Source organism: Pleurodeles waltl, chromosome 6, assembly GCF_031143425.1.
Source record: "Pleurodeles waltl isolate 20211129_DDA chromosome 6, aPleWal1.hap1.20221129, whole genome shotgun sequence".
In the NCBI taxonomy this organism is placed as follows: Eukaryota; Metazoa; Chordata; class Amphibia; order Caudata; family Salamandridae; genus Pleurodeles; species Pleurodeles waltl.
Window position 1 is genome coordinate 683455729 of NC_090445.1, and position 576716 is coordinate 684032444.

The 576716-nt window shown below is 45.4% G+C and overlaps 3 protein-coding genes across 11 annotated transcripts; 2 read left to right on the top strand and 1 right to left on the bottom strand.

Annotated features, from left to right (window-relative positions):
* Positions 1-292: 292 nt before the first annotated feature.
* LOC138300153 (zinc finger protein 282-like) lies at positions 293-91276 on the top strand. 6 transcript variants are annotated; one of them, XM_069239109.1, is made up of 8 exons: positions 293-454; positions 32478-32633; positions 32993-33103; positions 51104-51217; positions 51989-52063; positions 52725-52823; positions 60322-60423; positions 90704-91276. In XM_069239109.1, exons 2-8 carry the CDS (start codon positions 32486-32488, stop codon positions 90850-90852), a joined length of 798 nt encoding a protein of 265 aa, XP_069095210.1. In that variant the 5' UTR covers positions 293-454; positions 32478-32485; the 3' UTR covers positions 90853-91276. The 6 variants fall into 6 exon arrangements, with proteins under 6 accessions (XP_069095210.1, XP_069095205.1, XP_069095204.1 ...); XM_069239104.1 differs by lacking the exon at positions 90704-91276 and adding an exon at positions 79842-80984 and having other exon boundaries at positions 295-454; positions 32513-32633; XM_069239103.1 differs by lacking the exon at positions 90704-91276 and adding an exon at positions 79842-80984 and having other exon boundaries at positions 298-454.
* Positions 91277-138541: 47265 nt separating this feature from the next.
* Positions 138542-323223, bottom strand: LOC138300154 (zinc finger protein 282-like). Of its 4 annotated transcripts, XR_011204883.1 has the most exons (12): positions 323048-323214; positions 285406-285526; positions 260319-260429; positions 256067-256180; positions 252793-252903; positions 248504-248617; positions 194051-194095; positions 162745-162852; positions 159312-159410; positions 150687-150806; positions 149214-149377; positions 148942-148994 (listed from the first exon to the last, which is right to left on the bottom strand). XR_011204883.1 is itself a non-coding variant. In XM_069239112.1 (11 exons), exons 1-10 carry the CDS (start codon positions 323102-323104, stop codon positions 150718-150720), a joined length of 969 nt encoding a protein of 322 aa, XP_069095213.1. In that variant the 5' UTR covers positions 323105-323214; the 3' UTR covers positions 139516-139614; positions 150687-150717. The 4 variants fall into 4 exon arrangements, 3 of the variants coding, with proteins under 3 accessions (XP_069095211.1, XP_069095212.1, XP_069095213.1); XM_069239112.1 differs by lacking the exons at positions 148942-148994; positions 149214-149377 and adding an exon at positions 139516-139614; XM_069239110.1 differs by lacking the exons at positions 148942-148994; positions 149214-149377; positions 150687-150806 and adding an exon at positions 138542-139614 and having other exon boundaries at positions 323048-323223.
* Positions 323224-323729: 506 nt separating this feature from the next.
* LOC138300155 (zinc finger protein 25-like) lies at positions 323730-433920 on the top strand. Its single transcript, XM_069239113.1, has 8 exons — positions 323730-324041; positions 345040-345166; positions 345977-346066; positions 384772-384909; positions 401692-401796; positions 408751-408840; positions 421253-421363; positions 426870-433920. Exons 1-8 carry the CDS (start codon positions 324000-324002, stop codon positions 427682-427684), a joined length of 1518 nt encoding a protein of 505 aa, XP_069095214.1. The 5' UTR covers positions 323730-323999; the 3' UTR covers positions 427685-433920.
* The last annotated feature ends 142796 nt before the right edge of the window (positions 433921-576716 follow it).

The window sequence follows — 576716 nt, forward strand, 5'->3', positions numbered from 1 at the left end:
CCAATGTTTTACTTAATATTGCATTCCCCTAGAGAGTTAGCTAATTCAAGGAGGCGGAATTTCTGTATTTTTGTGTTGCAAATTACTCTTGTATAGTGCATACTGTGAAATGATTCGCAACCAAGTGTTTATAATAATCCATGATTGAGCGCGCTGGTGTTCAGGCTGAAATGGATCAGTCAGTTTAAGGCTTTCCCTAGTTTATCCTGGCGATCAGCGTCTCTCCCTTGACGCACGTGCAGTGGGTCCGTCTGTGTTTAATTGCGCATGCGGCTATAATCCTGTGCTGAGCGTGAGCAATGACAGCCGGTTCTTCCGGTGAAGGTCAGGAGAGAGCTGTGTTTAGTGGGTCTGAGACCCAGCGCCCTCCTGCTGCGTTGTGACAGCAGAGACACTATAAACTTTGAGGATAATCACACTCAAAAGAAAGATGTTACAGCAACCGTCAGAGAAGGTGAGTTGTATCGTGCAAATAAGAAATAGATTTGCATTATATTGCGTAAGAACGAATGCTAAATGTGGGGAATTGACGTGAGAACTACGCAGTGCTTCTGTTTTCCCCACCTCTATTAATATATTACTAATTATTAACCCACTCTCTGTCTCTTTTCCCATCCCATGTTGCTGTAGCTCACACAGGGATCGTGTTGCTAAAGCGACTAATTTGAGTTAAATTCTGGATGATGGTGTCATCTGAGCAAAAGGATGTTTAGGAAAAAAGGAAGGAGCTAATTTCTTTATGAGCTTGCATTAAAGCAAAGGAAGATTTCATATTCTGATTCACGTTGACTGCATGATTGTGATCCAAGAAGATGAAGGGAGATCGTTCGGCCCTCACTACAGCTGGATTATACCGATCATATTTGTAGCCTAGAACTCCTAGTTGAGGACATATTGCAGAGAACTCTTTGCAGATATTAGCAATCTCCTTTAAAAAGTCTTGCTAAATAAAAATCTTTAATTTTAAAGTGAATAATATTGAATTTCTAACACCTTATGTAGCATCTAGATTTTGTTTAAAATGTGATGGACTTGACCTACTGTGAATAGTCTTGTGACAATTGTAATAAAGGATGCATGAATGTTTCTAGATAGGACCTCGAATGATTACCTTCCCAACCTTTTAGATGAAAATGTCTAAGGCCATAGAGTTTAGCATGATTTTCCAAGTCAGTTAGGTGTTTGTGCACTGGGAAGATAAGCTCACTAGATTGATCTTTTAGAAGGAATACCATTTCTGTTGTCTTTAACTTTAATTGATAAATAACAGTGTTAACTATAATAAGAAGAGAGAGGTACTGTTGTGTGTTGCTTATGTCAATGTTATGACATAACGAAGTTCCAAGTTCGGAGATGATAGCAAGACTCTACTGGTGATGGTTCGAGACTCGTGTCTGAGGAGCGTGGTACCCTGTTTCCTGTTTTACTGCAACTTATATTAAAAGAAGAATCCACATGTACTTACCGTCTGGTATCTGTTTGTGGGGATAAATCTACCACAATCTGGTGACAATATGATTGATGGCCCGTGCATGGCCTTCTATATGGAGAATCCTTGACGGTGTTGCCAGGATCAGTGTGTGCTCTCAGTTTCTCAGTGTAAGCAATGCCTGCGATTTATTGGACTGCAATAGTCGGAGTTTGCGGTTGCCAGTAGGAAGGGAGTTTGACTGGATTTTGGGGGCGCGTAGTTCACTGTTACACTGCGCGTGGAATCGCACATGACAGACACTGCCTACTTGTTGCGACGTCACTGTTGAGGATGTGGGGCATATGCTGCCTACGTTACGTGGCTACCATCTTAATTGCGGTTACAAGGACAACGGAGACGCTTTTCAAGACGCATTTAGAGTTATTGGGTATACACGTTGCTTGAACTATGCATGTCGATTTATGCTTTAAAGACACTTTGCTGAACATGTTGATTCACGTCTAGGCATCACAAGAAGTACAGGAAACAGGGGTAACTGGGGGAAAAAAAAAAAAAAAAAAAAAAGGGATCTTAAGTAACAGGAAAACTGTAATATACAGATTGTGTCTCACCCTGCACATTGCAATATGGCTCAGCAAAATGTCACTATTAATCTGCCACAAGCATTATGGTCCACAGGAAATGAACCAATCCTAAAATGGGTGGCGAGGAAAGATTTTTTTTAAATTACATTCATGCAATTAATGAAGAGAATAGAATGACATCAGAACAGAAAAAAATAATTCTTCTGCACTAGTTAGGTCCTCTTGGCCTAAAAACGTACAACAAAATGCCAAAAAGTCCTGCAAGTGGGGATTTGATTGTTTTTAATGCTGCTCTACAAGAGCTTGATAAATATTGTGCACCAAAGGTTTGCATAGGTATCATCAGATATAAATATTTTCAGCAGAAACAAAGTAAAGAAGAGTCCATAGATGACTATGTTGCTGATTTAAAAAGACTAGACTTTGATTGTAAGTTCGGTGCAATTCCGGACGATTTGATAAGGGACCAATTTGTTATGCATACTTGTAAAGAAACCATACAAGAAAGATTGTGGATTAATAGAGATTCACCCTTGGAGGATGTCTTAGCAATGGTATGGAAGGGGGAGATATCCAGAAGGTGTGCCTTGGAACCTAAGCAATGTGAAAAAGGAAGTGAATGTGGTTATAAGGTGGCAAATTGGAAACAAGTGAGGGAACAGAGAACAAGTCACAAAGAAAGGAATGATAACAGTGAGAGAAGATGTTATAGGTGCAACAGCAAAGAACATTTAGCATACGCTAAAACGTGCCCTGCGTTCAAACAGAGATGTGGTAATTGTGGCATCAATGGGCATTTTGCAAGAGTGTGTAGAAGGAAAAGTAAATCTGTTAAGTGAATGTATGATGGCAAGAGCCAGAGTGGAAGTGATGAGGAGAAAAATACATACTCAGGAGATGCTTGAAGTGTACCGGGGACATTTGTGCTAAATATAAATGACAACAGTACGAAGGACAAACCTGTATGTGAAATGGAAATTGGTGGTGTACCTATTATGATATATGCAGATTCAGGGTCACCTTTTACCATAATCAACGAAGTGTGGAGGAGGAATTTTGTGAAGAAAATTGGTACACAATTGTTGAAACTGGATATAAGTCCTGAAAGTTATACCGGCAAGAAGATCGACCTTTTGGGGTTCAGATGGTTACTATTTTCATTTAAGAATAGGAATGCGAGGGGAAAACCTTGTGTAGCTAAAGGTGGACCATCGGTCCTTGGATGGAAGGACCAAGGAAATTTACATATGTTCTTGGACCCAAATAGTGATGAGAAAGTTTTGGTGATGAACGACGGTACTGTTTTGAACAAGGAAATGGAGGAAAGATTCCCAAAGGTGTTTAGTAAACAACTGGGGAACTTGAATAAATTTGAACATGACATTGTGCTAAAGGGTAATGCTGTTCCGAAAATACACAAATTGAAGACTGTACCGATAATGATAAGGGACGATGTATCTAGGGAACTAGACAAACTGGTACAAATGGATGTTATCAAACCCATAGGGATATCAGAATGGATTTCACAAATGGTAGTAGCTCGACGTAGCAATGGAAAAATTAGACTATGTATAGACGTGCGTCATTTGAACAGTAACATTGTTTTTGATCATTTTCCATTACCAAGGATTACAGAAATGGTCTCAAGTCTTCAGGGGGCAAAATGGTTCTCAAATATAGACTTATCTGCAGCCTATCACCAAATATCGCTCTCCCCTAGGTCAAGGAAACTCACAGCATTCATAACACTTTTTGGGTGCTTCCAATTTAAAAGGAGGTTGTTTGGCCTGGCATCGGCCGCTGCTGTGTCTCAGCGTTTAATGCATAAGTTATTTGGGAAAGTGAAGGGTGTGATGTTCTTTCAGGACGATATATTGGTGTTTGGGGAGAACAAGGAAGCACACAATGAGAGATTACAAAAAGTGCTAGGAGTGTTAAAGGACAAGGGTTTAACAGTGGAATTGAGTAAATGTAAATTTGCTGAAAGGAGTGTGAATTATCATGGACATGAAATCAGTGATGAAGGAATGAAACCTAAATCATCTTTGATTGATGCCATTGTTGGCGCCCCATCGCCTATCAGCAAAGATGATGTTAGGTCATTCATTCAGCATTTTGCGGAAAAGGTTTACAACATACGACTTTTACTAAAAAAGAATGTGAAATTTGTTTGGAATTCACAATGTGAGGAGGAATTGGTTAGAATTAAGAAAGAACTTAGTAAAGTAGCTCATCTAGGGAGTTTTGATCATAAGTTGGACTGCTTTTTGACAACAGATGACAGTAACAGGGGTCTAGGTGCAGTTCTGTCACAAAAAGATAACAAAGGTAAATAAACTATTATTTTGTTTGCCTCCAGGTCCTTATCACCATCGGAGGAGAAATATCCCATCATAGAGAAGGAGGCATTGGCTTGTGCATGGGCATTAGAGCATTTCTGTACGTTTGTGTGGTTGACGACTGTCACCATCCAATCTGATCATAAACCTCTTATCATATTACTTATGAGTGAAGGAAGTGTGTCTGCTTCAGCGAGAATTGCTATGTTATCCATGAGAATGAAGGATTACTTGTACTGCATGGTGTATGTACCGGGTAAAAATAATTGTGTTGCTGACTGTCTGGGATGCCTTGTTTGTTAGAAAAATGTGAGGAGGACAGGTGGAATGATTATTAAGTGGCTTTGATACATGACTCTGGTAAACCGGCCATCAAGGAAGAGTGTTGGGAGAGGGAGATGGGAAAAGATACTGTGTTACAGTTGGTTTTACAATATGTTTTAGACGGTTGGCCTAAAAAGGATCAGTTATCTGAATTGTGTAGACATTTTTGGGAAGTTAGGTCTGAACTTTCAGTGGAGAGGAATATCATTGTTAGAGATAAGAAGATCATTCCTCCTTGTGGATTGCAGGAAGCAATTTTGGAACTCTGCCATGAGGGGCATTTTGGTATTGTTAGAACCAAATCTATTGTCAAGGACTTATTTTGGTGGCCGGGGATAGACAAGGCTACAGAGAGGTTTGTTGGGGTTTGTGAAGTGTGTTCTAGAGCTGATAAGAGTCTGCATGCATACTTTGAGACCACCAATGGATCAGAAGCTCTTGCCTTAGCAACCTTGGGAGTGTGTGGCACTGGATTTGTTTGGTCCTGTAGGGAAGTCGCAAGAATATGTAATTGTTTGATGGATTTGTTCTCTAAGTGGCCGAAGGTTGACGTAGTGGAAAAGGCAGACACCAATACATTTCTGGAATTTTTGGACAGGACGTTCCGGTCAGAAGGAATTAGTGTGTTCTTATTGACCGACAGTGGTGTTCAATTTGTTTCTAACACAGCTAAAACATACTTTGAGAGAGTGGGTATAAAGCATAGGACTACTTCCTTGTATAATCCCAGTAGGAATGGCACAGTGGAAAGATTCAACAGAGTTATTAAGGGGGTTATTCAGAGTGCCATGAAGCAACGTTGTGACTGGCACACTGTTGTACGGAAGGCAGTTTGGGCATATAGGATTACAGAGAATGATAGCACAGGGTTAAGCCCCTTTGTGATAATGAGGGGATGCAAACCAAGATGCAAATTTAGTCCTGCATGGTTGATGAATACTGAAATTGAACAATGGTTGCCTGACTTGGTAAGCTGTAGTTTGGACAAAACACAAGGAACAATTAAAGCATATTATAATAAAGCACATGGTGTTAAACCTGTCAGTATTGAGGTGGGAGACTAGGTTTGGGTAAAGAAACCCTATAAAGTAAAGAAAGGTAAGAGCCAATATTTTGACCGAGAACAAGTGATAGAAGTCTTGCATAATGCTGTTAAACTAGGAAATGGTAAAGTAAGGAATTTTTTAACGTGTTGCATTACATTCAAATGAACAAAAGGAAGGCTCTGAAGTAAATGCGAAAGAGATAATGGAAGGGAGGAAGACCTCAGATTGTTTGGAAGATGATGAGGAAGTGGTGGAAAGGCATGAGAGGAGAGAGACAACAAGTATTAGTCGTGAGGATAGTGTGAGTGAAGAGAATTTAAGGGGAAATGGACAGGAACCTGTTGATGAGGATTTGAATGGTAGGAAAAGGAAAGTAGTACCTCCTAGTTGGCTGAAGGATTTTGTTGTGGGGTACACCTCAGAAATTCTAGTAACTAATAGCTATATAAGTAGTTGTATGTTTTTATAAGGAAAAAAAAAAGAAAAAAGGAAAATGTAATTTTAATTCCTACAAAAGCAGTGTAAGTTTCTGAAAGTTTATTAAGGGGGATGTGCTGGGTATTATTATTGTCTGTTTTTCTTATTATTTTAATTATTTAAATAATGGAGATTCAGCCCATGCAGGGGAAATCCGTCGGGAAACCGCCGGATCCCCTTTTCTGACCGCGGCTTTACCGCCGCGGTCAGAATGGCCTGGGAAGCACCACCAGCCTGTTGGCGGTGCTTCCGTGGTCGGAATGACCCCCTTAATGTCCTTAATTTGATGCACCCTCATGGGAGGAGATCAGGACCCCCGACGCTTGGCCATCTACATCAAGCTGGGAAGCGACAGGGCAGGACCTTGCTTGGACTGGTATCACAGTGGCTGGGCCAGCACTGGACGCCCCAGCCCGTTACTACTTATCAGGTCTTGGGGGATAAGGCCTGCCATAATTATCTGCAACTTCTGTTTTTGTGGCCTGGGAGATGGCAGCTGCAATCGTATCAACAGCAGTGGAAGGTGGAAACTCTTTGGGGCTGTAGAGGTGGGTTTTGTTGGTGCTGGAAAGTCAGTACACAATGTCCCAGCAGGAACCTCTCCAGTGAGACTTAATACATACCCAGACTTTGCTTCGACAAGACCTTAATACATACCCAGACTTTGCTTCGACCGGAGCTTACACAGGAGGCTAGGGCAGCGTGGAATGTCACCGGCAGTAGGGTCTATCAGTTGGGCGAAAAAGCCAACAAGACTTTACGGGACGGAAGCCCCGGTTGCCTTCTTGTTGACAGATGATGGTTCCTGGGTGACTGGAGGCGAATCCATTGTGAATGCGTTTGCAGTGTATAGTGCGGACCCCTTGAGCACTCGAGCAGACTTACTCCAGTTCATAGCGGATCTGCCGATGCCACGATTGACTCCCGAAAAACGGGAGTCGCTGGAAGCAAACGAGCTAGGGCATGCAACGAGCTATGTGGAGCCCTAGCTCAGCTACAGGCTGATAAGGCGGCGGGCCCCAATGGTTCCCGGCCGAGTTCTGGCACCTGGTATGGCCGCAGACAGGCCCACTGCTCTTGGAGACCTTTGTGGAGAGGGGTGAGTTGCCCCCCAGATCTGCAGAGGGCTGAGATCATGGTGATCCCAAAGCCAGGATCAGAAGGTATGCACTTCAGGGACTTCCGAGCAATCTCACTTCTGAATTCAAAAGTTATAATATGGGCTAAAATGCTGGCCACTCGACTTGGAGTGGTGATTGCAAGCTTGGTTCATCCTGACTAGTCCAGGATCATGCCCCATCAGGCCACCCGACAAAATTTACGAAGGGTCCACAATGCCATTGCCATGAGTGGACTTTTGATGGTCACCGAGCCCTGCTGTCCATCAGCTTCCAGAGGCTTTTGATTAAGTGGACTGGGCGTTTCTATTCACCCTCCTTGACAAGGTGGGCTTTGGCCCACGGTATGTGAGCTATATGCGTCTTCTTTTACTAATTTGTTGTCAAGGATGTGGATCGGAGGGGTGGTGTTGGAGTGGTTTCCAGTGGCAGGGGGCACCGGTCAAGGTTGTCTCCTGTCACCTTTACTTTTTGTGCTTGTTATCGAACCTCTGGCTGCATGGGTGAGGGTTGACGCGCTTATTAAAGGTTTTCAGCGGTCTGAGGGGGTAGGCGACTGAATTTAGCCAAATGCTGATGACTTCCTTTTGTTTCTAGATGATCCAGGAGTCTCGGGACCTAGGGGGCTCCAGATTCTTCAGTTCTTATACAGGACTCCTAATGAACCCCTAAAAATCATTAATTTCTCCCATTGCTCCCTGCCTGTAGAAATCCCATGGGGGACAGGGATACTGATTCTCCCTCTAGGCTTCAAATACCTGTTTTTTTTTTGTTGTTACTTGCAACACCATTCGCTCCTTTGATCGGATCCTAGCGCCTCAGTTGGTCGTCTTTGGAAAGGACATCCAGTTCTGGTCCACCCTACCTCTTTCCATATTAAGGCATTCAGCCATTTTTAAGATGATGGCCCTCTTGCGTCTGCTCTCCCACTCGCAAAACGATCCCTTCCCAATCAATAACATTTTCTTTAAAAAGATTAATGCACATCTCTGACTGTTGTTATGGTGGGGCAGAGTACCACATATCACCTAGACGGTGGATGGGGGCTTAACAACCCCAGACATGCTGGGTGGTGCATCTGCTCAGGTGGCTGTTGGGGGGGGGGGCTTTAGAGACCCTGTATATGTGGTGGAGGGCTGCCTGATGGGCGGTAAGGAACCTCACCACATGCTCCAAGAGGAAGGGGTTTCTGTGGCTCTTCCTCCTGCCACCCTGGTGGTGTTGGAGATATGGAATGCAGCCTTGAAGACAGTAGGGGGGGCTGTTCATCTCACATTGGAGGCTCCGTTGTGGCGGGCACCAGACTCCCTCAGGTGGTGGCCCTAAGGGGATTCGTGGCCTGGATGTCATTTGAAACTTTGGGGATGTACAACATAATGGGATGCTTAAGTCCTTTCAGGACTTGCAGGTGGAGCATGACATGCACCGTACACAGTTCTTCAGGTATTTGCAGCTCAGCCACGCCCTCCTGCCTCTCATACAGCCAGTGGATAATATCCCTGAATTCTCCCTGATGGAGGCCAAAATCATTCTCACAATCCTCACAGAACATAAATTGTTGGAAATCTACAAAATGGTATTGCATAATGTGTCAGGTCTGATGGTGAGGGTATGAAGGGCATGGGAGAGTGAACAGGGCTGCATGGAGGATGGATGACTGGAGGGAAGTGGTGGAGGCTCCCAGAGAAGCATTGATAGCTGCGCAATTTAGTTTGATCCAGCTTAAGATACTTCATAGGGTGTGTCTCATTAGCCTCCACAGCATGGGCCTGATCCCTGCTGGGAACTGTCTGCGGTGTGATGATACAAGGGGGGACTTGTCTCACATATTCTGGCACTGTCTGGGACAGTTCCACTTTTGGTATGGAATGTTGGGACTCCTTGAGAGGGTGATGGGTTGGAATATTCCCCGAGACCCTAAACTTATCCTTCTGCATTTCACGGATGATCTCAGGGCACACGTTACCAAAAGGCTCTTCTTTGGCTAGGCCCAATTAACGCGAAGAGGGATAACGCAAGGGCCTGGACGGCGATGGAGACTCCTCACATTGATACCTGGGCCAAGGGCATGGATCATTGTATAGGACTGGAACGTCCAATCTACTTGTCACGGGGTTGCCCCCAGAAAAAAAAAACATTTGGAAAGACAGGGCAGAGTATGGGGGGATACACTGGAGAGGGTATTGGTGGAGGGCAGGGCAGTGGGACAGTGGGGGAAGAGCAATATTGGTCCACAAACGGGATGGTTGGGTCCTGACTACTTGTCAAGTAGTCAGTAATTTAGTTGTGAAATTTACTGCGATATCTTTCCTGCCTTCTTCCTGTAATGTGATGTATCTTTTCATTATTTAAGGTACTGTGCTCGATATGCTGTTTTTTTTCTTCCACCTGTTGTAAAATCAATAAAAAGATGTTTAAAAAAAATGTCTGGGCATAACAATCAATCACAAACTCTCAACGGGACAGCAAATTAATAATGTGGTCCCGAAAGGAGATTTTATTCTTCAGACAACAAGGAAGCTCATGCCATATCTTTCTTTTGGTGCATCGAAATCAATCAAGGTAGCAATGACTGGAGGAAGAATTGACTATGCTAATAGTACTTATTTAGGACTGCTGAACTATGATGTAAAATGCTTTCAAATACTTCAGATTGCTGCAGCGAGGCTAGTGCTAAAGGCACCCCGCAGAACACACACTCTCCAGTTGTTGGCTGCCAGTAGTACAATACATCCAATTTAAAGTATGTTGCTTAGTCCTCAAGGCTATTCATGGCGTAGCCCTATATTTTGTTACTGAGTGTATACCTCGGTATACATCTAGCAAGGTTTTATGTTCGGCCACTGCCAATCATTGAGTGGTACCCAGATACCAGAAAACTAGCATAGGAGGTTGCAGGTTCTCAATTCTAGCTCCCAAGATATGGAACTCCCTTCCAATATCTATTAGGACAATAACATCTCTGGAACCTTTCAGGCGGTTATTCAAAACATGACTATTCAAGAAAGCCTTTTGTTCAGGAAAGTAGCAACTTTGGGTGAACGAGTGCTATATAAGGCTTAATGATCATAACCCTTTCTAGTGCCTAATTGGAACACACTAAAATAGTAGTGGTTCTGGATTTTGACGATATTACTTATTCCTAAAACAATGCCTATTGTGTTCCTTCTCATGCTTGTGGTAGTGTAGTTATAAATGATCAAGTTTTGTAAGCAGATATTTCAGATGAATTAACATATAGCTATTCATTGTGTTAAGGTACACATATTTGTATAAGGCTTGCTGTTGTTGTACTCACAATGTATTTTTATCCAGTTGTGGCGAAAGGATCACAACTTCATTACCAAGTTTTGCCTCTTGTGATGGTTACATCTTGGACTTTATGAACACTAAGAGTAACAACCATGCACCACTGATTTAATTCCCACTCTTAGCAGCAGCATATTAGAATAGGGAACAGAACGCAGAATATTTGAATAGAGAACAGACCACAAAATCTACTTTCCTCAGACCTTAGAAGGGTTTGCCCATCTTTTCTCAATGCCTGATTTGCTGATGACTCAAGTGACCAAAATATCATGCTATGCCTTGAGAAAGCCACCAATTGAACAATGTTTCTCTTGACTCAGTGATGATGAGCGCTATGGTGTTAATATTTTTGTCTGATGTATTACATATTGAATCTTGCTTGACTTTGCTCATCCTTTGCTGGTCGTGGTGTGTTTCAGATTCTGGTTACCCAGAGCTCTTTCTCTGCCTTCCCTTATACCGTTTCCCACCAACCAAAACCTGGGAGGCAGGTGTTATGTTTAACATATCCTTGATAGGCCGTGACAGTTTGCCTGGTCAGTCATGGGCAGGCAGGTTGATCCATTTGCCACACATGCACAAACTGCAGAGAAGATACAAAAATAATTTAAGACAATTTATTATCATTAAGTACATTAGATCTAATATTGTATAAGACCAGTTCTAAAGATTACATTTAGAAGCATGAACTGATGAGGCGGCAATAGCAGTTAACTTTTATTGAGGTATACCGTAAGATTGAAAATATTCAGTTTAGTTTGTGGGAAATTACCCACTACTAGTACTTTTTTTTAGAACTAGATCAACAGTATGCCAATAGTCACAAAGAAAGAAGATGGGAGACATGTTAATTTGTATTTACCCGTATGCTCCAGTGGATAACTTTCTTAGTCCTGGGTAAAAGCCTTTACAAATAGGATACTAATTGGAGAAGAGCAGCATAAAAGTAAAAGTATTATTATAGGAGTCTTTGCCTTTCCTGTGGTGATTCTGGATATTTTCTGTGAGAATGTTGTCATCTGCCAGAAAACTCCTCTGCTTGGTTATGAGGAGTAGGCAGATACCAAATAAATCTAAGACTTTTCCTGCAGATGCCTGCTTATTTAATTTATTCTGACATTAATATCTTTGCAAAATGGACCGTTCCAGTAATCAGTTGTATTTGATTCAGGAGTGTGAACAATATTTATGTATACAAAGTTTACTTCCTGCAGGAATATCCCCTTGGGAGACAAGAATCCATTTGTTCAATGGATGGTTCACCTCTTACCCCTGGAGATATGACCCAAGAAATAATTCCAATAATAATCCCTACCTTATCTGGGCATGTGCAAATGCTAATAGGTGACATTTTGGATGTACTGGTTTTTGTGGACAACCTGTTTAAGGAAACATAAGTCACTGATCAACTGGGTACAGAAAACCTATCTCTCTTCATTGTGCCTGCTGTCAAGCTGGTTGTTTCCCAGTCAAACCAATTCATATTTCCAAAACGTTGTCAGTACCTGATTGAATATCTTCAACTCCCAAGACAATGTCACTGCAGTTTTAGGAATTTTTCAGACTTATTTGCTGAAATGAAGGCAGAACAGCTTCCTCCCTACAGGCCCTATGAGTAAGCCATTTGGTTCCAAAACCAAGATACCTCACTGTAAAATGAGGTATCCAGCTTTTACTATGAAAGAAAAACAAGAATTGAAAAAATAAAAAAATACATTTGACAGACTAAATGAATCGTCAGGCATTCTACATTCTCAGGGCACCAATATTGTTTGTTCCCAAACCTCATTGGCAATTAAGACCCTATATAGCTTACAGAAAATTCAAGGGCAATAACAATCAGAAACAGCAAACATTTACCAGTTAATTCCTGTTCAGAAGACTGTATCTTAGACAGGACTGTAATCTCGTGTTAGGAAAAGAGATGAGTGAAAAATCCCACACAACACCAAATATGTATTCTGTGAATAATGCTCACACTGCCTTCTTGCACCCCAAGAGTGATGTTTTATGGGATGTATTAGGTGTGTTTGCTGTAGCATTTTGCATGGCATCTTAATACATTCATCTGAGATCAGATTTCCTGTATGCTTACCTTGCGAAATCCCTAGGTATAGTACATTGCAAGTTGAGATTACTGTGCATCCTGATAAATTGCAAGCTGTAAAACAATGGCAGCACTCAAAATGATCAAACAAATTCAGTGAATTTTAGGCTTTGCTAATTGCTGTTGGAGCAATCATCTCCAGGTCTGATACAAAACTCAAATGTTACATTCAGTACCATTCTGTTCTCATAATGTTTCATTGAATTAATTACACTATGTCATTTATGACAGACCTCTTAGCTGTCAAAGACACTTTTGCTTATTGGTGCCACTATCCCAAGGGAGCTCGCTATGAAGTTGTGGTATAGACAGATCATAACAAGCATTAGCAAAGCCAGTAAGTATCACCTCTGAGAGCTATTGGTTTATTTTAGCTGTGTTGCACAGAATTGTGGTTGAGCAGTATCTTTTAAAGTTCTATTTTGAGTTGATTTTAAACATCCATTATGCATGTGTTATTCATTAATGTCTGAGGGATGGTATGAGCTTTGAATTAAAATGTGAAATGAAACAGAAATACCAACCTGTACATCGGCAGTCATAATAAGTTTTCCAATATAATGAACACTGCACTTTTTATGGGGGGTTTGGGGTGCTTAATATAGAGAATGGGATGGGTAGTGAGTGGTAGGTAATAAGTAACATGGAAAATGGGTAGTGTGATAGTAAATATGCTGAAAAAGACTATTTAATTTTAATTTATGAAATCATTTAATTTAAATTGATGGAAAAGATTGTGATTATGGTGCAAATTCAATAACCTGTATAGGAAGCCAGCTCTTTATAAAGTGGACCAAAATGAGGTACACTGTGCAAAGAGTACAAGCAATCAAAATCCCCAGAGTTATCACGGAGGCAAAAATTACATTCCAAATGCTCTCTTTTTGAGTAGTGTTGTTGAGCGGTGAGGCATATCAGAGGATAGTGCTAAGCATGTAAGGCACACACTCATGCAGTAAGTGAGACATACACTCAAAAAAGAAATCTAACACCAGTTTATAAAAATAACCCATACTTTTATATAAACTGGTCACCTTGGGGTGCTATGGTGTGCCTGGGTACAGAGGTGTATTATGGCCTTAGGTGTCCCATTCAAGTTCGTGGGGAACGATCCGGTTACAAACTCGCTGCAGGGATGGCCTGGAAGGACAGTCCAAGGAAACCCACAAGGGGGCTTGGCCCTTGAGGTTCTCGGGCATGTGGGGTGCATAAGGGCTGAAGGCCTGCTGTAGGGGTGACTTTTAATATCTATGTACAGCCGCCCCTTGCGAACGTTGTCTCAGAATTTAGGCTTTCAATTGTACTGTATACTGATGACACTCAACTAGTAGTATCGCTAGCCCCTGAGTCAGGATCTTAACATCAGCTTGCCCCTTGCCTGGAAAAGATAGCAGGATGGACGTCAAATTGTTAATTAAAACTTAACGGAGGTAAAACTGAATTGATGATTTAGGGAACAAATCATCCTCTCAAACTACACTCAGCTGGGCAGTGTTTTTTGTGACCTCTCCTCCCCCCTCACCCTTAATAAAAAGTTTAGGCCTCTGGCTTCGTAACTCCTCATCAATGGAGTCCCAAGCTAAAAAACTATCAACTTTCTGTTTCGCACTGCTGAGGGTTTTATGTAAAATCCTCGCTCTGCTATCTTTACTATCTATAAGAATAGGGGTTCAGGCACTTAGGTGGTCATTACAACCCTGGCGGTCGGTGTTAAAGCGGCGGTAAAACCGCCAACAGGCCGGCGGTAAAAAAATTGGAATCACGACCGTGGCGGAAACCGCCAACATAGACAGCCATTTTAACACTCCGACCGCCAAGGCGGTACAAACAAACACCGCGGGTGGTTTGCCCACTGCTGCATCCTGGGGAGTGCAGTGCCACAGTCTCTCAAGTCTCTCCAGTGGGTGGTTTGCCCACTGCTTTATCCTGGGTAGTGCAAAGCCACAGTCTCTCCAGGGGGTGGTTTACCCACTGCTGCATCCTGGGGAGTGAAAAGCCACAGTCTCTCAAGTCTCTCCAGTGGGTGGTTTGCCCACTGCTGCATCCTGGGGAGTGCAAAGCCACAGTCTCTCAGGTCTCTCCAGTGGGTGGTTTTGCCCACTGTTGCATCCTGGGGAGTGCAAAGCCACAGTCTCTCAAGTCTCTACAGTGGGTGGTTTGCCCATTGTTCAATCCTGGGGAGTGCAAAGCCACAGTCTCTCAAGTCTCTCCAGTGGGTGGTTTGCCCACTGCTTTATCCTGGGGAGTGCAAAGCCACAGTCTCTCAAGTCTCTCCAATGGGTTGTATGCCCACTGCTGCATCCTGGGAAGTGCAAAGCCACAGTCTCTCAAGTCTCTCCAGTGGGTGGTTTGCCCACTGCTTTATCCTGAGGAGTGCAAAGCCACAGTCTCTTAAGTCTCTCCAGTTGGTGGTTTGCCCACTGCTGCATCCTGGGAAGTGCAAAGCCACAGTCTCTCAAGTCTCTCCAGTGGGTGGTTTGCCCACTGCTGCATCACAGGGAGTGCAAAGCCACAGTCTCTCAAGTGGATGCCAATCTCCACTGGTTCTGGAGGGGGCTTTGTGCCCAGAGTGCTTCATCCTGCCAAGGACAAAGGTAGTGGTTGTGATATTCCACTGGTTCTGGAGGGGGCTTTGTGCCCAGAGTGCTTCATCCTGCCAAGGAAAGAGGAAGTGGATGTAAATCTCCACTGGTTCTGGAGAGGGCTTTGTGCCCAGCGTGCTTCATCCTGCCAAGGACAGAGGTAGTGGATGTAAATCTCCACTGGTTCTGGAGAGGGCTTTGTGCCCAGAGTGCTTCATCCTGCCAAGGACAGAGGTAGTGGATGTAAATCTCCACTGGTTCTGGAGGGGCTTTGTGCCCAGAGTGCTTCATCCTGCCAAGGTCACAGGTAGTCGATCTGATACTCCCCTGGTTCTGGAGGGGGCTTTGTGCCCAGAGTGCTTCATCCTGCTCGTGGCGGCCTTAGTAGCGTCGGAAGCTTTGGCGCTCACTGGCCTGCGGTGCTTGTTGCAGCGGTGTCCTGTTCAGCGGTGCTGGTGGCGGTGGTGTCCTGTTCAGTGGTGCTGGTGGTGGCAGTGTCCTTGGCAGCGGTGCTGGTGGCGGCGGTGTCCTTGGCAGCGGTGCTTGTTGCTGCGGTGTCCTGTTCAGCGGTGCTGGTGGCGGCGGTTTCCTGTTCAGAGGTGCTGGTGGCGGCGGTGTCCTGTTCATTGGTGCTGGTAGCGGCAGTGTCCTTGGCAGCGGTGCTTGTTGTGGGGGTGTCCTGTACATTGGTGCTGGTAGCGGCGGTGTCCTTGGCAGCGGTGCTTGTTGTGGCGGTGTCCTGTTCAGGGGTGCTGGTGGCGGCGGTGTCCTTGGCAGCGGTGCTGGTGGCGGCGGTGTCCTGTTCAGCGGTGCTGGTGGCGGCGGTGTCCTGTTCATTGGTGCTGGTAGCGGTGGTGTCCTGTTCAGCAGTGCTGGTGGCAGCAGTGTCCTTGGCAGCGGTGCTTGTTGCGGCAGTGTCCTGTTCAGCAGTCCTGGTGGCGGCGGTGTCCTTGGCAGCTGTGCTGGTGGCGGTGGTGTCCTTGGCAGCGGTGCTGGTGGCGGCGGTGTCCTGTTCAGCGGTGCTGGTGGCGGCGGCGGTGTCCTGTTCATTGGTTCTGGTTGCGGCGGTGTCCTGTTCAGCGGTGCTTGTGGCAGCAGTGTCCTGTTCAGTGGTGCTGGTGGCGGTCCTGTCCGCTGCGCAGGTTTTCGCAGACTTGCCTGTTTTACTGTGCCCCTTCCCCACCTTGGATGGTGGCGCAGCTGTCTTCACACTCCCAACTGTACCCCTGGGAGAGGCTTTGGTGGAAGATGTTTTGCCTCTCTCCCGCCGGGCACTGCCCAACTTTATGTGCTTTTGAGGTGGGGGACTGTCCGTGGTCTGGCTCCTTGGCACACTGGCTGCCCTGCTGCCTGGCGCACTCCAGAAACCGGTTACTACTGGCACCACTGTTCCTGCAGATGTTGTGGCTGAGATGCTGGGTTGGGACCTGGAAAGGTGGGCCCTAGAAGACTAAAGGGGTGGGGGAGGTGAGGGGAAGAGGTCAAGGTTGGACAGGAAAAGTTTTTGGGACACACTGGGACGGGTAGATGGAGGGGGTTTGGGAGTGGAGAAAGAGGTAGTGGTAGTAGGAGGTGTACTTTTGGTGACTTTGGTTGAAGGTGCATGGGCTGGAGGCTGTTGTGTGGGTGTGTGGCTGCGATTGTGTACCTTCGGAGGTGGGCTCACAGACACACTGGGAGAGGACACGGGATGTGTGAATGGTAGTGGGGGTGGTGAGTGCACATGAGCGGGGTGTGGTGGCGGGTGTGCTGGTGATGGAAGTAGTGGCTGTCGATGTAGTGCATGCAGGTGTGAGTGGCGACAAGAATGGGAGGGAGGAGGGAGGAGAGGGGGACACAGTGGAGGCAGTGGCTTTTGGTATGTCTGCATGTGTATGGTGCTTGCCTGAATGTCTGTGGGATGTGTGGTGCTTATGATTGCCTGAGCTTCCCTTGTGTGTTGAGGTGTGTGCATGCTGGTCTGATGGTGTGCTTGGGATAGGCTGAGGTACAGGGGTTTGGGTCTGGGTGGAGGAAGTTGGAGAGGGGAGGCTAGAAACAGGGACAATGGCTGCCATCAGTGCTGAGGCCAGAGTCTGAAAAGCTCACTGTTGGGCTGCCTGACCAGAATGAATGCCCTCCAGGTATGCATTGGTCTGTTGCAACTGACTCTCTACACCCTGGATGGCATTCAAAATGGTAGACTGCCCAACAGTGAGGGACCTGCGGAGGTCAATGGCCTCCTCACTGAAGGCAGCAGGGATGACTGAGGCAGGGACTGAGGTGCCGGGGGTGAAGGAGATGCCCACCCTCCTGGGTGAGCGGCCACAGGGCAAATGCTGAGGGGCTGCTGGGAGGGCGGTGCTGATAGGGGGGGTGGCAGCTGTACCTGTAGATGCGGGGCACAGAGGGGCCCACCACCGCAAGGGAGCTCCCATCAGAGGAGGAGTCGGTGTCGCTAGTCTCAGCTCCTGTCCCCGCCGTGGAGCTCCCCTCGCCCTCCGTCCCACTGGTGGCTTCTGAATCCGTTGTGTCGCCCTCCATGGCCATGTGGGATGCAGCTCCCTCCTGCTCCGGTGACACTGCTCCTCCGCCTGATGATGCTAATGCACACAAGAACAGGGAGACCACAAAAAGGGGGGGAAAGACAGAAGAAAGACATGTTGAGTGCATCCAATACCGCTACCGTTGGCGGACACTGCAGACACAGAGCCCCCTGCACTACGCCGTGCACTTAGAGTTCCCTAATTAATCACAGGGACATGGGTTACAAGGCCTAGGCCCGATTGCTGCACACATGGAAGTCACAGGAGCCTGACTAGGTGTAGTTGGCTCTGAACACAGGTGGGGTGGGGTGCCACAGGGCCTGCCTTAAGAAGGGACCTAGCCTACTAAACTCGCCCTGGCCTAGGGGAACCCACAGCCCACCTCCCCCACCCAGACACCTACAATGCGCGCTGAATCAGCAGAGTGTACTCTCCCCCTTGTGGCTGCTGTGATGCCCTCAAGTGCCCATCCAACTCTGGATACGCCACCGCCAGGATCTGGAACATCAGGGGGGTAATAGTGCGACGGGCACCCCTCCCACGTTGGGAGGCCATCCCCAGCTGGGACTCCGCTGTCTTCTTGCTCCAGCGGCGAATGTCCTCCCATCTTTTACGGCAGTGGGTGCTCCGTCTGTGGTGGAAACCCAGGGTCCGGACTTCCTTGGCGATGGCACGCCAAATATCCTTCTTATGGTGGGCGCTGACCTACAGGAATAGTACAGGGGAAAAGGAGAAGATATAACCGTCCGCACCGTCACAGTCATTGGCCCGCATCCCTACCCTTGCCATGGCGCACATGCACTCACCGTCGCATCATGCACGCCTCATTCTCCCTCCCCCCATCTTTCATCAACACAACTCCAAACAGGCATTGCCCATACAGCATGCTCACAGTGTACTCACCTGTTTGTCTGGAGGACCGTAGAGTAGCGTGTACTGGGGGAGGACCCCATCCACTAGTTTCTCCAACTCTTCCGTGCTGAAGGCAGGGGCCCTTTCCCCAGACACACAAGCCATTGTCTCTTCCAGACTGCGGTCACAGCAGCACTTGTAGTGTAAGTCCTCTCCTGTCGAAGATCAGGTATCAAGTGATTGAACAGAGAGAAAATGGCAGTGACATCCGCGGCGGTGCGTACCGTCACCGCGGGCATACATCATCATTGGCTCCTGGGACCCATAGGGTCCAATGTTAACCAATGCAGGATTGCGCCGCGGTCTTCGACCGCCCACCGCGACAGTATACAACGCCAGCGCAGTTACCTCATATCCCCTTGTCCCACATTACAGGTCAGGCAGCCGCCATTTCAGGGGGCCACATGGCATTAATTTTGACTGCGTCACACATATCTAGGCCTTGCTTAAACAATAATACAGCCTTATGTTGATTTTCAAACATTTTCCGATAAGGTTGTGTTTACCTACCTCAGTGTTGGTTGACTCTCTGCTCGCTGTTCTCCTCCATAGAGCACGTCTGCTGGGGCAGGTGAGGAGATCCAGTGGCGGCATCCTCCAGTGTACAAACTGCTGGTGGACCTGTCAACAATGGAGGAGCGGCATGTAATTATCACCTACAGACTTGATCGTACCCCCTTCCTGGAACTGTGTGCCCAGTTGGAGGCAGACCTGACGCCACCTATCCGCCATCCCACAGGAATCCCCCCTCTAGTGCAGGTGCTGTCAGTACTCCATTTCCTAGCAAGTGGGTATTTTCAAACAACAGTGGACATAGCATCAGGGATGTCCCAGCCTATGTTCTCCAACGTGTTGTCCAGAGTGTTGTCTGTCCAGCTGAAACACATGCACAGCTACATTGTTTTCCCTCAGGTGGAGGATTTGACTACAGAGAAAAGTGACTTCTATGCCCTGGGACATATCCCCAACATCATAGGTGCCATTGATGGGATACATGTGGCCTTGGTCCCCCGACGCAGGAGTGAACAGGTGTACAGAAACTGGAAGAGTTACTATTCTATGAATGTGCAGATGGTGTGTTTGGCCGACCAGGACATCTCCCATGTAAATGCCAAATTTCCTGGCTCAGTGCATGATGCTTACATTCTGCGGAATAGCAGCATCCCTTATGTGATGGGGCAACTCCAGAGGCACCGTGTTGGGCTATTAGGTGAGGACATGGACCCAATACAGTGTGACTAGGTGTCTGGGTATGGGGATGTCCCTAAGAGTTAGTGTGTGTCTAACAGTTGTCCCTCACCATTTACAGGTGACTCTGGTTACCCCAGCCTGTCATGGCTACTGACCCCAGTGAGGAATCCCAGGACAAGGGCAGAGGAACACTACATTGAGGGCCATGGGCGAACTAGGAGGATTATAGAGAGGACCTTCGGCCTCCTGAAGGCCAGGTTCCGGTGCCTCCATGTGACAGGTGGTTTTCTATTCTACTCACCAAAGAAGGTGGGCCAGATCATCATGGCCTGCTGTATGCTTCACAACTTGGCTTTGCAACAACAGGTGCCTTTTCTGCAGGAGGATGGTCCAGATGGAGGTGTTGTGGCAGCTGTGGAGCCTGTGGACAGTGAAGACGAGGAAGCAGAAGAAGAGGACATAGACAACAGGAACAAGGTAATCTAGCAATACTTCCAGTGAGACACAGGTAAGAAGACAAAACTGCCTGCTACATCTGATTTAATTATTCTACCTCGCATCTGTCTGTCATTTTCACCCAGTGTATGGACACTCAGTTGTCACTTTCCCTTTCGAATTCACAGATGTGGGTCCCACTGTGTGACCTCTACTTTGTTTCCACATGGACTAGAGCTGTGTGACATAGGTATGTTGACATTAGATTGGATATAGCATTTTGCCACAGTTATTTGCTAATACACATTTTCGAAAGCACAGACTGACTCCAGATTGTTTTGTGATTTAAGGGTGTTTATTTAAGTGCTAAATAGTGGAGGTGGTTGTAAAAAGGTCAGGGGTGATTGTGGAGGAATGTCCATGGCAGAGTCCAGTCTATTAGTCTCACAGGTACCTTGTCAAAAGGGGCATAGGAAGTGGAGCTAGGGTAGTTTAAGTATGGACAGGGTGACAAAGTGGGACAGAAGGATGACAATCTGGGTGGTCTCATTTCTTGGCAGGGGTCTTAGCATTGTTCTCTGTCTTTTTCCTGGATCTCAGGGACCGCCTGCGGGTTGGTTCTCCATCTGCAGGGGGTGGGGTGCTGGTGTCGTGGTCCTGTGGCGGTGCCTCCTGTCCTCTAGCGCCGGCAGAGGTGGTGGGCAGTTCATCGTTCAGGCTAGTGTCGGGGGGCCCTTGTTGTGTTACAGTGTCCCTCCTGGTGTTAACGAGTTCCTTCAGCACCCCTACATTGGTGCCCAGGGTGGAATTGATGGATTTGAGTTCCTCCCTGAACCCCAAATACTGTTCCTCCTGCAGCCGCTGGGTCTCCTGAAACTTGGCCAGTACCGTTGCCATCGTCTCCTGGGAATGGTGGTAGGCTCCCATGATGTTGGAAAAGGCCTCGTGGACAGTGGGTTCCCGGGGCCTGTCCTCCCCCTGTCGCACAGCAGCCCTCCCAGTTCCCCTGTTTCCCTGTGCCTCTGTCCCCTGAACCATGTGCCCACTACCACTGCTCCCAGGTCCCTGGTGTTGTTGGGGTGGTGGGTTAGCCTGGGTTCCCTGTAGTGGTGGAGACACTGCTGCTTGACGTGCCCTGGGGACAGAGGTATGGACACGCTGGGTGGGTGCTTTGCTGGTGTTTCCAGAGGGGGGAAGCTCTATAGTGGCCTGTGCCAGTGTGAGGGGAACCGACTTTCCCGAGGTCCTCGATGGGCCGGGCTGGTCATCTAGATCCAGTTGGACAGAGCTTCTGTCATCACTGTGGGCCTCTCCTGTGGGTAGAGTGGACATGTCTGGACCCTCCTGTCCGGTGGCGTTGGGTAGGGGTTCTGCAGGGGTGTAAAGGCATGATTATTGCATCTGTGTGTGCCATGGTGTGCAATGGGTGGGTGACCCTGTACCCCAGTGCTTCCATTCTTGTGTGGGACCTTCTGTGATAATGGTTTAGGGGGGGTGTATGGGTATGTGCAGTGGACATGCTTTGGTGATGGGTGTCCATGCTTTGGTGTTACATGCAGGGCTTGGGTTTGGGATGTGTGGTTTGTGATAGTGGGACGAGTGAGGAGTTGGAGTGATGGGGGTGAGGGCGAGGTTAGGGGTATGTGGTAGCATGTAGGTGGGTGGGGGATGAAGTAGTTAAAGGTTTGTCCATTCCTCCAGCTACTCCTGCGAGGCCCTCAGGATGCAGTATAGCCAAGACCTGCTTCTCCCATGTTGTGAGTTCTAGGGGAGGAGGTGGGGGTCCGCCGCCAGTCTTCTGAACCGCAATCTGGTGTCTTGAGACCACGGAACGCACCTTCCCCGGTAGGTCGTTCCACCTCTTCCTGATGTCATCCCTAGTTCTTGGGTGCTGTCCCACTGCGTTGACCCTGTCCACGATTCTGCGCCATAGCTCCATCTTCCTAGCTATGGTGGTGTGCTGCACCTGTGATCCGAATAGCTGTGGCTCTACCCAAATGATTTCCTCCACCATGACCCTGAGCTCCTCCTTAGAAAACCTGGGGTGTCTTTGCGGTGCCATGGGGTGGTGTGGGTGATGTGTGGGGTGGTGTGTGTTGTGATGTGTGGGGTGATATTTAGAGGTGTGTTGTGTGAGGTGCGTGGATGTTGTGTGAGTGATGGTGTTGAGTGCCTGTGGATGCTATTGTTCTTTCTGGTGGTGTCTCTCTCTGGCCTCCTGTCGCAGTTTTTGTCGTAGGGGTTTGTGGGTGATGTGGGTGTGTGTTTTATAGTGTATTGGGTGTGTGGGAGTGGTGTGTGTATGTGTATCAGGTATGTGTATTTGGAATTGTCCAATGTGGTAGTGTTTTGTAAATGTGTGTGTATTTTGAGTGCGGCTGTGTGTACTGCCAATGGACTACAGCGGTTGAAAGACCACCACGTGGATTCATGGGTCGTGATAGTGTGGGCGTATTCCTGTTGGGGTGACGGTGGAGGTTTTGTTATCGCCAGTTTATCACTGACCTTTGGTGTGGCAGACTTGTGTGGCTGTCTAGATTTTGGCGGTGTAACCGGGCGTCCATCGCCACGGTTACGAGCGTCGAGCCCGAGCCGCTGAAATGGTGCTCCGGGGGCATGGCCGGGAGAACAGCCACAGGAGGAGAATCATCGGACCCGGAGAGGAGGAACGAGAGTGGTGGCGTCCCGACAGCTTGGAGGAAGTCTCATGGACGGAGAAAGAGTGGAACGCGACGTCAGGAGCAGGAGGAGGAACTGAGTCCCACGAACCCTTAGGCTACGGGGATCCAATTGACGAAGGCGGAGTTTCGGAGGTCTGCAAAGAGCTGGTGGTGGAATCGAAGACCCACGAAGAAACGCCGAAGAAGAGCAAACAACGCCGCCACGTCCCTGGAGGGGCATGGCTTGCACAGGTACGATCGTACCTTAGATTAAAAGTCCTACCCGAGTGGATGTGGGGTAGGAACAAGGGGGAGAGACCGGGAGAAGGGCTGGGAGGAGGGAATTAAGGGGAAGGAAACTAATTCACACAAAACTGGAGGGCTGGTGAAGTTAACCACCTTTCTGTATTGGAGAGAGAGTGAGGGTGTTTCAAACACGATAACGGTGATCCCACTATAGAATTAGTCCTTGCACAGCCCAGCACACCCTGCCCTTTCACCTCACTACTAACCCTTTAAGTACACCCCATCCAACATACATACTTACCGCTTTTCCCATTCTTTTCTTTTGGGGAAACCGGCCTACCTTTGGGAACGAGTTCTGGTCCAACCCGACAAGGAGTCAGACGGGATTCTGACCATCCACCGGACGCCCTAGAAGAGAGAAAAGGTTACCATTAACTATTGAGAAGAAGAAGAAAGGACTTTCTAAAAGACAGTTACTAAGAACAAGCCATTTAAACAAACCGCAAATAAAGGAAAAGTATAACACCAACCAGTGTCTATCTGAGTCTGTTTGCCTATCATCCAACCCTGGACCCCGAACCCACTACAGGCGGATTCCAAGCTGTGGGTCATAATGGCTGTGGCGGAATTCCGCGGCCACGGCGGTGTGTTGGCGGTCTTCGGCACGGCGGTAAGCGGCTTTTACCGCCAATGTTGTAATGACCCCCTTACTCTCTTATGCCTGGACTATGGGAATTCCCTGTACTTAGGTTCACCCAAAACCACCATCAAGAGACACAATGTGGTCAGAATGCAGCCACTAGAACTATTTTTAAAATCCACAAACATGTATCAGTTAAAAGTTCTATTGCAACTCTGCACTGGCTTCCAGTGACAGAAAGAATAACATTTAAGACACTGTGCTTGGCACATAGGGTAATAAATAAGAAGGGGCCTGGTATAGTTAGGGCACTTTTGTCTCCGTACAACCCAATCAGGACTTTGAGGTCCTCCAGTGAGAAAATCCTTAAGGTTCCAAGAATTCAAAAGTCTAGAACGGGGGGGGGGGGAGATTGTTATTTTTATCTGACCCTTAAACTTTGGAATTCTTTACCATTGCAGTTGAAAAAGGAAAGCAGTGAGTCCTCCTTTAGGCAACTACTGAAAACCTGACTATATCCACATTAACCCACTGCTGTGTTCCCCCTCAGTCTTGAGTCCTCACACATGCGTACTCTTACCTAGCGCTGGGAAGCCTTTGGGTAGCCAGGCGCTATACAACCCCTCAATACAATACAATACAAGGTAAAATAAGTGAAGAGTAATAGTTTCCAGTGTGTTTTGCACGCAGCCACTGTTTTTGCAGTCCCAACAATTGTTTAAAGCTGTCTAACAAAAGAATTGGAAGGCTGCATTTTTTGAGGTAGAATAAAGGTAAATAAACAGGCCCCCACATGCAACGTACATTTCGTTTGAAGTAAGAAAATGTGCTTCCCATACCTCGTTCACTTGTGATGTTAAGGGGAGAGTGGGCTTGATTATTCTGGTTTTAACAGGTCCAGAATTACTAATTTGCACCATGTTAGAAATGGGGTCTCTAGTTGGCCGAGGTATACACCCTTGCCCAAGTAGAGACCACAATCCTAGTCAGGGTAAGTCACACACAATCCAAACTATCCTGTGCCCACCCTCTGGTAGCTTGGCAGTGAGCAGTCAGGCTTAACTTAGAAGTCAATGTGTAAAGTATTTGTGCAATAAATCATACAGCAACACATTGAAAACACCACAAAAATACACCACACAGTTTTAGAAAAATATAAGATATTTATCTGGTTAAAGTAAGGTAAAAATGATAAAGATTCAATAAGCACAAGTCAAGAGATCACTTTTGCAATATTAAAAAGAGTCTTAAATCTTAAAAATCAACTGTTGTCTCTTGTTAGCACAAAGTACCTAGTTTGCGTCAAAAATAACACGCACGGAGGCCACAGAGGAGGAGATGTGTGGAAAAATAGAGTGTGCGTCAGATTTGCTGCCACGGCACAGACAATGCATTGTTTCTTTCTATGCTGCAAGGGGCTTTGCGTCGATGCAGGGATCTTTTTGACGCCCAGGGGCGATGCTTGGAAATCTTGGGCATGCTGGATGAAGTCACAGGCGTTGCATCGTTCAAGTATGGCGATGCGTTGAATTTTCTGTCTCACCGCAGGCGCTACATCGATTCTTCACTCGGGAAGTCGGGCTGCGTCGTTGCAGTTCAGCTGTGCGTCGATCTGGTAGGACCGTGCATCAAACCTTCAGCCACAGGGCAGGCGATGCGTCAATTCTTCACTCTGGAGTAAGGCTACGTCATTGCAGTTCGTTTCCGGCAGGCTGTGCGGCGATACTCAGCGCACAAGGAGTTCTTTGAAGAGATTATGGCCCTCATTCGGACCTGGGCGGGCGGCGGAGGCCGCCCGCCAAAGTCCCGCCGTCAGGTTACCGTTCCGCGGTCGAAAGACCGCGGCGGTAATTCTGACTTTCCCGCTGGGCTGGTGGGCGGCCGCCTTCAGGCCGCCCGCCAGCCCAGCGGGAAAGAGGCTTCCACGATGAAGCCGGCTCGGAATCGAGCCGGCGGAGTGGAAGCTGTGCGACGGGTGCAGTTGCACCCGTCGCGTATTTCACTGTCTGCGCAGCAGACAGTGAAATACATTTAGGGGCCCTCTTACGGGGGCCCCTGCAGTGCCCATGCCAGTGGCATGGGCACTGCAGGGGCCCCCAGGGGCCCCGCGACCCCCCCTACCGCCATCCGGTTCCCGGCGGGAGAACCGCCGGGAACTGGATGGCGGTAGGGGGCTGTCGGAATCCCCTCGGCGGCGCAGCTAGCTGCGCCGCCTTGGAGGATTCCAATGGGCGGCGGTACACTGGCGGGAGCCCGCCAGTGTTGCCGGTCCGACCGCGGCTTTACCGCCGCGGTCGGAATGCCCATTGGAGCACCGCCGGCCTGTCGGCGGTGCTCCCGCGGTCCTCCAACCCGGCGGTCATGGACCGCCAGGGTTGGAATGACCACCTATGTCTTTTTGGCCCTGACACTTCAGAAAACAGGAGGCAACTTAAATCCAAGCCCATGGAGAGCACTTCTCAGCAAAGTCAAAGGGCACCAGGGCAACAGCAGCCAGCAGTCCTTCACAGCAAAGCAGTCCAGATGAGACCTTTGAGCAGCCAGGCATTTCCTCTTGTCAAGTTGCAGGTTCAGATCCAGAAGTGTCTGATTTGGTGGGGTCAGAGACCCAGTTTATATACCCAAAGATGCCTTTGAAGTTAGGGAGCATTCAGTGAGTGATTTTGAAGTGCACAGGTTTCCCTTTCAGTGCAATCCTGTCTGCAAGGGTCCCGGCAGAGGGTATGACAGTCCATTGTTTGAGGGCAGGCCACTAGCCTTTGAAATGTAAGTTTCGGGCCCCTCCGCCCTTCCAGCCCAGTAGGACCCATTGAGTATGCAGATGAGTGCAGGTTTGACTGAGTATCCTCAGTTTGTGGTCGTCGGGGTGAAATGCACAAGGGAGCTGTCAACCAGCCCTGCCAGACGTGGATTGGAGACAGGCTGTAAGGCACAAATGGATTTAAGTGCAGAGAAATGCTCACTTTCTAAAAGTGGCATTTCTAGGATAGTAATATAAAATCCAACTTCAGCAATATGCAGGATTTTCTATTACCATTCCGACCATACTAAATATGACCAGTTTACCCCTTTCTGATCAGAATCTACCACTCAAACAGTATATGAAAGGAGCAGGCCTCACTGTAGTTGAAAACAAATTTAAGAGTTTTCCACTACCAGGACATATAAAACACACAGGTACATGTCCTGCCTTTTGTTTACATAGCACCCTTCCCTATGAGTTACCTAGGGCCTACCCTGGGGGTGACTTATATGCAGTGCTTGAAATAGAAAAATAGAGATGCAGGCACCCTTTACCAGAGTACCAGCTTATTTCTGAGAAGTGCCAGTACTCTCCAATAAAAGTATTACGCTTTTGCTTGAGAAGTGCAGGTACTCTCCCTCTAAAAATAAAAAAGTGCTGGTACTCTGTACCGGGCAGTACCGGCCCATTTAAAGCACTGCTTATATGTAGAAAAAGGGGGAGGGTCACATGCAAAAAGAGGGAAGTGCATTCTTGGCAAGTACTTTTAAATGCCCAGTCAAAGTGGAAGTGAAACTGCACATACAGGCCTTGCAGTGGCAGGCCTGGGATATGGTTAAGGGGCTACTTATGTGGGTGGCACAATCAGTGCTGCAGACCCAATCGTAGCATTTAATTTACGTGCCCTGGGCACCGGCTGGGCACTTTACTCGGGACTTATAAGTAAACTAAATATATACCAATTGGGTATTAGCCAATGTTACCATGTTTAAGGGAGAGAGCATATGCACTTTAGCACTGGTTAGCAGTGGTCAAGTGTGCAGAGTCCTAAAGCCAGCAGAAAGAGTGTTTGAAAAGTGGAAGGAGGCAGGCAAAAAGTTGTGGGATGTCCACACTAAGGCTGCCAGGTCTATCACACCACAATCACAAGAGGTTTTGGTGCAGCTACAACTTGAAAGGTGTTCCCCCGCTTCAAAGGCCACAGATCTACATGTAATGAAACACATAGAAATGCAGGTCTCCTTATCTGCAGATCAGTGGCCTTTGATGCTAGGGAACCCATAAATGTCAAAGACAGCATTAGAAGCACATTTTCTTATGTCAAAGGAAACGGAATGCGTGTGTGTGTGTGACAGACAGGCAGTTCCCCGAATGTGATGATGTGTGCTTTAACTAAGAATGAACAAACTCTTACTTGCAAGGCCCCCTGCAGTCATACATTAAACACACAAACTCAGGCAAATTAAAATTGTTTAAAAATAACACACAGCAAGGATGTGGCTGAGATGCAGCTTCAAACAGTGCTGAAAGCTAAATAAACAAGCAGACGCAAACAACAGGAGGGTGGGAGGGAACAGAAGGCAATGCCAGCTACAAAAGAAGATGCACTCAGTAGAATGGATCAACAAAAAGGAAAAAAAGTTCAGAAAAGTGACAGCAGTGAAAAGACAAAAGTACTTGGGCCATGCTGTAGGGGAGGGTCACATGCAAAAAGAGGGAAGTGCAGACCGCAGAGCTGACCAGCAGGAACTAAGCAATTGAGAGTGGCTTTGAAGCCCACCAATAGTGAGTAATGGGAGAGCTCCAAGCCCACTAACCATAAGCAACATGTCTCGAAGAGACAGCAAGTGCGCCGTCTATGCGAGACCTAAGAATGTAGGGTTTCTTCATTTGTTAAGGTATGAGAATAATAGATTTGCCATTTGATGTGTTCCTCCTGATATACTTTTTCAGTTCAGTAAGTATTAGGAAAGAGGAATGGGAAGGCCGATTTTCTATCACAAAACAATGATGCTATGTATAAAGAGGAACCACTTGCTTCACAGACTTTGCCTGCTATATCACTTCTGCTCTTGTCACTGAATCCATTTTGAATTCTGTTAAAGAAGTCAAAAATCAGTAAAAGTAAGAGGAAATTCATGCAGGGACTCCTTTTCCTAAATGAAAGGACTTTCCAGCCTAGAAGGTCACTTCAAGAACTTATGTTACGCTATTGTCATGACGCTGTGAAGGCAGGTCATCCAAACAAACACTGTACAAAAAAACTGTATGTTTTGTTTGGTGGCCACATTGCCAACAGGATGTTGTCAAACATGTAAAATTTGTTGTCCTATGTTTACAAGCCAAATCTCTGCATACAAAAACGATGTGACTTTTGTTGCCACTTACCCATCCCCATCCCTACTCAGCAATGAACCACTATCTAAATGGACTTCATTGCTGTTCTTCCAAAATAAGCTCTATATACCACCATATTAGTTGTGATTGACTCAATCGCTAAATTAAGTCATTTCATTCCTCTGCTAGTCTTGCCTACTGCTGTGCAACTGGCATTTATATTTTTGTGAAGAAATTATGCAATTACATTGGCTGAAATAGTTTCAGAGGTTCACAATTCATATCTAATTTCTGGTTCACACAACTTAACAATGCTTGGTATGACTGGTAAAATGTCTACTAGTTATCATCCTCAAACTGATGGCCAAAGTGATCAAGTCAGTCAGGCCTTAAAGCAATATTTTGGTGATTTTTAGGCTGCACCCACAAGGCTGGGTATGCAGGATACCAATAGCCGAATTAATTTAAAACAGTTTATTACATACCTTACTAAAAGCGTCTGCACTTTTCTCTACTTATTGATTCCATCCACACATGCACCTCTGGGCTTACCTTCTTGCCCTGTGCCATCTTTAGTCAGGTCCATATGTTACATTCATAAAGGACTAGTCCCCCATCTCAAGCAAGCTAAAAGCACATATAAGAAGCATGCTGATTCACACTGTAGGTGTGCACCACATTATTCTGTTGGGGATTCGGTTTGGCAGTCAGCTCATTTACAGTTCTCTGGTTCTCATACTAAATTTAAATCACAATATGTTGACCCATTCCATATCACTAATCTCAGCTAAGCTATTGGCTTTGCCTGCACATTGCTGAATTCATACTGTTTTTTCCAACCTCTTTTTGTTAAACTCCCTCCTCCTGAGATATATACAGATGAGCCTGAAGAGAAATAAAAGTTCAGGCTATTTTGTATTCTCATTTGACTGATTGGGAATTGCAGTACCTCACTGATTGAAAGGGATATAGTCCTTCTGATAAATCATAGGAGCCCCCTCCTTTGTTTATACTTCATGAGTAGGTGGTGCATTCCACCATCAGTTCCCACACAGACCAGAGGGCTATTCTGAAATGGGAGATGTCTGACAGAATTTGTCTAGACACTCAGGCTAGTCACCAGCTATCACCACTAACCGGCACAGCATAGGAGAAAAACTTGCAGCCGCTGAAAGAATAATCAGTGTTGCACTGCAGTGAGGGCTTATCCAAATCCAAGATGAGTTCAGGAGTTGTTCCATTCAAAAGACACACCATTTCTGTTTTTAAAAAAAGAATCAGATACATTATTCCAGCGAGTACTGCAGAGAGTTGGCTGGCGGTGCTTCTATATTGTTGGGTTTCCCACTTCTGGGAATTCATTCCCCCAGCTTACACCTTCAATTTAACATTTGTTCTTTTGCAACTCTTTCATAAGGGATTTTTACTGTCTGTCTTCTGTCTCTCCTTTGATTAGTTTGCAGCATTCCCTCCTGTTTACCAATTCAGACTCAACTGGAGACCAGTCTCCGGATCCACCTTTTAGGTCTTCATGTCCCTTTGTCTCAATGGTGGTGAGTCATGGTGCTGACGTATTGACTGACATTTATGCTGTATTCAAATTATTGCACATTGCATCTTGCCTTCCTTTCCTGTTCCTTGACAGGTCCGGGTAGGAATCGGATTCTCTTGTACCACTATTCTTTCTCTCCCTTCCCTTATGCCAGTTTCCACACAACCTGGCGTCTTAGCTCCTTTTTATTCTTAACAGGCACTGAGCGTTTTAGGTGCTGAGGGGTAGATGGGTTACCTAGTCCTCTTGATGAGCCCTGACACTTGCTGCTGTAGACTTGAGTGCCTTGGGGTCTCTGTAACTTGGTAGCTGTAGGAACCAGAAACTGCAGTGGATGATTTTGTAAGTCTGACAGCCGGTTTACCACCATTGCAGTGTTGCAATGTGTACAGGGCAAGCGATAAACTTGTTCCTAAAGACTTTAGCCAGGTTGCATGATTTCAAGTCTGCAAAACTTCCATTCAGATTTCCTTGCGTGTTCTCTGGTACAAATGGGGCTCTAGAACTGCTGAAAATCATAGAAAGATTCTGAATTAACCTGGGTTTAAAGACTGCATCTGTCAGATGCAGATATGACTTTATCAGCTTATTCTGGCACCATCCCTTAGTTGGCATTATAGAAACTTGTTCATATCTCTCCTCCACAATTTAACACTTGTTAGGCCTGAGCAAGCTGACCCATCCCCATTAACAAGAAAGTGAAGCTTTGGAAAAGGGACAAAAACAGATCTGAGGGAAAAAACACCCATTGGATATCAGTCACAGAGAAGCATCTTCTACTGCCTGAAATGCTTTCTTGGAGTCTGCGCCCATAAACTGAAACTTGGGTACCCAAATTACCCAACCAAGGCTGAAGCAGTGCTTAATTTGAGCTGCTGGTTGCTGGCCCACCAGCACTTTATTGTTGTGGAATAGCACATGTTTCATCATCAGGCTTTGAAGAGAAAGACAGAGAGTGAGATAAAGAGGCAGGGAGTGTCTGGTCGTGGATTAAAGAGGAATGCGCTGTAATCAAGATTGCAAAACCTCAGTATTTGGCACTTACGCATTTGAAATCGCCAGCTGAGGACTTCAGAACAAAACGTTGGACAGCAGCTTTTATTCTTTTACAAATTAGGCACTGGACTAAAGATACATTTATTCACCAGGCCTAACCCACTGTCCATACCTGATCGAACGTGTTCTTGGATATGATCACTTTTTGGTTAGAACATATTTAAAAGTCTGCATATTTCCTCAATTTTTACTCTGCATAGATTTGCATTGATCATTATACGTTACTCTCAACGACTTTCTCTGAAATAGTTAAAACTCGTTTTCTACACTTTCCTTTTTCCGTTATTTTTTTTGGGGGCAAAAGTTAGTCTCTGTTTCTTATATTTTATATTCCTATAACTACATCATCACACTGTGCTTTGGAGAAATATTGCTACAATATGTTCTGGCAGACCCTAAAGAGCTCAAATACATTTGAGGCCACTTATGAAATGCTAATTCCCATGGTTTTTAGTTAATGAATATAAACAAATTGTGTTTGAAGAGGCATTGTCAAGGGTAGTAAGCGCTATATAAATGCAAATGCATCATATCGGGCCATTTTGTTTTGCGGTTTCCTTTCTGCAATGTGGATCTGGTGTGAAAGTTACTACCAATTTGGGGTTTTGGTTCTTAGTACTTATCTAGAAGAATGTGGAGAAAAGATCACTCTCCAAGTAGCGCTGCTAGGTAGATTCTCAGGCCTACAGCAGCTGTCTTTACCTCAGGGATAATGGACTCCTGGGCTGAAGTAACCAGTAAATGCCAGCTTCATAATTTTTTCATTGTAGGTAAAGAGAATTGAGGGTAGTAAAGTGAGGGAGGATTCTATTTTGTGATTGAATAGTCATGTTGTAACCTATTTAACTGAATGAAATTGTAGAATAAGTGATGCCACGTTTTGTGCTCGAGACACAGGCTGCCTACCACGATGTATCTGCATATTTCTCGGAAGAAGAGTGGAGCATTTTACAGCAGTGGCAGGAGGAACTTCATCAGAATGTGATGAAGGAAATTGACCACGCTCTGACCTCACTGGGTAATATCACATATTCCATCTTTACCTAGTCTTTATAGGTAATAAAATGTATGCCTTTTTAAGAGTCTTGGGATGGATTTAGATGTCTGATCTTTGTTTTCCACAAATGTTTTGTAGTGTTGGACAGGTATTAGGCATAAAAGATGTGCTATCTACCATCCGAATGCAATTGAATGGTAGAGCGATTTTAACAAAACAAAAGAAGCAATTCAGTTGATGAAAGGTTTTGGGAAGAATTGGAAAGAAGAAAAAGGAGTTTGGGCTAAGATCTACAGTTTGAATCTCCACTCAATGTCACAAAGAATCATGTGTTTGCTTTTAAGAAGTAATGGCTGAGTTTTGATTTTTCTTATTAACAGGTCCTGTTATTGCCACCATGGTCTTTTCATTAAGAGCTAAAGCAGAAGCAGAACCATGTCTAATGGAGGACCAGAGGTCAGAGAGAAGACGCAGTAGCCATACTTTACCAAGTACGTGAGGTGCGCAGTAGTGAAACCATGTAGTTATGGCTTAGGAGGACTTTCCCCAAAAGCCATACACTCTCCCCAACATGTTGTCTGAATTCATATGCTCTCAACCAGAAATATACGTGGCCACATCCACTTGCACCTGTGCTCAAAGACCAAGAACAGTCGGAGACACTAATGATGATATATAGATAATGGACAGACACCTAGGAGCTCATGGGCTACAGCACACTCACCCAGAGAGAGAGAAATAGAAGACACACACAACACCAGATTAATCATTGCATTCATCTTGTGCAGATGCTTCTCCAGTGCATCCTGATACTAAATTCTCAACCACCAATAAATACAAGCAATAAGACAAACCAGAAGGCTTGTAAGCTACAAAGAGGTGTGTTTTGAGTTTCTAATGAATGACCAGATGGCAAAAAACAAACCCAAAGAAAGAGACAGACTGTTCCAAAGCACAGCAGCTTGATAGTAAAAAGCGGCAGATATGAGAAACCTTCAAAAACCCCAATAAGGACGGTCTTGGGAAGCAACAAGAAGAATACAGCTGGTAACTGTTTTGAGCAGAACAGTAAATTAGACATAGGGCCTGATTACAACCTTGGCGGATGGGATACTCCATCACAAACGTGATGGATATAACGTCCGCCATATGACAAGTTCCATTATATTCTATGGAACTTGTAAAACGGCGAGCGGGATATCCGTCACATTTGTGATGGAGTATCCCATCCTCCAAGGTCGTAATCAGGCCCATAGTGTCTTAACGGTTATCCACGTCTGTACCATGATCCACTGGCAGTGAAACAGTGTGGTCACTGAGGCCACGTAGCATCGACCTTCAGCATTTTACATCAGTTGCCACCAGTAGATCAAGCATTGCCCTAGTACAGGCATGACAAAATTGTTGTTTGGACTACCAAAGATTTGCCTTCTGGGGGAGGTTATCTCCAGATTCTGACAGAAGAGTGAGCAGACAGGACAGGATGTATGAGTGTAACTGAGTGAATGTTTGGTCCTTTAGAATGCTAGAGGGGATCGCAACAATTGAAGCCCGAATCAGCTTCTCGAGTTGCTGTACTTTGGGAAAAGTGACATTTTAATAAGCTTGCTGTTTTTCAGTCTTAAAATAATTTATAGTAAAAACATGTTTGTTTTATCCAGGTATTCATTGACAATCGGGTACTAAAATCACTCTAATTACAATGAAAACAGGTCGGTGAAGGGAAACAATGAAAGTGATGTTCCCACTCCTGTCTATTACCACTCTGCTCCATTGTTAAGGTACTATAAAGTGGTATTCAGTGTGCACGTATGCTGCACACAGAAGAATCTTTTAAAGTTTTCTATTGAAGGAAATATAACACAGCAAGTTAGTTCACATGGCAACTAAAGAAAAGCTTGTGGTTAAAACTAACTGGTTACATATTTTTGTAGCGGCGTAAGAGCACTAACTAGGACTTCTGATGAAGCTACAGAAATCCTGCAGCTCTAGAACATAGCAAACATCTCAGCTTTATTGCTATCTAACCTGATAAGTTGGGTGTCATCAGCACCGGTGAATAATATGAGCTTTTGGGACCTAATCAGCAATGTAACATACATGACGTGAGGCTCAAACAATATTTGTGTGAAAGTCCATACTCTTGGAAGTGGAAGAGTACTGAAAAGAGGGTAATACCACTGTTTTCAATCAGTGGGAAAGGACTGAATCCTGGCAGGGGCCTGTGACCTTATTCCATAAAGCCTAAGGTCTAGCTTTAAATGATTGAGTGTGTGAAAAGTATCATAAGATCCACCATAATTAAGGACATGTTAATACCATTGTCAAAGGCACCTGCAATTAGTCTACTGTTGCTCACCCAGAAGCTCCTATTTCTACATACAAAGACCACAGTGCACTCTACTAGAAACATATGAGCATGCCCTAATTCTATACACAGTGCTCACATTCCTTGTCACATTCACCAGAAACTCACAAGCCTACCTGTTCCAGATCGATTGGACCACAGTGGCTGCAAGTGCAACATGCATGAGGATACGTATACCAGGTACACGTGCTCGAAGATACCTGCACCTTCCAGACACATGCATAAGTACATGCATAGACTAGACTCACCTGAACTCAAAGACCATAGTTCTCCGATCCTGTGACACACATGAGCATAAATATAACCCTAGGCTCACAGACTGCAATGTTATCATCAAACTTTGGGCCTAGTGGCAGCTCTTAAGCAATATGCTCACCCATTCCCATAGAAACATGCACATCCTCATATACATAATCCAAACACACCACACACCTTTGCTTATTCTCTCTCCCTTTCTCTCTCTCTATTTCCTTCTCCCACCCATCCTACCACCGCAAGCTCACCTTTCAGACTTACGGCTAGCTTGGCTGCCACATTCTGAATCTTCTGTGTTGTCTCGGTTTCCTTGGTGAGACAAACCTAAAACGTAAATACAATTAAAGATTCTCAGAGATGACTGCAGTGAAGCAGAGAAAAGCAAAGGTAAGCTGTGAGGATCACTGTCAAGTACCAGGGCAAAAAGGAGGAAGAGAACACAAAGTCCAGATAAAACATCAGGCATATGTGAGAGAAAAAATCAAAGTGGAGAATGATAAAGAGAAGAGACCTCACTAAAGAATAGACAACGCGATTTTCACCAAGTGCCATCACAAAGTAGAACGAGAGTGGGTAGTACATGATGTATATGTTAATCTGGAAAGATACAGTAGTTATCTTTTCACACACCACATGCATGAGGAGCATGGAGAGATAGAGCAGACTGAGAGTTGTTCTCTAAAAAAAAGATGATTCACTCTCTTGACTCTAATTATAAAGAGCACTATGACTCACTCTTAGTTTATTAAGAGGCAAAGGATGCATTGAAATTGGCCTTCCGTCGATATTCACAGATATTCAGTAGCATTCTGATCTTTGGCACATCCTAGTTGGATACCTCATGGTATGGTGTTTACAAACCCCCATTTGTCTGGGTATCTTTGCACTTGCAGGACTTCTTCATTTTTAAGTCTCACCTGCAACAGCGCTTGCAAGACTATTATGTAGAACAGGGGGCTTGCAGCCAACCGATTGCTTAACATTTGTTGGCTTCTTTGCCACTCTTCTTTGGTGCCCCAATTGGCCAGTGCATGCCAAGCGTCACTTAATTTGCTTTTTGTGGAGCATGGACCAAGCACAGGTTGATTCAACTTAATTAGTGCCTCTCCGTTGCTCGTACTGTTATTCAAGTACTATTTCTTCTTCCCTCCTCCCACTCCCTCTTGTTTTCTCATCCTTTTGTTGTCCGTGTTGCACCCCCACACACACCCTCCCTCTCTGATGAATTTGTCCTCCCACCAGCAATAAAAAAATAAAATAAAGCGCTATGACGTGAGCAACACATAGGGCCTGATTACAACTTTGGAGGAGGTGTTAATCCGTCCCAAAAGTGACGGTAAAGTGACGGATATACCACCAGCCGTATTACGAGTCCATTATATCCTATGGAACTCGTAATACGGCTGGTGGTATATCCGTCACATTTGGGACGGATTAACACCTCCTCCAAAGTTGTAATCAGGCCCATAGTGTTTTTATAAAACGGTCCTCATTGATTTACTGGACACAGAACGTACTCAATTCAAATTGACAAGGTAAAAGGGCCCCGTTCAACTATAATTGCCAAAGTTCAGTACAGTCTCAAACATATAGGCCAGTAAACAAATATGCAAATTGGATATCCAGTTACAGTAGCATCATGGAGCATATATAACAATAGACATTAGTGCCATTTAAAACCTCCAAACATCCTCCAACCAGAGATAAAAACAAGGAAATTAAACTATATGCATGTGCAGTGTAATCAAAGTGGTAGCGCACCTGTCTAGGTGTGCATGGGTATGTCAGGAGATTTCAACAGTCTGCTTGGGTGTATCCTGCCCTGAGGCCCCCCAGGAACTGTTGAGCCTCAGATCTGGAAAAGATGCAGTGCCCTTATGCGTGTGGGGCAGCAGAAGAAGGGGAGGCCAACAGACAGAAACCACACCATGGGTCCCCAGACATAATCAAAACCTTTTCAGGAGTACATTAAAATATCTGTCATGTGTCCCTTGGTGAGGCCCTGTCACAATCGGGCATGCCACTGTAACATTGAGTGGGCTGAAGGTTTCTTCCAGACAGCTGCTAATGCCATCTTAGCCACCCTTCAAAGCAAGTCACACAATGGATCAATCGCCCACGGTTTGACGTTTAAGGGATGAGTCTTGCAGCCCCAGAAATATCAATTCAGGCATGTGGGGAAGGTGATATCCCAGAATCTCCCTCATCTGCACTAAAATCTCAGACAAATAAGGTGGTATGGTAAGACAGTTTCACCAGACATGGCTGAAATCGACCAAAATACCACAACCTCTCCAACATTTATCTGAAGTCTCGGGTTATATTTTATGTAATTTAGCAGGGTTTGAGTAACAATCATAAAGAACCTTATAATGGCCTTTCCTGAGACCCATTTAGATATTAAATCAGGGAAAGCCTCTCCAGAGCCGCCGCCAGACAGTAGTCTTACCCAGGATCTGATCCCATAGGGCCCTGGGTCAAGGAACAATGGACGTCGTCGTCGTGGTGAGGAGAGAAAGGAGATGCAGCATCAAGATCCACCTCCCCCTCCCCCCACAGTGCACAAAGTACTCTATGGGAAGTATATTCCCCCCCCAACATAGATCAAAGGGGCACAATGTTAATGCTGGCATAAAAGCCTTATTGTAGAGAATGGGGGTATAAGGGTATAAAGAGAAGGAAAGGTCGTCATACTGTGGGAGCAAGTGACCTCATCCCAGGCCTACAAAGTAGTTCTATTCGGAGTGTTTAAATGAACATTGACTGGCCGATCTGATTTAGGCTTCCACAGAAGATCCCAAATGGTTCAACTGGCGATCACCCTATTCATATGTAGTAAATGCCTATGTGATTCCTTTAAAGACCATTCCATCACTACTCGTAGTTGTGCCTCCTTATAGTAAAGGGGAAAATTTGGAAGAGCCAACCGCCGCCTCCTTAGGGGGTACCAATACTTTCTGTGGTAGCCAGGCTCTACGACTCTGCCATATAAAAGCAGTAAGCATAGATCTAAGCGTGGCTAAAAAGGTCCAATCAACGTCAGTGTGTAGACCTTGAAAAAGATATAGATTTCTTGGTAATACTGTCATCTTTATCGTGTTTATATGCCCATTCTACGTCTAGTAGAGTGGGCCCCATTTCTTGAGGTCCTGCCATAATTGTTGGAGAAGTGGTGGATAATTAGCCTGGTAGAGATCAGCCACTTTAGGAGTGATCTTGATGCTAAGATATGTGAGTTTCTTCTTTGCTAGTTGGAAGGGAGAGGAGGAAGCTAGCTCCTCCATCTCACCTGCCAGAACTGTCAAATTAAGCAGAAATGATTTGTTGAGATTGACTTAAAGCTGGCTGTGGTCTTGAAGGCCCGAAGGTCCTCCAAAGGGACATCAAAGACGTTTGAGGAGAAGTGAAGGTTAAGAGGACATCGTCTACAAACAGGGATATCTTATGATGTATTAATCCAAAGGGGAGACACTGGATTGGGGGGAGGCCTGTATTCTGGCTGCTAGGGGTTCAGTACTCAGGGCAAACAAGAGAGGAGAAAGAGGACACCCCTGCCTTATACCCCTTCCAGTGAGAAAAAAGCAGAAGCGGTCACATTAATCAAGACTCTAGCCTGGGGGTTAGCGTAATTGGCTTTGATCATTGAAAGAAATCTGTCTCCAAAACCAAAGCAACAGAGCACGTGAAAGAGAAAAGTCCAGACTGCCCTGTCAAAAGCCTTCTCGACATATAGTGGTAGAAGTACTGTAGGTATCTGTTTCTTGCCTGCTTTCTCCACCAGGTGTTCCACCCATCTTAGAATATCATGGGTTTGTCGCCCTGCAATAAAGCCGGATTGATCGGGATGAATCAATTCGGACATAACCTTCTCCAGCCAATTAAGTAAAATATGTGGTATACAGTTTCGCTTCCACGTTGTGCAGATAAATCGACCGGTAGAACAAACACTTGTGTGGGTCTTTCCCCTGTTTTTAGAATAACAGATATGAGAGCATCCCCCATGGATGAGGTCACTACATGCGTATCGGCAAAATAGTTGAAGAGGCAGACCAGGCATGTACCTAGTCTGAACTGAACGTCCTATAGAACTGGGCAGTGAACCCTTCGGGCCCTGGGTATTTGTGCAATTTGAGAGAATCAATGGCTTTCTGGACTTCCTCATCACTAATGGGGTCCCCCAAAAGACTACATTGGTCGGGGAGATCCTGGGTAAGTTCCCCTCTGCCGCCAAATATGCCAGTTATGCAGGGATGTCATATAAAGTTTTATAAAAGGTACGGAAGGCCTGAGCCTTTCCCTCTCCCTATACAGTACTTTTCCTACTTGGGCCAGAGTTGGCGGGCCAGCTGAGTACCAACCTTATTTCGCCTTTCATATGTGGTCTGTTTAAGACAAAGTAGGGTAAGTTTCACCCTGTTAATATACATTGTGGTAATCTTTCCCCCTCAATGCTGCCACCCTCCGTTGAAGAATAAGAGCGGGATTTTCCTTATGGGCCTTTTCGACCTAGAGGATCGTGATGGAGGAAATGGTGGCAGCAGGGACTGTATGTTGCAGGGTTTCAAAAATACAAATATGATCAAGCCTGGAGTAGGACTGATGGCAGTGTGAAAAAATGTGTTACCTTTTGTAAGTGAATTAAGCATGCACCAGTCATCAAGGAGGCCAAGCTTTTGCATTTCACACTATATAGACTGTTTAAAAGTTCCCTCATGTGTTCTGTGTGGGTAGGTACTGACCAAGCTAGGGTCCCCTATAAGGTAGACGTCTACCATCACCAGGATTTCCCCCTCCGCAAACCCCCCACCCCCCCCCCACTGGGAGAGGAAGGATAGGCAGAAGTCAGCCTGGCCTGAGTTTGGGGCATAAATTGTGGCTATGGTGCACTTGTGGAGTCTGAGGAGGCTCTTAACCATAAGGGTCCTCCCTGCTTTGTCAGCTTTAATATCCATAATTTGAAATCTCAGGGAAGCGTGAAATAGTAGGGCTACCCTATTATGTTTGGTACTTGCAGATGATTTATAAATAATTGGGCATGACTTGAGCTTCAACCTATAGTCCCCACAGCTTTAAAGTTGGGTTTCCTGTAGAGCAATTACATCAAAGTGACAGTTTAGTACACATTTACAAACTTTGCACCTCTTAGCAGGAGAATTAAGGCCCTTAATGTTCCAGGAGCTAATGTTTAAAGCCATGAGATCTGTAGGTATGAAATGTTTGCTCTAAGTCGGGCTCACCGGGAAGTGTGTGTTCAGGCCTCAAAAATTCTACTCACAATGGCGAGGCATATTTTATCGGGTCGAGCTATTTTTAGGACCTACTCGACCCTTCTGGCGAGTTGACAAAGCACGAGACTTCTCTTCAACCAGTCAGAAAGTGAAGGAGGCCTTTAAATCTTATTCTTGTCACATTTGGTCTGTGTTCAGAGACAGAGGTCAAAAGTCAGTTTGTCTTACAATGACTGCAGAGTTTCAAGATGTTGTCAGTTTGTTTCCTAAAACACACATTTAAATAGCTAAGTCAACTGTACAAACATTTCAAAATATATTTCAGTAGTTGTGAAAGCCCATTGTTTGTACTTCTGTGTGATATAAAAAATATTTGAAGAGGATGAAAACAAATCAGAAAACTTGACTTGGCGATGTGCAAGAATAAATGTTTTCTGAAACCCGATTTTCACATATTTGTTAATACTTTATGTAGTTTCATCAGTAAAGTTGCAGGTTAGTCGGAAGGTTTTTGGACATTTCATGGAAATGTTCTCTCTGTAAATGACAGTGTGTGACCACATCATGCTTTAGTAATATATTTATTAAAAATTAGTGTTTAAACATAAACCTAGATACAGTCCTGCCCTGGTATCAATGCTAGTAGTAAACTAAGAGGCAAGTAATGGATCATGTGTCCCCTGTATGTGGGCTCGATTATTTTTATACATGGAGCAAATGTTTAGTCCATTTAATCAAACAAAGAAGTTTTTTTGTACAGCAGAAATACTGAGCTCACATATTTGAAGGTACACTCATGTGAGAATGAAGAAAAAGGCGACTGTGTAAGGTAAAATATTTGCAGAGGGTCACACAATTGAGACCCATTTACAGGTCATGTACATTTCAGTTATGGTCGAGTAGATTATTCAACTTACTCGACATGTAGGTCTAGTAACATTTTGATGATTTTTCAAGGCTTGGTGTGAATAGTATACAGCTATCTCATCCTCTCCAGCTCCCCGCCCCCCATTCTCCGACCATCCTGTCCCACCCATCTTCATGTGATCTTGGACATGCAAATAAAAAAAAGCAATATATAACAAAAAAGCAAAACTGATGATAACATCCTGGGAGACAAGGCCATCGTAGGAAACACAACTTATCTTGAACCGCATATAAACTGGGATCGTTGGTCCATGTCCACTAATTCACCCTGCGAGGTCATTCGGTTCATCAAAAATAGCAATGACGACTGACCAATCAAGGGTTTTCAGAGTTTGCATGTCGACTTGCCCCCCTCCACTCAGGCCCGTGCCACACTCCAGATTCCTATCCTGCTGATGTTGGAAAGCACACTAAAAGCCTATGCAGGACAGATCTGAGCCATCAGATACCAAGCTTGTAAGAGTTCTTGTTAAAACTCCAGATCAGAGGACCAGAGGACCCCTTTAAAGACAAGTCATTTGGCGGCACGTCTCCCTCTGAGCTAGGTCTGCCAGCAATAGCAAGACTTGGGATACGCATGAATCCTGGGAGAGTCCCCCCTGAATTGCTTGCTTCTCTCTGGCACGTCGTCACATCCAGGCCAAGTAAATTTGCAGCTCCCTCTAGGTCACTGAAATGATGTTGTTTGTTCTGGTACTCAAAACCTATTCCAAAAGGGTATGTCCAGTGGTACTTGACATGCTCTTTGCGTAGCTGGTCTGTGACTGGCTTGAGGTGTAGATATCCCGCCAGGGTGACCGGAACAATAGAAACAAGGAGCACATAGCACCTTCATAACAAATCCTGCCTATGGGCCTCCCGGAGAATCAGCTCCTTAGTTTTAAAGGAATGCAATTTGGTGAGGATGACCCTAAAACGTTTCTCCTTCCCAGCCGTCTGCGGACCAACCCTGTGGACCCTTTCCAGCCACATGTCAGCGTGATTGTCTCCCAGGAGACTAGATAACATGCCTACATCTAACACCTCCAGATCCAGGCCTTCCGATCCCTCTTCCAGACCTCAAATGCGGTGGATGTCCCATCTGGAACAATTTTCCAGATCTTTGCATTTAAGAAGGGCCGCTTGCAGCGGTGTGTTCATCTCGGCCAACTCAGACTCTAATGGGTCCAATCTCTGAGTAAGCTTGTGAGGTCTTGTTTCAAGATGCAGGTACCCAGAAAGTCTATGTCAGTTTGTAGTGAGGAGTTTTTGGAATCAATATCTGCCCTCAGGGACTCCAGGAAAGTTGGTAGATCTGCTCTTAGTTCATCCCTGACCCGTTTCTTAAAGTCTCTAGGAGAAGCCAAAAGGTCCACTTTTGTCAATGCGATTTTTCCTCCAGTGTCCGAAACAGCAAGCAGAGTACTTGCTGATACCTGTGAAAGGTAGTTAGAAACCCTGTTGGTTTGCAGTTTCTTTGGCAGCATATAGACTGCGTCGAGTTCAAGGCCCCAGAGCTGCACATGGGCATTAAACAATCACCCAGGGAGTAAATCGATCAAAGGTTGCACCAGAATGAAGAGGGAAAATAAACAAAGGCCCGATCATGGGTTTCAAGGCTTGCTGATTGGGAAAGAACAGTCTGTTCCAGTTTCAACCATATCTAGGTAGCAATCTCCCAGTCTAGACCTGCTCCTGAGACCAAAACGTATGGGGTAGTAAGACCCTTAGTACAGAGGGTGTAGGTGTCTAATTGAGTGCCCGGGGCATATGGACAGACAAAGGCCCAAGACTCAAGGGCGCACAGGCCCCTGCATCCACAAACTCAGGGCCTTTCTACGGTCTGCAGGGTCACCAAACAGCATTGCTGAGGTCTGTGGGGCATCGCAGGCCGGAGGCAATGGAAGGGGGCAGCACAAGACTGTCCAGACAATGCATGGAGAGTGCTCCAATGTCAAGGTAAGGAGTGTTGTGCACACAAGCAACCAGGAAGGAGTTCGAAATGTGCGGCACAGCAGGGAGGTCACGGGCAACATGCAGGAGTGAGGATCAATGCTACACACTGGTGTCAGACAGCTCACCATGTTTTGACATCAGGGAGAGAGCCGCTGACGGTAAGATCCTCTATGGCGGCCCCCCAGTCGCCTGGCAACCACACCGGAGTGCCCGGGTCCCCAATGAAATGAAAAATTTGCTAGCTTACGCGCCAAGAATTTTCAATGCTATTAAGGACACGGAGGTGAGGATTATGCTTCTCTTTCTTTACTACTCTTAACACAGCAGCCAATCATTTTTTATTTTTACAAATCACGTTAACAAGTATCATTAAAGTGCATAACCCATCATGCTCTCGTTCCTATCCACCAAACCCCTGAGTGCTAACCCTACAAAAGTCCATAACGCTCCCATAACTTCCAATTTCTTTGCAGATTTGAGTTCTTAAACTGTTTAAAAAACTAATAATAAACATGAAATATCCGATGTTGAACTGAATAACTCCAGCGGGCCAACAATAATCTTGATGGACAGTTGGATTACAATCTTCATGTTCATATGAAACTGGATATCCGTCCTCATTCCGTCTCTTGATCGCTAACTAAAACAAAAACAGGTTGTTATTAAATCCGACTCTCGGTAACTTTAAAAATAGGAGGGCAAACTATTATCAATTAACAAACAGTTATACTTAAAACATCTCTACATTTTTCCAATAATATCCTAATCGCGATTATTGTTTGTTATCCTTTGGGATCACCAAAACCAGGGTGGGATAATCCTTGCCTCCATGTCCTTAATAGAATTGAAAATTCTTGGTGCGTAAGCTAGCACATTTTTCATTCTTTGTCAGGACCGGAGGCTCGAATTTTGCTAGTTTAAAGCTGGTTAATTGCCACTGATGCAACATCCACAACCGGTTTATAACAGAATTGTTTAAAAATTGAATCAGAAGACCAATCAGCTGTTTTCATTATATCCTGGAGAGAGGTACCTAAAGCCACAGATTTTGAAGCCATCTCCCCCGAACGGAATGTGCTCCAAACACTCCAATATCAACACCAGCCTCTTTCATAACATCTCTAAGCCACCTAGCTATAGTGGCTGCTGACACTGGTTTAAAAGGTTTTTGTAAAGCAATCAATAACTGTCCATTCGGATCATTCGTAACTGATTGAGTACTGGATTCATAAGCCTTTAAACATTTAACTACATATAATTGCTCATTAAGAGGAAAAGCGGGATACACATTAGTTTTGGTAAAAATGTTTGTTCTTGTGATGGAAAAGGAAACTCCTTCTGGAGTAAATACCCTACCTGCAAGTTCCAACGGTCTTATGTCCGCCATTCTTCTGCAAGACACTAAACAAAGCAACATAGGCAATTTTGCGTAAAGCTGTTTTCTACTCAACAGGTTGTTTTGGGACCATTTATCGAAGAGGTTTAATGCCAAATTGACATCCCACAAAAAGGAATACTTTGGATGTGGGGTGTTCGAAACTCAGATACCTTTCAGTATTTTACAAATCGCTAGATGCATACCGACAGAAGCGATACCTATCTGTACATGACCAGCTGCAATGGCGTAACAAAAGTTATTTACTGACATGTAAGATAGTCCTACTGATGCCTTGGGGGACAGAAAATTCACAATATCTGTAATGTCTGCTTCCACGGGATCCACATGTTGTTCCAGGCATCAACCCACCTAGCATCTACAGGCTGATGTGTATCTTTTCTTGGTAAAGGGGGCCCATGCGTGCTTGATTAATTCTGCAGCTGCCTCTGAAATACCTGGCAAGCACCACTGTTGCCTGATAGCCCCCAGGCCATCAGGAAGAGCTGTTCTGATAGCACTGGTGCGTCAAGTTCACCGAGAGGTCCCCTGATTATGTCTCAACTCCATTGAAGAAGCAGAGGGCAATCGCAAGTCAATGCTAACAGAATCGGAACCCAGGGTTGTGCTTTCCAAACCGGTGTAACTAGGATCACTTCCTCTTTCTGACACCTCACCTGAGTTGCCACTCTCGGTATCATGGGAAATGGGAGAAAGATGTAATTCAGGCCCTCTGATCAGTCCTTCAGAAAGGCATCTGTCGCCATTGCCCCGGGATCCGGTCTCCAGCTCAAGAACTTCTCCAGCTGGTAGTTCAGTCAAGAGGCAAACAGATCGATGTGGCTAGGCCCCCACGTTTCCTGGATAAGAGCGAACAAACGAGGATGGGGTTTCCAATCACCGGGATCCCTCATATACCTGGAATTCCAGTCCCCAATTATGTTAGATTGTCCCAGAATATATTCCACCATGATCGTGATCTTGCGATCCAGGCAAAGAAGCCAAAAGTCCTTTGCCATCTCCGCTAGGAGTCTGGACCTGGTCCCCCCAGTTTGTTGATGTATCAAACTACTGAGATGTTGTACATCCTCAGCAGGATGCAACACGATACCTTCTTTGGAGACATCGCTTGGATAGCAAAAGAGCCTGCTAGCAGTTCCAGACAATTGACGTGCATGGCCAATTCTTGAAGGGACCACCTGCCTTCTGTTGACACATCTCCACAGTGCGCGACCCAGCTCCATCGGCTGGCGTCCGATTCTATGATTACATTGGGTTGACTCCCAAAAATAGCCTTGCCATTTCACGCATCGACGTGCTTCAGCCACCATTGCAGTTCTGCTTGCACTTCTGTTGATAGAGGAACCTGTTCGGTGTAAGCTAAGCCCTTCCGTATATGTTGAATCTTCAGTCTCTGTAAGGCTCGGTAGTGAAGCGGTCGGGAAACACTGCTTGGATGGATGACGCGGGAAGACCTACCAATCTTTCCATCAGCACAAGAACTCCATCAGTCTGGAGAGAGCCAGTCTCAGTTCTTTCTTGATATCTCGAAGTTTGGATTTGGGGAGAAGGAGCATCTCTTTGTGGGAGTCTACTAAGAATCCCAGAAACTCTATGGATTTCTTCTTGTTGCTCCTAGATCCTGTAGAAAATTGATTGTCATCTGGAGGTTTTCGACCACCATCTCTCTCAATTGCGCCATGATCAATATGTTGTCCAAGTAGACGATCATGCAAATCCCTTTCTCCCCCAGTTATGCTGCCACTAGCTTCATTACCTTGGTGAAGCACCAGGAGGCTGAGGACAAGGTACTCGAACCATTGATTCCTCCATTGGAACTGTAAGAATCGTAAAGGAGGAGAGAAAATGGAAATAGTCAGATAAGCATCTTTTAAGTACAGTCGGACCTTCCAATCACCTTCTTGAAGAAGGTCCCGCAAAAGATGGATTCCCTCCATCTTGAAGTGCCTGTAAACAATCCAGAAATTGAAATTGCGCAAGTTCAAAACAAGTCTGTAGCCTCCTCCTTTATTTTGCACTAGGAAGATTTTCCTGCAGAAACCATGAGGGTGAGGATCGCAACGTGCCACTGCCCGTTTTCGCAGCAACTGTTCTACTTATGCATTTATAAAAGGTGCCTCTTGTTGGGAAAAATTCAGAGGTCTTGGGGGTTCCTGTTGGGAGAGGGTCTGGTAAAATTCTATCTGAAACCCCGGGACTGTCTGAAGGACCCACGCATCGTTTGTAGATGACTTCCAATTGTGTATAAACCATTTGAACCTGCCTCCCAAAGGTACTCTGGATAGGTCTTAGAGTCTTACCTGAAGAGGTGCCTGCGTAATAGTATCCCCTCAAGCCCCTGTTGGATCTTGACTTGTTGTAGCTGGCTCGAGAGGGGAAGAAGGTTCCATCTCTAGTGGAGTCTTGAACTCCTCCTTTTTGGCGTCCATACACTCCTTTTTGGGTGCCTTGCCAAGATTGACTGCCTGGTGAGCGGTCGTAACCTCGCCTGGCCCTGTCAAGAAGGTTCGGCTGGAAAACTTTCGTAAGGGAAGTTTGGGCCTTATCCAAGGCTGTGAAGGTGCTGACACACATCCACATGTCCTTAACAAACTTTCCACCGAATAGCCGACCGTCTGCCAAGGGAAACCGCTTCCGCTGGTGCTAATTCAGTTAGTTTCGAGTCTATTCTCATGAGGATAGACTTTTCCCATTCGGTCCAGACCATACAACTGGCATTGCCAAGGAGACAAATTGCACTCTGGGACCATCCCGCCGAGATGTCTGGATCCATATGTTCACCTTTTTCCTTGGCGTTCAGAGTCATCTCTAAAGGTTTTGCGAGGGGATACACAGCATCCAACAACTTGCTTTGGCATGCCCTCCATGCTCTGTCAATGCCTTTTTTAGGGTCTGTGGCATACTTTTTTAGAAATGTAGTTATAGACGGGTCTACTTCTGGCGTGAGCGCAAACTTGGCTGGCAGGTCCGGTATGGGACATTCCTCCCTGAGACGATTGCGTACATCTTTATCAAAGGGTTTATGCGAGGTATGATGCAGATATTCAGCCACTGCTCACTCAGGGGCTCAGTCTGAGGATCTAGGGTGGACAATGTTCTCCAGGTCAAAATTTAAAAGGTATAAAAGGAGATGGGACACGGGCTGATGAGGATTGCTTTTTGTTTCTATGGCGGAGGGATTGCACCTCTTCAGAACTCTGTGATTCTGGAGTCTCTGAATCAGAGTCCAACATTGAGGGGGAATGGCTGCACTTGGTCTTGGGTGCGCAATGCCTGTGGTCTTCAGCGGACTTTGGATCCAGGGACAATAGAACCTCCTCATGCGGCCAAAGTTTTGCTTTATCTTTATGTTTACAAGGTTCCTCAGAAGGCTCCCCTGTCGAATTCGAGCGAATGCTGCGGCATTGCCCTTTGACGTACAACTGCAGTTGGGCCGTAATGGGATGCAGTGCTGCCACTTTATTGCCTTTATTTATGGAATGTTGGACTGAGGAGTCCAAGGCCTGAAATGTATTGTCTGCATTGTGCCCCTGTTCATCCTGATTTAACTCCTCATAGTATTCTGCCCCTTCAAAATATTCCCTCTCTGCCAAATTGTTGTAATGGCGAAGGTCCAAGTCGCACTTGGAATCAAGGGGCGAGCTGCCTCAAGGTGCAAAGCAATCAGGTGGGAAGTGGTAGAGACTGCTCAATTAGTTAAGCTCCTCAGGCAAGCCTGTTATATTATTGTTACAGCCCACACCTACTCTGGAGTTGTGGACGTCAACTTGAGCCTTGTAAAATGAGTAGAGCATGCAGCCCGCTCAAGAAAGGTAATATGTGGCACAACTGCTCAAAATTCTCCAAATATATGAGGGAGGCTGTCCTCATTGTTGCAGCCTCTGCCGAAGGCGTCCGATTTGCGCTGGCTGTCAAACTGAATTGGATGCGCGCATAGCGCAATCCTAAAAAGTAGCCCAATCGGGCTACGCGTGCCATCTGAGGCTCATAATTGGGCCCGATGAGGGAAGGCACCGATGCGGCTGATAAGCCGTTGCAACGTGATCGTCGCTTGAGGCGGGCGAACAAAATTGAAGTCGGAAGGAGCAACGAGGCCCAACGCGTCAGTTCAGAGGAGCTGTAGGGTGCAATGGTGAGTCCTGCGTCAAGGATGCATTGTGCTGCAGGACTGTGATGTGAAGTCCTGCATCTCTAATAAGTGGTTCGGAGAAGCTGTGGGACTACGATGCCAGGTCCTTCTTGAAGGATGCATTGCTCAGCGACAGTGCCAAGGTGCTGTGGGGCCCTGCATCTGGGATGCATTGTGCAGCGTGGTTCCGATGTGAAGCTGCAAGGAGATGCGTCACACTGCGTCGGGGCTGCTCAAGTTCACGCTGGGCTTACACCTTCAGTCCCACTTTTAGGAGTTCAGGACTCAAGTGGAACCACTCGGGGGCAGCACTGACAGCAGACAGAGTACAGTTGCAGGGTTCATGCTGTTTGGAGCCTTTTCCGACCCTAAACATCTAATCAGGAAGCAGGCCAACTAGCCCTTTGGAGTCACTTTGGTGGCCCTGTGTTCAAGATACAGGTCCCGTTATTCTTACTCATACAGCAGAATACCAGTCCTTCTTGCAGCAGTGCAGCACAGCAATCCTTCCACAAGGCTAGTGGTGTACTGAAGATTTGGGTCTGAGGGTCCAGTATTTATACTTGGTGCCAACTTTGAAGTAGGGGAACTTTCTAGAGGGTCCCATCCCCCCCCCCTCCCCCCCCCCCCACAGATGGCTGGAATTTCCTTCCTTATGACCAGCTTGTCAGGGAAAGAAAATACTTGTGTGAACCCTTTCTGAGGGTGCTGAGGCAGAACCTTTATGATATTTAAGTGTGGTAGATGAGAGCTCCTTCACTCTATCAAGTTGGAGCAGGCCCATCCTGCCAACACCTTATCCCCCTTTGTCTTACTGTATGGGAGTAATACACAGGGACCAGCTGCCAGCTACAGCTCGTCATGTGACCCTGGATACAGACACTAAATGGGTGGGACAAGGAGATGCCAGCTTATCTGAACCACTGATAGTGACTTGAGGCTGCATCGCCATCCATAATTTTTTGCCCACCATGCCACCTCAATTTAGACCCAGCCATATGTAGATTTGTATTGACCCTGCTCCTAATGGGAAGAGCCCTGCCTGACTGCCAGGCCAGGTCCTCCCTGAAGCGGAACACAAGCATCCTAAGACTGGTTTTGCCCTCATTTGGGCTCTTCAGCCAGGCATAGCTTGGCTCCGGTGTCACAGTGAGCCCAGGGCTCACATCAGGGCATACTCAGCGCACTTAGGGCACCAAATGCAAAAACAACAAGTTGATGGATGGAATGCTTGAATTGATGTCAGCCACTGGCAATCACTCTGGCTGCCTCCCGATCCATCGTTTTTCACCCACCATGCCATCTCAGTTTGGACCCAGCCATATGCAGATCCGTGCTGACCCTGCTCCTCATGGGAACAGTCCAGCCTAAACTGGCAGGCCATGAATTGTGCTGAGATTAATTCATGCATTCCATCCACCACCTTGTTGTTTTTGTATTTGGTACCCTCAACCACTCAAGATCCAAAAGATCAGGGTATGGCGACCCTGCTCCCTTATACCGTTTTTTTCAAAACAATTTAGTGTATGTGAACTGAGTCCCCATGTCTTGAAATGGCAGCCACAGCATTTAACTTAATGTTGTAGCCAGCTAATTAGCGCTTGAGCTTCTGCAGGAGTTTGCGGAAGCCTTTTGCTCCTGTGGAAACTAGACGGCTAATGTGGGGAAAAAAGCCCTCTCAGCCAATCAGATCTCTCTGTTATTTGAAGTTGCGTGATCGTGGGATTCGAGCAAGCCTCTAGTAAGCACAACCATCTATATATACAAACCTTAATTTCTCAAAAACTGCTGAACAGATTTACACCTAATCACAAAATGTATGCTCTCTGGACCTAGCCTACTGCCAAATTCGGCGGAATTCCATTTAGCAATTTTTTTCTGGTATCGCTGTTCAATTTTCCACTAGAAAATTGCATGGGAAAATTGTGTTTTGGAATCTTAATATTTTCTTGACCGGTGCTTGGTGGAGCACCCTTAAACTTTCCAAGAAGGAATGAACTTTTTTCTTTTTTGGAAAGTTTTGTGAAGATTCGGCCTACGGCTCCAAAGTTATTAGTAAACCATAATCCTCTCCTCCGATGGTAACCAGGTCCTAACTATAATGTGTGTATATATATATAGCTAGCTAGATAGATAGATAGATAGATAGATAGATAGATAGATAGATAGATAGATAGATAGATATTTTAGTAATAAGGATGGGGAAATAATTTCAATTGAGTGAAGATAATTTATTTTGTCTTCACGCAATAGGTTGCATGATTATGAATCCTGATACACTATTGAGAAGAACAAAAAATGAAAACCTACATCTGAACGGTCCCCTGGACACAAATGACATCGGGAAAAAGGATTGCCTCAGTACAGGTGAATTTGTATTACTCTGACTCAAAATAAATTGCAAAGTCATTTTGAAAGTTATAGCTTTGGTAATTATGAAAGTAACTTTGTTCTGACTGTGATACCTTTTTTTGGTCCCAACATAAAACATACAAAGATGGTTTTGCACACAAGTCCCTTGAAAGTATGTTGACACAGAGATTCCTTTTATGTACCTAACCAAATTTCTGATGAAAGTGCCAGATTGCTTCAGAAAGTCAATATTTGCATTTGTTATAATGCCTAAATAAATAATATATTAAGATGAACCACACAGTCACATCTGAGGGTTTAAATATTCGTTCTATTAAACCATCATTTTCTGTAAGAAAGCAGAAAGGCTGGGTAATTTTTCTCGGCAAACAGTACACCTGTAGATCTGCACTTTAAATAGTTATAGCCTTTTCTTGACCAATGTTCTATGCACAAGGCAGAAGAATGAGTGAGGTAGTAGAAAATGTGAGGATATTTGGAGTATGGGGTTTGGTAGCTGGTGTCAGCATAGCAGGTAAGCTAAGTTAGTGAATGGTGGGGGTATCTTTGAGAAGATCTGTACTACTAACTCTGTATCTTTAGGCTAGTCACCCAGTAAAGGAGTTGATATCAGAGATATCCTGAATCATTTATTTAAAAGCCTCCACATCAGCATTTTACAGACTTTTGACTTAAATTGTTACATTTACAACATGTTATTTTTTTAAGCATAACTTTAACTTGTTTGATTTTCTTTTCTCAATACTGGTGTTTCTTTGAGTAAAGAAGAACAGCAAACATCAATTTACATTGATGATTTTGGGGAGGAGATTGGAGAAAACAGCACTGACTCCCACTCAGGTGAGTTACAAATGATCCTAGGTATTTGAGTGCTGTTCTTTCAGCGTCGGAAAACATTTTTCATTGAGCTCCTTGTTGTCTTGTCACTGTTCTTTTCTACTTAGTTTTTCCATTTCTTATATGTTTCTAGTGGTAGCATGTCTTGGTTTTATACAATGTGGGATCTTTCTTCAGCTCGGAGTCATTACAAGTCTGTTCTTGTACTGTTACAGTCTTGGCCTTTGACTTGATTTAGTCCATTCTTATTTATTTCTTTGTAATACAAATTTGTATAAAACAGCCTCACTGTTTCATATCTTGTACTGATGTATATGTGCATTTGTAAAGAGAACATTGTATTATGTTTTGATAAAGTCATGGATTTTACAGAGTGACTGGATGTTCCTTCTGGTATTGTCTTCACTTTGAAATATAAATAAATGTTAGGGGCGATGGAGTGAAATTTCTCCATTGCTGTAAGACATTTTGACAGACGTGCAAATGACCACATTCACCACTAGTCCACATCAGTTCATTGTAAGACAGTCTGAAAACATATGTTACCTGGGACTACGCATACAAATGTATTTAGTTTTTTTCCTCAATGAAAGTCTTTAACACTGAATATGTATCTTTGAGATAATACTGTACTAATAGTCATATTATTATTATTATATAACAGGACATGATATTATTTCTTTCTACATTAAAGAGGAGGGAGAGACCTATTACATTGACACTCATGACCATAAGCAAAAGGAAAGTACCTACAATTCCACAGGTGAGTAAACCATGCTGAGATGCCTGACGTAACATTTGTATCTCAAGGCATCCCCTTATAAAGTGCCGGATATTAATCTTGGTTATTGTATCTAATTTCTTGGAGGGCCTTAACAAAGTTGTGGAGATCATCACAGTAAATATCAGTTCCTGCAAGCAGATTCACTGCTCTTAGAGACAAATACCAGATGGTGGTGAGCCCCAGGGGAACAATATGGGTCTTCAGGTCTATGGGGGTCCTCTCACTGGATGCATAAACTAGAGCAGTGGTCCAGAGGGAGTTTTAATGCTTCAACTATTCAAGAAATTGAAGCAGCTGTTTTCACAGTAAGGTCGTAAGATTGCACTAATGAAAGGTTCGCACACCGTATTTCAGTGCATAAAATCTGTGTCTCATTAGTGGTTTAATCAATGGCTGCAGTCTTTCCAGAGTGCAGTTGTGTCACTGTTAGTGAGGATAGGATATTGTGGTTAATAATTCTGTCCTGGTCCTACCACATCACTTTCTGTAAACACTATCCTTAATGTTCTGAATAAAAGACTAGCCATGAAAGTGTACTAACCTGTTTAATCTACTATGTGGCCTTTTGTCTTGATTCCTGTTGTTATTCTACAGACCTAAAAACAGAGGCAAGTATTATGCTTACTTTTCCTGCTTTCATTTCAATAGCAGCTGCAGTCAAGAACAATAACCAATCCCATATGGATAGCAGAACAAGCTACCAATGGGCAACAAAGAGATACAAAGGACCAATCAGGACGCTATACACCTAAAGATATACCAGGCTTGACTGCAAGCAGCCCTCTTTTCTTCTGCAGGAAAGTCATTAAGATGATTTAAACATTGGAAAAATGCAAGCAATGATACAGACAGCTAAAATTAGAGCAAACAAATCTTGAAACCAGTCCAGAGAAAACGCAGACACAGTCTTGATGGAATGAAGATGGTGACAACCCATAGGTAACACTGGCTGAGAGAACGTCTGATTTGTGATGTAAGATGAACGCAGGGATTTATCCAGAGGTAGTCGCTGGAGTGTTGTTAGAGACTACATGGAGGGATATAAAAACAAGGTTAGTATAAATGAGGTGGGAGAATACTCGCCTCCGTGTCTTTAATAAAATTAAGACTTTCCATCATAATTATTTGGAAAATCTACATTTTATGACAAGACCGGAGGCTCCTATTATGCTTGTTTAAAACATATCAATTACCACAGATGATGCAGTATTAATAGGTTTACAGTAAAAAGTACGAAATGTAACATCATTTGACCAATCTGCTGATCTCAGAATGTCTTCCTAACCGGAACCCGCCCAGAAGGATTTGAACGCCATAGCACCCCGAGCAGGATGAGCTCCAAAACTGCAAGTGACATAATCCATTTGACCCAACGAGCCAAGGTGGGGGAAGAAACTGGTTTATAGGGTTTCCTGAAGGAAATTAAAAGTTGGGTGGCTGAAGACGTTCTGAGATCAATAGTCCTTTGTTCATAAACTTTTAAACAGTTACCCACACATAACTTTGGATAGTTGGCAAAAAAAGGATAAAACACAGAGGAGATATTGGTTTTAGTACATCCAAAAACATTGAAAAGAACACCTGTAGGAGTAAAATGGCAAGCAGAAACATCAAGAGCCCTGACATCTGACAGACGTGTAATAGAGACTAGAGTCAGCAACATTGTTAATTTAGCAGAAAGCATTTTCAGTGACAACAAGTCCTTAGCTTGTCAAGATAGAAACATTTGTAAAATAAGGTTAACATCCCACAAGACAGTATATTTAGGTAAAGGAGGATTGGAAAATTTTACTCCCTTTAATAGCCGGCGAATGATAGGTTGTTCGCCTACAGGTTTACCATTGATGAAGGGATGATGAAGAGAAATAGCTGACCGCTAAAGGTTGATAGTCCTATAGGATTTACTAGAGCTAGCTTGAGAAGCAAGAAAGTTAGCTATTAAGCTTAAATCTGCTGAAAAGGGATTACTAGATATTCCCAGACACCAGCTGGACCAGATTGACCAAATGGACTTGTAAGCTTTAGATGTACATGGGGCCCAGGAGTTGCTAATATAGGTTGAAGACCTGACACTTTCCAGGCTGAGAGAAGAAGGGATTTGTTGAGGATCAGATCATGTGGAAGCCCTTGGGGGTTGAGAAGAAGAGATGGGAAGGAGGGGAGAAGGACTGGGAAGTCTATTGATAATTCGAGAAGTGGAGGAAACCAAACTTGGGACTGCCAAAATGGAACTATTAGAACTACGGTGGCCTTCTGATGCCGTACTTGTGCAAGAACCCTGTTGATCATAATAAAAGGAGGAAGTGCATAGTTTGTTGAGTGTGACTAGTCTTGGAGAAAAGCATCCGTAGCTAGGGCTTGGGGATCCGGTCTCCAACTGAAGAATTGAGGGAGTTGTGAGTTGAGGCGTGACGCAAAGAGATTTGTCTGAAAGGGACCCCATTTGCGATGGATCAAATTGAAGACTGAAGAATGAAGCTTCCAATCACTGTAATCAGAGAGATGACGCAAGTACCAATCTGCAACTGAATTGAGAGAACCTGGCATATATTCTGCTTGAACTGAAATTTTTCGGGGAAGGCAGAATTCCCAGAAGCTTTTGGCTAAATCGGCAAGAGGTTCTGATCTGTTACTGCCGAGATGATTTATGTATTTGAAAGCCGAGAGTTTGTCCATACGGAGAAGAACCGAGCATTGTACTTTGTCTTTGGTAAAGCTTCAGATCGCAAAGGAGCCTGCAAGCATCTCTAAACAATTGATGTGCAATGAAGACTCCTGAGAAGACCATGTGCCTCCAGTCTCTATTTGACCACACCTTGCGCCCCAACCTGTTAGGCTTGCATCGGATTCTAATACAAGATCTGGGGCTGATGCAAAGATAGCCCTGCCATTTCAGGCTTCCAGATGGTCTAGCCACCATTGAAGCTCTGTACAGGATTCGTGATCGAGAAGGATGGAATCTGAATAAGCAAGACCTTTGCGCAAATGTAGAATTTGTAATCTATGAAGCGCTCGATAATGAAGGGGCCCCGGGAAGATCGCTTGAATCGAGGAGGAAAGAAGAAATACAATCCTTGCAAGAGACCTTAGGGAGAGAGAAGTCTGCCATAAAGAGTGGATTATCTCTGATTTGATGGATTTTATTTTTGTATCTGGGACTTGAAGAATGGCTTGAGCGGCATTCACTAGAAATCCTAGGAATGCTGTGTTTTGGGATAGAGTTAAGACAGATTTGTAGTTGTTGATTATGAAACCTAATTCTGATAGGAGCGAAATGATGTAAGAGATTTGAGAGCAAAGAGTGGACATGTTTTGATGCATAAGAAGGATGTCGTCTAGATAAATGATTAATCTGAACCCTTGAGCTCTGAGATGAGCTATCACTGGTTTCATTACCTTGGTGAAGCACCTAGGAGCTGAAGAAAGTCCGAAAGGAAGACAAGTGAATTGATAAGTTTGGTGATGCCATTGAAACTGAAGGAATTTCCTGTGAGAATGATGAATGGGAACTGTTAAATAAGTGTCTTGAATGTCTAGACGAACCATCCAATTGTTCAAAAGAAGAGAATATCTGAGATGCAAAATTGTTTCCATTTTGAAATGACGATAAACAACAAATTGATTGAACTGTTTGAGATTTATAACTGGTCTGATCTTTTTGTTTCGCCTGACCACTAGAAAAATAGAACTTAGGAAATCTGAATGATGAGGTTGAACAGGTTGAATGGCTCGTTTGAGAATAAGGGCTTGGATTTCCGAGGAAACTAGGGCTGCTATGTCTGTTGAAAATTTTAGCAGAGGAGGACGAGACATTTGAAAAGGGGTGTCGTAGAACTCTATTGAGTAACCTTTGACAGTATTGAGAACCCAGGGATCTGAAGTAATCTCTTTCCACCTGTGGAGAAAGAATTTTAGATGACCCCCTATAGAAGGATGGCCAGAAAGTTGGCTTACCTGTGGGAGTATAGGTTTTGGAATTACGCTGGTTTCTGCCCCTGAAGCCTCTGGATCGTTGAGGATAGAATTGTGGACGGAAATCCTGTTGTTGCGAATTAAAGGTGCCTCTGTAGCCTTGATATCTGGCGTACCGGCCGGTAAAGCGACCTCTTCCTCTACCGGCCCTGGCAAAAGCCTGCGCATGAAAAACATTTTTGAGTGATCGTTATTCTTAGTTCCTTAATAAAGGAATCTCCAAACAGCAGTCCATCTGCTTTGGGCCTGGATCCATAGCGGCAAGGTTAGACAGTTTAGGGTCCAATTTAAGAAGAAGTCCATTTCGCTGTTAGTGAGTCATAGCAGAGTTTGCGTTTCCAAGAAGACAGAAGGCACACTGAATCCAGAAGAAGAGTTCTTCTGGATCGATTGAATCATTACTCAGTCTGGCGGATTCCACCATGTCAAAAATATGGGTCAAAGGACCCACTATATCTAGGACTTTATTTTGACAGACTGGCCAAGCTCTGTCCACTCCTTTACACGGGTCTTTCCCAAACTTGGAGAAAAAGGTTATCATTCGGAACGAAGTTTGGCACGCACTTGTTTGTCAAGTGGGAGGCGTAACTTGGCTGTAATATTCTGCGACGTGATCTGAAGGCAGCCACTCAGTGGAGTTAGGATGATGATTTAATTTGGGATCAAACATAGGGTTCCCTTCAGCATCTAGGAGAGGCGGAGCTGAAAGTTGATCACCTGTTGCTGGTTTAGCTTTTTTGGAAGGTGGTTCATTTCAAAAATCAGAATTACTGATATCATCCAAGTCTTTATTAGACTCTATATCATCCATGTCATCATCAGTGTCCTTTATGTTGTCAATCACAATCTTGTGGGATACAAGTAAGTGCTTTGTTTTTGCCTTACTCTTAGCACCCATAGAGTTTTTCTCCTCTGAAATAGGAGGTCTGTGAGGAACGCCATCCCCCATCCTGTGTGAGGTAGCCTCACTACTCAACCGAGCAGAAGAGACATTAGAATGATTAATATTAGAAGCCTCAGTGGCTTTGCGCTTTCTGCTTTCCCCCACAGACAGGGCCAATTGAGGTTGTGAAAGACAGGATGAAACAGTATTTTCAATTTGTTTAGAAAATTTAGACATTGAGACAGAAACTGCCTTTGCCACTGAAGATTGAATAAACTTATTCAAATTCTCTGAAAAAACCTCCTCAGAATCATTATTGTCCTCACAAAATGAGGAAAAATCCATTTTAATGGTGAAACAAGAGTGTACTGGCAAAAATAGGGTTAAATTTGTACAGTGAGGGCCCAGGAAGAGGGGTGTGATAGTAAGAAAACCCCCTGCCAACCAGAAGCTTGCAACTGAGGAAAGCCGCGCCTCTAGGTGGTCTCCAGCGGAAGGAGGAGAGCTGCCACAATATCTGGAAGTCGAGCGTCTTAATGAGGAGCAGTACGCGGTGGAGGGAAAAGGCTAAAAATAGCCTAACAGAGGAACGCTTTCGACGAAACAAGATGCCTGCAGTCGAAGCGCAACAAACGTGTGGCTGACAGAACATCTGGAATAGAACACAGCGTGAAGGGCAGCAGCACGGTAAGCGCGAGGAAAACGGTCGAAACGACTGAGAGATACAAACCGGGGGGGTGGGAAATGGGTGACGCGAAGGAATGAAATAGGGCACGCACGTGAAAACGCTGAGGGTTATAAATATAACCAGCAAATATAAACACTATAAATAGTAAACATATTGTAAATGAGTTGAATGCAAAAAGATATACTTATCTTGACTGCGAGCAGCAAGAAAAGAGGGCTGCTTGCAGTCAAGCCTGGTATATCTTTAGGTGTATTGCATCCTGGTTGGTCCTTTGTATCTCTTTGTTTTCCATCAGTAGCTTGTTCTGCTCTCCATATGGGATTGGTTATTGTTCATGACTGCAGCTGCTATTGAAATTAAACCAGGAAAAGTAAGCATAATAGGAGCCTCCGGTCTTGTCATAAAAATTTTTATATGTCAATGAATCAGTTGTTCCCAGTTCATACATCCGCTCACCATATTGCAGTTTTTATTAAAGGAGAGCCCTCTTCTTCAGCTTTTTAAACTTCCAGTACCTCAGAGCAAGTCATTTAATTTCTGAGTGTGTTTTTTCGGGCCACACAGTAAATGCCATCCCAGGAGTGACTTCAAGATTAATGAATGCTCTATCCAGTGCAACATTGCCCTAGATTCTGCCTCACAATGGCAGGCGAACAGAACTTATTTATGGGTTCCTTTATTATATACCGGTAATTTGAGATTGTGTTTGTCCCATATTTATGTTATTCTCTTGCAGAGCATTGTGAATCTTTCAATGCTGTCTGAGAAGATCCTATTCATGAATGCAGAATATTTCTCTACTCTCAGCTTATTTCTGTTGCCTCTAAAGTTAGTGTATAAAAAAATATATGTCTATGTGTGTGCATGAGTATATATATTTATTTTTTCTTCCAAAAACAAAGCGCAGCACTCCAAAAGACTTTGGGGGTCATTCTGACTCTGGCGGTCATGGACCGCCAGGGCCAACGACCGCGGAAGCACTGCCAACAGGCTGGCGATGCTTCCATGGGCATTCTGCCGCGGTCAGAAACGGGAAACCGGCGGTGTTCAGCCGGTTTCCCACTGCCCCAGGGAATCCTCCACGGCGGCGCTGCAAGCAGCGCCGCCATGAGGATTCCGACCCCCTTCCCGCCAGCCTGGTTCTGGCGGTTTTCACCGCCAGAACCTGGCTGGCGGGAACGGGTGTCGTGGGGCCCCCTAACAGGGCCCCACATAGATTTTCAGTGTCTGCGTGGCAGACACTGAAAATCGCGACGGGTGCAACTGCACCCGTCGCACCCCTTCCACTCCGCCGGCTCCATTCGGAGCCGGCATCCTCGTGGAAGGGGGTTTCCCGTTGGGCGGGCGGCCTTCTGGCGGTCGCCCGCCAGCCCAGTGGGAAACTCAGAATGACCGCCGCGGTCATTTGACCGCGGTGCGGTCATTCGGCGGCTCCCGCCGGGCGTGCTGTTACCGCCGCCGGCGGGAGTCGGAATGACCCCCTTTGTCTAATTCTATAATGTGTTCCAAAACAACCCATCATCACCATATACATACATATACATATATATATATATATATATATATATATATATTACACATTTGACAATAGTACATGTAGTTATGATTATGTGAGAGTTTCCATTGGAAAAGCATTTCTTTTTTCCTAATAATTCTGGTGTCATTGGAATCTGTACGAAGCGTTAACCTAAAAAGTACATTCAAGTTTGGTTTCTCATGGCAAGTTAATTGTAGATCTGTCATGCAGGGAGCAAAAAAACCACAAGGGGGTCCCAAAAGACAAATTTACCATTTTACCTCCCATACGGTTCTTACATTTCATTCTAGACTGTGATATGGCACCAAAGATACTAGCAAATAAAAATAATATTTAACTGAAATAATCTCTGGTTGTTTTGAATTTTATAATAATATTGTCATTCATATTATTCAAGTAACAGGACATGACATTATTTCCTTCTGCATAAATGAAGACGAGACCTATTTTGTTGACAAACAAGACAGTAAGAACATGGAAACCACGCGCACCTCTACAGGTGAGTACCCTTTCAAAGCTGTCTTGGATCAGACTGTACAAGACTCTTGCTATTGCCATACCTAACCCAGTAGACCTCATTTGTAGTGGAAGGCATTCTTTGACCATGATGGGAATGCCACAACCCTCTTACTGTAGTTAAGAACAACCACAGTGCATTTCACACCTATTCAGTGAATGACCATGTATGCAGCATATCATGAACTTCATTTGGAGTCTCCAGTACTAGTATGGTACAGCCTTGTGGTCCCTGGGCTCAGAGGTCACAGAGGCAGCCACCATGTAGAGATGGTAATCGGAGACCTAAGAGACATTTTGACCTTCTGTAGTTCTCATCTTTTGTTCTTCACCTAGCCCCATAGCAGCAAATAGGACACTGTTGCATGACCAAGGGTGAAAAAAAGGGCAGGAGCTACCACCCTTTATTTGGTCAGTTACAGTTCAGCAGCCTCCAAAAACAGATGGAACTGGTGATATTTCGATTTTAATTAAACAGGTTTCACCCTATTCACCTTTGGTGCATCAATAAATATAAAGCATTACAATACAATTTGTGGCAAACACACACCTGAAATACAATGGAAAAGGGAGGATGTGGAAACATTACAAAGAATATTAGGTAGCAGAAGCAGAAGGAAAGAAGTGTTGCCTAACCATGAATCAGAAGTACTTTTGGAATTGTCCTGTGGAGAGTCAGGAAATATGTGAGAATTGTGAATTTGGGAGCAAGAGTTAAAAAGAAGCAATCACAAGCTGTCTCAAGGTTGGTTGAGATAGTCTCATTGGCATTAGCAGCCAGTTATCTAGGAGATAGAAGACAGTCACCTTTCAGAACTTGGAATCAGCCTCTTGTTGCCACTTTAGAGCAACTGCCTATATAGTGGTATTTTCTATTCTATGGATGAGAGTTGTGCACTACATTCAGTGCCTTTGCTCCATTTAGCTCGTCTCAATACTGCTTAACACTTGGTAGCTTGCAATGACCTAGCACGTGTAGATCAGAGCCAGTGTTTCGCCCACACTCCGTCTCCATTTGTCTTCTGACAAATGTGGCACCATGAGCATACACAAGTCCAGCTTCCAGATGATGTGCTGTCACTTGCTGTCGTGTTGTAAACTCCTTTTTTCACTTGCAAATGGTCAACAAATCACTGTGTTCCTCCTACTTACCCTTTCCCTGCTTTCTCATTTCCAGGTAGTGCAGGGTCTACACCCTTTGCTGCAGGCCCACAAGGACTTATTTGGATATTTCCACATTTGAATGTCTTTCCTTTTGTTGGTATATGAAATGGTTAAGTCAACAAATCCCCCTCTTGTGGAGGAATTTTGCAGTCTTTGGGGTGTCCAACTGTTCTGTGCCATTACTTGATCGATGGTCACTGAAGGCAGTATTCATCCTTGGCCAATACTGTCAAGATCATTTGCCGAAGCTCTGTCTTCTTTGATTCGTCCATTTTAGTTAGCTTCAATAGCTTCCGGTACCCAGTGCTCACTAATATAATTTGAACAGAAGTGATATTCAAGGAGGTAGGAAGTTTTCACAGATATTTTTAGCACTTTTCTACCAGTCATACCCATGTATTTTCAATATTCCTTTGGGTCTTGATTTTTTGGCCCAGCGATCTCCATTTCTCTTTAGTTTTGGACTGGGGATATTGCCCGGGGAACAAGCAGGAGGACCCACTTGACATGGGAAGAGGGCACAAAAGCATTACCTTTATGAAATTTATCATGCATAGTGTATCTTTGGGCTACCCTAAGAGGATACTTCTCCTTGTAGCCTCAGTGAAGGCTGTCCTCCCTCCCTTTGCTCCGCAGACTGAGCATTTGAGAGATCATATCTTAGAAACTGGAACCAGTGAGGTGCTGATTTTGGTTGGTGCAGCAGAGATATCCACTGCTTCTACTAACAAAAATAGTTTCATTTTCAGCACTGATCTGAAACAACAGTAAGTGAATGGAGGTTGATGTTTTTAAAGAAGAAATTGCGGGAGAAGCTAACAGGGAGACTGCACTGTAGCACAAGTGGACCACCTCTCTCCCATACTCTTAGCCCTCTACTGTTTTTGCCCACTTTGAGAGTGTTTTTGCCACCCAACCTGGTCCTGCACACTCAGGCCTGCCAGCCTTCCCACCCTTCACATGATCATCACTGCCTTGTGGGTAGCTTGTTGCTTTGCTATTTGTAATTTACCCAATAAAATCTCCCCTCTCTCTCCACACTATCCGTTTCACCAACTCCTCTCTGGATGGAAGCTTTTCTTTGTTGTGACAAGACATAGCTTGAAAAGTAGAGAGAGAGTGTGCTACAAGTTGGGAGTCTGAGCAGTCCTGGATTTATCTCTGCTTCTGCACAGGACACAGTAGGTGTTAGCTGTGCTATGGCCCCCTTCAAAGATTTAATCCATCATCCTTTCCCATATTTAAATGGTCCCGGCAGCACTGGTGCCTGGAGTTTTGCATGGATCCAGATGTGGTGCAAATAAGTGGAGTAGGCTATACCAGTATTTTGAGTCCCTGCCTGCGGTTGCTTAGACTGTATTAGGCTGGGACATACCTGTAAAAGGGGAGGCTGATATTGGCATTTATGCCTAAACATGCTTAGGGATGGTATTTCAGGCCTGATCCGCAAAGAAGGGAAGCTTTTATTGGGCACATTAGGCTATACAACGAAGAGGGAGGCTGCTTTACAGTATAAATGTGCTTGTATGAAGGCTGCACATAGTGTTTGTTTTGAGCTCTACATGAAATGGTCGCACTGGGAATTTGAAGCTAAACTTGTGCAGAGGCGGCACTAGCCATTTGAAGTTAAACAAGCGCTTTGGGAAGTTTCCTGGACATTTTTGGCTAGCTGTGCATCTGCGATTACTAACTTAACTTGTGAAGGTACACATGAGCATGTGCCGCACCTGCATTTGTTTGTTGTGCCTGCACATTTATGGTAGTGATGTATATTTGGGCTAGCTTGTGGGTGTTTCAAGATCATTCCTGGATATGTGTTCGTACTCTTGGGCAGATGGTGGTACTATCTTGTATATTATGGCTGTGACTGCATAGGTGATTGATATGCCATGGACTTATCAAGATGGGAGGATGAGTTTGTGTGCGTTAAATGATTGTGACCGAGATATACTGTGGCTGAAAGGAAAATGTTGAATCCTGGCAAGACAGACTAATTGTTGGGGAAGAAAAGTTCTCTGCATGGTAATGGACGTGTACTCCAGCTCTGTGTGCTCAATTGTATTGTTATATGGATCCCTAATGCTAATTTTTGTTGTCATGGACAAACACTGATCATGTGTGTGCACCACGACATAGAACCTATCTCATGTATTGTGGTCTTGTTGGACCGTGAGGGATGCCCAAAGTACTACTCATTGTGGATGAAGGCTGCTGCCTTAACCAGGAGTTAGGCAGCACAAGCAAGGCGGTGGCAGCATACCATGTAATGATCAGTATGAGTTACCAGGTCCTTATTAATCTGTATCACTGGAGTGAGACCTGCAGGCTCACTCACCTTTTTAAATTTCCACTGCTGTGGGCTTAACTCACCCTTGGCCTGAATCACCTAAATATAAAGTAGTACGCTGTCAAAGAGAAGTGATTGGACTGGTTGTATGTGTGCCTATGAATGGTACAGTACAGGCATAGAGTAGTGCTGTGAAGTGTGTGCATAGTGAATGTATGTAGCTGGTGCATGTATAACTGTGAGGAGTACCTTACATCAAGGGTGTAGTGTTGTGCATGGGCAATGTGTTTGCCTGTAAGAGGCATGGCGAGTGTGTGTGCCTCTATGGGGCACAATACCGAAACGTTACAGTACTGAGCAGCGTATGCAGAGTGAATGTGTTTGCTGAATGTTTATGTGCCTGTGGTGGCACAGTACACAGAGCTAACAGTGCTGGACAGTATGTTTGCTTTGTACATACACTGAGTGTAAGTGAGTGCATGGATAGCAATCATGACCACAGTAATACTGCCATGACTGGCCCATCTAGAAATTGTCATTGATTAACCACAGATAATCTTATCTTTTCCACAGTACCTGTAACTCCGAAGTGCAAAATTATTATCTGTGATTCTTAATTTCCAAAATATAAATGTACCAGGCCTTATGAATTAATTTCTGGCAATTAATCCTATTCCTGATTGTTCTTCAATTGAGTAGCACGGTGGTAGTGTATCTTGTGTTCTGCTAAATTCACTATCACAGGTTTGTCAGTTTACCTGGAGCACCCTTAGCATTATTTCTTATTCCTGATACTATATTGCTTTCAAATAGTGAAAGTTTGTGCCTCAGCCTGGTGTGGATATAAGCTATGAATGTATACATTTAATTAAATGTTTTTAAACATATTTATTAGTTTCATAGACAAACGGGCAGCTTCACCAGAAGGTGGTTCGTCATCAACAATATAACTTGAAGTAGGTGACCCTCCAATTTTCAAGTACTCAGCAGTACCATTGCAATGTCTTAGGTAATGACCGCCTACTCCAGAAGTCTTGGTTGCGCAACCCAGGTGGGAACCTTCGCCTACATGAATTCCTGGTAGAAGCTCCCTGGAGCACTTCCTAAAGTTCATAATATTATTGCCAGCCGGGGCGTAGCTCAGTCAGTATGATTGGGGAGGTGTGAGCTTCAGATTTCCCAACAGTCACGCTGGCACATCTTGTTAAAAAACATTAAATGAGAAGCAGCACATGAGAGGGGTTGAAGGGGCACTGGAAAGAAAGAGGAGTGCTGAATTTTAGGGTTCTGAAAACGCAGTGTTTTTCAAATTAATCAACATTTTAAGACCTTCAAAAAAATAGACAAGAGCACGTGTCTGTTTTTTGTGTGTGTTTGCATGTAAAATTCCAGGTTGAAATCCGACAGTTACCTCGCCATACCAAACTGAAAGCACTCAGACCCAACTGTTTACACTGAATACATTTTTAAGGGGGGGTGTAGCACCCCAAACACCCCCACTACAGGTTCGCCCCTGATTGTTAGGGTCCCTAAATCTTTACATAAAGGCTTTTTAACATAATGAGCAACATTCGCTAAGTATGTTGCACTACATTCCAGTCCTGTCAGATATCCAAAATATCCGATATGGAACGAAAGCTTGATTATCTTGCATTAAGGGCCAGCACACTGGATCTCTCTCTTGATGGGCGCTGTTCATGCTTTAGCGATGGTATGCCGAGCCTGCTGATTAACTTGTCAACATGTTTAAGCACTACCAGTGGCTCTCCCAAAGGAGCTGCAATAAGGGTTATTTGAAATCTGAGATGGTGCTCCTCTCTTTTAGATCCATCGCAAAGAATAAGAATTCCTCTTGTCAATCAGTGAGAGTCTCATTCAAACATTAAGACTTGGCGAGTATGTTTACTATCGATGTATTCTTTTAAGACTTTGAAAGGACATCACAGTGCTTCACAGGACACTTGTCCTCCATGTCTCAGAAAAACAGGAATGTTTAAAGCCTTGGTACATTCAGAGACCTGGTATCGTGGTACCTTATACATGTTTAACACATTGCTTTATGTGACGTCTGTTTTCTGTTTCATAGGAAAGTAGGACTGCCTGAGGAAAGAAGGTGAGAAGGTTCCCTGCCTACAAGCGCTGGCATATTGGGAGCCCTAGTACAGTCAAAGTCCTGACTTAATTGTAGTTGTTGCTGATCGGGTCCTATTCACAGTATGAGCATATAATCAGAGTCCTTTCCTGTTGAGGCGCTTCCCATAATCAGCCCCGGGTATGAGACAGTCTGTACCCTGGTATCCCAGTCCATTTTACTTGCTGAGGGCTCACGTTCTGCTGCGCTCCTCTCCAGTGTGTTGTAATGGATATGTGCCCACACATTTGGCAGCTAGTGGTTACAGCAGGCCAGAAGCAGAACCTAAAATGTGCTCTAATGGATACCAGGTGATTGACAGCTTTAGTGCCAAAATAAGGGATCTCCAGTTTACCATTGTGTTTGGCATTCCTTTTTTGTCCTCTTTTTGCCTTGCTATTTACCTGTATGGTTCCACAACTTCACTGCTCTTTTTTGAGTCTCAGATCCTATGTTGACTCGTGCCTTTAAGTTCTCACTGCTTCATGCTGATATGAGATCTCAAGTTTTTAAACTGACATTTTACGAGGCGTGCTCGCTGGGTTGTTGTAGAGCTTAGACTAAATTCACTTCTTAACTTGACACGTGGTTCCCGTCTTCAACAAATGCTTGTAAACTAAGGCCAGAGCATCTGATAGGTTCTCATGCTAAGTTATGCACATCTGAGATCTTCTTTATCGCTCCTCGCATCAGTTAGCACAACTGATGACTTCAGAGATGGAACCGCACCAGTCAATTTACCAAGTTCCTACACAATCTCTCCCTTTTCGGTTTTCCATCTGGCTGGTTTGTTTCTCTCCATTTTGGGTATTTATTCACCTTTAGCCATGCAGCGTAGGCAGCTCACACTACATGCCCCCTATCAACCATAAAAACAAATCTGAGAACTAGTCTCTGTTATATAATAAGTTGAATGTGATCTTGCTTAGTGCTTCTGCTCTTGTTACAACTGGCAGGGCTGTCAGATTTTCCAGTTTGGCTCAGATGTTCATAGCTAGCTCCACTTATGTACTTATCAGCTGTACCTGAGCCTCAACATGCAAAGCTCCAATCTTTCTCCCCTGTTCCTGGAGCATCATTGCAAGTCCAGTATGAATTGCGAAACGTTCTACTAGCTCCTCAATAAATATATGTAGATACAGTAAATCTCTTGATATTGAAAGGACAAAACTCTTCTGTTCAATTTATCAGGCAAATAGGTACAAAGATTATTTGAACATTTACCCAAATGTTCTTCTTTGCCTATTACTTATGCTGGTAATTAAGAGTCGGATGGGCTTTGGATTGCCTCAAGTCACATTTGTCTGATGAACTGCATATTATCATGGAAAGACAGATGTTATACCAGATACCCAAGAACATTATTCATCATGAATCCCTTAGAATTTTAGCTTCCAAATGCAAATTTGTTGGTTCCATGGATCAACATATTACCATGCTGTGGTACACTGCTGCAGTAAAAAAAAAGTCCACAACAGCAGGAATGTGTCTCTGAAGGTGGCTAGTGATGTTGTTAGATGTGTTGAGAGGTCCATTCCTTCTGAGAAGGAAACTGGCTGATGATAAAATCTCTTGTAGATAGTTGTTATGTGTAAGGTGAACCTTTTCTCTAAAGAAATGAAGACAAGAAAAATAAAGAGGATTATTAAATAGTTCCTCTGGAACTATTGAGGCTCCTGTTATCACTCCGAACCGTAAAAATTGCCCAGCATCTGGGATGTAGTCTTTTAATGCAAGATGATTCACCATTTTGCAAATGTTTGTAATAATAGAATGCATTCTGTAAAACAGGTTGAAAATGATACCACAGATGTCAGAGCGAACATAGTTTTAGTATGTCTGATCATAAATTATGAGTGTAGTCTGAACAGAAGGTGTACGCTATTAAGAAATAACATAATGTTCCACCTGAGAGTGACATTGATATTGATAATAAAATTGCCCAATTCCTGGTGGAATTATTTATGACACCGTCTTTGAAGACAGTTGGAGTGATAATCAGTTTCAATAAAATAGAGGTGCCCGATGTTAGGACATTTTCATATGGTGGAAACACCATTAATATAGTGGGAGTTTTCATATCCAGTATAGATATTAAGGATAGAACAAACTAAGGTAAAGTGTATGTCAGGAAAAGAGGTCAGCATCTCCTTGGTTGCTGACACCAAGGTAAATTAGGCATGACAGTAAAACCTGCTTCTTTTGTTCCCATTTCATGGGTAATGGTATGCAACAGTGATGTTCAACAATCACCAGAAAAGGGAAAGTTTCTGTTATTCTTAATTTGTTAAAGGGTTTTTCACATTAACCTAGTCATCTAGGAATTTGCCAAAAAACAATTACTTCACAGTTATGGGATGTGCAGTTGCAGTCCCATGTTCATTTTACATGTAACATCACTTCAATGTGTATTTTCAAAAAGGTTACATCAGTTTTTCCCTAGTGTTTCATTTGTTTAACATGTGTATGTGGGTATTTGTGGATAATGACAATTCGTAATTTTCTAGAGTACTTTCAAAGGCAGGTTTTGTTACCTTTAAGAAAGCATGCATTTAGGCCAGCCTTCCAATATGGTTTGGTGTCTGATTCATTGAAGTACAAAGCTAAGCAAATACTGTCAACTTTAGGGAAGTTCAGTCCCTCTTTTGCTCACGTTTATTTAGATACTTCTTATGGGTGTAGTATAATAATTCATAACATTTTCAGAGAGGGAATGTCCCTAGAAGTTAAAGGCTTCTCCAAGTGCCAGTCATGCATCTGGGGAAAAGGGGGCGTGTCAGTGGCAGAAGCCTTTGTTCTCATCAACCAGTTGTAAAACGAGGAATAAATGGTTACTTTAACTACACTAGTAGATGTTTGAAAGGCTGTATGTGCATTAAATCAACTCCTTAGAGTTTGGATTAAATATGCACTGTACCGAAAGGAAGTGGCTACACCAGTTAAGATTTGTCATTTGGGCGCAACAATAACTACCAAATACAAATGCCAGAACAAACTACAAAGGGTCAAGTGGTGTGCTTTTCCTACATATACTGTCTACGGGGTATCTGGATGTCAAAGACTTAGATTCCATTGGAGCCATTGAAGAGTCCCACAGGATCTACAATGCTATTCCGCTTAAGATCTATCACTAGAGGGAAATGGTTTAAGCTCTACTTGTGGAAATTGATCAGGTCGGTAAGGACTGTGACCCAGAACCAAAAAGAATGGCTTAGCCGAGGCAGTAAATGTCAACTCGAGGCTGAAACCTGAGTAAGAACCAGAATATGTCACAACACAAGACTGCTCTGCCCGACTATTCCCACCGACCCTTTCTGCATTCTTGCCGTCGGCACAGGATACAGGCTACTTGTTTATAGAAAGCTCTTCAGGAGTATATTATGTTAGGCAATAGGATGGTGTAACTAAGAGTGATTGAGTACTTTTCTAGTTCCCAAACCAGCAAGATTGTGCTAGTGCTGAACTAAGGGTCTGTGGACCTGCAATTATTAACTGTCAGATCCTCAGTACTATTACCAAGACTGATGCTCACCTCATTCTTCAAGTTGAAATGCTTGTGAATAATCTGGCCACATAAAGGTTCCTTGGTGCTTTTGATTTCACCAGTGGCTTCTGGCAAATCCGTTTCACACTTGGAGCCAATTAAGAGATATTGTTTTTGATACTAAAGGGCCTGTGGCAAATCATAATCAATGTGTTTGCCCTAACAAAGCCATTGCCATAAGCAATGTACTGGCTGATCTAGAGGTGTTCTATATCACTTCCATAGATGACATAAGACAGTTCCGTAACATTTGGTTGGGGCGCTTGGGAGTCACTTCACCACTTGTGATGGGACAACCACGTCTGAGACTGGCACTAGAAAAACTAACTGAGAGAGGTGTTCTCTGCAGGGACAAGGAAATTCTTTGAAAGGAGAAGGACAAGACAGAAGTGAAAGACTGAGATCTGAAGACTGGACAGGAACTGGGTAATGTCCGCAAAAGACACAACTAGAAAGACACCACCTATACAGTACAACAAATAAGAGGACGACAATAGGAAAATACTAAACAGAAGAGCAGTAGACAGTCTACTATAATGGATAGCTTGTATGCTATTTGGAAGATGATCTGTCTGTAACAGAAAAAGATCACAGTAAGACTAGAAGCAGTTATTCTCACAAAGTGTTGAGCGGCTCCCATCAGTTCTTATTAAAGAAGAGCACTAATGGGAATCTTTGTGCATAAAGCAACAAGCCTCCATTCTCATTCTAAGCCTCTGGTAACATCAACTAAGATTCGAATTTGAAATACAAGACAGGACACTGGAGCAGACCAAGAGGAAAATAATTCAGAAACCGGGCTCAATAAAAGGCTGGACTGGATTCACACAAATATGAAATGAGGAAAGCATGACAGAATACAGAAAAGTGGCCAGACCTATTAACTGGGAAAGCAAGAAGGACACTCAGAGTCTAGGAAAGGTGAATAAGCAACTGGAGCAAAGACAGCTAGTATTCAGGTGGAACAGGAAATTGCAACATAAGAGACAGAGGTGGTCATTACAACCCTGGCGGACGGTGTTAAAGCGGCGGTAAAACCGCCAACAGGCCGGCGGTAAAAAATTTCCAATTACGACCGCGGCAGCAACCGCCAACAAAGACAGCCACTTTAACACTCTGACCGCCACAGCGGTACAAACAAACAGCGCGGCGGTCACCGCCAACAGACAGGCGGGAGACAATGTACCGCCCACACTATAATGACAGGCCAATCCGCCACCTTTTCTGGGATGGATTCACCGCAGATAAAAAGATGGCGGAAACTGGAATTTCGAAGGGAAAACGCTCACCTCTACACACTCAACGAGAACACCATGGAACCGCAACTCCAAATTCTACCTGCGATAGTCTTCCTGCTCCTCTACCAGGAGCACGAACGCCGGCGGCGAAGACCACGGTGAGTACTGCACCTACGACACAGGGGTGGGGGGAGGCAAAAAAACAGGGACACACACACGCAACACCCCCACCCTCACCCACTACAACACACACACTAATACATATCAATACATCACAGTTACACCCCCTAAGCCCCCCGGAAGAATACAAAGACAATAGAAAATGAGTGTAACCATTGGAATATATTAAAAACAAGTAGGCAGAAATATATATATATACACCATGTACAAAATAAATACCAAGCATAGTAGTCCAGGTAGTGCACAAAGAAAGTCCGTAGAACACTGGGACCACACGGTATGGGCGAGGCCCACACAAGATCCCCGACCATGACGGAGAGAACACTGCAGGGGCATCAGACAGCAACTAAACAGGCACCTCAGGGGGAGGGAAAGGAGGGGACCTCAGCCGCTTGAGTGCACAACACCAAATCCACGAGGGGGCCATATGCCCACTGTTCAATCCTGGGGAGTGCAAAGCCACAGTCTCACAAGTCTATACAGTGAGTGGTCTGCCCACTGTTCAAACCTGGGGAGTGCAAAGCCACAGTCCCACAAGTCTATACAGTGGGTGGTCTGCCCACTGTTCAATCCTGGGGAGTGCAAAGCCACAGTCTCACAAGTCTATACTGTGGGTGTTCTGCCCACTGTTCAATCCTGGGGAGTGCAAAGCCACAGTCTGACAAGTGGATGACAGTCTCCACTGGTTCTGGAGGGGGCATGGTGCCCAGAGTGCATCATTCATCCCGTGACGGACCCAGTTGCGTCAGTGCCCCTGCCGCTCATGGGCTAGCGGTGCTTGAGATGGCGGTGCCCTGTTCAGCGGTGCTTGAGATGGCGGTGCCCTGTTCAGCGGTGCTTGAGATGGTGGTGCCCTGTTCAGCGGTGCTTCAGATGGCGGTCTACATTGCAGGGTCTCAGCTGCTGGCGGTCCTTCATGGCCCAACGGGCCTTTTGCTGGCGGTCCTTCATGGCCCAGCTGGGCTGGTGCTGGCTGTGCCCTCCTGGGCAGCTGGGCTGGTGCTGGCAGTGGCCTCCTGGGCAGCTGGGCTGGTGCTGGCGGTGGCCTCCTGGGCAGCTGGGCTGGGGCTGGCGGTGGCCTCCTGGGCAGCGGGGATGATGGCGGTCTTCTCCGCTGTGCTGCTCTTCCCAAACTTGCCGGGTTTCTTGTGGCCCTTCCCCACCTTGGAAGGTGTCACAGCTGACTCCACACTCCCAACGGGACCCCTGGAGCGGCTTTGGTGGCTGGAGTCTTCCCCCTCTCCCGCCGGGCACTGGCCAACTTCTGATGCTTCACAGGTGGGGGACTGTCTGTGCTGTGGCTCTGTGCCACACTGGCTGCCCTGGTGGCCGGTGCACTCCACATTCCGGTGACTACTGGCACCACTGGTCCCGGAGGTGTTGTGGCAGAGGTGCTAGTTCGGGACCTAGGAGATGGACGGGGTAGGGGAGGTGTGGGAAAGAGGTCAAGGGTGGACAGGAAAAGTTTTTTTGACACACTGGGATGGGTAGCTGGAGGGGGTTTGGGAGTGGAGGAAGAGGTGGTGGCTGTAAAAGGTGTACGTTTGGTGACTTTGGGTGAAGGTGCATGCGCTGGAGACTGTTGTGAGGTGGATGGCTGTTGGGTGGGTGTGTGCCTGCGTTTGTGTATTTTGGGAGGGGGCGTCACAGACACACTGGTAGAGGACACAGGGGACGTGTGAATGGTAGTGGTGGATGTTCTGGAGAGGGACGTAGTGGCTGAGGATGTAGTGCTTGCAGGTGTGAGTATTGCCAAGACTGGGAGGGAGGAGGGAGACGAGGAGGAGGGGGACACAGTGGAGGCAGTGGATGTTGGTGTGTCTGCATGTGTGTGATGCTTGCGTGAGTGCCTGTGGGATGTGTGGTGCTTATGTTTGCCTGAGCTTCCCTTGTGTGTTGAGGTGTGTGCATGTTGGTCTGTAGGTGTGCTTGGGATAGGCAGAGGTACAGGGGATTGGGTCGGGGTGGAAGAAGTTGGAGGGGGGAGGCTAGAGATGGGGACAATGGCTGCCATCAGTGCTGAGGCCAGAGTCTGTAAAGCTCAGTGAAGGGCTGCCTGACCAGAATGAATGCCCTCCAGGAATGCATTGGTTTGTTGCAACTGCCTCTCTACACCCTGGATGGCATTCAAAATGGTAGACTGCCCAACAGTGAGGGACCTGAGGAGGTCAATGGCCTCCTCAGTGAGGGCAGCAGGGGTGACTGGGGCAGGGCCTGAGGTGCCTGTGGCGAAGGTGATGCCCACCCTCCTGGGTGAGCGGGCACGGGGCAAAGGCTGAGTGGCTGCTGGGAGGGCAGTGCTGGTAGGGGGGGGCGGCTGTACCTGTAGATGCAGGGGGCACAGATGTTGCCGCCACCACAAGGGAGCTCCCATCAGAGGACGAGTCTGTGTCGCTGGTCTCAGCTCCTGTCCCCGCCGTGGAGCTCCCCTCGTCCTCTATCCCACTGGTGAATTCTGACTCCGTAGTGTCGCCCTCCAGGGCCATGTGGGATGCAGCTCCCTCGTGCTCCGGTGCCACTGCTCCTCCGCCTGATAATGCTAATGCACACAAGAACAGGGAGACCAAAAAAAGGGGGGGGAGACAGAGGAAAGACATGTTGAGTGCATGCATTACCGCTACCGTTGGCGGACACACACAGAAGCCACCTGCACTACGCCGGGCTCTTAGGCTCCACTGTTCAATTCCTGGGACATGGCCTACAAGGCTATGGACGACATCTGCACACATAGATGACAAAGGGCATGAATAGCTGTACTTGCCACTCTACAGAGGTGGGGTGCCACATGGCGTGAGTACGGAGGGGCCTTGCCGACGGAACTCGCCCTGGCCTAGGGAAACCCACAGCCCATCTCCCCCACCCAGACACCTCATAATGCGCGCAAAGTCAGCAGAATGAGAGTGTGCTCATCCCCTTGTGTCTGCTGTGATGCCCTCAAGTGCCCATCCAACTCCAGGTAGGCCACCGCCAGGATCCTGAACATCAGGGGGGTCATGGTGCGACGGGCACCCCTCCCATGTTGGGAGGCCATCCCCAGCTGAGCCTCCGCCGTCTTCTTGCTCCAGCGGCGAATGTCCTCCCATCTTTTACGGCAGTGGGTGCTCCGTCTGTGGTAGACCCCCAGGGTCCGGACGTCCTTGGCGATGGCACGCCAAATATCTTCTGGTGGGCGCTGACCTACATGAAATGTACAGGGGGAAAAGAGAAGTTATTACCAACTGCACCGTCAAAGTGATTGGCCCCGTTCCCTACCCTTGCCATGTGGCACATGCATTCACCGTCTTTCATGCACGCAGCACTCTGCCTCCTTCCTTCCTACATCCAGCCCTCTCCACACAGGCATAGCCCATACAACATGCTCCCTGTGTAGTTACCTGTTTGTCTGGAGGACCGTAGAGTAGCGTGTACTGGGGGAGGACCCCATCCACGAGTTTCTCCAACTCCTCCGATGTGAAGGCAGGGGCCCTTTCCACAGACACTCGAGCCATTGTCTCTTCCAGACCGAGGTCACAGCAGCACTTGCAGTGTAGGTCCTCTCCTGTCGAAGATCAGGTATCGAGTGATTGAAGTGATAGAAAATGGCGGTCACGTCTGCGGTGGTGTGTACCGTCACCGCAGGCGTACATCGTCATTGTCTCCTGGGACCCATAGGGTCCAATGTTAACCAATGCAGCATTGCGCCGCGGTCTTCGACCGCCTACCGCGACGGTGTACAACGCCAGCGCAGTTACCTCACATCCCATTGTCCCACTTTACAGGTCAAGCAGCCGCCATTTCAGGAGCCCACATGGCTTCATTTTCAACTGCGTCACACAGACCTAGGCCTAGACTCAACACACATACAGGCCACCTTTTGTGTATGAATGGTGTTCTGTGCAAACTGTGGGTACGTACCTCTGAGTTGTTTGACTCTGTGCTCGCTGTTGTCCTTCATAGGCACTGTCCGCTGGGACATGTGAGGAGATGGCGGCATCCTCTGGTGTACCAATCGTTGGTGGACCTGTCGACAATGGAGGAGCGACATTTGATTATCACATACAGGCTTGACCGTGCCACAATCCAGGAACTGTGCACCCAGTTGGAGCCAGACCTGATGTCAGCAATCCGCCATCCCACAGGAATCCCCCCTCAAGTGCAGGTGCTGTCAGTGCTACATTTCCTTGCAAGTGGGTCATTTCAAACAACAGTGGCCATGGCATCAGGGATGTCCCAGCCTATGTTTTCCAACGTATTGTCAAGAGTGTTGTCTGCCTTTCTGAAACACATGCAGAGCTACATCGTTTTCCCTCAGGTGGAGGATTTGCACACAGTGAAAGGTCATTTCTTTGCCCTGGGACATATCCCCAACATCATAGGTGCCATTGATGGGACCCATGTGGCTTTGGTTCCCCCCCCCCACAGGAGTGAACAGGTGTACAGAAACCGGAAGAGTTATCATTCGATGAATGTACAGATGGTATGTTTGCAGACCAGTACATCTCCCATGTCAAGGACATGTTCCCTGGCTCAGTGCATGACGCCTACATCCTGCGGAATAGCAGCATCCCTTATGTGATGGGGCAACTCCAGAGGCACTGTGTGTGGCTATTAGGTGAGCACCTGGAAGCAAGTCAGTGGGAATGGTTGTCTGGGTCTGGGGATATCCCTCCAGGTTAGTGTGTGTCTGACAGTTGTCCCTCACCATTTGCAGGTGACTCTGGTTACCCCAACCTGTCATGGCTACTGACCCCAGTGAGGAATCCCGGGAAAAGGGCAGAGGAACGCTACAATGAGGCCCATGGGCGAACTAGGAGGGTGATCGAGCAGACCTTCGGGCTCCTGAAGGCCAGGTTCAGGTGCCTCCATCTGACAGGTGGATCCCTATTCTACTCACCAAAGAAGGTGTGCCAGATCATCGTGGCCTGCTGTATGCTTCATAACTTGGCTTTGCGACAACAGGTGCCTTTTCTGTAGGAGGATGGTCCAGATGGCGGTGTTGTTGCAGCTGTGGAGCCTGTGGACAGTGAAGACGAGGAAGCAGAGGAAGAAGACATGCACAACAGGGACTCAGTGATCCAGCAATATTTCCAGTGAGAGACAGGTAAGAATACAAACCTGCCTACTACATGTACTTTAACACTACTACCTCTCTACTGTGTGTCGTTTTCACCCAGTGTATGGTCACTGAGTTGTCACTTTTCCTTACGATTTCACAGATGTGGGTCCCACTGTGTGACATCTGCTTAGATTCCTCATGTACTAGAGCTGTGTGACATAGGTATGTTGACATTACTATTTAAAAAGCATTTTGTCACTGTAATTGCTAATACACTATTTCGAAATCACAGACAGACTCCAGATTGTTTTGTGCTTTAGGTGTGTTTATTTAAGTGCTCAATATTGGAGGGGGTAGTGAAATGGTGAGGGGTGATGGCGGAGGAATGTCCATGGCAGAGTCCAGTCTATTAGTCTCACAGGTGCATTGCCCATATGGGCATGGGAAGTGGAGCTGGGGCAGTTAAAGTATGGACAGGGTGACAAAGTGGGACAGTAGGATGACGATCAGGGTGGTCTCATTTCTTGGCGGGGGTCTTGGCATCGTGCTCTGTTTTTGTCCTGGATCTCAGGGACGGTTTGCGGGGTGGTTCTCCCTCTGCAGGGGGTGGGGTGCTGGTGTGGTGGTCCTGTGGCGGGGCGTCCTGTCCACTAGTGCTGGCGGAGGTGGTGGGCAGTTCATCGTCCATGCTAGTGTCAGGGGCCCCTTGTAGTGCGACAGTGTCCCTCCTGGTGTTCACAAGTTCCTTCAGCACCCCTACGATGGTGCCCAGGGTGGAGCTGATGGTTCTGAGTTCCTCCCTGAACCCCATATACTGTTCCTCCTGCAGGCGCTGGGTCTCCTGAAACTTGGCCAGTACCGTTGCCATTGTCTTCTGGGAGTGGTGGTAGGCTCCCATGATGGAGGAGAGGGCCTCGTGGAGAGTGGGTTCCCTTGGCCTGTCCGCCCCCTGTCGCACAGCAGCCCTCCCAGGTCCCTGTTGTTGTTGGGGTGGTGGGTTAGCCTGGGTTCCCTGTAGTGGTGGACACACAGCTGATTGACTTTTCCTGGGGACGGAGATATGGGCCCGCTGGGTGGGTGCTGTGCTGGTGCTGTGATTGTGTGATGGGAACCGACTGTCCCGAGGTCCCCGATGGGCCGGGCTGGTCATCTAGTTCCAGTTGGACAGAGGTGCTGTCATCACTGTGGGCCTCTTCTGTTGGTGGTGTGGACATGTGTGGACCCTCCTGTCCGGTGACGTTGGGTAGGGGTCCTGCAGGGGTATAAAAGGATGGTTATTACATCTGTGTGTGTGTCATGGTGGGCAATGGGTGGGTGACCGTGTACCCCAGTGTTTGCATTCCTGTGTGGGACCTTGTGTGATGATGGTTTAGGGGGTTGTATGGGTATGTGCAGTGGGCATGCTTTAGTGATGGGTGTCCATGCTTTGTTGTTGCATGCAGGGCTGGGTGTTGGGATGGGTGGTTAGTGATGTTGGGACATATTTGAGGAGTTAGGGTGCTGGGGGTGAGGGTGGGGTTATGTGATCACATGCAGGTAGGGTGGGGGTCGTAATATTTATGATTGGACTTAACAGAGTCCATTCCTCCAGCTACTCCTGCGAGGCCCTCAGGATGCAGAATCGCCAAGACCTGCTCCTCCCATGTTGTTAGTTGTGGGGGAGGAGGTGGGGCTGAACCGCCAGGTGGTGTCTTGAGATGTGATCCTGCTAAGGATTGAGGACAAAGAACTACATGGACCATAATGCATCAGAATGGTGGATGGAACCCAGAACTGAGATACATGTGGAGCAAGGTGAGCAAAGTCCCAGAATGTATTCTGGGGCAAAGATAGAACCGAATGCGCCCCTTTTGATTGTGCCACCTGGTGCCAGGATGGTAGAATCCTAACAGGTAGCCTTCACTGAGGAGGCCTTACTGGCCATAAGAACAACAGAGTACAAGATTGGTCTGTCTTATGTCTCCTTGACATCAGTCACATGCTGCATTAATACTAAGGGCCTGATTTAGATCTCGGCAGACTGGTTACTCCATTACAACAGCGACGAATGTCCCGTCGACCAAAATATAAATCCCAAAGGTTATAATGGGATTTATATTTCGGTAGACAGGATATCTGTCATCGTTGTGGCAGGGTAATCTTCCTGTCAAGATCTAACTCAGGACCTAAGTGTTGATGACGTGTAGCATTGCTAGGGAAGACGACAATGCCTCTTTCAGTGGTGTAGCTGTAATAGGATATTTTCATAGGAAGAAGGTTTGAGGTTTTGTTTCAAATTATGTAAGGTGGTTCAGTTGCCTCCCCGTGAGGAGAAGTTTGTTCGGTTGGAATAAAATGTTCTCTTATGAGCACTTGCGGATTTTGTCACTAGTTCAGGGGAATTTGATACTGGGGTTTATAATCTGAACCTTGACGTAACCAGCATTTTAATTTGAAATGCGTGCTTCTGTCTGTTCTTGTTTGGACTGAAAGGGCGGTTTCAGACTGGGAGCAGTGTTGTTGCCTCTTGGGATTGCTCTTCTATTGTTTACTCTTGCTGATTTCGTAGAAGCCAAAGGAGGATAGTGTTTTCTTGGATTTAGCCATTTTGTTAGTGTGGGGACTGGAGTGTTGATAATTTATTTTGGTTTTCATTACGAATACATTTATGAGCTCCTCATCTTTCTTAGGGTGGAGCTTGACAGAGTGAGGGCTAGCTAGTGGTTCGTGAGTCCTGGGGAATTAAGATATTGCTTTAGTCAGACCATCCTAAGGCAACCAAAAAGGTTGCTATTGTACAAAAGGAAATTGATGGTGTTTCCTTTCCTGTCGGGTGGGAACGTTATTTGTTCAAAAGGAGCAAAAAAATAAGCAGTTCAGTTTGAAGCCACCTACAAAAAGAGTGCTGACGTAGTTTATGCCATCATCCTTATTGTAAAGTTGGTGACATTTTCAATTAATGTACTGTTTTGTTCGGCGAGTAGATACTTGAGTTGGAGCCTGATTTGGGAAAGCAGTGGGTCGAAATGAGATTGATGAGATGGTGCAAAGAGATGAGCAGAGCTGCCAGTATCATAAATAGTGACGCTGCAGATCGCAGCTATTTGACATTTGGCTCAGTTGTCATGGCAATAGGATCTGTGTGTGGGGTAGCAAACCAGCACTGTGTGGCTCAATTGGAGGTGTTTCTTGGGGGGGTGGGTTGAAGGCTTATGATAAATTGCTGATGTTAAATATGTTAATTGTGCTAGATGCATAATGTCTTGAGTTCTGCAGTGATATAGCTATGTCACTCGAAGGTGTCTTAAGTGACAGAATTCGCCTAAAGCATCAATATACGTCAAGATAAAAGAGTGCTGAACCTACAAGGGCTAGCATTTACAAAAGGGTGGTGAAATTGCTTGTATGTGTCAAACTCTGTAAGTATAGGCAGACCCTGATGGGGAACTCAGTATGGATATTACTGTAGAACACCCAAGACCCTGAAATATATATAAATAAAGGGGGGATCGTATGGTGAATGTCAAGATTCAAGCATGCACATCATTAACCTGTAGAGAGACGTGGATATAGACCTTACAAGGCCCCCTCAGTGTGCAGAACTTCTTTTCCAGATCTTCAGTGCATATCTTCTTTCCAAAAGAGTGGAGAGATGTAGTGGAGAGTGAGGTTCATGTACCAGGACTAGAAAACTAACTGCCCTACCTCTTTTGCTAATGACTTGATTTTGAGTGTTACTTTATAGAATTATATTTTATTCCTTACTGGGCTGAACCATGTTTTTGTGTTGTGTTGTGTTTTATGTATAATAACGTGATGACTAAACTCATTTTAACCCAACAGATGTGGGAAGTGAGACAAGAAAAATTAAAGCAGGTCATCTTATAGCATATACTGAAAAAATAACCGGCAATGTTCTGCATGAAGAAGGCGAAAGGAGTATGCACCAGAGCCCAAAGAAGGGAGCAAATACTAAAGGTCAGCAGTGGGCAGGAAGTAATTTCACTCTACAAGAAGAACAAATTGTCCATTGCAAAGGTGGTTCAGTGAGCCAAGAATATGCCACACTCAGTCCATGGACATCCGACATACTGGGATCTGATTCACACAGTAACATTTTGCCTCATCTTCCAAATGCAAAGGTTCCCGTATGTCGACAGATCAGTTACGGACCATATGCCTGTCCTGAATGTGAGAAAATGTTCAAAACAAATCAGGATCTCACAAGACACCAGAGAACACATTCTGGAGAGAGGCCATATCATTGTACAGAGTGTGGAAAGAGATTCGCTCGGAGCCACCACCTCACTGCCCACAAAAGGACTCACACGGGCGAGAGACCATTTCAGTGTACTGTATGTGGGAAAAGCTTCAGTTTAAAAGGAAACCTCAAAGCACACCACAATACGCATTTGATGGCATATAGAAAACAACACAAGCGGTAGGCCTCACCTGGAACTCTAAGATGACAAATATATCAACAAATAAACACTTTTAATGTATTTAACGAAGGAACACATCTCAGTAGACAAAATACTTTATTTTTCACAAGAGAAAATGAGCATATCCTGACTCTAAACCAAGGTTTATTCGTGTCTTCCCAAACACATAAACTAAAAATGTAACCCAATGGAAAAATGTTAAATTGATATCTCTGGCACAAAGAAGTGGCTCCGTACAAGCTCCAAAACACATAGAGGAAAATGTAGTTACTGAAAATAATTATTGCATTAAACTTTAACAAATCATTTTCCTGATTTGCGATGACACAAGAATGAGGTTTATTACTGTGGCTACTTGTATGTATCAGTGTTTTCAGGTTGCTAAAAGATGACAGCCCTTCAGGCCTTTGGCGTCAACACAAAAGATTATAATTGTGAATCATTCACATAAACAAAGAATTAAGCATTATGGGCCTGATTACAACTTTGGAGGAGGTGTTAATCCGTCCCAAATGTGACGGATATACCACCAGCCGTATTACGAGTTCCATAGGATATAATGGACTCGTAATACAGCTGGTGGTATATCCGTCACTTTACCCTCACTTTTGGGACGGATTAACACCTCCTCCAAAGTTGTAATCAGGCCCTATGTGTTCACATATCCTTTTTTTGAATAAAAGTGCTATTTTTGTGTGGTATTGGGAATAAAGCTTTTTTCATACTGTCTACACACTGGCCATTGGGTAGCAATAAGTGGTCCCATGAGTGAGCATGCTTTGATGCACAGAATTTGTTGTGCTTCGAGGTTTAATGGAGCACTTGCATTTTTCTTGCTGAATCCGCGCTGCATATGTAGGCTCTTTTTTCCGCCAGTTCAGTGTTTGTGCCTTGTTTCTCCGATTACTTGATTCATGTTGACTGTACTGTCCGAGGATATTTTCGAGACGTTGTTAAACAGCCAATCTCAAAATCAATATTTTCTTCCCTACAGGCATATTTTCAACTACACTGAACTTGCTTACCTTCAAACTCTATGTGCATAGATATGTTCAACATTTCCGTACACCTTATAATTAAAATAATACTTTATTCAATTTTAAATACAAATTATAAAAGAACAACATAAGTACAATAAAAACAGCTCAAAACGCCAAATCTCTGAAGCACATATGCAAATTGACAGGAACAAGGGGCTAGAAGTATGAAGTAAATGAATACCAATTCTTACTGAAATGACAATTTACGAATCAGTATTTGGTATGTACGAATGTGAGTGACTGGCCATTACCAATTCAGTACAAGTTGCATTCGCTATTGAGGGAAATGCATATAACGATTTGTTAACTAATGAATCAAGTCACAAATACCCAATTTTTACCTGGCAGCGATTGATGACATCACAAACAGGAAGTAGAGTAGCAGCAGGCTATAAGAGCACTGGAGAGCTCTGAGACAGGTGAGTGCCAATTCAATCCAATTGGGATCAGCACCGATCTCGGGTATCTTCCCCTGGATGCAGGAAAATGTCCAGACAGAATCCTGAGCTGAAGACCCTTGGCAGGAGTAAAAGAAAATTTAATTTTTTAGAGAAAGTGGTGTAAATACTCACTGAAGAGTGTGTTTCCAATCATGATGCCTTGTTTGGGAAAACATCTCTCACTGTGCCATATGCACAAAAGAAAAAAATATGGTTGCACATCCAGGAGCATATTAGCTCTGTGGGGATGGGGTGGTGGGGAGTGGTCACACTGTGATCTATAGAAGAGATCCCTAAAAGATATTAGGATCTCTGAGCCAGGACCAAAGATAAGTTGGCAACCCGCAGAACTGAGGCCCGTGCAACAGGACGAGGATCTCCACCACCCACCCCTCTTGAAGAAATCATCAGGTCCACCCTGGCAGTGTTGACAGGTGACATTTGAAAGTGGTATGGCATAAAATGTTGGGTACAACATTTATGTAGTGAGTGACGCCAGCAACCTTAATGGACAAATGTGGGGTCACGGGTGGGTCCTCCTACTGAGGAAAAAAATGAAAAAAGATTGGCAAATGGTGCATTTTGAACCAAAATAATTTAGTATAAATGCAGGCTTATAAATCAGTGGAATGTATAATTTTGAAATATTGAACACATTAAAAACTGCTATATATCTTACCTCATTAATATGTTCAACAGTTACTGTAATTTGCAAATTGTACAGCGCGGCAACTTCAGCCCTTTAAAGTGTGTGCTTGCTCAGTGTCTTGCAGTTGCAGGCAATGACAGCTTTGGAGGAAATGGTTCTAACCAGGCTTTGAGAAGCATTCACAGCTTCTGGCTGCAATCAGTCATATGGAAAAATGTGCAGACTGGCCTTTAAGAAAGATGAAAATGTGGGGGTTCTCTAAAAGGGAACATGTAAAATAAATTTCTGTGATTCCCATTGTGTGCCCCCCAACCAGTATTTTGGTTTCTCTCTGAGATATAACTGCATCCAGAAATATAACACACTAACTGACATGCACCTAAAACCGGTCAGTACGATTGGCTTTGGCAATGGTTGATAACTGTTTGAGATAAATAAGTCACAACAATGAGTGGATATACATAATTAACATTGGAAATGTTTCAATTTTGAAATTGTGAGTCTGTGAATTAAATAGTATTGACGCCTGTGGAAGGTGTTTTGGTCTTCAGCTGCATGTGCTTTATGTTAGATATGTATGCCTTTTTTCTCTGCATATCTCATCCATCTGCACATCTTTAACTGCCTCTTTTTCCTCCACAGCACCCTTTTTACTCTTCTCAGAATACATTTTCTTGCATCTCCTTCACCACTTCCAAACGTACACTGCACTCACTCATGTTTAAACAATTTATTTCCTTTTGCTTTTGCCTTGTAAATATTTTGACATCTGTGTACCCCTTCACACACATTTCCACAGAATTTCAGTTGCAAATTGGAAAACATGACAGTAGTTTTGTGTGCTCTGCTGAGGCCAACCTACTGACAGGCACATTGCTTTGGCTTCAGCCTCAGCATCAGAGCTCGCAAACAAAGCCCCTAATAAACACCTGGTACAGTTCAAAGTATGCACTATGCAAGAGTTAAAAGATGCAGAAAAATAATACAGAAACACAGTGTGATAAAATAGCTAACTCCAGTAGAAAATGCAAGATTAAGTAAAATGTGAAATAAGAGAGGAACTAAATCATTGAAATACATTGCCTTAACATTTGTAGCATTCATTGTAAAGCAATCCATGTTTTTGGCATTAATGCTCAGGGCATGAAGTTAAAGCCAGTTTTATTACCATAAATCAGATAACTGCCTTTACTATAAGCATGTATTTCTCCTTTTGCGCTTGACTCAGATATTTGGATCAACTTTGCTAGGAAACAAACCTCTGTTTGTTTTTTGGACCAATTTCACGAGGGAACAAATGCAGTAGTTCTGCATCTAATGGGGCCAGCTACAAGCAGCCATGGTGTCACATTGTGCGACCTGAGCGTGACCTGGGTTCCCAGCACAATCTACATAATACAAGTGTTGTCAGGCAGCCTAATCCTAGATCAGGGTCCACACAAGATACGGGTGATACCACACAGGTGTTTGGTGGTCTTGAAGCTCTGTGTTGAAGGTACAGCACCTATAACACAAGCATATAAGAATAATGACCAAAACAAAATCTGGACTAGAAAGAAGCATCACAAGTGGCTTCCAACATCCAGCTACAACCATTGAAGAATCCAATAAATCTATGGAGGCAAAAGTGGACTCTATGACAGAGCTCATGCCCGCTTAATGTGACCAAAATGCAACAGTACAATGCAACATACAGATGTACTCAACATCATTTATTGTCCCATATAGATATTTTGAAACTGTCAATAAATCGCCTTGCACAGGGTACATTAACACGCCATAATATAGGGGTGCAGGTCTAAACAGGTCACTATAATGGCTATGTCGCATGGGCCCTTGTGCAAGTAACCACAGCAGTAGAGAGTTTACAGACCACTCAGATTGCACAAGGCGGAGCAGTTGGGCCTGCCGAATGTGAGGAGCTATCTAGTATTAACAGTGTCTCCGAGAATGAGACAATAAGTGTGCGTCGCAGTAGATCCCAAAATGGTGGTGTTGATAGTGAAGGTTCCACTGCACCTATGTGACAAAGTTTAGTTCATAGTAGACACAATCAGTAACAAGTTTTACATTTGCACTACATATTGTTTTGTCATTTTTGCTATTTCAGTAATGAGTATTGATGTTTTCTTTTATTTGAGCATTCTGAAAAGGGAAAAGGATTTTCAGTTCCCTTTACAATCTGAAAAATAAAGGTTATTTTGTTTAACGCTGCACTTCTTGTGCAAAATGTAACAAACAGCATTATTTGCATATCTTAAAAGTAATTGTTTGTGGTAGCTGTACGTCTGGCTCTTACCCATGCTACCGATGAACTATCCTGTATTGCCAGTGCTGGTGGGTTTTGGGGTTCATCATCATCAGTTTCTGATTCGGACATGATTTCTGGCAATCCTTTCCGCACTGCAACATTGTGGAGAATTGCACATGCAGCAGTGATCTTGCAACTTGTCTTGGGAATATTGTAGGACATCCCCACGTTTATGGAGACAGCAAAATCTACTCTTTAGTAAACCAATTGTCCTCTCAATGGCAGACCGGGTTCTTTTGTGTGCTGTACTGTAGCATACCTCACTTTGATTGGATGGACGAAGAAATGGTGTTAAAATCCGTGATCGCAGGGCATATTCACTATCACCTACAATTGGGAATATGGTTACAGTATCTTCAATTTGGACATTTATGTCATATACATGGGCCAAATTTACCAAGTAGAAGGTCATCTTCAAACTCTCCTCCTTGATGATGTGAGTAAATTCCGCTGTGCTTGAACATAAATGAGTTGTGCACTCTGCCACAAGAATCTGTTAATACATATTTTGCATCACACACCAATTGAATATTAGGTGAATGAGTATGTTTCCTGTTTATAAATATGTACTCATCGTAAGATGACGACATATGGGACCATGGGTGCCATCAGTACATTCTATTACATGAGGAAACTAAGCAGTGTGGTGAAAATTGAATTTGGCTTGCACAAATCCTGTGCTCTGCTGGAGAAAATTATGATTATGTGTTTTCTGTACAATCACATCCAGGAAAACCTTACAAAACCTAGAAAGGGCACTCCATTATACCCCATGTGCAGAACCAATGACACCTAGGTAATTCCCAGAGGCTAAAAGATGGAGTGACCATAGTACCTGCACATGAGTGGGTATGGCATTGCTTCTGAAAGTGTTTTTCTCAAGCTGAGGCCTTATTTCTGCAATAAGGTGTAGAATAACTGCACCACTATTTAGCTTATATTTCCACCTCTGTTTCTTGGGAAAGTGTAATCCTCACTCTTAAAATTGGTTCGTTTTCTCCTCCTTCTCTGAAAAGCATTGAGAATCCTCATCCTCTTCGCAATCATTTACAGCAGTGGTTCCCAACCTGTGGTCCAGGGACCCCGGGGTACTGCAAAAACTCCTCAGGGAGTCCGCAACTGCATAGAAAATGTAATAATTTTAATAGATTAGGTCCCCAGTTTTAGATAATAACTTAGTGGGGGGGTCCCCACATTCCAATAATGATTCAGGGTAACACAGGATAGTAGAACAAGTGTTATTGACCCTTGTCTTTCTCTCCATTTTTTTCTTCCAAATGTAAGACAGTGTTTAAAAAATATGTCTATTTGAGAAATGCCATATCATTCACATGCTAGTATGGGGACCCCGGAATTCAGAGATGTGCAAATAACCACTGCTTCTCAACACCTTATCTAGTGCACCTTTTGGAATACAAAGGTTTCCTTGATACCTATTTTTCACTCTTTATATTTCACCAAATGATTTGCTGTATACCCGGTATACAATGAAAACCCATTGAAAGGTTCAGCTCCTTTATTGGCTCTGGGTACCTAGAGTTCTTGATGAACCTACAAGCATTATATATCCCGGCAACCAGAAGAGTCCAGCATACATAACGGTATATTGCTTTTAAAAGTCTGCCATAACTGGAAAAAGTTAGAAAAAAGAAGAAAACCTGAACAGAAATAGGTCTTTTTTACCTCAATTTCAAAAATGTTTTTATTTTAGCTGTTACTTTATGTAGGAAAACTTTGAAAGATCTACACAAATGATCCCTTGCTGAATTCAGTATTTTATCTACTCTTCAGAAATGTTTAGCTGTTCGGGATCCAGCATTGGTTTCATGCCCCTTTCTGTCACTAAATGGGGGGAGGCTGAAAGCACAAAAAATAGTAAGAATGGGGAATTTACAAGTACAATGCCCCAAATTGTGTTGAAAAATGTGTTTTTCTGATTAAAGTCTGTCTGTTCCCGAATGTTGAGAAGATGGTGATTTTAGCACCGCAAACCCTTTGTTGATGCCATTTCAGAGAAAAAAAACACAAGCTTTCTTCTGCAACCCTTTTTCCCATTTTCTTTTTCTTTAAATAAAATGTATGTTGTATTTTGGAAAATTTCTTGGTCTTCTCCAGGGGAACCCACAAACTCTGGATACCTCTAGCATACGTAGGGTGTTGAAAAAAAAAGGACGCAAATTTGGCATGGGTAGCTTATGTGGACAAAAAGTTATTAGGGCCTAAGCGCGAACTGCCCCAAATAGCCTAAAAAAGGCCACCCATTGCAACAAAGGAGCTTCACTGGTACAGATATATAATGTAACCTTAATTCTGAATGGATCACATAGTGTGAGCTGGTGTGGTGGGAGGTGAGACAAAGAAGCTGCCTACATGTGTGTTTTTCTTCTGCCTGAACTGGGAGGAGTTTGGAGAACCCCAAAGCCCCTGCTCCGTACCAAGCTGCAGCAACACATTGTGACTTATAAATGATGAGCGGAGGGGAAAGTGTGGTCCTGCCCACAGGCTGCAGAAGATTAAATATCGCTACTCCTGATTAAATTGGCTTAAGGCTATAGTTTCTTATCTGTCACTACCTGGAACCAGAAGAGTCGAAGTTTACACCCAGGTAGGGGAAATTATTAACTCTATTCAATGAATGACTGCCAATTGGTAGCCTTATGATATTGTTTTTGCAGGTGGGATTTCACATAATTGGTGGTTAAATTCAGTTTCCTCATAAAAGTTAGAAAAGACTCAACTAGACTGCAAAGTGCTCCCGGTTTGAGAGCCAAAAGCAATGCGTCAACTGCGTAAACTAACACAGCGGTAAGTACACTCCCAATATTTGGTACATCTCCTGGGGCACTAACTAACAATGAATTCAAACCATTGATATAGATAATAAATAGTAGCGTTGCAAGGGTGCAGCCTTATCACACACTCCTGGCCAGTGGAAAAGGCTTAGGCAATTCTCCAGATGGGACAAAGCAAACTTTGGCAGCTAACCTTTGGTGCAGATTATAAAGGAAATTTACCAGAACCACGTCATCACCCAGTTCTAACAGCAGTAGCCATAGCTTTGCGCGATTAACACAATCAAAAGCTGTTGAAAGGTTCATAAAGGCCAACAACAGTGGGCAAAGATTTGCAATGGTGTCCTTGCCAGTGATGTGGTATATGTTCAAGCACTGTTCCACTGTACCCAGCCCTGGGCGGAAACCAAATTGACTAGGGCTCAAAATGTTGAGTCTCCAACTGTTTTAGGCAGGAAAAAAAAACAAGCTGACCAGGATCTTAACTTAGCTGTCAATTATAGATATAGACAAAAACAATTTAGGAGCAACGCTGTCCCCTTTTTTAAAAATAGGAATCATAAATAAGAGGGCCCAAGAACTGGGGACATTAATAAACAGCAAGTTGCTGAACACATTTGTCAGTAAAGGCCACTGCAGGTTGATATTACATGTAATAAGATCCAATTGGACATAGTCTGGTCCTAAGCCTTTCCCTCTTTCCCTTTGCCTAATAGTCTTCTCTACTTCCACTGAGGTGACAGACATTCTAAGGGATCCTTCTCATTTATTAAATAAAACATTTAATCGGCTTCCCTCATTGTTGGCCGACAAATAGATCTAAAGTGGGTGAACCAATGAGCACTAGATATATTACTACACAAAGGCCCTCATTACGAGTCTGGCAGTCGCATGACCGCCAGACAAGCGGTGGTGGTCCCACTGCCAACATGCTGGCGGTGGGACCTCCAGATTATGGCCGTGGCCGCCACAGTCCGACCATCAACACTGCCAGGCTACTGCAAGCTGGCAGCATGGCGGTCCCGGCGGTTTTCATTCTCCAGGGCAGCGCTGCTTGCAGCGACGCTCTGGGGATTAGGAGTCCCCATCCACCAGCCTTTCCATGGCAGTTTACACTGCCATGGAAAGGCTGGTGGAATGGGGGTATCAGGGGGCCCATGCACTTGGCATGGGCAGTGCAGGGGCCCCAGTGCACAGCCCCGTCACGCATTCCACTGCCCGAATTACCGGCAGTGGAATGCCGACAGGTGCTGCTGCATCCGTTGCACTGCCACATTGGCGCCAGCTCCATTAGGAGCCGGCGTCAATGTTAAGGCCCTGCGGTGAAGTCCTATTAGGCCCGGCGGGGCACACGCCGCACAGGCGGTCTGAAGGCAGAAAGAGTTTGGCGGGCGGCCTCCAACCCCCTGCAAACTCTTAGGGAGGGCCCAAAGTATTTGTTGGGGCAGGCCTTTGCCTGAACCTTTTCTCCATGTCCCAAAACATGTTGCAGTTCTTTTTGGAGGCAGCATCCTCAGACATTTCCCAGTCTTTTTTGACAATTTATCCCTCCTATTTGTAAGGCTACATTTATAGATTTTATGGCCATTTCCTCTAAAGGAAGGCACAAAAGGTCTTCCCACTTTGCACAGCTGTATAATGTTAATAAGGTCAGCTGCGGCCACATGTGATCCTAATTCCTTTCCTCTGTGATCAGGCTCTCCTACTTAACCATGTGATCGCTCTGTCCTCAGACCCTCAGTGTTGAACCCGAGTTTGGCGTTGAAGTCTCCACAAACAATAAAATATTGTTGAGTCAATAAGCCAACACTAACAGATTTGAGTTAAAAAGCTAAACAACTTTGTAAAATGTATAGACAGTGTTAAATCATTATGATAAAAGTTAACCAAATAAAAATAAAAGGAGCTTGATTCGCGAGGCCTGAAAAGTTAACTTTAGTGTCTAGTTCTGATAGAATAACAAGCATAACCATAACAAAAAGTGAAGTTGTGTCCTACGTTTCTTGAAGGGCAATGAAATCATATTTGTCAATTACAGCATTCCGGGTTATCATTCTTTGTCTTAAGCCTGGCTATAATCCACCTCAACAAGGAAAAGGAACTATGGTTAATTGATTCCCTTTTACTATCATGATGCCTCAGGACAGTAACTGTGTTACTATTGGTGGAATGGGAACTCCTTGTCCGTGTTGGGTAGTGGAAGTCAGTCAATATGCAGGAAGGAAGAGGTGGGTGGATGGATGGACTGGATTGAAGAACAGGTGGTGTTGTGGAAGGATCGATAATTTGGTGAATGAAAAGATGACGTGGCTTGATGAGTGAATGGATGGTCAAACACATTGTTTTGGTGTCAAAATGGATGGACACGTTGATGGAAGAGGTGGATTCATGGATGGATCCCTAATGGAAGGGTGGAGAGATAAAGCCCATCTTTAGCACAATGCTCAGTGCCAGCACCAGTGGACAGAGATTGTGAAGACTTGTAGCATGAATCTAACTATAAACTAAATTAAAGTTATTGGATGTTAAAACAGTTATATTTGCATATTGCACTTTGCGATGTTAAGAGCTACTGACTATTGAGAATCGCAATTTCTCTACCAAAACACTGTATAGATTGCATGCCGAGGTCTGCAACTGACAATTTCTGGCCACGGAAATGCTGTTTTTTAAATTGGTTAAACACAACCTAAGTATGTGTACTGACATGCATTGAGGGAGCTGGGACATATTTGCCCTTGATGTTACCAACAGGCGGTGCATTAGGCTGGTGCATAGTGGTATGAATAGGACAAACGTTGGGGACTTTTGATGCGTTATGCCTATCTTAGTCTCGATGTAGAGACCACAGAAATGTTGTGAATAGTTAAGTAGCATATGTCTCTTTCTGGGACTTGTGATGTGTGCAGACATACTACATTAAACGCAACTTGCACTCAAACTGAATTTACATGCCTGGGACCTCAACTCACCGTTTCCTGGATGCTCATTTTATAACAATTCAGTTCATGTTGTATGTCTACTCTTTCAGATCAGCGCTGGATTTCCTTTGCAAGAGCTCTCGATCCTGGAAAGTGGATTTCTCTTGAGGATATGGCATGTCAAACACATCTTTATGGTGTACACGCTGAGCCCTGCTTTTTTCAGCTCACAGTAGGAGAAAATGGCTGGTGCCTTTGAACATTTACAGGTCCTCTCCTATCTCCTCTGCCCTTGAGCAGCACGCACATCCAACCAACGCAAAGATCACGTCACTTGTTCCTGGAAATAATCATTACTGTATCCAGCTGTGCAGCCCTCATTTGTCAGCTCTGCAGCAGCTTCTGTGATCCTGTAGAATTGTAATACTGTCAGGAAGTTTCAGTAAACACTTTGCATTCCAGCAACTAAACTATATTTTCATCCCACATCCACGATTTTCGAGCATTCTTCCTCTAAATTTAGAAATGGTGCCTGTGAAGTGCAGGTTGACCCACTGAGGGACCATGAAGTGGTTTCACTGTGTATGTGACGCAGACCTTCCACAAGTAACTCACCATCTGTCTCAGCCGGTAGCCCGCCAAAGGCTCCCACATGACCATAATATAGGACCAGATTACAACTAACCTGTAAAAATGCGATCGCCGCATGGCACACAAGCACCCAGTTTGTGCAGAGATTGTAATTAAAACAGTGTGGTGTTTGTCACATCGATAATTACCGTTGCGGTAAAGTTCTCCCCCACTTCATTTTTGGCAGATCAAACCTCCCATATCTTAACAGGAAAAAGGCCCGGTATTTACCAACCCATATGGATTTTGGTGCAGTAAACGTCAAAATCCACAGGTTATTCACCAAAGGCGAGATAGGTCGAACTGGTGACACCCGATAAATTCTGCATCAGACTTTTTCAGGCAAGACAAATTTTGACTATCCCTCAGGGGTACTTCAATTGTAACAAAGCCCAAATGTGTTGCGTACTCGCTGCTACAGATTGATATCCTAGAACTAGAACAAGGGTGGAAAAAAATTAAATATGCAACATTTGAACCAAAATATGTTCAATGCACTTTCCTTGAAACACATGCGCGGATAATTTACTGATCCAATAAGACTCGGAAAAGGAGAGGAAGATGACTTTATGCCATTTCCCTTTCTTTCTATATTTTTATTGTTTTGTAAATGAAGTCTGAATGTGCATGGGTCATCTCAGGTTGGGGTAGTACTTCTGAAAATACTTCAATTAAGTACTGTAAGAAACTCCATTTTGCTAGCAGGTCGTTTTTATTACATTTCAGACGGTGTATTTAGAAAATATTCCTCTCTTGCGTATGTAGAAAGTGGACTGTGAATGCCTAAAATTTTTCATCATTCTGAACAACAATTACATTTGTGATACATTTAAGCGCCACTTTCGTCTGTGCCCTGTGTTTGCCACGGAATGTTACCTGAATATTTCTGCGGCTTTATCCCACTAATGCCGATTTGAATGGCATGTTCCAATTCTGTGACGTGATTTCTCGAGCTGACACCACCAGGCCACTATCAGAACATGGTTCCCTGCTGATCCAGGCCTTTTACAAATTGCTGGGGCAAATCTGGACTTGTAAAGACATGGCGACGCTTTATAGATGTTTTAAAATGTATGGTAAATTGGCACTGCTGTAATCTTAGGGAAAACAACAGTAAACACCAAGCCACCAGAACACCAACTACAATGTTTATAACTACACAACCTCAATTTGACTCACCGCCCGTCACGGCAGCATTGAACCCTGTAATGACTGACTCTGAGACTGCCTCTAAGTCTGCACTCACACATTCCGTGAGGATGAGTGGTTCAGTCGCAAGCCTCACAGAGAAGAACACTCGCAACATTCAGCTGCCTCCAGACATGCACGAGGAAGTTGTGACCCGCTCCGTCTTCCACTGGCCTCCAGTCCCACCCCCTCTCTCCTGAACCATTGGTCGCACTGTGCTCCCTTGCTGTTTATGCAGTAAACAGCAAGGGAACAGCGCGACATTGCTCGGTTAGGTGCTGCCAGCGCTTCTTAGGAGCCTTGGGGCTGTAATCTTCGGAGCTCCCAACATTGTGCTGGTAGGCAAGGGTTGAAGTGCGCATATCAGACTGGGTGCAGCAAGGCACCCTTCCAACCAGATATGCACACTTCACCCCAGGGCCAAGCTCAACCAATGGTGTCAATCATGATTCAAGCTCGACCCCCACACTCATTCACGTCCACCCGCCCTCACTCTGAAAGGCGAACTCTGCCCGGGCCATGCGTGGCAAAATAAAAGCAGTGCATTGGCACGGCACACAAATAGAATCAAAACATATAATATGGGGCTGCCCGGGGGACAACAAAACCAGTGGGGACAACGCCCCCACACCCCAATAAGGAAACCGTCTCTGTTGTAACAACAGAACACTGGTATAGGGCCCAGCACAGCTTAACAATCCAAGGTTGTTTGTACTTGGTCCTTGTTTGAGGGAGGGAGGGCCTGACTTCCTCTGTCTCTGTCGAAGCGAGGGTACTCCTGTAAGGATTGCCATACATAGGCATGCTGCAGGTGGAAGATTAATAGTGTCACGTTTGGGAATTAAGTCCACCACTCTCCCACTGGCCCATAGCTGGCTAAGCTCAGGCAAAGTATTGTGTCCTCTCAGGTCAGTGATGCCCAATTTCGGAAAGAGGGTGGTTTGGGGGGTGTTCAGGTGAGGTCTGTGAAAGGAATTGTCCCCAAAACTGATGTGGACAAGTTGCCACCATTTGGCGGAAGAGTGGGGTCTGATGATGGGCCCGACTGTATAGATTGAAACAGGCTCTGCTGCTGTTATTGGAGGCTTGCAGAGGGGAGGCTAAATTGGTTACATAATCTTTGGCGCCCAAAGTAGTAACATATGGATGCAGCTGATAGGGAAGGACTGCAAAGTGTAGCTCCATGCTTTTTAAGAGCTCTAATAGTGCTGGAAGTTCTGCTAATGCATAGGCTGGTGATCAAAGGCTGGTTGCTTGTTTTCTGTGGTCCTGCTGCTAGCACCGGGATGCCTCCTCTGAAGCAGCCGCCCGCTTTACAAATGCCTATTGTATTGTATTGTATTGTATGAATGAAGGGCTGTAAATCTGGTGTAACAATCTTCCATCAGGTGCTCCATACTGATTGTCAAGTGTATTATAGGGGGTTTCGACTGATTTCAGGAGGGATAATGGTAGTAAGAACAGATTCCTTTCTTCATGTTGCTTGAGACCCCCATTTTATTCTCTTAGTGGTCGGAGAACAGGGGCTAATGAGGGTGACAGCTGGCAGCGACTGAGACAGCAACTGAGATGCAGTATCTACTGCCAAGACAGATGGTGACTCTATGGTTGTGGTTGTGGTGACGTTGCTACCTGTAGCGATGGATATAGACCCAAGACCCCTGGACACACGTTTCTGCATCAGGGCAATTCCTGTACTGATTACTGCCACAGCACTTTCTAACATTATGTCTATAGAAGTGCTTTTCACTGTAGGAGAGGTTAGGGTCGACACCCCAGTGCTCTTTCTTTTGACCTAGATTTAAAGTGAGTCAAGTAATAATGAACAAGGGGCCCTGGCTTTGCCAACGCGTAGCCCGCTTGTGTCCTGCTCTGCGGGACTGTTGCTACGCTGAATAGCACTAGTGCGGGGGAGGGCTCCCCTTCCTGCTCCTTCTCCTCCACCTGGTAGAGTCTGCACACGTATGCAGGGCCTGAAGTCCGCCTGGATGGCTGATGTCATCAATTTCCCCCTTCCCTGAATTCAGAGGAAGCAAACAGAGTTTGTTTGATAGGTGCTACATCCTACGTTCCTTGTGTGTTGATGACAGAGTTGTGAACTATCTGCCTGCTTTTGGCCCTTCATTATAGATTCATTACCATGGTATAACTGCTTCCCTGTTTTCAGGTGTACATTATTCTGGTGGATGTTAGTGTGCTTTACAGATAAATAGAAGCAGGGTAGTCTTACATTCCAGAGGTTACATAATGTTTATAACTTTACACTGAACTGGTGACATAGACATATAGGAGTGGTACAGACTGCTGAGAAAACTGTGAGCACCATTGCCAACACCCCCAAATTTCACTTGCTGCTTTTTACTGAAGAAGGGCAACAATCCTGAAACACATGTCTAGCGATACACAACACTGGCTGCAACAACAACAGTGGATACTAAAGATGTTCAACTAAAGTGAGTGTTATCATGCACCACATTCACAATCATGCACCTGGGCCAATTGTGTACCTGTATGTTTGTATATCCTTTTGCAATCCATTTTATACAAAAAAAAAACCACTGAAGTTCACTTATTATAGTTAAGAGAAGTAACTATAATGTGTGCATGTGCCACGCACAGTGATGTCATTAATTATATCATTTCAGATGTCAGCAGACATGTTATCAACAATATCATAGAACATATCATGAGTGATGTAATATGTGATATCATAAGCAGTGTGTGGAAAGTAAGCAAGTTACAACATTTCTCTTCATGTTTTAGCCAGCCATACCCAACTGTCTAGATAACTGTACATTTTGAACTTTAATTTCTCAAAAACTACTGAACACCAAATCAAAAAACTATGCTTTTTTAGTAAAGATCTAGCTTTCTGCTAAATTTGGTTTAATCCTGTTAAGCCGTTTCGGCGGTAGCACTGTTCAAAAAGGCCAACAGAAATGTCTTGGGGAAACTGCATCTTGGAACTCTCCTTTTTCTCGAACCCCTTCTTTACAGATCACTCAAAACATTTCCAGGAAGAAGCTGAGGTGGAAGAACATGTTTTGTGGAAAGTTTCTTAAGGATTTGTCAAACTGTGGCAAAGTTTTTAGCAAAACAACAAAATCCATTTCCTTATGACAACTAGTTTCTAACTATAACGACCATTGTGTAAAATGTGTGTGTGTATTTATATATATATATATATATATATATATATATATATATATATATATATATATATATGTTCGATGGCATGTGTAGCTGCAGATACACATGCTGTGCATTATCCTGCCATCTAGTGTTGGGCTCGGAGTGTTACAAGTTGTTTTTCTTCGAAGAAGTCTTTTCGAGTCACGAGACCGAGAGACTCCTCCCTTTCGGCTCCATTGCGCATGGGCGTCGACTCCATCTTAGATTGTTTTCTTTCCGCCATCGGGTTCAGACGTGTTCCTCTTCGCTCCGTATTTCGAATCGGGAAAGTTAGCTAAACATCGAAAATTCGACGGTATTTTTTGCGCTCGGTACCGGTTTAGTGTTAGTATATCGACACCGATAGTAGAAGTGCTCCGGCGGCCCTTCGGGGCTTCCACTCCTTAGCGGGGACTGGTCGGCCCGACCGCGTCCATCGTCGAAACTAATAGACCGGACCCCCTTCCGCTTCTGCCCGAATTGCCACGCAAATTATCCTTATACAGACCAACACTTGGTCTGTAACCTGTGTCTATCACCGAAACACAGGGAGGATACCTGGGAGGCCTGCCGGGCATTTAGATTGAAAAAGACCCTACGCGATCGAAGAGCCAGAAGACTGCAAATGGCGTCGACACCGACAGAACAGATCGACGTCGAAGACGAGGAAAGAATCTCCATACAAGAAATGGACTCAGACGACTCCCAAAGTGAGCTACCGACGACAACGCAGAAAACTGTGAGTAAAACTGCCCCATCCAAGTTTCACTCCAAAATCATAAAGGCCAAGGGGATGCCACCGCCAACAGGCCATGGCTTGACCCATCGAAAACATGGTGACCAACCATCGGCACCGAAAAAGGCCTCACAACTGCGAAGACATCCGACTCCGGTCGAGATTCCGGGTCTGAACGATCTTGACACCGAGAGTTGGACACACCCAAGGTGAAAAAAGTTGTTTCGGAACCGAAAAAGACTGTTTCCAAACCTTCGGTACCGAAAAAGGCAGCCTCGGAGCCGAAATTAGGCTCTTACACGGAAGAGCACGGACTTTCCAGCCAAATGCAAGAACATCGATTTGAGCAGGAAATAAGTATGGGGGAACCAGACCATACTCAAAGGAGGCTGCACATTCAGAAAGAGACTGGAAAAATTCAAACTCTTCCTCAAATTAAAAGAAAGCTGGCATTTCAAGAGTCAGAAATGCAGCCAAAGGCAAAGGTGGCTAGAGACAAAACACCACCACCAAGGTTTTCACCACAGCCTTCTCCACTACATTCACCACAGCTGTCCCCGGTAACAATACCCCTAATGCAGTCACCAACACATACGGGGATGACGCAGGATGACCCGGATGCATGGGACTTGTATGATGCACCGGTCTCCGACAACAGTCCAGATTGTTACCAGGCAAGGCCATCACCTCCAGAGGACAGCACTGCATACACGCAGGTGTTATCAAGGGCAGCTACATTCCACAATGTAGCAATGCATTCGGAGCCAATAGAGGATGACTTCCTATTTAACACCTTGGCATCCACCCACAGTTCCTACCAAAGTCTGCCAATGCTCCCAGGCATGCTCAAGCACACAAAACAAGTCTTCCAGGACCCAGTGAAAGGCAGAGCTATCACGCCTAGGTTGGAGGAAAAATACAAACCTCCCCCAACGGACCCTGTGTTTATAACACAGCAACTGACACCAGATTCGGTGGTCGTGGGAGCAGCAAGAAAGAGGGCAAACTCCCAATCATCAGGAGACGCACCACCGCCTGACAAGGATAGTCAGAAGTTCGATGCTGCGGGCAAACGAGTGGCAGCACAAGCAGCCAATCAATGGCGGATTGCCAACTCGCAAGCTCTACTGGCTCGCTACGACAGGGCACACTGGGACGAGATGCAACATATAATACAGCACTTGCCCAAGGAACACCAGAAACGTGCCCAACGGGTTGTTGAAGAAGGACAAGCAATTTCCAACAACCAGATAAGGTCTGCACTGGACTCGGCAGACACAGCAGCACAGACAGTCAACACTGCGGTAACCATTCGCAGGCATGCATGGTTACGGAGCTCAGGTTTTAAACCGGAAATCCAGCAAGCTGTGTTAAATATGCCTTTTAACCAGGAACAATTGTTTGGGCCGGAGGGGGACACGGCAATTGAGAAACTAAAGAAGGACACAGACACGGCCAAAGCCATGGGCGCGCTCTACTCCCCACAAAGCAGAGGCACTTTTAGAAGGCCACAATTTAGAGGGGGGGTTTCGTACTCAAAACCCAGAGCCTTCCACCTCACAAACCAGACCCACCTATCAGGGGCAGTACCAGAGAGGAGGGTTTCGAGGCTCATACAGGGGTGGACAATTTCCAAGATCAAGGGGAAAATTCCAAAGCCCTAAAACAACTCAAGCCAAACAGTGACTTAAATGTCACAAACCCCCAACACTTAACACCAGTGGGGGGGAGACTTACTGCATTCTACAAAAACTGGACAAACATAACTACGGACGCATGGGTCCTAGCCATTATCCAACATGGTTATTGCATAGAATTCATAAATTTCCCACCAGATGTGCCCCCAAGAGCACACAATATGTCCAAACAACACTTAGACCTGTTACAGCTAGAAGTCCAAGCATTGTTACAAAAACAAGCAATAGGACTAGTACCCAACCATCAAAAAGGAACAGGTGTCTACTCCCTATATTTCCTAATTCCAAAGAAAGACAAAACGTTGAGACCCATATTAGACCTCAGAACGCTGAATCTCTACATCAAATCAGATCACTTCCACATGGTAACACTTCAAGACGTGATTCCCTTGCTCAAAAAACAGGACTACATGTCAACGTTAGATCTCAAGGATGCATATTTCCACATACCCATACATCCTTCTCACAGGAAATACTTAAGGTTTGTAATCCAGGGCGTGCATTACCAATTCAAGGTGTTACCGTTCGGGATAACAACAGCCCCAAGGGTATTCACAAAATGCCTTGCAGTAGTAGCCGCTCATATAAGGAAACAGCACATGCACGTGTTCCCATACTTAGACGATTGGTTAATAAAAACCAGCACTCAGGAACAGTGTCTTCTTCACACGCAATACATTACAGAAACTCTACACAAACTAGGGTTTTCGATAAATTACCAAAAATCACATCTACAACCATCCCAGATACAACAATAATTGGGAGCAACATTCAACACACAAAAGGCGATTGCCACTCCAAGTCCGCAAAGGGTACAAGCGTTCCAGAAAATAGCATTAAACATGAAGCCAAACCAACACTACCAGGTGAAGCTTGTAATGAAACTTCTAGGCATGATGTCTTCATGCATAGCCATTGTCCCAAACGCAAGACTACACATGCGGCCCTTTCAACAGTGCCTAGCAAAACAATGGACACAAGCACAGGGTCAACTCCAAGATCTAGTGTTGATAGACCGCCAGACACACTTCTCGCTTCAATGGTGGAACCCTATAAATTTAAACCAAGGGCGGCCATTCCAAGACCCAGTGCCTCAATATGTGATCACAACAGATGCTTCCATGATGGGGTGGGGAGCACACCTCAACCAGCACAGTATACAGGGACAATGGGGCATTCAACAAAAACAACTGCACATAAATCAGTTAGAACTGTTAGCAGTGTTTCTAGCATTGAAAGCATTTCAACCACTGATAGCCCACAAACACATTCTTGTCAAAACAGACAACATGACAACAATGTATTACCTCAACAAACAAGGAGGGACACACTCGTCACAACTGTGTCTCTTAGCACAGAAAATTTGGCATTGGACCATTCACAATCACATTCGCCTAATAGCACAATACATCCCAGGCATTCAAAACCAGTTAGCCGACAATCTCAGTCGAGATCACCAACAAACACACGAATGGGAAATTCATCCCCAGGTCCTACAAGATTACTTTCTACGCTGGGGAACACCAAAAATAGACCTATCGCAACAAAAGAAAACGCAAAATGCCAAAACTCCGCGTCCAGGTACCCACACTCTCTGTCCAAGGGCAATGCGTTATGGATCAGTTGGTCAGGGATATTTGCTTACGCTTTTCCCCCTCTCTCACTCATTCCTTATCTGGTAAACAAACTGAGTCAAAACAGACTCAAACTAATACTCATGGCACCAACCTGGGCTCGCCAACCGTGGTACACAACACTGCTGGACCTATCATTAGTACCTCACGTCAAATTACCAAACAGGCCAGATCTGTTAACTCAACACAAACAACAGATCAGACACCCGAATCCAGCATCGTTCAATCTAGCAATCTGGCTCCTGAAGTCTTAGAATTTGGACACTTAGACCTTACACAAGAATGTATGGAGGTCATTAAACAAGCTAGGAAACATACTACAAGACATTGTTATGCAAACAAATGGAAAAGATTTGTTTACTACTGCCACAATAATCAAATTCAACCACTACATGCTTCCGCAAAGAACACTGTAAGTTACTTATTACACTTACAAAAGTCTAAACTAGCATTCTCTTCTATTAAAATACATCTCACAGCAATATCTGCCTATCGCAGATTACACATTCAACATCGCTTTTTAGAATCCCAGTTATCAAAGCATTTATGGAGGGATTAAAGAGAATCATACCCCCGACAACACCACCAGTACCTTCGTGGAACCCTAATATTGTATTAACATGATTCATGGGACCACCATTTGAACCCATGCACTCTTGTGAAATGCAATACTTAACTTGGAAGGTAGCCTTCCTAATAGCTATCACATCTCTTAGAAGAGTAAGTGAAATGCAAGCATTTACTATACAAGAACCCTTTATACAAATACATAAACATAAAGTGGTTCTCCGTACAAATCCCAAATTTTTACCAAAAGTTATATCACCATTCCACCTAAACCAAACAGTGGAGCTCCCAGTCTTCTTTCCACAACCAGACTCAGTAGCCGAAAGAGCCTTACATACGTTAGACATAAAAAGAGCACTAATGTATTACAATGACAGAACAAAACAGTTTCGCAAAACAAAACAATTGTTTGTAGCCTTCCAAAAACCTCATGCAGGAAATCCTATATCCAAACAAGGTATTGCCAGATGGATAGTGAAATGTATTCAAACTTGCTATATTAAAGCAAAAAGAGATCTACCTATTACACCAAGGGCGCATTCCACTAGGAAAAAAGGCAACACAATGGCTTTTCTAGGGAATATACCTATGACAGAAATTTGTAAGGCAGCCACATGGTCCACGCCTCATACATTCACAAAACATTACTGTGTAGATGTGTTAACAACACAACAAGCCACAGTAGGACAGGCTGTATTACGAACATTATTTCAGACAACTTCAACTCCTACAGGCTAAGCCACTGCTTTTGGGGAGATTACTGCTTATTAGTCTATGCACAGCATGTGTATCTGCAGCTACACATGCCATCAAACGGAAAATGTCACTTACCCAGTGTACATCTGTTCATGGCATGAGACGCTGCAGATTCACATGCGCCCTCTCACCTCCCCGGGAGCCTGTAGCCGTTATAAGTTGAATGAAAATTGTAAATTTGTAAATAAATACTATTTTAATACACATTATGTACCTACATACTTACTCCGTTGCATGGGCACATTTACTATATTCACAACTCCTACCTCACCCTCTGCGGGGAAAACAATCTAAGATGGAGTCAACGCCCATGCACAATGGAGCCGAAAGGGAGGAGTCCCTCGGTCTCGTGACTCGAAAAGACTTCTTCGAAGAAAAACAACTTGTAACACTCCGAGCCCAACACTAGATGGCAGGATAATGCACAGCATGTGAATCTGCAGCGTCTCATGCCACCAACAGATGTACACTGGGTAAGTGACATTTTCCATATATATATATACATATATATATATATATATATATATATATATATATATATATATATATATATATATATGGAAAATGTCATATATATATATATATATATGTGTGTGTATATGCACTTGCCCTAAGCTATATGTAGGCAGCACAAAACTGCAGGTACACAAAAGAATTTTACAACATTTGAGGGCAATAGTCAATAGAGATGAGTCTTATCCGGTTGCCCGACATATGCAAGAGTTTCATGGAGGTCGCGTAGAAGATGTTAAGTATAGTGTAATAGATGGCATCAGAAAGGATATCCGTGGAGGAGATAGAGAGAAACATCTGAGGAAATTAGAGTCCAGATATATATTGGCATTCGATTCAAGGGAACCAGTGGGGTTGAACTCGAGTGAAGAGTTATATATATACTTAGGTTGATATGGTTGATTAATTATGGATGATATAGCGACAAGAATAAGTTCATTATATATTCATTATATATATATTTATTTATTGTAAGATTTTGATTGTATATATGAGATTTTGCTTATTAATGATTGTTCCAATTAATGATGCCTTATATAATAACAGTATAAATTGATTGGACTCGGTGGTTCCCTTTTAAGATTTACACGTAATTAGTTTCTCTGTGATTAATTGTAATCTAACCAGATTTATTAAGATTTATTTAGACTGGTAAATACTTATTAGTGATTTTGCCTTATACACTAGTACATTTTTTGTCACATTATTATATTTTGTCACATGTATTATATAATTTTCACATGTATTGTATCACGGGTGTTATTACGTTTTTAAAGGCAGTGTATTGCTTTAAATGAATGGTAACACATAGGATATATAAAGGGGGCCAAAATGGCGGCCAGCAGGTTGAAGAAGGCGGTCACGCCGAAACGCGTTCCTGCTTTGTTTAAATAAACCCCTGAAACCATTGTGGAGTGCTGGAGCCTTAATGATCTGTTAAGGATTCATGTTCTAAGTAAAGACGAGGTGGCGTGCGTCCCATTCCAGCACCATTGGCGATTAGGTGCAGAGAGAGAAACGCAGAACGAAGTATTTATATATCTATATATATATATATATATATATATATATATATATATATGTGGAAAATGTCACTTACCCAGTGTACATCTGTTGGTGGCATGTAGTGCTGCAGAGGTGCATGCTATGCATAGGTCCCGCTATCTAGTGTTGGGCTCGGAGTGTTACAAGTTGTTTTTCTTCCAAGAAGTCTTTTTTCGAGTCACGGGATTGAAAGACTCCTCCTTTCGCTGATAGTGCGCAGGGGGATCGACTACTTTGTTAGATTGTTTTCCCGCAGAAGGGTGTAGGAAGAAATGATAGAGTGAAAGAATGTAAATGTACAGCTAAATGTATTAAGTAAAGAAGATGTCCATGTGAATGTAAAATATATATATATATATATATATACATATATATATGTATGTATGTATATGTGTATATATAAACATATATATATATATATATACATATGTACAAATAAATACTGCAACGACTACAGGCTTCCTGGGAGGAGAGAGGGTGCATGTGAATCTACAGCACCACATGCCACAAACAGATGTACACTGGGTAAGAGACAATTTTCCATTCATTGGCATGTGTTGCTGCAGATACACATGCTATGCATAGACTAAAAAGCAGTCCTCCCAAAACATCGGTGGCTAGCCTGTAGGAGTTGAAGTAGTTTGAAATAAAGTTTTAGGTACTGCTTGACCAACATTGGCCTGTTGCTTTGAAAATACATCCACACAGTAATGTTTTGTAAATGTATGTGGAGTTGACCATGTGGCAGCTTTACAAATGTCTGCTATGGTATGTTACCTAGAAAAACCATGAAAGCACCTTTTTCCAAATAGAATGTGCTTTAGGTGTTATTAAAAGTTGTCTTTTTGCTTTAATGTAACATGTTTGGATGCATTTTACAATCCATCTAGCTAATCCTTGTTTAGAGATAGGATTTCCTTTATGTGGTTGCTGAAAAGAAACGAAAAGCTGTTGAATTTTTCTAAACTCTTTTGTTTTAGTAACGTAGTACATTTGCATTAGAGCTCTTTTAAGGTCAAGAGTATGAAGAGCTCTTTCAGCAGTTGAGTCTGGCTGTGGGAAGAAGACCGGCAATTCCACTGTTTGGTTAATGTGAAAAGGATAAACTACTTTTGGCAAAAATGTTGGATTTGTCCTAAGTACTACTTTATGTTTGTGTACTTGGAAAAATGGTTCCTCCAGAGTGAATGCTTGTATTTCACTAACTCTTCTTAATGAAGTAATTGCTACCAAGAAAGCAACTTTCCAAGTTAGAAATTGAATATCAAATGAATGCATGGGCTCGAATGGCGGTCCCATTAATCTTGTAAGTACAATATTCAGATTCCAAATGGTGGGGCCCTTGGTGGAATAATACGCTTAAGTCCTTCCATAAAGGCTTTAATAACAGGAATTCTAAAGAGAGAAGTATGTTGTATAGTTTGTAAGTATGCTGATATAGCAGTAAGACGAATTTTAATAGAGGAAAAAGCTAAATTTGCTTTTTGTAGATGAAGCAGGTAGCATACAATATCTTGTATTGATGCTTTAAGTGAGTCTATATTTTTGGGCTGACAGTAGTAAACAAAACGTTTCCACTTGTTAGCATAGCATTACCTAGTTGTAGGTTTGCGTGTCTGTTTTAGAACTTCCATACATTCTAAAGGAAGGTGTAAGTATCAGAATTCTATGACTTCAGGAGCCAAATCACTAAGTTGAGAACACTGGGATTGGGGTGCCTGATTTGACTTTTGCTCTTTGTTAACAAATCTGGCCTGTTTGGAAGTTTGTGATGAGGTACTACTGAAAGATCTAGTAGTGTTGTGTACCAATGTTGTCGTGCCCACGTGGGGGCTAGGAGTATCATGGTGAGAGAGGTGTGACGCAGTTTGTTGACCAGAAATGGAATTAACGGGAGAGGGGGGAAAAGCGTAAGCAAATATTCCTGACCAGTTGATCCATAGAGCATTGCCCTTGGACAGAGTGTGGGGGTGTCTGGATGTGAAGTTTTGGCACTTTGAGTTTTCGCTTGTTGCAAATAGGTCTATGTCTGGTGTTCCCCACATTTGAAAGTACTGTTGAAGTACCTGAGAGTTAATTTCCCATTCGTGTATCTGTTGTTCTGTCGTGCTTGGTAGGTCCGCTAGCTGATTGTGTATCCCTGGGATGTATTCTGCTAGCAAGTACATGTGATTGTGAATTGCTCATTTCCATATTGTTTGGGTTAGAAGGGACAGTTGAGATGAATGTGTTCCTCCTTGTTTCTTTAGATAATACATTGTTGTCTTATTGTCTGTTTTTATCAAGACTGTTTTGTGCCTCAGAAGGGGTTGAAAAGCTTTTAGGGTGAGAAACACAGCTAACAATTCTAAATGGTTTATGTGATAAGTTAACTGCATTGAATTCCATTCCCCTTGTATGGTAAGGTTGTTGAGGTGAGATCCCCAACATGTCATTGATGCGTCTGTTGTTATCATGGTCTGAGGCACAGAGTCCTGAAATTACTGCCCCTTTATTAAATTGTTGTGATTCCACCATTGAAGAGATTTGTGCGTTTGGCAGTCTAACAACACTAGATCCTGCAATTGACCCTGTGCTTAAGACCATTGCTGTGAGAGACACTGTTGTAGTGTTCTCATGTTTAATCTTGCATGCAGTACTATTGCTGTGCATGATGCCATCATTCCCAATAGTTTCATGATAAACTTTACAGTGTAACGTTGATTGGGCTGTATCCGTGATTTAAGGTTTTGAAAAGCCTGTATCCTTTGGGGATTTGGATAGGCTAAGGCTTTTTGGGTAATGAGAATAGCACCTATGTAAGGGTGAACCTGTACTGGTTGAAGATGAGATTTGTGGTTTGATTGTTAACCCTAATGTGTGTAGGGTTTCTATTGTGTATTGAGTGTGTTCCTGGCACTGTATAATGTTGCTTGGTTTTATTAGCTAGTTGTCTAGATTAGGAAAGGCATGTATTTGTTGTCTTCTTAGGTAGGCTGCTACTACAGCTAGACATTTTGTGAAAACCTTTGGAGCTGTTGTTATGCCGAAGGGAAGAACCTTGAATTGTCAGTGCCTTCCTGCTATTACAAACCTTAGGAATTAGATGAGTTGGATGTATGAGGATATGAAAGTTAAGCATCTTTGAGATCTAATGTAGTCATGTAATCTTGTTTTTGTAGTAGTGGAATTACATCCCGTAGAGTTACCATGTGAAAATGTTCTGACAGGATGTATAGATTTAGTGGCCTGAGATCCAGAATGGGTCTGAGAGTACCATCCTTTTTGGGTATGAGGAAATATAGTGAATATACTCCTGTTCCCTGTTGAGATATTGGAACTGATTCTATTGCTTCTTTTAGAAATAACGATTGCACCTCTTGCTGTAACAGAACGTTATGTTCTGGGGACAGTTTGTGATAGCGAGGGGGAATGTTTGGAGGAGTAGAAATGAGCTCTAGACAGTAACCATTGCGGATAATTGAAAGCACCCACTGGTCTGTGGTGATGTTTTGCCATTGGGAGTGGAATTGCTGCAGTTTGCCCCCAGAGATGTGTGGGGTTGTGGTATACTGAGGGAGTCACTGTTTTGAGGGAGTGGTGACACTCTTTGAGGCTTGAAATTTGCCTCTGGCTCTGAAGTGTTGACCTCTGTAAGAGCCTCTAAATGTTCCTCTTTGGTATTGCTGCTGACCTTGTTTAGCTTGCGCGGTGGAAGCCTCTGCAGACTGGGGGTTGAAACCTCCTCTAAATTGTTGTTTTCGAAAGGAACCTCTGCAAGGTGTAGTGTATAGGGACCCCATAGCTTTTGCAGTGTAAGATTCCTTCCTGAGTTTCTCAATAGCTGTGTCAACCTCAGGTCCAAATAGATGTTTTGTATCAAAGGGCATGTTGAGTACTGCCTGTTGGATTTCTGGCTTGAAGCCCGAAGATCCTAACCATGCATGCCTACGGATGGTTATGCTAGTGTTTATGTTTCTAGCTGCTGTATCGGCTGCGTCAAGAGCAGATCTTATTTGATTATTGCTAATTGCTTGACCCTCTTCAACAATCTGTTGTGCTCTTTTTTTATGTTCTTTTGGTAAGTATTGTAGAAATTCCTGCATTTCGTCCCAGTGTGCCCTGTCATATCTTGCTAGCAGGGCTTGTGAATTGGCAATACGCCATTGGTTAGCTGCTTGTATAGCTACCCTTTTTCCAGCTGCATTGAACTTTCTGCCTTCTTTGTCAGGGGGTAGGGTATCCCCTGAAGATTGGATATTGGCCCTTTTCCTTGCAGCGCTTACTACAAGAGAGTCTGGTGGTACCTGTTGTAAATATAAACTGGGTCTGTTGGCGCAGACTTGTATTTTTTGTCTATTCTGGGAGTTAAAATTCTAGCATTAACAGGTTCTTTAAATATGTCGTCTGCATGTCTAAGCATACCAGGCTGAATAGGCAAGCACTGGTATAGTGAGTGGGTGGAGGATAATGTATTGAAAAGAAAATCCTCCTCCAAAGGCTCAGCATGCATTTGAACCCCGTGGTATGCAGCTGCTCTCGAAATGACCTGTGTATAAGCCGTGCTATCCTCTGGTGGTGAAGGTTTGGACGGATAGAGGTCTGGGTCATTTAGTGGTATGGGATCTGGATCATACAAGTCCCATGGAGCAACTGTATCTCCATGTGAATATGTATGGGAATGGTGAGGGCAATGGTGGTGGGGTAGTAGGTGGTGGAGAGAAAGAAAGTTGTGGCGAATGCAGTGGAGAAAACTGTAAAGGTTATGGTTTCTCCTTCCTTTTAAATATCTTTGCTGGCGATGGAGCAGTGTCAAGAGTCTCTTGAGTTTCTTTAGGTTTGTTAAGGAGGTGAAGCAATGATCTTCCCAGTCTCCTTTTGGATATGTATCCTTCTTTGGTGTCCATGATTTCAAGGATAGGCTGAATATCTGAGTCTTCAGAAAGATATTCTGACGTTCTAGCTATTTTAGAGGATTGTTCATCAATTGTCTTTGAGCTGTGTTTTAATTGGATCGAAAGTCCGTGTTCCTCTGTCTAAAAAGATTTTTTCGGCTCCGAAGTGGTGGATAACTATTTCGGTCCCGAAGATACAGCCTGTGGTTTCGGCACCGAAGCCGGACGTCGAATTTTCGGCTCCGAAGAGTGTGGACGTTGGCTTGGATGTGGAACTTTTAATAGATGTGCTAGACTCCGGCATCGAAACAGGTGTGGCCTTTTTCCGCCCCGAACCTGAAGGTCGGTTGCTGATGAGTTTCTTTCGGGTAGAACCATTGCTGTCTGACAGTGGTGCACCCAAGGCCTTAATAGGTCTCTTGGAAGTGGGCATAGGGGCAAGTGAACTCACATGCTGAGCCACAGTGATCGGTTGGCTGTCTTCATCCGAGTCTGCTTCGGAGTCGGTATCCTGGATCGAAACAGCCGTCTGTGTGTGCTCTTCTTCTAAAGTGCTGATGGACTCTGTATGCTTCGGCGCCATTTCGAGTCTCCTAGCTCTCCGGTCACGCAGTGTCTTTTAGAATTGTTAGCTGTGTTTCTCACCCTAAAAGCTTCAGAGATTGCATACCACGTGTTGATCTGTGTAGGGGAATTTTGGGCCTGATTACAACTTTGGAGGACGGTGTTAAACCGTCCCAAAAGTGGCGGATATACCACCTACCGTATTACGAGTCCATTATTTCCTATGGAACTCGTAATACGGTAGGTGGTATATCCGTCACTTTTGGGACGGTTTAACACCGTCCTCCAAAGTTGTAATCAGGCCCTTTGTGTGGCATCGAGGACAGAATCGGAATGGAGTCCGATCCATCAGGCTCCGGCGTGGTAGGTCTGAACAGGCCTGTGTAGGGCCGCAAGCACCCAAAAGAGCATTTTCTGGTTTCCGATGGTATTATTGGCTCGATTACAGATGGAAACAAGATCGAAACAATACCGACAGTAGAATAAAGTTATTGTAAAGTTTCCGATTCGAAAGTCTCGGAGCGAGAGGAAACACGTCTGAACCCGACAGCGGAAAGAAAACAATCTAACAAAGGAGTCCATGCCCATGCTCACTATTATCGAAAGGAGTCATTCAATCCTGTGACTCGAAAAAAGACTTCTTCAAAGAAAAACAACTTGTAACACTCCGAGCCCAACACTAGATGGCAGGACCTATGCATAGCATGTGTATCTACAACTACACATTCCACCGAACATGTGTATGTGTATATATATATATATATACATATATATATATATATATATATATATATATATATATATATATACTTCTCTTGTGGGCTTCAAGCCATTTAACTTGTTTGTCTCAGTATTCTTTAAAAATAATTGCTTGCTAGTGTCAGTCCTGCCTCTTTGTCCCTCCTTCCTTCCTCTCAGGGAGCAGGGATCAAGTACTGTAAGACGGTATTTTACTTTGTTATCTATTCTTTGGCAAACTATTTGTTTTAATGCTTGTCTTACTGTTTGCCATGTTCATCTTAGACATTCATTGATGTGTGCATTTTAAAATAGCATCCCTTCACACCCCCAACTCCCCTGTGTGCCTGTTCCTCACCTCTTCCACCACATTATTTGATTTAATTTGCGGTCCATTGGTGCTAAAGTACAGCAAAAGGCATGCCTCCTCGTACTTCTTCTGTGTCTAGTTTTGGCTCCCCCTGGCAACACTTTATGTCACCATTGGGGGACCCTGGAAGTAAGTAGTGGGCTGGGTAGAGGGTGGTTCCAATGTGTGATTTCGAACGTAAGTGTTTGAGCCAGGATAGTGATTGAACTGACGCAGAAACCTTTCTCCATGCAAGTGGTCTGCGCCTGCTGCGATTTGATAGGCAGCTTCTCAGCTCTGCATTGCTGCCCACCAACAGGATTGGATGACCGCCCTCCCGCTGCTTTGCTTCGAAAAAATTAATGTATCTATTTTCTAGCCTTTCAGGCTGAAACACGCTTTTGATTTCACTCGTTTTCTACAGGTTTGCAAGGAGAGAAGCCCAGCAGGTAGGGGAGGTGCAAGGACCCGTTCATGTTTTCTATTTTCCCTAACATATAAGCCACATTATTTACTAGGGCAGATCTTGACAGTGCCCGACTCGTGATATAGAAGCATGCCCTACAATGTATGAAAGCTCTTGTTAACTGGACTTGATGTTACAGGGTGGGTGAGTTGTGGGCATAAACGGGCATGGTTTTTAGCATTGCACATCATGTTGGTCATGTCAGATTTCCTTTCAAGTACCTAATCGTACCGTATTAGCTCATCATAATGTTATCTGGCGCATGGACAGCGTTCAGCTGCACTCAACACAGCGGCAGGAAATGTTATAGTGTGTGCAGTTTAAGGCAGAAAGACTCAACCATGACACTCAACTGTTTACTTAAGCATTGAAAGCTGATTTCCTCAGCAGCGGTCTGCTTTCCTTTTCACGCTCATTTACAACATGAAATTTGAACAAGGCAAGAATTAATTGTTCGTGCATGTGAGTGTCGTTGGGGGAATGCATCGCGGAAAAGGCTGACTGTTGCTTCCAATTCTCACCAGTAGCCGAGCAGGCATCGCATGCAGCCACGTGAATGCCATAAACTCTGCCTCTTCACCTTTGGGGTGTAGAGGTTGCATTCATGCACCGTCCTTCCATAATTGTGAATGAGTGTGGCCGGGAAGGGGGCTGAGGGACAAGACAGTCTGAGAAGATTTTCTATTTTTCTTCTGTCGTTGTTGCTTGAGCAAACTTGCTCCCTCCTGCGCCGCTGCTTGCTTCATCATCATTCTTTACTCTCCCCGCGTTCTTACTTGGTTTATCTGTTAGTTGTATGTATGTATGTATGTATGTATGGACAGGATTCATGACATGCTTTCACTCACTTATTTTCCACACGGAGTCTGCTCTAAAGCGCAAGCAGTCCCTTTCAGTTGTTCTCTCTAGATGCTGTTGTTCGCCGCGCGAGACAGGCAAGAAAGAAAATGTATTTGAAATCCGACTTCATGCAGTGCTGAAAAATTAAAACGGTGCAAAAAAATTGCCAACAACACTGACTGATAAAGCTAATTGGTCCGTTTAATTTAGTTGTTGCTTGCCTTCCCGTTGTGCTCCGTAATGTTGCAGTTTGTATGCACTAAATCCACATGGCAGATATAGGTGTTTCCTTGACTGACTTCAGTGCGCTGCAGATTACGATAGCAGCAGTTGCTATTTGCACTGTCAATTAACAACCCGAAAAGATGAAAGGCTGATGTGGTATTAACTGCACTAGAGCTTATGGTCTAGACCAGTGGTTCCCAACCTTTTGACTTCTTTGGACCCCTACTTTATCAAAACTGGAACCTAGGGACCCCCACTGAATCATTATTGGAATGCAGGGACCCCCTCACTGAGTCTTTACTCAAAGCTGGGGAGCTAATCTGTTAAAATTATTAAATTTTCTAAGCAGTCGCGGACCCCCTGAGGAGGCTTCGCAGACCCCCAGGGGTCCCCGGACCACAGGTTGGGAACCACTGGTCTAGACAGAAGTCAGTGTGTGTATATCAGGACCAAGGACTCAGCTATTGCCAGGAACACATATCCACACATTTCTCACACATAACTGCACTTCTGGACACTTTTTACACCAAAACTCCCATTTATCTTTCATTTATATTCACAATGAATGAAAAGCATCTCGTTTTCAGTGTGCTTGCCGAACCCCAGAGCTGTTTATTTTGCAACCAAATCTGCACAAAAAACACTACTCTAAGAATGTAATGTAGAATGTAGAAATGCAATAATCTCAGTGCATGATCGTTAGGTCATATTTGCATTACGCAGGGCCAACTCAACCATTCATAATTTTAAGGGCAATAAAATAATTGCCGCTGACTTGAATAACACCGCTGTCACTTATTGCGGTGCTCTCAGAGCCCGTGTGTTAAGTGGAAAATTAAAGCAAATTACAAATTGTAATTTGTAACCTTCTCTTTAATGTTGTTAGTTTAATTACGGAAATATCAAACTTTTAGATCTGAGAATAGAGTACATGTAGCAATTTTCCTCTCTTGGGGACAGGGTGGCAACTACATTCCTCACACGGCAAATGAGAGATAAATAATTTCCAAACATTTCTTTATATTGCTCAGTGGCTCCACAGAAAGTGCCATAATGCTTTTCTACAATTAAGTGGCATTAGCATACAAGTTAATGGTACCTATGCTCATTTTACCTCTTTGGATTAAGGACTGAAGGTGGGGTTAGCCCTGTGTGGATTACATTTACCACCGAAGGCAAGCCCGTCCGCGCTAAGACCTCACCCAGCGCCAGACCCTCTGGCCCCCCCAGAAAACTCTACTCCCCCCTCACCCTCCACTAACTCAACCCAGGCCCGGCCCCACCTGCACCCTTTCTAACCCCACACACACTCATGGCCCCTTCACCTGCTACACCTGTCATTTCGCCTGCTCCACATCCCTCACACCACACACCGACAGCGACCTCCCCCAAACAACAAACACAACACCCCCAACGCAATACATACCTGCTATGCCCCCACCCCCACCAAACAGCCCCACCACACACCACCCCACAACCAGAACACACCCTGCTACAACACCTTCATGAACCACACCAACACCACCCACCACAACCACCTCAACTGCCTGCTCCTCAATACCCGCTCCCTTCACAAACATGCCATAGAACTCTGGGATCTCATCACATCACACTCACCTGACATCGTCTTTCTCACGGAAACCTGGACCAACCCCTCCTCAGAACCCGACATAGCCATCGCCACCCCCAAGGGATACAAACTGCAACGCAAAGAGAGCCTCAACAAGCCAGGTGGCGGCATCGCCATCCTACACAAAGGCACCATTAAAGTCACCACCAACTCCCAAGACACTATCGATAGCAAAGAACACATGCATTTCCTAATCCACATTAACAACAACTCCACCCTCAGAGGTACACTAATCTACAGACCACCAGGAACACACCCCGCCTTCTGCAACACCATCGCCGACACCATCAGCTCGCACACCCTCACCTCCACAGAATACATTCTTCTCTGTGATTTCAACTTCCACTTGGAGAACCTTCAAGACCACAACTCCACCTCTCTCATAGACAACCTCACCAACCTCGGATTCAAACAACTGGTCACTGCACCCACCCATACAGCAGGACACACGCTTGATGCAATTTTCACCTCAAGCCAACACATAACCAACACCACCGAACTCCACTGGACTGACCACCACTGCGTCCACTTCTCCTTCACCAAACCCCCCACACACCACCATCAACACACCACGCCCTACCGCATGTGGGACAAGATCCCCACAGAACGCCTGAACTCCCATCTGGCTCACAAACTCCCCCCCATACCAACGACCCCAACACAGGAGCACACAACCTCTCTAAATGGATCACTACCTGCACAGACACACTAGCCCCCCTCAGAAAACACATTGCCACTGCAACATCAAGAACGCCCCATGGTTCAACCCTGAACTCCAAAACTCCAAGCACAAATGCCGCCAAGCGTGAAAAATATGGCAACAAGAACCCTCTACAACCAACTTCTCCATCCTCAAAACTTCCATCCGCACCCATCACCAACTCATACGCACCACCAAAAGAGATCACTACAAGACACGCCTTGACAACAACTCCCAAAACAGCAAAGAACTCTTCACCATCATTAAAGAGCTAGCTAAACCCAAAGCCAGCAACATAGACCCCACACACACACACACACACACACAGCCCCTATGTGACACCCTCTCCAACCACTTCCACCACAAAATCCTGGACATCCACAACAGCTTCATACCACACACACCCACCACACAGAACCCGCACTCACCCAACTCAACCCCGCTCATGACCCCCCTCCACCACACTTACCACCTCGGCCCCTACCACACACGAAGTAACCGAAAAAACCATGAATTCCATCCACTCCGGATCCCCCTCTGACCCCGGTCCTCATCGCATCTACAACAAAGCCAGCCCAACCATCGCACCCATACTCCGTGACATAATCAACTCCTCTTTCGACTTCGCCACCTACCCAGACCCCTGGAAGCACGCAGAAATCACCGCTCTCCTAAAAAAACGCAAAGCCGACCCGGAGGTCCTCTCCAACTATCGCCCCATCTCCCTCCTCCCTTTCCCTGCCAAGGTCGCCGAGAAACTAGTCAACGCCTGCCTATCCCACTTTCTAGAGGAAAACAACACTCTTGACCTCTCACAATCTGGGTTCCGCAAGAACCACAGCACGGAAACTGCCCTCATCGCATGTACTGACGACATCAGGATCAGAGTCGACAAAGGCGAAACCGTTGCACTCATCCTCCTAGACCTCTCCGCAGCTTTTGACACTGTCTGTCACCACACACTCCGCACACGCCTCCACAACACAGGAATTCACCACTGGCTCACCACCTTCCTCACCGACCGGACCCAAAGAGTCCGCCTTCCACCTTTCCACTCCACCGCTACCAAAATCATCTGCAGAGTCCCCCAAAGGTCCTCCCTCAGCCCCACACTCTTCAACATTTACATGATCCCCCTAGCCAACATCCTCCGACCACACGGAATCACTATCCTCTCCTACGCAGATGACACCCAACTCATCCTCTCCCTCACCCACAACCCCACCACTGCCAAAACCAACCCACACGCTGCTCTCCTCGGCACCGCCAACTGGATGACAACTAACCACCTCAAGCTTAACTCCAACAAAACCGAAATCATCATCTTTGGCCCCAACAAAACCATATGGGATGACTCCTGGTGGCCCACCGCCCTAGGCCCCGCACCCACCCCGCAAACCACGCATGCAACCTCAGCATTATCCTGGATCCCTCCCTCTCCATGACACAGCAAATCAATGCACTAACCTCCTCCTGCTTCCACACTGTCCGCACACTGAAAAAATCCTTCAAATGGATTCCCCCAGAGACCAGGAAGACAGTCACCCATGCACTCATCAGCAGCAGACTAGACCACGGTAACGCCCTCTACGCCGGCACCACACTCAAACTCAAATGCAAACTCCACAGAATCCAGAACACAGCCGCACGCCTCGTCCTTGGCCTCCCCACCACAAACGAATCTCACTGCACCTCAAATCCCCTCACTGGCCCCCAAAGACAAGAGAATCACTTTAAAAATCCTCATCCATGCGCACCAATCCCTCCACAACACCGGCCCAACCTACCTCAACGCAAGAGTGAACTTCCACACTCCCACCCGCAACCTCCGATCAGCCGACCTCGCTCTAGCAACAGTCCCTTCATCCAACGAACCACCACAGGAGGCAGAGCCTTCTCTTACCTCGCCCCCTTAACCTGGAACTCCTTCCCCACCAACCTCTGCAAAACCAAAGACCTCCTGCTCTTCAGAAAAATCCTCAAGACATGGCTGTTCGAACAGTGTACCCCCCTTCGTCTCCCCCACCCCCGCCCCACAAGCGCCTTGAGACCCTCACGGGTGAGTAGCGCGCTCTATACATTTTTTTGATTGATTGATTGATTTAGATGCTGTGGTTTACAGGTAGATCTGTGTAGGAGGCACTCTGCACGAGCATCGCAGCACTCTGAGGAGTGCAATCCTGTGTGCGGCATTTTAGTTCATACTAAGGAATAACCAGTGATATGTCTGAAAAGTGCCTTGCAATCTGTGCCTCAGCTTTTCGCTGCTGGAAACTGGTGCCCTGAGCTAATCAGTATTTTGCATAGTCTTTCATCCCTTATGACTGGTAGATACAGCCTAGTATTACTCATGTTGTCTACCTCAAAAAAATGGCCTGTGTTGTGATTAGAACCTTTGATGTGCAAGTTTCTTTTCATCATGTGCATTCATCTACAGAATTAGCCTGTTTGACCAAATATCGGCCATTGTAATGACCAGTCTCATTTGATCATTTCCAGTATAACAAGAACTGAAAAACCTAACTCTTAAGTATATCGTAGTGAGTACTCTTTGTACAATAAAAAGAAAACACACACCTATGTCAAATTTTTACAAAAAGATCACTCTTGGTACACAGTAAACCAACAGATGTTTGCATAGCCTAGAAGCAGTGGCACCATTGCAGTGATGCAGCCCTGTTTGATGCCTAAGGCCTCCCTCTCTCGGTGCTTGGGAGCCCTACCTTTAGAAACATTAGGGGAAAGCTGCATGACCACCTACATGCATATCTTGCTTGTATTCAAAGCATATGATTACCACAAAGTCTGACTCTGAACAGATAGGAGCTTGTGGGTCTTATCTTTCCACCTCTCCAAGCCTATTGATCCTTTCAAAGATTCTGGACGTGCATCGCATTTCGCACCCCCAATTCCCACCAGCAGCCCTTCTTCTGAAAGCCATATTATCACTTCATTGTGGCAATTGTCAAAAAACGGTGTTATTGCCTCATGCAATGTCAATCTTTCTGTCCATTGAACAAAACCATATCAAATTATATGAATTTCAAATTCATTTTTTTTTGTTCTGTTGGATCAAAAGGACACACTGTCATGGCATACAATTCTGACCAGTTTGCATGTCTCATTATAATGTTGTGATCTTTCGTCAGGAAGACACTGTCCCTTCCTCACCCGAAACACCTCGGCATCTAGTTTAACCTTCCCGATATGTACTGGTAAGAAAGCTCCTATAAAGAATTAGCAATTTACTTGGCTGAAAACGTGCTATAAGCGAGCGCCAAAACAATTTATTCGGATCACTTTACAAATACGAGGCCTTTAAGTGAAACCAAACCAAAATACATTTGTAAAAGGCATTGGGCTTCATTATAACCCTGACCATGAGCATGTGCATACATAAAAATTAAATAAAGGAGGGGGGCACGTGGCCCACCTCCTGAGGCTCTTATGAGCCCGGGGGACCACAACCTCCTGGGGCTTGATTCTAATTAAGGGGAAAGGGTGAACGGACCCCCCTACTGTTGCTCTTTTGGCCTCAGGGACCACCACCTCCCCGGAGCTTTAATTACAAAAAAGATGGTGAGGGGCGCGAGGTCCCCCCTCCTGGGCCTTAAACGTGACCCGGGGACCATCACCGGAGCTTATTAAACATTGATACGTAATGCCTGAACTAATTAAACACTTATGTGGCGGGCCCACAAAACCCCCCAGGCCCTGGGGTTCACTGCCTCCTAGGGGCCCCCCTTCATAAGCATATACGGACCTGGGGGGCTACCACCTCCCTGAGGCGGGCCTGTGCACAAGAAAGGAGGGGGTGGCCCTCCTCCTGGAGCAATTAATGGCCCTGCGCACTGCCATCCCCCAGGGCCAGCTCCTGCTATCTGCTATTTGCTTTCGCTTGGCGGAAGCTGTGATAGCTCCTGCCAAACAAGAGCAAACTAACGCCACTTCCAGCAAGCAGGAGCTGTCAAACTGATCCTGCTTACCAGGAGCGGAGTTTTCATCTGTTTCCCCGCCTACCGTCAGAGGGGCAGAGAAACAGATAAAAGATGCCGGCTCCCGTATGAGGTGGGGAGCTGGCTGGGACCGGGCTGGGACCGGGGGCTTCTCCCGCAGTCCCCATCAGTATATGCAAAGTCTTTCCGCCTTTTTCCAGGGTGATAGGCAGCTTACTAAAAAGACAATCCCCCTCCCCTGAGCAAGTTTCCAGCCAATTTTGGAGACATGTTCTTGATGCACAGGAATATCATCACATCTCTACCAAAACAAAGCACTTGGGGCCAGATGTAGCAAATTTTAAATTTGCGAGGTGCAAAGTGCGAGTCCATGCGACTCGCACTTTGCACCTCGCAAATTGGTATGCAGTACGGTGTCTCAGACACCGACTGCAACTCGCTATGGGGTCGCAATGACCCACCTCATGAATATTCATGAGGTGGGTCGCAAATTGCGGCCCCATAGCGAGTATAGGCACTCGCAAACATGGAGGCCTGCTGTCGTCAGCAGACCTCCATGTTCGTGACTGCTGTTAAATAAAGCAGTTTTTTTTTTTTTAAGTGTAGCCCGTTTTCCTTACAGGAAAACGAGCTGCACTTAAAAAAAAACCGAAACCTTTAGTTTCGTATTTTTTCAGGGCAGGGAGTGGTCCCTTGGACCACTCCCTGCCCTGAAAAAATATTTGTGGGTCCAGTCACAAACTGGAAGGGGTCCCATGGGGACCCCTTCCAATTTGAGAGTGGGTTACCATCCACTTGAAGTGGATGGTAACTGCGATGCCATTTGCGACCGCGTAAGCGGTCGCAAATGGTATTGCATACCACTCAGACTCGCAAATAGGAAGGGAACACCCCTTCCTATTTGCGAGTCGGAAATGCATATTGCGAGTCGGTACCGACTCGCAATATGCATTTCTGCATAGCAAAGAGACATTTGCACCTCGCAAACGGCGATTTTCGCCGTTTGCGACGTGCAAATACTTTGCTACATCTGGCCCTTGCTTCTGTAAAGTACAAATCATCCTAAGATCATGCGCATGGCCAAGGAAAAGCAAGTGTGGGCAAGTGTGTTTTCTTTGCAGTTCAACCTTGAAAGGTTATCTGTATTCCTTGATGGAGTTGTTTGCATCCTTGCCCTTGAAAATGCAATATCTTATGTATTGATACTACGAGCACCTAAAATGCCCTAGAAGCCCCAGCTGTTTGGCCCCACCCCATATACATTAGTGGTATGCAACGTCTTCTGTCCCTTTTCCCAGGGTGATGGACAGCTTACTAAAAGGCCCCCCGAGGCCAGGCCCAGTGGCCAACCCCTGCTGCGCACGGGCAAAAGCATTGCACAGAGGTCATTGGATTAACGTAAAGTAATTAAAATTACTTAACTTCATCACAGAAATTCACTGAAAAAACCTAAGGTTACAGTGACGTTATAGTTAGGAAATAGAATAAAATAAAAACAAACATAGAAACTCACTTAAGAAGACAAAGGTTACCGGGACATTATAGTTAGGCTCACATTTTAAACGTACAAAACAATAGAAGTTCACCTGTTATAGTTAGTCACCTCAAGTTATTATAACTCGTGGCCTAAGGTAACTATAACTCGCACCCAAAAAAGGATTTCCATCTGGACCAGGACCTACCTTCCTGCCAAATTTGGTGTAATTCCGTCCAATAGTTTTTGCGCTATAGCTGTTCAAAATCCCTATGGAAAAATGAATGGGGAAAACAAGGTTTGGGTCCCCCCCCTTTTTCTCGACCCCCCAGCCTGATCGCCCCCAAATTTTCCAGACACCAGCTGATGTGACTGGCAACATTTTTTGGAAAGTTTTGTGAAGATCCGTCAAGCGGCACCACGGATATAGGCAAGTAAAAAATGCTGATATATATGTATATAAAACCTACTGGTGGTTGCCAGTAGGTAGTTATATTAAGGAGCAAGTTTCCATAGAAAAAGCCTTTCTTGACTTGACTTTGGCGCAATTTCACAAACCTTCACAAAATTTTCCAAAAAAGTGTTAAGTAGGGTGTTGTTGTGCATTGAAAGTTTCAGGATGATCTGTCAAGCGGGGGCTGAGAAAAAGCAGGGAGGGGTTAAAAAAAAGTTGTTTCCATGTTAATTACCATTGACTCTTTAGACAAGCCTGCAGCCCAAATCGCTGGATGGAATTACATCAAATTTGGCAGAAAGGTAGCTTTTGATCCACAGATCACCCTTTTACTTATTTGGTGTAAATCCGTTCAGCAGTTTGAGACATTAAAGGAAATCCAAATTCCTATATCTAGAGTTGCAACGACTTTGCAGAGTCCCAAATGGTCCCAGTCTTGGCAGCCATTTTGGGACTTGGCTTCAGCTGAGTCTCAAAAAAGAACAAAATAAAAATGAAAAGGTGCCAGAGTAGGGAATACTCTGAGCTCAGCCACCCCCCCCCCCTTCTTGGATACCACCGGGACTAAAACACGTTTTTAAAAATTCACGTAAAAATTCATGAACATTCGTGAATTTCGCTGTGAATAAAAAAAAAAGCTAGCATCGTCACCCTTGCTTGCTTTTCATTTTGCCCCTGGGTGGGCGAGGTCCCGGAGGCGTTCCCAAAATATAGGAGGGAGGTGCAGAGACCGCCTCCCCGGGCTTAATAAAGCCCCTGGTACCACCACCTCTCTGGGGCAAGGTATAGAAAATCAACAAGGGGTGCACTTCTCTGGGGCCAAATGCAGAAAATTAGATGGGAGGGCTGTGCGGATTACAACCACCCCGGAGCTACAATACCTAATGACAAAGAGGTCCACACAGACCCCTGCCCCGGGGACTACCACCTCCCTGAGGCCAAACTGAAAACATGAAGAGGGTTGTGCAGCCCCCCTCTTGGAGCCATACATGGCCCTGGGGAACACCACCGCAGGGCCGGCTCCTGCTACATTCCAAGGTGCCCAGCCTCGGGGTAGCTGTTTGCTTTTGCTTGCACTCCGCTTTCAGCAAGTGGGAGCTGTCAAAATGCGGAAAGAGGACATTTAATCTATTTCCCTGCCTGCTAACATAGCAGCTTCCTGGCGGGGAGCCGGCTGTGACCCCAGGGGCCTTAAGGCTCCTCCTGTGGTCCTGTCACTTTCTCTCTCTCCCTCTCTCTCTCCCATCCCATCTGATAACGGGATGGAAGAGATGAGAGAGAGCGAAATTGTTAGTTCAATGGTCTCTTCATACAAGAAATTCAAAGAGTCACACCAGCAAGATATTTGCTATAAATGTTATAGTTGTGGTTTGATGCACACCAGAAAAGAGTCACTACTGGCCTCCTTGTAAAGCTCTTTGACTGTCACTCAATGGTACTTCATAGCAGTGTGTTTTTATTTACGTGTGTTTTTAATTTTAAACATTGCTAGTGGTTGGGGCGTGGTCACACAAGATGGCCGATAGGACGCACCTCTGAGAGGCTGCTTGTGTCCTCGGCAAAATCTTTCATAATTCTGCCCAACCGGGATCAACAGACGGGCCTGCCAATTGCTTTGGTGCCCCCCCTGGTGTCCTGGGGTCTAGCGAGTCCGCTCCATAGCCACTGAGGGACACGAGTATGCCGGGGAGGGACCGCAGCCGAGTTGGAGGCGGCGACCGGGGACTCAGGTCCTGGGCTGCAGGGGTCTGGCCGGCTGCAGGCCGTGCCGGACGAGCAGGAGAGTGCGGAGTGTAGGGGAGGGGCCGGAGGTGAGCGAGGCAGCCGTTGAAATAAGACATCCTCCTCTAGCCGCCGAAGCCGGTGCGGTCGGGCCGCGCGTCAACAGTGGGTAGAACGTCGGCCTAGTGATGTGAAGCCTGACGCGAGGACATATTGCCATGAGCTGCCTGGGCTACACTGTGTGGAGCTGCCCGGGCCCTGAGGAAGAGACTGCAGTGAGGAGATACCGAGGGCCTGGAATGTGCACAGTGAGGTGGGCTCCAGCAGCACGGCCTGGAGAGTGATACAAGACCCTAACGTGGTGATGGACTGGCCCACAGGGTCCGGAGTGCACACTGCTTTCAAGTGCGGTGGCCTGTTGTGTGCGCAAGGTGAGACTCGCTGCTGGACGAGGGTTGGTCCCCACTATTGGACTGGGGCCTGAGGTGTGGAACTGTGTCACTGGAGACAGTTAGTGGTCGTCTGGCAATATTTGGCTAGCTGGGTTGCTCCTTTCACCGCCGTGACTAATCCTGTTGGCAAACTTTGGCTGTTGCGCCTCAAGGGGGATCCTGAAAGCTTTGCACCAGACCCCCGCTTATGGGTAAAAGTAAGTGACCGGCTCCACTGCCAGGCAACACCATAGAGCTGTACACCACCCCAGCCTCGTCTACGCAGCGGGTCACACCTGGCTGGGCACAGGGAAGATGTGATGTTGGATGTCCCTGCAGGGGAGCCCACAAAAGCGGACCTGCTCGCTATGATTCAGGTATCCAGAGAGGCCCTTGAGGGGAAGATCGAGTCGGTGGCAATTGAGGTCAACTTCCTCCGGGCGGACCATCATAAGGTATCCGACATGGTGCAAATCACAGAGGGCTCAATCGCCGACATCCGGGTGGAGGTTACCACACTGCGGAAACAGATGGCGAAGGTCACTTCCAGAGCTAGGACCCTCGAGGCCAGGGTGGAGGATGCAGAGGGCAGGTCTTGTCACAACAATGTCTGTCTCATCGGGTTCCCGGAGCGAGCCGAGGGATACGCCACAGAGACATTTGTGGAGCATTGGATATGAGAGGTGTTGAAGCCCGTCGGACTGTCCCCTTTGTTTGTAATTGAAAGGGTGCACCGTGCACTGGTGCCCCCACCCTGGCCTGGAGCGTCACCAAGAGTCATTATAGCCCAAATACGCAACTATAAACACAGAGACTTCATCCTTTGGGACAGTCGAGAAATGGAGTCTGTCCACTTTGACAATCATAAGATCTCAATATACTCAGATTACACCAATAAAGTTCAAGGGTCTCGGAAGGGATTCTTGGAGGTCAAAGCTAAATTACACTCACTGAACATTCAAAACATGTTGCTATATCCTGCCTGGCTGAAGGTCCTCCATGATGACAAGTCCAATTTTTTTGACATGCCGGAAGATGTATGGAAATGGCTGGAGGTATGGGACAAAGTACCTCCAGAGGGAGCACGATCCTGGGGGAAGGAGACTGGGACTACCTGGGGGACCCTAAATTCGAACTGGAGGTCTCGAGAGAAAGCCAGTCCGCAGGAATTGTCGGGAGGAGGGGCGAGTCCAAACAGGATCGAGATCCAGGAAGATGGCACGATGGCAGTGACACATCGTGATGTGACACTTGGTCCAACAGACATGAGGACAGCTGTTGCAGAGGAGTCAAACATCAACGGCACTGCCATTTGACTGTATTCTTGCAACATGTGCTGTGTACACCTCATTTCTGATGTTCTTCTCTGTCCTCTCTCTCTCTCTGCCTGCTCAGACTTTGCAAAGGTGGGGTACTAATCATACCGGTGGGAGGGGTTCGAAGTGAAATGGGTGCTTTGAGTTAAGACATAATTGGCCACTAGTTTGGGACGTTATCTGCTATGGGGCAGGGACGCCTCTCTCTACTATAAGTGGTAGGCTATGTTTCAGAGGGTTGGGGTTAGGCTGTGGATCCTAGCAGCATGGTACTTCATGGATGAGCAGTGGTTGTTGTTTCAACTGTGATAGTGCCTTCCGGGGCGGGGGTGTTGGGGGTTTTGAATTGTTTAATACTGCTCCTTGTTTTAACCCCTTCTGTGCCCAGGACGTAATGGTTACGCCCTGAGGCACAGTGCTGCTGTGCCCAGGACGTAACCATTACGTCCTGTGCACAGAGCCCAGAGGGAGCGCTAGCGCTCCCTCTGTGGGGTTCCCCCCATCCCCCCAAGTCAGGGATGGAAGGGGAAGCCCTTCCCCTCCCACCCCCAACCCCCCTTGTGACATCAGCGCGCGAGCCCGCGCTGATTAGTCACAGGGTCTCCCCCATCGCAAAAGAGAAATGCAAAGCATTTCTCTTTCAATCCCATGGGGGAGGCCCAGAGGGGCTTCAAAGGGAAGGAAATGTATTTCCTTCCCTTTGAAGTCTCTCACAGGGTTTCAAAAGCCGGATTGCTTGCAATCCGGCTTTTGAAACCCCACTAGACACCAGGGATTTTTTTTCCCCCCTGAAACTGTCAAAAAGGAGCGACCCCTTGGGCAAGGGTCGCTCCCAGGGGGGGCATTTTTTTGGGAAGGCCTATTAATAGGCCGATCTGCCCCTAGGGGGGGCAGAAACCTCTAGGCACCAGGGATCTTTTTTTTTTTTTTTCTTTTTGTGATGTTTTCTTTTTTTTTTTTTTAGGTGGGGAGCGACCCCTTAGGCAAGGGTTGCTCCCCTAGGGGGCAATATATATTTAGGCCATTTCTGCCGCCCTTGGGGGCAGGTTGGCCTATTTTGATGAGGCCAATCTGCCCCCAAGGGGGGCAGAAACCATTAGACACCAGGGAGTTTTTTTTTTTTTTGCGTGAATTTCACGCAACGGGAGCGACCCCTTGGGCAAGGGTCGCTCCGGGGGGGGGGGGGCATTTTTTTGGGAAGGCCTTTTCTGCCCCCCCCTCCTATTATTAGGCCGATCTGCCCCCAGGGGGGGCAGAAACCTCTAGGCACCAGGGATCATTTCTTTTTTTTTTTCTTTTTGTTATGTTTTCTTTTTTTTTTTAGGTGGGGAGCGACCCCTTAGCAAGGGCAAATTATATTTAGGCCATTTTTGCCCCCCTTGGGGGCAGATTGGCCTATTTTGATGAGGCCAATCTGGCCCCAAGGGGGGCAGAAACCATTAGACACCAGGGATTTTTTTTTTGCGTGAATTTCACACAAGGGGAGCGACCCCTTAGGCAAGGGTCGCTCCCTGGGGGGGGGGGAAATTATTTTAGGCCATTTCGGCCCCCCTGGGGGGTAGATCAGCCTATTTTGCAGGGATCTTTTTTTTGCGCCGTCACACAAGGGGAGCGACCTTGTAGGCAAGGGTCGCTCCCCGGGGGTGGGGGTGGGGGGGGCAAATGTATTTTAGGCCATCTCTGCCCCCGGGGGCAGATCGGTATATTGGTATTAGGCCGATCTGCCCCCGGGGGGGCAGAAACCTCTAGGCGCCAGGGCAAATTCTTTTTTTTTGTGGTTTATTTTTTTGTTTGTTTGTTTTTTTAGAGATGGGGAGCGACCCATCAGGCAAGGGTCGCTCCCCTGGGGGGCAAATTGTATTTAGACCATTTCTGCCCCGCTTGGGGGCAGATTGGTCGATTTTAGGTCAATCAGAAACCACTAGGCACCGGGGATTTGTTTTTTGGCGCCAATGTCACGCAGGGGGAGCTACCCTGTAGGCAAGGGTCGCTCGGGGGGGGTTGGGGGGGCAAATTTATTTTAAGCCATTTCTGCCCCCCCTGGGGGCAGAAACCTCTAGGCGCCAGGGCAAAAAAAAAATTGTTTTTTTTTTTTGTTTGTTTGTTTTTTTAGAGATGGGGAGCGACCCATCAGGCAAGGGTCGCTCCCCTGGGGGGCAAATTGTATTTAGACCATTTCTGCCACCCTTGGGGGCAGATTGGTCGATTTTAGGTCAATCTGCCCCAAGGGGGCTGAAACCACTAGGCACCGGGGATTGGTTTTTTGGCGCCAATGTCACGCAGGGGGAGCGACCCCGTAGGCAAGGGTCGTTCGGGGGGGGGCAATTTTTTTTTAGCCAATTTCTATTATTAGGCCGATCTGCCCCCGGGGGGGCAGAAACCTCTAGGTGCCAGGGCAAAAAAAAAAATTGTGTTTTTTTTTGGTTTGTTTATTTTTTTAGAGATGGGGAGCGACCCATCAGGCAAGGGTCGCTCCCCTTGGGGGCAAATTGTATTTAGGCCATTTCTGCCCCCCTTGGGGGCAGATTGGCCGATTTTAGGTCAATCTGCCCCCAAGGGGGCAGAAACCACTAGGCACAGGGGATTTGTTTTTTGGCGCCAATGTCACGTAGGGGGACCGACCCCGTAGGCAAGGGTCGCTCCCGGGCAGTGGGGGTTTGGGCGGGGTGGGGGGGTCAAATTTAGTTTAGGGCATTTCTGCCCCCCCCCCAATTCCGGCTGAGCTAGAGGCACTCCACAGGTAGGCACTTTGCAAAAAACACCTCTGTTTTCTGTGAAAAAATATGTTGTGTCCACGTTGTGTTTTGGGCCATTTCCTTTCGTGGGCGCTAGGCCTACCCACACAAGTGAGGTACCATTTTTATTGAGAGACTTAGGGGAACGCTGGGTGGAAGGAAATTTGTGGTCCTCTCAGATTCCAGAACTTTCTGCCACAGAAATGTGAGGAACATGTGTTTTTTTAGCCAAATTTTGAGGTTTGCAAAGGATTCTGGGTAACAGAACCTGGTCCGAGCCACACAAGTCACCCCATCTTGCATTCCCCTAGGTCTCTAGTTGTCAGAAATGCACAGGTTTGGTAGGTTTCCCTAGGTGGTGGCTGAGCTACAGGCCAAAATCTACAGGTAGGCACTTTGCAAAAAACACCTCTGTTTTCTTTCAAAAAATTGGATGTGTCCACGTTGCGCTTTGGGGCGCTTCCTGTCGCGGGCGCTAGGCCTACCACACAAGTGAGGTATCATTTTTATCGGAAGACGTGGGGGAAGGCTGGGTGGAAGGAAATTTGTGGCTCCTCTCAGATTCCAGAACTTTCTGCCACAGAAATGTGAGGAACATGTGTTTTTTTAGCCAAATTTTGAGGTTTGCAAAGGATTCTGGGTAACAGAACCTGGTCCGAGCCACACAAGTCACCCCATCTTGGATTCCCCATGGTCTCTAGTTTTCAGAAATGCACAGGTTTCGTAGGTTTCCCTAGGTGGCGGCTGAGCTAGAGGCCAAAATCTACAGGTAGGCACTTTGCAAAAAACACCTGTTTTCTTTAAAAAAATTGGATGTGTCCACGTTGCGCTTTGGGGAGTTTCCTGTCGCGGGCGCTAGGCCTACCCACACAAGTGAGGTATCATTTTTATCGGGAAACGTGGGGAAACGCTGGGTGGAAGGAAATTTGTGGCTCCTCTCAGATTCCAGAACTTTCTGCCACAGAAATGTGAGGAACATGTGTTTGTTTAGCCAAATTTTGAGGTTTGCTAAGGATTCTGGGTAACAGAACCTGGTCCGAGCCACACAAGTCACCCCATCTTGGATTCCCCTAGGTCTCTAGTTTTCAGAAATGCACAGGTTTGGTCGGTTTCCCTAGGTGGCGGCTGAGCTACAGGCCAAAATCTACAGGTAGGCACTTTGCAAAAAACACCTCTGTTTTCTTTCAAAAATTTGTTGTGTCCACGTTGCGCTTTGGGGCGTTTCCTGTCGCGGGCGCTAGGCCTACCCACACAAGTGAGGTATCATTTTTATCAGGAGACTTGGGGGAACGCTGGGTGGAAGGAAATTTGTGGCTCCTCTCAGATTCCAGAACTTTCTGCCACAGAAATGTGAGGAAGATGTGTTTTTTTAGCCAAATTTTGAGGTTTGCAAAGGATTCTGGGTAACAGAACCTGGTCCGAGCCACACAAGTCACCCCATCTTGGATTCCCCTAGGTCTCTAGTTTTCAGAAATGCACAGGTTTGGTAGGTTTCCCTAGGTGCCGGCTGAGCTAGAGGCCAAAATCTACAGGTAGGCACTTTGCAAAAAACACCTCTGTTTTCTTTCAAAAATTTGGATGTGTCCACGTTGCGCTTCGGGGTGTTTCCTGTCGCGGCCGCTAGGCCTACCCACACAAGTGAGGTATCATTTTTATCGGGAGACTTGGGGGAACGCTGGGTGGAAGGAAATTTGTGGCTCTTCTCAGATTCCAGAACTTTCTGCCACAGAAATGTGAGGAACATGTGTTTTTTAGCCAAATTTTGAGGTTTGCAAAGGTTTCTGGGTAACAGAACCTGGTCTGAGCCACACAAGTCACCCCATCTTGGATTCCCCTAGGTCTCTAGTTTTCAGAAATGCACAGGTTTGATAGGTTTCCCTAGGTGCCAGCTGAGCTAGAGGCCAAAATCTACAGGTAGGCACTTTGCAAAAAACACCTCTGTTTTCTTTAAAAAATTTGGATGTGTCCACGTTGCGCTTTGGGGCGTCTCCTGTCGCGGCCGCTAGGCCTACCCACACAAGTGAGGTATTCATTTTTATCGGGAGACTTGGGGGAACGCTGGGTGGAAGGAAATTTGTGGCTCCTCTCAGATTCCAGAACTTTCTGCCACAGAAATGTGAAGAACATGTGCTTTTTTAGCCAAAATTTGAGGTTAGCAAAGGATTCTGGGTAACAGAACCTGGTCCGAGCCACACAAGTCACCCCATCTTGGATTCCCCTAGGTCTCTAGTTTTCAGAAATGCGCAGGTTTGGTAGGTTTCCCTAGGTGCCGCCTGAGCTAGAGGCCAAAATCTACAGGTAGGCACTTTGCTAAAAACAGCTCTGTTTTCTGTGATGTGTCCACGTTGTGTTTTGGGGCATATCCTGTCGCGGGCGCTAGGCCTACCCACACAAGTGAGGTATCATTTTTATCCGGAGACTTGGGGGAACATAGAATAGGAAAACAAGTGTTATTGCCCCTTGTCTTTCTCTACATTTTTTCCTTCCAAATGTAAGACAGTGTGTAAAAAAGACGTCTATTTGAGAAATGCCCTGTAATTCACATGCTACTATGGGCACCCCGGAATTCAGAGATGTGCAAATAACCACTGCTTCTCAACACCTTATCTTGTGCCCATTTTGGAAATACAAAGGTTTTCTTGATAGCTATTTTTTACTCTTTATATTTCAGCAAATGAATTGCTGTATACCCGGCATAGAATGAAAACCCACTGCAGGGTGCAGGTCATTTATTGGCTCTGGGTACCTAGAGTTCTTGATGAACCTACAAGCCCTATATATCCCCGCAACCAGAAGAGTCCAGCAGACGTAACGGTATATTGCTTTTGAAAATCTGACATTGCAGGAAAAAGTTACAGAGTAAAACGTAGAGAAAAATTGATGTTTTTGTTCACCTCAATTTCAATATTTTTCTTTTTCAGGTGTTATTTTCTGTAGGAAACTCTTGTAGGATCTACACAAATTAGCCCTTGCTGAATTCAGAATTTTGTCTACTTTTCAGAAATGTTGCGGTTTCTGGGATCCATCATTGGTTTCATGCCCATTTTTGTCACTGACTGGAAGGAGGCTGAAAGCACAAAAAATCGTAAAAATGGGGTATGTCCCAGTAAAATGCCAAACTTTTGTTGAAAAATTGGGTTTTCTGATTCAAGTCTGCTTGTTCCTGAAAGCTGGGAAGCTGGTGATTTTAGCACCGCAAACCCTTTGTTGATGCCCTTTTCAGGGGAAAAAACACAAGCCTTCTTCTGCAGCTCCTTTTTCCCATTTTTTTGAAAAAACCGAAATTTTCACTGTATTTTGGCTAATTTCTTGGCCTCCTTCTGGGGAACCCACAAAGTCTGGGTACCTCTAGAATCCCTAGGATGTTGGAAAAAAAGGACGCAAATTTGGCGTGGGTAGCTTATGTGAACAAAAAGTTATGAGGGACTAAGCGCAAACTGCTCCAAATAGCCAAAAAAAGGCTCGGCACAGGAGGGGGAAAAGGCCTGGCAGCGAAGGGGTTAAAAGGAGGTTGTATTCATGCAGTGCATACGTGAATTCATACCACACACACCAGATAGCTGGAAGGGCATGGGAAGGCAGCTGGTCAGGGGGCGATACGGCATTCTAGGGCTGGATAAAGGTAGCAGCTCATCATGGCTGAACATACAAATATCTTAACCTGGAATGTCTGATGTTTAAAGGGCTACTCCAAATGTTACAGAGTACATTAGTTCCTCCGTCGCAATAAGATACAAATAGCTTCCTTGAAGGAGACCCATCTTCTAGGAGAGGAGGTTCAGCGGCTGGGGAAGAAGTGGAGGGGCCAATTGTTCTCCACCACTTACTCCTCTTATGAACGGGAGGTTGCCATCTGGATTGCACCTGGCGTACCGTTCAGACAACTATACAGTGAGGAAGATATTGAGGGACGCTATGTGCTGGTCCAGGGGATGTTAGACAGAAAAGAGGTTATACTCCTTAAAACGTATGCACCCAGTGTGGATGATAATTTATTCTTTATGTGTATCCAAGAGTTATTGGAGGGCTGTATCGGGACACCGATGATATGGGCTGGGGATTACAACTGCATCCTGGATGGCCAGTTGGACCGGCACCCGACCAACTGGGCACCAAACCACTAATGTCGGCCTCACTCACAGTAGTTATGTGTAATTTGGGGTTCAGGGATAGCTGGCAGGATCTGCATCCGGAGGGTCAAGAATATACATGCCATTCACTGACACATAACACGTATAGTCGTTTGGGTCGCATATTAGTGAGTGGCATTGATCTGCAGTCCTTGGTGGAGGTGACACATTTGGGGCTATTCCTTTCTGATTATGCGCCAGTGTTACTGGGGTTGCAATGGGGCCCACCTATGCAATGTGTATGCAGGTGGGGCATGGCACTGGATTTTTTAATGGACCCAGCATGCTGCGATGCTCTGGCAAGTACCCTTGCAAATTATCTTGAGGCTAATTGGAGCTCTGCTACCACCAAAGCGTTAGGCTGTGAGGCCCTTAAGGTTGTCATTCGTGGGGCATGTATGGGTGCGACATATGGTGTGCGGCGCCAACTGAAGGCTTCTTTGGGGTCAAAGGTATGCCGATTGGCCATTCTGCAGGGCTCTGGGGAGACGTCACAGGAGGTGCTGCAGGAGTTGCTTCAGGTGCAGAGGGAAGTGCAGTTAACGTGGGACTTGCTAGATAGGTGCATACGGAGGGACAAATCGGGGAACGTCCTGGCATGGATACTACAATGAGAGAAGGAACCCCCTCCCATTCTGCAGGTCCGTCCGTCTGGAGGGGATCTTGTAACTAACCGTCAAGATGTCTTGGGGGTATTGGTGGAGCATCTCCGTGGAGTATATAGTACCAGAGCAGTGGGCCCACCGGAGCGGATTGAGGAATATGCAGATGGAATAGGGTTGCCCAGACTGACGCTGGGTTATGCAGGAACTGGAGAGTGAGATAGACATAGAGGAGTTGAGTATCTATCCAGGCTCTCAGCCGATCTAAAGCACCGGGCGGAGATGGCGTTCCTGCAGAGTTTTATCAAGCCTATTCTGTCAGTCTGAGAGGGAATTTATTAGAGGTCCTTTGTGAGGCTCAGGACAGTGGGATACTGCCATGCACGATGAGGTAAAGTATTATTTGCCTGTTGCCCAAACCTGGGAGAGATGCTTCTGATCGGTCGTCATACAGGCCTCTCACAATGCTTAATACTGATAGTAAAATACTGTGCAAAGTATTGGCATCACGGTTGTCGACAGTGGTCAGCACACTATTACAAGAAGACGAGTGTGGTTTTATGCCGGCACGCAGCACCACTCTTAATATCCAGAGACTCACACATGTATTGCACGAAACAATGGGCAGTGCCTCTAAATTGGCTTTAGTATCACTCGACTTGGAAAAGGTGTTTGATACGGTAGAGTGTCCGAACCTTATGGCTGTGCTGTGGGGAATGGGATTTGGTCCTGTTTTTTGTGGCTGGGTGCGCCTCTTGTATACCAGCCCTTCGGTCTGTGTTCGTATTGGGAGAGACCTTTCGGGGGAGTGGGAAGTGGGGAGGGGTTCTAGGCAGGGCTGCCCCCTCTCGCCGCTGCTGTTCGCCCATGCAATTGAGCCCTTAGCAATCCTCATGCGTAAGGAGATGGAGCAGAGGGGGTTTAGGATTGGTGACTCCATGCATGTTCTCTCTCTGTATGCAGATGATGCATAGGTATATGCCCATACACCTGTCCGGGCGATGCCGGTTTTGATGGGGCTTCTTGAGACTTTTGGCGTGGTTTTGTGGGCAGTGTTAGGAAGTCGCTCCTGTTTCCGTTGGGCAGCCTTGTGGGGATTCCTGTTGATCAACTGCCTGTGCTCGGCCTCTGCTGAGAAACAGAAGGCTGTAGATATCTGGGTACATGGGTGTCCCACATTTTTTCAATTTGAGAAAAGTCTCTTTCATCAGATACAAGGTACATCTATGGGGAGCACTTTTGCGCCTAGCTTGGCTTGCCTGTATATGTTTACCTTTGAGCAACGCCACATCTCGACTCCTGACCAACCATTCTTTTCTAACATTAAACTGTGGCGCCGGTACATAGATGATATCCTAGTAAATATATGGATCGCACTGTAGCTTTCACCCAGTGGGTCAATACTCTGGATACCCACCTGCGTTTTAGCTCCACCATTTCTGACAAAGAAGTATCCTTTCTGGATCTACGAATCACACTTAGGGAAGGACTTCTTAATTCATCCGTATACCATAAACCTACGGATCGTAACAGTCTGTTACTCTACAACAGTCATCATCCAAAAGCCCTACGAGACAACTTACCTTTTGGCCAATTCTTGAGGATACGACGCAACTGCTCAGATAAAAATGATTTCCACACACCAGCTAACACTCTATGTCGTAAACTTTGTGAACGTAACTATCCTTTACCTAATATTCGGCAGGCAAAAAAGAGGGCTAGTAATATCCCGAGGGATATATTATTGACTAATAACACCCGCACTCAACAATCGAGATTAACCTGTGTCACTACGTTCACTCCCCTCAGCAACCAAATAAAAGGTATTGTCCGGAGGCTCAGGCCGATCCTTACTAGTGCAGGCGCTACATTAGAACGCCCTTTATTTGCCTTTAAAAGAACTCCTAACATTAAGGACCTAGTGGTTCACACGAGACCTACAACAAACCGACCCCTTGACAATTCTGGCCCTGGACAATGGCTCAAAGTGAAGGGACATTACCCTTGCGGTTGTTGTAATGTGTGTCCTCTGACTGACAATATCCAAGAAGTGGATATAGGTGAACAAAAGACTTGGCAACTGAGATCCCATACCAATTGTCGTACTAAGAGCTGTATTTATATGATTACCTGTCCGTGCAACCTAAAATACATTGGCATGACGACCAGGATGGTGAAAATTCGGATTAACGAACATCGTAGCACCATTAGATGCAAGAGATCCTCTACCAAATTGACCAATCACTTTGTTGAGAAGCAGCACACTCCCAATGATATCAAATGGATCGTTTTAGAAACCATGAGAAATAATTCTGACAGTACAAAGAAGCTCTTAGAGAAAGAACAATGGTGGGTTTTTAGACTTAAGACCCACCTTTTTGGTCTTAACGACGATATTCAGTGGACCAGCTTCATTCATTAACATTATCACTTTTATTGTGTTCACAGTTGTCATTACTGCTTCTTTCAGACAATAGTGCACACATTTTTAGTTGTTTATAATGGCTACATGGGGATCACTGACTTTTGTGGGTCTGGTGGTATCATCCCAACCCTTTTTGACCCCTACTCACTTATTTGCCTTGGTGAGAGGGTTTACTGTCCATGTCTTTGTAATCGGACCACTTCAAAATGGCCGACACTTTTGTTGGTTCCAGTTGTCCTTTTGACAGTCCTTCCTCAGTTTCAGGGTCCCTTCTCTCCATTTTTTAATCTCCCCGATAACAGTGATCTCAGTGATACCGGGTATAGCAGCAGGCATAGGTGTTCCGGCAGTGACCGTCCCTTGTATAAGTAAGTGCCCCTTTTTTGAAACTCTTGACCAGCTTCCTTGCACCCCACTATCCCCCGGACTATTTTCCTGGGTTTAGCGCGATTTCCCATGTCTACGTTGTGGTCACCGGGTTTAATGTATATGGGCACCTCGGCAATGTGAAATGAGGAGACACGCGTCTCTGTTTACGCGTGTTCTCCTCTCTCTCTGGTAAATAAGAGAGGCCCGGGTCAGAGTGGAATCTTTAGTCTCTGACGGCTTTCGCGCTGTTTTAGCGCGGATTTTGTAGATTTACGTCTCGCTTGCATCCCGCCACCTCGCGGACCACTTCCCTGGGTGCAACTAATTTTCCCGAGTGTCCACGTTTACATTGTGGTCACCGGGCTTTGTGTATTTGGGCACTTTGACATGGTGAGATGAGGAGACACGCGTCTCTGATTACGCGCGCTCTCCTCTCTCTCTGGTAAATGAGAGAGACCCGCTGCCCCTTTTTGCAGAGTGGAATCTCTAGTCTCTGGCGGCGTCCGTGCAGACATCGGCGCGGATGCATTAGATTTATGTCTCCTTCACATGTGCATACCTCGACAACTGCTTGCTTAGCATTGATCTCTCGGGATGTCTTTAACTATGAAGCCCCGATGAGTTTCTCCCCTTCTATACTCTCTATACGGTCTATGGTTTGCCTGATGCCACGTCCGTATATATATTTTTTCCTGTACCCCTTCTTTTTCAGGTTGTCCCAAATGGATCTTCCCTTTACATTTAATACCTGTGTAATATCACATGGTGTGAGTACTGTTCCACCCTTATGGTACTTATAAAGTTATGGCTACCTTTATAATGTGGTCTCTTCTTATTTAATTTACATGATCTGCTGTCTATCGACTTAACATAACTTGAGGTCACTCTCTTCGATTCTTCAATTAATAGAAGTTACGTAGTGAACAACTCATTTTTTCCATTCCAGTTATGTTTAATGTGTGGTATCATTAGATCTGTTGATTACCACTTTTAAGAGCGTTTCTTGTGTCCTCTATCTGTGTATATATAGATCAGAGTGGATTTTTTAGAGCCTGGACTACCCCGATGTGGCCCTACCATTAGTTTTTGGAGGGTAAGCAATGTGGATGTTTTATTGCCTCACTGGCTTTCGCACTTTTTTTCCCTAATAGATGTTATCATCACTTTTTTGCGTCACTTGGCACTTTAGGGATCCCTCACTTACGTATGGGGTTTCACAACATGATATACTGTGAATACATTGCCCTTATAAGCTATGTTATATTCTAACTTTGGTTTCTTTCCTTCCAAATTTCTTTAGGTTTTGATTTCCTCATTTGTGGGAACACCCATTATTTAAAGGATTAGGTATGTAATTAGGTCCTGACGAATCGCGTAAGATAATTCTTTGAAAAAGCGAGAAACATGTTGACCAACTACATAAAGTGACACAGGGGACCCTGTGTGCACTGTCTCTTTCTTATTATTCCCTATTAAGAGACATAACAACTATACCTACCTGTTTTTAGGGTATGTGGACATTATTCCACCAATTCCCCGCTTTCTGGTTTTAATCATGTCAGAGGTATCAGCATGAGAATAAAAATCATTAGTCTTTACCTCTAGTCATTTTTAACATTCTTCCTATATACCAATCCTTCACACTTTTTTGTTTTTGACCGGCTACATACGATTTTCAAAAGATCTCCGGCAAAGAGCCCCCTTGTGGGGCCCGTCAGGCATTGCAGTGCCGGCCTGATGAGGAGCTGAGCCCTATGATGAAGCATGTCACCGGATGGTGAGTGAGGGCTCTTGCTTCGAAAAATTTCGGTTTCCATCTACTGATTGGACCATCCCCTGGAAGGAAACCTTCTAAATTGTTTGGAACCGTGTGTAACTTTTTTTGATTCATTGTCTAGTGGGAGCCTTACGCACGGGACCAGGAGTTTGTACTCCGAACATCCCATTTTTTGCCCCTCCTTTTGTTGTTTCTCCAATGTCCCATATGGAGGACACATATAAATGCTTCAATGAAGACAGAGTTATGACAAACCTTGAAGGGTCCTTGGCATTTTGGAGTCAACTCACCTTGTATGTGATAGGCAGGGCAGCGGTGGAAAATATGTTTTTTCTGCCATACTGCCTTTATCTGGTTCAGAATGCAATGTTTCCACTCCGCTCCCTCTTTTTAAGAAAGTTAGAGTCTGCTTATCTCCCTGGTCTGGGCCAGACGCCGAAGTAGAGTGGGCTTATCAGTTCTTAAATGCAATTTGGAAGATGGCGGTCTTGCCCTACCTGAATTGCAACACTACTATTATGTGACCAATTTACAACATGCTGCGCAATGGCTGACAGTGTCAGACGACTGGGAGAAGAGGTTGTTCCTAGGTACCTTGGGTGGTGATACCCTGGCACAACTATTGATGGGGGGAGAGCGATCTAAGGAGAAAATTCCCTATTTGGTGAAGCAGACCACGGCAATCTGGGAGGCATTTGCAGATAAAGTGTTAGGTAGGGTACCATTCGACTGAGAGCTGCGCATTTGGGACCTCGCCCCATTCAGGACTATTGATGCGGATATGTCTATGTATCTACTGCAAAGGTCCAGAAAAGACTGCAAAGCATACAAAACGCCTCTGCACCCCTCATCCTGGACATCCCCCGCCACAACGCAGCCAACCTGAGAGACCTATACTGGCTCCCCGTCAACAAGAGAATCACGTTCAAACTCCTCACCCACGGTCACAAGGCACTGCACAACAATGAGCCAGAATACCTTAACAGACGGCTTTCCTTCTACACCCCAACCCGATAGCTTCGCTCCACCGACCTTGCCCTCGCCACCGTCCCATGCATTCACAGAACGACTGCAGGTGGCAGATAGTTCTTCCACCTCGCCGCCAAGATGTGGAACACTCTTCCCACCCACCTGCGTCAGACACAGGACGTACTTACCTTCAGGAGACATCTCAAGACATGGCTGTTCGAGCAGAAGCAGCCCCCCCCCCCAGCGTCTTGAGACCCTCACAGGTGAGTAGTGCGCTTTCCAAATACTCTGATTGATTGATTGATTGCTGGAGAGCCAGGGGTTGTCAGACCAGTGGGGACCCGTACCCTGGGAGGTGTTTATCGCGTTCCCGGAGGCTCAGGAAACCTTTGATGTGGGGCCGGGCAGGGACAGTTTCTACAGTATGCCAAACTGGAAAGTGTGCATGGGAGGTTTGGGTTGGGTTTCCAGATGCCCCACAGCCATCCTGATTGTTGGGCAGCCTGGGGGCACCCCATTTCATTATTCTATAAGGCTGTCAGAGGTGATAAGGTGTTACCCCAGTGTGTTGCACGAGACGCATGGGCGAGGGAGTTGGGGGAGCCGGTAACAGACACCGACTGGGCGCAAGCGTGTATGCTGGTGAAGAAAGTGTCCTGTAATCTTAGCTTTAAATTGCTCCATTTGAATTTCTTGCATCGTACATACAGTGTATGAGATGTGGGGAGTTGGGTGCTAGTTTTTGGCATCTGGCCTGGACCTGTGTGGGAGTTCAGGGATACTGGGAAGCTGTAGTGCCAAAGAGAGCAGAAGCGACTGGCATTGCGATACCCTTGAACCTGCTGGCCTGCCTTCTGGGAGTGGAGTCTAGACCCAGGAGACAGATACATCACAGGATGCTTAACTGGCAATGATGCTGGCCAAGAGAAGAGTGGCCATTTGTTGGATGAGCGCCCGGGTTCCTCTAGTGTCCTCGTGGCAGAGGGATCTCCATGAATTGGGAATTGCAGAAGAGGTGCCTATGCGTAATGCACACAGGGACAGGGGAGCTTCGGAGGCAATCATGTTGTGGGGGACCCTACTCCATAATTTTACAGAGGATGATGAACATGATTCCATGAAAGGCTCTAATGGAGAGGAGTGATGTGGGGCAAAACTATATTATTGACACTGTGATCTTTGATGACTACTAATGTTACTGGATGGTCCCTTTCCATGTGGGCCAATGGGTCACCTGGGTATTGGAGTGCAAGGGGCCCTGCTCGGTTGGCAATATGACCTTGGATGAATGTATTGCCCTTCTCCTTTCCTTTTATTTATTATTGTTGTGAACATACCATCATGACCATAACTGTGAGACAGTCCCTTCATTGAATTACCGATATACACTGATTGTTATACTTCTTATGTTGTTGTATTGTTTAAATCAAAACTGATAACAAAAGAGAAAAATAACAATAAATAAATGTATTTAAAAAAAAACAATGCTAGTGGTGGAACATTTATGTCTTTTTGCCCTCAAAATATTTGGCTTTAAACGTCATAGATATGCCTGGACAATGCACAGTAAGGAGTGACCTGCAGCCTAGTGATTAAGGTATCAGACCCTCACACAGAAGTTTGGAGGTACCAGTCTAGGTGTGTTAGTTGTCATTTCTCAGCGTCAGATTCTTTTCAACTTCTAATATTTAAGGTACATACAGAAAGGTGATCGCAATCTTTTTACTTGTCAAATACATTCTTTTTCAGTTTGTCAGAACATTTCAGATTCTAATTGGCACATGGTTAGGTGGTTACAGAGGGTGGTTATAGGGCCACACACGGCCAAAGGCTGTGTGTGGCGCAGGGTTAGGTGGATATAGAAGGTTGACTGCAGGGCCTGGCTGCAGCCAATTTCAGCCACTCACAGCCAGAGGCTGTGTGTGACGTGGTTAGATTAATGTATAGTAATTATTAAAATTACTTTAGGTTAAAAAAGAAACATAGAAATGCACTGAAAAAAACAAAGGTTACAGGGACATTATAACTAGGCTCACATTTTAAAGGTACAAAACCACAGAAATTCAGCTGTTATAATTAGAGTTATTTCAAGTAACTATAACTCGGTCCATAAGGTAACTATAACTTGTGCCGTCACTCACACTGAAACACTCATGAGATCTTTGATAACATCATCAATAATATAAATGTAATATTTACAGTAAAACTATTTAGGAGACAATTGAGCATGGCGGGGGTGCGAGTTATGGTTACCTTAGGGTACAACTATAAATGCTGAATTTCTTTGGTTTTGTACATGAGAAGAAAGTAACATGGAGGGTTGGAAGAAGAAGTAAAAAAAAGAAGAGAGAAACAAAGAGATGGAGAAAGATGCACATGATTGGGGGCACTAGAGCAAAGTACAGGTGTTGGGAGGGAGAAATGCACATATTGGAGGCAGCAAGAAAACACATGCACTCTCATGGAGTGCTTCACAAAAAGAAAACAGAACCCCTAAAAGTTAATAGTGAAAGGATAGCTGCCAGTCAGAGAGATGGTGGAGGCTGTGCTCCAGGGAAGGGACATACACAAAGTGTATAAGCTGGGATAAGGAAAACCATTGAATGAGAACTAAGCAAATGACAGTGACAATAAAGCCAACCAATGGTAAGTAAAGGGTGGGCTGTAAACCCCCCTTGTAGGTTCTATGTAAGCCCTCAGTAAATCTTACCTTAGCAGACAGCTTGCACTAGGTAGTATGCTCCAGGAGTGTAGCTTCCATCAGTGCAGCAGATTTATTTGCACCGGTGCCAAGAGCATGAGGGGCCCACTGAACTCTGATCATTGCTGTATTTTATAATTCAAATACTAGCCGGGGGCCATTTCTTTCCTGCCACTAGGGCCCATGACACACTACGCTACTGGTTATTCATTCAACCTAATGATTTGTATTTCACAGATGATAAATTTATGAATCAGAAAGCAGGAGTTATTCTATCAACATATTTTAATATGTAAACAAATGAAGTCTTCTAAAATGAGCCAAATCTGGACCCACGAAACGTGACATAACAAGAAAAACTGTGGATAATAGAACTATCAGGCACCCTTTTTCCCTCTGCAGCTGATAAAAAAATCGAATTGAAAATGCTAAGTTGAGATTCCCTATCAGCAAACCATTGACTGGCCTGATGGTATTGATTTTGGCTAATGTTTTAATCTAGATGCAAAAGTTTTATATAGTGCTGTCTTTTACATCATTAAAACAGGAACAATTGAAGCGAAAAACAAGTTAATTTTTTAATAAGCCATTACATTTCGTTTTATGTAATAGAGTTTTGTTACAATATGAACTGCCTGGTTGCTGATTTATCCTACTAGCACATAGTTTACTAGTTTCTTCAATGTCATTTCGATCATTGTTCCAGGATCAGAACATGATCTACTCTTTGAAGACTTTCCAGTTGAACCCCTGCACAATTAGTTGTGTATTTCTATATTCACTCACTTAGAAGCACACACCACATCAGGTACAAATATGAAGTGAAACTATTTGACATAATGTCCTAAAATATAGCATTGTTAGCTTTCACATGACTTACTGAAAGTGTCTCACCAACAGAGGATTGATCTGATGGGATTTTAAGAGCCCAGTAGTTGTAGTCTGTTCAGTTTGGTTACCTGTTCTGTCAGTCACATTTTATAAATTATAGTGTTCTGTTATGTTTTTTTAGATGTTCTCTTAGATGACTTCTTTGAATGAAGGTTTTCTCACATTTCGGGCATGTATATGGTCTTTCTCCTGTATGTGTTCTTATATGTTTATCCAGATTATCTTTCCGATGGAAACTTTTGGGGCAGAAATTACATATGTATGGCTTTTCACCCGAATGCACTCTGTTGTGTGTGTTAAGATGACTTTTGTGAAAAAAGCTTTTCTCACATTCAGTGCATGCATATGGCCTCACTCTTGAATTTGTTCTTATATGTTTTATAAACACTTCAGTTGGATTGTAGCTTTTATCATCACAATTACTATATATGCATGTTCTCTGATTTGGCTCAATGCTTGGTAGGTCTTCATGAGCACGTGAATTCCTCCAGCTACTCTCATCTGATCCACCAATGGTAGGGGGATTTAAATCTACTAGTTTGCTGAAGCAGCTTTCACCCTGAGTAGTTTTCTCTTCTTGGAGATTCTGATAACATTCTGACCACATTTGGCTTCTAGAGTTTGCGTCCTTGTTGGAACTCTGGAACATTGTTTTGTTGATTATCCCTGTAAAAGCACGGGATGTGGTTCCTTCATAATGTTCTGTAGAATCTCCAGTTTTCCTTTTTCTGTTTGCAATTGGTTCGCCTATTGGATGAAAATGAGTCAGAAATTAGCATTTCAATATTATCAGTCAATATAGAAATATTGTAATTATTACTTTTATTTCAAATTGAGATGTTGTACAAAGATAACCTTTTAAGAAATACCACTGCTGTGAAAAGACACTGATTTCCGAAAATAGCGATATTTATTGTCTTAAAAAACTGTTATACAGTGTTTGAGTGTGTTTGACAAGTGATCAAAGTGAATTGAAGGAACACATGTTCTAAAGTCTAATAGCAAAAATGGCTGGTATTAGGGTGATATTTATACTGTCAAGATATAGTCTGCTCCTGCTGGGTTTAGCATTACCACCCAGAAGGCATTAGCTTTATTTGTGCACCTCCTTGTAGAACATATTTCAAGTATTTAGTAGGTCATTAATTAAACTATCCTGTCAGTGGTCCTCAATATGAATTTGGCAGTAGACATAGAGTAATTTGTCAAGGTATTATCAGGGCTGAAGTTATGTGATTCTGTAGCGCGTTCCACATAATAATTATTTTGTTCACTAAAGCTAGCTAAGCTCGCCACACTTCAGCTGCTGATTTCTGCATTCAGTCACTAAACACATACGAAAAGCTGAAAATGTTGGCTCAATAGTATCAATACACCCAAAATCATGGGAACACAGAAGGGCCTTCGCTACAGAATGACACTAAATAATTCTTGTTTACGTGTAAATCAAAAAGCGTGATTGTTCCTTCTTTCTAATAAAAATGCTTTTCATCTAAGTTCTGGTTACACCACAGATACTAATGTTTTCTTGTTTAGATATAATTCAAAAAGGGTGATGATTCCTTCTTTGAAATAAAAGTACTTTGTTCGTTATTCATCCAAATTCCTATTACACCACAGACACTATTCCAAACCATCAGTTAACTTCAAGAGAGCACACAGGCTGTACACAAAACCTCAAAACACTGAAATCCTCTCAAAGTAGGTGGTACAACTTATATTTCAAGAAGTGTGGACATGTAGGTTTGATTTCTATGAATGCAAAAATATTGCAAAAATTACTGTGTTCTGGAAATCAGAAAAACTGTGCTATTAAAATAGTGTTTCTGTGTAAAACAAAACCATAGTTCTTCAGTGAATTTCATTTTAATCTGCTAAATGTATATAGATGTCTTCTTGTAAGTCGTTGTTTTCTATAGTGATGACATTCCTTCTATATCCACTTGTGTTAAAGGTTGTATTAATGCCAATGATTGTACCGTATAACGCCAAAACTTTTGTCCTCATTGACCCTGCATATACCCACATCAAATCACTATATACAGAATTTAACGTGTCAATGAGTACAAAAGCAAGACTAGTGATTCCCAAATTTTTAGAACCACAACCCACTTTTTAGAACAAACTTTCACAACTCACCTACCTTCAAAGGGCTAAGGAATCCCGCAGTAGTGCATTGTCATTTACAGACAGCACATTTTCCAGTGAAATGGCCACTTAATTTGCACAGACATGCAGTTTTTACTGATAAAACTACATAGCACACAAATCATGCTGTGTGGAAATCCAATCTCTGTGAATATTTAGCATTTGTGCATTACCACGTAAGTGTCTTGATTTGTTTTGATCCTATTAAAATCTCTGTTTCCAGCATACTTCAGAATTACAGAAAAGTGCTTCTTGTTTGCTTTCCTAATTGCTGGATGCATAAAATACCTTTACAGGCATTTACACTGTGTTGTGTATTGCAAAAAATAACATCCTATATTGTCACATAATTCATTTTAAAATCTCCTCTCACTTAGTCAAAAAAGAAAAGTAATCCCACTGTTAGAAGAATTGAGTAGTCTGACATTTGACCTGTGTTTGAATCATCCACAAATGTGACAAGTTAAACACATAATTTAACCGTATCTTTATTTAACGGTCTGACTTTTAGGACACACCAAAAATCAGCTTGCGGCCCAAGCTAGACATTAGTTCATCTATGCGGAAAACCCAAACTGATAAAGGGGTAAGTGGCTAAAGCCTGTCAACCACGATGGTATCTTATCTGCCTGCTCTAAGCCAGCCCCTTCCACAGTGAGACACAAAATCACTTAACACTGAAAACAGAACACCAATAAACTTAGAATGGTTGTTTTGGAAACATCTAAAATGCATGGTAATATTTGATCTTATCAATGCAGAAAATATTGCTGTTGCAAAGCAGTACTATATTTGCATTCATTACCTTTTTTCTTTCCTTTTATGTAATGGGAGATACCATTAACTGCTGAGTTAGTAGAACTTCATCTGTTTGGCTATGCTTTTTGTGTCTTGTGAAGAGACACCTTTAGCAGTCTGCCTGTTTATTTTGTAATAAACAAATACGTAATTAAAATAATATATCTAATGATCCTAATTATAATGAGGGACATTAGGTCTGTTTCATTCAGCTATTGCTTGAAGTGTAATTCTAATTTTGGACCAGTCCAGAAAAGAGCATAATGAATCTGGCATTGAGTATGCCCCTTCAGCCAGTGACTTTGTCAGCAGTGTCATTCATATTCTACACCAGCCAACAGGCCACCCTTTGAGTAATTTGAGTCTCAGTTATATTGAGTGAAAACATTCTGCGTTCTGAATGAACATCCAGAAGGGCCAGGCCCCAAAACCCCAAAAAATACTTGGTGAAATGAAGCGGGGTGGGCCACAGTCTCACCTCCCACTGGCACTGTGCCACTTGCCGTAGGCATGATAAGTCAACCAGCAAGGAGCAGTAGTAGTCGGCAATTCCCAGAGCCACAAGTGTAAACTGGCATGTGTACCCTACACGACTCCCTCTCCCGAGCTAGTAGAGTGACTTGACAATCACACTAATTCTTTCAGTTGGAGGCGTTTTTACCTCTATAACGTCACTCTCGTGAAAGTAGTCCATCTCAGGCAGTGCTGCCAAGGAGTCAACACAGCACCTGAGCCTTTGTCATGGCTCTGTCCTGCAGTCTCCTTGCTCCCCAAGACGGGCTGCTTGGTAGGGCCTCAGTGAGGGGCTGGCCACACTGTGATGAGTGAAGCACAAGAAAAAGCTAAACTGCTCAGTTATTGAAACAAGCCTGCCAGCAAACTTCATTAAATTGTAAGGAGGACTCCCTCATTTATGGTGGCCGCCACTTGAAAGGGTGACACAGGGACCTTACACGAGGGGATTTCCTTTACAGTGCAGAAGTCTTTGGTGGTCGGGCAGAAATCCATACCCTCATGCTATCAGCCACACAGCTGGAGGATAATGAAAACCACAGCCTCTTCATTTCCCTAGGCCATACATCCCACTCTCTCCTTCTACAGCTCTGCCGCAAACTCAATGTCCTTTGAGCATAAGCTGTATTATACAATATATGCATACTTACAATCCTTTACACAATAATCCATTTACCTTTTATTCAGCATGAAATTCAAAAGATTTAATCTATGAAGTGCTAAATAATTTGTAAATTGTACTTTTTTAGTATTGCTTTTTAGTTGCCTTTCGTGGAGTGACTCTGAAATTAGCATTTATTGCCTGGAAACCGTCTTTTACAACTACACATCAATGAGTTAAAACTTCACTTGCACGTGGAGGGGTCCTATGCGACATCTTGACTGGACCTGGTCTCAATCTGTAGTGCAGGTGATAGCTGCTGTTTCGCTCTCCCCTCTTCCTGGCACTGGGCTCCGTCTCTTCTATGCTTGGTCTCTGCCAGCCCAGGAGGGTGCCTCCACTTGACACACATTAAGTTTGCTGCAACATGGATGGATTTGAGCTCAACTGGTAGTAAAGTGCCCGGCAGTTCTATGTAATGCAACTAAAGTAGTCTCAGACTCTCCAGCTAGTAGAGACATCCAGTTCTTACCATATTGTATACTATGCTGACACGTCACTGGGCTACATTCTCTTCTGGTTTTGTCCAGTTCCTTCCTGTGGGATATTGGTTCTGTCCTTCTTCTGTGCAGCAATGGATTTGGTCCTCTGCTGTTTTGAGTCTCCAGGTATCTTCTTTGACAGACTGCTAGTCTTCTTCCTCTGTGCTCTTCACCTGTGTTATCCCTCCCTCCTTTTCTGGGGACTGGTGTACACAGTCACATTTTTACGTTGGGTGTCTGATGTGCATATGGTCATCAGTTGATGGCTACACCCTTTCCCTAGTGTATGCAAAGTGCCTGTCAAAGCCCCTTTAAGGGTATAATATATACCGCTATCCATCAGTTCAGGGAACACTGGGGGAATATCAACACTGCAGTATTTTGCCTCCTGTTTCCGAGGTGGACTATCTTCATTCCTGGTCCTACTGTGTAGAATTTCATCCTAGGACATATTTTTGCTGCTGTTGATTTCTCATGCTGCTCCTTTCAAACACGTACAGGACGTTCAATTTAACCCTATATCATTTCCACCTTTTCATCATAGCTAATGTACATCTGCTAACGCTTCTCCACACATCTACATTTCGCCACACTGCATGATTCTCAACCATGATATCAAGTTTCTTGCCTCTGCCTTTGACAGCAACAAAAAATTGTTATTTCGGTCTTTCACCTTGCTCCTTGCTGTGACAGAAGTGTACTGGATACACAGGTATATACCACCTTACATGCAATGGTTTGGACCACTTTGATTCTGTTGATTGCCACTGTCATTATGTGCTATAAATTACCAGGTAAAGAGATTGCATTTGGAACCCATTACTGCTCCAGGAGGTGTGTGGCTGATACTGGGTGGGTGCTCAGCATGTCTTCATTACCAACACTCGCAGGGCCACAACTTGGGTCAAACTATATTTTTCACTGCTGTTTGGATATGAATCCAAGAGTAGTGAACTTTGCCTCTAGAATTTTACCTTCAATGTCACGTGGCTGTATTGCTGTTTTTGGCATTAAACCCATATCTGTGTTGCACCCCCTAATGGTGGATTGTAAGTGTAATCAGATGTGGGCCGTGTTTCTGTACTCAGATGTCTCAGAGCTGGGAGAAGCATTAGAGATGAGGTAGTAATCCTTACATTTGTTACTAATAATTCCATTACTTTGATCCTCTTGTTTTCCTCCCAGAATTTACAGCTGTCCATTTCTGCCAGGATGTTCTGCAGTTCATTGTCAGAGTTATATCATTATGTAAAGGACGATATTTGGGACGGTCTGCCCTTCCCCGATCCACTGAATTGGTTGGAGGAGAAAATATAACTGTTTGGCAGTGAGGTGCCTATCTGTGGAGGCGATATCAGTAACAGCTTGTGTGTCAAGGCAAGACTGTATTCACAATAATTTCATTCATTATATTCAAATTGAAACACTTTATTCTTTTGCCTCAAAACGTCTTTATGTCCACTACTTCACTCAAATACGTGGCTATGAGCTCCCAAGCCTTTTCACTGTGGCAGGGAATTCTCTCTCCATTACTTTGGCCCTCATTACAACCCTGGCGGTCAGTGATAAAGCGGCGGTAACCAAAATGGAATTATGACCACAGCAGAAACCGCTCAAACAGACAGCCACATTAACACACCGACTGCCACGGCAGAATCAACAAGCACCACGGCGGTAACTGCCAACAATTAGGCAGAATATAATGTACGGCCCACACTATTACGACAGGCCTATCTGCCACCTTTTCCGGGGCGGTATCAACAACATCAAAAGCATGGCGAAAACACTGCACAAAAATGAAAGGACTCACCTGTGGAGACTCAGGGAACAACCATGACGCCATGGAGCCCGAGCTGCACATATTTCAGAAGCTCGCCTACCTTCTGCTGCATTATGAACAGCAACGCCGGCGAAGACGACCACAGTGAGTACTGCCGCCTAGCACACAAGGGAGGGGGGACGAAAAAGAGAGTGACACATACACGCAACACGCAACATCCCCACCCCCAACACCATACACACAAACAGATGCAGTAACATTACATATTCACCCTGTACCCCTCAGGAATAATGCAAGGACAAAAGGATTTGAAGAAAGTGAGTGTATTACGATTAAATAATATGAATAGGTGCATCAAAATACAAACCTATATACATATTTACAAATGTAGGGACAACGCCCAGTCCTTAATGTCTGTGGGCCACAGGGCCACAACACATAGGTCAAGGCCCCACCTCACTCCTGCAACAACACGGACAGAACACTGCAGGGGCATCAGGTCGAAAATACACAGGCACCTCAGGCGGACGGGGAATTGGGGGGGGGGGGCACCTCAGCTGGAAGATGGAACAACACCACTGATCCTGGAGGGGGCAACATGCCTTGTGCGCTGTCCTGGGCAGTGCAAGGCCACAGTCTCTCAAGTGGGTGGTTTGCCCACTGCTTGGTCCTGGGAGTGCAAGACCACAGTCTCTCAAGTAGGTGGTTTGACGACTGCTTGGTCCTGGGGAGTGCAAGGCCATAGTCTCTCAAGTGGATGGCTTCTTCCACTGGTTCTGGAGGGGGCATTGTGCCCAGTGTGCTTCATCCTGGGAAGGATGGGGTGAGTGGATGGCTTCTTCCACTGGTTCTGGAGGGGGCATTGTGCCCTGTGATGCAGATCCTGGGGAGTGCAAGGTGACAGTCTCTCACCTGGGTGTCAGACCCAAAGGATTTGCAGGGGCAAGGACGCACAACAGGCCATGGATGCAGGACTACACACTGTCCGCCGGCGGTGACAGCTGCTCAGTGGTGGCCGTGGCGGTGCTGGTGTCCGGGCTGGTAGCAGTGGTGGGAGGCTCCAGTCCATCCCCTGCACCCTCGGATGGCTGCCTACTGGGGCTGCTGCTGCTGCCAGTGGTGCTGGTGGCGGTGCTGGCAGTTGTGGGGGGAGGCTCCAGCCCATCCCCTGCAGCCTCGGATGGCTGCCCACGGGGGCTATTGCTGTTGGCAGTGGTGCTGGTGGCGGTGCTGGCAGTGGTGGGGGGAGGCTCCAGCCCATCCCCTGCAGTCTCTGACAGGTGCCCAGAGGGGCTGCTGCTGCTGACAGTGGTGCTGGTGGTGGTGCTGGTGGCGGTGCTGGCAGTGGTGGGGGGAGGCTCCAGCCCATCCCCTGCACCCTCGGACGGCTGCCCACTGGGGGTTCTGGCTGCTGGCAGTGGCGCTGGGGCGGTGCTTGTGGCAGTGCTTGCAGTGGTGGAGGGAGGCTCCAGCCCTTCCCTTGCAGCCTTGGATGGCTGAACCACCATGGTTGGTGATGGGGGCTCCAAATGAGTCCCAGCACCAGGCCTCCTGTCCTTCCTGCCTGCTGGTGCAGGCCCCTTGCCCTTCCTGGCATCAGCCAGGAACTTCTCCTTGCCCTTCCCTGTCGCAGCTGGTGGTGCCTCCTTGCCCTTCCTATACCCTGGTGGTGGTGCCTCCTTGCCCTTCCTATACGCTGCAGGTGGTGCCTCCTTGCCTTTCCTATACGCTGCTGGTGGTGCCTCCTTGCCCTTCTGTGTCGCAGCTGGTGGTGCCTCCTTGCCCTTCCTAGATGCTGCTGGTGCAGGCACCCTTTCAGTGTTGCTGCCTGGTGCCCGGGATCCTCCACCTGCAGTAGCTGTCGACACTACTGTGGCCGTGGGCAGGGTGGCTGAGGTGCTTGCCCGAGTTCTGACCACCCTGGCTCAACGTGAAGGGTGGGTGGGGGTGGGTAGTGCAGGTGCAGGGGTGGTAGGGAAGTGGTCAACAGTGGAGAGGAAAAGCTTCTTAGGGACATTAGGGTGGAAAGAAGGTGAAGGTCTGGGAGTGGAGGAAGAGGAAATGGTTTTAGGAAGTGTCTGTCTGCTGATTTTGGGTGCAGGTGCATGGGCTGGATGCTGTTGTGAGGTTGATGCCTGTTGGGTGTCTGAGTGCTTTCCTTTGTGTACTTTGGGAGGAGGGGGCACAGACACAGTGGGAGAGGACACAGGGGACGTGTGCATGGATGTGGGGGTGGTGACTGCCACTTAGGGGCGTGTAGTGATAGGCGTGATGGTGGGAGTGGATAAGGATGTAGTGCCTGCAGGTGTGAGTGTAGACGCAACTGGGAGAGAGGTGGACGAGGAGGAGGAGGGGGACAAAGCGGAGGCAGTGGATGTTGGTATATCTGCATCTGGATGGTGTTTGTGTGAGTGCCTCTGGGATGATATGTGGTGCTTGTGTTTGCCTGAACTACTCCTGTGTGGTGTTTTGTGTGCATGCTGGTCTGCCTGTGTGCTTGGGATAGGTTGGGGTGGAGGGGGATGGGACTGGGTAGAGGAAGTTGGAGGGGGGAGGTTAGAAACAGGGACAATGGCTGCCATCAGGGAGGAGGCCAGAGCCTGGATTGATCTCTGTTGGGATGCCATGCCAGAGTGAATGCTCTCCAGGAATGCATTTGTTTGTTGCAAATGGGCTCCCAGCCCCTGGATGGAATTCACAATGGTTGACTACCCAACAGAGATGGATCGCAGGAGGTCAGTAGCCTCCTCACTCAGGGCAGCAGGGCTAACTGGGGCAGGGTCTGAGGTGCCTGGGGCGAAAGAGATGCCCACCCTCCTGGGTGAGTGGGCATGGGAAACACACTGAGGGGCTGCTGGAAGGGCGGTGCTGGTACTAGGACCTCTGTGCCCAGTTCGGGAGGGCACAGAGGTGTCTACCACCACCAAGGAGCTTCCATCGGAGGAGGTATCACTGTCAGAACTGTCCCCTCCAGTCTCCGTCGTGGTGCTCCCCTCGCCCTCCTTCCCACTGGTGCCCTCACCATCGGTGGATTCGACCTCCTGGGCCCTGTGGGATGCAGCTCTCCCCGTCGCCGTTGGCTCTGCTCCTCCACCAGATGATACTAATGCACATAAGGACAGGGTGACAAAACAAAAAGGGGAGGGAGACAAAGGATACCCTTGGTCAATGGCGGCAACAACACCACCTTTGGCATACACAACACACACACACACACACAGGGAACAGCCCTACGCCCTAGGCAATGCACTACCTGTCACAATGCTAGTCACTATCCCATGGACAGGGATACCTAACACCAATTGCAGCATACCTGAGACCCACAGACCCCTGCCCAGTAGTGGATGCCTACTACCTTGGTTGGAGGAGGTTTACATCAGACCCTGCCCAACATGGGACCTACCCTGCAATGTCTGTCATGGGGCACCCACAGGCCCACATTCCCCACCCGGATGCCACCCCGCCACGCGCAAGTAGTATACTGGGGCACTGTACTCACCCCCTTTTGGCTGCTGTGATGCCCCCAAGTGCCCATCCAGCTCCGGATAGGCCACCGGGGGTCAGGGTTCGACGGGCACCCCTTTCCTCGCTGAGAGGCCATCCCCAGCTGGGCCTCCACCGTCTTCCATGCCCAGAGTCTCAGGTACTCCCACCGTTTGCGACAGTGGGTGATCCGCCTCCCATAGACCCCCAGGGTCCGCACGTCGTTGGCACGCCATATACCCTTTTTTTGAAGGGCCCTGACCTGCAGAGAAATATACATAGGAAAATGTATCAGTCAGACCGTCCTGCCTGTTACACTCATGGCCCACCATAGCCCTCACATCCTCTTACACACAGACATTGCCCACCATACATGCAGCATGCTGCCCATGGCCCTTCCACCAACCCCCCCCACACGAGGCCCTCACACACAGCACTCCATGCATTCATGCCCCATGCATTGTGCTCATAGTGTACTTACCTGTTGGTCTGGAGGCCCATACAGCATTCAGTACTGGGGTAGGACCCCATCCACCAGTCTCTCCATCTCCGCAGCAGGGAAGGCAGGGGCCCTTTCCCCAGTGACACGAGCCAAGGTTGGTTCCAGACACAGGTCACAGCAGCACTTGCAGTGTATCTCCTCTCCTGTTGAAGGTCAGGTAGGAAGTGAGTGAACAGATAGAAAATGGCAGTCACATCCGCGGCGGTGCGAACCATCACCGCCAGCGTTCATCACCATTGGCCAGTGTAACCCATAGGGCCCAATCGTATCCAATGAGGAGTTGCACGGCGGTTCTGGACTGCCTCCCGCAACGGCACACAAGCTCAGAGGAATTAACTCATTTCCACATGTCCCTCCATACAGGACAGGCAGATGGCATTTCAGGGGCACCTAACTGCGTCACAGTACACATAGGCACCATTTGGGCCTATCCAACAATATACTGTTACAGTCACAACAAACAATGCAGTGTAGTGTTTGTAAAATGGAATACTGACCAGCTGCTCACTGTTTTGCCCCCTAGATTGCAACCGCTGCGGATGAATAGGAGATGGAGACATCTGCCCGTGTACAGACCCCTGATGGACTTGCCTACACTGGAGGACAGGCACATTATCCTCACCTATAGACTGGACAGAGACACAATCACAGAGCTGTGTGTCCAACTGGAGCCTGACCTGATATCTGCTATCCGTCAGCCCACCAGGATCCCCCCTCTTGTGCAAGCCCTATCTGTGCTTCATTTCCTGGCAACTGGCTCCTTCCAAGTGACAGCGGCCTTGGCAGCTGGAATGTCTCAGCCAATGTTCCCAATAGTGCTGACCAGAGTGTTGCCTGCCCTGATTAAACACATGCGCAGCTACATCGTTTTCCCCCAGGTGGAGGAATTGGCCACAGTGAAAGCTTTTTATGCAATGGGACATATCCCCAACATTATAGGGGCTATTGATGGTACACATATTGCATTTGCCCCCCCCCCGGAAGAATGAACAGGTGTTCAGGAATCAAAAGAGCTTTCACTCCTCTATGCAGATAGTGTGCCTGGCGGACCAGTACATCTCCCATGTCAATGCAAAATATCCTGGGTCTGTGCATGATGCCTTTATCCTGAGGAACAGCAGCATACTATATGTGATGGCTCAACTCCAGAGGCACAGGGTGTGGCTAATAGGTGAGCCCTGGTTCCCATCCAGTAGATGTTGATGTAAGGGTATGGTGTGGGCCCTAAGGGTTAGTGTGTGTCTAACAAATGTCCCTCGATATTTGCAGGTGACTCTGGTTATCCCAACCTCTCATGGCTACTGACCCCTGTGAGGAATGCCAGGACACGGGCAGAGGAACATTACATTGAGGCACATGGGTGAACAAGAAGAATCATAGAGAGGACATTCAGCCTCCTGAAGGCCAGGGTTTGTTACCTCCATCTAACAGGTGGATCCCTGTACTACTCACCCAAGAAGGTCTGCTAGATCATCGTGGCATGCTATATGTTGCACAACCTTGCCTTACGTCGCCAGGTGCCTTTTCTGCAGAAGGATGAGGCTGGAGATGGGCGTGTGGCAGCAGTGGACCCTGTGGACAGTGAAGATGAGGAGGCAGAGGATGAGGACAACAGAAGTGCAATAATACGACAATACTTCCAATGACACACAGGGAAGACACTGTAACTTCACATTTAATTAACAGTTTTGTGTTTGATATTGTCACTGGCAGGCTGATTTTCCCACTTCTATGGCCTATTACTGTACCCTTTTGCATCTCTATTTTCAGATATTTGTGCCCCACTATCGCTCCTGGTGTGCTGACTGCAGCCAACTACAGGTCGTTGCTATGTATACATTACTGTACAGTTGTATTGCAGTGTTTAAAGCTTGTTAAACTAATACATAGCTCAATCATTTGACAGACTCCATACTTGTATTTTTTTTCAAATGGTATTTATTTAAGTGCTAATAAGTAGGGAGGAATGTGCAATGGGCTGGGGCGATGGTGGAGGAAAGTCCAGGATAGAGTCCAGTCTATGTGGATCACAGGTGCATTGTCCAAGGGGGCATAGGAAGTTGAGCAATGGCAGTTCAAGGTGGACATGGTGACAGGGTGGGACACAAGGGTGACAATCAGGAGAGTCTTATTTCCTGGCGGGGGTCTTGGCAATATTCTCTGGCTTCTGCCTGCATTGCAGGGACCGTTTGCGGGGTGGTTCTCCTTCTGCAGGGGGAAGGGTGCTGGTGGCCTGTTGGTCCTGTGGCAGGGCCTCCTGTCCACTAGCGGCAGCGGAGATAGAAGGCTGTTCATCAGTTTGGCTAGTGTCAAGGGCCCGCTGGTGTGCCACTGCCTCCCTCATGGTATTGGCCATGTCTGCCAGCACCCCTGCAATGGTGAGCAGGGTGGTGTTGATGTCCTTCAAGTCCTTCCTGATCCCAGGTACTGTCCCTCCTGCAGCCGCTGGGTCTCCTGCAACTTGTCCAGTATCTGGCCCATCGTCTCCTGGGAATGGTGAAATGCATCCAGGATCTTGGTGAGTGCCTCCTGGAGAGTGGGGTCCCTGGGCCTGTCCTCCCCCTGTCGCACAGCAGTCCTCCCAGCTTCCGTATTGTCCTGTGCCTCTGTCCCCTGAACCGTGTGCCCAGTGCCACTGACCTCAGGTCCCCGATCGTCCTGTGTTTGTGGGGTGGACTGGGTCCCTGTAGTGGTGGACACACTGCTGATTAACATGTCCTGGGGACAGAGGTATGGGCCCGCTGGGTGGGTACTGTGGTGGTGTTTCCTGGGGGGGGGGGGAACTCTGTGGTGGTATGGGACTGTCCCTGGGTAACCTACTGTCCAGAGGTCCCTGATGGGCCAGGTTGGTCATCCATATCCAGGCATCCAGAGCTGCTGTCATCACTGTGGGAATCTTCTGGGGGGGACTGGATGTTGCTGGCACCTCCTCTCGGGTGACGTTGGGTGGGGGACCTGTGGGGATGTAAATGCAGTGTTATTGTTTCTGCGTGTGACATCTTGTGCATGTGCCCTGGCAGCTTGGCCTTGTGTGAGTAGTTATTTGGTGGGATAGGTGATCCTCTCTAGTCTGTATGCTTTAGTGATGGGTGTCCATGCAGGTCTGTGATTGGGGTCCGTGCATTGGTGTTACATGCGGGGCTTGGTATTGGGAGGGATGTGTGTGAGGTGGTGGAGTGATGGGAGTGAGGATAAGGGTGGAGGTTTGTGATGGTATGCAGGTAGGGGGGTTGAGAGTAGTAAAGAGTTGACTTACCAGAGTCCAGTCCTCCTCCTACTCCTGCCAGGCCCTCAGGATGCATGATTGCCAAGACTTGCTCCTCTCATGTTGTTAGCTGTGGAGGAGGAGGTGGGGGTCCACCGCCAGTCCTCTGTACAGCTAGTTGGTGTCTTGCTGCTGTGCAACGTACCTTCCCCCGAAGGTCGTTCCACCTCTTCCTGATGTCATCCCTTGTTCTGGGGTGCTGTCCCACGGCGTTGACTCTGTCCACGATTCTCCACCATAGCTCCATCTTCCTTGCAATGGATGTCTGCTGCACCTGTGCTCCAAATAGCTGTTGCTCTACCCGGATGATTTCCTCCACCATGACCTTTAGCTCCTTCTCTGAGAACCTGGGGTGTCATTGTGGTGCCATGGGTGTAGTGTGAGTGGTGTGGGTGAGGGTGTGTGGGGAGATGTGTTGGGGTGTGTGATGTAAGGTGCGTGGATGGTGTATAGGTGATGGTGGTGTGTGGCTCTGTTTTTGTCTGTGGTTGTGGTGTCTGTCTCATGCCAATGGTTTGTAGTCATAAGAGGTTGTGGGTAATGTGGGTGTGTGTTTTATAGTAGATTGGGTGTGTGGGTGTGGTGTGTGTGTATGTGTGTCAGGTGTGTGTTATTCAAATTGTCCAATGTAGTTTTGTTTTGTATGTGTGTGTGTATTTTGAGTGCGGCGGTATGTAGCGCCAATGGTTTAGCGCCATTGAATGTCCGCCGCAGTGATTCGTGGGGCATAATGCTCTGGGTGCAGTTCTGTTGGCTTAAGGGTGTGGGTTTTGCTACCGCCAGTTTATCACTGACCTTTGGGCTGGTGGACTTGTGTGTGTGGCTTTTTGGAGGGATTATACACAGCATGCCAAGTTAGTACATGAGTGGTTGAAATGTCTTAAAATGCATATTTCTGGTATTCATTTCTGGGTATAATTGTGCCTGGAAAGGAAAAAGAACTCCCAAATACTCCCCACCTTGTTCGGGCCAAAAGTGAGGTATTTGGTAGTTGTGAAAAAATTTGCCTTCCCTTGCAAATGTTTCAGAAAAAATATTAACACATGCTGTGTTGTAACCTTGGAGACCAACCAACCAACCTTGGAAATAGGTGTGCTTTCCTACATTGACAGACACACTTGCTATCTTCAACCTTCACTGAACAGAAGACACAGAAACACCACTATTGGCCATAGGATCTGCAAACAGCATAGTAGTGAATTTAGGAGATCGAAAAGTACATGGAATGGGGGTCAGAGTCCTGATGCCAAGAAGACAAATAAAGCTGAGTAGCTCCGACAGTGAAACAAAGTAATCAGTTTTGTGTAGAAACACATCAGTGTCCTGTGAACTACCCAAGACAGGGAGGAGATGCCTGGCATGGTTTAGTAGGAAACATCTTATATCACCACAATCTAGTCACACAGGGTAAAAAAGCAGCTGGCCCATTTGAATGCAGGAGGCAGGTGTCAGGATTGTGCCTTACAGCCACAGGGTGTTGCTTACGGGTTCTCTGTGAGGACCACCTTTGTGGGGTTAGAATATGGTCCACACTTTCCAACACCTTGCAATCCCACCTCCACATCACATCCCAGTCCAGGGTTCCACACCACCTTAATGGTCCTGGCATCACGGTTCTTGTAGTTGCCTCTATCATCAAATCCTGATTTATTCTAAAACCCCTGAGGAGTTAACAAAACGCGTATGGTACCCATTTGTGTCTGCAGGCCACATTTATCACCCACCAGGACGTGAAAATGATGCGTTGAATGTTGATCCTGATTAGATCACTTCCTGGTGGTGAATACTTGTTCTGTATCTTTTTTCCTGGATCCTATAGTTATTCCAATGATTTTATAAATACATTCTAAACAGTTCTCTCTCTAGTCTCTGATCGACACTCTGTTCCAGACTTTTTTCTTTTGCTTCTTGTGGCTTAAGGTTTTCCTGGTCTCGTCCTTTCCAAGTCTCAGTTCAACCTTCCCTTTATTGGTGGTTCCCTGATTCCTAACATGGGTTTATTCCTTACACCTACCTCTCTCCCTGCACCTGTGCTAAGTTTACAGTTGCTCACAAGTCCTTACTGTTGAGGTGCCTTGTGCTCAGACGCTTTCCTGCTCCTCTACTGTCAGGTTTAAGCATTGATTTTGTTTCTCTTATTAGTTGATCCCATTTCCCTGTGTTTTGCTAACATTCTGTGTGGTTGCCTTAGGGTCTAGTTCAGTCATGAACATTTTCTCACCTGTTCTTGTATGCGGACTCCTTACCTTTTTTCTAGTGTTGCCTGGCCTGCCTGCATACTTCCATTCGGCCCTTGTTAGTGTGCAGATCTCCCAGTATTGTGTCCAGCATTGATAGTTCTGTGTGTTTATTTCTAGTCTAGTTGATTTCCTGTTCTCTGATTTCAGTCCTGCTTTTCCATGAGTCCAGTTCTATATTTTTTGTTCTTGTACCATTCCAGGTTGTCTAGTATGGTGTTTGTATTGAAATCTTGATTGTTGTTATCAAAGGTGCGACTGAGATTCTGTGGCTTGGTACCTCAGGCACACAGACTCACCAAGCACTGTTCCTCCAGATCACTTTCCAAGAAGCATACAAACTATAATTTATGCTAGTTTTTCTCTTGGTTTCCAGCGTGTTCCTTGCTGTTGATTGTAGTTTGTATTTTCCCCATCTTCTTAGTTTCTCTTTTTACAGGCCTTGTCAGTGTGTAACCAGTTTCCTGATCACAGTCTGTTCCTACCTGTGCCAGTCCTCAACTTCTATTGTGTCTTTCCAGCTTCCAGGTACTCACATGTATATGTTAAATACTTCACCCCAAAATTCCCTTGTTTCTGGAGAGAGTAAGCACTTTTTTAGTTAGCATTGTCAGAAGGTTCCTGACAGCAGGACGCCACCACTATTCTTAGCTCTCCCTGTGATCGTGAATAAGTGGAATCTATTTTAAGGCCCATGGCCTGGTTACAGGCTTTTAGGTACAAACTGCTTTACTGGCTTTTAGGTACAATCTGCTTATGTGCGAGTCTTGAGGCAAGGCTGCTGAGACACCTAGGCAAGCAAAGGTTTAACCTGAAGAAAGGGACTAACCTGTCTAAGGTCTAAGGACCGCCAAAGTGACGGTCAGACAGCCACACTCCAAGCAGTCCAACTGCCACATTACTACTCTGGTGGTCAGACCACCAGGGGACCGATGGAAACATGGCATGGGCAGAGCAGGGGCCCCCCGAACAGCACAATTGGAATGCGCACTGTCTGCTTTGAAGATAGTATGCATTCCGAGAGTGCTCAGGTGCGTTGCACTGTTTCCGCCGGTCAGCCAGATGGGAACGTCGTAATACAATGTTCCTGCCAGACAGCCCAGTGGGAAAATTGTAATAGAACCGGGGAGGATGCCACCGGAATGACAGCGGCGTCCTCCTCACGGCTTTTGCGGTCCCGTGGTGGGACTGCCAAAGTTGTAATCAACCCCTAAGTCTTTGGTGGAAGTACAGTCCTCCTCAGGCACCCACCTCCTTCTATACTTGGGTGGCTAAAGCATGCCAGACCAAATCAGTCATCCAACGAGGAAAAGCCTCTATGCTTCCTTCTTTATTTATGGGGATGCTGCTACTGTCTGTCAAACTCAGCAGTCCAGTGCAAGAAAAATGTAGTGATCTGGAAGGGGCACAGCTGCTGTCTCTGTGCCCCCTTTGCAAAGCTGTCATCGACATGGAAACAATTTAGCTGCTACTGCCTTGGTCGCAAAAAAAGATAACCTTTATGCTCAGACTGTTAAGCGAGGTGTGAATGTGCTTATGTCTTAGTGTGTGTATGTGCGTGAGTGATTGTACATTTGTATAAAAATTGTTGAAGCTCTTGTGTGTTTGGAGCTTGTGTGTTGCAGCATGCATGTGTATGCAGTAGCCTTAACTAACCTAATTTTAATATTGATTGAATATGTCTTGTGGCCAAATACAATGTAAAGTTAGCAACCTAAAGCAACATTTAACAATCTGCTCAGTAGTGAAAACATCATTATGCATAGTTACGCACAAGAATAAAAGTAGGTTTGCTCCTCACACGATGAAAGGCTGTTTCAGAGCATGTGGCAATCTGATATAATGAAAAGTATTTGCCACACCTCGAGAGACCCGGTTAATAAAGAGCTTTGGCAAAGACAATAGGTTTCGCCTACTCGAGATCTATTGCATTGTCAATGGTTATTTTTTACATGTTACAAAGCGGCACGAGCTGCTCTGCAACATGGCTTAAAATAAAAAAATAAAAATTTACTGGCCACGTCATAGCACTTTACTTTAAGATGTCTAATTGCAAAAGAGCACGCAGGATGCCTGCTGCTTACACAACTACAAGACTCAGAGGGTGGGTGAGGGTGGTGGGGGTGGCGCATGGGAAGAAGAAATGGATGGAGGCCGGTGGATGCTAGGGAGAAGAAACTGATCAGTGGGTTATGGACAGCAAGCAACAAAAGGACAAGCAGTGACGGGGAGGAGGGGATCTATTAGCGGGTCCAGCAACCAGAGTTGAGGGGGCCAAGCAGCAATGGGAGGGAGGGAGGTAGTGGGGGAACAGAGCTAGGAGCAACAAATGTGGGTGGGGAAAGGACAGTTGGAGGCAACTATGGGGAAGGCAAGCAACAAAGGTAAAAGCAATGCCATGTTGGTGAGGTAGGAATCTGTGGACGGGACAAGCGACCGGAGGGAGGTGGGGGAGGAGAGGGCATGCAGCAACAAACGCAGGCAGTGTGGGAGGGGCAGGTAGAGACAATCTTCAAAATGATGCACTCTGATGGAGTGCTGCAGTTCAAAATAGAAAAAGTACCTCTACATGCATGCAGGCAGAGACAGGAAGCAGTAGTTGGTCCAAGCTCCATGGCAGGGATACACATGGAGCCCAGGGAGAAATCTGGAGGAGAGGAGGAGGTTCTGTCCAATAAGAAGCAAGTAAATGGGAGCAAAGTGGGAGCCAACCAATGGTAAGTACAGGTAAGTAATGGACGGGTTCTAAGACCCTTATAAGATGTTTTTTTATTACAAGAGATTTTGCACGCAAAATCTTAAAAGAAGTGCAATTTCAAAGCAAACTAATAATCTCTAAAAATCTGTACACCAATTAGTTCACCTGGTTAAAAGCTGGTGCAGCAACATAACTAAAATCAAACATTCTTTGTGTGATTACCTTTAGCGAGTTCTCGTTGATAAGAAAATAAAGGCTCTGTGATAATCTATACTGGGAAGGATTGCTGTGGCAGCTCAACCTGCCTTTCTCACACTGCCACTATTCACCTGCTCACTTTAGGCAATCAAATGTGAGTGAGTTTCTCCATGGAATGGGGAAAAAATCATGTTAAAAGAACTGGCATTCCTAGGTCTGTGCAATTATTCCTCTTCTGTGAAGAAAACTTTGAATAGCTGGAATTCTGGCAGGCCCTCAGTATCCCAAACCAAATTTCAGCCCACTCGTAATGAGGATCTGAGGGCTTTGTGTAGGTAGGCTTCCACATTCCAGGTTATTTATTCAGGAGTCAATGGGGGTAAGCAGATGGGGCTTTGTGGTGTTACCCTTACTATATGGGTTTGGATTGTCTATTGAGTTCCTTGGCTAGTTACGTGAGAGGTAAGCCTCTCAAGGTACATTCTAGGTGCTGTGGGTTATATGCAAGAGCCTGCAAGTTGTAGGCTTTACACCCATATCTCTCACTGGCAGACTTTAATGGTGACCCTCCCTGGTACAGTGGGGAAGGACAGAATGACACGCTGGGGCATTGTGAAGTTTCCATTACCAGATGAAATCTGATTGCTGTAAATATTCTATCATCATGAGGCGAAAAAGGTGCCAGCATTTCATTAATAACAATGAAGTTCCTTTAATTGGCATAATCATCAGGACTAATATTTGAGAACCGAGCCTATAAGAGAGGTGTAACCCAAGGGATATACTAGGTGTTGAAACCCAGAAGGTCTGTGAAATCCGAGTGATTGGTCTACTGTCTGAGCCTGGGGGACCATATAGCTTGAGGTATAGTGCTGTCCACTATCCAAACTCTTTTTTACATTTAATTTCCCAACCTGCCACTTCCAAATAGTTAGAAAATAGAAAATAACAGTTAAACAGTTCCTTTCAAATATAGGCATAAGGAAAGTGTTGAAGTCATGCCAAGACTGTATCATGAAAAAACATACACACTGTAATCTGTAAATGTCATGCATTTTCAGTTTTGTGCTAGTGACACAGGTCAACCCCACTTATGGCTGACATAGACAACACCACTCCTGCTTACCCTCAAAACACACAAACTCCACTCACCCTCCTCAAACTCTTCCCAACTCAGGATACTGAAGATTTGAAGCTGTGACCCACTAACTTTAGCATGTTTCCTGAGGACATTAAGATGAGGCAACCACCAGTATATTTTGTTAGGACAAATAACCTTGTTCATACAATAATCAATTTATTTTAGTGATAATCCTAAATTTCAACCTCAAAGAGGGCGAAGAAAATGCCTCCTTAGACAGAAAATTATGTTTGTCTATTAAACAGAACTCCATATTCAATCTGTAGCTATCCAGCTACTCGCCTTTCAAAATCAAATACAAATATTTATTTGCTCTGAAGCAACTGACGGTGACTAATTCTTAATATGCGTTGTCTTCAGTTTTATTCTGTGATTTTTTTTCTTTATCCTGTCTAACTGTTCTTGCCATTATCTTTTACCTTTATGCTCACAACTAATGTCAGAAAGAACATAAAACATACTATTTCCGGAGGAACGGTTGGAGTTTTGTAACCTCACACACTTCTTGTACTAAGCAGATGAGCAACAGTTAACTCACCCAAAAGGCCTCTTGTCCTTTTTTTCCTCCTGCTATTATGAAGGTCCATACAGCACATATCTTCCTCATCTTTTAAGATCAATGAAACAATCTCATAACCTGTTATTCACAGAAAATATATTTACTATAATAACAAAACATAGGATACAAAATGTACGACCAGATTTAATTCAGAGAATATTTTTGGAGAGAAACATTGTGAGGTTAAAGACAATTGGCACTGTGAATTATTGGAAAGGGCAATTCAAAGCACTGGCATGAGCAAAGGGGAGGATTAGCTACTTCATATTTATAAATTAGCCAACTCATGCACTATAGGTGAGTGAGGGACAAAGAGCATTCATAGAATGTAGAATACTGCCCAGGGGTTAGGCTCCACTCTCTATGTCAATAGAAAGTAAGGAATGTGAATGTTCTGCCTATTCTATTAAAGGACCTCTGTTAAACCAGCGAGAAAGGTATAGCTTAGTAGGAACTTGAGGTTGTGAATTTTTGTTTCAAAGTTAAATTTGGGTTAGACAACCGCAGTGACCACGTCTCTTTCACATTTTGATGCCTTTAGGTAAGGAATCTGACTTGCACCTTTATTTTGTTCAGTTATGCAGACGATATCATGGATTTTGACTCTTAGACCTTGCTTGCCTGAAAGAAGCCCCAGGCCTCACTGCCATGTTAGGTGATCCTAATCTATGTAACTATGTGAAATCAACTATGTTGGCAGAGCATTAAAAAGCAATAAAAACAAAAAATATAATGAAAGAAGTTACCTTGATTTGTATTCAACACACAACCTAGAGCCCAAATTTAACTTGAAGCCAAAATTCACAACCATAAGGGCCTGATTTAGATCTTGCTCGTATCGGTCTCACTGCTGATTTTTCAATGGAAAACCTGTCCTCCTACTAGGCAGTCCGCCCACCCGATTTAGATGTTGCTGGGATCATTGGCGAAAGAGCGCATGAATCCCACCGACTTGGCCAAAAATCACCAGCTGCCTCGACGGTAGCATTGGGAACAAGGGCTGACGGGGGGACTCCAGCCACCATTACTGCAGAGCAGATTAGGATGTGCCTTACTGCCAAGGCAACTGTGGCGGTCCGACCTCCACATGTGAGTTGGTGGATTGGAGGGGGAAGGGGCACTGAACCACAGAAGACACACGACCCCGCCGTCACTGGGCTCGAAGGTAGGTGCACTGCATGTACTGTATACGCTGCGTGGGTACTGCACAAGAGCTCGGGACCTCTGCAGTAATATACATGCCACATGTATTTTTTTAAAATATCTCTGACATGCATATGTCGGGTGCCAATGATTGATGGGGATACACTGATACAAAACACATATTGCACACATACACAGTTGTTATTGTGGTGTCAGTATTCATTGCCAAACAATGGCATCACTCTTGTCACCATGTCTATGTTAGCACATTGCAAGTGAATCTGTACCTGTGAGGTTGTGACTCCATTTGTGTATGTGAGTCAATGCTAAGCCGGGGCGGAGTGAATGGAGTTCAGCGTCGTGGAATTCCGACTAGTTGAGTCCTCCTGAATGCGCCCATCTCGGAAGCCCTAAGCAAGGTCGGGCCTGGTCAGCCAGGCCCGACCCTGCTTAGCACTTCTGAGACAGGCGCATTCAGGAGGGCCATAGGCAGTGAAACATCCTTGTTTGTGCACCAGCGTGCAGAAACAATGACAACAAAAGAGACAAGGATTTACCTGCGTCTTCCAGGAGGTCCTCCTCTCCTCATCGTTTGACAGGGACGAGTCTCAGTGCGGCTCCCTCTGGTCTGCTTCAGTGTGTGCTGCAGCCCAGTTATGGGCTGCACAGTGCAAGCCCAGAGTGTCCGCCCTTGCGCTGTGCAGCCCACACTGGACTGTAGCGTGCACCGGATGAGCTCCGCTGCAGGAATAAGAGAGTTTTTTGGATAACTCTGTGCACCAAGCGGAGCATGGAGTTCCAAAAACTCCTTTAGCTCCGCCACCAGAGCAGAGCTCCCCGCACACACCTAGTCAATACGTATATGTGTGTGTGACTGGACTGGCTGGTCGAATTGGAGGGAGCTGGAGTGGGTGATGTGATTGTGTCTGCATGTGTGTCACATGGATGTGGTTCTGGTGTCTTGTGTGTTTTGGATTGGGTGTTTTGTGTTGTGTGTTGTGTTGCTGTGTGCAACTTTTAGAAGTGTGTGATTGTTATGTGGTGGCCGTTGATGTGATGTGTGCAACTGTGCTTTTGTGTGCATGTGTTTGTGTAAATGTGTTGGTTGTGGTTGTGCTGTATGTGTGTCTAGTATCAATGGTGTATGCATGTATAATAGATGTATGGCAATGTGTGTTTTCTGCATGTAAATGTTGTGTTGTGGTGGAATGGCAATTGATAAGTGTGTATGTTGTGTATTATGTTGTGTGTTGTGCAAGTGGACACATATGGCAAAGGTACAGTGTGAGTGCGTCACGATAGCCAGTCTGATTGAACAATGCCCAATGGCTCCTTCAGGTGGTCTCCCTCCGTCAGCAATCCCCCACCAGCACACCGCCTGCAGGACTGTAACATCTACATAGGGTCGGCGGGAACCCGCCAGCCTGACGGGTAGGTAGAGTACTCCGTGATAGCGATCAGCGGCAATACATATATATACGGCAGGCAGAACACCGTCGACTTGAAGGTGTTTTCGAGTCTGCCGCCACAGCGGATGGGCAGTGATACCACTGAGATCTAAATCAGGCCCTAAGTTCCTATTAACCTATACTTTTCTCTCTTGTTCTACTTTGTGCCTCGTGGGCTTTTAGAGGCATAGCGGACCAATCGGTTAGTGGGTAAAATATCAACATAAGACCTGTACAGGTAATTTAGACCTCTCAGACAAATACCCCTTAGCAGAATTCCTTTGTTAAACTAGTTCAGCTGGAGACTAACTTATATAACAGGGTTTAGGTATGTTAAATATATGTGTAACTCTGTTGGAACTTAAAGAAAATGTACATTACAGCAGCACAGTTGGTAACTAGGAACAGTGGCTACATAGCATAATGTAGTAAAATAAACTATATTGCATAAGGGCAATTATATCTTACATATTTTGTCAGGAGGTTTATTTAGCTGTGAAATGGAATTACTTTTCATTATGCAAGTATATGTACAACAATTAATGTAGCAAAGGGTTTGTTAGTGTTTCTTTGATTTGACAAACAATAAACAGCAGATAAGAGGCCTAGACACACTTAAAGAAGCAACAAATCTGGAAAATGGTCCCTGCCTGTAAAATTAAAATAATCTGGAAACTCAAGACTTCATCTAATCCAAATCTGACATCTTCCGTACAAACCCGGAAAATAGAACATTCCTGGTGCATCTGTAACGTGCTCAAATGGGGCCACTCACTGGCAAATTGAAGAATTTTAAATATTAAAATGTGTGAACGACATACCAGAGGTAGGATCAGTGCCGCATCCTTCCATTTCTGTGCCATGTTGATCAACAGAAATGGAAACTTGATCTTCTTTCTTCACACAGTCAGTGTTAAGAAATGTAAATCCTGTGGAGCAAGTCAAGAAAAACTGGGTGTACATAAAGTAAAGAATTACAGCTTTACAACAATGACAAATGTACAAAACTAAGTAGAAATGTTCTTCAGTGAGTTGACCTCTGTAGTCACACTGTGAACCAAATTTCTTGAAGGTGGAAGCTCTACGATCACAGGTTAGAAGACAGAAAAGGTTTTAAAGCTTACATGTGTTAATTTGGTCACTGGAAGAGTGGAGGTTTGCAGAAAAAGCTGTAATCCATGGGGTGCAATGTTTTACTTGCTCTCATACAGTACACACAAAGGCCAATGATAAAACAAGTCAACAAAGAACGCCAGTGAAATGTTCTCATTGGGTCTTTGGTTATGTCTCAACTGGCAGCCTCACAAGCACCAACAATGGATTTTAGCCCGGATAGGACCAATGTGAACTGGTCCATTTTATTGAGTGATCTGCAGTCACTGTCACAAAGTCAGCAACCTGACGCCTTTGTGTGAGGCCCTTATGTATTTAGAATTCCATAGTATATGAAGATTCCTGAATTCCATCTCTAAAGGGAGGGATTATGAAAATTAAATCTTCAAGAGTTGATGGATATGCTGTGGATGAGACACTTAAAATAAATACCTGTTAGACTTTGAACCTTGTGTCCTGGGAGCCTGGACTACAGCACTCAAGAGCACTTGCAGCAGGAGGCCGCTCCCAACATTCTCTTGCGCCCGGAGGCGCTTAAAGGTATTCCCGCCTTCCCGCTGCGCGGGACTTTGGACCTTGTGCATCGCACCCACGGGGAACCTGGACTACCACTCCCAGTAGCACTTGCGGCAGGAGGCCACTCTCTGCATTCTCTTGTGCCCATAGGTGCTTAAAGGTACTTGTACCTTCCCACTGAGCAGGACACGGAGGCGTGTGCCTGGTCAAAGACTGGGCCAAAACCGGGCCCGTCTGCACCTGTCCACATGTGGGAGAGGCTGGGCTGGGCCCCCTCGACCTTCTTGCCATATTATTTTTTGCAGTGAGCGGGGCAAAATCTCTGTTTTTCCTTCCGTATATTTGCTGACACGTTGAAGGACTCAGTGCCTCGTAAGCCCACTAGCACTAACACCATGGTAGAATGTGTAATTGGGATCGTGGCGAATGACATTGATTTGGCCGAAAGGAGATTATCCCTGGGGGGCATGCCGGGGAATTAATTTATAGCCCCTACAGATATGAATCAGCCAGAGGTGACTTTCGACAGTGGCCAAGGCCCTCAAACCTCTCATTTACCCCCAGAAGTTTCAACGCCTTTGCGAAGTATTGCCCCCACCTCGTCCGCTACTGTAGACTGTAGGCTATTTTGTGTCAACGAGGAAGGTCCCTGATTTCTCTCCTGGTGAACCAGATGCAAAATGGAATAAAAGAGGTCCCCGGGTGGGAGGTACCAGCTCACTTATAGATATGTGGGAGAGAGGGAGTAGCTCTCCTTACTGGGAGGACATCTTTAAGCGGCTAGAGTTGGTAACCTCTGCTCAATAGGATCCAATCAGAGCAAGGTTGGACTCAACTGAGTCGCGGCTGGACTCCCTTCACAGGGTGGGCTGCCCTCCGATCTCAATGTTATTTCTAATTTTCAGGGTACTGGTGACAAAGACGAAAAGGCTGACTCACATGAGGCTGTACCACCAAATGGACAATTGGGTGGGCAAGTAGCGGTGATTCCATGTAAAGCGCAACCTTCCCAAAAGACAGAAAGTTTTAACTTAGTATGTGGGGCTGAAAGGGGAAGGGAAATTAAGAAGCACGCCGACCCTGACCAGTCACAACATAAATCCCTGTGCCAGATATTTGCAAGGGGTCCACCTATCCCAAATCATGTTTAGAGCATGCTAATGTTAGGAACAGGGCTCCTCCTAGTGGTCCACCTTGATCCTCCACCACTAGGCTTCATCTTCCCTGTTTCTTCCCCCCTTATTGGCAACTTTGGTGAATGCTCCTCCTTTACAGTTCGGGGTGGCAGAATCCACCTGTGAACTTATACGGAGACCCACCATTGGTGTTTTTATAAGGGGGGTTATCAAACCTAGATTGTGATAAGCTTATTATGGCCTGACGGGTGTACTGGGTGGGTTTTGGGAACAAGCAATTTGATGGTGATTGCATTGTATTGAATTTCAGGGACCCAGCTATAGCCAGGTGACTGATTATGTAGGACATTGCTGTAAAGGGTAAAAGGGTAGGTATTCCTGTGTTTCTCAGGCTGTAAAGGGTAAAAGGGTTGGTATTCCTGTGTTTCCTCTGGTTTTTTTTTTTTAACCCTTCTGGTCCAGATCAGAAGTTGTGGGGTGATAGGATTGCACACCCTCATGGTAGAGCTACAGTGGCTCCCAAGACATGGACCCAGTTGGGCCTTTGGTACTAGAAAACAGATTTCAACCCCTGTGAGACTTGGATAGTAATGACTGACTGCCATCTGATTGGGACCGGGAGCCCGGCTGTAGCCTGTAGTCTGGTTAGGTTTGAAAGTATTAAGATAGTGAGGAAGCCCAACAAGAGTTTAATGAATCAGATAGTGGGTTGGAATATTGCCGGCCTCAATAGCAAAACAGATGGTGAGAGGTGGTTAAACTTTATCCGCGCACATCAGATAGTGGCTCTGCAGGAAACCTGGGATGTATCTAGTTCCTTTTTTCTGGATAGGTTCTCCTTCCTCTTTTCTCCAGCAATTCCTTCCACTCATGGTAGAGCAAGTTGTTTCTGTAAGCATTCCTTGTTCCCCCAACATAATTGATACTGGTTTTGATAAATTGTTAGTCGTTAAGCTGGGCTTTACAACAGCGCCAAGTCTAGAAGTAGTAAATATTTAGAACACCTTTGTGCAGACAGTTGCATGTGAGCATCTTAGGAGTCTAAACAAATTTCTCAGAGCATATGCTGAAGGGCATCATTGACCCTATTCAGTGATCATCCTCAATGACTTTAATGTGCAAAAATGTAAGCTAGCAGCCATGGATGATTATTTTATAGAGTACAATGGGGCTGTTCATTTCAAGCACACCACAGATGGAGAATTCTTGGAGTCCATCTTAGCTGATTGCACCCGGCGGTGGGTGTAAATGTGGCAGTAGTATGGGCAACAAGATGGCGGTACATACCGCCACATTATGAGAATGGCCGGTTGGCTGCACCAACCCGCCACTTCTCCACTCATACCGCCATAGCAAAGTCAACCTCCAGCCCGGCGGCTGGCATAGTACTGCTGATGGCACTTTGAGCCTGCCTACCACCATGGTTTTTGTGGCGTTAGCAACGCCACAAAACCAATGGCGGTAGGCCCTACCAGTGAGAGGGAATTCCTTCCCGGTCACCGGTAGGCGGCTCCCCAACCCTCCCAACACATACCTGACACCCCCACCTCCCCTCCGATCCTCATCCCCCATCCCCATACACACACACACCAGCAGACACATACCACACATACACCCTATCACTCACACTGACATACATGCATTCATATATGCATACTTCCAGACATGCTCGCACACATTCTTACACACAATCACACTGAAATGCAGACACCGACTCACTTCATCATTCTTACACGCATTCACTCACACGCATACACCCACGCAAACAACACAACACACACAGACGCATTCACACACACTCACACATTCATGCACACACTCAGACACACACACAAAACACCTTCCACCCAACCACCCCCCTCCCCTGTCGGAAGCCTGACTTTCCTTGGACGAGGAGGTCTTCCGGCAGGGAACGGAAAGGGGCACTGCTACCCCCAGCAGCACCCTACCAGCCGAACACCGCCAGGCTGTATCACAGGACATGATACAGCTGGAGGTGTTCTACTGTCGTGGTGGTGCTGGTGGTAGCAGTGCCAGCTTACCACCGTCTGGCAGTATGATCACTGCTGGATTTCCGCCCTTATTGTGGCGGAAGTCCGGCAGTGCTCATAGTATGGCGGATGGATGGTAGCCACGGTGGTGGTATGTTGGCAGCCATCATCACGGCGGTAGGAGGTTTTTACCGCCATTGTTATAATGACCACCGGTGTCCTACCTCACCAATGAGGGGGTGGAGGCTCACATCCCCTCATTTACCAGTAGGGGCTGTAACTCGACCATTGATTCTATCCTTATCTCTGGCTTAGCTCGGGATAAGGTAAAAAAAAAAATGCGGTTTGCAGGAGCGTGTATAGTGATCCTATACCTCTGGTTGCTGAGCTACTCATGGATGTTGGGGTAATAGATAGCCCAGGAGGGAGCTGTGAAGGAAAGGAGTTGCAACCTAAGGATCAAGGCCGTCAGATTAAGTGGGACAAAATAATCCTAGATAATTTCTTTAGCAATCTTTACAGCTTGCTTGTTTCTGATTTTAATATTTGCCTAAGCCCAGATGAGCTTGATGTGGCGTTTATAAGCGCATTTCTACGTGAATGTAGTCAGGTGGCGACTAATCCCAGTAGGCCAATGGGTAAAATAGTCAAGGAGTGGTACAGGTGGTTTGATCAGAAGTTCTCTCGAGAGACTTAAGGGAGGCACTGAGTAACATGCTTAAGGATAATTACAGAGGTTGCAAGGAGAACGAAAACATATAAACAAACTGTGGCTGACGGGAAATCAGAGATAAAGAACAGAACCTGGGATGATCTGCTGCAGGTTAGTGTGCTGAATGACAGCACGAAGGTCTGGCAGACTTTTTTTTTAAGGACTACAGAAATGATGCTATGGACTGTGTAATCGCCCCCGATGTCTGGGTATCACACTTTCAGAGTATGTATGATGTTTCTGGGAAGAACTCCAAGCCCTTGTTTCATATTAGTTGGCTGGTGACTTATACACTTTGTGAAGAGGAGGTACCTGAGGCAATTGTCCCATGCCCAAAGGGAATGACCCCGGTGCTGATGGGGTGCTTGCTGATTTATTTAAAGTGGAGCCTCAAATTTAGGCCAAAATGTTAACACAAGTTGGTAATGCGGTGTGTAGTCACGGCATCCTGTAATCTTGGTCCAAAACTATAATTGTCCCAGTTTTTAAAAAGGGGTAGAAAGCAGATCCAAAGTGCTACCGCCCTACCTCTCTTATTAATTTGACTATTGATATCGTAGGCAAAGTTATTCTCTCTAGACTCATGGAGTGGTCAGAACAAAATAGTGTCATAGCAGGCCTTCAGTATGGTTTTAGATCTGGGACGGGAACTTTGGATCAATGTTTGAACTTGTAACAGATAATTGGGAAATACAAAGTGGCTAAGAAGGGTGTGTTACACATGGCATTTATGGACATAACCTCTGCGTCTGATTGTGTGAACAGAGGGAAATTGTGGGTGATGAAGATTGACCTAGGGGTGGATTGAAGTGTGGTGTGCTTTGCCTCCAATCTGCACCGGGACCTCGCTGCTAATATAAGATATGATCAGGCAGAGTTGTTGTCAGACTCTGTGAGGCTTAACCGGAGGGTGAGGCAGGGCTGCATTTTTCACCCCCTTACTTGGGTTGGGTCCTAAGTGCTGCCTGTATAGATATACCAAGGACTGGTTCACAACTGGTGCCTGCCCTTTTATATACAGACAACGCAGTACTGATTGCAGGACCGCTAAGGGCCTGCAACTGTTGGTTGACTCATTTGTATCCTTTATAAGCGCGTTCGACTTACATACCAATTACCTTAAATCTCATGCAATGGTTGTTGGAACCAGAAAACCACAGAAAAAGTGTTTCAGGGGAGGTAAGGAGTTGGTTGGAGTCCCGACCTTCTCATACCTAGGAATTCTCTCGATGAGAGAGAGTCTTAGGGACCTCAAATGAGACAAAAAATAAATGTTTTTTCATGAGTAGCAACATTAGACTGTGCCATGAGGTTGGGTGCAAAACCTATTCAGGCCCTTATCAAGGTCTATCAAGGCAAGAGTGTCCCCATCACAAGGTATTGTAGTGATATCTGGGGCTTTTAAAACACAGTGGAAATCCAGACAGTAGAGAACAGATTCCTAAGGAAATTGCTGTTGGTTCCTCAGTCTGTCCTGGCGTATATTATCCATGAGGAGCTGAGGCTTGGTTTTATAGGTGATAAGTTAGATCTGCTTAGGTGGGTTAGGGTCTGGTCCAATCCGGTGTTAGATCTCAATTGAGCTATCATCAAAGATTGTTTGACTCTAGATAAGGTGTTATGTATTCCCTGGTCAAAATGCATTAAAAACATTACTAGGAAACTGGGTCGGCCTGAACTTTTTGTGAATCTGCACATTATCTGATATGGGTGAAACAACATTTTACTTGCATGATGAATATGGAAAGGGAGGCGCGAGAACTTGTTAAACCTACTGTCTGCACTTATGTGATGCCGAATTCCTGTCACCTGATGGAGCCCTATTTGTTTATGTTACGCTGTCACAGCACTGTTTATTGCTGACGAGTTTCTGACTTAATTTACTGCATTGGTCTCTCACAGTCCCTCAAAGAAGCATAAGGTGCAAGAGAGAGGCCCATGCCTGTGTGATGATTTTTCTCCACATTGTTTTCTTTTGTGAGTATTATAGCGCTCCGCTGCGTAAGTACATCTTGCAGCTGCTCAGGTATCATTCATTTGTGCAGGTTTAACCGGTCTTGTTGTTTCTTCAAATGTTGTTTCTTATTGATCAGAAGGTTCCATTAGTCTCAAACTTGCTTGCTAAATTTAAGAATCCATGTTATTCAAGGTTGTACACCTGCACCTTTTGCAAAGCATAACCTTGCTTCCAGTCTTGGCAACTGGAAGGAGGGCTTTGGATTTTGAGCCCACTATTTTATTCATGAATGGCATTTCTCCTTAAGGGCATCTTGCGTTTCCTCCAGGAGAAGATCCTCTACCAACTCATTAGAAAGGTGTCTGCTGAAAGTAACTTGTATTAAGAGAAAACCCACATAAACCGTCCTAAATTTTATGTATTTTAGCATTCTGCTCAAACTGACCTTTTTCTTTCTCGAGAGTTCTGGTCAGTTGAACTGACAATTGTATTTTAATAATTTTGGTGTGCTGCTTGCTAGGTTGCATTACATGCAAGTTAGCCTCTGGGCTTCCCAACATGTTGTGTTTTATTTATTACAGATGGTGCATGTGGTGCTGGGATTAGCCTCAACAGAAAGAAGGGAGGGTAGCACTAGAATGATCTCCAAACAACGATCCCAGACCCCAGAGTAAAGAGAAATGTTTTCCAAGGGGAAAGGGGTAGAGAAGGATCAATCTCTGGTGGTTTGGCAAAAGGTGTGATTGCCAATTGAACCAAAACTTTAAGTGAAGTCTATCTGCACTTACCGTTTGCTGCTTGCTTGAATTACTTATATTATGTGTGGGTCATGTGTGGTCAAAAAAGGTGTGCACAAATGTCATACAGGGAGGAGACGACAAATAAAGTGGTTGAGTAGGGAGGACTGGGTAGAGTTCAAAGAACAGAAAATTAGTATGAGTGTGCACCCTTAGTATAGAGCGTGTGAGCTCTAGAAATACTATGTTAATGAGGAAGATATGAAGGAGTGCCAAGACCAGAATCACAGACCCTTGAGGATGAATATACGAGAGAAATAGAGCCTCTGATGTAACCGTCCTGACCCCTTCACAAGCTCCTCTGGTTGCTGAATAAAAGTCCATTGAATGCAAGGAGATCTTTGGGTGTGAGTGCATGATACCTTCCCACATCCCCACAAAATCAGGTAGGAGGAATATAACTGAAGGCAAACCTATGCTATTTTTTCTTTGCTTCCTCACCCCTCTCCATTATATGATTTGCAGGCATATGACTTCAGTCTCTTTCCTGTGACCCACATGAGTTATATACAAGGACCAGTAATGGTGATCACACAATCTAAACATATTCAACCCCAATTAAGAGATTCCTGCCTATACTATGCACCAACAATATGGCAACCATATGTGCAAATATTTACAAAAGAAGGTATGCCTCATTAATTAGAATGAGAAGAAGCTATTTTTTTAACATGGTACCTTTGATATAGAAAGATTAGCTGATTTAAGAAAAAATCTGCAGGATCCTAAAAATAAGACAGTTGAACAATGGTCACTCTCCATGCAATGGCGTAAGGAGGCAAATAAACATAAACATGAATCTCAGGTCTGGAATATCCAGGAGAAATTGGAATACCAAATTAGCTAGCTTGGGGGAGAGTTCCCCTCCTCTGTATCTATTCCCCCTGGTCACTGAACCATAAGGAAGGAAATGGAAAGAGAGGACACAAAGGAAGAGGATCTATTGAATATGTTCCCCATGTTGTCTGAAGGGGCTGCAGATGCAGCTGTTGATGCACCCGGAAACACAGCAGTGCCTGCAGAACCACTGCCAGCCGGAAAACAAGGAGGTAACGCGCAATCAACCACTTGGATGTAGTTGGCTGCAAAAAAAGCACAAGGTTGGAGATCAATTCCACTACTGTGGATCGGTCTAGGGTTTGCGCACATTCTGTCCCAGGGTATACAAACAGATGAGAACAAAGTCTCCCAATATTACTCTAGAAAGTTCAAGACCAACTGGAGAACGACTGTCTAGAAGGCATCCTCCTTCTTCCCCTCAAAGTGATGCCAACGATGAGGGCCCTGATATGAATCAGTTATTTGACTGATAGTGCAAAGTGAGGTGACAGAAAGATTGGCGGGGAAAGCGAGACGGCCGAATGCCGCCCCCTAGGAACGATTGAGAATTGAAAGGGATGCATTGTTGAATATGTTTGCAGAGGTATGCCAGTGAAAACTGATAGGACTATGATCTTAAATTGAAAACAAAGTAAGGATGAGGCAGCAGCTGACTTTGGACAGATTTAGGGATATGTCTGAAAGTGATTTAGGCATACTTTCTCTAATGTAGATAGCTCAGAAATCTGTGGACACTGCTTTTGTGCAAGGATTAGTGCTGTCAGGAGTCAGATATGACAATATGCATTAGATGGGAAACAAAGAAGTTAGCTGAACCGATGAAGGTCTACAATCTGTGTGGGGCCTCACAACAGAAAAATAAGAAAAAGCTGAATCAAAATGAATGCCTTTGAAATGCAAAATATGCAGAGAACAGTCAAGGGGATGGCACGGGGGGCACCCTAAAGGGGGTTGGAGGGTGAGGGCACTGAGGTGGGGAAATTAGGAGAAGGAGTGGATGAAGTAGGGGAAAGGCCTGGGGAGCAGGTCATTCTTATTTTGATTGTGGGCCAGCAGGGGCATTGGAAACAGGCCTGCTCTAATACTGTGTCTGAAGTTCCAGGTCTCTCAGAACACTCTGACCAAATTACTTAAAATTCTTACCTTGACGTTTAGGCCAGCCCGAGCAGTTTTGACTGTGACATGTATGCTCTAATCCTAGTTGATTAAAAGGGGCCTTATGCAAACTGTATCAATGATGGTAAACATGCTACTTGCCTTACTGACACGGGTGCAAGCGCTCGACTCTCAAAAAATCTAAATTCCCCTTTTTACTTCTCTCTGGTATTCCCATAAATGCAGTAGGTATTTCAAACCAGCAAGTTCCCCTCCATAATACTGATCAGATATCCATTTATGTGGGACTTGCGAGATATAACATTTCCTTTTTATTTAACCCACCCTCCCCAATGAATATGTTAGGCAAGGATTTTCTGTTTAAGCTCAATTGTACTGTACTTTGTACTCAAGAAGGAGTGCTCTTAAGTATACCTCAACAGAAGAAACTAAGGTAGTCGCGCTACTATGCAAGTTATTAAGCTACTGAGGGGAAGTGGGCAAAGAAGTCATGTCCCTTGATTTAACTGAGTTGCTTTCACAAGTACTGTCTACATGGGGCCAACAATGTGGACTTGCTCTCCTTGATGGAACCCATGCAGGTGAAGGCTGGCCCTAAGAAAAAGCTACCCAGGATACCCCAGTACCCACTAACCTGAAGAGAAGGTAGAAATGCACCCTGAAACATACACTTGATTAAACACAGGCTTTTAGTGTCTATTGTTAGTCGCTGTAATACCCAGAGTCTCCGAATACACAAGATGGAGAAAGCCAACGTGTACAGGTTCATCCAAGATCTTTGAGCAATTAACAATGTGGCTATCGCTATGCGGAGATGTGGGTGCTGGGTCGGATGTGCAGACAGCCTACTGGCCCGGGAGACATATCCCACACATGAGTGCCCTTCTCCTGGAACTAGACAAAGATCAGAGAGATCCTTCTATGCAGAATTTCCATCACTGAGTTTTATAATGTGCCCTGCTGAGGCTGTTTTTTCTGATAAGAGCATCATTGCGTATGTCTGTTGTTGTACTGCAATGTTTTGTCCTAAGTACGGTATGCCCCATTTACGGTTTGAAAAAACAATAAATATATATACATTTTTTTGATTCAGTTATCCCTAGCTTTCTCACTGTCCTCAACCCTGCCATCATCTTTTCTTGTGTTCTCGCAAATACCCTGTGGTTCACTACGGTCGACATTTGTTCTTTTTTTATCTCCAAATCCATATTTGAGGAGAGTCAGTATGTCTTCTTGTTCAAATTCTGAGAATCTCAGCTTTCATGTACCTGACTCCCTCAATCATTTACAGAGCCCACCTCCATCCTTTACCAGGCCACGAAAAAGAATTTGGACATGTTGGTTTCCCTACCCCGAGGTTCTACTTTAGTCCAATATGTAGATGCCTTATTGTTGGCATCTGTGATTCTAGATCAGTGCAAAGAGGGCACAGTGGATCACCTAAAGTGGCTAAGTAGGGTTCCAAAGAAAAATTACAATTCTGCATTTCCTGAGTAAGATATTTTGGCTATTAAATGTCTGCTGTCAAGTTTCACCTGTCCTCTGAATGAGTTGAAGCATAATTTAGTGCTCATCACATTCATATGCAATATATACACAATGTGTGTTTAAGTATATTAGTATTTGTGCATTTTATTAATCATTTGCAGTAAGTGGGTGTATATTCCTTTTAATGAGAGTCACTTGTATATGTAGTTGAATTATAAAAAAAATATTCAAAAGAAATGTATGGTTTCTTTAAAATTGCATTTTAGATAAGTACTTATGCTAACTGTATTCATTTGGAAACTGTTTAAAATTAGTGTTGGTCAATCTGTAACCAGACCTCAGTGCACATGTTGTGTTTTATAAAATGTTTTGCAAGTGTCTTTTTTCCTTTTTTTGCAGGTGTCTTATCTGTGTACTCATTCGCTTAGAATAGATTCAATGTAATAGACAAGAAAACCACTGATATTTTAATTAACCTTTGGCCTCGGATATGGAAAGTGAGATGGTGGGAGACACCATGAATTACAGGTGGACCGGGCTGATGTTACATCCAAGGTCATCCGGATGATTGCATCTTTCATGGAAAGTAGAAATGAGGGTGTCTACCTGATCCCCAAGAACACTGTCTATAGATTGGTTTGTTCGGAGGAAGATGATAAGGAGAAGTCTTCTGGAAACTTCTTTCATGCTTTAATAGTGTGCTCTTAAGAATAGTACATCAGACCTTATCTTGACTTTGCTGAGAGAAGACCTCTTCTACATTCTGCTGACTTCACTTACCTAGAGGGTTAAGCTTCATGCTGGAATGGCCTGAGTATTTCCATTGAACCTTGAATCTGGTTAATCTGATGCTGACACCTTCCTCATAGAATATACCCTGCTTCCTATTTTCAACACCTATTTAGAATATGGAAGTTCCTTTATGGAACCTGCTTGGGTCATAATATGCTCTCTGTATGATATTCTGCTTGGCATATTCCTTTTGATTATATATAAATTTAGGCTGTATGAACATTTAAATATCTGTGTTCCTATTATATTGTTATATCAATTTTGCTGATTGATTTAACATGTAACCTGAACAGAATTCGTTATTAAAACTCTAAAGGTTTGGACACCATCCGCTTTATTGTTTTGTGGAGCCATGATGGTTTCATTGTGCTTGCAATATATTTCTGATGTTAGCTTCTTTGTTACACTTCACATTGGCAATCAAACGTCCATATGACCAGTAGGGAATCCTGTTTGATGATTTTACCAAAAGACTGAGACCTAACAAACATCGCTCTATGAAAGCCATATCTGAGTTGCCACACCCTCTAACTGTCTCTGAAGAATGTACCTTTAAGGGAATGGTTAGGTGTTGTATAAAGTGGATTCTGGGCTATGCCGAAATGGCAAAGCCTTTAAAACCTTTGGAAGAGTGTGTTCGAAAAGATGCCCCAGAACCATTGTAGTGGTTTAGCGCGGCTGAAAATGCATTTGTGAAAATTAAGCAGATGTTGGCTTTTTGCTATTTTAGGACTTCCTCATTATACCAAACCTTTTACCATGTGGCGTAGGCTCTCATTATTCTAATGAGACTACTGGATTTGAGCGGCAGAATCACTCGTACTGTGGGGGACTGAGTCTGTACCCACTACAGGCGACACCTGTCGGTCTAATCCAGGTTTTTCTCCGGCTAACTTGTAGTGCCTCATTTCCACCCAAGAGCACGGATGATTGGACAGGCGAGGGCATGACACAATTGATTCCTCAGGGAAATCGGGGTCACTCAGATCGCATCCGTTTCGCTCCGTTACATTAGTCTAACATATACAAGGACAATCAGAGGCGGTATATATTTCAATAAGGTTTTAATGAAACAACTGCATCTTAGATAATAAAGCATGTATTGCAATAACTAGGACGATGAATCATGACAGGTTTAAAATAGTGACGAGGAGAGTAAAGCATAGAAATAACGCTACCATATCATCATTAAAATCAATAAAACTATTCCTACCTAGGCTATGTTAGAGCACAGCATGTTAAACTCTAGTTCTGCCCTTCAGGTTCACCTGGGAAGACATCATCCCTTATACCTCAGCAAGAGGCCTGTAGTCTATGTAAACAGCTGTAGCACAGCATTCAGCAATCAGCATACAGTCGTGGTCATCTGGCTGGAATCTCTCTCTAACGTGTATGGGACAGAGAAGTGTTTTTATAATAAAACAGCTGATGTTCTGAGAAAATGTCCCTACATAAGGACGTATATGTTTCTATGAACACTAGAGACAAAACGTTACCACGTTTACCAGCAAACTATCTTACTGCAGCCTTGAGAAAAGCACAGAGTGAAAGAAACGTCTTGTTTAAGAACGCAGTGCTGGCCTAGACAAAGAACAGCAAGGTAGAGAGAAATAAAACAAGACCGCAAATGTGGCTATTGTTAAAATAATAAACAAAACTGAATAAAATATTCCTCGGTTAAAGTGCACAGTGGCAGGCCTAGTTCGCTAAAATAACATGTATGAAGCTATAACTAAAATGGCTACAAAACACCCTCCCCTTGCCGGTTCAAAGGTGGTTCAAAGCCTAATTATGTATAAAAGCGACTAAAATTCAACCTAAGGCATATATATAAGAATGTCAATAATGACAAGTTAAAAAGAAACTTGAGCATGTGTAAAAAGGACAACTTAAAATGGTAACTGTGGTGTAAAAAAGGCCAAATTTCAAGAGTCAGAGTCATTTAGGAAGTTGCCAATCGAATCCGGGATAATTGAAGACTGGAAATCTTCCACTTCGACAGGTGGTAAAGTAGGAAGTTCATTGCCAAGGAAAACCAAGGAGCATTCATGTTTCAAAGCCTGAGCTCCAGCCAAGGTAGCAGCATTCCGTGGTGTGCCCAACAATATGTTTAGAGCTGCATCCTCCACGAAGGACAACTCATAAGCAGCTTCCCATAGCTAACGCACCCTCAACGCGCATGTCTGGTAATGAGCCCTCACCGACAACATCCACAGATCAGCAACAAGTAAAAGCTAGTGCTGGGTAGAAAGACAAACTTTTAGTGCATGGTCAAACGAGCACCAAAGGCACCGAAACACGGGCTGCACACAATGCAAAACCGGTCTAAATGACAGAGACAAGTCACACTCCAATTGCTCCAGGAGTGTTGCTCCAAAGTACTGCATCATGTGTTCACGACACAGCTGCGCTGGTGGAAGCGCTTTCAGTCCTCCTTGTTGTGGCGGGACAGCTATTGCGCAGAAAAAGTAGCAATAGCAAAATGCCACCTATTATAGCCAAAGTTATCGGAAATCCCCTGAAAAGTGGATGGCTGATAGTATTAAACCAAATATAGAGGAGAAGGTGTGAATGAAAGCAGAACCAACAGCCTTAAAGGAATTTGCAATTCCAGTAGTACTGGAGTCATTAAATATGCGTCCCACAAGCTTACCAAAGTGTCTTGTAAAGTTAGTACTTAAAAGGGACTGTATCTCTGCTGATGACCTTTCAACTGAAGTGCATAGGTCTCGCGTGCAGATGTGAGCGCCACATGTTTTTGGAACAATATAGCCTTGAGTCTGCTCCACTTGTCAAAATTCACATTTGAAGTAACGATATGGGGTCAAATCTCAGCTACTTCCCTCTGTTGTGTAGGAGGAAAAAGTATGTTCCCACAGCATGTAACAAAGTTAGAAACCGAAACAACATAGACTATTCCGGCTCATATCCCACAACAGTTTTCACTATTAAGGAGGACACAGCTGCCATTGGAGAGCACCTGGAACGCAGGTCGAATCAAGGGGACTGGAACTCCCTTCAGATAAGAAGCCAAGATTGCTGCTGAAGCGTTACACGCCCGTGCAAGGACAGCTGTTTACAAACCACTGAATAGCTGACAGAAGTCTCACATTCACTACCGCTGAGAAAGACTTCGTTCATGTCACAGACATTTGTACGAGAAGAGCAGCTCCCACAGCTCATGGATGTAACTATCTCCTAGCCTTTCATATCTGCCTACTGGAATGTGTTTTAAGCAGGACATGAATTGAAGTGTTGAAATAGGCAGATTAATAATCCTGTGTATTAACCACTCAGCAGATGGTATTTCAGCCACAGTAAAAGGCAACTTTTCTAGCTTTTCAATATTTACCATGATAAAAAGTTGCTTCTTTCTTAGCCATTAGTTGTTGTTGTCGGGTTAAATTAAATGTGGAAAATATATCCTTTGTGCTAATGTGTTGCCAGGGAACGTGATCTGCTTCAATGTTGGTAGTGTCCAACCTAACTGCATAAGGGTTCTTAGTTGACTCTGTCCATGGTGTAAAGAAGACATGTCACTTTGTATTATGTCTATTGCAGAAGAAACTATGGCCCTCATTATAACATTGGCGGTAAATTCCACTTACCGCCATGCCGACTGCCGCCAACATACTACCGTCGCGCAGATATCCACTAACCATATTATGACACACACATACCAATCCGTCACTATTCAGCCACAGACACAAATCCGCCACACCAAAGGTCAGTGATAAACTGGCAGTATCAAAACCCACACTGTTACGCCAACAGAACTACGGCCATCACATTATGATCCACGAATCACCACGGCAGACATTCAATGGCGGTAAACCATTGGCGGTACTTACTGCTGTGCTCAAAATACACACACACTAACAAAACAGCACCACATTGCACAATTCAAACTACACACACCTGACACCCCCACCCACCCACACCCACACACCACTATAAAACACACACCCACATCACCCACAACCCTTTACGACTACAAACCATTGCCAGCAGAGAGACAGCAAGAGCACCCACACATCAGAGCCACATACCACTATCACCTATACACCACCCACGCACCTTACATCACACACCCCAATACATCACTCTACATACCCTCACCCACACCAATCACACTACACCCATGGCACCACAACGACACCCCAGGTTCTCTGTGGAGGAGTTAAGGTTCATGGTGGAGGAAATCATCTGGGTAGAGCTACAGCTATTTGGATCACAGGTGTAGCAGATATCATTGCTAGGAAGATGGAGCTATGGCAGAGGATCGTGGACAGGGTCAACGCCATGGGACAGCACCCCAGAACAAGGGATGACATCAGGAAGAGCTGGAACGCCCTACGGGGGAAGGTGCGTTCCATTGCAGCAAGACACCAGCTTGCAGTACAGAGGACTGGCGGTGGACCCCCACAACTAACAACATGGGAGGGGCAAGTCTTGGCAATCATGCATCCTGAGGGCCTGGCAGGAGTAGCAGTAGACTGGACTCCGGTTAGTCAACTCTTTACTACTATCACCCCCCTACCTGCATGCCATCACACAGGGTACAGTGAGCGGGCATAGAAGCAGGAATTGACAGCCTGCCAATGACAATGTCACACATCAAACAGTCAATGAAATGTGAAACAACACTGTCTTACCTGTGTGTCATTGGAAGTATTGACGAATTACTGCACTTCTGTTGTCCTCATCCTCATCCTCCTCATCTTCATTGTCCACAGGGTCCACTGCTGCCACACGACCACCTCCAGCCTTCTCCTCCTGCAGAAAAGGCACATGGCATTGCAAGGCAAGGTTGTGCAACATAAAGCATGCTACAATGATCTGGCAGACCTTCTTGGGTGAGTAGCACAGGGATCCAACTGTTAGATGGAGGCAACAAAACCTGGTCTTCAGGAGGCCGAATGTCCTTTCTATTATCCTTCTTGTTCGCCCATGTGCCTCATTGTAATGTTTCTCTGCCCTTGTCCTAGGATTTCTCACAGGGGTCAGTAGCCATGAGAGGCTGGGGTAACCAGAGTCACCTGAAAATATCGAGGGACAAATGTTAGCCATGATTTATCTCTCATGGCCCACACCATACCCATACACCAACATCCACTGGGTGGGAACCAGGGCTCACCTATTAGCCACACCCTGTGCCTCTGAAGTTGGGACATCACATCAGGGATGCTGCTATTCCTCAGGATAAAGGCACCATGCACCGATCCAGGATACTTAGCATTGAAATGGGAGATGTACTGGTCCGCCAAACACACCATCTGCATACAAATCGAGTGATAACTTTTACGACTTCTGAAGACCTGTTCATTTCGCCGGGGGTGGGGAGGGGAGACAAATGCAATATGTGTCCCATCAATCGCACCAATGATGTTGGGGATATCTCCCATTGCATAGAAGTCAGCCTTCACTGTGGCCAAATCCTCCACCTGGGGGAAAACGATGTAGCTGCACATGTGTTTAATCAGGGCAGACAACACTCTTGTCAGCACTATTGAGAACACTGGCTGAGACATTCCGGCTGCCAAGCCCACTGTCACTTGGAAAGAACCAGTTGCCAAGAAATGGAGCACAGATAGGACTTGCACAAGAGGGGTGATCCCAGTGGGCTGACGGATGGCAGATATTAGGTCAGGCTCCAATTGGGCACACAGCTCTGACACTGTGGCCCTGTCCAGTCTATAGGTGAGGATAATATGCCTGTCCTCCATTGTTGCAAAGTCCACCAGGGGTCTGTACACGGGGGATGTCTCCATCTCTTATTCATCTGCAGCGGTTGCAATCTATGGGGCATAAGAATGAGCAGCTGGTCATTATCTGTACATTCTAACCACTACAGTTCAATTGAAATTGTGATTGTTACAATATTTTGGTGCCATTTGTCCAGAATGTGAAATTGTGTACTGTGACACAGTTAGGATCCATGGCCTGCTCCTCCCCCCTCCCCCCCCAAGAAATGGCGTCTGCCTGTCCAGTATGGAGGTACAGGTGTAAATGAGGTAATTCTGCTGACGTAGTGCGAAGTTGCGTGAGGCGGTCGAGAACTGCTGTGCAACTCCTCATTGGTTATAATTAGGCCCTATGGTGTACAGTGGCCTATGGTGATGTACGCCGGCGGTGACGGTACACACTGCCGCAGACGTGACCGCATTTTCTTTCTGTTCACTCACTCACTACCTGACCTTCAACAGGAGAGGACCCACACTGCATGTGCTGCTGTGACTTGTGTCTGGAACCGGCCGTGGCTCGTGTGACTGGGGAAAGGGCCCCTGCCTTCACCTTGGCGGAGTTGGAGCGACTGGTGGATTGGGTCCTACCCCAGTACCGACTGCTGTATGGGCCTCCAGACCAATAGGTGAGTACACTGTGAGTACTATGCATGGGGCATGAATGCATGGAGTGCTGTGTGTGAAGGCCTCATGTAGGGAGGGGGTTGGTGGATGGGCCCTGGGCAGCCTACAGCATGTATGCTGGGCCATGTTTGTGCTAATGGGGATGGGAAGGGGAATGGTGGGCCATAAGTGTAACAGACAGGACGGTCGGACTAATACCTTTCCCTGTGTGTATTTCCTCTGCAGGTCAGTGCCCATCAAAAGAAGGGTATATGGCGTGCCATCCCAAAGGACGTGCGGACCCTGGGGGTCTATGGCAGGCAGAGCACCCACTGTCGGAAACGGTGGAAGGACCTGAGACGCTGGGCACGGAAGACGGCGGAGGCCCGGCTGGGGATGGCCTGCAAATGAGGAAGAGGTGCCACTCGAACCCTGACCCCCCCTGATGGCCCGCATACTGGTGGTGGCCTATCTGGAGCTAGATGGGCGTTTGGGGGCATCACAGCAGCAACCAGGGGGTGAGTTTAGTGCCCTTCATAACTACTTACACCTGGTGGGGTGGTATCCGGGTGGCGGATGAGGGCCTGTGGGTGCCCCTAGGTCAGGCCTGACTTTGCCTAGTAGGTCCCATGTTGGGCAGAGCTCTGATCTGAAAGTCCTCCAACCAGCTAGTAGGCATCCACTACTGGGCAGGGTTGTGTGAGTCTTAGGTATGCTGCAGTTGGCAGTATCTGTCCCCATCCATGGGCTGGTGACTAGCATTGTAACTGGTAGTGCATTGCCTAGTGTGTATGGCTGTTTCCTGTGTGTGTGTTGTGTACGCCAACAGTGGTGTTGGTGCTGCCACTGACCAAGTGTATCCTTTGTCTCTTCCCCCCCTTTTTTGTTTTGTCACCCTGTCCTTATGTGCATTAGCATCATCTGGCAGAGGAGCAGAGGCATGGGTGACGGAGGGATCTGCATCCCACAGGACCCAGGAGGCCGAATCCAACGACGGTGAGGGCACCAGTGGGATGGAGGGTGAGAGGAGCACCACAGTAGAGACTGGATGGGACAGTTCGGACACAGATATCTCCTCCGATGGAAGCTCCCTGGTGGTGGTGGACACCTCTGTGCCCACCCCAGCTACAGGTACAGTCGCCACCCCTGTACCAGCACCGCCCTCCCAGTAGCCCCTCAGCAGGTTTCCCATGCCCGCTCACCCAGGAGGGTGGGCATCTCCTTTGCCCCAGGCACCTCAGGCCCACCCCAGTGAGCCCTGCTGCCCTGAGTGAGGAGGCTACTGACCTCCTGCGACCCATCTCTGTTGGGCAGTCAACCAGTGTGAATGCCATCCAGGGGCTGGCAGCCCAAATGCAACAGTCCAATGCATTTCGGGAGGGCATTCACACTGGCTTGGCGGCCCAACAGAGATCAATCCAGGCTCTGGCCTCCTGTCTGATGGCAGCTATTGTCCCTGTTTACACCCTCCCCCCTCAAACCTCCTCCACCCAATCACATTCTCCTCAACCCCAACCTATCCCAAGCACACAGGCAGAGGGGCAGGCACCCAGGACAACAGACAAGAGTGGACATGGCAAACACAAGCACCACACTTCATCCAACAGGCAGTCACACAAACACCATCCAGATGCAGATATACCAACATCCACTGCCTCCACTCCCCCCCCTGTCGTCCACCTCCCTCCCAGTTGAGTCTCCACTCACACCTGCATGCACTACAGCCTCATCCACTACCACCATCACTAGCACACCTATCAGTACACACCCCTCACTGGCAGTTACCACATCCATGCACACGTCCCCTGTGTCCTCTCCCACTGTGTCTCTGCCCCCCCTCCTCCCAAAGTACACAAACACAAGCACTCAGACACCCAACAGCCATCCACCTCACAACAGCATCCAGCCCATGCACTTGCACCCAAACACAGCAGACTGACACCTCCTACAACCACTCCCTCTTCCTCCACTCCCAAAACATCTCCCTATCTCCGCCCCAATGATCCGAAGAAGCTTTTCCTCTCCACCATTGACTTCTTCCCTACCCCTCTTCCCCCGTCCTTCATGCCAGGCCAGGGTGGTCAAAACCCAGGCAAGCACCTCAGCCACCCAGTCCACGGGCACAGTAGTGTCCCCAGCAACTCAGTGTGGGGAAGGATCCCGGCCACCAGCCAGCCAGAAAGGGTGCCTGGCCCAAGTGCTGCAGGAAAGAAGGGCAAGGAGCCAACCTCAAGTGCTGCAGGAGGGAAGGGCAAGGAGGCAGCCCCAAATGCTGCAGGAAGGAAGGGCAAGGAACCAGCCCTAAGTGCTGCAGGAAGGAAGGGCAAGGAGGCAGCCCCAAATGCTGCAGGAAGGAAGGGCAAGGAGCCAGCCCTAAGTGCTGCAGGAAGGAAGGACAAGGAGCCAGCCCCAAGTGCTGCAGGAAGGAAGGGCAAGGAGCCAGCCCCAGGTGCTGAAGGAAGGAAGGGCAAGGGGCCTGCACCAGCAGGCAATGAGGACTAGGGGCCTGGTGCTGGGACTCAGTCAGAGACCCCACCATCAACCATGGTGGTGCAGCCGTCCGAGGCTGCAGGGGATGGGCTGGAGCCTCCTTCCACCACCACCTGCTCCACCAGCAGCACCGCCACCAGCACCACCACAAGAAGCACCGCCACCAGTAGGCAGCCGTCTGAGGCTGCTGGGGATGGGGTGGAGCCTCCCCCACCACCACCAGCAGCACCGCCACCAGCACCACCACAAGAAGCACCGCCACCAGTAGACAGCCGTCTGAGGCTGCCGGGGATGGGGTGGAGTCTCCCCCCACCACCACCAGCACCACCGCCACCAGCACCAGTGGGCAGCCGTCCGAGGCTGCGGGGGATGGGCTGGAGCCTCCCCCCACCACCACCAGCAGCACTGCCACCAGCACCAGTGGGCAGCGGTCTAAGGCTGCAGGTGATGGGCTGGAGCCTTCCCCCACCCCTACCAGCTCCATCTGCAGCAGAACCACTGCCATCGCTGAACAGCCGTCACCGCCAGCGGACAGTGTGTAGTCCTGCGTTCATGGGCTATTGTACGGCCTGGCCCCTGCAAATCCTGTGGGTATGACACCCAGCTGAGAGACTGTGACCTTGCACTCCCCAAGATCTGCATCACAGGGCACGATGCCCCCTCCAGACCAGTGGGCAAGTCACCCACTTGAGAGACTGTGGCCTTGCACTCCCCAGGACCTAGCACTGGGCATGTCGTCCCCTCCAGGACCAGTGGCATTGTACCATCTTCCAGCTGAGGTGCCCCCCGTTCCCTGTCCCCCTGAGGTGCCTTGCTGTTTTTGACCAGATGCCCCTGCAGTGTTCTCTCCTCGTTGGTGCAGCAGTGAAGTGGGGCCTTGGACTTTCTAATGTGGCCCACGAACATTGAGCACTGGGCAGTGTCCCTACATTTGTAAATATGTATATACTTTTTGATTTGAATGCACGTATTGCTACTATTTTATCTTATTACACTCTTTTTAATCTATAGTATTCGTCCTTGCATTATTCCTGAGGGGTACGGGGTAAATATTTTGTTAGTGCACCTGCTTGTGTGTATGGTGTTGGGGGTGGGGTGTGTGTGTGCTAGGCGGCTGTACTCACCGTGGTTGTCTTTGCCGTCGTTGGTGTTCGTAGTGGAGCAGCACATAGAAGAGCATGGGGAAGACATGCAGCTCGGGCTCCATGGCGGTGTGGTTGTTCCCTGAGTCTCCACAGGTGAGTCCTTTGACTTCTGTGCAGTGTTTCCACCAGGCTTTTGATGTTGTTGGTACCGCCCCGGAAAAGGTGGCTGATTGGCCTCTCATAATACAGTGGGCAAAACGGCTGTAGGCGGTTACCGCCGTGGTGCCTGTTGATTCTGCCCTGGCAGTCGGAGTGTTATAGTGGCTGCCTGTCTATAACACAGTGACTGTGGTCATAATTTGTCTGTCATTACCTCTGGCCTGTTGGCGGTATTACCGCCACTTTATCAACGACCGCCAGGGTTGTAATGAGGGCCTATGTTGTTTAAGGTGTATATCCGGTCGGACAGGGTATTAATCCCATTATCTACCACAGCTAATGCCTTCTGTAGGTTTTCCTGATATATTTGCCTTAACCGGGCAGCAGCTTCTTGTTGAGGAAGCTTCCAAACTTCATTGTAGACTGCATATAACAAGCGCATTCTGCGTTGTTTTCTGGGGCCTAACAGGAAATCCTGTAAGTCAGTATTATTAGACAAGAGACTGAGGTGTTCTCTAACAGCATCTAGTGAGGAACTCTTCAACCATTGCTGGCATACTTCCCCTACACTGTATGTTGTTACTATGCCCGCATGTTCGGATGACACATAGCGAGGGTCCGGCCTACTTGTTATGAAGCCCCCCCCCCATGGAGTTTATAAAATGTTTATCACACCCATTGGTATCTATTGGCCACAATAACCACCCACCAGGACGTGACAGTGAAGCATAAAACGTGCCATTCTGGACCCATTCATCAAGCTGATATTCTGTTGCATTTATATACTTTTGCCATTATTAACATTTTGTAGAGGCAGGAATACTGGGCGCATTCAATTCCTTAATCTTTGCTAAGCCTAAACAACTTGTCTGTTGTACAGTTTCATTTAAAAATATCATTTGAACAGGTATCAGGCATGCTCTGAATAAAGCTTCCTTCCCCCTTATTTTCCAATTTTTTGTTCCCCACACACTTTTCAAGCAATCGACTGCAACCAATATTCATAGCCTGCTATAGCCAACCAGGAAACACAGGAATCTGAATAAATGAATTTCGTATCTGTCTATAATATGTGTACATTTTCCATCAATGGTAATTTGAAATAATATGACTCAGCATTTTTAACATTGTGCCCAGAAAAATATGCACATTTTTCAGAATACATTTTAGAACTCTCTTGTGGTGGATTTGGACAATGTTCCCATTGTGTCTAATTAAAAATAGTTTTTGGGGTACTTGTTCTGTGAATGAAATGGTGCTGATAATAATTATAGCAAAACATATCACGATAATCCTCTTTAGATTGATAAACATCTTCACTTTCAATTGCAGTGAAATATGTATAATAATTATAGCATAACATATCACCATAATTCTCTTTAAACTGATAAACATCTTCACTTTCAAATACAGTGAAATACTGCAATTCAATCATCATAGAATCAACTGTTTTCACATCCCAGTCATCAGAAACAACTCCGGGTATTATTACATTGTTCATTGAAAGTTTAAACACATACGGTATTTGAATGACCTCCATGGGGCCATACATATCAAATGTAACTTTATCCCAAACAATCCCATCATGAATCGGTAGAGTGGAAATGTTCACAAAAGACAAGTCTTTGCGGACCTTGTGAGAAGAAAAATTGGGTTTTAGGACCTCATCCACCAGTTCAACTGTTGATCTTTCAGGAAGGTAATGACCATGTATTAATAGAAAGAATGTTATGACAAAGCCAATCCAAAGGAGGAAAGCCAACACAGTCAAGAAAAGCCACAGATAGTTCCATGGAAAAATAAAGTAATTTGTTTTAACCCAGTTTATCAGCTTACGTGTTTTTGGCACTTCAGATGTAGAAGAGGCAAATGAGTCCAAAAAGGTGTTGTTGATGTCGACAAAGTATCCAGAAGCAGTTTGTGCAAAAGCTGGAGCCGTATTTGTAGGAGGAGAACTGGTAGGGGTCTCCTGCAGTGGTTCACTGTAAATGACACCATCTGTCTGTGTTGAAGTTGTATCAAATCGATCAGTAATTTCTATATCGTTGTAACAGATGTTAGTAGAACTAATGCAAGATTATTTTCCACCCTTCCCAAGCTCAGAGAGGTGTCAGCGTTGCTGCTCAAAACTAGTAGAGGGACATCTTGAACAGTAGTGAGAGGGATTTGAGAACTACTGGCTGCTCCTCTTGGTCTGCTCTGCAGGATCGTCCACATGGTGTAACTTGACATTGTCGATAGATACAAAGTGGTTTTCTTTAGCACCAGCCAACGGTGGTAGAATGACAGTTCTGGTACCGTGTATTCGCAAGACTAGGACAGGTGCACAATAAGAATGACCAAACTCCTTTTTCACAGCAACTTTTTCACGTACTAGATCCCCAACTTTTGGAATCCAGCCGGTGGGTGTTATTGGTACATTAATTCCTGCGGAGGCAGAAGCGTTGTCATCACGGCACTGTTGTAATTCCTGCAAGACAGTGACACGTTCATTTCTGTCAAAAGGTGTTTCTGCTGTCTCCACGCCAGGACCATCAAGATCTGGAACATACATTCGAGTTCCAAACAGGCACTCGTATGAAGTACGACCCCCAGGGACATTCTAGGCAGATTATTAAGTGCTCTCTTGACTTCATACAGTTGATTAAGCCAACTACGACGCGTATCTGATACGCTGGCTGTTACTGACTTCTTTAAATCATGGTTTTGTCGCTCCACAACACTATTTCCCTCAGGATGAAATGGAGATGAGTAATGAAGTTGGACCCCTAATGAAGCCATGGCATCCCTGAATGCCCCTGAGGCAAAAGCAGGGCCCTGGTCTGAGTGGAAAGCCGCAACTGCATATGTGCCGATAAAGACTTGCAAATCTAGTCCAAGCGTCAGCCGAGTGTTGTGGCCACACCCATAGAAATCTGAAGCAAGAGTCGACAGCGACTAAAATGTATTTGTATGCACTGTCCGGTGTTAGAGGACCAAAATGGTCCAAATATGCACACTGTAAATGTTTGATGGAAATTAGGAGGGGTGTCTGCGGTGGGCGTTTGACGGTGGAACCCTTAATTTGTTGGCAGATGTCACAACAAATGTCACAACAAAGGACATACTGTTTGTACAGACCTGGCCACCAATAATGTGCTTGCAATAATGATCTTGTAGCCGCCACACCAGCATAGGCAGATCCAACCCCCTCATGCTCTGCTTTAATTAACTCTGGTCTCATGCTTTTGCTTGGAATTACTCGAAACCCCACAGCTGGAATTTTTACTTCCGCATCAAGGAAGCCTCCAATCAGAATGAATATTTAGCAGGAAATGCTTTTGGTTATGGCGTGCCTTCAACTGTAGCTTTCACAGCAGCCCCTATGTCATTGTCCAGTTTCGTTCCAGAACGAGTAACTGCAGCAACAGCAGCCAAAGCTACAGCTGATTTGGCTGCTTCATCAGCCAGTGAATTTCCAGCAACGTGTATTCCAATGCACTTGTATCCAAGTGTATGTACAACATGGACGTTTGGTAGCATTTCCTTCAAATCCGCTACTTTCCCCAACAGAAGTCTGTGTTTAATGGGTTTGCAATTAGAATCTCTGAACCCATTCTGGGCCAGTAATGCAGGTATTCATTGAAGGACTTGACACAGTAATAAGAATCACAAACAATCAGTGTTAACTGTGCAGGATCTGTATGTTCCAGTGCCATCACCAGAGCCTTTAGCTCTGCTAGTTGTGCTGTGCAATCCCCTAGTGTTTGCGTGAATGTATGCATGTATGCTGGGGACAAACTTTATTGTCCTCCATGTAGCCACTTACGACTGCACAAGCAGCGGAGTATTGATGCTTTGTGCCTATTGCTGGTTGTGCTGAGCCATCGGTGTACATGACTCTTTGATATTGATCAATAGGCAATGTATTTTCCAGAATTGGGTATTCTAGTTCATATTGCAAAAATTTAGTTTGTAATTTTGGGTCAAAAATGTAGTCAACATCAGTGGCTGTCAAAGACGTTGCCCATTGAATCCAACGTGGATGTAGTACTTTAGCGTTTGGAACGCTGGCTTTGGTAACAGCCTCAAGGGCTGGAATTGGAGATACGACAATAATGCGTTTCCCCTGGGCTAGTGGTCTTTCTTTAACGACAGCCATCTGAATAGCAGTGAGAATTTTCTCAGTGATAGCAAAGCGTTGTTCTGCTGCTGAATACAAATGTGCTTTGTATGCTATTGGGACTGTCTCACCCTCATTGAAAGTTACAAAGGTGAAACCAATGGCACCAGCAATTACTCTGAAGACCAGATGTTTCATGTTGTCCCTTGTGTATAAGTGTTGTGCTATAAGCATGTCTGTTTGCAAAGCTCTGAGAATGCATGTGTGTTCAATTGTCCAGAATTTACTGGAAAAGTCAGGACGCATTAAGTCATATAAAGGTTTTATGCGTGATGCGTAATATGGAATGTAAGTTCTGCCAAAATTTAGAAAACCCAATAGGGATTGGAGTTTTTTAATTGTATTTGGAGGTTGTAATTGTGCGCATTTTTCCAAGACTTGTGGCGCTAGGCTCTTTCCTTCACTTGATAGCTCATACCCCAAAAACAGGACGCTAAGGAAGGCTATTTTTGTTTTCTTGAAGTTGAATTTATAGCCAAATTCAGCAAATCCTACAACAATGCGGGCTACCTGTCTTAGATGTTGCAGTAATTCATCATCTGTGAGATAAATATCATCTACATAGGACAACGCTTCAGGGTCAATGCCGTCCAATATTGAAGTCACAAGAGCCGCGAACAGTCCTGGACTGTTCTTGTACCCCTGTGGTAAACAACTGAATTTTTTCTGGGAGCCTAGTAGAGAGGTTGTTAAGTCTCTACTCTCAGGCACTATATTTTGGCAAAAGAAACCACTGCAAATGTCCAGTGTTGTTTTGTATTTTTTGTGCACTATGTTGTTCATGAGTGCTGTGCTATGTGAGCTTTGTATAGCGTATGTGCGTGTATGACTGCTTAAATGTCTGTAGTCTAAGACTATTCTGTACGAATGGTCTGGTTTAGCTACTGGGAATAAGGGATTATTCATTGGTGAGACACAGGGTTCGATTACACCCTGGAACTCCAGTTGTGTGAGGATTTCCCTCATGGGTGCTTTTACATAATGTTTTATTGGGTACTGGGGCTGTGGTTGGGGTTGATTTTTAATAGGAATTACATGAAAGGGGGAATCTTTTTCCCACCCTGCGTGGTTGCGATATAATGCGGGTGCCTGCGCCAATGCCCAATCAGTGGCGTAGGATTCTGCGAGCTCATTTGGAACAAGGGGCGAGAAAGAAGGTTTGATAATATCTTCCCCATATGGGCAAGTACGGACAAACTCAGTTGGCCAATCCCTTTCGGCCAGTAGAATATCATATATGCTTACAACGTGGTCCCAAAAAAATTGCATCGATTGTGCGCTCAGTGTCTCCTAACTGTAATGTTACTTTGTACAGCCTATCAGTTGTGGAGACACGCATGTGTGCAGATTCAACTTGTAAGAAGTCATCAGTTGCTTTCACCTCCAGATGCTCTTGAAGATTCCGGCGAACTATTGTGACCTCTGCCGCGCTGTCTAATGGCGCTAGAGCCCACTTCTTGTTCTTCAATAGAGCCCTCTTCTTCAGTGGCATGACGCACTGCAACTGCTGCCACTTTTTTCTTTTTGAGTTGAGGTTTTTGTTGGGGAAGTTTCTCTTCTTTTTTAACAGAAACTTCTGAAGAGCGTTGTGATTCCTGTCTCGGTTTCACATGCTCAGTTCTTCGTTCTGACTGCCCACCTCTCTCACTACGTTTTTCTGGTGAGTCCTGAAAGGAATGAGATTGGCGTATATCAGTATATTGATATCTGTCACACGTTTTTATATTATCTCTATTTCTGAGATTATATATATTCTGTGGGGTGTCTGTATGCAGCGATTCTCCCCTCTCTTTTTTAGGTGTTTGTTGTTATTTATCCCAGCATTTCTTAGTACCCTCAGGACCTTGCTTGGTAGAATCTTTATTAGATTTACCCTGGAATTGTGGTTTTGTTGGTCTGGGCCCCAGACTATCTCGACCAATGCTAGAGTAGGTCTCTGCGATAATCTTTGGCAGCTCACGTTCTTGATCCTGTGGAAGAACATCCCGGAGCCGCATGCACACTGCTAGTGCAACTGCTTCCCATTTAAGGTTACTTAATATAATTGAGGATACTGTGTCAAAATTGCCCATTAGTTGCATCCCCAAGTCCAGGGCTGGGGCAGCCTCGTATTCGTCTTGAATTTGTTTCAACACGTCCGGTAAATTGGCAAGTGCTGGTGTACCGTTTGCGGTAGTATAGAGCGTGGTATAGTGGGAACCATTCCAATTGGCAAGCACATAGTTAATATGCTATGCTTATCCTGAGGTCCTGTATGGGGAAATACTGCTTTCATTGCATTTTTTTTTTTTTTGAACTAACCAAAATTGAATTTCTTCTCGTTTGGCCGGTACTTTACCCATGATCGAATGTACAGTCGCCGGATTAATACCTGGCGTTACTGCATGTGGTTGCGCCAGAGCAGCACATGCTGGGTTTGTATTTAATGCTTCCATTACAAACTTCACTAATCGTCTGTATATTGCTGTCAGCTCAGCATATAAGCGACGGACTTCAGCTGCAGTTTGCTGTGGCAGGGTGAGGTATATAAGTGGCCAGTAAAGGTCAGGTAGGACCATCATTACTTAGAGGACCTAACGTGTAAAATTGTATGGGGTAGGGCGCCATCGAGCTAATTATTATGTTCTTGATGAGATAGAGGTATTTCTAGATATGCGTATGTTCTGTATTGTGCAGGTACGTTTGCAGGTGTACAGTGATGAAATGTATTTGTGTTCCCATCAACTGCTGGAAATGTGACCCAAGAATAAAAAAAAATCTGTTCTAAATCTGTTCTAAAGGCTGGATGAGCCTCAACAACAAATGTGACAGGACCCCCCTGGGCCGTTAGGTCATGTGCCAGTAAATGTGCAGTAAGGGGTGGTCGCATAGTGACTGCGATTGCTACCTGTTGAGGGTTTGTCATGTTGAATGGTTAATTTTGTTCAGAGATACGCACACCAAATGGGGATTATTCTTTTAGAGTTCAAGCTTGGAAAACCTACAGTGTTAGTTAGGTATTCCCTACTAAGCTGAGGAGGTTGATTAGTGAGAAGGGTCATGCATGGATTGGTGGTTAACCATGAAGTGCAATTGGTTGAAAAGGGAGCAGAAGAGGATTGTGGTATTACAGTAATTTCCTGATTATTGCGATTATTAATTTTTTTAATAAGTTTGTGAAAATGAAGTTCTTCAAAGCTTTAAAAAGTGCTCTTAGAGGACTTCCGGCTGGGCGAGGAGAAATTTGTCCGCCAGAAGGTACTCCGGCATACATTGTAATTGAGGAGAAAGGCACCGGAGCATGTCTATGGTTAAAACATTGGATTAAAATCACAGAGAAGGAAGGGTGTTTAGCATTTCCTGAAGATGGTACATTCAATCTGAGAATTTTGGAGCATTGAGACAGGTGATGTATGGTCTAAGACCTCCACCAAGACCAGTACAGTTCGAGGCATTAGCGATCTGGGAGCTAGTAGCTACACAACAACAAGCATTGAAATTTGAGAGAAAAATGAGACAAGCAGAGAAGTCACTAGCAGAAGCTAGGTGGGATAGTGAGCAGAGACAGTGGAGACCTTACAAGGTGTTAAGTTGTTTCCTGCAATGTCTGAAGACAGTGAGAAAGATGCAAAGAAAACTTCGAAGAAATCTAAAAAGAGTTCTTCAACAGTTGAAGAGCAGACATCAAAAGAACCCGAAAGGTCTTTGATTAATGATGAGGAATCGGACGATGATGAGTTTATCACACAGATTTAGAGAAATCGTCCGCCACCTTATGTGGCTCAAGAAGGTTCGAGTACAACTTGTACAAATCCTACTGCACCAATACCAACTGCAGTGAGACAGAGTCCAGTACAGAGTAACCATAATATGACTGAGAGTTCTGTAAAGGTTAATGCTAACGTGAACCAGAGCTCAGTACAAACTAGTCCTTCCGTACAGATACCGATGCAGAGCAGCTTTAATCTGCCAGCAGAGAATAGACAGCTGCCACAACTTAGTGTTCCTAGGATTTACCCAGATGTACCTATTGTAAATACAACTACTAATCTAGTAGTATCCTCAGGACAGACTTTACAGGAGCCGATGTTGGTTCAAACAGAGCCAACTCCGATGTTACTGCCTCAAATGCAGAATGCAGGAGTAATACAATCTCTGAATGTAGAGACCAGATTAAGTCCAGATGCCGTATCGGTACCTATGACATTTGGTCTAATTGTACCTTTATAGGCCCAAGGTAAAAAGAGTGCAAATAACCAAGGAGTTCAAAACCATAATGAAAACACTAGGTTAATGTCTCCTATAAGACAGACTCTAAATAGGTCAAGGTTGTTATTAGATTTAACTCATATTAGAAATTCAGAAATGGCTGGATCAGGTAATGGTCCTGAGTTAAAAATATTGACACCTCAATGCGTGAGCTCAATGCAGCAACAGTTACTGAGTGTACACCCTGGTAATATTTCATTACAGGGTTTGACTGCACAGTAATTAAGACGAGGGTTGGAAGAATTAAATATTTCATAGTGTCCCAGAGAGTCAGTTCAAAGAAAAGGAGAGGGACGGGCTGGCGGGGGACAGCCCGTACACAATATCAACTGGTGCTGACTCTGCCCCAGGTGCTCAGGAACAGCCTGGAGCAGGAACCAATCGGATGTCCTCAGCGGCCGCGACGTTGAATCCGGAAGGCGGAAACGCGGAAGCTGGAAGAGAAAAAAAGGCGGCGTCCCAGGGACGAGAGGGAGGCAACGAGGAGGAAGAGGAGGACGGCGTAGTTGGAGTGCTGACTTTTCCCCGCGGGAGAGAAGAAGGCGAGGAGAAGGCAGACGGAGAAACGAACAACACAGTGGCCCCGGGAGGCAGAGCACGGAACCCCGCCACCCTTCTGAAGAAGCGTGGCACTATCAGGTGGGTGTCCATACTAAACTGAGGGTAACCAGGGGTGCAGGAGGACGGGAGGAGTGGGATTAAAAAGTAAGGGGGAGTGGGTGGCGGGCACAGAGAAAAGGAGAATGTCTACGTGCATGTTAAAAGCAAAACCCCGATAAAGGAAGGCACAGAGATAAAATACCGCTATAGTGCAAAGTCCCACCGTAGTGACAACACCAAAAATGTGGCGCTTTAACAACAAATCCCCTAAAGTGCAGAAAAGGGACAAGCAGGAACAATAAGGGGAATGAACACATGAAAGATAGAGAGGACAGTAAGAAGACCGGAAAAGCTCCGTGAAGGAAGGGAAAACCAAAATAGCAGAAGATAATAGCAGAAGAAAAAGAGACGCAGATTCCTAGAGAGGAAAGAGACAAGAGAGAGAGAGAAATAAAGGATAGTAACCACCAGTACAGAGAAAAGGAAGAGAGAAAGAGAGCAAGACATATCAAAGACAGAGGAGGAAGGAAAAGAAGAGGTAGGAAATGATAAGAGACAGGCAGAGAATAACCACTTACCGATACTTCTCTTGTTCTTCTCCACGCATGCGCTTCCTGTGAGCCCTGAAAGAGAAGAAACGAACAATAAAGATACATGGAAACAAGACCGAAACTATTCAAGAAACACAGAGAAAAGCCTAGTCATCACTCCACTATATTCTTCAATAAATCGCATTCGTAACCTACTCCAGGGCTGCGTGTCTTCCTTTAACCCAACCAACCACAAGGAGTTTATAAAAAAGATGAGACTGTCAATGGAAGCCGGTGAGCTTCTTGAGGGGACAATGGGAGTAAACAGACCAGAATCTTAAACTGAAGCTGAGTTGAGATATGTGTGTCCATTAATTATGGAGGGAACAGCTGAAGTGCATCAGCAACAACAAGAATTAGAAGATAAATATGAAATAGATCTTCCAAAACCAAAAAGTTATAGATTACATTTTGACGCTGAAGATTTTCAACACAGGGTCTGCAGGGATAAAAACACATCTTAGAGAGCTACTTGAGAAGTACAAATTTGGAGAGGATTAGAAAAATGGGAAGGTAGATGGGTCAAGAAAAGAGAAAGGCTGAGAAAAGGTTCAGATACTCCTCCTGTAGATGTTACACAAATTAGGGAGCCAGTAAAAGATTTACCAATGAGAGAAATTCCAGGAGGGAATTTCGTGCATGTCCCTTGGAGCAGAAGTGACATTTTGTCATTTACAAATGACTACCCCAGGTTGAGGGAGAAACCAGTGGAAAGGTACCAGCAAACAGATAGGTTTGTGAAACTAGTGAAATGCCTGTGGGAAGATTTGAATACTCTTTTAGAGATAGTTGTTCCAGCAGATCTGTGGATCAAGTGTAAGAGGAATGTAGATTGGCCAACAAGTGAGCCACCAAGAAATCCATCAACAGGTACACCATCTCCTGAAGTAATGAAGTATTACTACAAAGTCATTGAGTTCCTGAAAACGAGAATTTTTACGAAAAAAATTGATTGCCAATGCATAGATAGAACAGCTCAGGAAGTGAAAGAATCGATTCATGCATACTATGAGAGGTTGTTAAAAGAATTTTAACATTACAGTGGCACAGAAACAATTGAGCTGAAAGACATAATTCATTTTGTGGAAGGACTGAGACCAGAAATTAGTCAGATGATTAAGAATCATTTGATTTGTTGGCAAGCAAAGCTGATTGATGAGGTGCTGCAGAATGCGAAATACTGTAGTGATGAGACTGAATTGATACAGAAAAAGTTGAAGGAAAATGCGATGGCGATGCAGATCAAAGCTGCACAGACAGAGATTCAGGGAAGTTTTCAGCGTCAGCAGCAGCAGGGAAATGGCATGTTGCAACGTCAAGTGTTAATCGTGGTCCTGATTTGAATACAATAATGATGCAAAGAGAGCCACAGGCAAAGAGAATGTTTCCTTATCACATTTGTGGAGGTGTCGGACATTGGAAACTGCAGTGTCCAATGTTAAATCCGGGAGGTGTTGTTCAACAGATGAATGGTGTCAATGCTTTTCAGAATGGGAGAGGACCAAGAATTAGAGGTCATATTCAAAATTTCCAGAATAATATAATTCCCATGCAGGTTTTCAGCCACTACAACCCATGCAGCCTGTGCAAAATGTGCAACCGCAAGTACAATAACCCCAAATACAACATATGCAGCCACAAGTGCAGATGGTGCCTGCGCAAGAAATTTAAATGCCTAGACATTTGCAAATACCGCAGTCTCCTATGGGTCAGCAACAGGTGATGCTTTCTCAGGTGGTCACAAGTCAGAGAGTAAATAGCTTAGATGAGGAAGAATATATGATGGCTGCTTCTCTAGAAGTGGATCAGAAGGGTCCTTATGTTAAGGAAAAAGTGCATGGTCACAAAGTTTATTTTCTAGTTGATACTGGAGCTACATGCTTGACAGTGAGATCTGCAGAGGTTCCAGACCTGCCCTTATCAGGGAACACAGTTCCGATTGTGAGAGTTGCAAATCAATATTTGACTAACCCAATTTCAGAACCAGTTTTGGTTAAAATTGGCAATTTTAAAGGTTTACACAAGTTTGTGGTTTGTGATTCAAGTCCCATATCCTTAATGGGAAGGGATTTACAGTGCAAAACAAGATGCTCAATTAATTGTTCTGATGAGGGAATTGAAATTCAGACGAACAGTGATGATGATGAAGACCTGCCACTTCCTGTCAGCAATGAGTCAGTGTCTGAAGAATTTCCTTTGATTAGTTTTGATGAGCCAGTGATTGAGGAAGCTCCTTTGATTTGTTTATTTCCAGTTTTTTAAGTTGCTAATGCATTTCTTTTATGACTAATTTATTCACTCTGGGACTCGTTTTAGGCCAATTAATCTTTCGACCCTGATTGAAGACACCATAGGACGAGATAGCTAATCAACATGTCAATCAATATGTCAATAACGTCATCAATATTTACTATAATAATACAATTCAGTTTAGTCAAAGAAATGAATAAGACTCAAGAAATCACCAGGACCTTTCAGCCATGAACAACCACACCAGTTTAGTACGATTTTGTGATATTTATTCCATATTGATTACAATTCTACTAGCAAGTTTATTAATCTCAAAACCAAGAAACACATTAGCATAGTCCAATATGGCAACTCTGATAAGACTTCATCAAAGCAAGGATAACGAATATTAGAACATAACATGGCGTCAAAATAGGTTATTCTTTAGCAGAGTAACATTAGCGCATTATTCAACAAAGCATAGATTCAGCCATTTGTCTATTTGCGTCAGATTAATTAACCCCTCAACTAACCTCGAATTGGCATTGGCATGTTGGGCTTCATGCAAAACAATTTAGCAACATCAATTTGGAAAAACCTCTAACTAAGGTCTCTGTCAAAAGAAGCAGTTAGTACCTAGAAAGGAAAAGCAAACAGACAATCACAATTTCATTGTCATATTGTTACCCTCCGTACTGGGTCAGCATACAGATTCAGTCTTCGTCCTCAGGACCTCAGTTGATTCGCCATCAGTCAGGAACTCAGCAAGTCGGGTAAGAAGGGTAAAAGGGTACTTCCCTCATAAGGAGGTAAAGTATAAACAGGCAATTTAAGGGCAAGGATGGTTTTAAGAACAAAACAGCAAAGTCTCTATGCAGAGTGACAAAGTGTCTGGGTCATAGCAATTCGCAATAGCATCTCCCTAACTCCTAGTCTCCTCGTCTCCCCGTTCGATCTCTAGTCTAGTTCCTTGTGTCAAGGGTTTTTATCCCTTTTCTGTTGTACAGTCCCCTAATTTTCCATTGGTTAAGGGGTTGCACCCCACTATCTCCATCCAATAGGTTACTAATTAGCTCATCAAATTTGTCACCCCATAACAGTTCTCACGTAGTTTAGTGTTCCTTATGATTGACGTCTTCAGTGGGTAGAATGTCCGGTATGATTTCATACTCTCGTGGTCCTTTGCACATCTTCAGTCAGTGGCTCCATTGTCTGTACCGGTTCAGGCGACCTTGTACCTGGGATTAGTCTACAATATTGCATTCAGCTAAAATGTTTCCTTGAGCAACAGATCTACTACAGTTACATTCATCTTCTAGCTTTTGGAAAAACAAGAGTTCATGTCCTTCAGCAAGTCAGCACTCTGCACGTTAGAAAAACACATTTAATATGAAACCAGGCAGCTAGGCCTCGACTCATGCTAACTAAGGCCTAACGATTTATTAGCAGAACTTTAGCATATAACCTTTAATAATTAGTGTAAAACCATACTTTAACATAACATTTCATCAATATTAGTCAGTTTCATTAGTCCCCGTTTATATTGGCGGCCACTCCCCGTGGGCACATTTCAAGCACGCGTTTTAGCAAAATACATTAATACATTTTCTATGCAGCATTATTACGCATTAGTTCATATAACATTTCATGTTAATATTGAATATATAAGCTACGCTCTCTCAGTCCCTCCTCTGATGACAGTTGTCATCACACAAAACCTTTCCCTTCACAACCTTTCATTTTCTTCAGGCTACGCATTTCAATTTCTTCCTCCCTATGTGATCTTTTTCAAATTTCTTTAAACATTTTCTTCTTTTCCTTTTCTTCTTTTCTTTTATTTTGTTTTGCCAAATTTCTTTTGATTCCTTTACTAATTTTGCATGATAACCATAGCCCAAATAAACCAGTTAGAACAATCAGTATACCCCCTATTATTTTTGCAAGTACCCCATTCCATATACTACTAAACCAGTTCCCTACTTTGGTATTTCCTTTCCCAACCTTTTCCCCACACTCCAGGTTCCTTCAGCTCTTTCAAATCTGCACTATCTCTTGTTAGGTTAGTAAGCATACCTCTAATCTTATTACTATTATCAGGAATTAATGCACAACAATGGCGCTCATTAAGGGCCAGATGTAGGTAGCCATTTGCGCCTCGCAAATGGTGAAAAACGCCATTTGCGAGGCACAAAAGGCCTCACGCGATGCAGAAACACATTTCGCGAGTCGGAACCGACTTGCAAAATGTGTTTCCGACTCGCAAATAGGAAGGGGTGTGCCCTTCCTATTTGCGACCGCATTGCGATGTAGAGTTGATTTGTGACCGCGAAAGCGGTCGCAAATCAATTCGCAGTTACCATCCACTTGAGGTGGATGGTAACTCATTCGCAAACGGGAAGGGGTCCCTATGGGACCCCTTCCCCTTTGTTAATGCAAACAAAAATATTTTTTCAGAGCAGGCAGTTGCCTACTCTGAAAAAAAACGAAACAAAAAGGTTTCGGTATTTTTTCTATTTGCAGCTTGTTTTCCTTTAAGGAAAACGGGCTGCAAAGAGAAAAAAAAATACTGCTTTATTGAAAAGCAGTCACGGACATGGTGGTCTGCTGTCTCCAGCAGGCCACCATCCCCGTGAGTGCCTAGACTCGCTATGGGGTCGCAAACTGCGACCCACCTCATAAATATTTATGAGGTGGGTCTTTGCGACCCCATAGCGAGTCGCAGAAGGTGTCTGAGACACCTTTCTGCATTCCCTTTTGCGAGTTGCAAACTGCGAGTCGCTGGGACTCGCAATCTGCAACTCTCAAAAGGGAACCTTCCTACATCTGGCCATAAGCATCTTACAGAGTCCGCCACTCTTTGCTAAAAGAATGTCTAAAGCAAGCCGATTTTGAAGAGTCATAGCCCTCTCCGCAGCAAGTTCATTATCCATCAGGAGTATAGTCCCTGTGAAGTTTGTCAGCATGTTATCCACAATCGTAGACAACTTTCGAATCTTTATGGAGTTTAAGATAACCCCTCCTGAAGGAATTATGGCTCCAAATATGTCACCTACGACAGCAGCCGCTGTCTCTCTCTTTTGTCTAACATGATGTAATTCAGACATTTTAGGAAGTTGCTTTAAGTCATCGATCTGGTAAATCTTTGGGAAAACTATTCCCAAATAACATGTCCCATACCATCCTTTAGGAAGATGGTAATAAGCATTAAGTCCACATATATAATATCGCTGGATCCTGTCCATTTAACATGAACGTCCATTTACTCTGAAACAAAAACACATGCCTGCACTCACTCGTTCCCACGAACAAAGTATCAAGCTCAGATTTTGGCCTATATATACAAAGCCTACCTACATGCAGTGCATCTACAGGGAGTGCAGAATTATTAGGCAAGTTGTATTTTTGAGGATTAATTTTATTATTGAACAACAACCATGTTCTCAATGAACCCAAAAAACTCATAAATATCAAAGCTGAATATTTTTGGAAGTAGTTTTTAGTTTGTTTTTAGTTTTAGCTATGTTAGGGGGATATCTGTGTGTGCAGGTGACTATTACTGTGCATAATTATTAGGCAACTTAACAAAAAACAAATATATACCCATTTCAATTATTTATTATTACCAGTGAAACCAATATAACATCTCAACATTCACAAATATACATTTCTGACATTCAAAAACAAAACAAAAACAAATCAGTGACCAATATAGCCACCTTTCTTTGCAAGGACACTCAAAAGCCTGCCATCCATGGATTCTGTCAGTGTTTTGATCTGTTCACCATCAACATTGCGTGCAGCAGCAACCACAGCCTCCCAGACACTGTTCAGAGAGGTGTACTGTTTTCCCTCCTTGTAAATCTCACATTTGATGATGGACCACAGGTTCTCAATGGGGTTTAGATCAGGTGAACAAGGAGGCCATGTCATTAGATTTCCTTCTTTTATACCCTTTCTTGCCAGCCACGCTGTGGAGTACTTGGACGCGTGTGATGGAGCATTGTCCTGCATGAAAATCATGTTTTTCTTGAAGGATGCAGACTTCTTCCTGTACCACTGCTTGAAGAAGGTGTCTTCCAGGAACTGGCAGTAGGACTGGGAGTTGAGCTTGACTCCATCCTCAACCCGAAAAGGCCCCACAAGCTCATCTTTGATGATACCAGCCCAAACCAGTACTCCACCTCCACCTTGCTGGCGTCTGAGTCGGACTGGAGCTCTCTGCCCTTTACCAATCCAGCCACGGGCCCATCCATCTGGCCCATCAAGACTCACTCTCATTTCAACAGTCCATAAAACCTTAGAAAAATCAGTCTTGAGATATTTCTTGGCCCAGTCTTGACGTTTCAGCTTGTGTGTCTTGTTCAGTGGTGGTCGTCTTTCAGCCTTTCTTACCTTGGCCATGTCTCTGAGTATTGCACACCTTGTGCTTTTGGGCACTCCAGTGATGTTGCAGCTCTGAAATATGGCCAAACTGGTGGCAAGTGGCATCGTGGCAGCTGCACGCTTGACTTTTCTCAGTTCATGGGCAGTTATTTTGCGCCTTGGTTTTTCCACACGCTTCTTGCGACCCTGTTGACTATTTTGAATGAAACGCTTGATTGTTCGATGATCACGCGTCAGAAGCTTTACAATTTTAAGAGTGCTGCATCCCTCTGCAAGATATCTCACTATTTTTGACTTTTCTGAGCCTGTCAAGTCCTTCTTTTGACCCATTTTGCCAAAGGAAAGGAAGTTGCCTAATAATTATGCACACCTGATATAGGGTGTTGATGTCATTAGACCACACCCCTTCTCATTACAGAGATGCACATCACCTAATATGCTTAATTGGTAGTAGGCTTTCAAACCTATACAGCTTGGAGTAAGACAACATGCATGAAGAGGATGATGTGGTCAAAATACTCATTTGCCTAATAATTCTGCACTCCCTGTATAGCTAATTTACCCTGTGTCTTTATTGCGGTGTAAGAATAATCATTTGCAAACGTGCTTTTTTCTAATCCCTTTTCTAGCCTTTCTTTCAGTGCCTTTTGTCTATCATCAGTGTGATCTAAGAAGCTTTTCTCTACAGATGTTAGTAAGCAGGTTAGATTATTGCAGTGCACATAAGCTGTTCCAAATGTCAGTGTCGGCTCAAAGAAACCCCTAACTAATTTTATGCTGTGTCCTTCAGCTAATTTGTTTAGAAACTCAATTATGGGCACAAAGGAAAACACTGCATCTAAGTTAGAATAGAAGTATTGCACATGTTCTTGATTATAACATCTTGTTAATAGCAAACTACAGCTTATTCTGTAAGTGAGTGGCAGACTATGATAAGTAATTCCTTCTTGTACTGACGAAGGAATCTTTGTGCATACATAGCAATTTCTCGCATCCGTTGTGTCAACATACTCATTCAGCAAGCGATAGAAGACATTAGTAGATAGTTCCCCCTTTGAATTAGTTCCCTCATGCAAGGATTTAGTATCCTGCTCAAACTTCTCCCACGGTGTTAGTGTAGCAGTTCAGTTTCAGGATCTGAGGCATTGTCTTCTTTTCAATGCAAAGTTTCTCTTTTTCAGGAAGTTTTTACAGCGTTTCACTCACTCCAGGACCCTTTTGTCAAATCAGGTTTAGCAGCTTGTCATAATCAGTTTTTCAAAGTCAACTCAGGTTATCAGTGTCACATCCGGTAATTTATCAGTCTCTTTTCTCAGCTTTTCAGCTTTATTCAATTTCAGGTTTAACACAGTCTCTTTCTAATGTTGAATTCAGGTGCCGTAGTATTGACCTGGAATCTCTTGATCAAAACAAAACGCCAAGAATTCTTGTTGCCATTCAGCTGAGGTTGCATATCCCCATTCAGGACCTGCGTACCTTCTGTTTGAGACTCTTTTTCTTTTCAGTTTGCGGTCACCCTGTAACTCTCCTTCACTGAGATCTTCTTTCCTGGTTGTATCAACTTCTTCCTCTATTGTGTCATTAGGGATCCCTTTCTCCCCTGCAGCTTGCGACTCTGGCCAGTTATCTCCTTTATGTGCTTTCTTTCTCCTTGGCCTTTCAGGACGTTGCACAGCGCCCTCCTCTTGTGCTATGGTGTTTTCTCTTGATGGACCTGCAAGCGGCTCAGGAGGAGTCAGAACACCTTGACCTCCTTCTGCCTCACTTCCTTCGCCTTCAGGGTCTGTTATGGGCTCAACTTCAAACCCGTATCCGTTTGCTTCTGGGAGAACCTCTCTTTGTCTTGGTTCCCCTGTTGCCTCGGCTGAGATAGGCTCACTGTCACCTCTCTGGAACTCGTTTACTGTTTGAGTGACTAATCCGTCCTCAGCAGGCTCTCCTTCAGTCTCAGTTCCCCTTTGATTCCTCTCCGGCCCTGAGACTTCCTTCTCTGCAGCTGTTGTTTTGGACAATTCAAGTTCCTCATCAGTTGGACACGTCACCTTCTTTGTGTGACTGGCATGTATCCAATTCGAAAGACCTGCACATTTCACAGCTGTGGTAGTTGTCAGTATTACTTGATATGGCCCCTTCCAACGTGGCTCCAAACACGACTTCCTCACGTGTTTCTTGACAACAACCCAGTCACCGTCTCTCAGGGTGTGAGCTGGATCACTTATCGGTGGCAGTTTGGTAGCCTCCACCTGGTGAGAGAAAGAGCGGACCCTGTCAGCCAGACCCTTGCAGTAGTCCAACACCATATCATCCGTGATATTCAGAAGAGCATTTTGCAGGCACTGTGGGTAATCTCATAGCTCGACCCATAAGAATTTCATGAGGAGACAGTCCTGTTTTCTTGTCGGGTGTATTTCTTATTGACATCTGCACTAAGGTCAATGCATCTGGCCATTTCAAATTGGTAGCTGCGCACATCTTTGCCATTCTCGACTTCAAGGTACCATTCATCTGTTCCACTAGTCCTGATGCTTCAGGGCGATAGCTACAGTGCAACTTCTGTTCAATGTTCAATGCGCCACACAAGAGCTTAATCACCTCATTGTCGAAGTGTCTGACTCTATCTGATTCTAAAGAGATCGGAAACCCGAAACGTGGTATTAGTTCCCTAAGCAGCAGTTTCACTACTGTGAGGCTGTCATTTCTACATGTAGGGTAAGCTTCAATCCAGTGACTGAAAACGCACACAATCACCAACACATATCTCAAGCCTCCACACACAGGCATCTCAATAAAATCGATCTGCATTCTGCTAAACGGACCTTCAGCTCTCCCTATATGGCTCAAACTCACCATGGTCCCTTTCCCCGCATTCATCTGCTGACAGATGATGCACCTGTAACAGATAACCTCTGCAGCTTGTCTGAATTTTGGATTGAACCAATCAATTTTGAACAACCTGATCATTGCGTCTCTCCCAACATGTGCTTGGCCATGGTAAAACCTCACAAACTGTGACAAAAGACTGTTTGGCAAAACCATTTTCCCCTCCTCTGAGACCCACAAGTCATCAGACCTCTGTACGCATTGCATTCTCTGCCAGGAGCGTTTCTCCTCTTTGCTGGCACGTCCCTGCAAGGATTTGAACTAATTTAGTGTGTCAACTACTCTTAATGCATACCCTGTGCATGTTTCATTCCCAGTTTGAGGTAACAATTCCAACTGATCTCGAAACGATATACAGTTCAATGCGCAAAACCTTGCGACTTGATCTGCATATCCATTTCCCATTGACACAAAGGCTTATGAATTAACAAGGACATTGCATTTCACCACAGCAATTTCAAGAGGTAACTGAATCGCGTGCAACAAATCCTTAATTTTCTCACCATTTTTCAGTGGAGAACCAGAAGTGGTCATGAAACCCTTTTAGGACCATAGTTGGCCAAAATCATGTACAATTCCAAATCCGTATCTGCTGTCAGTATAGATAGTGACTTTCAGGTTTTCAGCTGCGTGACATGCCCTAGTAAGAGCAGTTAATTCAGCCACTTGAGCAGAGTATACTCTTTCGAGCCAGGAAGCTTCTAAGATAGCAGTGATTGTGCACACGGCATATCCAGCCCTCAGTACTCCTACTGCGTCTCTCAGGCATGAACCATTCCTCTAATTGGGTATCTTTAATGTCAGGTCTCGGTTTGGTGCACAGATCTGTTACCTCAAGACAATAATGTTCGACTTCCTCAGCATCATCAATGTTCACATTTTCAATAGGAAGCAAAGTTGGCGGGTTCAATACAGTACATCTTTTAAGGGAAACATTTGGTGACCCCAGTATAATTTTCTCATATTTTGTAAGCCTCGCATTTGTCATATGCTGCGTCTTGGTTCGGGTCAACAGGATTTCAACTGAATGCGGGACCATTACTGTTAGGGGATGTCCAATCACTATACCTTCACACTGAGTGAGGCTTTGACCTACTGCTGTAACTGCACGCAAACAACCTGGTAAGGCTGCTGCGACTGGGTCCAAAGTAGCTGAAAAATATGCTACTGGGCGGTTTTCACCTCCATGGAGCTGTGTAAGGACAGACAAAGAACAATCATCACGTTCATGACAAAACAGTACAAAAGGCTTTGTGTAATCAGGCATACCTAAAGCTGGTGCCCTGCACATACTTTCCCTCAGTTCCATGAATGCCTTCACCTCTTTCTCGGACACGGTTATGGCACCCGGGCCATCCTGAATCTCCTTGACTGTCAACCTCACTAAAGGTTTAGAGATAATCGAGAAGTTGGGGATCCACTGACGACAGTAGCCCACCATTCCCAGGAACATCCTGACATCTCTCTTTGTTGTCGGGGGATTCATCTGCAGTATGGCTGTCACTCTCTCTGGAAATTCTCCTAGACCCCTTTTCAATCAGGTGACCCAAGTACTTCACCTCTTTCTGACAGTATTGCAGCTTCTTTGGGGACACTTTATGTCCATTCTTTCCCAAATGATTTAACAAGGCAATTGTGTCGTACCTGCAGTCATCTTTTGTCCTGGACGCAATTAACAAGTCATCAATGTACTGTACTAGGGTCAAACTGAAATCACTTTATGATAATACCTCATCACCTCTGCCGATGGTGCTCCAGTAACCTTATCCCTTGCCGGCTCCTCTGTCGGCCAGTCCACACCTCTCTTGCACTCAAGCCATAAGTCAGGTGGAACTATAATCTCAAACAGGGTATTCAAGTCTTCCCAGAGACATTTCCCAAGCTTCACAAACCTGTCCGTCTGCTGGTACAACTCTATCGGCTTCTCCCTCAACCAGGGATAATCATTTGTGAATGAGAGGATTTCACCTCTAGACCACGGTACATGGACTAAAACCCCTCCAGCTGTTTCTCTCATGGCGCGACTCCCTTCTCCTCCATTACGATATAAACTGGAGTACCCTCAAGCAGTGTAGGCTCCCCTACATTCACTGCAATAAATGTATCTCCCCTCAAGGCACTCTTTAAAGCCTTGAAAAACTTCATATTTGCATCTGTTATTTTGCTTAGAATCTAATCAGGAAGTGACTTTAATTCCCAGAACACTCTTCACCCACCTTTTTCAAACAATTGCCTCTCATGGACGCCTGCCAATCCGTGCGCGACCCCTCTCGGCAACTGACCTATCCCAGTGCGGCTCAACTGACATCACACTCACAAACTGCGGCTGACAAAGTCTTGCGGCTTGTCCTCCTCACACAAAACTAATGCAATATATTTGGAGCACCTTTAACAACAAAACCCAAATTTGCCAGTTGACTACAGGAAGGGTACACAATTGCTTCAGAACTTTACAGAGATTTCACTTGAAGCATCGGCCGCTACTCTCTCCTTCTCAGCTCCCGCAGTTGCAAGCAGAATTCGACCCGCAAATCCTACTCTCGACTTGTCAGTGGTTCGTTCTAGTGCACTTTAGAACTTGCCAAATCTCCATCAAAGGTTTCACTCACACACTTTGACTCAAACTCGACTTGTCAACCACACCCGATTGATCTATTAAACCGCACAAATTACAACATAAACCCAAGTGTCTCCTACACTTGTCCATATACTCTGGAGTCTTAGACCACGACTGGTCCGTACATCACCAACAACCACATGGATAATTTTTGAGCACCAAGCGCCACACTCATATGAAGCTCGCCGATTTACCTACTCTCATACTGCGGAGTACGCCCACTCCTACTAAAACAACATGACCTGGCCTATAATTCACACAAACTTCACAAATCACCTGCAATATGCATAAGCTGAGCAAGCGCAAATTCTATACCACACATGTTAAAACGCCGAGAACATACCCAACTCATTTAGGCAGGCTCCGAGATTCCGGGAAAGTCATGGGTAATTTAGAAACACATCATACCTCCAATTTGCATTATCTCGAAAAACAATTCTAAACAATGATCCTTCGTCCTAGTGCCCCCAAAGGGCCAAACAGTCGCTCTGCTACCAGAACTGCTAACGTGTCCCTTTATGACTAATTTATTCACTCTGGGACTCGTTTTAGGCCAATGAATCTTTCGACCCTGATTGAAGACACCTTAGGACGAGATAGCTAATCAACATGTCAATCAATATGTCAATAACGTCATCAATATTTACTATAATAAGACAATTCAGTTTAGTCAAAGACATTAATAAGACTCAAGAAACCACCATGACCTTTCAGCCATGAATAACCACACCATTTTAGTACGATTTTGTGATATTTATTCTCTACTGATTACAATTCTACTAGCAAGTTTATTAATCTCAAAACCAAGAAACACATTAGCATAGTCACAATATGGCAAGTCTGATAAGACTTCATCAAAGCAAGGATCACGAATATTAGAACATAACACAGCGTCAACATAGGTTATTCTTTAGCAGAGTAACATTAGCGCATCATTCAACAAAGCATATATTCAGTCATTTGTCTATTTGCGTCAGATTAATTAACCCCTCAACTAACCTTAAATTGGCATTGGCATGTTGGGCTTCATGCAAAACAATTTAGCAACATCAATTTGGAAAAACCTCTAACTAAGGTCTCTGTCAAAAGAAGCAGTTGGTACCTAGAAAGGAAAAGCAAACAGACAATCGCAATTTAATTGTCATATAGTTACCCTCTGTATTGGGTCTGCATACAGATTCAGTCTTCGTCCTCAGGACCTCAGTTGATTCGCCATCAGTTAGGAACTCAGCAAGTCGGGTAAGAAGGGTAAAAGGGTACTTCCCTCATAAGGAGGTAAAGTATAAACAGGCATTATAAGGGCAAGGATGGTTTTAAGAACCAAACAGCAAAGTCTCTATGGAGAGTGACAAAGTGTATGGGTCATAGCAATTTGCAATAGCATCTCCCTAACTCCTAGTCTCCTCATCTCCCCTCGATCTCTAGTCTAGTTCCTTGTGTCAAGGGTTTTTATCCATTTTCTGTTGTATAGTCCCCTAATTTTCCATTGGTTAAGGGGTTGCACCCCACTATCTCCATCCAATAGGTTACCAATTAGCTCATAAAATGTGTCACCCCATAACAGTTCTCACGTAGTTTATTGGTCCTTATGACTGACGTCTTCAGTGGGTGGAATGTCCAGTATGATTTCATACTCTCGTGGTCCTTTGCACATCTTCAGTCAGTAGCTCCATTGTCTGTACCGGTTCAGGCAACCTTGTACCTGGGATTAGTCTACACTGTTGCATTCAGTTAAAATGTTTCCTTGAGCAAGTCAAATTTCATGAGAACGGATCTACTACAGTTACATTCATCTTCTAGCTATTGGAAAAACAAGAGTTCATATCCTTCAGCAAGTCAGCACACTGCACGTTAGAAAAACACATTTAATATGAAACCAGGCAGCTAGGCCTCGACTCATGCTAACTAAGGCCTAATTATTTATTAGCAGAACTTTAGCATATAACCTTTAATAATTAGTGTAAAACCATACTTTAACATAACATTTCATCATTATTAGTCAGTTTCATTGGTCCCCGTTTATATTGACGGCCACTCCCCGTGGGCACATTTCAAGCATGTGTTTTAGTAAAATACATTAATACATTTTCTATGCAGCATTATTACGCATTAGTTCATAAAACATTTCATGTTAATATTGAGTATATAAGCTACGCTCCCTCAAAGTGAAAGATCTTCCTGTTGATTTGTAGACGGCTGTTAAGTCTAAAGTTTGGTATCTTTCAGGAAAGGACATTGGGTTGATTAAAGGAGTAGAACCAGTCAGAGTCGCAGTGAAGCCTTATGTAGTTTTCCCTCAGACTCCACAATACCCAATGACAAGGGAAGCAATTGAAGGTGTGAAATCCTTAATAGAACAGTTTGTGGAGAAAGGAATTCTGAAAGAGATGTTGAGTAGCCCATGTAATTCACCAATAATGGGTTTGCGAAAACCACGTGGGAAAGTTCGTCTTGTGCAGGATCTGAGAAAAAGAAATGACATAGTGATTAAGGGGGTTATTGCAATTTTGGAGGAGGTGTTAATCCGTCCCAAATGTGACAGATATACCACCAGCCGTATTACGAGTTCCATAGGATATAATGGACTCGTAATAGGGCTGGTGGTATATCTGTCACTTTACCGTCACTTTTGGGATGATGGATTAACACCTCCTCCAAAGTTGTAATAACCCCCTATGTGTTGTCCAGTTGTGCCAAATCCAGCTGTGAATATGTTTCAGATCACATGCGATGCTGAATGGTTTACTGTGTTAGATCTATGTCAAGCATTCTTTTCCGTGCATCCTCACAAGGACAGCAGATATCTCTTTTGTTTTACATTACTGAACAAAGCCTACTGTTGCTGTAGAATTCCACAAGGGTTCTCAGAGTCACTATCCATTTTCAACCAGATCTTGAAAAAGAATTTGGAGTCATTGGTGATGCCTTACCAATCGATGTTAGTGTAATACATTGATGATTTGCTGATTGTGTTCAAAACAAAAGAAGGGTGTAAATTTGATACAATTGCTTTGTTGAATTTCCTGGGAGACAATGGACATAAAGTGTCCCCTGCTAAATTGCAGTGTTGTCAGAAAGATGTGAACTATTTGGGTCATCTGATTGAGAAAGGAACTAGGAAAATTTCCAGAGAGAGATTTGCAACTATTTTGAAGATGAAAGTACAAAATACACAAAAAGATGTGAGGATGTTTCTAGGAATCGTGGGTTATTGCTGCCAGTGGATCCTGAATTTTTAAGTTCTTTCAAAGGCTTTACAGAAGCTGACTCATAAAGATGTGTCTGATTCTATAATATTGGATGAAAGCGTTTAATGATCTGAAAGAAAGTTTGTGTCAAGCTCCAGCTTTAGGTACGCCTGACTACATCAAATCTTTCCTATTGTTTTGTCATGAACGCAATGCATGTTCTTTGTCTGTTTTGACTCAGACTCATGGTGGTATAAATAGCCCAGTAGCATATTTTTCAGATACTTTGGATCCGGTCACAGCAGCCTTACCAGGATATTTGAGGTCTGTTGCAGCAGTTGAGCAGAGCCTCGCTCAGAGCGAGAGCATAGCGATGGGTTATCCCCCTACTATTATGGTACGACATTCTATTGAGATTTTGTTACCCGGTCCAAGACAGAGTATAATAACCAGTTCTGAACTTACCAGATATAAGACCGCAATCTTGGGGTCTCTAAATGTTACGATTAGGAGATGTGTAGTGCTTAACCCAGCAACCTTACTCCCGACTGAAAATACGTGCTGTGATAAATTGGATGACATTGAACATGATTGTCTGGAAACTACATATGCACAGAACCCAGAGCAGATATTAGAGATACCTGCCTGGAGGAGAATGATCAAATTATCTTTGTTGATGGTTCCTGCCTAAGACATAATGTAGGCACATTAAGAGCAGGTTACGCAGTGTGTACTATCACTGGCATACTGGAAGCTTCATGGCTTAAAGGAGTGTTTTCTGCACAAGTGGCGGAAATAGTGGCTCTTACTAGAGCCTGCCACATCTCAAATCAAACGAAAGTGACAATTTACACAGACAGTCAATAAGGATTTGGCATTGTGCATCACTTTGGCCAAACATGGTCACGGAGAGGTTTCCTAACTTCTTCTGGTTCACCAGTAAGGAATGGGTGAGAGAATTCATGAATTGTTACAAGCCATTCAAAAGCCCAAAAAGACTGCTTTGGTGAAATGCAGTGCACATTGGAGATCACAAGATTATGTGTCATTAGGAAATGCATATGTAGATCAAGTCGCAAAGTTTTGTGCCTTGAACGGCATATCCTTCAAAGGAAACTGGGAAATCGTTGCCTGAAAATTATGAGGTCTATGCAAATTTTACCATGCAAATTATTGACACTTTGGAAGAGTTAAAGGCTCTACCAAATGTTCCTAAAGAGGAATGCAGAGACTGGATCAAGCTTAAATGTGTCCAAAGGGATAAAAGGGATGTTGATGTCTGGATAACAGAAGAAGGGAAGGTAGTTCTGCCAAATAGTCTACTGACTCAAATGGACAGATACTATCATGGACAAGCTCAAGTAGGGAGAGATGCTATGGTCCGCAGTTTCAAACAGCATTAGTTCAATCCAAAGTTTGAACAGGTTGCCGAAGCAATTTGCCATAGGTGCATTCTTTGTCAACAGATGAATGTTGGCAAAGGTGCAGTGGTCAATACGGGACATATTGGCATGGAGGAAGGACCATTTAGAAGAATGCATACGGATTTCATCGAGATGCCTGCTTGTGCTGGTTTGAAATACGTGTTGGTGATTGTGTGTATTTTCAGTCACTGGATTGTGGCTTACATACAAGGAGAAATGACAGTAGCAAAGTTACTACTTAGAAAGTTAATTCCACGTTTCAGTTTTCCAATCTCTTTGGAATCAGATAGAGGAAGCCATTTCAACAATGAAGTGATTAAGTTGCTATGTTCAGCTTTAAACATTGAACAGAAACTCCTTTGTAGTTACCGCCCAGAAGCTTCAGAACTCAATCAGCAGATGAATGGCACTCTGAAATCGAGATTGGCAAAAAAGTGTGCATCCACGAATTTGATATGGCCAGATGCTTTGCCGTTGGTTATAATGTCAATTAAAAGCACCCCGCGCCATGAAATCCTCATGTGAAGAGCTATGAGATTGCCAGCTGTAACTGCAAATGCTCTTGTGAACATTACAGATGATATGGTGTCAGACTACTGCAAGGGTCTAGCTGATGTGGTACGATCCTTCTCTCATCAAGTGGAAGCTACCACACTTCAACCGTCTCAAGGCCAAGGACACAACCTGAAGTCTGGTGACCGGGTTGTTATCTGTAAGCATGTGAGAAAATCGTGTTTGGTGCCTCAGTGGACGGGACCCAACCAGATGATATTAATAAAAACTACAGCTGTGAAGTGTGCAGGACTTTCGAACTGGAGCCACGGAAAACACACTCAGAAAGTAAATAATCCAACAGAGCAAGAAGAAGAGCTGTTGAGATTACCTGCACCTAAGAGTATTCCAGCTCAAGAGAGAGAGAGAGAGAAGAGCTAGAGGCTACACCTGGAGACACTCCAGTCGACTTACCCACTCCTGTGTCAGGCGAAGTGAAGGATATTCTGGAAGATGAGGTTGCATCATCCTCAAATGAAACAGTAAAAGAACCGGTCCAAAGAGAACAAGAGAGAGTACTGGTCCAGAGAAGACCTGCTCAGAGTAGAGTGTCCTCAGAAACAGATGGTCTGACAAACCAGACTGAACAATTGACTGACCCCAATGAAAAAGGAAGTGAGACAGATCCAAGCCAAGAGGGTTTGACTCCTCCTGAACCAGTTGCGGGAAGGTCAAAGGAGAAGAAATCGAGTTCAATCCTGAAAAGAGCATTAACGAGAAAACCTCGGAAAGGTGATAACTGGCCAGAGAAAAGCTCAGAAGAATGGAAGATCAACGTGGTGCCATCGATTCAGGAGGAAAACGAGCTAAACAGAGAAGAAGATCTCAGTGAAGGAGAAGCCAGTAGTGGTCGAAGATTGAAAAGGAAAAGAGTTGCCAATAAAAGACACTCTGGTCCCGAATGGGCATATGCAACTACTAATTAATGGCAAGAAGGTTTTTAGTTTTTTTTGTTTTGACAGAGACATTCCAGGTCTATATTTTGATATGTGAAGAAAGCTGATGAAGATTTGTTGAGAAAAAAATTGAAAGTCTGAATAGTACCGGAAAGACTTTGTGTGATCGTACCCTAAACAACTTTGTTAAACTAGTTTGACCAGCTGCTAACCTGGTTTTGACAACTTTGACAAAGGGTCCTGACAGTGTGAATGAACTTTTGAAAAAAGAAAAAAAAAAGAACAAAAATTAGGAGGGATTGAAGATAGAAGATTGAAAGTTGAAGATTGAAAATTTTTGTCTTTTTTTGTTTTTATGTTTTGATTTTTGCTGCATAGCCATACTTTTGTTTTTGCTTCTACTTTTATTCTTTACAGACCATGGGAAACGTTAGTAATCAACACACTAAGAATAATCGTTGCAAATTTATAGGTACTGGTTTGGCAACTGTTTGTGCAATAGTATGTTTATTATTGATTGTGAGTGTGATTGTCTTTAATTCGAATAGAGCCAACCATGCCATTGCTGTACGTACAACTATTACTTCTTTAAAATCAATTCCTTCTCTTTCAGCAATAGATAAATTTATAATAGATAAGAGATACTTACATGAAGAGAAAGAACTTTCTTCTAATGTCTGTAGGAGGCTGGCCTGGCTTGTAGTGGGTACCAAGGGGTACTTACACTCTGTACCAGGTCCAGTTATCCCTTATTAGTGTAGAAGAGGTGTTTCTAGCAGCTTAGGCTGATAGATGGTAGCTATAGCAGAGCAGCTTAGGCTGAACTAGGAGACATGCAAAGCTCCTACAATACCACTGGTGTCATATGCACAATATCATAAGAAAACACAATACACAGATATACTAAAAATAAAGGTACTTTATTTTTATGACAATATGCCAAAAGTATCTCAGTGAGTATCCTCAGTGTGAGGATGCCAAATATACACAAGATATATGTACACAATACCAAAAATATGCAGTAATAGCAAAAGGAAGTAATGCAAGCAATGTAAAGTTACAGTAGATTGCAGTAGGAGCACATAGGTATAGGGGCAACACAAACCATATACTCCAAAAGTGGAATTCGAACCACGAATGGACCCCAAACCTATGTGAGCTTGTAGAGGGTCGCTGGGACTGTAAGAAAACAGTGAGGGTTAGAAAAATAGCCCACCCCAAGACCCTGAAAAGTAGGTGTAAAGTGCACCTATATCCCCCAGAGAGCACAAAAGTCGTGATAGGGGGTTTCTGCAAGGAAGACCAACACCAGCAAAGCAACAACAGTGGATTTCCGGACCTGAGTACCTGTGGAACAAGGGGACCAAGTCCAAGAGTTGCGACAATGTCGAGAGTGGGCAGATGCCCAGGAAATGCCAGCTGAGGGTGCAAAGAAGCTGCCACCGGATGGGAGAAGCTGTGGATTCTGCAAGAACGAAGAGGGCTAGAAACTTCCCCTTTGTAGGATGGATGTCCCACATCGTGAAGAAGCTTGCAGAGGTGTTACCACGCAGAAAGGCCGCAAACAAGCCTTGCTAGCTGCAATGGTCGCGGTTAGGGTTTTTGGAAGCTCCTGTGGCCCAGGAGGGACCAGGATGTCGCCACTTGGACGAGGAGACAGAGGTGCCCAGCAAGTCAGGGAGCCCTCACAGAAGCAGGCAGCACCCGCAGAAGTACCGGAACAGGCACTTGGAAGAGGAGTGAACAGGAGTCCACCCTAAGTCAGAAAAGGGAGTCCCACGACGCCGGAGGACAACTCAGAAGGTTGTGCACTGCAGGTTAAAGTGTCGGGGACCCAGGCTTGGCTGTGCATGAAGGAAATCCTGGAAGAGCGCACAGGAGCCGGAGCAGCTGCAAATCACGCGGTACCCAGCAATGCAGTCTAGCGTGGGGAGGCAAGGACTTACCTCCACCAAACTTGGACTGAAGAGTCACTGGACTGTGGGAGTCACTTGGACAGAGTTGCTGAGTTCCAGGGACCACGCTCGTCGTGCTGAGAGGGGACCCAGAGGACCGGTGATGCAGTCTTTTGTTGCCTGCGGTTGCAGGGGGAAGATTCCGTCGACCCACGGGAGATTTCTTCAGAGCTCCTGGTGCAAGAAGGAGGCAGGCTACCCCCAGAGCATGCACCATCAGGAAACAGGCGAGAAAGCCGGCAGGATGAAGCGATACAAGGTTGCAGTAGTCGTCTTTGCTACTTTGTTGCGGTTTTGCAGGTGTCCTGAGCGGTCAGCGGTCGATCCTTTGGCAGAAGGTGAAGAGAGAAGTGCAGAGGAACTCTGGTGAGCTCTTGCATTTGGTATCTGAAGAATTCCCCAAAGCAGAGACCCTAAATAGCCAGAAAAGGAGGTTTGGCTACTTAGGAAGGAGGATAGGCTAGTAACACCAGTAAGAGCCTATCAGAAGGAGTCTCTGACGTCACCGGCTGGCCCTGGTCACTCAGAGCAGTCCAGTGTGCCAGCACACCTCTGAATCCAAGATGGCAGAGGTCTGGGGCACGCTGGAGGAGCTCTGGGCACCTCCACTGGGAGGTGCAGGTCAGGGGAGTGGTCACTCCCCTTTCCTTTGTCCAGTTTCACGCCAGAGCAGAGATGGGGGATCCCTGAACTGGTGTAGACTGGCTTATGCAGAGATGGGCACCATCTGTGCCCATCAAAGCATTTCCAGAGGCTGGGGGAGGCTACTCCTCCCCAGCCCTGACACCTATTTCCAAAGGGAGAGGGTGTAACACCCTCTCTCTGAGGAAGTCCCTTGTTCTGCCTTCCTGGGCCAGGCCTGGCTGGACCCCAGGAGGGCAGAAACCTGTCTGAGGGGTTGGCAGCAGCTGCAGTGAAACCCCGGAAAGGCAGTTTGGCAGTACTCGGGTTCTGTGCTAGAGACCCGGGGGATCATGGAATTGTCCCCCCAATGCCAGAATGGCATTGGGGTGACAATTCCATAATCCTAGACATATTACATGGCCATGTTCGGAGTTAACATTGTGACGCTGTACATAGGTAGAGACGTATGTACAGTGCACGCGTGTAATGGTGTCCCTGCACTCACAAAGTCCGGGGAATTTGCCCTGAACGATGTGGGGGCACCTTGGCTAGTGCCAGGGTGTCCACACACTAAGTAACTTTGAACCCAACATTCACCAGGTGAAGGTTAGACATATAGGTGACTTATAAGTTACTTAAGTGCAGTGGTAAATGGCTGTGAAATAACGTGGACGTTATTTCACTCAGGCTGCACTGGCAGGCCTGTGTAAGAATTGTCAGATCTCCCTATGGGTGGCAAAAGAAATGCTGCAGCCCATAGGGATCTCCTGGAACCCCAATACCCTGGGTACCTCAGTACCATATACTAGGGAATTATAAGGGTGTTCCAGTATGCCAATGTGAATTGGTGAAATTGGTCACTAGCCTGTTAGTGACAATTTAGAAAGCAGAGAGAGCATAACCACTGAGGTTCTGGTTAGCAGAGCCTCAGTGAGACAGTTAGTCATCACACAGGGAACACATACAGGGCACACTTATGAGCACTGGGGCCCTGGCTGGCAGGGTCCCAGTGACACATACACTAAAACAACATATAAACAGTGAAATATGGGGGTAACATGCCAGGCAAGATGTTACTTTCCTACACAACCCCCCCCTCCCCTCCCCCAAAACGAAGGACAATAAGACTAGCCATAACCTGATGAGTCTTCATTGTCTAAGTGGAAATATCTGGAGAGTCCATCTGCATTGGAGTGGGTACTCCCAGGTCTATGTTCCACTGTATAGTCCATCCCCTGTAGAGATATGGACCACCTCAACAATTTAGGGTTTTCACCTTTCATTTGTTTTAGCCAAAGTAGAGGTTTGTGGTCTGTCTGAACAATGAAGTGAGTGCCAAACAGGTATGGCCTCAACTTCTTCAGTGCCCAGACCACAGCAAAGGCCTCCCTCTCTATGGCAGACCAACACTTTTCTCTAGGGGTCAACCTCCTGCTGATAAAAGCAACAGGTTGATCCTGGCCCTCAGAATTGAGTTGTGATAAGACTGCCCCTACCCCTAATTCAGATACATCAGTTTGAACAATGAATTTCTTGGAGTAACATGGGCTTTTTAGGACAGGTGCAGTGCACATGGCCTGTTTCAGCTCCTCAAAAGCTTTCTGACAGCTAGCTGTCCACAATACCTTTTTAGGCATTTTCTTGGAAGTGAGATCATTAAGTGGGGCTGCAATTGAGCCATAATTCTTAATAAATCTCCTGTAATACCCAGTGAGGCCTAGGAAGGCTCTCACCTGGGTCTGTTTTGAAGGGGGAACCCAATCTATGATAGTTTGGATTTTCGCCTGAAGTGGTGCAATCTGTTCTCCACCTACCAGGTGTCCCAGATAAACCACTTTCCCCTGCCCCATCTGGCACTTTGAAGCCTTGATAGTGAGGCCTGCCTTTTGCAGGGCCTCCAAAACGTTCCACAGGTGGACCAGGTGACCATCCCAGGTGGAGCTAAAGACAGCTATATCGTCCAGATATGCTGCACTAAAAGCCTCCAACCCTTGCAGGACTGTATTCACCAACCTCTGAAAAGTGGCAGGTGCATTTTTCAAACCAAAGGGCATTACTGTGAATTGGTAATGCCCTCCAATAGTCGAAAATGCAGTTTTTGCTTTAGCATCCTATGATAACTTGATCTGCCAATACCCTGCAGTCAATTCAAAGGTGCTTAGATACTTGGCAGATGCCATTGTATCTTTGAGCTCATCTGCCCTGGGTATAGGGTGAGCATCAGTTTTTGTTACCTGGTTGGGACCTCTGTAATCTACACAAAACCTAATCTCCCTTTTTCCATCTTTTGAGTGAGGCTTTGGTACAAGTACCACAGGAGAGGCCCATGGGCTTTCAGAATGTTCAACCACTCCTAGTTCAAGCATTTTCTGAACTTCTTGTTTTATGCAGTCCCTGACATGGTCAGGCTGCCTATAGATCTTACTTTTGACAGGCATGCTGTCTCCAGTATCTATAGTGTGCTCACACCAAGAAGTGGTGCCTGGCACAGTAGAAAAGAGTTCAGAAAACTGACCTAGGAGATTTATGCAGTTGTCTTTTTGCTCAGCAGTAAGACAGTCTGCCAAAACTACACCTTCCACTCGAGCATCCTCTTCTGTGGAAGAGAAGAGATCAGGGAAAGGGTCATTCTCTTCTTCCTGTCCTTCATCTGTTGCCATGAGCAGGGTGAGATCAGCCCTGTCATAGTAGGGTTTAAGGCGATTGACATGGAGCACCCTAAGGGGACTCCTGGCAGTGCCCAGGTCAACCAAGAAGGTGACCTGGCCCTTTTTTTCAACAATGAGATGGGGTCCACTCCATTTGTCTCGGAGTGCTCTTGGGGCCACAGGCTCCAATACCCACACCTTCTGTCCTGGTTGGTACTGAATCAGAACAGCCTTCTGGTCATGCCATTGCTTTTGGAGCTCTTGGCTGGCCTGAAGGTTTTTACTGGCCTTTTTCATGTACTCAGCCATTCTGGATCTTAGGCCAAGTACATAGTCCACTATGTCTTGCTTGGGAGCTTTTAAACGTTGTTCCCAACCCTCCTTCACAAGTGTTAGGGGACCTCTTACAGGGTGTCCAAATAGGAGTTCAAAGGGGCTGAAGCCCACTCCTTTCTGGGGTACCTCCCTGTAAGCAAAAAGGAGGCAAGGTAAAAGGACATCCCATCTCCTACTGAGTTTTTCAGGGAGTCCCATTATCATTCCTTTGAGAGTTTTATTAAACCTCTCTACCAGTCCATTTGTTTGTGGATGATAAGGTGTGGTGAATTTGTATGTTACACCACATTCTTTCCACATGGCCTTCAAGTATGCATACATAAAGTTGCTACCCCTGTCTGATACAACCTCTTTTGGGAAACCCACCCTGGAAAAGATTCCTAGGAGGGCTTTTGCCACTGCAGGAGCTGTAGTGGTCCTTAGAGCAATAGCTTCAGGATATCTTGTGGCATGGTCCACTACCACTAAGATAAACCTATTGCCTGAAGCAGTAGGAGGGTCAAGGGGGCCAACTATGTCAACCTCTACCCTTTCAAAGGGCACCCCAACCACAGGCAGTGGAATAAGGGGAGCCGTTGGAGTGCCACCAGTCTTGCCACTGGCTTGGCAGGTCACACAGGACTTACAAAAGTCTTTTGTGTCCTCTGACATCCTAGGCCAGTGAAACATGGGAACAAGTTTTTCCCATGTTTTAATCCGACCCAAATGTCCAGCCAAGGGAATGTCGTGTGCCAGAGTTAGGAGGAACTCTCTGTACTGCAGGGGAATGACCAGTCTCCTGGCTGCTCCAGGTTTTGGATCCCTTGCATCTGTGTACAAGAGGTTGTCCTCCCAGTAAACTCTATGTGAGTCACTGACATCCCCATTTTGCTGCTTGACAGCTTGCTGTCTTAGACCCTCTAATGTGGGACAGGTTTGCTGTGCCACACTCAGCTCCTCCCTGGCAGGCCACCCTCCACCCAAAAGCTCAGCATTGTCTGCTGCCAGCTCCTCTGGTGAAGGTTCTGCACGGGGGGAAATTCTTCTTCCTCAGAAGTAGAATCATCTGTAGAGGGAGGGATAGTGGGTAGGGATTTACCCTTACTAACCCTAGCTTTAGGGAGCACTAGGTCTATTGTTCACGGATCCAAGTCACCCTGTCCTTTTTGCTTTTTGGCCTGATCCCTGGTCAAAGCAAAAATATGCCCAGGAATGCCCAGCATTACTGCATGAGCCTCCAACTCCACTTCTGCCCAAGCTGATGTCTCTAAATCATTCCCTAGTAGACAGTCTACAGGTAAATCTGAGGCAACCACAACTTTCTTTGGACCAGTAACCCCTCCCCCACCAAGTTGAGATTCACAACAGCCATGGGGTGGCTAAGAGTGTTGTTATGAGCATCTGTCACTTGGTATTGGTGACCAAGTAGGTGTTGTTCAGGGTGTACCAGTTTCTCTATTACCATGGTAACACTGGCACCTGTGTCCCTGTAGGCCTGAACCTCAACACCATTTATTAGGGGAAGTTGCTTGTACTTATCCATATTAAGGGGACAAGCAACCAAGGTGGCCAAATCAATGGCACCTTCAGAGACTAGCACAGCCTCTGTGGTCTCCCTAACAAGACCAACCCCAACTAAATTACCAAAAGTGAGTCCAGCTACTCCCTTAGATTGGCTATTAGTAGGTTTGCTCCCACCACCACTGCTATTACTAGGGGCACTAGAGGTTGCAGTAGGGGTTGTGGTAGTGGGAGGCTTGGTGCTTTTCTTTGGACAACTGGCATCAGTTGTCCAATGGCCTTTTACTTTACATAAATAGCACCATGTTTTTTTTACTTGATTAGAAGAGGATTTGGACCCACCACCCCCACCAGAGTGTTTTTGTGGGCCTGATGAAGACTCATTTTTAGATTTGTCCCCACCCTTGACTGAAGACTTACCATCCTTCTTCTTGCCATCCTTGTCACCCCCTGTATGAACTTTTCTGTTCACTCTTGTTCTGACCCATTTGTCTGCCTTCTTTCCTAATTCTTGGGGAGAGGTCAGATCTGAGTCCACTAGATATTGGTGTAACAAATCAGACACACAGTTATTCAGAAAATGCTCTCTCGGGATTAGATTGTATAGGCTTTCATAGTCAGAAACTTTACTGCCATGTAACCACCCCTCCAAGGCCTTCACTGAATAGTCAACAAAGTCTACCCAGTCTTGTGAGGACTCTTTTCTGGTTTTTCTGAACTTAATCCTGTATTGTTCAGTGGTTAAGCCAAATCCATCCAAGAGTGCATTCTTCAAAACTGTAAAATTATTGGCATCACTTTCCTTCACAGTAAGGAGACTATCCCTCCCTACCCTTTCCACTGAAAGATAGCCATAGGATAGCAGCCCACTGCCTTTGAGGGACCCCCTGTACCATACAGGTCCTCTCAAGTGAGGCAAACCACTTGTTAATGTCACCCCCCTCCTTGTAAGGGGGAACTATCTTATGCAGATTCATAGAATCATGCTCTCTCACAGGATTGCTATCATGAATACTGCTGCTGCCACCATGGGGTCCAAACCCCAACCTCTGTCTCTCTTTTTCTAAGTCTAGGGATTCCCTGTCTAGAGCCAGCTGTTGCTGTTTAAGCTTCAGCCTGGTCTCTTCCACTCTCAACTTATTGAGTTCCCTTTGTAACATTTTGTCATCAGGGTGGGTGGGTTGGGAATGTTTTGACACAGAAGAAAGATTGGAATGGACAGAGGGAGACCTTTCCCTAACAACTGGCACTCTAACAACCTGGCCTTTTCGGAATAAAACCCTCCCTACTATGATGGGAGCTTCTATTACTACCAGCATTGCTATGAGGTCTGCTAGGGGGCAGGTTAGGAAGGGAACCCTGTAACACTCCTACTGGGGGCTCCCCTGAGTCAGAGTGTGAGCTATCTCCTAACTTCTAAATTGAACTGCCAGCTAAGGCCTTATCATTCTCAATGAGCATGTTAGACAATAATTCTCTAGAAGGGTTCTTTCCTACCACTAAACCTCTATCAATGCAGAGACTCCTTAGGCTCTTAAAGTGAAGATTGTCATAAGTTGTATTGACTAAATTAAGAGGTGTTCCCACACCAGACATGATAGAAAAAGGTTTAGAGACAGATAAAAGATAGAAAAAGTTTCAGGACTTTTTAAAGAACAGAAAAAAAAACATTTTCAACTTTTTGAAATTTTTAGAAAGTTTTAGAAGTACTTTTCAGCAATTAGCAGATAGTGTAAGAGAAGAAAAGCAAAACTTTTTGGTTAGGTGTACAAACACTGAACTTGTTTTGTATATTATTCTCTTATGAAAAGTACACAATGACAAAGTGGTAAGTAGTTAAAAGTACTTATCCCACCGCTGCACAACCAATGTAGGAGGCTGGCCTGGCTTGTAGTGGGTACCAAGGGGTACTTACACTCTGTACCAGGTCCAGTTATCCCTTATTAGTGTAGAAGAGGTGTTTCTAGCAGCTTAGGCTGATAGAAGGTAGCTATAGCAGAGCAGCTTAGGCTGTACTAGGAGACATGCAAAGCTCCTACTATACCACTGGTGTCATATGCACAATATCATAAGAAAACAAAAAAGGTACTTTATTTTTATGACAATATGCCAAAAGTACCTCAGTGAGTACCCTCAGTATGAGGATGCCAAATATACACAAGATATATGTTGACAATACCAAAAATATGCAGTAATAGCAAAAGGAAGTAATGCAAGCAATGTAAAGTTACAGTAGATTGCAATAGGAGCACATAGGTATAGGGGCAACACAAACCATATACTCCAAAAGTGGAATGCGAACCACAAATGGACCCCAAACCTATGTGAGCTTGTAGAGGGTCGCTGGGATTGTAAGAAAACAGTGAGGGTTAGAAAAATAGCCCACCCCAAGACCCTGAAAAGTAGGTGTAACGTGCACCTATAACCCCCAGAGAGCCCAGAAGTCGTGATAGGGGGTTTCTGCAAGGAAGACCAACACCAGCAAAGCAACAACAGTGGATTTCCGGACCTGAGTACCTGTGGAACAAGGGGGCCAAGTCCAAGAGTCGCAACAATGTTGAGAGTGGGCAGATGCCCAGGAAATGCCAGCTGAGGGTGCAAAGAAGCTGCCACCGGATGGTAGAAGCTGTGGATTCTGCAAGAATGAAGAGGGCTAGAAACTTCCCCTTTGGAGGATGAATGTCCCATGTCGTGAAGAAGCTTGCAGAGGTGTTCCCACGCAGAAAGACCACAAACAAGCCTTGCTAGCTGCAATGGTCGCGGTTAGGGTTTTTTGATGCTGTTGTGGCCCAGCAGGGACCAGGATGTCGCCACTTGGACGAGGAGACAGAGGGGGCGCCCAGCAAGTCAGGGAGCCCTCACAGAAGCAGGCAGCACCCGCAGAAGTACCGGAACAGGCACTTGGAAGAAGAGTGAACCGGAGTCCACCTGAAGTCAGAAAAGGGAGTCCCACGACACCGGAGGACAACTCAGAAGGTTGTGCACTGCAGGTTAAAGTGTCGGGGACCCAGGCTTGGCTGTGCACGAAGGAAATCCTGGAAGAGTGCACAGGAGCCGGAGCATCTGCAAATCATGCGGTACCCAGCAATGCAGTCTAGCGTGGGGAGGCAAGGACTTACCTCCACCAAACTTGGACTGAAGAGACACTGGACTGAGGGAGTCACTTGGACAGAGTTGCTGAGTTCCAGGGACCACGCTCGTCGTGCTGAGAGGGGACCCAGAGGACCGGTGATGCAGTCTTTTGTTGCCTGCGGTTTCAGGGGGAAGATTCCGTCGACCCACGGGAGATTTCTTCAGAGCTCCTGGTGCAAGAAGGAGGCAGGCCACCCCAGAGCATGCACCATCAGGAAACAGGGGAGAAAGCCGGCAGGATGAAGCGATACAAGGTTGCAGTAGTCGTCTTTGCTACTTTGTCGCAATTCCATGATCCTAGACATATTCCATGGCCATGTTCAGAGTTACCATTGTGATGCTGTACATAGGTAGAGACCTATGTACAGTGCACGCGTGTAATGGTGTCCCCGCACTCACAAAGTCCGGGGAATTTGCCCTGAACGATGTGGGGGTACCTTGGCTAGTGCCAGGGTGCCCAAACACTAAGTAACTTTGAACCCAACCTTCACCAGGTGAAGGTTAGACATATAGGTGACTTATAAGTTACTTAAGTGCAGTGGTAAATGGCTGTGAAATAACGTGGACATTATTTCACTCAGGCTGCACTGGCAGGCCTGTGTAAGAATTGTCAGATCTCCCTATGGGTGGCAAAAGAAATGCTGCAGCCTATAGGGATCTCCTGGAACCCCAATACCGTGGGTACCTCAGTACCATATACTAGGGAATTATAAGTATGCCAATGTGAATTGGTGAAATTGGTCACTAGCCTGTTAGTGACAATTTAGAAAGCAGAGAGAGCATAACCACTGAGGTTCTGGTTAGCAGAGCCTCAGTGAGACAGTTAGTCATCACACAGGGAACACATACAAGGCACACTTATGAGCACTGGGGCCCTGGCTGGCAGGGTCCCAGTGACACATACACTAAAACAACATATATACAGTGAAATATGGGGGTAACATGCCAGGCAAGATGGTACTTTCCTACAATGTCTTCTATCGCTTATTGCGTAAGTATGTTGATGTAATGGATGCAAAAGATTTTTATGTCTGTATGCAGAGTCCAGCCTCTGTAGAAGAGGGAATTGCCTATCATAGTCTGCCTCCAACTTATGGCATAAGTTGTAGTCTTTTATTAACACAATTCGATAACCAAGAGTATATCCAATATTTCTACTCAAATGTCAACATTGTGTTTTCTTTTGTGCCAATTATTAAGGATCTAAAAAAAAAAGCTAGGGATTATAACATAGAGATAGTAAAGGATTTCTTTGAACCTACATTAACTTTTGGACCTGCTTTTCTACATCGGAATAACCTGACCTGTTTACTTTCACCTGTATAAAAGAGCTTGCTAGATAACACAGAGGATAGGAGAAGAGCAATTAAGGCTAATATAGATAAGGGATTAGCTTTACGAAGTCCTGGGATTGATCATGCTTATACTGACATTACTAAACAAGGAAAACTAACTTTAGATGCACTACATGTAGGGAAAGCTTTGTATATACAGGCCACAGTCTAGTGTAGATAGAATATTTGTAGGAACGAGTGAATGTAGGCATGTGTTTTTGTTTGGGAATAAACTGGCCTTTATGCTGAATAGTACAGAATAACCAGTGCCTGGGGTCTATCACATCTGTGGAAAAATGCCTATTACTGTCTTCCTAGAGGATGATATGGTACATGTTATTTGGGAATAGTTTTCCCGAAAATGAATCAACTTGATGACTTGAGTAAGTTTCCTACATTTACTGAAATACAACCGAGACACAAGCTAGAATCAGTTTCTAGCATTGTGGGAGACATATTTAGAGCAATAATTCCTTCAGTGGGAGCTGTTCTGAATTCAATAAAAATACAAAAGTTGTCCACAGTTGTGGATAACATGTTAATGGATTATTCAGTAGTTATTCTCCTCTTAGATACTGAAATGGCTGCGAACAGAGCTATGACTCTTCAGAACCGCCTTGCATTAGACATTCTCTTAACAAAAGAGGGCGGAGTTTGTAAATTGTTCGGTCTGCATCACTTTTGTTCTTTCGTACCTGACAATAGTAAGAGGTTTGATTAACCATATAACAAGAGATACAACAGAACTAAAAGAATTACCTGAAACTACTATTTGGGAAAAGGCTGGCAAGGGAATTGTTTCAATGGGAAATTGGCTTGTCAACCTAGGAGGGTATTATGTTAAAATTAGTAAAATGGATCTGAATGATTGTGCTTTGTCTAATTGGAATTTGGTGAATATATAAATTATTTCAAATGATCAAAAGAAGAAGATTTGAAAAGGATCAGAGAAGGCTAGATGTTCAAATGGAAAAACGTTTAAAGAAAGAAAATGTATAGAAATGTAGCTGTGACTAAATTCTGAATGATAATAATGAATTAAGTAAATTTATTTGGGGTTTTTGTGTGACGACAGTCATCAGAGGAGGGATTGAGAGAGCTGAGATTTTGACATAAATAATTTTGTCTTTACGTAATCATACTTATATAATAATGTGTGAAATAATCTGACTATAAATTTATGTTTACGAAAAATTTGCTTTACTTAGTGGTTGCCATCAAGGTGAAAAGGCTTACATATGTTTTCTAGCATTGCATTAACACTGTGATGGAATATATTCTGTCTCTTTAAGAGCGTGTTCTCTGCTAAAATAAATGCTGAAATAAAATTTGTATTTCGTGGTCTGCTAGGCTTGAAGCAGAAACAAGGCCACTGTGCAATGTTATTTGTATTAAATGTTTCTAGTGTACTCTTTTCTTATGACTTCATCTCCATTGCCTAACAGACTTCATTCACTGAACTTCCATATTTGTCTGTAGTTTTGTTTCTAATACACGTTTTTCCCTCAAGGAAATGATGAGACAAGAAATGTTTCCATATTTTGCAATCACTATCCTGCAACAGCATATTCCGAAGGTGCTGAACAAAAGGGCCTACAGATGCAACCAGAGAAGGAAATGTGCAAGATTTTCATCAATAGAACAACAAATAAAAATCGTCAGAGCTAACTTTTTATATAATTTTAATATCTGTTAACTTTCTCACTGGACATATTTTTCTTATGTTGAAGCCAATAACAAGAGTTTAGCAAGTTTAATTTAATGTTCAGTCACCATTGGATTTGGTTTACTTCTTGGGGTTCTTTCCTGAGCTACAGATATTTTACTTATTGTGATCTGTCCCTTTGACATTTCATGCTTTGCCAGTTAGCCTACTGATATTCTGGTGTTTTATTATTTTCAGAGTTTTTTATGTCGGTTCAGTAATGAACTAATGCTTTGATGGTTTAGTGATGTTATAGTCCAAACTCTAAACCATTCCCTCACCCTTGTTGTCCTCCTGATGAAGTAGACGTTGTTGCTGATTACCTTAGAAATTGGGTAAATGTATGAACTGTATATTGTTATTTGTCTTTTGTTTTGCATGAACAAGTATACCGCCTACTAGTGCCATCCCAAACCGCCAGTCGGGTGTCATATCTATGGTATGACGGTAGCCGGCGGTAAGGCCCGGCTACCGTCATAAAAAAAGGACACTAGCCGGGTTGGGGAGGAATAGGGGGAACAGGAGGTTCTGCGTCAAAGGTCATGCCCACCGCCCAAGTTAGGCCCCCAATGGGACTTCTTAAAAAACAAAAAAAACGTACCTGTACTTACCTTACTTGCCAGAGGGTGGGGTCCCCCCCATCCTCTGGCATCCCTCTGGTGTGGGTCGGGGTGTCCCTTGGGGTAGGGAAGGGCACCTGTGAATCCATTCCATGGTCTCTGACCATGGAAACAGGCCAACAGGTCCCCTAACGCCTGCCCTGAGCCAGGCGTTAAATAATGGCGCCAAGCAAGCTTAGTGCCATTGTTTAAGGCCCCCTTCCCATCATGCTTGATTTTAGCAGGGGGGATTGATATGACGCTAAGGCCATATCGTAATTGTTTGCCCGGGGAACGCCTACCTTGCATCTCATTGATGCAAGGTAGTTTCCGGCAGGCAAAAAATGACTTTAACTCCAAAACCTTAGCGCTAGACGGGTCTGGTGCCAAAGTATAAATTTGGAGTTAGGTTTGCGCCGAATTTGCATTAAAAAAAAATTACGCAAATTTGGCCCAAATGGGGTACAACTATGCCCCTAAATCTTTTACATGAAGTCCAACATGTTAATGCTAATTGGTGGTTAGTGAGGTGTTACTCTCATACTCATGAATGGTCATTGACTCTTTTTGTTTGTTGATTCAATGTATTCAATTTCTCTTGCTCAGATTCTATTAGTATGGCTTTCTGTATTCTCTATTGAGTTATTGACTCTTACAGTTTTGATTAAACTTAGATGAATATTTCTATTCAATCAACCTTTATTGTTTCTTTACATGTATCAACTGAGTTTGAGAATAACATTTGTGACTTTAGCATTGTTAATATAGGGAAATAAACGTTTTAACTTCTTAAAAAACTGGTGTGGTTATTGATGGTCAAATTGATCATGGTGTGCTTTGATTTGATGTCTATGACATTTTGCCTATGATGTTTTCTTTAAAGCAGATTCAGTTTGGTTCATCGACTTAGAGTATGAAATCCGCTATGTAGTCTGTTGTGACCAAAATATAGCCGAGATTTCTGTTTTAACAATACCGAGCACCACTCCAAAGTATATCTGCCCCAATATGAAATACTGTTGTTGTCTGCTTTCCATATTACCCTGGTCCACTGTCCTGCTTTGAACCTAGCTTCTCTAATTTCCACAATCGTGGATTGAGATTCTCAAGGTTACGTTCGTGCTACTGCCAATGTTATCAAATCTGGTATTGATCTGAATGATGTACCAACAATTGACTCTGAGTTAACATAAATTTTATGGACGGATGATGTCTCAAAATTTGTTGTAAAAACATTAGTTATAAATGCACTCGTTATTCAGTCATACTTCCATTCTGAAGTCCTTCCTGATTGCTTCACATCACCTCAGACAGCAATAAGGGAGTGTGTGTGCTGCTGAAGAGACTGTTTTAGATGCATGGTGATTTCAAATCCTTTATGTCATCATCTTATTGCTGCTGTCAGGAGTAGCCATTGAAGACATATTGCATAATATACTTTCCACACTGTCTTATTAAAACAGCAGATTTCCTCTTCATCTTTGCTGAAGCTAGGAATCTCCCCATTAAATTCAAGGCATTAGTCTGTCCATGGCAAACCTTTATCCACTATCTCATAGAAATGTGTCTCATTACCTTGTGAGGACTTTACGGCCATATGATAAGAGGCTGCTTATTTATGCAAAGAGTATGGTAGGGTACTTTGGTAGAAAAATAAATTTTCTGGAACACTGAAAAAGGTCTGCCTTTAGGAAAGCTTTGAAAACACTCTTCTATCGATGGCCACTGGATTGGGAGTTAGAACATTAGTGTCTTATTGTAGTCTGTAGCGCAATGCAAAGTCCAGCCACTTTTTGCTGTATAACACTGATGAAATAGTCTTCCTTTCAATACTATGAACATTCATTCATATCAGTGCACAGTAGCAAACAGAAGGCATTTGATCCAATATTCAAAGCAAACAGTAAATTTGCATTTGTCTCTAAGAAAGAATGCAGGTACCACCTATGGAAATTAAAGAGATTGCATTTCAATTGCCCTACCAAATCTTTGCCATACCCTGGTCTCTCTAAATATATCTCCCCAATCTTTGACTTGAACATACCCATGCATAAAACCTCAGCAATATGAATAAACATCTATTTTGTAATATACATGCTTAATACTTTAATTCTTTTTACTGTTCATGGCTACTGAAAAAGAAGAACTGCAATTTGCTTAGAAAAAAGAATACTTAAAATAGACACTTTCACTTATTTGTCAGCTTTTTTTGCTACTTTGCAAAACAGGAGATGATAAAGTTCCCAGTACACACTACATGTTTCTTAAATCTTTACAAAACAAAGAGGGAAACTATATTTATCTCATAGAGTGGATTGATGTGTTGCATTTCCCTTGGACCAGCCCTGCCCCTATGGAAACTGCACTGCTGGGAATTATTGGAGACCATCTGAATAACAATAGTTTGACTATCTTCAAACATTCTTGACATTAGCCTTAAGATGGTATCCTTACTCATATTCTTTTGAATGTTTGGTGCTCAGACGATCACTCCCGGAAGTCACGTCATACTGCAGTGATCAAATAACATAGGCCCGCCAATGTCATACCGCCATCATGCCACACGGTGGCCTGAACCCCGCCGGGACTATTATGGGTTCCTCGCTGGGCCTGAACTTTGCAGCCGGCTCCTAATGGAGCTGGTTGCAATGTGGCGGTGTAGAGGGTGCAGCAGCACCCGTCGCACATTCGGGCTGTGGAATGCGCAATGGAGCTGTGCATGGGGGCCGCTGCTCTGCCCATGTCAAGTGCATGGCAGTGCAGAGGCCTTCCTGAGTCCCCCGTTCCGCCAGCCTTTCCATGGCGGTGTTTACCGCCATGGACAGGCTGGCAGATGGGGACTCTCAAACCCCAGGACAGCGCTGCCCTGATGCATTACAACCACCAGGAACGCCAGGCTGCAGGCTGGTGGCAGCCTGGCAGTGTCGGTGGTTGGACTGTGGCGGCTCTGCCACAGTCATAATGTGGCGGTCTAGTGACCACGAGGGTCATAATGATCCTCATAATGTCTTAATCCTGCCTGCTGCTTCTTCCGAGCGAGACTTTGGAACTCAGGCTCCAGTCCCGGCATTGCAATCACAGCCTGTGATTCTGGGCAAATCACTTAATCTTCCTGTGCCTAAAACAAGCAAAACAATTGATCTGACCTTGTATAATGCAATCTTCTGTTCATGTAAAGACCTGCAGTGCCCACGGGCCGAGTTAGTGATACATAAAACTCAAAAAATGAGACAATGGTAATTTTTTTAATGAAAATAACCAATACTTGAGCACAACCAACTATCTCTGTCAAATTGGTATTGGCTACTAATGGTATAGCATCTAACATTTAAGGTATTGTGCTGTGTCTACTAGCAGTGCTGACTCCAAAGTGCTATACCATAGATCGGTGACCATCACAGACTGAGATTAGCAACAAGGGAATACTTCTGTGGAGGGCAGAAATTTGCTGCTCTAGGGTCAGTCTTGTGAAATGCCCTCAAAAGACTAAAAATTGGAAGACAGCCTAAAACACGAAAAATACTGAAACCCCATCTATCCCAGCAACATTTCTGTTAGATAAACATTTTAACTGTCTCTTCTTGCTTCTCTTCTCCTCACTCAGCTTCTTTCTAGGATATTGCTTCTGCATCGTGTTGTTGTTAAAAGGAAGTACTTTAGTTATGTGCAGGACCACTGGAATTATGTGGCAGAGAGGACCAAATTATGCAACATAGTTGACCTATTTATGTGGCAAGAAATGTCAAGTTATGCATTTACAACGCCGATAGCTCTAATTCAACCAAATGCTAGACCTGCTGCATTGCAAATGCTTGTTTTTTTCCTGTTGTTTCTTTCACTCTCATTATTCTTCCTGGAACATGCTTAAAGCTTCTCTTTAAATGTCAGCTCCTCTCAGCCTTCCCCTGCTTCCAAACGTTCTGTGTTGCTTCTCACAAAGTCACATGATTTTCGTCTCACCAAGTCCTCTCTTTTTTCTCTTGAACAAAAGGATATAAATGAGAAGGCAGACAATTTTAGAATTCCAACCCTAAGTGCCTTATCAGCTGGTAGCACATGAGTGTTCTAAAGGGGGGGGAGTGCGGCTAGCCTACATGGTGCGGATGCAAGCCTCTGAAACTGTGCACCAGAGGCCCTCGGAACAGCAATCATCCTGCGCCTGAGGTGTTGTAATGAGGTCCCTGCATGGCCCGGGACTCCTGAGTGGGGCGGGACACCAGTGAGGAGCCCATCTGGCCCTGTATGGGGCCTCAGAGGTGGTGAGCAGGCTGCCTGCAGCAACGTAAGGCACCACCAAAATAGTGCTGGCCCGGTCAGTGAACTTCACGCAAGCCTTGCAAGGCCCCCACCTCAAGCAGGAGAGTCGGCCTGGGGAGACTGTTGGTCATCTGTGGAGCACTTGGACTCCAACAAAATCTACTGTTGGAAGCAACCGGGGGTTTGCAAGGACCCGACCCTGAATATGCGATGGCCCCTCCCCACAGGCGGCCACTGCAAGAGTCTCGGAGTGCCTAAGGGAGGCTATGATCAGCAGATGTGGTGGTTGTGGGTTGGAAGTGCCACACAGTGGCATTGTGCCCCCATTTCAGCAGCTCTGTGTGGGAGCTCTGTGATGCGGGCGTGCCCTGGAGAGTGGACAGAGAACTGAGGCCTGGGACCGAACAATGGGTAGTCTGCCCCTTCCGAAGCAGCAGTGAAAGGTGTGTTGATTGAGGGGTGGCACCAGTGAGGTGGTGATACCCCTAGCCCACGGACGGCACAGGTGAGCTGGGGGAGCTCGTGTCAGTTGAGGGGGACTGGATGCCTCAAGGGTGCCAAAAGGTGTGGCGGCCCGGCGCTCCCCTTAGGAGGACTGAGGACTAGGCCTTGGAGGTAGAGAGTCGGGCAGCGCGTAGTTGAACCTTCTGGGTGGCAGTGATGGATCCCGGTGTCTGTCAGCCCACGGGCTACAGGCTGGAGGAGATGGATAGCTGTGCACCAAACTGAAGCGGCCAGGATTGCCGCCTGAGGCAAAGCAGGGCCAGGTGGCCCCACCAAACACTGACCAACCTGACTGCAGGGCTAGAGGTGCACACAGTGGCAATACTGGTGGCTACTGGGGACTCTAAGGCTACACTGGAAAACAAAACAGATACAGTGGCACTAGATCCAGGCAGATCATAAAAAATTGGTGGTCAGAGTGGGTTAGACGGACTCTGCTGTAACACACTTGAAGCCCATCGATAATAACTTTGAGAAGCAAATCCAGTCCCTGCAGCAATCAGTGATATGTCTATAGGAGAGACTGGAAGACTGCTGCATCAATGTGCTAGTGGTTGGCATACCAGAAGAAGCTGACAGCCCCAGCATGAAACCTTACTTGGAGAACTGGCAGCTGAAGATAGTCATGAAGGGCAAGGCATTCAGGCTATTTAGGTTGGAAAGGGCCCACAGGGTGCCGCATGATCCGATGTGGCCTGCGGCCCCTCTGAGGGCAGTGGCTGTCAGACATCTTAACTGTGTCATGGACGATGTCTTCCAACATGCCCATGCACAAGGCCCTTGGCAGGTGGATGGGGGGGTCAGTAAATATTTACCTAGATTATACCTAAATTGTCCTATGCCAGAGGGAATTGTTCATGGCTATGAAACAGCAACTACGCACACTGAATCTGAAATATCCTTTACTCCTTTTCCCAACCAGAGAGTGGTGGATCAAGATCGCTCTAATTTCTTCAGTACAGCTGCTGAGGCATGGATGTGGCTGGAGGGCCAAGGCTGTACACTGCAAGACACATAAGGGTCCGTGGACAAGAAGAATGGCGAAAACCAAAGTCACAAAGTGGGTTGCGATGTTGGTCGAAAGCAGACCTGACGAAGGGTCAAGCAGAAACTGAGAGGGCGAAAGTAGTGGTGGAATTGCAGAGAAACTGCACCTTACCAATGAGCAACAGGTGGGCAGAAACTGGAACAGTCTCTATAAGGCTCAGGAGAGGAGTCTGAGGGTTCCCAGTGGAGCAGAGACTATCAGTATTTGCCAGTGATGATCCTTATGATGGCGGACATCCTGGGCTGAGGGCAATGGTACATGGACAGGATATGTGGCCCGATATAACTAACTACTTAAACAGTGGGCTGATCTTCTTGATGCATGCAGCAAGGGCTAAATGTAGTCCAGAGGGCTGCGCCCTTGCAACAACAATCAACTAAAACGCTCAATCACAGACAAGTCTCTGGCTCAGTTATAGTTATGATGTTGGGGCGACAGGCATGTCCGGCATTGGGGAGGTGGGTAGTTTCGAGCCTACAATGCAAGGTTGATTGGGAGGGAAGGATTTTAGGAGGGACGAGTGTGCTTGAGGGCGTGCGAGATACAGCATGGGTCTGGGCAGGATGGAACTGGAGAAATGGGAAGTGGCTGAAGCGAAACATGGGAAGCACAACACATGTAGGCTCAGGCTGAGGCTTGACCCTGAAGGTCCTCTCCTAGAACGTAAATGGCCTGAGGGATAAGCTCAAAAGCAGGGTGGTACGGAAATACCTCATGCGACAAGACATATTTATGTTGCAGGAGACTCATCTACTATGTGGCAACTGCAGGTTTGCGGGTCGCGGCAGATATGTTTACTTGCCACACAGGATTTTCTAAGGGTTCTTGTGGGATGGGAATCTTGGCTCATAGATCCCGCCTGCTGGAGGTCATCAAAATTGAGTCCGTGAGAATGGATTCGAGGCTGCAATACAAGGGCAATATTATGATAAAGATTTGGTGCTGGGCTCATGGTACTTTCTTCTGGGCCTACAGTCTGATGGTCTGGAAAGCATGGGGTCCTGGGTGGCAGGAGCCCCGGACACACAGACAATCATTGGGAGCGATCTCAACCTGACTTTACAGGGGGACTTAGGCAGGGTGATGAGAACAGGGGAAAGGCTACTTTTGTGGAAGCCATGGGGCTGACAGATCTGTGACGAGAGACATATCTGTGCAACGCCAATACTACTAGGCGGCTAACTCTATGGGCACCTGTAGGAAACTGGCACTTGTTGCAGTATCCCCCCACTTTTTGTCTGATATTGATGCTGACTTGACTGAGAGTGTGCTGGAATCCTGCTAACCAAGCCCCAGCACCAGTGTTCTTTCCCTAAAAATGTACCACTGTATTCCACAATTGGCACACCTCTGGCACACAGATAAGTCCCATGTAAAAGATACCAGTGGTACCTAGGGCCCTGTGACCTGGGATGGTCCCTAAGGGCTGCAGCATGTGTTGCCCCACCCTCAGGGACCGCTCACCTAGCACATGCACACTGCCATTGCAAATTGTGTGTGTTGGTGGGGAGAAAAAGGCAAAGTCGACATGGCACCCCCCTCAGTGTGCCATAGCCACAAAACACTGCCTGTGGCATAGGTAAGTCACCTCTCAAGCAGGTCTTCCAGCGCTGAGACAGGGTGCACTATACCACAGGTGAGGGCATAGGTGCAGGATCAATATGCCTCTACAGTGTCTAAGTCCATTCTTAGACACTGTAAGTGCAGCGTGGCCATATTAAGTATACGGTCTGGGAGTTTGTCATTACGAACTCTACAGTTCCATAATGGCTTCAGTGAATACTGGTAAGTTTGGTATCAAACTTGTCAGCACAATAAACCCACACTATGTTAGTGTTGGATTTACGCTAAAAAGCACACAGAAGGCATCTTAAACATGCCTCCTGAATTTTACTCAATCTTCTAGTGTAGGCCTAACTGGTCTGTGCCAGCATGCCACTAGCAGACAAGTTTCTGGCCCCATGGGGTGAGGGCCTTTGTGCTCTCTGAGGCCAGAAACAAAGCCTGCTCTGGGTGAAGGTGCTTCACACCTCCCCCTGCAGGAACTGTAACACCTGGTGGTGAGCCTCAGCGGCGGAGGCCTCGTGTAAGTGCCCAGGGGCACTCCAGCTAGTGGAGATTCCTGGCCCCACCCCCAGTTAAAGCTCCACTTTTGGCAGCCAGTTTGGTGGGAAACTTAAGAAAAACAAGGAGGAGTGACCCCTTCAGCTAGGACCACCCCTAAGGGATCCAGACCTGAAGTGACCCAATCCCTGCAGAATCCTCCATCTTGGTTTGGAGGACAGGGGCCAATAGGAATAGGAATGTGCCCCCCTCCCCAAAGGGAGTGGACACAAGGAGGGTGTAGCCAACCTCAGAGACAGTGGCCATTGGCTACTGCCCTCTGACCCATGTAACGCCCCTAAATCTTGTATTTAAGAGCTTCTCTGAACCCAACTCATCAGATTGCAGGTGACCTGACAAGAAGAAGAAGGACTGCTTAGCTAAAAAAAAAAACATCAAAGAAGAGAGAAGATGCAAACTGCTTTGGCCCCAGCCCTACTGGTATGCCCTGCTTTTTGGCAACCTGGCTTGATTGTGGCATGTAGAGATTTCCTTAAACACTGGGGAGCGAGGACATTATCAAGCAGTCATGAGTGGGAAGAAAGCATAGACTGGTGAATGGGGACAGAACGGTTGGTATATCATGTGAGGGGATGAACTCGTAAATTTGAAAAGTTAGGGGTTCATGAATGGAATTGAGGGAGGAGATGGGGCAGAGGAGTCCAGTTCTAAAACGAAGGGAAGCGTTGTACATTGGTGGATGCACACTGGTCCATATGCCTCCTACGTTTGAGGAGGGAGGAGTTGGGAGGTGGGGAGGGGGAGTCAGTTGTCTGTTTTTGACAAAATCCAATAAAAAATGTAAAAAAAAAAAAAAAAAAATGCTCTAAAGAGAGCGTTGTGCCAGGCTGAACAGAAGCTGGTGAGGTTATGATCTTGACATCATTATATTATATTTATATACATTGCCTGATATAATCAAGACTTTCAAATTTCAATGGGTCCGGAAAAGTCCGGGCAATAAATAAAGATGCCTTTAAATTCTGTGTTTATCCTGTCACATTTGCCTGCTTCAAAGATAGAGGTCAAATGTCAGACTATGGCCCTCGTTACAACATTGGTGGTAAATCCCGCTTACCGCCGTGCAGAACACCGCCAACACACCGCTGCGGCGGCGGAATTCCGCTACAGCTATTACGACCCACAGGCCAGAATCCACCAAAATCCAGACACCCACATAAGTCCGCCACACCAAAGGTCAGTGATAAACTGGCGATAACAAAACCGACACCGTCACGCCAACAGGAATACGCCCACACTATCACGACACACGAATCCACGCGGCGGCCTTTCAACCGCAGTAAACCATTGGCAGTACACACCGCTGCGCTCAAAATACACACACTCTTACAAAACACAACCACATTGGGCAATTGGAAATACACACACCTGATACACATACACACACCACTCCCACATACCCAATCCAATATAAAATACACACCCACATCACCCACAAACCCCTACGAAAAAAATTGAGAAAGAAGGCCAGAGTGAGACACCACCATCAACAACACTAGCATCCACAGGCACACAACACCATCACTCACATTACATCCACGCACCTCAGACACACACAAACACATCCCCTCACACATCACAACACACACCACCTCACACATCACCCACACCACACCACACCATGGCACCGCAAAGACACCCCAGGTTCTCTGAGGAGGAGCTCAGGGTCATGGTGGAGGAATCGTCCGGGTAGAGCCACAGCTATTCGGATCACAGGTGCAGCACACCTCCATAGCTAGGAAGATGGAGCTATAGCGCAGAATCATAGACAGGGTCAAAGCAGTGGGACAGCACCCAAGAACACAGGATGACATCAGGAAGAGGTGGAGCGACCTACCGGGGAAGGTGCATTCTGTGGTCTCAAGACACCAGATTGCAGTTCAGAGGACTGATGGCGGACCCCCAACTCCTCCCCCACAACTTACAACATGGGAGGAGCAGTTCTTGGCTATACTGCATCCTGAGGGCCTCGCAGGAGTAGCAGGAGGAATGGACTCTGGTAAGTCAAATCTTAACTATTACATGCCCCACCCTACCTGCATGCTATCACATACCCCACCCTCATCCCCATCACTCCAACACCTCACATATGCCCCACTATCACAACCCACACATCCCAATACCAAGCCTTGCATGCAACAACAAAGCATGGACACCCATCACCAAAGCATGTCCACTACAGATATCCACACAGATCCCCAAACCAAATATCACACAAGGTCATAGACAAGAATGTAAGCACTGGGGTACAGAGCCACCCACCCATTGCACACACAGATACAATAAACATGCCTTTACACCCCTGCAGGACCCCTACCCAACTTCACCGGACAGGAGGTTCTAGACATGTCCACTCCACCCACAGAAGAGGCCCACAGTGATGACAGCAGCTCTGTCCAACTGGATCTAGATGACCAGCCCGGCCCATCTGGGACCCCGGGACAGTCGGTTCCCCACACACTGGCACATGCCACCACAGAGCCTCCCCCCACAGGAAACACCAGCATAGCACCCACCCAGTGGGCCCATACCTCTGTCCCCAGGAAACGTCAAGCAGCTGTGTGTCCACCACTACAGGGAACCCAGGCAAACCCACAAACCCAAGAACATCAGGGACCTGGGGCCAGTGGCAGTGGGCACACGGTTCAGGGGACAGAGGAACAGGAAAACCAGGGAACTGGGAGGACTGCTGTGCGACAGGGGGTGGACGGGCCAAGGGAACCCACTCTCCAAAAGGCCCTCTACAACATCATGGGAGCGTACCATAATTCCCAGGAGACGATGGCAACAGTACTGGCCAAGTTTCAGGAGACCCAGCGGCTGCAGGAGCAACAGTATTTGGGGATCAGGGAGGAACTCAGGTCCATCAACACCACCCTGGTCACCATTGTAGGGGTGCTGAAGGACCTTGTGTACACAAGGAGAGACACTGTGGCATAAGAAGTGGCCACTGACACTAGCCTGGATGATGAACAGCCCACCACCTCTGCCGGCGCTAGTGGACAGGAGGTACTGCCACAGGACCACAACACCAGCACACCACCCCCTGCAGATGGAGAACCACCCCACAAACGGTCCCTGAGATCCAGGACAAAGACAGAGAACAATGCCAAGACCCCCGCCAAGAAATGAGGCCACCCTGAATGTCATCCTTCTGTCCCACTTCGTCACCCTTTCCATCCTTAAACTACCCTAGCTCCACTTCCTATGCCCCCTTGGACAATGCACCTGTGAAACAAATAGACTGGACTCTGCCATGGACATTACTCCACCATCACCCCTGACCATTTTACAACCCCCTCCACTAATATGCACTTAAATAAACACCCTTGAATCACAAAACAATCTGGAGTCAGTCTGTGCTTTCACAAATGTGTATTTACAATAACTAAGGAAAATAGCAATGTCGATTGTATTGTCAACATACCTATGTCACACAGCTCTAGTCCATGAGGTAATATAGCAGAGGTCACACAGTGGGACCCACATCTGTGAAATGGAAAGGCAAAGTGACAAGTCAGGGTCTATACACTGGGTGAAAGTGACAGACATATGATAGGTCTAACAATTGGATGAGATGTGGGAGGCAGTGATGTCTTCTTACCTGTGTCTCACTGGAAGTATTGCTGGATAACGGTGTTTCTGTTGTCGAAATCCCCTTCTTCTGCCTCTTCTTCTTCACTGTCCACAGGCTCCACAGCTGCCACAAGACCTCCTTCTGGAACATCCTCCTGCAGAAAAGGCACCTGTCGTCGAAAAGCCAGGTTGTGCAGCATACAGCAGGCCACGATGATCTGGCACACCTTCTTTGGTGAGTAGTAGAGAGAACCACCTGTCATATGGAGGCACCGGAACCTGGCCTTCAGGAGGTCGAAGGTCCTTTCAATCACTCTCCTAGTTCACCCATGTGCCTCATTGTTGCGTTCCTCTGCCTTTGTCCTGGGATTTCTCACTGGGGTCAGTAGCCATGACAGGTTGGGGTACCCAGAGTCACCTGCAAATGTCGAGGGACAACTGTTAGATACACACTAACCCTTAGGGACAACCCCTGACAATCATTCACAGGGTATAGGGTCCTTGTCCTCACCTATTAGCCACATACGGTGCCTCTGGAGTTGCCCCATCACATAAGGGATGCTGCTATTCCTCAAAATGTAAGCGTCATGCACTGAGCCTGGAAATTTGGCGTTCACATGGGAGATGTACTGGTCGGCCAAACACACCATCTGCATATTCATTGAATGGTAGCTCTTTCGGTTTCTGTACACCTGTTCACTCCTGCGGGGGTACCAAGGCCACATGTGTCCCATCAATGGCACCTATGATGTTAGAGATATGCCCCAGGGCATAGAAGTCACCTTTCACTGTAGCAAATCCTCCACCTGAGGGAAAACAATGTAGCTGTGCATGTGTTTCAGCAGGGCAGGCAACACTCTGGACAACACGTTTGAGAACATTGGCTGCAACATTCCTGATGCAATGGCCACTGTTGTTTGAAAAGACCCACTTGCCAGGAAATGGAGTACTGACAGGACTTGCACTAGAGGGGGGATTCCTGTGGGATGGCGGACAGCTGACATCCGGTCTGGCTCCAACTGGGCACACAGTTCCTGGATTGTGGCACGATCAAGTCTGTAAGTGATAATGATGTGTCTGTCTTCCATTGTCGACTAGGTCCACCAGCGGTCTGTACACCGGAGGATGCCGCCATCTCCTCACCTGCCCCAGCGGACGTGCCCTAGGGACGAGAACAGCGAGCAGAGAGTCTGCCAACACTGAGGTATGATAAAAAATATTTATTGCATACATTTGTCAATCCGCAATGTGCCTGTTACTGTGTGTATTCAAGGCCTAGATAGGTGTGACACATTTAAAATTAATGCCATGTGGCCCCCTGAAAAGGCGGCTGCCTGACCTGTAATGTGGGACAAGGGGATATGAGGTAACTGCACTGGCGTTGTACACCTTTGCAGTAGGCGGACGAAGACCGCGGCACAATCCTGCATTGGTTAACATTGGACCCTATGGGTCCCAGGAGCCAATGACGATGTACGCCGGCAGTGACGATACGCACCGCTGTGGACGTGACCGCCATTTTCTGTCTGTTCACTCACTTGATACCTGACCTTCAACAGGAGAGGACCTACAATGCAAGTGATGCTGTGACCTTAGTCTGGAAGCGACGATGGCTCGTGTGTCTGAGGAAAGGGCCCCTGCCTTTACTTCGGAGGAGTTGGAGAAGTTAGTGGATGGGGTCCTCCCCCAGTACACGCTACTCTACGGTCCTCCAGACAAACATGTGAGTACACTGTGAGCATGCTGTATGGGCAATGCCTGTTTGGAGTGGTGTGGATGGAAGATGGGGGGGGGGGCTGAGGCCTGCATGAGCGGGCGGTGAGTGTATGTGCGTCAGGGCAAGGGTGGGAACGTGGGTCAATGACTGTGACGGTCTGGACGGTTAAAGATTATCCTTTTCCCCTGTACTATTCCTCTAGGTCAGCGCCCACCAGAAGAAGGATATATGGCGTGCCATCGCCAAGGACGTCCGGACCCTGGAGGTCCACCACAGACGGAGCACCCACTGCCGGAAAAGTTGGGAGGACATTCACCGCTGGAGCAAGAAGACGGCGGAGGCCCAGCTGGGGATGGCCTCCCAACATGGGAGGAGTGTCCGTAGCACCATGACCCCCCTGATGTTCCGGATCCTGGCGGTGGCGTATCCGGAGTTGGATGGGCGCTTGAGGGCATCACAGCAGCCACAAGGGGGTGAGTACAGTCTCATTCAGCTGACTCTGCGCGCATTACGAGGTGTCTTTGTGGGTTCCCCTAGGCCAGGGCGAGTTTTGTAGGCAAGGTCCCTTCGTGAGGCAGGCTATGTGGCACCCCAACCCCACCAGTGGTAAGAGCCAACTGCACCTAGTCAGGCTCCTGTGACTTCCATGTGTGCAGCAATCGGGCATAGGCCTTGTACCCCATGTCCCTGTGATTAATTATGGAACTCTAAGTGCATGGCGTAGTGGAGAGGGCTGCTGTGTCTGTAGTGTCCGCCAACGTTAGCGGTATTGCATGCACTGAACATGTCTTTCTTCTTTCTACCCCCCCCTCCCCTTTTTGTGGTCTTGCTGTTCTTGTGTGCATTAGCATCACCAGGCAGAGGAGCAGTGCCATCGGAGCAGGAGGGAGCTGCATCCCACATGGCCCTGGAGGGTGAGACAACTGAGTCTGAAGCCACCAGTGGGACGGAGGGCGAGGGGAGCTCCACGGCGGGGACAGGATGTGACATCAGCGATAGCGACTCATCCTCTGATGGGAGCTCCCTTGGAGCCCCTCAGCGTGTGTCCCGCGGCCGCTCACCCTTGGAGGGTGGGCATCTCCTTTGCCCCAGGCACCTCAGGCCTTGCCCCAGTCAGCCCTGCTGCCCTCAGTGAGGAGGCTATTGACCTCCTGAGATCCCTCACTGTTGGGCAGTCTACCATTCTGAATGCCATCCAGGGTGTAGAGAGGCAGTTGCAGCAAACAAATGCATACCTGGATGGCATTCATTCTGGCCAGGTAGCCCAACAGAGAGCATTTCAGGCTCTGGCCTCAGCACTGATGGCAGCCATTGTCCCTGTGTCCAGCCTCCCCCCTCCAACTTCCTCCACCCAGACCCAATCCCCTGTACCTCAGCCCATCCCAAGCACACAATCAGACCAGCATGCACACACCTCAACACACAAGGGTGGCTCTGGCAAACTTGAGCACCACACATCCCACAGGCACTCACACAAGCATTGTACCCGTGCACACATACCAACATCCACTGCCTCCACTGTGGCCCCCTCCTCCACGTCTCCCTCCTCCCTCCCCGTCTCACCTCCACTCACACCTGCATGCACTACATCATCAGCCACTACCTCCATCACCAGCACGCCCATCACCACACACAGCTCACGTGCAATCACCACCCCCACTACCATTCACACATCCCGTGTCCTCTACCAGTGTGTCTGTGAGCCCTCCTCCCAAAGTACACAAACGCAGCCACACACCCACCCAACACCCATCCACCTCACAACAGCCTCCAGCCCATGCACCTTCACCCAAAGTCAGCAAACATACACCTCCTACAACCACTACCTCTTCCTCCACTTCCAAACCTCCTCCATCTACCCATCCCAGTGTGTCCAAAAAGCTTTTCCTATCTAATGTTGACCTCTTCCCTACACCTCCCCCCCCACCCCCCATCCGTCCCCTAGGGCCCGCCTTTCCAGGTCCCAACCCAGCACCTCTGCCACCACATCACCGGGCACAGTGGTGCCAGAAATTTCTGGCTTTTGGAGTGCGCCAAACAACAGGGCTGCCAGTATTCCACGGAGCGAGGGCAAGGACATTCCGCCACCTCCAAAAGTAAAAAAGTTGCCCACATCCCGGAGGAAGAAGGCAAAAACACCTGCCACCAAGGGCTCAGGCAAAACAAAAGTAGATAGTGGCAAGACGCCTGCGCCACCATCCAAGGTGGGAAAGGGCCAGAAGATCAAGGGCAGGTCAACATCGACGCCAACCTGCATGGCAGACAAGACCAGCACCGCAGTCACTGAGCCCGCCACCAGCACCGCAATCAGTGAGCCCACCACATCACCGCCACCACAAAGTCCGCCGCCAGCACCAATGCAACAGAGGCCGCCGCCAGCACCGATGCCACAGAGCCCGCTGCCAGCACCGCCGGTAATGACACCGCCGCTAATGACACCGTCGTCAGCACCGATGCCACTGAGGCAGCCACAAGCACCGCTGCTACTGACACCGCAGCCAGTACCGCCAGAGGCCCACGACATCCTAAGCCAGTGGCACCACCGCAGGCATGGCTGCCATCCCCAGTGGTTAGCCGTCAGAGGCGGGTGGTCAGTTCCAGGTTGCACCACCGTCAGTGTGAGTGTCACATCCACTACCTCAGTCCTTGGCAGGATGAAGCACTCTGGGCACCAAGCCCCCTCCAGAACCAGTGGAGAAAGGCATCCACTACCTTAGTCCTTGGCAGGATGAAGCACTCTGGGCACAAAGCCCCCTCCAGAACCAGTGGAGAAAGGCATCCACTACCTCAGTCCTTGGCAGGATGAAGCACTCTGGGCACAACGCCCCCTCCAGAACCAGTGGAGTATCACGTCCACTACGTCAGTCCTTGGCAGGATGAAGCACTCTGGGCACCAAGCCCCCTCCAGAACCAGTGGAGAAAGGCATCCACTACTTAAGTCCTTGGCAGGATGAAGCACTCTGGGCACAAAGCCCCCACCAGAACCAGTGGAGTATCACATCCACTAACTCAGTCCTTGGCAGGATGGAGCACTCTAGGCACCAAGCCCCCTCCAGAACCAGTGGAGAAAGGCATTCACTACCTCAGTCCTTGGCAGGATTGAGAGACTGTGGCTTTGCACTCCCCAGGATAAAACAGTGGGCAAACGACCCACTGGAGAGACTTGTGAGACTGTGGCTTTGCACTCCCCAGGATACAGCAGTGGGCATTGAACCCCCTCGTGGAGCTGGCGTCGTGCACTCATCCAGCTGAGGTGCCCCCCCTTTCTTTCCCCCTGAGGTGCCTTTTTAATTTCGATCTGATGCCCCAGCAGTGTTCTCTCCGTTTGGAGTCTGGTATCGAGTGTGAGCCTCGCCCATGCATTTTGGGCCCAGTGGTCCACGGACTATGAATAGTGCACTATCCAGACTTGTATAGTTGGTGTACATAATTGTATATACTGTATTTAAAGTTTTGACTAATGGATTTTTCATGATTACAATCGTTCAACTCATTTCCATTTGTCATTGCGTTCTTCCAGGGGGGGTTGGGAGGGTGTAAATGTAATGTTGCAGCATGTATTTGTGTGTATGTTGTTGTTGGTGGGGGGTTTGCGTGTTGCATGTGTGTCTCACTCTCTTTTCCCTACCCCCTCTCCTGTGTTGTAGGTGCAGTACTCACTGTGGTCGTCGCCACCATCATTCGTGCTCCTGGTAGAGGAGCAGGAATAATATCGCAGGGAGTATTTGGAGTTCTGGCTCCATAGCATCCTGGTTCCTCGTGGGGTAAGGAGAGGTGAGTGTTTTCGCTTCCAAGTCCTGTTTCCGGCATGTTTTTGTTCACGTTGGTTCCGCCCCGGAAAAGGTGGCGGATTGGCCTCTCATAATAGTGTGGGCGGTACATTGTCCTCCGCCTGTCTGTTGGCGGTGACCTCCATGCTGTTTGTTTGTACCAGCATGGCGGTTGGAGTGTTAAAGTGGCTGTCTATGTTGGCGGTTTCCGCCATGGTCGTGATTCCATTTTGTTTTACCGCCGGCCTGTTGGCGGTCTTACCGCCGCTTTAACATTGACCGCCAGGGTTGTAATGAGGGCCTATGTCTTCTGACAAGTTGCTGCTTATTCTTTTAAAATGGGATTGGTGTTTACTTTTCTTTCTCTGACTGAAAAATAAAGAGGAGTTTTTAAAGTGAATTATGTGACAATCTTGCTGGGGTACTGATCTGAAATTAAAGACTGTAGAATGTTGTTTTTGCAAAACAGAACAAAATGAAAATAGCTGTAAATAAACGGTATGAACTCCACAGTTGGGAAAGCAAAAATTAACCACATTTTATATAATTCTGAAGCGTGCTGGGAACAGAGATTTCAATAGGATCAAAACAAACCAGGGCACTTTCCTTGGTGATGCACAAACAATAAATATTTACACAAACCTGATTTTCATACATTATGAGTTGTGTGCTGTATAATTGTATCTGTAAAATTGTATGTATTTGCAGTTAGTGCCCATTTCAGTGGAAAATGTGTTGCCTGTAAATGACAATGTGCTTCCACACAAAGCGTTAGTTATATTAAAAATCTCCCCTCCTCATGTTTATTAAAGTTAAGTGAGTTGTGAATCTTAAAGGTTTTTGAACCAATGCTCTACGTCGATGTTGAAGCAGGCAGCAGAGTTTTGCAGGTCTGAGAACACGCAATCATCTAGGCAGGAAGGTAATTATATTCTTGTGATTTGGCGAACAGTTGCCCTATATTATGTAGGTCATTTTCAAAATCTTATAACTGTAATGTTGTGTTTTTCTTTGTATTGTACCATGACTCATACACATAACACTACAAGAGTGATAACATGCACAATGGACAAACTTTACATCAGTTTCAGATTTTGTGACCAAGATGATTTAGAAATGCATCAGGAGCTCATTATCAAACAGTGGCAACCCCAGTAGTCAGGCTTAGAAATATTGATACTTAGAACACCTCCTGCAACATTTTAAGCACTGCATGGAGACATCATTGTGAGGGTTCACCATATTTGCCATTTTTCTCTGTGAGTGTGAGGTTTGTGGCCTTGTCCCCCATCCCGGCATAATGTTGGTTTGCCTCTAATTGTCCTTTATGGAACTGTATTGTGTCCATTTCAATACAAAGTAACTGATCACTTTAGAGCTTTACTTGTTATGATGCATTAATGTGAATTATAGAGTCAATGTTGTGCAATGCCAAAGCAGCATTCTGATTTCTCATACAGTAATACCGATGTGCTACATGATAGCATGTACTTCCTCTAAAACAATGGGATCCTCATGTACAAAGATCCCATTTAAGGAATCTTAAATTGTGACAAATAAGGATTCGCAAATTGTGATTCCTTAAAACAAATGTACAAAAATAGATTTGTTAGAAGTGGGTGCAATTTGTCCACTGACTACAAATCCATTGTTATTTTGCAAACTAACCTATGTTAGGATGGTTCTCAAAATACATATTTATAGTGGGTTGGAATTCAACCAACCTCATTAACACGCATGAGGCAGGTCTCAAATAGAGACCTACTATGATTGGATACAATGACAGGCATAGTGGCGTGCTGCGATCAGCAGACCACCATGTCTGTGACTGCTTAAATAAAGCAATCTTTTGTTCAAATGCAGTCAGCTTTCCTTTAAGAACAATGTGGTGCATTTAAAAGAAAAAAATTACACAAACATTTTGGTGAGTGGTCAGTGGTCTAATGGATATATAGCTTAAAGGTTTGGTATTTTGAAGGGGTATCTTAACACAATACCAAATCTGTATTAATTTTGAAATCCAAATAGCGATTCAGTAAGATTTAGTCACATGTTATGTTATGTTATGTTATGTTACTAGTTCTTATATAGCGCAAACTACCCGGAGGCCTCGTAGCACTGATCAGACTAAAAGATAAGACAAACTGGGGGAATCTTACGGCTTCTATAGGGAGGGTGGTACTGCCTTGCTGTTAGAATAGCCAAGTTTTAATGGCCTTCCGAAATTCTGTCTCCTGGGTCATCATACGAATGTTCATTGGCAGAGAGTTCCAGAGTTTAGCTCCCTGGTACTTCAAGGATCTTCCTCCCCAAGATATTTTCTTTACTTTAGGAATAACTACCAGGGCTTGAGAGGCCGATCGCAAGACCCTTGTAGGTGTATAGAATGAGACTAATGATTTTAAATGATGAGGGGCCCCTTTATATAGAAATCTGTGAAACAAACACAGCGCCTTAAACTTTATCCTTTTTACAACTGGGAGCCAATGCAATTCAGTCAAAGCTTTCTTAGCCGATGTGGACCTAGGCAGGTTAAATAACAGCCGTGCAGCTGCATTTTGCACCACCTGTTATTTGTTAACCACATAACCTGGAGATCCCAAGAAAAGACTGTACTGAATAGCAGGCGCGGCCCGTCGTTTAGGGCGGAGGGGCCACGCCCGCCCACCTTTTGCCCCTCATGAAGAGTGTCTGTTAGGCTGAAAAAAGGTCAGCCTGACAGACACTCCTCATTTTCAGCCCAGACCACCAGGAGTGAGACGTGCAATTTGCGCAGACTCCTGGCTGCCTGAGCTGAACTTTGCTGGGCTGAGGAGGTCACAGCTCCTATGGGCGTGACCTCCTCAGCTCAGCAAAGGTGCCTCGAGGCCCTCCCCTGGATGACGAGGAAAGCATCACCCACTGACTTCAACCTGGGCGCTTCAAGTTTAAGCCCTGAAGCGCCCAGGGCGAGTGTCAATCAGTGACACTTCGTCACACAGTGAGGTGGGGTCAGCACTCTCACTGACCCCATCCCACTCTGTGACGAGGCTGGGACCTAAGGTCAGCCAAAGGGGGAAGGCAGCAGTCACAACCCTCCTGGGACCTCGAGGCTGAAGGTAAGTGTGTGTGTGTGTGTGTGTGATGTTTTAAAATGAATGTTTGGTGTGTGCGTTCATGTTTGAATGTTATGAGTGTTGTTATTGGATGTAGGTGTGTGCGTGTGTGTGTGAAAGAATGAGTGTGTGTGGTCTTTTAAAATGAATGTTTAGTGCGGGTGTGCATGTTTGAATGTTATGAGTGTTACTGGATGTGCATGCGTGTGTGAAAGAATGAGCGTGTGTGATGTTTTAAAATGAATGTTTGGTGCATGCATGCATGTTTGAATGATATGAGTGTTGTTGATGGATGTTTGTGCGTGCATGCGTGTGTGTGTATAAGAATTAGTGTGTGGAAACTTTTAAAATTAATGTTTGGTGCGTGCGTGCATGTTTGAATGTTATGAGTGTTGTTAATGGATGTGCGTGCGTGCGTGTCTGTGTGTGAAAGAATGAGTTGTGCGTGTGTGTGCTTCCCGCCCACCCCCCTCCCTCCTAAAGCTGTAGGCCGCCACTGCTAAATAGCTATTTTGGTTTGATGAATTAAAAAATGCCATTTCACAGCTGGAAAGGCTCTGATTTTACGAATCAGAGCCTTTCCGACCATAAAGTTGATTGATACAGCGGGTCTGGGTCTTTAAACAATCCCCATGTCATTTATCCACCAAGCTGCATTTTATAGTTATCTATCTTAAGTGTTTTACTTTTTTCAAAATTGTGCCAAATTCATTTTCAGCAAACGTTTCCACAGCAATACACTTGATAAGAAGTCAGTCACTGTTTTGAAGGGGGCTTTAATATATTCGGTTATTGAGCAGAAACCACTCTTCAGCCTCCTTTCCAGGCACGGTGTTAGTGAAATGTCCCCGAGAGTGACTCAGCTTCAGCATGACATTGCCACCAGAGAAGCAATGACAATGCCACCACAGCCATTAGAAATGTCCTGACTGCAGCTTGAAATTGCCATTTTGTCAGCAATGAAAACACCAGCATTGCTGTGTAATACAGCATACATAAAGTATAATGTGTAGTACCAAAGCTACGCACTAGATCTAAGACATACCAGCACACCAGATTTTGATTTTGAGAGAACTGTAACCCTGGCTGTCTATATGATGTAGCACATCTTCAAACACCTACATTACCACGTAAGTATATAAATGCAAGTTGTTTTATATTTGACATGATGAAGTGTCCATCTGCCTTCTACTCACTGGGTGCCATAAGGTGTCTTTACTTGAAAGCTCACGTGTTACTGCTTAGCGCTGCTAATGCCCATACTCCAGTAAGGATGAAAAGATCAACCTCCTTTGTATCATTATGCAGGCAGTTGTGCCTGCTCCAGTGAGGTTCTCAGGGGCACCACAGGACATGCACATCAGTTCAGTATCAAATGTTTTCAGGCCTTTGGCTGGCTGCACCGTACGATGATCAAGTAGTGGAAATCCAGAAGGCTATGGAGTAAATCCCTCTCTCTCAATGCCTAATGGTGCTGCCACTCTTACTATCATGTGCACCAACTGCTCAATATATCACGACAGCTGCAAGTAATGAACAGATAATGCTTTAAAGGGGACTTCACGGCCTGAAGCGGTGAGGTGTTCGCTGCTGCCAATCTTGCACAGGGAGGCCACCAACGCAATCTTGTCTGATGTCACTTTTACAACACTAATAATATTAGCAGCGCGGGACAATTTTCACTGTACATAAGTAGCCCTTGTTACTAGAAAGGCTGGAGACCCCTGATCTAATGGCATTAGGAGCAGGACTAAAACATGGGTTCTTCAGTATCCCCCACGCTAAAAGACATGCAAATTCATGACAACAAGGGTAGCAACTCTACACCCGACACCCTTCTTTAAACCGGGAATCCAAGCCTTGCTGAACTCTGGACAGAAGGGGGGGGGTGTCTGTCACACACACAAGCATAACTAGTCCAGATGGGGTTCTCAAAGTCTCAAAGAAAATAATTACAGTTTCAATTTATTAGTGTTAATCTCATGCATTTTAACATTTTCATCATGCGCATCATCCTTTGTACTGGGTTTTTTACATCATGCAACAAGCCTCAACAAGGAGGCTTCTTGACATGTAAACCATATATGGCAAGAGAATGACACTGGAAATACACAGAAATAGCAAACATCAAGAATAGCTAATGTACAGTAAATTCCAGAAAGCTGCACTGTTAATGTGTTACAGGGCTATGCTGAAAACACAGTGTGTCTGTGTGATCAGGCAGGTTTAGCATCTTATTTAACACAAGGTTGACTTTAGTTTCTCTGATAGACGGACGAATTCCAGATAGGAGATAGAAGGATATTTCGAAAAAGGATAATGGGAATATTCCAGCTTTCCTTCCTCACCTGTTCTGAAACAATCATCCATGTCCACTCCGCCTCCGTCCTCAGAATTGCTCAGGGGTTGTGAGTTCTCACGTTTTATTCTTAGGAGTGCATCAGGATTAGCTATAGTATCACCTGTCAGAAAAAGATAATATTGTTAGACTTGGTCTTGAAAAGGGTTCGTTTGTAATATTCTTTTACCCCTCTATTTTCAAATAATGGAGTGAAGAGATTTAGTTTCTCATTAACCTGGATGTTTCTCAGACTTGCAGCACAATTGCAAAAGCTAAAAGTCGCACCTGCTTATAGGAGCTGTTTTTGGGATTCCGTTGCATCTTTACAGTATTAACAAAATCCTGGATTTCAGCAAGGCTTACATCTGCCAATGGGCTTATGTCACTCTCTTATCAGAATGTCTATACTTCCAACCTTTCTCCTCACCTTTCAAATATTTATTTGATCTGTCACTTACTTAAGATAATCTTTTATTTATTTGTGCCTGTTTTTGTCTCTCTATGTTCGCTCTGCTGTCCTGGGTAAGTAAACATATCTTTCACTATTATCACATTGAGTGTGCTTGAGAAAGTGCCCCTTGTGTTGTCAGGCCCCTTTCTTGCGTACTGATGCTCCTGGTTTTTGAGCTCTACACACTGGGATACTGCTGTCCAGTCTTCTATGTATGAGTGATGATCCCCATAACATAGTAAAACTGGTTAATCATTAACTGGCATATTTAACTTTCCAGTAAGACCATAGCGTTGGACCTGAAATAATTTGCGTAGCAGTCCCCCAAACCTTTTGCCTTGTTTCCCCTGTTTTGCTGGATTTGTTTTGTGGGTATTAGCTACCAATGGCACAGTACTTGTGCTCTCTCTGTCAAACATAGTAAAATTGGCATACACCCCACTGGCACATTTAATTTCATTTAATTTAGTCCCTTGTAAATGTGCCCAGGACCGATAAATTAAATGCTGCAAGTGGGCTGTAGCCCTCCTTTTGCCAGTCACTACAGTACCACCTAAACACCTGTCTCAGGCCTGTCGCTGCAGCCCTTAGAACCACCAAACCCTGCGCCACGCACGACCCTTGGTCGTGCACAACACAGATTGGCTAGAGGGCCTGTTTCTGTCAGTGGATCTGTGAGTGGGTTTGTGGGTGTATGAGTGGGTCTGAAAGTGGGAGTGGGAGTCTGAGTGGATGAAGGTGTGTGAGTGGGTGCATGAGTCTCTGTGCGCATGTATGACTAAATGAATTAGTGTATGAATGAGTCTATACATCACCCCAGCTCCTCACAACACTCGCTGGACCTGCTGCAGAACAGAAGAGAACTGGAACTGGTGTCTGTAATGTGTTTGGAGTTCTGAATGGCTAGACCTGCTCCCAGGACTAAGACGCAGACTCGAAGGTTCAGTTGGCTGACCTTCAGTGTGGTTTAATGGACATAAAAATCTAAAAGAAGCCTTTTACCTAGAGTGACCAGTGTACCAGTTAAAACTGAAAATGGGCAGACCTTGCTTATAGCCTCAGCGGGAGTTTGTTGTTTCTTCTAAGTGTTGTCTGCGAGGTCTTGGGAGCCTTAAAAGTGTCCTAGAAAGTCTGAAAAGCTGGACATTTTGGGACTTCCAAGACCTCTGGAGCTTAAGCGAGACCTCAAGGCAAAAGGGTCTCATTTAATAAGGACTTTGTCAGATATGGCTTTAAGCTTGAGTCTCTGTAAGATTTTGAGCTCCAAAAACAGAGACTAAGGGCCTCATTATGAACTTGGTGGGAAATCCCGCTGAGTTCGGCACTGGTGGTCTACAATAGACCCCCAGCGTGTTGAAGACCCGTCAGCCACATTATTAAGCTGGGCCGCTGGGTGGAAACAGTGTTTCTGCCTGCCGGCCCAGCTGAATGCAGACCCTGTACATTAACGCCAGCTCCACATGGAGCCGCCAACAAGGTAGCAGTGCAGCGGGTGCAGCAGCACCCGTCGCACATATCACTGCCCGCAAATCGGGCAGTGACATGCGCGACGGGGGCCCGTGCACTGCCCATGCCAAGTGCCATTCAGCCAAGTATACCCCGCCAGGGAAAGGCTGGTGGAATCAGGTACATTATCCGGCGGGCAGCGATGTTTGCAGCACTGCCCTGTCGGATATGTAACTCCGCTATCACCAGGCTGCCTGGCGGTGGTGGAGTTACGCCAGTGGCGGTTCTGCCACATTCATTATATGGCCGTCTGGGCCGCCATGCCGGAGGCGGTAATTACCGCCATCGCGGGCATGGTGACCCAGACCGCCATGTTCATAATGCGGCCCTAAGTTCACAGGGTGTTGACTTGTCAAAGAGACAAAAAGTATCCACCTGACAAGAGGACTTTGGCAACTGTAAAAGTTTAATTTTTCTGCTCAGAGCTTTTACGGCCCAAACCAACAGCTTTAGTGGAACCTTGCTCAGTAGCTATCTGGATCTGAAGAGACTTTGTTGGGTATAGATTTTAACCTTGCCCCACCAGAGGATGTTAACCTCCATAAAAAAAGAATAAATCAAAAAGTAGCAACTTTGACCGGGATGACCCACTTATTTTACTTCCACTGCATAAAGGTTGGCCTGAAATTGGGTCTATGTCCCTGTCAGTCACAGTGATTTCTGATGGGTGCTTTGCTTTTTCTTGGCACTTTTTACCTTACAATTTAAAAAATTCATATCTCCATTTCCCCTTATTGGGTTTTAGTTGTTTCAGTGTCATTTTATATTAAATTGATCTTAATTTTTAGGAACTTTTTCATTGAACTATGTTGACTTTTTGACTATTTAAGGGTTGCTAAAATTTTCCTAAGTTAAGCCTTCCTGCTCCGTGCCATACCTAACAGGAGCAAAACCCAGGTTTAAATTCTTGAAACTGTTTGACCTTACAGAATTTGGGGACTTATTACGGATAGAAACCACTCCCTCCCAAAATCATAACCCATTTTCCTACATGTTATTTGTAAAGCACATGTTCAGCCATTGATGAATCTTGGCACTGAATAATAGGTCTTTGTTGTTTCCTAACCCAATAGTACTCCTTGTATCGACCGCAGGAGGATGAAGGGCTGACTGGACCTGCTGAGTTTTGAAGCTGTGACAATGCGTTCAAGCACAGATCCCTGCTGTGGATGCATTAGTTTACCTTACCACCACACAACACTTTCACTCTGCCTTAAGCAATGTGCCTATTCTCTACCTCCAGGAGTCAGTATATCTTCCTTTACATTCTGTGTCTTGCTGCCTTTCGTCCTTTAGGTTTTAATTTTTTCCCATGGAACTTGTTTCACCTTTTACAGTTGTGTCTGTCTCACCTACATACCTATTATGTACTTTACCAATACATAAAGTGTGTTTTGGGTTAGCCCGTTGCTTACCACTGGTTGTTTTTCTTGTTCAAAGTTGTGTAAACTCTCCAAGTATTTACTTTCTTCTAATCTCAGCATGAATAACTTGGACAGGCCTTCTTTCACTGACTCCATGGTCAGAGATATCAAAACCCACAATAAACCTTCCAGGTCCTTCTCTGTTCATTAATAATCCCATAGTTCTGACTGTAGACAAGATTGCTGTCGGAGACTGCCACAGCAATTACAGCAGTATGAATACATGAAACAAGCCACAGCCAGCCTATCTGACAATCAGAAATGTTTCAGCAAGGTGCACGATTCTCGTTTTGTTTGCGAAAGGTCGTAGTTTCCTATCAAAGATGATCCCCTGGTTTCTGAAATTTAGTAAATGTATAAAAATCCGGCTTTTCAGAAACTAGATGATGCAATTCTACCTTTGGCCCTAGGCTGCTGTCAGTATCAGCGTCAAAACCTTCAGATGGAGTGATAGATGCTCTGTCAATAAATGCCAATAAATACATAAATGTATAAATAAATACATAAATACGTACACGTATACATACATACATACAATGGACAAGTGACAGTTTATGCAGTACCTGACCAACTGTACGCAGTCCTATGATACAACGGCACCCAGCAGGCAGTCCAGCACAACACACGTCAATGGCAAATTCATTGCAAATAAATTCCCTGGTGTATTTCCCAACACCTGTCTTTAAGAAGTCAGTGATCTGCAATGACTGGTGATCTCAGGGTGACAATACTGACACCATCAACTACACTGCGATTTTCAATGAATGGAATGCACATTGTTTATCTGGTATGAGGTTCTTGCAGTCGTCTGTCTGAGTGTGTAATGAAATCTTTATGTGTATCAGAGAACAGAGGCTGTGAGGAAGGTAACCATATGCATTACTTGTAAACAGGCCTAAAGCACATCATACTCACTTGGTGAACTATAAATCCCAGGTGTGCCTTCAGAGCGTTGCTTGTCCACAGCACACATCTCTTCCTTCTCCTTAGTTGTAACTGAACATACAGCAGTTGCAATAAGAGGACCTGTTATAAAAAAAAATAAAGAATAATTTATTAGAGGTCCTTACGGTTCATTGATTCTCTGTGAGTGTGAGGTTTGTGGCCTTGTCCCCCATCCCTGCTTAATGATGGTTTGCCTCTAATTGTCCTTCATGGTAACTGTATTGCGTCCATTTCAATACAAAGTAACTGATCACTTTAGAGCTTTACTTGTTATGATGCATTAATGTGAATTACAGAGTCAATGTTGTGCAATGCCAAAGCAGCATTCTGATTTCTCATACAGCAATACCGATGTGCTACAACTCAGTGGTTCCCAACCTGTGGCCCGGGGACCCCTGGGGGTCCGCAAAGCCTTCTCAGGGGGTCCGCGAGAGCCTAGAAAATTAAAAAATATGAACAAATATTGAAAATTAGGTCCCCAGATTCCAGTAATGACTCAGGTGGGGGTCCCCGGATTCCCATTATGATTCAGTGGGGGTCCCTGGGTTCCATTAATGTTAAAGTGTGGGTCCTTAGAAATCAAAAGGTTGGGAACCACTGTACATGATAGCACATACTTCCTCAAAAACAATGGGAGCCTCATGTACAAAGATCTCATTTAAGGAATCTTAAATTGTGACAAATAAGGATTCACAAATTGCGATTCCTTAAAACAAATGTACAAAAATGGATTTGTTAGAAGTGGGTGCAATTTGCACACTGACTAAAAATCCATTCGTATTTTACGAACTAACCTATGTATTAATAGGATGGTTCTCAAAATACATATTTATAGTTGGTTGGAATTCAACCAACCTCATTAACATGCATTAGGCAGGTCTCAAATTGTTACCTATTATGATGGAATACAATGACAGGCATAGTGGCCTGCTGGGATTAAAACCACCATGTCTGTGACTGCTTAAATAAAGCAATCTTTCTCTCAAATGCAGAAAGTTTTCCTTAAAGAAAAATGTGGTGCATTTAAAAGAAGAAAAAAAATACACAAACCATTTTTTATGAGCAGTCAGTGGTCTAATGGACTACGGCCTGCTCGAAAAAGGTTTTGAGAACATACATTCATTTGTGAATGACTTACCATCTCCTTTAAGGAGCTGGTAAAATATTACTGTTTTGTGACCGAATTTCCATCGCAAAGCATTAATACATAGCTTAAAGATTTGGTATTTTGAAGGGGTACCTTAACACAGTACCAACTCTGTATTTAATCCGAAATCCAATTAGCGATTCAGTAAGATTTAGTAACATGTTACTGACTTGCTATTTTGGATTAATGAATTTAAAAAATGCCATTTCATAGTTGGAAAGCCTCTGATTTTACGAATCAGAGCCTTTCCGACCACAAAGTTGATTGATACAGCGGGTCTGGGTCTTTAAACATTCCCCATGTCATTTATTCACCAAGCTGCATTTTATAGTTAACTATTTTAAGTGTTTTACTTTTTTGAAAATTGTGATGAATAAATTTTCAGCAAACGTTTCCACAGCAATTCACTTCCTAAGAAGTCAGTCACTGTTTTGAAGGGGGCATTAATATTTTCGGTTATTGAGCAGAAACCACTCTTCAGCCTCCTTTCCAGGCACGGTGTTAGTGAAATGTCCCCGAGAGTGACTCAGCTTCAGCATGACATTGCCACCAGAGAAGCAATGACAATGCCACCACAGCCATTAGAAATGTCCTGACTGCAGCTTGAAATTGCCATTTTGTCAGCAATGCAAACACCAGTATTGCTGTGTAATACAGAATACATAAAGTATAATGTGTAGTACCAAAGCTACGCACTAGATCTAAGACATACCAGCACACCAGATTTTGATTTTGAGAGAAATGTAACCCTGGCTGTCTATATGATGTAGCACATCTTCAAACACCTACATTACCACGTAAGTATATAAATGCAAGTTGTTTTATATTTGACATGATGAAGTGTCCATCTGCCTTCTACTCACTGGGTGCCATAAGGTGTCTTTACTTGAGAGATCACGTGTTACTGCTTAGCGCTGCTAATGCCCATACTCCAGTAAGGATGAAAAGATCAGCCTCCTTTGTATCATTATGCAGGCTGCTGTGCCTGCTCCAGTGAGGTTATCAGGGGCACCACAGGACATGCACATCAGTTCAGTATCAAACGTTTTCAGGGCTTTGGCTGGCTGCACCGTACGATGATCAAGTAGTGGAAATCCAGAAGGCTATGGAGTGAATCCCTTTCTCTCGATGCCTAATGGTGCTGCCACTCTTACTGTCATGTGCACCAACTGCTCAATATATCACGACAGGTGCAAGTACCGCACAGATAATGCTCTAAAGGGGACTTCTCCAAGATTAGCTTCAGCTGCCTGTGAGTAGCTCTTCTGTGTCAGCCCAGCCTACTAAATGAGAAGCTTTTGCTGGGCGGACAAAGTCTTGTTACCTTGCTGCTGACAACCCTGCCTGAAGCGGTGAGGTGATCGCTGCTGCCAATCTTGCACAGGGAGGCCACCAACGCAATCTTGTCTGATGTCACTTTTACAACACTAATAATATTAGCAGTGCAGGACAATTTTCACTCCACATAAGTAGCCCTTGTTACTGGAAAGGCTGGAGACCCCTGATCTAATGGCATTAGGAGCAGGACTAAAACATGGGTTCTTTAGTATCGAACAAGGGTAGCAACTCTACACCCTACACCCTTCTTTTAACCGGGAATCCAAGCCTTGCTGAACTCTGGACAGAAGGGGGGGGGGTGTCTGTCACATACACAAGCATAACTAGTCCAGATGGGGTTCTCAAAGTCCCAAAGAAAATAATTACAGTTTCAATTTACTATTGTTAATCTCATGCAATTTAACATTTTCATCATGCGCATCATTCGTTGTACTGGGTTTTTTACATCATGCAACAAGCCACAAAAAGGAGGCTTCTTGACATGTAAACCATATATGGCAAGAGAATGACACTGGAAATACACAGAAATAGCAAACATCAAGAATAGCTAATGTACAGTAAATTCCAGAAAGCTGCACTGTTAATGTGTTACAGGGCTATGCTGAAAACACAGTGTTTCTGTGTGATCAGGCAGGTTTAGCATCTTATTAAACACAAGGTTGACTTTAGTTTCTCTGATAGACGGGACGAATTTCAGATAGGAGATAGAAGGATATTTCGAAAAAGGATGATGGGAATATTCCAGCTTTACTTCCTCACCTGTTCTGAAACAATCATCTATGTCCACTCTGCCTGCGTCCTCTGAATTGCTCAGGGGTTGTGAGTTCTCACGTTTTATTCTTAGGAGTGCATCAGGATTAGCTATAGTATCACCTGTCAGAAAAAGATAATATTGTTAGACTTGGTCTTAAAAAGGGTTCGTTTGTAATATGCTTTTACCCCTCTATTTTCAAATAATGGAGTGAAGAGATTTAGTTTCTCATCAACCTGGATGTTTCTCAGACCTGCAGCACAATTGCAAAAACTAAAAGTCGCACCTGCTTACAAGAGCTGTTTTTGGGATTCGGTTGCATCTTTACAGTATTAACAAAATTCTGGATTTCAGCAAGGCTTAGATCTGCCAATGGGCTTATGTCACTCTCTTATCAGAATTTCTATACTTCCAACCTTTTTCATAACCTTTCAAATATTTATTTGATCTGTCACTTCCTTAAGATATTCTTTTATTTATTTGTGCCTGTTTTTGTGTCTCTATGTTCGCTCTGCTGTACTGGGTAAGTAAACATATCTTTCACTATTATCACATTGAGTGTGCTTGAGAAAGTGCCTCTTCTTGTGTTGTCAGGCCCCTTTCTTGCGTACTGATGCTCCTGGTTTTTGAGCTCTACACACTGGGATACTGCTTTCCAGTCTTCTATGTATGAGTGATGATCCCTATTACATAGTAAAACTGGTTAATCATCAACTGGCATATTTAACTTTCCAGTAAGACCATAGCGTTGGACCTGAAATAATTTGCGTAGTAGTCCCCCAAACCTTTTGCCTTGTTTCCCCTGTTTTGCTGGATTTGTTTTTGTGGGTATTAGCTACCAATGGCACAGTACTTGTGCTCTCTCTTTCAAACATAGTAAAATTGGCATACACCCCACTGGCACATTTTTTTTCATTTAATTTGGTCCCTAGTAAATGTGCCCAGGACCTATAAATCAAATGCTGCAAGTGGGCTGTAGCCCTCCTTTTGCCAGCCACTACAGTACCACTTGTCTCAGGCCTGTCGCTGCAGCCCTTAGAACCACCAAACCCTGCGCCACGCAAGACCTTTGGTCGTGCACAACGCAGGTTGGCCAGAGGGCCTGTTTCTGTCAGTGGACCTGTGAGTGGGTTTGTGAGTGTATGAGTGGGTCTGAAAGTGGGAGTCTGAGTGGATGAAAGTGTGTGAGTGGGTGTATGAGTCTCTGTGTGCATGTATGACTAAATGAATTAGTGTATGAGTGAGTCTATACATCACCCCAGCTCCTCACAACACTCGCTGGACCTGCTGCAGAACAGAAGAGAACTGGAACTGGTGTCTGTAATGTGTTTGGAGTTCTGAATGGCTAGACCTGCTCCCAGGACTAAGACACAGACTCCAAGGTCCAGTTGGCTGACCGTCAGTGTGGTTTAATGGACATAAACATCTAAAAGAAGCCTTTTACCTAGTGTGACCAGTGTACCAGTTAAAACTGAAAATGGGCAGACCTTGCTAATAGCCTCAGCAGGAGTTTGTTGTTTCCTCTAAGTGTTGTCCGCAAGGTCTTGGGAGCCTTAAAAGTGTCCTAGAAAGTCTGAAAAGCTGGACATTTTGGGACTTCCAAGACCTCTGGAGGTTAAGCGAGCCCTCAAGGCAAAAGGGTCTCATTTCATAAGGACTTGATATGGCTTTAAGCTTGAGTCTCTGTAAGATTTTGAGCTCCAAAAACAGAGACTAAGGGCCTCATTATGAACTCGGAGGGAAAACCCGCTGAGTTCGGCACTGGTGGTCTACAATAGACCGCCAGCGTGTTGAAGACCCCGCCAGCCACATTATTAACATTCAGTTGGGCCAGCGGGTGGAAACAGTGTTTCCGCCTGCCGGCCCAGCTGAATGCACGGCCTGTACATTGACGCTGGCTCCACATGGATCCGGCAACAATGTAGCAGTGCGGCGGGTGCAGAAGCACCCGTCGCACGGGCATTGACATGCGCGACTGGGCTGTGCACGGGGGCCCGTGCACTGCCCATGCCAAGTGCCATTCCGCCAGGTATACCCCGCCAGGGAAAGGCTGGTGGAATCAGGTACATTATCCGGCGGGCAGCACTGCTTGCAGCGCTGCCCTGTCGGATATGTAACTCCGCCATCGCCAGGCTGCCTGGCGGCGGAAGCCTGGCAGTGGTGGAGTTACGCCAGTGGCGGTTCTGCCACATTTATTATATGGCAGTCTGGGCCGCCATGCCCAGACCACCATGTTCATAATGAGGCCCTAAGTTCACAGTGTTGACTCAGCAAAGACACAAAAAGTATCCACCTGACGAGAGGACTTTGGCAACTGTAAAAGTTAAATTTTTCTGGTCAGAGCTTTTACGGCCAAAACCAACAGCTTTAGTGGAACCTCGTTCAGTAGCTATCTGGATCTGAAGGGACTTCGTTGTGTATAGACTTTAACCTTGCCCCACTGGAGGATTTTAACCTCCATAAAAAAGAATAAATCAAAAAGTAGCAACTTTGACCAGGATGACCGACTTATTTTACTTCCACTTCATAAAGGTTGGCATGAAATTGGGCCTATATCCCCGTCAGACACAAACAGTGATTTCTGATGGGTGCTTTGCTTTTTCTTGGCACTTTTTACCTTACCATTTAAAAAATACATATCTCCATTTCCCCTTATTGGGTTTTAGTTGTTTCAGTGTCATTTTATATTAAATTGATCTTAATTTTTAGGAACTTTTTCATTGAACTATTTTTACTTTTTGACTATTTAAGGGTTGGTAAAAATGTTCCTAAGTTAAGCCTTCCTGCTCCGTGCCATAGCTAACAGGATCAAAACCCAGGTTTAAATTCTTGAAACTGTTTGACCTTACAGAATTTGGGGACTTATTACAGATAGAAACCACACCCTCCCAAAATAATAACCCATTTTCCTACAACATGTTATTTGTAAAGCACATGTTCAGCCATTGTTGCATCTTGGCACTGAATAATAGGTCTTTGTTGTTTCCTAACCCAATAGTACTCCTTGTATCGACCTCAGGAGGATGAAGGGCTGACTGGACCTGCTGAGTTTTGAAGCTGTGGCAATGCGCTCAAGCACAGATCCCTGCTGTGGATGCATTAGTTTACCTTACCACCACACAACACTTTCACTCTGCCTTAAGCAATGTGCCTATTTTCTACCTCCAGGAGTCAGTATATCTTCCTTTACATTCTGTGTCTTGCTGCCTTTTGTCCTTTAGGTTTTAATTTTTTCCCATGCCACTTGTTTCACCTTTTACAGTTATGTCTGTCTCACCTACAGACCTAATATGTACTTTACCAATACATAAAGTGTGTGTTTGGGTTAGCCCGTTGCTTACCACTGGTTGTTTTTCTTGTTCAAAGTTGTGTAAACTCTCCAAGTACTTACTTTCTTCTAATCTCAGCATGAATAACTTGGACAGGCCTTCTTTCACAGACTCCATGGTCAGAGATATCAAAACCCACAATAAACCTTCCAGGTCCTTCTCGGTTCATTAATAATCCCATAGTTCTGACTGTAGACAAGATTGCTGTCGGAGACTGCCACAGCAATTACAGCAGTATGAATACATGAAACAAGTCAAAGCCAGCCTATCTGACAATCAGAAAAGTTTCAGCAAGGTGCACGATTCTCGTTTTGTTTGCGAAATGTCCTAGTTTCCTATCAAAGATGATCCCCTGTTTCTGAAATTTAGTAAATGTATAAAAATCCAGCTTTTCAGAAACTAGATGCTGCATTTCTACCTTTGGTCCTAGGCTGCTGTCAGTATCAGCGTCAAAACCTTCAGATGGAGTGATAGATGCTCTGTCAATAAATGCCAATAAATACATAAATGTATAAATAAATACATAAATACGTACGCGCATACATACATACAATGGACAAGTGACAGTTTATGCATTAGCTGACCAACTGTACGCAGTCCTATGATACAACGGCACCCAGCAGGCAGTCCAGCACTACACACGTCAATGGCAAATTCATTGCAGATAAATTCCCTGGTGTATTTCCCAACACCTGTCTTTAAGAAGTCAGTGATCTGCAATGACTGGTGATCTCAGGGTGACAATACTGACACCATCAACTACACTGCGATTTTCAATGAATGGAATGCACATTGTTTATCTGGTATGAGGTTCTTGCAGTCGTCTGTCTGAGTGTGTAATGAAATCTTTATGTGTATCAGAGAACAGAGGCTGTGAGGAAGGTAACCATATGCATTACTTGTGAACATAGCTAAAGCACATCATACTCACTTGGCGAACTATAAATCCCAGGTTTGCTTTCAGAGCTTTGCTTGTCCACAGCAAACATCTCTTCCTTCTCCTTAGTCCTAACTGAACATACTGCAGTTGCAATAAGAGGACCTGTTATAAAAAACATAAGGAATCATTTGTTAGAGGTCCTTACGGTTCTTTGATTATAAATCATTGCTTTAGTTGTTTTTTTAAGCGAATGGTGCTTTTCAAGCACTGGGCTGTTTTAAAGTCTCCTCCCAAAACGTGCTCTTCAATTCTTAATCAAAGTCCGCTTTCCCTTTCCACTTGCCGTTTCCAAAATGTTTATCTTAGCCTACTCTTAAAAAACATATTGAAAGGTTATGCTGAAGAGTTGGCTTAATTATACAGCATGGACATTCAAATGTTGTGGATTTATCCAGCACATTGTGTGACATAACTATTATGTTAAAAACCAACAAACTGATGGGTGAAGTGCCTAAATGAATCACAGTCACTAATAATAACTTTGGGTCACATACCATTTCGTTATTTTTTTGTCATTGTGCCTCGCCATGAAACACACACACTATTGCAAATCAGCCTTGGTCCTTGTGCAATAGGAATAATCCAGCTCTAACAGCCAAGCCACATCTCTGTGACAGGTATCACAAGCAACCCAAGGCTGATTGCTTGTGTTCCTTTCCACAGAGTTGAATGGGAGTCTCGGCTGGGCTATTCCTGTTGGAACAGGCCCATATCTGATTTGCATGGAGCTGACTCTTGTCTACAGTGATATACTGGATGAAACAATGAACAGCTGGAATACAATCCTAGTAATTGACAGGGCCACCTATCACCACTGCACTTCCACGTCCTATATAGAGGTAGACATATCAATTTATCAAACTATCTTTTTTTAACTCAAAGAGCAAATAATTAGTTTCTTGTAATAACAAAAAGTCATTTTTACGTCGAGGTCTTGTCTGGTTTGCTAATGGCTTTTTGTGGGCATTCTGAAAGCTACCCTGGGAATGCATTTCACCCATTGCTTATTACTGGCTAGTTTATTTTTTATTTGCAGGCTTTATTTGCTTTAGGCTGTCCAGCTTGAGTTCGTCCCTCCAGAGGAGCATCTCTTGTCCACTGATTCCTTCCAAGTACCCGCTTTCTGTAAACAGGCCGTAGAATCTTGTTCTAATCTTGTCACACTTACTGTGCATTCAAAGACAGAGGTCAAATGTCAGGCTCTGTCTTCCGAGGGGAGCTTTGTGGTTACTTTTCTTCCTGAGACATAAAAGTGACAGCATTTATGTGACAGTCCTGCTGGGTACCTATGCGAGAGGACAGGCTGTAGGATGTTGATTTTTCAAGCAACAAAATGGACCGTGCTGATATATCAGAATTAGGAAGTGCATATGAATGAAGCACATTTATTTTATAATCCTGCAGTGTGGTGGAAACAAGTATTTGAATACGAACAAAACACATCAATACACTAGGGGCCATATGTACGAAAGCTTTTTCCCATAGACACAGAATGGGTAAAATCCTTTGGTACATCTGGCCCTAGGTGATGATATTTCCACACATTATCGTTTCTGCGCAGTAAACCTGTATGTCTGTGCAAATTTAATTGTCATTTCAATTGAAAAGGTGTTGTCTGCAATGGCAGTGAGCCAACATGCTATACCATGCCTTGATGACATCTGGGATATGTGTGCTTTAAAAAAGTATTTTCATTTTATTCATTTAGGGCCAACAAAACTTGTTTTGCAATATATGAAAGGCATTCGCAGGCCAAAAACAAGGAATCGAAAAAATTTCCATTTTTAGCGAAGCAACATGGTTTTGCATGTCGCAATCTGCGTATCGCAATTTGCGACATGAAAAACCGAATCGCTATTTGCATATCGCAAATTGCGAGCTCGAATAGTGACTCACAAATACAGATTCAGTATTTCTCGTTGCAAATTGCGATACGCAGCTATACGATGCATCAATGCAGAATGGCCTTTTGCACATGCAATTTACCACGGATTGAAATCAGGTGGTAACCAGGTGCAACCAATATAAAGAGGCCCAGAATGCCTCAGCCTCTTTTCCACAATGGCTGCAATCTACGTCATGGCAAGGAGAATGACGATCTTGGCAAGTTTGAGGAGAGGGAGGAGGAGACAGGAGCGCATTTTCAGAGTGCGGATTACTCTTTTTGACCAGACTGAGGAGGACATTTTTGATAAGTACAGGTTGAGCTCAGCCATGATACTTGACCTGATAGTTGAGCTACAACCCATACTGCAGCACACAACACATAGGACCAATAGCATACCCACACATGTGCAGGTATTATGCTCCCTGCACCTACTTGCCTCAGGGAGCTATCAAGGGGTCATAGCAGCAGCTGGAGGGGTATCACAGAGTGCCCTCTCTAGATTTTTCAATACATTTCTAAATGCCATGCTGAGCAGGATACGCCAGTACATCAGATTCTCCCACACCCCACAGGAAATACAGCAGACAGAAATCGATTTCTACTAGATAGCACAGTTCCCCCATGTCCAAGGTGCCATAGATGGGACACATGTTGCAATCTGTCCACCATCGACCACAGAGTATGTATACCGCAACCGTAAAAACCAACATTCAATGAACATACAGGTGATATGCAATGCCTCCTACATCATAACTGATCTCGTGGCCAGGTACCTAGGGAGCACACATGATTCGTACATCTTTCACCACAGCGGGATTCACACAAGACTGCTAGCTGAGGAATTTGGTGAAGGATATCTACTAGGTAATTTGCAACTTTACAATGTTGCATTGATGGCAGTGTGACGTCAGATGGCACAGCTACTCATTATACCCTCTGTCCCTTCCAGGAGACAGTGCCTACACAGTGTGCACCTACATGATGAAGCTCTACCTAAATCCTGCAACACCAGCAGAGCGGAGATACAATTCAGCACACAGGGCAACCTGCAATGTGGTGGAGCGCACCTTTGGCCTGCTGAAGAGTCGCTTCCGGTGAATCCATAAAAGTGGAGGGGCACTACAGTACAGCCCGGACACGACCTGTAGAATAGTGGCCACATGTGCGATCTTGCACAATATAGCTACCACCAGGGGCATACCTGTGGAAATATCGGAGCCAGACTCAGATGAGGATGATGATCCCATACCAACCCTACAGCCAGCAGACAGGACCAGTGCAGCAGAGGGCAGGCAAAGGCGTGCTGACATCACGCACAACCATTTCAGATGTAAGTAATGACAACTCCACCTCACTGACATGTATTCCAGTAGTTAGCACCTTTATTACCTTGACTTCAGGTAACATATGTGTCACTAGGACAAAGCAATGAACAATAGGCAGACATGAGCCATTAACAGTGTCACACTATTATCATGATAGTTTTACTGTATTGCTACATGTGAAGGTAGTCCCCTGTAGCCCTCAATGTCACTTCTTATGACCACGCATTCCATTTGAGTGTGCAGTGGCCTCGCCGGCACCTCTTGTATCAGGCTCACAGGCAGTACTGTGCCTGGCACTGCGATGCCTAGGATCCATCACGGGGACTGCAAGACTGCTGAGGCTAGACGACTCCTCAGTATCCCCAACACCCTGTTTGCTGGGTGTAGCACTGCGTGCTGTCAGCATAGCATCCAGGACGTTGGTTATTTGCACCAATCCCTGTGCAACGTCCCTACTGCTATGTGCTGCCTCCACCTGCGCGGCCATAGCACGCCGTGATATCAGAGCAGTTGATGTAGCAAGACGATTTCCGGATCTGCAAAAGCCATTGAACATTCCCATGAATTGCCGATCGCGCCTGCGGTGGCTCACAAGCTCATGCCTGATCTCAGTACAGAGTTCCTTAATGGCATTTGTCAGTTCCTTGGTGTTATCTGCAGCTGTTTGCTGTCCCTCATGCAGCTTGCAGATGTTTGCATTCAGAGACTCCAACTGCTTGTGCAGTCCTCCCATATTAGCATTGTGTGACTGCAACTGCCTGTGCATTGCCCTCATGTTTTTGCATTGCAGGCGTTGCACTTTGAGCATGGACGCTTCAAGGCCACCAAAGATTGATGGGCCCACGCCTTCATCTGTGTGCCTGCATCGTGAGGCCTCCTGCGGGGAGCAGAGTGACGCTGGGGCAGGGACTGATGCCTTCCTTTGGCTCTAGCTTCTGGGGGTGGTGTGTGGCCTTCATTCAGCATTTCATCGGAGTCCAGGTTCAACTCGTGGAGAGGTAACACCCTTGCCCTGTGTCTGATTGGTGCTATACACAATGACTCACTGGTGTTAGTGTCGGGCAGTGACTGTGTTTCTGCATCCCCCACATTGGCACATTCTGCTGCTGCTGGGCCTGAGCCATCTGCAACGACAATGTGCAGCATGTCATTTATGAATGTATCACCAAATGATGCACAATGGTAATAAATGTACACTTACATCGTATCACTGTGAATTGTGTATGTTGTTCTTCTGTGTGTCTGTATACTTAATTGCTACCTATGTGCTATTTTCAGCTCAGGGTTGTGGACTACCACTCCCATAAGGCATTGTTGTGCCGCATGTAAGATGTGGAATGGACTACTTATCACAATGCTTTGCACTAATTGCTATTTCCTAAGGGGCATTTGTACATGCACATATGGGGACACACATCATTTTTGGACTTACCTTTGCTGGTGCTGGGTGTGCCGCAAGTGTCAATGTCAGTGACCCCACTGACAGCTTCTGGAAGCAGTGTGGACTCCACCAAGTCTTCCATGGGGGTGGAGGGTGTCTGGGTGGTCTGTGCTCCTTGCTTCCCTTAGCCTGCTGTCCACCCTCTCCTTGGCATGGGAACGTAGGTCGTACCACCTCTTGTATATCTCTTCCACCGAGCGCTGCGCAACCCTCACTGCGCAGATTTTGGTCTGGATATCAGCCCAAAGTTTCTGCTTCTCACTCTCTGGTACCTGGAGTGAGCTCTTCCCAAAGAGCCGGTCATGGCTCCTGACCACCTCCTCAGTGAGCCCCTCCAATTCTTGCTCACTGAATTTCAGCTTCGTCTTCCTCTCTCCCTTCTCCTTCCCATTGCCAGCATTGGCCATGTTGGTGTTAGGTCCTGGCTTGCTCCCTGGGGCTGGTCTGTGACTCTCTGACTGCTCCTGTGGGTGTGGTACCTGGAAACAGCATGGGCTGACTCACTTCCTGCTTATGATGTCATCAGGCTGTGCCGGGGTAACCGTTTTCGCAATTTGCGATTTTCAAATACCGAATCGCAATTTTGTTTGCGATTCGGTATTTGGACCTCGCAAATTGCATTAGCGAATTCTAAGAAATCGCTATTTCCGACTCACAATTTTGATACATCACATGCTGTCACGTATGTAGAGAATCGGGATGTTGTTAACAGCCTGGTCCTCATATGCCGCCAAATTATCTAAAAGAAACTTGGTAGATCCCTCTTATCAGGTGGGGGTTGGACATCACTTTTGGCCAGGCAACCTTGGTGAAGTTGTTATTCCAGCATGGTAATGGAACCACTGTGTGTAGGTTATTTAGTGTCCTCCTAAACATCTCCCCGGACAAGGTGAGAAGCAGTGGAAAATGATCGCTCTTGCATCTCACTTCCACTCTCATGTCCCTCAGGTGAGGCCATAACCTAACATCCACCAGAAAATAATAAAAATAGTACTTGTAGATATACCCCGTTTAAAAGTTGGCGCAGTATTTGAGTCGGATGGTGTTCTACCGTTGCAGGCCCTAAGGCCATGTTTTAGGCATAATGTGGCCAATTGTGAGGCCACACGAGAGCATGTGCAGAACCGAGTACTGGTTGACTGTGGTATACCCCATAGCTCATCTTCTTCATCAGTTAGACCACTGAGCACGGAGGAGGGTTCAAAGGTACAGTTCATGTCACCAGCGATGATTAAAAGAGTCGAAGGTTGTAGACTTTCCCAAAAATCGGACAGTAGAACCAGGGTCTGAGACTCAGAGCCTCATGAGACTGATCGAATGTGAGCATTAACAATGATGATTGTAAGATCCTGTTTAAACTTAATTTTCATACCCATTAGATCAACGGAATCAATGTCCAACGACAAAAATCACATTGCAGTTTCTTATTTAAAAGTAACAACAGCCTGCCTTTGGCACGACCCAGACTCTTCTCAGGAGGTAGGACAGGAACACAGAATGAAAGGAATCTATATTATTGGCACCCTCTGCCCAGGTTTCCTGGAACAGGCAGATATCTATATCTTTTATGTAAGTAACCCATTCTGGATCAACCAATTTCTTATTGAGACCAGCTGTGTTCCAAGACATTAGAGTTTTTTTTTTAAAAAGGTAGGGTTAAGGTCTAGCGGAGGGAAAAGGGTCGCAAAGGATGGTTTGATGAGAGCTGTTCAAGGGCAATGTCTGGGTTAAAAGCAGCCGTTACTTCAGGCCTCCAGGGGAAGGGTCCAACAAGCCAGACGTATATATAAAGACACTTTAACACAAGCAAAAAGGCTGTGGGAGGACCACTTGTGGCAGGAACTATTACATGCCTCAAGAGCAAATAACAAGAAGCTCTTTTGGGAACTTTTGACCAAAAGACAAGACGGAGGCAGGAATTCCCCTGATAATTATATACAACCTGAAAAGCTGGGTGGAGCATTTTTCTAGCCTTTATGCTGTGCCAGCGGATCTGATGGCATATGACGAAGTTTATCCCCTCACAGCAAGGCCAAATTCCAGTTCTAGTTTACCTCTATCTGGGGGGGGGTGCCTACGCCCCTGATGATTGTATTTTTTTCTCCATGGAAGAAACTCTTGATGCTATTAATTCCCTAAAACCCAGCAAAGCACCCGGGCTGGATAAGCTCCCAGGAGATCTTTATAGATCAGAACCAAATATATGGTCCTGGTATATAAATGCAATCTCAAATAGTATAGCTGCAGGGGGACAAATTCATGACACGTGGAAGGGGGCTGAAATTATACCAATTTATAAAAAAGGTAATGTAAATCTCCCAACCAACTACAGACCGATCAGCCTCATTGATAATTTACAAAAGATGTTCGCTAAACAACTTTTACAAAGGCTAACCAGTTGGGTCGAAGATCACCAGATTCTTTCCCCACTCCAGGCAGGATTTAGTCTGAAAACAAGTACGGTGGATCAGGTCTTTAGGTTAGCTGTTCTGTATTGGAAATATGTAGTTCTTTCTAAACAGTGCCTATATGTTGTATTTATAGATCTACGATCTGCCTTCGACTTGGTACCTAGAGTCAAATTGTGGGAAGTGTTGGGTAGATTGGGGGTTCCAGCTGACATACTACTTCTGTTAAAACGATTACATGAAAACACCTACGCGCAAGTGAGATGGGGCAATCAAGGCGAGCTGCCTGAAAAAATCCCAATTAAAAGGGGAGTTCGCCAAGGTTGTGTGTTGCCCCCCCTACTATTTACCCTATTTATCAATGAGGTGGTGAAGGCCATGAACACATGCCGGAATGACGCCCCTTCCTTGAAAGCACAAAAAAATCCCTATTCTTCTTTTTGCAGATGACTCACTTCTCATCTCAAAGACACCAAAGGGGTTGCAAACTCTTGTTGACAGATTTAATTTATTTTGTAGAGAGCATGGGCTGGGGGTAAATGTCAGTAAAACTAAACTGATGGTGCTCTGCATAGGCCCCAGTAAAAGATGCACTATCAATATTGACGGACTCCCTCTGAACAAGGTTAGCTCTATAGATTATTTGGGTGTTAGGCTAACCAGCAAACTATCTTGAGACGATCAGATTATGAAGAGTGCGGGGCTGTTACAACATAGAGCTGCGTCCATACTGCGCTTTTACCAAAGCTCTACAGCAAAAACAGTATCTCCCACTATTAAAATCTATATAGCTAAGGCGCAGGGAGCAGCTCTGTATGGTGCGGAAGTATGGGGATCTTGCAATTGCTGTAAGATATCAGTGGGCGAAAACAATTTTGCGAGGGCCCTAATTGCATGTCCCCGCAGTACACCTTTGATTCCACTTTTTTTTTACTTGGGGCTAAATCGAGCAGCTGACCTAATTGTTTTAAGACCCCTTTTATATTGGATAAGCATACCGACTACTCCTGAATTAGACATATACAAGGCCTCACTACTCGATTTACTAAACAGTCAGAATGTTACCACAATTCCTTGGATCAGACATGTGTCCCATTGGTTTCACTTGTTGGGATTGGGCGACTATTGGGAAAACCCTCACAACTTAGAGAGACGGCACAAAAATGTCCTAAAATCAGTCTACTGGTCTTATGTAAGGGATAACTACATAATTTGTAAATCACATGGCCGCCTAACGAACCTTTTTATTGATTTTAAATGGTTCCTGCAGTATGAACCATATTTAGACACCATAAATGACCTGCAGGGCAAGGGCCTATATGCAAGATTTCGGTTTGGAAACTTGCCATTGTTGTCTTAAACTAGCAGTTGGGGGTAGACCACTTTTTCTGATATATGTCCTGCTTGTGGTGGTGCCCCAGAAACTGCTGAACACTTTATGTTTTTCTGCCCTGCTTATTTTACCCCACGGTCAAAATGGATCCGTAAAATTTGCCGAGACATGGGACTAAATAATTGTACTTCTGCAATAAGGATTCCAAAAAGTCACAACTCAAACGACCTAATTCTTGCAGTTAGCAAGTTTTTAGTGGCAGCGTGACAAAGGTTTCATTTCACACCACCTATACTCCACAATACGCCATTCCACCTTCCACTATTCCACTCTACGTTACTCGATTCTATGACACTCCACTCCTCAATATGTCACTCCGCTCTACACCCCTCCACTGTAAAACACTCTACGACACATCACTCCCATTTACCCACTCCACTTTAATATACCACAGTTTACCCGACTCCAAACTGCCCCACTTTGCTCCAATCTACCCGATTTCACTCCAATCTCCACTCCACTTTATCCCATGCCACTCCAATCTACCCCTTCACTGAGCTCTACCCCAATCTACCTCACTCTAATCTACCACAGTCTACCCCACTCCAACCCTATCTATCCCAATCCACTCCAATCTACACCACTCCAACCTATCCAAATCTACAACACTCAACTCCACTCTACCTCAATCACTTCACTCAAATCTACCACACTCCACCCCAACCCACTCCACCCCAATCCATCCTGCTCCAAACCACTCCAAAGTACCCCCACTCCACCCTACTCCGATTTAACCCACCCCAATCTACCCCATCCCACTGTACTGCATGCCACTCTACCCCACTCCACTCTACCCCATTCTAATCTATCCCACTCCAATCTGCACCTCTCCAATCCAATTTAACCCACTCCACTCCAGTCTATCTACTCTGTTCTAGTCTACTCTACCCCAATCCATGTAATGTATCCCAATTCAAGCTACTACACTCCACTTCAATCTATTACACTCCACTCTACCACAATCTACCCTGAACTATCCCACTCCATTGTACCCTATTCCAACCTATCCCACTCCACTTCAATTTGCCCCATCGCACTCCAATCTACCCCACTACACCCCAACCTGTGGTACTCCACCCCAATGTACCCCACTCCAATCTACCCACTTTATTCTACCACACTCAACCCCACTCCAATCTACACCACTCAATTCCAATTTACCCTACTCCTCTCTAATCTACCCCACTCTACCCCCACTCCAATCTACCCCACTCTACTACAATCTACTCCACTTTACCCCATTCTACCCACTCCACTTTACCTACATTTTTCCTATTCTACTTTACCCCAATCTACCCCACTCCAATCTACCTCATCCCACTCCATAGCACTAACTTTTAACCATGCTGACCAGCACTCGCACTGGTGTACAACATGGCTAAAACACATTGCAAAAAAAGCCAATTGCTCTCACATAGGCAAGACCGATTTGCTTTGTCAATGCTTGTTTATATTGTATAACCCCGCTTATGGATTTCTTCTATACTGAGTTCTAGCTTGATATAATTGCTGCTTTGAAAACAATGCATGTGAAGTAAGAAGAAATGGCTCGGGGTACTGAGAGACATCATAGACAACTCGAGTTTACCTCTCATTGTCAATTTGATGTCACTCAGAACCTCTTTGGTGAAAAACATCCCCATAACTCACTGGTATCCATCTATAATTCTATATATCATGAATTCGGAGACGTATTATGATGATTTCGTGAAACATGAGCTCTGATGATTGAACAGATTAATTCCCAAAATAAATCATTTTTCGATGAGTCCTAAATTATTTTGAGTTAATATCATCACTAACGTTTGGAGTTTTTTGTTTGAAACAGGTTTTCAGTATTTCACATTTTCTTGTCTCCCTTCTTAAATCCATTCACCACATTAAATATGCCATATTCTTAAGTATGCAGCGCTTCATCTATTTCCAACTATATTTTCCATTTCTACATAACCTGAATGGCTATGTAGTCCATGTATGGCGCTATTTTAACATTAAAATCGCTGTACGTCTAGCCCCTCCAGCCTCATAATTCTGTGTAAAAAGAGTGGCTAATGGTTTAATATAAAAGTATATTAAAAAGTGATGTAAGAAGAATACAAATATAAAGATAGATGTAAGAAGCAGCCATAACAGACAACCCTGACACATGCACCTGAAAATCCGAATTGCTAATAAAAAAAAGTTAATGCCCATTCTAGTTCTATATCACTGTAAAAAGCTAATAAGATAAATATGCATTTAACCCTCCTTTTTCTGCTTACTTCTTCTTTTCCAAATACATGTGGAATATTCCTCCAGGCCCAGATGATAAATTAAAAAACATTCAGCTAAACAGCATCAAGCTCCAGTACATTTTCTGAGTAACAGATCATCTTCTTCTACAAGGTGGCAAAATCTGGGTTCTTAAGAAAACATTTATCACCAGTCTGAAAAGTATTCAGGTCGCCATCTACTGTCAGAAGCCATCTGATTTATTCTAAGCCTAAAAAAGAAAAACAGCTAGTCAAAGGTTTCAAGTTTACATGGTCCAGTTGCATCGAATATTTATCTTCATATTAAAAAACTCACGAATATACCGAAAATGTCTGGTTTTACCATTTGCAAAGAGCAAATGGCGTTCTGTGCTGATTCTGAACCACCTCTGTTGTACAAAGATGGATGGAGAATCACTCAAATCTTCTTTTCTTGTTGTGTCTACTTCCTCCTCGATTGTTGTCACTGAGATTGCCTCTTTTCTCTTTTTTTGTGCCTTCGGCCATTTATCTCCTTGCATTGTGCCTTTTGTCAATGCTCTTTTCTGTGCTGGATTTGCAACTTCTGCAGGATTTGTTCTTGACGTACCTGCGACTGATTCAGGAGGAGTCAGATTGTTTTGGCTTTGATTCGCCTCAACTTCTTCACTTTCAGGGTCTGTCATTTGCTCTGTTTGTCTTTCAAGATCATCTGTTTCTGGGAGAGCCCTCCTCTGACTAGACTCTCCTGCTACCTAAGCTGAGGTTGGTTCACCTTCACTCTCCTGTAGGTCTTCCTCGTTTCTCACAGGATTGGCTGAACCACTTTCAGTTTGCTCAGATTCAGTCTCTCATTATGGCTTGCGTGGATCCAGTTCGGAACTCCAGCACACTTCACAGCTGTAGTAGTGATCAGTACTACTTAGTAAGGACCCTTCCCTGAGGCTCCAGACATGTCTTTCTCACATGTTTTCTGATCACAACCCAATCACCCGCTCTAAGGTTGTGGCCTTGATCTTGAGACAGTTGCAGTGTGGTGCCTTCCACCTGATGAAAGAAAGAACGAACCACATCAGCCAGACCTTTGCAGTAGTCCAACACCAATTCATCTGTCATGTTCACAAGAGCATTGGCAGCAGGAACCGCTGGCAACCTCATTGCTCTGCGCATGAGGATTTTATGTGGCGATAGTCCTTTTTTCCTGTCGGGTGTGTTTCTCATAGTTATCAGAACTAGTGGTAGTGCGTCGGGAATCATCTGATTCTGAAGAGACCTGAAACCCAAAACGTGGTATCAGTTCCCAGCGCAGTAACTTTGCCACTAGGCAGCTGTCATTTCTTCGTGTAGGGTAAGCTTCTATCCAGTGACTAAAAATGCAAGCAACCACCAACACTTATCTCAATCCTCCGCACACAGGGATCTCAATAAAATACATCTGCATTCTGCTGAATGGACCTCCTGCTCTTCAAGTGTGGCTCAAATTGACCACTGTCCCTTTACCCACATTCATTCGCTGACAGACGACGCAATGGTGGCAAACTGCTTCGGCAACTTTGGATTGAACCAAGATTGCTTGAACGCTTGGATGATGATGTCCTTCCCAGCATATGCTTGACCATGGTAATACCTAGCCATTTGAGTCAACAGACTATTAGGCAGAACCACTTCACCCTCTCCTGAAACCCAAACGTCATCTTCACGTTGAACACATTTTAATTGTACCCAATTCCTTTTCTCATCTCTGTCAACATTCTCCTGCAAAGCTTTCAATTCTTCCAAGGTATCTACAACATGTAATGCATAATTTGGGCACATTTCTTCTTCCTGTAACAATTCCCACTTATCTTTGAACAATAAACAGTTCAATGCGCAAAACCTTGCAACTTGATCCGCATATCCATTTCCCATTGACACAAAATCTTGGAATTTCAGGTGTGCACTGCATTTCACCACTGCAATCTTTTCTGAATAGCTAGTAACAACTCATGAATTATCTCACCATTTCTCACCGGTGAACCAGAAGAGCCCAGGACACCCCTCTGTGACCACAGCTGGCCAAAGTCACGGACTATTCCAAATCCGTGCTGACTGTCCGTATAAATGGTTACTTTAAGTCATGCAGAAACACGGCATGCTCTAGTAAGAGCTACCAATTCTGCCATTTGCGCAGAATACAGCCCTCAAAGCCAGGGCGCTTCAAGTGTGCCGGAAATTGTGCACACTGCATATCCTGCTCTCAATGTTCCAGTGCTATCTCTTAAACAGGAACCATCAACAAAAACAATTTGGTCATTTTCCTCCAATCGGGTAGCTCTAATATCAGGTCTTGGTTTTGTGCACAAATCAGTTACTTCTAGACAGTCATGTTTTGTCAACTTCAATATTCTCCTTTTGAAGTAGGGTTGCTCGGTTAAGCACTGTACATCTTCTGAGTGGCACATTAGGGGACGCCAGGATGACCGTTTCAAAACAAGTCAGCCTGGCATTCGTCAAGTGTTGGGTTTTGGTTCTGGTGGGTAAAACTTCGATAGAGTGATGGACCATGACAGTTAAAGGATGCCCCATCACAATGCTCTCACTCTGAGTGAGGCTCAATCCAGCCGCGGCTACTGTACGTAGAAAAGCTGGTAAGGCCACTGCAACAGGGTCCAAAGTAGCTGAAATATATGGTACTGGGTGGTTTACAAAACCATGGACTTGAGTCAAGACAGATAAAGAACATGCATCACGCTCATGACAGAACATCCTGAAGGGTTTTGTGTAGTCAGGCATTTCCAAAGTCAGGGCTTTGCACAGACGTTCTCTCAACTCTGTGAAGGCTTTCATAAAGGTTTGGTCTAACACTAAGGGATCAGTAACTTCCTTGTGAGTCTGCTTCTGCAATGACTTTGAAATGGCTGAAAAGTTGGGAGTCCACTGGCAACAATAGCTCACCATTCCCAAAAACATCCTGACACCTCTCTGTGTTGTTGGGGGATTCATCTGCAATATGGCCTTGATCCTTTCTCTGGAGATTTTCCTAATGCCTTTCTCACTTAGGTGACCCAAATATCTCACTTCTTTCTGGCAATACTGTAACTTAGCTGGGGACACTTTATGACCATTTTTCCCTAAATGATTCAGTAAGGTAATAGTATCATACTTACATGCCTCTTTTGTCTTGTACCCAACCAACAAATCATCAATGTACTGGACTAATGTCGATTAAAAAAGCATTTCCAATGACTCCATGTTCTTTTTGAAAATGGACAGTGATTTGGAAAACCCTTGAGGAATTCTACACCAACAGTAAACTTGATCAGAACTTTTTAAACCAAAAAGAAATTGACTATCCTCATGAAGAGGTACAGAAAAGAATGATTGTGATAGTCTACTACGGTAAACCATGGCATGGGATCTGAAACAAAATCATTGCTGGATTTGGCACTACTGGACAACATTTAATTACAATGTCATTTACCTTTCTCAAATACTGAACAATTCGAAATTCCTCACAAGGCTTTCGCAATCCCATTATATGTGAATTATATGGGCTGCTCAATACTTCCTATAGAATACTTTGGTTTACAAAATCTGCAATTATGGGTGCAATCCCTTTAATTGTATCCTGTGTCATGTGATATTAGGTATCTGGGGAAAAATTGCGTACGGCTTTACTGGGACTTTAACTGGCTCAACTCCTTTTATTAGACCAATGTCTTTTCCTGTAACATCCCACACTTTCATTTTATCTACTCCCTGTAAGTCAGAAGGAAGATCTCTCACTGTGAAAACTGGAAAGAAACTAATCAAGGGGTACTCCTCATTCACTGTGTCACAATCTGGTTCTAGGGACAAGTCATCTTCATCATCACTGTTTGTCTGAATAGCAATTCCATCGATTGAGCAAGTAACTGAACATCTCGTTTTGCACAACAAGTCTCTCCCCGGTAGGGATACTGGACTTTAATCACAAACCACAAATTTGTGTAATCCTCTAAAGTTGCCAATTTTACCTGAACTGGTTCTGTAATTGGGTTTGTCAAATACTGCAATTTGCAACTCTTACAATAGGGACCGTTTTCCCTGAAAGGAGGAGGTTTGGAACTGCAGTTCTCACGGTTGAGCGTGTAGCTCCTGTGTTGACTATGAATGAGACCTTGTGATCCATTACTTTTCCCTTCACATATGGGACTTTCTGATCTACTTCTAATGAAGCAGCTAACACGCATTCATCTTCATCCGAACTCTCACTCTCCCAATCATCGTTTGTTCCTTCCTCACTGTGTAACGGGAATTGATGTACTGTGTTATTACTCTGGTTAAACCTTTGGCCTGTGACCTGCTGAGGAAGCATCACCTTTGGCTGCTCCATTGGGGCTTCAGGTATCTAAATTTGCTGTCTAGGTACCATTTGAACTTGTGGTTGCATTTCCTGTGACTGGGACATCTACAAATGTGGCATTTGCATTTGTTGTATGGGCTGAAAACCTTGCATCTGATTCACATTGCTTTGAAAATTTGGATTATGACCTCTCATTCTCGGTCTTCTCATGTTTGGGAAGGAATTGATTTTGCTTGATTGCTGAACACCTTCCTGACCTAACATCGGACACTCCAGTTTCCAATGTCCGAGGCCTCCACAAGCGTGATATGGCAACAATCTCTTCATCTCTTGCACATCATTCTGAAACACCACGGTATTGAAATCAGGACTACGATTCACGTTTCCAATTCCTCCACGACCTCTACCTCTTGCATGATTCGGAAACAACAGGTTTCCCTTCTGCTGCTGAAAACTTCCATGCATCCCTGTTTGTGCCGCTTTAATCTGCATCACCATTGCCTTCTCTTTGAACTTTCCCTGTTTCAATTCAATCTCATCACTACAGTACTTTGCATACTGCAATAATCAATCGATTTTGCTTGCCAACAAATCAAATGACTCAATCATCTGGCTAATTTCAGGTCTCAATCTTTCAACAAATCTGAATTCACAAAAATGAATCATGTCTTTCGGCTCAGTTGTTTCTGTGCCACTGTAATGCTTGAACGCCTTCAACAATCTCTCATAGTATGCATGTATAGATTCCTTAGCTTTCTGAGCAGTCTTGTCTATTCCCTGCCAGTAAATGGTCTTGGGTGAATCATTTTAAAAAATGTAATCACCTTACAGTAATATTTCATAACATCTGGAGACAGTGCCCCTGTTACTGGATCTCTCTGAGGTTCTCTTGTTGGCCAATCTAAGCTCCTCTTACACTTGACCCATAGATCTGCTGTAACTACTATCTTTAACAGGGTATTCAAGTCTTCACATAGGCACTTTGCAAGCTTCACAAACCTGTCTGTTTGCTGGTACCACTTTACTGGCTTCTCTCTTAACCTAGGATAATCATTTGTAAATGACAGAATGTCACTTCTGCTCCAAGGGACATGGACAAATTTCCCTCCTGGAATCTCTCTCATTGGTAATATTTTCACGGGGTCCAACTGCAGTAAGGTTCGCAGAATCTCTTTTTCTCTTTTCTCTCTTTTTCACCCATCGGCCTTCCCATTTGTCTAATGCTCCCCATGTTTGAATGCTCTGAATTAATTCCCCAAGGTGAATTTTCATTCCCGGAACTCTCATGTTTTCAAAATCTTTTGAGACAAAATCTAACCTGTAACTCCTCTTCAAGTGCTTTGTTTTTTCAAGCTCTACTTCATAATTCTCTGCTAGGTCAGCCAGTTTCTGATTTACTATTCCTGCTTTGTTAGTAATCAACTTGCACAAATAGCGCAACTCATCTTCTCTGCATATGTCAATTCTGTGTAATCCCATTGTTCCATCAATTAGGTCTTCTGCCTCTAGTCTAAGTCTGGTCAAACTCAGGGCACTTCCTCCACTAGAATCTCCTTGTGTGCTACTCAATTTCTCTAACCATTCAGTTAACTGATGAGCTGTCAGACCTTGTAATGTAACTCTATTATTGCTTACACCTGGCACTTGCTGTAATGTTAGGTTTGGGGTCTCTGGTATCACCATGGTTGGGATGGGGCATGTTCCCTCACTATATTTGGGTTCTGGACTTTCTGCTCACTGTTCCCATTATTTCCCTGGGCAAGCAATGGTATGACTGGACCTATGGTAACTGGCACTGACACTGCATCTGGACTTGGTCTAGCATTTGACTTTCTCAGGTACATTATTCCTGTATTTTGGCTCATCAATGCAGACATCTCTACTTGGGATCCTGTTATCGGGATGTATCCTGGAACTGCCTGTGCTTGCACTGGAGACATTAAATTGGGTGTTGATTCGGTCTGGACCAAAGTCAGCTTCTGGTAAACTTGTCTTGCCATCACTACCATGATTGTTGTGGTATCTACAATAGGTACATCTGGGCAAATTCTCAGTATGTCCATCTGTGGCATAGGCCTTTGAATCGCAGAGGTACTCAGAATGCTGTGGCTAATCTGTATCTGACTCTGGATTGATTCAACTGGTATCGTAGCTGTAGCGTCTACATTGGTGTTCGAGCTCCCTCATGCGCTGCATTTGGTGGAGGACGATTTCTCAATAATTGTAAAATGAACTCATCATCATCTGACTCTTCATCGTGTGTCAAAGACTTCCTACACTCGATTTCTGCTCTCTCTCGTATGAAGGGTAAGAATCCCTCTTTCTATTACTTTTTCTAGCCTCGTTCCTGCTTTCTTGGGTAATTGCAGGAAACAACTTAAGCCCTGTAAAGTCTCACTTCTCCAAAACTTCTAATCACTATCCTGTCTAGCCTCCGCTAGTGTCTTCTCAGCTTTCCTCATTCTTCTCTCAAATTTCAGTTGCTGTTGCTGTCTAGCCACTAGTTCCCAAGTAGCTAATGCCTCGAACTGTGCTCTTCTCGGAGGAGAAGTAATCTCCTCAATTGTTTAAAATCCTCAAATTACATGTTCCATGGGCAGGAAATGCTAAACTCCCATCTTTCTCTGTCTCTTTGCACCACTGTTTCAGCCAAAGACTTGGCGCAGCACCCAGCTCTTCAAATACGATATAGGCAGGTGAACCTTCTGGCAGTGTAACTTCTCCTATTCTTGTTGAAATATAAGTATCTCCCCTTAGGGCACACTTTAAAGCTTTGAAAAAATTAATTTTCGGTAATTTATGCTACTTTCAATCAAATCAGGAAATTACTTTCAATCCCAAAATCACTTCTGCCGACCTTCTCAATCAATTGCGCTTTTCGGTTGTCCACCAATCCGTGTGCGACCCTTCTCACTAACCAATCTATTCCAGCGCGGCTCTAATAACATCACACTCACATGTACTGCGGCTGACAAAGTCTTTCGGCTTGCCCTCCTCAACTCAAATTCATACAAAACTAATGCAAAATATTGTGAGCACTAATTAAAATCAAAAACCCAATTTGTCTGTTTACTACAGGTAGGGTAACATAATCGCTTCAGAAACTTTACTGATTTTCACTGACGGCCCTTCGCTCTAACAGCTATTCTTTCTTTCTCAGTTTTCCGGATTCGCAAGCAAAATTCGACCTGCAAATTTCACTCTCAACTGGTCATTGGGTCTGTCCTGGTGCACATAGGAGTCGCCGAATCTCAGTCAAAAAGCCTTTCACTCACTTTAACACGCACTCTCGAGTTTGGCAACCACACCCAATTGACCTATTAAACCAGACAAATTTCAACACTAAACCAAGTGTCTCATACACTTATTCAATACTCTGAAGTCTTAGACCACACAGGGTCTGTATACCAACAACCACGTGGACAATTTTTTTACCACAAAGCGCCACACACATGTGAAGTTCAACGACTTCCATACTCTCGGAGTATGCAAACTCCTTCAACAACCTCATTTGGATTATGAAAACTCCCTAAACCTCACAAACATCACAATTCACCTGCGATCTGCTTAAGTTGTGCAAGCGCAAAACCTATTTCATTCACGCTATCGCTAGAACGCCAAGAACATCCTCAAACAAGCATTGGCAAACTTGAAGGTTCTGGGAAAGTCACTGTAGATTCTTAGGATTACATTTTCTCTCCAATTTGTGTCATCGATCCTGAAAATCTTAGCCTTTACCGAATCTGCAAATTATATTGTTTTCTTAAGAAGACTACCCATCGAACTCTTTTACTTACTTCTAGAAAAACCAGGGATCTCGTTCCTACTCCACTAACATTTCTGGAAGACCGCAACTCTTTCACCTATTTCTCAAGGGGAACGTTTATGGTGGCCTCTCTAGGAGGTGTCAATAATCTCACGCACCATGACCCTGAGAGAGCGTAGCTTATATAATCTATATTAACATGAAATGTTTATGAATTAATGTGTGATGATACCGCATAGAAACTATAGTAATAGCGATTTTGCTTAAACATGCGCTTGAATTGTGACCACGATGAGTGGCCACCAATGTACTGTATACGCGAACTAATAATGATGATTAAAATGTTTATGTTACGTTCAAATGAGCTTATACTAATGTTTGCGTTATTAAATCTGTATTGAATCTATGCTGAAATCCTCATAGGCCTTAAGTTAGCATGAGCTGCAGCTTAGCTGCCCGTCTCTCATACTAAATGCATTTTTCTATTTTTCAGTGTGCTGACTCACAGGGGGCCATGACCCTGTTTGTTCTTTTCTTCAAACTTGGAAGATGAATGTAACCATGTTAGATCCGTTCTCAGGCATATTTTCTATGCCCATGGAATAAATGTTATAAATGAATTGAAACAGTGTAGATTAATGTAATGTACAAGGTCATTCAAACCGGTGAATACAATGGAACTGCTGACCAAAAGATGTGCAAAGAATTATCAAGGGATGAAGTCACACCGGACGTGCCACCTCTAAAGACGTCAATTACAAAGACCAATCAAAGACTTGTAAACCAATATGGGGTGAAGATTAGGATTACCTAATGTTTAATTTGATAGGTTAAAGATAGTGGGGTATAGCAGATGTCCAATAGAATTTTGGGGGAATGTACTACGAAAAAGGGATAAAAACCCATGTCACAGAGAGGTCAGGTAGATGGGTTTGGGAATGCTATTGATTTTATCCAGAAACTCTGTCACTCTGTTTGGTGACTTGAGATTTATTAAAACCATCCTTGCCCTTAGTTTGTCCTTTTACACTTTATCTCCTTATGAGGGAAGTGCCTTTTGCCCCTTAGCCGAGTTCTGACTGATGGCGATTTGATTGATGTCCTGAAGACGAAGACTGAACCTGTGCGCTGACCTAATCCTTTGAGGGTAATTATGACAATGCATTTGTGATTTGTCTGTTTGCTTTTCCTTTCTAGGTACCAACTGCTTGCTTTTGATAGAGACCATAGCTAGATGTTTTCCAAATTGGTGTTCTAAATTGTTTTGCATGAAGCCCAACATGCGAATGCTAATCAGTGGTTAGGACAGGTGTTCACCAAAACTGACGCAAATAGACAAATGACTGACATTATGCTATGTTGAACTGACGCAGTATATTGACACTCTGCTAAACTTGATCTATGTTCACGCCGTGTTATGTACTGATGTTTGTGATTCACGCTTTGGTGAAATCTCATCAAAGTTGCCTTATCGTGACTATGCTATTATGTTTCTTGGTTTTGAGGTTAACGCATCTAATCTTAGATTGTAACTAATAGGGAATAAAATTCATAAAATTCTACTAAACTGGTGTGGTTATTCATGGCTGAAAGGTCATGGTAGCGTCTTGAATTAATTAATGACTTTGACGAAAGTGAAATGCATTGTTGTGATAAATATTGATGACATTATTGATGTATTGATTGATATATTGCTATCTCGTCCTACGGTGTCTCTCAACTGGGTCAAAAGATTCATTGGCCTAAAACGAGTCCTGATGTGAAATAAGTTATCATAAAGGGACGCGTTATCAACCCCATTGGCCATGAATAACCACACCTTCATGTGAAGCTTAGAATGTTTATTTCCCTATATTAACAACGTTAATAACAAGTAAATTAGTCTCAAAACCATCTGATACGTATACAAGAATAACATTGGTTGACCAAATCTTCTAAAGAATCTCAATCTAATTAGGGCATTGATTATTAAACATTCAAGAGCTACAAAACACATCAATAGTAAGAATAACTGCGCAATAGAAAAAGCATACATCTAAGTTCAGCAACTGAGCAACGTCAATTATTTGTTAATAGCAACCTTTTAACATTTCACCACTTCCCTTACTAACCATCCGATTAGAATAGCATGTTTGGGCTTCATGAAAAACAATTTAGTAAACATTAATTTGAAAAACATTTAGATATGGCTCTATCAAAATAGCGGTTGGTACGCAGAAACAAAAAGACAAAATTACAACAAGAACAATAGCATTCTATTATACCTCTCCTCAACATGGATCAGCAAGCTGTGATTATCTTCGTCAGTGACATCTGTTCGGTCAGCATCAGCATCGGGCCACGAACAGGAATGGTTTGGATATGGGGGACTCTAAGCAATCCAAACCATTAGGAAAGCAATGTCTAAGGAATCAACATTCAGCATCAGGAATTAAACCAATAAAGTTAAAATGGAATCCTCTCTGGAGGAAATAGAAACAGAAATAAGCATGTCTCTACGGGGGTACAATAGGAATGAACTCTCTTTTCTCTGTACAGTCGGGCTAAGTTAAAATTGTTCAAAGAACTTCCCACGTTTCCATTGGTCAAAGAATCGTACGTTTACATTTAGTCCAATAAGAAGGTATTTCTAAATCTAAGATATAACTAACCTGTCTTTCATATGTTGATGATTGGTTCCTCTTCTCCTGTTCCCACTGTCAGGATCATCAGTTAACAGTTTTTGTAACCATCTGTATTCCAGTCAGTGCATCCATTGTTAGCTCCTGGGAACATCGCTGTCTCATGCACTAAACTATACAATGTTTCTCCTACTATTACAAGATATTCTAGCAAGCAGTTCTCATGCGAATGTTAAAGACATCTGCTAACGTTTGTCAACTCAGTGAAAAACAATGCATGTATTAATTTCTTCAAGCGTACATTTCTCTCTGCAATATCTGAACAGTGCAGCTTAACATGAGGCTGTGCAAACTCGTCCCAAAACCTTGATAACTTAAGGCCTAAAATTAAAAAGGGAAAAACATACTTTGTAGCTATTAATATGACACACTACTACAATAACCTAAACAAGAGCACTTCCCTCAATATCAATATTATTAAGCATTTAATAGGGACACTTCGTGAATAATAGCAGCCACTCAAGTGGGCACATTTTCCAAAACTCATATTATTTTCTATATTAATCGAATTCTATGCAGATTCATAATTCGTAATACTGGAATAATTATTAGTAAAAATTCAGCGTTCACACAACCAAGACCAACAGATTCAAAGAGCATAAAAATCTGTAAAAAAAAGTAATTTGGTAAGGCCCTGCCTGCCCAGAGCAGCAGTGTCAGAAGGATAGATTGTTCAGATACCACTGAATGTTCAAATGAATGTTCAGATACCACTTTAAATGTCTGGCTCGAGACGCCGCCTCAATACTTTATGGTGTGCCTATTTACAATCCGCCCCCAAGTTTACCCAATGCTTAATCCGTTCAATCATTCACCCTTCTCCAAATAAGCCCCACAGCATAGTCATACACAGTTCTCATCTATTTTCGATGGTAGGAGATTGTCCGGTTTGACCTCAATGGCAATCAGGAACTCCTCCTAACTGCTCATCAACTCCTCCACTGCCCCCCATTATTATCACGCAAAGCACTTAATTCTGTGAGTGACCATTTCGGGACAACATTTTCTTGGCCAGCACTAGCAAAAGGTCTATGAAGCAGCACACCCTTTTTAGGTTTTTGGAGCTCTACATCAGTCCCAGTACATATGGGTTCAGTGATATCACCTTCCCTCTTATTTCCCCTCTCAGCCCCATGACAGACGCCCAATATAGCTGGATTTGCATGGAATTACAGACCATATGGTAGGATATAGCCTCTGCCTGAAGACACCTAGGGTTAAGGTTAAGCAACCTATGGGACATCTTGGATATTCTCTAGGGAGCTAGATACGTTTGGTGCAAATAGTTTGTGTGTACTTGATTCAAGGGTTTCTGATTACGATCTTGGGGAAACCATAGGCATTGGGCCACTCAAATTCCCTAAGTTCCCTCCCCCAGTACTTTTTCCATTGGGCTTCCACAGCTGATATGTCAGCATAGAACGAAGGGGGTCATAGTCATTTAAAGGATTGTCACTGCATGTCTGCATAACTACAATATGAGTGTTCTGATGGGCTCTGTGTCCTCCATCTCCTGCATGAGCTGTGAATTTACCTTTTGGAATACCAGTTTCACTTCTTAAAGTCTCAAAGGTGCACAGTTATCCACCATGATACACATCTACTACTGCTTGCATCCCAGGCTCCATCCACGGCCTCCTATCATAAGTCAGCTCAAGCTACCTGAAACCCAGTATGCACCATAGACGTATTTTGGGTGCATAAAATGGCCCTCATCCCAATTTATTAACATAATTATGTCAACAGAACTTAGCAACTCAAACCGCACTGGTGTCTTTCGTTAGTCCTTTCCTGTTCCCTAAAACAACACCCTTTCAGCTCCCCGTCTATAATGTTACTTCAGACATCTAATGATTCTGGTTCTGCTTCATCCGCAGTCCATCTTATCAGCCATACTAAATGTGCTGCACATTAGTAGCACTATTTTGTGTACCCCCTTACAGGCCTCATCAATTTAGCAAGCGCTAGTCTTTTCCTCTGTGATGCCCAAATATGATCTAAGAGAAGGGCTTTCAGCTCAGTAAAAATGACCTATTCAGTATCAGTGGAATAGCCACAAAGTGGTACAGCAATCATGGCAGAAATAACATTTTAGCAATGGCCACCCATCCCATAGGTGAGAGTGGCAGTCTAGTCCAAAAGGTGATGGACACCCTGATCCCAGATCTGGTCTTGCCAAAGTTTCCAACTATTAGACTTTCATCAGGGTAGTAAAGCTGCATCTCCAATTATCTAAAGGTGTCAGATTCCCACCTAAGGGGAGAATCCATTTACGTTTGGTCCGGCCCATCATTCATCTGAAAGATCAGGATTAAACAATATTTACCCCAGTTTACTTTCACTTGAGTGTAGCCTAAATTTTTCTTAATGCCTCAATTTCTCATGACAAACTACCTCAGGGTTCTCTCAAATGTAGTACAGTATATTCTGCGTAAAGGGAGATCACATACATACAAGTTGGTACCCTCATGCCCTAGGCCTGAGTGCATTACTGCAAAGCACATGCAAAAGGTTCCCTCACCAATGTGAAGAGCATGGTGGAGAAAATACTTACCCGGTCGGTACAACAGAAAAGTTAATCATATTTACTGAAAGAAGCATAAGTTGAATTGAATAAACCAGTTCCTCTGTCTGAGCATTATGTCAAGCTGTTTCCCAATTTCAACTGTGTGATGCACATAACCATCTAGAGCAGTGATTCAAAACCTTTTGACTTCTGTGGATCCACACTGAATCATTACTGGAATACGGGGACCCCCACTGATCATTATTGGAATCCAGTGATGCCATCTGAGATGTTACTGGAAGCTGAGGATCCAGGCCTAAGCAATTATGAGGATTTGAACCTTAACACAATACACAAAAATACAGAAACGCATATTCATCAAAAATAAACAAATGCTGAAATAGTTTACTTAATTCAATAACAAATATAACAAAATAGAAATTTTAATGGGAAAGATGGAGTTTTTCTAAATTCAACTAAAGCCACTGTATGCCCATACTATATTCAGTTTGATGAACATACGCTGCTCCCATGAATCAATCTGAGGATACCAGCTTAAAATGTAGCCTTCAATTAAAAAAAAAAATCACATTCACAAAATGTTTTTACATTTTCAATTATAATTTTTGCTTCTTTATTTACATGTTCTTTATTAATCTGTTAATATTATTGAATTTCCCACGCAGTTGTGCGCCCACAGGGGGCTGAGGACATGGGTTAAGAAACACTGATCTTGAGTAGAAATTTATAATCGTGGGTCTGAAGTTAAATCTATTGTTCTATTGAAGATTCATTTTACTTTGCTTATTGGCAGCTGAAAATACTTTCTTTGGGCTGCTATCGCCAAAATGGACACCTAAGCGCAAATATCAGCAAGCTGCCTCACGGAAACGACTACTAATTTGTAAACCCAAACATCTCCATGGTGCCTCCTATGATGGGATGAATGATCAACTGACATGTTAATATCATTAATGCCCCAAGAAACGCACACAGAAAGGTACGCAGCATTAAAGATACTTCAAAATGAAGTAACACTGAGAATGAGGCAATGTGAAACAGGGTAATTTAAAGATTACAAAAACTGAAGAACATGGTAAACATTTTAACTTTACCCAGTGAGATCAAAGCCTGGTGAATTTCCTTCATCACATTCCTGTACAGTTCTTTCTGCCATTCTTGCAATAGCGTCCACTCCTCTTCAGAGAAATAGGCAGAAACATCATGGAAATAAACCTGCCCATGGAACAAATAAATGTGCTGTTATTTAATGAGTAATTCTATTCAGAAAAAGGTGGCATAAAGTGAGCAGAATGGGGCCAGATTCACAAAGTTACTGTTGTACCTCTATGTTGCAATGGGTGGTTGTACGGTGCTGGAATACCACTGTAGTACTGGGGCATAGCTGGTACACAATTTATGAAAGGTGTGCATTGTTTGTTACTGCAATTTGGTCTTGGTGTATGGGCTAAATCCGTCTAGCCACATGTGTGGTGGCTATGTCTTCAAAGGTATTCCAAGGAAAAGGCATACATTCACGTACAACTGACTTGAGAAATAAATATTTATATTCAGGCAGAATTACTGCCTCTGAATCAATCAGTTTCTGACTGACTCAGAGGCAGTAATTCTGCCTGAATATAAAAATTTATTTCTCAATTGACTTTCATGTGAATGTGTTTGTTTCCCTTGTATTTATCCCAAGTTCACAATAATATTCGGGGTTGCTTTTGAACTCATTTAGCTTCAAAGGCATTTCACTACTTCGGATCCCTAATTTCGCTTTACCATTATTTCGGATCCATAAATCCTGACTTACATTATTTTGTATTCCCTTTATTTTGAGTGTATTAATTCAGATTTTAAATTGGAAAGGTAAGAATGTGTGTGGGTAAATATATATTACTCAGTGGCAGCTGCCACTGGGTAGTTACAGTTAGGTCGGCATTTCTATAGGAAATGCCTTTTTGGGTTTGCTCATAACTTTGGTGCCATTTGACACAAAACTTCCCAAAAAGTGCTCTTTTTTAGTTGTTTCGACATGGAAAGTATTGGGTGATCTGCCAAGCAGGGGCTGAGAAAAAAGTGGTGGCCCTAAAACACAAAATCCCTAAGCATTTTCCATAGACTTTTAGAAATCAATACCAAAAAAAATGCTGAATGGAATTACACCAAATTTGGTATATATACTGTGTGCTGTATTACGATCCCATTATAGTCTATGAAGATTGCAATACAGCAGACGGGATGTCTGTCATATTTTGTGATGAAGTAACCCCTCTGACAAACTCTAAATCAGGCTTTTAGTCCCCTGCCCTCAGACTGTTATACAAAAAAGATAAAAGGGGACAGGGTAGTGATACCCTTCCCCCTAGCCCTGCAATGTGGGTCGCAGAGAGACCCTACCCCGGGCAGGGACAAAATAAAAAAAATGCTGCAATCCTGCAGGAATCCCATGGGATTGGGGCCAGCAGTTTCTATTTTATTATTATCCAAAGGGGGCCAGTGCCTGGGGGTCATTATTTTTAAATATTTGGGGAGTGTGGTGTGAGTGAAGTGCTCCCTCCCCAATATTGAACCCCGGGGATCCCATCACTGGGTCCCAATATTAAATACAGAGAAGGGGGCATGTGGCCCACCCAACCTTGCCACCAGTGGGTCTGGGGAAACCATTCCCCAGGGGTCAATTTGTATATAAAAGGGGAGGGGCCAGTGGCCCCCAACCCCATTCTGCTGTTGGGCCCCAGGGTCCCCATTACCAAGGGCCAAATTGCATTAAAAAAGAAGGGTCTACATAAAGGGACACTGTAGTCCCTGCCCACACTCTCCCAGGCAGGAAACTATACTTTGTTCCCGTCAGACAGAAGCAGTAAAGAAAAAGCCACTCCCACCTCGGTGGGAACAAAATTAAGGTGTCAGGTCCCACCAGCACCCAGTGTGGTGCTGGCTGGATGGGGTGCCATCTGGGGCTGTGGGAGCTTTGGGGCTCCCCCATGGAACCCAACAACCTCCTACATTGTGGGTGTTCCAGGTGGGCAGGGGACACCCACTTATTAAAAAAATGGCCGTCTCCCACAAGAGGATCCGCCTGTGGCTACAGGGGCTCCCCTCTGCAACTCCTGCAAATTGCTTTTTCAAAAAAATTATAAATGACCAGCAGGAGCAGCTCATTTATAATTCATTTCTCCCTCGAGCACACCGTCACTTTTTTTTTTAGGTTGAGCAATTTGCAAGCTCTGCTTTTCTGATGTGTTGGTATCTATGTGGGCTTTTAACCAAGCCCACCTCACGCCCATTACTTTCACTCGTTCGTGGGCTTCCCTTTCAAAATTCCTTTGTCATCATTGGTAAATGCTGTAGGTTTGTCCCTCCTTGGGGTGGTTTTGTTACCACCTTGGGGAACCGACCCTGTTATTTGGACAATTGCACTTTTGCCGATATGTTTGACTGCGAGCAAACTTATTTTTCCTTTTGTGTCTCTCATGGCAGCCGTGGCACTTTGAACTGATATGTTTATGTCAACTGTTACTTAACATTTTCAATTTATGTGGCAAGAAAAGTCCAGTTAGGAATTTACAATGCTAACAGCTCTAACTCAAGCAACCATAAGACCCAATGCATTGCAAATGCTTGTTTAACCTTGGTGGTGTCCTTGCAAGGGGCAGGGGCACCACCAATAATTGTTTCAATGTTGTGGGAGCTGCAAGGAGTGCAGCAGCATCTCCGACAACATTAAAAAAAACAGTTAGGGCCTGATTTATACTCTTTTTGCGCCGCATTCGCGTAATTTGTTACGCAAAAGTGGCACAAACTTACAAAATATAATTGAACTTTGTAAGTTTGCAACGCTTTTGCATCTAACAATTACGCAAATGCGGCGCTAAAAAAGTATAAATGAGGCCCTAAGTCTTCTGGATCATTAAATTAAATTCTTGAACAAAGGAGCACTTAACGTATTTTTTTTAAGTACTCCTAGCTGGAGCTCTATGCTCTTCAGCTTGTGGTTGTTTTTATGATTACATTTTGTAGGCTGAAACAATGTCAAAAGAATGACTCAAAGACATGTTGACTTGATTTTATTTTATATCAATGTCTTGTCTCGGAGTCCTTCTTTTAAATATTTTCAGCTCATAAAATGCAATATTAAAAATTATGATGACAGAAACAGTCACAGACTTTTTTAATTAAAACTGTATAAAACATTTTTATAATAATCACTAATAATAATGCTTGCATTGTATGAATTATTTAAAATATAGAGTACATTAAAAATATTGGAAATTTTGGAGAAAGATGATAGACCCTCACTTTTAGATTTTGATGTAGTGGCACTTTGACAGAATCGGTAAGTATGCCTGAGTGTGGCTAGAACCTATGAGACCAATTTCAAGCTGCACATGCCGGAAGGCTGTGAGCAGCGTGAGGTTGGCTGCTTGTGGAGGGTTGGCCACAGGGCCTAGCCACTGATGTAGGGTTGCTTGCCTGCGAGGAGCTGGACACAGGTTGAGCGTAGGGGATGGGGTTGGAGGTGTTTGTCTTTACATATGGTAATAAAATATTATCTTATTTAAAAAAAAAACTAGAAACTAAATGATGGAAGGTTAAAGCAACATTACAGTTAGGAATTGTAATATATATCTTACTATACATTAAAACAAACTTAAAAAATGAACTGAAAAAAGGTTAAAGTAACATTATATTTAGATGAACATGTCACTGACCCCACAAAGTGTTAAACTACAAAAACAAACACTGAAAATCACCCCGTTATAGATACTGCAAGTAGCTATATCTGAAGCCGTCACCATGCGCTGTTAATTACCCCAGATGTTACACCACTCATGACGTGCTGTACAACATCACTGATAACATACCCGAAACATCTGAAATTACTGTCCACGGTGCGGCATGAGTTATAGTTACTTTAGGGCATGAGTTATAGTTACTAAAGATACCTAAAACAGGTGAAATCCATTTTTTTTATTTAAAACACTATGGCCCTCATTTCGACCTAGGCGGTCTTTTTCAAAGACCGCCGAGGTACCGCTGTGCTGAAGACCGCCAGTGCAGGTGGTTTTCCGCGTGGTGTATTATGACTGCTGGCAGCCATACTGGCGGTAGGCGGGGAAGTGGAGGCTGCTCCACCTCCACCGCCCCGTCATCAGAACACCGCCCACCGAATCACGTTCATGTGGCGGTGTTCTGGTGACAAGGAGCTTGCGGCGGAGCAGCCCCTATGGATCCCGTCCCCTCCTGGAGGATCAACGGACAAGGTAAGTTAATTGTCTGTTAGGGGAGGGGGGTGTTGTGTGTTGTGTGCGTGCATGGGGGTGTGCGTGTGAGTATGTAGAGGAGGTGTGTGAGTGCGTGTATGCATGCGGGGGTGTTGTGTGTATGGGAAATGTGTGCGGGTTGGTCTGTGTGCATGTCTGTTTGTATGTGTGCGGGTATGTGTTGTTGTAGTGTATGTGTGCGTGGCGGGGTGTGTGTCTGTGCATGTTGGGAGTGGGGAGGGGGTGTGTGTCTGTGCATGTTGGGGGTAGGGGTGGGGAGGGGTGTCCTGCCACCATTGGGCGGTGGCGGTGGGGGGGGATTTGGGGGGAGGGCTCGAGGGTGGTGGAGACCCCTATCAGTGCCAGGGAAGGAATTCCCTGGCACTGATTGTGCCTACCGCCATGGATTTCGTGGTGGTTCCAAACCACCCAAAATCCATGGCGGTATGCAGGGTCCTGATCCCGCCGGCGGTCTGGTGACGGCCGCTGGGCTGGAGACTGAAGTCTCCAGCCCAGCGGTCGTCACCGCCCTGACGGTCGGAGTGGAGAAGCGGCGGATGACCATGGTTTTAACCGCCATGGTCATAATTCCATTTTTTTTCCCCGCCGGCCTGTTGGCGGTTTTATCGCCACTTCTCCCCCGTCCGCCAGGGTCATAATGAGGGCCTATGTTGTCACTGAAATGTTCACCTAACTATAACCTTACTTTAACCTCTGTTTTTTCCAGTGAATATACATATGTATATTGTGAATGTGTCTGAATATATATATATATATATATATAAAAAATACACATTCACACACACACTGGTGCACCCACTCGCAGGCCTACTCAGACACTGATGTACCCACTCACAGTTCTACCGAGACATTCACGCTCCCACTCACATACCCACTCAGACACTCACACGCCCACTCACAGACCCACAGAGACTTATGCACCCACTCAGACATTCACAAACCCACTAACAGACCAACTCAGACTCTCAGACCCCAACACACATTCATACACCCACTCACAAACCTAGTGAGTGACTCATGCACCCACTCAAAGACCCATTCAGACTCTCACACACCCACTCACAGATCCACTCAGCCTTTCACACACCCACTCACAGACCCACTTAGACTCTCACCCACCCATTCATAGACCCACACAGACACTCACACACCTGTAAGCGGCATGGGGTTGAGTGGTTACAGGTGCATGCCCTAAAGTAACTATAACTTGCGCCCTCGCCATACACTGCTTATTACCCCAGATACTACAACACTCATGACAACTTTTATAACGCCATTACATATATCAATGAAACATTAGCAGACAAATTGATGAAGAAAAAACTGTGCATTTGTTCTGCTCTGCTTCAGACTGAGAGGAAACTAAATGAAAGGAATGCAGACAATGCAGCACTCTTAGTCTGAGTAATGAATTTATTAAGGCACTTCTTAAGTTTCATGAACAAAAAGAATAACGTGAGTTTTTATTTCAAATGCAGCAACACCCGTGCAATTCTAAAAATAATCACAGCAGTAGGATTATGATGATCATAGGTAAAAGCATTACAGCATGGCGGGGACGCGAGTTCTAGTTACCTTAGGGCACAAGTTATAGTTACTTGAAATAACCAACTACTGAAGTTTTCTGGTTTTACGTGAGTAAATTCAGAACTTAACTATAACGTCCCTGTAACCTTTGTTTTCTTAAGAGTATATATATATATATATATATATATATATATATATATATATATATATATATATATACACACACACACAGAGACACACATATAAATATATATTTCTTTTAATGAATTAATCTATAGTTAGATGCTAAAATAAAATAAGAACTGATGTTTGACAATTGAAAAGGATACTGTAATTTGCCAGTTATAGTTTAGTGAACTAACTATAAACATGCCTAGTCATGCACTGCTTATGAGCTCACCTATTAAATAACTTATGACATGATAGATTACTTCATCAAAGACAGCACTGATGACCTGACAAATGACATCATTGTCACATCACTGATAACATCATCTAATGATTGTGACACTGTGTTATAGGTTTTGTGGCCTAGAAGCAATTAAAAAAGCTACATCTGTGCCCAATTTATTTACAGGGATGCATTAATCATTTAATAATTTAATCACATTAATCAAGTGATAATAGACATATCCTTTGGCCACATGCAGGGCACATAGCACATCTGTCAACTCACACATTTGGTGACAATTACCCTTTCTTTTACTGTTATTCCTCCACCTAATAGCCAACATGTTTTAAAGACTTTAATGGAGTCTGGCACTTTTTAAATCTGAAACACCCTTCAGAAAAGTGTTTGTTCTCTAGTCATCTTAATGGGATCACCCTCTTAAAGACCTGATATGACCTGCACTAGTGAATGAAGAAGTTGACTGGTATGCATTAGCAACTGATAAAACACCTTTAGCCAGGCAGCTGCAGTCTTGATAGTGGTACATACATTATTGAGAAGAGTAGAAATATACACAACCTTCGAGTCATTGTTACAACCACAGGTCCGAGAGGAGCTTGGCTAAGATGGAGCCAGGTGCAACTATGAAATTGGTGCCATGCTGCAGTCCTAGATGGAATAATTGAAGCATGGTAAAACTCCTTTCACTACATTGCCTCCTTTTTATCCTGAAATGTCGTTCCCTACTAACAATGAAACTGTAACTTGTTCTGGAAGGAATTTCTAGATGATCAGGAGGGTGCATCATTATGTAAACAAGAAAGAACAAGAGTCTTTGGGAACCACAAAATGACTTGGGCTTGCTTGAGAGGTGATCGCAGCAAGGAAACACAGGGCAAGCTGGTTCGCTCTTGTTTTGTTAGAACAGCAACTAACAGCTTTGTCTCTCACTTTATGTGCACAGGGTGCCCTCTAGCTAGGGTTCTAAGCTATATCCCGAGTAGGGCTCGCTCGACTGGTTCTTGTCTGCCTTTGAGGGTCTTTGAGAGCCTGAGAGGCGAACCTCTGCTTAAAGTTTGACTTCCTTTGACCTAGTAGGAGTATTGTGGAATCTGGAATTATTAAGGTTTGTGTACTTTCTGTTAAGGTTGGAAGTCTTGATTGCTCTTCCATGTCCTTCCTGCTTCATGGAGTGTATATGTCAGCAGTAGACAGTATAAAATAAATAAATAAAATAAAATGTTGCATCGCTACAGCTTTTGTCACCTATTCCCTTTTGGTATCCTATTACTCATTCAAAAGCATCAGTGCCTGGTGCACATCTGGCTTAATGGCCTTCTCTGATTACCCACCTTCAGCTTTTGGTGTATGGGCACAAGCATACCATAGCCACTATTGCTAACCTGGTTATTCCTTATTATAATTATAATTTGCATGTCCATCCCTCACATACCTTCACCCATCATACTGCCAGGTGATGTGTCCCACAGCATGATAACTGTACATCGGTGGTCATCACATACGACATGACAACATTTTCCATATAGGTTCAAATCAAAAACAACACCCTCCCATCCACACACCTACATGATATAGCTTTCTGTTCATGTGAGTACGTGCTTCAGCGCCCCACATGGGGTAGTGCTAGAAATGGTGCTTCTGGGTGGCTAGGATAGGTACCTCAGCCAAGCAGATTCCTCCCACTCTAGTCAGGGCAAGTCAGAAACACACCTTAAATTAAACTGTGCTCACCCACTGGTAGCTTTGTGCAGAGCAGGCAGGCCTAACTTAGAAGGCAGTGTGTTAAGTATCTGGGCAAGTTACCCCCACAGTGGCCCAATGTATGCACCACAAAACAAAAGGGACTCCACACGGGTGTATAAGAAAAATAATTTGATTCTTTATCTTCTCAGGTATATGCAAAAATGGTGATTATATATTCAGTTATATGTGATAATACTTCAGTCGGTCAGTACCTCAAGTAATGGGAAGTGGTAAGAGTTTAGATAGCAGTGCTCCGGGATATGTACCGCTTTGAGACTTTACGGGGTATTGGGTGCCCGTGCAACCTGGAAGTGCAACGATTTTGTTCCTTTCCGTAGTGGTAAGGCATGAGAGAGAAACAAATGTGAGTATCCCTCACTTCAGATAAATATGGTGATCCTTTCGGCTACGCTCTCAATAGGTGAATGGCTGGGGATTACAGCTCCGATGGGGCCTGACTTCCTGCCCAGTGCTGTGGAAGGAAAGGGATGCGGGACCACAGGTGAGGAAGGAGGGCAACTCTTGGTGGCATCCGGCCTCGACCGGTCAGCTCAAGGGAGCAGTGGCAGGCTAGGGTGGAAGCGGCTCCCCAGTGGTGGTCGGCCCATAGGTGCCGTCACGATCACTGGACGGCGTCTACCCAGCTCAATCCCAGGCAGCAGATGCTGACATCGGTGGAGGTCTCCCTCGTTCCACAGAGGCGACTTCCCCGTTGGAGGCAATTTGCGTGCCCCAATGCGACTGGTGAAGGGCTTCCTCTGACAGGGGGGGTTGGATGCTGGGTTCCTCACGGGTAAAGTGCACAACAGCGGTCTCGAGGATTGTGTGGGACCGCTGGGTCCATCTGACAGAGGGAAGGGAGGCTGCAACAACAAAGGGCACTCCCTCTGAGAGCAGCTGGTCCTGGGTAAGATCTGTTAATCACCCCACCCCTGGAGAAGACCGGTCGTAGCTGATGGGCCTGATCCGAATGAAGTTCGGGCAGGGTACGCAAATAAGGCCCTGGAGACACCCTGAGGGTAGCTTGGGGGGATGTTATGTTGGGCATAGGTCAGCAGGTGGTGGGGCAGCTCAGCCACATCAGGTAGCAGTTCCTCAGAGCAGTCCAACACAGCGAGGTGGCAGCCTTTCCGGTACAGCAGCTTTTACTCCAGCAGGATTCCTTCTTGGCCCAGAGGTCTACTGGCTAGTGGTTCAAGGGGCCCACTAATTTTACAGAAAAGTGCTTTTGATTTGGGGGATGAATAACAAAGAAGGCTTGTAAAGTATGCATGTCCCCCTTTCAAGTCAGTCTCGGCTCCAGAAAGCCAGTGGGAGGTAACCAGCTCTTGTGTGGACCCCAGCCCTTACCCTTTGAGATGTAAGTGTGAGATCCACCCCATCCTTTCCCCAGGAAGACCCATCAGTGTGCAGATGAATGCAGATATGACTGAGTGTCCTATGTTGTGGGTGTCTGAAGGGAATGCACAAGTGGAACTGTCACCCCATCCCCTCCCCACCAAGCCACGTGGATTAGAGGGAGGCTATAGGCTCACAGGGCAGCAAGTGCAGAGAAATGTCCACTTTCTAAAAGTGGCATTTCTAGACTAGTAGCAATAAATCCAACCTTACCAGTAAAGAGGATTTATCATTACCATTCCAATGGTACTAAACATGACCCTGCCACTCCCCTCAGATCAGGAATTACAACTTAAGGTTATTATAAGGAATTCCTAATGCTGGCCTATGAGAGGGGACGGTCTCACAATAATGAACAACCATTAGCAAAGCCAATAGGTTTTGCCTATGGGAAGGGGACTGGAAATGGAAGGCAATGGAACGGACTAAAAGAGGAAATGAAAAGAGATTTGGAGTAGGGACAGGAAGGAAAGGGGAAGGGGTCTGGGAAGGAAAAGCAGGGGGAGGGAATGAAATGGAAGGGAAAGGACAGTAAAAGGAAAGGGTAAGGGAAAGTGGAAAGGGAAGTGAAGAGGGAAGGGGAAGTGGACGGAGGAAGGAGAGGGAGACAGGAAACCAAAGGAGATTAGAGTAGAATTGGGGAAGGGAAGAGAGGCAAGTGGACAAGGAAGCGATGCAGATGGTACAGGATGGGAAAGAAGGGGATATGAATGGACGACAGGAAGCAAAGGCAAGGAAGTAAGTATAGAGAGCAGAAACGACATGAGTAGATACAAGGAGAAGATATTTGGGAACTGGCATGGAAGAGACAGGATGGTGCAGACAGGGGAAGGGAAAGGAATTCAATGGAAGTGTTGGAAAGGGAGGGTAGGGTAGGGGAAGTTAGGGCAGGGTAGCATAGGGTAGGAGAGGAGAGAAGAAGAAAAGTAAAGTGAAGTGCCGTGAAGGTAATGGTTTCGGAAGGGGAAGGGAAGGAAAGGGATAGAAATGGACATGAAGGGACGCGGAGGGGAAGGGATGTAAGGACAGTAAGTGAGAGGGAAAGGAGAGGAGCCTAGATAGGTGAAAGGAAAGAAAGAGAAGTGACGTATAATGAAGGGAGGGTGTTGGAAAGGGAACAGATGGCAAAGGACGGAAAGGACAAGAAACAAAGTGAGGTGAGTATAATTGGGGAAGGGAAGGGACAAGAACGGGATGGACAAAGGAGTGAAACCGTGCAGAAAGGATGGGTTTGAATGGATAAGGCAGTGGAAGGCCAGGGAAGGGTGGGTAAGGGAAGTGGACATGAGAGAAAACAAAAAAGGTATGGGAGAGAATTGGGGAAAGGAGAGGAATGGTATGAGAATGGTAGACAAGCAAAGGGAAAGACATTCAATTGAAGGGAAGGGGGTTGTGAATGAACGAGAGGTCGGGTATGAGAGGAAAAGGAGGAGAGGATGAGAGGAAAGGAACAGAGAGGAGGGGTAGAATTTGATAGTAATGGAAAGGTGTTGGGAAGGAAAGATGTGGGGGAGGGATGTAATGGAAAGATATAGAGAAAGAGGTAGGGGAAAGGAGGAGAAAGTGAAAGAGAAGAGGAGGGGGAAGAGGATTGGGGGAGGGATGAAAGGGGGAGTTTACGCAGGAGGGGACGGAGAAAGGGGGAGGGGAAAAGGAAATGGAAAAAAGAGTTAACAAGGATGGGTAAAGGGGAGGGAAGGGAAGGGAGGTTAAGTGAAGGGGAAGGGACAATAGGAAGGGGCGGGCAGAGGGAAAAGGAAGGTGAAGGGGAAATGGAAGCGGGAATGGGAACCAAATTAAGAAGGGGAAGAGAATTGGGGAAGGAGGAAGATAACTGGGGTTGGGAAGGGAAGAGGAAGAGAAAGGGGAAAGAGAAAGGGAAGTGAAGGGGAATTAGGGAAGGAAATGAATTTGAAAGGAAGCGAAGGGAGAAGGTAAGGGAATGGATTTAAAGGGATGAGAAAAGAAGGTAGGAAAAACGAGAAGGGGAGGGGTCAAATGGACGGCGTTTGGTAAGTAAGGGATATGAAAGGAAATGATGATAAGACAGAGAAGAGAGAAAGAAATTAAGTTGATGTTATATATGTGAAAGGAGGAAGAGACGAAAGGGAAGAGGGTTGGGTAGAGAGGTTCATAGAAGAGAAGTGGTGTATTTGGAAGAAGAAGAATAAGAGGTATGGGCAAAGGGTATGGGATGGAGAGGCGTGGGAAGTGAACGGAATTAAAGCTTAGGTAGAAGGGGTGGGAGTGATAATTGGAGAAGGGGCGATGGAGGGCGGAAAGACGTGTAGGGCATAAACGAATGGCACTGTAAGTGGAGAGAAGGGTAGTAAAGGGACTGGAAAGAATGAGAGAAGAATGGGGAAGGTGAGGGAGAACAGTGCCTGCAGTAGGGAAGGTAAAGAGGGGCTCAGAGCGGGAGGGAACGGAACAAATGAATGGGGACTGAAAGATAAGGAACTGACAGGGTTTTGGCTATGAAGAGACAGGAAAGGAAATAGGGTCTGGAAAGGGATGAGGAAGTGGGAGTAGAATAAAATGAAGGGAAGTGGTAGAGAAAGAATTGCTAGAGCATGTAAGAAAAGGAAGGGGAGGTGGTGGAAAGGGGTGTGGAAGAGAAAGCGACAGGCTTGGGAGGAGAGGAGTGAAATGGACAAGTTCAAATGATAAGATTGCAAATGAAGTGAGAGTGCATGCAAAGTGATGGGAAAACAGAAAGGGAAATTAACAAATGTAAGAGAGGACGTGAAGCAGATAGAGGTGAGGTGGGATGGCAGGGGTGTGTTGTAGGGTGTTGTGTAAAAAGGTGGGAAAGAGGAATGGAGAGGAGACAAAGGGGGGAAAGGTCTCAAAGAAAAGTGAAGGATAAGGTTAGAAAGGGAAAATAAACTGGATTGGAAGAATGGGAGTGGAAGAATGTAGTTTGAAGGAATTAAGGATTCAGCTAGGAGGAGCTGTGGATTGCAAAAAATGGGAGTGGAAGAACGCGGGGGTAAAGGAATGAAGGATTAAGGTGAATGGGAATTTCAAATCAGTTTCAGAGTGTGTTTTCAGTTTGGTTTGGAGTTCAGTTTTCAGGTAGCTTTTCAGTTTAGTTTCTGTTGGTTTATTGACTCACCTTTGTCACCTTGCTACCATCCCTTTCCTCTTCCTGTCATGATTCTGATCAGTCCCTGCAGTCACCAGCAGTGGTCCTACCCTTACGGAGCCCTCGTGTTCAATATTGCCGCTCCCTGGTTACCAGGCTTTCATACCGAGAACACGTCACAATGGAGACGTGTCATCATACATCACTACTTTGCCGGTGATATCATTTGGTTCGGGTTAATAGAGGAGCAGGTCTAGCATGACTACGATCTCATTTTGTAACGAGATCCCGCTAGTATATTACCAAAATGTTCAAGCCATGGCTCTGAAAAGAAGAACCCGCGCTACCGTATATACCTCCGTAATAATGGTCTATTTCCTCTTTGCTGCAATGGAGTCCTCTCTGCACACACCGGATGCCTCGTGACATCACATTACAGGGTTTCTGATATCACAAGTGTTCCACACAGAGGGCTTCAGGAAAGGCAAGGACCCTTTCAAATGAATTGTTAGAATTCGTGTTTTAAATAAATGCTACATCTAGCATAATTTCAGTCCTCACAGCCTACGTGGACGGTGATCCTCTGATTTACATTACTGGGCCACGCCCACATCTGCCTGCCCTGCTCCTCCCCTCTATGTCTAGTTGTAGTAATCCTCTTCTATGAACTGTACAGCTCTATGGGGTGCATGTTAGAAAAGATAAATATAAGAGTGCTCAAATTGAAATATTTAATGGACTGAACCGAAGGTATTTGGAGGCGAAATGCATGCCTTACTGAAAGCTTTTTGATTAAAATGAAAGGTTGAAAAAGCAGCCAGACAGATTACGTGTGCACATGTGAAGGGGAAAGGTAGACAGCCGCCTAAAGCCACCATTCCACTGCACACTCATACACATAACCCACCCCATTCTCGAGAAGCCCCATTTTTTGCAGCAACAGGTACCTTGGCTTGTCAAGTAAAGCTGCCTCTTTTAAAACCAAGGAAGGGGACTGTCCGTGTTTGAACACATGCTTCTATTTGAAATAGCCCTAGTATAATCTCAGCTGGATTCTCTGTTTTTTGCTGCCATGGTATGGGAAGCCATTCATGTCAAAATTACAGCTCCCTATTTAGGACACCTCCTGGAATGCATAGCGTGTTGCAAAATTAATATGACATACACCAGAATGAATGTACTATGTGTCAAAATAAATATGATACCTGGCAGAGTGAATCTGACTTGAACCAAAACAAATATGAAACCAGGCAAAGTGAATATGCTACTTGGTGATTATTATGAATAACTCACACTCAGAATCGAATAAGAGATATACTGGAATATATATCAATCATACTGAAATAAATATGGCCCTCACTGTAAATAATAAAGCAATCACTGAAACACATACAATATTTGTCAAAAAGAATGAGACATTTCTTGAAATGACTGACATATGCCAAGAGGAATATAACACACATTGGAATGAATATGACAGCTTGAAATGAATATAAGGTACTGAAGTGAAAATGCATTATTCTGAAAGGAATATAATGTGCAATGAACATTACATTTATAAAACAAATGAATATGGTTTGCATTGAAAGTAATATGATATACATTGACATTATTATAATATGTGTTGCAATTGGTATGAGTCATGTTAAAATCAATATCATGCGTTAATATGAATGAGACATCTGTTGAAAGGAATATAACACATGCTAAGATGAATATGACATGAAATGAATATGAGCCCTTTTGAAATTAATTCAACATGCCTTACACTGAATATGACCCATGCTGACATTAAAATGAAACTTGTCAAAATGAATGTTATGCTTTGAAATCAATATGATACACAGCGACATGAATATAGCATATATTGAAATGAATTTGACCGATGTTGAAATGGATATGACCCATATTAAAATTATAATGTCAGGTGTTAAGATTAATATGACATCCACTGACACAAATACGCCATTCATTTAAAGCAACATGACACATGTTAAGATTTATATGAACCATCTTCAAATGAATATGATATCTGATGAAGCTGATATGAGCCATATCAAAATTAATATGACATTCATTAAAATTAATATGACAATTATTGAAATGGATATGAAACTATATGAGATAAATATAGCATGCTTTGAAATGAATAAAGCACATATCGAAATGAACACAAGCCATGTGTAAATTAAAATGCTCACTGTTTAAGTATGGCTTGCCTTGAATCGATGTTGATTTGCTTTAAAATTAACAATACATATTGAAATTAATATTACATATTCAGAAAGGATATGATATGAACACAAATTAATTACCTAAAATAAATATATGTTTTTGACTATGTGCTACATTTAGTTTTTGCCGGCTTTTGGACTCTGAGCACTTTACCACTGCTGACCAGTGCTAAAGTGCAAGTGCTCTCTGTCTAAATTGACCCGATGATTGGGTTATCCATGATTGGCATAGTTGTTTTACCCATACGTCCCTAGTATAGTGCAACATGTATGCCCAGGACCTGTAAATCAAGTGCTACTATTGGGCCTGCAGCACTGATTGTGCCACCCACATGAGTAGCCCTGTAAACATGTTTCAGACCTGCTACTGCAGTGTCTGTGTGTGCAGTTTTAAACTGCCATTTCAACCTGGCAAGTGCACCCACTTTCCAGGCCCAAACCTTCCCTTTTACTACATGTAAGGTACCCCTAAGGTCGGCCCAAGGCAGCCCCATGGGCAGGGTGTAGTGTATTTGAAAGGTAGGACATATACTGGGGTATTTTACATGTTTACATGATAATGAAATACTGCTGTAGGAAAGTACCAAGGGGCAGATGTAGGTATATTCCAATTTGCGACTTGCAATTTGCGAGTCGCAAATCGGAATGTAGGATGGTGTCCCTGACACCATCTGCGACTCGCAAGGGGGTCGCAAAGGCCCACCTCATTAATATTAATGAGGTGGGTCGCAATTTGCGACCCCCTTGAGACTCGCGGCACTCACAGGGATGGTGGACTGCTGGAGACAGCAGACCACCATGTCTGTGACTGCTTTTAAGTAAAGCAGTTTTTTTTTTTTTTTTTTTAATGCAGCCCGTTTTCCTTAAAGGAAAATGAGATGCATTACAAAACTAAAAAATGAAACGTTTTTGTTTCCTTTTTTCAGAGCAGGCAGTGGTCCATAGGACCACTGCCTGCTCTGAATTTTTTTTTGCAGTTCCCTTCCCTTTTGCGAATGGGTTACCACCCATTTCAGATGGGTGCAAACTGCGATTGCTTTGCGACCGCGTTCGCGGTCACAAAGCAATCTGGCATTGCACTGCAACTCGCAATTAGGAAATCTGGTATTGGGGAGCCAATTCCATCCATCCTGGGGGTTCCAGCATGGACCCCCAGTACTGCCAAACCAGCTCTCTGAGGCTTGCTCTGCAGCTACAACTGCTGCCACCTCACAGGCAGGCTTCTGCCCTCCTGGGGTCTGAGCAGCTCAGTCCCAGGAAGGCAGAACAAAGCATTTCCTCTGAGAGCATGGTGTTACAACCTCTCCCTTTGGAAATAGGTGTTACAGGCTGGGGAGGGGTAGCCTCCCCCAGCCTCTGAAAATGCTTTGAAGGGCACAGATGGTGCCCTCCTTGCATAAACCAGTTTACACCGGATCAGGGACCCCTAGTCCCCTGCTCTGGCGCGAAACTGAACAAAGGAAAGGGGAGTGAACACTCCCCTGTCCATCACCACCCCAGGGGTGGTGCCCAGAGCTCCTCCAGTGTGTCCCAGACTTCAGCCATCTTGCTTTGCAAGGTGTGAGGACACTCTGAAGGGCTCTGAATATCCAGTGCCAGCAGGTGACGTCAGAGACCCCTCCTGATGGGTCCTTACCTGATGAGGTAGCCAATCCCCCTCTCAGGGCTATGTATGATCTCTCCTGTGGGTTCTCTTCAGATTCTGCTTGCAAGTTTTCTTCAGCAATCCTATGCAACTACTACTTCACTCTCTGACCTCGGATCAACTGTAGCCTGCTCCCGGAACCACTGTAACAGCAACACAGTATCCACAAGGGATACTTTTCTTCTGTAACTTCAGCTCCAGCCAGCAACTGCAACAGTTTCCAGGGTGTGCACACTGTGGGGACTTCCTGTCTTCATCCTGCACCAGAAGTACCGAAGAAATCTCCTGAGGGATGACAGAGTCACTCCCCTGCCCACGCAGGCACCTTCCAAGACGACGACCAGTACCCTTGGACTCCTCTCACAGCGACAAGCGTGCTCCTAAGGACACAGAGGGTGGACCCCATCGACATAGGCTATCCTGAGGTCCTGCTGACGCAATTTGGAGGAGGTAGGACCTTGCCTTCCCTGAGAGTGACGATACCCCTGTGTACTGCGTCTTCTTCGCCTCCTGAGGCCTCTGTGCACTATTTGCAGAATTCCTTCGTGCACAGACTGGCCCAGGTCCCCAGCACTCCATCCTGTGACGCTCAACTCGCTGAATTGTTCTCTTTGTAGGTTAGAAACATATGTTTAAAGGAGTGTTTTGTGGTACAGGTACATACCACCGAAACCTACTCTGAAGTGACATTAGTCTGCATTTGCTAGGCCACATGTCCACAGATGCACAGGGAAGATACTTTCCGTGCCCACCATGCCAGCCCTTTCATTGTCACTCAAGTGTAAGGGTGATGTCTGTACTATGATAGTTGCCTGTAGGGACTGTATGCATTGAGTCAGTGTTGCAGAGTGTAAATGTGTTTGTCTAGTAGGCCTAACGAGTTTACCCTTCAGAAACCACATTGCTGTGTGGTGTTTCATTGTTGCTCACATCACAGTACATGTTGCTGGAGCATCGAATACCCGATGTCATTAGGTTTGCTTAGTCATTGTAGGCCTTGAGCAGGGTAGTGGGTTAGTCTGCAAATGAATCCAAAAGTGTGTAGTCATGTCTCTGTACTTATTGGCATGTGCTTCACACTTGTGGTATGTTGACAAATTGCCCATTTTATGCTTGGTGTTTCTGACATGTGTGACACAACCATTTGAGCAAACACTTGTGTTTGTAATCGCTTGATTTGTCTCCTGCATCTATATAGGTAAACACCCATCAAAAGAACGAGATTTGGAGAGCCATCGCCCAGGAGGTGCAGATCGTGGGGTTCCATAGCCGGCAAAGTGCCCACTGTTGCAAGAGGTGGAAGGACCTGAGGTGCTGGGCCAGAAGATCTCAGAGATTCAAATAGGGCTTTCCTCCCAATGTGGGCGGGCACACCTCGAAGCATGACCCCCCTAAGGGCCCGCATTCTGGCAGTAGCATACCTTGACCTTGATGGGCATGTGCAGGGAGCACAGCAGCCACAATGAGTACAGGACATATTACTGCCTGTTACACAGCCAAGTTAATGTGTTAGGTTCTGACATCTCCTCCTGATGACTGGGGATGGACCATGTGTGACACACAAGATGAGTAACTGTTTGTGTAAATATATAATTTGGTGCATATTGATGTGCCTTGCCTAGTAGCCCAGGGACTCAGATCACAACTGAGTACAATCCACAAAACAATTGCTCTCAGAGGAAAACACATTGCTTTGTACAGTGATCAATCAAGGATGGTTTGTTGTTGTAGTGGGTCTAAATTCTATGCAACAGACCACTACTTCTCAGTGTTACAGTCCAAAGAAAAAGAAGTGATGGATCATTGTCCTCAGCCATGTGTCTGGTTAAGTGAGTAAATTGGCATCTGCTCCCAAGAGGCCACTTGTTTTCAGTGTGTGATTAGTGCTGGTGCCTCACTACTGTCTGACATGTGAAGGTGGCATCACACATGTGACAGAGCAAACATTGTTCTTTGGGTGCAGCTACAGATCAAAACTTTCCCTTGGTAAGTGGTGAAAGTCCACTGACATGATTTATGTCCTTGTTTCACTGTTGCCAAAATTCCTTGTGCTGACATGTTAGCATTTGTCCCATTCTCTTTTAACAAAATGTGTACACTGCTGTTTCATGCTTCGTCTACCTGTGTTCACAGGAAGATTTCTGTATTCCCTCACATATAGTTGCATGCCAACCTGTCTTTGGAATTGGACATATGCAATGGGGCTACATTTTATGTGGTGCCACAGACAGGATTGTGTCACCATTGATTGTTGGCTCACACATACTTTCACCCGTCATTGCATGTCATTTGGCATGTACAACTTCAGTAGCAATGAGAGATATGACATGTAGGACTAGAGTTTTTACACAAAGACCGCCAGGGCTGTTTTGGAGTTTGTACCGCCAACAGGCTGGCGGTACAAACTTGGGGATTACGACCGCGGCGGAAGCACTGCGGTCGCACTGCTGGTTTCCCGCCACTTTGGTCCCGGCTTGCAGCGCTGCCCAGGGGATTACGAGTTCCCCTCCCGCCAGCCTTTTCATTGCGGTATAAACCGCCATGAAAAGCCTGGCAGAAAGGGAAGTCGCGGGGCCCCTGCACTGCCCATGCCACTGGCATGGGCAGTGCAGGGGCCCCCTGCCACGCCCCATGGAGCTTTTCACTGTCTGCTAAAGCGCGACGGGTGCAACTGCACCCGTTGCACAGCCTCAACACCGCCGGCTCCCGTGTTGCGGCTGAGATCCCCGCTGGGCCGGGGGATCTCAAAATAGACCCTGCAGGAGTGCGGCCGCATTGGCGCCCGCACGGCGGTTTCAACTTCGCCAAGGTTGAAATGAGGGCCACAATGTCCATTTCCATGCCATTGATGTGGCATCAAGTGGCAAAGTGCACTGCACATGTTAAATGGGAAAGATTTGTTGCCTTACTGTTGGCACACATCATGGAGTGACTTGCAGTTTTGTTGGAATCACATGTGGTTGGGTAGAACCATGTATCCACAGACATCTGGGTTTGCAGGACCAAAATGGAGACAGTGATGTAGCTTCCCATTGGGTAACATGTCCAGGGCCTTCTACAAGTTCTTGTAAATCCCTGGGCCTCTCCAATATACAAAGAACTAATGGCTTCTACTGATGCAATCAGAGTTTGTCATTGTAAGGGGTGCCATATAGTAGTGGTGATTTTCCGGGGGCTAGCTGTGTCATTGTGTTATGTATTTCAGCAACATATCTCCCAGCCAATTTGCACATTTTGACTAGAGTGGACATTTCCTTGCCAAATATGTAGTATATCTGAGCAACATTAGTACTACCTCCATGACTCAATTAGGACAATTTACACATGGTGAAGTGTGCATTGTTGACATGTTTCCAGTGTGACGTGAGTATTTCCATGTCACCTTCTTCAGGATACTGTACTGCTGTCAGCAACGTGGCAGGATTTGGAGCATCATTACTTATTGTTGTGTTATTGAGTATGTGACAAATAGATGTCTTCATGACCTTGTGTGGGATCTGTTGGAATGAACTTGGCGTTGGCCTTCTATTGTATGACAACAGGTAACAGGTATGCTCCATGAGGAAAAGCATTGAAGGTGATATGGTCTTCTACTTGTTCAATGGTTATTATGATTGCACAACTTCACCCATGCAATTGAAGATCTGAGACCTGATTTTTCTGTGGGCAACTGTTGACAGTTCATATGACATACATGCATATGTATGATTCATGTAGGAGTCATCTTGAAGTAGTTTGTTGCTGGGTCCTACTTGACGTCATGGTACTGTTTGTAAATCACAGCTTTTGTTCAGGTGTGATCAGGAACATGTGGAGACCCTTTTCCCCTTTGTATTTGGAGCATCATCCCAGACAAGTGAAGGAGACAGGGCGAAACCAAGTGGGGAAGCAACTGGCCACGGTACATCCAGTCATGACACCACCAACACGGAGGGACCCAGTGGCCCGGAAGGTGAGGGGAGTGCCACCGAGGACACAGGATCAACCTTGTCGTCTTTAGATTCTACCTCCAGTAGCCACTCCCTAGTGGTGGGGGACCCATCAGGACCTGTTCCTGTACCATCCTTGTCCGCCACCCCCAGTACTAGCACCACCTTTCCTCTTTGCTCCCCACCCAATTGGCCATGCCCACTCACTTAAGAGGGTGGGCGTCTCCTTTGCCCTAGGTACCTCAGTGCCGGCCCCTGTTCTCCTGCTGCCCTGAGTGATAAGGCTATTGACCTCCTGAGGAGTTTCAGGAGGTCAATAGCCCTCTGTGGAGCAGACTGCAATTGTGAATACCCTCCAAGGGTTGGTAAGCCAACTTCAGACAAATGCTTTCCTGGAAGACATTCATAGTGACATGTCAATCAATCAATGAATCAGGAATTTGTAAAGCGCACTACTCACCCATGAGGGTCTCAAGGCGCTGAGGAGGGGGGGAGAAAGGGGGAGTGTTCCTACTGCTCAAACAGGCAGGTCTTTAGAAGTTTCCTGAAGGTAAGTAGGTCTTTGGTCTGGCGCAGGTGGGTTGGAAGAGTGTTCCACATTTTGGTGGCGAGGTGCGAGAATGATCTACCGCTGGTTGCAGTTCTGCGGACGCGTGGGACGCTTGCGAGAACAAGGTCAGTAGAGCAGAGCGGAGATGCCGGGTCGGGGTGTAGAAGGAGAGCCGTCTGTTGAGGTATTCTGGTCCGGTGTTGTGCAGTGCTTTGTGAGCGTGGGTGAGGAGTTTGAAGGTGATTCTTTTTTTGACTGGGAGCCAGTGCAGGTTTTTCAGGTGGTATGTGATGTGGTAGTGGTGGGGGATGTCCAAGAAGAGGCGTGCAGAGGCGTTCTGGATGCAGTGCAGCCTCTTCTGGAGTTTGGCCGTGGTTCCTGCGTAGAGGGCATTGCCGTAGTCCAGTTTTCTGCTTACGAGGGCTTGGGTGGCTGTTCTTCTGTGTTTCAGTGGTTATCCATTTGTAGATCTTTCGGAGCATGCAGAGGGTGTTGATGCAGGAGGAGGAGATGGCGTTGACTTGTTGGGTCATGGATAATGGGGAGTCCAAGATGAATGCTGGGTTGTGTGCGTTGTCGGTGGGAGTCAGAGCGGCTCCGAGAGTGGCAGGACAAAAGGAGTCATCCCATGCGGAGGGGGTGGATCCGAAGATGAGGACTTCCGTCTTGTCGGAATTGAGTTTGAGGCATCCATTCGTCGATGGCCGTCATTCCTTCCTGGAGGTTAGTCTTGGCGGAGTCCTTGGTGAGGGATAGGATCAGCTGGGTGTCGTCGACGTATGAGGTGATGTTGAGGTTGTGGGATTGGGGATGTTAGCAAGCAGGGCCATGTAGATGTTGAAGAGGGTCGGGCTGAGGGACGAACCCTGGGGTACGGCACAGATGATTCTGGTGGCCTCCGATTGGAATGGGGGGAGGTGGACTGTCTGGGTTCTGCCGGTGAGAAAGGAGGTGACCCAGTCCAGGGCTCTGTCGCGGATTCCTGCATTGCTGAGGCGTGAGCGTAGGGTGTGGTGGCAGATGGTGTCGAACACGGCCGAGAAGTCCAGGAGGATGAGGGCCGCGGTTTTGCCTTTGTCCAGTATGGTTCTGATGTCGTCGGTGGCGGCGATGAGGGCGATTTCGGTACTGTGGTTGCTGCGGAATCCGGATTGGGAAGGGTCCAGGGTGCAGTTTTCCTCGAGGAACCGGGTTAGTTGTGTGTTGACATCCTTCTCTATGAATTTTGCCAGGAAGGGAAGCAGGGCGAAAGGCCAGAAGTTCTTGAGGTCTTTTCGGTCCGCCTTGGATTTTTTGAGGAGGGTGTTGATCTCGGCGTGTTTCCAGCTCTCCGGGAAGGTGGCAGATTTGAAAGAGCTGTTGATGATCTTCCGTAGTTGGGGTGCGATGACGGAGCTGGTGTCTGGCCTACAGAAATCTTTTCAGGCTCTGGCCTCCACAATGATGACAGCAATCTATCTCCAATCCTCCCTCCCACATCCTCTCTCTTCCCTATCCAAATTCCCTATTCTCCTACTTGTCTTAAGCACACAGACACATCCGCATGCACCAACCCCAACACACGCAAGCAGCACATAGCGACACGCCGGCATGCAGGCACTCAACATTCACCCACAGACACCACATCAGACACCATTTCAAGAGACACTCCCACTGACCCACACACCTCATCCACCATTCCCACAGACACCACCACAACACCCAGTGACACATCCATCACACCCACCATACACCCAGACAACACCTGTGAGAAAGTAGCCTCTTTGTAGCATGGTTACCCCTACTTTTGGCTTGTCTGTGAGTGTATGTCAGTGTGTTTTTACTGTCTCACTGGGATCCTGCTAGCCAGGACCCCAGTGCCCATAGTTTGTGGCCTACTGTGTGTGTTGTCAGTAGTGCTTAACTGTGTCACTGAAGTTCTGCTAACCAGAACTTCAGTGCTTTTGCTCTCTCTGCTTCCAAATTATTCACTATAGTTTAGTGACTTTATACGCCAATTCCAATTGGCACACTGGACCCCTCCTTATAAGTCCCTAGTATATGGTACCTTGGTCCCCAGGGCATTGGGGTTCCAGGAGATCCTTATGAGCAGCAGCATTTCTTTTGCCACCCATAAGGAGCTCAGACAAACCATTACACAGGACTGCCACTGAAGCCTGAATGAAATAGTGCACACACTATTTCACAGCCATTTTCACTGCACTTAAGTAACTTATAAGTCACCTATACTTCTAACCTTCATTTACTGAAGGCTAGGTGCAAAGTTACTAAGTGTGAGGTCACCCTTGCACTAGCAAAGGTGCCCCCTCACAGTCCAGGGCCAAATACCCAGACTTCGTGAGTGCGGGGCCACCATTACACATGTACACTACATATAGGTCAATACCTATATGTGGCTTCACAATGGTAACTCTGAATATGGCCATGTAAGGTGTCTAGGATCATGGAATTGTCCCCCCATTCCAAATCTGGTATTGGGGAGCCAATCCCATGCATCCTGTGGGCTCCACCATGGACCCCCAGTACTGCCAAACCAGCTCTCTGAGGCTTGCACTGCAGCTAGACCTGCTGCCACCTCACAGACAGAATTCTGCCCTCCTGGGGTCTGAGAAGCCCAGTCCCAGGAAGGCAGAACAGAGCAGTTCCTTTGGGAGGAGGGTGTTACGCCCTCTTCCTTTGGAAATAGGTGTTACAGGATTGGGAGGGGTAGCCTTCCAGAGCCTCTGGAAATGCTTTACAGGGCACAGATGGTGCCCTCCTTGCATAAGGCAGTCTACACCAGTTCAGGGACCCCCTGTCCCTGCTCTGGCGCAAAACTGGACAATGGGAAGGGGAGTGACCACTCCCCTGTCAACCACCACTCCAGGGGTGGTGCCCAGAGCTCCTGCATTGTGTCCCTTGCATTAGCCATCTTGTTTTCCATGGTGTGGGGACACTCTGGAAATCTCTGAGTGGCCAGTGCCAACAGGTGCCGTCAGAGACCCCTCCTGACAGGTGCATACCTGGGTAGGTAGCCTATCCCAGGGCTACTTAAGGTCTCTCCTGTGGGTTCCTCTTCAGATTTGATTTGCAAGTTTCCACCAGGAATCCTCTGCAATTCCTGCTTCATCCTCTGACCTTGGATCAACCGCATACTGCTCCAGGAACCGCTGTAACTGCAACAAAGTATCCAGAAAGGCTACTCGACTCTACAACTTCAGCTCCAGCCAGCAACTTCAACAGTTTCCATGGTGTGCACACTCTGGGACTCCCTATCTTCACTCTGCACCGGAAGGACCAAAGAAATCTCCTGTGGAATGACAGAGTCACTTCCCTGCTCCAGCAGGCACCTTCTAAGACAACAACAGGTTCTCTGGGACTCCTCTCCTGATGACGTGCGCGCTCCTTGGAACACAGGTGGTGGACCCCTTTGACACAGACTGTCCTAAGGTCCAGCTGTCCAAATTTGGAGGAGGTAAGAGCTTGCCTTTCCCGTTTGCGACAGTACCCCTGTGCACCATGTCATCTTCACCTCCTGAGGCCTCTGTGCACTATGTGCAAGAATCGTTCATGCACAGCCTGGCCCAGGTCCCCAGCACTCTATCCTGTGACGCTCAACTCGCTGAGTTGTTCTGCGGTGGCGTGGGACCTTCTTTTGTAGTGCTGCAGCAACCGGAACTTGCACCTTCTTTGTCACCGTGTCCTGGGACCTCTGTGGGTGCTGCCTGGTCATCTGTGGGTTCCCTCCAGTGTTGGGAGCCCCCTCTGCCTCCTCAGTCTGAGTTGAGGCCCCCAGGTCCCTCCTGGGTCCAGGCAGCGCCATTTTGACACAATCCGCGACATTGCTTGAACCAAGGCTTGTTTGACTAATCCAGCGCTACAACTCGCCTGCATCCAACATCTCCATGTGGGACATACTTTGCATCATGCAGGAACCCACAGCCATCTTCTTTGGTGCTCTTCTGCAGACCGGAGAATCCTCTTTTGCACCATCTTCTAGGTTGGCAGGGGCTCCTGTCCTTCCTGGAATCTTCTTTGACTTCTGGACTTGGTCTCCTCTCTTTACAGGTCTTCAGGTCCAGGAATCCATCATTTGTTGCTTGCAGTCTTGCTTGGTTCTTGCAATAACTCTATTCACGACTTTTAGTGTGTCCTAAGGAAACCTGCAGTACTTTACTCCTACTTTCCTGGGCTCTGGGGTATTTTACCAACCTTTGTGGTTTTCTTACACTCCCAGTGCCCCTCTACACACTACACTTGCCTAGGGGGGAATTCGTGATTTGCATTCCACTTTCTTAGTATATGGTTTGTGTTGCCCTAAGGCCTATTTCTTCCTATTGCATTCTATGGTATTTTATATTGTTTGCACTATCCTGTGACTATTTACTTACCTGGTTTTGGTGCCTAGTGTATATATTGTGTATAATACTTACCTCCAGAAGGAGTATTGCCTCTAAGATAATTTTGGTCTTGTGTCACTGAAATAAAGTACCTTTATTTTTGGTAACACTGAGTATTGTCTTTTATTGTGTATAAGTACTGTGTAACTATAAGTGGTATTGCAGGAGCTTTGCATGTGTCCTAGTTCAGCCTAAGCTGCTCTGCTACAGCTACCTCTATCGGCCTACGCTGCTAGAACACTACTACATTTCACTAATAAGGGATAACTGGACCTGGTATAAGGTGTAAGTAACCAAGGTACCCACTACAAGCCAGGTCAGCCTCCTACAACAACTCACAACCCACAACCCCACACACCTCAGTCACCATATCCCCAGACACCACCACAACACCCACAAACACATCCACTACATTTGCTGTTGTTTTTTAATATCTGACTTTGTGGGAGGTGTTGGTCACCCAAGATAAGGGTAGATGTTCATTGTATGGATATGTGGGTGTTGATCCAATTGGGGTGTCATTGCATTGTGTTATGCTTGCTAGGGTATTTCATCTTGTGTTGGCCTATGTCAGCATGTATGGTGTAGATTTGTCACCTGATATAGATTTTGTTTCATGTGCGGGAGCTAGAGTTTTGTTTATCCACACATGGAGGGTGTTAAATTGTGGTAGCTTCCTTTGGATTCGACTGACCATGTGTCCACTTTGATGTGTGTACCTTACAGCTACATCATCTAGATGTCTGGACCATGCTGTTGCCGTTGTATGTGCTTTCTTGACTTGCACTTACACATTTGGCAGCCAGGCATATCACTTGGCTCAAATATTGTTTGTCCCTGAGATACATGAAGGGTCAGTTCCTATGCAAATGCTGTTTTAGGGGCATGTGCAAAGTAAAATGTGTCCATGAATGCTCTGGATGTCGCTATCACTATTATGCAGGTATTGTTTGTATTGTGAGCTTTGGATATTCGTTTCACAACCTATTGTGCATCCCATTGACCTTCCATTGTGTTGCAATGTGGGTGCTGTGTGGGTCCATCGATGAGCAGCACCTGCGGCAGGACGTGTGTGTGATGGGCTCCATGGCGGCACAGGTCATGTAACACTCCCTGCAGGTGAGTTGCTTCCTTTATGCTTTCCGTTTCCACCTGCTGAGATGTGTTGGTTGGACTGCCAAAGTCACGCTGGCGGTAGGCAACATCATAATGTTTCCATCTGAAACACCAGCTCCGTCGGCCTTTTTGGCCTGCCTCGCCACCATGGTGGTCTGTGCTGCCTGGTGGTGCTGGCGGGACTGCAGCAGCCTTTCCCTATGGGACTGCCAGCATCGTAATACTGTGGTCTGACTGCCAAGCAGATGGTGGAGCACAAACCGCCAAACTTGTAATGCGACCCTTTGAGAATATGTAACATTAATTTCAATATGTAATATTAATTTTAAAGCAAATCCACATAAGTTCAGAGCAAGCCATATTCATTTAAACAGCAGTCATATTCATTTAAACATGGCTTGTGTTCATTTCAATATTTGCCTAATTCATTTCAAAGCTTGTTACATTTATCTCACAGTTTCATTTTCATTTCAAAAAGTGTGATATTCATGTTACAGAATGTCATATAACTTTTGATATGGGCCATATTAATTTCATCAGGTGAATGAAGGTCATATTCATTTCAACGTAGGTCATATTCATTTTAACATGTGTTATATTCTTTTCAATCAATGTTAAGTTTATTTCAATGGATGAACACTTGTCATACTAATTTTAAGATGCAACTTATCAATTTTAACATATATCATATTAATTTGAATATGTATCATATTAGTTTGAATATGTGTCATATAATTTCAAGGCGTGCCATATTCATTGAACAAATCTCATGTGAATTTCAGCTGTGGTCATACTCATTTGAAGACATGCCAACTTCAATTCAATGGGGTTGCATTAATTTCAACACAAGCCATATTCATTTTCAATCATCTCCTATTCATTTCTGTGTGTCTCATATTCATTGCCATCTCGATAATAATTATTTCAACACAATTCAAATTCATTGCAACATGTTTAATGTTTATTTCAATGTACATTGTACTAGTTTCAATTTGCATTGTTTTCTTTTCAGAATATAATATATTTGTTTCAATACGTTATATTATTTTCAATCTGCCCTATTAATTTCAATGTATGTCATATTTCTCTTGGCATAAGTCAATCATTTCAAGAAATGCCCCATTCTTTTTGGTGAATATTGTATTTGTTTCAGTGATTGCTTTATTGTTTACAGTGAGGGCCATATTAATTTCAGTATGATTTATATATATTTCAGTATATTTCGTATTCAATTTGGTGTGTGTGTTATTCATATTAATCACTAAGTAGCATATTCATTCTGCCAGGTTTCATATTTGTTTTGGTTCAATTAAGATTCACTCTGCAAGGTATCATAACTATTTTGACACACAGTACATTCGTTCTGGTGTGTGTCATATTCATTTTGCAGCATGCTATGCATTTCAGGAGGTGTCCAATATGGGGAGCTGTAATTTTGACATGAACCGCTTCCCATACCATGGCATACGCGGTGAAAATAATGCCTCTCCGGTCCTCCAACACAAGGATTGGGAAGCGGCAAGGCAGGGTAGGACATTGCAATCAGTAAACACGATGAGACAGCACACACGGTCGCCGTACTGGCTGGGCACTGAGTGGTGTAGTGGCTGTTAGGAACTGTGAAAAAAAATAGTACCTGGCGAGCGAGTACTTACTGGAAGGACACTCAGCAGCCAATGTGAGTGACCGGAAAGAGTATTTTGTCGAAGTTCCATGTGACTGCAAAAGCAGAGCTGGAAGAGCAGAAAGTGAATGCAGATGAGGCGTGCATGACGTTCTGGCCAGGGAGGAACAAGTAAAATCAAGAGACAATGGATTGGACCAATGGTAAATTCAGGTAAAGTATTGGGCGGATTCTAAGCCCTTTTATGATTTTTTTTTTTAACATTAAAGATTTCCCTAGCACAGCACGCAAGGGCATGTCGTGTAGGCGAAAACGAAAACACATTTTTTCATTACCTAGGACTTGGAAATGGAGAGGTACGTGTCCTGCCATTCTACTTACATGGCAACCTGCCCCATGAGCTCCCTAGGATCTTCTTTAAGGGTGACTTAGATGTAAGGAAAAGAGGAGTGCAAGACTTGGAAAGGGGATTTAAATGCCAAGACGAGCGCTACTGCGTACGTAGGCTCTCCAGTGGCAGGCCTGAGACTGGTTTACAGGGCTACATAAGGCAGGTGGCACAATCAGTGCTGCAGGCCCAGTAGCAGCATTTAATTTACAGGCCCTGGGGGTATGATTTACCACTATACAAGGGACTTACAGGTAAATTAAATATGCCAAGTGTGAGTATACCAATGTTACCATGTTTGAGGGGTGGAGGACATGCACATTAGCACTGGGTAGCAGTGGTAAAGTGCTCAGAGTCCTAAGGCCAATAAAAAGATACAGTAACAAAAACAGGAGGGAAAGGCAAAAAGTCTGGGGTAAAACGACCCTAAGAATGCCAGATCTAACAGGTAGTAAGAGATTAACAAATGATACAATACAGCAGAATATATTCCAGAGATAAGCATGATGGCGAACTAACTTAGAGCCTGATTAAAATCTGAATACGGATGGACATGCACCTCCCAAAGAAGGCCTTTAGTCAGGAGTGGCACATATCACCTACAGTTGATGAGATCTTAGCTGACCTGAAAGGGGCCAACGGCTGTCTGCAACCTCAATCACATGAAAGGCTATCAACAACTTGAACTAGACCCTAATTGTAGACCAGTTATGTTTCTTCCACCTATATTGTGGGCCTGCACCCTTACAAATTACTACGTTTTGGCGTGTTATCTTACTGCTGAGGAGTTCCAAAACAACACTGAAGAACTGCTAGTTGAGCTGCAAGGCATGCTCAATGTCAGCAGTAGACATGCAAGAATACCAAAAAAGATTGTCACCACTGTTGCAATGTTTGTATGGTGCAGGTTCACATTCAATAAGGACAAATGTCAGATCCTGGTGTGACACAGACTTCTTTAGAAACATCTTCTATGATGACATGTATTTGGAACCTGCCAATGTGTTTGATATATGGAACACCACTGTCCCCAAATCCGTCACAGAAATTAGAAATTTTGTGCTGCTTGTCAACCACTGTGACACATACTGACAGAACATCTTTGGTTACTTGGACAGATTTCCTCATTCACCCACTGTTTGCAGTTGTGACCTGAGGCTAGGTCTTAATATTGGCACAATCAAAATCATTTTTCGCAATGCCAGGTCTGCAGCTCGCTGGCATCATATATGCGTGGATATTGGTGACGTGCTAGGTGGCCAACATATCATGATCATCATGATGGATTGTATTATCATACTTTTGCCATATTCTTGTAATCCACAATAGCAGAACGTTTAGTGTTGGAACGGTACAAACACTTACTATGTGCATACCTTTGATATTTAAATATGACACTGCAACACCAATTCACAGCAGGTTGTTCACTGCATTTGCTGAGTTAGTGGGCTCTGTCTCGCCATATTACACCTAATTGGACTTAGACAAACAGGAAAATGGAACACTGAGCATGTGCTTAAGTGATCATGCAGCATAACACATGCCATAAAACGGTGCTCCTAATGGCAGCTATGAGCCTAATGTGTGCATAGAGCCCAACATTACACTTCTTAAGTGCAGCAGCAGTACTCCTTTTGTGCTGAGCGACATAAATTAAACTCCTTTAAGTTCAGGTCACTGACAAACATCCTTTTGATGTATGAGAAAGGAGGAAGAGAGATGGGTATTCCAGAGACAGCAGCAACCAGGTCATTATGCGAAGCAGAGACACAAGTCTAACTGGGGTGGGGTTATATCTCTTACATAGTGTCAACAAACAAACAAAGATGCAATTACCCTTTGATCTAAAGCACTGGAAAGAGAGAAGCTTCAGTCTTTGCTGCAGTGGTCGAAGTGCATTAAAAAAAGTATAGGAACTGAGATACTGTGTGCAAAGCGAGTGAGGTGAGTAAGTGTGGGGCAGAGTCCAAGGCATGGCTAAAAAAACAAAATATTCTGTAACTTTTTTCGGTCTTTCGCCTTCAAGTAACTACATATAAAATAAGGCACAGCTTAAATGAAAAATAAGGTTAACTTGATCATTGGGGAATACACTATTGCACATTTGAAACCTCTAATATTTAATGCACTGTAGGGATTTGTGTCTGTAACTAGAGAGACACAGAATTGAATCCTGGTTATTGCAGTGGAGAATAGTGACTTCTGTATGCTTAGGGCTACGATGTTCCAGTCTGTGATAGAAAGCATTATGAATATGTAAGTAATTATTTTAAACTTGCATTACACACAGTATAAGGTAGGCTGCTACAAAATGTGCAAAAGGGTTTAAGAAAAAGTACTTACAAATACAGATATTAGCGATACCCAAACTGTACGTAGTGCAATTTTTTATTACTGTCCATTAAAACACACTTCACAGCTCAGCTGGTAACTCCCTTGCAATACCACTCCAAAAAAATGAATCTGTCATTCGGGTGCTCCATCAATTAAAACCAAAACCAGGTTCCAGGCACTGTTTACATGTGCAGATTAACCAGTTCTGCAGATTTACATTTCTTTTTTTTTCATATTTCTTTTATTGTTTTCAAGAACAAGTAAATACATAATAGTAATTAATCTCAAGTCCCTCCTTCCACCGCAAACAGGAGCAAATGGTAGCAATTACTTGCTGTACATATATTATAGTGCACGCAGTGGCGCTCGGACAATACATCCACATTTTTCAGCCCAATACACAGGTGTGTGAATTCCTTCCTTGCCGTTCCCCAGTCAACCCATCAGTTGACGCACAATATCCCACTATAGATTAATTTATGCTGGACCCCACACTCCGCCAGTGTCCATTTAGCAAATTCCAACATCTAGTGTTTTTTGGTGGGTATCTTGTTTATCATCCACCTCAGAGCAACACATGTCATGGCTACAGCCAGCCTTTAGCTCTAATACTTTCACCATGCGCTTGGCTTGCCTGGGTCGCAGTACAAGCCCCATTAGGCACAGCTGCACTGTTGGCTGGATCACGAGTTTCATCAGATCTTTCAGTTATCAACCACCTCCCTCCAGAAGGTGCCCACCCCGGGGCAAGTCCACCACATATGCAAGTATGTCCCCTGCACAGTCTTGCATCTAGGGCACTGCTCCAGTCTGGTAGGGTTAAGTATGTACACCCATTACGGTGCAACATAGTCCCTATGTACGCATTTATAATGTATAAGCCTTAAATGGGCATTTTGCATGACTTCCAGCAATTGCCCCTCACCGTCAGCCACTCACACTCCCCTAGCTCTGACCCTAGATTGTCCTCCCACTGGGCCCTCAACTTTTCCATTAAGGGGACAGTATTAGGCAGAAGCAGTCCATAAAGTTGTGTGATAAGTTTACCACTGTTCCCTAACTCTGGGAGCGTTCAGTTAACTATTTGTGTCTCCGGCTCTGCAAGGATCACCTCCCAAGCTTTTCGTATAGCCGCTGCTCTGCCAGCATATGCCAGGAAGCTGCCGCCTCCTACTCCCCAAGTAGTGAAGAGGTCTGCATAGTTCAGCCATCCTCATATAACTCAGCTATAGTTAATGCTGCATTCCCCTCTCCTCGGACATGCCAAAATGACGGTATATGGGGGCTGACACCCGTACCCATGGAATATGATCCTGCATATAGATATATAGGTTGCCCTTCCTTTTGGTTACCCGGTCCCAAATCTCCAAGAGAGTCCTGACTGGTAATGTCAGTGTAACCTTTTTTTTCCTAGGGGTCAGGGGCAATGCCAGTAGTTCCATCTAAAGGACCAGATGCTTTAGAATGTCACCCACCAGATCAGTGACACCCACCCAAAACCAGGGTACTACATTTTGCATGTGGGAGGCCAGTAGTAGGCTTGAAACTATGGACCCTGCATCCCCCCAGTTGTTCCCATGGCAATTTTAAGACATCTAAGCTCATCCTGGCCCGACCATTCCCCCAGTAAAGTAATCTGAGGAGTTTGTCTAGTTTACAGAAACACCTCGGGACACACATTGGCATGTGCTGTAGTATATATAAAAGTCTGGGTAGCATTATAATTTTACTTATGGTTATATGCTCGTTAAGGACATGGGAATCATAGCCATCCGCATATGTTTCGCTCAAGATTGACCAGCAGCCCGCCCACATTCACCTCATACATTTCCGTCATATCTGAGCTCAAATATATCCCTAGGTATTTAACAGGTGTGACTCACACTCCCCTGGGCCCTATTACATAGGATATAACACCAATTTATATGTATTCACTGTAAAGCGTGAGCAAATTCCCACTTCCCTTATGGTGTTATTGAGGACTGTCCAACTAGTAGCTGGGTCCCTCAGGGTCAGCAAGATCTCATCAGCATATAGAGAAACCATTTCCCTCTTGCTCCTCATTAAGATACCAATATCCACATGTCTTTGACGTATGATCTGCAATAGAGGTTCTATGACCATAGCAAATATCAGGGGAGAGAAAGGGCACCCCTGTTGGGTCCCCCTCTCTATCGGCCAGACATCTGAAATTCTATGACCCACCTTCATCCAGTGAGTCATGACCAGCCATGCCAACAACCGACTGGCAGTGTTACCTTGTTCATGTTGTGTTTGTGTGTATGTGCGATAATCATGCTTCTCTAATGAGTTGCACGTCTCATCCAGTTCAGCACATAGGTTATGTTGTGTTTCCCAAACCTCGTCATTGTGGGGCCTGTCTATCTATGTCCGCTATCTGTTTTTTCAATCGTATAACTGTCACGCAGCGACCTTCGGGCTCCAAACGTCGCAGCCATACATTTCCCCCTAATAGTCACCTTAAAGGCCTCCAATAGTAAACCTGCTGACTGTACAGTGCTAGGGTTAAGATGAAAGTACTTTCATATTGCCTCTCTGATATCTTCCCTATAAGACTGATTGTGCAACACGCAGGATTGAAAGCTCCTTTGCAGCATTGGGGAAACATAGGTCCGATCCTGCAACTCTGCAGCAAGCGATGCAGTCTGCCTGAGCTTGAGGGGAAGTGTGTTCCATGTCCGGGCTGCTAGGCAGGAGAAGGATCTTCCTCCTGCTGTACTTTTCCGGATCTTGGGGACGGCTGAAAGGGCGAGCTGGGAGGAGCAGAGACATCTGAGGGTACGTAGAAGGTGAGGCGGTGGTTGAGGTATGCTGGTCCTATGTTGTGCAGTGCCTTGAATTTGTATGTGATGCGCTTGTTGACTGGGAGCCAGTGTAGGTCTCTGAGATGGGAGGAGATTCGGCTGTTTCGGCGGATGTCCAGGATGAGTCTGGCTGCTGCATTTTGGACTCGGCGTAGTCTTGATTGAAGCTTCTTGGTAATACCGACATATACTGTGTTGCCATAATCCAGTTTGCTGGTGATGAGTGTGTGGGTGACTGTCTTCCTCGTGTTGGGGGGAATTAATTTAAAGATCTTCCGGAGGAAACAGAGGGTGTGGAAGCTTGAAGAAGAAACAGCATTAACTTGACGGGTCATCGATAGAGTGGAGTCAAGGATGATGCCCAAGTTGAGCATATGGTCCGTGGGGGTGGGGGCGTTACCCAGTGCGGTGGGCCACCAAGAGTCGTTCCAGGCAGAAGGGGTGGAGTCGATCACAAGGATCTCTGTCTTGTCTGAATTGAGCTTGAAGCAGCTGGCCTCTATCCAGGCGGCGACTGCTCTCATCCCGTTGTGAAAATTCCTCTTTGCTTGCGCAGAGTCCTCGGACAGGGAGAGGATCAGTTCGGTTTCGTCAGCGTAGGAGACTATGTTTAGCGCGTGTTGTCTGGTGATCTTGGTGAGTGGGGCCATGTAGATGTTGAAGAGCGTCAGGCTGAGTGAGGATCCTTGGGGCACACTTTGGGCCATCCTGGCGAGGCTGTATTCAATATTGTGGTGTGGTTTGGGGGCCGTACCCTTAACCCCCCTTGGGGAGCATTTGTGTCCCATGCCATTCTCGTGTTCTGGAAGTTGCCCAGATGTGCGAGCATGCCCCCCTTCAAAGTATCACACGCTCTGTGACCGGGTCTTCAGATAGATGGCTCCTCACTCAGCTGTGTCTCAATCAGTGGGTACCTGATTCCATCCCAGCATGCCCAGTCCAATCAATCCCTAAATCGGGGGTCGCCCCCTAATGCTAGGGATATCTTTAGCGTTCACAGCTGTCCATTTATTATATAGCATTAAACTGTCCTTGACTCACGTAGTCCTCACTTATTTTGTGGTGCACACCTCTGTCTTCAGGGCCACGAAGATGTCTTTGTTTCCCCAGTGCTCACCCCACAGCTCACTCAGTTTCTCAGGCTGGCGTTGGTATACGCCAGTGCGTTGTACAATGCAATCCTTCAGGCCTTGCAGCAACGGTAGGCCCCACGCACCAAGGCCTCAACCTCTAGGGTTCCGAGGGTCCCCTCTATGGGAGGAGGGGAGGTGTGGTGACAGTCTTCCTCCTCTAGTCCTGTGGTGGTATTTGGCCTTCCCTGCCCAGCATCCCCAGCGGGCTCACCTCTCATAGGCCTATGCAGCTGGGCTCTTCCACTCTGCCCCAATCTTGAGTGGAGGGCTCACCAACCTCCGGCTCCTCTGCTAGATGTGGTGTAGCAGGCGCCCAGTCAGCACTAGATCCAGGCGCATTTGCGCAGTGCCAGGGGCGCACCACAGCCCCTGTTGCACCTTCTTCAGCGCCACAGTGCCATAGCTCCTGCTATCCCCGGCACGACCCTCCTGTCTTGTGCTCCTCCTCCCGGGCCGGCAGTGCCTCCCCAGGACTTCTCATTCGCCTCTGCCACCCCAGTATCAGAGCGTCTTCTGCCAGGCCTGTGCAGGCTGGAGGGGGTAGCTAGCCTCTCCCTCCATGGGTGGTATCGCGGCTGTGTTGGGACACCAGGGGGGGTCTACATTGGGGATCGGTCTGAGCTGCGGTGTGGCGCGTCCATTCAGGTGGCCATCTTGGCTCATCCCCCTGCACATTTACATTTCTTTCAGGCACCATGCATCCTGGAAGGAAGGCTTGATTACCTGTCTGCCCCTTTCTCGGCTTCACAGTCAGGAAACTCTCTCCTTACATTTCAGCTGAAGCATTTCAACTCTTGGAATTAACTGTCCAGGGACGGTTCTCTTTTCACCAAAAGTAGGGGAATTGTTTTTTTTTTAAACTTAAAAAGTATGAGCTTGTCGTGCCCCTCAGATCCGGCTCACTTCGACCCCTGCTTTGCTGCCCAAGAAGCACCAGTTTGGAAGCCAGGGGTTGAGTGTGGAGGTTACATACTCTAGATGCTTCCTAGTGGTGGACTCCTGTTACGCACCTGCTTGGTTTAGCGTGTACGCGTAGGTGAAGGCCACATCAGCACAAATAAATAGAACGTTAAAGAGAGCACAGAAGTGAACTTGCATCCCCCAAGTTTGCAACCCTGACTCGGTGAAAGGGGCACATAAAGAAAATAAAAGAAGATATACTAAGCTAGTGTCAGAGCCAGTGGAAGTCACATGACCAGTTACGACCCACAAACAGAGAAAGCATGGATGATGACCAGCAACTCAGTGGTGGCAATGATCCATTGAGAATCAAAACCCCTAATTCAACCTCAAGACGCACCTTCAAAGCATGCGGCCCTAACTGCCATCCTGCCCCATTAGTGAAATGACTGACCTTACCGCAGCAGCAACCAGATGGACATCTTGGCTGGGGACACTAAACAACCCGTTTCAGAGCAATCAGGAAGACAAGTGACATGGTGAAATGGTCCATACTCCTTCATTTCGGTGGGGAAGAGATCTAAAAATGTTTTAAAATCTTCCAAACACTGGTGTGAACCATGAGGCTGCTGTGACAGCCCTGAACAGACACTTTGATCCCCAACTGAATCCTGATTTTGAGAGATTAAATTGAGACAGGCAAAACAAGGAAAAGGTAAGTCAATGGACTGTTTTCCTGTAAGACGGAGGAAGCTACCTAGTGACTGAATGAAAGATGATCCTGTGAAAGAAGTTTGCACCCAAATCATACAGATCTGGTGCTCATCAGTGTTAAGATGGCTCATCGTAAAAGAATCAGGGGTGACACTTAATGCCATATTGGTTCGGCACAGTTTCATGATTTATCAGAGCAGAAGAAATAGAATCTGCCAGGCTCACATGAACATTAAGAAACTTGCAGAGATCAAGAAGGAAACAGTGGATGCAGTAAGGCCAAACCCCCATGCCAAATCAGAGAATGTAGGACCATTTGTGATGTTGTGTAATTGGTGTTTTTATAGTGAGCTAATCACCTGTGAGGGTATACCAGTGCTTTGAAGCAGCCTTGTGATGGCAGCTTTGGAGGGCTTACTTGAATGCGCAGATGTGGGTCCCATGCCCACTACGCCACTGGATTAAAGCTAGCCTGGCTGATGAGAGGTGATACCCTGAAACCTGTCCATTATGCTTGCTTCAAGTCCAGGGAGGACCTGGCTTGCAGTTCAGGCTGTAATGTTCCCATGGGGAGCAGGGTCAAGACTGATTTGCTTATGGGTGAGTCCACACTGGAGTGGTGTGGTGGGCAAAAAAAATGATGGATTAAACCCAGATCTTTGTGACTGGGGGTGAATGTTTGCATTGTTCAGCATTCTGTCTCATCATCTGTTCTCTTTGGACTTACTTGAAAAGCAGGCCTTTTGCTTCTTGCAAAAATTAAGAAGAGAGAAGGAGGCTCTGATGTGTTGTGAGAGGTCTTTCCAGGCTTTGGGCGCCAGGTATGATAAGGTATGGCCCTTTGCTCTGCTTTTCTGCGCTAATGATAGACTGTCAGTACAGATGTGTTTGGAAGGTTGGTAGAAGTGAATGTGGCTGTTCAGGTAGGCAGGGCCTGCCTTGTGGAGTGCTTTGTAGGTGTTGGTGAACAGTTAGTGTGCACACTTGTGTGTCAGGAGCCAGTGGAATTCCCTGCGGTGTGGTGTGATGTGGGTTCGAAATGGGTGGTTGAGGACTGGTCTGGCTGTTCTGTTTTGGATGGCCCGCAGGATTCTAGTGAGCTGGTTGGCTAACCCCGCACACAGGGTGTTCCCATTGTCCAGTCTGCTGATAACAGGGCTGATAGCGTTTGTTAGTATAGTTAATTACCAACAGGGTGAGAAGGGATGTACTGGGAAACTCGATGTGGACAACTTGTCCTCCTGAGTCTCACACACCTCGAGGGCAGGGCTTGGCTGAGGAGCTAAATAAAGGGATAAAGATTACTTGTAGTCTGTTCCCACGCTGATTGAGTGTGGTTTGTAAGGGACTGGCTGTGGGCATATACAAAGGCTGCCACGGCAGTTTCGTTCTCACATACTTTTCTAAATTCTAGGCTACACACGGATTCCATGAAACATACCGGAATGGGAGTTTAGGCAAGGTGCCGCAGCAAATACAGGAACCTAGTTCTTAACCACACCAGCACACAACATGCCTACTTACCTCGTCTGCATCCAGCCTTGACGTTTCGTGACGTTCTAAAGATTTCTTTACGCTCATCTTTTAAAGTAATCCGAATTAAGTTTGGTTTCAGTTAACTCGCCGAAACGGAGTGTTTGGAGGTAAATATTTCAACTCTCACTAAAGGCCCCCTCTCCCGTCACTACACTACGCGCTTTCAGAAGCAGAGACACTGATCGGTGAGACTTGCGCGTGGGCAGTGCGTGTAGTGGGGCTCCAGAGCAGGTACCAGAAACTAGCGCAGAGAGACCGATATTAATATCATTTCTTTACAACGCACTCCTGTTGCTTTTGCCAAACGCAGTAAGGTATTACATAATTTATTTAGCGAAAGCTGAGGGACAGTGCAGGCCAGGGCTCGAGGTTATTACATGTCTGATAAGACGTCTTATGCTTGATAGAGTCTCACTATTTTGTTTGTTCGTCCAATAAAATGCGTCGTTCTAGGAGTCAAAGACCTTGCTTTTAGTTTTTATCTTGGAGCTTGCTTTGAGCATTTTACTAATTTCAACCCATATTGTATGTTGAATGTACGATGCCGAGCTGGAATAGCAACAGTAGAGAAGACAGAGAAACTATCCCCATAAAGGTGCAGCACATAAGATGTGTCTCTAATTTGACGCATGCGCGGAGGTTTGAGATGTGAGACCGAGCATGCTGTAGAGACCCGTGTCTCTCCTCTGAGAATGAGCGATATGGTTTGCTGTAAACAGCATCTTTCCGAAAAGAATGAGTGACTCCCGTTGAGCTAGACCTTATTTTCAACAAAGATCTGAGTCTGGCAGCAGCAAGAAATTATTTGCTCTAAGGCTCGTTAGATGTAACTCTGTGTGACCGGGATATTTTTACATTCTGTGCTGTAGAGCTTTGCTGCTCTGCGCTATATATCACTTGATCCCCAGAAGCACTTACACATTCAACACTGAAAACAACGATGAAAACCAGAAAAGAGTTTTCCCGTCGAAGGTCAGATCAAGTGAGTGTCACTGTAGCGTGGTATATGAAGTCGCCGGAATTTACATTAGCAAATGTTTATGTCCCTTCGTTTATATATGTTATTGCGAATGTTTTTATAGCCTACCCATCGCGTCTGGGTGGCAGGATACTAGGGCAAGTGCGAAAACTGATCGATGAGATCACTGAATCTGGTAATGACTCGCGACTGTTTTCGCGTTGCAATTGCAGACAGGGACCTGCTGCTTATAAGTCAGCGTTGATGCCATTCAGTAAGGGTCAATGGAGTCATAATTGCTAGACCAAGCCCCCTCTCAAAATGAGCAGAAACAACCCCAGATCAGTTTGTGCCTCGTTGGACCTCATTAGCGAGGTGCAGCTTGAGTCCCTATGGCATAGTGAGCTGAGGACCTAAGCAGCCGTAGACCCCAATTTCAGCCTTGTTGAATCTCATCAGTAATGTGCAGCATCAGCCTTTTGAGGTCTCATCAGTGAAGGGCAGTTTGAGTTCTATGGTATAGTAAGCCCAGGACCCTAACAACACAGAGTGATATCAGCCTCTTTATGTCTTGTTCATGAGGTACAACTTGAGGTGTGGTGCAGCTCGAGTCCCGTGGCTGACGTGAGGTCAGGATCAGTTTTTAAATGCAAGCCTAAAATGGGTATTCCAGTTACTTATGTTCCTTACTGTTACTTAACTTAATCATTTTCATTTGCCACTGCAACTTATGCCCCCGCCCATGGACTAATAATGTTAATTGGAAGCTTTCCCTGGTCTGGTGTTATGTTAGGTTATGCAGATTTGTACAGCACACTATTACCTGAAGGGTATCCTGGGGCTGAGAGCTTGTGAGACTAGCCAAACCTAGTGCCTAGCGAAACCACTAAAAAAGGCCAGGTCTTTATCTTCTTGAAAAATTAAAGAAGTGAGGAGGAGGCTCTTATGTTCTAGTAGAAGGTGGATCTATGCTTTAGGAGCAATGTACTCTGCACTTCCCATCATCCATCTGTACAGGAAATGACATCACAGGTCTCCTGCTGAAATTCTCTTTAACCCTTTCGCTGCTAGGCCCCCACCCCCGTGCTAAGCCGTTTTTGGGCTATGTGAGTTAGTTCGCCCTTAGGCCCCCAAAACATTTTGTCCAAAGAAGGTATCCATGCCAAATTTGTGTCCTCTTTTTCCAACATTCTGGGGATTGTAAAGGTACCAAGGGTTTTGGATTCACCTGGAGGGGACCGAGAAATCAGACAATATACAGCTATATTTTGAAAAAAGTGTTGCAGAAGAAAGCATCAGTTTTTTTCCCCTTCAAATGGCATCAACGGAGGGTTTGTGGTGTTAAGTCACCATCTTCCCAGCTTTGAGGAACAGGTAGACTGGAATCTAAAAACCATAATTTTCAACACAGTTTTTGTATTTTACTGGGACATAGACCATTTTTTATATTTGTTTGTGCTTTTAACCTCCTTCCAGTTAGTGGTATAAATTGGTGTGAAACCAATGGTGGATCCCGAAAGGCTATACATTTCTGAAAGCTAGACAAAATTCTGAATTTAGCAAGGGGACATTTGTGTAGATCCTTCAAGGATTTTCCATAGAAAGTAACAGTTGAAATAAAAAAATCTTGAGATTGAGTTGAACAAAAAACAGCCATTTGTGTGTACGTTTTCATCTGTAACTTCTATGGCAGATTTTCAAAAGCAATATACTGTTATGTCTGCTAGACCCTTCTAGATCTGGAGATATATAGTGCTTATTGGTTCACCAAGAACCCTACGTACCCAGAGCCAATAACTGAGCTGCACCTTGCAATGGTTTCTCATTGTGTACTGGGAATACAGTAATTTGTTTGGTAAAAAATAAAGACTGAAAAATAGGTATCTAGCAATTCTATGCATTTCCAAAATGGGTACAAGATATGGAGTTTAGAAGCAGTGGTGATTTGCACGTTTCTGAATTTGAGTATACATATACTAGCATATGAGTTAGAGGGCATTTCTCAAAATGACTTCTTTCTTACACACTGTCTTACATTTGGAAGCATAAAGGCAGAGAAAGATAATTGGTAATAACACTTGTTCTACTATTCTGTATTCCGCTAAGTCTCCTGATAAAAATGGCACCTCACTTGTGTGGGTAGGCCATATTGCCCGCAACAGGAAACAGCCCTAAACGCAATGTGGGCACAGCACACTTTTCCACCCAAAATTGACCCCTTTTTTCCAGTGTGCCTAGTTGTGGATTTTGGGTCCTAGCTCAGCCGGCACCTAGGGAAACCTAGCAAACCTGTACATTTTTTAAAAGTAGACACCCCGGGGAATCCACAAAGGTGTGACTTGTGTAGCACTCACCAGGTTCTGTCACCTAGAATCCCTTGCAAACCTCAAAATGTGTCTAAGCATACACATTTTCCTCACATTTCTGTGATGGAATGTTCTGGAATCCGAGGGGAGCCACACACTTCCTTCCACTCAGCATTCCCCCAAGTCTCCCAATAATAATGGTATCTCACTTGTGAGGGTAGGCTTAGTGCCAGTGACAGGAAACTGCCCAAAACGCAACATGGTCACAGCACATTTTTCCACCCAAAACTGACCCATTTTTTGCAATGTGCCTAGCTGTGGATTTCGGGTCCTAGCTCAACCGGCACCTAGGGAAACTTGGCAAACCTGTGCATTTCTGAAACTAGGCATCCAGGGGAATCCAGGATGGGGTGACTTGGGTGGCTCTCATCAGGTTCTGTTACCCAGGATCTTTGAAATATGCCAAACCTTGAAACATGCCACTTTCATGCTCCTACTGAAGACACCAGTTGCTGACCCAGACATGCTTTCTAACTACAGACCCATCTCTCTCCTACCTTACCTGGCAAAGGTCTTAGAGAAGCTAATCAACTGATGCCTCACTGACCACACCAGCAACCACCAACTCCTCAGTGCCACACAGTCTGGATTTAGGGCCAACCACAGTAGAGAAACAGCACTCATTGCCACCACAGACAACATCTGCTTGATCCTTGACAGAGGAGACACAGCAGCCCTTCTTCTCCTGGACCTCTGTGCAGCATTTGACACAGCCCATACTCAGGAGGCGCCTGCACAAGATTAGCATCCAAGGACCTGCTCTCCACTGGATCTGCTCCTTCCTAACAGACAGAACATAAGTTGTCAGCCTGGCACCTTACTCTTCAGTAGCCTGTAATCTCATATGCAGAGACCCTCAAGGTTCATCTCTCAGTCCCACCCTTATCAACACATACATGCTCTTTCTGGCCAATGTCAGCCATGCATACAACATCAACATCCTCTCCTACACAGATGGACACACAACTCATACTTTCCCTTTCATACAAGACCCTTAACACAAGTAACAAGCTTGCTGCCTGCATGACCGAAGTCTCTAACTGAATGAAAGCCAAATATTTCAAGTTCAACATGGACAAGACAGAAGTGGTGATCTTTTGCAAGAACATCTCACCATGAAACTCCAACTAGTGGCCGGCCAAACTCAAACTTACACCCAGAACCCATGTCAGGAATAATCATCGACTGCAAACTGGAAATTACTGCACAAGTCAACACTGTCACTGCATCCTGCTTCCGCACCCTGAAGACACTGAGGAATATCTTCAAATGTCTCACAGGTAAAACTGTCACTCTGCCCTAGTCACCAGCAAGTTTGACCATCTGCACACCCTCCACACCGCAATCACCAAGCAACTCTATAGAAGACTACAGACTATCCACAACGTTGCAGCCAGACTCATGCTCAACCTCCCACACAGAACTAACAATACACCACACCTCAGGAAACTACACTGGCTTCCAATACACATGTATGTTCAATTCAAACTCCTCACACACAAACTTACAAGGAACGCCACAACACAGGCCCCAGCTATCTGAACAGTCGCATCTTCTTCCATCAACAATCCAGACACTTCTGCTCCACAGGACTCCTACATGCCAACATCCCACGCATACACAGACCCAGATCAGAAAGTCAGGTGTTCTCTTACATCACTCCTAAAGCATGAAGTGACCTCCCTCTCCACATTTGAGCTTCCTCTTGTCCTAAGTTCCACAACAAGCTGTTGGCTTTTCAGTTAACCAACCTACCATAGGGCTGGGCACACATGTATGCTAAGTGCCAGAATACACTTGTGGGTGATAGTTTGTTTTACAGATCCACATTATATAACATAATATAACAACGACCTCAAAAACTTCTGCCCGATCTCCCTCCTCCCCTTCCCAGCGAAGGTAATCGAGAAGATCGTCGACGCCCAGCTCACCCACTACCTCGAAGACAACTCAATTCTAGACCCCTCCCAATCCGGTTTCAGACGCAATCACAGCACCGAGACTGCACTCCTCGCCGCCACAGACGACATCAGACAGCTAATGGACAACGGCGAAACTTCAGCCCTCATCCTCCTAGACCTATCCGCCGCCTTCGATACGGTCTGCCACCGCACCCTACTAACTCGTCTCCACGAAGCCGGAATACAAGACAAAGCCCTCAACTGGATCTCCTCTTTTCTCTCCGGCAGAACCCAGAGAGTTCGACTCTCACCCTTCCGCTCCGAAGCCACCAACCTCATCTGCAGCGTCCCCCAAGGCTCCTCGCTAAGCCCAATGCTGTTCAACGTCTACATGGCACCCCTCGCACAGCTGGCCCGTCAGCACAACCTCAGCATCCTCTCCTACGCCGACGACACCCAGCTCATCCTCTCCCTTACTAAAGATCCACACACCGCCAAAGCCAACCTCCACGAGGGACTGAAATCCATTGCCGAATGGATGAGAAACAGCCGCCTGAAATTAAACTCCGATAAGACGGAAGTCCTCATCCTCGGATGCTCCCCCTCGGCCTGGGACGACTCCTGGTGGCCCACAGCGCTGGGACCCCCACCTACTCCAGCCAACCACGCACGCAACCTCGGCTACATCCTCGACTCCGCTCTCACCATGTCCAAACAGGTCAACGCAGTCTCCTCCTCCTGCTTCAACACCCTCCGCATGCTCCGTAGAATCTACAAGTGGATCCCGACGGAAATCAGAAAAACGGTGACCCAAGCCCTCGTCAGTAGCAGACATGACTACGGCAACGCACTCTACACAGGCATCCCAGCAAAAGACATCCAACGACTCCAAAGCATCCAGAATGCATCCGCCCGCCTGATCCTCGACATACCCTGCCGATGCCACATCTCCCACCACCTGGAGGACCTCCACTGGCTCCCCGTGGACAAGAGGATCACCTTTAAACTTCTCACCCACGCGCACAAAGCACTACACGACTCCGGACCCGCCTACCTGAACAACAGACTCAACTTCTACGTACCTTCCAGCCAACTCCGCTCTGCCAACCTCTCCCTCGCCATCGTTCCCCGAATTCAACGCAAGACCTCCGGCGGCAGATCCTTCTCCTACCTCGCCGCCAAGACCTGGAACTCACTCCCGACCTCCCTGCGCCAGACCCAGGACCTCCTCACCTTCAGGAGACTCCTCAAGACATGGCTCTTCGACCGATAGCAGCTGCCCCCCCCCCCCCCCCCCCCCTCAGCACCTTGAAACCCTAACGGGTACATAGCGCGCTTTATAAATTTAATGATTGATTGATTGATAACGTAACATGTAGGAGAAGACCCATCCGCCTGATCTGGTTTTCCATATGCATGGAATGTGTGCAAGTAGGAGTCCGGATGAGTAGAGGTGTCTGAAAGATATGTGAAAGCAGATTTGATTGTTGAGGTATGCTGGGCCAGTGTTCTGTAGTGCCTTGAAAGTGTGGGTGAGGAGGTTGAATTGTGCTTGTTTGTGTATGGGGAGCCAGTGGAGCTCCTTCATGTGTGGTGTAATGTGAGTGATATGTAGAGGTCAAGAGTTATTCAAGCCACTGAGTTCTGAATGGTCAAAAGCCTTCTGTTGAGTTTTTGTTGATCCTGGCATAGAGGGTGGTCCCGTAGTCCAGCTTGCTTATGACAAAGATGTTCATGGCGGTTTTCCAGGTCCTTATTGGAAGCCACTTGAAAATCTTCCTTAGCACCTCCAAGGTATGGAAACATGAGCCAGTGACAGCATTGACTTGGGTGGTCATGCTGAGTTTGGTGTTGATGACTATAGGAAGGTTCTTGGCGTTGTCAGTCCTATCCGTGTTGACCACCAGGTGGAGCCCGACATTGAAGTGCTCTTCTGAAAGCTGATATTTTCGGTCTTGTCAATGTTCAGCTTCAGACAGTTGTTTTTCATCCAGTGGGTAATTTCAGTCAACCAGGCATCGCGGTCGGGCTTAGGGAGTATTGTTGCGGAACGCAGTGGACGTCCTAGCTGTACAGTACGCCCGGGACATCTTGTTTGGGGTCAAGGGCAACAAGTTTTTATGTTTACTTTGTCCTTGGGACAAGTAGGCCCAACCCCCAGTAGCACAAACCCTTTTGCTGCCTGTTTACAGAGAGTGGAACGCTCTGCAGTTGAGGTAATGTGTTTCCAAAAGATAATGCTGTTCGAACTTGTATTTATGGTTCATTATTTGAAAACCTTCATTATTAGGGTGAGTGCTGTAAATAAATGTTTTAAGGTCACACTTCATTACTGAAGTTGGTTCCAGTACAAATAAATAAAACGTGTATACACATGTTTGAAAAGTTTAGGCTATGAGGCTAAGTATAATGCTCCCAGAATGCTCTCTGATTATATGCAAATGAAGTGTCATTTAGAAAAATGTGTTGATGCATGCTAGTATTTCCCAAAAATATTTCTAATGGAAAATCAGTGTAACCATTTTCAACACGATTATGGGAAGCATGAAAACAAACAAACACTGACAAAGCCAACTGATCTGACATATTTTTATAAGTCTTTTAGTTTGATCAATGCGTGTCTTGTTTTGACATGGCTTTTGTAACACTTTATTGTTGTGGGAGCTACCAGGCCCTCAACATTGTAACAAACACTGGCAAAACCCCCCCAAAAAGTTTTTGAACTCTAAAAGCACACATTGCCACCAGCGGCATAACAAAGGCCTCGCAGCCGCCTTCCAGGGGGCCCCTTCAGCACAGCACCTGCCCTGAGTGAGTCTGGGGAGGGGGCTCCTCCATGTTCTTTACAAAGGGGCACCCTCCAGTTTAGTTACGTCACTGATTACCACTGTAGTTCCTGACACTGAACAAAACTACTTTGTGTGGCAATATGCTCCTTGTGGAAGAGCAGAATGCGATCACTCACAGTAAAGCCAGCCGAAAGAGAGAGAAATAGAAGTTTAATAAAAACAAAATGTCTTTGTTAACACCAGACCTAATTAGGGACCAAGACCCACATGCAGGTAGCTTTATGCATGTCGCAAACAGCGACTTTCGCTGTTCGCGACATGCAAAAAGCACATTGTGATGCACAAACCCAGTTTTGCGATTCGGTAACCTGGTTACCGAATCGCAAAACGGGTTTGCGACTCGCAATTAGTAAGGGGTGTTCCCTTCCTAATTGCGACTTGCAGTGCAATGTAGGATTGTTTTGTGACCGCAGGCGCAAACCAATCGCAGTTTGCACCCATTTCAAATGGGTGCTAACACTTTCGCAAAAGGGAAGGGATCCCCATGGGACCCCTTCCCCATTGTGAATGTCACTGTAAAAAAAATTTCAGAGCAGGCAGTGGTCCAGCGGACCACTGCCTGCTCTGAAAAAATGAAACGAAAACGTTTCATTTTTCGTTTTTGTTATGCATCTCGTTTTCCTTTAAGGAAAACGGGCTGCATTACAAAAAAAAAAAAAAAACTGCTTTATTGAAAAGCAGTCACAGACATGGTGGTCTGCTGTCTCCAGCAGGCCACCATCCCTGTGAGGGCCGCCATTCGCAAGGGGGGTCGCAAATTGCAAACCACCTCATGATTATTCATGAGGTGGGCATTTGCGAAGCCCTTGCGAATCACAGATGGTGTCAGGGACACCATCTTACATTCGGATTTGCGACTCGCAATTTGCAGGTCGCAAATCTGAACCTACCTACATGTGGCCCCAAATTCTTAAAGAAAGTCACAAAAGTGCACCCATGGTATATGTCGTACCCCTATAAAATATTTGTGAACTGTATTTTAGCATGGGTAAATACAATGTGTAGATTTGCTTATGTAAAAATCTATTGAGCATTTGCAAGTTCATTTTCCCTCCAGCCACTTTCTTCCCAACCCTGGATGAAGTTCTAATTCTGCCACTGTCAGGAGTAAATGTCCAACCTTTCTTATTATGGGAAAATATTAGAGAGAACCTGGTAAAAATCTTTAAAACATGCATGTTAGTAGGTTTGCAGACTCAAAGGCATTCCAGCACTGGAACTATTGCTTACTGCTTCCTCCAGCCCCAGTATGCAGATCTGCAGAAAGGTGGCAAAATAAGGAAATTGCTACAGTAGGGATTGAAACTGCAAGTATTCAAGCCCTACTATGGTAGTAGCCCTGGCATAATCAGAGAGGCTATAATCAGAGCACTTACATAATGAGATTGCTGCCATAATTTGTCGCCACACTACATGGCACCAAAGGGACAAGTAGATCTTTTTACAGGACAAGTAGATTTGAGAAGCAACCTGTCCACTGGACAAGTAGATATTCTAATAAATTCCACACCCCTGGCCAGGCTGACTGACTGGTTCTTTCCAGTCAGGAAGAAGCAGATCCATTTTAGTGTGTGTCTTTTGATTCTGATTTTGTTTAGACATTAGATAAGGATAGGATGGGAGACCATGCCAGATGATGTGGAGAGGTCCAGGATGATGGGGGCCGCTGTGTCTCCTCTGTCCAAAGCCGAGTGGATGTAATTTATGTCAGCGATGAGGGCAGTATCTTTTCTGGTAGTATATCAGTTCTGGTAACAGAAACTACTTCACTTGTCTTGATACATTAGAACATACAGTTTTGAGTTAAAAAGTGCCCTTTTAGAGTCCAGATTTTCAATACACTTGAGTACTTATCATCCATTTGTTTAAAATATTTATTAGCTGTGTTGCTTCAATGAGGACCCATATTAATGTGTCCTTGTTGAGCTCTGTGCTTCAGCCAGATTCCCGTAAGCAGATCAGTGGCCTTTGTGAAAACATTCACATAGAAGAGACATCCTATCACTACGAAGAGAGATGGGCTGTTGTTTGAGTTATATATAAATGGCATTGATATCCCCATTGAGGAATAGTAGTGATTCCCTTTGGGCTTGCAACCCCCACCCACACTTAAAGCCTATGTCATATGCAGCAGTCCATGCAGCAAGAGCGTAGGTAGGGAAGATTCAGAAGTAGCTCAGAGGAACATAAGGGCTGAGGTGGGGGAACCGAAGTCAGAGTGAAAGAAATAGGAGTAAATAAGCACAGCCTAGCATGCCTCAGCCTACCACCAGATTTTCTGCAATGCTATTAAAGGTGTTCTGAATAATGGGGTACTGGGACCAGGTGGATTACAACTTCCTTTTTAGAAGATATTCTGCGATATTTTGGCCCCACATTTGACAAAAATCTTTTACTTCTTTTCTGACATGGGAACAGTGACATTCTGTATGATGCAATCCATGCTAACAGGTATTATGAAGCCAATAAACACCCTCACCTGTGTAGTACTTACTGATCAATCGCTGTGATGTCACTAAGGGCACAATTACGACATTGGCGGTCCGAGTACCGCCAGTGCCGTGGTGGTGGTCAGAACGCCACAGTGAAAGCGGTCTGGCCACCACATTACGAGGCGGGTGGGCAGACCAGGCAACCCACCGCCATCCCCGCCAGGATTGGAGATGTTGACGGGCTAACGGCGTGTGCAGGTTGTAATCAGCCAGGGCGGCGCTGAACACAGAGCTGCCCTGCTGATTACAACCTTGTTCTCCGTACAGCCTTTTCATGGCGGTAACACCGCCATGTAAAGGCTGGCGGAGAACAGGTGCAGGGGGTCACAGAGGGGCCCCTGCCCTGCCCATGCAGGGCATTTTGAGGGTTCTGGTGCCCCCTCAATTATGAGTCAGCAAAAATGCTGCTGCCACTTTCCTACTGGGATAGTTTGGTTAGCCCAGCAGGAAAGTCTTATGGGGCTAGCGGGGAGGTTGCCAGCATGGTGGCAACCACCCCGTTGGGAGTTTCGCCGACAGGTGTTCCCATCCTCCAAGAAAGTAATGGGGCCCTACGTTTTCACAAATACACTTTAATATATATATTGTATGGTTGATGTCACCCTAAAAAGCAGGTTTTATCAAAAATAGGCAATTAGAAGATAACACCAGAATAGCTTACAGTGTTATAGACTAGGCTAGCCATGACGATATTCAAATGCTACTTTTCACACTTAAGGCAGTGAGTGCAGTTGGTTAGGATATTAGGCCACATGTGCAAAGCCCTTTTTCAGTCACAAATGCTCTGATTCAGAGTTTGTAACCAAAAAACTGCTTTTGGCAATGTACTAAACCCATTTTAGGAGTTGGTTACGTTTACTAACTTCTAAGTAGGACTTAGAAATGGCTAAGGAATTGCTGAATCAAACCGGTATATTATAGGCATCCCTTCCAAATAGCGATTCCTATTCATATGTACCAATTTTGTAGGACTGAAATAGTGGTCATAAACAACTGAAAAGCTATGGACCCCCATGTTTGAGTGGTAATCCATGTGAAGCAGTTTGAATGTTAAACAAAAGTAGGTTTGGGAGTAGGCAATGGTCCACCAAACCACAGCAAACAAACAAAAAACTTTTCTTTTTAAATGTAGCCCAGTTTTCTTGAAGGAAAACAGACTGCTTTTTGAAAAAGAAAAAAAGAAAATACTTTATTGAAATGCAGTTACAGACATGATGGCCTGCTGACCCCACCCTGTGATGGCATCCAGTCATAGTCATTTGCAATTTGCGATCTACCACATTAATATTTATGAGGTATGTATGTAGGAGGCTGGCCTGGTTTGTAGTGGGTACCTATGGTACTTACACCTTATACCAGGTCCAGTTATCCCTTATTAGTGAAATGTAGGCAGTGTCTAGAATCCAGACTCTTGAGGGGTATCTGTAGCTGAGCAGCCAAGGCTTATCTAGGAGACATGGAAAGCTCATGCAATACCACTGTAGTCACACAGTACTCACACACATGAAATAAAAAATACTCAGTGTTACAAAAATAAAGGTACTTTATTTTGGTGACACAAATGCCCAAAATACCACAGAGACTATACTCCCTTAGGAGGTAAGTAATACACAAATTATATACACTAGTATGCAGAAATAGCTGTAAAAATAGGAAACAGTCCAACTAGTGAAAATCACAATAGTTAGAAATGGGCCTAGGGTGAACACAAACCATATACTAAGAAAGTGGAATGCGAATGTCGGTTTCCCACCTAGGCAATTGTAGTGTGTATAGGGGCACTGGGAGTATTAGAAAACACCAAAGGTAAGTAATAGAACCCACCTCAGAGCCCAGGAAAGCAGGAGTTAATCACAGTAACTTCCCTAGAATACACAAGAAAGAAGATAATGCAATAAGCAAAAGAGACTGCAAGACACCAATAGTGGATTCCTGGACCTGAAGACCTGTGGAAGAAGGGGACCTAGTCTAAGAAGCGCAGAAGAGTCCAGGGAGAACAGTAGCCCCTGCTAACTCGGATGAAGGTGCAAAAGAAGAACTACTGCTGAAGAACAACAGTCAGTACTGCACCCAGGAAGACGGATGCAGGTTCCTGGTTTGTGCAGATGATGTTCCACGCTGGATAGATGATTGCAGTCTGGTTTGCTTCGCTGGATTCCACCAACAAGCCTTGGCACACGCAAAGCTCGCAGTCAGCGGAAGATGGAACTGCCAGGGACCAGGAGGGACCTGGTGCACTCTATCCAGGAGAGAGAGTCGGAGGGGGCTCTCAGCAACTCAGAGAGCCCTCAGAAGTCCAGGCAGCGTGCACAGGAGTCCCACAGCACAGGGACAAAGAAGGTGCATAGGGGGCCCAAGCAGCACTATAACAAAGGGTCCCACGCCGCTGCAGAACCATGCAGGAAGCTGTGCGTCGCAGGATAGAGTGCTGGGGGCTGGAGCTGAACAATGCATGAAGAACTTTGTGGAAGGATGCCAACAAGCCTTGGCAACTGCAAAAGACGTGGTGCACGGGGATACTGTCTTGCGTTGGGAGGCAAGCTCTTACTGCCACCAAAGTTGGACAGTTGGACCTCAGGACCGTCGGTACCACTTCAGTCCACCACCACGCAACTCGTCAGGAGAGGGGACACATGCCTCCCGTCGTCGATGCAGAGAGGTGCCTGCTGAAGCAGGGGAGTGATTCCTTCACTCAAAGGGAGATTCCTTCGTTCTTCTGGTGCAGGCTGAAGACAGGCTGTCCTCTGAGGATGTACGACCTGGAAACAGTTGCAGTTGCTGGCAGGAGCGGAAGATACAATGTTGCAGAAGTCATCTTTGCTTCTTTGTTGCAGTTTGTAAAGTTCCTGGAGGGTCCAGATGCAGTTTCTTCGGTGAGAAAGTGAAGTAAAGGATGCAGAGGATTCCTGCTGGAGTCTTGCAATTTGAATCTGAAGAACCACCCAAGAGAGAGACCCTAAATAGCACTGAAAGGGGATTGGTCAACTAAACAGGTAAGCACCTATCAGGGGAGGGCTCTGATGTCACAGCAACTCAGATGCTCCCAGAGGCCCCGGCCAACTTGGAATCCAAGATGGCAAATCCCAGGGAGCCTATGGAGGAGCTCTGAGCACCACCCCTGGGGTAGTGATGGACAGGGGAGTAGTCACTCCCTTTTCCCTTGTCCAGGTTCATACCAGAGCAGGGACTGGGGGTCCCTGAACCGGTGTAGACTGGATTATGCAAGAAGGGAACCAAATGTGCCCTTCAAAGCATTTCCATTGACTTGGGAAGGCAATCCCTCCCAAGCCTGTAACACCTATTTCCAAAAGGAGAGGGTGTAGCACCCCACTCCCAAAGGAAGTCCTTTGTTCTGCCTTTCTGGGCTTGAGCTGCTCAAGCTACAGGAGGGCAGAAACCTGTCTGAGAGGTGGAAGCAGCTGGGGCTGCTTGGAAAACATCAGAAGGCTGGAATGGCAATACTGGAGGTCCTCTAAGGAGCTCCCAGAGTGCATGGAATCATACAGCCAATGCTTGCAAAAGCCTTGGGATACGATTCCAACATGTTTGATACCAAACATGCCTATGTCTGGAGTTACCATTATGTAGCTGGACATAGGTAGTGACCTATGTCCAGTACACAAGTAAAACGGTGTCCCCGCACTCTGGAATCTGGGAAAATGGACCTGGAGGTCGTGGGGGCACCTCTGCTAGTGCATGGGTGCCATCACACACAGGTACTCTGCACCCTGCCCTCAGGTTTGGAGGGCCTGCTATAGGGGTGACTTATAAGTGACCTAGTGCAGTGTAAATGGCAGTGAAAGAGTGCATGCACCTTTTCACACAGACTGTCATGGCAGTCCTGTTGAAGCCTTTGCATGGGCTCCCTATGGGTGACAAAAGATATGCTGCAGCCCATAGGGATATCCTGAAACCCCAGCCCTGGGTACCTAAGTACCATATAGTAGGGACTTATAAGGAAGCACCAGTATTCCAATTGTGGGTGAAATACAGGATTACCAGTATGCAATAACCATTATTTAAGGGAGAGAGCATAACTACTGGGGTCCTGATTAGCAGGGTCCCAGTAGACACAGTCAAACACACTGACAAACAGTCCAAAAGTGGGGGTAACCAAGCTAGAAAGAGGCTATTTTCCTACAATGTCTGGTTCTAACCCAGAATGAGTCAGATGTTTTAGAAATTAGCTATTAGTACATAGGTCACTTCTTAGAAATATTTACTGGTCGCAAAAGTACTGTCCACAGTTTGCGATCAGTATTTTGTAATCAGATATTCACACATCTAGCCCTTTATTTTTAAGGTTTTGGAAAAGTTCAGGTTAGGACCAAGAATGATCTCTTTTATAAAGGCCACTTTTAAACATCCATTCACTGTTAAAAGACAGGTCACACATGTTGGAACCAATTTCCTTCTTTAAAGGAATAAAACAAGACTACTCCCATCCCACTGGTCTTTTCACTTAAAATGGAACCTCTTACATGTAAAGTTAAAAACGAATCAGACTAGCAAAGGTCTGAACATCCAATCTGGCCACATCAAAATGGCATTTTTCATAGAATATATATGCTTCCTGGCCAAACCAGTGACATCAGTACCAGCCTTACTGACAGAACTTCAAAGTTTCAACAAGGTGTCTGTTTTCACGTTTACTTATTAGAATTCAAGTGTTATGAGTGCAGCCACTAATTGGATGGATATAAATGAGCCAAATCAGAGAGTGTCTAGGCATAGTTCTCCCTCACATTTCTCCAAAACGTACGAATGCCTTGACCCTCCCTTGCTTTTATGGATGTGGAGATTTTAGAGATTTCTTGGATTGGAAGGGTTCAATTGATTAAACAGAACTTTGTACCCCTGACGGCTCTGTGTGTCAGGGTTGTTCTCCCTGTTGCTTTCCTGCACAGACATTATAAGGAGACTTTGGACATTTACTTGGAATGACAACACCCCATGGGTAGCCAAATCTGTGGTATTTACATCTTCTTATGAAGGTAGATTGGCTATTCCAGAAGTTAGCAGATGTATCTTAAATCACATAACGTTGGTCCTCCCTTAGCATCTCCTACATGGACCAGACCCTTGTATAGATTACAACAGGGAATGAACAAAGCACCTTTCTCTGAATGTACCCAGATACACATAAAATCAAAGACCTCTCTACTGTCCTCTCTGGTCACTTTGGGCCACATGTATCAATTGCCGAATTTGCGATTCGGAAATTGCGAGTCGGTGTGACTCGCAATTTCCGAATCACAAATTCGGATGCAGAACGGTGTCTCAGACACCGTCTGCGAATCGCTATGGGGTCGCAAAGACCCACCTCATTGATATTAATGAGGTGGGTCACATTTTGCTACCCCATAGCGATTCCCTGCACTCACAGGGATGGTGGCCTGCTGGAGACAGCAGACCTCCATGTCTGTGACTGCTTTTTAAATAAAGCAGTTTTTTTTTTGTATTGCAGCCTGTTTTCCTTAAAGGAAAACGAGTTGCAATACAAAAAAAATAACGAAACCATTTGGTTTCGTTTTTTCAGAGTAGGCAGTGGTCCATGGGACCACTGCCTGCTCTGAAAAAACATTTTTGGCAACATTCACAAAGGGGAAGGGTCCCCTGGGACTCCCCCCTTCCCTTTTGCGAATGGGTTACCACCAGTGTGACACTGGTGGTAACTGCGAATTGCTTTGCGACCGCATTCGCGGTCACAAAGCAATTTAGCATTGTGGTTCGAGTCGTAAATAGGAAGGGGACACCCCTTCCTATTTGTGAGTCGCATTCACATTTTGCGAGTCGGCACATTGCAAAATGTGAATGAGCATCGCGATGCGCATTTTGCATGGCGCAAACTGCGATTTTCGCAGTTTGCACCATGCAAAATGCTACGTACATCTGGCCCTTTATCACATTGGAATTAGGTTGTGAGAACCCATCAAATAACTAGCTATCTATCTCCTCTGACACTGGTAGTTAATAACCCCGACGTCCTACCAGGTAATACTGATATTGGATATTGAAGGTGGTCTCGATGACAGCCCCTCTGCATTAGAAGCACTGATCAATAATGGTGCTTTAAAGAACAGAGAAAGATGTGCTAACAACTTTGAGCTAGGCGTGAGGCACTTTTATAGATTGACCTAACTACTTCACTGGCCCCTTCTTGGCAAGGCGCAACAAGTTAAGGGGGCTGGGACACCACAGCCACACAAGACCGAGTCAGTGAAGGAACAACAATGTGGGCTGTTTCCCGTTTGTACTGCTTATTAGAGGTGGGTCATTCCTACCAAACACTGACATGTTAAATATTGGCCAGTGGACTTTCAGTATGGAATGCAAGAAAAGGCTGGCAACTCAATCCTCGATTTGTACAGTAAAATGTATATAAAATGATTTTCAAATGGTGTATGGTGTCATCTTCAGCATTCTTATGTTCTTCAGGGGTTGTGGGAAAAATAGTTCATATTTGTGCACGTGGTGGGCGTTCAAGCACATTTAAGTATTTTGGAGATAGAACATCACCAACATTCAGTTACCTTTTGATCTACTTATTATGCTTTTTGAGGCATATAGATGAAGAGGGCCTGTGGTCACAATCCTCTTCAGCTACTGAATTGATTCCTCACTTACTATTTGCAGCTAAATTATCGATATCTCAGAAGTGGAAGGACGCTGATTTCCTGGACATGGGACTATGGTGGGCAAACGTTTGGCACATATGTGCCATGGAGAAATTAACAGCAACTATCTGAGACTAAAATATGTGAACCCCTTTTCACACTTATGTTAAGAGACGGTTCTCAGTCATGCGCCGTCATCCTCGTCTACCGTTGATTTTTACTTTGGTGAGGAGTCATCACTGTAAACTCTTTGGTGAAGAATACACTTCATTGGTTGAACAAAAGGCAGCTGTTTTTTATTACATTTAATAATGTCAGTTACAAATGATACATTTTCTTTCTACCCCTCTAGTCATGCTAACTAATATGATGCCTGTTGGAATAAAACCTTTGACCCATTAAACTTACGAAGTTAAACAACCTTAGTTTTTCCAACTTTAAATAAAGTTGTGTAATAAACATTCTCTTTAAATCTCTTGAAATGACTCCCAATGTTCTTCTGGCTCATTAAAGCCCTTCTTCAAAATAAAAACAAATTTGGTTTCATAGCCTTTAAACAATGTTGTCTTGTTAACCCAATACCAAACAAATTATTTTTTATAAATGTCACACTTACGTCAAACTAAATTAGAAAAAGCGTTTAAACTTCTTTAGTTACATCAATTTATGATCCCACTTGCTGCTTTGGATACCTGTGATTCAACAGTACTCACTTCATGTCAGCATATTCAGTACTGGCAGTGGTTGTTGCTGTAACTGAATCCTGCCTTCTCCATGCCTCTATGAACCAACCTCCACCCAGATGTGTCTCATACAACATTTCACTGATGCTCATTCAACCATACAATACAAAAAGATGATGGATGGAATGCTGAACATTGTCAAACGTTCACCCCCAGTTACAGATCTGGGTTTAATCCACCGTTATTTTGCTCACCATGCCATTCCAGTGTGGACCCAGCCATATGCAAATCAGCCTTGACCCTGCTCCCCATGGGAACAGCCCAGCCTGAACTTTCAGGCCAGGTCCTCCCTGAACCAGAACACAAGCATTCTGGGACCGGTTTCAGGGTATCACCACTCATCAGCCAGGCTAACTTTAAACTAGTGAAGAAGCGAGCACAGGTTCACGTCTTGGCATACTTTTAATACATCACTAAAAGATGGTGGATGGAATGCTGAACATTGTCAAACATTCAATCCCAGTCACAGATCTGGGTTTAGTTCATTGTTATTTTGTTTGCCAAGCCATTCTAGTTTGCACCTATCCATATGCAAAAACCATAGGCAAAACCCAGACTGATTTGCATATGGCTGGGTGCACACGGGGGTGTCATGGTGAACAGAACAACTATGGATTTAGCACAGATCTGTGCCTGGGGGTGAGTGTTTGAAATGTTTCAGCACTTCGTCCATCAGCCTTCCGTGTTGCTCATTCAAACACACCAAAAGACAGTCTCCTCTTAACTGTAGTTAGTATCAACAACTATTTCACAACTTTCACTGTAGATTTCTGTTGATAGCTTATCCTTACCACACACATTTCAAATCAGCTTTTTCATTGCAACCTAATGGGTAAAGTATTTGTAACACAGTAATCTAAAATGTTTCAGTTTTTGCGAAGAACTCCTAAGAAAGAAGGGTTTGCCCAGATGTGGGTCCCAATTCTGATGAGCTAATACTCAAGCTTTCCCTCACTGAGGAGGTTCAACAAGGCTGAAACTGTTCTGGGGTTTTGTTTGTAGTAGTCTAGTCAGTAGCATTTGTATATAACCAGGTAATAGTGAAAATACCCTGATGTGATTTCCAGTGGATAAGTAGCAGGCATAACTATAATGTGGTCTATGATAGAAGAGTTGTGGTGTCATGCACGTAAATTGGTGTGGTTTTCCTGGTGTGTCATGGCAGACTTGTAGCTGCGCATACACATGGTCACATGGTGAGAAAGAAAACTAATAAAAGATACAGACGTATTTGTTAATGTATGCCATCTTTGTGTGACCAGTTAATTTTTCCTTCTGGGGTACAGTAAGCGTAGAACTGTTTTTTTGAAGCTTAAGTTAAAGAAATTCCATTCTGCATGTCTTTATCTTTTCTAGCACTGTTTTAGAGTTTAATTATCTGAACTTAGAAAGCAGTCCCACCACTGTGCATCTGTTTGAGGGGGTTGGGTGGTAGTGCCAATTTTGAGCTTAGGATTCCATTTTGTTAGTATCATTGAAGTTTCACCTGAATGAAAGCTGGTCCGATGCTGTGGAAGGCTCTATAAGCAATTTAGAGAGCCTTGAAGGTGAGTCTGGTCACAGAAATCAGTGGCTATGGGTTACCAGAGCAGAGTTTGTAAGGCTATACAAAGTGTTAGGCGTAGCATTTGTCTAGCTGGTGCTTTCTGGATTCTCTGCTGTCGCCGTATTAGGTAGAGTGCCTTGGCCTAGCCCAGGCACGAAAGTACCATGGTGATGATTGTCTTGATTCCCTGATGGAATACTAGATGAGACACAATATGGCACAGGTAATTCATGCCAACGATTCACTTGAAGTACAAAAAAAAGTGATGGGTGAATACTTGAACTGATCTCAGACACTGGTAATTAGTCAGGGCCACACCCCAATCTATCATTATTTTGCACAGTATGTCATCTCAGTTTGGACCCAGCTATATGCAAATCAGTGTTGACCCTGCTCCAATTGGAGCAGTCCAGCCCAGACTGCCAAGCTAGGTTCTCCCTGAGCTACAACACAAGCATACCAAGACCGGTTTTGCCCTAGTTATGGGCTCATCAGGCAGGTAAAGCTTGGATTCAGTAGCACAGTTTACATGGGACACACATCTGGGCATACCTGTCCCTCTTAGGGCGACACATAAAGTACACAAAAAAGTGAAGGGTGGCATGCTTGAATTAATCTCAGCTACTGGAAATTACTTGGGCTGCCAGGGACAGTCCCTCCATTAGAGCAGAGGAGCATCAACCCACTGAAATACCTCCAGAGATGAAAAATAAAATGGAAATTAAGTTAATTCATTACCATTTTACTTTTCCTCAACCCATCCTGAACCAAGTGTTAGGACAGGGTGAGGCCTGCTGAGTGGCAGTAGCAGCAAGAAGGGGTGGTGGGCAACCTATGCACTGGTTTAAATAGTGCATGTCTCTTTGGACGGCCGTCTTGCAATGGCCAGCCAGACATGCACATTGGAAACCTCTCTAACCCAGCTGTCAGAGACAGCTGGGTTAGAGAAAGCACAGCCTCCTGTGCTCTTGAGAGCACTTTGAGAGGCTGCTCCCTCCAATCCTAGTGCTGCTTTCATGCTGATTACCAGCATGAAAGCAGTGCCAGGATTGGTTAGGGGTATTTGCTGGAACCTGCGAACCTGGAGGAAACATAGCAGAACATGGACCGGAGCAGGAACGTCGTGCAGCAAGCAAGGTAAGTGGCAATTTCGTTTTTTATTTACTGTCAACACTCACCTTGGATGCAAGCACCCACACACCACCCATTTCCTGCCTCCCCCCACTCTTAAGTACTTGCCAACTGCTGCTGCGGGCCACACCCCAACCCATTGTTGTTTTGCACACCATATCACCTCAGTTTGGACCCATCTATATGCATATCAGTCTTGACCTTGCTCCAGTCAGGACAGTCCAGCTAGAACTTCCAAGATTGGTCCTCCCTAAACTGGAACACAAGCAAACCAGGACTAGTTTCGCCCTAGTTTTGTTTTTGTTTTAGAAGATTTACTTGAAGCACTAGAAATAGTTTGGAGTCCCTGATTACTCATATAATTCTGTCAATGTCATTGGAGGTGGTGCAAGTTCCTGATGCACGGTGGTCATAGGATGATAGTGCTCTCATTGTCCGCAGATGAAGATCTTGGTTTTTGATGAGTTATGTTTGAAGTGGTTGATCTGAACTTGTCAGTCCAGTGCTTCAACATAGTGTTGTAGACTATAGTCTAAGTCTACTGGGTTTTTTAGGTTGAGAGTGATTCAATTCGAGTGTCATATGAGTAGTTGTAACAAGTTGTAATGAAGGAATTAATGCACTACGAAACTGGGCTGAGGTGCCAACTAAAAAGGAGCGGAGGGATGGCAGAACCTTGCAAGATGCCAGAGTTGGTGCGGAAGGGAGTTAAAGTGTATGCTTGAAGCAAAATGAAGCTTCTAGTGTCAGAAAAGTAGAAGACGATCCAGTTGATGATGGTTTGTATGCATGTATTTATGTGGTATTTGTATAGTGTGAACCCAGCCAAAAGACAGTAGAGCACTGTACTAGATCAAAATCAAACGTACAGTCAACAAACTTGCTTCTGGGAGCAGAAGTGGTCCGCTACTGCATTAGGTTCTGGTGGTCTTTACATAGGTATATCTGCATCTCTTTCTTAAATTGAGGTCAAACTGAGGCAGTCCTGATGAATATGGAGATGTTGCATAGATTGAGCAGCCTGTTGCTTTGTTTTTTTTATTCTCTTAAACCTCTTTGCTTTCACTCTCCTGGTGCCCCAGTTGTGGGTGTGCCAAGATACACAGGAGATGTTGTATTTCCTCACATTGAAGGGGTTTCCACATTTATTCAAGGCAACCTAAAAGTGGAATTTCACCAATCGAACATTTACTTTCTGCAAATTAATTGGAATTCCATACACAAAAAATCATTAGTGAATCTCCTATGTATTGGTGATATATTTTTGTTTGTTAATATTTGTTATTTTACAGGCAAAACAAAGAATATGATATTTTAAATGAGTCACGCTTAACTTTAAGAGATTGCCTAATTTGTAAAGCATATCATGTTTTCCAGGCACCAGTTACGTTTTGTGATGTGGTTGCATGTTTCTCTGAAGAGGAGTGGACGCTTTTACATCACTGGCAGAAGGAACTTTACAACAATGTGATGAAAGAAATCAACCAAGCCCTGAGCTCTCTTGGTGAGGTTACACTCTGTCTTTGTGTAAGGGTATAGCGTATGAGTTGCCAGTGTCATTGTTTAAAGGTGTCACGTCAATGTCAATGGGCCTGATAGTCATCCCGTCCGGATTGGAGATCCTGGCAGGGACGGCGGTAGGTTGGCAGGTCTGCCCGCCAAACTCATAATGTGGTGATTGGACTGCCACAACTGCAGCGGTCCGACCGCCACCACAGACACGTAATAAGGCCCAATATGTTTTTTCATATCTTTTTTTATTTATTGTCTTGAAAAATCACTGGCACAGAAGAGTGCAATGTGGATATTTTTAAAGCAAGCCTGCCATCTTTTCCATTTGTGCCACCTCAAAAACACTGCAAGGTTGCGCATGCTTTGCAGGTCTCACAGTCCAGAAACATGGAGCTATGGTTGCCTACTAACTATTTCTGAGTTGAAATATCAGGAGCATACACTCTCACTTGCTGAGTTAAAAGTTAGTGCATGCGCCGAAGACAGGGCAATATCCTTTGCATTTCTCGAACAGCTGCAGCCAGTAGAGGCTCCACAGACTGCCAGTAATACTACAAGTGTGGCACAAGCGCACCTTTCCCTTTGAGGACTATGTTGCCGATCTTCCAATAAAATGCAAGTTACTGATAAAGAGTTTGCAAAGTACAACAAACACAGAAGCGGTCTGAAATGTAGGATGCTTTCACCCTTGGGAATTTCTTCAGCGTTTGATGTTGGCACCCCACATCTTTTCTATATTACTACTACTGGTGCATTTATGTATTTTACATCAAGCTGTAAATTATTATTATTTTTATTACAGGCCCCCTTATTGCCACCTCTGTGTTTTCGTTACGACCAAAGGAAAAAGAAGACGAGTGGCTGATGGGCCATCAAGAATCAGATATAAGAGGTAGGATGTGAGTGTGAAAGAAAGAATGTGATCTGTAAGAATACCAGCAAAACCGTTGTAGGTCTTTTCTTCAGATACACATACGAAAAGACCATTAATATGTGGGGCTTGATTCACAAAGGTAACTTACACTTTTGAGTAAGTTTAATACTTTTTGCTTATTCACAAAATCTAAGTGTAAGTTACTGATAGAAAAGAAATAGTAGTCAGTCCAGTACCCCACATGACCAACTATTGGAATTGCAACACTCGTAGGAAATGATGGCTGCAGGGAATTCAAATAAAACACCATAGGAAATAATGTGAAATTCAATTCAATTATATAAAATAGTGAAAAATATAAATACATATAATTTGCTATTATGATATGTGTAAAAAGTACATATTTATTATTTCATTATAACATACTTTTCTACCCTATTTTAAAAATGAATGCAACAATATTTCTTATGAAAATATAATTAAATTAATGGTGTTTGATTCTATACATCACTTTTAATAAGTATAATAATAAACCCTATAACAAATTGCCTTGTATGTCGATGCTGTGAAGTTTTTTTAAAATTGTTTGTTACTACATGTCACTATACTTAAATAAATTCTTTAAAAAAATATAATAATAAAATATGTTTTTCTTTAGCAGGAATTTTATTTTAAATTTAAACTTCATAAATATCTTTAATTTTATTTAAGTAATTTCTATTAATTAAAATGTTTTAAAAATTCAAATTAATTGTGCTGTAACATTTTCTATTGTGCTTTACATTCAAAATAAATATATGAAGTCAGATTCCATTAACATTTAACATAAACATTGTAATATTTATTTTCCAATCATTACATTTTAAAATATTTCCCTATACTTTACCACATTGAGACCCCACAGTCTGGGCAGAGATCTCAGCATAGTAAGTATAAGTAAAAATAAAAAAAGGTTATTTGACTCCAAAATAAATATTGAACATATTTTTATGTAAAACATTAATGTAAATTACTTTTACTAATAACAAATGTAGTACAAAACAAATGCCACAGCACCATTATTTTGAAACGCACCTTTAATCAGTGTAAATATATTAAATTATAATTATTTTTCTGAAGTTTAAATTAAAAAATAAATTCCAATCTAAAGAAAACATATTTTTTAGAATATGCTATGCTAATAACTATAAGAATTGAATAGAATTAATTAAAATTAATTTAGCTATATTTTAATAAGAATTATTGTTGCACTGATTTTTTAATTCTAAATACTGTATTAGAATATGTTTTGATGAAACCCTAAATATGTAATATTTGTATAGATATTTAACTTTTAATTATATTACCCAAAAGCGTGAGTTACCTTTGTGAATCAGTCCAATATTATTGATACATTTGAGATATTTGTTGTAGCTTCAAACATGCAATATTGCATTTAGGTAGCTTATCTTGTTACTCTTACATTAGGGAAATTACACTTATTCTTTTTTAATTTAATTGTGCATTTTGTAAGTGTGCAAATGCACTATTTGTTCTGGTGCTTGGAAAAGTAGATGGGAGAGCTGTATCATACTATTTGGCTGTGGCCTTTTGAAGTTGTCTGAAGGCCGGGCAAGTATATTGCCCTCATGTATCCAAGCCAAGTTTTCTATGCTATAGTAGTCGATAATAACAAAAGCATTCTCCTATATGGGATTTTTTACATTGGGAAGTTTAAGAAGATTTGTTGGAGCTGAGCACAAAGGGGCTTTCAGTTGTTAAAAAGGGAACCATGACTGTGGAGTGCCATGAGGCAAACACAGTAGGTGCTCAGGTAGATCATTTAGCAATAGGAGGCCACTGGAAATGCTTCAGATGGTGTTCTACTGAGTATTTTTTGGGGGGGAAAGACCAGTGGAAGTTGGGAACAGAATTATGTAGTAATTGCAGATGATGAGTCAAATATCCAGTCAGGCTTAGATAAAGATAGTTGCAGTGATCCAGGCAGGGTGCTACCACCACCTGGATGACTGAAAAATGTGCTTCATCAGGAAGGAAAGGGAGCATGAGACTGGCAATTTGAGGAGCAAGTGAACCTTATACAGGGTTGGTCAATAATAACCTGTTTTGTATATCCTAACTCGCTAGTTTTTTTCACTTTATATTGAGCCAGTGTTTCATTACCAAACTTACTACTGCTCACTCCATTGAACTGCAGATTTAAATTGTACTGCTGGTCTCTGCTAAGAAATAATGAAATGATTTTATGGTGGTTTAATGTGTTCTTGCTTCCTACCACTCTGACCCTCATCATATGTGCTGATTGTAGCCTTTCCCTTGATTTCTTGGATGGATGCTGGTAAACAGTATCTTGGAACAGTCCAGATATCCCAGTGTTTAGACATCTGATGACCTTTGCTGAAAAAGGATGTAAAAATGATATGATCATTTAAATCAAAGATAGTGGGAGTTGGTGCACTTCACTTCTACATTTACATCAGAGTCAAAGACAACCCTAGTTATTACTTTGTCAAGGTTGTGGACCATTAAAATGTATTACCAGGATCTCTTTTTTGGTTCTGTTAAAATAAACATTGGGGGTTATTATGACCCTGGCGGAAGGCAGAGAAGTGGTGGTAAGACCGCCAACAGGCTGGCGGTCTTTTTTTTTGTATTATGACCATGGCGGTTACCGCCATGGTCATCTGCCGCTTCTCCGTTCCGCCCGCCGGGCTGGAGACCTAGGTCTCCAGCCCGGCGGCCGTCACTATACCGCCTGCGGTTTTTTGACCCGGCTTACCGCTGTGGATTTCCTGCGGTTGAAACCGCCATGAAATCCATCGCGGAAAGCACTATCAGTGCCAGGGAATTCCTTCCCTGGCACTGATAGGGGTCTCCCCCTCCATCACCCCCACCCGACTCCCTCCCCTACCCGCCCCCCACCCCCCAAAGGTGGCAGGACCCCCCTCCCCACCCCGACCCCCAACATAACATCATTCATACACACACGGCACACACGCAGGCACCACCAACACACATACACGCACACACACCGACATACATGCCAACATCCACACACAAAGTCAGACACGCACACCCACATTCACACATACACGCACACATCCATACAGACATACCTACAGACATACACGCACTCATTCCCAAACACACAACACCCCCGCAAGCATACACGCACTCACACACCCCCTCTACATACACACACGCACCCCCCCATGCACGCACACAACACCCCCCCACCCTACTCCCCTCACGGACGATCAACTTACCTGGTCCGACCATCCTCCGGGAGGGGACGGGAGCCATGGGGGCAGCTCCGCCGACACCATACCGTCAATAGAACACCGCCACGGCGAATCACAGGACGTGATTCGCTGGGCGGTGTTCTGTTGGCGTGGCGGTGGAGGTGGAGCAACCTCCACTTCCCCGCCAGTATGGCTTTTGGCGGGTGTCCGTCCGTAAAAGGACGGAGAGCTGCCAACGGTCATAATAGGCCGAGCGGCAAACCGCCAACACTGGCGGTCTTCCGCACGGCGGTCCCTCGGTGGTCTTGAAAAAAGACCGCCGAGGCCGAGGTCAAAATGACCCCCCATTGTTTTTTTCTACTGGACAGTATATATGGACTAATTCTGAATATCACTCAAAACACAGCGACTCCCATCACACCACTTTATTTTGTTATGCGGCCCACCTACCCTCTGATGCATACAAACTGAAACAAACGTACACCAAGTTACACTAAAATGTTTCACAGTAGAAACATGGAGCTCCGTTTCATCACAAAGGTATGCCTCTCTCAATAAAGTGCAAGCAATGCGGTTCTCCAGACCATCCCACAGAGGAATTTTTGACACCAACCCATAGAAAGTCACACAGACAAATCCAATTTAAACCTAACATACTAAGATTATTCATATCATTTGAAAAAACAAAGTTAATTTTCCACACTAGTGCAGGTGTAACTCAGCATAATGAAACTTTTAAGCGCTTGGTATCACCAGACTCTGAAGACCCCACAGGCAAACATATGTAATTCAACATGGGTGTGGAATTTCATAAAATATCTTCTTTTCAAAGGAACAGCATGCTTTGAAAATCTACATGTCCTGTTAAAAAGAATCCACTTGTCCCTTTTGGCGCCATGCAGTGTTATAGGGATTACATTTTGTCTCTGTTTTCATTTTCCGTTTTAGTTTAGCTTATTTCCAAAATGGTGGTTTGAACATGTTTTTCACCAACTTGACAAAATACCACAGACACATTTGTTCTAGGCAGACATTGTTGTTCTGTAGTCTACACTGTTAGTTTCTGGACACATACTAAAATGCAATGACCTTGCTTTTTTTTGTGCTCTCAGGAGGCAACTCTTTTAGCTTGGTAGAAACAGTGTGGCGGCATTGGCATTGGCTCCCTTAGGAAGCCAAGCCCTATGCCATTGCACACAGCACCTTCGAAATGCACTCTGTCTGCAATAGCAGACAGTGCTCATCCAGATGGTGCTGGCAAGGGTGCCACTGCCCTGCCCACGACATGGTTGGGGGCAGTGCAGGGTCCCCCCTGTGGCTCCCAACACTGCCTTTCCACCAGCTTTTTCATGGGTGGGGGACCCAACCATAAAAAGGCTGGCCGAGAGGGAAGTCGTGATCAGCATGGTGGTGCTTGGCACCACTGTGGCTGACCACGACTTCAACCGCCACCAACACGTCGGTATTCTTGATCCCAGCAGAGGCAGTGGTCTCCTGGCGGACCAACCACCATTGCGAGTTTGTCGGTCTCAAGACTGCCAAACGCGTAATGAAGATCTCTGATTAAGATTGTTTGTCTGCTCTCTTGCGGAATGAGATAAGGCCTGTGTTTTAGTATTTAAATAACATTTGTTCTGAATTCAGGCGAGAGGCACTTCATGCTGTAATTATCATGGATTCCACGAAAAGCTGCAAATGACATACAGCTCCGCAGGCCCACTTGTCCACTGAGATGGAGTGCATTCATTAATGCCAGCTTCCTGAGACATTACACCAATGTATGGGGTTAGATCATTCCATCTGGGTCTGGCAGATGGGTACTCTGGTCATGCTCTCGCAGGTATAGGGCTACTAGTGATAGATAGGAGTAACTTTAGGTACAAACAATATGGTTGATTTGTGTGTGTTTTTCACCATTCTATTAATGCTTGTACCAGTAGTATGTGTCATCTGTCTAATGATCACAGTTCTTGTTTTAATTTTAAGGATTAGAGGTTTTCAATAAACCTTTGAAAAAGTATTATTGTCTCTTTTCTTTGTGAAACCGTGGGCATCCAAAGGTGGCATACGAAAGAAATTTCTTGGGAATCAGAGTGGTCATTTTTAGGGTCAAGCACGCAAGCACTGTAGCCTGTTGTAATCTTTCTGTGGGCTTTTAACCACATCCACTCTTGGTATTCATTTTTTGTTGTGCTTACCTTAAATGCTTTATTTTTATTGGTGCATTTTGTGAAATGTCCCTCCTCTGTGTGCTGAGTTCCCTCCCCAGGCGATTTAACTTAGTGAACATTTCTGTTGGCAATCACACTACGTCATGCTTCCTCCTGTTACAACGTGTGATTGCTCCTCCTCCGGTTTCGGTTTTCCTTTCATCCCAGCCGCAATCCTTTCTAGGCATTTATGCATGGAGCCAATAACTTGCGCTTGCGATCATGGTGGCGGTGGCGCTTTAAATTGCCTTGCTTCTGTTAGCTGCTTTAATTCTCATTTAAGGCACAGTGGGTGTGTTAGGTGTAATGTGGTTTCTCACACTGCTACAGTGACGAGTTGCAGCAAGAAGGTCATGTGCGTGTGGTGGTTGTTGGTGGTGTTAGTGTGGGTTCAGACACAGGAGGGTGGGTGGTTGCCCCCGGGGCCAGGCTGCCAGACCCAGCCTCAGAGCTTCCCACACACGTACACAGTGAAGGGTCGGGACACCGGGGGTAATGTCTGACGAGTATGCTGTAGGGGGATACCATCAAGTGAGCACACACAGCTGTGTCTCCAGTCCATGCACGCTGTGGTGTTCTTTACTGCACATGCAGGCCCGGGGATTACTTCTGTATCAGGTACACGGACACGCACGTTATAGCCCTATCTCTGTTGTGTCTTGACGTATTTAGAGACACAGTGCGTAACCTTTGATGTTTAGTGGTGCACACACAACAAGTAAGGAGACACTCTCCGTGGGTTAATGGCCACCAGGAAAACCTCCCCGGGCCTTTTATTATTACCAGTTACTTCACTAGTCATACCCACTTTCACAATACACTGTAGGGGAGGCTTTCTCAACCTCCCTCCACAAGTGGGCGTCATGGGCGAACCCATGAAAAACACAACATTCCTTCCTTACGCAAAAAAACATGAAACATATAAACAAAATAACAACACTAAATACTAATTTCCACCAAATAGTACGTGAAAGAAAAATAAATACGCATGTGATCAGTCAGCTACAAATCCTTTCAAACAAGTTAATCTTGTTGGACGAGGAAGTAAATGGTAGTGCTCTAACCCCTGTCTAGGAGGTAGCAAGCCAACCACTGGAGACTCAGCTAGATCCTGATCAGAACTTTGGATAACGTCCGAACCCTGTACATCTGCACACTCTCGACAAGCCAGCAGGGACTCACCAACTACCATTCCAGAGCTCTGGAGCGTGGAACGGAGGTCCCTAGAGTCCAACCTTCTGTCTTCATCATCTTCATTCAAACTGTCATGTGGGACAACCTGATCCGTTTCCATTTCACCACTAGCCATGCGGAATGTCTTGAAAAATGAAATGTTCCTTGTGATGGTTACCTGATTTCTCTTTGCAGTTACCATGGTACCCTTTATGGCACTCACCAACCATGGTCCCTTTTCAAACAGCAGCAAAAACGTGCTCCCACCCCGTCTGTTATGTTCAAGGATGTCAGGAGTAAGGCCGTGCGCGGTCCAGGTCCCATTCGAAACTCCGCTACGCGTATTTGCGGCACTTCATGCGCACCACTTGACATCCCCTCTTGTTCTAGAAGTGGTTATCAGCGTCGCCTGCCCTGTGGTAAAGCTCATGTATCTGCAGGGTCAGGACATTGGTGGAAAAGATGCACTTGTCAGTGCTATTCTATGAATGGACTACAATTCCCAGGTTTCTAGAGGCAGCGGCCATCTTGGGGTGTGGCAGGCCTATAAAGCCCAGCTACACCCAAGCACATTGCTCACTATTTTGAAGACTTCGATGCAGTCAGACCTCGTGGGGGTTCCTCTGAAGAAGAGCAGATTTCCTGGATGGCAGATTGACAGCAAATCAGAGTGTCCTTGTTTCCATGGTGAATTCAGATACGAGTAGGTCGTACTCGTAGCAGTAAGGTCTTGATGAGCCCAATCTTGAAGGGAGTTGTTACTTCCAAAAGTAAAGCGCCCTTTAGCACAACGAGCAAAGCGCCTTCAATCCAAAGAGTAAAGCGTTCCTGGCACGACGATAAAAGCGCTTTAGGCCAAACGAGTAAAGCGGCTGTGGCACGACAATCAAAGCGCTTTGGACCACATGAGTAAAGCGCCCTTGGCACGACAATCAAAAGTGTTTCAGGCCACACGAGTAAAGCGACCTTTGCATGACAGTCAAAGCGCTTCATGCCACATGAGTAAAGCGCCCCCTTAGCACAACGAGCAAAGCGCTTCAGGTCACAAGAGTAAAGCGCCCTTGGCAAGGCAAGCAAAGAAAGTTTCAGGCCACATGAGTAAAGCGGTCTTGGCACGAGGATCAAAACGCTTCAGGTCACAATAGTAAAGCGTCCATGGCACGACAATCAAAGCGTTTCAGGCCACATGAGTAAAGCGCTCCTTGCACGAGTATCAAAACGCTTCAGGCCACATGAGTAAAGCGCTCCTTAGCACAACGAGCGTAGCGCTTCAGACAAAGCAAGTAAAAGCACTCTCTGGCATAATGAACAAAGCGCTTCATGTATGATGATCAAGGAGCTTCTGCCCAACGAACAAAGCACTTCAAGTTCAATGAGTAAAACTTTCAGGCCTTAGTAGTAAATGTGAAAACATTTTGGAGATAAGCAAATTATAGATTTCATTGTTTTTTGGGAAGCATAATATGTGAGATACATAGTTAAGTCTTTGAGAATTTCTAGGCTGAGATCAAACGTTTATGTTATTAATGCATAATTGTTACATGACTGATATTCATAGTATGACCATTGTCCAAAGCGCTCGCCATCTCTAGGTTCAGAGGTTGCAGTTTGTTCTTGTTCCGTGATTCAAAGAAGGGGCTATGCCCAATTCACAAAGGGTCTCAATCTGATACCACGGAGATGCCTTTATTCAAGAGTCTATTGGTGAGTTTATACTGTTATGAATGAGTATATGCATATTTGTTCTAATTGTTTCTTTTCAGATCTCCCTCCCTGCAGTTCCCTACCCTAATTCCCTTCCTCCCGCCTGGCTTCATCATAACTCTGTGCTCTGATAGCTTTCTGAGTTGGTGACGCCGGGAGGTGGGTCTTTTGTTCAGCAGCTTGCAGATCCTGAGGAAAGGGCACTGTGACAGAATAGTGACTCCCGCGAGTTTATACTTTCGTCTTGGTCTGTACGCGAGCTGCGCAAAATGGCCACCTTAGATACCCTTATGCAAGTAGTCACTCAAATGCAAAGAGATTTGACAGACTCAAAAAATTTTACTGCCGATTTAGTTAACAAAGTAACCCAGTTACAAAGTAAGGTGGATGGTTCTGAATCTGAGTCTCGTCCTACGCTTTCCACACCTACTAACATAGCTGTGAACATGCCGACACAGATTTCTCTAGCTGCATCAGAAAGGTTTTCTAGGGACCCCAATAAGGTTCAAGTTTTTCTCACGCAGGTGGAACTGCATTTTACGTGTCATCCTAGTGCCTTTCCGGACGCACAATCTAGAATTGCATTCCTTATATCCTTTCTAAATGGTGATGCAGCTACTTGGGCAGTGCCTTTAGTCCGATCAGACAGTCCCCTTTTGCATAATTGGCATTGTTTTGTAGAAGAATTTGAAAAGGTGTTTGACAGGCGCACAATAATTATGTCTGCAGACAAAGAGTTACTAGAATTACGCCAAGGAAACAAAGACTTGATAGCGTATTTGTCACATTTCAACCGGTTAGTAATAGAAACCGTTTGGCCAGAGGAAAAAAGGTCAGCAGTATTTTATCAAGGGCTAAAAGACGAACTGAAAGACGTATTGGCCCAAGTTGAACCGCAACCTGAAACTTGTACTGATTTAATTAATCTAACCCTGCAGCTATATCATAGACTCTCAGAAAGAAAAGGAGTAAGGAAAAAATGGGAAAAACCCAACTGGGGAATGAAAAGGTCCAGACACCTTCAGTTGTCCTCAGATCCTATTATATAACAGATGGAAATAGGAACTGTTCACCCATCATTGACCAAAAAGGAGAAAGACATGCGGCGAAGAAATGGACAGTGTCTGTATTGTGGAAAAAAGGGTAATTTCGTAAAGGAATGTCAAAAGAAACCCAAAGGTAAAATTGATCCAACATTTGTGACAAAGAAAAAGATAGTGATTGCTTTGGAAAATTCACAGGAAAAACTAAAGTGCCCAAGAAAAAACTAAGGGGACCTCTTGGGCAAATTGACAATCCCTTCAGTGTGTTCTTGCACAAATCGTTATATCAAACTTTTTCGAATTCTAGCACAACTGACCGTACAGGGAAAAAGACATAGGGCCTGATTCTAACTTTGGAGGACGGTGTTAAACCGTCCCAAAAGTGGCGGATATACCACCTACCGTATTACGAGTTCCATAGGATATAATGGACTCGTAATACGGTAGGTGGTATATCCGCCACTTTTGGGACGGTTTAACACCGTCCTCCAAAGTTAGAATCAGGCCCATAATGTACAAGTTCTAATTGATTCAGGGGCAACAGGAAATTTTGTGGACCAACAAACTGCACTAGACTTGCATATACCCAGTGTCAAGAAAAAGGTTCCTGAAGTTGTTTATGCAGTTGATGGTAGTGAATTGGCAGGAGGCCCTGTTACTAAACAAACCTCACGAATGCAAATGATTTGCAAAGATGATGGGAATCTGAGCCACTGTGAGATAATTCGCTTTGATATAATCCAAGCACCCCAGTATGGTTTTATTTTAGGAATGCCGTGGTTAATGTTACACAGTCCATGCATAGACTGGCGCAACCATGTTTTGCGTTTTTCTTCTTCCTCTTGTTTAAAAAAATTTCTTCAACCAAGACGAGACAAAGAAGGAAATCTTCAACACTCTATTGCTACTGCAGTCGAGAAGGAAATTGATCTGCCACCACAGTATTCAGAATATACTGACGTTTTCTGTGTAAAGAAAGCAAGCTCCTTACCACCTCACAGATTGACCATGTACCCGGCACCAATATACCAAATTATAGAATCTGTGCATTATCAGAGAAAGAAAATCAAGTCCTACAAGAATACCTTGATCACTGCTTACCCAACGAGCTAATTCGGCCATCACGATCTCCATCGGCTTCTCTGCTGTTTTTCGTACCCAAAGCTAATGGTGAATTGTGAATTGAGACCTTGTATTGACTTTAGAGCGATAAACAAGATCACTGTTAAAAATAAATATCTACTATCTCTCATACCAGTCTTGTTGGACCAGGTAAAATCCGCCGTTATTTACACCAAACTTGACTTACGAGGTGCTTATCACCTAGTTCGAATTCAAGAGGGAGATGAGGGGAAAATGGCTTTTTTTCTTTTTCGTTATGGTCTCTTTCAGTGTCTAGTAATGCCGTTTGGTCTATGTAATGCCCCAGCAGCTTTCCAATATTTCCTAAACGATGTTCTGAGAGAATACCTAGACATCTTTGTCATTGTCTATATTGACAATAAATGGATCTATTCAAACTCTGAAGAAATACATGAAGCACATGTAAAAAAGGTATCACAAACTCTACGAAACAATAATTTGTTTTGCAAATTAAGTAAATGCGAATTCCATACCAAAGAGGTTGAATTTTTGGGAGTCATTTTAACACCTGACGGCATGCAAGTGACTGAAAGAAAGATTCAAGCCGTATCAGAATGGCCCACACCAAAATCAGTACGTGACATCCAATGTTTTTTGGGTTTTGTGAAGTTTTATTGACGCTTCATCCATCCCTTCTACCAAAAGGTAGCACCAATTACCAAATTGCTAAGGAAAAAGGCTGTCTTCAACTGGTCCCAAGAGACAGAGGAAGCATTTCAAGACTTAAAAAAGGCCTTTACTTCAGCTCCCATTCTAGCTCATCCGAATGTGGAGGAACCATTCATTGTGGAAGCCGACGCATCTGATGTCAATGTTGAGGCCATCCTGTCCCAACGTCACCGAGAAACTGGACAGTTGCATCCCATAGCATATGTGTCAAGAAAACTGAATGAAGCTGAACAGAATTACACCATCGCAGAAAAAGAATTACTAGCAATTCGCAATGCTTTCAAAGAATGGAGACATTATCTATTGGGAGCAAAACACACCATAATTGTATACTCTGGCCATAGAAACTTACAGTTTATGAGCTCTGCCAGGCTACTAACTCCCAGGCAACTGAGATGGATGTTATTCTTTGCAGAATTTGATTCCATAGTGACTTTTAGACCAGGAGTAGATAATCATAAGGCCGATGCATTGTCTAGACAAGATTCTTCGATCACACATACTGAACAAAAACCTATGCCTATTATAACGCCTACAAAAGTGTTGTGTTTAATAGCAGCCGAGAAGTTCTTTGATCTTATTCGTAATCATTTTCACATCACCAAGTGGCTAGAGTGGTTACAACACGACACCAAAAGGTCCATTCAACAAGGTGTACCTCTACACGAATCTCGAGTATTCCTGCCTACTGAGGAGTTGAGAGACAGCTTTTCATTGGTTGCATAGTCATCCTCTGGCAGGTCATCCAGGTCCTCAAAAAACACTAGAACTCATTAAAAGGTATTTTGGTGGCCTACATTTGTTCATGAGTTAAAGCAAATGCTACAATCATGTGAAGTATGTGCAAGATGCAAAAGCGAACACAGCAAGCCTAAAGGTCTATTGATACCTCTTCCCGTTCCCAATCATCCATGGGAACATATCTCTATGGATTTTATTACTGGTCTTCTTCAAGTAAAGCAATTTTCAACCATTTTAGTGGTGGTGGATAGTCTTACCAATATGCTAATTTCATTGCATGTAAAGGTCTCCCAACATCCGACACCTTAGCAACTATCATCTTAGAAAACATTGTTTGCCTTCCTGGACTCCCAAGAGTCATCCTCTCTGATAGAGGAACACAATTTTCTACCCTTTTTTGGCAGCAATGGTGCAAGGCTTTACGAATTGATTCAACTTTATCCACTAGTTATCATCCACAAACGGATGGTCAAACAGAGAGACTGAACCAAACTCTAAAACAGTACTTACAATGCTATGCAACAAAGTCTCCTAAAACCTGGCTGGATCTCTTGTGGCTTGCAGAACTGGCTTATAACAACTCTCACCACTCTTCAATAAACTCAACTCCTTTTTATGGTTTATATGGGCGTCATCTGCACATTTTGCCAGTTATGCTACCTGCTTCTACTCAAACCACTCCAGCAGTCATGGACATGTTAGCACTCATGAAAAAGGTACATTCACAATTGCAGACAATTCTGCACCAAGCAAAGACAAAATATAAAATGCAATATGACAAAAAACACCAGCATCGTCCTCAGTATACAGACAAAGATAGAGTTTGGTTATCCACGAAAACTTTGTATTCAAAACTAAAAATATGTTTCATCCAAGATTAATAGGGCCCTATGAAGTTCTGCGACAAGTGAACCCTGTATCATATAAACTAAAATTGCCACCGTCCTTGAAAATTCATCCGGTGTTTTACACTTCACTTCTTAAACCTGCTTCGCCCTCAAATGTCACAAACCTGCTCCTCTATTAGTCCAAGGTCATTGGGAGTATGAGGTGCGACCTATCTTAGACTCTAGATATCGTGGGTCTTCCCTTTGGTACTTAGTGTCCTGGAAGGGATACGGACCGGAAAATGACTCATGGTGCAACGCTTTCATCTCCTCCATCCTGATAAGCCGGCACTGGACTGCGCTTGGGAGAGGGGTGTAATGTCAGGAATAAGGCTGTGCGCGGTCCAGGTCCCGCTCAAAACTCCGCTGCGTGTATTTGCGGCGCTTCGTGCGCACCACTTGTCATCCCCTCTTATCCTTGAAGTGGTTATCAGCGTCACCTGCCCTGTGGTAAAGCTCATGTAGCTGCAGGGTCAGGACATTGGTGGACAAGATGCACTTATCAGTGCTATTCTATGAATGGACTACAATTCCCAGGTTTCTAGAGGCAGCGGCCATCTTGGGGTGTGGCAGGCCTATAAAGCCCAGCCAGACCCAACTCGTAGCGGTAAGGTCTTGATGAACCCAATCTGGAAGGGAGTTGTTACTTCCAAAAGTAAAGCCCCCCTTAGCACAACAAGCAAAACGCTTTCAGTCCAAACAGTAAAGCGCTCCTGGCATGACGATAAAAGCGCTTCAGGCCAAATGAGTAAAGCGGCCTTGGCGTGACGATCAAAGCACTTCGGACCACATGAGTAAAGCGCCCCTTAGCACAACGAGCAAAGCGATTTAGGCTACAACAGTAAGTGCCCTTGGCATGACAATCAAAAGCGTTTCAGGCCACACGAGTAAAGCGACCTTTGCACGACGGTCAAAGCGATTCATGCCACATGAGTAAAGCGCCCCCTTAGCACAACGAGCAAAGCGCTTCAGGTCACAAGAGTAAATCGCCCTTGGCAAGGTAATCAAAGCGTTTCAGGCCACATGAGTAAAACGGTCTTAGCATGAGGATCAAAACGCTTCAGGTCACAATAGTAAAGCGCCCATGGTACTACAATAATAGCGTTTGAGGCCACATGAGTAAAGAGGTCTTAGCACGAGGATCAAAACGCTTCAGGCCGCATGAGTAAAGCGCCCCTTAGCACAACAAGCGTATCCTCAGACAAAGCAAGTAAAAGCGCTCTCTGGCATAATGAACAAAGCGCTTCATGTATGATGATCAAGGTGATTCTGCCCAACGAACAAAGCGCTTCAAGTTCAATGAGTAAAACTTTCAGGCCCTAGTAGTAAATGTGAAAACGTTTTGGAGATAAGCAAATTATAGTTTTCATTGTTTTTTGGGAAGCATTATATGTGAGATACATATTTAAGTCTTTGAGAATTTCTAGGCTGAGATCAAATGTTTATAGAATGAATTCATAATTGTTACATGATTGATATTCAGAGTATGACTATAGTCCAAAGCTCTTGCCATCTCTAGGTTCAGAGGTTGCAGTTTGTTCTTATTCCATGATTCAAAGAAGGGTCTCATTCTGATACCACGGAGACACCTTTATTCAAGAGTGTATCGGTCAGTTTATACTGTTGTGAATGAGTATATTTATATTTGTTCTAACCGTTTCTTTTCAGATCTCTCTCCCTGCAGTTCCCTACCCTAATTCCCTTCCCCCCGCCTGGCTTCATCATAACTCCGTGCTCTGATAGCTTTCTGAGTTGGTGACACTGCGAGGTGGGCCTTTTGTTCAGCAGCGTGCAGATCCCGAGGAAAGGGCACTGTGACAAAGGACATGGTCCCCAACAAGAATGTTCCGTTCCTTTGCTCTGCTTTCTCGACATTTGTCATTCTTTTCCACTCTCTTGGATTGTGCCTTTCTTACTCGATCATGAAGTTCAGAGGATTCTGGCACATGAGGAATAGTGTCCCGAACTCTCCGATTCATGCACAGTGAGCTAGGGGTTTCTCCAGTGGCGGCATGAGGAGTAAGACGGCAGTCCCTTAAAAATGCATACACCGCACAGTCCACATTATGACCACCAGCGATGGCAATCCGCAACACTTTGTTGAGAGTTCTCATAAAGCGTTCCACTTCCCCATTAGCCTGACGCCACCTAGGAGTGATTTTTTAATGGAGAATTCCTCAGGACAATAAGTATTCAGCAAACTCTTGGCTGGAAAAAGGTGGTCCGTTATCTGTACGTAGCTCACTTATTAAGCCATGTGTGGCCATGATTTTTTCCAGACGAGGAATGATCTGAGAAGCAGTCAGAGATTCTACAATTTCAAAATCAGGATATTTAGAGAAATCATCTATCACAACTAGCATGTGACGACCATCAGGTAAGCTTCCAAAATCGGCACTAGCCTGAAACCAAGGGATAGGATTGATGACCTCAGTTATAACTGGCGAACGACTTTCGGATGGACCAACTGCTTGACACATCGCACTGTGTCGCACTGTTCTTTCAACTTGATCGTCAAGCCCAGGGAACCATACCTTGCCTCTCAACTTTGATTTGGTCTACACCATCCCTTGATGCGAGGAGTGTGCTAGTTCCACTATGTGTTCTGCAGAGAGACTGGAATCACTAACCTGGGATCTTTCAGTAGGCATCCTTCAGGAGACTTAGCCATCGCATTCCTGACCTTATGCAAAGAGGAAAGCATCAGTCTGGCACCTTCCGTTCTAAGAGTCATATTTTGGAGAACACTGTGCCATTTCCTAGACTCCACAGCAGATAGTACAAGCTGGAGACATTCATCATGTACTGTGGCTGCTTTGATTTCCTCCATAGAGATTGGTAACTGGCGAGCTCTTTCTACCACCATCCTCAAATACTCCTCTACTTCCTTTTTATCAGCAATCTCTTGAGAGGTAGCTGGCCGTGCATGTCTTGAAAGATAATCAGCCAGGTTAACAGCTCCAGGTCTGTAAGCCCCTTGAAAATGATAATCCTGTAACTTCATGATCCACTTTTCTATTCGGGGTGGCGGCTTGGATGAAGATCCGTTGAACAAGGGGATAAAAGTCTTATGATCTGTATGTACTATGAACGGCTGTCCTTATAGATAGAGGTGGAAATGTCTACAGCCCCAATGCACCGCAATGGCCTCCTTCTCAATTTGGGAATAACATTGTTCAGTCTCAGTCAAAGCACGGCTAGCATACACCACTGGAGCCCACTCACCATCCACTTGCTTTTTTGCCAACACAGCTCCTAATCCATTGGGACTGGCATCAACAGACAACTTTGAATCCTTCTGGGGATCAAAGTACACCAATGTTGTGTGCTCTGGCAACGCCAACTTACCGGCTTGGAATAAAGCCTTTTGTTCAGGACCCCACTCCCACACTGCATTGGCCTTTATGAGGTTCCTGAGAGGGGCAATGAGAGCTGTCAAATTCTTGATAAAACACCCACAGTAGTTTATCATGCCTGAATAGCTGCAGACGCCAGATACATTAGTAGGGGCAGTGGCTGATTGAATGTCTTTTACCTTGGCTTGGTCAGGCATCACCCCTTCTCCAGAAAAACAGTATCCAAAGAAGGCCACTTCACTCTGCAGAAACGCACACTTGTCTCTGTGAAGAGTAAGACCATTCTCCTGAAGCCTGTGGAATGCCGCTCGCAGACGTTGTAATGTAACTCAGTGGTGGGAGCATGCACAAGGATGTCATCACTGACATTAAAAACTCCTGGCAGACCAGCTAACACCCCATGAATGGTGTCCTGAAAAACCCCAGCCGCACTGGAGATCCCAAAACTCAGCCGCTTGTACCTTCTAAGACATACATGAGTGGAGACAGTGGTGATAGCCCTCGAGTCGGGATCCAGCATGAGCTGATGATATCCAGCTCGTAGATCCATTTTTGAGAACCATTGTGATCCGGCCACCTCCATAACAATGTCATCTATGGTAGGTGTCAAGTGGCGTTCTCGCTTAATGGCGACATTTGGCAGGCGCATGTCGGCACTGATCCTCACCTCTCCCGGCTGTTTGGGCTTCCTGGCAATGACTATGGGAGACACCCACGGCGTGGGACCATCTACTTTCTCAGTTATATCAGCCTGTTTAAGCTTTCGTAGCTCTTCTTCCACTTTTGGTCACAGATGGAACGCCACCTGTTGGTGTTTTAAGGCCACCGGCTGTATGGATTTATCGTTTCGAGCAATCTTGTGTGCCTTTGGTGATGCGATTGTTACTCGTGCGTCATTGTGGATATGCCCTCGTGCTCCTGCTCATCAAGAAAGCACCACCTGAATCGGGGGAAAACGCACTGGGAGCCCTATGGAAGACTGCCCATCATCCTGACAAAAGGCGGGAAGACCTTTGCCTACAACGAGGGTGGGGGGGCGTGGCCCAACGGGCAGAGCTTACAGGTGATTTATAAAGGGAGAACCCTGCACTCTGCTGTCGCTAGGAGAGGAAGATAAAACCCACTCGTCACAGTCAGATTACATGCCAGGGCATCATCAATTCATCTTCTCGAAGGATTCTAGTTGTTTTTCTGGTATGGAATCTCTGAGCGCACACTCGTGTTTTGCCTTTGCCAAGCCGAAGAGTTAGGGTGGATTGTCCTTTCTAGAAGCAGAGCTTCAACTGGGGCACCTGCTACGTTTATATTTGTAAGCGCTTCCTGTTGAGGTTTAGTAAAATGAGCATCATGGCCTACCCAACCGGAGTATTTTCTACCAGTAAGTCAGTAAGCATTACCTAGTATGTTTTAAATGCCCCTTTTGTATTGTACACTAAGGCTATGTGATGGACCACGGGGTAAACATTTCCAGCAATCTTGTGTGCCTTTGGCAATGCACTTGTTACTCGTGCGTCTTTGTGGAGATGCCCTCGTGCTCCTGCGCATCAAGAGCTGACTAAACTCCGCTAGGAGGCTCTCCACCACTCCAAGGTGCACTCTAAAAGCAAATGAGACAAGGTTCCGTTGCACCGCTGTTCTGCAGCTTAGTAACATGTCAGACCCAGTCTTAGTCACAAACACTTTGGTACGCACTGAAGTCTCTTCATGAGATAATGTGGTGGTAAAAACCCCTGCAAGCGGCAGCGGTTGCGATGACCCAAAGGCATACACTTGAGTCGATGTTGGTCGAAGCTGAGGTTGGATGGCCTTTCAACAGTGACTGCGCCAATCCGTTTATGGAAGCCCCAGTGTCAATTAAAGCCTGAATTTGGTGACATGCAAGAGAAACAGAACATCGTGGTATTCGCATGTATCACATGGACAGTCCCTTCATCCTCCTCATCATCATCCAGATCATCATCTTCACCTGTAGCAACAGCTGGCTGTACTACGTTAACAGTCTTGGAATTCTGCAGTTTTACGTTCGCCGACGATCGGCATACCTTGGCGAAATGATTAATCTTGTTGCAGCTGGAGCATTTCTTGTCATGCGCCGGGCATGCCCCTTGATGAGGAAATGAACCACCATGTGAAAAGCAAGTTTGTGAGGTCGGGGTACCCTTTTGACGACCTTTTTTCTTCTCCGTTACAGCTGTGGTGATGGCATTCACCGGTTCAGTCTTAACCTGCATCTGCAACACCGCTTCCATATGGACCGCCCTTACGTTTGACAGTTCCTTGGATCGGCCCATCGTAAGAATATTTGCCATACCAGGTACCTGTTGTATGTTTTCCCGCAACTTCACAGACGCACAGCCCTCTATGAACTGCTCACAAACGTCATCTTCAACATCCACCAGTGTACATGTGCATGCTAACTCTCTCAACCGGGCATAGAATGTGTCGACTGACTCATTTGGGAGTTGTCTAGCTTGCCTTAACAAGAACCGCTCATAGTCCGGATTCGCTAGCGGTTCAAAATGTGCAGTCAAAGCTTGTTTCAACGGCTGGTAAGTGAAAGGTGGTCCCTCTTCTACCACAGACCTTCCCAGTTTATGAATAGCTGCACTACCCAAATGCAAAAGCATGGAGCGTCGTCTCTCATCATCCAGTGCCGTAGCTGCAAAGTATGTCTCTAACCTATCCACCCATTCCTTTCACCTATCAGCTTGGGCAGACATAGGACCCTCCACAACAAAAGGTTCTAGCACTGGAACTGATGACATGGCCATCCTGTTATATGTTCAAGCAACTGCTAAACGTCACTCACTCCTGTGACAGGCACCAGAAGGTGATGGGCAGATTATGGCTCCTTTGTTTTCACTCACCGCACCCTGTGATAGTCTGTGTAACACTTGTGCACAAAAAAAAACCTTCAACGTGCCCTTCTGTTTTGCAAGGCTAATGTCCATATGAAATCCCTACAACCTTTATTGTCTTTTCTTGTTTGTTGTTTTTTTTGTTTGTTTGAGAAAAAAAAAAAAACTGTGGGCAAATGGGTCTCTGCATGCCCAAAACGCCGGCACTTAGGGAATCCCTGTCACTTTTAATGTCATTTCTTCATTTCCTTTTGTTGTTTATTTTTTTTGAAGACTACAGAATTTTTTTTCAGGGGCAAATAGGTCTTTGCATGCCCAAAACGGTTTTGGCTCACCGCACTGGAGCCCTCCGCTGGTGCCGAGGGAACTGGCATCTCTGCACGTTGCCATGGAGACGGTCAGACACACGGAGACTGCCTGGGGGTAAATAGCCAATCAGGGGAGGCCCTGCCTCCGCAGCACACCATGATCAGCCGCCTCGGCAAAGGGATGCGAGCCTTCACTAACGGCCCAGACACCACAAAGCAGCCTTCACTGGGTGCCCTGCCGCACAAACCAGGAACCGGCAGGCCGTCAACGAGGACAAAGCCCACATGGGATTGCGACGTCGGCCTGCCTGCCGGAGACGCTCCACGACCGTCGATGTCACAGCCAGCAGGTAGGGGCGTGCGGGAACAGACACACCCTTGTCGCCAATTTGTTGTGTCTTGACATATTTAGAGACACTGTGTAGACCCCGTAACCTTTGATGTTTAGTGGTGCACACACAACAAGTAACGAGACACTCTCTGCAGGTTAAGGGCCACAAGGCAAACCTCCCCGGGCCTTTTTTTAATACCAGTTATGTCACCCGTCATACCCACTTTCACAACACACTGTACGGGAGGCTTTCTCAGTCTCCCTCCACAAGTGGACATCATGGGCGAACCAGTGCTTTAAATGGGCCGGTACTCTCCGGTACTGAGTACCGGCACTTTTTTATTTTGAGAGGGAGAGTACCGGCATATCTCAAGAAAAACGTAATACTTTTAATTGGAGAGTACCGGCACTTCTCAGAAACAAGCAGGTACTCTGATAGAGAGTACCTGCACTTCTATTTTTCCATTTAAAGCACTGGGGCGAACCCATGTCGAACACAACAACCTCCAGTGCACATGGTCACAGTCACAGTGGCCAAGAGGCTCACTGGCTGGGGTGCGTCTTGATAGATGAATATATAAAGTCTGTTCCCTCTACGCTCTGCCCATCTTCAGGTCTCTCCACTCACCCCTCTATTTATGTGCTGCTCCCTCTCTCTTCGAATGTCATTTACTCTGCTCGCTTGAATATTTCTCTTGTCTGTACCCCTCTATGCCTTTGTCTGCTCCTCTGTCTGGTTGTTACTTTGCCTGTCTGTCCCAATCTGTCTCCTTTTCTATATATATATGTATCCATGTGTTTATACCTTTCTTTTGTTCCAGCCGTCTGACTCCTTGTCTCAAATTGTGTGGCTATTCTGCTTAATACACAGTTCCTGCATATAACGGTCCCTTCCTCGATGTATGTTTGTAACTATCTTTGTTTCCATCCATGTCTTGTCTTGTAATTTGTATTTCACTTTTTTTTACCAATAATTGTAAGCCCTTTTCGTATCACACATATCGCCCTCATATGAAAAGTGTTCTTTTTTTAGCAGTTATGAAATTTGCACCCTTTGTCTGTCACCTCCGGTTAAGGTTCGTTCCTTGCCTGTCTCCCTGTCTCTGGGCCCAGACCGCATCAAGAATGCTCTCTGTGATGTACAGCTTCCACCCGTATCTCACTAGCACCTGCCGGCCCACACCTAATGCATTTTGACCCCTCCCAAACGCCCCCGCCACTACACTCTCACAAAGTGCGTGTTTACTCTTCTCACTCCACTTCCGCTCGAAAACTGAGGTATGTTATGCAGAGGGCCAAGGTATACAATTCCTGCATCAAAACATGTGTTAACAAAGACATACTTTAAAACACCTAAAAAGCGAAGGCGTTTTGACGACAGTTCACACAGGCAGTGTTTGTCTTCTTCAGTCAGACTTAACAGCCTATTTGCTCGCCACAGTGTGTGCTGTAAATGCCCACCAGACTCACACGCATGTTGATGTAAAGGTAGATTTATGTTTCTACAGATAACACCGCTTACTAAAACAGGAATTAAGTGCACTTTCTTCTATTAAAGTACAGCCATTTGCATTAAGTAGGTTGTCTGCTTCCCTCATCTCTTCCCCAGTGTTTAATTTGTAAAAGAATAAGTGCCGGGCCCAAATTTTGTCTCAGGAACCCTCCAGCGGCCTTTCGAATGCCAGGATTGGCAAATACGGAGGTGGTTTGTTTTGAATTCACCTCAGCCGACTTTATTCCACCAATTTCCTCCCTCCCCCTTTATCTCACTCTTGCAGGTTCTTTTTCCTCTTTGCTTTCTCAATTTTGCACTGTTTTTCTGTATTTCTCTTCTTCGTTTCCTTCTCACCTTCAGTGTCATAGACTAATGATTGACAATGAGTGCCATACCCCAAGAAAGAATGCCAGTGGGCCAGACCTGCAACCACCAGATCAAATTAAGCAGTATCCCTTCAGAAGAGATGCAATAATATGTGCACTATTTTCATTGTAAATATATTTTGGGTTTTGTAATGTGTAATATGTAAGTAATGAACTGGTCATTCGGCCACCCTGGCGTTTTCCCAGTTGGATGCAGGCTTGGGGCTGCTTTCAGAGCAGGCCTGGCCCATGACTTCCTATCCCCTTTTTAAATCAAGAGCGCAAGTACTCTGGCCTGTTGTAAGCTCTTTGTGGGCTTTTAACCATGCCCTTCCCATGCCCATCACTATAACTTATTCATGGGCTTGCCTTTCAAAAATCCTTTGTTATCATTGGCAAATGCTTTACCTTTGTCCCTCCTTGGGGCAGTTTTGTTACCACCTTGGCCATCAACCCTGTTACATGAATAATTGCACTTTTGCCGATACGTTTCACTGCGAGCGAACTTCTTTTTCCTTTAATGTCTCTCCTTTGTGCCTATGGCGGCTGTGGTGCTTTGAATCGGCTTGTTTATGTGAACTGTTTTACTTTTTATTTTCAATTTATGTGGCAAGAAAAGCCCAGTTAGGAATTTACAGCGCTGATAGCTCTAACTCAGGCAAGCGCAAGACTTGTTGAGGTTGCCGATAGCATCTATAAAACTGTAAGGTTAAGAGTTTAGATGCACCAGGAACGGAACCATGTTGGGGGCATTATAGCACCAGCGACTGGATTATGGTAGGCAACCCAATCCAAAAATGTAGCGATTTTGCAATGGAAGCACCTGTAGAAAATTGAGGGACAACACTGTTTTACATGTGGAGGCTGAGCTCACGCAAGAGGAACTTCTCCTGGAGTTTACCCAGCTCCAGGCAGGGATGACCCCGGGCCCAAACAGCCATTTGTCTGAGTTTTTTAAAAGGATGGCAGGGAGAATTGCTGACCCCTGCATGATGTACCTCGCAGCGATCAGAGTGGGAAGTTGCCTAGAAACCTCCATACGACTACAATGTTTTTGATTTCTAGACTCCTAGAAGCCAATCTGAATGCAGATGCCAAGGTTTTGGCCATGGTGTTATCACATGGGCTGAGAGCTGTATCTCAGATTTGATTCACCTGGACTAGAATAGGTTTATCCTCCATTGGTCGACCAAACTGAATCAACGACGCCTATACAATGGTATAGAGGTGGTGGAGAGGCTGAAGACCCCTTTGGCAGTGGTGTCCATGGATGTGTAAAAGGCTTTTGATTCCATTTACTGGACCGTTTTGTTTGCTATTGTCACAAAGATGGGTTTTGGGACATAATATTTGTGGTGGGTCAGTCTCCTGCAGCCTTGGGCCAGGGTAAAGGTGAATGGGATTCTTTCTCAAGATTTCCTAATCCCAAGGGGTACACAGTAGGGCTGCCTGCTTTCCCTGATGTTGTTTGCTATTGCCATAGAGGCACTGGTGGACTGGATCAGGATGGATGCTCAAGTGTGAGGTTGGTGCTGGAGCGACTCGTGAAAGGACTGGATTTCTCTGTACTTAGACGATATTCTGCTCTATATAGCAGACCCGGATGAATCATTGCTGCACTTGGGGGGACATATTTTTTGTTGTTGTTTTGTTAGGTAGTAAGGTCATAGCAATAACATCAACAACATACAACTTAATTCCCATGATATAGCGACTGGTGAACATACGTGTGTTCTAAAATGGGTACAGTGTGTTCTCTTGCCTGGTGTAACCATACATAGCCAATATTCAGTACTTTTAGCTGCTGATCCTGATGTCATTGTCCAGTTACCCCTCAGCAGGCAGTGTCATGAACTACGCTGACATGGGAGCCCAGTAATACGTTGGCCGGGAGGCCCTGGGGAGCTTCTCTGGTTATGTTTCTAGTTGATCCTTAAAAATATGCTCTATCATGGAACCATTGTTTTGATGCTGGAGATGTTTTGCTCCCCCAGTGTAGTGCAATTTGTCTTTTAGCCAGCAAGAGGGCCACTGCCATCAACTTTTGGTTTGCTGGTTTGAGAGGTTTAACAAACCCCAGTAAGCATGTGCACGGGTCGTACGGCACTGTTTCGTCAATGACCTTAATAAGTTTCTGTATCACCTGTGCCCAATACTTCTGTATATGAGCACAGCTCCATGCAAGATATAAGAAATCAGCCCCTGTTATCCTGCATCGGATGCATTTCTCCTCCTGTCGGAGCCCAAATCTGGCCAGCTGTACTGGTGTGTAATACATCTGCTGTAAGAACTTAAAATTAATTATCTGCGAATTACAATTGGCTATAAGTCTACCAGTCAAGGCCCAGCAATACACCCATTCCGTCTCGGTGAGTGGAGTTTCAAGCATCCCATTCCATTTATCCATTGGAGACCCCTCTGGCTGAGGCTGCTCTGCTAGTAATGCGTTATACAACCCAGTAACCAGGCCTGTGCGTGCCATGCTAGTCAGTACCAGCTGCACCGCACTGGAGGCAGGAGGGGCCAGCGGGAAACTTGGATAATGTTCTCCAAAAGCCATCTGTAATCGGAAATATGTGAAGTGCATAAGGGGGGAGCCTCGGCTCTCCTGTGAAAGGGCAGAGAATTCAAAGAAACGGTTTTTGGGGAAAACGTTCCTCATCGACTGCAATCCGGCAGCTTTCAGGAGCCCCTGCACTTTGGGTTCTTGTGTGACGTATATAGCTGGGTGGTGGGCCGGTGGTATTGCCTGAGCGTACAGAGGAAGACAGCCCGTCCATGCACCGGTAGTATGCCATGCACTCCATGTGCAATTAAACGTGCTAATGCCACCGCAATCCTCTTCCACTCATTCATGTGAGATCAGTGAGGACAACCGCAGAGGTTCTGCCGAGTCTTGCCCCACAGCTATAGCATTCACAGTGTGTCCAGAAGTAAGCGTGTTGTGCTTGTGCACAAAGGTAATGTTGTATAGCTATTTTAGCCATATTTTATACACGCTACTTTAGCTAACTAGGCCTGCAGCTGTGCACTTTCACCTAGATACATTTTCGTAAGTTGGGTGTAGTTTTTCTAGCAGAAAGCTATTTTCACGGTGCTGTTTTATTATTACTACCACACTGTCCTTTAGCCTAGAAAAACAGTATGCTCTTAGCAGACACTTTGTACTTTTTGCAAGGCTACTTTCAGATAGGATTGCTGACAAACGTGGCATGTTGTGTCTCCAACATTCACAGAAAAACACGCATTCATATGCGGGGACTATTTCTTAGAATGCCAGGGGTTTTATTACAAAAGCATCCATTTGTCCCAAACATATTAAAGGGAGATTCCAGCCAGATGACCACGACTGTAGGCTGAGTGCTTCGCTACAGCTGCTTGCTTAGATAGCTGAACCCCTGATCCACATGGGGACGGTGTCTCTCTAGACTACAGGCTTCCATTCCAGGTAGGAAGGTTGATATTCTCCCAGGGGGAAAACCTGAAGGGCAGATTAGTCTTAGGTATGCTGTGCTCATATGTAGCATAGGTGGGAGAACTATAGATCTTTCCTATTATGCCACTATATTAATACTGTTTTTATGTTTTACCCTTTTAGTCACATGCTTGCTTATATTGTGTTTTATTATCCTATACATGCCAGTTTATCTAAGATGCAGTTATTTCAATAAATGCTTATTGAATTATAATCTGCCTCTGTTGTCTTTGCCTGTGTGAGACTGATTGGTAACTCAGAGAAAGGGAAGAGATTTGATTACCACGATTCCCTGAGGAGTCTTTCTCACCATGTGCCAGGTTGCCACAATCATCTCTGCCAGATATGAGGTGCTGCTAGGTAGCCGGAAACCCTGGATGAGGCCGACAGGTGTCACCTGGTGTGGAATTGTGCACAGTACCCACAAGCCATGTGATCCTACCACCCAAATCCAGTATCCTCATTAGCATAATGAAAACCTACGCAACAGTAATAGAGGGAGAGCTCGAGAGCATTAAAGCCTCCTTGTTCAGAGAACAGAGTCAGCTGTTGCTAAGCAATATGTGGATGTTTGCCCGCCCAGGCAAGTGATCTCAGAAAGGAGCGTAGGGTCCTAAACAATTCTTGAGTAAGCAGTATCAGGATATTAGCAAACATGTAGAGGAATTGAGGCAGTATGACCATCTTCATGATCGTGATGTGGTCAGCTAGAGAGAGCGGCAGGTGAGACCACCACCTCACCCACTCCTCCAAGCCAGAGACAGTCCTACCATAGTCATAATGGATCACAAGGTCCAGATCCCTATGCACCCATATATCCAGATATTTCACTGTGTCTGTGTACCATTTTAATGCAATTCTATGGGGCACTTTAGAGTGCCAGCCGTGAGTGGTAGCACATAAGATTTATCCCAATTTAATACTTAACCCTGACATCCTCTCAAATCGCACATACATCTAAGTAGAATGTCCAGGTGGGTCTCCGGGTCTCTTACATTTATTCACCATGTTGTCCTTATGCAGGGAAATTGCCAACGGGCACAGTCGAAACCTTATAGATGCTGCACCATGACATTGCCAGACAATACAGGCGAGTGGCTCAAGAGCTAGGGCAAATAGCAGTTGTGACAGTGGACAGTCTTGTTGGTTACCCCTGCCCACCGTGAAACGTTCTGAGGTAACCCTATTCACCCACACTCTGGCGATCGATCAGCGTATAGTAACCGGATCCATGCAGTAAATCCAGTGTGGTTACCCATCCTCTGCAGATGGTAAACGTATAGGACCAGATGATTGTGTCAAACGCCTTAGCAGCGCCAAGAAGGATCGCAGCTGCTTTCATAGTGGGTTCCAGGTCATTTAATAAGGCAAATAGCGTTTGTAAATTATGAGTGGTAGATCGGGCAGGGACAAAGCCCTTCTGGTCCGGCAAGACCATATTGGGCATCAATAGTCTAGTAGCCAATAATTTGGCCAGTGTTTGAGTATCTATATTAATGAGAGATAAGGGGCAATATGACTCACAATGCTCTGGTGCCTTGTCTGGTTTAAGCAGAGTAACAATAAAGGCCTCCCTGAGTGAGGTAGGTAGGTGTTCTGTTGAAACCGCTTCCCTGAACATTTGCAAGAGATGTGGGGCCAACAATGCAACAAATTCTGTATAAAACTCTTCAGGGATACCATCCATACCCAGCGCTTCGACAGTGGGCAGGCTGTGTATAACATCTTTAATTTCATCTACATTGAAGGGTTGACTAAGGTATTCTCTTTGGTCTGACAACAGCCACGCCAGGGTGTCATCATTTAAGTAGTTGGCTATTTCACCCTGCATCGCCGTGTCCTTGTGTCCATACTGCACTGTATAGAAGGAATGGAATAGGTCCAATCTAGTGCTGGTGCTATGGCATGGGTTCTCATCTGAGGAGAGTATGCAAACAACGTGTACTTGAGATCTGGGAGCCTTGAGATTGCTAGCTAGGGCCCTCCCCGGCCCGCCCCCTCCCTATATACATGTGCAGTATGTCGCCTAGATAGGTGACGCAGCTCCTGCTCTGCGGTCTTGTCATAGTCAGTCATTTGTTCCCGGATGTGCACCAGCATAGAGGGTGAGGGGTAGAAGACATAGGGCCTGATTACTGCCACAGTTGTGGCAGTCTGACTGCCATATTACAAGGTTGGCAGACAGCCCTGCCAACCTACCACGTCTCCGCCGGGATCTGATATCCCAAAGGGCTGACGGCGGGTGCAGGATGCAATCAGATAGGGTGGTGCTTACCTCAGCGCCACACCGCTAATTACAACCTTGTTCTCTACCAGCCTTTACATGGCGGTTTTACCACCATGAAAAGGCTGGCAGAGAACAGGTGCAGGGAACCACAGGGGGGGCCTGCACTGCCCATGCCAATGGCATTGGCAATGGAGGTGTCCCTCTGCACAGCACCCTTGTAATGTGCACTGTCTGCTGTGCAGATAGTACGTATTACAAGGGTGCTAGTGCCACCTGCGGGCGGCAACATTGCCGCTGGCTCTATTAGGAGCCGGCTACAATGCTGCCTGCTGCCACTTTCCTGCAGGACTGACCAGTAGAAACCTTGGTTTCCACTGGTCAGCCCTGCAGGAAAGTCATAATGGGGCCGGCAGGAAGGTTGCTACTGCAGTGGTGGCCACACTGTCGGGAGTTTGGCAGACAGATATTTCCATCTGCCAAACTCATAATCAGGGCCATAGTCATGTTCGTGGTCATGTAACGTATTTTCTATGCAACGTAATCTAGTCCGATGTCCTTAAGTATGCCAGCCTGTGTCCCTATGCATTTTCCTCTGATAGTAGCCTTAAAGACCTCCCAGAGGACGCTGGTGCTAGACACTCAATCTTAACTAAGTTGGAAGAATTCTACAATGCCCCCTGTGTCGTCTCTCTGAACACCTATCTAGGAGACCAGTCATGGTAGGCGCCAGCCAAATGGTGGTGGGACATACAGAGGCACCCGCACAGTCATGTAAATCAAGCTGTGATCTGAGAGTGTACGAGGCAGGTGACGGACCTCCCCCACCCAGCTCTGGACCTCCCATTTTGTCAGTCAGTTGTCTAGGTGGGACCATGAGCTGTACACTATTGAAAACGGGATGTCGAGTCCTGCACATCATAGGCCCCAAATTCAGTCCCTCATTATTCTTGCAGCTCGCATTTCCTATCCAGTTGAGGTGGCAGATCTATCCTTACTAGGGTCTAGGCATATATTGAGGTCCTCACCCAAGATCAAGGGTTTTGCTGGGAGGGCGTGTATGCGGCCTGATATATGTAAAAAGAAATCAGTGTCATCTTATGTTTGGTCCTTATGTGATAACGATGGTAATTGTAGTGCCACATAGCTTGCCCTGCTCTATGACGTATTAACCTTGTTCATCAGTCTCTGAGTGCGTAATCTCGAACTGTATCCTTACTAGGGTCTAGGCATATATTGAGGTCCTCACCCCAGATCAAGGGTTTTGCTGGGAGGGCGTGTATGCGGCCCCATATATGTAAAAAGAAGTCTGTGTCATCTTATGTTTGGTCCTTATGTGATAACCATGGTAATTGTAGTGCCACATAGCTTGCCCTGCTCTATGACTTATCGACCTTGTTCATCAGTCTCTGAGTGCGTAAGCTCGAACTGTATGCCTTTACGCACTAGGATAATCACCCCCCGGGAGAAGGTAAAGTATGAAGAGGCCATCCGCCCACCTCCGCCCCATCATATCAACAGCATGTTTGATCAAATGTGTTTCTGGTAGGTTTGCGACGTGCACATGATACCTGTTGAGGTAGGTCAGTACCTGTTTAATCTTTTTTGGGTTATTTAGCCCCCGCACATTCCATGACATAAAATTTAAAGAGAGCACATTTGAACCCTTAGTATTACCCATAGTTTTTGGATCTATCCAGGCACATATAGACAGTACATGTGTTTACCTTAGAACGGGCACTGATGAAACATTGCATCTGGGCAACACTTAACCATAAAGAACCCACCCGCCACCCATTTCAGTACCCCAAACTTGCTGAAGGCACATCCCTCCCATGAAAACAGCAAAAAAACAAAACCACCCAAAGCATCCATTCAATATTTTCGCACATTGGTGGTGCCTTCCAAGGCACTTGGGACATTCCCTTTAGGGGCAGATAGAGAATGGGATCCCCCAGGTGTACAGAGGTGACCTCCCCATTCTAACGATAAGTCACTCTCTGAGAGCACATAATGAATTGGCCTGCAGATTCGCGCCAATCGCTATTCTCCCAGCCCCCCCCCACAGCCAATAGTATCCACAAGTGTCCCTCACATTAACAATAGGTTGAGATACCCTGTTAGTCTGATGACTTGTCTGGGAAAGGCTTACCACAGAGCCCCACTTTTCTGAAGCATTCCATGGCTGCCTGCAGCGTGGCAAAGGTCTTTGGTCCATCAGGTAGGTTCACCAGACGTTTCGCTGGGTACAGCATAGCGTACTGTAGCCCAGCCTGCTGCAGCTTTTGTTTGACTGATATGAACTCTTGTCTTGTCTCCTGCTTGAACCGCTTCACTGAAGTCCAGAAAGAAATGCAAGATCAGCACCTTAGTTCTGAATAGTTATTTTGTCCCCAGAGAACCTCAGGGTCGCATCCCAGTTCTGATAGTTAAGGAGTCTGGCAATGATGGGGCACGGCAGCAGGCTGGGTGGGGTGGGGGGGTAGGGAGCTAGGCACCAAGGATCTATGTGCACGTTCAACAACTAGGAAGCTGGAGAAATGTTCAGCACCAAACACATCCTTTAATAGTTGCTCGACATGCAATTCCATTTTCCCAGTATTTGTGGTCACTAGGATTCTGAGAATGCATATGCACCTGTGCCCCCAGGCCCCCCTCCCACAGGAAATGGAACAAAGTTACCAAGGAGCAACTCACCTCATCGCTCGCCAAATCCCTCCCTCCGATGACGCCAACACAGCAGCGCGCAGTCTCAACTCATGGATCACCGAATGCGCTGACACTCTAGCCCCCCTGCGGCTGACATCAGCCAAACGCGCACCTAAGAAAACCAGCAGGTTCACTACTGAACTCCAAGAATCAAACCGTACCCGCAGACATTTAAGTAAAGAAAGGAGGAACAGCCAAATCAGCGAAGACCTCGCCTCATTCAAAGCCGCAACCAATGCCACCGCCGAAAAATCAAGAATGCAAGGGAGGACGCACTCCGGGAGTGCATCAACTCCTCCGCTCACAACTCTAAGGAACTATTCTCAGTCATCGAGTTAACAGATCCCCCCTCCGAAGCCACCAGCAATCCCCATCACAGGACCTCTGCGACAAACTTGCTACCCTTTTCCACCACAAGATCCAGGACATCTATGACAGCTTCCTCCCAGAAAATCCTGGCACCGGAACCTGTGACTGACCCACCCCACCACCAACCCCCAGAACGCACCCAGACCATCCACAACTGGTCCACACTCACCACAGAAGAAACAGTCAGCATCATGAACAGCACCCACTACCGAGCCCCCAAGGACCACTGCTCGCACCATATATACATCAGAACCAGTGCTTCCATCACCAAAACACAATCAACTGCTCCATCATCTCTGGCACCTTCCCCGAGGACTGGAAACACGCCGAAATACGCCCTCTCCTGAAGAAACCTTCGGCGGACACATCAGAACTAAAGAACTTGCGCCCCATCTTGCTGCTACCCTACTCCGCCAAAGTACTGGAGAAAGCAATCAATCTACAACTACGGAATTTTATCGAGGCCAACAACTCCCTGGCCAGCTCCCAGTCTAGCTTCTGCAGCAACCACAGTACGGAGACAGCCCTCCTGGCACCAGACAATGACATCCGATTACTCTTAGACCGCAGCCACACCGCAGCGTTCATACTCTTCGACCTCTCAGCAGTTTTCAACACGGTCTCCCACAACACTCTACGCACCAGACTCCATGACATAGGAATCTGCGGAAGAGCCTCTGGAATGGATCCACTCCTTCCTATCTGGGAGGACACAGATGGTCAGACTCCCGCCCTACACATCCTGACCCACAGGAGTAACCTGCGGTGTCCCCCAAAGATCCTCACTGAGTCCCACACTGTTCAACGTATACGTGGCCCCTCTCGCATCCATCATCAGAAGCCACGGTATGAACATCATGTCATATGCCGATGACACACACCTCATCATTTCCCTCACGAATACCTGGATGCGGCCAAAAGGAACTTAGACTCAGGAATGGAAGCCGTCACCACCTGGATGAGAGAAAGCTGCCTCAAACTCAACTTTGGAAACGCCACCTCAGCTTGGGACAACTCCTAGTGGCCCACATCCCTCAGCGCCCCTCCCCCCCCACTCCGACTGAGCACACCGCAACCTAGGCATCACCCTCGACTCCTCCCTATCCATGACCCACCAGGTAAACTCAGTCACCTAATCCTGCTGGCACACACTCCGCAAACTTCAGAAGATCTTCAGATGGATCTCAGCAGACTCGCATGACAGTCACCCACTCCTTAGACACAAGCAAGCTCGACTACAGCAACGCCCTCTACGCTGGCACCTCAACTAGAAACATCAAAAAACTACAACTCATTCAGAACGCCGCCGCCAGACTCATTCTGGACCTCCCATGCCGAGAACAGATCTCCCAACACCTGAGGACCCTCCACTGGCTACCGGTTGAGAAGCGAATCACCTTCAAGCTACCCACCCACATGTACAAGGCCATACACAACGCAGGACAAGTCTACCTGAACCACCGCATCTCCTTCCACACCCTGCCAGATCTCTCCGCTTGGCCCAGATGGCCCTGGCCACCATCCCTCGCATCCACCAAACCACCGCCGGATGGCGATCCTTCACCTACATTGCAGCAAAGACTTGGAACAACCTCCCCTGCACCTCAGACAAAGCCCATCGCTCACCATCTTCAGGAAGAACCTCACCCTCCGTGCCTTGAGACTCTCACAGGTGAGCAGCGCACCTTACAAAAACTGATTTATTGATATTTCTGCGGGACCTAGCTTTGAGGTCTTCATTCTTGGCCTGTATGAGAGCAAACACTTTTTCCATTTTGAGGCAGGAATCTCGCGTGCTCTGTAGAGTGTCTTCAGCAACAGATATGCGTTGCTCAGCTTCGGCGATGCGCGTGCTATATCGATCCAATTTAGTTGCCATTTGGTCTATCCGGATGTTTAATAAGTCAGTTTTGCTGTCCATTGTCAGCAGGCTCTCCTCTGACACCCCCGTGGGCCGGACCGGTCCCACCCTACTCGGGGATTAGCTATTTGTAGAGTTACTCGACGGTTAATGGGTGCCTTCCACAATATCAAAGATAGCAGCTTCCAGCCACCCATTGCAGAGGGCCAGGTGCACGGCGGGTAGCTAGGGATTTAGATTTTAGTGCACCATGCCTATTACATTCTCCAGTTCCCAGCGCGCCCTGTCTGCCAAACGGATCCGCACCAGGCACGGCAGTCACTTCCAGTTAGCTTGCTGCCCCTGGGCCCTGCACGGGGAGACATCAGACGTTGAGCTGTACTCTCACCAAATCTAAAGGCTTGCCCTTTACTAGGCTCGTACAGTGGTTAGTGCTCACTGCCCAAGGCCTCCTCAATTCACATCACCAATCTTTATGGCTTTATGCCAGTACCTCCATCGGCGGGCATCTCGATACTCTTGGCTCCTGGCCCAGCGCAGCTCCAACCTCAGCAGCGATCACTCACGGAGATCACACGCACCTTAGCCTCCAAGCGGTACTCTTATGTTTCCAGCACCGACGGAGCACTACCGCTTCCTGATACTCTCGGGCCAAGGCTCCATTACAGCATGGCAGCAGCCATCTTGTGCTCGGGCCGCACAGCTGCCGGGAGCGCCAATAAATATTAAGCAGCTCGGGCGCTCGCCGCCTGTAGATAGAAACCCTCCTGTGTGCAAGACATGAAGACATGTCCCATGCAGGGCTGATGTGCTCCCAGGGGGAAAGATATATGCAGGATTGGTGGCTACGGTCCGCACAGTTGCACTAGGATGTGGCCAGCTTGCTCCTCGCCCTCTAACGCCCCCTTGGGGGACATATTTCGGATTTACAGAACTTACTCGAGGTTGAGAACCAACTGGGAGAAATCCCTGATCTTCCTGATGGGGGGATGGTCAGCAGGGAATTGTCTACTCTTGCCACTGAAGTTGGAACCCCTGCATTTTAAATTCCTGGGTCTATGGGTCTCAAGGGAGGGTGGTGCACATTGGGGGCTTGAGGGGAGCAAGGGCTTGCCCGGTCTCCCCCCGGGCTTACCGGGTGTCGGTGGGAGAATCCACAATGGGGGGTCAGGTGATTGGCTGTCTTACCGGATAGGGCTGGTGTTAGGGGTGGGATATATATTCTAGGGGCAGGGTGTGGGCGGCCTCTTTGGCCGGTTGTCTCACCCAGTAGGCAGACCGTTAATTTGGGCTCACCTGCCCTCCCAGAGTTTAGCAAATTAGTTAGTAAGTTTTTTTGCAAGGGCTTTTGTTTTGTAAGGAATGAATTCAGTTTATGTTTAAATTTGTGGTTTAAGTTATTGACTTATAATGTGTTTTGGAGCATGTGGGTTTATATTTGCTTTAATGGGATAGGTCTGTTGGGTTGGGGGGTTTCATTGTCATTTGGGTTGTTTTGATCACACGCTGCTGGTAGGCAGGCCTGGGTAGGTGGGGTTTTTCACAGAAAGGCTTTTGGGGGGAAGGGGATGGATGCAAAAAGATGAGAGGGCAGGGAGTTTTCACAAGAAACACAAGGGAGGAAAGGCAAGGGTAACTACAGAAGGTGGACAGCAGGACGGATGGGTAAGGGATTGGTCGGGTCAGGGTGGGGATGGGAAAGGGGTATTGATAAGGGGTAGGTTTTAGAGGATGGGGGCTGGGTTTAGGAAGACATATGTATTAGTGAGGATTTTTTGTTTTGTAAGGCTTGAATGCCAAAGTTAATTTTCTATACCAGACCTGTGCTGTTAAAGCGGCCTTTTACCCCTTAAATTATGAGTTGTGGTTTGTGTGCCTGTTTGACCGATACACAGACAATGTTGGTCCCCTGCTGACGAGATTGGAGGGGGATATAAAACAGTGGAAGGCCCTACTGCTGTCGCTTCTGGGGAGGACTGCTCTTTTCAAAATGATGGCGTTACCTAGGTTTACATGTATCTTTCAGAATAGTCCCTTTGCGCTCCCGGATGTATTTTTCCGGGACACAGATTCCTTGTTGCGGTCCCTTCTTTGGTTAGGCGGCCCAGCACGAATTTGCGATGTCCACGCAGCGAAGGTCAGTTTCAAGGGAAATACTAGGAGGCGGCACAGGTACAGGTCATTAATGATTGGGCATTTGGCCCACTAGTGGATCCTGCGTTCCGGATGAACTGTGGGATGCTGGGGGAGAGAGGTTATATACATGTGTTGTATGGGGCGCGGATACCACTGAACCCCCCTCTGCCCCCCCCCCCCCCCCGGGTACTGCCACAGTCATCACTGTTTGGTGTAAATTGACATGGGAGATTGGGTGGGAAAGGCAATATTTGCTTTTTTTTTCAAAAGAAAACCTAACTTTAAAAAGGAACTGCAATCCGTTTACCTTACTGACATTAACACTGTTTTTTTTTAGCAGGACAGGAAAGCATTTAACTTTTTGCCAGACACCTGAATAAGTTCATTATTTTTTACTTTCTCAAAATTGTCAATTTTATTTTTTGCAAGGACCTGGCAGTCCATCACATTCTTTCATTTCATTGCAACCTGCAATACGCAACGTCCTGCACTGGTACTGCAAAGGTTCACAGCAGTAGTCTTGCTTTGTGCATCAATGCTATAGCAGGACTGAGATTCTTCACAAAAGCCACTAAGAACTAAAAACGAATAATTCTCTGTAGCCTTATTTTCAGGGCCAGAATCATGCCGCCTGGCCTCGGGCAACTTACAGTCTTCCCTCTGCCTTCGAAATAAGCTGTGCTTGTTTATTTTCAATACATTATTTTATTCAAAATAATTTTCAACAGCTCAGCTTAAAAAATGAAATGAAGCAACAATCGATACATACATATAAATGGTCACCAGGTACCCAAATAAATTCACTCACTTCAGCTGTGTTTTAACATTGTGAACTATACATTACCATGGAGCTTCATGGTACACACGTTTGCAAAGTAGGCTCCAATAAAAATCCCACCCTGCTTATTGATTTTATTCCATTATTTTTTAAATAATTAGTGGTTTAATTTGAAAATGGAGTCACGTCCTCTAACTGTGATATGCAAAAGATTGGTTTTTAATCGAGTCTGACCCATTGTAGCAGCTTACGGTGAGCACACGTCAAACCAGAAAGAATGATTTAACAAACATAATTGTGGTTTTAACACACTTGACACGTAATCTGTGACAAATGAATCAATAAATACTGTCAAAGAATGTGTTGCATTATTCCCCTTCATTTGCCTAATCTTTCTGCATAATGTGAGTGAATCCTGCTGAATAATTTAAACATTCCGGTGGTCTTGCTTACACGTAGTCGTTATAGTGGCCTCTTCTGCTCCGAATGGTAAAGGCACCTTTCAGCCATGAGGAACTGTTTTGTTGTTTGGCGTTTCTTACTGCAGACTTAGATGTTGTGTGTTTATCCTGGACCATTGTGGTAAGCTCATAAATGATTATGTATGAATATGTATTTCAGGTAGGTGTTGATAAGGGTTGTATATAAAGTTATAGTGCATTACAGAATGAGTAGATTTGTGTGGTAGCAATTCCAGACACACAGATGCAAAACAATCTTGACTCTGCAAGACCAGACCTATGGGCTTTGCCAATGCTAGTTAAGGTTATAGATGTAACAGCATCGGGGATTCTGTTAAGGGACGCTGCATTCAGTGGTGTTGTGGACTGCAGCTGTGAAGTGGTCCGCGGCTAGGTCAACATCAGGTATTCTCTGCTGACATCATAGCAGATATGCAGGGTCTTTGAGTTCTCTCTGCTGGGCTCTCTACACACTTGCTCTTCCAAGGCAATGGGGAAGCACACAACATCATTAAAGCAAGACACCATGATGAAATAACATACAGACAAGATACTTCTTTTTGTATTTATGATTGTGCTACTGTTTCCTACACCATTTCAGAAGGGAGATATATGACATACTTTACCGTCGACAAATTTGAAAACGTGTCCATTGCTTAATGTTATTTTCTTTTCTTAGTGCTAAAATACATTTTGAAAAAAAAAAATTACATCTTCCACTGGGTCAATTTATAAAATGTTCGTGTGGAACACTCTCAGGAATACTGAGAGATATTCCTCTGGGCGGTCCTAAAAAATGTTTCACTTACTCTCAAGCCAATGGCTGAAAGTTTCTGACTTAAAAAACCCAATGGTTGAAGGGGTAGCCCGAAAGTCTACTTTCTGTATATATTGTACGCAGTTGGTCAGGAAGACAGTTTTACTGATAACCCATATTAAAAAAAATACAAATATACACGTCTGCAAGGACAAGATAAACGGGGTCTCCTCTTGAGACTCTTAAGGGAAATTTAGGGCCTCATTACGAGGCTGGAGGTCTTCAGACCACCAGCCTGAGGTGGCGGTCTGGACCGCTGCTGCAGTGGCTATCTGACGCCACATAAAGACCCTGGCGATCAGACCGCCTGGGTTCCGCCAGCACTGCCAGGATCCATGATCCCGACGGCCTGGGGATGGCAGAGATCATGATCCGCCAGGGCAGCGCTGCATGCCTCGTTCTCCTCCAGCCTTCCCAAGGTGGTTTCACTGCCATAAAAAGACTGGCAGAGAACAGGTGCAGGGGGCCACAGGGGCAGGATACCACTTGCCCAGTACGTTGCAGTGTTCACTGTTTGACTTGCTGGCAGTGAACATTGCGAAGGTGCTAGTGCCCCCTGCGGGCTACAGCATTGCCGCTGGCTCGGTTACGAGACGGGGACAATACTGTACCCTGTTTCCGGCTAGGCCAGCGGGCAGAACCCGAGGAAGCTCCTAATAGGTCTGGCAAAGTGGTCGCCACAAAGGCGGCGGCCGCCCTGTCTGGAGTTTGGTGGACGTTTTTTCCTGTGTGCCAGACTCAAAATCAGGCCCTTAATCTTTCAGAAAAAGTATGGATACAAAATCTTAAATCTGTTATTATCTCATGGCCAGTCATAACAGAACAAGGGAGGCAGTACCTAGAATATGCAGCTGCTAAGAAAAATAAGGTTTTCGCATAAGTTGCTCATATGTTTGATGAAAGGACAGGTGACCCAAACTAGCACGTTGTCCTCAGTTGATACTGTCATTTCCTGCTTGCACCACCTTCATTTTAGCACCTGTGTTCAGCCTAAACCAAAGTAAATAATGTATCTACCTGTATTCCTTACACACAAATATTGGTAAACTTTTTACCATGGATAAAGTCCTGCACAAGTGAGGCTGATGGAAAGTGTCATTTTATGGGAACAAAGGTGCAGAAAAATTGAAAACCACACCTTTTATTTTCTGCATGGTTTCTCCAGTCAAATCAAAGGGTGGATTTTTTAGGACGAGGTAGGATGTGCAGGTTATGGGAGGATGAGTCAGTGAGATGAAAGAATGCTGCTGACAGATGCAGTGCTCTGAACGTTACACGCCTGAATCTGGAAAAACCGACTCAACCTTCCATTCCTTTGCAGGTCAGTAAATTGAGTGTCATGCTTTGGGTAATACGTCTATTATTCACACTGCTTAGATATGTCAATCGTGTGGTTTGAAGCACTAAGTAAAAACAAGTTATTGTCTTTATTATTACTAGTTATGATAATTAAGGTCAATTTTACAAGGACAAACTAAGTCAGGGCTGGCTGCAGACAGGTGCCAGGGAACATGGCTATTTATATTTATTTTCAGGTTCAGACTGACTCCATTCATACCCTGAAGCCTTTAATAAAAAGGAGACCGTGACAATGTAAATAGCAGCCATATGTAAGATTAGGATCTTAAACATCAAGGAATTACATCGGTGACCACTGATATTTTTAAAATATTGGTCCGCAGTGTCCTAGGTTGTCTTCCGTTAATAAAAAAAATTGTAAATAGGACATTCTAAGATTATCATGATACTCATGGTTGTGAAATCCTCTGTTTTCAGGATTCTTAGTAAGGTGTATCTAATTAGTAAGGAGATGAGCTTTAGCCCATAAAATGCATCAGCAGAGATAATTTGTTTGCCTTTTGACTTGGAATGAAGTAAGCTGTTTTTCAGAAGGAAGAACACGAAAAGAGCAATATTAGTTTTCACTGTTTGAGGCAAAAACGTGAAGACCCTTCTGAATAGGGAGGTGCAGCATGGATGGCAGGAGGTTCTCCCTCTCAGACAGCGCGTCGTGGAAACAAATAGTGCAAAGAGTGGCATACTTGGGTGTGCACACAACAACTTGGTGTTAAGCACTGAGAATAAAAGCAGAATTGCTGGAACAAATTACCCCAAAAAATCCTCAAGTGTAGCCCCAGAGTTTTATGGTACACTTTAGGATAAGGCCACTAGCCTACACAATGGAACTTGGACATTCACAGTGCATCAATGCCGGCGACTGTACGATGATATATGTTTGCATTATGAATCATTTTGTACCCATTTTATCATGACATATTAAAACCAATAAGGTACTGAAGTCATTAAATAAAGGCATCATATAAATACAGATGCTTTCGCATTCAGACATTCTGTCCTTGTTAAACAGGAGATGTGAAGGCTGAGAAAGATGTCCTACTCAAGAAAACAAGAAACGGAAACCAAAATCTGAAGGACTTTCAGGACATGAATGAAAATGAAAATCATGATGAGCCTGGCGATGAAGAGGAAGAACTGAGCACCAAAGGTTTGTTGTTAGGTTTCAGAATAATGTGTATTTCAGTCTTGTATAGACTAATTCAGTTTGGAAGTATAATTATCTTTGTTGAAATGTGTATTATAAAATGAAAACCTTAAAAGTTTAGCTTTTTGTCTGCTCTCGAGACAAAGAAGCATATCTTTCCAATGGGGTCTGGAGAAACTGCAACGTGCCTCGCTGAAACTTACCATTATTCATTCTTATCTCTTGTTTTGTTTGGACATTAAGGGCCTAATTTAGAGTTTGGCAGATGGGGCTACGCCGTCACAAACATGACGGATATACCGTCCGCTGTATTACAATTCCATTATAACCTATGGAGATCGTGAAACGGCGGACGGGATATCTGTCATGTTGTGACGGAGTAAACCATCCGCCACTCTCTAAATCAGGCCATTGGTCTGCTCCTTCGTTAAGTTGAAACCCGGTCTGGAGCGTTAGGTCATTGCTCAAAATTCTAATTTTCTATCACCGCACCTCCAGTTTGTCACTCTGCAAATAACTACTGGAACAAGTTAAACTGTCCTGATGGCAGAACTGAGCTCCCACTTTTCCATACAAATCTTCCTTGCTGATGTTAGTTCACAGATGCAAACAACACTTTAGGTACCCGTTGTGAATTAAGGAGGTTCAAGCCACATCTCACAGCTCATAATTCCATCTATCTTACACCAGGCAGTGACAGACTTAAAAATTTGGGGCTCATAGTGGACTCTGGCTTTTTTGAAGGTACAAGCCAAAAAAGTATAATAAAATAAATAATAAATTACAATAGTTTTTAGCCAGTCATTCCTCTCTGTTACATTTATTGAGGCTCTACTAAACTCCAGGACAGGTTATAGAAACTTACTTTATCCAGGGAAACTTTTAGTATCTTCTTCAGTGTTTGCATGTAACCCAGAATGTCAACATCAGGGTGGCAGGTGGCAGCTGGGCTGACAAAGTAATGTCACATCTCCAGCGCAAGAATGGAACTCCACTGGGGTGTACAACATCCCATTAATTTCAAACGTTTGAGTCTCTTCCACCATTATGTTTATGTCTCGGCCCCAAAATTCTGTAATTACTAAAGTCTTGCTTCATTTTGCTACTAGAACAGAGAAGCTAGGCAAGAGGAGCCTCCTCCAGGCTACTTCCTCCTACTTGGTTCTCATGATCAGCAGCAGAAAGATTACGCATGTTGGGAGGCACTGGAATTTATTACCTCCTGACATTCTGGTGGATCCCCCATTCCAAGAATTCAAAATGGCTGTGATTTGTTTTATTGTTTTCCCAGTTGGACCTCATTTCATCATTGTTCCCTGCCACGTCTCGGCTGAACAACTCTTTGAGATGTAGTGCTCAGGGACATGATAATTCTACATGCACTAATACAGTCCCTCTCTTCTCATTGGACTCATGCCACAATCCTCTTGGAGACTCTATTTGCTGTGGCCAACAACAGACTTGGCTGGCCATGCACGCCATTCCCAGTGATGGCTGGTGAACTTTGAAAGTGGTGGGGTGGAAATTCATACCCTAAACTATAAAGTGAAAGTGAATGTAGTGAGCGAGCACGTCCATCTTACCCCCTACCCATTTTTAGCAAAGGGGGAACTAGCTTCATTTTTTAATAATGGGCAAAACCTTGGCATATTTTTTATAGAAACAGCCAGGTTTCTGGTTTTGCCAAGCAAGCCTCAACCCCCCTAGTGGTGTAGTCACGTGGCAGTGAGACACAGCACACAGAAAGAAAGTAATATGCAAAAGCTATAGGGGAGAGGTCAGATATTACTATAGGAAAGACGTTGATACAGGAAAAGGACAGAGAAAAGACAGAGAGCAAGACATAAATAAGAAAAAGGGAACCTGCAGCTTGGAGAGTCCAGACAGTGATTTAAAGATAACACAGAACTGACAAGTGGGGAAAGTGCCACATAAAGCAATTAGTGGTGAAACATAGGGCACTAGGGTGACATATATAGCAGGCAGCAGAATAACATGCATTGATAGTAGAGAGGGTCAAGAAAGGTAAGATGCCAAAAGAGGGCAGAAGTGGCAGAAAATAGAGCCTGGAAAGTTGGCTGACAAGAAAGCTACAGCTCTAGCAAAGTAGAGAGGGTTGGAAGTGAGAAGCTGAAGAGAGGATAGACAATAAAAAGAACCGCACACAGTTAAAGGAGAGAGGGCAGTGTCATAGTAAGATGGGAGTAGGACTAGGTAAAAGATGGTAGAAAGTTACAGAACTGAAGAGGAGGGAAGAAAGATGGGAGGCACATAGGAGAGACAGGAGAGAGAACATGCTATGGAAATTTCAAAAGGTGTCAGATGGACAAAAACGTATGGATAAGGAAAGAACAAGAAATAATGAGGGGAGTGTGGGAAACTGGCACTTTGATGCAGTACCCCCCACTTTTTGCCTGGCTTCTGTATGCAACTTGGAATGGAGTGCACTGGGATACTGCTAACCAGATTCCCAGTGCCAGTGTTCTTTTCCTAAAATTGCAAAGGTAATCAGCAACACCTTTAGCTGCTAATAAATGGTACTTAGATACCCAAGTCATGGGGTAGTAAGAGTAGGCCCCTGAGGGCAGCAGCACTGATTGTGCCACCCTTTTTGGCCATGTATCCAGATGCACCCAGCACTGCCATAGCAGACCGAGTGTCCTGGTGCAATACTAAAATGCAGACTCGACATGGCACACTACCTGTGTGTCCTGTCCATTATACACTGCATACCATATTGGTAAGTCACCCCTCTGTAAGGCCTCTCAGCCCTAAGCCAGGGTGCACTATATTGTATGTGAGGGCATAGCTCCATAAGCAATATGCCCCCACCGTGTCCTTGCCAAACCTGGGTAAACAGAGCAGCCATTTTAAATGCAGTTGCTGGACACTGGTTAGTACGAGTTTCACAGCTATATGATGGCTACTCTGAACTCTGGGTTGTTTGGTATCGTACAACTCAGAATGATAAATCCAAACGGACACCAGTACTGCATTTATTATAAAAGGTTCCCAGGGGTCCCACTAGAGGGGACCCCTACAAAAGCTAACTACCCTGGCATGGTTGCTGGCTAGTCACAACCAGCCTGCCGCCTCGATACACAAGTCCGAACCCCTCCCTGGGTGGAGGTGCTAACACCCCCCCTTGGAATGTGCACTGCCCTGCTGGTGAGCTTCAAAGGGCTTACCACCCTTGAAACTCGACCTCCAGGCCTGCTGCTAGCAGCAGATGGCCTCCCCCTTGCAAAGCCCCACTTTTGGAGGGAGAAAAGGTGGGAAACTCCACAAAGAGTAGGGGAGTGGCCCCACCTGGCATGCACCACCCCTAAGGTGTTGCCTGCGAGTTGGACACTCCATTTCATTTTCTTCCATCTTAGATGGAAGGAAAATAGCCAATCAGGGATAGGGAAGTGACTATTCCTATAGGAAGTGGTCACTATAGTGGGTGTAGCCACCCAAAGGTAAGTGTCCCATTGGACACTACCAGGTTCCCCCTAAAACACCCACTAAATTCAGTATTTAGTGGGCATCCCTACACCAGGTAAGCAGATTCGAAGGAACACAAAGAAGACCAGCACCAAGAAGATCCAAGGCACGAGAACTGTGGACCTTCTGCACAAAGAAAAGGCGCCAAACCCTGCCTGCTGCACCCAGGACCCAGCAATCACTGATGCAGTGCTGCTGGACACTGGACTGACCTCAAGAACCACAGAGGACCTTCAGGCTTCACCAATCGCCAGTGAGGATCACTTCATTGACCGGCTGCTAACTCCCGAACTGGAAGTCGCAGCTGGACCCGACAACACACCAACAACCACGAGGACAAACCCCGCAAGTGTGCCAAGTTTGGTGGCACTGCGCCCTCCAGTGGCCGATCCGTACCAATACTCTGGGTTCTGGTCAGCTGATGTCAGACACCAGGAAGACCAGCCTACCTGGGGCTAAAAAAGGGCCAGGAGGTAGCTCAAGTTGAGGGACTTCAGGAACATCCCGGACCTCCTGCCAGAGTGCCCCTGTTGTCCTGCAAATAACCTTTGAAGTCACTTACCTCCAGATCTAAAGGGCATCGTTGCGCACAGCTCCTGGTTCACTAATTCACTCTGCACCCGGCTGCCCTGTGACCTGCAGTGAAGAACCTACTGTGCCCTAAGGGTCCTTCACCCCTTGTGACATCGACAATCTAAGGGGACCCCAAGGAACCACCTCTAAACTTACCTGCTCAGACCTTTTCCAAGTGGTGCCCCGAAGTGGCCGTGCAGCTCCAGAGACGTTTCACCACTGCTTCTGCCAGAACCGGGAGCTGCCTGAACTTCTCCAGCTGGTACAGTGTGCCCACTGACGACCTCGACCAACCTGCAAGAAAGAAGAATGAAAAGTCTTGCAAGCATTCTTGCCTCGCATTTCACGAGCACAGCAGCCTGAGAAGATTTATGGCCTCAGTAAAGGAGACAAGCAGTGCCCTGTGTGCGATGTCATGCGTGCTGTCAGGGAGGGGCCCTGGAGAGAAAGACTTCAGATGTGATGCAAGGCTAAGCATGTTTCACATCATTGCTCCTATCTTTAGCTACAATCTACCAGAGAGGGCATATTGTGGCTTTGGTGAGCAGTGAGATAAATGACTGGATGTTTCTTTTGTAAAATAAGCTTATTTATGAGCCTGAGGTAAACAGGGACAGCACTGGAATAAAGCCAAAACAAATGTCAGTGACATGGGAGGAGATGGGAGGAACGGAATGCTGCAATAAAAGGCAGACAGCTACCAGCCCAAAACACCCACAGTGAAAGGGGAGCACCAAAGAAATAACAAAAATAGTCAGTCACAGCAACAGATAAAGAAACCAAAGTGAAATAATAAAGTAGTTGGTCACCGCTCTGAAACAGAAAAAGGAGGTCGAAAAAGGCAGAACTGACCACTAGCGAGCAAGTATTCTTTAAGGACATGTAACCAACAAATGAAATCGTTGTAACCCATAAGAAGTATATTAAAAGTATACATGCGGTCGAATGCTTACACTGACCTAAAAAGTGGGATTGATGTGAAGTTCAGCTAAGTACTGGGTTATGCATGGAAAGCCTGGGCACTGATTTATAGCTGTTCGAATGTGCTGCTGGCATTTTAGCTCCACATACTTTGCTCTAAGGTGCTGTTAAAATACAAGCTCTACAGTATGACATCATTCTTAGAGCGCCGTACATACCCTTTTACATTTGTGCTGCCCGATACTGCCTTGCTGCCAGACCTTCTCTCTGATGGAGACACAGCATTCAGGCACTTAAACTCCTAATTTTTAATCTGTCACCATTCAGGTTAAACACTTAGATTTAAACTGAATGATGATGGATTGGAAATGTTTGTGTTGAACCACTAATGATATCGGGACACCCTAAATGGAGAAATCGCCCCGGTCATTCCTACTAAACACAAAGTCATCTTAGACAACAATATCTTGTTTCTCCATGCATCTCAGGCGGGATGGCACATCCAAAGAACAACTGGCTGCTTACTAGTGTGTAAAAGGCCGGTTTAATGAGACAGGTGTATAAGTGTAAAAACATCACAACAACCCTTGGCTATAAGTTTTACATTCTAAAACCATCCAGCCTCACTATACTTCTTAATACCTAACTAAAACCCCATCCCCCTCCTCTAAGCAAAAACCCTCCCACAAAAAACAACCAAATCAGATCACCACCCTCCTCACTCAAAACCTCCTCATCCAAACCTCATCCATACAGCACTGTTGCTATCTCCTTCCATTCATAACTAGCCCCCCACCAAAAATTTAAACTGGGTCTCAACATTACAAGCGTTGCTTACAATAACTCTAAAAGTTGTGTACCAGAACCGCCTGCTCCTGCTCAGAAGTGACAGCCTAACCTTCACCAAGCAAGCAAAACCCACCCCCACTCCCAAAAACGCACCTACATCATCAATACTTGCATCAGGGTGGGTTAGTGGGGAAAATCTAATGAGTCTCCCCGTCAGCCAGGGTGCACCCAAATTCTAAAATTCCACCTTACCTTAAGTGACACTATCCTAACTTTTAAACCTAAATCCCACCCCCATGCTCCTAAACCAATCCTGCCGCCCCTCACTCCCTGGGCACTACAACCCTACCGAAGATTCCATGGGGTAGGACATTCTGACCAACCCCCACCCACCCCCAATTGTCGAACATGCTCACTACATAATGTCAAAGAAATATCTGAAAGCAACCTGCATGCTTCAGTTTATGCAGATGAGTTTGTGCTGCTGCTCTCTACAAAAGTTTAAATATACTGTATTTGAGATATGCCAGTGCCAGGAAGCATGGAATGCTGGGATCACAGCAGTCACAGGATATATGCAATTCTTGCTTTCCTAAGATGTCCAGTTGATGTGATGAATATTTTTGGGACAGTTCACATTGATCTACAAGTATACACCCTGCTACCCGCTGATATTATGTTTGTCTGCATATCTTTATCTCTGTGCTGGGTTATCTAAGGGCAAAATGGATCTTGTGTTTACATAGGGTTTGGCAGATTCTACAATAGCTTTCATTGTCCTTTGGTTTTAGAGTTCTTGCACAAAATCCTCCTCAAAATAACTTAGAAGCAGATCATTTATGCAGCCCTTGCTGTACAAAAAAAATCTACTTGTCCTTTTGGTACCATGTAGTGCGGCGACAAAGTATGGCATCACTGTTAATAGCCTCTCTGATTATGCCAGAGCTGCTACTATAGTAGGGCTTGAATACTTGCAATTTCAATCCCTACTGTAGCAATTTACTTATTTTGCCACCTTTCAACAGATCTACATACTGGGGCTGGAGGAAGCAGTAAGCAAGAGTTCTAGTGTTGGAATGCCTTTGAGTCTGCAAACCCACTAACTTGCATGTTTTAAGGATTTCCACCAGCTCTTTTTTTCTAATCTTTTACCATAATGAGAAAGATTTGAAGTTTACTCCTGACAATGGCAGAAAAAGAAGTTTTCCAGGGTTGGGAAAAAAAGTGTTTGGAGGGAAAGTGAACAAGTAAACGTTCAATAGATTTTCACATGAGCAAATCTACACATGCATATTTGCTTGTCCTAAAATACAGTTCACAAATAATTTCTATGAGTACAATTTCCTGGTCTATTACTGTAAGTTCTTGTGAATTCATGAAAGACTCAAAGACATATACCATGGGTGCACTTTTGTGACTTTCTTTAAGAATTGGGTCCCTAGTTAGGTCTGGCTTTAACAAAGACATTTTATTAATTTTCTATTTCTCTCTTTGTCTATCGACTGGCTTTACTGTGAGTGATCACATTCTGCTCTTCCACAAGGAGCATATATTGGCACTCAAAGTAGTTTTGTTCAGTGACAGGAACTATTGTGGCAATCAATGGCATAACGAAACTGTAGGGGTCCCCCCTGCAAAGAACATGGAGGGCCCCCTCCACACTCACTCAGGGCAGGTGCTGTGGAGGGGGTCCCCTGGAGGGGAGCTGCAGGGCCTTTGTTACACCACTAGTGGCAATCTGTGCTTTTTTGAGCAAAAAACATTTTTCTAGTGTTTGTTACAATGGTGAGGGCCTGGCAGCTCCCACGACAATAAAGTGTCACAAAAGCCATCTCAAAACAAGACACGCATTGACTAAACCAAAAGACTTAAAAAAAAAAGTTGGATCATTTGACTTTGTCAGTGCATTAGGAATATTTTTGGAAACACTAGCATGCATCAACACATTTTACTATAAGACGCTTCAAAGAAATAGCACCTAGAATTTCATAGTAGGGAAACATTTTTCCTACTTGCATTATTTTCTGAATATTTTATTTTGAAAACAAAGAATCATGACTTTTGCTTACAAGCAAATATTTCCATCTAATCAGAGAGCATTCTGGAGCACTTCACTTAGCTTCATATTGTTAAACTTTTCAAACATGTGTGTACAGTTTTTTTTTTTTTTTTGGAACCTCTGTCCGTAGTGCAGTGTGGCCTTAAAACGTTTATTTACAGTGCTCACCCTAATAATGAAAGCTTTTCATTAATGAACCATAAATACAAGTTCGAACAGCTTTAGCACATGGACACACATATTACCTCAACTGTAGACAGTTTCCTTTTCTGTAAACTGGCAGCCAAAGGTTTGTGCTGCAGGGCACTGGGCCTACTTGTCCCAAGGAAAATAAACAAATATGAAAACTTGTTGCCCTTGACCCCAAACTATGTGTCCTTGGCATTGCAGGATCGGACTTCCACATCCCTGATACTAACTAATATTTTCATTCACTTTAGGGAACTTCTCGCATGCAATGAAGGAAGATGATGTTCTCTTCAATATTAATGTAAACTCTTATTTTTGTCTAATAGGCACACACATTTTTTACTCTGAGATTTCTTTCCAAATTAGCAAAAGTTGGATTTAAGTTGTTCAGAAAGAGACAGCAGCACTGTTGCAAATTTGGATATTAGTTGTATGGCCAGCACAAGTAATAATTCCTCAATAATTCCTTTCATTCGAGATTAACACCTTCCCAGAGAGTTGGAAGCACGCCGAAGTCAACGCCCTGCTAAAGAAACCCAAAGCGGACCCCGAAGATCTCAAGAACTACCGACCCGTCTCCCTCCACCCCTTCCCGGCAAAGGTCATCGAGAAGATCATCAACAGCCAACTGACTCGCTTCCTGGAAGACAACAAAATGCTGGACACCTCGCAATCCGGATTCGGGAAGAACCACAGCACCAAGACCGCCCTCATCGCCGCAACCGACGACATCAGGACCATGCTCGACAAAGGCGAAACTGCGGCCTCATCCTCCTAGACCTTTTGGCTGCCTTCGACACCGTATGTTACCACACCCTCCGTACACGCCTCCACGACGCAGGAATCCGCCACAAAGCCCTGGACTGGATCACATCCTTCCTCTCCGGCAGAACCCAGAGAGTCCACCTCCCTCCCTTCCTCTCTGAAGCAACCAAGACCATCTGCTGCGTCCCCCAAGGATCCTCGCTCAGCCCAACCCTTTTTAATATCTACATGGCACCGCTCGCCAACATCGTCCGATCCCACAACCTCAACATCATCTCCCACGCCAACGACACCCTGCTGATCCTCTCACTCACCAAGGACCCCGCCACAGCCAAAACCAACCTCCACAACAGAATAAAGGCCATCGCCAACTGGATGGAGAGGGGCTGCCTAAAACTGAACTCAGACAAGATGGAGATCCTCATCCTCTGCTCCAACCGCTCCGCATGGGACGACTCCTGGTGGCCAGCCGCCCTTGGAACTGCACCAGCGCCCACCAACCACACACACAACTTATGTTTCATCCTAGACTCAGCACTCACCATGACCCAGCAAGTCAACACCGTCTCATCCTCCTGCCTTAACACCCTCCGCATGCTCCGCAAGATCTTCAGATGGATCCCTACCGAAACAATAAGGACGATCACCCACACCCTCGTCAGCAGCAGACTGGACTACGGCAACGCACTCTATGCGGGAACCATGACCAAGCTCCAGAAAAAACTGCAGCGTATACAGAACGCCTCTGCCCGCCTCATCCTCGACACCCCACGCCGCAACCTCATCTCAGCCCACCTGAGAGACCTACACTGGCTCCCCGTCAACAAGAGCATCACCTTTAAACTCCTCATCCACGCACACAAAGCACTCCACAACACTGGCCCTGCCTACCTCAACGAGCGACTCACCTTCCACACTCCCAACCGACAACTCCGCTCCGCCAACCTCGCTCTGGCCACCGTCCCTCGTATCCACCGAACTACAGCCGGCGGCAGATCTTTTTCCTACCTCGGCTCCAAGACCTGGAACCCCCTCCCTGTCCACCTACAACAGACCCAGGGCCTGCTGACCTTCAGAAAATGCCTCAAGACCTGGCTGTTCGAGCAGTGGCACTTCTCCCTCCCCCCCCATCAGCGCTTTGAGACCCTAGCGGGTGAGTAGCGCGCTCTACAAACGATTGATTGATTGATTGAATTGTCCTCAGTAGGAACCAAGCACTTCATTGTGGTGCTTGATTTTCACAGGGTGGCAAGGCAGAGCAGTCTAAGGCCTACTCAAGGGAGATTTTAGTTTTCTTGTGTTCACGTGTAACCAGCCAAGTGCCACCTACCCTTGCTGCATCGCAGTGGCCTAATCTTATAAGTCAGACACTGGCAGTAAACACACATAGTCCGCTTACCATATGATTACCATGGGTGAGACATCAGTAGTGATGCTCATCCACAGTAAAGAGTCTTAAAACGGGGTGATCAGGAAAGCAAAACAACATTTGAGTGTACTGCTGGGGCAAAACCCAGTGAAACAAGCAATTACTTCCCCAGTTCAGATAACGTATGGGGCAGAACCCAGTGCAACAAGCAATTACTTACCCAGTTCAGATAACGTATAAAGACTCCAGATTTGTAGTATAGCAGACTGCTGCAGTTTAAAACACGCACAAAAATAGTCAACCCTCTAACCTTCATTATGAGTTGACTGTTAATTAGATTTATCACATCTGATAAAATCCAATTCATCTGAGACGGAATTTATCAAGTGCAATAAATCCCATCCAATTACAAGTTTTAGCCCAATAATGGTGACATAGGTGCCAAACATATTGCATACAGCACCAAAATCTGCATATCCCACTGTTTACTAGCCAGTTATTGCAGTGCTTTTAACTCCAATATGTACGGTAACAGGAGTTACCACAAATATCTAGATTTAAAGGCCAGCTCATAAATGGGGCCTTGTTATTTTTAAACACACTGGGCCCGATTCACAAAGGTAAACTTAGACAAAAAGTCTCAACTTAGACCAAAAGTCTAACTTTACTATGAGTAAAGTTTGACTTGTGGCCTAAATTGAAACCAAAATTCTAAACTTAGACTAAAAGTCTATTTTTACTGCTACGAGTAAAGTTAAAATTTTGGTCTCAACATAGGGCCTGATTGTCGCTTTGGCGGTCCGATCGTTGGCCCGCTAAAGATGCGGGGATAAGCCTGCCGTCAAGCTGCTGTCCTTACCTCCCGGTCGTACTATGATGTTCCACCGGGCTGGCTGGCAGAAGTATTATGACATTTCTGTTGGTCAGCCCGGTGGAAACAGTGCGGCGGCATTGGCCTCAGCGAGGCCAAACCCATTGCACACCAGCACCTTTGGAATGCGCACTGTCTGCAAAGCAGACTGCATTCCGAGCATGCTGGCAGGGGGCCCCCTGTGGCTCCAAGAGCTGGCTTTCCGCCATCCTTTTCATGGCAGTGCAACCACCATGTAAAGGCTAGTGGAAAATGAAGTTGTGATCAGCACCTCTGTCAGCCCATCAGGATCCGTAATCACGATGGTGGCAGCGGTCTCCAGGCTGTCCGACCGCCAATAACATAATCTGGCAGTCAGACCGCCAGGAGTGCAGTGTTCTGACCGCCACCATGAGTTTGGTGGTCCGTGGACCGCCAAACTTGTAATGAGGCCCTTAGTGTAAGTTTACCTTTGTGACTCGGGCCACTGTAGTTAAAAGGGGGCGTTGTTAGAGGAGTAAAGATGGGAGATAATGTATTTGTGTTAAACGCACTCATAAGAACTCCCACTGCTAATCCAGCTGAAATTGACAATTGCTTTTAGAAACCGATTGTGAGCTGTGCTATCCCGTGTGTAAAGTAGACAGAAGTACAAGAGCACCATCTGTAGTGTTCTGAGGAACACATTACAATAGACAAATAAGTCGAAATGTATTTTACTGTCAGTCTGCATTTGAAAATTCTTATTATTTATGTTTATGTTGAACATTTTATTCTCATTTTGCAAAAAAAGTTCATTTTGAAAATGAAATGCAACATCTGATTCAACATCTCATATTTTCACACTATCAACGAGCATTTTCAAAAGGGCAGCTGTAGTATCCAGAAGGGTCACAACGAAAGCACTGGATCACCTAACATTACAAATTAATACAAATGGGCCAATTCAAAACATAAGAAATCTACACATTATGGGGCTTTTATCTGACTTTTGGAGACACCCAAAAAATCAAAAAGTTACTCTTACAAAGCTGCACTAGTAAAACTGCACTTGTAAATTTCCATCACTGTGCCTGATGCTCTACACTTAGGCCCATATTTGTGGGGAACTGGGGTTGGGCAGGCTGCCCTACGCCAATGTGAAAGGGCAGGAATGTACCGTATTTATGAAATATGGTGCATTCCTGTTCCTTCAACCTGCGTTGCCACACACTTGGCTGCCTAGCGCCAACACATAGTACAAGGGTGTCTGTGTTGCATTCTTGATTGTTTTTGTACAGGAATGGAGGGGAAAAAGTAAAAAGTTACCCATCAAAAAAATAAGTGGAACACATGACATGGCTGCAGTGATTGCCATAGTTACACTGAAGTGGAGTGCTTTTTATCCAGACGTGTATATGTGCACAAGCAAAACTCTGTTACTCACATTGAAGAGAACCAATAGCTGTAGTGGGTTGGCCCAGTCCCCATGCTGTTTGATCTTCTTGGTGGAATGAAAATATGACCAGTGGGTGAAGACGGTTGACCAAAAGCCCTTGCATGTATAAACATATTTTTTACTATGAATTTCTTTTGGACAAAGCTACCAAATCAGCTAGATCTCAGACCTTACATTTACCTTAATTATAGAGCCTATCAAAGACCCCACGATGTTTTACCTGAAAAGAACTTGCTTAAAAAAGGGAAGGCAAGTCTGTGTGCACTACCTGGAATTCTGGTTAACTATAAGTACAAAGTAAGTAGAAGCTTAAGGGCCAGGACCCTGGGTGCACTTCAAGACCCAAATTATCAAACACTCTTAGGTACAGTAATCATATTATTGCAGGCTGTAGTACCAGTATGTTCCATAGTTAGAAGCTATCCACATGTAAATAGTAAAAAGTGTACTTTATCTAGTTTTTCCTAGAAGGCAGTTATACATCATTATACCCTTTTATACTATGGTTTAAGACTCACATCAGAAGCTACTGTTATCTCTTGCATCAGAAGCCAGCTCCTTTGTACATGCTGCTTTCCCATAAGAAGTGATACAGATTTTAGTTTTCTAAACTCAGATTTATACCACTCTCTTGAATAAGGTGCATTTTCAGTTCACACTTGCAGTGTCCAGTTGTAATTTACCTGCTCCCAAATCAAAAGACTTGCATTCAGACTTCTTGAGTGTGCCTTTTATACAGAATCACTGGGTCCAGAGTCGTGTTCTTGTGGTCTATTTGGGCTCAAGTCTGAAATATAAATTTTTGTAGTGCTAGTCCCAACCTTAGTTTCTCATATCGAGTCTCTAAAAAATATTTTTGCCCACTTAGCATGCAATATGTAGTACATATGTTTACGGAAGATTTGATAACGCAATGGAGCAGTAGGTGATCACCACTGTCTAACTGGACCTAAACATAGCATATGGTGAACTGTCTCTGAATCCACAAGGAGTCTACATTCTGAAATACCGACGAGTTTAAAAAAAAAAACAGTGAAGAGATTAACCTTTGTAGTGGCAAGTCGACCTGGTGATCACTCTTAGAACAGCAGCCGTATCCTAATGGGCACAACACATAGCTGAGTGCCTGTTTTATGCACATTCAAGGCATAAAGTGAATTCATTCAACCACATATATCTCTGTATCACTGTTCTATTTTCTGATTATACAGCCAAGAAACAGTTGCCTCTTTAGATTTCTGATCTGTGCCGTCTGAAAATAAAACACATACACAAAGAAATATTAAGTTGAATTAATTCCTTAAATGCCATGCAGACACATAAACCAGGAACTTGACTCAGCACGACGATGTACCTTTGAGTCTCTTAAACAACTACTATGCTTTTGCACCATTGGCTAGCATTGCTGATTTTACCAGACTAGGTCCATGTTGGGCTAGTGAGATTGGAAGGGACGTTATATACATAATGTTTAAATGTGCATACTAGCAAAAGAAACAATTGTTACTCTTCTCTTCATATACAAAAAAGACATGCACACAGTCAAGCAATTTTTGTGGCACCTCACAAAGGTGACTTGCATTCCTCATGTCTGAGCTCAAGCTAAGGTGTTCTTAGCTGGCTGTGTATGCGATCCTTCAAGTTCTGGAACAAAACATCTCGCCAAAAGTTGTGGAAACAGCTCCACTAGTAAATGGAGTTTATCAATGGAAGTAGTTGTATGGTATTACACACCTTGTTCTGCAGTGAACTCGGACTTCACTGTCAGTTAACTGGTTGCAAGTTAACAATGGCTTTGTCCATCTCACACACAGTTTAACCCTAGCTCCACGACCAGATCGTACAGCACATTAGCTCAATAAGAGTTACAGTTGAACAAATGGCAAGTACACAACTGCACCTTTGCAATTTTGTGCTGCTGTTTTTAGCAGTTTGTATTTGCCGCAAAAAAGATAAGCTAAAAGCTGTAATAATGGGTGAGTAGTAGCTGCTCAGTATTACCAGTGTCTTGTTGAGAAGTATGAGGTTCTGAGTATGATCCTTTAAGTGTAGGAAGAGGCAGCTTTGTTTTTCCACAAGAGCTTGAACTACATTGCTACTAAATTACTTTTGAATGGTACGCGTTTTCTCTTAGAATCACTGTCATGGGGAGTTACTGAAAGCTTGTGAGGAACAAGATATTGCATTCATCACTGGCTGAGAGGAACATTACTGGTGCTCTTATTCGGGGGAAAACTTGCAAGGACAAGTACTGACAATGGTGGCTGGATGACCTTGGGGTATTTCGGGGTACATGCTTGCCTTTGCAACTAAATCCGGATGGTCACCGAGTAGCTTTAATCAATTCCTACCCTAACATTTTTATCAATTCAAAATGCTCAACATGATGAATACATATTCAGTATCAGCTGAAGCAAATATTGTTAGTAAAGAATTAGGGCCTGATCTTGGCGGTCGCACTGCCAAGCTGCATCGATGGCAGACCTGTAAAGACCTACAAGCCAACTGTGTTCCGCCTGCCGTATTTAGATGTTACAGTTCTGGAAGCAGGTTGAATGGCGACAGATTGCTGATGGAGGGAAACAGCGGCCGGTCCCAACAGACTTCGTACTATGGCAGGGACTATCGAAAAGAGGTAACTGACACACAAACACATTGTCCCTCACCCCTGCACTACACACTACACAACACACCACACACACCACATACTCGCAATATTCCATTGCCATTCCAACACAACACAACCTGTACATGCCGAAAACACACATTGCCATACATCCATGCCACAACATACATATACCATTGACACTGCACCTACACATGACACAATCACAACAACCAACACTTAGCTACACAAACACACTCACACACAAGCACAACTACACACAGCATGACAACGACCACCACACAACACTCACCTAAATGTGTCACATGGCAACACAACATACCCAACAAGATCGGTCTCACATGCAAGCGACACACATACAGACACAACCACATCACCCACTCCAGCTCCCTCCATCTCAAACAGACATTCTACACATACATACACGTACTGACGTACACATACACAACAAATAGTACAAACCTACCTGCACAGTTGCCCTTGCAAAGTGCACACATGGACACCGCTGAAAAGTGTGAGTGTACTGTCATTGTGGTGCCAGCGTTCATTTTACAATGAATGATGACATCACAGTGACAATTGTGTATGTGTGCGATATGTATGTTGTGCCTGTGTGTCCCCAGCCATGTGTGACACAACTTTCACCCCGACATGCATGTCACAGTATTTTAAAAAAATGACTGTGATATGTATATGCCTGTAGTGGTCCCGTATTCCCATGCAGTGCCCACCCTATGTACCCTGACAATAGGGTGCCCTTACCTTTGAGTCCAGTGTCGGTGGGAGGAGTGGGATTGTGTTTTCTTCGTGGGTCGATGGCAGCAGTGACAGTAGGTGTTGTGCAGTCACGCCCAGTCGAAAACAGGGGTGAAATGGGGGAAAAGGTGAGTTTTCACCCTCCCCTCTAATCCGCCAACTCAAACATGGAGGTCAGACTTGCGTTATTGCGCATCCAAATCTGCACAGTGGGAAAGGTGTCCGCAGTCAGACACTTTTTCCCTATTGCACTGTCAACGTGGGCAGTGTTTCTTGGCGGAGACACCGGTTCGAATGCGGCCTTTCATCTATGGGACTGCCACCATCAAAATATAGCAGGTGGACTGTTGTGGCGGTGGATGTGTTTTCAGTCGAAAAGTAAACAGCGGAACCGTACCGCCAAGATCTAAATAAGACCCTTAGTCATTAGCCATAAAATACCCATCAGAGCACTTTAGTTTCAAAGTTTCACAAACTGAATGTATGACCTTTCCATATTTTGAGTACACATAACTTTCAAATACAATTGGTAGGACACCTCAGAAATTGAAGTCGAAGTTGATTGTGAAATTGGCATATATTTATGTAAAATGTTCTAGAGGTTTTGACTAGACTGATTTGTAATGTGGGTTCGAGACACGGCAGACAGTAACAGCAGAGCATGACCCCTCAGTCATTTTGATATACAACCTGTTTAGCTCCAGCGCTAGACAACGCTTTGGCTCAGTGGCTGCTTTGAAACCATACCTACATGATTTAAAATCTAGAAGATGGAGGAACATAAGAAAGAACTGCAAGGTAATGCACACAAAGTTCAAACTCTGCAGCTCCCCGTATATTGTACATTAAAACTGTTGTGCTTCATTTTTCAAAGATATGATTAAAAATGTCCTTTTGTAAACAGCTATTTTTTTTTCTATCAAGCAGACACTGCATGTTTACTTAGTGTTTCTTTATAATTTAGGCATGCATCTAGGACCAGTTGCAACATCAAGCAACGTTAAAAGTGAATGGGAGTCATTCTCCATGGATCATCTCTATCCTGTTAGAAGAGAAAGCATCACCAAAGGTATGTAAGTAGATCATACCTCAGTAGTTTAAATAAGCATGCAAGCGCTCCAGAGTATTTGGGCTCAGGTATGGAGATTAAATCTCTTCCCTACATCATGTGCTTGTCCTCTTCCTTATCTTAGTCCTAAGTTCATGAGGGTGCGTAAATGTCCAGGGAACAGGCAAACCATATGGGTCAATGAAAAAAAACACTCTTTAATGTGTTTTTTGAACTTCAGTAAAGATATACTTGTCCCTGTCCCAGAGGGTTTTGTTTTACATGTAGCACACTGTATCTCAATATATGTTTGCATCTTATTCTGTGCAATCATTTACAATTCTTTTAATGAAACTATTCTTTTAAAATGGATCTATGCAAATATATATTAAGTTTGTACTTTTCAACGACTATGTTGTGTTCTTGTCTGTCAGATCTATCCAACCGTTTTGCAATATGACAGTACTACCAGTAACAGATATTCAGTTTTATATTATTTAGCTTGAGCTAGTTTTCAGAGTTTTCAAATAAATTATACCTGTTCTTTATGGGTCTTCCTGTCCTTGGTTCCTCCATTGCATCATTAATGTCACTCCAACGTCACTATGCATGCTATTTACAAACTACCTTTTGTAGTATGTAAAGTAGTACTACCCACATAGTACTACCCACATACTACAAAATGGTATACACAATCGTATGGGCGGAGCTCTTCACCTGTCCTCTCTTTTCTGCGCGGCGATTTCCACCAAAGAGGCTAAGATCTCCGCACATGAAAATATACAGTTTATTAGTAAATGTAGGAAAGACCCAGAGGTGGTGGGGAATAGAGAACATCTACTCCTAAATAGGAGAGACTTGGAGAAATTTAAGGATGGTTAGGGAGGGACAGGTAAATGCACACATTCAGACTCCTAAAGGTACTACAACCCTAAATGTGCCAAAACTGTTGTAAATGCACTCCAGCACAGCCTTGGAATAAGTCGAGCACCACACATGGCTAAGCACAGATACTCAGCACACTCTCATAGAAGACATAGAAGGCTTGGAATTTAAATAACAGAAAGCCGAAGCAGAATTAAAACAACAGAAATGAGCCTTGCTGCTGGCATCTAGTGTGAGCTGCATGAGCTTAGATCCCTGCAAGGTAAGCTCAGCCTTCCATCCTTCAGAGGTTAGAAAATTGATTACCTTTATATTAGAAGTAAGGGTAAAGGATTCCAAACAATGCATTCCCATTACCTGTGAGAACGGCAGACCCAACATCCTACCTCATGTGATTTAAACATCCCAGTATGTTTTCTCACCTTCATCCTCTGATAACCAAACAATTCAGTCAGGTGGAGCAGCCAAACACCACTCAAAGAAACCAGCACCACAGTGCAAAAAATGAAATAAAAAACATATATAGAAGCTCTGGACGATAAAAGCTATTCAGCTTATGGAGCATTTGATGTATTTATATAAAAGCATTTGCTCCCCTGTTGCACGTAAATGTTGGTGGATTTAATTCAAGAGAGTCTTTGCAAGAAATGCACTCAAACATCTTTGAAAAACATGTGGTTCTTAAGCCTTCTTGACGGTGGAGATCTGGGGGGTCTTTGTCTCCATCTTGTAAAAGTGTTGGTATATGAAATCTACCAGGTGTTAAACAAAATGAAAAGTATGAAATTAGATGAAGCACTCACCACTGTATCATAGGGCTGACAAGATGCTTCACCCAAAGCCATGCCTCCTGCGGCTAAAAGGTGGAAGCATCCTGGCATTCAACTGCTTTCATAATCAACTCTTCATCTAAGAAGTATCTGCTAGCTGTTCACTCTTTCTTTCAGACCGTTTTTTGTCCACAAGGTTATAAGTGTTCCCACGTCCCGTTAAGAGATTGGAGCAGATTGTAACAGCTTCAGTTTTATCATTAACCACCAGCAGTAAATATGCACATAAAAAATACTGAACAGTGGGTATTTAATCACTTAAAATAAACTAATATGTAAAAAAATCCACAATAATTAAAAAGAAGCTTGCTCACATTAGCACATAAAGCAAGCAAGATAAAAATACATCCAACACCTGACATAAATGAGCACAACGCGGGATGGGGGCAGGGCAAGCAAGAAATACGGGGCAATCTATGTGAGAACAGGCAACGTCAACATAGAAACAACAAAAATATCATGAAATCTCTCCTTGTATTAAAAAACATTAATGTGAGGTTGTGTAATATAATTGGCTCTCATGTAAAGCGCTCTGATACCTTAGGGTCAGGTAGAGCTTGTGCTACATAAACTAAATAATTTCAGTGTAAACATGTTTATTTGCATTCTGATACCTGCAGGAAAGGGGATGCTATGTGGCGTAATAGCCCGAAGCTGCCACCTTTGGAGCTTGTGAACCAGGTTTGTGTCTCACCGTTGGCTCAACATCCACTGATTCTGGGCAAATCACTTTATCTTTCTATGCCGACAAAAAACAAGCACTTATTTGCTGCACATGGAAAGGGAGGGGGTGGGGTGACAGCTGAAGCTGCGAAGCGGGAAAGGGTTGTGGGACTGTGAAAGCCTCTCACTTTGAAATCAGAGAAAGTAAATTAAAGTGGCTTCTCGAAAACAGCACCAGCTATTCTATGTGAGGAGATAAGAACAAGAATTACAGCCCTGTTTACAGAACTCGAAGCCACTGAATAAAGTGAGTGCTCCTGTGAAATGCTCCTACAGAAAGAAAAAAGTAGTCCCAAAACAGATGTTAACATTGGGACAAGTGGAAGGCTACAAGTAATGCAAGGCTGCTCCATGTGGGTGAACAGCCCACGAAAAGGAGGGACAAATAGGAAAAATTAACCACTTGGAATCAAGGATTTTTAAACACTGAAACAAATGAAAAACAATGGGGGACTTGAGGACCACAAAGTATATACAATAGGTCTCGAAAAGACATCGCAAGCGCTCTCTAAGCTTGACCTAATAAAAAGGAAAGTGGATCCATCTGTAAGAGGAGAGGCATTCCAGTTCACAGCCACTTTTCTACCTGCTGCTATGAAAGTGTTTTTCAGACTACCAAATGTTCAATTCTATAGGACAAACTTATTTCTCTATTTGTAGTATAGCCATTATGGCTGACAGGTGGGGCTCATGATAAATGCATAATCTTTCCAACTCAGAGAGAAAGTGGGGCTCTTGAATTGTTAGTTTTTTTCAATGGACATTAACTCCTCAAGTGCATAAATGTGTCCCCTCTGTTGCTTTTCCTAACACTCTTTGTTGGCCTACATCAGATCCACCACATAAGGCCACTCAGCAAAATCTGTCATCTTTGTATATTAAGGAACATACAGATTCTGTCTATCAATTTTCACCCGAGGATGAAACCTTCCTGGCTGTTATTAACATGGTTTCAAGCACAAAGCTGTGAGGTCTCTGAAACACTGGCAGAAGGTCTACTGTGATGCCTGCATGAAGCTCTAAGAACATAAAATAAGGTAGATCTGAAGGAGTTGAATAAGAGATTAAAAGTTGATATGTGTATTCACACTTTCAGCTATGAGCCAGTTTTGGCTAGTCCACTGGATATCTATGGGAGAGTGACCTTGCTAAAGATAAGCACACCCCATTTGCAAGGTACCATAAATCGTTGTGGGTTAGCACACTTCGTCATGTGAGCTCCGGGAACAGTAATCTTGACTAGAGGAGGAAGGCTGAAAAAACTGTCTACATTTGAAAAGATCAGGGGCACCTGAAACACTTGGAGGAATCATCATAGTATTGTCTACACACCACCTATATGGTGCTCTCGATCCACATTTCAGACCTTACAAGTCCCACTGATAGCTAGCCTAGATGAGGGCAGAAGGTTACAGTTAATACTGCATGCTGTTGGTCTTCGTTTTCATGTGTGGTGGGTAGCTATGGTACTTACACCTTATGCCAGGTCCAGTTATCCCTTATTTGTGTAGGTAGAGTCTAGAAGCCAGGCTCTCTAGGGGTAGCTGTGGATGAGCAGCGGAGGCTTATCTAGGAGACATGCAAAGCATGCAAACCTCATGCAATACCATTGTAGTCACACAGTACTCATGCAGTACTCACACACATGAAAGAAAATACTCAGTGCTACAAAAATAAAGGTACTTTATTTTTGGACACAAATACCAAAAATGCCATTGAGACTATACTCCCTTAGGAGATAAGTAATACACAAATTACATACACTAGTATGCAGAAATAGGCATGAAACAGTTAGAAAACAGTGCAATTAGTGAAAATAACAAGAGTTAGAAATGGACCTAGGAGGGGCACAAACCATATACTAAGAAAGTGGAATGCGAAAGCCGGTCCCCCACCTAGGCAAGTATAGTGTGTAGAGGGGAGCTGGGAGTACTAGAAAAGCTCAAAAGTAATACCACAACCCACCCCAGTGACCAGGAAAGCAGGAGTAAATCACAGTAACTTTCCCAGAACACACACAGAAACAAGAAGAATTATGCAAAACCCAGAAGACACTGCATGACACCAGCATTGGATTCCTGACAAGAAGACCTGTGGAAGAAGGGGACCAAGTCCAAGAAGTCAAGAAGAGTCCAGGAAGAGCAGGAGTCCCTGCTAACTCTGATGAATGTGCAAAAGGAGAACCACCAAAGAAAAAGAAAAGTCAGCAAGAGGACAAAAGTTGCAAGTGATGTCCCACGCCGGATGAAGGATTGCAGTCGGGTTTGCGTCATCGGAGTCCGCCAACAAACCTTTGCACACGCAAAGCTTGTGGAAAATGGTGTTGCCGGGGACCAGGAAGGACCAGGTGGGCTCTGCCCAGAACGGGGGAATCAGAGGGGGCCTCAGTGTCACAGAGAGCCCACAGAACACCAGTCAGCGCACACAGGAGTCCCAGGGGACAGGGACAAGAAAGTTGCAGAAGAGCCCCACGTAGCACTATGAAAAAGACTCCCACGCTGCTGGAGAACCACTCAGGAAGCTGTGCGTCGCAGGATAGAGTGCTGGGGGTTAGAGCTACAAGATACACGAAGGACTTTGAGGAAGGATGCCAACAAGCCTTGGCAGCTGCAAAAGAAGCAGTGCATGGGGGTACTGCTTGCATGGGGAGGCAAGGTCTTACCTCCACTAAAGTGGGACAGCTGGAAGAGAGGACCATCGGGACCACTTCAGTCCACCACCCATAATGTAGGATCCACGCAGCTAAGCAGGAGAGGGGATCCACGCAGCTGGTCGTCGCCGCAGTTGGTACCTGCAGCAGAAGAGGAGTGACTCCTTCACCCCAAGCGAGATTCCTTCTTCCTTCTGAAGCAGGCTGAAGACGGGCTGTCTTCAGAGGATTCACAACTGGGAAACAGTTGCAATTGCTGGCAGGAGCCAGAGATACAATGTTGCAGGAGGCGTCTTGCTTGTTTGTTGCAGCTTGTAGCTTCCTGGAGGGTCCAGATGCAGTTTCTTCAGTGAGAAGTCAAAGTGAAAGATGCAGAGGATTCCTGCTGGAGTCTTGCAACCCGAATCTGAGGAACCACCCAAAGGAGACACCCTAAATAGCCCTGAAAGAGGGATTGGTCACCTAACCAGGTAAGCATTCATCAGGGGAGGGCTCTGACGTCACCTGCTGGCACTGGCCACTCAGATGCTCCCAGAGTTCCCTGCCAATCTTGAATCCAAGATGGCAAAACCCAGGAACCCTCTGGAGGAGCTCTGAGCACCACCCCTGGAGTGGTGATGGACAGGGGAGTGGTCACTCCCCTTTCCTTTGTCCATTTTCGCCACCAGAGCAGGGACTGGGGGTCCCTTAACCGGTGTAGATTGGTTTAGGCAAGGAGGGCACCAAAAGTGCCCTCAAAGCATTTCCAGTGGCTTGGGGAGGATACCCCTCCCCAGCCTGTAACACCTATTTCCAAACGGAGAGGGTGTTACTCCCCTCCGAAAGGAAATCCTTTGTTCTGCCTTCATGGGCTTGAGCTTTTCAGGCAACAGGAGGGCAGGAACCTGTTTGTGAGGTGGCAGCAGCTGGGGCTACCTGGAAAACCTCAGAAGGCTGAAATGGCAATACTGGGAGTCCTCTAAGGAGTCCCCAGAGTGCATGGAATCATACAGCCATTGCTTGCAAAAGCCTTGGGGTATGATTCGAACATGTTTGATACCAAACATGCCTATGTTTGGAGTTACCATTATGTAGCTGGACATAGGTAGTGACCTATGTCCAGTACATGCGTAAAATCGCGTCCCCGCACTCAAGAAGTCTGGGAAAATGGGCCTGGAGTTAGTGGGAGCACCTCTGCTAGTGCAGGGGTGCCCTCATACACAGGTACTTTGAACTCTGCCCTCAGGGCTGGAAGGCCTGCTATAGGGGTGACTTATAAGTGACCTGGTGCAGTGAAAATGGCAGTGAAAGGGTGCTCGCACCTTTTCACGCAGGCTGCAATGGCAGTCCTGCAGAAGCCTTTGCATGGGCTCCCTATGGATGGCAAAATATATGCTGCAGCCCATAGGGATCCCCTGGAACCCCAGTGCCCTGGGTACCTAGATACTAGGGACTTATAAGGGGGCACAAGTATGTCAGTTGTGGGTGAAATACAGACTTTTGGGAGAGAGAGCATAATCACTGGGGTACTGGTTAGCAGGATCCCCATGAACACAGTCAGACACACTGACATCAGGAAGAAAATGGGGGTAATCATGCCAAGAAAGAAGGTATTTTTCTAAACACATGCATTTGAGTGGCCCTTAACTTCTCTGCAGGGAACTGGGATATAGCTTGCACTATAGCTACCTAAGCCCTTAGTGATGAATGAAACGTAGTTTGTTTTGTGTGTCGAAGTGCGATTAGTGTGACTGAAACACTGTTATGTGAATTTATTACATGAGTGCTGCCAAAATTAAAGTGTAGTCTGTGCACATCAGCAATGTAAATGCATTTTGGATATTAGAGTTTCCGTTTTTCACGGCTAAATACAATGTGAAGTATAACTCGTTTTACTTTCCAAAATAGGATATCCATTTCACAGTATTGAAGTAATGGCGCGGTTGAGCAATATTCACGACACAGAAACAGTAGAAAGCAACATCTGTACCAACTCAGGTAAGTTACAAACATTCCAGAGTCAAATGATTGCAAAAAGCACTGCACCAAGTTAATTTTACAACTGTTCATGCACTGCTATTTTATTGATATTAGACGGTGATTAGAAGCTCCTTACCTAACCATTGTCTGATCTCTGTTTGAAGTTATGCCACCAAGTAGACCACCTTTTTTAAATGACATTTTAGATTTTTCAAAATATTGATTTTTGGAAGCAAAAATATCAACTACTTATAAAGTAAATAAAGTTAGTTATAACAATACTGAAAAGAGAAAAGGCAACATGTGAAAAGAAATATAAAGCACATGTGAAATGGGAGTGCTCCAGTCCACTTGTAATCTGCAGGTTAACGTAAGACATCTATGCATTCATCCACATGCAGTACTTATGAGACCCAGGGCCCCATGTACGAATATTAGGTTTTGCGACTCGCAAATTGCGAGTCTTAGCAACTCTCAATTTGTGAGTCGCAAAACCTGAGGTACAACAGTGTAAATGAGATTGTTTGCGAATTCCAATGGGATCGTAAAACACCTACCTCATTCATATTCATGAGGTAGGTCGCAATTTGTGACCCCAACGGGAATGGCTACACTCACAGGGATGGTGGCCTGCTGGGGATAGCAGACCACCATGTCTGTGACTGCTTTTAAATAAAGCAATTTGTTTCTTTAAATGCAGCCCGTTTTCCTTAACCCCTTCTGTGCCCAGGACGTAATGGTTACGTCCTGAGGCACAGTGCTGCTGTGCCCAGGACGTAACCATTACGTCCTGTGCACAGAGCCCAGAGGGAGCGCTCTCGCTCCCTCTGAGGGGTTCCCCCCCACCCCCCCAAGTCAGGGATGGAAGGGGAAGCCCTTCCCCTCCCACCCCCGACCCCCCCAACCCCCCCGTGACGTCAGCGCGCGAGCGCGCGCTGATTAGTCACAGGGTCTCCCCCATCGCGCTGGAAGCAGAGCTTCCAGCGCGATTGAAAAAGAAATGCTTTTGCATTTCTTTTTCAATCCCATGGGGGAGGCCCCGAGAGGCTTCAAAGGGAAGGAAATGTATTTCCTTCCCTTTGAAGTCTCTCACAGGTTTCAAAAGCCGGATTGCTTGCAATCCGGCTTTTGAAACCCCACTAGACACCAGGGATTTTTTTTTCTTTTCTTGAAATTGGCAAAAGGGAGCGACCCCTTGGGCAAGGGTCGCTCCCAGGGGGGCATTTTTTTAGGAAGGCCTTTTCTGCCCCCCCTGGGGGCAGATTGGCCTATTATTATGCCGATCTGCCCCCAGGGGGGGCAGAAACCTCTAGGCACCAGGGACCTTTTTTTTTTTTTTTTTTTTTTGTGATGAATTCTTTTTTTTTAGGTGGGGAGCGATCCCTTAGGCAAGGGTCGCTCCCCTACGGGTCAATATATATTTAAGCCATTTCTGCCCCCCTTGGGGGCAGATTGGCCTATTTTGATAAGGCCAATCTGCCCCCAAGGGGGGCAGAAACCATTAGACACCAGGGAGTTTGTTTTTGCGCGCGAATGTCACGCAACAAAGCGACCCCTTTGGCAAGGGTCGCTCCCAGGGGGGGCAATCTTTTGGGAAGGCCTTTTCTGCCCCCCCTGGGGGCAGATCGGCCTATTATTAGGCCGATCTGCCCCCAGGGGGGGAAGAAACCTCTAGGCGCCAGGGCCAATTTTATTTTTGTGTATTTTTTTTTTGTTCTTTTTTTTTTTTTTAGAGATGGGGAGCGACCCATCAGGCAAGGGTCGCTCCCCTGGGGGGCAAATTGTATTTAGACCATTTCTGCCCCCCTGGGGGCAGATTGGCCAATTTTAGGTCAATCTGCCCCCAAGGGGGCAGAAACCACTAGGCACCGGGGATTTGTTTTTTGGCACCAATGTCACGCAGGGGGAGCGACCCCGTAGGCAAGGGTCGCTCCCGGGGGGGGGGTGGGGGTTGGGGGGGCAAATTTATTTTAGGCCATTTCTGCCCCCCCGGGGGACAGATCGGCCTATTATTAGGCCGAACTGCCCCCGGGGGGCGGGGGGGGGCAGAACACTCTAGGCGCCAGGGCAATTTTTTTTTGTGTTTTTTTTTTTTGTTGTTTCTTTTCTTAGAGATGGGGAGCGACCCATCAGGCAAGGGTCGCTCCCCTGGGGGGGCAAATTGTATTTAGACCATTTCTGCCCCCCTGGGGGCAGATTGGCCAATTTTAGGTCAATCTGCCCCCAAGGGGGCAGAAACCACTAGGCACCGGGGATTTGTTTTTTGGCACCAATGTCACGCAGGGGGAGCGACCCCGTAGGCAAGGGTCGCTCCCGGGGGGGGGGTGGGGGTTGGGGGGGCAAATTTATTTTAGGCCATTTCTGCCCCCCCGGGGGACAGATCGGCCTATTATTAGGCCGAACTGCCCCCCGGGGGGGGGGGGGGGCAGAACACTCTAGGCGCCAGGGCAATTTTTTTTTTGTGTGTTTTTTTTTGTTGTTTCTTTTTTTAGAGATGGGGAGCGACCCATCAGGCAAGGGTCGCTCCCCTGGGGGGGCAAATTGTATTTAGACCATTTCTGCCCCCCTGGGGGCAGATTGGCCAATTTTAGGTCAATCTGCCCCCAAGGGGGCAGAAACCACTAGGCACCGGGGATTTGTTTTTTGGCGCCAATGTCACGCAGGGGGAGCGACCCCGTAGGCAAGGGTCGCTCCCGGGGGGGGGGGGGGGGGGTTGGGGGGGCAAATTTATTTTTGGCCATTTCTGCCCCCCCAGGGGTGCAGATCGGCCTATTATTAGGCCGATCTGCCCCGGGGGGGGGGGGGTCAGAAACCTCTAGGCGCCAGGGGAATTTTTCTTTTTTTTCTTTTTTTTTTCTTTGTTTTTTTTTTTTAGAGATGGGGAGCGACCCATCAGGCAAAAGTCGCTCCCCTGGGGGACAAATTGTATTTAGGCCATTTCTGCCCCCCTTGGGGGCAGATTGGCTGAGTTTAGGTCAACCTGCCCCCAAGGGGGCAGAAACCACTAGGCACTGGGGATTTGTTTTTTGGTGCCAATGTCACGCAGGGGGAGCGACCCCGTAGGCAAGGGTCGCTCCCGGCGGGGGAGGGTGGGGGTTGGGGGGGCAAATTTATTTTAGGGCATTTCTGCCCCCCCCCCCCTGGGGCCGGCTGAGCTACAGGCCAAACACCACAGGTAGGCACCTTGCAAAAAACACCTCTGTTTTCTGTGAAAAAATATGTTGTGTCCACGTTGTGTTTTGGGCCATTTCCTTTTGTGGGCGCTAGGCCTACCCACAGAAGTGATGTACCATTTTTATCGAGAGACTTAGGGGAACGCTGGGTGGAAGGAAATTTGTGGCTCCTCTCAGATTCCAGAACTTTCTGTCACCGAAATGAGAGGAAAAAGTGTTTTTTGGGCCAAATTTTGATGTTTGCAAAGGATTCTGGGTAACATAACCTGGTCAGAGCCCCGCAAGTCACCCCATCTTGGATTCCCCTGGGTTTCTAGTTTTCAAAAATGCACTGGTTTCCTAGGTTTCCTCAGGTGTCGGCTGAGCTACAGGCCAAAATCCACAGGTAGGCACTGCTTTTTATAAAAAAATGTGATGTGTCCACGTTGTGTTTTGGGCCCTTTCCTTTCGTGGGCGCTAGTCCTACCCACACAAGTGAGGTATCATTTTTATCGGGAGACTTGGGGGAACGCTGGGTAGAAGGAAATTTGTGGCTCCTCTCAGATTCCAGAACTTTCTGCCACAGAAATGTGAGTAACATGTGTATTTTTAGCCAAATTTTGAGGTTTGCAAAGGATTCTGGGTAACAGAACCTGGTCCGAGCCCCGCAAGTCACCCCTCCTTGGATTCCCCTAGGTCTCTAGTTTTCAGAAATGCACAGGTTTGGTAGGTTTCCCTAGGTGCCGGCTGAGCTAGAGGCCAAAATCTACAGGTAGGCACTTCGCAAAAAACACCTCTGTTTTTTTCCAAAATTTAGGATGTGTCCACGTTGCGCTTTGGGGTGTTTCCTGTCGCCGGCGCTAGGCCTACCCACGCAAGTGAGGTATCATTTTTATCGGGAGACTTGGGGGAACGCTGGGTGGAAGGAAATTTGTAGCTCCTCTAAGATTCCAGAACTTTCTGCCACAGAAATGTGAGGAACATGTGTTTTTTTAGCCAAATTTTGAGGTTTGCAAAGGATTCTGGGTAACAGAACCTGGTCCGAGCCCCGCAAGTCACCCCTCCTTGGATTCCCCTAGGTCTCTAGTTTTCAGAAATGCACAGGTTTGGTAGGTTTCCCTAGGTGCCGGCTGAGCTAGAGGCCAAAATCTACAGGTAGGCACTTCGCAAAAAACACCTCTGTTTTTTTCCAAAATTTAGGATGTGTCCACGTTGCGCTTTGGGGTGTTTCCTGTCGCCGGCGCTAGGCCTACCCACGCAAGTGAGGTATCATTTTTATCGGGAGACTTGGGGGAACGCTGGGTAGAAGGAAATTTGTGGCTCCTCTCAGATTCCAGAACTTTCTGCCACAGAAATGTGAGTAACATGTGTATTTTTAGCCAAATTTTGAGGTTTGCAAAGGATTCTGGGTAACAGAACCTGGTCCGAGCCCCGCAAGTCACCCCTCCTTGGATTCCCCTAGGTCTCTAGTTTTCAGAAATGCACAGGTTTGGTAGGTTTCCCTAGGTGCCGGCTGAGCTAGAGGCCAAAATCTACAGGTAGGCACTTCGCAAAAAACACCTCTGTTTTTTTCCAAAATTTAGGATGTGTCCACGTTGCGCTTTGGGGTGTTTCCTGTCGCCGGCGCTAGGCCTACCCACGCAAGTGAGGTATCATTTATATCGGGAGACTTGGGGGAACGCTGGGTGGAAGGAAATTTGTAGCTCCTCTCAGATTCCAGAACTTTCTGCCACAGAAATGTGAGGGACATGTGTTTTTTTAGCCAAATTGTGAGGTTTGCAAAGGATTCTGGGTAACAGAACCTGGTCCGAGCCACACAAGTCACCCCTCCTTGGATTCCCCTAGGTCTCTAGTTTTCAGAAATGTACAGGTTTGGTAGGTTTCCCTAGGTGGCGGCTGAGCTAGAGGCCAAAATCTCCAGGTAGTCACTTTGCTAAAAACAGCTCTGTTTTCTGTGATGTGTCCACGTTGTGTTTTGGGGCATATCCTGTCGCGGGCGCTAGGCCTACCCACACAAGTGAGGTATCATTTTTATCGGGAGACGTGGGGGAACGCTGGGTGGAAGGAAATTTGTGGCTCCTCTCAGATTCCAGAACTTTCTGCCACAGAAATGTGAGGAACATGTGTTTTTTTAGCCAAATTTTGAGGTTTGCAAAGGATTCTGGGTAACAGAACCTGGTCCGAGCCACACAAGTCACCCCTCCTTGGATTCCCCTAGGTCTCTAGTTTTCAGAAATGCACAGGTTTGGTAGGTTTCCCTAGGTGCCGGCTGAGCTAGAGGCCAAAATCTACAGGTAGTCACTTTGCTAAAAACAGCTCTGTTTTCTGTGATATGTCCACGTTGTGTTTTGGGGCATATCCTGTCGCGGGCGCTAGGCCTACCCACACAAGTGAGGTATCATTTTTATCGGGAGACGTGGGGGAACGCTGGGTGGAAGGAAATTTGTGGCTCCTCTCAGATTCCAGAACTTTCTGCCACAGAAATGTGAGGAACATGTGTTTTTTTAGCCAAATTTTGAGATTTGCAAAGGATTCTGGGTAACAGAACCTGGTCCGAGCCCCGCAAGTCACCCCTCCTTGGATTCCCCTAGGTCTCTAGTTTTCAGAAATGCACAGGTTTGGTAGGTTTCCCTAGTTGGCGGCTGAGCTAGAGGCCAAAATCTACAGGTAGTCACTTTGCTAAAAACAGCTCTGTTTTCTGTGATATGTCCACGTTGTGTTTTGGGGCATATCCTGTCGCGGGCGCTAGGCCTACCCACACAAGTGAGGTATCATTTTTATCGGGAGACGTGGGGGAACGCTGGGTGGAAGGAAATTTGTGGCTCCTCTCAGATTCCAGAACTTTCTGCCACAGAAATGTGAGGAACATGTGTTTTTTTAGCCAAATTTTGAGGTTTGCAAAGGATTCTGGGTAACAGAATCTGGTCCGAGCCCCGCAAGTCACCCCTCCTTAGATTCCCCTAGGTCTCTAGTTTTCAGAAATGCACAGGTTTGGTAGGTTTCCCTAGGTGGCGGCTGAGCTAGAGGCCAAAATCTACAGGTAGTCACTTTGCTAAAAACAGCTGTTTTCTGTGATATGTCCACGTTGTGTTTTGGGGCATATCCTGTCGCGGGCGCTAGGCCTACCCACACAAGTGAGGTATCATTTTTATCGGGAGACGTGGGGGAACGCTGGGTGAAGGAAATTTGTGGCTCCTCTCAGATTCCAGAACTTTCTGCCACAGAAATGTGAGGAACATGTGTTTTTTTTAGCCAAATTTTGAGATTTGCAAAGGATTCTGGGTAACAGAACCTGGTCCGAGCCCCGCAAGTCACCCCTCCTTGGATTCCCCTAGGTCTCTAGTTTTCAGAAATGCACAGGTTTGGTAGGTTTCCCTAGGTGGCGGCTGAGCTAGAGGCCAAAATCTACAGGTAGTCACTTTGCTAAAAACAGCTCTGTTTTCTGTGATATGTCCACGTTGTGTTTTGGGGCATATCCTGTCGCGGGCGCTAGGCCTACCCACACAAGTGAGGTATCATTTTTATCGGGAGACGTGGGGGAACGCTGGGTGGAAGGAAATTTGTGGCTCCTCTCAGATTCCAGAACTTTCTGCCACAGAAATGTGAGGAACATGTGTTTTTTTAGCCAAATTTTGAGGTTTGCAAAGGATTCTGGGTAACAGAACCTGGTCCGAGCCCCGCAAGTCACCCCTCCTTGGATTCCCCTAGGTCTCTAGTTTTCAGAAATGCACAGGTTTGGTAGGTTTCCCTAGGTGGCGGCTGAGCTAGAGGCCAAAATCTACAGGTAGTCACTTTGCTAAAAACAGCTCTGTTTTCTGTGATATGTCCACGTTGTGTTTTGGGGCATATCCTGTCGCGGGTGCTAGGCCTACCCACACAAGTGAGGTATCATTTTTATCGGGAGACGTGGGGGAACGCTGGGTGGAAGGAAATTTGTGGCTCCTCTCAGATTCCAGAACTTTCTGCCACAGAAATGTGAGGAAAATGTGTTTTTTTAGCCAAATTTTGAGGTTTGCAAAGGATTCTGGGTAACAGAACCTGGTCCGAGCCACACAAGTCACCCCTCCTTGGATTCCCCTAGGTCTCTAGTTTTCAGAAATGCACAGGTTTGGTAGGTTTCCCTAGGTGGCGGCTGAGCCAGAGGCCAAAATCTACAGGTAGTCACTTTGCTAAAAACAGCTCTGTTTTCTGTGATATGTCCACGTTGTGTTTTGGGGCATATCCTGTCGCGGGTGCTAGGCCTACCCACACAAGTGAGGTATCATTTTTATCAGGAGACGTGGGGGAACGCTGGGTGGAAGGAAATTTGTGGCTCCTCTCAGATTCCATAACTTTCTGCCACAGAAATGTGAGGAACATGTGTTTTTTTAGCCAAATTTTGAGGTTTGCAAAGGATTCTGGGTAACAGAACCTGGTCCGAGCCACACAAGTCACCCCTCCTTGGATTCCCCTAGGTCTCTAGTTTTCAGAAATGTACAGGTTTGGTAGGTTTCCCTAGGTGGCGGCTGAGCTAGAGGCCAAAATCTACAGGTAGTCACTTTGCTAAAAACAGCTCTGTTTTCTGTGATGTGTCCACGTTGTGTTTTGGGGCATATCCTGTCGCGGGTGCTAGGCCTACCCACACAAGTGAGGTACCATTTTTATCGGGAGACTTGGGGGAACATAGATTAGCAAAACAAGTACTATTGCCCCTTGTCTTTCTCTACATTTTTTCCTTCCAAATATAGGAGTGTGTGTAAAAAAGACATCTATTTGAGAAATTCCCTGTAATTCACGTGCTACTATGGTCACCCCGGAATTCAGAGATGTGCAAATAACCACTGCTCCTCAACACCTTATCTTGTGCCCTTTTTGGAAATGCAAAGGTTTTCTTGATAGCAATTTTTTACTCCTTATATTTCAGCAAATGAATTGCTGTATACCCGGTATAGAATGAAAACGCACTGCAGGGTGCAGCTCATTTATTGGCTCTGGGTTCCTCGGGTTCTTGATGAACCTACAAACCCTATATATCCCCGCAACCAGAGGAGTCCAGCAGACGTAACGGTATATTGCTTTCGATAATCTGACATTGCAGGGAAAAGTTACAGAGTAAAACGTAGAGAAAAATTGATGTTTTTTTCACCTCAATTTCAATATTTTTCTTTTTCAGCTGTTATTTTCTGTAGGAAACCCTTGTAGGATCTACACAAATGACCCCTTGCTGAATTCAGAATTTTGTCTACTTTTCAGAAATGTTTAGGTTTCTGGGATCCAGCATTGGTTTCATGACCATTCCTGTCACTGACTGGAAGGAGGTTGAAAGCACAAAAAATTGCACAAATGGGGTATGCCCCAGTAAAATGCCAAAATTGTGTTGAAAAATTGGGTTTTCTGATTCAAGTCTGCCTGTTCCTGAAAGCTGGGAAGCTGCTGAGTTTAGCACTGCAAACCCTTTGTTGATGCCATTTTCAGGGGAAAAACCACAAGCCTTCTTCTGCAGCCACTTTTTCCAATTTTTTTGAAAAAAACGAAATTTTCACTGTATTTTGGCCAATTTCTTGGCCTCCTTCAGGGGAACCCACAAAGTCTGGGTACCTCTAGAATCCCTAGGATGTTGGAAAAAAAGGACGCAAATTTGGCTTGGTTAGCTTATGTGGACAAAAAGTTATGAGGGCCTAAGCGCGAACTGCCCCAAATAGGCAAAAAAAGGCCCGGCACAGGAGGGGGAAAAGGCCTGGCAGCGAAGGGGTTAAGGGAAAACTGGATGCATTTCAAAAACAAAAACGAAAAGTTTTCTTTTCATTTTTTCAGAGCAGGCAGTGGTCCGTGGGACCCCGGCTTGCTCCTTAAAAATATTTTCACTATCATTCACATAGGGGAAGGGGTCTGATGGGGACCCATTCCCGGTTTCGAATGGGTTAGCACCAATTTGAAATTGGTGCTAACTGCGATTGTTTTGTGACTGCATTCACGGTCACAAAACAATCCTACATCGCATGCAACTCACAATTAGGAAGGGAACTCCCCTTGTTAATTGCGACTCGCAAACCTATTCTGTGATTTGGTAAATAGATTACCGAATCGCAAAATAGGATCTGTACATACCAAAATCTTTTTTTCTTTTCTCACACGGCCTAATTCTGCAAATCGGGCCGTTTGCGACAAGAAAAAAGGTACGTACATCTAGCCTATAGGCCCTTATTCGGCGTATGGAGATAAACTCTAATCCCTGCACAAAAAGGAGCTGTAAACTAATGGTCACACTTTGTGTTTTTTTACCCTTACAAATTTCTCTAAATCAAACCTGCCAAAATTCATCAGTGGAAAATAGATGTGATAAAGCCAAACCAAGTAGATTTTGGTAAGTAGCTAATCCGACTCTTATGTCTCATTTTACCCTCCAAAACTTGCGGGCCTTGATAAATGTACTCGCCCTCTCGCTATGGTGAGTGAGATTTTATCAGGTCGAGCTATTTTTTAGGACCTACTAGCCCGTTCTAGTGAGTGAACTTTAGCTGGAAAGGAACAGGTGCTCTGTTCATTCAGAAAATGAATGAGCAATAAAAATGCCTTTACATCTTGTTTTATCGTGACACATTTGCTGTCTGTTCAAGGACTGAGGTCAAATGTCAGTCTGTCTTTTTACTAAGTGCTGCGTATTTTATCCTGAAAAATTGTGTTTATTTTTTTTCTCTTACTACAGTTAGATGATTTTGTAAAGTGAGCTGTCTCATTGTGAAACAAGGGGCCGTAGGATGTCAGTTGTTTTCTATTACACAACATTTAAAAGCTTCTAAATAAATAGAACAAATATTTCAAAACATATCAGAAATTACAAATGCACTTTTTTGTAATTTAGAAGTGTGATGCAAACAAAGATTTAAATAAAAGGAAAACAAATCAGAACACTTTACTTGGTGATGTCCAAATGACAAATATTTGCAGAAACTCGATTTCCTGTTTGTACACTACATGGTTTTATCAGTAAAACCGCATGTCATTTGGAAAGTTTGGCGCTATTTCAATGTAAAATGTGCTGATTGGAAATGACAGTATGCTACCACCGCATGCTTTAGTTACATATTCATTAAAGTGCTAGTTTTGAACCATGATTAGAGAAACATTTTTGCACTGCCCCAATGACAATGCTGTTAATGAACTAAGAGCAGGACCACTGGAGTTATGCAGCAGGAGAGGTCCTAATTATGTGGCAGGGTTGAGTAAATTATACGGCAAGGAAAGGCAAATTATGCAGCATAATGTGGACATTTTGCAATAATATTACTTCGTTATTTTGACATTTTTAAACTTGGTAACTCTCTCTGGGCACTGGGTGCACCTCAGTACCAATTTAACACCCAAATATAGTAACATGCAACAGAAAGGTGACCAGTCCAGCTTTGCAAAGGGCCTTTCAGTGCTCAGCAACATCTCATTGCTTATTTAGTAACTTTTGAACTGTCTGAATTAGAAACAACATTTTGTTTATCATAATCTGCAGATTATACAGCAGATGATGGATTTTGTGGCAAATACAGCAAATCTATAGTTCTGCAAAAATCGCAGCGGCCACACAATCACATAGTTGCAGTGGCCCTAACTAAGATGAAAGTCAGGGATCATGTGTATCTTATATGCAGCTAGATTTGTATTATATATGGAGCAAATATTTAGGACCGACGGGTTACTCTGTCACAACGGTGACGGATATCCCTCCTGCTGAAATGTAAATCCTACAGGATAGAGTGGGATTTAGATCTAGGCAGGCGGAATATCTGTCACCTTTGTGCCAGAGTAACTTTTCCCCGAGTTCTAAATTAGGCCCAAAATCTATTAAACAACTATTGTTTTGTACAGCAGACATGCTCCACTAACATATTTAAAGGTGTTATCATATATGATAATGAAGAAAATGGCTGCTCAGTAAAATCAAATATTTGTTTAGGATTACATAATTCGAAACCAGTTTATGGGTCAAGAGCATTACAGTTAGGTTGAGGAGATTATAGGCTTGAAACAGCATCTGCTAAAAACAATCTAATTCTCTCAGATATATACTACACACAAAATAGTAAAAAAAATCTGATCCCTTTCCAACTCTAGCACATAACTGATAGCCGACAAACTTAAAACCATAAATACAGAAATTATAATTCTCTTAGCAAAATCCAAATGTCTCAAGTCAATGTTCTTTTATGCCGCCAGTTGATTAAACAACTCCATCAACACAGACTTGATTAGATATCTTTCGCTGGCAAAACTGAGAAAATAAGCTCAAGAATAAATATGCCTCTAGCCAAAAAAGTCCACTATCCATCCAACACATGTGTTATGGTTATGCAGCTGAAAATCCTCAATTTATCCAGGATTTGCACATTTAGGGAACCCTAACACTGCGTCTATCACTACTGCTACAATCTTTACAAATCATAGTTTGATTAATTCAGCCTAGTTTAAATCACCATTATTACCACCTCACCCAGCCCAAGTACCTTCTCTCATGCTGTGGACAAGTCCTACAGTATGTAAAAATAATCACTAGAATGTAACAACTAAGCAACCGTAGTCCCATTTCAAGTAGTTGTTTTTGAGCAATGTAAAAGCATAATATAAGAACTCAAAACACATAGAGCACAACAGTTCTATGAGAGTGATAATTAGGCTTTGCCTTCGTTCAAATATTGAGATTGTAATCTTTCACATACTACACAATGCCTCCACATTTTAGACGATGAAGCCTGCATTATTTTGCTAGTGCAGCATTCAAGAGGCTTTGGTATAATGGGTGACCTGTTTTTAGAAATAATTTTTGTCCATGAATGTATGGAGCTGGTCCTGTGCTTTCGAACAGAAAATCAACCAGTCAAGGATGAAGGAGAGTTAAAGGGAATGAGGAAGAAAGGGTAAATGTAGAATGGAGCAACAAATAGCAAAAGAGTAAATTCAGAGGCTCAAGCATGAGAAACAGAGGGGAAGAAGTTGGAGAAAGAGAGAGTATGTCTGTATTTAAGAGCGAAAGTGCAAGCATTCAGAGCCACAAACAAGAAAGAGGCATCTAAATTAAAAGACGTGAAACAGTCTGAGAGAGAATCAGAGCTACATCAAAACCTGATGATAAGGGCTTGATAGAGAAGCCAGGGAGGGAAAAAGAATGGGGGTTCATGCCAACTAGTCCCCACCTGTTTTGTGTTCTACAAAAGTCTCCATTACATTAGATCGAAAAGGCTGTTTTGGTGCCATCATTGTGAGAGATTGTTCCTTAGTGGGAAAATTAACACCCTGTGTTTTCATGACAGGAGCTGAAGATTCTCCACTGATTAGCTCAATTGGCATTAATGAAGAGGGAGAGATTTATCCCCTGGACGTCCAAGAATGTAGAAGGAAAGGACACATTAATAATATTTCAGGTGAGCAAATATACATGGCTCAGGATTATTTCAATATGAGAAAAATGTTTGAAACAGCAAGATATTTATGAAAACAGTTTTTTTCCATTTTCTTTCCTTTGCTATTTTATTGGTTTCTAAACGATACACTTTTGGCTGTTGTAGACCTGCTGTTTTGAAGGCGGCTAACATTACCTTTCTGTGTTATACTATTGAAGTTTAAGTGAATAAACAGCTGGTACTTAATTGTATGAAAGCAGCCTCTTTCTTGCTTGGTTACCCCCACTTTCTGGCTGTGTTTACTGGGATCCTGCTAACCAGGACCCCAGTGACTGTACTCTCTCCTCTAAATGTGGTTGCTGGTAACCTTTTATCCCCACAATTGGCATACTGGTGCCCCCATGTAAGACACTAGTATATGGTACCTAGGTACCCAGGGCATTAGGGTTCCAGGGGATCCCTATGGGCCGCAGTAGGTATTCTGCCACCCATAGGGAGCCCATGCAAAGGGTTCTGCAGGCCTGCCATTGCAGCCTGCGTGAAACAGGTGCACGCACCCAGTTTCACTACAGGTCACTGCACCAGGTCACTGTAAGTCACCCCTATAGTAGGCCCTCTCAGCCCGAGGGTGGGGTGCAGGTACCTGTGTGTGAGGGCACCCCTGCACTTACAGCGGTGCCCCCATGAAGTCCAGCTCCATTTTATATATCTAGTAGACATAGGTCACTACCTATGCCCAGCTACATAATGGTAACTCCGTATCAAACATGTTGGAATCATACCCCAATATTGTTGCAAGTATTGGAAGTATGATTCCATGCACTCTGGGTGCTCCTTAGAAGACCCCCAGCTTTGCTACTACCAGTCTTACAGGGTTTTTGCAGGCAGCCCAACTGCTGTCACCCCTCAGACTGGTCTCTGCCCTCCTGCTGCTTGATCTGGCTTGGGAGAGGTAGCCTCCCCAAGCCACTAGTTACGTTTTGAAGGGCACATTTGGTGCACTCTGTGCATAAACCAGTCCACACCGGTTCAGGGACCCCCAGTCCCTGCCCTGGCGAGAAACTGGACAATGGAGATGAGATTGACCACCCACCCGTCCATCACTGCCCCAAGGGTGGTGCCCAGACCACCTCCAGAGGGTCCCTGGGTTCTGCCATCTTGATTCCAAGGCTGACAGGGAACTCTGGGAGCATCTGAGTGGCCAGGCCAGCCAGATGATGGCAAAGGCACCCTCTTATAGGTAGTTACCTGGTTAGGTAGCCAAGCCTCCTCTTTGGGCTATATAGGGTCTTCCTCTGGGGTTGGTCCTCATATTCGGCTTGCAGGATTCCAGCAAGACTCCTCTGCAACCTCTGCTTCGACTTCTGGCCTCAAGAACCGCGACTGGATCCTCCAGGAACCTACAAGCTGCAGATCCGCAAGGAAGACTCTCCTGCAACATTGTATCCAGAACTCCTGCCAGCTTTTCAACATTTCCCCAGCTGTGCATCCTAAGAAGACTGCAACTCTTCAGCCTGCACAAGAAGAAGAAGGAATCCCCCTTGGGGTGAAGGAATCACTCCCTTGTAACTACAGGTACCTGGCTGAATCGAAGACCGGCTGCGTGGCTCTCCCCTCATCCTGAGTGGCGTGGGTCCTGCATCACGGGTGGTGGTCCTGATAGTCTCCTTTGGTCCTCTCTACCAGCTGTCGCACTTTAGTGGTGGTAAATTCTTTCCACTCCGCGCAAGACAGTACCCCCGTGCACTGCGTCATTTGCTGCTGCCAAGGCTTGTGCTTCACCTCCAAGGGGAACTTCAGGCGATGTGTAGATCCAGCCCCCAGCACTCCCTCCTGCAACTTCTGGACCTCTGCGTGGTCCGACGACGACGTGGGAGCAACTTCTGTGGTGCTGCGTGGGCTGCTTCTGTGACTTCCCCTACTGGAGAGAGTCCTTCTGGACCTTGCTGAACACCAGCAGCACCTCTTTTCCCCTAACTCCGAGTTTGCCTCTGCCAAGGCTTGTTGGTGGAAATCCTTCATCGACACCCATCTGCAATCCAGGTTCCAGTGTGGGACACCTTTTGCATGCATCAGGAACTCTTCCCCAGCTACTGTGCTGCAGTGCTGGTCTGTCTTCCTTCTTCGTCGACCAACTCCAAAAGGTACCTCTGGGTGGATAGTATCTCCTACTCCCCCTGGACTCCACAGACACTTTGGGACTTGATCCCCTCTCGCCACACGTCTCCATCTTCGGTTCTCCACTGCTGGTTCTTTGCAGGCTGTTCTGGGTGTCTTCTTTTTCTTCTTTTCATCTTTTGAGGTGGTTTTCGTGAAATCCAGTGTTTTACTCTTGCATTCCTGGTCGCTGGAGGGGGGGAGGTTGGGGGGTGGTATTACGTTACTTACCTGTGTGGTTTCCTAGTACTCCCACCTACTCTCTACACGATTTACTTACTTAGGTGGGGGCCCCGTGTTCGCATTCCACTTTCTTAGTATATGGTTTGGGCTTCCCCTAGGGCTACTATTGATAATTGCTATTGTGCACAGTTTTCTAACCTTTTTATGCCTATTACTGTTTATTAGTGTTTATATATATATATATATATATATATATATATATATATATATATACATATATATATATATATATATATAGATAGATAGATAGATAGATAGATAGATATATAGATATATATATACTTACCTCCTATTGGAGGGTTGCCTCTCTAGTATGTTCTGGTACTGTGTTCCAAAAATAAAGTGTTTTCTTTCTTGTGTGTAAGTACTGTTTGACTGTAGTGGTACTGCCTGAGCTTTGCATGTCTCCTGTATAAGCTGTGGCTGCTCATCCACAGCTACCTCTAGAGCCTGGCTTCCAGCACTGCCTACACTTCACTGAGAAGGTATACCTGAACCTGGTATAAGATGTAAGTACCATAGGTACCCACCACACACCAGGCCAGCTTCCTACATCATACATATTTCAGGGAACTAGTTTCAAAATGCACACACAACCCTAGATATGGAGTAGTGTTTCCATCTCCACAGGAGTTTGCATCCCTTGGTTTCCGTACAAAATGAGTGGTTAAGTAAATAGCTTTCATCCCTCTCACCTTTTAGAATTGATTTAAAAATTTTTGTTTTTGATTAAAAGTCAGAAGTTTGCATGAGGCTTTAGAATACTTAGGATGGAACAAAGTGATGTGCAGCATTAGCTGGAACTCTAAACTTACCTACTCCATCCAAAGATACATCAGGCCCCTGTTAGCTTTGATCACTCAATAAAATAGGGCAGCCTCTACACACTCGTTCACTGAGATCATAAACCGAGTACTCATTGAGTAGATGACCATGCCTCTGCCCTCCATAACACAAAACAACCATTCAGGTGAAGACACGTCTGCCTAACATTTTTCAGAGGAAGGAAGTGTGATTAATCGACACATTTCAAAGCGCTCTCTTATACTGCTAAAACTGTTACTGGATCAAGTGCTGCTTTACCCTCTTCTGTTTCCCAATCTTACCAGGAAAGATGATTATCTCAACAGATATCCTCTTATAAGTAAGTTCAACCTTTTTCTTGGGAATTCTTTGTCAAAAAAGTGATTGCAAGTGATAGGATTCAGCAGCTTTTAAACACCAGTTGCAAACTTTAAATGGGTACCTTATTACACATTGGCACAAAGGAAGTTTAATCAGAAACAAAATTAGGTGACCATCTTTTACTGGGACAATAGTACAATTGTGCATATTCGTACTGGGATACAGTGCTGTGAGAACCGGTGTTGGGGAGGTAGAATCGTACAGCTTATCACCGGGACGTAAATGAATTAATTGTACAGTGAATGCAAAAATCCATACCCTGCTTCTTCAGAGCCTCTGTATATATGCGGCCACCATGGTGCTTAACCATGGTTCAGTTACGGCACAATGTTGCATCCTGCATATCAATGCATGATTAAGTAGTGAAATGTCAAAAGCCACAATACAAAATTATTGGTGATATCCTGACTAGTAAACCACAGTCATGCCTAAAGATACATGATTATGATCCCTCTTCAAAATACAATTCATGAACAGAACAGTGCCCTGTAACAAGTAGGGCTAGGACCAAACGCAGTACTGTGCCAAGGATAAATGAGTAACAGAAATAAAAAACAACATATGACCTACAATTCTTGGTTCTGTGTGGAATTAAAATGAAAAATTAATTTAATACACTTAAAGATCAAATGAAGATCCAGAAGACAGACAGAAAGAGCAATGGGTTTTTCAATAGTAAGGAAGGATAGGATGTATGGAGGCACCATGCCTCCTTCATAAAACAATCACTGAAATGTACCCTCCCAGGCAAAAATTAAACATGCAAAGCCCACACGTTAGATCCCTCAGTGAAAGTTGTAAATCTTCAGCAAAGGTATGCTGACTCTTTCTCCATCCTCACACAAGTAAATTCTCTGGTGTGAAAAGGGATGCAGTCCAATGGTAAAATTCCAAAGAATGGAACAGATTTCAAATTTAGATTGAGCCTCCGCTCAGTAAATGAAAACACTCATCTGATTTAGAACCTGTTCCCCTCAGAAAGCAATACATTGATGCAATGGTCATTTCCCTTTCCTTCTGACTTCCCAAGACATACTATCATAGCATTGAACTTCACCACAAAAAAGGACTGATGCAGGAAATCTTTCTTTAGAAGAAGGATTAAATGGCATGGCTCGTCTAGCCAAAAAGGACCCCTCCTTTAGTCTTTTTGAATGCCTTGACTCCTTGACTTACTCACAAAACGAACATACATTCATACTTTGACCCCTATACAGACTGAAGGTTTCTTTCAGACGCGCCCGATGACCCTAATGACTGTATACAAACACCAGAATTTACTGTTAACCAGTAGCCTCCAAGTAAATTATTAAATGTTTTTGTTTTCTAAGTTTACATTTCACAGGAGTAATTAATTTGTGAGTTTCACGTAGATGGTATGTGCTATTGAACTTAAATACCTATTCTGCTTTTGCAAGTGCCACATGCACAAACGCCTTAACAACTGTTTTTTCTCTTCCTCTGTGTCACCATATTGCAAGAGAAAGAAAAGAAACGGTTGTTAAGGTGTCTGTGACATATGCCCTTGCATCAATTTTGGATGCAGGATTGCATTTGAGCCTTAAAAAGTGCAAAAACTGCAGTTCTGTTGTTCCAGTGCATTTGCAGTGATGGTGCTTTCAAAGTTAATGTTTTCTGCAAGTCATGCGTGATTACACGCCATGACGTAATTTGAGGAATTTTACATAACATGTGTAATGTGAAATTCCCAAATTATGCCAATTACGCCAGCGTAATTTAAGTTTCACTTGGGCATAAACACAATCCTCTCCTTCTCTTCCTTAAAGCTAGAGTAATTGCTGAAGATGTATATGCAAAATAGTGATAAACACTGTTCTTTTAAACCATTTTATATTACATCTGTGTAAACTGCAATAGAATTTAAAATGTCATTGCTTGAACTTTACATAGAAAACTAATATTTGGACTTTAACTTTTTCAGGAGGTGAAGAGACTACAATAAGACAAAGTAAAGATGAAGATTATGTAAAATATGTTCAACCATCCCTTCCATGCAAATCTTCTATAGAAAAAGCCAAAGTGCAGATAATCCAAGCATCTAATATGGCCTCAAATGCCAGGTTTCAACTCCTGTCAGAAACTCAAGAGAACCTTGGAGTTCAAACATTTAGTGATTGTGAAACAAGTGTTGGTAACAAGAAGCATTCAAGTTTATGTCAAAAAACCCTCAGAGGTGAGGAGTCTCAGAAACATAATGTTTGTGAGAGTAATTTGTGGAAAGCACAGGCTTGTGAAGATCATGCAGTTATACAGAAAAACTGGGAACCTTATGCCCCATTGTCAGATAGTGAGAAAGGTTTACACCAGAACTTCAGCTTTACTGAAAAGCAAAGAGTACAAGATCAAATGCCATTGGAGAATCTTCATTATCAGTGTAAAGAATGTGACAAAAGCTTCAGCCACAAGGGACATCTCATATGCCATGAGAGGACACATTCCAGACAAAGACCATATCAATGTACTGAATGTGAGAAAAGCTTCAGTCAAAAACATCACCTTGTTGGACACCAGAGAACACATCTGGGAGGGAAACCTTTTCAATGTACAAAATGTCATAAAATATTCAGTTGGAGGGAAAGTCTTCATAGACATTACAAAACACATACAGGGGAAAGGCCTCATCATTGTGTTAAATGCAACAAACGTTTCAGTCGGAGAGAAGGTCTTATTAGACATCAAAAAACACACATTAACAATAATCCTCCATTAATTCAACCAACATTATCTGCTTTATAAGCATCCTTAGTTTCCCACCTTCTCTATTATTTGCCCTACCCGGTGACTGCCGCTACCTCTATTTTACTAAAAGTACATCATGCTCCTCCACATCTGCAGATCCGTAAACACAGAACAGCACTCTAATCTTCTAATATCTATGTTTTTCTTGACTATAACAATAGAACAGAAGTGGAATCTTTCGGGTCCTCAAGTCTCCATGCCTTTTAAATAATCTGAATAAACCTTTGTCGGACTTTATATGCCTAGTAGTGATAGTAAAAAAGACACCCACAAAATCAGCAAGATCAGTATATTTCACCACTTCCTAAAGAGAACAGGGTGTAGAATAATTCATGTAGCACCATTCCACCCATCTCTGTCAGCAGAAATCACACTTTTGAAATTTGAATTTCCAGAGGGAGGGAAAGGCGGTATACTAACATCAGTGTAACTCAGTATTGGAACTAACCTCTCAATTTAATTAAAAGAGCAGTTTTAGTACTTCTTGAGAAAATATAGATTTTGGAGTTCATATGATGTTGCTATTACTAGTAGCATACATGAAAGTCCTTTCAGGCCCTATTGCACATAGTATAGTGTGTACACTTTTTTCCTTTTACTCTATATTTTTGGTAGTAACTGATTACATCACCTGGTGTTTCCTCCTAGGTTTTCTTCCATGTGAGGCCCTAAGCAATCACTGAGGTCCAATAGAGCTAGGATTTTTAAGTTCATATTTTCCTTTACCACTACTAACAGTTTTCTGGCATCGGTTGATAATAATATAACACATTTACAACTTGATATGACACCTTGTCTGACTGGTAAAGCTGAGGCTTTGTAGCCATAACACTGCTTTCACAATGTCAGTCTTGCTAATGTGTTGTCTCTTGATGTGTACAATCACTATGCCATGAAACAAAATCAGACATAGAAAAGGAGAATATTTTGAGAGATGTCTAACAGATTAGTACATTTTCTCTACACCCAAGTCACCCAAGTTTTTTTGCCTTTTTACTGAACACTATTTTTGTTGGCTGTAGAACTCCGTGCACTTTATCCCTGCTACCCAGAGGTAAAGTGTTTGTGCTCTTTCTGTTAAACATAGTAAAACTGGTGTAAACCTGACTGGCACGTTAAATTGCCTTACAAGTCCCTTGTATATGGTTCTACATGTACCCAGGGCCTGTAAATTAAATTCTAACTGTGGGTTGCAGGACTCCTTGTGCCACCAACTATGGTAGCACGGCAAAACATGTCTTAGGCCTGCCACTGCAGTCTGTGTACGCAGCTTTAAACTGACTTTTCCACCTGGCAAAACACACCTTTTACTAGACCTAAACCTTCCTTTTTAGGTCAAGCGTGCAAACGCTCTGACGTGTTGTAATCTATCTGTGGGCTGTCAACCGAGCCCACCGCACACCCATCACTATCACTCGTTCACGGGCTTGCCGTTCAAAAATCCTTTGCTATCATTGGTAAGTGCTTTACGTTTGTCCCTCCTTGGGGTAGTTTTGTTACCGCCTTGGCCATCGACCCTGTTACATGGATAATTGCACATTTGTTGATACGTTTGACTGCGAGCAAACTTCTTTTTCCTTTTGTGTCGCTCCTTTGTGCTCATGCTTATGGCGGCCATGGCGCTTTGAATCGGCTTGCTTATGTCAACTGTTTTACTTTTCATTTTCAATTTATGTGGCAAAAAAACTTCAGTTAGGAATTTACAACGCTAATAGCTCTAACTCATGCAAACGTGAGACCCATTGCATTGCAAATGCTTGTTAATACCTACAGGTCACTCCTAAGGTAAAAAGTTAAAAGCCCATAGGGAGGGGTGCATGGTATTTGAAAAGTAGGACATGTATATTTAATGTTTAATATGCCCTGGCAGTGAAAACCTCAAAAGTAGTTTGCCTGGCTCTACTATAGGTTAACATTGGTGTACACAATTACATTTATACAAGCTAAGTTCAGTTTGGGAGAAACTAGAACAAGATTAACAACTTGTTTTAGTAGTAATTTAAAATCCAACTTAATGATCAAGTCACATTTTATATTACTGTTTCGAAAATGACGTTTTTAAAAACTTGTCATTTTCCTTCCTAAAACCCAAAAGGCTTTCCGGCTAGTGTTAAGTTGTCACCTGAATCCTGGTGGCTCCCCTGTGGTGAATGTGTATTGGTTTCAGGCAGTGCACAGAGGGCTCAGGGTATGGTGAGGTGGGCTCTTCCCCTCACAGGTTGGCATGGGGCTGTGCCAGCCCCTTCCTGAGGTTCATATGATGCCTGTCTTGTCATTTGCAGATAAAGCTCACAGTTAGGCCTTCCTCCTTTTTGACACTGTAGTCAGGCTGGCTCCAAATCAAGTGATAGGGGAGGAACTGACCAGAACCGGTTTCGGCAGTGGACAAAAGGCTGGCCCTCCACCCACGGGCTGACACTGGGCATAAAAGTGGACCCCACAGATCTCTCCTCAGAACACTCCTTCACCTGTAAAGAATCAGAAGGGCTGCCTTGCTGTCTGAAGGAAGACTGGATCTGCCTGCCTTCAACCCATGACCCTTGAAGTGACTCCAAGGGTTAATTAGGTGACCTGCTGTTTAAGCAACAAGCGCACAACAGGCTTCCAGAACCTACCCACCTTATCTGTTCCAACTGAACCTCTCCTGGACCCTGCTGCTGGCCTATGCTGGAATGATTTCTAACCCCTAAATTGTGTAACCCAGGTCCTGGACCCTTGGCTGGTGTTAGAGTGTACTCTCCCTATCCCCAAACTGCAAGACGTGGAACTTAGAAATCTTTTGCAAACTTCCTGCATGGGGAGCTAACGCAGACCGGGGCACCGTCGAAGCCCCAGCTGTCGACGTCGAATCACCGGTCAGCCTCAACTTGCTGGCTTGCCCTGCTGAAGTAGATACCACTTCCAGAGATGTTTATAAGTCAGAATATAGAGTACTTCTCCAGGATTGAAGTTGAGCAGTATCTGATCCAATTTGTACCTCCTGGGCATGAACTTCGCCTGTTGGATACTTCTTGCCATTGTCAAAGACTACACTTGGACCCCACTCTTCAGCAGACCGTCATTGAATCCACTTGCAGCCTACCCTGTTGATGACCTCTTTTTCGCCATATAACTTTCTAAGTCAGAAGGTAAACTTCACACTGGGATAAGCTTGGTCCCTGTATCTGACCCACGCTGCATTGCGGTCAGTCTTAATTTATTTACTTTGACCCAGGCCAGCGCACCCAAATACCTGTGGTTGGCGCTTTGCGCTTTTGCCACTATTTTTAATTCAAACTTTAAAAATTAATTTCTCCTGTTCTACTTATTGGATTTTTGTTATTTTGGTGTCATATTATTAATTACAATCATCTATATGTTTCTAAATTGGTTTGGCATTTTTCTTATGTTGTGCTTTCACTTTATATTTTTCCCCCCCACAAACAAATACTTCAGTATCTTACAAAACATAGCATAAACCTTTTTCCTGACCTACGAAGATGTTGTGCAGATCTGACATTTTTAAAACTACTTTTCATTCCTGTTCACATATTCCTGATAAGAATGAGATTTGATTTCTGCTGCTTTATGTTAGAGTTGTGTTAAATCTACAAGACCATAATTACCGTTGATAGGGGTAATTTTTGGTTTGTTGGATTCAGATATTATAGACCATTAGATATCTTCAACTGTGATGCTAGTTCTAGAAGTAGGATTCAGGTCCACTATAAGAACAACTACACAGTTAGCTCTTATGAGCTTATATCATTTTGGTCAGCACTGCTATGAGGATCTTAGTTTGTCTCCTCTGTTATTTGCCCATATGATCAAGCCATAAGTGACTTCCATAAAAGTACAACAGTTAAGCAAGGGTATTGCTTTTTGGTGACTGTGCCATCGTATTTCATCACATTCTGATGTGTGTGCGTCTGCCGGATATGAGCATCCATCGCACTTGCTTTGTAGAGAATATAGCACATTTTCTTTTCAAATTATGATTTGAAGATAAATATCAAGGTAATAATTTTTTCATTCAAATTATAATAGCTAACTGCAGACCCGGTCATGAAATACAATGTAATTAAACTGACTATTCTGGAAAGGGTACTAAATCAGTTCATCTATGTTCCCTCTTCGTTACAAAACATGACTATCTCACATCAACTTAGCCATTATTAGATTTCAACAGGATAGCATGGATCCTAGAACTATTCCCTTTCAGACCAGATAACAATATTAAGTGGCCACAGTTACATTGCACAAGAGCTCATATATTACCTTAAGTGTTAAGACAGTCATTAAAAATGTCAATTACCTGTTGGCTTTTTCATGGAGTAGTTCTGGTGAGGCCCACCACACAGTAGTATAAATAGAAGGCCAGCCTTTGTATTAGCGATGCTTATGCTCAGCTTTTTAATGAAGAAACTATAGTAAGTGGTCCATAAAATCATGATAATAGCAGCTCGTGTAATATGAATTGAGATAGACACGTCATTATATATTTTAATGTTAAACCTTTTAATGTTAATTGCATATTAGTTATTCAGGGCTCAATTCAGAGAGCAGTCTGAAAACGTCTCAGAGTAAGGAAGGCATATTTGCATTTTACTTAAGGATGTTGAATCTTGTGATCAACTCTCAACATCAACGCAAGTGAAGTTATAGGCACTGCATTTGTGCCACAGCAACTGTCACACATAATCTGTGTCGGACTTCGTTTACAACTGTATTGACCTGAAGTCTTTGAGCAGTGGCGGCCGGCAGCTTTAGGAGAGAGGGGGCAGGCGACACACACACACAGTCATTCTTTCACACACAGACACGCACGCACGCACATCCATTAACAACACTCATACCATTCAAACATGCACGCACGCACCAAACATTTGTTTTAAAAGATCGCACACACTCCTTCTTTCACACACACATGCACGCACATCCATTAACAACACACATAACACTCAAACTTGCACATGCGCACCAAACATTAAATTTAAAACATCACACACATACACACACGCACATTTACCTTCAGCCTCCAGGTCCCAGGAGGGTTGGGACTGCTGCCTTCCAAGGTCAGCCAATGAGGGAACGCAGCAGTCCCAGCTTCGTCACAAAGTGGGATGGGGTCAGTGAGACTGCTGACCCCACCCCACTCTGTGACGAAGTGTCACTGATTGACACTCGCCCTGGGCACTTCAAGCGCCCAGGGAGAGTGTCAGTTGGTGACGCTTTCCTCGTCACCCAGTGGAGGGCCTCGAGGCACCTTTGCTGAGCCGAGGAGGTCACTCCCATAGGAGCTGTGACCTCCTCAGCCCAGCAAAGTTCAGCTCAGGCAGCCAGGAGTGTGCGCAAATCGCGCATTTCTGCTCCTGGCTGCCTGAGCTGAACATGAGAGTGTCTGTCAGGCTGACGTTTGTTCAGCCTGCCAGACACTCTTCATGAGGGGCAAAAGGTGGGGAGGCGTGGCCCCTCTGCCCTAAAGGACGAGCCGCCACTGTCTTTGAGTATTGTAAAGTGTTACGAGAGAAAGAATTTCCGGAGGTGAGTTTGTGCAACTGTAACATCTGGGTAAACTCAGAATTGTGTTGCTGAGTGTCTGGACAGATCACAAAGCACCTGAAGCCCTCTCTTAATTGAACCATTAGCCAGATGTTTAGGGATTGAAATGGTGGAATCCCCACAATCTGAATTGAAAAAGAACATCTACCAGAAATGGTAACCATTACTTCTACTGTTAAACTTGCAAGCAAATTAAATACTAAGAAATGTTGGCATGCATTTCTAGCTTCCAAAATGTCCTTTCAAACATGTATGGTTGTTGAATAACATAGTATACAGAAGACATTGTTGACAAGGGTAATTTGGAAATGGTACACTTCTACTGTGTTCATGTTCTTAAATTGTTTTTTCAAATTGTATATAGCAACCATGTTACTGCCGAGCTCTACCATTGTGCATAATGCAAATGTGCATTTGTTGGATTAACTTAATTATAGAGACATGGGAAATTTAGGTAGATTGGTAAGGTATTGTATGAACTGATGCAAGATTAACCACAATAATGACATGCACTGTTTTATCTGAGAACTGAAGTATGTGTATTAGATATGTATATATAAATGTGTTGTGGAGTGTGCAATAAGCAAATGTTAGCATCATCTGTTATCCTGCTGTTAAGTGTAAAAAATGTGTACAACCCTCTAATTGCTAAAACATTTTTTCTATGAATGCATCTTTAAACAATAAAGAAATTATGAAAAACATGACCTCTTTTCAGTAGTTTATTACATTTCAAGAGTCTCTCCAGTAGGCTAAAATCAGCCTAGGCTTGCTTATGTTCCTTCCTAGGGTAAGGGGATTGTTGGTTAGTCTTACAGCTTGGTCTTGACAGCCCCCATGAAGTGCCGGGCCATTGTTGATTTGCATAAGGCTGGCCTTTGTCTAGTCATCTGGAAACTTTTTCAGCAGTACCTCTGCTCTTTGGTAATTCGCATCATGTGGCTCCACTCTGACACTGTTCCACTCTGGAAAGAACATGCAAGGCCCATGTAGGTGCCACTCTCATGCCTTGCTGTTATTTTGTTTCTTTCCCCACCACTAGCAAGGGATTCAGACCTACCTCTCATCTCTCTGAGACAGTTTTCCAACCAAAACGTTTACAGTGTGCAAGGGAAATTTCACCTCCCAAAATGACAGGAAGCCAACAAATGTCTGTGACAGTTCCTCATTAGGTCTGCCTTTAGTGCCTAGGGTCGTTGAACTCGAAGGCCATACTAGACCGCAACTCTATGTTGCCAAGCAATGGAAGACTCCAAGTCAAATGGTTGTTACTGGTCCTTTTCTTGGTGCAGAAGTCATAGGACTTGCTCCAGCGGTGGATTGTCATGCTGCAAGTCTTCGGGTAAGTCACAGAAAAAAAAAAAAAAAATCTAAGCAGGACTTGCCATGCCTTTTGGTGTCACTCCTGAAGTTGCTTGACCTCCGAGCCCACCCTGCTCTTCTCTCGGAACAACCCAGGTATATTGGGCCATCTACAACAACAAGGCAGATCAAAATGTTCCAGAAGGCCAGGCTGCGACTTTTCGGATCCTTACACACTCCCTTTGGTACATCCATATGCCCCAAGGCTACAAGAGGTTCCCCCAATCTGGGATATTCCTGGCAAGTTTGCCCTCGGCACCAGATGGACCCTCTGACTCCATCACTGGGCCTCCTCAGGCTCCTGCATCAACTCCGCCCGCAGGACCATTTTCCAGGCCGGTGCTTGTAGCCTCAACGCCAATGTGGACTCCATTGATGCCGGAGGACGAGTTTGCTCATTCTGCTCTCCTACTCCAATTTGGTGCTGCTACATCCTGTACAGAGGTCACACTTGACCTCCATCAAAGCACCACCTCCTCCCCTTGACTTGCCACCTCCACAAGGAAGGACATATATGTTGCATTTCTTACTTGGTAAGGATTCGAACAAGGATCATGATGCAGGTGATGAAATAGTACAACCATACCATAAAGAATATTGGTAAGATCACTTTAGGAAGCCAGAGACTTTGACATTTCTTCTGATTCAGGACTTCTCTTACTCCCTGGCCCTGCCACTGAGGAAATCGCTACTTATGCAATGGTCATGCATTGAGGAACTGAAGTTTTTGATCTCCAGTTCCCCACCTTAGTGTTCAAACCCAATGTCTTGATGGAAGTGCTCCAGCCAGGGCAAACATCTACTGAGCCCCTCTTGCTGTTTAATGACACACTTACAGATACCTTTTTAGGGGCCCATGCCAACCCTTGCTCTGGCATTGCGGTTGTTAGTAATGAGGTCTTTGGTTGGCAGTCAGGTTACCGCCTGTCCAAGCAAGGACCCTCTCACTAGTCAGGGTAAGTCACACACAATCCAAATTATCCTGTGCCCACCCTCAGTAGCTTGGCACTGAGCAGTCAGGCTTAACTTAGGAGGCAATGGGTAAAGTATTGGTGCAATAAATCATGCAATAACACAGTATAAACACCACAGAAATACAGCATACAGGTTTAGAAAAATATAAAATATTTATGTAATTAAATACAGGGCAAACAATCAAGATTTGACAACTACACGTTGAAATATCACTTTAGAAAATGATAAAAAGAGTCTTAAGTTCTTAAAAGCAATAAGTGTCTCTTGCAACCACAAAGTACCTGGTTTGCGTCTAAATTATCCGCAAGGCACCGCAGAGGAGGAGATGCGTGGAAAACTGACAGGTGTGAGTCGGTTTCTCCAGGCGCACACAGACGATCCATCAATATTTTCCACGCAGCAAGGGCCTTGCGTTGATTTCCGGACGCGGACTTGGATCCTCTTCGGGTTGCGGGGTATTTGGACTCCCCGGGGATGATGCAGAGAAATCCTGATTGTGTGGGCCGAAGTCACAGGAGCGGCGTCGATCCGGTAAGCGATGCAGGGAAATTTCTGTTGCATGGCAGGCGCTGCGTTGATTCCTCTTGCAGAAAGTCAGGCTGCGTCGTTCCGGCTCGGCAATGCATTGATCCAGTGGCCCGTGCGTCGAAGTTCCAGTCGCAACACTGGTGCTGCATTGACCTCCACTCGGGGAGCCGGGCTGTGTCGTTCCAGTTCGGCGTACAGTGATTTTCTCACCGTGGTTCAGGCTATGCGTCGATTCCGGTGGCCCGTGTGTTGATTTTTCACCACACAACGAGTTCTTTGCAGAGATTAAGGGGGTGATTCTGACTGTGGCGGGCGGCCTCCGCCGACAAATGACCGCACCGCGGTCAAAAGACCGCGGCGGCCATTCTTACATTTCCGCTGGGCCGGCGGGCGCTCTCCAAAAGAGCGCCCGCCAGCCCAGCGGAAATGCCCCTGCAACGAGGATGCCGGCTCCGAATGGAGCCGGCGGAGTTGCAGGGGTGCGACGGGTGCAGTGGCACCCGTCGCGTATTTCAGTGTCTGCGTTTGCAGACACTGAAATACTTTGCGGGGCCCTCTTGCGGGGGCCCCTGCAGTGCCCATGCCATTGGCATGGGCACTGCAGGGGCCCCCAGGGGCCCCGCGGCACCCCCTACCGCCATCCTGTTCCTGGCGGGAGACCCGCCAGGAACAGGATGGCGGTAGGGGGTGTCAGAATCCCCATGGCGGCGGAGCGCGCTCCGCCGCCATGGAGGATTCTCCCGAGCAGCGGAAAGTCAGCGGGAGACCGCCGACTTTCCGTTTCTGACCGCGGCTGAACCGCCGCGGTCAGAATGCTCGAGGGAGCACCGCCAGCCTGTTGGCGGTGCTCCCGTGGTCGGTGACCCTGGTGGTCACCGGCCCCCAGGGTCAGAATGACCCCCTAAGTCTTTTTGGTCCTGAGACTTCAGAAACAGGAGGCAAGCTCAATCCAAGCCCTTGGAGAGCACTTCTCACCAGAGCCAGAGGGCAGCAAGGCAGCAGAGCAACAGCAAAGCAGCAGTCCTTTTTCAGGAAAGCAGTCAGGTGAGTCCTTTGGGCAGCCAGGCAGCTTCTCTTAGCAGGTTGCAGGTTCTGGTTCAGAGTTCCCTTCCCAGTAGGTTTCTTGTCAAGAAGTGTCTGAGTTTAAATACCCAAATGTGCCTTTGAACTGGGGGAGACTTTAAAGCGTGGCTTAGAAGTGTACAAGCCTGGTCTTGTCTTGCCCCAAATGTCCTGCCAGGGTGATATCGTGAGCCAGGCTCAGTAGGAAGGCCCGGTAGCACTGGGGGACCACCAGACACGTGCTGCTCCAGTGGATGGTACCTTAGGCTCACTCTAGAGGAGATCATTCTCACAATAAATGTGGTGATCGCCAGAGGCTTCACCTGCTGCTTGGGCTGAGGCCTGTTGCCTCGGACCCTCAAGAGTGGGGCACTCCTTCTGCGCTTTGCAGAATTCCTCCCTAGTTGGTCCACCCTCCACTTGCCAGCCAGCAAGCTCAGGCAGGTTACCCAGGGCGGCAATATCCTCCCCAGTTGGCTCAGGGGCCTCTTCTTCTGGGACCTTGTCAACCACTGTGGTAATATCTGGGGCCGGTCTCCCGCGACCCTTGCCCTTCCTCTGTGCAGCTGTCTGGGCCATTGTTCCAGGCTCCAGACGCCCTTGACTCCCTCCCCGGGCAGCCATGGACTGTGTGGTCTTGCAGACCCATTCAGGCAAACCTAACATCCTCAGGTGGGATCTGAGCTCTACCTCCTTCCAGGTAGTGTGCTCAAGATAATTTCCTAACAGACAATCTACAGGCATGGCAGGACTCACAGCCTCCTTTAGAGTACTAGAGACGACCACACCCTCACTCAAAGGGAACCAGAGCTACCGGTAGGTGGCTCTCATGATTGTCAGCGACTGTGACCTGGTGGAATGTATTAGGGATGACCTACTCTGCTGGCACCAGCTGACCCCTGACAGAAGTCATACTGGCTCCTGTGTCACAAAGAGCCTTCACCCTTTGCCCATTAATGGTGACCCACTGCCTATACTTGAAAGTATTGGCAGGCATGTGGGCTTTTGGCACCATTTCCTCATCTCCCAGGGATACTAGGGACACCTGTATCTGCTCCCCAAAGCTAACTAGGACTATCTCCCCCGAGCGCTACACTGGCCAGCCCAGGTGTCTGCCCTCTAGTGGGGGGCTGTGCCCTCTTGGGACACTGGGAGTCGCCCTTAGAGTGTCCATGCCTGAAGCACTCAAAGCATTTGGGGATAAAACTTCCCTTTCTTCTTGTCAGAGTACCCTGGCTTCCTCTCAGATTCAGGTGGGGACAGGTTACCTTCCCCCACCCCACAGAATTGTTTTGGGGGCCTTTTGAGAACTCCTTATTTTTAAGTTTTTCTCCCCCCTTTTTATTCTCGAGGGAACCCTGATCACCTTTGTTGCCCCCCCCTGGTAACTTCTTGGACACTCTGGTGCTAACCCAGAGGTCCGCTTCCTCAGCAAGCTTTCTAGAATCAGTCAGCTTACTGTCAACTAGGTGCTGGCGTAACTCTGTAAAGCAAACACTGAACATATGCTCTTTCAGGATCAAATTATATACCCCAAATAGTCATCCACTTTACTGCCCGCACCCATCCACATAGTGCCTTACTGGTGAATTCAAAAAAGTCTACCCAGTTCTGTGTGGAGAGTTTGGTGCTGTCCCTGAACCTCTGAAGGTACTTCTCAGGTGTCAGCCCAAACTTGGCAACTAAAGCAGTTTTCATGGGTGCGTATGTGTTTTGGTCCTTAGGATCCAATGCAAGGAGTGTATCCCTCCACACTACTGGTACATACCACCACAAGGCCGCCCCCCCTGCTCTTCAGAAACCCCATGAGCCCTTAGTGCAACTTTATAAGCAGCCAACCACTTATCAATGTCATCTCCCACCACATAACCTGGCACCACATTCTTTGGTATACGAACTTTCCTTTCCCCAGCAGGTCCTATATGTATGCTGCCACCATCACTGCTGGACTCAGTCTATCTCGCCTTGATATCCAGCTTTTTGGGTCTCTGTTTGTGAGCCAACAAAAGTTTCTTTTCGGCTGAGGCTCTCTCTGCCCTCTTCTCCTTCTGTTGAGGTTCAATTTTTAACTTTGCCATTTGCAGTTGAAATTCTCCCTCTCTCCCTCCTTTCCTCTGCAGTCAGGCCATGGCTAGAGACACTGCTCCCTGGTTTAGGAAGGGGCACAATTCCAGGAGTAACATCCCCTAATACTGGCAAAAAATCCTCTGAGTGGCCATCCTCTGGCCCCTCCTCCTCAACATTCTCTTCTGAATGGGCTTTTACCCAGGCCCTCAGCGCCTTTTGGTATTCCTCCTTTCTGGAGGCACCCCGGGTAGGTACTCCCATCCCCTTGCAACACCCCTTCAGCTGGTTAACAGTGTATGTCTCCAGCTTGGCTATGTCTAAATCTTCAGCTCCTGCTTGAGACCTAGCCAGAGACATGTTGAATGAGGATTACGTTAAAATGTCAGGTAGAAAACGAAATTGCAGAAAAAGATAAAAAATCAAGTTGACCTTCAACTGTGGGTAGGTAGTGTACAAGTAGCTATTGTATGAAACTGCACAAATACAAGTCCTATCCTCACCGCTGATCAACAATGTTAGAAATGGGGTCTTTGGTTGGCAGTCAGGTTACCCCCTGTCCAAGCAAGAACCCTCTCTTCAGTCAGGGTAAGTCACACACAATCCAAATTATCCTGTGCCCACCCTCTGGTAGCTTGGCACGGAGCAGTCAGGCTTAACTTAGAAGGCAATGTGTAAAGTATTTGTGCAATAAATCATGCAATAACAGTATAACACCACAAAAATACAGCACACAGGGTTAGAAAAACATAGAATATTTATCTGATTAAATGCAGGTCAAAACGATCAAGAAGTACACGTTGAAATATCACTTAAAAAAATTATTTAAAAAAATCTCAAGTTCTTAAAAGCAATAAGTGTCTCTTGCAAGCACAAAATACCTGGTTTGCTTCTAAATTATCCACAAGGAACTGCAGAAGAGGAGATGTTTGGAAAACTGGGAAGTGTGCATCGGTTTCTCCGGGCGCTGCGTCGATTCCTCTTCGCAGGAAGTCGGGCTGTGTCGTTCTGGCTTGGCAATGCGTCGATCCAGTGGGCCGTGCGTCGAAGTTCTGGTTGCAACGCTGCTGCTGCGTCTATCTCCACTCGGGGAGCCAGGCTGCGTCATTCCCGTTCGGCCTGCGATGATTCTCACCGCGGTGCAGGCTGTGCGTCGATTTTTTGCCGCATAAGGAGTTCTTTGCAGAAGTCTTTTTGGCCCTGAGACTTCAGAAACAGGAGACAAGTTCAATCCAAGCATTTGGAGATCACTTCTCAGCAGAGCCAGAGGGCAGCAAGACAGCAGTCCTTTTCCGCAAAGCAGTCAAGTGAGTCCTTTGGGCAGCCAGGCAGCTTCTCTTAGCAGGTTGCAGGTTCTGGTTCAGAGTTCCTTTCCCAGTAGGTTTCTTGTCAAGAAGTGTCTGAGTTGGTAGGGTCAGAGGCCCTGTTTAAATAGCCAAATGTGCCTTTGAAGTGGGGAGACTTCAAAGATTGGCTTAGAAGTGCACAAGGTCCCCTTTCAGTTCCATCCTGTCTGCCAGGGTCCCAGTAGGAGGCTTGGCAGTCCATTGTGTGAGGGCAGGCAACTGTCCTTTGACATGTAAGTGTCAGACCCTCCACCCTCCCAGCGCAGGAAGAGCTAATTCAGTATGCAGATGTGTGCAGGTGTGACTGAGCATCCTGTGTTTGGGATTGTCTGAGTAAAGTGCACAAGGGAGCTGTCAACTAACCCAGCCAAACGTGGATTGTAAGGCACAGAAGGATTTAAGTGCAGAGAAATGCTCCCTTTCTAAAAGTGGCATTTCTAAAACAGTAATATTAAATCCAACTTCACCAGTCAGCAGGATTTTGTATTACCATCTGGCCATACTAAATATGACCTTATTACTCCTTTCAGATCAGAATCTACCTCTAAACAGTATATGAGGGTAGCCCTAATGTTAGCCTATGAAAGGATCAGACCTCGCAGCAGAGTAAAATGAATTTAGGAGTTTTACACTACCAGGACATATAAACTACACAGGTACATGTCCTGCCTTTTCCCTACATAGCACCCTGCCCTTTGGGTTACCTAGGGCCTACCTTAGGGGTGACTTATATGTAGAAAAAGGGGAGTTTAAGGCTTGGCAAGTACTTTTAAATGCCAAGTCGAATTGGCAGTGAAACTGCACACACAGGCCTTGCAATGGCAGATCTGAGACATGGTTAGGGGGCTACTTATGTGGGTGGCACAATCAGTGCTACAGGCCCACTAGCAGCATTTAATCTACAGGCCCTGGGCACATGTAGTCCATGTTTACTAGGGACTTATAAGTAAATTAAATAAGCCAATTTGGTATGAGCCAATGTCACCATGTTTTAAGGGAGAGAGCATATGCACTTTAGCACTGGTTAGCAGTGGTAAAGTGCGCAGAGTCCTAAAACCAGCAAAAACAGTGTCAAAAAGTGTAGGGAGACAGGCGAAAAGGTGAGGGTGACCACCCTGATGCTGTCAGTCGCCAAATTGCATGATGACATAGCCCTGCCCCCGGCGACCATGCATTTTCATCTCAGCAGCCCCTCCACTGAAAGTTTAGTGGTGTAGGTGTCTGCAAGTCAGACGAACCTTAATATCTTTCCCACTACTCCCCCTGACGGGGAGTTCATAGAAGTGGAGAACTTTTAGAAGAATGTATTTTCCTCCACCATTTTGGCCCTGAGGTCTGTGAAAGCCAACTGCCTCCTGGGCAGCTATTCCCATGCTCTTTAGGTTTCAGTGGCTGTTTGTCTATGGTGTCCCAAAACACCTCTAACCTGTTCTAACACAAGCCTTACAATACAGTCATGATGATGTCAATTTCAGAATTCGTTGTGGTTAAGACACCACTGATTCCACTGGGTGTGCTAATAGCACCTGTATAGACATTTTACCCTTATGGACATGCCCTTTGACGAGACTCCCCTGTTTGGGGATAAGGCAGATTCTGCTTTGAAGCAGTTCAAGCAGAGCAGAGCCACAGCACGCTCCATAGGCTTATCTGCTCTGTCGACCACAGCAGAGGTGCCCCATAGAGTCAATTCAGCCCCAGCAAGGTGCACAGCAGTTTTACGGCTGTGATTCCCACCTCCCCCGTAGTCAGCAAACTACTCAGCCTGCACCCCACCTGCCAGATATCTTTGGTGTGTCCTTACTAGAACACAGCCACTCTGTTGGAGGAAGTACCCGATGATTTTTGTGGGGTAGCAGATCATCACATTTGGTTGATGGGTCCTGCAGATAGTCTGGAAGGGGTACACTTTGTCCTTCATTGTCACTCCACTGCACCTTCCACAGTTCCTAGAGTGACTGAAGTAGGACCATCTGTCCATCTTATGACTGGAGGTTCAAGCCATTTTGGCCAAAGTGGCTATTGAGAGCATCAAGAATGTGCCAGGACCATACTTAGGTCATGGTTGTTATTTCCGTAACTTCCGGGTGCCAAAGAAGGTCAGAGGCCTTTGCTATAATATAGACCTGCGCCCTTTCAGCACTTTCCTCCAGAAGGAAATATTCAAGATGTTCACACTGGCCCAAGTGTTGGGTGCCCTCGACCCTGGAGACTGGAATGGTGGCATTAGACCTACAAGATGTCTATATCCATATACCCGTCCTGCAGGCCGATCGTCAGTGGTTTGTAGTGGGGCAGGAGGGTTTAAGTTTACTGTACTTCCCTTTGGTCTCACCATCCCACCTTGGGTATTCAGAAAAGTGATGGTGGTGGTAGAAGCGTGCTAGTGGCAGCAACGCATCTTCAGAGGTCAGGGGTTCCAGTCTTCCTGTACCTGACAATTGGCTGCTGAAGGCGTCAACCGCCCGTCATATTTGGGGCTCACTATCAATATGCCGAAGCCACATGACTTCCGCAGACGCACCCTTTCATCAGAGCTATTCTGGACATGGTTCGGTTTCGTGCCTTTCTCCTGGAAAGGAGAGTGTAGGACTTTTAGGCCATGATCCTGATGTTTCATCCTCTGTCTTGAATTTCAGGGAGGTCAACTCTAAGGCTGTTAGGACTGATGGCTTATTGCATACTTCTGGTCAAGCTCACCGGGTGGCATCTGCAGGCTCTGCAGTGGGATCTGAAGTCTCAGTGGGCCTATCGTCAAGAGGACCTTTCAGGCCACGTCCAGATCTCCAAGGAGACTGCGAACCATCTGCAATGGTGGTTGCTGGAACATGATTCAGTCAGCGGTAGACTCCTCTCCCTACCACACCCAGAGTTGACAGTGGTGACTGATGCATCCCTTCTGGGTTAGGGCAGCCATCTGGGAGAGATAGAGATCAGAGGACGCTGGTCTCTGTCAGAGGCCAGGCCTATACCAACCTGACAGCCATCTGCTTGGTATTGGAAGTCTCCCTTCCATCCATCAAAGAGAGGCTGGTGCTTGCAGACAGCACCAGCACCATGAGGAATTGCAACAAGCAGGGCAGTGTGGGGTCCTGAATCCTGTGCCAGGAGGTAGTACTTCCCTGGAAATGGCTGGACCATCAAAGGAAGTTTCCGGTGGCTAGCCTTAAAAATGCAGGGGCAGACATTTCAATTAAATTCATCTCTATTCAGGTACAAAAGTATCAATAACATGTTGAATATGTTTAAAACATATAATAGTATTATAAAACATAAATAAATACAACATTCCAGAACTAAGACAGCAGCAAATAAGAAAGAACTGCACAGTTATGAAATTTAGTTCAGTTGGTGTTCATGGAAATACAGGCTTGGACAGCAGTTTTCAGAAAGGCACCTAAATAGGCAATGGACTCTTCATCCTTCATTAAAAGCAGCAAAGTAAATGCTGCCCTAAAATCAGTGATATTGTGCTTTTTGAGTAGAGGGCATAAAATAAGCCTTGTGTACATACGGTAGAAGCCACAAAAAAATAAAAAGTGCAATGAGATTGACGTGAACTCCTATTGCACAGGCAAGGTAAAGAGTCAAGAATTGCTTCGAAACCTAACGACAAGCATAACAAGTATTTGAAAGTGTTAGCCCTGAATCAAAACAGTAGGCTGTGCTCCCAATGGCTGATGATTTGGTAAGGTACCCTGTGATTTGGCTGTCTGTTCTAATATTCAACTAGGCTGCCACGCTCGTCTTCATAGCCTCTGTGGCCAGTCTGTCCTCCCTGTACTGTTTGTAAAAGGCAAACTGTAGCTGTTTCTTAGTAATGGTATGATTCCCCCCTGGATTCTCGAAAAGATACTGATGGACAAGCTTATGCAGAGACGTTTCCACCCCTGCTAACCAAGGGATATCCATGTATTTGCCACATCCAAGGAAATCCTTAATGATGTCTTTAGTGATGCTCGCTTCACTGTTTTTCCAGACCACTAGCCACAGCAAAGAGGGACGGGCTTTGATGTAATCCTCTATGTAAAACAACTTCAATTCACTATGGCAGATGATGTGTGGGGAAGAGATGGGGGTCGCCAAAACCTTACAGCAGAACCTGTTTTCTTCAGTCTGGATGGGATTACAAATATAAATGCCCCATACCTCAGCCCCATATGTAGCCGTTGGTGTACTCTGCATTTGTGACGTCCAAAATCCATTTGCGGAAAAGTCTAAACACAAGTATGAAAAAGTGCTAGTGCACTTTAAACCTTGTTTATCAATGGTGAGAGTTGACAGATTATGCCTCCTTGGACCACAAGCCATAATAAAAGATTTGACAAAGTTAGTGCGTCGATCCAGTGAGGCCATAAAATCCTTAAATCCTCAGGCTAAAAGATGCAAAGCTCTTGGTGTGCTAGCCATCAATACAGCATCATCCACATACAGCAAGGTTGGTAAGAAAGAATTGTTAACCCTAGGAACATCTACGGTGGTAGTTAATAAAAAGGGTGAAGGTTACTAATGTATAAACTAAATAAAAACGAAGCTTAAACACACGCTTGCCTCACTCCTCAAAAAATTCCTAGGTCTTTGGTAACATCTCCTATTAAGATTATTCTAATTTTGGCCTTCATGTCCATGTGCAGATAAGCTAAAAAGTGCACCAATGCTTCATCCATACTGTATGCTAAACGGTTTGCCCACAGCTTTGAGCTTTTCAGGCAATCAAAAGCTGAGGACAAAACCATAAATGCCAATTATAGCAGGGACTTTTGAGTGATAGTATATTTTTTAATAATCAGGTTGAGATTCAAAATTGCTCCACAGTGCCAACCTTTTTCCTAAAATCAGATTGGCAGGAGTAAGATATAATTATCCATAACCCACCCCCTGATCCTGTTTTAATTTTTAATCCAGTGTCTGTTAAAGAGATGAGCCTATAATTATCAGGGTGTGAGAGGTCGCCTTTTTCAAATATGGGGACCATGACAGAGGTTGACCATGTACTCGGTGAGGGAGAATGAACCAAACTATTAAAACCAGTTATGCTTAAAAAGATCTATTGGTACCCCCTCAGGGCTGGGGGCCTTGCCCTCATTGCTCTGACTGATGGCATATTCAACCTCCTCAAGAAACAATTAACAATCTCACGCGTGCAGAAGACACAGGGGGATTTAGTTCTGTTGAAATAGCTGCATAGATATTGGCAAAATGCTTCTCCCAAGCCTCACTAGAAATGTTACAACTAATGGGTGTTAGAACCTGATTTATTTGTCTCAAATCTTTCAAGGCTGCCCAAAAACGTTTGCTGTTCTTTTTATTTGCCACCAACACTAATATCCCCCATTGTTGGTGCAATACCTCCTTCTTCCTAATTGTCATGACCTCTTTATATTTTTTACAAAAAGAAACCACGTCCAGGGAGTTCCAGCAATTAGCCATAAAGGCACCATGTAGCTGGCGATTAGCAACTGAACGTTCATGGCTGAACCACCTGGGTCTACTAACTGCTGGACAAAAGGGTCTCAGTGGCATTTCTCTGATTTTGGAACAGAGCTGGTTATATGCCTCTATGCAAATGGAGAGTACCCTGGTTCTATCCCTTCACCACCACTGAAAACATGCAATGTCAGCAGTTCTCTCGCTGGGAGATAAGAACTTCCTAGAGTGGAACTCACGACCCTTGTATGCCTTCCTGACGATACCTGATGCCTTGAGTTCTGAAGAACTGACTGAGCCCAAGTCATCCTACAGGCAATGAACTGGGCACAGAGTGTATGGTATGCATAGCTCCTGGACTTCAGGATCTGTCCTTCGATCAGGCTGCCCTCCGGGATGACCTGCTGTCATAGCAATGGGGCAGGGCTCTGCATCTTAGACATCACAAGCTCCGCCTTCATGCATGGAGATTGAGCAGCGACAGCTAAACACCTTAAACCTTTCTATGGAGGTGTTTAATGTCATCAAGGCATCCAGACATCCCTCTACAGAAACTGTATATGCCTGTCATTGCGGCAAATGTGTGGTTTGGTGCGACACATGCCAGGTTGATCCCTTCCAGGCCAAGTTATTTGACTTTCTGTTCGTTTTGTCTCTTCCCCAGCAAAGCTTTGCTTTGTGCATAGTTAATAGAAACCTCTCGACTCTTTCTGTATTTTTGAAGTTGCTAGACCAGCCTTTATTGTTTAAATCACCAGAAGTGATGTGTTTTTGCAAGGTCTCCAAACCTTGTTTCGTCCTACTCCTTTAATCATGCAACAGTTGGACCTTAAATCGGGCCTTACATATTTAATGTGTATCCTCATTGAGCCGCTTCCTAGCTGTCCTCTGTGGGTTCTTCCTCTCAGGATGGTGTTCCTAATCGCCATAACATTGGTTTGGCGAATCGCAGAGCTGCAGGCTCTTTGTGTCAATCTGCTGTATACCACCTTCTTCCCAAACAAACAGGTTCCGCAGACGCGAGCATCCTTCCTGCTTAAAGTTGTGATGCCTGCCACACCATCACCCTGCCAGTGTTCTATGCACCATCTCACCCCTCTAAAAAGAAGGAGAGGCTCCATCACTTGGACCCAAAAGAAAGTTGAGCTTTTATACCAGTCGTACCAAAGGACCCCGGGACGGTGATCTACTCTTTGTGTGGTTCGCTGGAGTGAAAAAGACAAGGCTGTGCAGTAAAGGAAAATTACTCTCTGGATCATACTCTGCATCAAGATCTTTACGCATGGGTCAAAAAGCAGTCTCAGGAAGGACTGCAAGCTCTTTCCTCTAGGGCCAAAGCTGCTACCATTACATTGGCAAGCAGAGTTCCTGTCCTCCACATCTGCCAAGTGGTTAATGTGGGCATCGCGCCATACGATCATGAAGCACTTCTGTCTGGACACCAAGATTTAGTGAGATTTCATCCACTCAGTCCTACAGGACTTCTTGGTTTAAGCCAATTCACAGACCCACTTCCTACTAATTACTCCCCTGGTATCTATTCAAAAGGTGAGGAACCTGCAGTTACTAAGTGTCCATTAGAAGAACAAGTTACTTACCTTCAGTAATACTCTTTCTGGGTGAGTCTCTAACTGTAAGGAAATGCCTCCTTGGCATGGTTACCCCCTGACTTTTTGCTTTTTGTTGATGCCAGTTATGATTGAAAGTGCGCCGGGACCCTGCTAACCAGGCCCCAGCACCAGTGTTCTTTCCCTAAACTGTATCTTTGTTCCCACAATTGGCACAGCCCTGGCACACAGATAAGTCCCTTGTAAATGGTGCCCCTGGTACCAAGGGCCCTGTTGCCAGGGAAGGTCTCTAAGGGCTGCAGCATGTCTTATGCCACCCTGGGGACCCGTCACTCAGCACATGCACACTGCCTCACAGCGTGTGTGTGTGCTGGTGGGGAGCAAATGATTAAGTCGACATGGCACTCCCCTCAGAGTGCCATGCCCACCTCACACTGCCTGTGGCATAGGTACGTCACCCCTCTAGCAGGCCTTACAGCCCTAAGGCAGGGTGCACTATACCACAGGTGAGGGCATATGTGCATGAGCACTATGCCCCTACAGTGTCTAAGCAAAACCTTAGACATTGTAAGTGTAGGGTAGCCATAAAAAGTATATGGTCTGGGAGTTTGTCAAACACGAACTCCACCGTTCCATAATGGCTACACTGAAAACTGGGAGGTTTGGTATCAAACATCTCAGCACAATAAATGCACACTAATGCCAGTGTGGGATTTATTGTAAAATACACCCAGAGGGCATCTTAGAGATGCCCTCTGAATATCAGTCTGACTCCTAGTGCTAGGCTGACCAGTTTCTGCCAGCCTGCCACAACCAGACGAGTTTCTGGCCACATGGGGAGAGTGCCTTTGTCACTCTGCGGCCAGGAACAAAGCCTGCACTGGGTGGAGGTGCTTCTCACCTTCCCCTGCTAGAACTGTAACACCTGGCCGTGAGCCTTAAAGGCTCATGCCTTTTGTTACAGCACCCCAGGGCATCCCAGCTAGTGGAGATGCCCGACCCTCCTGCCACTGCCCCCACTTTTGGCGGCAAGGCAGGAGAGGATAATGAGAAAAACAAGGAGTCACCCACCAGTCAGGACAGCCCCTAAGGTGTCCTGAGCTGAGGTGACCCCTGCCTTTAGAAATCCTCCATCTTGAGATTGGAGGATTCCCCCAATAGGATTAGGGATGTGCCCCCCTCCCCTCAGGGAGGAGGCACAAAGAGGGCATAGCCACCCTCCAGGACAGTAGCCATTGGCTACTGTCCTCCTGACCTAAACATACCCCTAGAATTTAGTATTTAGGGGTGGCCCAGAATCCAGGAAATCAGATTCCTGCAAACTACACAAAGAAGGACTGCTGACCTGAAAGCCCTGCAGAAACGACGGAGGCGTCAACTGACTTGGCCCTATCCCTACCGGCCTGTCTCCAGACTCAAAGAACCTGCACAGTGACGCATCCGCCAGAAGCGTGAGACTTCACACTCTGCACCCGACGCCCCTGGCTCGAGCTCCAGAGAACCAACACAGCAGAGAGGACTCCCAGGCGACTGCAACTTCATGAGTAACCTGAGACTACCCCCCTGGATCCCCACAGAGACGCCTACAGAGAGGATCCAGAGGCTCCCCCTGACCGTGACTGCCTGGTAACAAGGAACCCGATGCCTGAACCCAGCACTGCACCCGCAGCCCCCAGGACTGAGAGGAACCAAATTCCAGAGCAGGAGGGACCATCAGGCGGCCCTCTGCTTAGCCCAGTCGGTGGCTGGCCCGAGAAGCCCTGCTGTACCCTGCCTGCATCGCCTAAGTGACCCCCGGATCCCTCCATTGCTTTCTATAGCAAACCCGATGCCAACTTTGCACACTCTCCCGGCCACCCCTGTGCCGCTGAGGGTGTGTTTTGTGTGCCTGTTTGTATCCCCCCCAGTGCTCTACAAAACCCTCCTGGTCTACTCCCTGAGGACGCAGGTACTTATATGCCAGCAGACCAGAACTGAGCACTCCTGTTCTCCATAGGCACCTATGTGTTTTGGGCCCTCCTTTGACCTCTGCACCTGACCGGCCCTGTGTTGCTGGTGCGGTGACTTTGGGGTTGCCTTTAACCCCCAACGGTGGGCTGCCTATGCCCAGAAGACTGACTGTGAATGGGCTTTACTTACCTGCAAAAACTAACCAAACTTACCTCCACCCGGGAATGTTGATTTTTGCAGTGTCCACTTTTAAAATAGCTTATTGCCATTTTAACCTACACTGTGTGTACTACTGCTTTAATTCAAAGTTCCTTACTTACCTGTGTGGAGTACCTTGCATTTTATGTATTTACTTCAAATATTGAATCTTGTGGTTCTAAAATAAATTAAGAAAATATATTTTTCTATATAAAAACTAGTGGCCTGGAGGTAAGTCTTTGAGTGTGTGTTCCTCATTTATTGCCTGTGTGTGTACAACAAATGCTTAACACTACCCTATGATAAGCCTACTGCTCGACCACACTACCACAAAATTGAGTATTAGAATTATCTAATTTTGCCACTATCAACCTCTAAGGGGAACCTTTGGACTCTTTGAGATAGTATATACAGAGCCAGCTTCCTACACTAACCACAGATTCTTCACTGACCCTTACATTCTCCCTGTTCTGTGACCTGGACTCTATCCATTACTAAGATCGCAAGTCTATGTCCAAACACTGGTCACAGCCAATTTGCTGTTGGGACACTGTGTCTTGGGGCACGGACAATCTCAAATGCAACTGACGTCAGAGCTTAGGAATGGCTACTGTATCAACCCCACATGCCATTTATGAAGTGGAACAGCATCAGTCTGATGCCTCATGGCGCCACCTTCTGGTGTGCAGACGTACTGCTGAATACGTTTCCAGATCCCGGTCTGATGCCTGGGGAGTTTTCAAAAGGTGAGGAATGTTCAGTTAGATAGAGTTTCTACCAGAACAAGCGTTACCGTATGTACCCTATTTGTTCTTCACAACAGTAATAAATCAATTAGTACACTTGTAAGGCACGCTACTCACCTGTTAGGGTTTCAAGGTGCTGAGGGGGGGGGGACTGCTACTGCTCAAAAAGCCAGGTCTTGAGGTGTCTCCTGATGGTCAGCAGGTCCTTGGTCTCCCGTAAGTGGATGGGGAGGGTGTTCCAGGTCTTGGCAGCGAGGTAGGAAAATCATCTGCCGCCGGTTGTTGTCCTGTGGATGCGGCGAACGGTGGCGAGGGCGAGGTTGGCGGAGCGGAGCTGTCGGTTCAGGGTGTAGAAGGTAAGTCGTTCATTGAGGTATGCTGGTCTGGCGTTGTGGAGTGCTTTGGGGGCGTGGGTGAGGAGCTTGACGGTGATCCTCTTGTTGACGGTGAGCGACTGTAGGTCTCTCAGGTGGGCTGTGATGTGGCTGCAGTGCGGGATGTCGAGGATGAGTCGTGCAGAGGCGTTCTGTATGCGTTGCAGTCTTTTCTGGAGATTGGCCATGGTTCCCGCGACGAGAGAACGTTGCCGTATTCCAGACTGCTACTGACGGGGTCCTGGGTGACCGTCCTTCTGGTTTCCTTGGGGATCCGCCTGTAGATCTTGCAGAGCATGCAGAGGGTGTTGAAGCAGGAGGATGAGACGGCATTGACTTGTTAGGTCATGGAGAGCGATGAGTCTAGGATGAACCCCAGGTTGCGTGCGTGGTTGGTGGGTGTCGGTGTGGCTCCCAGTGTGGTCGGCCAGCAGGCGTCATCCCAGGCGGAGGGGGTGGAGCCGAGGATGAGCACCTCTGTCTTGTCCGACTTCAGTTTTAGGCGACTGTTCTCCATCCTGTTGGTGACGGCCTTCATTCCTTCTTGGAGGTTGGCTTTGGGGGTGGCGGGGCACTTGGTGAGGGAGAGGATCAGCTGCGTGTCGTCGGCATATGAGACGATGTTGAGGTTGTGATTTTGGACGATGTTGGCAAGCGGTGCCATGTAGACGTTGAAGAGGGTCAGGCTGAGGGAAGATCCTTGGGGTACACCGCAGATGGTCTTGGTGGCTACAGATCGGAAAGGAGGGAGGTGGACTCTCTGGGTTCTGCCGGTGAGGAAGGAGGTGATCCAGTCCAGGGCTTTGTCACAGATCCCTGCGTCGTTGAGGGGTGTGCGTAGGGTGTGGTGGCAGACGGTGTCGAAGGCGGCCGAGAGGTCCAGGAGGATGAGGGCCGCGGTTTCGCCTTTGTCCAGCATGGTCCTGATGTAGACGGTGGCGGCGATGAGGGCGGTCTCTGTGCTGTGGTTTCTGCGGAAACCGGATTGGGATGGGTCCAGAGTGTTGTTTTCCTCAAGGAAGTGGGTCAGTTGCCTGTTGACAATCTTCTTGATGACTTTGCCGGGAACAGGAGCAGGGAGATGGGTCGGTAGTTTTTTAGGTCCTTTGGGTCCGCCTTGGGTTTCTTGGTAAGGCGTTGACCTCGGCGTGCTTCCAGCTTTCCGGGAAGGTGGTGGTCTTGAAGGAGCTGTTGATGATCATCTGGAGTTGGGGGGCGATGATGGAGCTCGCTTTGTTGATATGTGGTGCGGGCAGGGGTCAGATGGTGAGCCGGAGTGAATGGTGTTCATGGCTTTGGTGGTATCATCGTCGTTGATGTGGGTCCAGGAGAGCAGGAGGTTGGTATGGCTGGGAGGCGGTGAATCTGAGGTGCTGGCAAATGCTGGTGGGGTCTTGGTATTGAAGCTGTCGTGGATGTCTGCGATCTTGCGGTGAAAGAAGGTGGCTAAGGAGTCGCAGAGGTCTTGCGAAGGTGGGATGTCGTTGGTGCTGGAGCTGGGGTTGGAGAGTTCCTTCACGGTGTTGAAGAGCTCTTTGCTGTTGTGCGCATTGTTGTCGATGCATACCTTGAAGGAGAATCTCTTGGCTGTCCGGATGAGTTTGTGGTACCTGCGGATGGCGTTCTTGAAGGCCGTGTGGGTGACCGGTGTATGTCTGTGGCGCCACTTCTTCTTGAGTTTTCGGCACGTTTGTTTGGAAGTCTGGAGGTCGGCAATGAACCAGGTGGCCCTTCTGACGGTGCAGTTGTTGGAGAGTTTCTTTATCGGGGTGAGAGCGTTGGAGCAGTCGTCGATCCATTGCCTGTGGTTGCGGGCAGCTGTGTCGGTGGCGTAGGCTGGTGGGGCTCGGGCGAGGGCGGAGATCAGCTGGTCGTTAGTGACCTTGTTCCAGCTGCGGCAGGGGATCCGTTGCGGGTGGTGGTGTGTGGTGGGTTTCTCGAAGGTGAAGTGGATGCAGCTGTGGTCGGTTCAGTGGAGTTTGGTGGTGTGGTTGAAGGTGACGTGGCTGCTGGCGGAGAAGATGGGGTCGAGTGTGTGTCCGGCAGAGTGGGTGGGTGACGTGACGAGCTGTTTGAGTCCGAGGTTGGTGAGGTTGTCGAGCAGGGCGGTGGAGTTGGGTCAACAGCACACACCTACCACAGCCACTTGCTATTCCTTTTGTTAGACACCTCTAGTATAACAGTTTTCCAGCTCAAGATTTGCTGGGTTCCTCTGTCACATCTCACATTGGCGATGTTACAACTTTCTATATGCAGGTCTGAAGGCTTTGTGCTATTACTTGATGGCCAGCAGAGCCTTAGGTACAGGGAGAGCAGGGGTGGGACAGAAGCACCTGTCTCACCCATGTTGAATTTTACTCCCACCTCAAAATGACCTTGCCAACAAGCGGCATGAGTTGGTGAAAACTGTAGCATGAAGGGCATATCGCTGACTGCAAAGGACAGGTGTGAAATTCCACAATTCAAAGGCTACTTGGTTCTCATAGCTACGTTTATTACACTAACCACAAAATCTGTTGCTTGGATTATATATATTATGTTTTTCAAATCAGCCCTCTTCATAAGTCATCAGACCCCCTCGAGTGGCTCTCTGAGACAATCAGGCCCATTCTACTTACTATCAAACCTCCGCACCAGAATCAACCAGCTCTTTACCAGATAGAGCTTAAAAATAATGGTAACATTTTCTAGCAAATATGAAGCTAAAACAATTGTAATTTACTTCCGTTACTACTCACAGCGGCCAAGCGTGCCAAAAACTAATGCACCAGTAAAACAATGGGTCCAAACTACAGGTCACCTGATTAAAGATCACCAGTCATCCACAAAAGTCCAATAAAATGGCTTCACCAGGACCCTCTCTTTATCAGCTGAAGACTGCACCCTGACGTGGCTTAAGCCTTTCAGACTCCACTATGACAGGCTATAGAAGGCGTGCAGCCGCCTAGAGGAGACGGGCAACCTCAAGGAAAACTGCGCACAGGGAACAGGCGTACGTTCAGTGCTACTGCTCGAAGCCACGAGGTGTGTGCCACATCCCCACATTTTCAGGGAGAAACTCAGCCCTTACCAGTGTGGACCACTGAGCAGCAAAATGTGCATCTTGCATTACACAACCTGTTATATGGTCTGATAATAAAAAAGCGAATAAAAGTGCTATAAACACACTGACAGTATGAAAGGAGGCAGAGAACACACCTCGGCTGCCGCAAGAATCAAAGTAAGTAAAACGTGAGTGCTTGTGGAACCAGTTTATTGGCCTGCTGTAATGGTGACTGCTGATATTTTACCATGTGATTTGTGGTTTAGACCTTTGTCTAGGGATTGTAGCTTTCGTTATTTTTGGTTACTATAAGCAGTAAAGGGAAGTTATTGAACATAATCTGAGTCTCCGGTCCTGCCACAGAATTGCAATTTTTGTGGATGTATTTGTGTGTTCCCATAGTTAATCATAGTTGAAATATAACGAAAAAGAAAAAAGTAGAATAACTACAAAGTAAAGAAAAAAAGCGAACACACCAGAAATCGGCCTAGTTCTAATTGTAAATTAAATTAAACATAACAAATAAAGAGCAACTAAGTAACAAGTAGACCACATATATTTATGTAACTCTCTGAGTAGAAGTGAGAGTCTGCCAGCTTAGTGTCAGCACATCGTTGCTTCTTTTATCAATGTCTCTTCAGACAGGTCCAGCTGCATAACACCACTCTGTGCAGTTTCAGCAGGGTACTACACCAACGCTGAGGGCCACCGCCGCCTTCAGAGATCCTCAGACTCAAAGCTGCTCCTCAAGTTCTTACCCTGGGTGCCCATGCTCCTTCTCCAGTCATTCATATTTCGCTGCTACTGTGCAGAGGAGCCCTTGGACTCGCCTGTATGCCTGCAGCCACAAGGACACACGTCTACTCAGGCTCCTTTTACATTCTGCCCCTGGGACGAGAGTAACTGCTTGTCACTGACGGGATCTAGTCACTAATGTTTTAAGCAGTCCTGCTTTCTGACCTCTCCTTCCCCGTGACTAAAGATTATAGATAAAAGATTAGCATCTAAAGCTTGTGATCAGTGCTACAAACCAGCGGGCACCCAAAGCTTTTCCCATATTGCTGAGGAAACAGACAGCATGGCTCGGTGCCTGCACAAAACGCAAGCTACTCATATTGTTTCTTCCTCCACTAACTTGGAGAAGGAGACTACCGGCTCTCAGTCAACCTGCGACTACTTGTTGTGATTTGTGGTAAAATCTCTGCTGGCGAAACAATTTGTGGTGTCACGTCATACTCAAAGAATTCAGAAATAGGAAGTCCCGAAAAGGTAGTATTCCCTCAAGGACACACCAGAAGCAACAATTTCCAACAGATCACGCATCTTCAATAACTTCAGTCTCTCGCGCTTTTCATTACAAAATGAGAGGAGTGGGCTGCTCGTCTGCAAACATAATTGTGATATTACTGCTTGGAACGCTCAATAAATAAGCCAGGGGTGGCTCCTCGGTTAGGGTGGAGGATCGTTGCACCCCAGTCAGCAGCAGAAGCTGCAAAACATTTACCAAATGTTTGTTTAAGGGGCGGGCCATAGGGGTGACAAGTAGTGAGGGGAGTGCACTGTGCACTCCCCTAGGTGCACATGTATGTTTGGCGAGCTGTCTTGGGCCGGCCAAACACACATGCGCAGTAGGCTCTCTCCAGGCAAACAACACAGTTGCCGTGCTGGTGCTAACGCAGACATTTTAATGAAATTACTAATGAATATTCATGTATTTGAGTGTTGAATTTGCGTGAAAATGTAATAATCTAGATGGAAAATAAAGCACGCATTTGAAAGTCTGACCACTAGAGTGGCTGCCAATGTTCACAAGGTATACTTATTAGTGACTTATTAATATGAGTTGATGAGGTTATGTTTGATTAATTCAGTAATATGTCATATTAAGGGTTATGCATTATATATTGGCTTTATTAATTGAAGGCCTTAACTTAGCGGAGGCCTTGGCCTAGTTTCACGGCCTCATATCAAGCTGTATTTCCTAGGCATTTAATAAAATGTCTGCTTAGAGAAATAAATTGTGATTTTCCACTGTGCTGACCTAATGTGCTCGTAGCTAAAAGTCTTTCTCATGACAACTGCTTGCTAGAAGATGCTGTTCTTGCGACTGCAACATTGTAAATGTATTGTGTGTAAGACTGTCTTGAAGACACTGACTGGAGAATAAGCTGCACCAATATTGTTACCTGATGAGCCGGATGATGAGAACAGTACGAAAGGAGCCAACCATTGACATGTGAACGTGTACTAGTAGAAATGTAGGTTTTAAGTTTTAGTTTTATTGGACAAAATTTGAACATGCGATCCCTCGACCAATAGGGACTTGGGAAGAAGTTTTAGGAAACTAACTTAGCCAGACTGCACAAAGGGGAAATACCGCCATTATTCCTTGAGCATCTTGAGAAGAGACGTGCTTAACTTTACTGCTTAAAAAACTTTGCGTTTTCTGAACTTTGATGCTGAATCCTGATTCCTTGCTGACAAGACTGATGTCCTGATGACGTAGATGGTCACAGCTTGCTGATCCAAACTGAGGATAGGTATATTAACTATGAGATTGTTTACTCTGTCTATTTGATTTTCTTTCTCGGTACCAACCGTGCTATTTTGATAGAGTCATAGTTAGATGTTTTCCAAATTTGTGTTGACTAAATTGTTTTGCATGAAGCCCAGCATGCTAATTCTAATCTGATGTTAGCTAGGGAACTCACTGATGAAGTCCGCTACATGTATTAACATTTGATGTCTTTTCTTTGCTGAATCTAAATGTATATAATATAGTTTGCGCAATTATTCTTGCTATTAATCTGCACTGTAACCTTAGAATGTGTAATAGCTCAAGCATTGATTAGATTGCAATTCTTTCATTGTTTCGGTCAGCCAGTGTTGTTTCTGTATGTTTATCATTTGATTTTTGAGATTATTTTACGTGACATTAACATTGTTAATATAGGGAAATAAATATTCTAACTTTTACATAGAGGTGTGGTTATCCATGACTGCAAGGTCATGGTATGTGACAATTACTGACTCCTATTGATTATTAATGTTATTGATTGTTATTGATTATTGATTTGTATGTACGGGATTTATGGTGGGACATGTTAAGCACAGTCAAAAGGTCCATCGGCCTATTTGCGTCCCCATGTAAGTTTACTTATTAAAGTCAGATGGGCCAACACTGGCGAGAGCCCTGACTGGGAGCTTCCAGCCAATCTGACGCTACTCTGAGCAGTGTCAGGACTGGCCGTAGAGCAGGCTGGGGGCCTGTGCCTGCAGCCTGCGATGGGAGCAAGAGGAGCATTGCGGGAGTGGAGCTGGTAAGTTTTTATTTATTTAGTTTTCAATATTTTTTAATTAGGTTTACCCCCTCTCAGCCCTACCACCACCCCTGTGTGCTGCACCCACCCCACCCCGCCCCTTGTGACCAAAGCGAGCAGCTACTGAAATAAGCACCACCAATAATCGTGCTATTTGATTGCTTGACATGCCAAATAGATAAACAGCACTCAGGATAGGCCTGCCTGGAGCCCGAGTGCCTGTGGCATGCAGGGGAGTCTGCTCAGGACTAGGCAGGGGCGCAGTTAGACCTGAACTTTGAAGGGAGGGGGGGGAGTAGGCACGTTGTTTGGGTTGGGCAGGAGCATACATGTCAGGCAGTGGAAGCGGGGCTAACACGTAAAGAAATGGAGTGGAGCTATCCTTTTAGCTAAAACAAGAAAACCGTGGTAAAATGTGCATTTAAAATGTTGCTAAAACCTGATAAGATTACTACTACTACGGTACTGACAGATCTTTGAAAAGGGGGAATAGTGATTTGATTGCTAAAAAGCAGCTTGTACAGATTTCAATACAGAGCTCTTTAGGACAATTTTCACAAAGTTCATTTCAAGACAAGGGCAATTTTTGTGAACTCTCTGAAAAGCCCTTCTGATAAATGACAATGAGTTCACAAAATACAAAAACAGGTTTGAGTCTTGGCTCAACATCCTATGAATTTGGGCAAATCACTTAGGGCCTGATTTAGACTTTGACAGATGGGTTACTCCATCACAAACGTGGCGGATATTCCATTCGCTGTAGTACAATTTCTATAGGAAATAATGGAATCGTAATACGGTGTACTGGATATCTGTTACATTTGTGAAGGAGTAACCTCGTCCTCCAAATTCTAAATCAGGCCTCTTATCTCCCCATTGCTTAAAAAAGAAAATGAATGTGATCTTGTATATTATAACTGGTGCTTGTGTAAAGCACTTCAATAACTTCTGGCTGAGTTTGTGCTGTATAAAACTCCTAGAAGAAATAAATAAAGGGATATTTTCAGTCTGCCCATAGAGATGTTGCTTGGTTAGCACACCTTACTTCGGAATGTGTGACTGGGAAGTTTCTGCTTTGATTCCTAATACATGTTCTATTCCTCCTGAGACTGAATCAGTGAGGGCCAATCAGTTTCCAATATTACCACCTGTTAATTACCCTATGTTAGACCTGACAGCCTTAGGGTGTTCTTCACCCAACATTTTGCTAGCCTCCCTCCATTTCCCTGATCCCCTTTTTGCTGTTTTTTGGACTCTGCGCACTGTACCATTGCTGACCATTGCTAAAGTGCTTGGGCTCTCTCCCCTACACATGGTAACATGGGCTCATACTCAACTGGCATACTTAATTTACCTATAACTCCCTAGTAAAGTGTGCTAGATGTGCCCAGGGCCTGTAAATTAAATGCTACTAGTGGGCCTGCAGGACTGATTGTGCCACCCACATAAGTATCCCCCTAACAATGTTTCTGGTCTGCCAATGGCATTGAAAAATACTTGCCAAGCCTCAAATTCCCTTTTTCTTACACATAAGTTACCCCTAAGGTAGGCCGTAAGTAACCCATAGGGTAGGCTGCTACATAGGTAAAAGGCAGGACATGTACTTAGAAGATTTACATGTCATGGTAGTGAAAAACCCCAAAAGTCGTTTTTCACCACTTTGAAGACTGCTCCTCTCATGAGTCAGCATAAGAAATTCCCTTATATGCTATTAAGTGGTAATTTCTGATCCGAGAAGACTAGACTTGTCATGTTTGTTATGGTTGGAATGGATTCTACATGACTATTTCAGAAATGCCACTTTTGGAAAGTAGACATTTCTCTGCACTTACTGCCATCTGTGCCTTATAGTCTGTCTCCAATCCATGTCTGTTCTGTGCTGGTTGACAGCTTCCCTTGTGCATTCCACCCAGACAGCCATAAACATAGGACACTCAGCTGCATTTGTATTCATCTGCATAGAGATTGGTTTCCCTGTGCATGAAAGGCGGAGGGGCTCTCTTTTACAATTCAAAGACCAGTTGCCTACCCTCAAACAAAGGACGGATAACCACCCACAGGGCTCCTGGCAGACAGGGCTGGGTTGAAAGGGGAACCTATGCACTTCAAAAAACACTCTTTGAAGTTTCCTTCACTTCAAAGGCACTTTTGGTTATATATACTGGGTCTGTGACCCCACCACTTCAGACACTTCTGGACCTACAACTGGACTCTGTCAGACGGACTGCCTGGCTGCCCAAAGCACTCATCTGACTACTTTGCTGGAAGGACTGCTGATCTGCTTGTTGCCTTGCTGCCTGCTGTACCCTGACCCTGCTGGAAGGACTCTGTCTTTCTCCTCAAGTGCTCTCTAATGGATTGGATTGAACTTACCTCCTGTACTGAGGTCTCAAGGCTATCACAAACTTCACCAAGGAAGAGAAAATCAATGCATCAGAAGAGCAACACAATGCCTGCAAATTCAATGCAATGCCTGCCAGATGGATGCAGTGCCTGCCTCATAGCTGAAGAATCACAGCACCTCCTGGATTGAGACTCATTTTAACCATTAAAAGGTATACATTGATTTGTTCACATTGGATTTCTGTTGTTGCGGTCTTAATTTATTCAGATAAATATTATCTATTTTCATAAACTGGTGTGGAGTACTTTTTGTGGTGTTTTCACTGTGTTACTGTATTAGTTATTGCACAAATACTTTACACATTGCCTTCTTAATTAATCCTGCCTACTCTGAGCCAATGCTACCAGAGGGTGAGCACAGAATAATTTAGGTTGTGTTGTTACTCATCCTGACGAGGACTGTAGTACCTATTTGGGCAGAGTGCATACCTCTGCCAACTAGAGACCCAATTTCTAACATTGGTAATCAGCGGTGAGGATAGGACTTGTGATTGTGCAGTGCCATATGATAACTATGTGTACACTACCTACCCACATTTAAAGACCATTTCCATTTTTTTCTTTTTCTTACATTTTTCCCTGTTTCACATTTTGTAATTCATTCTATACATCATGTCTCTAGCTGGTACTGCAAGCGGATCCATTGAGTTTGAGCTGATTAAGCTGGAAGATTACAGTGTTAGCCAGTTGAAAAGTGTCTGCAAAAAGATGGGTGTACCTACCCAAAGGGCCACCAAGAAGGTGGAGTTCCAAAAGGCCCTGAGGGCCTGGGCATAGTCCTGCAAATGGGTGGATGATGAGTAGGAGGAGCCTGTGACTGGCTCTTGTGAGGAGCTACCTGCAGCAGTGGAGGAGGACACCCCTGAAACTGTGCTACCTGTGAGGGCAGGGAGCAGTGTCTCAAATCACGGCCTAATTGCATAGGAAAGGAGAGAGGAGAGAGAGAATTTCATCTGCAATTAGCAAGATTAAAAATAGAGACTGACTGGGAAGCCAAGCATGCTGAAGCTGAAACATTTGAAAGGGAGGCTGGAAGAGCCTTTGCAGAGAGTAAACTACATCTGGCTCATGACCTGAGTCTAAAGAACCTGGCACGTGAGGCCAGGCAGGCAGATTCCAGCAGTGATGGGCGCAACATACGTACAGTACCTGATGGAGACAAGAAGGTTTGTATACCCAAGGACTTGGTGGCCAGTTATATGTGGGAGATTGCATTGATAAGTGATTTTCTGCTTATGAAGTTACACTGAGGGTACATGGGGTTCCTGAAGGGCACTGGGGGGTGGGCCTGTGGAAACACAGGCCAACGCCTGGGAAAGACACACTTCTAGTTTGGGGACCAGACAAAGTACAAGCCCAAGAAAGCCATTTTGACTGCAAAATTTGGACTGATCCCTGAGAAGTAGCACCAAAGATTCAGGGACAGTTACAGGCTCCCCAACCAATCCTGGGTAGATGTGATTGATTATTCAAGTAAGGCACTAAGGCCCTGATTTATACTTTTTGTTGCAAAACTGCACTAGCGCAGTTCTGCACCAAAAGGTTTAGCACCGGCTTGCACCATTTCTGAGCACCATATGTATTGAATGGTGCAAGCTGGTGCAAAGGGTAGGATAGCGTAAAAAAAATGATCTTAGCCGGAAGGGGCTGGCGGTATGGAAGAAGGGGGTTTTGCATCTAAAAATGACACTAGGCAGGTTAGAGTAAACAATAATGACTCTAACCAGCCTAGCGCCATTTTCTGACGCAAAACCATCCATACCACTTGACTCCTCTCTGAGTCATGCCCACCACCGCAATGGCCAGCACAGGGGACCATGGTCCCCTTGGCATGGCCATTCCACCCAGAGCCATGTATGGGGCCCACTTCAGGGCCCCCATTCGCACTTAAAAAAAAAATAACTTACCTGTACTTACCTGGGATGGGGTCCTCCATCCTCCGCTGTCCCTCTGGTGTGGTTGGGGGTCTCCCTGGGTCCTGGGGAGGGTATTCCAACCATGGAAATAGGCCCACAGGTCCCCTAAAGCCTGCCCTGACTCAGGCGTTAAATAATGGTGCAAAGCAGGCTTTGCACCATTATTTGACCTCTCCTCCCCGTGCGTGATTGTAGCACGGGGTGATAAATGTGGCGCTAAAGCCATAGAGTCAATTTTTGCAATGGAACACCTACTTTGCATCTCATTGACGCAAAGTAGGTTTCCACATCCAAACAATGACTTTACCTCCATAAATTTGGTGCTAGACGGGTCTAGCACCAAAGTATAAATATGGAGGTAGTTTTGCACCGAATTTGCGTAAAAAGAAATGATGCAAAAACAAGTATAAATATGCCCCTGAATGGCTGGGTGCGCAGCAGCAAAGTCAGTGATTATGTTGGGTTGTACAATTTAATCCTGCTAGAGCACATGCCCAGTATTTGTTTTACATAGTTGAGCCAGCACCTATTTGACAATAAGCTGACTGATCTCAGGAGGCTTGCTGAGGAGGTGGACCTCTGGGCTAGCACCAGAATGTCCAAAACATATCTGGGAGGGACACCCACCAAGGCGGTCTAGTTTCCCAACAGAAGAAAGTGAGGAGGGAGAAAACCTTAAAAATAAGGAGTTCTCTAAAGGCCCCCCAAATAGTTCCCAAGGGAGTAGCGGTAGCCAGTCCCAGCCTGATTCTAAGAAGAAAGGGTTTTTTGATCACAAGTCAGGGAGGTTTTTACCCCAATGTTCCACTGTGCTCCAATAATAGACACTCTAAGGGCGACTCCAAATGTCCCAAGAGGGCACAGCCCCCCATTAGCTTAGCTAGTCTAGTGCTCAGGGAGGATATAGTCCCAGATAGTTTTGGGGAACAGACCGAGGTGACCCTAGTGCCCCTGGGGGATACAGATATGGTGGCAAAAGCCCACATGCCTGCCAATACTTCCAGATGTAGGCAGATCCCCATTAATGGGCAACAGGTGGAGGCTCTGCATGACACAGGAGCCAGCATGACAATTTTCAAGTGTCAGCTGGTGTCAGCAGAGCAGGTCCTACCGACCACATTCCTCCAAGTCATACTCGCTGACAATCCTGAGAGCCATCTAACGGTGCCTTTGGTTCTCTTTGAGTGGTGGGTGGGTGCCTCTGATACTCTAAAAGTAGCTGTGAGTCCTTCCATGCCTGAAGATTGTCTGTTAGGCAATGACCTGGAATACCCTACCTGGAGGGAGGTAGAGATGAGGTCTCACTGAGAGATGATGGGGCTGCCTGAGTGGGTCTGTATGACCACATGGTCCATGGCTGTCCGGAAGGAGAGTCAAGGGCGTCTGGAGCCTGGAACAATGGCGCAAACAGCTACCAACGAGAGGGGCAAGGGGCTTGGGCAACTGGTCCCTGCAGTTCCTGCAGTGGAGATTGACGGGGTCCCTGAGGAAGAGGCCCCTGAGCCAACCCGGGAAGACATTGCTACCCTAGGTGACCAATCTGAGCTTGCTGGCTGGCAAGTTGAGGGTGGGCCCAGCAGGGAGAAATTCTGCAAAGCACAGAAAGAGGGTCCCACTCTTGAGGGCTTGAGATGACAGGCTTCAGCTGATGCAGCAGGTGAAGCCTCTGGGTATCACTTAATCTACTGGGAGAATGATGTCCCATATAGAGCAAGCCTAAGGCTCTGAGTACTAGGGCAGCATGTGTGCTAGAGGTCCCCCAGTGTTACCCGGCCTTCCTACTGGGTTTGGCTCATGACATACCCCTGGTAGGACATTTAGGACAGGACAAGACCTTTGCCAGGCTTGCCACCGACTTCTATTGGCCCAAATGAAGACAGCTTTAAATACTTTCTGCCGGTCCTGTCCCACCTGCCAAGCCAGTGGGAAGTCAGGGAAAAAGCTGAAAGCTCCCATGGTCCCACTCCCCAATGATGGCACCCCCTTTGAAAGTGTGGGCATCAATGTCATTGGTCCATTGGACCCCAAGATAGGCATATGCAACAGGTTTATCCTGGTCTTGGTGGACCATGCCACACGCTACCCAGAGGCAATCCCTCTGAGGACGGTGACTGCACCTGTGTTGACCAGAAATTTTATGGGGATCTTTACCCTTGTGGAGTTCCCCAAAGACTATAGGACTCATTATGACTTTGGTGGTCTGATGGTAAGACTGCCGTGGTGGTGACTGCCAAGAGACCACCATGTTGGCGGCAACCCTACCGCTGTATTAAGAGACACACTGAGAAGTCTGCCAAAAAACAGCCAAATTCCTGAAACTGCCAGGACACTGGAGGATGGAAAAGAGGCGGTCCGACCACCAGCCCCGCCAGCCCGACAGAAATCCACCCATAAGATTACAATCCACAAATCACAACAGTGGTACTTCCAGTCCGAAAAACCATTGGCAGTGCAAACCACAGGGGTCTCAACTAACAGCAGAATGAAGACAGCACCACATTGGATAGTTTGAATACCCTACACCTGACACCCACCCACACACACAACACACCTACACACTCTACTATATAACCCACCTGTACACAACCTACAATGCTTTGCAACCTGAACGTCACACACAGCCACAGACAAGCGAAATCGTACACAGAAATATGAAAAACAATATTAGGCATCCACACACAAATCACTACGCACACACCTGCACAACATACACAACACACATTTTACTATCACAAACAATCCATAACAGCTGATACCCACTCACACCACAACACCTACACCTCACCACTTACTTTTTACTCCAGCCTTTCATCTTTGAACACAACCATACCGTCTTCACTACCACTACCATGTCCCCACAAAAACACCCTTGTTTAATGGATGAGGAGTTGAGGGTGATGGTGGATGAAATTGTCATTGTAGAGCTACACCTGTTTGGAGCACAAGTCCAGCTAACATCAATTGCCAGGAAAATTGAGCTGTGGCAAAGAATAGTTGACATGGTAAATTCTGTACGCAGCTATCCACGCACAAGGGAGGACATCAGGAAGAGGTTGAATGGTCTCAGGGGGAAGGTAAGTTCCATGGCATCCAGGCACAATCTGGCGGTACTAAAAACTGGCGGTGGGCCGCCCACATCCATTCCCTACTTTCACATCTTGGGAGGAGAAGGTCTTGGACATTCTGCATCCTGAGGGCCTGACAGGAATACCTGGGGGAGTGGAGTCTGGTAAAACCCCACAAAATACATGTCATCCATTTGTCATGTCCTGTATGCTCCCTCACCACCATAACCCACCCCAATTCATATACCACCCACCAGACCTCTGTCCAAATGTTCTAGTACCCCTCTCTGGCATGTCACATGTCCACTTAACTCACCTATCTCCACAGCCCTTGGAAATGGCATGTGAAGTACTGGCAACTCATAGCATTACACTTCCCAGAATACAATAACCCACCATCGGGAAAATCAGAACAGTGCACAAACTGTGAGCTTTCAAGCATGTGAGACTAACTACCAATATAAGCCATCTTGATTGTGCAAGTGTGTAACAGTGAATGACAATGACAGCAATGCAATGGCCCACTTCCACTATCATCACCAAGAAAACACAGTTATAGCTGAGTGCCCAATCACAATGCCCATAGAATACAGATACTTAAGATAAAAAAAATTCTCACCTGGAATGGAAATATTAATGTGGCACAAAATGCCTGCCTGGCTTCCATTGCTGGGGTGCTGAGGGGCATCAACACTACCCTGAGTAGGACTGCAACACAACATCAGGCCTCTTCCACTACTAGTGAGTTTACAAGCCCTTCTACAACTGTGGCCGCTTGTGGGATAGAGGCCCTGCCAAGGGAATAGCATGCCTCAGACACCCCACCTTCTGTAGCAGAGCAACCCCCTGCAAATGTGGACATCCGCCAAGACATCCAGGAGGAGCAGATGCTAAGACAAAACCCACTGCCAGGAAGTGAACCTCTCCTGACCTGTTCCCCTTGTGTGCCACAGATACACCCTGTTGACTGTTCTTAAATCAAACTCCATTTTTCCATGGTACAAGGACACTGGAGTTGTGTATCCAAATGGTGTAGCAGGTACCCTCGTGATTCCAATCACCATGCCTGAACCCTTCACTTGTTAGATTGTATCATTGTAGATTCCTTGTCACACATATAGTTTAACTGTTCACAATAATTCATACTTTAATACAGGTCCTGTGCATGTGTCATTTATCTACCATGTACCAGTGTGATGCATGGCTGAAACCAGGTACTGAATGCACAACCTATCTCATGGACATCACACATGGACACTATCAGCATAAGACATTACTTTAGGATTCAAACATGGATAGATTCAAAAGCTTTAGTATGCTACATCTATACACATTTATTGATAGACATGCAAACAGCACATTGAGAATAACTGACAGATATCTGCTAAGGTGACAGATACTGCTAATCCACAGGAACCAGACGTTAGGGACATATCAGTCTTCCCACAAGCCAGAAGGCATAAAGAATGTTCCTTTGTATAACCTGCTGAAGCCTTATCACATGATCATACCTTTGCTCCCTAATGTACATTCCCCATGGTACAGACCGATATCAGTGCTGATGTCCCCAGTCCAGGAATCTTTCACTTACATTGGTCACATACCTTTAGGGTTGCCACTCGCCTATGTCAGTCCACAGAGACATGCACATCGTTCTGCAAAGTAGGAACACGTTGACAGCTAGGTCCAGGGTAGGTTACATATAACAATAAACATTGTGATGGTAGAGGCTATGGTTTCACATTTTCACATGTGCCGGATACATATGGACACACCAATTGCACCAATTGACCACCTCCAGTGCCGTACAGGTAAACTTGAGGGGTAGACACAATTCCAGCCTGGTGTCCTGACAGTCTGACCATGTAACTTACACTCCACAGACTCATTGCATTCAGTACCTGGTTTCAGCCATGTTCGCTTCTCATGTGTGCCTGCAATTCCCATCTGCCTTTGACACTGACTGTGACTTGCCAATGATGATGAGCCAAACTGCAAGTCGCCAAATCTGTGATTGACATAGATGACAGATAGGACATACCGGAAAACATTCCTCAATGCAGACAAGTCATGTTCACAAGAGTGCCATTGCAAGTGCATTAACAATACATGATACTGTATACCAGTCTGTTCTTTCCACAATACCACATTACAGTCTACATGCACAACTCACTCATAGGCATTTCAGCTACATAATACCCCATAGCTGATGGCAAAGAGGAGTTGACATGCTACACATCAACATTAGCTTGCTATCTTTAATTACTGCATCACAAATACATCACATACTTTGAGTCAGTTGAAGTACTGATTGATTAGATCTGCCTTGGAGTCTCCTGCTTCATCCTCATCTGGCTCATCAGCACTTGGCAAAGCAGCATTTCCACAAACAGGTACTGCAGACTCCCCCTCATCTGGTAGAAAGAGTATCTGATGTCTCAGGGCAAGATTGTGGAGCATGCAGCAGACAACAATTATTTGACATGCCTTTTTGGGTGAGTAGAGGAGGGCTCATCCTGAAATGTCCAAACACCTAAATATTGCCTTCAGGACCCCAAAAGTCCACTCCACAACACGCCTTGTCCTCCCGTGGGCCTCACTGTAGTGGACTTCCCCTAGCGTGGTTGGGTACCTCATTGGAGTCAACAACCAAGGGCAGTTAGGATAGCCAGAGTCACCTGTGAGAAATTAGATAGAACAACACAAACATATGTGGGACATGCAGGAGACATACTTTGCAAACACACATTTCAATTGTAACTTTCCAACAGACAGGCCCTCTATGTGTTGAGTCGTGTCAACAGCAGTGGGACATTGCTGCTACGCATGACGAAGGTATCATGGACTGATCCTGGATACATAGTACTGACTTGTGAAATGTACTGGTCTGCCAGACACACCACTTGAACATTGATGGAGTGGTAGTTTTTCCTGTATCTATACACCTGTTCATTGCTACTGGAGTGAACCAAGGCTACATGGGTGCCATCTATGGCTCCAAACAAATGTAGACTTTGTCCCATAGCATAAAACTCTGCCTTCACATAAGGCAATGCCGCATGTTGGGGAAACCTGATGTAACGGTCCAGGTGTTTCAACAATGCACACAGTACATCCTTCAAAACCAGACTAAACATGGGCTGAGACATCACTGCAGTTAGGGCCACTGTTCTCTGAAAGGACCCAGTGGCCAGGAAGTGTAGCACTGACATGGCTTGAATGATGGGAGGTATGCTATAAGGCTTGTGTATGGCAAGCATCAGATCTGGCTCCAACTGATCATAAAGATCCATGATAGTATGCCAATTCAGCAGACACGTCTGGATAATATGTCTTTCCTTCATGGTGTACAGATCTACACGTGGACGGTACATTGGTGGTTGTCTTAATCTCCTCCTGGCAGGGTAACTGTGTGGAAACATGTAAAATAATATATTACATGAAGCATGCACACATCATGTAAATGTCCATATCCAAGTCCACATATCTGTTGTCGAGGTTGGTTACAACCTTTGGCATTTACAGTACAGCACATATCTATGCATCCGATGACACTCTATTTGGTTCAGATTCCCTCAATTACCTAATGTACTACACATGCATAATCATCTGTGACTGTATTTGTTTGTAGGTCCAACAAAATTGACATGACCCACACATATTGTTGCGCATTATCTACATAAACAACGCTCATAGGATCCTCAGAATAGGTATACATTGCTATCACCACATGTCCTTCAGTTACACAGCTTTTACTGCTCACATGCACAAATAGAGAACTAAACATGAAGGCAATACTTACAGACACGCTGCTCAATATATTGCTTAGTTTATGAGGCAGATTACATAACTCTTTCATACATAAATTGTGCTAAAAATTGAAGACACTTGACCTACTGTACTGGACATGTGGAAATGACTTTAGTCCACCGGCAGAAGTTGTCATGGCGGCAGGCAGTGCAAATTGCCATCGGTACACATTGCTGCCTTTGGCCGACTTGGGCCAATGGAAACGTCCTCCGGCAGTGATGGTCCTGTATGTTGCGGATGTGACCGCCATCTTCTGCAGTATTGCTCACTTGATTCCTGACACTGCTGCCTGCGAGACCTCCACTGTCTGAGCTGCTGTGTACTGCCTCTGAGAACTATCATGCCACATCCTGCAGTTGATGGGACTCCAGCCTTCACCCCTGACGAGCTGGAGAAGCTTGTGGAGGAGGTCCTACCCCTGTATGAACAGCTATATGGTGCACCAGAGGAGCAGGTGAGTCCAATGTTTTACCAGTGTGTGAAAGGTGGGTGTATGATGGTGTACCTGAAATGTAAAGTAGTGAAGTTGTTGATGCATGCAAATGCTAATTTGTGCATGAGTGTCAAGTGAGAGGATGGGAAAGTTCGCCTACTTGCTGATACTGAAGTGTTCTGTCCACTACTATTGGTTTGGTTCATATGGACATGATTTTTTCCTTTTGTCTGTGTAATCCATGCAGGTCAACCCCCGTCAAAAAAAGGGAATCCGGCGTGCCATGGCCTAGCAAGTGCGGACCCTGGGGGTCCACAACCGGCAGAACACCTACTGTAGGAAGTGGTGGGATGTCCTGAGACAGTGAGCCTGGAAGACCGCAGAGGCCCAGCTGGGGATGTCCTCCCAACAAAGGAGGGGTGACCGTCAGACCTTGACCCCAATAATGGCCCGCATTTTGGCGGTGGCCTACTCTTAGGTAGATGGGTGTTTGAGGGTAGCACAGCAGCCACAATGGGGTAAGTACTTTCAGAACCTATGTACAACCCTCTGCCAATTAAGCTTATGATGTCTAAATATTGCAGCTGTGACAATGTGGTAAGTGCTACAGGTAAAGTGTCTTCTAGGAAGACATAGTACTACAGTTACCAACATTGAAACACAGAAGTGGCCATTGTATTGTGTATAGGGACATGTTAATTGCCTATTGTAGGAAAGTAAGTACCATCTTGCCTGGCATGTTACCCCCATATTTCACTGTATATATGTTGTTTTAGTTGTATGTGTCACTGGGACCCTGCCAGCCAGGGCCCCAGTGCTCATAAGTGTGCCCTGTATGTGTTACCTGTGTTATGACTAACTGTCTCACTGAGGCTCTGCTAATCAGAACCTCAGTGGTTATGCTCTCTCATTTATTTCCAAATTGTCACTAACAGGCTAGTGACCAATTTAACCAATTTACATTGGCATACTGGAACACCCTTATAATTCCCTAGTATATGGTACTGAGGTACCCAGGGTATAGGGGTTCCAGGAGATCCCTATGGGCTGCAACATTTCTTTTGCCACCCATAGGGAGCTCTGACAATTCTTACACAGGCCTGCCACTGCAGCCTGAGTGAAATAACGTCCACGTTATTTCACAGCCATTTTACACTGCACTTAAGTAACTTATAAGTCACCTATATGTCTAACCTTTACCTGGTAAAGGTTGGGTGCTAAGTTACTTAGTGTGTGGGCACCCTGGCACTAGCCAAGGTGCCCCCACATTGTTCAGGGGCAATTCCCCGGACTTTGTGAGTGCGGGGACACCATTACACGCGTGCACTATACATAGGTCACTACCTATGTATAGCTTCATAATCGTAACTCCGGATATGGCCATGTAACATGTCTAAGATCATGGAATTGCCCCCCCCCAATGCCATCCTGGTATTGGGGAGACAATCCCATGATTCCCCGGGTCTCTAGCACACACCCGGGTACTGCCAAACTGCCTTTCCCGGGGTTTCACTGCAGCTGCTGCTGCTGCCAACCCCTCAGACAGGTTTCTGCCCTCCTGGGGTCCAGCCAGGCTTGGCCCAGGAAGGCAGAACAAAGGACTTCCTCAGAGAGAGGGTGTTACACCCTCTCCCTTTGGAATAAGGTGTCAGGGCTGGGGAGGAGTAGCCTCCCCCAGCCTCTGGAAATGCTTTGATGGGCACAGATGGTGCCCATCTCTGCATGAGCCAGTCTACACCGGTTCAGGGATCCCTCAGCCCTGCTCTGGCGCGAAACTGGACAAAGGAAAGGGGAGTGACCACTCCCCTGACCTGCACCTCCCCTGGGAGGTGCCCAGAGCTCCTCCAGTGTGCTCCAGACCTCTGCCATCTTGGAAACAGAGCTGCTGCTGGCACACTAGACTGCTCTGAGTGGCCAGGGCCAGCAGGTGACGTCAGAGACTCCTTCTGATAGGCTCCTTCAGGTGTTGCTAGCCTATCCTCTCTCCTAGGTAGCCAAACCTCCTTTTCTGGCTATTTAGGGTCTCTGCTTTGGGGAATTCCTTAGATAACGAATGCAAGAGCTCATCAGAGTTCCTCTGCATCTCTCTCTTCACCTTTTGCCAAGGAATCGACTGCTGACCGCGCTGGAAGCCTGCAACACTGCAACAAAGTAGCAAAGACGACTACTGCGACCTTGTAACGCTGATCCTGCCGCCTTCTCGACTGTTTTCCTGTGGTGCATGCTGTCGGGTAGTCTGCCTCCTCTCTGCACTAGAAGCTCCGAAGAAATCTCCTGTGGGTCGACGGAATCTTCCCCCTGCAACCGCAGGCACCAAAGAACTGCATCACCGGTCCTCTGGGTCTCCTCTCAGCACGACGAGCGAGGTCCCTTGAACTCTGCAACTCTGTCCAAGTGACTCCCACAGTCCAGTGACTCTTCAGTCCAAGTTTGGTGGAGGTAAGTCCTTGCTTCCCCACGCTAGACTGCATTGCTGGGAACCACGTGTTTTGCAGCTACTCCGGCTACTGTGCACTCTTCCAGGATTTCCTTTGTGCACAGCCAAGCCTGGGTCCCCGGCACTCTAACCTGCAGTGCACGACCCCCTGAGTTGTCCTCCGGCATCGTGGGACCCTCTTTCGTGACTTCGGGTGACCTCCGGTTCACTCCACTTTGTAGTGCCTGTTCCGGCACTTATGCAGGTGCTGCTTGCTTCTGAGTGGGCTCCTTGTCTTGCTGGATGCCCCCTCTGTCTCCTCACGCAATTGGCGACATCCTGGTCCCTCCTGGGCCACAGCAGCATCCAAAAACCCTAACTGCGACTCTTGCAGCTAGCAAGGCTTGTTTGCGGTCTTTCTGCACGGAAACACTTCTGCACGACTCTTCACGACGTGGGACATCCATCTTCCAAAGGGAAAGTTTCTAGCCCTTGTCGTTCTTGCAGAATCCACAGCTTCTACCATCTGGTGGCAGCTTCTTTGCACCCACAGCTGGCATTTCCTGGGCATCTGCCCACTCCCGACTTGATCGTGACTTTTGGACTTGGTCCCCTTGTTCCACAGGTACTCTCGTCTGGAAATCCATTGTTGTTGCATTGCTGGTGTTGGTCTTTCCTGCAGAATTCCCCTATCACGACTTCTGTGCTCTTTGGGGAACTTAGGTGCACTTTGCACCCACTTTTCAGGGTCTTGGGGTGGGCTATTTTTCTAACCCTCAGTGTTTTCTTACAGTCCCAGCGACCCTCTACAAGGTCACATAGGTTTGGGGTCCATTTGTGGTTCGCATTCCACTTCTAGAGTATATGGTTTGTGTTGCCCCTATCCCTATGTGCCCCTATTGCATTCTATTGTGACTATACATTGTTTGCACTGTTTTCTATTGCTATTACTGCATATTTTGGTATTGTGTACATATATCTTGTGTATATTTGCTATCCTCATACTGAGGGTACTCACTGAGATACTTTTGGGATATTGTCATAAAAATAAAGTACCTTTATTTTTAGTATATCTGTGTATTGTGTTTTCTTATGATATTGTGCATATGACACTAGTGGTACTGTAGGAGCTTCACTCGTCTCCTAGTTCAGCCTAAGCTGCTCTGCTAAGCTACCTTTTCTATCAGCCTAAGCTGCTAGACACCCCTCTACACTAATAAGGGATAACTGGACCTGGTGCAAGGTGTAAGTACCCCTTAGGACCCACTACAAGCCAGGCCAGCCTCCTACATTGGTTGTGCAGCGGTGGGATCAGTACTTTGCAACTACTTACCACTTTTGTCATTGTACTTTTTATAAGAGAAAAATATACAAAACAAGTTCAGTGTATGTACACCTAACCAAAAAGTTTTGCTTTTCTTCTCTCACTTCTTTTACTAAGTGCTGAAAAGTACCTCTAAACTTTCAAAAAGTTCTTAAAAAGTTTTAAAAGTTTTTTTCTGTTCTTTAAAAAGTTCTGAAACTTTTTCTTTCTTTTTCTGTCCCTTAAACCTTTTCTATCATGTCTGGTACAGGCCAAACTCTTGATCTGTCCAGCATAGCTTATGACAACCTTAGCTGGAAGGAAGCAAGGAGTCTCTGCATAGATAGAGGTTTAGGGGTAGGGAAGAATCCCTCAAGACAGCTGTTGGTTAATATGCTCACTGAAAAAGATAAGACCTTAGTTGGCACTTCTGGTGAGAAATTGGCTGATGGTTCCCAATCTGATCCTGGGGCACCCCTAGCAAAAGATTTGGGAGGGAATCTTTCCAACCTGCCCCTTAGCAGGCCACCTAGCATAGCTGGTACTAATGTGAATTCACATCACAGTAATAGTGTTGCTTCTCATCACAGTAGAAGTGTTACTCCTGTAGGCCAGAATGTTAGAGTGCCATCTGTTAGGGCCAGGTCTCCCTCTGTTCCTTCTCACCATTCTTCTGTTTCAAGGCATGCCCCACCTACCCACCCTGATGACAGAGTGTTAGAAAGGGAGCTCAATAGATTGAGAGTGGAAGAATCCATGCTGAAGCTCAAGAAGCAACAGCTGGATTTAGATAGGCAGTCCTTTGATTTAGAAAGAGAAAGACAGAGGTTGGGGTTTAGACCCCATGGTGGCAGCAGCAGTATTCCAAATAGTCATCCTGCAAAAGAGCATGATTCTAGGAATCTGCATAAGATAGTTCCCCCTTACAAGGAGGGGGATGACATTAACAAGTGGTTTGCTGCACTTGAGAGGGCCTGTGATGTTCAGGAGGTCCCTCAAAGGCGGTGGGCTGCTATCCTATGGTTATCTTTCAGTGGAAAGGGTAGGGATAGGCTCCTTACTGTAAAGGAAAGTGATGCCAATAATTTTACAGTTCTTAAGAATGCACTCCTAGATGGTTATGGCCTAACCACTGAACAGTACAGGATGAAGTTCAGAGAAACCAAAAAGGAGTCTTCACAAGACTGGGTAGACTTTGTTGACCATTCAGTGAAGGCCTTGGTGGGGTGGTTACATGGCAGTAAAGTTTCTGACTATGAAAGCCTGTATAACTTAATCCTGAGAGAGCATACAGTATTCTTAATAATTGTGTGTCTGATTTGTTACACCAGTACCTGGTAGACTCTTATCTGACCTCTCCCCATGAATTGGGAAAGAAGGCAGACAAATGGGTCAGAACAAGGGTGAACATAAAAGTTCATACAGGGGGTGACAAGGATGGCAAGAAGAAGGATGGTAAGTCTTCTGACAAGGGTGGGGACAAATCTAAAAATGAGTCTTCATCAGGCACACAAAAACACTCTGGTGGGGGTGGTGGGCCCAAATCCTCTTCAAATCAAAACAAAGAAAAGAAACCATGGTGCTATTTATGTAAAATAAAAGGCCATTGGACAACAGATCCCAGTTGTCCAAAGAAAAGCACCAAGCCTCCTACCACTACAACCCCTGCTGCTACACCTAGTGCCCCTAGTAATAGCAGTGGTGGTGGGAGAAAACCTACTAACAGCCAATCCAAGGGAGTAGCTGGGCTCACTTTTGGTAATTTAGCTGGGGTTGGTCTTGTTAGGGAGACCACAGAGGCTGTGTTAGTCTCTGAGGGGGCTATTGATTTAGCCACCTTGGTTGCTTGTCCCCTTAATATGGATAAGTACAAGCAACTACCCCTAATAAATGGTGTTGAGGTTCAGGCCTACAGGGACACAGGTGCCAGTGTAACCATGGTAATAGAGAAACTGGTCCACCCTGAACAACACCTACTTGGTCACCAGTACCAAGTGACTGATGCTCATAACAACACACTTAGCCACCCCATGGCTGTTGTAAATCTCAACTGGGGGGGGGGGGGGTTACTGGTCCAAAGAAAGTTGTGGTTGCCTCAGATTTACCTGTAGACTGTCTACTATGGAATGATTTAGAGACATCAGCTTGGTCAGATGTGGAGTTGGAGGCTCATGCAGCAATGCTGGGCATTCCAGGGCATATTTTTGCTTTAACCATGGCTCAGGCCAAAAAGCAAAAAGGACAGGGTGACTTGGATCCTGGAAGAATGGACCAAGTGCTCCCTAAAGCTAGGGTTAGTAAAGGTAAATCACTACCTACTATCCCTCCCTCTACAGTGAATTCAACTTCTGAGGAAGAAGAATGTCCACCCTGTGCAGAACCTACACCAGAGGAGCTGGAAGCAGACACTGCTGAGCTTTTGGGTGAAGGGGGGCCTGCCAGGGAGGAGCTGAGTGTGGCACAGCATACCTGTCCCACACTAGAGGGTCTAAGGCAGCAAGCTGTCAAACAAGCAAATGGGGATGTCAGTGACTCTCACAGAGTTTACTGGGAGGATAACCTTTTGTACACTGAAGCAAGGGATCCAAAACCTGGAGCTGCCAGGAGATTGGTGATTCCTCAGGAGTACAGAAAGTTCCTCCTAACTCTAGCCCACGACATTCCCTTAGCTGGACATTTGGGGCAAATGAAAACTTGGGACAGGCTTGTCCCCTTGTTTCATTGGCCTAGAATGTCAGAGGACACAAAGGAATTTTGTAAGTCCTGTGAAACCTGTCAAGCCAGTGGCAAGACAGGTGGCACTCCAAAGGCACCCCTTATTCCACTGCCTGTGGTTGGGGTTCCCTTTGAAAGGGTAGGGGTTGACATAGTTGGCCCCCTTGACCCTCCTACTGCTTCAGGCAATATGTTTATCTTGGTGGTAGTGGACCATGCCACCAGATATCCTGAAACAATTCCTCTAAGGACCACTACAGCTCCTGCAGTGGCAAAGGCCCTCCTGGGAATCTTTTCCAGGGTGGGCTTCCCAAAAGAGGTGGTATCAGACAGGGGAAGCAATTTCATGTCTGCTTACTTAAAGGCCATGTGGAAGGAATGTGGTGTGACATACAAGTTCACCACACCCTATCATCCACAAACAAATGGACTGGTTGAGAGGTTTAATAAAACTCTCAAAGGAATGATAATGGGACTCCCTGACAAACTCCGCAGGAGATGGGATGTCCTGTTACCTTGCCTCCTTTTTGCTTACAGGGAGGTACCCCAAAAAGGAGTGGGCTTCAGCCCCTTTGAACCCCTTTTTGGACACCCTGTAAGATGTCCTCTAACACTTGTGAAGGAGGGTTGGGAACAACCTTTAAAAGCTCCAAAGCAAGACATAGTGGACTATGTACTTGGCCTAAGATCTAGAATGGCTGAGTACATGAAAAAGGCCAGTAAAAACCTTCAGGCCAGCCAAGAACTCCAAAAGCAATGGCATGACCAGAAGGCTGTTTTGGTTCAGTACCAACCAGGGCAGAAAGTGTGGGTCTTGGAGCCTGTGGCCCCAAGAGCACTCCAAGACAAATGGAGTGGACCCCACATAATTGTTGAAAAGAAGGGAGAAGTCACCTACTTAGTTGACTTAGGTACTGCCAGGAGTCCCCTTAGGGTGCTCCATGTCAATCGCCTGAAACCCTACTATGACAGGGCTGATCTCACCCTGCTCATGGCAACAGATGAGGGACAGGAAGAAGAGAGTGACCCTCTCCCTGATCTCTTCTCTTCCACAGAACAAGATGCTCTAGTGGAAGGTGTAGTTTTGGCAGATTGTCTTACTGCTGAGCAGAAAGACCACTGCATAAATCTCCTGGGTCAGTTTTCTGAACTCTTCTCTACTGTGCCAGGCACCACTTCTTGGTGTGAGCACACTATAGATACTGGAGACAGCTTGCCTGTCAAAAGTAAGATCTATAGGCAGCCTGACCATGTCAGAGACTGCATAAAGCAAGAAGTGCAGAAAATGCTTGAACTAGGAGTGGTTGAGCACTCTGAAAGTCCATGGGCCTCTCCTGTGGTACTTGTATCAAAACCTCATTCCAAGGATGGAAAGAAGGAAATGCGGTTTTGTGTAGACTATAGAGGTCTCAACCAGGTAACCAAAACTGATGCTCACCCTATACCCAGGGCAGATGAGCTAATAGATACACTGGCATCTGCCAAGTATCTAAGCACCTTTGATTTGACTGCAGGGTATTGGCAGATCAGGTTATCAGAGGATGCAAAAGCAAAAACTGCATTTTCAACCATTGGAGGCCATTACCAATTCACAGTAATGCCTTTTGGATTGAAAAATGCACCTGCCACTTTTCAAAGGTTGGTGAACACAGTCCTGCAAGGGCTGGAAGCTTTTAGTGCAGCATATCTAGATGATATAGCTGTCTTTAGCTCCAGCTGGGATGATCACCTGGTCCACCTATGGAAAGCTTTGGAGGCCCTGCAGAAGGCAGGCCTCACTATCAAGGCTTCAAAGTGCCAGATAGGACTGGGGAAAGTGGTTTATCTGGGACACCTGGTAGGTGGAGAACAGATTGCACCACTTCAGGGGAAAATCCAAACTATTATAGATTGGGTTCCCCCTACAACTCAGACCCAGGTGAGAGCCTTCTTAGGCCTCACTGGGTATTACAGGAGGTTCATAAAGAACTATGGCCCCATTGCAGCCCCTCTTAATGACCTCACATCTAAGAAAATGCCTAAAAAGGTATTGTAGACAGCTATCTGTCAGAAAGCTTTTGAGGAGCTGAAGCAGGCCATGTGCTCTGCACCTGTCCTGAAAAGCCCCTGTTACTCCAAAAAATTCATTGTCCAAACTGATGCATCTGAATTAGGGGTAGGGGCAGTCTTATCACAACTTAATTCTGAGGGCCAGGATCAACCTGTTGCTTTTATCAGCAGGAGGTTGACCCCTAGAGAAAAGCGTTGGTCTGCCATAGAGAGGGAGGCCTTTGCTGTGGTCTGGGCACTGAAGAAGTTGAGGCCATACCTGTTTGGCACTCACTTCATTGTTCAGACAGACCACAAACCTCTACTTTGGCTAAAACAAATGAAAGGTGAAAACCCTAAATTGTTGAGGTGGTCCATATCCCTACAGGGAATGGATTATACAGTGGAACATAGACCTGGGATTACCCACTCCAATGCAGATGGACTCTCCAGATATTTCCACTTAGACAATGAAGACTCATCAGGTCATGGCTAGTCTTATTGTCCTTCGTTTGGGGGGGGGTTGTGTAGGAAAGTACCATCTTGCCTGGCATGTTACCCCCATATTTCACTGTATATATGTTGTTTTAGTTGTATGTGTCACTGGGACCCTGCCAGCCAGGGCCCCAGTGCTCATAAGAGTGCCCTGTATGTGTTACCTGTGTTATGACTAACTGTCTCACTGAGGGTCTGCTAATCAGAACCTCAGTGGTTATGCTCTCTCATTTCTTTCCAAATTGTCACTAACAGGCTAGTGACCAATTTAACCAATTTACATTGGCATACTGGAACACCCTTATAATTCCCTAGTATATGGTACTGAGGTAACCAGGGTATTGGGGTTCCAGGAGATCCCTATGGGCTGCAGCATTTCTTTTGCCACCCATAGGGAGCTCTGACAATTCTTACACAGGCCTGCCACTGCAGCCTGAGTGAAATAACGTCCACGTTATTTCAAAGCCATTTTACACTGCACTTAAGTACAGTAACTTATAAGTCACCTATATGTCTAACCTTTACCTGGTAAAGGTTGGGTGCTAAGTTACTTAGTGTGTGGGCACCCTGGCACTAGCCAAGGTGCCCCCACATTGTTCAGGGGCAATTCCCCGGACTTTGTGAGTGCGGGGACACCATTACACGCGTGCACTATACATAGGTCACTACCTATGTATAGCTTCACAATGGTAACTCCGGATATGGCCATGTAACATGTCTAAGATCATGGAATTGCCCCCCCCAATGCCATCCTGGTATTGGGGAGACAATCCCATGATTCCCCGGGTCTCTAGCACACACCCGGGTACTACCAAACTGCCCTTCCCGGGGTTTCACTGCAGCTGCTGCTGCTGCCAACCCCTCAGACAGGTTTCTGCCCTCCTGGGGTCCAGTCAGGCTTGGCCCAGGAAGGCAGAACAAAGGACTTCCTCAGAGAGAGGGTGTTACACCCTCTCCCTTTGGAATAAGGTGTCAGGGCTGGGGAGGAGTAGCCTCCCCCAGCCTCTGGAAATGCTTTGATGGGCACAGATGGTGCCCATCTCTGCATAAGCCAGTCTACACCGGTTCAGGGATCCCTCAGCCCTGCTCTGGCGCGAAACTGGACAAAGGAAAGGGGAGTGACCACTCCCCTGACCTGCACCTCCCCTGGGAGGTGCCCAGAGCTCCTCCAGTGTGCTCCAGACCTCTGCCATCTTGGAAACAGAGGTGCTGCTGGCACACTGGACTGCTCTGAGTGGCCAGGGCCAGCAGGTGACGTCAGAGACTCCTTCTGATAGGCTCCTTCAGGTGTTGCTAGCCTATCCTCTCTCCTAGGTAGCCAAACCTCCTTTTCTGGCTATTTAGGGTCTCTGCTTTGGGGAATTCCTTAGATAACGAATGCAAGAGCTCATCAGAGTTCCTCTGCATCTCTCTCTTCACCTTCTGCCAAGGAATCGACTGCTGACCACGCTGGAAGCCTGCAGCACTGCAACAAAGTAGCAAAGATGACTACGGCGACCTTGTAACGCTGATCCTGCCGCCTTCTCGACTGTTTTCCTGGTGGTGCATGCTGTGGGGGTAGTCTGCCTCCTCTCTGCACTAGAAGCTCCGAAGAAATCTCCTGTGGGTCGACAGAATCTTCCCCCTGCAACCGCAGGCACCAAAGAACTGCATCAACGGTCCTCTGGGTCTCCTCTCAGCACAACAAGCGAGGTCCCTTAAACTCAGCAACTCTGTCCAAGTGACTCCCACAGTCCAGTGACTCTTCAGTCCAAGTTTGGTGGAGGTAAGTCCTTGCCTCCCCACGCTAGACTGCATTGCTGGGAACCACGTGTTTTGCAGCTACTCCGGCTCCTGTGCACTCTTCCATGATTTCCTTTGTGCACATCCAAGCCTGGGTCCCCGGCACTCTAACCTGCAGTGCACGACCCCCTGAGTTGTCCTCCGGCGTCGTGGGACCCTCTTTCGTGACTTCGGGTGAGCTCCAGTTCACTCCACTTCGTAGTGCCTGTTTCGGCACTTCTGCAGGTGCTGCTTGCTTTTGAGTGGGCTCCTTGTCTTGCTGGACGCCCCCTCTGTCTCCTCACGCAATTGGCGACATCCTGGTCCCTCCTGGGCCACAGCAGCATCCAAAAACCCTAACCGCGACCCTTGCAGCTAGCAAGGCTTGTTTGCGGTCTTTCTGCACGGAAACACTTCTGCACGACTCTTCACGACGTGTGACATCCATCCTCCAAAGGGGAAGTTTCTAGCCCTTGTCGTTCTTGCAGAATCCACAGCTTCTACCATCTGGTGGCAGCTTCTTTGCACCCACAGCTGGCATTTCCTGGGCATCTGCCCACTCCCGACTTGATCGTGACTTTTGGAATTGGTCCCCTTGTTCCACAGGTACTCTCGTCTGAAAATCCATCATTGTTGCATTGCTGGTGTTGGTCTTTCCTGCAGAATTCCCCTATCACGACTTCTGTGCTCTTTGGGGAACCTAGGTGCACTTTGCATCCACTTTTCAGGGTCTTGGGGTGGGCTATTTTTCTAACCCTCACTGTTTTCTTACAGTCCCAGCGACCCTCTACAAGGTCACATAGGTTTGGGGTCCATTCGTGGTTCGCATTCCACTTCTAGAGTATATGGTTTGTGTTGCCCCATCCCTATGTGCCCTTTTTGCATTCTATTGTGACTATACATTGTTTGCACTGTTTTCTATTGCTATTACTGCATATTTTGGTATTGTGTACATATATCTTGTGTATATTTGCTATCCTCATACTGAGGGTACTCACTGAGATACTTTTGGCATATTGTCATAAAAATAAAGTACCTTTATTTTTAGTATATCTGTTTATTGTGTTTTCTTATGATATTGTGCATATGACACTAGTGGTACTGTAGGAGCTTCACTCGTCTCCTAGTTCAGCCTAAGCTGCTCTGCTAAGCTACCTTTTCTATCAGCCTAAGCTGCTAGACACCCCTCTACACTAATAAGGGATAACTGGACCTGGTGCAAGGTGCAAGTACCCCTTGGTACCCACTACAAGCCAGGCCAGCCTCCTACACCTATGTCAACCAAATAGTATGATTGCATGTGGAGATGCACGTTACTGTGTCATATGTGTAACTCTACTCAGCCAAACATATTCATCCTTCCCACCTAGTGTTCCCAAGTCCATTTACCCAAATGATAAGTTGTATTGCTCTTTGGTCTCTGACCAGTCCTATTCCACTGGATCTAGCTCTATGTGCAACATTGGGCCTGACAGCTGAGTAACAGGGCCAAGTAATCCTGTGTCATGAAATAGATGGTAACTTCATGTGAGGCTATCACCCCAATCAGGATTTTGGATATGGCAAACTTACTACACTCCCTGTGAGGTTTGAGGAAGTGTCCCCATTGTCATGTCAGATTCATACATTGGAAAATGTGAAGTTTGATCAGGGTGAACATCCTACATAGTGAAAATCATGGTGGTAACAAGACATTGCCATTTTAAGACATAACATTGACATGTGTGCAAGTATCTTTTATCCTAATGTATTTGGTGTTGAGCAGGTCAGTGGCTAGGCTGCTGATCCCTTAGCCCATGTTTATTGTCCATGCCACATAGGACAGTACCATACCTATACGGGTGTAACATAAACTATTTTGTGCCTACATCATGTGTCAATTGATACTCCGTGCATATTGTTATGTTAAATCCTCATCTTTACCAGACTAACCTTTGCTCATCTGAGGCTGCTTGAATAGTTCTAGTAATGAATCTGCCCATTTCTTCCTGTCTTAATACTGTAGCAGGGCTTTCATTTTACATTAGTAATTGGTTATGTGAGTATTAGCTCTGGACTTAGGTAATGGGATCCACATGTCTACAGTTGTCAGTGATATCTGGGAATGTTGCAGGTATGTAACTGTGACATGATGTAGGCTCTAAATGATTCCTTTCTGAGGCTTTATGTGACATAGATGTGTTGTTACTGTTGTGTATGTTGTAATGTATGTGTATGTTAAGAATGTGATGACCCCCTCTCCCTCTCTCTCTTTCTGTACATCAGCATCAGCAGGCGAAGGAGATGGGGCACAGCCGAGTGGGGAAGCTACTGGCCACGGGACCCGGAGTGCTGATACCACCAACACCGAGGGAACCAGTGGCCCGGAGGGCGAGGGGAGTGCTACCGGGGAGACAGGATTCCGTTCTTCATCATTGGAATCCTCCTCCAGTGGACACTCACTGGTGGTGGCGGACCCATGTTGGCCCACCGCAGCACCATCTCAGTTCGCCATCCCAGTTACTACCACCGCCCACCCTGTGCCCACTCACCCAAAAGGGTGGGAGCCTAGTTTGCCACAGGCACCTCTGCCCCTGCCCCTGTCAGCCCTGCTGCCCTTAGTGAGGAGGCTATTGACCTCCTGAGGTCCATCTCTGTGGGTCAGTTGACCATTGTGAATGCCATCCAGGGACTTGCAACTCAAGTCCAACAGAGTAATGCATTCCTGGAGGTCATTCAAGGTGCACTGGCTCGACTACAGAGATCCTTTCAGACTCTGGCCTCCACACTGACGGCAGCCAGTCACCTTTTGTCTCCCGTCCCCTCTCTACCTTCCTCTTCCCAATTCCAAGCCCCTCTTCCACGACCCAGCCAAAGCACACAGACAAGCATGCATCCACCTCAACATCCAAGGGTAGCTCTGACAAACACAAGCACCATAAGACACACCACCAGCATGCACACAAGCAACATACACCTGCACACACAGCAACAGTCACGACCTGCCCTGACACCCTCACCACCCCCAGCATCACAGTCACAACACCTGACACACCTGCAGACACCACACCAGCATTCACAGATCCAGCTATTACACCTATCTTACCCACAGACAGCACCACAGCAGACCCGCAGACATCGACCCCAGTATCCCCGTCTGCAGACACCACAGACACTCCTATATGCAGCACATCCACCACACCTGCAGTTACCACCCCAACAGACACTCATTCACCCACCATAGCATCTCCCCACACCACCACCCCCCTCCTCCCAAGACACATAAATGCCCACACTCACCCACCCAACAGACACCCACACGCATACCTTGCACAAACATGCATCCAAAACATCTAAACACCTCAGACAACCACTCCCTCTCCCTCCACACCCAAACCGTTTTACTATGACCATCCTTGTGTGTCTAAAAAAGCTTTCCTTTCAGAATTTGCCCTTTCCCTACTCCTCTCCACCCCATAGTACCCCTGAATGTGCTGTCTCCCTCCCCAAGTCAGGCCCTCCCACCACCAATACCTCCCCTGCCACCTGCAAGCTCCCATGCTCCTCCCCCTGCCAAGAAGTGTACCCCTCCACCCAAATGTCAACCCTCCCCTAAACCTAAGTCCAAGCCCAAACCCTCCCAAGCCAGATCCCAAAGGCTCTCCTCCAAAACCCAAGTCCCCCACCCCCACCATATAACCCCTGAGGTGCCTTCCTGCCCCATTGGTGCCCCTTCCTGTGGATTTTACATGGCAGTCAGTAGACAAGTTTGGGGCACACATATGTGCACTGAGTGCATTGTGTTCTTTTACAAAAGGACTGCTATGGCCTTTGTTTTTCAAATTTGATGCTTCAAATAATAATTGAAACCAACCAGTTGTTGATTTCCTTCTCACATCTTTTTCGTGCATTTCTTTCCGTAGTATGTAGGTATTCCTGGCTGACATTAGTTGTGTGTATGTATATGTGTGTGTTCTGTTTGGGCTGCATATGTTTTTTAGGCCGTATGTGAGATTGTGTCCAGTGATTTTGTCTGCAAGTGATAGGGTATGTGTTGTGAGATGTACATTTGTGTGCTCAAGATGTTTAGTTGTGTTGGTATTGTGTGTTGTTGGTATTGTGATGTGTTTGTTGGTGTGTTGTGTGGCTTTCTGTGCATTGACTGTATGAGTGATATGTACAGGAAATGTTGGCCACAGAGTTCTTTGCAGGTCGATCGGTAAGTTGAATGATTGTGTATTTGTATGTGTTTTTTCCCTGTTGGTGTTGAGTTTTGAAGTCTGTGTGATATGTCCCTTGGTAGTGTCCCCTGTGGGTCCCTGCCAACTGATTGGGGATAGTGAGGTTGAATTGTTTTGTGACGTGTTGTGGTGTTGTGTGGTACTGTGTGAGTGTGGGCCTGTGCACTGTTACCGTGCGAACCTGTATGTGTTTGTGCCGTTTGTGTGTGTGTGTGGTGGTCATGCTGTGTTTGTTGTGTATATGTGAGTGTGTATGTGTCTGTCTGTGAGTGTGCTGTTTAGTGTGAGTGTCGCCCTCACACCCCCTTCCAGAATGTATGTTGTATGTGTACAAAAATTGACAATATACAACAATAACAGGTAAGGGTTGCTGTTGTTGTCGTCGCTGCAGATTCTGAAGTCTTTGTGCGAGCAGGAGCAGCAGGATTCATGTAGTCCTGTTCCATGGCAGCTCTGGACAAGTATGGCTTCCTGAAGGTGAATGTCTCCTTTTATGCAGTTGGTTTCTGCCTGGGTTTCCCTGGTGGTGTGACCACAGTGGAAACGTTGGCGGTGTGCAACCTCGTAATCTGTCCAGTGGATACATGGTCCCCATCGGCCTGCAGGTGGCTACCGTCGTCTATGGCGGCCAGTCCGCAGTGTAGGTGCCGGCGGTGCTTTGGCTGTATTCTGTTGTGAATACCACCATGGTCATAATATGGTGGTCTTCTCCACCAGCCTGTTGGCGGTATGACCACTACCACCAACATGGCAGTCGTGGGACCGGCAAACTCGTAATGACCCCCATAGTCATTACAAGTAATGACTGACTTCATGTCTGCATACATGAAGTCCATGTGGGGTGCAACTTATAATTTCACCACACCCTATCACCCTCGCTCCAATGAACTAGTTGAACGGTTCTACAACACCTTGAAGGGCATGATTGCTGACCTATGTGAGCCCATGAGATGCCTTCAGGGAGGTGCCACAGAAAAGAATAGGGATCAGTCCCTTGGAACTCCTCTATGGCTACCTTGTTAGGAGACCTCTAAGCATTGTCAAGGAGGAGTAGTAGAAAGCTCCCAGGAACCACCCCGCAGGATGTGGTCAGCTACATGTGAGCCCTCTGGAACAAGATGCACCGCTTCTGGAAAAAGGCCAAGAGCAACCTCAAGGCCAATCAAGAGGTAATGAAATGCAGGTATGACCGGAAGGCCACTCTGGTGGAGTTTCAACCTGGTGACAAAGTATGGGTCACGGAACCAGTAGAGCCATAGTTTTCTAGGACCACTGGACTGGCCCATACGAGATCAAGGAGCATAAGGGGGAGGCCACTTACATAGTGAATCTCCAGACCCAGAGGAACCCCCTAAAGATGCTCCATATCAAGAGACTAAAGCCCCACTTTAAAGAGGTTTGAAGTGAGCATGCTCCTTGTGACAGATGAGGGTGTGAAGAAGGAAAGCAAGCATCTCTCTGACCTTCTCTCTGCACAGGAACACAATGGGTCAGTGGAGGGTGCCAACCTCTCTGCTACCCTGACCCCAGAGCAGCAAGATGACTGTTACCAGTTGCTGGGACAGTTTGCCTCATTGTTCTTACTCACCCCTGGACTCACACACCTGTGCATCCATGATATTGACACAGGAGACAGTCCCCCTGTAAAGAGCAAACGTTACAGGTTGTCAGACAGGGTGAGAGCCAGCATCCAGGAGAAGGGTGCCAGGATGTTAGCTTTAGGGGTGATTGAGCCCTCCTGCAGTCCCTGGTCCAGCCCAGTGGTGTTGGTTCCAAAGGCTACCCCCACTGGGCACCAAACCAGAACTTCGGTTCTGTGTGGTCTACAGAGGAATCAGTTCCGTCACCAAGACTGACGTTCACCCCATTGCCAGAGCTGATGAGCTCATTGATAGGCTAGCCACTGCCAAATTCCTCAGTACTAGTGGTCAAGCATCAGGGTACTGGCAGATCGCCTTGGCAGAGGGAGCAAAATAGAGGTCAGCATATTTAACACCTGAGAGCCATTACCAATTCCAGGTGATTCCCTTTGGCTTGAATAATGCCCCTGCTACTGTCCAACGTTTGGTTAACGGGGTCCTGGTTGTCAAGGAGGCTTTCTGTGCCGCCTACTTAGACCACATTGCTGTCTACTGTGCCAACTGGGAGGAACACCTGCATCACCGCCAAGAGGTGCTTCAGGCCTGCAACAGGTAGGCCTGACAATCAAGGCCAGCAAGTGAAATATTAGGCAGGGTTTCACAGTGTATTTGGGACACCTGATAGGTGGTGGCAAGGTGCAGCCCCTCCAGGCCATGATTGAAACCATCATGGCCTGCCAACCACCTGAAACCCAAACCGAAGAGAGAGCCTTCCTAAGCCTCACTGGCTGTCACAGAAGATTTGTTAAGGGCTATGGCACCATGCTTGCCCCCTTAACTGAGCTGACTTCTAACAAGCAGCCCAGGCTGGTGATCTGGACAAAGGCTTGTCATAAAGCCTTTAATTCCCTGAAAGAAGCCAGATGCACAGCACCTGTGCTCAGGGCCCATGATTACTCCAAGGACTTCATCGTGCAGATGGACGCTTCAGAGCATGACATAGGGGAAGTCTTAGCATAACTGAATGAGGAGGCCCTAGACCAACCAGTAGCCTTCATTAACAGGAGGTTACTTCCACGAGAACAGAGTTGGAGTGCCATTGAAAGAGAAGCATTTGCTGTGGTCTGGGGACTGAACAAGCTAAGACAATTCCTGTTAGGGACTCACTTTTGAGTTCAGGCAGACCGCAGACCCCTCAGATGGCTCATGCAGATGAGGGGTGAAACTCTTGAGGTGGTCCACCTCCCTACAGGGATTGGACTTTACAGACTGACCGCTCCATCACTGATGGTCTTTCCAGTTTCTTTCACTTTAGTGAAGAGAACTCCCATGGAGTTGGATAGCTCTCCTCACTTCCAGCCATGGGGGTGAGGGGTACATGCTAGACCTCCATTTTTTTGATCCCCTTTTTGCTGAGTTTAGGACTCTGCACACTTTACCACTGCTAACCAGTGCTAATGTGCTTGTGCTGTCTCCCCTAAGCATGGTAACATTGACTCATACCAAATTGGCATATTTAATTTACCTATACGTCCCTAGTAAAGTGCAGTAAATGTGCCCAGGGTCTGTGAATTGAATTCTACTAGTGGTCCTGCAGCACTGATTTTTCCACCCACTTAGGTAGCCCTCTAACTTGCCAAGCTATAAATTTTCCTTTTCTTACACATATGTTACCCCTAAGGTAGGCTGTAGGTAACCCATAGGGCAGGGTGCTATGTAGCTACAAAGCAGGACATGTAATTATAAGTTTTACATGTCCTGGTAGTGAAAAACACCCAAAGTCATTTTTCCCTACTGTGAAGCCTGCTCCTGTCATAGGTCAGCATTATAAATTGCTTTTGGCAAACCTGCAGAATGACAGCAGAATGAGATTTTATAAACATTTTGCTGCCAAATTACACTAATAATGCAATGCCCACACAAGGGGGGTGTGGGCGTACTGTGTCTGTAGAGACACCATTCTAGTGAAAAACACACAACATACATTAAAGCAAATTCTACATCTATTTTACAATACATTCGGAGGACATGACCATAGAGGCATTTGCTTTAGGCAGAAGAGGTGTGCCACTAGTTAGACATGAATTATATGTTCAGGCTTCACATAGTTGAGCTATCTCAGTCTACACCGAGGTCAGTCAGCAAACCCTTTGCTATGCCTCAGGTGACAGTGCTCCATCGCCAAAGGACAAGAACCACAACGCATCATTTGTATTTTTTGGGTTATTGTTAGTGAACATGGTAATTATTGCTAACCTAGTGTAGTATATTTAATGGGTAACTGAAGTGTACAACTCAGAATTCTGACCTTTGTGCAAACATTCACCTGTGCTTGGTTTTGGAATTTAAAACAGAGCTTTGATTCAGAGTCTGTGTTGCGTAGGCTCTCATTATTCTAATGAGGCTACTAGATTTTGAGCGGCAGAATCGCCTGTGGCCCCAAACCGGGTTTTGCTCTGGCTAACTAGCAGTGCCTCATCTCTACCCAAAGGTAGGGATGATTAGGCAGCCGAGTGCACGACATAATTGATTTCTCAGGGAAACCGGGTCACTCAGGACTCATCCGTTTCTCTCAGTTACCTTAGTCTCACATACACAATGACAAAAAGAGGCAGTATATGTTTCAATAAGATTTTTAATGAAGCAACTGCATTTTAGATAGCAAAGCATGTGCTGCAATAACCAGGACGATACAGCATGACAAGATCAAAATTGTGACAAGGAAAGTAAAGCATAGAAATGACGCTACCATATTGTCACTAGAGTCTATAGATTAATTCCTACCTAGGCTATAATAGAGCACAGCATGTTAAGCTCTAATTCTGCCCTTCAGGTTCCCCTGGGAAGACATCATCCACTATACCTGAGCTAAGGCCTGAAGTCTGCAAAAGCAGCTGTAGTGAAGCGTTCAGCAATCAGCATACAGTCGTGGTTCTCTGGCTGGAATCTCCCTTTATAAAAGGCAGGGATACTTTGCCAATAGTAATTTGCCTAGCTCTGTATTGCAATTATTTGGGACTTGCAGTGCTGTAAAATTCAAGTATGTTGTGTTGTATTTTACTTGCATTAATAAAGTACTTCATATTCCTGATGTGCTGCCAAAGCGTGTTTGTGGACGGGAGAAGGCTAGTCTGTGGAGTTCCAAAGATGAAACAATGCATGTTTCTTGTTTAGCCTACATATGGAGCTTTTTATGTCATGTGTGAGGAGCAGAGGTATGCTCCAAGTTTTGTTGCTATGCCACTGTTTGAATCTGAAGATAAGAGCAGTCAGAGATAAGTTGTAGTGATTTTACTTGCAGAGATTTCTGGCTGATAAGATCTGGTTTGTTGTTCCCGCAGCTGGGAAACCTAGAAGCTAGAACACTGGACCTCTTATAATTGTTGGGTACAGAATTCCACAGAGGAATTCACAGTTCCCAATCAGGGCCCATGGGAAATTTTGCCAGTGGACTAATAAGGCAGAGACAGTGCGGCACTATGAGGCATAAGAAGCAATGAAGAAGTTAGCAAAGCCTCTTCTATCTGAAAATGGATTTTGAGTGACCTCCTGTGGTTGAAGAACAACATGCCCATTCTTTTTTTAATTTTGACAATAACTCTTGGCATACTTTTCATTATTATTATTATTTTTACAAACAACCATTCCAGAATGGATAAGCTGGCCTTCTGGTGCCTCTGGTTGAAAGGAAAGAAAGGTGGTCTCCTAGTTTGATTAATCCACACATCTAAATGCTGCTCGGGAGCCAATACACAGCTTTATTTGGTGATGTCATCTAAGGCACAAACTAACCTACTTCATCAATATTCATGAGGTAGGGTGCAAATTGTAACTTACTATCATTGGAATGGTGGTGGTCTGCTGGTGTCAGCAGATCATCATGTCAATTATCACATTTAAATAAACTTTTCTTTTAATGCAGCCTGTTATTTTTAAAGACAACAGGCTTGTAGAAACGTTTTTTTAATGTTGTTTGAGAGTTGGTGGTGGTTCCTTTGTTCAGTGCCTGACAAACTTTGTTTTTGACATTCACATCTGCTAATGTGTTACCATCTCAAATCAGGAGTTGGTAACTTTTCATTATTTTATGAATGGATTTCAGTTTCAAAACATTGATACATACCATAGCAAATCTCTAGAAGGGACATCCGAAATACACTTCTTTCTGAATAGTGATTAATTATGCCTTTCTAAACCAGTTTTGCAATTTGGTCACCTGTAACCGAATAACAAAATGGATTTAGTACATTAAAAAAGCTATTTAATGGTCACAAGCCCTGTGAGTTTGCAAAGCACGAGCTGTATGACCGTAAAATTGCTTTCTAAATCAGGCCCAAAATCTATTTGCCTATCTGGTACTGTGTGTAATACAATTTTTAAATAATGACTTGCATATCTACAGTGCTTTCGATCTTGTAGCACTATAAATACACATCACTATTTCCAGGTGTACCAGTCAAGATGGTTACGCTCACAGACATCTGCAGTGATCACATTAACCAACTGAATTTTCATAACATAAAAGATTTCGCACTGATTACTTTAATTTGCATTCATGTTTTATTTAATGTGTGTGCATTAGAAATATTTGCATGAAGGTGAAAGGCCAACAAAATAGTTGTAGAATATTTTATTATTTTTTTAGCCATATCTCTGACCGAGTTCATTTGCACTCAGATCACAGTTTCTATAGTTGCTTTATGCACTTCAGCCCCTAGTTGACCTGTGAATTACTTTCTTTTTTTAGTTTGAGTTTATTAAAATAAACATAACATTGAAATAGTAATAAAGTTTGTTTCAGGACATCAGAACATAACAATAAGTAAATTGATGAGGAGAGGTGGAGTAAGGAGGTAAGGGAAGATATACATATGAGCTAACTGGTTATTTGTATAATGTCATTCCTTATGAAACTGTATAATTGTTACAAGAAAATTAACAATAAAGCAATATATACAGGATAAAACAGTAAAGGATTATTAATAGTATTTTTAAGGTGTTTTGCGAGTTTCATCAGATGTTAAAGCAACCTTATTAGCTAGTAGGCTAGAATTAGATTTAAAAATTGGTGAATGGAGCCCACAACAAATCCCTTTGTATTACTAAAGATATTGGTAAAACATAATTATTATCAAGACTGTGATTAAAGCAAACAGCAATCCACCATGTTTGAAATGTTACAGCTTTTGCAATTTTCCAATTAGATGTAATTAGATGAAAGGCAACTGTGAGTAGAAGGTCATTAGGTTTGTGAGTTTTTGGGATTGTTCAGTCCGTGCAGGAGCAAGGCTATCTAAGAAAATATTGGAAGGGGAGAAAGGAATATTAGCATTAAAAACCCTATTAATTTGATTCCAGCCCTTACTCCAGAAAGAAACAATATTTGGACATTCAAAGATCAGGGGGGTCACTATGACTTCGGCGGACAGAAAAGCCTGTCTGCTGAAGTCCCAACGGGTTGGTTGCTGCCAGTGCGGCCGCCTCCCCGCCAGCCCCATTACAGGTTTCCCACTGGCCAAGAGGGAAACGGCCTACAGCATTGTAGCCGGCTCCTAATAGAGCCAATGGCAATGGTGTAGTGCATAGAGTGCACCAGCACCAGTTGCAAAGTTCACTGTCTGCAAAGGTGCTGTCCACGGGGTCCCTTCACTGTCCATGCAAAGTGCATGGGCAGTGCAGGGGCCCCCCTGGGGCACCAATCACCTTATCTCTGCCAATCATTTCGAAACCGCTGGTAGAGAAGGAAGTCGTAATCCCCAGGGCAGCGCTGCTTCCAGTGCTGCCCTGGCAGATTAGGACCGCCAGCACTGCCAGACCATCCTGTGGAGGAAAACTGGCGGTGCTGGAGGTCCAACTGCGGCGCTATCACTGTGATTGTAATGCCGTGGTCAGACCGCCACTTTGTCGGTGGTACGACCACCACCGGGGCCCTTGCAGTCAGTAGACCTCCAGGGTCGTAATAAGGCCCCATATGTTTTAAATCTGCATTTAATGCTTTACATGACCAACAATATGGGTTTAAATCAGGGGAGAAGCATTGTATAGTGATAGGTGTATAGAGTGATTGATGATAAATAAAAAATATAGATTGTAAAGTGTTGGTTGCTCTAGAAGACTTATGATGTTTAGCCCAAATTTTATTTCATAAATCAGTGGGCCAACAAACTGATAAATCTGCCTGCCATGCACACTCAACTTTTGATTTTGATGTTACTGTAGTAGGAATGAATAATTTATCAATTTTGGAGGCTTTGGGTTTAGAGGATAGCAGAGAGAGTAAAGAGTTTGTGTCTGTGGATGAAGAGTTTATATGGGAGGTTGTAGATAAAAAATGCGTTAGTGTAAAGCCTCATATTGTTGCTTAGATGTTAGAGGTAAAGAGAATTTTGATTTAAGTATTGAAAAACATAAGATTTGTTGATTATTGAATAATTGGTATACCGAGAAAATTCCTTTGTTCCTCCAGGATTTCCAGTAAATGGGATGATTGTTGATTTGAATGTTATAGTTATGCCATAGGGTTTGTTAAAAAAGATTGGAAAGGATAATTGATTAATGGAATGGAGAGATGCTAGAATACGATGAGAGTCCATAATAATAATGAACGTAGTTGAGAAATGCGAGAGATAAATGATAATACTTCTTGAAAAGAGAAAGGAGCAATGATGGATTTTTCTAGTTATAGTCAGAGTGGGACATAAGAGGGGTGTGGTGGGTGAATCCAGAGAGTGATTTTCTTAATGAGTATGCAGAATTGTATTGTTTAAAATTAGGAAGGTTGAGACCTTCAGATTTAGGTTTCTTTAAATGTGAGTGCTATCCTAGATTTTCTTCCTTTCCATAAGAATTTAGATAGTAAAAAATCCAATTGTTTAGAGTAAAAATGTGGGATGTGAGTGGGAATCATAGAGATGGTGTATAAAACTATGGTGGATAGCATAGACTGTATTGAATTTAATCCCCCCCACCAGGATAGAAATAGTGGATTCCATCTGTTGATAGAATCTTTTAATAAAGAATTAACACATTCTAACTCAAACGTTTTATAGTATCTTTAATATTATTAGTAGACCATAATCCCAGATATTTTATTTTGGAGGATTGCCATTTAAAGTTAATGTAAGCAAATTGATGCTTAGTACAATGTATGTTAAGTGGTAAAATGTCATATTTGTCTACATTTAAAGTGTATCCTAGTAAATGAGAAAAAAGTGAGACTTGTCTCATAAAAGAGGGAACTGATAAGGATGAGTTAGAGCAATATGAAAGAACATCACCAGCATACACAGAAAATGTGATATGTGTTGTACCCAATTGGAAGCCTGACATATTAGGATAAAGTCGGATTTTAGTTAGGAAGGCTTCCAACGCAATAATAAATAGAAGAGGAGATAAAGGGCACCCTTGTCATACTTCTCTAGTCAAGGGGAAATAGTCAGATAAAAATTAAATTGACAAAGATGGCAGCTTTGGGTCTAGTAGATAGTAAAGAGATAAATCCATTTCACTGTGGCAAACATGAAATCCCACCCTCTTCTATCAAATCCCTTTTCAGCATCCAATGTGATATCGGCTAATGAATCATCTATTTAAGGCGCTTGAGCAAGTATGTTAAAAAGAACGCAAGAGTTTTCAGAGAGAAATCTACCTTTAATGAAGCCATATTGTTCAGGTCCAATGAGGTGTGGAAGAATGGGACCAATCCGCATGGCTAAGAGTTTTGCAAAAATCTTGTAATCCATATTGACAAAGGAAATGGGGCAATAATTTTTACAATGTTTGAGATCTTTTTCATCTTTTGGAATCAAACAAATAATAGCTTCTTGGAAGGTACTCTGGGAAACATTATACAAAATGAAAGAATTAAAAAGACATAAAAAGAAAGGAAGAAGAGATTTCGACAAATGGGCATAGAATTTGATGGTAAAGCCATCCGGTCCAGGTGCTTTTCCTCTTTTAAGAAGAGTTACTGCATTAATAATATAAGTTAAGGAATTATTGGCATTTAAAGATGTGAAATCAACATTGGGAATATTGGGGGGTCCAAGTTTTGTTAAAACTTGAATACATCTGAAGGAGAGGGATTTGAGCCCAGAGTATATAAGTGTTTAGGAAATTGGATGAATTCATTCAAAATGTCTTTATCTTTGGTAAGTATATTCCCTTTTTATATAAAGAAGAGAGTTGATTTTCTTGTGGTATTCATTGTATTGAGCACTACTTTTTAGTAGATAATTGGAAGCAGCATTGGTAGTAATGCGATTAAATGTCATTTTAGCATCCTTTCATTCTGCTAGTGAAACTTCATTTTTGGAGTGGTGAAATGTATATTCAAGTTTTTATAGCACTTAAAAGGTTGTTAGATTGAGTTGCCGTAGCTTTCTTTTTATGTGATACAAAATTGATAATGAAGCAGTTGCTTTCAATGCATCCCAAACTGTGGGAAGTGAAGTGTGGACATTGTTATTGGTGATGAAGAAATCTTGAATTAATTTCTGAAACTGTGAGGTGAAATCTGTGTCTAAAAGGAGGAAATTGTTGAAACGCCATCTACCTGAGTGTGATCAAAAGGGAATGAGATCAAGATCTGTGCATACTGGAGCATGGTCAGAAATTAGGATAGATCCTATTTCTGAATTAGAGACAAGTTTTGTAAAGGATTTACTGAAAAATAATCATTGCAAGATTGTGAATGATGTGGTGGTGAATTTCACAAAGATCATGGTGACGTAATCCCCAAATATCAACAAGAGATCTGTTATGGACAGCTGATGTGAATTGTGTGTGCATTTTAATGTGGGAAAATTTGACTTTTGAATTCCTGTCTAGAATTGGGTCCAAGACCTGATTGCAGTGACCTCCCAGATTTAAATAATTACCCTCATACTGAACTAATTTACTAGAAACACTAAGCCAAAAGGTTTTATCAACAGATACAGGACCATATAGATTGACTATAGTTACAAGAATATAGTCAGTAAGCAGTTTAACAACAAGCCATCTACCTTATAAATACGTTTTTCTTGATGTACAACTGAGATATGTAATTATTTATGTCAAAGGATCACTGCACCATTTTTTTACCCTTTGCTGGGGAGGCATAAACATTGCCAATTAAGTTTATTAGCTTCCAGCTCCTAAAGATGAGACTCTCGAATAAGGGCAATGTCTTTTTTAAGTTTGGCGAGATGGGAAATTATCCTATATCATTTAATAGGTTTGCTTAAGCCTTTAACATTCCATGAAGTAACCCCAAATGTATTAATTTAAAAAATAGTATGAAGAATATATATGTCTGTAATTAGAAATGTCAAATTAAAGTAGAAATATTGAGATAAAATATTGGAAAACCAGTGTATTGGATGTGTTTTCAAAGAGTGAAAAAAGACAGAGAAAGAGGTATAGCTGTGAAAACAACAGGCAAAGGATAGTAATAGGGAATAAGAGGAAAAGAGAGTGGAAAAGTGAAGAAAAAAGAACATGTAAAAAACAGAAAGGAAGTACATGTCAAATAAATGATGACTGAAGTGCGTACCTATGAATACAAATGACATAAAGGAGGAGTGGCAACACCAGAAGATGTCAGCAACAACAACTTCACTCCGAAGAAGGGTGGGGAAGATAGCGAACTGGTTCAAACAACAACAGGGAGACACCACAAATGAATTGAGACCGAGATATTGGGGACCTGCAAGAGAAAAAAATGAAAAGAAAGAAAAAACAAGCAATACGAACGGCTGAATGAGAAGTACTTATAAAATGCGATGAAAAAGAGAAAGCATTTAAATATGTAAAATGCACATAACGATAATCATAACAGAACAGGTATAGAATTTTAAATGTTTTTAAGAAGATTATGAAGTTTCCATAGCTTCTGCTTCATATCATTGAAGAGATTTTCTGAGAGCCCAGGAGCATCATGTGTAGTTGTTTTATTCTTATAAGTGACTTTGAAGAGGCAAGGAAGTATAAGCCCAAATCTTGCATTCATAGATCTCAAGGTTGGGCGCATATCCAAAACTTGTTTTCGACTATCTGCTGTAACCTTGGCTACACACTGAGAAAATACAGTCGACAACCAGACCAAATGATTTGTTTTGTCGATTTCATTGCTGATAGTATGGTCATAAGGTCAGTATATTGCAAAAAGAGCACAATGACTCCTCTGTGTTTGGAAGAAACCTTTAGACCAAGTCTATGAGCTCTTCGTATGTTGAGGTTTGTAGTAGATGGTAGGTCTAGAAGTTTTGGAAGAAAGGTTTGAAAATAGGCCACAGAATTAAAGCCTTCTGTTCCTTCTTGAAGGCCATAAATACATAGGTCATTGCGACGATTGAGATTTTCAAGATCTTCTGTATATTTTTTAAGTGAAGAAATTTCCGCTTCGAGTTTGTTTACTTGTAAAAAAGTATCCTTCAAGTCATCAAATAAACCTTTTGTTCCATTGTGGTGATGTGAGAGTCCAAAGAGGACCATTTATCATCAAGGTGTTGTAAAGTAGCATTAGCTTGTTCCGTAAAAGGTTTTAGAGTGTGAATTTCTCCTAATAGGCGTTCCATTGAGAGAGATGTTGGTTTAACTGGAGTGGTTTTTTTTTAGGTTGTTTATTAGCTCTGAGTGGTAGTTTGGTTGAAGTGGAGGGTTTGTAGAAGGAAACTGAAGCAATGTCTGTTTTCTGAGATGTAGGATCATCCATCTCAAATGAAGAATCAGGATCTGTGGCAGGAAATTTTGTTTGCGCACCAGAAAGTTTTATTTTTTTTGTTTTCCCCATAAAACAAGAATATAATTAAAAATCGACAACTAACTAATGGGAGGAGCAATAGAAGGCAGGATAATCTAATAAAGAATTCCCTTAAGAAGCAAATTGAGGAGGAGTAATTGCAAATAATATTATTAGGTCAACTTGAAATAAGTATTTTTGCAGGAAGTTCTGTGTACTAAAGCGTTCGAAGCATTAATAAGTAAGAATATCCATCATTTTCAACACAATGCTGGGAAAAGATGATGAAACACAGTTTTAGCGAAGCAGACAGGAGAATGTTTTTGCTGAAATTACCAATGAAAGTAGGGTTGACTCATTTAATTAGAGCTAAACTTTGGTAAGTTGCTGAGGTGAGCATCCACAAATTTGCAGATAAATATGAAGAATGCATTGAGACTACGAAGACAACTTGTAGAATTAATGCAGCAATGACTTCCTGACGGTTTTAAATATGGCGGGTGGCATCTTCAAGCATTTCTGTGGCGCCAATTGCAAGCCAAAATGAGTCACATTGAAGCCGTAAGCCAGGGAACCAAACGCATCAGAGGACTCGCCGGCATTTCACCTTCATATTCCTGTTGGAGGAATCGTCAGAGGTCCACTTATGACGGGGGCCTCTGAGATTAAGGCTCCGACCCGACGCGGAGCTCAGCATGGCACTGCCATCTTCAAAGGCACCAAAACTACGCCCCATGTGGATTACTTTCTACAGTGCTGTCATTGAGGCCCCAACTCCTGCGCAGTCCAAGACACATCAGCTGAAGATTTGTGCCTCTCCGGGAAGCTGCAGCAGCCTGGGCTAGGACACACAATGAGGGGGACAAAAGCCCTTTTGTCCCAATGGGTTGCACTCCTGGTGCTAGGTGAGTGACACAATTTATTTATGTTCTGTCTATCTTAATGTTAATACTCCAAACGCTTCAGGTAAATAGCTTTACACATGTAAGACTCGGGCTTCTTTGAGTTGTTCTGCAGCACTTCCTAAACTGCTTCTGAAAAATTTAATTTGATTTAATTTGTTGAAATACTTGCTTGGGGGAAGGTCTGCTTCTATTGGTCCATCATTATGTACTTGTAACCTGTTTTCTGAGCACTGCCAGTTGTTTCTTCTTTAATGGGAGTGGGCTAGAAGATTATTTGGTTGTAACTGAGTAGGCTGCATGATATCACTATATGCGAGATTTTATCCTAGCTACTGTAAATACAATTGTGTTTTTAACAAATTTATTTTGTTAGATAAACTAATCCCCCCAAACGTGATAATTCCAAATTCGCATTTCAGCCTCGGAAAATTAAAATACAGCAGAGAAGTAGTCAGGACTTAAAGAACAAATTGCGAAACTTCCTTTTATATTGCTTTTTCACCAATATCTGTCAATAGTTGAATAAAACTAGAATTATTTACTTGACTCACGCTGCAAGTGCATCAGCTGTCTCAAGCATCCGATCTGGCGTGAAGTGGTCCTCCTTTTCAAATGTCCTTTCCAGGCCGCTCTCCAGAGACATACTTTGTGTAGTAATGCTTCTAATTGCAGGGTACTCTCCGGCCTGGAACACCCTGTGCTGTTTCTTCATCAGCCCAACTGTAAGTGTGTACAAGGGAGACAAAAGTCTGGGCCTCACCTGAAAGTCCTCTTCACCTTGCACAACAGAATCTGCATTTCCCTCCATCACCCCTTTTATTCAGCAAAGGGTAGTGCTTCAGGAAATCTAATCCTTCAAAGCCTTCATTAAATCTATAAAAGGAGCCCAGTCCCCATCTGCAATACCTAAGTGTCCAAATCTCCACCCTCCAGCAACAGAAGTGCAGGCAAAACACTTCCTCTCTCTGGGGAAGATGTACTCACCCTTTATCTGATCCAGACTTGGAGAACATCACCAGGCATCCACTCCACCATATTTGCATTCGTTACCCATATATTTTCGTACATTGTTATAATCTTGAGTTTACTGCTTCCTTTGAGCTTAATGCTATCGATATTCCCCTACATATGCGTCTAGCCACTACCTTTTGCTTCCAACCTTTGAGCTCATCAGCAGACATGGCTCAAGCAGTGGTCTAGAAGTAGCCTAGCAGCAGACAGACTATCTGCGTGTTTCTAGTGTCATATATCTAATATAGATAGTGCTATATTCACATGCACATAATGTAGTTTCGTTCTACAGTCTTGCATCTCCAAATAGCATGCTATCTCAAAAAAATCCAATAAATCCTTAAAAGAAAGGCATGAAAAACTGACCTTTACTTAAAACTTTTGTTGCCTGAATTTGTCCTTCAAATGTCTCTCTTCTTTCCTTTCAACCTCTGCATGCCTCCTCTCCCTGAGCACAAGCTACTCTGTTACACACGTTTGCCTTAATCTCTATTATTGTGCTTCTGCAATTGACGCCTCTGATTTTTTCTTTCAAATGGCCCTCTCCTTCCATCCTCTGCTTGCCTCCGCGCCCTCGGCGAAACCTACTCTATCACATGCTTGTTCGGCTTCATTTATATTCTTGTGTTTCTGCAAACTGCACACAAGTCTTTTACAAGACCACAACCTCTCCTCTTCTGATACTCATACTCCTGCAACCTAAAAATATCTCCTCTCCTCTAGCTCTTCCAATAATCCCATGTACATTGTGCATGTGTAACAACCCCATACCCGCCCCCCACCCCTCAGCTAATGATCACAGATAACTTATATTTAATCACCACGGGGAACTGGGGTGAATACCACAAGAAACTGGAGTGAATGTATGGATGGTTTGCTTGGGCACACCAGACAAATCACAATAAGTAATTATACTGGACTAACCTTGGATTCTGGAACATGGTGCTGTCTGGCACAAAGTGCTTCAGCGCCTCGCTAAGGGCAGTAAGCTCTGTATAAATGCAATTACAATAACCACTACGCAGCACTTTTAGAGATTCCCACTACAGAGACTTCCTGTCCATTCGATAAGTGCCTGATTCTCACCGATCACAACCGCACTCCTCCCAGAGCTATCCCTTGTCAAACGTGAGCGGCTGCTTGCCTGTTCCTATTTTTGTTCAGTTTTATATTTTCCTTTACAAATGGAAAAAAAGAATTGGGGCAGGATGAGTCACTCACGCGCATCATGGGACAATTTGAGACCTCTGCACTCCGCACATAAGACTTGCTTCAACACCCTCCGCATGCTCCGCAAGATCTTCCGCTGGATCCCCACCGACACCAGGAAGACCGTCACCCACGCTCTCGTCACCAGCCGCCTGGACTACGGGAACACCCTATACGCCGGCATCACCACCAAGCTGCAGAGGAAACTACAACGGATCCAGAACGCTGCCGCACGACTCATCCTGGACATACCCCGCCACCACCACATTTCCGGACACCTGAAGAGACTTCATTGGCTCCCAGTCAACAAGAGGATCACCTTCCGACTCCTCACCCACGCACACAAAGCCCTCCACGACCTCGGACCCAAAATCATCAACAACCGCGTCTCCTTCTACACCCCTCCGCGCACTCTACGCTCGACCGGACAGGCCCTGGCAGCCGTACCCCGCATCCGCAAAGCCACCGCCGGAGGAAGATCCTTCTCTTTCCTAGCAGCGAAAACCTGGAACTCTCTGCCCAGCCACCTTCGCGCCATACCTGACCACCTCTCCTTCAGAAGGCAGCTCAAGATCTGGCTCTTCGAGCACTGACCCCCCCCCCTCCAGCGCCTTGAGACCCTTTATGGGTGAGTAGCGCGCTTTATAAATGCGATTGATTGATTGATTGATAACTCCTTTCGCACAGAGATTTCTCCCAGTCACAGTTGCCCCCACACTACCAACAACCATCAATAGTACGATGTGTTGCTAGGTGCCCTCTGTGAGACAGCCTCTAAAGATGTTTAGCGGGCGAGTACATTGTTATAGGCTACTCGAGTGAATAAGGATTGCATTAAAGGTTTCAATAGCAACCCATCTTTTGCTCGTACCAGAGCTACTGGCAGCAAAGCATCATCCTTTTAAATTCAGGATATAGATTTTTCACTCCTTGTGAAACGCCCCTTTATAAATGTAGCAAGCTAATCGACTTTCCCTTTGCTTTAGCACTTTGATTCATGTATAAGGTCAACTACGCCTTGCTATTTTGAAGAAAATGTGATTTACATTAGTGAACAGTATAATAATGTTTAAATCCTTTTACAGTTCCATTTGTATTATTATGTAGTGCTGTAAAGCGTTTCCAAATTCGGGAGGTCTCTTCCGATCACTAACAAAAGCACGCAAGGATCACAAATCCTGTCTGAGATCCTCCCAGGTAAAACTGCACTTATCCCCCTAGCACATCTTAAATGCATCACAAGCGCCTTTGACATGTTGTCCCATCACTGATATTTGCTTGGTGAGTTCAACATGCAAAGGACAGCAAAAGTGCTTATCTAGCTAAAGCAATATGCGGACTCCTTTGCTTGTGCTGTATTCAACCATTCTTTTCATTGTTTGTTAGTAAAGTTGCGCATTATTTTATTTAAATGTAGTATTGGGAATTTCTTCAGATATTCACTGTCACGCAGTCAGAGGTAGCTAGACACAAAAGAGTATAGCACATCTTTGTGTGCATATATAATATACATAGCTCATTTTGAGCTTTGGGAGTGACTGCAAAGAAGAGTATGATGAGGTAGTGGCAGCTTTTCAGATGATGAAACGGAATAATTGCCCAAATTAATTAGTCCCCTATCTGTTTGTTAAGACTTGTTCTCTGATTTTAGGGCTCAGAGGAGGGCACTTAGGGTATCCATCTCTGGTTGGAAACAATGTCGGTACTGGCGTGAAGTGAGATCTTATCTGGGACAGATCTATGCCCACGACCCCAAATAATGAACATGGCTCAGAGGCTCTTGGTTATCGGAGTTGTGTCACCAGACTTCTGAGCCTCTAAAATGCCCCCTTTCGTGGATCACAAGTTAGACCCCAGCTCCTGGGACTCAAGTTATGCCCTTGGATTTTGGGTCCTTAGTTGGCCCCCATGCCGTAAGTCCCAAATCAGCTCCTTGGATGTTGTGCTGTAAGTGTTGTGCCTTGGGCTAATTTGTTCAGGCATGAGATCTTAAGCCTCTGGCACTTGGGTATTATCTTTGCCTCGAAAAATAGTGAATTCTAGGTCATTGACCTTTACAGCAACCCATATTGCCTTGGCCAAGACTCGGGTTTCAGTTTTTGATCGCAAGTCTGATCCATAACCTTTGGTTCTGTAAGTCCCCAGGTTGCGACCTTTACATCTTGGACAGTTCTTTTTTCAAGCTTCCTTCCGTGTTCTCTTGCACCTGCTTCACCATGGGTGTGGCTGAGCCCAAGAGGTCTCTATCGACTGGGACATGAAGCATTCCTCGCTATGCTGGCTTTCCATGAGTCAGTACAGCAAGATACAGGGCACTTCATAAGCTTGACAAGCATTGTCAAAGCCAGTTTCAGCAAACCATGAAATACAGTCATTGTAAGAAAGTGGCTCGTCTGTATGATCATCCCACAAATGTTTAGACTGGTTCTAGCTGGTATTTTAACCTTGAAGTGCACTGGGCAGTCCTGACCAGGCCTAGGTGCCTGTCAAGTTGCGTGGCGGTCACGTAGCAGTAAAAGAAAGACGGGGAGCCGCTGTGCGAGTTGTTGCTTCTTTATTTCACTCTCCGTTTCGAAAACCCCTTCCTGCTCATTTCCCTTCAATTTATTACCTCCCCCTTCCGTCCTGGTGCGATCCATCTCGCACCGAAGGCGGGGGCATTTCTTTTCTCACCACATCCGCCTTCGCGTAGTGGTGTCGCCTCCTTCCTGTGACGACACTACATCCCTCCCCAACGGGGAAGAGATAAAACTGAAACATGAACTAAAACATACTTGAATAAAACGTTGCCACTGTCTTTGTGACGGAAGGAGGAGGAGCCGACTGCTCTCCTGTTCTTTAGGGTGTTCTCAAGTTAAGGTCAGTCACACGCATAGTCTGCGTATCGTCGCGAGGGGCCTGGGTTGCACCTTAACATGTTCCTCCCTCTCCCTGACCGGTCTGACACCTGGATCTCCTCTGCGCTCTGGTTGGTCCTGTTGCTCCTGTATGTTGGCTCTGCACTTGCTCCGCTGTTGGGTGAATCGTACACTGGTCTGAGGCGCTTCCTGCTTCTCTGATTGTGGACTCTAGGCCTGCGGTGTCCACATCCAGGTCTGCCTCTTCCCCTGTATTGTTCTTGTCATTTTCGGTGGGTACTGCTTGGGGCAACCGTTTGAAAAGTGCTGCACTGCGGGTTACCGTCTCTGGCCCTCGCCGGGCTGTTATCATAGTGCCTTTGACATCAGGTCACAGTCCACGCCGTGTCTCAAAGGGTAGGTGGAACTTTCCTCCTGGGTGGCGATCTTTCACCAGGACGGCATCGCCTATTTGCACCGTCACCTCACCTGCTCTCCGTTTCTTGGAAGCATGTGCGTTAGTGCTAGCTCTCCTTGCTGCTGACTTGTCTGGCGGCGGTGGTTGCGCTGCCCACGATGGGTGATGGGGAATGGCATCTGTTACGGCTCTCCCGAAACAGAGTTGGCTGGGGGTGGCTCCTGTGGTGGCGTGAGGTGTGACCCTGTATTCTCTTAGAAAAGCGTATATATACCCCTTTCCGGGTTTTCCGCTTCTGCCAGGGCAATGCGGATGACTTTGTTTAGTGTTTTTACGAATCTCTCCACCTCTCCATTTGCTTGTGGCCATCTGGGTGTGATGCACCGGTGTTTGGTGTTTGTTGACGCTAGGAAGTCTGCCCACTCGTGGCTGTTGAAAGGGGGGGCATTGTCAGTGTGCACCTCTCCGAAAAACCCATGTGTGGCCATCAGTTTTTCAAACTTGGGGATGACTGTGTGGGCAGATGTTGAGTGTACTACCTCTACCTCTGGATAGCGCGAGTAGTCGTCCACTACTATGACGATATACGAGCCATCGGGGAGACTCCCAAAGTCTGCACTAACTCTTTGCCACGGTGCTGTGGGTCCTTGCTCTGTGAGAGCCGGTGCTGGGGGGTTAGGGTTACCACTGGCTTGGCAGACGATGCACCTTTTGACTGCGTCTTCCACCAGCTTGTCTAGACCTGGGAACCACACCTTGTTCCTGAGGAGGGCTTTTGACTTTACGATGCCTTGGTGCGCTCCGTGCTCGAGGGATACTGTTCTGGCCATCAGGCTGGATGGAATCACTAAACGGAAACCTCTCAACAGGCAGCCCTCTTCGCTCACCGAGAGCTCATGGCGTATATTGAATAGTGCGTGTAAACTGGCTTGGGCTTCTTGTGTGCGGAATGTGCCAGGACGTTGGAGGGGCCTCCAGTCCCCCATCTGGGTGGCCGCTATGGCTATCTGTAGACACTCGTCTAGGGCGGTTGCCGTGACGACTTTGCTGAGCGGTATGGGCAGGGGTCGGGCTCGCTCTATCACCAGCCTCACGTATTCTTCTGTTTCCTGCACTTCTTCCACTTCTTGGTGTGTTGCAGTGCGGGCGTGCCAGGACAGGAAGTCTGCCGGGTTCTTTGTGCCCGGTTGGTACTCCAGTGTGAAGTCGTATTCTTGGAGTTGCAGGATCCATTTCTCAATCTTCGGCGGTGGCTTTGAGGATGAGCCTTTGAAACGTGGTAGCAGTGACTTGTGGTCGGTCACCACCGAGAATGGCTTGCCGTACAGGTAGAGATGGAAGTGACGGCACTCCCAGTGTATGGCAATGGCTTCCTGTTCAATTTGCGAGTACCGCTGCTCTGTTGGCGTGAGTGTATGGCTGGCGAAGGCATAGGGGGCCCACTCTCCACAGTCTTGTTTCTGTGCCAGCACAGCACCCAAACCTGTGGGGCTGGCATCGACAACTAGCTGTGAGTGGCGTTGGGGGTCAAAAAATGCCAGTGTGGTGTCTGCGGAGAGTGGTCTCTTGGTGGCTTGGAAGGCATTCTCCTGTTCTTCACCCCATTCCCATTGGCGATTTGCCTGTGTGAGCTGTCGTAGGGGCCCTGTGATGTCCGCAAGGTTTTGCATGAAACGGCTGCAGTATGTGACCATACCCAAAAAACTCCTTACTCCTGACACCGATTTGGGTGCTGGGGCTTCCTGGATGTCTCTGACTTTTAGGGGGTCTGGTCCGACTCCATTTTTTGAGAAACGATACCCGAAGAAGCTGATTTCTTGTTTCAGGAATTCACACTTATCCCGGTGTAGCGTTAGCCCTTTTTTTTGTAGCCTGGCGAACACTGCTCGCAACCTCTTTAAGTGTGTTTCGACGGTGGGGGCGTGAACCAGGATGTCATCGCTCACGTTTAGGACTCCCGGGAGTCCTTGCAGGACCTCTTTGATAACGTGCTGGAAAGCTTCTGCTGCGCTAGAGATGCTGAAATTTAGCCTCTTGTATCTCCACAGACCATTGTGGGTGGAAAAAGTGGTTATGGGCCGTGACTCGGGTGCAGCATGATCTGGTGGTATCCTGATCGGAGGTCCATTTTGGAGAACCAGTATGATCCTGTTAGCTCACTGAGGATATCATCAATCGTTGGGGTTAGGTGTCTCTCCCTTTTGATCGCTAGGTTTGGCATGCGCATGTCGACGCAGATAATGACGGCATCAGGTTGCTTGGGTTTTCGTGCGACTACGATGGGGGAGACCCACGGTGTTGGGCCCGATACCTTTTCAATGATTCCCGCCTGTTCCAGGAGTTGGAGTTCTTGCTCAACTTTGGGGCGCAGGTGGAATGCTACTCGGGGATGTCTGAGCGCAGTGGGGGTGACCGACTCATCAATGTGGAGGCGTAGTGGAGGTCCTTTCAGGCATCCTATGCCCTCAACCAGTGTCCTGAATTCTTGTGTTAAGTCATGGAGTGTATTTACATGTATGGTAAATGCGAAGTGTACGAGGTTTAGGTCTTGGGCAGTTTGGCAGCCAAGTAGGAATCCTGTGCAGTCTTTGGAGACGTAAATTTTTGTGGCTGTTTCGGTGGTATCATGGGATACTTCCGTTGTGAATGCCCCTGCTATTTCTAGGGGTCGGCTGTTTCCGAATGCAAAAACTTGTATATTCGTGGGTCGGAGTGTTGGTAATGGTTTGTCCATTACGTTTATAGATGCGCAGGTGTCCACCAGTGCTAGTGTTGGAGAGCCTTTGACCATGACATTGCACATGGGTAGGCGTCGGCCTCCGACGGCGTGTATCACGTGGATTGCGTGTTGGTCGTTGTCCATGTCGCTGTCTGAGACTGGGTCCAGCGTGGTCTCGATAATTTTGACTGTCTTCCTTGTGGTGTTGGTTGCTTGCTTGGGTGCGGATCTGCAGACTTTCGCAAAATTATTGTTTTTTCCACATGCGCTGCACGTTTTGCCCCACGCTGGGCAGGTGGTGGGATGTGGTGCTGGGTCGCCGCACCACTTGCATGGTCTGCCTCTTAGCCTCCCTTTGTAGTTGTCTCCTTTTTGTCGTGGTGTGTTTGTTGTCACTGCATTGGCCACTTCTGCTTTTACCTGGGTTGCTGGTGCTTGTTCCATGTGGGCTGCTCGAGCCCGTGACAATTCCTGAGAGTGTCCGAGTGTGAGGATATCTTTCATTGGCATGTTTGGTTGTTGTAGGATGCGCTCTCGGATTTTGATGACGAGCACCTTTGGATGAATTGTGCCCTGATTTCATCCTCTTCGTCGGGCAGTGTGCAAGTGCTGGCTAATTCCTTCAGCCTGGTGTAGAAGACGTTGACGGATTCATCAGTTATTTGGCGGGCTTGGCGCAGTAGGAACCTCTAATAGTCTGGGCTCACATATGGCTCAAAATGCGCAGTGATTGCCCCTTTTAGTGTTTCGTACGTACGTGGCTGCGCTTCTGTGACGGACTTGAATACTTTGTGGATATAAGCCCCGCCAATGTGGAGAAGAAGAGGTCTGCGCCGTTCTGGTTGTACATCTAGGGCTTCAAAATATGTCTCAAGGCGCTCCACCTAGACTTTCCACCTCGCAGCTTGGGTGGGGGGTGCATCTGTGATGGTGAAGGGTTCTAGTGGTGGTATGCCAGCCATTGGGAAGGGTGCCTGGTTGGGGCGAAATAGCAAGTGTGGGCTTGGGGATGCAGGACACGTTTATTCAAAGTTCTTTTTTTTTACTGTAGAGGATAAAGACTTATGCAGAGGCAGGGTTTGAGATGTGTGTGTTTCCCCTGCGGAGCAGTTTGTTTGCAGTGTTTGTAGGAAAGAGAAAGAAAGAAAATGTGCTCACTTTTATTGTCTTCTTTCTTTTCCTTGCAGGCTCAGGGTGCTGGAGCTGGTGTGTCGTGGTGTGCAGGACTTGCACTGTGGAGTGTGAGCCGCTGCGAGCTAATCCTGCTCGTTTGGTGGTCTTTGTGTCTCCTTTTCTCTTCTCTATTTTTTTTTCTTTTATTGGGCCTCAAAAACGGTCTGCTGTGCTGCGCAGAGCTGCACAGCGGAGCGTGTGCAGCTGAAACTGGGAGGCTCTGGGAGGGAGCTCTCCCCGTTAAGATTCTGCGCGCGCCCTGGGTGGTGCGCGTCTCTTTCAGGGCTTCTGGAGCGTCACGCAGTGCTGGCTGCACTCACGCTGCCAGAGCATCAGGAGCTCTTGGAGCGTGTCGCCACGCCGACAGTACTCACGCTGCTGGAATCTCAGGAGCTTCTGGAGCGTGTCTGCTGCCTCGTACCTGCGCTGCCGGAGCCACGATGCACAACGTGCGCAACCCCTTTTTGCTTAGGCTGCTGTGCGGAGCTTGCCGCAGCCTGGGAAGAAACAGGTAGGATGTCTCCTGGCCAGTAGGCAGTGTCGTGGAGCGTGTCTCGCCGGCGTGTGTGTGTCGGGGCCCTGGGCTGTCGCACTGCGGTCGTTGGGTGGTGTCACTACCATTTACGGTAGGCCCACCTTCGTCACCATTTGTCAAGTTGCGCGGCGGTCACGTAGCAGTAAAAGAAAGATGTAGAGCCGCTGTGCAAGTTGTTGCTTCTTTATTTCACTCTCCTTTTGGAAAACCCCTTCCCGCTCATTTCCCTTCTATTTATTACCTCCCCCTTCCGTCCTGGTGCGATCCATCTCGCACCGATGGCGGGGGCATTCCTTTTCTCACCACTTCCGCCTTCGCGTAGTGGTGTCGCCTCCTTCCTGTGACGACACTACAGTGCCTATGCTCTGACCCCTCAAAGTGTATGTGCAACTGAAAACCCTAATTGATATATCTTTAAATTACCCATGAGGCGCTAGTTTATTGTACATAGTGTACCTAAGGCTAATAAGTTTAATGTCACCAGTAGACTACAGTAGATATTGTGACACAGCAGCTGTGACATATTGAAAACATGCCTCTAGGTCTTCCATCGCAGGCTAATTGGGAAGCTTTTAAACTTCCAACCCGACATGGCAAAATAGACCCTTTTGCCAGGTCAAAACCACCATTTATATGTCACCACTAGGGAAGGCCTTTGTAGCCCAGCAGGCAGAGTGGTAAATGTTAAAGAGAAAGACGTGTTTCTTTTATACAGTACATGTCCTGACCGTGAAAACTTGAAATTCTCTTTTTCACTGTAACAAGGCTGGTGGCCCCATCAGCTAACATAGTTTCACTAGCCTACACGCTAAGTGCTAGCTTCCATTTGGGACCATCACACCTAGCTCATGAAGGTATCAATCAAATTAACGGTTACATTAAACCTGACTCAATGCTGCAATAGAATTTAAGGTAAGTTTTAATGCCAAGATGACTTTAGAAAGTTACCACTTTCTTGCCCCAAACGTCTAGTAGCCACTTCTGATTCTGTCCTGCAAAATGTTGTCACCCAAGACAGCCTCTTGTCCACTTACTAAGAGGTATGTCTTCTGAAGGGAGGAGGTGTGACCTTTGCCTGCCAGGATGGCCCAAGGGTGGTAGCCCCAGATACGCCAGTTTTAAGAAGGGCCACTGCCTCTGGGAGGCAAATGTGAGTCACACCTTAGCTTGCTTGCTCCTTTGTGTAGGTAGATGAGGCTGGCTCTTCCTCCAGAGGGAGAAAACCCGTTGCAGAACTGTTTTTTCAGGATGGATGGCTAATTATACTGGATACACCTCAGGCTCTGCCTATGGCTCTGTCTATTGAATTTGGCCAGAGATGCTGTGTGGGATTGTTTAGTGTCAGCTCCAAAGGATATGATTTAAAAGTGGGTAGGGTTGGCCCATGGTAATTATAGCCCCATTGACTAGTGAGTCCTCAGGACCCAAATACTAGAAATTGGCTTAAATGTGGCACCTGTGGATTAAAGTCTCAGAACACTGCAGGACTCAGAGAAAACAGAGGGATTGTACATGTAGACCCCAGAAAGATAGGCTTCACCAAAGCAGGCTGCACCTGCTGCACATGGCAGGGCTCCAAAAAAAGAAGGACTTCTCCTGCTGTTGAACCCATGGAGAGAGGTCCCAAGGGACGGGCTGCTCCCACTTGTGCCAATGCCCAAGGAGTAGGCTCCAATGGCTAGTTGGCTAGCCTCCCTTTAGGCTTCAGCAACACAAAAGCTAACAAAGCTGTTTGCCCTGAATGCTAGTGGTGTAGCCTAGATATTGAGTCCTAGCTCCCAAGAGGTCCTTCTCAGGTCCAGGAGGCTTGACTAGTGCTAGACTGTACTGCTTCTTACCACAGGACTGCAATTTGTGAGCCAAAGTCAAAGATAATGTTTTTTTAACACAGAACCTGAGGCTCATAGGCTACTGCTACTTGCCGGTTTTTGGGTAGCCTTGAATGCAGTTGAGAACCAAGGCTTTCACAGGACCCCTGGACTTTGCCGATCCATCGAATCCAAGGCTGGACTTCAGCTGCAGAGGACCCAGCCGACATCAACGCCAATTTAAAAAACAACTTGAAAAGTTTCCAAGTTTGGAGGTAAAATGTTGACTAGAACCAACCTAGCAGCTGCATCTGACCCTGACTTTCATTGCGGTCAGCCTGAAACTTTGATCGGAACCTCACGTTTGAGGCTCATAGATTACTTCTAAGAGTGGAAAGCAGTGATTTAAAACATTTTCAAAATGTCTTCCAAACTTTTTGGAGTTAAAAACAGTGACTTATGGAAATCTTACAAAAATCACAACTCGGGTTCCCTTCATCAGACTTTTGCCATTTTGGTGTCTATTTGAAGATGAAAACATACTCTACTCTTACCATTCGAAATGGAGTTTCAATTGTGTCTTATCTCTTATTATTGACTGCTTTGGTACTGATAGATTATTCACACTTGTTTCCCTTTGAGTTACGCCTGACTGCTTTGTGCCACAGCTACCTAGTTTAAAAGAAACCTAAACCTAAAATCCACTTTTCTCACAGTCATTATTCTGCATATGCCCTCTTCAGTCTGTGTTCTGTTCATTGCTGCTGTTTGTGGTGTTTTTGCTTGTAGAACGCACAGATATATATGTTTTGCTCCCTCTCTCTCTCGGGCTGTTTGTGAGACGTGTGAGGCAAGTTTTTGTTCCTGCTCTTTCTTTGGCGTAACAGAATTGGAGAAACTATGGCTCATATTTATACTTTTTTAGCGCCACGTTTGCAGCGTTTTTTGACGCAAAATCGGCGCAAACTGAAGTTTGCTCCGATTTTGCGTAAAAAAATGACGCAAATGCGACGCTAAAAGAGTATAAATATGGGCCTGTGTTTGAGAAATACTTTGTATTTCTCTGTAAAGCACATAGCTTGGAAACATATACAGTAAAACAGCAGTTCTTAAACGTTTGACCTCTGTAGACCCCTACTGACTCATTAATGGAATCCGGGGGTCTCTATTGAATCATTATTGGAAGCTGGGGGCCCCATCAGAAGATGTTCATTTCACTCACGTTTATTTTGTTTTGACACAAGGAGTCATTTATTGTATATCGTTACCCATTTAATAACTGATTTTGATTGTCTTTCTCTGGCTGTTGATAACAAGCTGCCAAAAAATAAGCATGGTTCTAAAGTTTGCTCATAGATTAGCTCAGTTTACTAGTCGAGCTGGGCTGTTATGACTGGAAGCTAAACAATCTGCCATCTTAGATGTAGGCCTCTGTGAAGAGAGCCAGTCCATCATCTGATGCCATATCTCGAAGGCAGATATGCCCGGACCTGATCGCAATTAAATCAGAGGTTTGACAGCTGTTTGTGGTTGCAGCGTGGCACAAAAAATTGCACTCTCCTGTGTATCTAAACCAATTCTCAGTGAAGCATCAAACAGGAAAATCAAATAACGCTCCTTTATTTAGGGGTCCAGGAACACAACAAAAGGAATTGTGAGGCTAGCCTGTACCTCTTTTGGTGGTTCAGTGCATTCTACAAACAATAGGACAGCCATGGCATTTCTAAAGACTGATGAAGCCCCTTGAAATATGGGTGTCATATTGAAGAAGTGCCTGAGATGATGGCCCGGCCACCAACAGGAATTCCCGGCATCCCCTCACTGGATAAAGGTGATGGAGAATCATGTGTCTTTCAAGCATTTCACAAGGCCCCGGCACAATCTACCCAGCCACACCTATCTCCAGTTGGCAATCTCTTTTGGACACAATGCACTTCACAGTTGTGGCAATGAACTATCACTCAGACACAATGGACATCCAAGTCAATCTGCTCAACACACTGACCCTCTACGAGACAGGGTGTGTTGTGACCCCTACCCATCCCGAACACGTATCTGAGACTTCCGGGTAGGGATCCATGGTGGTACATCTGTGGAACAAAACAAAACAGAAAAAAATCAGAGGAGACATCAACCCTGGCCCCGGATGTTATTTTTCAGAACGAGGACAGCTCCAGAACTGTAAGAATAAAAGAGAGGACGGACAGAGGTCAATAAAGAAAGGGAGTAGCGGAGGAGGTGGCGTGCAGAAGGTAGAGAAGAAGGAGTAGCTGAAGACATCAGGAGAGGAGCAAGATAAAAAAACTGGCAGATAGAAGAAGGTAAAAGAGGTATCGGAAACCAAGGAAGGAAAGAGCGAGGATGAGAAGAAGAAGAAGAAGAAGAAGAGAGGAGAGTGACACTGGGACAAGAAGCAGACAGAGCAGGGAGGAGGAAGAAGACGAGGAGCAAGAAAAGTTGTTCGAAGAAGAGTCCTGGGACTCAGCCAGAGAAACCAAGGTGCCCGCCACGGTTCATGGTGGGTGACCCAGGGTGGAAAAAGGGAAAAAAAGAGGGGGGGGGGCATGAAAACAAGAGGGCACTATCTTAACGAGGTCTTTTGTGCACAATATAGATAAAGAACAGAAAAAAGGGGTGAGTGGGCAGCCAGCCTCAATTTTATGTCAAGAACGGAGGCTCCTATTATGCTTCTCTAACTTGCTTTATTTTAAATAGCAGCAGTCAAGAAAACTACAACTCCCATGAGGCTTAACAAGTCCAAAGCCAATGGGAGAAGAACAGGAATAATAGATGCACCAATCACTATACACGGTGTCACGTAACCACTAAGCTTGACTGCGACCAGCGCTCTTTCTTGCTGCTCGCAGTCAAGATAAGTGGTGTTTTTATTCTCTCCTACGCTTTTTCAGTGGTTATTGTTGTTATATTTCAATTATTGGTTATATACGACTGCTTACTTATCTCCGCGCTTAAACGGTCTTTGCGGCATGCGTTTCCGCTCCTCACAGTGTTTTCTTTCAGCCCTGAGGCTTTTGAGCTGCGCTCGCGCGCGTCTTGAGGCATTTTGCCTCCATTACACGAACGTTCTAAAACGAACGCTCCTTACCGCCGTGTGCCGGGTTGTTCTTCCCTCAAGCCGTTCAGACTCCCGGAGCCTCGCCTCCTCGTCTCAGCTCTCGCATTGTCCTTTCCTGACCTGGACACGCCTTAGGGGTGTGTTTTTTGTTCCTTTTTTGTTCCCATTTCTTCCTGGTTGCTGTTAACCCTTTCTACAGGGGCTCTCTTTTTTCTTCCTCCCTGATACAATTGTATTAGTTTTGCCTGTACCATTCCCTTTATAATGGATCCTCAGGATTCTCCTGCAGCCAATATGGAAGATTTTGGAACCCTCATTAATGAGGCTGTGGTAAAAGCTGTTTCAGCTTCAATGTTAAAAATGTCAAAACATTTTGAGACCACTGTTCAAAACATGGTCCACAAATCCTTCCTGGCCCATTCTGCGGGGGATAGCAGAAAAAGAAATTACAAGGATTTGTCTAACCAAAAACCATCCGCTAGCGCTGTTTTGACTGGTGAAGCTTCTTCACCCATGGATGAGGACGAGTTTCCTCCCAGGCCTCCTTCTCAGGAGGGGAATAGTAATGTTTTCATTAAATGCAAATCCAAGGTTAAACATTCTGTTACAGCGCCAAAACAAATTGTTGTCTCCCACATTTCAGATACCGATGACAACGTCGGTGATGCAGATGAGGCAGATGACGCCTCTGACATATGGGGTTCACAGTCTCAGGCTTCCCCTGCTAAAAAGCCTAAACTAAATGTTTCGGACCCGTTTTTTGCCAAAACCATTTTAGACGCGGATGGTAACCCCATGTTCGACCCATCACTTTTACATCACCCTAACTCCACGGAGTGGTCTCCGTCCTCTCACGTGGGTAAATACATTGCTTCCAGACTGAGAGTTCCTCTCGATAAGCAGACAAGGTCTAAATTGAGATCGGATTGCCCCAGACCATCACTCTTTTCCCAGATTACAGCGACTCCTACAATTGACGATTCTATACTTACCTTTTTCTCTAAATTCGGAAAGGACCCCCGTAAGGGGGTAGATAAAGCCTGGTCAAGTTGCCAGGACAAACTGCTCGATGTTGTGGGTCCTTTGGCTCGTATTTTAGATCTCGCTGAATCAGCAAGAATGGATGAGGCGGACATTGATCCGGCTGAGCTACCCTTATGGACACAGAGAGCCTTTTGCCTCCTGGGCAACGCTAACGCCTCCATCATTCACAAGAGAAAGAAAGGTTTACTCCTAAAATTGGACCCCAAGTTGTCAAATCTGGCCAACATGGATCCCGGCGTTAAAGCTGATGGTCATCTTTTTGGGAATACCTTTGTTAAGGACTTGGGAAAATTTGTTTCTACTTTTTCCTCAATTGACAAGGCTCAACAAAATATCAAGAAAGTATTCAATCATCGGGTTTTTGCCAGGGCCGGTACAGGCAGGAGCCGCTCTACCGGCCGTCCCTTCCAAGGAAACAGAGGCTCCTTCTACTCCTCTCAGTCCACCTATCCATCTCAAACCTACAAGCCCCAGTTCTACCCTCAGCGTGGCAGAGGCTACAGAGGTCGTGGGCAGCGTGGATTCCAATCCCACAATAACCAAGGTAAGCCCTGTTTCTGGCCTTACTCCAATAGGGGGACGACTTCGTCATTTCACCCAAAAATGGCGCTCGCTGACTTCAGATCCTTGGGTTCTCAATACCATTATGGGTTACCAAATAGAGTTCTATGCCACTCCCGTCCAAAGGTACTTTCCACCTCCCCCTTGTTTTTCCACAGAGATGTCTTCCCTGATTTCAGAAGAAATAGCTTCGTTACTCTCAAAGCGAGACATCCAAAAAGCCCCTCTAGATTCCTCTGGTTTCCTCAGCTCTCTCTTTTTGGTGCAAAAGAAAAACAAAAAGTTCAGGCCTGTGATAAATCTCAGGGATTTCAATCAGTTTGTCGTTTATCGACACTTCAAGATGGAGACCATTATCCATCTCAGGGACATTCTTTTTCCTTGCGATTTCATGGTACGTCTAGACCTTCAGGATGCATACCTTTCAGTTCCCATTCATCCAAATCACAGCAAATATCTTCAGTTCCAATGGCTTGGCCAGACGTATCAATTTTCATCCCTTCCATTCGGCCTTTCTTCCGCACCTTGGTGCTTCACCAAGTTAATGAAGCCGGTCACGGCTCACCTCAGGTCATTAGGCATCAGACTTCTAATTTATCTGGACGATATCCTCATACTACATCAGAATCGTGCTACTCTCTTATCTCAGTTACAAATAACTTGTTCCCTTCTCTCCCAACTCGGTTTTCTTCTCAACGAAGCAAAGTCCAATGTTCTCCCTTCTCAAAGATTAGACTTCTTAGGGTTCGAGATAGACTCTTCGTCCGCTACTCTCCATCTCCCATCACAAAAAGTACATACCATAAAATCGGAAATTCGGAAAAGACTCAGCAGGTCACTGATCTCCCTCAGAACTCTGGCCAGGATTGTGGGCCTTCTGTCGGCTTCCATTCAGGCCATTTTTCCAGGCCCTCTCCATTACCGTGCTCTCCAGAGATTAAAAATCCGTCATCTCAGAAGAGGGCTTGCGTATTCAGAAATGATAGCTCTCGATCACGAGTCTCGTTTAGAACTCCATTGGTGGATAGACCATTTAGATGCCTGGAACGGCAGGGCTATTTTTCCATCAGCCCCCGATCTTGTATTAGAATCCGATGCAAGCCTGACGGGTTGGGGCGCCCACTGTGGCTCAATCTCGACTGGGGGTACATGGTCACTCGAGGAGTCCAGATTGCACATCAATTATTTAGAGATGCTTGCGGGCTCCTTTGCAATCAAAAGCCTGGCAAAGGACAGGGTGCAGTGTACCATCCTCCTCCGCATGGACAATGTTTCGGCTGTCCGTTACATAAACCATCTCGGAGGGACCAGATCGAAACCCCTTGCAGACCTCGCAAAAAGTCTTTGGGAGTATTGCCTCCTCAACGAGATTTCCCTCTAAGCAGAATATCTCCCAGGTTCCCTCAACCAGACGGCGGACTGGCACTCTCGCTTCCTCAGGGATTACAGCGATTGGAAACTTCATCCTTCAGTTTTTCATTCTATATGTCGCAAATGGGGCCCTTTTGCCATAGACCTTTTCGCCTCCCGTCTCAACTCCCAGTTACCCCTCTTTTTCAGTTGGCGCCCGGACCCTGTAGCTTTGGCCTCCAACGCTTTTCTACAGGACTGGTCCCAAGCAATCAATTATGCGTTTCCTCCTTTCTTGATGATCACCAGGGTGTTGGCCCAGATCAGACGCCAGAAGGCCACATCGGTACTGGTAGTACCTTTCTGGCAGTCACAAATGTGGTTCCCACCCCTTTTGGAGTTAACAATCGATTCCCCTCTTCTTCTCCCGTCATTCCATTCTCTTCTTCAAGATCCTCACGGAAATCCTCATCGCCTGGTCATCAACAACACACTTCAGCTCTCGGCATGGAAGGTGTCGGGACTTCCCGACCTTCCGTCCCGATTTCGAATGAAGCTGCGGACCTCATCAGCAAAGCCTGGGCCCCGGGCACCAGAAAGGCATATAGCTCTGCTTGGTCGCTTTGGTCTAGCTGGTGTGTGGGAAGGGACCTCGATCCAGTTTCAGCAGATATAAATTATGTCATTAATTTCTTAGCGGCGCAAGCTGGTTTAGGTAAGTCATACAGGACGATTAATCTATACCGATCAGCAATTTCCATGCACCATGATCAGGTCAATGGCAAACCCGTCGGGGAACATCCTCTTCTTTGTCGCCTGTTAAAGGGAGTAAAATTTTATTTTCCTCCGTTACCCAAGTACTCAAAGTTGTGGGATGTGAATGTAGTACTGAATCTGTTTTTATCTTGGCAAGATAATTATGAGTTGTCTTTAAAATCACTTTCTGCCAAACTAACCATGTTACTCTGCCTAGTTTCTATCAAACGTTTATCTGATGTTCGAGCGTTGGATATTTCTTCTCGACAATTTGCCCCTTCAGGTGTATTATTTTCAGTTCATAGACGCACAAAATCTAATTTACATACAGTATTCTACCCATACTTTCCCAATCAACCTAAGTTATGTGTTGGTCAATGTCTTAAATGTTATGAAGAACGCACGGCTGACCTCAGGACGTCTTCCTCTTCCCAGTTGCTCATTTCCTTCCGCAAACCCCACAAACCTGTTGCTTCAGCTACGCTTGCCAGATGGGTGCGCTGGGTTATGTCTCTTGCAGGGATTGATACCTCTGTTTTTGGGGCTCATTCCACTAGGGGTGCGATGGCCTCTAAGGCCTTTTGGGTTGGTTCTAGCCTGGAGGACATTCTGAGGTCAGCCGATTGGTCTAACGATAATGTTTTAGAACATTTTATTGTAAACCGGTACATACTGCAACTTCTGTAGTGATTAATATGCTTTAAAAAAGCATAATAGGAGCCTCCGTTCTTGACATAAAATGTAGATTTTCCTAGTAATTTATGACGGAAAGTCTTAATTTTATTAAAGACACGGAGGCGAGTATTATCCCGCCTTGAGTGGGACACATTTTCTTAATTTTTTGTCCTTTCCCTCCCTTACAGCAACATCTACAACAGCGCAACCAGCTACCTGATCAAGCCTTGGTTATGCCAAACTCGACCGTTCCTTTTGATCTCCAGGTTTCATTTCAGAAAAATTCTCAAGTTTCAGAATTTCACAAGTCCCTCTATTGAAAAAGTCCCCCTACACCTGAGCAAGCAAGTGAGGAAGAAGCAGCATAAGGCCAGGCAAAGACAGTCACAACCAATCACAGAGAATAACATAGGAAAGAAAACAAAGACAACATGAATGACTCAACCCTCAAGAAAGAGGGGAGTCATCCCCCTAAATCAATACTGAAGACAGAACAAAATGTGTCGTAATTAGATGCCGCATGACCACCAAAACTTGGATCTTCAAGTTAACAAAACAGCTTGCCAAGAGACAAAGCGAAACAAATTAGACCATCACACTGGCAACAAAAGAAGTCCACACAGAGATGACTACCACACTGGCAACTACGGAAAGCCAAACAGAATGGGCCACTCTAGAAGAGCTGACAACAATGTCAGGTATATGTGCGTACGAGCATAAGCCTACAGCCCAAAAATGCACAGGATTTAACGATGTAAAACTAGCAAGACTGATATCAAATGCCATAATACAATTCAACGAAGACCCCAAGCCCCAGCCCAAGGTAAAACCGTTCGGCATGATGTACCCGGGGAGGGATCCAGACACTAAGCAAAACAAAATAGTCTGGTACTCTAAGTATACAACAAGGTGTAACCATGATATATTTAATTGCACCAACATTTTGAGGCTTCTGGCAGAAATCCCGAGCTGGCAGGTATAAGATCTTGTAACATAGCCTCCATAGAATTCAGAACACTGCATGGAGCTAGCAAACTGATCCTACAACCTGCACTTTTCTGTCATGCCTGCATGCTGCATCAGTGTATACCCACAAAACCGTTTTTAGGAACTGGGACATCAAGATCAGCTAGTTCACCGAGAATGCATAACCCCCGCAATAAGCAAACAAGGATCCACTTCGATGCAGTAGACACAAAACGGTATCAGTCCTGAAAGAAGCCGTGGGACCTACCTCAGATTCACAGCCCAGAAAAATAGTCAATCAATTGCAGTGAGGCCATGTGATATAGAAAAAGAGATCCCTTAGGGAAATCTGTCGTAAAGGCCACCCTTTAACAGTATCAGGAAAACAGTGGTTGACCCTAGAAGTGGCACATTTCAAAAAGATCATGAACAGGTTGCTACGGCAATTGAGTGCTATTCCACAATGTCCAGTGTTAAAAATTGAAATAAAATGTGAAAGGATTAAACTAAAAAAAAAACTCTCGGTGCTCAGGAAAGCAAATTACGATGACTACTGAACAAAGCTAATTTACACCAGCAAGAATAAAAAGAATAAAGAAACTGCAAGCTTCTGGGAAATATGAAAGAGCATGGTCTGAGGAAATCCAATAACGCAAATATCAGCTGACCAGTGCAATTCACTTAACAAACCACTTTTCAGTACCTGGGCATCAACCAAGTAGTTCACACCATATAAATATGAACAGCTAGCTATATATGGGTAGTTGGGATGAGAACCTCAGTCCACGTGCAAAGCCACCCAAAATGAAATTAATGTCAATGCCATATCTTAGGCTATCGACCAATTCCAAATTAAGTTGTGCCCAACAGCAGCATGGATGCCTGGACGGAATGCAGTGTGCTAGTCAATCGCCCAATAAGTTTCACTAGCGAAGATATGCAGAAAACCATTACAAAACCACGCACTAACTGAGCACCAGGACCAACCAGGCTTCCCCAGGCCCTATTTGATAAAGGCCCGGAGCTCTGGGCTCACAGGTGGAACGTGCTTTACAGACATATTTTACAGCTACAAGAAATTCTAGAGACTTGGATGGGTCTCAATAACTCCGCCAATTCATAAAAGTGGGTTACGACAAAAAACAACAATTACCGACTAAAAGCACTGATCGACACCGAAGCCAAATATTTTGTAATCCTGCTACAACTGACCTTGAAACCTGTGCCACTGAACAAAGGATTATTCCTCTGAATGAAACACTATTTTGTCAAAGCTAGGGATGTCTGTTAAATTTGCTGGCCAGCTCCATGTTAATGGACCACTCTATTCAGACGCATTCACCTCAGTATGCGCATTAAGTCAATTTCAAGGCAGCATTTGAAAGAATGTCAAGAATACACCTCTCGGAAAGTTAAGAGCCTGTGGCCGCCGCCGGGTCTTCTGAAAGAAATAGAGCTTCTGTATTCAGGAACTTGGCTGGGCATGAAAGCAGGTGATGGCAGCCTTCTCTCAAGAAAATAATCAGGAGGAAAGGCCTTAAGCAAGGATGTGTCCTGGACTCTATGGGGCATATTTATACTCCGTTTGCGCCGATTGTGCGTAAAAAATTTTGACGCACAATCAGCGCAAACGTTGCCCCATATTTAAACTCTGACGCCCTAGCCCGCGGACGACAAAATTCCGCTGTGTGCATCATTTCTTGGATGCAGCAACCCGCCCTGCGTTAATGATATGCAGGGTGGGCGTTCCAGTCCAAAAAACGACGCAAACGGCCGCGCGTTGTATTTATGCTTCCGGGCAAAAATGACTCTCGGCGGGGAGGCGGAGCAAAAAAATGACGCACAGCCCGATTTGCGTCAAAATGTAACGTCTGGGTCAGGGCAGGCGTTAAAATGGGGCAAGCACACCTGTATTTAATCAGAACACACAGAACAAACAACAGAGCAGCAACAGGGAGACATGGAGGTGATTTTTATCCAGCGTGCACGTAGACGCAGAGCCCAGCAGCAACAACAGCAGCTACAACAACACCAGCAGGGACCCCAAAGGCAGCGCAGGCAGGAGAGAATATTCCACCCAAGAACAACCCTGCATGGCCTCAGGGAACACGACATCATACAGAGGTACCGGTTGAACTGGCAGGCCATTCAGCAGCTGCTGCGCAACATTGAACCACAGTTGGCTCCCACTTTAGTGACACCCCGCACCATCCCAATAGAAACAAAGCTGCTTGCCGTACTTCACCTGCTGGCAAGTGGCTCATTTCAAACAACTGGTGCCCTGGTTGGCGGAATATCACAACCATCATTCTCCGCATTTCTGCCAAAAGTACTGGATGCCATCATTCGCCTGACACCCCTCCACATCTGCTTCCCTAACACACTACAGAAGCAGCAGGAAACAAAACAGGGGTTCTACGCAATCAGTGGCTTCCCACACGTCCTTGGTGCAATCGACTGCATACACGTACGCCTTGTGCCACCTGCTGCAACAGAACACCTCTACGGCAACAGAAAGCACACACATTCAATCAACGTGCAGGCGATAGTCGATCACCAGGGATTGATCAGCAACATCGTGGCTAAATATCCTGGGAGTGTACATGACTCATTCATCTTCCGTCACAGCACCATCAACCAACACTTCCAGGATGGACGGTATGGCAATGGACTACTTGTTGGTAAGTACAGAAACCTACTTATATACACACTGCACAGCAACCCTCTAGGACACACAACACATACACCACAACAGCAACATCTAGACAGGAACACACTGAGGTCCTTACATCACTAGCCATGTTTCTTAAGTCACCATTGAACCTGTCACACATTGGAATTTATTGTACAGCCTAATGTGAAGACATTAATGAGTGTGGTAGCCGAAATGTCACCTTGCAAATTGTAAGTGTCACAATGACATTTACATTAATACATTGCATAAGTTTCAAGGTATGGGATGTACAAGGTACTTTGATATGAACGTGTTAACAACACTTCCAAATTTAAATATGCATGGAACTATCATCTCACCCTCAGTGAAGACACACGGACACATGTATCACAAGTCACAATGCTAGGGAGGGCACACTGTACTGCAAATCCCAAAACATACTGATGACAAACAGTTAGCAGACAAACACTCGTTCAGCCAAGGAAACAACACAATGCAGATGGTATAGCCTACAAGTATAGGATGTCACATTAGTACACAAAAGAGTCACACACAACACAAGACAACTACTGCCATTAAAGGTCTTTTCAATAGTGCCAGCTACATCTACATGATCCCATTTTGTGTTTTTCTTTCAGCTGATCAGGGGTATTGCATCCAGCCATGGCTAATGACACCATTTGGGAACCCAAGTACTGCTGCAAAGCGGGCATACAACGACGCCCATAAGAGGACACGCAGCATTGTTGAGCGCACCTTTGGGATCCTCAAGTCAAGGTTCCGCTGCCTTGACATCACTGGCGGTAGCCTACTATATTCCCCCGAGATGGTCTGTAGGATCATACTCACATGTGCAATATTGCACAACAGTTGTGTAAAAAGGAACATTCCCCTCCTCGAACCAGACCCATACATGCCTGAAGACGAAGAAGAGGAGGATGCTGGCCTGCAACAGGAGGGGGAACAACCAAACACGGCTGCTGGAGTGCGTAGGCGCCAACTGATTGTAAATAATTTCTTTTCATATTTATCACCATCACCACTTAATGCACTATTGTAAATAAACACTGATAACAAACACCACATCATGGTTTGGCCTATTCATTTCTGCCCACCTTTAGCTTGAAATATCTGAAGAAGAATGTCGTCTCATTGAGCAAGAATGATATAACACTCATGACACAAAAAAATACACCACAAATGTAATGGCCACCATACAATGGTCAAATACACACACAATGTAAATGACAGACATCCTGTACAGTTCACCTTTGAAGGGCAATAGCTGAGGACCACACATATGACTCACATACATGTAGTAATCATGGATTATCGCAGCAGATGGCACACAACTAAAACACCATCACTCAACTAGGGGAAAACAGGCCTCATACATCAGGCAGTTCACATGCTAATGCTTCAGGAACAGTAATGTAGTACTAGACTATTGCCAACAGTAATTCCAACTACTTACTATCATTGCAATGACTATCTGTCACTAGAGTTACATATAAGCAGAACATACACAGCACAAGTGCTACACCTATGACAAGCATCCAGCACATCACATCCCATCTACATGTCAGCCCTTTTCTAAAAACATTACACACACTTGCAGCTGCTCACACCCCACCTGTCTGAAGAGGTCCCTGGAATGCCGATTTGTGTACACTGAGATTCCCTCATCTACACACACACACTCACAAGAGTCATCCAGTGTGCCACACCCTTTCCTATGCCTACCATTGTCATACTACCATCTCACTGCATGGAACTCAGCTCATATAATACACTGGCTTGGAGTTTACAAGGCCTGGTATCACCTGTAGATTGATTCTTCTGTGAAAGGTACTGTAGGCAATTTATCAGCAAATCCCATATGACAGGACTAGTGAGACACAGATGGAGGCCACACCAGTGATCCCCTCCATGCACACCACCCAAATGTACATGCCCCGTCCCTGCTGATGCCTCCTACTGCATACATTTTTGAATTTGAGCTATTACATCATTAAGCTTTGACACTAATGTTGCCGTAGAAAACTTTATCAGGGTTCATGTGTCACCTTCAAAACAACACAGGACATACACAGTGTGACATCTCAACTGTCTACTGCTCCCTCTGACCAGTCCTAGTCAGAACACGTGATCATGTAATTACTGAAAGAACTTGCTCCTGATTGACCCAGCATCCTGTCAGCCTGACTGGCACCTGTCCGTGGGTCACTCTACAGATACCTGGGCTCCACCTATGGACCACACGTGCTGTCCAAAACCTCTTGTACCTCAGACACTAATTTGTAATTAGCCTCATCAATGTATATTCAAATACATAGTATTGCATCATCTGACTGTTATTTGCATCCGATTTGTGACAGTGCCCTTGAATAGCCAAATCTTGGCCCTTCCGTTGTCTGGCCCTCATTAATCCCTAAACTACAAAGTGTGACAGTGGACCAGGACCATAGTGTACGATGGTGTAAATGGCCTCCATCAAAGCCAGCAACCTCAGATAATGTCCATGAAAAGGTAATACATATGAGGACCCTGACTGTTCAAACGCTGAGTAACATTTTTCAAATGATAAAGATGAGTTGTGTGTTGAATACCAGCCATTTACTTCTGCACAGAGGCTATGATGTTTCCTGATACATTACCATCCACAGAGGCTAACTGGAGTAGAAATGTTGCAATGACACCTGCCGGATCCAGACACCTGAGACATTCTCTCACTCAGCACACCAAGGTTGCCCGGGTGAAATTCTCATTACACGTTTTCAGTGACAGGGTGGGACCATCCATGTGTAGGTGACCATGTCCTCAATGGCTTCTCTCAAATTTTGCTACAAACAATACCCAATTGAAACAAGATTAGCTGCCACTAACTCATGAGGAGACCTGGAAGTTACAGTGACAACATACACCCTGACAGTTGATACTGGATCAATATTGGACCACACACATAAACATGTACCATCCAATCAACAAAATATTTGCAAGCAGCCGATCACAGTAGTGTCCCAGTTGTAACCTAGCAGGAAGAATGAAACATGCCATTAAACCAGGTAATGCATAAAGGGCCACATACATCAACAACCTATTTGCCATCAGGACATGAAGAACGTTGAGATTTAGCAAAAAATATCAATGCAAAATGGTATGTCAGATTTCTCCAAAGAATCAATAGGGCAAACGTCAAATGGGCAAATGGGATTACAGAATGGCAAACAGTGAATCATACCCTATTTGCTTCCATGAGCCTGCTGCTGCAGGTTTAGCATTACTGAATTTGGGAAAAACTTGGATAAATTTGCAAGTCTGGAAGAGCAAACCCTAGGGTGCTGGGGGCCTAAGTCCACTTCTACTGCCCCCCAAATAGACATTATATATGCACAGGTGAAGCACATACATGCATAAGGCGCATGTGTGGCCTACATGTCAAAAATAAAACACATTTAAGATACATTAACTCGTAATTAGGACATGGTTACCCCCTTAAAAAGTGTAGGCGACAATTGCACTACCTATTTGGCCTTTATATAATTTTGATTACCGTGATAAATGTGGACACATTTTTGCTAAGGAATACATCCTGGTATCCCATTCATATTTTGAAATTAGCCATCAGCAATTACCCACATATGTGTACAATTATGAGTAATATCCATTCTGACCAATCATTACTATTGCACTGTGAATACCTTCTATACATCCTATAAGGGACATTTGCCATAGCTAACCCCAAATGTGTATCACTTAGCACCGTTTGGTCATGACAAAATTCTTTTCACAATTTGACAAATGAAAGACATATTTGTCATAATGCGTCATATTTCCACGCATACAGCTTGTGCGTCATAATTTTGGACGCACAGGAGTGCAGATAATGCTGAGACAAAAAAATATCTTAAAAATAGATATAATACTATCCAGCATTACATGGCCACCATTTTCTTCCATAATGTGTCATATTTCCACGCATACAGCTTGTGCGTCATAATTTTTGACGCACAGGAGTGCAAGTGTGCATTGATTATGGTATTGTTGGTTGTTCTTCCCACCCCACCCTCAAAGACTGCCATGTGTTTGGGAATAGGGTACCTAGGACTCTAGCAACCAGTATGTTACACATACTTGTGACCATTTGCAACTTTGTTTTGAACCTAGTGTACACACTCGGTTATGGCACATGAGTTCTATACTAGCAAAAACAATTACAAATGGCAGATATTGAGGGTTGTGATTGTTATCACATAGACTGACATATGTAGTCAAGGCAATAGGCGAAGGAGGTGCAGCCATAATGTCAGCTGCATTACCAATTATTTTGATGAGAAGTTTAGGCTGATGTCACCCATCATGTGTAGACATGTATATGCTAGGTGTGAGATGCCCTTTTGTATGCAGGCTTCCCATGTACTTCCTCTGAGACTTTCAATGATCTATGTGGTGAAATTAGCTGTTACAACTACAGTAAAAGTAATTTCCAATTGACCCATTGTGCTATTCCACCCAATGAATTTCCTATGGTAAATAGTTGCCCTTTCTCTTCACAGCTGCAAACATGAGTGCCGCACAGAGGCATGATTTTGAAAGGCGGGCAATGAGATACCAGCACATCCTGCAGTTGCAGTTGGGGTTCCAACGGATGGCCCAAAAATACCAGGCGGATCGGGCCTCCGGAGCATGGTGGGCCTCACCACAGGGTGGCCCAACGTTGCCCACTACAGCCACCACCACCACATCCACCAGTTCTCCCCAAGTGGCCCCAGCAACGGCGGGGACAGTTGTCCCTGCCTCTGCAGCACACCTGGACCCAGCAATTTCAGAGCTGCAGGACAGTCCAGTGGGCTACAAACAACTCCCACACCGAGCACCTCTGCCGGCACACAGACAGCAGCAGCACCTCCATTTGACCCTGCGGCATTCCAGGCTTTAGACCGGAAAATGGACAAGTTCATTCGGAAGGTGGACAAGCTGAGCCAGGATGTGGCGTACATTACAATAAGAAGCGGGTCAGGTCCATCAGGCGGACCCTACGGAGGGCCAACCTCTAGGACCTATTTGGTTCATTTAAATTTATCCCTCCCCTCTCTCCTCTTTCCTTTTTATCATGATAGGTGGGTTTTGGGGATTAGTGTTAGGTAAGTATAGGTTGTTAGCTTAGTTAGTGTTAGGGAGGAGGGTGGGGGGTCCTTATTCTTTCTAGTTTTCATTTTTGAGTGTGTGGGTGGGTGGGGGTCAATGTTGGGATTCCTGTCTGCTTAGAAAATAAATAAATAAAAAGACAATTTATAAAAAAAATACAAAAAAATATATGATTGTTTAGGATAGTATAGTATGTGTGTAGGTTAGTATGTGTTGTCCTGCATGTGTCCTGTCTCATAATGGCGGGTGGGGGGTTGATGTTTAGATCGATTCGTTATATGTGTAGGGTAAGCTTAGATTAGGTTAGTTAGGGACAGTTGTGGGTAAGGAGTAGTCAGGTTAGATTAGTGTAGGTATGACTTTTCCCTTAGTTGTCTCTGGTGTGAATACATATGAATAAATATATAGTTAACCCTTTGCATTATGTGTTAACTGCTACTTGATCATGGCCTTGACATCACTGTAGGTGATTGTTTTTCTATGACATTTGTGTCGGGCAACGGGAACAGCTGTGATTCGGGAAGCCGGCAGAGCACCCATCATGCTCTGCGGCTGAAGGCGGAGGCGGCCGGAGGGAGCGCGCGCTGAGATGAGACGCGCTGCTCTACACCGCGGCAAACAAAAAAGATTAAGGAAGCTGCCGGAACTGGGCTGACGGCGGCCGGAGCAATGTAGGAGTGATTTTGGAGCCATCAGGGACACTGGCTTGGGGGAAAGGGGGGAAAGAAAGAGAAGAGAGGGGAAGCCGTCCCGAAAACCCAGCAATTGCAGACGGAGGGGCAGGAAGGAGGTTGCTAGGGACGCCGAGGCTGGCGTTTCTTAGGTCTGTCAATGTGGGGAGCCTTCCTAATCTCTTCATCATCATCGTTTTACCAGCTGGAGGCACTTTGGTTCGGTTCTTGGTTGGAGGATCTTGGCCAGTTTTTATGGAGAAGGAAAGGAGGGATCAACATCAAGGAAAGGCACAGGAGAGGAGGTGATTTTTCCGGACTTTTTTTTATTTTTTTGTTTTTTGGAGGGGTTGCGGCTTTAGGGGGATGTGTAAAGAGCAGGGAGTTGCATTCCTGCATGTTGTTCATTTTTGTTGTTTCCTCATCCCCATCCCCCTCCCCCCGTTGTTTTTGGGTCTGTTTTCAGAGTTCCTCATTGAGTACTTACGTGTTAAGGCTTAGGGGGGGAGTATAAGGGATATAAGGGATAAGCAGGGGGCAGAAATGTTTCCCTCCCTTTCTTCCTTTTTTCCCCTTTTTTAAATTTTTTTTTAGAGGTCTCACCTCACCCCCCCTCCTTTTTTTTTTTTTTTTTTTTTAGGATTTCTACGGTGTAATCCGATTCCCTTTTCCTTTTTCTTTTTTCTTTTTTTATTTATTTATTTATTTATTTTCTTTACAGGACGTTCAACCGCCAGAGCCCCTAGGGTAACACGGGTTACCAAACAGAAGCGATTAGCCCCCTCGGATAATCACCTGCATAGGGCTCTGGGCTCTGCCCCCCTCCTTCAGTTTCAGCTATGGAGTCAGTCTCTAGTTTGCCTACACCACTCCCTATCTGCCCTCCACCCTTAGAAGCCAATTCATCCAGTACCCCCCTCAGTCTGGATTCTCCATCTGAAGATTCAGGGGCCCTTCCATCAGATCTGGAGTCTAGCTCAGGGTTAATTAAGGGCTCATCATTACTGACTCAGCCAATTACCGGCAGCGGTTCTGAGATAGCTGTTGATCCAACAGTGAACACTGGATCTGCTTCTAGACCCCTTTTTCCTTTGTTTGAAAGTGGAAGGAACCGTAAGGAGGATCATCTAGCATTCAGCATTACCCACACTTCCCCTGTGCAGCCGGTCGACTCGACTTCACTATCTATACAAGAATTGGTCAACAAAGCAGGGCCCAATGCAGTGACTGAAGCTTCTACCTACATTTCCTTCTCTAATGTTCCTCCTATTGATTCAGCCGGGTCCAAGGGGTTAAGAGAAGCCTCTGTACAACAAACAATAGTTAGGTCAGACACCGGTGCTCCTGCTGACAACCTACTTCTGCAGATTCTAAGTGAGTTGAAAGCATTAAAAGTCTCCCAGGCTGATGCGAATCAGAGAACAGAATCTCAACTGAACCTGATCTGTAGCAACATCCAGCAGCTCAGCTCACGAGTTACAGGTATTGAACAACGAGTTTCTGCTTTGGAGGATACTCGGTGGAACCCTCTTTGGCAAAATGCCAAGCTGACCTGCTAGATCTACAAATTCATCTGGACGATGCTGAAAATCGATCACGTAGATCTAATCTGCGTTTTACGGGAGTCCCAGAAGGGCGCGAAAACGGTCAGACGGTTATGGAGTTGGTGACAGATCTGATAAAAAGTCATGTCTTAGCAGGGTCAGAGGATAAGTATCTGGATCTAACAATCATGAGAGCCCATCGGGTCCCTGCGGTCCAGCCATCCAACTCTAAGTATCCTCGAACTATATTAGTGAAGTTTGGCGACTTTCGCATCAAGGAACTGATTTTCCAGAAAGCAATCAGAACTAAAACTTTTCAGATTCCCGGAGATTACTCATTCAAGATTTTTTCAGATATGTCAGTGGTGGCAGCACATCGAAGGAGAGAGCTAAAAGAAATGATTCCAGCTTTCCAAAAAGCAGGGGCGCAGGCAGGCCTTGTGCAGCAATCAAAACTCAAAGTGTTTTTTAAGGGCCACTCGAACTTCATTCATACGGTTGATGCCGCTAAATCGTTATTGTATACAATTCAAAACTCAGAACAACCGGCACGGGGGGGGGAGAACATGAGATAGACTATAAGTATCTAGTGAATATTAGAAATGCCAGTCTCATAGTAGAGGCACCGACCTCCCCCCCTTTTTTTTTTTTTTTTTTTTTTGGAGTGTTCGGGCTTACAGGGTTCCCCTTTTTTTTTCTCTCGCAGCGTGGGGACAGACTACTCTAAATTTCTCCCTTCAGCCTCTAGCCTAGGGTGCTATGACAAGGCACCTTGTAAAGAAAGAAGTTGGGAAAAGGGTGGGGGAGGGATGTGGCCCCGGGTCGTCCAGGCGGGAGGGCTCCAGGTGTGGGCCACTAAAAAGAGGGGGGTGAGTGGAGGGGGGGGAAACGGGGGGTATGCATATTAAGATGTTTTTTTGTCTTTGTATAGGATTGTCACAATTAATTAAGAGTTTTGTTCACAGATTCAGCAAGACTATAGGCACACGAGTCCAAAATGTAGTTAAATGACACAAATATTTTTGCCATTAAGATTCCTATCCTGGAATATTAATGGATTAAACAATCATAGGAAGAAGTCTGCTATCGAAAAAAGGGTAATTGATCTCAATCCCTCAGTTATATTTCTTCAAGAAACCCATTTTCCATGACATAAAGCTTCGGGGTTTCAAATGTTAAAAAAAATGGCTGATTTTAAAATTCTTGCGGCAGCCTCAGCGGCTCATAGAGGGGTGGCAGTTTTTTTATCTAAAACTCTGAATGCACAACCGCTGGATTTTCTTTCCGACCCTGAAGGGCGTTGGTGTTGGGTACAGTGTACTATCGCAAGGGAGAGATTTATTTTTGTTAGCTTCTATGCCCCTCTGACGGATGATCCGGCCCCATATGTAGACCTGTTTCACTGCCTTCTCCAGTTCACAGGGAAAATTATTATTGGGGGGGATTTCAATTTTCTTCAGGACCCAGCTATAGACTCTACCGTAAAAGGTAAGAGACAGTATAAACCTAAAGTAGCCAAGATATTTAGAGATTACGTTAAGGTTCTGCCATTATGTGACCCTTGGAGGAGAGACTCCCCTGATGGAAGGGAATATACCTGCATCTCTTCCCGATTTAAAAGCTCTTCACGTATAGATTTGTTTTTGATCTCTGAAACTCTGTGTTATCAATCTCAATATGTCCTGCATTCTGGTCTATCAGATCATGCCCTCCTTCTGTTGGAAATTTCATTTCACTCTATAATTAAGCCACTACAGATCAAAAGGTGGATTTTCAACCTCCGCCTCTTGACCGAAGAAGGGTGGGTACAAACATCGCAGGCGGAAATAAGAGAGTTCTTTCAACGCAATCAGGGGTCGTCAACCCCAGCAATAATCTGGGATGCGTTTAAGGCTTACTTCAGGGGCCAGGTGATTGTTAAGGAGGTAGCTGATAGACGGGCTCTGAAACAACAAACTGCGGCACTGGAAGAGTGTAGGAGGCTGGACTGGCTTGTAGTGAGTACCAAGGGGTACTTGCACCTTGCACCAGGCCCAGTTATCCCTTATTAGTGTATAGGGTGTCTAGCAGCTTAGGCTGATAGATAATGGTAGCTTAGCAGAGCAGCTTAGGCTGAACTAGGAGACGTGTGAAGCTACCACAGTACCACTTAGTGTCATATGCACAATATCATAAGAAAACACAATACACAGTTATACTAAAAATAAAGGTACTTTATTTTTATGACAATATGCCAAAGTATCTTAGAGTGTACCCTCAGTGAGAGGATAGGAAATATACACAAGACATATATACACAATAGCAAAAATATGCAGTATAGTTTTAGAAAACAGTGCAAACAATGTATAGTTACAATAGGATGCAATGGGGAAACATAGGGATAGGGGCAACACAAACCATATACTCCAAAAGTGGAATGCGAACCACGAATGGACCCCAAACCTATGTGACCTTGTAGAGGGTCGCTGGGACTATTAGAAAATAGTGAGAGTTAGAAAAATAACCCTCCCCAAGACCCTGAAAAGTGAGTGCAAAGTGCACTAAAGTTCCCCTAAGGACAAAGTAGTCGTGTTAGAGGAATAATGCAGGAAAGACACAAACCAGCAATGCAACAACTGTGGATTTCCAATCTAGGGTACCTGTGGAACAAGGGGACCAAGTCCAGAAGTCACAAGCAAGTCGGAGATGGGCAGATGCCCAGGAAATGCCAGCTGCGGGTGCAAAGAAGCTTCTACTGGACAGAAGAAGCTGACGTTTCTGCAGGAACGAAAAGGGCTAGAGACTTCCCCTTTGGTGGACGGATCCCCCTCGCCTTGGAGAGTTGTGCAAAAGTGTTTTCCCGCCAAAAGGATGCCAACAAGCCTTGCTAGTTGTAAATCGTGCGTTTGGCGTTTTTGGACGCTGCTGGGGCCCAGGAGGGACCAGGAGGTCGCAAATTGGACCTGAAGAGAGAGGGGACGTCGAGCAAGACAAAGAGCCCTCACTGAAGCAGGTAGCACCCGGAGAAGTGCCAGAAACAGGCACTACGAGGATGCGTGAAACGGTGCTCGCCGAAGTTGCACAAAGGAGTCCCACGTCGCCGGAGACCAACTTAGAAAGTCGTGCAATGCAGGTTAGAGTGCCGTGGACCCAGGCTTGGCTGTGCACAAAGGATTTCTGCCGGAAGTGCACAGGGGCTGGAGTAGCTGCAAAGTCGCGGTTCCCAGCAATGCAGCCCAGCGAGGTGAGGCAAGGACTTACCTCCACCAAACTTGGGCTGAAGAGTCACTGGACTGTGGGGGTCACTTGGACAGAGTCGCTGGATTCGAGGGACTTCGCTCGTCGTGCTGAGAGGAGACCCAAGGGACCGGTAATGCAGCTTTTTGGTGCCTGCGGTTGCAGGGGGAAGATTCCGTCGACCCACGGGAGATTTCTTCGGAGCTTCTGGTGCAGAGAGGAGGCAGACTACCCCCACAGCATGCACAAGCAGGAAAACAGTCGAGAAGGCGGCAGGATCAGCTTTACAGAGTTGCAGTAGTCGTCTTTGCTACTATGTTGCAGGTTTGCAGGCTTCCAGTGCGGTCAGCAGTCGATTCCTTATCAGAAGGTGAAGAGAGAGATGCAGAGGAACTCGGATGAGCTCTTGCATTCGTTATCTGCAGTTTCCCCAGAGACAGAGACCCTAAATAGCCAGAAAAGAGGGTTTGGCTACCTAGGAGAGAGGATAGGCCTGAAGGAGCCTATCACAAGGAGTCTCTGACGTCACCTGGTGGCACTGGCCACTCAGAGCAGTCCAGTGTGCCAGCAGCACCTCTGTTTCCAAGATGGCAGAGGTCTGGAGCACACTGGAGGAGCTCTGGACACCTCCCAGGGGAGGTGCAGGTCAGGGGAGTGGTCACTCCCCTTCCCTTTGTCCAGTTTCGCGCCAGAGCAGGGGCTAAGGGGTCCCTGAACCGGTGTAGACTGGCTTATGCAGAATTGGGCACATCTGTGCCCAACAAAGCATTTCCAGAGGCTGGGGGAGGCTACTCCTCCCCTGCCTTCACACCATTTTCCAAAGGGAGAGGGTGTCACTCCCTCTCTCAGAGGAAGTTCTTTGTTCTGCCATCCTGGGCCAGGCCTGGCTGGACCCCAGGAGGGCAGATGCCTGTCTGAGGGGTTAGCAGCAGCAGCAGCTGCAGCGAAACCCCAGGAAGGGCAGTTTGGCAGTACCAGGGTCTGTGCTACAGACCACTGGGATCATGGGATTGTGCCAACTATGCCAGGATGGCATAGAGGGGGCAATTCCATGATCATAGACATGTTACATGGCCATATTCGGAGTTACCATTGTGAAGCTACATATAGGTAGTGACCTATATGTAGTGCACGCGTGTAATGGTGTCCCCGCACTCACAAAGTTCAGGGAATTGGCTCTGAACAATGTGGGGGCACCTTGGCTAGTGCCAGGGTGCCCTCACACTAAGTAACTTTGCACCTAACCTTTACCAAGTAAAGGTTAGACATATAGGTGACTTATAAGTTACTTAAGTGCAGTGTAAAATGGCTGTGAAATACCGTGGACGTTATTTCACTCAGGCTGCAGTGGCAGGCCTGTGTAAGAATTGTCAGAGCTCCCTATGGGTGGCAAAAGAAATGCTGCAGCCCATAGGGATCTCCTGGAACCCCAATACCCTGGGTACCTCAGTACCATATACTAGGGAATTATAAGGGTGTTCCAGTAAGCCAATGTAAATTGGTAAAAAATGGTCACTAGCCTGTCAGTGAAAATTTGGAAAGAAATGAGAGAGCATAACCACTGAGGTTCTGATTAGCAGAGCCTCAGTGAGACAGTTAGTCACTACACAGGTAACACATTCAGGCACACTTATGAGCACTGGGGCCCTGGGTTACCAGGGTCCCAGTGACACATACAACTAAAACAACATATATACAGTGAAAAATGGGGGTAACATGCCAGGCAAGATGGTACTTTCCTACACAACCCCCCCCCAAACGAAGGACAATAAGACTAGCCATGACCTGATGAGTCTTCATTGTCTAAGTGGAAATATCTGGAGAGTCCATCTGCATTGGAGTGGCTACTCCCAGGTCTATGTTCCACTGTATAATCCATTCCCTGTAGGGATATGGACCACCTCAACAATTTAGGATTTTCACCTTTCATTTGTTTTAGCCAAAGTAGAGGTTTGTGGTCTGTCTGAACAATGAAGTGAGTGCCAAACAGGTATGGCCTCAACTTCTTCAGAGCCCAGACCACAGCAAAGGCCTCCCTCTCAATGGCAGACCAACGCTTTTCTCTAGGGGTCAACCTCCTACTAATAAAAGCAACAGGTTGATCATGGCCCTCAGAATTAAGTTGTGATAGGACTGCCCCTACTCCTAATTCAGATGCATCAGTTTGGACATAGAATTTGTTAGAGTAACAAGGGCTTTTCAGGACAGGTGCAGAGCACATGGCCTGCTTCAGCTCCTCAAAAGCTTTCTGACAGTTTGCTGTCCATAATACCTTTTTAGGCATTTTCTTGGATGTGAGGTCATTAAGAGGGGCTGCAATGGAGCCATAGTTCTTAATGAACCTCCTGTAATACCCAGTGAGGCCTAGGAAGGCTCTCACCTGAGTCTGAGTGGTAGGGGGAACCCAATCAATAATTGTTTGGATTTCCCCTGAAGTGGTGCAATCTGTTCCCCACCAACAAGGTGTCCCAGATAAACCACCTTACCCTGCCCTATCTGGCACTTTGAAGCCTTGATAGTGAGGCCTGCCTTTTGCAGGGCCTCCAAAACTTTCCATAGGTGGACCAGGTGATCATCCCAGCTGGAGCTAAAGACAGCTATATCGTCCAAATATACTGCACTGAAAGCCTCCAGCCCTTGCAGGACTGTGTTCACCAACCTCTGAAAAGTGGCAGGTGCATTTTTCAAACCAAAAGGCATTACAGTAAACTGGTAATGTCCTCCAATGGTAGAAAATGCAGTCTTAGGTTTAGCATCTTTTGATAATTTGATCTGCCAATACCCTGCAGTCAAATCAAAAGTGCTTAGATACTTGGCAGATGCCAGTGTATCTATGAGCTCATCTGCCCTGGGTATAGGGTGAGCATCAGTTTTGGTTACCAAGTTAAGACCTCTATAGTCTACACAAAACCGCATTTCCTTCTTTCCATCTTTGGAATGGGGTTTTGGTACCAGTACCACAGGAGAAGCCCATGGACTGTCAGAGTGCTCAACCACTCCTAGTTCTAACATTTTCTGGACCTCTTGCTTTATGCAGTCCCTGACATGGTCAGGCTGCCTATAGATCTTACTTTTGACAGGTAAACTGTCTCCAGTATCTATAGTGTGCTCACACCAAGAAGTGGTACCTGGCACAGTAGAGAAGAGTTCAGAGAATTGATCTAGGAGATTTATGCAATTATCTTTCTGCTCAGCAGTAAGACAATCAGCCAAAACTACACCTTCCACAAGAGCATCTTGATCTGTGGAAGAGAAGAGATCAGGTAGAGGATCACTGTCTTCTTCCTGTCCCTCATCTGTTGCCATGAGCAGGGTGAGATCAGCCCTGTCATAGTAGGGTTTCAGGCGGTTGACATGGAGCACCCTAAGGGGACTCCTGGCAGTGCCTAAGTCAACTAAATAGGTGACTTCTCCCTTCTTTTCAACAATTGTGTGGGGACCACTCCATTTATCTTGGAGTGCTCTTGGGGCCACAGGCTCCAAGACCCACACTTTCTGCCCTGGTTGGTACTGAACCAAAACAGCCTTCTGATCATGCCATTGCTTCTTGAGCTCTTGGCTGGCCTGAAGGTTTTTACTGGCCTTTTTCATGTACTCAGCCATCCTTGATCTGAGGCCAAGTACATAATCCACAATATCCTGCTTAGGAGCTTTTAAAGGTTGTTCCCAACCCTCCTTTACAAGTGTGAGTGGACCCCTAACAGGGTGTCCAAAAAGAAGTTCAAAGGGGCTGAAGCCCACTCCTTTCTGGGGTACCTCCCTGTAGGCAAAAAGGAGGCATGGTAGAAGGATATCCCATCTCCTGCGGAGTTTTTCAGGGAGACCCATAATCATGCCTTTGAGAGTTTTATTAAATCTCTCCACCAGTCCATTTGTTTGTGGATGATAGGGTGTTGTGCACTTGTACGTTACACCACACTCCTTCCACATGGCCTTTAAGTATGCAGACATGAAATTGCTTCCCCTGTCTGATACCACTTCCTTTGGGAAGCCCACCCTGGAAAATATTCCCAGGAGGGCCTTTGCCACTGCAGGTGCTGTAGTGGTCCTTAAAGGAATAGCTTCAGGATATCTTGTGGCATGGTCCACTACCACCAAGATAAACCTATTGCCTGAAGCAGTAGGAGGGTCAAGGGGGCCAACTATGTCAACCCCTACCCTTTCAAAGGGAACCCCAACCACAGGCAGTGGAATAAGGGGTGCCTTTGGGGTGCCACCTGTCTTGCCACTGGCTTGACAGGTTTCACAGGGCTTACAAAATTCCTTTGTGTCCTCAGACATCCTAGGCCAATGAAACAGGGGAACAAGCCTGTCCCAAGTTTTCATTTGTCCTAGATGCCCAGCTAAGGGAATGTCATGTGCCAGTGTTAGGAGGAACTTTCTGTACTCCTGAGGAATCACTAATCTCCTGGCAGCTCCAGGTTTAGGATCCCTATGCTCAGTGTACAGGAGGTTGTCCTCCCAGTAAACTCTGTGAGAGTCACTGACATCCCCATTAGCTTGTTTGACAGCTTGCTGTCTGAGACCCTTTAATGTGGGACAGGTTTGTTGTGCCACACTCAGTTCCTCTCTGGCAGGCCCCCCTTCACCCAAAAGCTCAGCAGCGTCTGCTTCCAGCTCCTCTGGTGTAGGTTCTGCACAGGGAGGGAATTCTTCTTCCTCAGAAGTTGAATCCACTGTAGAGGGAGGGATAGTAGGAAGTGGTTTGCTTTTACTAGCCCTAGCTTTAGGGAGCACTTGGTCCATTCTTCCAGGATCCAAGCTTCCCTGTCCTTTTTGCTTTTTGGCCTGAGCCCTTGTCAAAGCAAAAATATGCCCTGGGATGCCCAGCATTGCTGCATGGGCCTCCAACTCCACATCTGACCAAGCTGATGTCTCCAAATCATTCCCAAATAGACAGTCTACAGGTAAATCTGAAGCTACCACAACTTTCTTTGGACCAGTAACCCCCCCCCCAGTTGAGATTTACAACAGCCATGGGGTGGCTAAGTGTGTTGTTGTGAGCATCGGTTACTTGGTACTGGTGACCAAGTAGGTGTTGTTCAGGGTGGACCAGTTTCTCTATGACCATAGTCACAGTGGCACCAGTGTCCCTGTAGGCCTAAACCTCAACACCATTTATTAGGGGTAGCTGCTTGTACTTATCCATATTAAGGGGACAAGCAACTAAGGTGGCTAAATCAATAGCCCCCTCAGAGACTAACACCGCCTCTGTGGCCTCCCTAACAAGGCCAACCCCAACTAAATTACCAAAAGTGAGCCCAGCTACTCCCTTGGATTGGCTATTAGTAGGTTTGCTCCCACCACCACTGCTATTAGTAGGGACACTAGGTGTAGCAGTAGGGGTTGTAGTGGTAGGAGCAGTGGTGCCTTTCTTTGGACAACTGGGATCTGTTGTCCAATGGCCTTTTATTTTACATAAATAGCACCATGGTTTCTTTTCCTTGTTCTGATTAAAGGAGGATTTGGACCCACCACCCCCACCAGAGTGTTTTTGTGGGCCTGATGAAGACTCATTTTTAGATTTGTCCCCACCCTTGTCTGAAGACTTACCATCCTTCTTTTTGTTGCCATCTTTGTCACCCCCTGTATGAACTTTTCTGTTCACTCTTGTTCTGACCCATTTGTCTGCCTTCTTTCCCAATTCTTGGGGAGAGGTCAGATCAGAGTCCACCAAGTACTGGTGCAACAAATCAGACACACAATTATTAAGAATATGCTCTCTCAGGATTAAGTTATACAGGCTGTCATAATCAGTAACTTTACTGCCATGTAACCACCCCTCCAAGGCCTTCACTGAATGGTCAATGAAATCAACCCAGTCTTGTGAAGACTCCTTTTTGGTCTCTCTGAACTTTATCCTGTACTGTTCAGTGGTTAAGCCATAACCATCCAGGAGTGCATTCTTAAGAACTTGGAAATTATTAGCATCATTTTCTTTCACAGTAAGGAGCCTATCCCTACCTTTTCCACTAAATGATAGCCATAGGATAGCAGCCCACTGCCTTTGAGGGACATCCTGTACAACACAGGCCCTCTCAAGTGCAGCAAACCACTTGTTAATGTCATCCCCCTCCTTATAAGGGGGAACTATCTTGTGCAGATTCCTGGAATCATGCTCTTTTGCAGGATGACTATGGGGAATACTGCTGCTGCCACCATGGGTTTCTAAACCCAACTTCTGTCTTTCCTTCTCTAGTTCAAAAGACTGTCTATCCAAATCCAGCTGTTGCTTTTTAAGCTTCAGTCTGGTTTGTTCCACCCTCAACTTATTGAGTTCCCTCTCTAACATTCTGTCATCAGGGTTGGTGGGAGGGACATTCCTAGATACAGAGGTATGATGGGAATGAACAGAAGGAGACCTGTCCCTTACAGAAGCCACCCTAACAGCTTGGTTAACAGAAACATTACTACCAGTATGGTGAGAATAAATGCTTTTGCTATGATGTGAGACAACACTATTTGTATGGTGTGGCTCATCATCATTCCCAACTATGCTAGACTGTCTAGTAATGGGCAGGCTAGGAAGTTTTTTTCCTGAATCTTTTCCTGGGGGAGTCCCTGAATCAGATTGAGAACTATTAGGTACTTTTTCAACAGATGAGGCACCTATGGCCTTATCCTGTTCTCTAAGCATGTTAAGTAACAGTTCCAAGGAAGGATTCTTCCCTACACTCAAACCTCTCTCTATACAGAGACTCCTTGCTCTTTTCCAGCTAAGGTTGTCATATGCAAGTTTGGACAGATCAACATTTTGGCCTGTGCCAGACATTTTTAGAGAGAGTTAAAGTGATAGTAAAAGATAAAAAGTTTGTCAGAGCTTTTAGAAAGACAGAGAAAAAAAACTTTTAAAACTTTTTAGAACTTTTTAGAAAGTTAGAAGTACTTTTCAGCACTTAGAAAAGAGTGAAAAGAGGAAATGCAAAACTTTTTGGCTATGTGTATATACACTGACCTTGTTTTGTATATTTTTCTCTTATGAAAAGTGCAATGACAAGAGTGGTAAGTAGTCTCAAGCACTTATCCCACCGCTGCCACCAATGTAGGAGGCTGGACTGGCTTGTAGTGAATACCAAGGGGTACTTGCACCTTGCACCAGGCCCAGTTATCCCTTATTAGTGTATAGGGTGTCTAGCAGCTTAGGCTGATAGATAATGGTAGCTTAGCAGAGCAGCTTAGGCTGAACTAGGAGACGTGTGAAGCTACTACAGTACCACTTAGTGTCATATGCACAATATCATAAGAAAACACAATACACAGTTATACTAAAAATAAAGGTACTTTATTTTTATGACAATATGCCAAAGTATCTTAGAGTGTACCCTCAGTGAGAGGATAGGAAATATACACAAGACATATATACACAATAGCAAAAATATGCAGTATAGTTTTAGAAAACAGTGCAAACAATGTATAGTTACAATAGGATGCAATGGGGAAACATAGGGATAGGGGCAACACAAACCATATACTCCAAAAGTGGAATGCGAACCACGAATGGACCCCAAACCTATGTGACCTTGTAGAGGGTCGCTGGGACTACTAGAAAATAGTGAGAGTTAGAAAAATAACCCTCCCCAAGACCCTGAAAAGTGAGTGCAAAGTGCACTAAAGTTCCCCTAAGGACAAAGTAGTCGTGTTAGAGGAATAATGCAAGAAAGACACAAACCAGCAATGCAACAACTGTGGATTTCCAATCTAGGGTACCTGTGGAACAAGGGGACCAAGTCCAAAAGTCACAAGCAAGTCGGAGATGGGCAGATGCCCAGGAAAGGCCAGCTGCGGGTGCAAAGAAGCTTCTACTGGACAGAAGAAGCTGAGGTTTCTGCAGGAACTAAAAGGGCTAGAGACTTCCCCTTTGGTGGACAAATCCCTCTCGCCTTGGAGAGTCGTGTAGAAGTGTTTTCCCGCCGAAAGGACGCCAACAAGCCTTGCTAGTTGCAAATCGGGCATTTGGCGTTTTTGGACGCTGCTGGGGCCAGGAGGGACCAGGAGGTCGCAAATTGGACCTGAAGAGAGGGGGGACGTCGAGCAAGACAAAGAGCCCTCACTGAAGCAGGTAGCACCCGGACAAGTGCCAGAAACAGGCAATACAAGGATGCAGGAAATGGTGCTCGCCGAAGTTGCACAAAGGAGTATCACGTCGCCGGAGACCAACTTAGAAAGTTGTGCAATGCAGGTTAGAGTGCCGTGGACCCAGGCTTGGCTGTGCACAAAGGATTTCCGCCGGAAGTGCACAGGGGCCGGAGTAGCTGCAAAGTCGTGGTTCCCAGCAATGCAGCCCAGCGAGGTGAGGCAAGGACTTACCTCCACCAAACTTGGGCTGAAGAGTCACTGGACTGTGGGGGTCACTTGGACAGAGTCGCTGGATTCGAGGGACCTCGCTCGTCGTGCTGAGAGGAGACCCAAGGGACCGGTAATGCAGCTTTTTGGTGCCTGCGGTTGCAGGGGGAAGATTCCGTCGACCCACGGGAGATTTCTTTGGAGCTTCTGGTGCAGAGAGGAGGCAGACTACCCCCACAGCATGCACAAGCAGGAAAACAGTCGAGAAGGCGGCAGGATCAGCGTTACAGAGTTGCAGTAGTCGTCTTTGCTACTATGTTGCAGGTTTGCAGGCTTCCAGCGCGGTCAGCAGTCGATTCCTTATCAGAAGGTGAAGAGAGAGATGCAGAGGAACTCGGATGAGCTCTTGCATTCGTTATCTGCAGTTTCCCCAGAGACAGAGACCCTAAATAGCCAGAAAAGAGGGTTTGGCTACCTAGGAGAGAGGATAGGCTACTAACACCTGAAGGAGCCTATCACAAGGAGTCTCTGACGTCACCTGGTGGCACTGGCCACTCAGAGCAGTCCAGTGTGCCAGCAGCACCTCTGTTTCCAAGATGGCAGAGGTCTGGAGCACACTGGAGGAGCTCTGCTCACCTCCCAGGGGAGGTGCAGGTCAGGGGAGTGGTCACTCCCCTTCCCTTTGTCCAGTTTCGCGCCAGAGCAGGGGCTAAGGGGTCCCTGAACCGGTGTAGACTGGCTTATGCAGAATTGGGCACATCTGTGCCCAACAAAGCATTTCCAGAGGCTGGGGGAGGCTACTCCTCCCCTGCCTTCACACCATTTTCCAAAGGGAGAGGGTGTCACACCCTCTCTCAGAGGAAGTTCTTTGTTCTGCCATCCTGGGCCAGGCCTGGCTGGACCCCAGGAGGGCAGATGCCTGTCTGAGGGGTTGGCAGCAGCAGCAGCTGCAGCGAAACCCCAGGAAGGGCAGTTTGGCAGTACCAGCGTCTGTGCTACAGACCACTGGGATCATGGGATTGTGCCAACTATGCCAGGATGGCATAGAGGGGGCAATTCCATGATCATAGACATGTTACATGGCCATATTCGGAGTTACCATTGTGAAGCTACATATAGGTAGTGACCTATATGTAGTGCACGCGTGTAATGGTGTCCCCGCACTCACAAAGTTCAGGGAATTGGCTCTGAACAATGTGGGGGCACCTTGGCTAGTGCCAGGGTGCCCTCACACTAAGTAACTTTGCACCTAACCTTTACCAGGTAAAGGTTAGACATATAGGTGACTTATAAGTTACTTAAGTGCAGTGTAAAATGGCTGTGAAATAACGTGGACGTTATTTCACTCAGGCTGCAGTGGCAGGCCTGTGTAAGAATTGTCAGAGCTCCCTATGGGTGGCAAAAGAAATGCTGCAGCCCATAGGGATCTCCTGGAACCCCAATACCCTGGGTACCTCAGTACCATATACTAGGGAATTATAAGGGTGTTCCAGTAAGCCAATGTAAATTGGTAAAAAATGGTCACTAGCCTGTCAGTGACAATTTGGAAAGAAATGAGAGAGCATAACCACTGAGGTTCTGATTAGCAGAGCCTCAGTGAGACAGTTAGTCACTACACAGGTAACACATTCAGGCACACTTATGAGCACTGGGGCCCTGGGTTACCAGGGTCCCAGTGACACATACAACTAAAACAACATATATACAGTGAAAAATGGGGGTAACATGCCAGGCAAGATGGTACTTTCCTACACAACCCCCCCAAACGAAGGACAATAAGACTAGCCATGACCTGATGAGTCTTCATTGTCTAAGTGGAAATATCTGGAGAGTCCATCTGCATTGGAGTGGCTACTCCCAGGTCTATGTTCCACTGTATAATCCATTCCCTGTAGGGATATGGACCACCTCAACAATTTAGGATTTTCACCTTTCATTTGTTTTAGCCAAAGTAGAGGTTTGTGGTCTGTCTGAACAATGAAGTGAGTGCCAAACAGGTATGGCCTCAACTTCTTCAGAGACCAGACCACAGCAAAGGCCTCCCTCTCAATGGCAGACCAACGCTTTTCTATAGGGGTCAACCTCCTACTAATAAAAGCAACAGGTTGATCATGGCCCTCAGAATTAAGTTGTGATAGGACTGCCCCTACTCCTAATTCAGATGCATCAGTTTGGACATAGAATTTGTTAGAGTAACAAGGGCTTTTCAGGACAGGTGCAGAGCACATGGCCTGCTTCAGCTCCTCAAAAGCTTTCTGACAGTTTGCTGTCCATAATACCTTTTTAGGCATTTTCTTGGATGTGAGGTCATTAAGAGGGGCTGCAATGGAGCCATAGTTCTTAATGAACCTCCTGTAATACCCAGTGAGGCCTAGGAAGGCTCTCACCTGAGTCTGAGTGGTAGGGGGAACCCAATCAATAATTGTTTGGATTTTCCCCTGAAGTGGTGCAATCTGTTCCCCACCAACAAGGTGTCCCAGATAAACCACCTTACCCTGCCCTATCTGGCACTTTGAAGCCTTGATAGTGAGGCCTGCCTTTTGCAGGGCCTCCAAAACTTTCCATAGGTGGACCAGGTGATCATCCCAGCTGGACCTAAAGACAGCTATATCGTCCAAATATACTGCACTGAAAGCTTCCAGCCCTTGCAGGACTGTGTTCACCAACCTCTGAAAAGTGGCAGGTGCATTTTTCAAACCAAAAGGCATTACAGTAAACTGGTAATGTCCTCCAATGGTAGAAAATGCAGTCTTAGGTTTAGCATCTTCTGATAATTTGATCTGCCAATACCCTGCAGTCAAATCAAAAGTGCTTAGATACTTGGCAGATGCCAGTGTATCTATGAGCTCATCTGCCCTGGGTATAGGGTGAGCATCAGTTTTGGTTACCAAGTTGAGACCTCTATAGTCTACACAAAACCGCATTTCCTTCTTTCCATCTTTGGAATGGGGTTTTGGTACCAGTACCACAGGAGAAGCCCATGGACTGTCAGAGTGCTCAACCACTCCTAGTTCTAACATTTTCTGGACCTCTTGCTTTATGCAGTCCCTGACATGGTCAGGCTGCCTATAGATCTTACTTTTGACAGGTAAACTGTCTCCAGTATCTATAGTGTGCTCACACCAAGAAGTGGTACCTGGCACAGTAGAGAAGAGTTCAGAGAATTGATCTAGGAGATTTATGCAATTATCTTTCTGCTCAGCAGTAAGACAATCAGCCAAAACTACACCTTCCACAAGAGCATCTTGATCTGTGGAAGAGAAGAGATCAGGTAGAGGATCACTGTCTTCTTCCTGTCCCTCATCTGTTGCCATGAGCAGGGTGAGATCAGCCCTGTCATAGTAGGGTTTCAGGCGGTTGACATGGAGCACCCTAAGGGGACTCCTGGCAGTGCCTAAGTCAACTAAATAGGTGACTTCTCCCTTCTTTTCAACAATTGTGTGGGGACCACTCCATTTATCTTGGAGTGCTCTTGGGGCCACAGGCTCCAAGACCCACACTTTCTGCCCTGGTTGGTACTGAACCAAAACAGCCTTCTGATCATGCCATTGCTTCTGGAGCTCTTGGCTGGCCTGAAGGTTTTTACTGGCCTTTTCCATGTACTCAGCCATCCTTGATCTGAGGCCAAGTACATAATCCACAATATCCTGCTTAGGAGCTTTTAAAGGTTGTTCCCAACCCTCCTTTACAAGTGTGAGTGGACCCCTAACAGGGTGTCCAAAAAGAAGTTCAAAGGGGCTGAAGCCCACTCCTTTCTGGGGTACCTCCCTGTAGGCAAAAAGGAGGCATGGTAGAAGGATATCCCATCTCCTGCGGAGTTTTTCAGGGAGACCCATAATCATGCCTTTGAGAGTTTTATTAAATCTCTCCACCAGTCCATTTGTTTGTGGATGATAGGGTGTTGTGAACTTGTACATTACACCACACTCCTTCCACATGGCCTTTAAGTATGCAGACATGAAATTGCTTCCCCTGTCTGATACCACTTCCTTTGGGAAGCCCACCCTGGAAAATATTCCCAGGAGGGCCTTTGCCACTGCAGGTGCTGTAGTGGTCCTTAAAGGAATAGCTTCAGGATATCTTGTGGCATGGTCCACTACCACCAAGATAAACCTATTGCCTGAAGCAGTAGGAGGGTCAAGGGGGCCAACTATGTCAACCCCTACCCTTTCAAAGGGAACCCCAACCACAGGCAGTGGAATAAGGGGTGCCTTTGGGGTGCCACCTGTCTTGCCACTGGCTTGACAGGTTTCACAGGACTTACAAAATTCCTTTGTGTCCTCAGACATCCTAGGCCAATGAAACAGGGGAACAAGCCTGTCCCAAGTTTTCATTTGTCCTAGATGCCCAGCTAAGGGAATGTCATGTGCCAGTGTTAGGAGGAACTTTCTGTACTCCTGAGGAATCACTAATCTCCTGGCAGCTCCAGGTTTAGGATCCCTCTGCTCAGTGTACAGGAGATTGTCCTCCCAGTAAACTCTGTGAGAGTCACTGAAATCCCCATTAGCCTGTTTGACAGCTTGCTGTCTGAGACCCTCTAATGTGGGACAGGTTTGTTGTGCCACACTCAGTTCCTCTCTGGCAGGCCCCCCTTCACCCAAAAGCTCAGCAGCGTCTGCTTCCAGCTCCTCTGGTGTAGGTTCTGCACAGGGAGGGAATTCTTCTTCCTCAGAAGTTGAATCCACTGTAGAGGGAGGGATAGTAGGAAGTGGTTTGCTTCTACTAGCCCTAGCTTTAGGGAGCACTTAGTCCATTCTTCCAGGATCCAAGCTTCCCTGTCCTTTTTGCTTTTTGGCCTGAGCCCTTGTCAAAGCAAAAATATGCTCTGGGATGCCCAGCATTGCTGCATGGGCCTCCAACTCCACATCTGACCAAGCTGATGTCTCCAAATCATTCCCTAATAGACAGTCTACAGGTAAATCTGAAGCTACCACAACTTTCTTTGGACCAGTAACCCCCCCCCCCAGTTGAGATTTACAACAGCCATGGGGTGGCTAAGTGTGTTGTTGTGAGCATCGGTTACTTGGTACTGGTGACCAAGTAGGTGTTGTTCAGGGTGGACCAATTTCTCTATGACCATAGTCACACTGGCACCAGTGTCCCTGTAGGCCTGAACCTCAACACCATTTATTAGGGGTAGCTGCTTGTACTTATCCATATTAAGGGGACAAGCAACTAAGGTGGCTAAATCAATAGCCCCCTCAGAGACTAACACCGCCTCTGTGGCCTCCCTAACAAGGCCAACCCCAACTAAATTACCAAAAGTGAGCCCAGCTACTCCCTTGGATTGGCTATTAGTAGGTTTGCTCCCACCACCACTGCTATTAGTAGGGACACTAGGTGTAGCAGTAGGGGTTGTAGTGGTAGGAGCAGTGGTGCCTTTCTTTGGACAACTGGGATCTGTTGTCCAATGGCCTTTTATTTTACATAAATAGCACCATGGTTTCTTTTCCTTGTTCTGATTAAAGGAGGATTTGGACCCACCACCCCCACCAGAGTGTTTTTGTGGGCCTGATGAAGACTCATTTTTAGATTTGTCCCCACCCTTGTCTGAAGACTTACCATCCTTCTTTTTGTTGCCATCTTTGTCACCCCCTGTATGAACTTTTCTGTTCACTCTTGTTCTGACCCATTTGTCTGCCTTCTTTCCCAATTCTTGGGGAGAGGTCAGATCAGAGTCCACCAAGTACTGGTGCAACAAATCAGACACACAATTATTAAGAATATGCTCTCTCAGGATTAAGTTATACAGGCTGTCATAATCAGTAACTTTACTGCCATGTAACCACCCCTCCAAGGCCTTCACTGAATGGTCAATGAAATCAACCCAGTCTTGTGAAGACTCCTTTTTGGTCTCTCTGAACTTTATCCTGTACTGTTCAGTGGTTAAGCCATAACCATCCAGGAGTGCATTCTTAAGAACTTGGAAATTATTAGCATCATTTTCTTTCACAGTAAGGAGCCTATCCCTACCTTTTCCACTAAATGATAGCCATAGGATAGCAGCCCACTGCCTTTGAGGGACATCCTGTACAACACAGGCCCTCTCAAGTGCAGCAAACCACTTGTTAATGTCATCCCCCTCCTTATAAGGGGGAACTATCTTGTGCAGATTCCTGGAATCATGCTCTTTTGCAGGATGACTTTGGGGAATACTGCTGCTGCCACCATGGGTTTCTAAACCCAACTTCTGTCTTTCCTTCTCTAGTTCAAAAGACTGTCTATCCAAATCCAGCTGTTGCTTTTTAAGCTTCAGTCTGGTTTGTTCCACCCTCAACTTATTGAGTTCCCTCTCTAACATTCTGTCATCAGGGTTGGTGGGAGGGACATTCCTAGATACAGAGGTATGATGGGAATGAACAGAAGGAGACCTGTCCCTTACAGAAGCCACCCTAACAGCTTGGTTAACAGAAACATTACTATCAGTATGGTGAGAATAAATGCTTATGCTATGATGTGAGACAACACTATTTGTATGGTGTGGCTCATCATCATTCCCAACTATGCTAGACTGTCTAGTAATGGGCAGGCTAGGAAGTTTTTTTCCTGAATCTTTTCCTGGGGGAGTCCCTGAATCAGATTGAGAACTATTAGGTACTTTTTCAACAGATGAGGCACCTATGGCCTTATCCTGTTCTCTAAGCATGTTAAGTAACAGTTCCAAGGAAGGATTCTTCCCTACACTCAAACCTCTCTCTATACAGAGACTCCTTGCTCTTTTCCAGCTAAGGTTGTCATATGCAAGTTTGGACAGATCAACATTTTGGCCTGTGCCAGACATTTTTAGAGAGAGTTAAAGTGATAGTAAAAGATAAAAAGTTTGTCAGAGCTTTTAGAAAGACAGAGAAAAAAAACTTTTTAAACTTTTTAGAACTTTTTAGAAAGTTAGAAGTACTTTTCAGCACTTAGAAAAGAGTGAAAAGAGGAAATGCAAAACTTTTTGGCTATGTGTATATACACTGACCTTGTTTTGTATATTTTTCTCTTATGAAAAGTGCAATGACAAGAGGGGTAAGTAGTCTCAAGCACTTATCCCACCGCTGCCACCAATGTAGGAGGCTGGACTGGCTTGTAGTGAGTACCAAGGGGTACTTGCACCTTGCACCAGGCCCAGTTATCCCTTATTAGTGTATAGGGTGTCTAGCAGCTTAGGCTGATAGATAATGGTAGCTTAGCAGAGCAGCTTAGGCTGAACTAGGAGACGTGTGAAGCTACTACAGTACCACTTAGTGTCATATGCACAATATCATAAGAAAACACAATACACAGTTATACTAAAAATAAAGGTACTTTATTTTTATGACAATATGCCAAAGTATCTTAGAGTGTACCCTCAGTGAGAGGATAGGAAATATACACAAGACATATATACACAATAGCAAAAATATGCAGTATAGTTTTAGAAAACAGTGCAACCAATGTATAGTTACAATAGGATGCAATGGGGAAACATAGGGATAGGGGCAACACAAACCATATACTCCAAAAGTGGAATGCGAACCACGAATGGACCCCAAACCTATGTGACCTTGTAGAGGGTCGCTGGGACTACTAGAAAATAGTGAGAGTTAGAAAAATAACCCTCCCCAAGACCCTGAAAAGTGAGTGCAAAGTGCACTAAAGTTCCCCTAAGGACAAAGTAGTCGTGTTAGAGGAATAATGCAAGAAAGACACAAACCAGCAATGCAACAACTGTGGATTTCCAATCTAGGGTACCTGTGGAACAAGGGGACCAAGTCCAAAAGTCACAAGCAAGTCGGAGATGGGCAGATGCCCAGGAAATGCCAGCTGCGGGTGCAAAGAAGCTTCTACTGGACAGAAGAAGCTGAGGTTTCTGCAGGAACTAAAAGGGCTAGAGACTTCCCCTTTGGTGGACGAATCCTACTCGCCTTGGAGAGTCGTGCTGAAGTGTTTTCCCGCCGAAAGGACGCCAACAAGCCTTGCTAGTTGCAAGTCGTGCGTTTAGCGTTTTTGGACGCTGCTGGGGCCCGGGAGGGACCAGGAGGTCGCAAATTGGACCTAAAGAGAGAGGGGACGTCGAGCAAGACAAAGAGCCCACACTGAAGCAGGTAGCTCCCAGAGAAATGCCAGAAACAGGCAATACAAGGATGCAGGAAATGGTGCTCACCGAAGTTGCACAAAGGAGTCCCACGTCGCCGGAGACCAACTTAGAAAGTCGTGCAATGCAGGTTAGAGTGCCGTGGACCCAGGCTTGGCTGTGCACAAAGGATTTCCGCCGGAAGTGCACAGGGGCCGGAGTAGCTGCAAAGTCGTGGTTCCCAGCAATGCAGCCCAGCGAGGTGAGGCAAGGACTTACCTCCTCCAAACTTGGGCTGAAGAGTCACTGGACTGTGGCGGTCACTTGGACAGAGTCACTGGATTCGAGGGACCTCGCTCGTCGTGCTGAGAGGAGACCCAAGGGACCGGTAATGCAGCTTTTTGGTGCCTGCGGTTGCAGGGGGAAGATTCCGTCGACCCACGGGAGATTTCTTCAGAGCTTCTGGTGCAGAGAGGAGGCAGACTACCCCCACAGCATGCACAAGCAGGAAAACAGTCGAGAAGGCGGCAGGATCAGCGTTACAGAGTTGCAGTAGTCGTCTTTGCTACTATGTTGCAGGTTTGCAGGCTTCCAGCGCGGTCAGCAGTCGATTCCTTATCAGAAGGTGAAGAGAGAGATGCAGAGGAACTCGGATGAGCTCTTGCATTCGTTATCTGCAGTTTCCCCAGAGACAGAGACCCTAAATAGCCAGAAAAGAGGGTTTGGCTACCTAGGAGAGAGGATAGGCTACTAACACCTGAAGGAGCCTATCACAAGGAGTCTCTGACGTCACCTGGTGGCACTGGCCACTCAGAGCAGTCCAGTGTGCCAGCAGCACCTCTGTTTCCAAGATGGCAGAGGTCTGGAGCACACTGGAGGAGCTCTGGACACCTCCCAGGGGAGGTGCAGGTCAGGGGAGTGGTCACTCCCCTTCCCTTTGTCCAGTTTCGCGCCAGAGCAGGGGCTAAGGGGTCCCTGAACCAGTGTAGACTGGCTTATGCAGAATTGGGCACATCTGTGCCCAACAAAGCATTTCCAGAGGCTGGGGGAGGCTACTCCTCCCCTGCCTTCACACCATTTTCCAAAGGGAGAGGGTGTCACACCCTCTCTCAGAGGAAGTTCTTTGTTCTGCCATCCTGGGCCAGGCCTGGCTGGACCCCAGGAGGGCAGATGCCTGTCTGAGGGGTTGGCAGCAGCTGCAGCGAAACCCCAGGAAGGGCAGTTTGGCAGTACCAGGGTCTGTGCTACAGACCACTGGGATCATGGGATTGTGCCAACTATGCCAGGATGGCATAGAGGGGGCAATTCCATGATCATAGACATGTTACATGGCCATATTCGGAGTTACCATTGTGAAGCTACATATAGGTAGTGACCTATATGTAGTGCACGCGTGTAATGGTGTCCCCGCACTCACAAAGTTCAGGGAATTGGCTCTGAACAATGTGGGGGCACCTTGGCTAGTGCCAGGGTGCCCTCACACTAAGTAACTTTGCACCTAACCTTTACCAGGTAAAGGTTAGACATATAGGTGACTTATAAGTTACTTAAGTGCAGTGTAAAATGGCTGTGAAATAACGTGGACGTTATTTCACTCAGGCTGCAGTGGCAGGCCTGTGTAAGAATTGTCAGAGCTCCCTATGGGTGGCAAAAGAAATGCTGCAGCCCATAGGGATCTCCTGGAACCCCAATACCCTGGGTACCTCAGTACCATATACTAGGGAATTATAAGGGTGTTCCAGTAAGCCAATGTAAATTGGTAAAAAATGGTCACTAGCCTGTCAGTGACAATTTGGAAAGAAATGAGAGAGCATAACCACTGAGGTTCTGATTAGCAGAGCCTCAGTGAGACAGTTAGTCACTACACAGGTAACACATTCAGGCACACTTATGAGCACTGGGGCCCTGGGTTACCAGGGTCCCAGTGACACATACAACTAAAACAACATATATACAGTGAAAAATGGGGGTAACATGCCAGGCAAGATGGTACTTTCCTACACAACCCCCCCCAAACGAAGGACAATAAGACTAGCCATGACCTGATGAGTCTTCATTGTCTAAGTGGAAATATCTGGAGAGTCCATCTGCATTGGAGTGGCTACTCCCAGGTCTATGTTCCACTGTATAATCCATTCCCTGTAGGGATATGGACCACCTCAACAATTTAGGATTTTCACCTTTCATTTGTTTTAGCCAAAGTAGAGGTTTGTGGTCTGTCTGAACAATGAAGTGAGTGCCAAACAGGTATGGCCTCAACTTCTTCAGAGCCCAGACCACAGCAAAGGCCTCCCTCTCAATGGCAGACCAACGCTTTTCTCTAGGGGTCAACCTCCTACTAATAAAAGCAACAGGTTGATCCTGGCCCTCAGAATTAAGTTGTGATAGGACTGCCCCTACTCCTAATTCAGATGCATCAGTTTGGACATAGAATTTGTTAGAGTAACAAGGGCTTTTCAGGACAGGTGCAGAGCACATGGCCTGCTTCAGCTCCTCAAAAGCTTTCTGACAGTTTGCTGTCCATAATACCTTTTTAGGCATTTTCTTGGATGTGAGGTCATTAAGAGGGGCTGCAATGGAGCCATAGTTCTTAATGAACCTCCTGTAATACCCAGTGAGGCCTAGGAAGGCTCTCACCTGAGTCTGAGTGGTAGGGGGAACCCAATCAATAATTGTTTGGATTTTCCCCTGAAGTGGTGCAATCTGTTCCCCACCAACAAGGTGTCCCAGATAAACCACCTTACCCTGCCCTATCTGGCACTTTGAAGCCTTGATAGTGAGGCCTGCCTTTTGCAGGGCCTCCAAAAATTTCCATAGGTGGACCAGGTGATCATCCCAGCTGGAGCTAAAGACAGCTATATCGTCCAAATATACTGCACTGAAAGCTTCCAGCCCTTGCAGGACTGTGTTCACCAACCTCTGAAAAGTGGCAGGTGCATTTTTCAAACCAAAAGGCATTACAGTAAACTGGTAATGTCCTCCAATGGTAGAAAATGCAGTCTTAGGTTTAGCATCTTCTGATAATTTGATCTGCCAATACCCTGCAGTCAAATCAAAAGTGCTTAGATACTTGGCAGATGCCAGTGTATCTATGAGCTCATCTGCCCTGGGTATAGGGTGAGCATCAGTTTTGGTTACCAAGTTGAGACCTCTATAGTCTACACAAAACCGCATTTCCTTCTTTCCATCTTTGGAATGGGGTTTTGGTACCAGTACCACAGGAGAAGCCCATGGACTGTCAGAGTGCTCAACCACTCCTAGTTCTAACATTTTCTGGACCTCTTGCTTTATGCAGTCCCTGACATGGTCAGGCTGCCTATAGATCTTACTTTTGACAGGTAAACTGTCTCCAGTATCTATAGTGTGCTCACACCAAGAAGTGGTACCTGGCACAGTAGAGAAGAGTTCAGAGAATTGATCTAGGAGATTTATGCAATTATCTTTCTGCTCAGCAGTAAGACAATCAGCCAAAACTACACCTTCCACAAGAGCATCTTGATCTGTGGAAGAGAAGAGATCAGGTAGAGGATCACTGTCTTCTTCCTGTCCCTCATCTGTTGCCATGAGCAGGGTGAGATCAGCCCTGTCATAGTAGGGTTTCAGGCGGTTGACATGGAGCACCCTAAGGGGACTCCTGGCAGTGCCTAAGTCAACTAAATAGGTGACTTCTCCCTTCTTTTCAACAATTGTGTGGGGACCACTCCATTTATCTTGGAGTGCTCTTGGGGCCACAGGCTCCAAGACCCACACTTTCTGCCCTGGTTGGTACTGAACCAAAACAGCCTTCTGATCATGCCATTGCTTCTGGAGCTCTTGGCTGGCCTGAAGGTTTTTACTGGCCTTTTTCATGTACTCAGCCATCCTTAATCTGAGGCCAAGTACATAATCCACAATATCCTGCTTAGGAGCTTTTAAAGGTTGTTATCAACCCTCCTTTACAAGTGTGAGTGGACCCCTAACAGGGTGTCCAAAAAGAAGTTCAAAGGGGCTGAAGCCCACTCCTTTCTGGTGTACCTCCCTGTAGGCAAAAAGGAGGCATGGTAGAAGGATATCCCATCTCCTGCGGAGTTTTTCAGGGAGACCCATAATCATGCCTTTGAGAGTTTTATTAAATCTCTCCACCAGTCCATTTGTTTGTGGATGATAGGGTGTTGTGAACTTGTACGTTACACCACACTCCTTCCACATGGCCTTTAAGTATGCAGACATGAAATTGCTTCCCCTGTCTGATACCACTTCCTTTGGGAAGCCCACCCTGGAAAATATTCCCAGGAGGGCCTTTGCCACTGCAGGTGCTGTAGTGGTCCTTAAAGGAATAGCTTCAGGATATCTTGTGGCATGGTCCACTACCACCAAGATAAACCTATTGCCTGAAGCAGTAGGAGGGTCAAGGGGGCCAACTATGTCAACCCCTACCCTTTCAAAGGGAACCCCAACCACAGGCAGTGGAATAAGGGGTGCCTTTGGGGTGCCACCTGTCTTGCCACTGGCTTGACAGGTTTCACAGGACTTACAAAATTCCTTTGTGTCCTCAGACATCCTAGGCCAATGAAACAGGGGAACAAGCCTGTCCCAAGTTTTCATTTGTCCTAGATGCCCAGCTAAGGGAATGTCATGTGCCAGTGTTAGGAGGAACTTTTTGTACTCCTGAGGAATCACTAATCTCCTGGCAGCTCCAGGTTTAGGATCCCTATGCTCAGTGTACAGGAGGTTGTCCTCCCAGTAAACTCTGTGAGAGTCACTGACATCCCCATTAGCCTGTTTGACAGCTTGCTGTCTGAGACCCTCTAATGTGGGACAGGTTTGCTGTGCCACACTCAGTTCCTCTCTGGCAGGCCCCCCTTCACCCAAAAGCTCAGCAGCGTCTGCTTCCAGCTCCTCTGGTGTAGGTTCTGCACAGGGAGGGAATTCTTCTTCCTCAGAAGTTGAATCCACTGTAGAGGGAGGGATAGTAGGAAGTGGTTGCTTCTACTAGCCCTAGCTTTAGGGAGCACTTGGTCCATTCTTCCAGGATCCAAGCTTCCCTGTCCTTTTTGCTTTTTGGCCTGAGCCCTTGTCAAAGCAAAAATATGCCCTGGGATGCCCAGCATTGCTGCATGGGCCTCCAACTCCACATCTGACCAAGCTGATGTCTCCAAATCATTCCCTAATAGACAGTCTACAGGTAAATCTGAAGCTACCACAACTTTCTTTGGACCAGTAACCCCCCCCCCCCAGTTGAGATTTACAACAGCCATGGGGTGGCTAAGTGTGTTGTTGTGAGCATCGGTTACTTGGTACTGGTGACCAAGTAGGTGTTGTTCAGGGTGGACCAGTTTCTCTATGACCATAGTCACACTGGCACCAGTGTCCCTGTAGGCCTGAACCTCAACACCATTTATTAGGGGTAGCTGCTTGTACTTATCCATATTAAGGGGACAAGCAACTAAGGTGGCTAAATCAATAGCCCCCTCAGAGACTAACACCGCCTCTGTGGCCTCCCTAACAAGGCCAACCCCAACTAAATTACCAAAAGTGAGCCCAGCTACTCCCTTGGATTGGCTATTAGTAGGTTTGCTCCCACCACCACTGCTATTAGTAGGGACACTAGGTGTAGCAGTAGGGGTTGTAGTGGTAGGAGCAGTGGTGCCTTTCTTTGGACAACTGGGATCTGTTGTCCAATGGCCTTTTATTTTACATAAATAGCACCATGGTTTCTTTTCCTTGTTCTGATTAAAGGAGGATTTGGACCCACCACCCCCACCAGAGTGTTTTTGTGGGCCTCATGAAGACTCATTTTTAGATTTGTCCCCACCCTTGTCTGAAGACTTACCATCCTTCTTTTTGTTGCCATCTTTGTCACCCCCTGTATGAACTTTTCTGTTCACTCTTGTTCTGACCCATTTGTCTGCCTTCTTTCCCAATTCTTGGGGAGAGGTCAGATCAGAGTCCACCAAGTACTGGTGCAACAAATCAGACACACAATTATTAAGAATATGCTCTCTCAGGATTAAGTTATACAGGCTGTCATAATCAGTAACTTTACTGCCATGTAACCACCCCTCCAAGGCCTTCACTGAATGGTCAATTCAATCAACCCAGTCTTGTGAAGACTCCTTTTTGGTCTCTCTGAACTTTATCCTGTACTGTTCAGTGGTTAAGCCATAACCATCCAGGAGTGCATTCTTAAGAACTTGGAAATTATTAGCATCATTTTCTTTCACAGTAAGGAGCCTATCCCTACCTTTTCCACTAAATGATAGCCATAGGATAGCAGCCCACTGCCTTTGAGGGACATCCTGTACAACACAGGCCCTCTCAAGTGCAGCAAACCACTTGTTAATGTCATCCCCCTCCTTATAAGGGGGAACTATCTTGTGCAGATTCCTGGAATCATGCTCTTTTGCAGGATGACTATGGGGAATACTGCTGCTGCCACCATGGGTTTCTAAACCCAACTTCTGTCTTTCCTTCTCTAGTTCAAAAGACTGTCTATCCAAATCCAGCTGTTGCTTTTTAAGCTTCAGTCTGGTTTGTTCCACCCTCAACTTATTGAGTTCCCTCTCTAACATTCTGTCATCAGGGTTGGTGGGAGGGACATTCCTAGATACAGAGGTATGATGGGAATGAACAGAAGGAGACCTGTCCCTTACAGAAGCCACCCTAACAGCTTGGTTAACAGAAACATTACTACCAGTATTGTGAGAATAAATGCTTTTGCTATGATGTGAGACAACACTATTTGTATGGTGTGGCTCATCATCATTCCCAACTATGCTAGACTGTCTAGTAATGGGCAGGCTAGGAAGTTTTTTCCTGAATCTTTTCCTGGGGGAGTCCCTGAATCAGATTGAGAACTATTAGGTACTTTTTCAACAGATGAGGCACCTATGGCCTTATCCTGTTCTCTAAGCATGTTAAGTAACAGTTCCAAGGAAGGATTCTTCCCTACACTCAAACCTCTCTCTATACAGAGACTCCTTGCTCTTTTCCAGCTAAGGTTGTCATATGCAAGTTTGGACAGATCAACATTTTGGCCTGTGCCAGACATTTTTAGAGAGAGTTAAAGTGATAGTAAAAGATAAAAAGTTTGTCAGAGCTTTTAGAAAGACAGAGAAAAAAAACTTTTTAAACTTTTTAGAACTTTTTAGAAAGTTAGAAGTACTTTTCAGCACTTAGAAAAGAGTGAAAAGAGGAAATGCAAAACTTTTTGGCTATGTGTATATACACTGACCTTGTGTTGTATATTTTTCTCTTATGAAAAGTGCAATGACAAGAGTGGTAAGTAGTCTCAAGCACTTATCCCACCGCTGCCACCAATGTAGGAGGCTGGACTGGCTTGTAGTGAGTACCAAGGGGTACTTGCACCTTGCACCAGGCCCAGTTATCCCTTATTAGTGTATAGGGTGTCTAGCAGCTTAGGCTGATAGATAATGGTAGCTTAGCAGAGCAGCTTAGGCTGAACTAGGAGACGCGTGAAGCTACTACAGTACCACTTAGTGTCATATGCACAATATCATAAGAAAACACAATACACAGTTATACTAAAAATAAAGGTACTTTATTTTTATGACAATATGCCAAAGTATCTTAGAGTGTACCCTCAGTGAGAGGATAGGAAATATACACAAGACAAATATACACAATAGCAAAAATATGCAGTATAGTTTTAGAAAACAGTGCAACCAATGTATAGTTACAATAGGATGCAATGGGGAAACATAGGGATAGGGGCAACACAAACCATATACTCCAAAAGTGGAATGCGAACCACGAATGGACCCCAAACCTATGTGACCTTGTAGAGGGTCGCTGGGACTACTAGAAAATAGTGAGAGTTAGAAAAATAACCCTCCCCAAGACCCTGAAAAGTGAGTGCAAAGTGCACTAAAGTTCCCCTAAGGACAAAGTAGTCGTGTTAGAGGAATAATGCAAGAAAGACACAAACCAGCAATGCAACAACTGTGGATTTCCAATCTAGGGTACCTGTGGAACAAGGGGACCAAGTCCAAAAGTCACAAGCAAGTCGGAGATGGGCAGATGCCCAGGAAATGCCAGCTGCGGGTGCAAAGAAGCTTCTACTGGACAGAAGAAGCTGAGGTTTCTGCAGGAACTAAAAGGGCTAGAGACTTCCCCTTTGGTGGACGAATCCCACTCGCCTAGGAGAGTCGTGCAGAAGTATTTTCCCGCCGAAAGGACGCCAACAAGCCTTGCTAGTTGCAAATCGTGCGTTTGGCGTTTTTGGACGCTGCTGGGGCCCAGGTGCGACCAGGTGGTCGCAAATTGGACCTGAAGAGAGAGGGGACGTCGAGCAAGACAAAGAGCCCTCACTGAAGCAGGTAGCTCCCAGAGAAGTGCCAGAAACAGGCAATACAAGGATGCAGGAAATGGTGCTCGCCGAAGTTGCACAAAGGAGTCCCACGTCGCCGGAGACCAACTTAGAAAGTCGTGCAATGCAGGTTAGAGTGCCGTGGACCCAGGCTTGGCTGTGCACAAAGGATTTCCGCCGGAAGTGCACAGGGGCCGGAGTAGCTGCAAAGTCGCGGTTCCCAGCAATGCAGCCCAGCGAGGTGAGGCAAGGACTTACCTCCACCAAACTTGGGCTGAAGAGTCACTGGACTGTGGGGGTCACTTGGACAGAGTCGCTGGATTCGAGGGACCTCGCTCGTCGTGCTGAGAGGAGACCCAAGGGACCGGTAATGCAGCTTTTTGGTGCCTGCGGTTGCAGGGGGAAGATTCCGTCGACCCACGGGAGATTTCTTCGGAGCTTCTGGTGCAGAGAGGAGGCAGACTACCCCCACAGCATGCACAAGCAGGAAAACAGTCGAGAAGGCGGCAGGATCAGCGTTACAGAGTTGCAGTAGTCGTCTTTGCTACTATGTTGCAGGTTTGCAGGCTTCCAGCGCGGTCAGCAGTCGATTCCTTATCAGAAGGTGAAGAGAGAGATGCAGAGGAACTCGGATGAGCTCTTGCATTCGTTATCTGCAGTTTCCCCAGAGACAGAGACCCTAAATAGCCAGAAAAGAGGGTTTGGCTACCTAGGAGAGAGGATAGGCTACTAACACCTGAAGGAGCCTATCACAAGGAGTCTCTGACGTCACCTGGTGGCACTGGCCACTCAGAGCAGTCCAGTGTGCCAGCAGCACCTCTGTTTCCAAGATGGCAGAGGTCTGGAGCACACTGGAGGAGCTCTGGACACCTCCCAGGGGAGGTGCAGGTCAGGGGAGTGGTCAATCCCCTTCCCTTTGTCCAGTTTCGCGTCAGAGCAGGGGCTAAGGGGTCCCTGAACCGGTGTAGACTGGCTTATGCAGAATTGGGCACATCTGTGCCCAACAAAGCATTTCCAGAGGCTGGGGGAGGCTACTCCTCCCCTGCCTTCACACCATTTTCCAAAGGGAGAGGGTGTCACACCCTCTCTCAGAGGAAGTTCTTTGTTCTGCCATCCTGGGCCAGGCCTGGCTGGACCCCAGGAGGGCAGATGCCTGTCTGAGGGGTTGGCAGCAGCAGCAGCTGCAGCGAAACCCCAGGAAGGGCAGTTTGGCAGTACCAGGGTCTGTGCTACAGACCACTGGGATCATGGGATTGTGCCAACTATGCCAGGATGGCATAGAGGGGGCAATTCCATGATCATAGACATGTTACATGGCCATATTCGGAGTTACCATTGTGAAGCTACATATAGGTAGTGACCTATATGTAGTGCACGCGTGTAATGGTGTCCCTGCACTCACAAAATTCAGGGAATTGGCTCTGAACAATGTGGGGGCACCTTGGCTAGTGCCAGGGTGCCCTCACACTAAGTAACTTTGCACCTAACCTTTACCAGGTAAAGGTTAGACATATAGGTGACTTATAAGTTACTTAAGTGCAGTGTAAAATGGCTGTGAAATAACGTGGACGTTATTTCACTCAGGCTGCAGTGGCAGGCCTGTGTAAGAATTGTCAGAGCTCCCTATGGGTGGCAAAAGAAATGCTGCAGCCCATAGGGATCTCCTGGAACCCCAATACCCTGGGTACCTCAGTACCATATACTAGGGAATTATAAGGGTGTTCCAGTAAGCCAATGTAAATTGGTAAAAAATGGTCACTAGCCTGTCAGTGACAATTTGGAAAGAAATGAGAGAGCATAACCACTGAGGTTCTGATTAGCAGAGCCTCAGTGAGACAGTTAGTCACTACACAAGTAACACATTCAGGCACACTTATGAGCACTGGGGCCCTGGGTTACCAGGGTCCCAGTGACACATACAACTAAAACAACATATATACAGTGAAAAATGGGGGTAACATGCCAGGCAAGATGGTACTTTCCTACACAACCCCCCCCAAACGAAGGACAATAAGACTAGCCATGACCTGATGAGTCTTCATTGTCTAAGTGGAAATATCTGGAGAGTCCATCTGCATTGGAGTGGCTACTCCCAGGTCTATGTTCCACTGTATAATCCATTCCCTGTAGGGATATGGACCACCTCAACAATTTAGGATTTTCACCTTTCATTTGTTTTAGCCAAAGTAGAGGTTTGTGGTCTGTCTGAACAATGAAGTGAGTGCCAAACAGGTATGGCCTCAACTTCTTCAGAGCCCAGACCACAGCAAAGGCCTCCCTCTCAATGGCAGACCAACGCTTTTCTCTAGGGGTCAACCTCCTACTAATAAAAGCAACAGGTTGATCCTGGCCCTCAGAATTAAGTTGTGATAGGACTGCCCCTACTCCTAATTCAGATGCATCAGTTTGGACATAGAATTTGTTAGAGTAACAAGGGCTTTTCAGGACAGGTGCAGAGCACATGGCCTGCTTCAGCTCCTCAAAAGCTTTCTGACAGTTTGCTGTCCATAATACCTTTTTAGGCATTTTCTTGGATGTGAGGTCATTAAGAGGGGCTGCAATGGAGCCATAGTTCTTAATGAACCTCCTGTAATACCCAGTGAGGCCTAGGAAGGCTCTCACCTGAGTCTGAGTGGTAGGGGGAACCCAATCAATAATTGTTTGGATTTTCCCCTGAAGTGGTGCAATCTGTTCCCCACCAACAAGGTGTCCCAGATAAACCACCTTACCCTGCCCTATCTGGCACTTTGAAGCCTTGATAGTGAGGCCTGCCTTTTGCAGGGCCTCCAAAACTTTCCATAGGTGGACCAGGTGATCATCCCAGCTGGAGCTAAAGACAGCTATATCGTCCAAATATACTGCACTGAAAGCTTCCAGCCCTTGCAGGACTGTGTTCACCAACCTCTGAAAAGTGGCAGGTGTATTTTTCAAACCAAAAGGCATTACAGTAAACTGGTAATGTCCTCCAATGGTAGAAAATGCAGTCTTAGGTTTATCATCTTCTGATAATTTGATCTGCCAATACCCTGCAGTCAAATCAAAAGTGCTTAGATACTTGGCAGATGCCAGTGTATCTATGAGCTCATCTGCCCTGGGTATAGGGTGAGCATCAGTTTTGGTTACCAAGTTGAGACCTCTATAGTCTACACAAAACCGCATTTCCTTCTTTCCATCTTTGGAATGGGGTTTTGGTACCAGTACCACAGGAGAAGCCCATGGACTGTCAGAGTGCTCAACCACTCCTAGTTCTAACATTTTCTGGACCTCTTGCTTTATGCAGTCCCTGACATGGTCAGGCTGCCTATAGATCTTACTTTTGACAGGTAAACTGTCTCCAGTATCTATAGTGTGCTCACACCAAGAAGTGGTACCTGGCACAGTAGAGAAGAGTTCAGAGAATTGATCTAGGAGATTTATGCAATTATCTTTCTGCTCAGCAGTAAGACAATCAGCCAAAACTACACCTTCCACAAGAGCATCTTGATCTGTGGAAGAGAAGAGATCAGGTAGAGGATCACTGTCTTCTTCCTGTCCCTCATCTGTTGCCATGAGCAGGGTGAGATCAGCCCTGTCATAGTAGGGTTTCAGGCGGTTGACATGGAGCACCCTAAGGGGACTCCTGGCAGTGCCTAAGTCAACTAAATAGGTGACTTCTCCCTTCTTTTCAACAATTGTGTGGGGACCACTCCATTTATCTTGGAGTGCTCTTGGGGCCACAGGCTCCAAGACCCACACTTTCTGCCCTGGTTGGTACTGAACCAAAACAGCCTTCTGATCATGCCATTGCTTCTGGAGCTCTTGGCTGGCCTGAAGGTTTTTACTGGCCTTTTTCATGTACTCAGCCATCCTTGATCTGAGGCCAAGTACATAATCCACAATATCCTGCTTAGGAGCTTTTAAAGGTTGTTCCCAACCCTCCTTTACAAGTGTGAGTGGACCCCTAACAGGGTGTCCAAAAAGAAGTTCAAAGGGGCTGAAGCCCACTCCTTTCTGGGGTACCTCCCTGTAGGCAAAAAGGAGGCATGGTAGAAGGATATCCCATCTCCTGCGGAGTTTTTCAGGGAGACCCATAATCATGCCTTTGAGAGTTTTATTAAATCTCTCCACCAGTCCATTTGTTTGTGGATGATAGGGTGTTGTGAACTTGTACGTTACACCACACTCCTTCCACATGGCCTTTAAGTATGCAGACATGAAATTGCTTCCCCTGTCTGATACCACTTCCTTTGGGAAGCCCACCCTGGAAAATATTCCCAGGAGGGCCTTTGCCACTGCAGGTGCTGTAGTGGTCCTTAAAGGAATAGCTTCAGGATATCTTGTGGCATGGTCCACTACCACCAAGATAAACCTATTGCCTGAAGCAGTAGGAGGGTCAAGGGGGCCAACTATGTCAACCCCTACCCTTTCAAAGGGAACCCCAACCACAGGCAGTGGAATAAGGGGTGCCTTTGGGGTGCCACCTGTCTTGCCACTGGCTTGACAGGTTTCACAGGACTTACAAAATTCCTATGTGTCCTCAGACATCCTAGGCCAATGAAACAGGGGAACAAGCCTGTCCCAAGTTTTCATTTGTCCTAGATGCCCAGCTAAGGGAATGTCATGTGCCAGTGTTAGGAGGAACTTTCTGTACTCCTGAGGAATCACTAATCTCCTGGCAGCTCCAGGTTTAGGATCCCTATGCTCAGTGTACAGGAGGTTGTCCTCCCAGTAAACTCTGTGAGAGTCACTGACATCCCCATTAGCCTGTTTGACAGCTTGCTGTCTGAGACCCTCTAATGTGGGACAGGTTTGCTGTGCCACACTCAGTTCCTCTCTGGCAGGCCCCCCTTCACCCAAAAGCTCAGCAGCGTCTGCTTCCAGCTCCTCTGGTGTAGGTTCTGCACAGGGAGGGAATTCTTCTTCCTCAGAAGTTGAATCCACTGTAGAGGGAGGGATAGTAGGAAGTGGTTTGCTTCTACTAGCCCTAGCTTTAGGGAGCACTTGGTCCATTCTTCCAGGATCCAAGCTTCCCTGTCCTTTTTGCTTTTTGGCCTGAGCCCTTGTCAAAGCAAAAATATGCCCTGGGATGCCCAGCATTGCTGCATGGGCCTCCAACTCCACATCTGACCAAGCTGATGTCTCCAAATCATTCCCTAATAGACAGTCTACAGGTAAATCTGAAGCTACCGCAACTTTCTTCGGACCAGTAACCCCCCCCCCAGTTGAGATTTACAACAGCCATGGGGTGGCTAAGTGTGTTGTTGTGAGCATTGGTTACTTGCTACTGGTGACCAAGTAGGTGTTGTTCAGGGTGGACCAGTTTCTCTATGACCATAGTCACACTGGCACCAGTGTCCCTGTAGGCCTGAACCTCAACACCATTTATTAGGGGTAGCTGCTTGTACTTATCCATATTAAGGGGACAAGCAACTAAGGTGGCTAAATCAATAGCCCCCTCAGAGACTAACACCGCCTCTGTGGCCTCCCTAACAAGGCCAACCCCAACTAAATTACCAAAAGTGAGCCCAGCTACTCCCTTGGATTGGCTATTAGTAGGTTTGCTCCCACCACCACTGCTATTAGTAGGGACACTAGGTGTAGCAGTAGGGGTTGTAGTGGTAGGAGCAGTGGTGCCTTTCTTTGGACAACTGGGATCTGTTGTCCAATGGCCTTTTATTTTACATAAATAGCACCGTGGTTTCTTTTCCTTGTTCTGATTAAAGGAGGATTTGGACCCACCACCCCCACCAGAGTGTTTTTGTGGGCCTGATGAAGACTCATTTTTAGATTTGTCCCCACCCTTGTCTGAAGACTTACCATCCTTCTTTTTGTTGCCATCTTTGTCACCCCCTGTATGAACTTTTCTGTTCACTCTTGTTCTGACCCATTTGTCTGCCTTCTTTCCCAATTCTTGGGGAGAGGTCAGATCAGAGTCCATCAAGTACTGGTGCAACAAATCAGACACACAATTATTAAGAATATGCTCTCTCAGGATTAAGTTATACAGGCTGTCATAATCAGTAACTTTACTGCCATGTAACCACCCCTCCAAGGCCTTCACTGAATGGTCAATTAAATCAACCCAGTCTTGTGAAGACTCCTTTTTGGTCTCTCTGAACTTTATCCTGTACTGTTCAGGGGTTAAGCCATAACCATCCAGGAGTGCATTCTTAAGAACTTGGAAATTATTAGCATCATTTTCTTTCACAGTAAGGAGCCTATCCCTACCTTTTCCACTAAATGATAGCCATAGGACAGCAGCCCACTGCCTTTGAGGGACATCCTGTACAACACAGGCCCTCTCAAGTGCAGCAAACCACTTGTTAATGTCATCCCCCTCCTTATAAGGGGGAACTATCTTGTGCAGATTCCTGGAATCATGCTCTTTTGCAGGATGACTATGGGGAATACTGCTGCTGCCACCATGGGTTTCTAAACCCAACTTCTGTCTTTCCTTCTCTAGTTCAAAAGACTGTCTATCCAAATCCAGCTGTTGCTTTTTAAGCTTCAGTCTGGTTTGTTCCACCCTCAACTTATTGAGTTCCCTCTCTAACATTCTGTCATCAGGGTTGGTGGGAGGGACATTCCTAGATACAGAGGTATGATGGGAATGAACAGAAGGAGACCTGTCCCTTACAGAAGCCACCCTAACAGCTTGGTTAACAGAAACATTACTACCAGTATTGTGAGAATAAATGCTTTTGCTATGATGTGAGACAACACTATTTGTATGGTGTGGCTCATCATCATTCCCAACTATGCTAGACTGTCTAGTAATGGGCAGGCTAGGAAGTTCTTTTCCTGAATCTTTTCCTGGGGGAGTCCCTGAATCAGATTGAGAACTATTAGGTACTTTTTCAACAGATGAGGCACCTATGGCCTTATCCTGTTCTCTAAGCATGTTAAGTAACAGTTCCAAGGAAGGATTCTTCCCTACACTCAAACCTCTCTCTATACAGAGACTCCTTGCTCTTTTCCAGCTAAGGTTGTCATATGCAAGTTTGGACAGATCAACATTTTGGCCTGTGCCAGACATTTTTAGAGAGAGTTAAAGTGATAGTAAAAGATAAAAAGTTTGTCAGAGCTTTTAGAAAGACAGAGAAAAAAAACTTTTTAAACTTTTTAGAACTTTTTAGAAAGTTAGAAGTACTTTTCAGCACTTAGAAAAGAGTGAAAAGAGGAAATGCAAAACTTTTTGGCTATGTGTATATACACTGACCTTGTTTTGTATATTTTTCTCTTATGAAAAGTGCAATGACAAGAGTGGTAAGTAGTCTCAAGCACTTATCCCACCGCTGCCACCAATGTAGGAGGCTGGACTGGCTTGTAGTGAGTACCAAGGGGTACTTGCACCTTGCACCAGGCCCAGTTATCCCTTATTAGTGTATAGGGTGTCTAGCAGCTTAGGCTGATAGATAATGGTAGCTTAGCAGAGCAGCTTAGGCTGAACTAGGAGACGCGTGAAGCTACTACAGTACCACTTAGTGTCATATGCACAATATCATAAAAAAACACAATACACAGTTATACTAAAAATAAAGGTACTTTATTTTTATGACAATATGCCAAAGTATCTTAGAGTGTACCCTCAGTGAGAGGATAGGAAATATACACAAGACAAATATACACAATAGCAAAAATATGCAGTATAGTTTTAGAAAACAGTGCAACCAATGTATAGTTACAATAGGATGCAATGGGGAAACATAGGGATAGGGGCAACACAAACCATATACTCCAAAAGTGGAATGCAAACCACGAATGGACCCCAAACCTATGTGACCTTGTAGAGGGTCGCTGGGACTACTAGAAAATAGTGAGAGTTAGAAAAATAACCCTCCCCAAGACCCTGAAAAGTGAGTGCAAAGTGCACTAAAGTTCCCCTAAGGACAAAGTAGTCGTGTTAGAGGAATAATGCAAGAAAGACACAAACCAGCAATGCAACAACTGTGGATTTCCAATCTAGGGTACCTGTGGAACAAGGGGACCAAGTCCAAAAGTCACAAGCAAGTCGGAGATGGGCAGATGCCCAGGAAATGCCAGCTGCGGGTGCAAAGAAGCTTCTACTGGACAGAAGAAGCTGAGGTTTCTGCAGGAACTAAAAGGGCTAGAGACTTCCCCTTTGGTGGACGAATCCCACTCGCCTAGGAGAGTCGTGCAGAAGTATTTTCCCGCCGAAAGGACGCCAACAAGCCTTGCTAGTTGCAAATCGTGCGTTTGGCGTTTTTGGACGCTGCTGGGGCCCAGGAGGGACCAGGAGGTCGCAAATTAGACCTGAAGAGAGAGGGGACGTCGAGCAAGACAAAGAGCCCTCACTGAAGCAGGTAGCACCCGGAGAAGTGCCAGAAACAGGCAATACGAGGATGCGGGAAATGGTGCTCGCCGAAGTTGCACAAAGGAGTCCCACGTCGCCGGAGACCAACTTAGAAAGTCGTGCAATGCAGGTTAGAGTGCCGTGGACCCAGGCTTGGCTGTGCACAAAGGATTTCCACCGGAAGTGCACAGGGGCCGGAGTAGCTGCAAAGTCGCGGTTCCCAGCAATGCAGCCCAGCGAGGTGAGGCAAGGACTTACCTCCACCAAACTTGGGCTGAAGAGTCACTGGACTGTGGGGGTCACTTGGACAGAGTCGCTGGATTTGAGGGACCTCGCTCGTCGTGCTGAGAGGAGACCCAAGGGACCGGTAATGCAGCTTTTTGGTGCCTGCGGTTGCAGGGGGAAGATTCCGTCGACCCACGGGAGATTTCTTCGGAGCTTCTGGTGCAGAGAGGAGGCAGACTACCCCCACAGCATGCACAAGCAGGAAAACAGTCGAGAAGGCGGCAGGATCAGCGTTACAGAGTTGCAGTAGTCGTCTTTGCTACTATGTTGCAGGTTTGCAGGCTTCCAGCGCGGTCAGCAGTCGATTCCTTATCAGAAGGTGAAGAGAGAGATGCAGAGGAACTCGGATGAGCTCTTGCATTCGTTATCTGCAGTTTCCCCAGAGACAGAGACCCTAAATAGCCAGAAAAGAGGGTTTGGCTACCTAGGAGAGAGGATAGGCTACTAACACCTGAAGGAGCCTATCACAAGGAGTCTCTGACGTCACCTGGTGGCACTGGCCACTCAGAGCAGTCCAGTGTGCCAGCAGCACCTCTGTTTCCAAGATGGCAGAGGTCTGGAGCACACTGGAGGAGCTCTGGACACTTCCCAGGGGAGGTGCAGGTCAGGGGAGTGGTCACTCCCCTTCCCTTTGTCCAGTTTCGCGCCAGAGCAGGGGCTAAGGGGTCCCTGAACCGGTGTAGACTGGCTTATGCAGAATTGGGCACATCTGTGCCCAACAAAGCATTTCCAGAGGCTGGGGGAGGCTACTCCTCCCCTGCCTTCACACCATTTTCCAAAGGGAGAGGGTGTCACACCCTCTCTCAGAGGAAGTTCTTTGTTCTGCCATCCTGGGCCAGGCCTGGCTGGACCCCAGGAGGGCAGATGCCTGTCTGAGGGGTTGGCAGCAGCAGCAGCTGCAGCGAAACCCCAGGAAGGGCAGTTTGGCAGTACCAGGGTCTGTGCTACAGACCACTGGGATCATGGGATTGTGCCAACTATGCCAGGATGGCATAGAGGGGGCAATTCCATGATCATAGACATGTTACATGGCCATATTCGGAGTTACCATTGTGAAGCTACATATAGGTAGTGACCTATATGTAGTGCACGCGTGTAATGGTGTCCCCGCACTCACAAAGTTCAGGGAATTGGCTCTGAACAATGTGGGGGCACCTTGGCTAGTGCCAGGGTGCCCTCACACTAAGTAACTTTGCACCTAACCTTTACCAGGTAAAGGTTAGACATATAGGTGACTTATAAGTTACTTAAGTGCAGTGTAAAATGGCTGTGAAATAACGTTATTTCACTCAGGCTGCAGTGGCAGGCCTGTGTAAGAATTGTCAGAGCTCCCTATGGGTGGCAAAAGAAATGCTGCAGCCCATAGGGATCTCCTGGAACCCCAATACCCTGGGTACCTCAGTACCATATACTAGGGAATTATAAGGGTGTTCCAGTAAGCCAATGTAAATTGGTAAAAAATGGTCACTAGCCTGTCAGTGACAATTTGGATAGAAATGAGAGAGCATAACCACTGAGGTTCTGATTAGCAGAGCCTCAGTGAGACAGTTAGTCACTACACAGGTAACACATTCAGGCACACTTATGAGCACTGGGGCCCTGGGTTACCAGGGTCCCAGTGACACATACAACTAAAACAACATATATACAGTGAAAAATGGGGGTAACATGCCAGGCAAGATGGTACTTTCCTACACAACCCCCCCCCAAACGAAGGACAATAAGACTAGCCATGACCTGATGAGTCTTCATTGTCTAAGTGGAAATATCTGGAGAGTCCATCTGCATTGGAGTGGCTACTCCCAGGTCTATGTTCCACTGTATAATCCATTCCCTGTAGGGATATGGACCACCTCAACAATTTAGGATTTTCACCTTTCATTTGTTTTAGCCAAAGTAGAGGTTTGTGGTCTGTCTGAACAATGAAGTGAGTGCCAAACAGGTATGGCCTCAACTTCTTCAGAGCCCAGACCACAGCAAAGGCCTCCCTCTCAATGGCAGACCAACGCTTTTCTCTAGGGGTCAACCTCCTACTAATAAAAGCAACAGGTTGATCCTGGCCCTCAGAATTAAGTTGTGATAGGACTGCCCCTACTCCTAATTCAGATGCATCAGTTTGGACATAGAATTTGTTAGAGTAACAAGGGCTTTTCAGGACAGGTGCAGAGCACATGGCCTGCTTCAGCTCCTCAAAAGCTTTCTGACAGTTTGCTGTCCATAATACCTTTTTAGGCATTTTCTTGGATGTGAGGTCATTAAGAGGGGCTGCAATGGAGCCATAGTTCTTAATGAACCTCCTGTAATACCCAGTGAGGCCTAGGAAGGCTCTCACCTGAGTCTGAGTGGTAGGGGGAACCCAATCAATAATTGTTTGGATTTTCCCCTGAAGTGGTGCAATCTGTTCCCCACCAACAAGGTGTCCCAGATAAACCACCTTACCCTGCCCTATCTGGCACTTTGAAGCCTTGATAGTGAGGCCTGCCTTTTGCAGGGCCTCCAAAACTTTCCATAGGTGGACCAGGTGATCATCCCAGCTGGAGCTAAAGACAGCTATATCGTCCAAATATACTGCACTGAAAGCTTCCAGCCCTTGCAGGACTGTGTTCACCAACCTCTGAAAAGTGGCAGGTGCATTTTTCAAACCAAAAGGCATTACAGTAAACTGGTAATGTCCTCCAATGGTAGAAAATGCAGTCTTAGGTTTAGCATCTTCTGATAATTTGATCTGCCAATACCCTGCAGTCAAATCAAAAGTGCTTAGATACTTGGCAGATGCCAGTGTATCTATGATCTCATCTGCCCTGGGTATAGGGTGAGCATCAGTTTTGGTTACCAAGTTGAGACCTCTATAGTCTACACAAAACCGCATTTCCTTCTTTCCATCTTTGGAATGGGGTTTTGGTACCAGTACCACAGGAGAAGCCCATGGACTGTCAGAGTGCTCAACCACTCCTAGTTCTAACATTTTCTGGACCTCTTGCTTTATGCAGTCCCTGACATGGTCAGGCTGCCTATAGATCTTACTTTTGACAGGTAAACTGTCTCCAGTATCTATAGTGTGCTCACACCAAGAAGTGGTACCTGGCACAGTAGAGAAGAGTTCAGAGAATTGATCTAGGAGATTTATGCAATTATCTTTCTGCTCAGCAGTAAGACAATCAGCCAAAACTACACCTTCCACAAGAGCATCTTGATCTGTGGAAGAGAAGAGATCAGGTAGAGGATCACTGTCTTCTTCCTGTCCCTCATCTGTTGCCATGAGCAGGGTGAGATCAGCCCTGTCATAGTAGGGTTTCAGGCGGTTGACATGGAGCACCCTAAGGGGACTCCTGGCAGTGCCTAAGTCAACTAAATAGGTGACTTCTCCCTTCTTTTCAACAATTGTGTGGGGACCACTCTATTTATCTTGGAGTGCTCTTGGGGCCACAGGCTCCAAGACCCACACTTTCTGCCCTGGTTGGTACTGAACCAAAACAGCCTTCTGATCATGCCATTGCTTCTGGAGCTCTTGGCTGGCCTGAAGGTTTTTACTGGCCTTTTTCATGTACTCAGCCATCCTTGATCTGAGGCCAAGTACATAATCCACAATATCCTGCTTAGGAGCTTTTAAAGGTTGTTCCCAACCCTCCTTTACAAGTGTGAGTGGACCCCTAACAGGGTGTCCAAAAAGAAGTTCAAAGGGGCTGAAGCCCACTCCTTTCTGGGGTACCTCCCTGTAGGCAAAAAGGAGGCATGGTAGAAGGATATCCCATCTCCTGCGGAGTTTTTCAGGGAGACCCATAATCATGCCTTTGAGAGTTTTATTAAATCTCTCCACCAGTCCATTTGTTTGTGGATGATAGGGTGTTGTGAACTTGTACGTTACACCACACTCCTTCCACATGGCCTTTAAGTATGCAGACATGAAATTGCTTCCCCTGTCTGATACCACTTCCTTTGGGAAGCCCACCCTGGAAAATATTCCCAGGAGGGCCTTTGCCACTGCAGGTGCTGTAGTGGTCCTTAAAGGAATAGCTTCAGGATATCTTGTGGCATGGTCCACTACCACCAAGATAAACCTATTGCCTGAAGCAGTAGGAGGGTCAAGGGGGCCAACTATGTCAACCCCTACCCTTTCAAAGGGAACCCCAACCACAGGCAGTGGAATAAGGGGTGCCTTTGGGGTGCCACCTGTCTTGCCACTGGCTTGACAGGTTTCACAGGACTTACAAAATTCCTTTGTGTCCTCAGACATCCTAGGCCAATGAAACAGGGGAACAAGCCTGTCCCAAGTTTTCATTTGTCCTAGATGCCCAGCTAAGGGAATGTCATGTGCCAGTGTTAGGAGGAACTGTCTGTACTCCTGAGGAATCACTAATCTCCTGGCAGCTCCAGGTTTAGGATCCCTATGCTCAGTGTACAGGAGGTTGTCCTCCCAGTAAACTCTGTGAGAGTCACTGACATCCCCATTAGCCTGTTTGATAGCTTGCTGTCTGAGACCCTCTAATGTGGGACAGGTTTGCTGTGCCACACTCAGTTCCTCTCTGGCAGGCCCCCCTTCACCCAAAAGCTCAGCAGCGTCTGCTTCCAGCTCCTCTGGTGTAGGTTCTGCACAGGGAGGGAATTCTTCTTCCTCAGAAGTTGAATCCACTGTAGAGGGAGGGATAGTAGGAAGTGGTTTGCTTCTACTAGCCCTAGCTTTAGGGAGCACTTGGTCCATTCTTCAAGGATCCAAGCTTCCCTGTCCTTTTTGCTTTTTGGCCTGAGCCCTTGTCAAAGCAAAAATATGCCCTGGGATGCCCAGCATTGCTGCATGGGCCTCCAACTCCACATCTGACCAAGCTGATGTCTCCAAATCATTCCCTAATAGACAGTCTACAGGTAAATCTGAAGCTACCACAACTTTCTTTGGACCAGTAACCCCCCCCCCAGTTGAGATTTACAACAGCCATGGGGTGGCTAAGTGTGTTGTTGTGAGCATCGGTTACTTGGTACTGGTGACCAAGTAGGTGTTGTTCAGGGTGGACCAGTTTCTCTATGACCATAGTCACACTGGCACCAGTGTCCCTGTAGGCCTGAACCTCAACACCATTTATTAGGGGTAGCTGCTTGTACTTATCCATATTAAGGGGACAAGCAACTAAGGTGGCTAAATCAATAGCCCCCTCAGAGACTAACACCGCCTCTGTGGCCTCCCTAACAAGGCCAACCCCAACTAAATTACCAAAAGTGAGCCCAGCTACTCCCTTGGATTGGCTATTAGTAGGTTTGCTCCCACCACCACTGCTATTAGTAGGGACACTAGGTGTAGCAGTAGGGGTTGTAGTGGTAGGAGCAGTGGTGCCTTTCTTTGGACAACTGGGATCTGTTGTCCAATGGCCTTTTATTTTACATAAATAGCACCATGGTTTCTTTTCCTTGTTCTGATTAAAGGAGGATTTGGACCCACCACCCCCACCAGAGTGTTTTTGTGGGCCTGATGAAGACTCATTTTTAGATTTGTCCCCACCCTTGTCTGAAGACTTACCATCCTTCTTTTTGTTGCCATCTTTGTCACCCCCTGTATGAACATTTCTGTTCACTCTTGTTCTGACCCATTTGTCTGCCTTCTTTCCCAATTCTTGGGGAGAGGTCAGATCAGAGTCCACCAAGTACTGGTGCAACAAATCAGACACACAATTATTAAGAATATACTCTCTCAGGATTAAGTTATACAGGCTGTCATAATCAGTAACTTTACTGCCATGTAACCACCCCTCCAAGGCCTTCACTGAATGGTCAATGAAATCAACCCAGTCTTGTGAAGACTCCTTTTTGGTCTCTCTGAACTTTATCCTGTACTGTTCAGTGGTTAAGCCATAACCATCCAGGAGTCCATTCTTAAGAACTTGGAAATTATTAGCATCATTTTCTTTCACAGTAAGGAGCCTATCCCTACCTTTTCCACTAAATGATAGCCATAGGATAGCAGCCCACTGCCTTTGAGGGACATCCTGTACAACACAGGCCCTCTCAAGTGCAGCAAACCACTTGTTAATGTCATCCCCCTCCTTATAAGGGGGAACTATCTTGTGCAGATTCCTGGAATCATGCTCTTTTGCAGGATGACTATGGGGAATACTGCTGCTGCCACCATGGGTTTCTAAACCCAACTTCTGTCTTTCCTTCTCTAGTTCAAAAGACTGTCTATCCAAATCCAGCTGTTGCTTTTTAAGCTTCAGTCTGGTTTGTTCCACCCTCAACTTATTGAGTTCCCTCTCTAACATTCTGTCATCAGGGTTGGTGGGAGGGACATTCCTAGATACAGAGGTATGATGGGAATGAACAGAAGGAGACCTGTCCCTTACAGAAGCCACCCTAACAGCTTGGTTAACAGAAACATTACTACCAGTATGGTGAGAATAAATGCTTTTGCTATGATGTGAGACAACACTATTTGTATGGTGTGGCTCATCATCATTCCCAACTATGCTAGACTGTCTAGTAATGGGCAGGCTAGGAAGTTCTTTTCCTGAATCTTTTCCTGGGGGAGTCCCTGAATCAGATTGAGAACTATTAGGTACTTTTTCAACAGATGAGGCACCTATGGCCTTATCCTGTTCTCTAAGCATGTTAAGTAACAGTTCCAAGGAAGGATTCTTCCCTACACTCAAACCTCTCTCTATACAGAGACTCCATGCTCTTTTCCAGCTAAGGTTGTCATATGCAAGTTTGGACAGATCAACATTTTGGCCTGTGCCAGACATTTTTAGAGAGAGTTAAAGTGATAGTAAAAGATAAAAAGTTTGTCAGAGCTTTTAGAAAGACAGAGAAAAAAAACTTTTTAAACTTTTTAGAACTTTTTAGAAAGTTAGAAGTACTTTTCAGCACTTAGAAAAGAGTGAAAAGAGGAAATGCAAAACTTTTTGGCTATGTGTATATACACTGACCTTGTTTTGTATATTTTTCTCTTATGAAAAGTGCAATGACAAGAGGGGTAAGTAGTCTCAAGCACTTATCCCACCGCTGCCACCAATGTAGGAGGCTGGACTGGCTTGTAGTGAGTACCAAGGGGTACTTGCACCTTGCACCAGGCCCAGTTATCCCTTATTAGTGTATAGGGTGTCTAGCAGCTTAGGCTGATAGATAATGGTAGCTTAGCAGAGCAGCTTAGGCTGAACTAGGAGACGTGTGAAGCTACTACAGTACCACTTAGTGTCATATGCACAATATCATAAGAAAACACAATACACAGTTATACTAAAAATAAAGGTACTTTATTTTTATGACAATATGCCAAAGTATCTTAGAGTGTACCCTCAGTGAGAGGATAGGAAATATACACAAGACATATATACACAATAGCAAAAATATGCAGTATAGTTTTAGAAAACAGTGCAAACAATGTATAGTTACAATAGGATGCAATGGGGAAACATAGGGATAGGGGCAACACAAACCATATACTCCAAAAGTGGAATGTGAACCACGAATGGACCCCAAACCTATGTGACCTTGTAGAGGGTCGCTGGGACTACTAGAAAATAGTGAGAGTTAGAAAAATAACCCTCCCCAAGACCCTGAAAAGTGAGTGCAAAGTGCACTAAAGTTCCCCTAAGGACAAAGTAGTCGTGTTAGAGGAATAATGCAAGAAAGACACAAACCAGCAATGCAACAACTGTGGATTTCCAATCTAGGGTACCTGTGGAACAAGGGGACCAAGTCCAAAAGTCACAAGCAAGTCGGAGATGGGCAGATGCCCAGGAAATGCCAGCTGCGGGTGCAAAGAAGCTTCTACTGGACAGAAGAAGCTGAGGTTTCTGCAGGAACGAAAAGGGCTAGAGACTTTCCCTTTGGTGGACGGATTCCTCTTGTCTTGGAGAGTCGTGCAGAAGTGTTTTCCCGCCGAAAGGACGCCAACAAGCCTTGCTAGTTGCAAATCGTGCGTTTGGCGTTTTTGGACGCTGCTGGGGCCCAGGAGGGACCAGGAGGTCGCAAATTAGACCTGAAGAGAGAGGGGACATCGAGCAAGACAAAGAGCTCTCACTGAAGCAGGTAGCACCCGGAGAAGTGCCAGAAACAGGCACTACAAGGATGCGTGAAACAGTGCTCGCCGAAGTTGCACAAAGGAGTCCCACGTCGCCGGAGACCAACTTAGAAAGTTGTGCAATGCAGGTTAGAGATGCCGTGGACCCAGGCTTGGCTGTGCACAAAGGATTTCCGCCGGAAGTGCACAGGGGCCGGAGTAGCTGCAAAGTCACGGTTCCCAGCAATGCAGCCCAGCGAGGTGAGGCAAGGACTTACCTCCACCAAACTTGGGCTGAAGAGTCACTGGACTGTGGGGGTCACTTGGACAGAGTCGCTGGATTCGAGGGACCTCGCTCGTCGTGCTGAGAGGAGACCCAAGGGACCGGTAATGCAGCTTTTTGGTGCCTGCGGTTGCAGGGGGAAGATTCCGTCGACCCACGGGAGATTTCTTTGGAGCTTCTGGTGCAGAGAGGAGGCAGACTACCCCCACAGCATGCACAAGCAGGAAAACAGTCGAGAAGGCGGCAGGATCAGCGTTACAGAGTTGCAGTAGTCGTCTTTGCTACTATGTTGCAGGTTTGCAGGCTTCCAGCGCGGTCAGCAGTCGATTCCTTATCAGAAGGTGAAGAGAGAGATGCAGAGGAACTCGGATGAGCTCTTGCATTCGTTATCTGCAGTTTCCCCAGAGACAGAGACCCTAAATAGCCAGAAAAGAGGGTTTGGCTACCTAGGAGAGAGGATAGGCTACTAACACCTGAAGGAGCCTATCACAAGGAGTCTCTGACGTCACCTGGTGGCACTGGCCACTCAGAGCAGTCCAGTGTGCCAGCAGCACCTCTGTTTCCAAGATGGCAGAGGTCTGGAGCACACTGGAGGAGCTCTGGACACCTCCCAGGGGAGGTGCAGGTCAGGGGAGTGGTCACTCCCCTTCCCTTTGTCCAGTTTCGCGCCAGAGCAGGGGCTAAGGGGTCCCTGAACCGGTGTAGACTGGCTTATGCAGAATTGGGCACATCTGTGCCCAACAAAGCATTTCCAGAGGCTGGGGGAGGCTACTCCTCCCCTGCCTTCACACCATTTTCCAAAGGGAGAGGGTGTCACACCCTCTCTCAGAGGAAGTTCTTTGTTCTGCCATCCTGGGCCAGGCCTGGCTGGACCCCAGGAGGGCAGATGCCTGTCTGAGGGGTTGGCAGCAGCAGCAGCTGCAGCGAAACCCCAGGAAGGGCAGTTTGGCAGTACCAGGGTCTGTGCTACAGACCACTGGGATCATGGGATTGTGCCAACTATGCCAGGATGGCATAGAGGGGGCAATTCCATGATCATAGACATGTTACATGGCCATATTCGGAGTTACCATTGTGAAGCTACATATAGGTAGTGACCTATATGTAGTGCACGCGTGTAATGGTGTCCCCGCACTCACAAAGTTCAGGGAATTGGCTCTGAACAATGTGGGGGCACCTTGGCTAGTGCCAGGGTGCCCTCACACTAAGTAACTTTGCACCTAACCTTTACCAGGTAAAGGTTAGACATATAGGTGACTTATAAGTTACTTAAGTGCAGTGTAAAATGGCTGTGAAATAACGTGGACGTTATTTCACTCAGGCTGCAGTGGCAGGCCTGTGTAAGAATTGTCAGAGCTCCCTATGGGTGGCAAAAGAAATGCTGCAGCCCATAGGGATCTCCTGGAACCCCAATACCCTGGGTACCTCAGTACCATATACTAGGGAATTATAAGGGTGTTCCAGTAAGCCAATGTAAATTGGTAAAAAATGGTCACTAGCCTGTCAGTGACAATTTGGAAAGAAATGAGAGAGCATAACCACTGAGGTTCTGATTAGCAGAGCCTCAGTGAGACAGTTAATCACTACACAGGTAACACATTCAGGCACACTTATGAGCACTGGGGCCCTGGGTTACCAGGGTCCCAGTGACACATACAACTAAAACAACATATATACAGTGAAAAATGGGGGTAACATGCCAGGCAAGATGGTACTTTCCTACAAAGAGGTAATCCACAAGTGTCTAATTTTTTATTTGAAGGCCCTTCGGATATTAATAGAAAGGCGTTTGAAGCTGCCAAGGAAGCGTTAGTAGGATTTTCAAAAAAAAAGTTGATATAGAATATGGATTTTATAAACAGAAAAGTTATGAAGAAAGCAATTTTACGGGAAAATTCTTGGCATGGCAAGCTAGAGATCGTATCGCTGGCAATGTTATTCACGCCTTAAAATGCCCGATCACTGGTGTCAGGCGTACCGAGCCTCGGGACATTGATCAAATTATGCTAGAACACTATAAACAAATCTATAGTGACGTATCTGTTACAGATTCAAGGACTGCCGAGATATTCCTGGCAAGCCTCAATATTCCCTCTCTTTCAGAGGAGGATCGCAGGGGATTGTCTCAACCATTTACAAAGCTGGAACTTCTAGATGTAGTTAAGGATCTCCCCACAGGGAAAACCTGTGGCCCGGATGGCTTTCCGGCAGAGTTCTACAAGACTTTCATAAATGTATTTGCTGAGGAGTTCTTAGCCCTTTTAAACGGTATATTACAAGGCGGGGATATTCCCAGAACATGGCACACAGGGAATTTGATTAGTTTTCCTAAGAAAAATAAAGACAGGGAGGATCCAAATGCTTATCGTCCAATTTCATTGTTAAACACAGACTACAAAATCATGACAAAACTATTGGCTAATAGGCTTAATGGGGTTATTAATAAACTGGTGCATCCTGATCAAAATGGTTTTGTGGCTGGCCGACAGCTGACTACAAACACTCATTATTTAGCAGAGGCTCTTGATTATTTTATGACTAATAAAGTCTCTGCCATTATTCTTCTGCTGGATGCAGAGAAAGCCTTTGATTTGGTAGTCTGGGATACGCTTTTTTTAATTTTATCCAGCTATAAGGTACCCACTCAAGTGATCTCTTTAATTTAAAGGCTGTACTCAAATGCTGAAGCTAATATTATTATAAACTCAAGGTCTGTGGGACAGCTTCAAATACAATGAGGGACTAGACAAGGGTGCCCACTATCCCCTATTTTGTTTGCCCTCTTTATTGAACCACTCGCCATTAAAATTAGACAGAATACTCAGGTTCAGGCACCGCTAAAATCAATGGGAAAAATTAAACTTTATGCTGATGATATTATTCTGTTTTTGGACACAAAACACTCCTCTCAGGAAGCGACCTTTAATATATTCAAAGAATTTCAGCAAATTGGTGGCTATAAGATTAATAGGACCAAGACCAACATCATTCTCTGTGGCACTACTCCTAATTGTCTTCTCCCTGAATTAAGAGGATGTGTAAACCTCAACCCCAAGAGATATTTGGGGGTATTCTATTCGGTCAATATAAGCGATCTTTACGATCTAAATTATGCTCCTCTACTTCAGAAAACACAAGCCTTGCTTTCTCGTTGGAGGCCTCTCCCTCTCGCGATATTAGGCCGCATTTCATTAATTAAAATGTCAATTTTACCACTCTTTAACTTTCTATTTGCAGCCATCCCGTGTGTTTTGACGCAACCCTTTTCTAAAACACTGGAATCCCTATTTCGTTCCTTCATCTGGCAGAACCGAAAAGCCCGAGCCGCCTTAAGTATACTGTATGCCGACAAAGATCATGTGTGCAAAAATTCAGCATTACTTCCCTTCATGGAAGTATACTCAGAAAGGGTGATTGATGCTATGTTTAGTTGTGTTTGCTTAGATTATACTGCATAATTTCATGTTTTAGTATTGCATGGTGCCCACATTTATCAGCCACCATTAGTTGACTTTGATTGCTATTGATGGTGTGTGGTTGTGTGTGGTTTCTCCCTTCATCAGTTATTCTCCTCAGGATGGTCAGGCTATGATGCAATCCTGGCCACTCCACAGATGTCTCAGACTACATGATGTCAGGACAGTTGTATTGACAAGCTACATGGTTGTCACACAGGTACTTTAGAGTTATCTACTGCACAGTTGATGTGTCAAATAACACAGAGACATATTAGTTGGGCAAGTGCTATTTATTGATAGGTGCTGTAGTGCAAAATGTACATTGTCCATGTTTGCTGAGTCCGTTCTAGTGCATTCTTACATGGTGATCCTACAGAAGGGGTGTGGATGATGCTCCTGACATGCTGGGGTGATGTTACACACAGTGCAGAGGGACAGGATTTGTCGATTAGTAGGAGAGAGACATTCACTGGCAATGCTGGCAAGTCATGCAGTGGTTAGCAGAACAGTCATTGAGTATAGTTGTACTGAGACTGGCAATTGACAAAACGTAGGACCTTGGTCAAAGTAGGCCATGGTGCAGGGACTAGTGCTTCCGGGTACTCTTCCGTGTGAACGTGATCTGTTCCATGTCTTCTTCTTCTGATGTGTGTGTTGCCTGCTTTGTCCTTGTTGTTGTTGGTTGTGAAGGAGCAACACACACCTCAGTGTTAGAAGACGTGGAGTCAGACATCCCGGTGGCTTATCCCTGTGAAGTTCTTAAGGGCAGTACTGCAGCAAGGAGGGCGTGCTGGTTTTTTATAATAGCAGCTACATCACGATGGTAGGCAGCCAGGTCGGCCCTGAGGGAGTCATGATTGCATTCGTGCATGCAGTGGAACGTTTGGGGTGCGAGGTGTTGTGGCAACTCCCTTACTGCAGTGGTGAATTCCTTTATAGTTTCTTGTAGTCCTTGCAGTATGGATGTTAGGGCTTGCATAGCTGCTGCCTGATCTGCAGATGACATCATGCACGAGCGCACCCCCTCAAGGCTGGCTGCCATAGTTTGCATCCCCACCCTTTGCATCCCCACCCGCACCTCCTTGGCCAGCTCCCGCTGTACTCCAACTACAGTTCTTTCAAAGCTGGTGCCAGTGTTGTCAGAGTCCTCAGCTGTATTGGAGCTGGCAGGTCTTGCAATTGGGGTGGTGGGTGGTTCTTCTGTGATGGCTGCTTGTTCTGTGCTCCTCCTTGTGACTGAAGGTGGGGTCTGGAGGGTTTCAAGGACCTTTTGGATGGTCTCCTGGGGAATGTTTATGGGCTCGTCATCCATGTCATCAGGGAAATCAGGGACAGGCATATCGGCAGGAGATCTATGTTCCTCTGCAATGAAACAGGGTACAATTAGTGTGTCTGTGTTGTGACAATTTTTACATAACACGCCAGCCTT

Coding starts and splice junctions, on each gene's coding strand:
- LOC138300153 (XM_069239103.1), top strand. CDS start 32,486: ATGCCACGTTTTGTGCTCGAGACACAGGCTGCCTACCACGATGTATCT. Junction 32,634..32,992: donor CCACGCTCTGACCTCACTGG/GTAATATCACAT, acceptor TCTTATTAACAG/GTCCTGTTATTGCCACCATG. Junction 33,104..51,103: donor CAGTAGCCATACTTTACCAA/GTACGTGAGGTG, acceptor TTCACGCAATAG/GTTGCATGATTATGAATCCT.
- LOC138300155 (XM_069239113.1), top strand. CDS start 324,000: ATGAAAACCAGAAAAGAGTTTTCCCGTCGAAGGTCAGATCAA. Junction 401,797..408,750: donor AAGAGAAAGCATCACCAAAG/GTATGTAAGTAG, acceptor TTTCCAAAATAG/GATATCCATTTCACAGTATT. Junction 408,841..421,252: donor CAACATCTGTACCAACTCAG/GTAAGTTACAAA, acceptor TTTTCATGACAG/GAGCTGAAGATTCTCCACTG.
- LOC138300154 (XM_069239110.1), bottom strand. CDS start 323,104: ATGAGCGTAAAGAAATCTTTAGAACGTCACGAAACGTCAAGGCTGGAT. Junction 256,181..260,318: donor TGGGATTTATAGTTCGCCAA/GTGAGTATGATG, acceptor TTTTTCTGACAG/GTGATACTATAGCTAATCCT. Junction 162,853..194,050: donor GAAGAACAAGAGAAGTATCG/GTAAGTGGTTAT, acceptor CTTGCTCCACAG/GATTTACATTTCTTAACACT.